The sequence below is a fragment of the Diceros bicornis genome, chromosome 39 (assembly GCF_020826845.1).
Source record: "Diceros bicornis minor isolate mBicDic1 chromosome 39, mDicBic1.mat.cur, whole genome shotgun sequence".
Classification (NCBI taxonomy): Eukaryota; Metazoa; Chordata; class Mammalia; order Perissodactyla; family Rhinocerotidae; genus Diceros; species Diceros bicornis.
Window position 1 is genome coordinate 13852518 of NC_080778.1, and position 434386 is coordinate 14286903.

At 40.9% G+C, this 434386-nt stretch overlaps 4 protein-coding genes across 6 annotated transcripts; 2 read left to right on the top strand and 2 right to left on the bottom strand.

The window, feature by feature from the left end:
- Positions 1-18240: 18240 nt before the first annotated feature.
- NOX3 (NADPH oxidase 3) lies at positions 18241-75311 on the top strand. The gene is made up of 13 exons (XM_058534305.1): positions 18241-18288; positions 18925-19020; positions 19131-19241; positions 20253-20337; positions 28305-28450; positions 30955-31136; positions 34532-34661; positions 39678-39770; positions 41578-41831; positions 49203-49365; positions 60561-60707; positions 64842-64966; positions 75185-75311. Exons 1-13 carry the CDS (start codon positions 18241-18243, stop codon positions 75309-75311), a joined length of 1707 nt encoding a protein of 568 aa, XP_058390288.1.
- Positions 75312-132515: 57204 nt separating this feature from the next.
- On the top strand, positions 132516-187573 carry TFB1M (transcription factor B1, mitochondrial). The gene is made up of 7 exons (XM_058534107.1): positions 132516-132689; positions 135184-135335; positions 146418-146526; positions 147917-148068; positions 155416-155535; positions 183626-183753; positions 187220-187573. The coding sequence occupies exons 1-7, from the start codon at positions 132557-132559 to the stop codon at positions 187458-187460; spliced, it is 1035 nt and encodes a 344-aa protein (XP_058390090.1). The 5' UTR covers positions 132516-132556; the 3' UTR covers positions 187461-187573.
- CLDN20 (claudin 20) lies at positions 170010-170719 on the bottom strand. Its single transcript, XM_058534108.1, has one exon. The coding sequence runs from the start codon at positions 170698-170700 to the stop codon at positions 170041-170043; it is 660 nt and encodes a 219-aa protein (XP_058390091.1). The 5' UTR covers positions 170701-170719; the 3' UTR covers positions 170010-170040.
- A 22-nt stretch (positions 187574-187595) lies between the features above and the next one.
- Positions 187596-414548, bottom strand: TIAM2 (TIAM Rac1 associated GEF 2). Of its 3 annotated transcripts, none has more exons than XM_058534101.1 (28): positions 414495-414548; positions 330606-330699; positions 303288-303398; positions 300639-301814; positions 294681-295116; positions 289700-289872; positions 286970-287194; positions 277171-277356; positions 276339-276485; positions 273634-273705; positions 266287-266448; positions 264760-264864; positions 264336-264414; positions 261904-261996; positions 260799-261062; positions 230574-230677; positions 203900-204079; positions 201174-201242; positions 200483-200608; positions 199503-199611; positions 196236-196415; positions 194416-194534; positions 193087-193195; positions 192390-192448; positions 191637-191742; positions 190616-190703; positions 190141-190241; positions 187596-188762 (listed from the first exon to the last, which is right to left on the bottom strand). In XM_058534101.1, the coding sequence occupies exons 4-28, from the start codon at positions 301806-301808 to the stop codon at positions 188155-188157; spliced, it is 5070 nt and encodes a 1689-aa protein (XP_058390084.1). In that variant the 5' UTR covers positions 301809-301814; positions 303288-303398; positions 330606-330699; positions 414495-414548; the 3' UTR covers positions 187596-188154. The 3 variants fall into 3 exon arrangements, with proteins under 3 accessions (XP_058390084.1, XP_058390082.1, XP_058390083.1); XM_058534099.1 differs by having other exon boundaries at positions 190087-190241; XM_058534100.1 differs by lacking the exon at positions 330606-330699 and having other exon boundaries at positions 190087-190241.
- Between the last annotated feature and the right edge of the window lie 19838 nt (positions 414549-434386).

A 434386-nucleotide genomic window follows, 5' to 3' on the forward strand; every position in this document is an offset into this window, starting at 1 on the left:
GCCACTGGGCCGGCCCCTCAAAAGGTATTTTTAACATTTAATCTATGTCTCGTAATATTTTGACCTTGAGCACGACACTTAAGCTCTCACTGACTCAGTGGGGATTCTTTCTTCTATTCTAGATCGTACAACTTTGATGTGCGAACGCACTTAAGAAAGGGTAATAGACCCTACAAGTTTGTAAGCTTTCTCTCTGAGTGTGCAGCACGCACTTTTTAGGGCACTATCTTTTTCAGTTCGTTGTTTAGTTAATTGTTGTTCTGAAGGAGACTTCAAGGCTCCTCAATTGCATCATTTGCCTTTACATTAGTAGGTTCCTCGAACTCTGCCCCTATGTCTTTTTAAAAGTTTAATTTTTTAAAAGAGAGAGAATCATATATTTTCAGCACTTTCTTCTAAGTCTTAAACATATCTTAACACTGTTTTAAAAGATATTTAAAAATGAAATTTATCCCATGGCAATTTGATTTGTAGGCTAAGGAGAGCAAAGTTTTACAAATGGAATACTTTTAAATAAATCATAATTAATTAACTATGCAAATATATCAAATAAATTTGGATACATAGTTAGATAACTAATTAAAGTTCAGAGAGGTTAGAAACTGTAATAGTATTTTTTAACTTGGTTAATGTAATATTGTCATTGGGGTTGCTTTGATCATGGGGAATGTCGGAGACAATAATTTTTCAAGCTTGGCTGATATTGAAATCACATGGTTATAAGTATTAACAGCTTACTATAAAATGTGGTGCTGTCCACAAAGTTAAAAGAAATTATTTTTGTCATAATAAGCGGTATTAATTTAATTAGTTGTGTTTACGGTTATATTTTTCATTTGAAAATGAAAGCAGAATGGTAGTTGATAGATCTAGTTCCTAAAAAAGAGAAAAAAGAATTCTTTGATATTTTAATTCCATAGGAAAAAACATCTGCCTCCTTGGGTTTTGTGATTTCAGATGTCCTAGATTTTTTAAATGCCTGTTAATTCCTGTATTCATTCAGCAAGTGTTCACATGGGACCTGGCAATGTGTTAAGGGCCACTCCTTGAGTTAACTTTCACATGCAGTCTACTGGTCTATTGCAATGACCTTCTACTTTGCCTTTAGGCTTCCAGGCTCACTCCCTCCGGTCCATCCTCCACCCATACAGCAAGGTCATGCTCTGATACAACAATCTGAGGCCCGTACCCTTGTGTCTCACACTTTTATATGGCTTAACATCCCCTACAGTGGTAGTTCTAAACCAAGGGTCCATGAGCCATTCCCAGCGAACAGATGTGTTTCTCCAGCTCATACTGTGAACTAAGTCTTGTTTTTTTTGTTTTAACTTAAATTTGTTTCCAAATTTAAAAATAAGGAAGTTTCATATAAAATTCTAGAAATCTAACTTTTCTCCAAAAATTAAAAAGATATGAAAAATGGAAAGGAAAATGTTGGTCTACATTCCCTCTGGAGCTAAGCAGAGGCTGCCCCTTTCAGATGCAGTCAGTCGCAGTGGTACCTCGGGCCCCTGACTCACTGACATTGGCTACCTGGAATCTGAGTCTATGATCTCTAAATACAGGCTCAGATCCAAATTTTTCCTATAAGGCGCTAGTGAGTTGAATTGTGGCCCCCAAAAGATACGTCCACCTGGAATGTCAGAATGTGACCTTATTTGGAATAAAGGTCTTTGCAGACAGAATAAAGGTAAGTATCACGAGCTGAGATCATCCTTGATTACAACGTCCTGGAAAACTCTTACATCTCTTTCCTCCTGGTTGAATTCCAATTCACTAGTTAAGGTTCATATCACAGGACAAACTTCTTGGAGAACCCCACCTCCTCTTCCCCAGCAATGAGCAGATTGCTGCCCCCTAGCGGCAATACTGTGCCTTGAACTACAACACTCCTCATTAGCACTTAACCACAGTAGGCTGAAATTATTCCAGGGTAAGAAACCTTCCAAAGGAGGTTGTATATGAACTAATCCTTGAAGAAAGTTAATGTTATGAGGCATGTGACGGTTAATTTTATGTGTCAACTTGACTAAACTATGGCGCCCTGTTGTTTGGTCAAATACCAGTCTAGACGTTGCTGTGAAGGTATTTCTTAGATGTATTTAACATTTAAGTCAACAGACTTCGAGTAAAGCAGATCACCCTCCATAATATGGGTGGGCCTCATCCAATCAGTTGAAGACATTAAGAGCAAAGACTGAGGTTTCTCAAAGTAGAAAGGATTCTCCTCAAGACTGAAATGTAGAAACTCTGCCTGAGTTTCCAACCTGCTACCCTGTGAAATTTGGACTCAAGACTGCAATATCAACTCTTGCCTGACTTTCCAGTCTGCCAGCCTACCTGACAAATTTCAAACTTGCCAGCCCCCACAATCACATGAGATAATTCCTTAAAATAGATAAATATGTGTGTGTGTGTTTGTGTGTGTGTTTTATTGATTCTGTTTCTCTGGAGATCCCTGACTAATATAAGGCAGAAAAGATATGGAAGAACATTTCAGAAAGCAGGAGCAAAATACAGACGTACCGGTGAGTTCAGGTACGGCTGGCTCATGGGGTGTGCTGAAACATGGAAAGAGACAAAGCTGCCGTGGGAGCTCAGGGCCAGCTCTCATGGGAGTCATTTCAGACATACAAGCAGAGTAAAGACGTGGTTTGTTCTGTGCTTTAGAAAAGTAACTACTCTGGTTGCAGAGTTGGAATAGAAGTGAAGTAACTATGACCAACATATCAATTAGGGACTGTTGCAAAAATGCAAGTGAAATATAACAGAAGTATACAGTGAGACCCCAGGAATGGATGGGAGGGTACATGTGAAGATGCAGAGGCAGAATCAAGTGACACAAACTGAAGGCTGGTTTGCTGCACTGTAGCTTCTTGAAATCGACCTATGTCTTATTCATCTTGTCATCCTAGGAACCAGCACACCTGGGACACGGCACTCAATAAAGTGTGTTAAATGAGTGAATAAATGGAAGAATACGTAGGAAGAGAATAAAGAAAGGATTAAAGATAGCCCTGATGCTTCTACTTCAGAATGGCTATTTTTTTTCTCTTTCAGTAGCTTTTTTAAGCTTTATTTCCTGTTGCCCATCCTCAAAATCTGTATAGTGTAAAAATAATCAAGAACAGGGTGGATTTAGCTTCCCAGAAAACTTCGTCTCCCTTGAGCCTTACCTCCAATTTCATAGTCCATCCAATCCGTCCTCTTTCTCCATCCTCTGGTTCTCCCTGCATCATTTTGAGCAATGAATGTACGAGATGTGATTGATGATGAGTCTGAGGGCGTGGTGATGAGTGAGGAGATCTAGTTTAGTGGAAGTGGAATCAAGGCTGGCTAGAAAAAATATTAGGTTATCAAACTTAGGAAAAAAAGTATGCGTAGGCAAGACTTACGTATACAGTGTGGAGAGGCATCAAATTAGGAAGATGCCAAGAGTACCACTGGGGTATTTTGCAGTCATCTGATAAAGTCATCTGAACGAAGTTGGAATTTGATCAAGTGGTTTTCAGAAAAAGCCAAATTGCACATTGCACCACCTTGGTCACCTTAACAACAAATCCTCTTTCTTATGACAATAATATCATACCAAGAAAAGACCTTGCAAATTAAGTAAATATTAATTATAGGTGGAACAGCTTATGACTAAGCTAGCTTCGCCTACGGAAATGTGCGGAAAGGTATCTGAAAGGAGTTTGTACCATTAACACAGAATGAGATAAGGAGGGGGACATTGAAGTTATTCATAAAAAAGGATAAAGTGCAAAGGACAAATGGGTTTATTCACAACCAGTATCAATCAATCAAACGTTGTGCAGCCATGATTTTGGGTCCATTGGCCTCACCTCCTGGAAGAGACTTTGAACTGAAAAATGGAAGAGTTACAGTTGGAGATTGTAGCTATTGGAGCACCTACAGCTTCAGCTAGCACTTAAATTAGCTGGGAGAGCTGAGACCACGTGGAGAGGGATGTAGGAGTAGAATCAGGCGTCCAAAGCAATAATAGACCAATATACTGATTTTCAACATAGTTGCAGGAGTTCATTGTTCTTGTTAAAGATCCATCTTCGAAAAAGCACTCTAAGGTGGATTCTGAGCAATTGTTTTTTCTTCTTTGGGCCAAAAGAATTGCTAAAAATATGGCAATGGGAAAAACAAATTTTAGTTTTAAATTATCTACCAGTAACAAGGCATTTCTTCAAGGCAGTTGTCCTATTGAATTGTATTCTCCCATTGGGAGAATATATGTTTTAAGTGTAAACTTTTAAACTTTGACATAAATTCTACATTCTCTCAAGAGCTACGTTGTCAGTGAGGGAGGGCAGAGTGGCAATAGGTGACGGATCCTATCTGTCCATGTGACAGAAACAGCTTAATGGCTCCAGTCATTCTGGATAATGTTTTCTCTTTATTGGTTCAAGGTAATCAGCCAGGCCATCATAAAACGCCTCTAGCTCTGAAGCCAATCAAAATAGAAGCTTTCATTCACATACAGAAAGTTGTCATCAGTGGTTTGGGAAATGCATCTGTGCATCTGTCTTAAAAGCAACGTGGTCAGACAGGCAGACCACAGGACTAGGGGTTGGGCACAATGGGCTTGCAGCTCAGCCGTGATACTTACAACTAGGAGATCTTAGGATAGTTGCTGAGTCTCTTTGCCTGTCCACATCCTCCTCGTCTATAAAACACATCTTATCACACCTTCCTCATAGGTCTGTGAGGATTAAGTATCATAACTTATTAAATACCTGGCACCTGGAAGGCCCTCCAGAAATATCCATTCTCCAGGTATCTGGAGAGTGATTACACTCTCCCTACTAGCACTTCCAGGCCCCATCATGTAGGTCCCAGGCTCCTGGAGTAAGCTCTTAAGAGATGCATTTTGATAATTCTTTCATCTCTCTCCACTGTAGACTGCAAAAATGCAAACAGAGGTGTAGTGAGTGATGTAATGGAAGAGCCAGTGGACTTGAACACCTGGGCTCTAGTCCTGTTTCCCTACTAATCAGCAATATGACTTTAAACTAGCGCCTAACCTCCCATCTCTGTTTTCTCCTTGATAAAATGAGAATATCGCTCTAAATGATCCCTAGTGTTGCCCTCAGTTCTTGAGAATTTTAATTCTAGCCAATTTTGATTCAAAGTGTGAGGTTCTGCTAACAATCTCTAAAAAAAAGTATTACTGAGTCTTTTTGTGTGTGCACGTCCTGTGTTGTAGGATGATGGTTATGATGATGCTTGTGGACTGAGGTGTGTCCCATTTTGCCAGGATCTTGGTTAGTGCTTATTGAATACTCATAGAAATCTTGTTATGGTACCAAGCAAACAGACCTCTTTCTGTGCTTACAATTCTTTCTTCTATTTTCCATTTTCTAAAATTTTGTATTGTTTTGGCTCAGCTTCCTAATGGCCCTTTGCCAACAAAATGAATCTTCAAAGTTGTAATAATGCAAATATTGATAGTTGAGCAGAATAATAACAAATTGCACGTGAGATGGCAAATGAACAGCAAATCATTTCATCCCAGAAAAGAGATACCATTGAACCTGTTGAGTGACATTGGCATCCTTCAGGACAAATGTGCAATGCTTTCTCCAGCTGACATTTTCATATCTGATGGTTTTACTTTGAAAAATACTAAGCCTTTGTTTGATCTTCCTATTCTTTTCTGAACTCTGATCAAACAGTCCCAGGTTTGGCAAACCACCTTAAAAGTAAACTTTCCAGCTTCTCTAAATGGATCGTGGAAACAGAATATTTCAATAGATGTTCATTTGCTTTCTTATTTGCTCCCAGAAAATTCATGGCTGTTACAAGAAATATTTATTTATAGGAAGCTTGTTTTATGTTATTTCACCCTTCCCCTGTCTATTAAATCAAATGGATGTAATTCATTGTTTGCCTCCTCAGAACCTTCCCCTGCAGCGCATGGGGGATTTGGGAGCGAGCAGCGTGCAAGAGCAGCGGGAGAAGATCGCTTGGAAGTGCTCTCCTCGTCACAAATATGTGTCTTCAATATTTAGTTGTTGTGGCAGGAAAACGGCAACAAATACATGAACTGTAAACCATCTGGCTTGAAATATGTTCAAATATGAATGTTCATCTTGAAAAATGAAATCTATGGAATTCTGGCATCCACTTTGACTTTTGAGAGATGAACAGCTTGGATATGCAAAAAAGGGATTTCTAGACTAGCCTTCTTAAACTTTAAATTTTCCTGAACTCAGAAGTTAAGTGATTCACTGCCTAGACAGGAAAACTTCCCTCTCACTTCTAAACTTTGAGGAAAAACACTGACTGCTTGAAAATCCTGTGACTATATCTGTGTAGGGATTTGTCTAGAATTACGTGTTAAGAAGCAGAGACACGAATGTGGTTCTGTATTTATTATTTAACATTTGGTAAGTTCCACTGCATGCTGGACACAATATAAAATGTGTGAAAAGCATGATGATTCTGGTTTTTACCAGATTCCTGAACCAGAAAGTTAAAACTGGCAAAACAGGAGAGTTTGAACTGTGCCACATAGTTTGGGGTAAGAATGCTGAGTTAGTTACTCCGCTCTCTTTTAAACTATGATCCTCAGATGAGGCAGCATCAGCATCCTGCAAGAAGCAGCTCTCCAAATGACTTTGAGAAGGGTTCTAGGGCACTTGATAAATGTAAAGAAGAAATGTGTTGCAAACACACGTGAGCAGCGAGAACGATGAAGGCAGGAGGAGGGAACCGAGCACAGCAGAGCTGGGCTCTACAGCTGGGCTTAGCGGACCAGACCAGAAGTGCCCACGGAAGAGGATTGGAGACAGAATTTTTTGGTTGCTATTTGATGTTTTTGGAGCTTTTGAAAGTGACCCTTTGAGAGCCACAGAAATTCAAACTTCTTTTCCTCCTTCTTTCCTTCACACCATATACTTTTTGACAAAATCCAGCTCGATCCACCTCCTCTGAGGAATTCTCCCTAAAGCAAATCCCTCCCCTGATCTCTTTGTGCTTCAAGCCCCCAGGTAGACAATCTCTACCACTCCAGGATGCACTTACCTTTAAAGAATTCCTTAGTTGTTGCACACATACCTGCTGCCTCCCTGCTACATTGTAAGATTCTAAAGAATGGAATCCAGATCTCTAATACCCACTGTTTCTAGCATCATATGCATGCCGTGGTGTCAGTAAATATTCATTTGAAATTATGCAAGTTGAAATTATTCATTTGAAATTACGAAATTCTTTCATAAATGAAAGAATTATGCCATAGGTGGGAAAAAAGCTTGAACCGAATGTTAACTAAGTTTGTGATACAATACATTTTCAAATATTAAGAAAGCAAAATGTTTCCCTATACAATACATTTAATTCAGCAAAAGGTGGGGTATTAGTGATATACTTAATTAAATTTTATTTTAAAATCAGATACATTTTAATGCATGAACTTTCTTAATTTTTTCTTTTATTCTGCTTTTCCTTTAAAAAATGGAATTTATCCAACATATGATTTATCTACTATAACTACATAATTATCACAACAAATGCTCCTTAAAATAACCATGTAAGGATTTGAGATATGTGTTCATACTTTTTTCTTTATTTTTTGCCATCTCTTGTTACTTTAGTACTTAGATGTTTATAAATGCTCTTAAGAAAAGGCAAAAACATATTTAACGCTTAGAAGAGGAAAACTTGGCAATGCTATTTTTATACTGCATGAACTTTGCTATATCTACAGGGAACTCAGATTTTAGTATGCAGCAGCAAAAGCTACTAGATGATCAATCTTGCCCTTGAGGATCAAAGTGTTTCTTTGTTGGGTCAACTGTTCAACTAAGAAACTAAAAAGAACTGAAAATATAATAGAGCAAATCCAGTTCAGGAATGAGGTGTGGGGAGTGTAGAGTTTTTCACATATACAAGCAATTAACCTGCCTTTGTAAACATATTTGCTCTGTTTCCCTCCTAGTTTTTCCATTATAGAAAGCTTGTTATTGGTGATCTTTACAAGTGGAAAAAACCCACATCATCTTTGAGGTGGGCTGGAAGAGCCAATGAGTATATCCATTTAATTAGCAAGATTGTATCCTCCTCGGAAACAAGCAATGCAAATTTCACTTCCTTTGTTCTGGGGAATGAAATGGGCACTACTTATTAGCAGTGAAAACAATCATATGAGAATAGATCAAATTCTGACCATTTATATATTTTAGTCAATTTTGTACAATTCCTCTCTCCTTAGATGCAACTCCGTTCACTTGGTCCCAATTCTTGGGAAATGATTCCCATAGTCTTGATTTAAATTGTGATCTGCACAGATTCCTTCATTGAAGTAAAAACTGAGGCAGACATTTGAGGCATGATAGGCATTCCAGAACCTCCACCAGGTAAATTAAAAAATAATGAAAGCAACCACAATGTCTTATTTATCAAAACTGGGAGCTTCTGAGAAAGAGCCCAGAGGCTGAACTGAGGTGGACTTGGGTGTGTGATATAAGATATAATATCTTGAGTCTTATGAAATCTGCTTCCAGTATTGTAAATCAGCCAGTGGTGTCATCAGATTATTCTTAAATGTGAAACTAGAAAAGTTGAGAAGAAATGTATGTCCATCAACCGTACAAAAGTTGAGCTCTGAATGAATTTGCATATAATTTGAAATTTACATATTTTTTATATGAGTAAACTAAATATCATGGCACGTTCTACAAAAATAAAAACTATGAAGAAAAATGCTGAAGTTAAGTCATGAGTTATACTTTCGTAATCCAACCATGAACCATGTTTGTATGCTATAAATGAATAATAGCTACACTTTAACACAATGTATCTGTATATTTAAAATAAGGGATAAACACATCCCGTTTTAGAAATAAGAATGGAGCATGCAAAGAGGTGTTTTCGGACCTAAACCTTTACCTTTTATTTTTGCTGCAGCACTAGAAACATTCTAAGCAATTAAGAAAAAAAATGTGACCACACATTATTATTCAGCAATATATGCCTCTCATTTGTAACACTGTGTGAAGAGTACAGAAGGCTAGAATATTCCAACTCTTCCTCACCCTCATTGAATCTAAAATAGACAAGATAGTACAAAATTCTAGATGTATTCTCTCTGAATTAATTTTTATAACCCAACTGAATAAAGCCTCTAAGATATGTAAATCCTACACACTTCAGAAATAAATCATTTCATCATGGAAGATTATTGGCCTAAAGAAATGAATATGAAGACTTTACATCTTTATATTGCTCACTGTTAAAGAAGCTACTAAAGATATTTCATTAACTGCACTCTAACCTCAGGTTAATGCTGCCAGAATACCCGTACTTTTATATATTTCTAGAGCAGAAAATTTCTTAAAAATGATGTCTTTTTCCAAAGAGAAGCAAATTTGCTAAATTTTTACTGGCAAATCTAAGACTTCTACCAAAAAGGCATGATCGTGAGTAAGTGTGAGTTTGTGTGAGTGTGTGGGTGTATTGTGAGTGTTAGGGGAACTGGAGGCGAGGGAGGAACAGGATTGGCTTATGAGGTAGATATTATAATTAGCCCCATTAAACCAATGTGGAAACTGAGGCTCAAAAGAGGTAACACAGTCAGGTCTGGATGACAAGTAGAAAGCTCACCCATTCATCAAAATGCTTAGCCTGTGACACCAAAGTTCAAGATGTTTAGAAATATAGGTGTTTAAAATATAGCTGAGACTTGTTTCAATCAAGTACGGTAAGATGACAGACATTGAGACATCTGCCTTGAAAGAAGAGTTGATTACCTATAGTTCCCAAAAGAAGGGGCATGTCATCCCATGCAGGGGACATAGGGAAGCACCAGGGTCAGTCGGAGGCAGAAGGAGCAAGGGGGAGAACGTGTGTCAGAGCCTTTATTATGGTTTTTGCAGGAAACAATAGGCAAGACAGAGTGGGGAGGCTGAGCAAGCGTAGATTGGACAGTTTGAATAATTTCAATAGGCTCTGGGCTGAAGGGGTGGTCCCTACTTGTCCAGTACCTGGCCCTGGGGTGACTTAGGGCAGAGAAAATATTGGATTGGTGTGGGAGAGTTTGATACAGGAGGTGGTTGTGGGTGTGGGCTCTGGATTGGTTGGTTTGCGTATCTAAGGCGTATTCCCAGGCAAGTTGTTTGCTATCACTGGGAACTAGCTAACCCTGGGAGAAGCAGTCCCTCTCCTGTGTCTGCAAGGCCCCAGATGTCAAAAACATCTTTTTATATAGAAAATTAAAAATGTAATTAATACAATAGGGTAAATTATTCATTCATTTTTCCATAATTCATTGGTATCATGTAGCAATAGATAACATACTTAATCACATATAACAACATATTTATTTGTAATTAATAAATTAAATTAATTCCTATAACTTAGATGTGTCCAATTTATAGGACTGAAATTGATATCTGTATATTAAGTATGTTTGATGCACAAATCTATGTATTAGCATTTCATAAAAGACAAAGTATAAAGTAGTGGTTAAAAACGAAGATGCTCAAGCCAGAGAGAACTAGAGTCAAGTCCCAGCTGCTCCTACTGCAAGTTATTTCACTGGGCTTGTTTCCACATTTGTGTAATGGGGCTTATAATACCAACCTCCTAAAGTCAACATATGATTTAATTGGACAATACTCGAAAAGCTCTTAACCTAGTGCCTGAATCATTTATTTAAGTTTTAGGATTATTATTATTATATAGGTCAACGAATACCCAATTATTTTTCTTACCAGGTTTTTAAAATCTTTAAATTCTTTTAGGACAGCTAAATCTCTTCACCATATGAAGACACAGAAGGCTTAGACAATTATTCTAATGATTCAAATCTCCTTCTATTTTCCTCTTAATTTTCTGAAAACATGAAATGAAATTCTTGGGCCAGGACTAGCCAGAAAATTGCTTCAACTGGGACAACCTTTGCCTATCAGAGTAGTCATAGTCATTGTACTTAACAACTATGACTTAACGCAAAAAGAGAGAATGGCCAGGGTCTCACGCACAGCCACTCCTGGGATCGCGAAGTATAAAAGGATATTCTCATTTACCTCATAGGTGCACCTAGTGGGATTAGGAAAAAAGTAGGATTTATTTCATCAATCCCACAAAAATAATTGACTTCATTCTTTATAGTCACATTTTTAGATTTATGAGAGTTCTCCTGTATGTGATTTTTCTTTAAGATCTTTTTCTTTTTTCTTTGACATCTTCTGAAAGATTGTTTAATTCATATTTGCTTACGCACCATTCTATATCTTTAAAAAGCACTTTTTTAAAAGAGAGGGAAAGGGATCATCAGAGTCAAGATGGCGGCGTAGGCAGACTCTGAACTCACCTCCTCCCGTGGACACAGCCAATTTACAACTACTCGTGGACAAATTACCCCTGAGACAGAACTGAAAACTGAATAAGAGGAACTCCTGCAACAATGGACAATCGTAATTGAGGTGGAAGAGGCAGAAACCCCCTCCTGGAGAGCCGTCACCAGCCGCGCGGCTGCCTGGGAGCCACCCACAGGTACGTAGCCTCCCTGGAGGCGCGGGGCCCTGAGCCGGGGAGTACCCCCGCTGTGGGCATTTTGTGGACCCAGCACAATGGAGACAAGTGGCATAATATCTGACTTTGCCTGCTACTAAAACATTGGGGAGCACCCCCAGAAAAGCTGGTTCACAAAGACATTAAAACTGGCTCTTAAAGGGCCCACGCGCAAACTCACCCGTTTCAGAAAGCATCCTAAAATCACCACAAAGAAAGGTGCACAGTGCTTTGGTGAAAAGAGACTCACCTGATAGGCCCTGAGTGCATCTCAGTGAGGGGTGAGACCTCTCCAGGGACTGGGACATTGGCGGCAGCCATTGTTGTGGCCTGGTGTGGCCATGCTGACACAAAAGCCATTGGAGTTCTCCCTGAGGCCTGCTAGCCCAGGGTCTGCCCCACCTGCTAGAGCACCAATTTAATCCAGCTCAGCCAGGGCAAGCAACCCACCCTAGAGACTGGCCCCATCCAACAACAGGCCCTCAGGCAACTTGTGGGCCTGCATAGATTGGTGACTGGATCCTCTGCAGCCTGGCAACTGAGCCCACTTCAGTGGGGCAGGGCGTGCACAAGGAGCGGGTGGAGAGTGTGGGGCGGTGGCGGAGTGTGTGGGGCTCCCGCCGTGGAGAGACTGGCTCCGCTTGGGGAGGTTGGGGCGCGCACACAGGGCAGGACTGTGTTGACTGTGTGTGTGGACCTGTGGGCAACAGGGCTTGTCAGCTGCAGAAGACTTGTGCTTCTCAAAGACCCACATAGGGGGTTTGCCCCACCTTCCAAAGCCTGAAACAATTGGGTTCTCCCGTACCTGAGGCCAGCCCCACCCAGCTGCAACCCTCAGAGAGCAGACAAGAGACCTAAAGGCTGGAGGCTTACAGCAATTATAAGGCCCTAAGCCTAACAACCTGTCATGCTGGGGGCCTACTCACTTAAAAGAAATACGGCATCACAAATGTGGTATTAGAAATTGCAGCCAACTGTGCTGGGGCTCCCCACACCTGATAAAGAGACTGAAGGGCCCACAACAACTACAAGCAGCTGAGCATTACAACAGCTGGCCAGGAGCATAACTCGGCCTCCCTGGGTGCCTACAGGGAGAGCAAACAGGCCACAACAGAAGGACACAAGTAGCCCACATAGGGGTCACCCCTGGAACATTGAGAACTGAGGGAAACACATAGCAGGCCTCCTAAGGCATCACCTACATAAGGTCACCTATCCAAGAGCAGGAGACTTAGCTGACCTACCTAATATGTAGACACAAGCACAGAAAAAGAGACAAAATGACGTGGCAAAGGAATACATTCCAAGTAAGGGAACAGGACAAAACCCCAGAAAAGGAACTAAGTGAAACAGAAATGAGCAACCTACCTGACAGAGAGTTCAAACAAAGAGTGTTTGATAGATGAACTCAGTGAAAATGTTAACAAAGAAATGGAAGATATAAAAAAGAACCAATCAGAAATGAAGAATACAATACTGGAAATGAAAAATTCGCTAGAGGGACTCAAAAGCAGAGTAGAGGATACAGAAGAACGGATCTGTGAGCTGGACAAAAGACTAGAAGAAATTAACCAAGCTGAACAGGTAAAAGAGAAAAGAATTAAAAAGAGTGAGGACAGTCTAAGAGACCTCTGGGACAACACAAGTGCACTAACATCCGTGTTATAGGTGTCCCAGAAGGAGAAGAGCGAGACAAAGGGGCAGAGAATCTATTTCAAGAAATAATAGATGAAAACTTCCCTAACCTAAGGAAGGAAACAGACATCCAGGTACAGGAATCACAGAGAGCCCCAAACAAGATAAACGCAAAGAGGCCCACACCAAGACACATCATAATCAAAATGTCCAGAATTAAAGATAAAGAGAGAATCCTAAAAGCCGCAAGAGAAAGCCAAGTTACATACAAAGGAAACCCCATAAGGCTATCAGCTGACTTCTCAGCAGAAACCTTACAGGCTAGAAGAGAGTGGCACGATATTTTTAAAGTGCTAAAAGGAAAAAACTTACAGCCAAGAATACTCTATCCAACAAGGTTATCATTCAAAATGGAAGGAGAGATCAAAAATTTCCCAGACAAGCAAAAATTAAAGGAGTTTGTCACCAAGAAACCAGTGCTACAAGAAATGTTAAAGGGACTGATTTAAGGGGAAAAGAGAAGACCACAAATAGGAAAAAATATCTATTTCCATGATAAGAGGGTAATGGATACAAATGCACAAAAAAGAGGTTAGATATGATATCAAAAACATAAAAGGAAGGAGGAGGGCAGTTAAAGAGTAGAGCTTTCAGACAGAGGTCAAACTAAAGAGACCATCAATTCTGTATAGAAGAAGAAAGGAACAGAGAAGGACTACTAAAACACTGAGGAAAAAAAATGGCAGTAAGTACATACTTATCAATAGCTACTTTAAACGTCAATGGACTAAATGCTCCAATTAAAAGGCATAGGGTGGCTGATTGGATAAAAAAACAAGACCCATATATATGCTGCATACAAGAGACACACTTCAGACCTAAAGACACTCACAAACTGAAATTGAAGGGATGGAAAAAGATACTCCATGCAAATGGCAATGAAAAGAAAGTTGGGGTAGCAGTACTCATATCAGACAAAATAGACTTTAAAACAAAAACTGTAAAAAGAGACAAAGAAGGGCATTACATAATGATCAAGGGAACAATCCAACAAGAGGATATAACACTTGTAAATATCTACACACCCAATGTAGGTGCACCTAAATACATAAAGCAATTATTAACAGATATAAAAACAGAAATAGACAGTAACACAATAATAATAGGGGACTTTAACACTCCACTTACACCAACGGCTAGATCATCCAAACAGAAGATCAATAAGGAAACACTGGTCTTAAATGGCACACTAGAACAGATCGACCTAGTAGATATATACAGAGCATTCCATCCAAAAACCGAAGAATACACATTCTTTTCAAATGCACATGGAACATTCTCCAGGATTGATCACATATTAGGCCACAAAACAAGTCTCCATAAACTTAAGAAGATTGAAATAATACCAAGCATCTTTTCTGACCACAACGGTATGAAACTAGAAGTCAACTATAGGAAGAAAATCAGAAAAGCCACAAATACGTGGAGATTAAACAAAATGCTACTGAACAATGACTGGGTCAATGAAGAAATCAAACAAGAAGTCAAAAAATACCTGGAGACAAATGAAAATGAAAATATGACATGCCAGAATTTATGGGATACACCAAAAGTGGTTTTAAGAGGGAAGTTTATAGCAATACAGGCCTATCTCAACAAACAAGGAAAATCTCAAATAAACAATCTAACAATGCACCTAAAGGAAATGCAAAAAGAAGAACAAACAAAGCCCAAAATCAGTAGAATAAGGGAAATAATAAAAATCAGAGCAGAAATAAATGAAATAGAGACCAAAAAAACAATAGAAAAAATTAATAAAACCAAGAGCTGGTTCTTTGAAAACATCAACAAAATTGACAAACCTTTAGCTAGACTCACCAAGAAAAAAAGAGAGAAGGCACAAATAAGTAAAATCAGAAATGAAAGAGGAGAAATTACAACAGATACTGCAGAAATACAAAAGATTATAAGAGAACACTATGAAAAGCTATATGCCAACCCATTCGACAATCTGAAAGAAATGGATAAATTCCTAGAATCATACAACCTTCCAAAACTGGATCAAGAAGTAGAGAATTTTAATAGACCAATCACCAGTAAGGAGATCAAAACAGTAACCAAAAACGTCCCCAAAAATAAAAGTCCAGGACCAGACAGCTTCCCTGGTGAATTCTACCAAACATTCAAAGAGGACTTAATACCTATCCTTCTCAAACTCTTCCAAAAAATTGAGGATTGGGGGGGGGGAAGCTCCCTAACTCATTCTACGAAGCCGACATTACCCTGATACCAAAACAAGACAAGGACAGCACAAAAAAAAGAAAATTACATGCCAATATCACTGATGAACATTGATGCAAAAATCCTCAACAAAATACTAGCAAATCGCATACAACAATATGTTAAGAAGATTATACACCATGATCAAGTGGGATTTATTCCAGGGATGCAGGGATGGTTTAACATTCGCAAATCAATCAACATAATACACTACATTAATAAAATGAAGAATAAAAATCACATGATCATCTCAATAGATGCAGAGAAAGTATTTGACAAGATACAGCATCCATTTATGATAAAAACTCTGAATAAAATGGGTATAGAAGGAAAGTACCTCAACATAATAAAGACCATATATGAGAAACCCACAGCTAATATCATCCTCAATGGTGAAAAACTGAAAGCTATCACTCTAAGAACAAGAACCAGACAAGGATGCCCACTCTCACCACTGCTATTTAATATAGTACTGGAAGTCCTAGCCAGAGCAATCAGGCAAGAGAAAGAAATAAAAGGGATCCAAATTGGAAAGGAAGAAGTGAAACTGTCACTATTTGCAGATGACATGATTTTATATATAGAAAACCCTAAAGAATCCACCAGAAAACTTTTAGAAGTAATAAATGAATATGGTAAAGTTGCAGGATACAAAATCAACATACAAAAATCAGTTGCATTTCTATACACTAACAACAAAGTAGCATAAAGAGAAATTAAGAATACCATCCCATTTACAATTGCAACAAAAAGAATAAAATACCTAGGAATAAACTTAACCAAAGAGGTGAAAGAGCTGTACACGGAAAACTATAAAACATTTCTGAAAGAAATTGAAGAAGACACAAAGAAATGGAAAGATATTCCATGCTCTTGGATTGGAAGAATTAACATAGTTAAGATGTCCATACTTCCTAAAGCCATCTATAGATTCAATACAATCCCTATCAAAGTTCCAACAATATTTTTCACAGAAATAGAACAAAGAACCCTAAAATTTATATGGAACAACAAAAGACCCCGAATAGCTAAAGGAATCCTGAGAAAAAAGAACAAAGCTGGAGGTATCACACTCCCTGATTTCAAAATATACTACAAAGCTATAGTAACCAAAACAGCATGGTACTGGCACAAAAACAGACACACAGATCAATGGAATAGAATCAAAAGCCCAGAAATAAACCCACACATCTATGGACAGCTAATCTTTGACAAAGGAGCCAAGAACATACAATGGAGAAAAGAAAGTCTCTTAAACAAATGGCGTTGGGAAAACTGGATAGCCACATGCAAAAAAATGAAAGTAGACCCTTACCTTACACCATACACAAAAATTAACTCCAAATGGATTAAAGACTTGAATGTAAGACCTGAAACTATGAAACTTCTAGAAGAAAACATAGGCAGTACACTCTTCGACATCGGTCTTAGCAACATATTTTCAAGCACCATGTCTGACCAGGCAAGAGAAAGAACAGAAAAAATAAACAAATGGGACTACATCAAACTAAAAAGCTTCTGCACAGCAAAGGAAACCATCAACAAAACGAGAAGACAACCTAATAATTGGGAGAAGATATTTGCAAACCATACATCTGATAAGGGCTTAATCTCCAAAATATATAGAACTCATACATCTCAACAACAACAAAACTACCAACCCAATTAAAAAATGGGCAAAAGACCTGAACAGACATTTCTCCAAAGAAGATATACAGATGGCCAACAGACACATGAAAAGATGTTCAAAATCACTAACTATCAGGGAAATGCAAATCAAAACTACAATGAGATATCACCTTACGCCCGTCAGAATGGCTATAATTAACAAGACAGGAAACAACATGTGTTGGAGAGGATGTGGAGAGAAGGGAACTCTCATACACTGCTGGTGGGAGTGCAAACTGGTGCAGCCACTATGGAAAACAGTATGGAGATGCCTCAAAAAAGCAAGGATAGAACTACCATATGATCCAGCTATTCCACTGTTGGGTATTTATCCAAAGAACTTGAAAACACCAATGCGTAAAGATACATGCACCCCTGTGTTCATTGCAGCGTTATTCACAATAGCCAAGACTTGGAAGCAACCTAAGTGCCCATCAAGGGACGAATGGATAAAGAAGATGTGGTATATATACACGATGGAATACTACTCAGCCATAAGAAACGATGAAATCCAGCCATTTGTGACAACATGGATGGACATTGAGGGTATTATGCAAAGTGAAATAAGTCAGAGGGAGAAGGTCAAATACCGTATGATTTCCTTCATTAAGTAGTAGATAATAACAACAATAAACAAACACATAGAGACAAAAAAATAAATAAAAAAAAATAAAAGAGAGGGAAAGGAAGTAAAGAGAAAATAAACAAAGTAGAGAAAACTCAAGAGAAGTGTTTTGCTGTATCCAACCTTCAGCAGTTAGGTTATTTCTCAAATTTACATAAAGATTTATTATCATCTTGACTGCAATCATGTAGAAAATGAATGGAGTATAAAGTACATGAGGATAATTTAATAAGACGAGCTTTCTTTTCTAATGAAATCTTTGAAGAAAGGAATCATTAGACAGAGACTTGCCTTGTATTCACCCAGGTCATGAGGCATGTCAGCTTGGTGATGTGCCCTTGGCAAGAAGACCTTAATTAGAAATTCCTCGAGAGCTACTCCCAGTAGGTGCTTCTGAAGACGAAAAGACAAAATAATTTAGCAGGGAAGCCCTTACTCAGAATACAACATCCAGGCTCGGGTGAATGAAAGAAGTAATTTGACAACAGCAAAGGAGCCAAGCTATCATGACAGGGTGCTGGATTTTGAATGAGAGTCTCTCCGTCATATTAGCAGTAAGTATCATTTTTGTTATTCAATTTTAAATATATATATTGAATAGTCTTTGATTTTTAGGATAACTTGGACAGGCACGCTAAATAGCTTGAAGTACTACGCTGGTTAAAAGACTAAAACTTGTCAGAAAACATTGATTAGATATATTTAATTTACCCTTAGAGAAGGATGCAAAGTTGTTTTACGATTGAGTTCATTTTTAATTATTTTTAAAGTCAAGTAGTTTGTTTTTGCATAATGGATGAATGTTTCTCTAAATCAAATGAAGTCTTCGAATTAGACTCTGAAATTGGAATTTTTCTAGAGCACTTTTTGAGTTGTTTTTAAAGATTTCCTCCTTCTTGACATCATTGACTTATGACATGATAGTAATGTTGATTAGGAATATTTTTTACTCTTCACTAAATTCCTTATAGTATGCCCATATATGTTTAAAACATTTTTATAAAGTTAATAATTCCTAACCACTATAATCACTGTTAAAAAACTAATCTATGAGAAATAAATATACGGAATAATTATGATTAGTGTTGAGAAGCTCTTCATTTCACTTTGAAAGAAGAACCTCAAGAGATTTTGAATAGAAGAAAAGATTGAAGATAGTATTGATTGTTTCTCTTTTCATTCTGCTCTAGCTCTCTTGGCTGGGAGTGAACTTATATCTGTTTATCGACACATTCTGTTGGTATGAAGAGGAAGAATCTTTCCTTTACACACGAGTTATTCTGGGTGTAAGCAGAGTTGGTGACTATGCATTGTTTCAGAAAACAAAATGCATTCTATTTTCCCCAGCTTCCTTATTATCACTGTATCTCTTTCTTGTGTCTTTATATATGGACAGTCTACACTGGCTTGGGCACGAGCTTCTGCCGTGTGCCTGAATTTTAACTGCATGCTAATTCTATTACCAATCAGCCGAAACCTTATTTCATTCATCAGAGGGACAAGTATTGTAAGTACTAAAATATTTGAAATAATTTCAGTCATTATGACTTACTAATATAAGTGCCATGGAAAACAAAGATGTACTTTACTATGAAATTCCGAATAATCTTGTTTAGATTGAGGTTTGTTTCTTTGTAAGAGAGAACACAATGGCTAACACTGAAAATCAGAAATTGGTACATCTGATATGAATTTTACTTTTGCCATTGACTCCCTATGTGACAGGGGACTCATTACTCAACCTTTCTCTGATGCGTTTACACCATCTGGAAAGTAAGGCTAATAAAATTTGACCTGACTCACAAAGATGGAAGTATTGTAACCACTTGAACTATTACCATTTCTGACTGAAAGGAGACAAATAAGAAAATGAGCCAAACGCCACTGAGGAAACATCTCTCTGAGTTCTCAGCCCCAGAAAGCACAATCACAGTACATAGAATTTATTACAGAGATTTTAAACCCTACCAGACATAATGGGAAATTTCCTAGCTATGTGATTTCACCGTGTTGGGTATTTCCCTGTGTTTCCTGCTAAATGGAGTAACGCATTGTACAGAAAAATGAGACTTTCGTTAACTCTTAGTAGATGAAATAATTTATTATATAATCATCATCATCATTTTATGAATATTTAGATGTAGATGAAAATAGTGCCTTTCTCTGTGCAATAAGGAATAACTTATAGACTACTTAAACCATATCGATGAGGATGATGGCTATCATCTTCATTTTCCAAACAAGCTGAGGCATGGATATTAGCGGGTTTATTCTAGAGCTTTGACTTATAGCCAGGGAAACTACTAACTCAATCACTTTTATTGAGTTGAAATTTCAGCAAAGCCAGTAATAATCATTTGGTTTTGCCTGTTTGACTAATTGATGGCCACTCATTTTGTGTCCCATAGCCCCACTTTCAGTAATTTAGAGGCACAATCTGAGTGCTGCTCTTAACTCTCATGATGCTGTCATCACTATGATTTTTCACTAACCGAGACTTTTATTTTTGTTACTCCAGTGCTGCAGAGGACCATGGAGGAGGCAATTAGACAAAAACCTCAAATTCCACAAACTGGTCGCCTATGGGATAGCTGTTAATGCAAGTAAGTGCTTATTATTAATTGTGTGATGGATTTTACAATACCTAATGTTTAACTTAATAGTTTTGCTTATTCCGCGCCCCCCCACCACCAACAAAGGCTCCCTCTTAGGTTAAAGAAATCTTTGCCTTCCATCTGACCAGATAAACCTTACATAACAGATTTTTAAACTTCTAATTTATACTCATGCAGCTTTCCCTACCAAGCCTTTGATTTGCCAACTTCATTTTCCTTTGTGAATAATTAAGCTTGTTGATAATACAACAAAAAATACCTACTTGAAAAATGAACACTGTGTTATTCAAGATAATTCACATCGAAATAAAATTGACCTATATTCAAAATCTCATTCACAGTCATAGGAGAATGGCTATCAAATGGTATAATGGGCAGTTAAAAAGAAAAAGGAAAAGCAAGATGATGTGAACAAGGTTCTGATGAGTACTGAGCTAGTGGATATAAAAGGATCTTGAAAAGATATGAGACTTTATAGCCACATAAAGTGTTGTTGTTTCTTGAATTAGAAAACAAGAAAATTCAAGAGAAAGGCACCAGGAATTAGCATCCAAGGCCAGGATTAAACTCTGGTGAAAAAGACAAGAAGAAGGGCAATATCCAACTGGCTTGTGGTTTTGTTGGAGAACAAATACACTGAAATAAAAGGCTATCTGAACGATAATGAGTTATGATTCAAGGCTATTTCCTTCAAACTAATTTAACTATAAAATGTTTTCCTCATTTGTTTTTATCCTCTCATGCATAAAAAAGAGCAGAGTGAAAAGAACACTCAAAACAAATGTGGATTTAATTAAGCAACAAGACATGACAGACGGTGCCCGAGTGCCAATTAACACAAATTTGGGTGTGTGGTGAGACATGCGGGGAGATTTCCCCATAGATTGTCTTCAACGCCAGATTAAACCAACCCGGGGAATGTTTGCAAAAGGTCTTTGTAGTCTGTTAAGAAACAAGGGTAAAAAGACATCATGTCCTAGAAAACCAGCTCAGGGATGGAGGGCAAAGACCAAGGCTAATTCATCTTTGTGTTCCAAGGCCTACAAGAGCGCTGAGTACACACAGGTGCCAATAATCTTTGATGAATGAGTGAACGCATGGAGGAATGAAGATGCAGGGGAGCAGATTTCAGCTCAGAAATCAAGGTCTTTTCCAGACCTTGAAAATAATCTAAAATCAGAATGAGTGTCCCTGAGAGTACCGAGTTCCCTGTCGTGGGTGGTGTCCAAGTGTTATGGGTGGTGTCCAGATTCTTCCTTGGGAGGCTCTTCAGAGAAGGGAATTCAAGAACTCTTTAGGCTTCTTTTAAAATCTTAAGAATCTTTAATTCCTGCATTAAAATGGGAGATAAAACACAGCAAAATGGCAGGAAGAATACAAGCACCATGCAATAGCTTCGAGGCAGAATTGGACTCTAAGAGAAAGTTGTAAAGATATTACAAAGAAAAGGCACAAAAAAACACACAGCATCAAAACATCAGAAAAAGAAGAAAAGAATAAGGGAAAATACGTTATGAAATAGTTTTCTCCTTAAACATTTGGGTATGTATATTTCTCTATATGTAATCATCTATCAATAGCATAAATGTATCAGTAACGTGTATTGAATGTCTCCCATGCGCAAGATACTCTGGTAGGAGTTATAACCTTCTGAAACCAGTGTGATCAGTACTGTTTTCAGAGTGGAGTATAATTATTAGGGGCAGCTGTTGACTAGAATCAGAAGACCAAGTTATTTTCTATGCCTGTAGTAGTAGATTGGCTGTGTAATCTCAGATAATTTCCTTATGCCCTTTCCTCTGTGGGATTAGAGGAATAGTAATACAGTCTTTCCATGTCTATGAGATGTGCAGACTGGTTGTCAGGAGTGGACCTCTTGGAAACCTCCATTCACTTGATGCCGTCACAAAGAGAATCAAATCCAGGTTTCGCATGGAGGCAGGATGTGCTCATGGAGCCTTGCCCACCACTCGAGTCTCATCTCTCGCCACACCTCCTTGCTTCTCTGATCAGCAGTAACCAGCTACTGGCGGTCCCCAAGCACTATGCCTTTGTTCTTATTATTCTCTTTGTCTGAAACGTTCTTCCTCTCCTGCTTCACTGGATGTGACGTCACCACATCCAGGACTCCTTGCCAGGCTTGCCTCCCTCTGACCTACCAGGTCTAGGCTGTTGGCCCAACTTAGCTGCTGGCCTCAGTCACACCTCCTACCTCATAGTGAAATTTCTCAGACTCTGATCACCGCAGGGGCTGAGACTGTGCCTTATGCAACTTGGCTTTCCTGGCCCCTGGCACACAAGAGATCCTCAACAAATTTGGTCAAACCTGAGGATGGGTAGGAGTCAGCCAGCACGCAAAAGAAGTTGAAGGAATTCCTGGGAAACCTACAAGATGACAGTGCAGGAGTCATTCCGGGAACTGGGAGCAGTTCCCGGTGGAGGAATCCTAGAAGGTGGGCAGTGAAGAGATTCAAAATTGATGCCAGTCATCCAAGATGATAAATTCACATTCTGCTGCAACACAAAGCAGCAGGATGCTCTTTCTCCCTCTTTCCCTCACAAATCCCTGGAATCAAGTATTCTCTCTGGCCCCCTTCCGCTTGAACACCCACTGCTTTGCCAGTCTCCCAGACATCTCCTGGGGCTCCTTGAGCACAGTCAGACTGCTTTTGAGAGCAAAGTGCTCCTCATCTCCCACCTCCATGGCAACCAGCAGCGCTTCAGTTGTTACACTCTGGGCAAAGGCAGGAGGGTGAGGAGAAAGCTCTGCACTTCTCCCGAACCCTGACAAACCAATTATTACATTTCACGTTAACTAAGAAATGCGGCTGGCAACTGCGCTTTTAGAAAAAGAAAAAAAAAACTAAGCCCTGGTTTCATAGATATACCTTTGCTTTTCACATTTTGTCCTTCTGGTGTATTCACTTGGGAACAGCTGAAAATGTCCCCGTGCTTATTTTATTAGCATCGCCCATTATGCTGCTTTTCAAATACCCGACTGGCTTAATAGAGGTGTGTAACCTTGGAAGAAGTGCATCCACATCGAAGTTTGCGTGCCAGCCTCTAATTTCTCATCCGTTTCCCTATAAGTTGAACTACAGGCTTTAATTGGTCAAATCATTAAAGGATGTAATTAGAGCCTAGTGCAAGTAGGCTGGAGAGGAGGAGGGAAGAAGCAAACAATGGTATCTATAATCAAGGGCATCACTGAAAATGCAGTGACAGGAACTCTTCTTCTTTTGGCTTCCTGCCTTCCTGCTTGCCTGCCGATGATAAGAGCTGCTGGAGCATTCTTCAACCACTAATAAATCATTTTCGGGGACCTATAACCTCATTAGCATAAAAATCTTAGTTTCACACCCTTTCCATTCTTATTAATGTGGATCTTTCTGGACTCTGGTCCTCAGTAGACCTTAAAGACCCTTCCAATTGAATAGTAGTACTTTGAGCAGAGCTTCCTTCAAAGGGGGCTGTAAATAGTGACCCAGGCAGCTCTCTCCAGCAAATTCCACGGCTTGCATCTGCTGGGTTCCAGGGGTGTACAATTACCCATGAGCTCCTGATGAGCTGCTAAAATTAGTCTACAAACGTCAATAAACATAACAGGGACAGGTTGAGAGAAGCAAGCTCAGAATAAGCGTACTAAGAAAAAAGATTTGGAGGGCACACAGTAGAGGACAGCCCCAGAGACCCAAACTCTGCAGGACCTGATCCCTAAAGAATTGCCACTAATCCAGTTCTGCTTGAGGCACTGGGACCTCCAAGGAGGCTCTATCCCTAGTCCCGCCTAACACGATTTAATGCAATTTACAAATGACTGGCATGTGCAGGGTGCTATAGTCAATGTGTATTCCTACAGAAATCAGACCACAAGTTTGAAAGTTTGGAGCAAAAGTGCAGCCAGGATTTATTCCTGGCTCCTTATTTCCAAAGATTGCTTAATTAGGAGGTGACTAACTCCAAAATGACTGTTATCATAGACAGGCAGGCAGAAAGATAGCAAGAACTGACCACACTTCCAAGATTCTCCCTCAATTATGCTTTCTTTGATCTCCTGAAAAATAAAAAGAAGGAAAGAAAGAAGGGAAAGGAACTTTTTCAGGGCAACTGGCTCTAATTGTAGCCTTTATGAATTTTTTGTTCACTCTTCAATAAAACCTCCTTATTTGAACTCAGAAGTTCACACACCAATTAAATGTGCATTTGTAGTGTTTCCAAGATTGATGTTCTCTTTTAACTGTAAAAGGACTTTGGTGAGAAATTAAATGGTGGAAGGACACAGTTATAGCATCTTTAGCCTGGCACATTTGGGTGGGTTCTGGAAATGTGCATCTTGGGCTCTCCCAAGGGCTCAGCAGAAATTCTACATAGGCACCTTGAAGAGCAGACCTGTGTAGTTAATGGCATTGGATTTGCCACAAAACTTAAAAAGCCCCTTTTAGCCAGTGTTGATTTCGAAAACATATTAAAACATGATTTTCATGTTTGCAATACTTTCATATTGGATTATAGATTCCTTTTAGATGATAAATGTTCCCTCTTAACTTCAGATGGAGACACAGAAGCCAGACAGCTGGAAGGGAGCTTAGACATTGCATAGTTTAGTCCAATCCACCCATTTTACAGATGAGAAAACAGGGGCTGAGAGAACTTAAGTAACTGAGAGGTATCCTCTTCAGTATTCTTTCTGCTACTTGTTAATATCAAATCTAATAACATGAGATGATATTGGTGACTAAGAGAGAGAAAAATAAAACCATATCACTATTTTATCACATACTTGAAGCAACTGTCACTGTAAGCACAGATAGCATGGCTATTCATATTAAATAACTAAAATGTATACAGGAAAAATAAAAAATATAATTTCTGAAAAAAACATCAATATCTCCCCTGGTATCTTTCAAGTTCCAACAGCCTATATTTGGTAGCCAGGATATCTTTAGTTCCCAGCCAAGATCACAATAAAATTAGGATCAGATCTAAGAGGAAATAAAATGTTCAGACAAACATTTCTCTCTGAGAATTTCTGAGATAGATAAAATAAGATATTCTGCTTTTTATCTTCTACTTAAGAAAAGAAAACAAGATGGAGGCAGATGGAGTAAAGGAACATTTAAGACAAATTTTAAAGTACATGAAAAAAACTGGAAAGAATAGTTTTCACCATATTCCCTCAAGAGATACCTCTTCAAAAGCATCTAGAGTTTCTTGTACTACTTCATTTGTTTCTTCAGCTCTGTTATGGGAGACCTGGCAATAAGAATAAATAAATAGTTCAATATCAGTGCTCATTCAATAAATGTACCTAAATTTAGTTGAGCAGTGTCAAATTCTCAGGTAGAAATCCACCTAATAGAAAATAGATTGTGATCAATAACTCACTACACAGGAGAAGAATGTTATAGAATGTAGAATATAAAAGACAAAAAATTTATCCTGTATTCCGTTTCTGACGGTCTCACGTAAATTATGCAATGGTAAATACGTGACTTACTTTGGTTTGAAGCTCAGTACCTGTGTCTATAAAATGGGAATAGCTCCACTCACTGTCTGGTGTGCTTTGGTCCATGGTGGGCGAACTGAAGGAAGCTAGCAGCAGGAGAGTGAGGATAAAGGCGTGGAATGTAAAAGAAGTATTTACACCCACCTACAATAAGGACTCCAAAGGTTGTGCTCAGTCATAAGTCTTAGGAGCTATTTGAGTCTAGATTAAAGATACCAAGTGAACTACGCAAAGAGTTTTAGCTAAGCCCACAGGAGAAATTAGTTTTCAGTAAAAAAGTAAGGTATAACAATTATTTATTAGTGAAAAGAAGCAATATAACTTAAAGGTTAAAAGATGGGGTCCTGGAATCAGGCAAATAGGGTTTTATCCCATCTCTGCCATTAACAGACTACAAGTTCCTTAACTTTCTGAATACTAGTCTGTAAAACGAGAATAAGACCAATACCTAAGGATTAAGTGAGATAATACACCTAAAGCATTAATAACAGTGTTCAAAGTGTAATAATTTTCAATATATGTTAGCCGTGAGAAATAGTACCTGTTTCTTCAAAACTTTAATATAATTATCAGAAAACAGCAATTAGGAATACTGAACACCGTTTGTGTTCAGTTTAGCAAGTAATTCCCGTTTTATATATAGTATATGGGAAGAGACTGCTACTAGATAAGCTTTTCTAGTTTTGAGGACACTGAGACTAAACAAGGCAGCCCGTTCATAGACATGGCTACGTATGTTGACAAATGGAACATAAGGAGGAAACGCATTGCCTCTTGGATGCTAACCTCACGAAACTCACAAGGAGACAGGCGACATCATAGTCTCAGAAACACTATCACATGCTTTGCCTTCTTAAATGGGCCCCAACCAAAAGCATATTTGACTTGCTTTCTACTTAAAGGCTGAAGAAAAATGTGCAAAAAATATATATATCAGCAGTGAAAACACTACTTCAGCAGTGTTGCATCTACAGATTGACTTTCTGACCCTTTCTCCCTTTCTGTAATCTCATTGTCACTCAGCAAATCTTTTTTAAGTACATACTGGTGCTAAGCAATGTTGAGATTTCAAGATGAACAAGTCTTGAGGAGTCAAAGTCCATTGGGAAATTAGGTGTAAATAAATACTCATAATAATAATGCCTGGGAAATGTGATCATCAAGGTATCATTTATGCCTGTGGAATTGAAGAATGCTTGATAGAAAACAACTTTTGAGTTGGGTCTTAAAGCTTGAGTAGAACTTTGCAAGACAGAAAAGGCGATGGCTCTGACAGAAGGAACTCAAGTGACAAAGAGAAGTGGCTGAATAGAAGATGATATTTCTAAATAAATCTGCTACTAGGACCATAGGGACCACAGGGACCAAATGATACCAATATTCTCAGAAGTTTCTGCTGTTCGTTTTTCCCTCATTCTCTCACACATCAACCCACAATGTACAGCCATGGAGGATCCCAGAATTCACCCACAACTGGCAAAGACTATAATAGTAGTAGCCTTTGCTGCTTTTCACTGTGGGCACCAAAAAATACATATATATATCAACTGGGAAATTATCTATACCCTGGATAATGAATTCTCATTTCACACTTGAATCTGATCCCAACGGCAAGTATCAACTAGCCCCCCAACAGTTGTTCCATTTGCAGGAAAATCATCAAGATGCCCTTGCCTGTATGTTGTGACTGCTGGCTTCCCCACAGATTTCACAAGACAGGGAAGAGTCGCATGGGGCACAGACTCCTCGGGCTAGATGACACTGTGTTCCTGAGAGCTTGTTGTCTTCATTTAGAATTTACACACCACCAACGACCAGAGTTCAAAAGATGAGCTTTCTTCTTAAGAATATACAGAGAGGTTTACTTCCACAAATACTGGTTTATTTCAATCCACTAGGAATAACAGATGTAAATATATGTATGTATGTGTATGTGTAGGGGTATAGCTACATATATACTAAAATGCATAAAGGAAGAATAGAAAATATAATGTCTAAAGGAGAACAAAAACAATACCTCCCCTCATATCTATCAAATATATCATATGCACACATATAGGTGTGTATGATGTACAGTTTTCTGGCATAATGCCTTCTGATTTCTTGGGGAAAAAATATATAATGGAACATATCATAACTATGTTGTGATATCATAATGTCTATTCCACTTCTAGAATGATCATATGTTTATAATTAAAGTATGGTGAATTGAGGTTGACTATTTCTTAATATAATTGAAATGAATGTGGTGATTCATACAATATCTTCAGAAGTGTTCAATCCACTCCATTCAAGACCTTGGGAAAGATGCACAAATAAATCACTCTTCCTTGGAGATTGCAAAAACCAGATCAGAGAAATTTGACCATTAGAGGCATTGTGTTTTTGAGAACCTACGGAGAAAGAAATCCATCATGGCACATGTCCCATGTTGTCTCCTCCTCTGTAGCCATCCACATCGTGGCTCATGTGTGCAACCTGGAGCGCTACCACGCGAGCCAGTCCGCGGAAGTGGAGGGACTTCCGGCTGTGCTTTCCAAACTTGGCAACACTGCAAATGAGAGCTACCTCAACCCCATCCGGACCTTCCACACTGTGAGTTCTCCTTGCATGCTACCCGGTTTCTCATCTGGAAAAACCTTTCCTTTTCCAATCCCTTTATCGGGAACACTGTATTTCAAAAGTTTTTGATAAAAGAGCTCGAGAGAGGAAGTTTCTGCCAATGTTAGCATTAATTTCACCTTTTTAAAAAAAGTTCTTTCTGCCATAACTGTTGCTAAGAGGTTATGAGCAAGGAGAAAAACTATTGCCATTTAATTAGTTTATAGCAAAAATAATACACCTAAACAGGAAATGCAATAACCTGTTAAAACCTTAATATTTTAAATTTTAAAAGCAGCTCATGATTAGATTTTTTTTTTTTTGCTGATGTTAGAATCATAAAGAAGGTCAAGTGCCATCTAAATCCAGAGTTTATAAAGTGGATGTCTTCATTGTCAATTTGCAAATTGTTTTCTGGCTCTCTTCTCCTGTGTCATATTTTGGCACACACGTGAATAGCTGGTTTGCCAAATCAGATACTGAGCAAAGTAGCTAATTTCATAATGAGACCTGCATGGCTAGTGACATCCTTACTGCTAGTTAGCTGTGTGTGCAGAGCGGCAGCACATGTGGGGAACAAAAAGAAAACTGAAAATGTGGCCACAGAAATCCACCTGTAGAGAAGAAGACATGAAGACAACATCCTCTCGCTTAATCCACCTCCTACGTCTTTCTTCCTGGTTGACCTAAACCTTGGGCCAGGTACTACCATATTGAAATATGCATCCAGTATGTTGATCAGGCTAAAAAAATCTGTATTGCTCAAGAGGAACCCTAAGACAACACATTTCAAGAAATGGAAATCTTTTCATTACCATCTGGGTTATCTCTTCAAGTGACCATTTTGCCCATGCAACCTTATTTGAAGAAGCAAAATTCAAAGTCTTTATTGGGGGAAATTCTTCCATGTCTATGTCCTCTAATTATCCTAAGATGGTATCCAATATCAGGCTATTGATCAAGTAGAGCTACATTTTCTTAGCCTACAATAATTAGAAGCACAAGTTTCACAGTTATAAATGAAAACTACAGATGCCCTAAGCCTGTGGGAATGCCTTTGAGGTCACTCAGCTGAGCCGCATCATTTCTGGGGGCATCTACTGGGGTTAATTCTTTTCCCCACTAAGGCTCTGGAAAGTTCATTGCTACACACACCCAAGAATAAATCACAACATTTCGAAGAGATTATACAGTAAATAGTATTTATTATAAATACTATTGAAGCAATTTAACAAGATGATTAAGCTACTCCCAATATAGTTCTTTCAAAATTTTAGAAGCAATATACTAGGTAAGTACCAATTAAGTTTAGGAAACCCTCTAATTTGGGGTATTTGGAGAAAGATAAGTATCAATAACACAAAGTATACTTTATAGAGTATTTCTAAAGAGATGCAATGGGATTATTTTAGAGAATACATTGCAACTCAAACCAGTCTATAAATATGTTGCAAGAAAAGGGAAGTGGGGAGTTGTTTTAATAAGCAAAGAAGAAGGATTTGAAATTAGTACATCATATGATGTAAATGGATTTCTAAACTGCCTGAGTACACTTGAGAAAAAAATCTTTTAGATGTTTTAAACATGCCCCTTTCAATTTTATTTCCACTGTTTGCTCTACGAAGAAAAAGTAAACAGCGGAGAAGTCCCTGTCTCCATTACCTCGAGATCTCAAAGCAGCTCAAATTAATGAGATTTTACTGACAAAAGATACAGTTTGAGTTTATTGAGCTCATGGGCATCTCAATGATAGTGACACAATGTATGAATACTAATGACTTGGCAAGAATATGGGAAACTCACAATAAAAACAAAACACTTTGTGATTCTTATTCTAAACTGTCCCCTGCATTCACGGGTCAGAATTCTGGCCTTTTGGCCGTGTCTACCAGATAAGAATAGCTGTATCTTTATTGATCACCTCGGATTTACGAAGCCTTATTCCCAGCCTCTTGAGCTGGCATGAAAGAAATGCAAGTCATGAGCCTTCCAACTAAAAAGCAAGATCAAGGAACAACTCCCAGGGGAACAGAGTGTGCAGATGCTTTATTAGGAATGCCCCTAAGGGACTTCTCAAAAAAAGTGTTTATTAATGTTAAAATGCAATTAAGCATGGGGATCCACATTTTTATTTTAAAAATTAAAAACTTGAAACATTTATTTTGCAGTATTTCTCTTTAAAATGCATTTTCATATATTGTCCTCATTTCAACTCAACATAGTAACTCAGACATGAAAATTGATTTATAGAGATGGAAAAAAACGTAATTCATGAAATGACATTTGATGAAATTTGAGCAAAGCAAATGTCTGCCATCAGATGAGGGAAAGGAAAGGGCAAGGAAGTCCCTTTTTCAGTTGTGTGGGGACCATTCTTGAGGCTAATATGCTTCTGATTGGAACGTTTTGAAATGCTTCCTCCTTGGACTCTCAAGTATTGATCCTAAAATGGAAAAGTAGAACCAAAATAGTAATGTCATGTCGTTTGTTTCTTGTAGAACACAACCACTGAGTTGCTAACAACAATCGCTGGTGTTACCGGCCTGATGATCTCTCTGGCTTTAATCTTGATCATGACCTCTTCCACCGAGTTCATTAGACAGGTCTCCTATGAGTTGTTCTGGTACACACACCATGTTTTCATCATCTTCTTCATCAGCCTGGCTATCCACGGGGCAGGGTAAGTCCATACTGTGCTCAGTGTGTGAGACTTTATCTCTGTGAACCTCAAAATAATCTTCTAATATCCTTTGGATGGAGGAACATGACACACAGGGACTAAAGGACACCTAGAACGTATGAAAAAGCATATTCACTGTGGCAAATTCACAATGGACCTTTTTCAGTAGTACTGAAAATAAGCGACATGAGTGGTGAAGTATTATATTTATTTTTCCTAGCTAACTCTGTTGGGGAGTCTTGACATCTTTATAAGATGCAGGAATTTTAACAAATGCTGAATGACTATAGATATATGTTTCATTCAGAACCTGTTTCTGCAATCCATTTTATGTGGGATTAGTCAGGATATATATTTTTGACACCCAGAATTCACTTCTGCTTGACCAAAAGGAAACCACTAGGAAACCCCGTGTGCGGGATGGGATAGTGTTTGAGATGGCCTGTCTGACCTGGGCTCCACTAGTCATCAGGGTGACCATGTTCAAGCCCTTTGAATTCTCTAGACTTCAGTTTCTCCACCTGACATCTAGGCTCAAACATCCCATAAAACGCTACTCTGGCGTTCAACACCTGTCTAATACTGTTAATCTCTTCATCAGGAAGCTGGAGTAGCACCTAAAGTACAGCACCCTCAAATATAATGCTTTCAATTATTTAAATAGCAACAAAATGGCTCTGGACCAATTAACCAATTGATGTCTACAAAATAGTGTGCCCCACATTATTTTATAAATGGATGGCTTTTTTTCCATGTACAATTTTCAAAGCACATTCATGTGCATGACTAATTTGACCCCAACAACAGTCCTGTCCAATAGAGGCAGTGCTGTTATCCCGTTTGATAAGAAGGAAACAGATGTTCAAAGGGTTAAGTGATTTGCTCAAGGTCCCAGGATGAATAAATGGCAGCGTCAAACCTTGGATGCCAGGCTTCAGACAACCAAACCTTTATTCATAACAGGCCTTGAAGAAAGGGTCTTCACTTTCGCAAATTAAACATTCCTGGACACCTACAAGGGTGTGGTTGGTGAAATTACAAAACCCTGCGTGGCTTGCCAGCAGCTCTTCCTCTGCCTCTCACATCAGCAGAATACCCTGTCCTGCACCTTGTTCTCCCACCATTGCAGAGTGCAGAGGGGACTGGTACTGGAGGTGGGCTTCATTTCTGCCCAGCCCTGGAAAAGTAAGTGCATGGCCTCAGAGACTTCATGGCCTAGCAAGTCACACAGGACACGGTGACTGTGGGTCCCGTGCAGGACCCTGTGGTAGCTCTTCTGGATTTGCCCCTCAGCAAGTCAACTGCCTCCTCTAATCTCCTTCCTCACTCTAAATGTTCCTTCCATCTCAGCCCCTCACTCTTAGAAGGAGGCCGTACTTCTGCTGCTGCCACTGACTATACCTCATTAAGAGTTCCCCCACCATCCATAAGCTTGTCTGGTACACAAACGTTGTGGAAGGAAGGATTGCCCCTGGGGGCGTATTTTACCCTAAAATACTGACCATGCCTCTGCTAATCCCTAGAAACCTAGTCAGTCAATGTTCACATGTATGCTGCTGCCTGGCTAAAGGCTTTCTTGTTTCTTTTAGCTTTAAAACACCTGCAACTGGCTCTTCTGAATGTGTGATCCGTCACCCTGACTTTTGTATTTTGGGGAGTGGGGTGGATGCTGTGTAGTCCCAAAGCATTCCACCCCAAAGACTGTCAGTCCTTCCTTTCTCTGCGGATTCTTCTCCCAATGCAAGGGTGTTAACCCCTGTAGGATGAGAAGCTCTTCATAACTCACGTGGGTCTAGAAGTCCTCTTCACAAAAATTATGCGTGTACTCCCCTGATCCTACCTCCCCTGCATTCATACCCTGGTGCCTTGGAGAAGCACAAGAGGATTTCAATGGGCAGTGTTTCATTGGAGATATTTTTTAATATCCAAATAACATTTCACAAGATGAAATTTTTTGTCATTTTAACTTAGTTGAAAGGCTTATTTTAGGATAAGGGCCTCATTTAATCTTCTCAGCTTGAAGTATTCTACAGCTACTGTTTACAGCAAAAAGTAATTTGCAAATTCTATACAAAATGCCAAGTAAAGTAGGATTGTTGGAATGTGTTAAAGCCCACTAATCTTCCTATTATGGGATGGCATAGAAGAAGACATTAAAAATTTTTAATTTTTAAAAAGATACTGCAAAAAATAAAAAATAAAAAGATGCTGCATTTGTGGGACGTTCTGAAATTTCTTTAGATAATATAAGGTATGTTGCCTAGAACCTGAGAATGAAGGTGTTAAAATTTACAGATTCTTTTCCTCTGGCTTCTATTGATTATTCACCCTTCCTATGTCTGGGCATCATTTGCTCGTGGGATTCACAAATAGGTTTGTTCATCTAACTCAAAGGGATGTTATCAAGTTTGGATGACTTCCATAAAACAGACTGGGACAAAGGCCAAGATGTCAGTTCTCCAGGCTGTTTCCAAGGGCATTGCTCTCCCTCCTCCCACACCGTAGGATGCAAAAGGGGCCATGTTATTCCACAGGCTACCCAGGACCTGAGCCTCTGTGATGCTAAAGTTTCTCAGTCTATGAGGACCATGTTCCTCAAAAATAAATCATAAACACGTAGCAATTGAGCAAATCCCAGATATGTGACCTCAATGTCTTATGCTTCACAGCCTGTGCACCAATGAGTAAACCAAGGAACTTATACCAAAGCAACTTGTCAAAGAGCAGTCAGTACTGCATTGTGGCAAATATGATATAGCAGGATTACAGGACTCTTGATCCAGTGCTCCATTCATGAAAGCCAACTTCCCTTTTTGCTCTCAAATTCATCAAGATAGTCCTGAGGACACACTGTACACTGACCTATTTTGACCCTGTCAAACACTAAGCCTGCTGGTAGTCACTGGGGAAAAAAGGTACCATTATTCAGAGCACTTCGTCTGACTTCTTCGCTTGAAAAGTTCTAGGTGATCAGAAACAAACCAAGAAGGGTAGAAGTTAAATAAATCTGCAAGAGACCCAAATAGTACAAAGTTAGCCAATTAGGCCAAATCAGCAATCAGGACGAGATGTAACCTAATTAAATTCAACAGTCTACAAAAGGATGTGTTCAAACAATTTCCCTTCATTATGAATTCTCTAATATAGACACTTTCAATTTAACACAGGATACCACAGAGGGGCACTTCTTTTCTGGGATCTTCAAAGTTACTCAAAGCTTCTTAAATTCCCCTTTATAAAGATGCTGAGGGAAATGAATGACGGCCCAAGTTTCAAGACAGTGAAAGTGTTATTCCAGAGCCCACTGTAGAATATAAATCTGTGGTAGCACAAGGCTGCACAAAATCAATTTAAAATTTTTGAGTTTTGTTTTGTTTTGTTTTTTAAATGGCAAGTCGGATTGTTCGCGGCCAAACTCCCGAGAGTCTCTTGCTGCACAATGTCACCTTCTGTAGAGACCACTACGCTGAATGGCAGACGGTTGCTCAGTGCCCGGTGCCTCAATTTTCAGGCAAGGAGCCTTCGGTAAGAATGAACCCAGGAGCTTTTAAAAATAGCTGTCGCCACAGTTAAAATAACTCGAACTTTTACGTGCTTCAAAAAAAGAACAGCCCATGTCACCACTAGACAGAGCCAACTCTTTATTAAGTGTGCTAATGGAGAAATCGAGTTATGGATAATTTTAAGGGAGGTTTACTGCCAAAAGCACTCTGTCCATTTTGAAATGTGTTCTTCTACTTACATTTAAATATGGATGTCTGATATTGTGGGAATTCATAGCACAGCAAGCACAATAATGTCTCTGGAGGACTTAGACAGGCATTGCCTCATCCCTCCACTCTTAGCAAGTTCAGCTCCCTGTCCCCCTGCATAAATGCCTCCTCCATTCTGAGAATTAATAGCATCACTTCTCAAACGAACATTAAGCAACAACCAAATGAGAATCGTGCCCTCTTTATAAGCTTGCCTTCTTTCTTTGTACAACTTTCGGGAATGAAAAAATTGGACTGTTTAAATGGATTTACTTCCTGTTCTAATTAAGCTCCCATAACTGAAATGATGACAATGTTAGCCAAAAAGGGACTTAATTAATTAGAATCCATGGTAATGTTCACAAGATCCCAAAAGTAAGGTTTCCTGGGTATGCTGTAATCATTATAGCTGGTGGCATAGGTAAATAGAAATAATAATCCTATTTGGTCTCTTCAGTTACCTTAGAACAATGCAAACCTTGGGACAGCTGGATGATGCATGAAAGAAAATAAATGAAGCCAGCAGATTAAAAGTAGGAGGAAACAAGTGCCAAAAAATATATATCATAAAAAATGGAATAATGGTATAAAATAGTGGGGATTTAGGAAATTAAGCCATCAACAGATGAGGAATATAATGATTGACTTTTTCTAAAATCCTCAAACATATTAAACTAAGCTCTGGATTTTAAGAGTGAAAACTGCTAGGAGGAATGTTTAAAACAGAGAACTAGAATAGATGTGCCCATTAGACTGTGGTTCTTTTAATGGCCAGTATAGATTGTCTCTGTCTTAAACTCAACTATCGGTAGCCACTACCCAGCCTGCATATTAATGAGGAACATGAATGCCTCTCTAAAATTTTCAGCTACAGCGTCCCCATAAAAAAATCAATACCCTCCCACACCTCATGAATACAGACTAGAGCCTGCTCCCAGCAGCGTACGCTGACATTAATTATCATTAGAAGGGGGGAACTGGCCCATCTCTCTGTTCACTCTCCTCCTATACCTCCTTGCACACCCAAACATGTTGTCACTCTTTCCCATTATTTTTAATGGATCCTGATTCAAAGCATGTGTGGGCTGTGCAATTACCGCTTGGCTGAACTGTACAATATTCTCTCTGATGTCTTATAGACATTGAATCCAAAAGGCATCCCAAGGACAAGGAAGTGTTCCTGCACTTCACTGCACCACACGTACCCGGGCTGTGCAAGACTCCATCTCTGCCTCTTTGCCTCTCTTAACTGGGTGCATTTTCATGGTGCTTTTATCGGTAGAATATTTATCAATTCACCAATTCAGCAGTGCACTACCCCAATGTTAGGACTGAGAATGCTTTGTACATCACCTCATATAAATGGAACTGATCAAAGGAACCAATTATATCTTGCAGTTCACTTCTCCCCCACGTGTCTCACTTCCCCTTTCCACCCCTAACTCAGACACACAGAAAACTCCAGATTCTAGAATTTCTCATGCAATCCATTTTCAAAATATGCCTGGTCTTCCTTAGCCAAAGAAGCGCCTTATTTCATTTAACTACAACATTAACAAATAATAATAATAATAAGGCTGACTTTTTTAATTACTAGGGAATGATGTCAATGGTATAGAGAAAAGCTTTAACTGAGATAGAGTCAATCCTGCAAACTTTTCTAAGTGCTATTATATAGCTGACATTGCGCTAGAGGCAGGATTCAGAGACGTGGTTCCTGCCCCTGGAAATCTTATTGTCTAGAGAAAGAGGCCGTTCATAAACACGCACATAAAATCAAATCAAAGCCAGCTTGTTCTTATTTTCTGGTAGGAATGAAAAACCAGGAGTGAAAGTGGAGGAAACAAGTTTCATTACTGTTGCTTTTAAATCAACATAGTTTTATTTCTATCATAAAATACTCAATGTACCATGACTTTTTGAGTATTTTGGAGAAGAAAAAATAAAGCTAAGAATCCACAGAGTGTTTTAAAGAAACTTAGCCTTAAAGAGCATTAAAGAAACTTAGATACTAAATAGTTCTACCCCTTTATTTAATACATGGAGAAATTGAGGCCCAAGGAGTTTTAATTTCTTACCTATGGTTACAAAAGCAAATGTCACAAAGGCTTTCCCAGTAAAGCCACATCAAGGAACCAGGGCTCCTAACTGCGGGCATGAACTTTCTTCTCTACACTCTTCAACATTCATTCTGAACCTCTGACCTTCTCCCACCTCTCATTTTGTCAGCTCTCTGCTGCTATCTGCAAGTACATATATTATGTTTATGTCTGTGAATAAAGCTAAAACATTGAAGAGCTTGGAGAGTACCTAAATAATAATTTCCCCCAGCTCTCCCATTTTACCAAGCAGAAAATTTGAACATAAAAAAGGCCCAAGATTTGCTGAAAGGCATAGGGTGAGGGATGGTAACCCCAAGACCGGAAGCTGGGTCTTCTGAGACCCAGCCCAGGGTCTACCGCCCCCCATGCCCCTCCTGCTTCTTGTCCTTACTCTTGTCTGTCCTGGTCATCGCTGCTAGAATAATCTAATACTCACCTCTGGACATACCTCTCCCTCACTGCCTAACTTTCTGGAGCTCCAGGAGCATCACTGTAACTAACCTGGGCTTTCTCCTCCTAGAGGAGTCTACATACTAAAGTAGAGATAGAGCCAAGGATGAATACCTTCCATTCTCCTTCCCGACTGACTGTGTAAAGAAAAATAATCCATTCCATTGTATCAACATGGAAAAATCAGAGACCATGACTGATTTGACACCACCGAGATGAAGTGTGTGATGTTTAAAACTTTATAAAATGGATGTGGAAGATTATTTGTAAAAATACATACAGACTATGTGAATGTTTTTACATATATCTCTCTAAGCTCATATAGAAAGAATTGCATTCTTGTTATCATTTCTGTAAATATCCAAACCAATTCTCAAAACACTTTCTGGTTTATTCCAGCATAAGAGACCTAAGGATTCATCCCCTTGGTTCAACCCCATCCTTCATGTCTACTCCTTCATGTCTTTTCCCTTACTCTCCTCATCACCACCCCCACCCCCACAGCATAGATGGACAAAAGGTTTTACTCTCTTTGCCATTCTGAACACACTGCTGAACCCCACTGGAGCAGAAAAGAATAAGTGGGTCAAATGGCTTTGTGTTGCCTGCGTAAATTGAGCCCTTATCAGGCAAACAAGAGGCTCCCAGGGAAAAAGCAGAGAGGGTTGACATAGGTGGGAAGAGGTGCCATACAAACAGACCTAGAAATAAACAAAAAAGAAACAGAAAAAACAAGAGAGGTAACAGAAGGAAAAATAATGTTGAAGGGCTTGCGACCTGTCCGTGGAAAAGACAGAGCAGGATAAGTGGTAATGGAATGATGAGCGACCAAGATGGCAAGTCAATCAGCGAGGCTTTACTGAATGTCTGAGTTCAAAAGAACGAGACGCCCTTCTTGCTCCTAGGATAGAATAGGAGGAGTAAGGTGAGGTGGATTTAGAATACCAGGGAGGGAATTTAGGGAAATTAGGAAAAGGCTTGAGTTCTAGTCTTAGCTCCCTGTCATATAGCTCTGTCTCCCAGGCAACTCATACTCATTCCCAGAACATTGTGTTTTTTCTTCTTTTTTTCGTTTGTTTATTTGTTGTTGTTGTTTTTGCTTTTTCTTCTTTAAATGCAAAATCAGGCTAAATTTCCAAGAACGCTTAACATCCTGAAATTCAATGAATTCATGAGTCTCTAATGTTTTGTAAAACAAGTGTCAGTATCTATGTCAGCACTAGACAGAAAGAAGAATGATGACATGGTACATGCTCAAGGGACACATCGGGGCCCTGGAAAGAGCACAGACCACGTGGTCAGGCCCATCTTTACTGTGCTTCTTATTGCCTTTGTGACTCTGGGCAATTTGTGTGATCTTGCTGACCCTGCTATAAAATAAAGAGAATACCATATGCCTCGTAGGGTTGTTTGATATCAGACCTAGTATAAGTCTTCAGAATTTTTAAGTTCCCCTTCCTTCCCTTTTAGGGGAAGAAGACACCTTATGCTGTGCCCAACACTTGGTACAAGGATAGCCTGCTGGTAAACTATCATCGATAGTGCAGATTATACTCATAAAAGGTTAACGTAGGATGTAACTTAAGAATGGAAATGTTCACTGTCACAATTCTCTAGACAGTTGTTGAGGCTTTTGTTTTGATTCTAAAAACCTAGATTTAAAATGCTGAGAAACCAACTTTATGTTTTATTCTAGATCACAATTGGCTGTGTATGTGTTGTGTGTGTGTGAGTGTGTGTATGTGTGTGGGGGTGGGTATGTGTGTTTCTTCAGGCAAACCCCCAAGTTGTGATGCATTGTTGGCCCAAAAAATTACCATTCAAAATGTTTCTATTTAATTTCCCACATCCTCTGTTGGCTCAGTAATTTAGTAAGCCTTTGACTTTGGCCGAGTTTGGGAGCATTTATGACCCTATCATATGTAACATAAACATCAATCTGCTTTCTTACTTCTTTGCAAATTCAATTATTTCTAATTACATAAAGGCATCATTGATCAAGTAAGCATAAAAACCAATACAGAAGAGTTTAATCTCTTAAATAAGCTTGTAGACTTCAAGGAATAATTGAATGTTATAGTATTTAATACAAGGAGACATCTTTGCTGTTGATAACTGACCCAAAGTTAAAGGAAAATGTCCAAACCCCATCACGTTTTGTATTGATTTGGTTCAAATTGAAAATATTTGGATTCTATTTTCATTTCCATTTCCTTTCTTTCTGCTGCTCTCTGCAGGCTTGGAAATGGGTTTTAGGCCCGGTGGTCTTATATGCATGTGAAAGAATAATTAGGTTCTGGCGATTCCAACAAGAAGTTGTCATTACCAAGGTAAGCATGTAGCTTTATTTCTGACTAAAAGCCTGAGTGTAGACGAAAATTTTTTATTAGCCCAAGTTTTCAATTTGCCATTTTTACTGCAGAATTGTCTGTAATTTAGCAGCTCATCTTCTAATAATTGCTTGTATCCTGCGCATCTTTTAGTGTGACTAATTTTACTGAAGATAGGGATCAGGGTTCCAGACTAGTACACAGAATTCTGATAAAGGTTATGGTACAGGACTGGAATCATCTGTATTTCTCTTTATTTCGGTTTCTCTCTAGGAGGAAAAAGACAAGGGGACTGAGTACGCTTTACATTGGTCATAGTAACCTGTGGTATAATCACTTCCTTCACCACATAAAGAGATGGATTTTGCAAACACGCAAATGTTATACATACATTTTCAAGCACACGCTCATACCTGGAACTTCTGAGCCAAAGACACTCTCAGGTTCAGAGCAAGAGGAGGCTCGGGGGGCTTCAAAATGGAGAGGAAGGACGTATAAGGAGCTCTACTCTAGCGAATGAGCACTCCCCTGGTAGCGTTTTCTAATCTTGCCATCCCTCCTCACAGCTCTCCCATTTATACCTCGTGCTGGAGGAAGATGGGAGCAGATAGACAAAGAATACATGTCTAGGAGACTGAAAAGCTACCAAATACTCTTCTCCAGTTTTACAAATGTCTGGAAGAAATTCTCCACTAACCAAACCTATACCGGTTTGCAAATATAGTATTAACCAAGTACTATATCTCTTTAACTGTCTTCGTGAAAGCAGATGCAAAGAAATTGCTTCATATTTCTGTTTTAAGCTCTTTCTCTGTTGCTGTTTTTAAGTTAGGCACCAAAGGATGTCAGGCCGTATCAAAAGCCAGACAGTAAAACTTCTAGAAATCTGCTAGAGCTGTTACTAGGGAGACAATTTAATAGCAAAATCAGAATGAATCTCAATAGGGAGAGGAGAAACAGCACTAATGATTAAAATGCTGTGAAAATCTCTTCTGAATGGAAAAATACTGCCACAGAATCTAGACGTTAAATTTTGTTCCCTTATACCTCTTGCCGCAGAAGACATGGGGGCCTGGAGAGACTTTTCAGAAAACAAGATGGAAATCTAAGAAGGGAAATTAGTTCTTTCTCTCTGATAAGCAGCAAGTTATAAAATTCTTATAAAGGTGACAAGAGCCTTTACATTATGCTTCCTACATCTAAAACTCAGAGCCTAGGCACGAGCCTGGGCAAGACTTGACTAAAACAAGGCAAAACATTTGAGAGTGAGTTTGAAGATTGTTTTCCGCTTGGAATGAAGAAATTCCAGGGTTAATTCACAAGGGATTGAGAAAAGATGCAGCTCATTGAAAACAGACAGGACCTACATTTTTAAAAGGTGGAGATAATTCTGTGACTATTTTAATAGTCACGTTAAATGCAAAGTTACTTTAATAACTTTAAGCATAATTAAGTGCTATGTGTGAGATGCTAGCTTATATTTTCCTGGGTCTGGTTATCTGTGCTAAGAAAATCTTGGCCATTTGAGACAGAAAGTCACATGGTGGGCCTCATGTTGCACCCGGGTGCAGCTACCTAAATTTTAGACATAGCCCTGTGAAGGAGATAAACTTCATTCTTGCTGGAGCTGCCAACCCAGACATGAAGGTGATGGCAAAGATCCTTGGCAGCTCATAGCAAATGGTATGTATAAATGATACCTTTAAAAAAGCTGATTTAAAATTTAAAACCTTTTGTTGGAATGAAGGCCATTTTCTTATTATTTAACCTGAGTAAAGAGACCAACAACGCTCTTGCTCTGATTTAGGTGGTCAGCCATCCTTCTGGAGTCCTAGAACTTCACCTGAAAAAGCGTAACTTTAAAATGGCGCCAGGGCAGTACATCTTGATACAGTGCCCGTCCATATCCTCACTGGAATGGCACCCATTCACCCTCACCTCGGCTCCCCAGGAGGACTTCTTCAGTGTGCACATCCGGGCAGCTGGCGACTGGACGGAAGCTTTATGTAAGGCCTTTGAGGCAGAGGGACATGCCCTCAAGGAGCCCTGGAGACTGCCAAGGTTGGATCCCATTTCTTTTTTATCTATAATTTAGAATATTATAAAAGTAAAGTGTTTTAGTGTGCCAACATACTACCAAATTCAGCACTATCTTTATTCTAGACTTTAAGCTTGAGTCCATTTTTTAAATTTGAGAATCTATACCCAAAGTAAAATTTAGTAGATTTCCAGTAGAAGCAGTACATTTCTTTAAAAAACGAATGTTCAACAAAGGCAGGTGATGATCCAGGGAGACGGAGCATTTTGCTTTCCCAACTCCAACACATCACTTGACTAATTACACGCAGCCCGCAATGAGTAAGACAGCCCTGCGAACTTTTGGTCGTCACAGTCCGATGTTTTTAAATTATATTTGTAAATTTTGTGAAGTTTGGTCTTCATAAGAAGGATACCTCAGAGTGAGAATTAATCTGACACACCCCATACACTGGAGAAAGAGCCAAACCATTACAGATTGAAGGTCATAAAATGACAAAATGATCTGAGAGTCAAGAAAGTTAGTGGTGTCATTCATTCGGTCAGTCCTGCATGTGTGTGTGCAACAAGTATTAATTAACCTCCAGTATGTGTCAGAAATGCAGAGGTGCAAAACATTGCCTCCATTATCTAGGACTTCAAGAGGTCTAATGGAATCAACATCGACATGCAAGCAAATGATTTAATTTTGCTACAAGAGAGATGTGCAGAGGGTAGATCTGAGAAGGGTGGAAACGCAATGATGCCATCTGGATTCGTTTCCTAGGGTTGTCGTAACAAAGTACCACAAACTGGGCAGCTGAAAACAACAGAAAGTTATTCTCTCCCAATTCTGGAGACTACAGGTCCAAAATCTAGGTGTCAGCAGGGCCATGCTCCCTCTGAACCATGGAGGGAAGACTCCTTCCTTGCCTCTTCCTGGCCTTTGGTGGTCTTCCAGCAATGCCTGGCATTCCTCGGCTTGCAGATGCAGCAATTCAGTCTCTGTCTCCGTCATCACGTGGTGTTCTCCCCTCCTGTGTCGGTATCTCTGTGTTTCTGTGGCCTCTTCTTAAAAAGACACTAGTCATACTGGATTAAGGGCCCACCCTCATCCTGTATGACCTCATCTTAACTTGATTAATTACATCTGCAACAACCCTATTTCCAAATAAATTCTCATCCTAAGGTACTCAGGGTGAGGACCTCAACCTTCCAACTGGGGACACAATTCAACCCACAATAGCATCCTATTCAGAAAAACCTGGGCACATGACAGAAATCCCAGTGTAAATTACCTCTCCTTGGTTCCTTTGAGTCAACAATGGCTTAAAGTCGAGTCCCGCTCTGGCTGCAGGATTACCCAATAAGCATGCAAACCCATGTTTAGGATCCCAGAAAAACAGGGACACATACAAAAAAATGTTGAGGAAAACATTTTGGAAGAATTTGATACTTCAAAGGAAGCATCAGGAGAGTCCTTCTCCTTCCATCCTTGGAAGGTATCAGGAACTACCAAGCAGTGGCCACTGCCATAAGAATTTGGGTGCGGAATACCATGAGGAGACACTTAGAATGGAACTTCCTGAGGGCAGGCCATTGTCTGGCCACCTCCAAATGTCCCGTCCCTAGAATGGTGTCTGAAACGTGGTGAGTACAGAGTACATATTTAAGGAATGAATGAATGAATACCTGTGCCCAATATAGGTGCTTTAGCTCATTTACTTTAACAAATATTTACAAACTAGACACCAGAATAAATTTAAGGCACAGATTCTAACCAGCTTATTGTCCGTCTTTCCCCATTCCCATGGAATACTGAACGGTCACTATGTAGCACTGAGATTGGTTGTGTTCCGTGAGCAGGGAGAGTCACACCGTGCCTTCATTTCAAACATTGGAATTAAAGAGTGGTGTGAGAACAAACCAACTAGAAATATCATCTGCTCAGATCAGAGCTCCAAGTCAGATGACAAGACCTGACTATTCCATTAAGACATTTTCCTTTTTGTCATGGAAAAGAGACAATGTAACAGAATTCTGAGGTTCAGAATGCAGTGCCAATGCGTAAAATCAGGAATAAAAGTACATACACACGCGCGCGCACACACACACACACACACACACACCGGTCCCTGCCTTCACCTTGGCATTGCCAAGGTGGATACCTTCATTCTATTTGCTAGCCTGGTCTCGGCTCTGGGTGTATGCAGTCATCCAGTCTATCAACCAACTCTCCTCTTCACAAACCAGCCAGTATGTCAGGCGATCCCCCAAAAAGAACTTAGTATGTGTTTCTCAGAAGTCGGCGGGCTTTCTGTCTGTGGAGTGCGTTGTCAGATCAAGGCCTAGCATGATCTGGTCGCCCAAGGCCTCCCTGGGCTCCCTTGCCCCACCCCCTGCTCCCTTTTTGCACTCAGACATTCCTCCAGCCTTTTTTTGAAATATTTTTTCAATCATTTTATTGAGGTCATAATGGTTTATAACATTGTGTAATTTCAGGTGTACAATATTATTTATCCGTTTCTGTATAGACTGCAGCATGCTCACCACCAATAGTCTAATTTTTATCCGTCACCACATATATGTGCCCCTTTACCCCTTCTGCCCACCCCCCAACGCCCTTCCCCTCTAGTAACCACTAATCTGTTCTCTTTATCCATGTATTTGTTTATATTCCATATATGACTGAAATTATGTGGTGTTTGTCTCTCTCTGTCTGGCTTATTTCGCTTAATATAATACCCTCAATGTCTATCCATGATGTTGCAAATGGGACAATTTTGTCTGTTTTTATGGCTGAGTAGTATTCCATTGTATATATATACCACATCTTCTTTATCCATTCATCAGTTGATGGGCACTTGGGTTGCTTCCACGTCTTGACTACTGTGAATAATGCTGCAGTGAACATAGGGGTGCATGAGTCTCTTTAAATTGTTGATTTCAAGTTCTTTGAATAAGCACCCAGTAGTGGGATAGTTGGATCATATGTTATTTCTTTTTTTAATTTTTTGAGAAATCTCCATACTGTTTTCCATAGCGGTTGCACCAGTTTGCCTTCCCACTAGCAGTGTATGAGGGTTCCCTTTTCTCCACATCCTCTCCAACATTTGTTGCTTTTTGTCTTTGTAATTATAGCCATTCTAATGTGTGTAAGGTGATATCTCATTGTAGTTTTGATTCGCATTTCTCTATTAATTAGCAAGGCTGAACCTTTTTTCATGTGCCTGTTGGCCATCTGTATATCTTCCTTAGAAAAATATCTATTCATATCCTCTGCCCATTTTTTTTTTTTTGCGAGGAAGATCAGCTCTGAGCTAACATCCATGCCAATCCTCCTCTTTTTGCTGAGGAAGACCAGCTCTGAGCTAACGTCTATTGCCAATCCTCCTCCTTTTTCTCCCCCAAAGCCCCAGTAGATAGTTGTATGTCATAGTTGCACATCCTTCTAGTTGCTGTATGTGGGACGTGGCCTCAGTGTGGCCGGAGAAGCGGTGCGTCGGTGCGCGCCCGGGATCCGAACCCGGGCTGCCAGTAGCAGATCGCGTGCACTTAACCGCTAAGCCACAGGGCCGGCCCCTCCTTTGCCCATTTTTTGATCAGGTTGTTTTGTTGTTGTTGTTGAGTTGTATGAGTTCTTTATATATTTTGGAGATTAACCCCTTGTTGGACATATGATTTGCAAATATTTTTTCCCAGTTGGTGGGTTGTCTTTTCTTTCTGTTGGTGGTTTCCTTTGCCTTGTAGAAGCTCTTTAGTCTGATGTAGGCCCATTTGCTTTTTTGTTTGTTTGTTTATTTCCCATGCCTGGGTAGACATGGTGTTCAAAAAGATGCTGTTAAGACCGATATCAAAGAGTGTACTGCCTGTTTTTTCTTCTAGGAGTTTTTTTTCTTTCTTCCACACCAAGAACACTTTCCTTACCACCTCTGTCACTGCTGTTCCCTCCACCTGGAACACTCTTCCCCAGATCTCTGCTTGGCTGCTCCCCCACTTCCCCCAGGTCTCTGCTCAAAGATCTCCTTCCAGTGAGGCCTTTCCCTCCCACCTCATATGAAACAACAGCCTCCAACTGACACTCAGTCGTCCCCACGCCTCATGCTTTACTTTATTCTTCTCCACTGTACTTATCACAACCCGACACACTAAATATCTGCTCGTTTATTTGTTTACCATCTACCTCCCCACACTGAATGGAAGTTCCATGAGAAAAAGGACTTCGTTTGGTTCACTTTGTTATCCCAGTGTCTAGAACAGGCCCTAAGTCTTAGATGGCACTCAATAAATATTTATTGAATGAATAAAAATGAGTAGTTGTAATTAGTGCAGCTTCCCTACATTTATTAAATTCATTTGATCTCTGCCTCTATATATGTGTAGGCATACACATTAACAGTAAAACCCTAGAATATCTAGAATTTGTTTAAATCTTCAACACAGAAAGAATCAGAATTTTATTGGAGTTCCTTGGATGATTTTACCTCTCGATATTGTTTTAATTTTGAATTACATCAAACATGTTGGGGAGAGCACCATATTTATTTTGCTGTTTTGAACCCAGAAAGGATTTAATTCAGCACCAGGAATCTGTGAGGCAAGGAGCCCAAGAAGAGAACCAAACCTAGACAGAGAGAGGGAAATTTCTTCCTCTGCGCCCAGGAGAAAGGGAGAGAATGTGGCTCTTTTAAAAGCCACTACCTTCTGAAGTAAAACGGAGGAATTTCTCAAGAGTTGATACTAAAGTTTTCAGCAATTTAACCTGCTGCCCACAACCAGGGGCTCCAGCATCAGGCAGCCTGGGTTCAAAGTCCAGCTTTGTGTGTGATCCTGGAGAATGTATGTAACACTGTGCCTCAGTTTCCTCATCTGTAAAATGAAGATGATAATCATTGTACCTAAGGCTTTGTTTAGGATTACGTGTGACAGTCCCTGGAAAGCTCTTAGCATAATGCATAATAAAAAAAGTTAGCTATTATTATTAGCAAAATAAGAAAGGTCGCCTACAACAGAGATGACAATGAAAGTGCTGATCAGACAAGGAGAACAACGTGGATGAATAAAGGCCGTGGGTTGGGAGTGACAGGACCGGGGGATGAAGACGTGACTGGGGGATGCTGCTGACTATAAGCAACGAGGAACAGCGTGATGCAGAAGCTGGAAAGGCCAATTGTTTTCTAAGCTGCATTATTAAACTTGGTATCCACATCAAAGAGGGAGCAGCTGAGTAAACTTGACAGTCAAGAATTTGTGCAAAGGAAGCCAATTCAGGATTGTGAGACGTCTTGAGAAATGAAGAAATTTTGGTCCAAAAAAGAAGAATCGAGGTGTCATGATAGCTATGATCAACTATTTAAAGGCCTGAGACGCAGGAAAGTGACAAGACCTGGGGTGTGTTTCTCAGGAAGGCAAGAGGCGTGAGTTGTCAGAAGACAGATTTCAGTGAGACGTGAAAAATAATGGTCTAATACTTAGAACTGCCCCTAAATGGAGCAAGGTGCCCTGCATTTTGACATCAGAAAGGGATCAGCTATCAGGGGGCTGCAGGAGGAAGGATTACTAGATTAGCAGGGAAGTTGGACTAAATATTTTCTCCTGCCACTTCCAGCTTAGATTCTCAATTCTAATTAGGTACAAGTTTGTTTATTATGTATTTCTGTGGATTATATGACACAGAGTTCTTCTTTGGATTTAATTGTTATCTTTTCAAATCAGTGTCAAATAAATCCCAACTACGACTAATTATAAAAACAATTAACAATAAGACATTTTAATCCGTGGACAGTTTCATATTTTTTTTCTTTCTCAATTCCCCTTATCTAATTATTTATAAAATAATCAACAGTGGGCTGAGATGCTAACCCTTTCTGGTTAATGATCTTTTAGTTTTATTCTTCCATTTCCATATATCAATATGTAATAAAGCCCTATTAATTAAGATTAGCTTGAGGAGAGTTCATTTGAATTGTTAGGATGACTGGCATATGGAATATTTTAGAATAAACTCAATTGAACTTTCATGAGCACAGAGGAAGCCCAAATGGACCAACCTCGGGTGCCTTCGACAGACACCCCTTAGGGAATGGTTATGAATAACTTAGAAGCCTTTTATTTAGCATACTTTTGTTCATATGTAAATGTGTGCTTTTGGAATAGTTGAGGTTATTTAATACATTCTGCTGACTGAAATATTTAAAACATACCCTTTACGATTTATTCAACAAATTGTTCTTGAACAACTGCAGGCCGGAGAGCATGCGAGGTCCTGGGATGCAGTGGTGAGCAAAGACAGACATGGCCCCTCCTTCCGTAGAACTTGTAGTCTAGTGATCAAGACAGACTCAAATCAAATCATGCACACACACACCCCAAAAACTGTAAAATTACAGCTGTGATGAGGACTACACAGGAGGGCTACATGGTGCTATCAATTATATAAGAGGGGATTTAACCTAGTGCAAGGGGTCCAAGAAGTCTTCCCCAGGGAAATGATGATTGGGATAAGACCTAATGAAAGGGTAATTATTAACAAAGTAAGAGGAGAGGGGAGAAATTTGGGCAGAGTTTCCACGTGATTACTTGGATTATCACATGCAAAGGCCCCATGGCAGAAGGGGCCTGTGTATTTTAGGAAATGAAAAAAAAAGTGTGGAGAACTGGTCATGAGAAATGGAGCAGAATCCAGGGGCCAATCCATTTAGGATCATGTTAAAGACAATTGTACACATTCAATGAATATGCTTTATCCTTTTAAAGAAAAACTTGCTAAGCAAAGACGAAGAGTGCTGCCACTGGCCTAATTATTGCAGATTTTGAGTTCACATAATCTAAAATAATGAGTTTTAGAAACTCTACATAACTGACAAATTATTTCAAAATTATATTTATTCCAAATAAATGTCTTCTATTAGACGAAAATTATATAAACATGCTAAGATGTGAGATTGAATGAATAAAACCAGGGGAGAAGTATATTAGCAAAAGGACAGATAAGCTTCTAAACCATCTTGATGCTTCTGCTCTTTTCCTCTGATGGCAACGGGAAAAAAAAAAAAAAAGAAAGAAAAAGAAAAGGCTTCTTCTACCAGACTTCCTGACGCTGGGAGCCAAAACAAGCTTCTGAGAACTGCAGGAAGAGTGTGCCACAAGGAAGAGGGGTGAGCTCGAGCCAGAGAAGTCAGGCTTCGTCCTTCCAAGAATGGCACCCAGGCTGGACTGCCTGGTCGTCCCCCATGATGCAAGCTTCCATATCCTCATGCTAAATCCAAGTTCTCCAAATAGGGCATTCTCCAGCGCAGAACCAACCTCCCTGCACACACTTGCAAACACACCCTATAAAAAGCACTGGTTTTGGGTGGTTTTGTTTTCAAGAGCAGAGTGTTCTGAATGTCGTACGCCTGCCCTCTGTGATTGCAGGCTGGCAGTGGACGGGCCATTCGGAGCTGCACTGACGGACGTGTTTCACTACCCTGTGAGCGTGTGCATTGCTGCGGGAATAGGGGTCACTCCCTTCGCCGCTCTTCTGAAATCCCTATGGTACAAGTGTTGTGAGTCACACACCCAGCTGAAGCTGAGCAAGGTATGGAAAAAATCATTAGTTGATCCTTCCATGGCTTAAAAGGTTCCAAGTCTTTATATCTATCATCTGCTGATTCTTGGGGAGGATTTTAATTAACTATGAGGGATAAACTCAAGGATCTTTAACTATACTTATGTTCTCAAAAATCTCCATTCAGTATTACATTTATGAGAAGGGTTATGTCTAATCTTGTTAAAGATGACAAGACATAAATTTTATTGCTTCATTGCCGTTACAGGACATGTAATTGCTCATGTCAGTAAAATATGAACGGGCAGCAAGAGGCTATGTGACTGGGCTGCAGTTAGTAATATTAACAGGGAGCCTTTTCCTTAGTCTCTTTAGCGTGATACTATGGTTGCAAGTGCACAATTCAATATCTTCCTCTCATAGACTCAGGGTCTTAATGAGAGGGTCTTAAGAAAATGCCACAACTAGGGTTCATTGGCCTGCCGACTTGTGTTGGCATCCAGTTGTGAATCTCCGACTTGTCATTTCTTGTACGTTCTCTAACTAGATGCCTCCATGGTTCCCTCCCTTCCTGTGTCCTATCCAGAGACTCCATCCCATACTTTATCCCTCTTAGGACCAGTGGCAGACACTAGAGAAGTGGGAGAAATGGAGCTGTGCCAACACCAAGCGGTGTCAACTCAGGAAGACCCAGGATGTCAGGCGAGCCTGGTCCTGGTCCTGGTTCTGCCCCTTCTCCTCTGGCTGACACTAGCCTCCGGTTTCCTTGCCCACCAAAGGAAGATGCTTGACTAGATCAACATGTCCCAGTGTGTGTTCTAGGAAACGTTAGTCACTAAAGAGAATTCTGTGGCCAAATGAACTTAATGAAGTTCTGCTACAAATCCCACTGTAGAAGATTCACATTATCTATTAGTCTATGAAATAAGTCCTGCAGAAAAGAACCTCATTCCATCTTGCTTCACACACCCTTCCAAGGCTTATTTAGCCAGAACCTTTCTTCTCCTAACATTTATTAAGGAACAGCCTTCTGTGAAGCACTGGGGGCTGTGCCAGACTGGATGATCCCTACAGTTGGGGCTTTCCTAACTAAGAAATAAGAGTAAAATTAGCTCATTTCACACTCAAAACTCATTTCATGAGTGTCCAAGTGACAGGTGCTTGGCATACATTTTCTCATCTAATTTTTATAATCTTCCCAACAACCTTAAAAAGTAGATAATATCATGCCTGTTTTCCAGACGAAGAATCTGAAGCTTAGAGAGACTAAAGTGACTTTCCTGAAAATACACGGGTAATGAAAGGCAGAATCAAGATTCAAACTCAGGTCCATCTGGCTCTTTCTATGACATAACCAACACATGGTAAACATGACTCCCGTCTTGGTATCGTAGGAAGACTGCAATTCCTGGCCAGACGATACCTCAGCCTAATTCCTCTCTTACTGGAAACATCCTGAGTGCTTCGTCTCTCTGAGCTGGGTTTCCTGATCCCCACAACAGAGAAATAAGAGTCCATATCTAACAGGGAGTTTTAATACCAAATAAGACAAATAAATAATGTGGAAATATTACTGTGTAAATGTGCATAAAATTATATAAAGCTTTGTTATATCTGCCAGAGACATAAATAGATTACTATTACTGGCCTAGATTTGTCGAGCATTGACTACTTAGAAAGCAGGATTATGCATTTTACTCATAACTACCCCACGTCAACTTTTTAAGGTACTTAACCATTTTTATTCCCATTTTAGAGATGAGAAAACTAAAGCTGGATCACAAAACTAATAAGAGTGATAGAGTCATATTACAGAATTGTCATAATACCTTTTTCAGATGAGTAATATCCTCAATTTACCGATAAGGAACCTGAAGCATGGAGAGCCCATAAATATTAAAGGAAGTTTGAATCCAGTTCCTTGCTGTGCTGCGGTCCGTCGTTTTTCCTCTATACCACAATAAGTTTAACAAAGTGTCTTAGTCTGTTTGGGCTGCTATAACAAAATAGCACAGACTGGGGGCTTATAAACAACAGAAATTTATTTTCCACAGTTCTGGAGGCTCGAACAACACACCAACAGACTTGGTGTATGATGAGAGCCCACTTCCTGTTTTATAGAGGACCATCTAGCTATAACCTCCCATGGCGAATGGACAAGGGAGCTCTCTGGGGTCTCTTTTATGAGGGCACGTTATGGCCAAATCACCTCCCAAACACCCACCTCCAGATACCATCACATTGGGGATTAGGTTTCAACATATGAGTTTTGGGGGGGCACAAACATTCAGTCTATGGTGCAACACAAGCAAAATGGCCACTGTTTTATATATTTGGACCCCACAGCAATGCTTTGTTACGGTTTAGATGATTTCTCAGCCCTCCTGGGCTCTTTATTTCCTCTTGGTGTCTACCAAGTACAACTCATTTATAGAGGTGGCTCATTGCTTCATAGCTTCCATTACACTAAAGGTCATAGGATATTTCACATGGAGATGGTGATGGATTGTGTCTCACTTTCATTCGCTTATTCACTCGGTGAATATTTATTCAGCACCTACCACGTGCCAGGCCCTCTTATACTGACATGAAAACCTATTGCTCTCCTCATACCTCATCTTTCTCTCAACCCCTATTACCCATGTGCTGTCCTTTTATATCATGCTCACAAAATGTCTTATTTCCCCCAACAGACTCTGAGCTCCTTGAGTGAGGTTTCTCTGGATATTTTCATAATGAGATATGTATATATATATACACACACACACACACGCTCTATACATTTTTAACAAATCAATGAATGACCAAATGGCTTCTGCATAATTATTTGTAAAACTCTATGTTACTAAGATTCATTCATTTTTTTATTTAACCAAAAAGACTATTTGTTCAGTAATTTCATAATTAAAATAATACTTTCAACTATTTTATTATAAACAGAGAGGAAAAATTCTCATAAGAACTTACAACATCTTAAAGTCCATATAGGAACCCACAAAATCTTGATATCATTTTATTGTTATTCCTGAGTTCTGTTTACAGGGTTTCTTAAGGCTGTTTCAGTGGGAGGGTTAAGCAGTTACCACACAACTATAAAACAGGGACATTGATCTCTATTCCAAAAAACAGAAACCATAGAATTGGAAATAAAAAACAATGTTTTTATAACTTATAAAAATTGGGGGTAATATTGGGACAATATTCAGCTGAAAATAAAGGTAGGAATAATGGTATATGAAAGAAAGGAAGCTAAAAGCATAGAATCACAAAATATCTTCAGGGGTCTTAACCTCCTAGCTTTGCATATGCAAATAAGAGTCTACGTCTGTACTTAGAGCGGGAAGTGATTGGTCCAAAGCCATCGAGTCAGGATGGGAGTGTATGTTTCTGATTTTCACGTCAAAGCTCTTTTACGAAAGAAATGAGATTTCATGCCGTTGAAAGTTTAGGCTGAAAAATCACACTGAAGATCCACTTCCTTGGAGTCTGCATGCATGAGATAAAGTTTAAGAAGTTTCTCTATTTTAAAGCAACTTTGTGTTTGTTTGAGTACAGCTATCATTAGGCTTATGTAACTAATATTTGTCAGGGCCGCCCACATGCTTTGGAGATATAAATACTACCCCTTCCACTAAACTGTCAGAATCTCTATAATTTTTTAAGAGCTGCAGAGCTAAGCAGTGCATATTTATCTAACAGCGTCTTCACAATTATAGATCTAGGCTATATCTTTCAGAATGTTCTCTTCTGTAACAAGGAAAGGCAAAGAAACAGCATAGGATTTCAGAGCTAGAATTTTAAGCCTAAATGGTTAATTGCAAGTAGGTCAGATTTTTTTCCTCCCTGTGTAAAACACCGGTTGGCATAAAGGCATACATTTTTACACACAAGCCTCACAGTGCAAATCTACAATAAACAATTTGCACCAAAGTTTCTCAGTTGTCACCATTGCAAACTCTCTCTCTTTATCCTTCTCCTCTGCCTCATTATTCTAGAACACTTCTACATAAAATGCAGGAGAATTGCCAGAGGGACGCTTGCCCCTTGGGATCATGTGTAGCACTTTCTATTTGAAGCTGGCATTTTAAAATTTCTTTCTATCTTTTATTTTTAAAGATAGTGGGGGGAGGGGCCGGCCTGGTGGCATAGTGGTTAAGTTCCTGCCCTCCACTTTCGTGGCCCGGGGTTTGTGGATTCCAATCCTGGGCACAGACCTACACACCACTCGTCAAGCCATGCTGTGGCAGCGTCCCACATGCAAAGTAGAGGAAGATGGGCACAGATGTTAGCTCAGGGCCAACCTTCCTCACCAAAAAAAAAAAAAAAGATAGTGGGAAGGAGAGGGATAGGAAGAGAGAGAAGTGGTTAGGGGGAGACTTCCCAACAAGGCAAAATAGCAATAAACATGATAATGGCTTGCTGTGAAGAAAACAAAAAAAGTTGTAATATATGAAAGGGGTATTTTCAACACAGGAGTAAGAGTCAAACTTTACTTAGTTGACCACAGATAATCACATAGTGCTCCTCTGGGATGAGGGAAGGGGGTGTGAGTGGCTGAGAAGTCTCTGTGATCCAATATGGAGGAAGCCTAGTGCTGAGGGGTAAAGATGCCCCATGGTAATGAAAGTCGTCCAACTCCTGCCTAACGGGTATGATTAATTCCACATCACACTCAATTTGTGAAAAGAGCTCCTGAAAAAAATTAGGACAGTTTGCTTGTGCAAACTGTCAAAATGATGAATGAAATAGGTGTATACGAATTGGGAGGGAGAGGGATGATGGCTGACATAAATATATTGGCTTACACATTTAGTCTCCCTAATATCACAGCCGTGTAGACAGAGCTGAGAGAATTGCCAACTGGAAGATTTGGTTCATTTTCTTAACTGCGTATGTAATCTTCAGACTATAATAAAATAGACGATAGAAAAACTGAGATAATCTAATTTCTTCATAAATTGTCTTCCTTTATCAGGTCAATAATATATAACCGTGATAATGGGTATTTATAGTGTGTCCCATGCAAAATGGCCTTTGGGTTCTTAACCTAATATAATAAACAGATAATTCAAATAAAAAGACAGCATGGGCCAGTGGGAACAAGGCGAAAAGGCCAAGAAAGGCAAAAATCCATACTCTACTTAAATACATTAACAAAACAAAGGAGGGCCTGCTCTTTTTTCTAATGAATGAAAAATGCTTTTAATTTAATCTGTTTAGTTTGAGGAATTATTTACTTTCACTTTCTCTCACACTGGAGCTCTGGGTGCTCCTGGAATTGATCATCTATACTTACCACTGAGAGTCTTGTAATCAATTGAACTGGGGAGCACGAGGCCATCTTTGTCTCCCCAGAAAACGCATGTGCTTCTCATCTTTCACTAGGCAGCCTCAAAAGACTTCAGGCCTCACTGGGCCTCACCATTGCCTGTGGAGAGGTAACTAGTATTAATATTTTTAGTATCTTGGTTTATCAATATTTTTAATATCTTGGCTTATTAACGACACCAGCCATACATGACGACAATGTCCTTGTAAAAGATTCAAATAAAATACCCGAACAGTCAAAAATCTCCCTTCATTCACCTCCCACCCCAAACTAACCACCACCACCACTTTGCTCTCCAGGGGGCTCACCATTAAACAGCTGAGTGCATCTTATTCTATTCTTTTTCCATGCATTTGTATACACATACTCACCTATACACACATGCAGGGCGTTGTTTTATTTTTACACAAATAGGGATGTGGGATGTGAGGAGAGAAGGAGAAAGAGAGAGAGAGAGAGAGAGATGTGCAATTTTTTTGTTTTTGTTTTCTGTTATGACTTGGAGCACCTTCAAGTGTCAATACCTACTGATAGACTTCATTTTATTTAGTGCCTTCAGTACATTCTGTAGTATGGATATCTCACAATTTATTTAATCATTCTACTACAGTCATGCACCACATAATGACATTTCAGTCAACATATACCACGATGGTCCCATAATTTAGCACCATATAGCCTAGGTATGTTGTAGGCTATGCCACCTAGGTTTGTGTAAGTACACTGTATGATGTTCACACAATGATGAAATCATCTAATGACGCATTTCTCAGAATGTATCTCCGTCATTAAGCAACACATGTCTATATTAATGAACATCTCGATTTTCCAACAAGTATTATTAACTATAATTAGAACAAACTGAGGCACAATAAGCTCAGTCCTTGGTCTCGGGGAAAAGCATCAGGATAGCCATGAAATAATTAACGTTAAGGATAATGGCTTTAAGAAAAAGTTTTAAGGACTAAAAAATTATTGACAAAGGCTGGTCTCAGTCTTACAATGGGTAACTGGAGAAACAATTTTATCTCTTTGAAACCAGACATGGAAGCCATATTAGGGAAGCTTCTAAATAAGAAGAAATAGTTGCTTCAAAATTTGTTTGCTGTTGGGGCAGGCCAGGTGGCACAGGCGGTTAAGTGCACACGCTCCGCTGCGGTGGCCCGGGGTTCACCAGTTCAGATCCCAGGCACGCACCGATGCACTGCTTATCGATCCATGCTGTGGTGGTGCCCCATATAAAGTGGAGGAACATGGGCACAGATGTTAGCCCAAGGCCAGTCTTCCTCAGCAAAAAGAGGAGGATTGGCAGATGTTAGATCAGGGCCGATCTTCCTCAAAAAAAAAAAAATTTGTGTGCTGTTGTTCATCCAGGATGACCTTGGCAACAACAACAACAAAGTAAAAACCAGGACATAATAGCAACCATTTATTGAGGCGGTGTTACATTTTCTAAAAATCAATGACAGTCTTTATCTTTTCAGAGAGAAAAGTTCTCTTTTTGGAAAATCGTCATGATTCCCTCCATGGAAAGTCTCCATCACCCTGCTTGTTTGGAGCTTCTGTCAGTTCTGTTATTATTTTGTACAGTGTGGATGTCTTAGTCAGCTCAGGCTGCTGTAACAAAAACACCATATACTGAGTGGCTTAAACAACAAATATTTATTTCTCACAGTCCTGGAGGCTGAAAGTGTGAGACCAGGGTGCCAGCAGGGTCAGGTTCTGGTGAGGATGCTCTTCCTGGCTTGCAGATGGCTACCATCTCATTGCATTCTCATATGACAGAGAGAGGGAGCTGTGGTCTTTTCCTCTTCTTATAAGGGCGCTAATCCCATTGTGGGGGCCCCACCCTCATGGCCTCATCTAAATCTAACCACCTCCCAACAGCCCCATCTCCAAATACCATCACATTGGGAGTTAAGGTTTCAACATATGAATTTGGGGGCATGCAAACATTCAGTCCATAACAGTGGGGAACATAGGGTGCTGCCCAGGAAGAGGCAAGGTCATGGTGCAAACCCCCGGCCTTCTCTTAGGGGGAGGCATCAGTTGAGGTCAAGGTCAGCCTTGGCACCCTATAAAACACCTCCATGTGGATTTAGCATACACAGAGCCTATGGTGCATTTTCACTAGTGAAAGGGTTACTTTTTCAGAACTAAGTCTTTATAATCAATGCTGGGGTTTCAAGACTGTTACTAGAGACAAAGTTTAGTTTCACCTCCTCTCAATGACCACCATCTCTATAACTCAGGAGTGACCAGTGGGGACACAGACCCCAAGTAAAGCAAACGGCTCCCTTTGCTCCCTAATATAAACATGTGGTATTCATTCTGTAAGCTCCTCCAAATGACAGCGAGGATAGTACCAATAGCAGTTAACGTCTCAGAATACTTAATGCGTCTGTTAAATCTTGAATTAAATGCTTCCGTTGAATAATCTCATGGGTCATTGTTCCATGTTTTTTTGCCAGTTTACATGTGTGGTAATCTAGGCTCAGTTACATAACCTGCCCCCAGTTACACAACTCATAGATGGTGAAGCCAGGGGTCTAGGACTGTTGTAGGAGTCAAGAGCTCACAATGTTTAATTATCATACCACACTGCCTCCTAAACCTGCGCCCTCAGGTACAGTTTCCTTCTTTGGAGGGATTCTGGGCCATAGATAGATAAATAATTTTTGTCCCCATGCTATTCTGGGAAAATTGATTTTGGGTCTAAAGAAATACAGCTTGTATTTTTGGATGTGTCCTCTGCCTGTGTTCACAGATGCCTATGCAGGCTGTGGGAGAGGAAGTAAAATAGCCAAGTAGCTTTTCTTTTTTTCAATTCATTTTCTGGAATTGTTTACCAAAAAATAGCACAGGTCCATTTCCCACTGGCCCCAGAAGGCCTTGACCTGGTCAACAGGCACTACTATGGAATTCTTAAAGAGAAATGCAGGCTGCAGGGAACACGGGGATGAGATGGAGCTCACAGAGAACACAGCATCGCAAGTGTCGCTCAGACCCAGGACCCTCCGAGACTGGACGTGGCTGAGTTTGGTCCGGTCGTTAGTGCCCGGGAATGATGTGACAGCAAAGGCCTGTGACAGGGCACATGCACACACAACTCCCTAACCCCATGACACAGTCCCGGCTTGGTCTCCTAAAACATCTGGGGAATCTATTATGTCTACAAAAAGTACGGGAGGAGTCCTATAAAAGAAATAACTTCATTACCACGAAAGTTCAGAACTTTCATCGTTTTACTGAGGCTGACTTTCTGTTTAACAAAACCTTTTAAAATAACTTTAAATATTTTTGGCCTCTGATATCAGCTACAGAATTCTGAAAGCCACGCTTTCTACAGGTAACTGATTTTAGGGTTGTTTTATTTTTGGAGACGAAGGAGAGGTGGGTGCGGGGAGCACAGATCACAGAGGGGTAGCCTATTGTCTGGGATGTTTCTTCTACCATTGACCAGGTCCTTCCCACCCGACGAAATGCAGAGGTGGAACTCTTCTGTCCCCTCACAGTGAGTGTCCCTCTCCATTTGAAAGATGAAAGAGAGTCAAAGTAAATACCCTTTTCCTCTGTTCAAAGTCTCTTTTCTTCTTTTTCTGCCTGAAGCACTTCTCCTGAGCCTATTCAGTGCCCGCCCATTGCCTCTTGCACCAAAGCTGCCCGGTGTCGCCTCTGAGTCAATTACAGAGGGAAAAACACACAAAGCCATTGCAAGGAAACAAAAAGTATAAAAGGCTTGGCGAGCCCTAAGAACGCTGACACACAGCTATGCCACAAGAATGTAAGGACAGAAATGATTTCTCTTTGAAAGGATAAGCATCAGTGAGTAAAGAAAGCTAAGATGTGGGCATTTTTCCAGTAAGGATGATTGGAATGGGATTTGAAATAGACAAGTTTTTTAAAAAGCAGCTGTTTTGGTTTATTATCCCTATATGAATATTTTAAGTGTGTTCCTTGAAGAGTGGGAAATAATAGAAAATAAATCAATGATGTTTGTTCTATACCAAATGCCACCATTAATGTTCTTAGGTAAAACAACCTACAGAGAACAGGAAGGAGGGAGAGGTGAGAAGGGCATTAAATTCAGTCAGTAGGTTTTCTATTTCCACCAGGAGCAAAGCACACTAAAGGGAAGGCTAAGGTGTTCAAAGAATAATTTAGATTAGGCACTACGCAAAGTGAAAGCAGATAGCAGTATTCATCACCAACACGGGATATAAAATCAGCCTCCTGGCCTCCACTCTTCCCCCCCCACACCCCCTTGTCTATTCTCAACACAGCTGCCTGAGTGCCCCTTCCCATCATCCTTCCTGAGATCACGTCATCCCCTTGCTCGTCACCCTCTGTCTCAGACCACATCTTTGCTCAAATGTCCCCTTCCCTTGACCATTTGATTTAATATTTTAATATGATAAATTCCTGCACTAGCTCAGAGAGATAGATGTTTAGCCAAGATGTTTAGTCTTGAATTCTGTGATTTTTTTTCCCTCATGAATTTGATCTGTTAATTAAATCTCATCTATTACTTTCATTAAATGATTGTGAGCTGGCTGGTGGAGGAGGCAGGAAGGAGAATGCTGGCTTTGTTGTTATTGGTACCGTGGAGTCAATTCCGACTTCTAGTGACCCAGGGACCCTGTGGACAGCAGAGCAGAATCCTGTTCGATCTTTCTGCACCATCCTCTCCCCCTCCAGCGCTGTATCAGACAATGCTCTGCTGCCATTCATAGGGTTTTCATGGCCAATTTTTTCCGAAGTGGGTGGCCAGGTCCTTCTTCCTAGTCTGTCTCAGTCTGGAAGCTCTGCTGAAACCTGTCCACCATGGGTGACCCTGCTGGTATTTGAAACCTTGGTGGCATAGCTTTCAGCATCACAGCAACACGCAGTCGCCACCATATGGCAACCGATAGATGGGTAGTGTGGTTCCCTGACCAGGACACCAACCCTGGTGGCAGAGGTAAGAACACTGAATCTTAACCACTAGACCACCAGGACTGGCTGAACACTGGCTTTTGGAGGAGATACTTCCTGATGAAGATCAACACCCGCCCGCTGATAGATCTGGCTAAGCAGTAGAGATGTCTCTTTGCGGGGAGGGGGTGCAGGAAACAGTAATGGGCAGCAGGAGGTAGGACTGTGAAAAGAATCAGGAGAATTAATAAATCTGTCTCCTGTGGTTTCTTCCAGATACAGTTATCTGAAACTCAGAGCACAAAAACTAAGCCTTTATTTTAGTGAACCCAAACCACTTCTTGTCACCTGCCATTTGCAAAACACAGAGAGTTAAAAAAAAATGTTCCTAGCCATAACTTCATTTTAGCAATTGACACACAGCCACAGTCACCACCCACCAGCTTTCTTGGACACTGATACGTCTGGCTGAGGGAAATCTTCTGGCCTGTGTGGCTTGATTCTGCAATTACCATAATCTCTACCCTCCTGAGGTCATGCTGGTGAAGTGAGTTGGTGCACAAGCCTTTGGGGTCTCTGGAGAAGAGAGTTCAAACCCCGAGCTTAGGTCATAAGTAAAGATGAAGGGGGTGGGTCTAAGGGTTTATCGCCCTTTGGGAGCAGTGAAAGGCACAGCTAGTCATGATTATTAACCTCGTTCAGAAGAAGCACAGCCAGGAAGGCGGTGAATTGATCCTCATCCAGAGAAACTGGCAACAACCCATAGTCTCCTTACTCTCTGAATTCACTCTGGGCTTTTTCAAACACAATGTGAATTTTTTTCAAAAGAAATCACAGTGTGAGTGTTTGTTCACTGGCAGAGAGAAGCATGTTATTTTGCAGAAGTGCCCATTTGGGCTCAAATAATTTAATGGAGATAAAGTAGACTGTGATTATCAGCACATTAAGGACAGATCTGTTCTCCTGCCTTCTCTCTTGACAGGTGTATTTCTACTGGATTTGCCGGGATCCGACAGCTTTTGAGTGGTTTGCTGATCTCTTACTCTCGCTGGAAACGTGGATGAGTGAGAGAGGGAAAACTCACTTTCTGAGTTATCATATATTTCTTACTGGCTGGGATGAAAATCAGGTATTGATAAGACTCTGAAAATGAGCAATATTATCTACCTCATGTAATAATAGAGCAAAGAGAAAAGGAACAATTTCAATAATGAGCTCTATGCATAGTTATCTGGTAGCACGAAAGAATTATTTTTATGTTCTTAAAAAGTAAAGGAGAATATAATAAAACCAGATTAGAAAGAGCTATTCAAATTGTAGCAATAAAAGAACCTAAAGTTAACTTGCTGAAGAGTAGAAAAGAAGATTGGAAAAGAGTTTGGTTCACAGAAGACAGTTCCAAGTTTGGAAACCCAAGGAAAATGATGTCACCAAAAGTTGCATTTGTCATTTTAGTGACATCAAGCAAATATTATTGATTGGCTGTATTGTCTTGTTGAGATCTTCATTGATTCTAATTCTATGCTTTGAGCTGTTCAGAGATAAACAGAAAAAATTCCCATGTATTTATACTCAACATTTTGTACTATAAAGTACATGAGCTCCTATGGAAAATAATTATTATGAATACATGATTTATCTAGAAATTTCTTTTTCTTAAGGCATTCTTAGAAATTGTGTGCACATATGTTTATTCACTTAAGATCAAAATGATCTTCTGTTGTGGCAGGTGTTCTGTAATGTATTGTATTGATGAAACATTAAGGCTGAGTTTACCAAAAATAATGTATATCAAAATATTGCACCATGGTAGTATTTCAATGTTGATAATATTGAATGATAACTATTACATTTTATATCTTTTTTAACTCTTCAAATATGGAAGCTAACAGTGAAGTGATTACTAGGTTATGAAATTTATGTTCTAATCAGCACTTCTGTAGCGACTACAATTGATATTTACTTTAAGGAAAGTGTGTTTGAGCCAAGATTTGCACTAATCACTAAATTTGTAAGTGAACACACTCCTGCGAGGTCCTGGGCTCTCTCTCTCTCTCTCATACACACACACATAGACAGACAAATACACTGGCCCTACAGAACATCACTGTAATTTGACTCTGTGCTTCTGCAAATGAATAAGACTTTGCTTGAAATTCAGTAGTTAAATGAATTTTTAGGGTCTTATTTGCAGTTGGCCTCAAATATTTATTCCTCTGGGATAAATTGAAATATAGGTTTCTTGGGAATTAGTCTTGAAACATCTTAATGAATTAAATAGCGTTAATTATGTTTTCCAAACAAACATTTTCTGTGTTCAAATGGGATTTTTGACTAATGATCCATATGGTGAAGCACAGACACAGCCTTTGTCTTTTCCTGTCTGGTCCCGTGCTTGCTCTTCTGCTTCTAAAGTGAATTGATCCTGAGTGTCCACTAGGCATTCCCAGTCGTTTAGGAGTTGCAAGATGGAGGCTCTGCTTGACTTTGTGACAACACAACTCCGCCTCATCCCATCTCTGCCACTTCCAAAAGTATTTAAAATATACCTTTTTTCTGAATACAAGTAAATTGAAATAGACATGTTATTAGACGTTTGCCATGACATGTTGGAAATTCTTTAGATGCTCAAATTTTGGGAAAAAAAATAATTGGTACATTCTGTCAGTAAGGAATCAAAGGCTGTTTTAGAAACAGCCAATTGTTAAACTGAATTCAACAACCTTAAAGTGGCAGAATGACAAGAACAGAAGGGACAGATGGAAAAGGTATTATGAAGGGCAAATCAACGGGGTTTGGAGATTAATTGAACATTAGGCTAAGAAATATGGAACAAATATAATTCTAAATGTTTGAACATCAGAGATTGATAGTTCAGCGGTACCACAAATATAAGCTGGAAAGGCCCTTTTTTCTATTAAATAATGCCCAAACTTCTTAGCAAGTACTTTAAGGCCCTTCCTGACCTGAAGCATCCCACTTGTTCTATCCCATTCCCATCATTTTTATCTGGCACTGGAGCCACTGAACAATGTGTGTTTTCCTATCATGCTGTGCAATTTCATGCTTCCACATCTTTGCTGATACTGTTCCCTCTCCCAGACATGTCACCTAATGCCCTCTGTCCCTCTCCACTGCCTACTGTATTGAATCATTCCTTAAAGCCCAGTCCCCTATGGCCATCCCCAGTTCTCTTAGTCAAAATCACTTGGAGCTTCACCAGAGTGATTTGTTTATTTCTCCAGAGCACTTTCTTTCTGTCTCTAGTAGAGAAGGATCATGGTCCGACTCATATCATAGCAGTCATACACATGGGCTGCCCCTCCCTCAGTGACCAATTCCTCACAAAGCAGAGACCTCTCTTTCTTCTCTGTACTATTCCATTCACAGTACACTGCCTGCCTATAGAAATCACTCAACTATTGTATGTGGAAGTAAACTGAAGTTACAAATTATTTGGGAAGATTCATTTTTTAGCTATGATGATCAATTTGAAGTAACAGAAAAAAATCTACATAAAGGTATGTGTGGGGAGTTCGAGAGGCAGGACTCCACTCAGGTAGGAAGATGAGGGCTCAGGAGAGAAAGTTCGGATTCATCTTTGTGGATGATGCTACCTGGGCCATGAAAATGGAAGTGTTTTGGGTAGTAGTGGTCCAAGAGAGGTGCAGAGAGCTGAAACTAGAGACTGGAAGGCAGCTACATTTTGAGATAGGAGAATATAAGAAAACAAAATTGAATGTTTCTTCCTTGAATCAAATAAGATCCAGAGAGAAGGAGAACTAGGATCTTATAATGCAAACAGAATCAAGAAGAAGCAATCAATGTTCAGGCATGTGGTGGAGAAGCCAAGGAGAATAAGGCCTGAGTTATCTTTAGATTTGGCACTCAGTCAACAGGGAGCTGACCATCTCTGCCTTCTTCTGCCCACAGCTGAAACCAGCTTCCCACGTGGCACCAGCCAATCCTACTGTTAAGCAAGAGGGCTGTGGGGATGTAGCACTGCCACTCCAATCTGGAGGCTAATACACTCTGACCTTGAGTTCTAGTTCTGACCACAGAGCTTCTGCCAGTTTCCAAGGCTCAGTCCTCAACTACCACCTCAGTTCTTATTCCTGAACTCTTGTCTCCTACCTCATGCTTCCCTCTCTGTCTTGATAAACCTGCCTAAGAAGAAGGTCCTACCCTCCTCTCCCCATTTTTCCCTCTCCTTGCCTGGAGCCTTACTCCCAAACTTGATCCCAATAGTAGCCCTGCTACCTGGGGTCAGACTTGCCTGAAGGCAACTTCCTGCAGACTGGATGTCTGCGATTCTGCCACCGTCTGCCATCATCTACTGGCCTGTTAGGGCAGTTCCATTATTTTCTGCTCCATCTGCCTATCCCTGGCTGTTTTCCTAGACTGATGAGAAGGCCAGCCAGGGAAGTCAGGCATACAGCAGGGACCTGGGGTAAGAGCTGGCCTAACGGGGTTGATACTCAAACTGGTCAGGAGCAGGGCGAGTCAGAGGATGTGAGCAAAAGGAGCACATGAGCTCAAGAGCTGTGAATGGGTCTAAGGGGTGAGCAGAGGGGACACAAATCTCAGGAGACATAAGAGGCAAGGTAGCTACCAGAATTCAGCCACTTAAAAAATCGTCACAGGCATTGCTATACCCCAGGTTCTTATTTATCGACCACTGGTGACCTGATGCCTGGGTGCATTTGAGTAATTTGATGCCAAACGGTTGGGCACAGAGCTCCAACCATGCCCCTTGCTATGCTTTGGGCGCCATTTCCAGAGGACGCCAGAATCAGCATCCTCCCAGCACTTGAACCCGAACAGTACGTTTTATACCATTGTACCCCAGTTGGCAGAACTGATCGTGAATGGGGACAGAGGTGGAGATTAATTTTTGAAAAGTTTGGCAGAAAAGGGGATGCAGCTTAGTGCTTGCTTTCCCTGAACCATATTTACTGTATTACTCTCATCCTTTTAAAGAAAAATCTTCTTCCTAGGCTCGTGTCATTGCCCATCTCCTAGGTGTAAGGCACTTTGTTTCACTAGTGTCCAAGGAGGAATACAAAGATAAAGGAGATATGATGCCTGTCCTAAAATGCAAAATCGGTGATATCTGATAATAATGATAAGCTTTTCCAGTCTCATATCATTTTTTTGAGTATTAAATCTACGAACAAGCGTGATTACTTCATCCTTTATTTAGAAGCAGGTTCTCTTTGTTTTTTTTCCTAAATGTCTTCTGATACCACAATTTTTATTTTAGGCGTTTCACATAGCTTTACACTGGGATGAAAATGCTGACGTGATTACGGGGTTAAAGCAGAAAACCTTCTATGGAAGACCCAACTGGAACAACGAATTCCGGCAGATAGCCTACAATCACCCCAGGTAAGGCATGCTCTTTTCTCTCTGCCTGCTGGGAGTCTCCCTGGAGAAATTCAAGTGGCTGCCAAAATGGAAAGCTCTTGGGCACAGGCTGGTTGCTGGTTGATCTGCAGTAGTGGGCAGCTTGTTCAAAGATAAGACATCGACCTCAGAAAAGGTGGTCATGGGATGTTTCAGGAACCACACACCTATGCTTGACTGGCTTACGACGTCTGACAATAAGCAATTAGGTTGAACTTGTTCACACTTAAACTCAATTAAAGATGGTATTTCTTAAACTACCTATGTCTTCAAGAAATCTTTGGTGAACACATTGATCTCAAATTACCCAACTGGAGAAATTCACTTAAGTCCGGCTGTAGATGGTATCTAGCATGTCTAGCAAAGTAGACAAAAAATGTTGTAAGACCAAGCAGGGATTTAGGGTGGTGGTTAAAGATCCAGGATCTGCAGCCCGAGTGCCTGGGTGTAAAGCCTGGCTCTGCCACTACCGCTGGTTTACCTCCAACAGGCTGTTTATTCTGCCCCTGACTTAGTCCTCCTCTCCGTTAACTTCAGATAACAATAGTGCTTACCTCCTAGGCTTCTGGGAGGATTAAATGCATGACTACGTGTAAAGTGCCTAAAACAACACTTTGAATTCAGTAAACGTTAGCTGCTATCATTACTATTATATCAAATATTATGATTATAATCATTATATAATAAACTTCACTGTAGAGGAGGAAGAGCATTTGCTCTGGGTCCATAAACCAGGAGCGAAGCTTGTGCTTTCTGATTCTAGAAGTTACTGGCTATGTGACCTGAAACGAGGTATCTTATTTGAGCTTTTGGGCCCATTGTAAAACATAGATGATACCATGCAGTCACGGTGTCCTTTCCATAGCCAACAAAACACATAGTATGTTGAAGAGCCTGGTAAAGTGCGAAGCACTAGTGTAAGCATTTATCACTGTTATTATATGTTCCCTAAATCAGTCTTTGTTTTGAACCCCCATCATCTACAGCTCTTAAGTCAGCATGTCCTAATATCGTCTTCATTTAAAGAACAGTTTCCATATTTGAGGAAAAGCCTGAAGGAAGCAAGGGAGTGTGCCATGTGGACAATTGGGGAAGAGCAGAAGGGCAGCATGTGCCAAGGCCCTGAGGCAGGAGACACTGTTCCTGGCATGATCCAAGAGGTCAGTGAGGTTGGAACAGAGGGGGTGAAAAGGAGAGTGGCAGGAGAAGGCATTTAGGAGAGGTAACTGGGGGACAGCTACAGGTCATTATAAGACCTTGGATTTTATTCTGAGATGAGAAGCCACTTACAGTTTTGAGCAGAAGAGTGACATGATCCATCTTATATTTAACGGGATCACTCTGGCTGCTGTGAGAGAATACACAGTGAGGGGTGTAGGGCAGGAGTGGAGAGGCCGGTAGGAGGTAAGTGATGGTGGTGGTTTGGATTAGGAGCAGTGGAGGTGGTAAGAAGCAGTTGGATTCTGGGTATTTTTTCAAAGTAGAGCTCACATGACTTGCTGATGGATTGGATGGGGGACCTGGCCCAAGCTAGAGTGGAGTTACCACTCACTAATATGTGGAAGACTGTAAGAGGAGCAGGCTGGCAGGCATGGGATGTCAGGTGTTCAGTTTTTTGACAGGTTGAGCTTCAGAACATCCAAGTGGAGATGTCCAATAGGCAGATGAATTTGAGTCAGGAGTTCAGGGGAGAAATTCAGGCTGGAGATATACATGTGGGAGGAGTCAGCATATAAACTGTGTTTGGAACCATGCAACTGGATGAGATGGACAAAAAAGCAAATACAGATTGACAAGAGATCCAAGAACCACAGTATTGGGAGGAGAGGATCTCTATTGGCAGGTCATAGATTTTAGTATATTACTCATAGTTATGTTATTAATCATGCCATTTAGGTCTTCCATACCCTAACATTTTTCCTGTCCATTTTATCAGTGTTGAACCATTAAGAGTAAATTAAAATCTATGAGGGTGTTTCTGACTAATTCCCTATTTCCTGTGATTTCCTTGCCGTCTGCCCTCTCTCCCCTCAGCTCTGGCATTGCTGCTTTGCGTTCTTCCTGCAGTGAAGTTACTGCTTCATTACACTTTGTGTAGGTCCCTAGTACTTTTTCTGTATCATGGAATACTTTTCTGGTGAATATTGTTCACCTTTTGGTCAGTTCGGCTGCTCTTTTTTACATTTTTCTTACTCTCTCTGTGCCAGACTAGTCCACTCTCTTATTTATTAATTGTCACTGAATTTGCTAGATGTCTCTGGACGAGCTATTTGAAGGAGGTTTGGTGAGGAGGGAGGTGTGGAAAGAGTGACCAGGTAGCTGTCCAGGGTTCATAACCCGTCCAATTCCAGTGGCCTAGAGTGAGTTCATTTTGACTTAAACTGCCCTGTGCTCTCTGAGACCTCAGCCAACCCTCCCTACACCCTGTGCTCTGGCAGCCTGCCTAAGAAACCCTGGGCCCAAAACAAGAGTGTTCACTGTGGAGGCTCTGGACTCCTGGCCACACCATGCCCACATCAGTCCAGGGAAGACACGATTGGAAAGAGCGCTGGTGGGACTTACTCCTGACCTTGAATCATCCTGAGAGTGAAAGATTTCCAACAAGAAAGGCCAAGAAAAGCTTAACCTTTGGCTTCAGGGTTAAGGAAGGGCGTGAGTAGACCAGCTGCACGATCACTTTTGCCCCCCGGAGCTCAGGCTCCATGCCCTATGAGAGTTGGCCAAGCCCCGTGGCAAGTGGCCTTGGGACTCTCCAGGCACCGCTCCTGAAACCCACTGGCTCCATTTTGCCTCTTCCCTTGACCCTTGCTGTCCCTGGGCCTACAACCCAGTTCTGGAGGTCCATCTTCTCCAAATGTGGTGTTTGGAACCCATCCTGGCCTCTGGAGCCTCAGAATTTGATTCCTCTGTGCTCTCTACTCAATTCCCAGTCCTGGCTGCTAGACCCCCAGCCTGCTCTGAGCCCTGAAAGTCACCACCCTTCATCTCACACCCATCGGGTACTTGTCCAGAGGCAGAGACTGGATCATTTTACCTATAGTTTCCGCTAAGGGATTATTGGTAGAAAACTAACAAAATGTTACAAGCTTGTATGTTACAGCCACAACCAGATTTTTTTGATGCTATTCAGTCCTTTTGGGAAAAAAAATCTATTCATGCAATAAATGTTTTACATTCAGTTTTCAATTATCTTGGAATGAATGTTCCCACTTTACAGGCTTTTGACACAGACACATGTATCTTGGTTTTAAGTTCTTATAGATAGGACCACTCTTTATTATGATTTTTCCCTTATCTACATCTCATATTTTGTTTGTTTATTTTTATTACTGTTTATTTTTATTACGCCTGAAGTTCGCAGCCCAGTGGGGAAGGCCTTTCAAACCAAATCATTTAATTATCTCCCTTCCCTCAGAAAGATGTGAGCCAGGAACACAATATCAAGAGATGGAGAGGGGAACTGAGTTTGCACAAACTCTGCCCGAAAAATTATGTTGTGTAGTGTTGAGAAGTGAGTCGCATCCAATTTTGCAGGGAGCAAGGCATAAAGAACAGTTTGAAGCTGGGAAAACTATACAGCTGTCACTTTTCTTGTTGCCCTTGTGAGGAAGGTGTTCATCCCTTTTCAGAAGCCGTAATCAAAGTTCAGTACATAAATGTACTTAAAGCCCAATTGAATTTTTCAGCACAGTAGTTGTGTAAAGTCTCTGCTCCTGATAGATGACTATATCTCTTCCAGAATGAGAGTCCCCCCCCACCCAAGGTTTGGATGTCACTGAATCAAGCCTCTACAGCATACCTCCTAGCCCAAAATTTTAAAAATAGTGTATTTGCAATAGCCTTAGACTCTAGAATACTACAACTTATTATTATAGCTTCAACTATCAATGTAATTAATATTAGACACTTGTAAGCAGAGATCAATTATTATTTTATCCCTGGAATGCCAGGTCCCTGGGAAAAGACAAGTCACCAGTGAAAAGCTTAGCACCAGCCTTCCAAAAGACTTTTAAAATGACCTCCTTAAAATAATTTTGTTTTCTGCTGTGTAAAAGAAGATTTATGTTTAATGAAGCTTTTAATGAAGAAATCTCAGAAAGAGAATGCCAATAAAATCTAATTTTTAAACAAGAAAATCTAATAGCGAGAAGTATTTCAATATCCTGGCCTTTGTCCAGATAGAAATGAAACACACAATCCAATTACGGTTCTGCACAAAGGACAAAGTTACATTAATTTTCCTCAAGATGGTTATTAAAGAGATAAACAGTAAGTTTTCCCCTGATCACGTCAAGGAGATGTTTGTTCCCAAGCCTACTTGGCTCCTCTTACAAGACAGGTCTGTCCTGTCATTAGTTCATATCTTTTGGCAGAGATGGGTCACAAAGAATTGGTGGATTTGTTAGTGGCCTCAGAAAAGGTTCTTTGTTCTTGAGGGCCTTTGAAGTAGGCTCTCAACCATTTCTATTCATCAGCAACAAGCCAAGGATTCTTAGAGTTTACTCTTTTAAAAACATTTACCTGTTCGCTCAAAGCTGGAGTTTGTTCTTGTTCTAAGAAGGAGTTAAATCAAAAGAATAAAGGGAAGAGAGGCAAAAATATTTTTTTATAGAACATGAAAAACAGCACCAAAAATAACGCTTGAAGGGAAACAGATCAAAGAGAATAGTGCAAGCTATAAAGGAACCAGAAAATTGCAAAAATAACAGTAATAGAGAAACAAATTGATGGGCATCAAAATGAATACGAATAAGGAAAGGGGAAGAAAAAATTAAAGAGAGAGATCAAAGACTGAAAGTAGAAAACGGGACAGTGTATTCTATTGTTTAATTTGCAATTAATTTTCTTAATTGTATCAGCTGTATTACAAAAATACAAATATGGTTTTAAAAGATTAACAAATAGTAAATTTGTTATAAATATAAAAATTTGTTAAAAATATAAAAAGTCTTTGATATGCCCAAACTCACATGCAGGTGACAATTGCTGTGCATTGCTTAAGTTAGACAAGCACAGAAAAATACTCTAAACACAAAAACAATGAAAGTCATTCTCCCATTTAAAATATAGTAGGTTAATTAAATATATGCATTGATATCCCTGTCTTATTAATCTTTAGAAATGTGTTATCTTATACAAAAATGGAAGCTGTATTTAATTTTTTGTAAACATTCTCAATATGTTCCCAAGCTGAAGACAAATATTCAGAAAATCAGGGAATCTTTTCCAAAAAGGTAGACAGAATGAAAATAAATATATCTTTGTCACATGCAGCTAACTTTTTTGATAAACACATATTGTGCATATACTCAACCTTCTGGATTTGTGGATCAGTTGTTTTTAATTAACTGACTAAAACGATTTTTCATAGGACTTCAATCTTTGATCTTACACTTGACATTATATTTATAGTTTGCCACTTTTGACTTACCTACTAATAACTTCACCATGCCTCATAGGCGTAAAACTTTATGTAATTAATTACCATAAAAACTTTGAAGATCTGGCCTTTTTTTTCATAACTTCGGGAGAAGTGTTTCTTTTATCTTCAAGGGAAAAATAAAGAATAAAAGAGTGCTACAATTTGTTAGAACAGTTCAACCCAACCCAATGAGGAAGAAAGATGCCGGCTTACCATATGATCGGGAGTTTCTGATCCATGTTGCATGAATGTATTTTAGACCACCCATTGTTTTCAGAAATGTAAAAATACCTTTATACTAAAATGAGTAAATGCGTCCATCTGGAACCACATTTGCTTGTGTGCACACCCTCCACTTCTCATTTGTACGTGCATATGTGCAAAATGTTTTTAAATGATATTTTTAAGAAATTAGCACTCTGATTATAGCATACAAGGCCCTCGATCTGACAGGATATCCTAAACATTCATTATATGACTAAACTGATCAGAACACTCAAAGAAATACACTTAAATGGAAATCCCACACATGATGAATTATAGCTCCATGAGAAAAATAAAGCCACCATAAACTTATGACTGGGATATTGTTAGCATATTTAGATTATACCTTTCCACCAGAGGACATCCAGCTCTCCAGTTATAGTCAAGTGAAGATTCAATGAAAATTACTGGCATTACTCCATTTGTGGTAGGTGGGATTAAGGAGGGGGGTGAGCACAAGGTGGATTTATCATTACTCTGCAAAGTTTCTTTGGTGATATTATCTATCCAATCGTTAAATATGGCAAAAATATTAGGATATTACTGTATGAAGGTCTATATACGTTAGTGTTTTATCAGAAAGGGAGAGGGGGACAGGATTGGCAGAAAAATGGCTCTACCATTCCCAAAGATCCAACACTATAAGTCAACTATCTTCATTTCTCTTCCCTATTTGACCACATGGCATCCTCAAGGGCAGCAATTGTATCTATGCTGCTCAGAGCCGAGCATAGTGGCCAGCATCAGCAAGTGAAGGGCCAGTGAGAAGGATGAGGAAGCTGGGACAAGTGTCCTACATCTTGCCAAAGAAGATGGAGTTGGTGGGAAGAGGGCAGAAGAAGTGTCACAGCAGTGAGCAATCGCTGTCACAGGGACATCTGTAGCTCCTAATGAACAACTGAGTAATTAGGATGCAGAGAAAAGTAACAGAGCAGGCTGCTACAAATCAATGGGGACATGGTTTACAAAAAACTGGCCAACACAATTATCATGTGCGGTTATGAAAAAGAAGGTGTTGCACAAAATATAATTATGCAATGAATCACTTGGAGGCATTTCTAATGAAAAACATTCACTAGGAAAGATTAACCAGAAGTTGTGTCCGTTGTCTGATACTGAGTTTGTAGCTCTCGTTGTCTTCTTTCTAAGCCTCCATAAATCTACGGGAAGCTTCTGTTGATCGATTTTATTTGCAGAATTCACTCAGAGTATAAAGTAATTTGATTTTTTTTAAATGGGGTTTAGGGTCTGCCCCTACAGGGTTATAACTTACCAAGCATAAAGCCAACACATAAAAACAAACATACAGTTTAAGGAGAGAAAGGCTCAAGGTAGCAGAACCTGGGAATCCAGTAAGATGGTGGGATTACTCCCCGGCGCACCCACTCTCCCATATATCTGCTGGACGGAAATCTCCTGGTGGGTGACATTTGGATGCCTTTCATGTATGGCATTGCTGAAATGTTTTGAAAATGCATCAACCCCACCAAGAAGAGCACAAGAGTTATTTAGCAAATAAAAGGGGGACGGGAGGATTTTCTTTATTGTTTATCAGAGCTAAAAATAATGCCGTTAATGTTAACCATCTTTGCAGCTGGTGTAAAATGTGTCCTTTTCTCTTCAAAGTCAGCAGCTCAGACTGATCAATGCCACTAATGTCGTCGCTGATCCGGCTCCTCCTGTGTGTGCAAGCTCTGCAGCTTGCAGGCTGTAAACTGAAGAATAATGCCTTGTGTTTTTATCCTTCTTTTGCAGAGAATCTTTTTTTTTTAATTCTAAGCCATCATAGGTAATTAAATTTTATAGAAGAATTTTTTTCTTTACCAACCCCATTAGGGTTCTGTTGCATTTGTCCATTGCCTCATAAAAGAAAAAAAAAAAATGCTGCCGTATCTGTGCCTTAATCACTTGGTGTGGATTCTTGGCTCCGTGATTCACAGTATGAATTCTTGATGAGAAATCTTGAAATCACAAATGCTGATGAGAGTAAGCAAAGCAAGCCAAAGAATGCCATGTGTGGGGACAGCAACACACAGAGAACTAGTGAAGGACTCGCCTTTTCGTCTTAGAGAAACTTAGATAATGAATGGCCTGTGTGAAATTCTTTGGTGATTGCATAACCATGACAGTTACATGAATACAGAAAAGTGTGCCCTTAGCTGTGCAATGTAATAGCCACAACTTCAAAAGAGGCAGGGTAGCTGTCAACTGCTGGGGACACCAGTGGTATGCCTGACAGCAAGCAATCAGAATCCTTTGAACTGGAGTCTTAAAGGCAGAGCATCAAAGAGCATCCTCGGGTTCTGCAAATGGTCACTCTGGCTGCAAGCAAAAGGGCAATCTTAGCCTGTTGGGAATGGCCAGTGGGCAACCTCTTTGGTGACATCTACGCTGATGGAAAAATATTACCATCCATATACAGCATCTTTGAACCTAGATGCAAGGGTATCTTTGGGCATCAGATACAAAGCCAAGCTGTGACTCCTCACCGGGAAGGGCTTTGCCTGACCCATCAATCATTCAAAGTATTTCAGTCCAGAACTCAAAAAAAACCTAGTGCTAGTCTGCTGATCTAGGAAGTCTGTAATTACCACTGGGTTAACAGCTAACATCACATCTTCTGTTCAGCTTCGTGGAGCAGGGAGACATGTGGGTCATAACGTAAGCTACTTGTTACTGAGAGCTCGCCATACACCAAGCACGGGGTGGAAGGCTGTTCTTGCAATGTCTTGTTTAACCCTCTCAGAGGTTCCAGGAGCTAGGTACTATAATTCTCCCCATTTTATAGACAAGGAAATAGGGGCTTTGAGAAGATAATTACATGCCCAAAGTTGCCCAGCAACAAAGTGGTGAAACCAACAGCACTCTTAACCATTGCTTTATTTTCCATAAACACCTTAAAATTGCTTTATTAAGTCATAAACTCATTTTTCATTGGGAAATATTTTCTGAAAAAGTACTTTCTCAAATTTAGCCATGGAAATTATGTCTTTAAAAATAGTACTTATACACTTTAAACATATTGTCATTTACAAACGAATCCACTTGATAAGTTCCTTTGAAGCTAGAGTTTGAAATATAATTGAATCATCAATTTCTACCATGGATATTATGGTCCTGGAACACATAATTAAATGTGGATACGATACATGGCAGAGAACCATGTTAATATATCAGCTAAGAAGAGCTAGGCTGTAAAGGTATTTCCCTACAAAAACCAGGTATGAAGTAGAGGTGGTGTCGTGGGCTGGTCCTGGGGTTCAAGGAATTTCTCAAAGACAGTGTTTCTCAAAGTGTGGCTCCCAGGACCAAGTGCTTCCATATCACCTGGGGGCCTTGCTAAAAACTCATTTAATGCTTGGATTCAAGCCTGGGAATCTATGCTTTAACAATCTGCCTAGATAGTTTTATGCCCAGCAAAGTAACAAAACTTTTGATCTAGACTCAAGTAACTAATTAAGCTTGTGCCAGAGATTGGAAAATTGCTACAAGGAATGGTATAATGCAAGACAAGGGAAAACATGGTCTCTATAAGTCCCTATGGAGACTGACCCATCCCAACCTCCAGAGACAACCTGAATCCTTGCACTGATGCATTGTTTATATATATATATATATATAATTTTAAATAAAAGCAGAGCTGGCAGTTGCAGTCACAAAGGATTTGAGCAGCCCTGGAATAGTCACTTTATGCAAAAATACCTCTTCAACACAGTTTTCTGAAATGTCATGATTAGAGATGACAACTGTTGGGTGACTACATTTTTAGCAATGTCTTTTTCCTTTCCAATTCTTTTTGGCCTTCTTTGAACACTAAAGTAATTCCAACAGGAGAAATAAATGAAGTTGCTATTACTTTATAATAAATTATATTATCTGTAAAAAGGAAGGGTTGAGCAGGATATTAGTAATAACTAACACTTTTAAAACCTTTTTGAATGCATTATCTCATTTTGCTTTCAATAAAACATACAATGTAGTCATTAGTATCTTCATTTTACACATGCGGACATTGAGGTCCAGAGTCTTGCTGGCCTGAAGAACCATTTATTAATTCATTCAGCACACGTGTATTGATTGTCTACTACATGCCAGGCACTATTCTGGGTAGTGGGATTACAGTAAATGATGAGTAAGACAGACCAGGTCCCTGCTCTCAGGGGACTTACATTCTAGTCTCTAATCCAAGAGGATGCTAATCAAAGTCACCTGACCCAAAATCCAAGCACTATCACCTCTATACCAAAACTCCCTCCTCATGGCCCCGGCTAGCCTCAATCTTGTTGACTCCAACTATCTGTATGATCAGGGCATCAGAGGACTCCAGGAACATGTGGGAGAGCCTGGTGCTGCTGAAAGCAGGAAAAGAAGATCTAAGAAAAAAGGAAGTGGGTGGAGAAAAATAAATAAAGTCACAACCACAACCTCTTCACTAACTGTATAATTCTGCCCTGGCTTCTGGCTAGACTTACCCCTGGGTAATACGTTCTTTCCCTTTCTCTCTCCTCCTGCAGCAGCACCATTGGCGTGTTCTTTTGTGGACCGAAAACTCTCTCAAAGACACTTCAAAGGATGTGCCGCTTATATTCATCCGCTGACCCCAGGGGGGTCCATTTTTATTATAACAGGGAAAGCTTCTAGACTTTGAAGATAAAGTCCATGTTGTGTAAGTGGCTACAATGATATAGGTCAGGAATCAGGAAACTTTTTCTGTAAAGGACTAAATGGTAATTATTTTAGGCTCTGTGGACTGTATTATGTCAGTGGCAACGACTCAACTCTGCCATTGTAGTGCACCAAAGTAGCCACAAACAATATGTCAACGAATGGGTGTGGCTGTGTTCCAATAAAGCTTTATTTATGGACACAAATTGAATTTCATATACGTTTCTTGTGTCATGAAATATTGTTCTTTTGGTTTGTTTTCAATGACTTAAAATTGCAAAAGTCATTCTAAGCTCATGGGCTATCCAAGAACAGAGAGTGGGTCAGTGAATTTGCTGACCCGTAATATAGGTCACCTTTCCCAAACTTGTTTTCACGCTTAATGGTACATTCACCATGGAGACTGGTCTGGCTGCTCCGCCTGTAGTTTCCCTTGGAAGTCATTTCAAATTTCTGTCGTCCTGATGGTGAGACATCTGCCTTATATCCAAACCTGATCTTTTCTGCTTAAACTTAAGCTCCTTTGTGCTTTTTTCATGCTCTGTAGACCAGAGAAATCACCAATGAGGGTCATCTTTCACAAAAATCCTTTATAAACTTGAAAATGATAATAAAATCATCCCTTACCTATCCCTTTTCTAGTCCAAACAATACTGAATTCTTAACCTGTCAGCCTAGGAGAGATACTCTAGCCTTTCATTCATTGTTGTTGCTCTTCTTCAAATTCATTTCCATTTCTTCACATCCTTTTAAAATATGTTGACTGAAATGAGACATAATGTTCTTATCAAAGCATGACTAGTATTGAGCAGAAGAGTGATTTTTTAGATCTTGTATGCCATATGCTTTTCAATACAACTAGATTCTGTTTGCCTCTCTTTCTTTCATTTTTCCTTTCTTTTTTCATTTTTCCTTCCTCCTTCCTTCCTTTCGTCTTTCCTTCCTTCCTTCTTTACCTCCTTCCTTTCATACGTCTTTCCCACTCTCTTTTAACAAATACTTTTTTATTACTATCACATTTTGATCTATGATCATTTTGACACTTATACCCCAACTCAACTTCAGCCCCACAAACATACTGGGATTTTTTTTTAATTTTATATTCCCATTGAGCCATTTTTCCCATGCCATGCACCTGTTTTACCCCAAATGTATTCCCAAAGTATTCTTCACATCCTTTGTTTTTATCTACCAGTGTTGATTAATATTTAGAATTTTGCTTTCTAATATTAAGATTGCTTTGAAGTTTAGCTTCAAATACTAATGCTAGTATATATCATAGTAATATCTACAGATTTAATTAGTGATATCTCAATCTTTTGTTTAGGTTTTCAATCAAGTTATTGAACCCAAAGGACTCCACCACAAATTCTTGCAACTGTCTCTTAATATAAATGCCCAGTTAGGAACACGTTAATGAGAACTAGCCATCGAAAACAGCACACCACCGCATACTTCCTTAGCTTGTAAATAAGATGCCATTTACAATAGAACAAAAATCTTTATTGAAATTAAAATAGATTATGTTTTACAAATGCTTCTTATCTTTATAGACTGTCATTTTGCCATAAAAGAGAATTAAATTGGTCTGACATAATTTGTTTTTACAAAGTCAGACAGCCACTTAAGCTCTTTCAAGTATTTCTAAATTATAAATTGATCATTTCTTTTACTTTATCCTCAGATATTGGTGTTGATTCTACAATTTCTAGGGTATATTTTTAAATACTCTAGGAAAAAAGTTGGGTATATTCCCTGATGTCTCGAAAATTATTTCTACTAACTCTGCATTGGAATTTCTCCATATCTTTAAGTATTGCTTCATGCATATCATTCAAACTCTACTGATTTTAATACACACAGTCTTTCTGTGTATTTATGTCCCCACTTAAGTTTGATTCAGCTTTTACAAATAGAACTTTCTACAGTCAAATGTATATATCTAATCTTTATGTTAGCAGGAAAATTAAATATATTAAAAGATTTTCTCTTGGTCATACTCAGTTATTACTTTTCTTTCCTGTCTATTTGAAAATAAAATTCACTCTGTAGTCAACTAATTTTGTCTAATAAGTTAGAGTTATACTTGTTCTTAAAAATGAATTTCAATATCTGTACATTTCTCTCAGTTTTGTTGTAAACGTAAAAGTATTCTAAAAAAAAAAAAATCTTTAAAAAAACAGATTTTGCCTGTATTGTGGGTACCAGGGGCAATGGGGGTAGGGGGTGGGCACAAGGGGTGAAGGGAGACATGTATATGGTGACGGACGAACAAAAATGTACACCAAAAATTTCTCAATGTTATAAACTATTAAAACATCAATTAAAAAAAACAGATTTTGCTGCATTTTTTTTTTAAATCTCTGCTGTTTTCATCCCCTTTTTTAGTTTATACCTTTGTCCTACTTCCCTACATAGCATGAAGAATCTGACCTATCCAGGTAGAAAAAAAAAATACTAAAATCTGTAAATTTCTTTAATGCAGAAATAGCTATAGAAAATGTGAATTTTTTTTAAAAAAAGGACATCGTCTATTCAAAATAGAAGCAAAAATATAGCACTTGTATAAATTTATTTAATGAGAATTATGCAAGACAATTTTGATAAATGAAAATTTATAGAGACATTTTTAAATGGGTAGAAATGGCATGTTCCTAAATAGGGAGATTAAACATACTAAAAATATCAATTTATTCTAAATTAATTAATAAGTTAAGTGAAATTCCAATCAAATTTTAAATTCTGTTTAAAATTTTTTGCTATAGTAGATAATCTAAAGTTCATCTAGGAGAATATATGAGAAAGAGAGAAGCCAAAAAAAGTGAAAAAGAAAGGAAAGGAAAAGGAAAGAAAGAAGAAGAGAGGAGAGGAGAGAAAGAAGAGAAAAAGAACAGAAAGGAAGAGAAGGAAAAGAAAGGAAAAAAAAAAATTCAACATCCAGAAACATCATCATCAAAAAGAAGACCCTGAAGTAACCAGAGAGCAAAAGTTAAATTACCTACAAATGAACAATAATAAATCTGACAGCTGCCTTCTCGAAAACATCAATAAAGACCAGATAAAAGTGAAATAACGTCTTCGAAGTGCTGAAGGAACATAACTATTGACTGAGAAATTTGTGCTCAGTGAAATTATTATTCAAAAGCGAAGGCAAAACATAGATATTTTCAAACAAAAGAAAACCGTGAAATTTATCTCCCTCACTGAAACTACAAAAGGATATATTTAAGGAAAGAGGAAATTCAATTAATGAGATACAAGAAGCAGTGATGAGCAAAGACATTGAAAAATATTTTGTCAAAATCTCTAAGAATTGACTGTAAAAGAATGAATGATTATTTCAGACAGAATGTTTTTTAAAAGTAAAACTGAAATATTCGTCAACAATAATATGGAAGATGGGAGGATGATGCTGGAATTAAGGCATTCCAAGGTCCATGTATTGTTCAGGAGGATAAAAGAAATACTGATTAAATGTACCCTTGTTTAGTTCTATAAATAACTTGAAACAGATCACTTTAAATGGGTTCCTTACTCACCACCGTTCCTTTCAACCTAACTTCTCTATTCTTGAATTTTTACTGAACCTAAACTACTGATTTGTTGGATTAATTGTCAAGCAATATGTTTTAAGAAGGACCATGAGCATTATATTCCCTGATTGAATTCATATTTGAGAATGTCATTTTGTTGCTTTTTCATTCAACTAACATTCAACTGGGTAGATTGTTCTTGGACCATATTTTCTTCCCCTCAGAACTTTGTAGATATTTTGCCAGTGTTTTCTGTCACTGAATATTGCTGTGGTAAAGTAAGAGGCCAGTTTCATTCCTTCTCTTTTGTAAATAAATTGCCTTTTTTTGCCTGGATACCTAAATAATTCTTCTTTATCTTTGAAGTTCACCACTTTTTGGTATTGAATATTTCATATCGATTTTTTCTGCATTATAGTTTGTTTTTTTAACATTTTTTTCTTCATTTCAGGAAAATTTTCTGGTATCAGATCCCAGAAAACTTTGAAAACACTTCTGGTTTTTTTGTCTATTTTGGAGACATCAATTATCCTTATATTGGATCATTTTTTTCTTGTTTCCATTCTATTAGTTTTTCTAATTACTTTAATCTCGTTGTCTCTTTAATTTGCTTGTGGTTTCTCCTATTTTATTATTGGTCCAAATCTCCTTCTGAAATCCTTAGAACCAGATATGTTTTGGAATTCAAAATTATTTCATATTTTAGAAAATAACAAATGTATGTTCCATATATTACATAATACTCTCAGTAGAGTCTGGGGCAGCACCCAGTACCCAAAAGCTTTAATGTTTTTCCCATGAAATGTATAAATATGAATATTCAAATTAAGTGGGATAAGCAAAGATTATAAATAACCTCGCATCTGTTCAGGACAGACTATGCTGCCAAATAGGTTACCAAAAAAACCCTCAAAGTTTTCTTAGTTTTTTGGATTTTGGAATTTCAGTTTAGAGAGAGATTTTGGACTTGGAATTCAGCTTTCAGTAATGTCTATTTTGTTTCCCACTGCTTACAATTTTTTAATTAGTTCTGTAAAGATGCTGCTTGGACCCCTGACTTTTTACTTTAGATCTGAAATATCCCCTTTGATCTCATTCTGTTATTTTATAACTTTATCTTTTTTCTCTACCTTATAGGTAACGTTCTCATTAAGTTCTGAATTACATGAAGCAATATTGAGAAATTATCTGAGTTATAATTTCTACTAGATTGGGTTATTTTTTCTTAGTCTGTATGGTTATTTCCCTTTGTTGCTGTAGTATCTCTGCCCAGTTGCTGTGTTCCTTGTATTTTTTTCACCTTGCTTATGTTAGTTGACTCTGCCCAGATATTTTATTGGTTCCTCCGTATTGTGAATAATTTCTTGGGTTTTTTTTTCTGTGCCTTCTCTAAGACCATGTTTTCTCTCTCTCTCTCTCTTTTTTTACTATAATAGTTTTATTGAGATATAATTCACATACTGTAAAATTAACCCATTTAAAATATACTATTCAGAAATTTTTTGTATATTTACAGATTTGTGCAACATTATTACAATCAATTTTAGAGGATTTTTATCATTACAAAAAGAAAACTCATACCAATTAACAGTCACTCCCTGTTTTCCCCCAACTTGCCCCCAGTCCTAGGCAATGATTAATGTACTCTCTTTCTCTGTAGATTTGTCTATTCTAAACATTTCATATAAATGAAATCATGTAATATGTGGTCTTTTGTGACTGGCTTCTTTCACTTAGCATAATGTTTTCAAGATTCATCTATGTTGTAGCATTTATCAGTACATCATTTCTTTATTCTTGCCAAACAATATTCCATTGTATACAACATTGGGTTGTTTCAACTTTTGGGGGCCATTATGAATAATGCTGCTGTGAACATTAACGTACCAGTCTTTGTGTGGATCATGTTTTTTCTCTTCTAAAGCTTAGTTTTAGCCCGGATATTTCATGTTTTATCCACTTTTCTGTAGTCTGAGAGAACAGCAGCTGGGATGGAGCGGTGTGTAGGAAAGGAGAGAAGCTCAGCATGGGTGGTGTGCAGACTGTGTTAGATTTCCTGGGCTCCGTTTTATCTTCTGAGACTATATTGACTGTCCTGTATCTTGGTTCACTCTAGCTAACTGGGCAGAGAGGGAGGATATAATGCATTTCCATGAGCAGATACTCCCAGGCTTTGGATCCTCAGCCCTAATTAAGTGTGAGGCTTGGATCCCTCTTTTTCAACAAGGAAAGTCAGCTTTATTGATTTCTTTGCCTAGGCATTCATAACTTCCCCGCAGAAGAGGAAACAGATAAGAATACTCTCTCTTCACTTCTTTCCAAAAGCAAGAGTATTAGTGAAATTTTTCAGGACTTTTTAGACTCATGAATGGGGCTTCAGAAGAGTAGGGTGAAGTAGAAGCCAAGTCATACTGCTGGTCTCCATTCTGTTCCAGAATCCTCCGTTCCTTTCCTCGTGCCAAGTTTTTTAATGTCTAAGATTGGATTTGTCCTTTGTCTTGTCTATTGGTGAATGTGTTTGTGTTTGTTGTGATATCAATCAACTCTCCATAGTCTCTTTATCACATTCCGATGGGAATGTCATCTCCACAATTATAGCTATTTTTCGAGGTCCAACATAACCTCCAGGATGTGAGATTCAACTCCTTTTTATTCGTAGCAGCAACTGAAACAGTTGGCCACTTCTCCCTTCTTGAGACACTTCCTTCTTTTGACTTTGGTGACATAACAGTCTCTTTGTTTTCTTCTCAGGCTCCTCTGTCCGACTTTAAGATGCTGGAGGGTCTTAGGATTTGGTCATAGTCCTTCTCTTTTTCTCTCTATCCTCTCCCTTTGAGTAACATCACACATTCCCATGGCTTCAAACACCATCTGTTTGCTGATGAGTCCCAAATTTAAAATAGACTTCTCCTCTGGATTCCAGTCTGATATATCCAACTGCCGACTCCTCCATTGGAAGTATAATAAGCATCTCAAATTTTACGTATCCAAAATCAAACTCTTTATTTTTCTCCTCATAATCCTGCTCTTCCTCCAATTTTTCTTGTTTCAGTTAATGGCACCACCATCTACCAAAATGCCTACGCTAAAAACACAAATAGTGAATCATCTTTCATTTCTCTCTTTCCCTCACTATGCCCTCCAACCCCTATCCCAAACCACTGTTTCATCATCTTATTTGTTCCACCTTTTTCTATAAACATTTCAGGCAAGTACAAGTTGTATTTTTGTGACCTCTATTGGGTACAATAGAAATTTCCAAGTTAACACCGTTGCTTATGTATATTCCAATCTTATAGGCATATATACTTATAGGCATATATACTCATATTATACTTACACTGTCCATACTTATAGACAAAGCTGGTCCACACTACTGGCACAAATAAAGCCTTGCTCATTAGGTTAAATAGTCTTTCCCTTCTCTAAGAGGTAGACGGTATCCTGGCTGTGCATGTTTTTGTCTCATTACCAAATAATCTAAAGTGTCTTCTTTGACATTTACCAGCCATTATCATATTGGATTTTTTTTCTCTTCTCTTTTTCTTTTTTTCTTTTCTTATATTCTTAAATTATTCTCTCTGTCAGTTTTTATAAGAATATCTGTAGCCTTCCAAGTTACTTTCTCCCACTTCTTCCCTTCAGACTGAACAAAAGAATAGCTGCTTTAAGAATTCTTTATTAAGTCCAAGCACTTTCAAATTATTATAAAAGTTCCTGATTGATCTTAAAGACAACAGCTCAATAATGATCCAGTCTCACTTTACTAATTCAATTAAGTAATCCCTTAACTAAGGAAAAGAACATCATCATTACATTTTTCATATAACAGTCTTATGTCACACCCTCCAAATCTCCAGCCAACTTACCTCAAAATTCAAATTTACTTTTTAAAAATGTTTGGCAGTGAGGGCAACCTGGTGGCATAGTGGTTAAGTTCACGCGCTCCGCTTCAGCAGCCCAGGGTTTGCGGGTTTGGATCCCAGATGTGGACCTACACACCTCATTAAGCCATGCTGTGGCAGCATCCCATATACAAAATAAAGAAACATTGGCACAGATGTTAGCTCAGGAACAGTCTTCCTCACCAAAAAAAAAAAATGTTTGGCAGTGTAAAAACAATATCAAAAAATATAAGGTGCCGATAAACCATCCAAAAAAAAATATGAAACCTTTACAAAGAAAATTATAAAACTCCATCAGCCATATCCACCCCTTGCTAACATGAACAGAGGTGTTACTCCTTCACTGCCCACCTCCCACCCTGAGACTGTGGGGTGGAGGAGACCTGTCAATTATTCCTGCCCTGCATGAAACAAATATTTAGAAAACGGGAAAGAGGAGGTGTTTACAGAGAGAAGAGAGCTGAAGAAAAGAATTCTTAAATCTGTGTATGAAGTCTCAGGCAAATTTCCAAAAGGCCAGTGTGTAAAACCAACCAGAATCAACACAGCAAATGATTAGAGAATTGAACTCCATTGAGGAACACTACCCAAGTTTCAGATTGGCCTCTGGAACACAGTCTGAGGCACACAAGTGAGGCATACCAGAACAGCACTGCAAAGGCTTTGAAAACTAAATTGATATTGGAACTACAAACCATAAAGTGGGCCAGGATGTGTGTTCTGAACCTAAACCTGTTAACTGCCAACTAAAATAGAAGATCTAAATAAGAACCCTAGTGTCATAACATTATACACAAAATGTACAGGATACAATCCAAAATTTTTGTTGTACGAAGAACTAGGAAAATCTCAACTCAAATGAGAAAAGAAAATCAACAGATGCCAACACTAAGATGACACAAATGTTGGAATTATCTAACAAGAATTTTAAAGCAGCTATCATAAAAATGTTCCAACAGGCAACTGCAATCACTCGTGAAACAAATGGAAAAATAGTCCCAGCAAAGAAATGGAAGATATAAAAAGAACCAAATGCAAGTTTTAGATCTTAAAATATAATAACTGAAAGAAAAAACTCACTAGATGGGCTTGTGATGGGTAGAGTAATGCCCCAAAGATGTCCACATCCTAATCCCTGGAACCTCTGAATATGTGAGGTTATTTGGCAAAGAGGAATTAAGGTTCCAGATGAAATTATGGTTGATTTGAGACAATTCCCTTGAGATGGGAAGATTGTCCTAGATTATCTGGGTTGGCCCAATGTTATCACAGGCCCTTCAGAAGTAGAAGAGGGAGGCAGAAGTCAGAGAAGACGTGATGACAGAAGCAGAGGTTGGAATGATGCAATTGATGGCTTTGAAGACAGAAGCGGCCATAAGCCAAAGTGAGTGCCTCTAGAAGCTGGGAAACGCAAGGAAACAGATTCTTCCCCAGATCCTTTGGAAGGGAGCACACCCTTGGTGACACCTTGATTTTAGTCCGATGACATTCATGTTGGAGTTGGACCTAAAAAAATATAAGATAATAAATTTGTGTTGTTTCAAATGGCTAAGTTTTTGGTAATTTGTTATAGCGACGGTAGATAACTAATACAGATGGAAATGTGCAATTTCATCAATATACGAATTCTCTTCAAAACAATCCATAAATTCAAAGTAATTTCAATCAGCATCCTAAAAAGCTTTTTCATGAAACTTGACCATCTAATTTTAAAAATGTATTTAGAAGAACATAGAAATAAGAATAACCCAGACAAAATTAAAGAACAAAAATCATCTAACTTTTTCCATAGTCAGACAATAACTATTTTAGGCTTTGTTGGCCACATATGGCCTCTGTCACGTCTACTGCTTTGATTTTGTTTATTATTCAGTCCTTTACAAATGTAAATACCATTCTGAGCTCAAGGGGTGTGTAAAAACAGACCACCAGCTAGATTGGGCCCAAGGGCCATAGTTTTGTTGATTCCAGAATTAGAACAATACGAATAAGCCTCACAATCATATTGAGAAAAAAAAAGTTGTAGAAGAATACATATAGTGTGGAACCACTCAAATAAGATTGTAAAACATGCAAAACAATATTATTTATTCATACACATAATTACATGCATATAAGTATATAGAATTGTAAAACACGCAAAACAATTATTTATTCATACACATAATTACATGCATATAAGTGTATAGAAACGCACAAAAATTAAACTACATGCCCCAAATTCAGATCACTGGTTATTTCTAATAAGAGAGAAGAGAGAATGGGAACAGACAGAGGGCTTCAATAGTCTCAGTAATATTTATCTCTTAAATTGGATTTTTTAATTTGTATTACTTATGCTATAGTTTTGTATGCACCTGATATATTTCGTAATACTAGAACGTTCATGGTAGATTTTTGTTCTGCTAGGCAAGGGATGATTCCTCAAGTTATCATGGGACATATGGATTTTCCTTAGTGGATGGAGTTTCCCAAGTTCATTTTTGCTGAGGGTTCTATACACCTACCCTGTAAATTAAAGTTAGTTTGGATACTTGGTTTTCTGGAACCAAGGAAAATATGTCCAATTCATCATTGTATCTGTGACAAGGAAGACTGACTTGTCTCTCAATGATAGATGTCTAGAAATTTTCCAGAAGTCTATGGTGAAAAAGACCCAGGTTCTCTTAGCCTCTCCCACTGCTGCCGATCCTTAACACGTATGATCACTTGTCTCAATCCCTTTGGGATTATGCACCAAGATACTCCAATCCACGAGGATGTCCTTTTCCAGTGCTCAGTATCTTGGCCATAGTCACATTATATTGAGTTCTAGGAACATCCGCTCCACTTCTATTCATTTATTTTCTTCAAACTTTGGAGTAAAAGTCCAAAAGAAAATACAGTATGGAAAGAAAATACAAGAAACGTCCCAAACTACAGCAGGTTGGGGGCAGGTTAGGGGTGGAGAGGCAAACCCAGCGTAGGTACAAAAGCAGCGGGGCAGGCAAGACAAAGAGTAGTGCCTCAAGAAGAGCTGTGGGTCAGGCAACAGAGGACATTAAGACTTCCAAGAAGAGACGGGCACATCCCAGGAAGAAAAGTAGACCAGGTAGTGGAAATCTGGGATGGGCAGCTCCTCAGATGGAGAAAGGCAAGTACCAGCAACAGGAAGCTTCAAACCCAGGAATCAGGGCTAGCTTCGAGCTACCTACAGGGCTGGGTGTCAGAGGCAGAGATCCTTGGACTCGCTTGAGGATGGCAGGGTAGCAAGAACCAAACCAGAGCTCAGTTCTTAGAAGCAGAGCACACAGGAGCCCAGGGACATCCCAGGGCTCTGGGATCTGGAAGCTGGCATATTAAATTCCACGGGGTGAAGCAATGGAGCTGTTTAAATATTGTGCATCTGTTGTCTGAACGGGTGCAGGAACCAGGGCAGAGCTAAGCGTGGCGGTGAATGGGAAGATCTAGCCCAGCTCCTGTGGTCTGGGCAAGGTCACGGGAAGAGAAAGGAGAGGGTAGTGGCTGTTCCTCTTCTGCTTACGCTTGTCTATTTCCTCCTGCCTCTCTCGCCTGTCCCTAACCGGGCATTAATTATTTGTTCTAACATCTGCAGCATTTTTCAGATTCACTGCTGGCGCAAAGAAAATATCACAAAATAAAGTTATGTTATTGTATTTTTTTAAACGGTTCATCTTTGTTTGAAAATTGCTTAAGTTTTTGAAATGTCTGCCTCTCCAGCGTGATTAATGTGATACATAGAGTGGAGCGGCAGAGTGAGCGGAGAATTAGAGTCAGTGCCAGCTCACCTCGAGGCATTTATCTTTGCTTTTTTTTCCCCTGGTGCCTGCACTGAGCCTGAGGGTAAGCTGACACTTTTTTTTTCTTTTTTAACAAATTAAGCCTCATTTTCTTTTTTGCATGTGTGTTAAGAACCTTGAAGGCAATGAGAAATGTCTGCAGCCTCCAATACCAGCTACCATGGCAGGAAAGAAAGAGGTGACAATTTCCCGCAGATTCAGAATGATTGTTTTAATGGGGCTGTGGTGAGGTAAGGAGCATAAACAGATTGTGTTGCCAGGAGAAAGCAGGCTCTCTCTTCCCCTGGCCTCACAAAACATGATGTAACATTTAGCTTCTGGCTTAACGTGGCATCTCTACCCCGCTTTGATTTATTCCCACTTTTGCAAATCACAGAGGTATGTTACAGGAGATGCACTTAGAGCTGTTGTTATAGTTCATTGAGGAGCAAGACTGTTATCCCCAGCAGAGGAGAATCTCACCCGTTATCAGGGTGAGTGACCTGGAATAAAAGGAAAGAAAGAAATAAAGAGAGAGAGCAGGAATGTAGATGTTATGCTGGGATGAAATTGTATTTACCCTGACTGAAAACTCTTTTATTATGAACATAATTTAGATCAGAATGGAAAATAGAACTATTGGACTCCTTGCCTGGCCGGGACTGCTGCTGAGTACACAGCCACTACGATAATGTAAGTGCATATGTGATGACTGTGTTATTGTGTTTATATACGAAAGCATTATGCTCCATCAAAGGAAATGAAAAATATCTTTATGGGTTTGCTCAGTCAGCTTCTTTAGCAGAAAATGCTTGGAGGTGTGGAATAGTAACAGGGGTCAAAATACAGAGTATCAAAGAACTGTGCAGGCTTACGTGGAAGTCATATATCCATCTGAAGCAGTGAAATGCGGACCAGACCCTGGCATCCTCAGAATAGTTAGTGCTTGGGCCTGTGTTGTGATTCTGGCATAAGTGCTCCTTGAACACGAATTATGCCCACAGCCCCAGGATAGGGTGATATGTCATGTAAGACAGCAGTACTGTCTGCAAGGAGTTTACGGTCTATCCATCTGGGCACTCAAAACAAATACACATGGAGAGATCACTAGAAACACAAGAGGGGGGGTATTTCAAATGAGTTGCTGAAATGATCCAAATTCTAAGGAAAATATTCTAAGAATTTAGCCACTCTCTCTCCAGAATGTGTGTGTATTTATATACAAACATTTTTATTTACATGTTTGATATCTATTTTTACATTTTTTTCCTAACACAAGGAGTCTCAGTTTCTTTATTTCTCGGATTTTCTCCATGTCAAAGCTAGCCTATGGATCACAGAACTGAAAGAAAGTAAAGCATTTGTCTTCAAATCCCACCCACAGCAGGGTAGGCGAGCCTCTGCTGTTTTCACTGTCGTTTCAAGTTGTAGTTGACTCCCCACCACACGGTGGGGGCTCATGCTAGTGCTGGACCCTGAGTATGGTACAGAGGAGATAAAAAAAATAATCAGCTCTAAGCTCCGCGCTATACCAGCACAACGCTAAACGTTTCTCCTGTTGTCGCATCTGATTCACAGAAGTTCAACAAGAGCAGGGATCTCGTCTTATACTGGGCTTAGCAGATAGAACATGCTTAGTAAATATTTGTTGAATGAATGAATGAATGAATGAATGATGACTGAATCCGTATAGCAAACCTGTGAAGCATGTACCATTACCCCATGTTACTGATGAGGAAACTTAAACTCAAAGATTGAACCATTTGCACATGGTCACTCAACAAATAAGTACAGTTACCCGGAGTCAAGACTAATTAGGTCTGACTCCAAACACTAGCTTCTTTCCACGTAAACATTGTTGCTAAAAGGCACAAGTCCCAAGCCTGCCCTCAAAGGGCTTACCGTCAAATAGAGTAACAACCCTTAGCATGCAAAAGACAAGAAGAAACAGCCCAAGGTAGGATATGATTAAGAGAAAAGAGAATGGACACAGTGAGTGCTCCTACAATGATTTCCCTGAGCCACCCTCACGCTGACCAAGCCCCAGCACCCTGTCAGCAGCAGCTAAGTACTGCTCACTCCCACTCTTACTCCCACTCACTCACTCTATATCACGAAGGCGAAGGAAAGTAACTACTAACACACTTGGTTTTGTCTAACCATGTTTTCCAGGCAAAAATAAGAGTAAGAATGTAAACAAATACAAACTTTAAATTTATCATACCAGTTTACAAAAAAAAATTTTTTTTCAGATTCTGCTCTCATAAATTTCTATCAGATGAGTCTGGGAATACCCTGAATAGTTCTCTGTCATTTTCTTCTTTTCCTGTACCAGCTCACTGTGGGAATGTGTATCACTTAGAAAAGGTCAGCCACACCTCTCACACGGCTGAAAGACACTGCTATTACGAGGCAGGATGAGGAAGTGCTTAAGCACGTAGAGCCTGGGGTCAGATGCTACAGTCAGATGCTGGTCAAATGTGTAAAATAACCACAGTCGTGAGGTGTACATGATATAATGCAACAATGGGGAGTCAGGCTGTCACCACCTCAACTCAGTGATGGATTTTAGTATCATTCATGATGAGACAACCAAAAATTAGGTACCTCTCAATGCAATGCAAGATGGCATACACAGCAATGCCTATGACATATTCCTGCCAAAATGTTTGACCTAAATCTAATTGAGCCTTTAAATACAGGGTACAGAGAAATAGGTTAAATGATACCACAAGGAAACAATCAGACAAATACAGAAGGAGGGACATTATAAAGGATACAGTCCTGGTCTCTTCAATAAGCCAATGTCATGATTCAGAAAAAAACAGAAAAGTCGATGTTGGATTGTAAAAAAAGGGAAAGGAAGGTTCTAGATCAAACGGTATTTAAGAAACATAATAAATGTGACAATTTGACTGTGGTTTAAACAATGAGCTATAAAAGATATTTGTAGGGAAGAATTGGGGAAATTTGAATATAGACAGATATTAGATGATATTGGAGAATTATTGTCAATTTTGTCAAGGATAACGATGTTATGGTTATGTAGAAAATGTCCTTATTTTTTGGAGGTGCATATTGAAATATTTAGGAGTATAATATCATGATATTTGTAACTTAGTTTAAAGTACTTCCACCAAAAAAAAGACACAGATACAGAAAAACATGAATAATTACTAAATGTAGATGATGGGGTTACGGGTAATTCTTATTCAGGCGCTCTACTTTTTAGTATGTCAATTTTCATAATAAGAAAATTTAAAAGGATGATATAATGCATGTGAATTGTTTAACAGAATTCCCGGCACACAGCAAATGCTTATTAATATTGGCTTTTATCATGATTATTACTATTATTTCTAGGCTGTCTGATCCCTGCCAACATTACCATGAAGGCTGCTGCCACCCAAAACCCAGAGCATTGGTGTCAATGTGGGTTGCTGTCTCTGGTCCCTGCCTAAGCTGCTAAAGCCAGTGTTACTGGGGCCTGTGCTCTCAATAACCCAGATTTTTTTTTAGATTTGGTCGCTCTTAATGCAGCCTCTTCCCCAGGAATGGGACCAGAGAAGAGCCTGCGTGGCTGGCGCTGTGCTCAACTCAGAAACATAGCTATGAAGATAGTGATGAGAGAGCTCTGCTTAGTGGGGTGAGGGTTGGAGGAGGGAAGGCTCCTGACCCCAGCTTCATCTTCCCCATGAGGGAACAACAGTGAGTTTGGAAATGCCTCTTCTCCTCACTCTTCTCTGAGGATGATTGCTTTATCTTCTTGGCAAATTTGGGAGCAAGCACTAGGTATGGACAGCTCAGCCCCTGCCTTTACAGGACACGATATCTGGTATGCTTTCCACATGCCCAAGCTTAATGGTAAAGGCTTTGTGCCTACAAGGGGAGCCTGTAGTGCTGCCTGTGATTGGGTGGGTAAGTTTGTCTAATTCTGAAATTCAAGATGGAAGCCCACGTCGCCACTCCTAAGCCATGTTCTCCAGTATCATAATCAAATTGGCATTTTTTTCTTCCATCTCCTTTATTCTATTTTCTCAGTGGGTTTCAAACTCAGATGGAGGAAAAGGGGATGTTATGTGTCCACCTCCTTGAACCCTGATATCCTGGATCAAACATGTGAGACTCTAATTTCTCTAGTGAGATAAGTTCTTTCCCAGGTCCTTCATATAACAACATACACGTTCTGCCCAATGAGTCATGCAAATGTGCCCAGAAATGCCAGAATTTTAGGAAAACACAATGGATTTGAGATTCTGTTCTATGCATTTAAATAAGCTCAATATACTAGATATTACTAGATATCAAACTTAACTGGGCAAATGGGTTTTATGGGTTTTACATTTAAGAAATTTTCAAGTTAGAGAACATTCTGAGTGAAGCTGAGTGAAATGTGGAATTGCCACCAGCTCTTCTAGGTATTCTAATTTTTCAAATTAAAAAGAGGAAGAGAACAAAGCTCCAAATGCTGCAAGTGTGGAATTAGTAGGTCCTTTAGTAATTAATTTTTTCTATGGTTTGGGAAAGTGCTAAAGTCAATCTCGGAGTTGAAATGTCTATGGTATACTGGAAGCCCTCCTAGTAACCATCATGACCTCTTCCTTGTCTGATAATGTCAACTATCAGGAGATATATTTCCTAGGAGGATACATCACCAAATTCACAAAGGAAAACAAGTGATACAGTGAATTTTGATGAGGGCACAAAACACCTACACATAAGCCAAATAAAGAAAATTATTTTTTAAATATTTTTTAATTGCGGTAAAATGCGCATAACATAAGATTTACCATCTTGACTGTTTTTAGGGGTACAGTTCAGTGGCATTAAGTAAAATGACATTATTGTGCTACCATCATCACCGTTCATCTCCAGGACTCTTTCATCTTGCAAAACTGAAACTCTGTACCCATTAAATAATAACTCCTCCTTTCCTCCCACCCCAAACCCCTGGTAACCACTATTCTAGTTTCTGTCTTTGTGAATTTGACTATTCTAGGTACCTCATGTAGGTGAAATCATTTAGTATTTGTCTTTTTGTGACTAGGACAATTATTTTTCAGTATCTTTTTTTATAACCTCTGCCACTTAGGTACGCCTTGCCATGGGGCTGATAACCCATCCAGCAATTGTATCAACACATATGCCAGGCTATTTTATATTCGGAAGACCATATCTTTCCACTTGACTTCGCATCTAGGAGTCACCATGTCAAATAAAGCCGCTGTGCCATAGCCTGTTTTCTTTGTTCAAAGTTAAATTCATAAGGTCAGAACACTCTCCAATGTGCCTGGTGTGAATAGCTCCCTCTGCACCAATCTCTGGAAGCCGTCCACACATGGTATCAGCCTGGGCCGTGAGCAGGAGACACCAAAAAGAGGGGCCAAAGCCAGACTCAGAGAGCCAAGATAAGCAGTCAGGAGTCTGGAGGCAAGACTGTCAAAAAAAGATGAATGTCAACAGGCAAGACCACAGACAAAGAAGTCAAAACTGAAGCAAGGCCCACTGTGCGTTTTCAATAGCACCAGTGGAGTACAGCCACTTGTGGACCATGCTGGTCTCTACCAGCAAAATGTGTCTGGAGTTTGAGACATATTAGGAAAATACTCTATATTCTCTATTTTTATTAACATTAACGAACTATTTAAATCATATTTCTTAACTCAATCATCTCATTTCTACCAACAGAGATACCAAATCCAAAATCTGAATGGAGTGTCACTTAAGTATTATGTTATTTCTTCTACATAAGCACCTTACTGTTTTTTTTTTTTTTTGCCTTTTTGTTTATTGCGGTAACATTGGTTTATAACATTGTATAAATTTCAGGTGTACATGATTATACTTCTATTTGTGCGTGGATTACATCATGTTCTCATATTCACCACCCAAATACTAATTACAATCCATCACCACACACATGTGCCTAATTATCCCTTTCACCCTCCTCCCTCCCCCCTTCCCCTCTGGTAACCACCAATCCAATCTCTGTCTCTATGTGCATAAACACCTTACTTTATTTATTTTTTTTTAAATACCTTTGGTCTGAGGACCCAGAGGAAGGAGAGACCTTTTGCCTTGAATAGCTGTTACTCTCATAAAAAGTGACTTTGGGAATAAGAAGTCAAAGCCAGTTTGAATTTTGGACCTGAAACAGCAGACACTGAATATCATGAAACCATCATTAGACATAGTGTGCAGGAACCAATGATAATGTATTTCTCAAACTGAAACCAATACATATAAAACTTTGTAATTAATTCTAAGCCCTGGCAATTTTGTCCCATTTGGGGAAGAGAGCACCTTTCTGTGCCTCAGATTCATCATACGCATAGACAGGGAAATAATTTTCAAAGTTCTTTGAGGTCCTAACAGATATTGTCATTTTCATCATCACTGAAAAAAAGCTACACTAAAGAATTAAGAAATTAAAACTTAGGATTTTACTTCACATGAAAGTGCCGAGGTCTTGGAAATCACATCTCTACATGCCAATTATGGTACTGCTTGAGCATATCATTGTTCCTAATACACAGTCAACTACAGAGCCTCAGGATGTTGCAGATAGAAAGTCTTAGAGGCTAACTACGCTAAATTCTTTGTTTTTCCATTGAGGAACCTTAGGTCCAGACTGGGTTTAGCTCAGTTAAATTCATATAACTGGAATAAAAATTCAAATATCTTGACTCTTATTTCAATGTTATTTTCCTCACACCAAGTAAAAATATCTAAATAGTGAGAAAAGAAATTGATGTTTATTTGGAATCCAACTCCTAAGAGATTGACAGAGTCACTTGCCCTGACCAAACGTCTCCGCGATGAGGGATGCTCCTGAGTGGTAGGTAGCTAGGTTCATGAGTTGATTGGATAACTGGCTCATAAATAGACTATGTTGGCCATGATCCATGTACTGAACTGCCCATCATAACACCTATAGAGACCTACATAAAACAGGCCACTAATCTTGGAGAGGATAAATGGCTAACAATTACAGGGACTCAGTTTGAATCATGTCTGTATCAAATTTAAGTTACAAGGCAAGCAACTTCGGTCCAAGATCCCAAAGCAATGTAGATTCTATGAAGAATTTCAAAGATAAGCAGATTTCCAGAGTCTAAATATGTAGACAAGGTAATGGAATAAGGAAGAGATTCATAGGTTCACTAAGAATCAGAATATCTTTTGGATGAGTGGAGTCTACATAGAAAAAGGTAGGCTACTGTCTAGGGCAAAACGGCGCCAGACTGCTAAGGATATTTTTCAAGTTTCGGAAAGTTTAAAATTAATAAATGGAAAGGAAAATGGATGAAAACATGGTATCTGAGTTACCCAAGATCAAATAAAGCAATCAGAGAGAAATTGGACAACATATCTGAGAAAAATAAGGATGCCTTAATCTCAGAATTGATGGATGGGAGAAGTGTTGAATGGCCACCCAGTATGCATAACTGCTTTAAGTAAACATTAAAGACTTCCAAAACAAATGGCCAGATGGGAACACTTGGCAGCAAATAAGACTACGATATAATTAGCATGTGAAGATCCAGCTAGCCTCTTGACACCAAGCAAACACTCTGGATAGGAAGGATATGGTGTAGGCACACAAGAGGGGCTGTGGCTTTATATTTTTATAAATATATTTTCTTATATTTATATTACATTTAAACAACAACAAGTCGCAGAACTTTATGGGAAAAGGAAATAGGATCACTGGGGGTAAAAATGTCATACTTAAATATCTAGATCAGAGCTTGGCCAAATCCAGCCCGTAGCCTATTTCTGTAACTTGCAAGCTAAGTGAAATTTAAGAAGAAAAGATATTATTTTAAAAGACATCATATTAAAAATAAACGGGCCCAAGTAGAAAAATATATGGAATATCATACCTAGCAGAAGAGATGTAAATAAAAAAAAAACTTTTTAAGCTAAAAAAGAATTGGGGAACATTTCTGAGGGCCAAACCCCAGTATTAAAATCTTTGTTAGAAACGTAAGAGGCAGAAAGACAGCAAGAGAATCAATGAGACCAATTGATTGATGATCACAACATAAAAAGTCCACACAAGTCTGCAAAGCGGATAGCAGAATGAATCAGTTTATAAAGGAAGGCATTAGTGACACTCTCACTCCCAAATTAACTTTTGAAGCAGATCCGTCACAGGTACAAAATCAAATGGCAATAAATAAACTAGATGTTCTTGGCTGAATCGATAAGGCATTTTGCCACAATTTTCTTTCCCAAACTTGAGTAATTACTGGAAATAAATGGGCTCTGCCCAAGAGTTTAGAGGAAACTCAAGGGTGAAATTTTGGATCCATTGAAACTTGTGTAGACAGATCAATTTAATGGAGAAATGGCAAACTGCTAATATGACAGACATTCATGAGTAAAGCTCAAAGAATATGTTCCTCGTACATTTAAGAAGATAATCTAAGTAAAAAAGGCAAAATAGCTTCTGAAATGGAAATTACACCTCTCTAACATTTTTAAAGAAGCATATGGGAAAGAGAATCCAGTAGGACATAGAGATATTGTCTATTTAAATACTCAGTAAGACGGGGATAAGATTCCGTGAAAAACTATGCATATTTAATAATATCTTTTATTACAAGAGCAATATATTCTTTGTAGAAAATAAGGAGAAGCAAAATGGATAAAATTAAAATCATCCATAATCCAGCTAACCAGAGATGTCCACTGTTAATATTTTGCCATGTATTGTTTGGTACCAAAGATAGAATTTAATTAACTGTTTTATCTTGGAAGAGTACTGACATTGGCTCCAAAAAAGAGAGAAAAGGGCAAGGATAAATATTTTAAAAATTGTTCCAATTCACAAATGGATGCTAAGATGTAACAAGAGGCTGTTTACAATAAAATCCTCACGTTTGCACATGACACTAAGTTCTTTTTAATAATGAAATATTATGCCATTTATGCAGAGGAAACTGTGAAAATTTCACAAGACTGCATGTGGGAGCAGAAAACTGGCAGATGAAATTCCTTATAGGCAAGTGTAAGAGAATACATTCAGGGGACTATAAGACCAATTATCCTGGAAAAATGATGGATTTGGGGATTTCAGTCACTATCTAGAACATGGAGCATGTCATCATTATAGACTATAAAGACAGTGTACTGATTCCACTAAAAGATTAAAAATGATGCAGAAACCAATATTCTACTCTCTAAAATAATCATATATTCACAGCTAGAATGCTCTGTACGTTTCCAGTTCTGCCTTAAGAAGGGCTGAAATAACTCAAAGAAATGATCAAAGAGGTCAGAGAAGTGAAGACACTTGCCTATGAGAATCAGTGTTGATAACTGGCATTCTCCAATGTGTAAAATCTAATTGCGATAGCTGAAATCTAAATGAGATAAAGTCTATAAAATAGTGATATTTCTAAATTAGGGGATGCTCCTTAACGTGAAGTGCATGAACTTCAGAATGTCTATGAACTCCTTAAAATGGCATGCACATTTTTCTATGTATATATATATATAATATATGTACATATTTCTGTATATAAATATATATAAATAAAAATTATATATGTTTATGATATATATCTTCTGTTGAGTGGATGTATTGTTATCATCAGATTCTTAGCAGGGTTCATAACCCAAAAATCTCAAGAACTAGTGGTCTAGATGGTAAGGGGGTGGATTTGGTTGCTAATTCCTGCGAGCAGACCTTGAGGATTGAAAGAGAAAGCCTTAGAACAAATTTAGTTGGATTTATCCCATGAAAAATAAATGAGTGGAACTCATTTCCCCAAGAAATGCTATGAAATAAGAAGACAAAGTTTATGGGAATGTTTGAGGGCAGTCTCTGAGCTTCTGACATTGCTGCTCCATGAGGGCAAAGACTAAGGTCTGTTTTGTTCACTGCTCCATTTCTAGTGGTTAGACCAGGGCCTGGCACGTAGTTTTTTGTTAGTGCTGTCAAGTGAGTTACGACTCTAGTGCTCGTGTGTCCAGCAGAGCACAACCCTGCCCGGTCTTTTTGCGCCGTCCTCTCACCTTCTGGCACTGTATCTGACAAGGTTCTGCTGCCATCCATAGGGTTTTCATGACCAGTTTTTTCAGAAGTGGGTGGCCAGGTCCTTCTTCCCAGTGTTTCTAGTCTGGAAGCTCCGTTGAAGCCTGTCCACCATGGGTGATCCTGCTGGTGCTTGAAATACCAGTGGCATAGCTTTCAGCATCACAGCAACATGCAGCCACCATAGTGTGACAGGTGTGGTTCCCTGACTGGGAAACAAACCTGGGCCATGGCAGTAAGAGTGCCGAATCTTAACCACTAGACCAGCCAGGCTGGCACGTAGTAGGACCTCAATAATCACTCAAGGGCTAGATCAATCCTGGTGGCACTATCAGAACCAGTGGCTGCTTGAAAGCAAGGTCTGTCTCTGGGTGGCATTTCTGATATTCATAAGGGTGAGGCTGTTTCCTTCCTTCTCTCCTTCCCACATGCTCATCTCATTTTCTTGCTTGAGGATCTACCACTATGAGGGCATCTAGATTGTGGAGGAGAACATAGCACCATGTCAGCAAAGAACTATGCTAATTTGGCCTTGGAAGAATGCAGAAAAAAAAAAACTAAAAATGAAATATCAAAGCAATAAAAAGTTTATAAGAGTTTATGAACATAAAAATGTGTACAACTGTTAAATGGAACACTGTCAAGCAGATTAATTAGTTAACATTTGGAAAGTGCATGGAAGATGAAAATTGCCAAATAAGAGCTTTGTACATTGAATCAATTTCTCATTTGTTTTAACTGGGTGGCATAAGAAACAAGTCCACTAAGAGCTGAGACAACTATTCTGCCCAAGATGGGATAAAGAGGGTTGGCCCTCAGGAGGCTGAGCCCAGCATAGTCCTTCTCTAGGATTTTGAGTAAAGCATACTTCCCAAGTGTCTGTGAGGTTACAGCTGTGGACCCCCAGTCCCTATAGTTCTCTGCTTTTGTCTACCAATTCCCCAACCCTCTACAGGCCCCTTGGAGGAGGCCTCCTAGGGCCAAGGGAAGACTTTATAAACAGCCTTGTAGGATGCTTCCAATGCAAATTTAGATTTTGTTAAAATGAGATTTTAGCCAACAATCCCTGGATAAGTGGTATTCCATTCTTTAACAATATTGAAAGATTGAGCTATCCAGCTATTCTTGAAACCCAGCATGACAAGAGCCAGAGCTCAGTACCAAAAGCCACCTCCAGCTGTGCAGTCAGAACAGATACTCTTCTTCTAGAAGCAGGAGTCAATGAAGGGAGAATCCCAAATCAGAAATCATCCGGACTGGGTAGCCAACAGCAGGTGAAACTAAATTCTTTCAGTATGATTTGTCTCTGACAATAAAAATGGGTTCTACCTATTTGATGTAGTTTTGCTTATCTATTTTTACAGCTTTTTATTTTGACCAAAATTTGTTTTGATTTACTTAAGTTTTAAGATCCCTCCTACTTCCAAAAAGAACTGAGACAGCTTACAGATTAAAATGAAGTGCAAAAAAAACGAAAGCATTTAGGGATAAAATAGGACAGATAATGCGTTCCTCTGCTGGAATTTGTAAGACACAGTATTCTTTAGCAGAGAAAGTATTGGAACTGAAGTTTAAAAATCCTGGCTGTAGCCACAACTCTGTCCCTAATGAACTGTGTGATCTTATGCAATCTTTATTCCGTTGGCAACACAAAGTCTCTGCAAGTTTTTCAATACGATGTTTTAAAGCGTCTAAAAAATAGTATTCTGGTATTAGTATGTCAGGCAAAATGGAGTGGGTGAGGTTGTAGAGAGAACCATCAGGAAGTTGAAGTATAATCCATGTCCAGGAGGATTAACAGCAGAAATGGAAAGAAAAGGAAGAAAAAAAAAACCTTTTAAGGAAAACTTGACAGAACTTGGAAATTGACTAGACATGACAACGAACAAGATGACTTTGAGCCTTTGTGCCTGGGAGCATGATATCAATGTGAATAGAAATAGGAAAAATGTTTCTAGAGGAGGAAGTCAGGCTAGGACTGAGGAGAGCAAACTCAGCCTTATCATGTGGAGTTTGTGATGACGGGAAACAATTCAAGTGAAATATCGCAGAGTCGTGTCTGGTATGAACTGGACCTGAGGCAGGAGATAAAAGCTCTGAAATCATTAGCATTTCAGTAAAGGAGCAGACGAGGACATGCAGGGAGTATAAAGGGGAGTGTAGGGCTGAGGGCTGAGTCTCCAGTTAACAAGGACCACACAGCCAAAAATAGCCCCTAAGACCCAGTCACTCGGTACCAAGTATTTGTTTCTGTCATTAAATAGTTTTAATATTTGCTCTTCTCAATTGTATCTGACCCCATTCAAGAGTTCTCAAAGAAAACGCCTGCTGGAGAGGATGAGCAGAGAGACGAGAAGCTGAGTTTCTGACGTATGTACATCTGAGCTAGTTGGCTGCGTTGCATTTCTCTAGCATTCATTCTCTTTTTATTGGATGGACCTACTTAGTTGAATAGCCTCTTCTAAATGCATGTTGATTCCAGGCAACCTGGGATTTCCTGAACTATTTAGGTAGACTCTGTGTGTCTCATCCAGCTGCGTTTTATTTACATTTCCCCAAACCGCCCCTGTCCGTTCCAAGCTTCCATGCTTCTAAGGGTCATCTTTTGCACTGTGCTTACTGTCAACCTTCTCCAGAAACCTTGGCCAAGTTAGTCATGAGTTTGCTGAGGTGTCTTTCCTACCATTTATCAAGGGAAACTGCACAGATCCCATGTTCAACTACGAGAATCCCCATGATCTCTTTCCCTATAATAATACCCAATTTTGTTAATCTTTAGGGGCAGGTAGATAGTCCTGGGGTTTTCCATCATAAGATATTTACTACTAGCCACATAATAAATTACAGACTAATTGTACTAAACTACCAAAATACTCATCATCAAAAATGAAAAACATTTTTATTTCATTTCTGTCCTTCTCTTCCTAATTTCAACATCAAATATACCATAGTTAATGAAATAGAGGTAAATGTGTTTTATGTTAGAATAATTAGCTTCTATAAAATATAAATGGGATACTCTTTTGGTACAACACACATATATAATATATATTACATATAATATATTATAATATATTATTATATATTGTTAATATATTATAAGAGTACTTTCCAGTGGGGTGTGTTGTGATGTATCTGTCTTAGTGATTGTAAAACTTGATGTCACACAAATCTAAAACACTTTTTCAATAACAGAGTTATAGATGATATTATCATTGTAGTTTATGCCAACATTTGCTAAACCAGCTTTTTTAATGACGTTCATTAATGACACAAATATGGCATTAATAAGACCAGATGCAGGAAGAAATGAGGTGTGTAATATAAAGAAAAGGGGCATCTCAGAACATAAATTTGACATGATTTTGGCTTTCTTAGAGAATTGTTAATGGTAGACCGTTACTCCCTGGTAACCCTGGTGGTCTGTGAAGAAGTTTCTCTCAATCTCTCCCCTCCATGGCACTCGGCTGTTCATGAACTGAAGTCAGTCTCAAATTGAAACAAGTGAAGCCCTCAGGGACAGCTGGAGCACAGAACAGCTGCAACAAAATGGTTCTTCTCTGCACACTCAGAGAGCAAAATCAGATGTACCAGTCTAGGGGAAGAAGAGGGTAGTGTGGAACTCCACTCGTGAGATAAAAGTAAAAGAAAGAGAGAACAAGTGTGTGTTTGAGACAAAAAAGGACCATGTTGCAGAAGCCTCTAATAGAAGTGACAACCTTGGGACGAATGAGATCCCTGTATTTCCTACCACTAACAATTATTTGCACCACCGCTGCCCTGACATTTCATCAAATATTTATTTTGAATGTAAACTAGAAAGTTCTGAAGATATAACAGGAAGATTGCTAGAACTAGAACCAGTGGGTTATGTTGTCACTATGCTACTTCCTAGCTGTGTGGCATTAAGCAAGTTATTTAACCTCTCTGAGCCTGGTTTTTTTAATTAGTAAAATGAGAGTGATAATTATAATGTATCCCTTGCAAAGTTGTTGTAGGGATTAATAAGATAATGGAGCTAAAAAGAGTTTTGTAAAATTTTAGTGCTATGCAAATGCCAGTTACTAGCAATTCTCTAAGACCAATGGCATATATTTATCTATTTATCGTGATTGAGATTGAGCTCAGTTTACTAAGGTATGAGCAAATTCAGAGGGTACTCAGAGGGAGTGATTTGGGGAGACAAGGTGTGTGGAAGGTATCAATTTGACTACAGAGGCTGCCACGAAGGAGATCTACTCCATAGAGGCTGTCTGACTCGGGATTCCCCTGGGCCTTCCAGAAGTTACAGTGATACCAGTTTGGTGCCTGAACCAAATGTAGCTCATGGGTGGCTTCATTGCTAGAAAACAAGGGGTGAGAACCTCACTGATCAAGGGCCGACTCCCACCCTCAGCCTGACCCCATCCTTTGCCCTGTGACATTGTGGAGCCACATCCCAGAGAATGACTGCTTGAGTCGTCCCGCCCCAGACCTTCAGGGTGTAAGCCCCACAGCCGCAGGGATCTGTGCACAGGGGCTCTTGGGTAATCACTATTTCGAAGGGCTTTAGACAATAAACATGGAAACAGTGACCAACAGGGTCTTACATTTAGTTAGCTTACTTCATTCTACTAACTCAGACCAATCTCTTTCTTTATCTTTCTTTCCTTGTTCTGGGCCTTTTTTCTCTTCTATATTTCTCCTTTTTGCAAACTCTCCTCCTTCCTGTCTACTTCCCTCCTTCTCTCACCCTTTTATATTATTCTTCTCCCTTTCCCTTTAAGTGGCCATAGTATTAAATCAAAACATTTCAATATACTTACATGAAATAAATAAAGTTTTAGATTCTCTGCTCTTAAAGCATATAAACTAAAATAATTTACAAATCTTTCTCCCCAAAGAAACCAAAACAAAAACAGAAATGAAATTAGGTTGGTTGATTGAATGTAGTGATACATTTTATTTTTTTTTATGTCAAGGATCCTTGATAGGAATCTGAACTTGAAGCAGTTTTAAGAATTAAAAGTCTACAATTGTCGCCACAATGAATTCCTGAAAAGCTTCATCATAAAACATTGTAAAACAGATTGTATTTTCCCATAGAAACCCATTCATCATCAGGGTTGTTTTTTTGACCAAGGACTCAAATCCAATAAATCACAGATATGACCAATAATATGTCATAAAGGAAAAGATACAATTATAAAACTTTACAGTCATTTGAAATAGTAAAATTAGGCCCTGGGTCTTGTAAGATGAGCATGAATGGAACATGCACAATGATTCTGTAAGGGTCCTAACCTACGAGTAAGTACATTGACGGCATAAAAATACAACTCTACCTTGTCATAAATTTGACTAAAAATTGATGTGTTATCTATAATGAATATTAAGCATTTAATTAACAATAACTTTATTTGCTGTTTTTGACTTTAGAAAAACTTTCTAGGGAGGTTTTGGGTGAGTTGAACCTCCTTACAAAGCCAGCTGGTGAGCAGGGACTAGAGCGGAGAACAAGGGTCCGCCCAGATGGAATTCTATTTTACACTTTCATTAGTCACTTAAGTGAACTGAGAACACACTAATTAAATTTGGAGGGGATGCTCCACAACTCCAAGATTTTGGTTAAAATTAATAATGATTGCAAGTTGGAAAAGTGGACAGACCTAAACAGAATGAAATTCAGTAGGGATTTATGATCAGATTGTCATCTAAGTGGAAGAACAAATCACATATCATCATTATCAAAGAAACATTTCCTGAATACTCGCCAAGCTAGGGAAATGTAACTGTGGGATAAGAGGTTTAAAAGCAGAAAAGGGCTGATCACCATAGAGAAATTTAATACCCTAGGTTAAAAGCAACCAAGATAGGCATAAATAGATATAGAATAGGCACATTTTGTAAGTATAATAGATATACATGAAATAAATAGTCAATGAAATAAATAGTCAATAGATATACATGAAATAAATAGTCAATAAACTGTAAGGTTTATGTGGTTCCCTTAAGCTGTCCCTAATCTTGCAGAACCCATAGCACCTGTGGTGTCACTCACTCTCTGTTGAGTGACATGGCTATCTTCCTGCTTGGCTGTGTGTTCCTTGTGTCTTCCCATTTTCTACCTGTCTGACTCATAATAGGCACCTAGTAAATGTTTATTGAATGAAAGAACAAACTAATGCTCTGTTTTGCAGTGAGAAGCACTTGAGTCAGAGTCAAAAGTCCTGAGTTCTAATCCTGCCTCAACCACTCACTGCATTTGGATCTGGAGTAAATTCTGAGGACGAGTCCCTTACCTTTTGAACACAAAGAACCACGTTTATTATTTCTCCCCCATGTTGGGCTCATGCTGGGAAAATTTCAGACTGCCAAATCCCCCTAATTAGGCAATAATTTTTTATTTTTCCCTGGAGACAACTCGTGTTAACACACTAAGTTGATATGATTATTGCTAAGAGCTGAAAAATTACATTTTTTTAATAGTCTGTACAACTTATTATTGAGAAATATTTCCCTTTTTAAAACTGAAAATACAACATTGCTTTCCTCATATCACTACTTTCAGAGTCTGGCCTCCAAGTAGAAAGCAAATCTTGATCTTATCTATGGGGCCTTCTCATTCCAACAACCTTTTTTTTTTTTTTTAATTTTATTTATTTATTTATTTTTCCCCAAAGCCCCAGTAGATAGTTGTATGTCATAGCTGCACATCCTTCTAGTTGCTGTATGTGGGATGCGGCCTCAGCATGGCTGGAGAAGCGGCGCGTCCGTGCACGCCTGGGATCCAAATCCGGGCCGCCAGCAGCGGAGCGCGTGCACTTAACCGCTAAGCCGCGGGGCCGGCCCATCATTCCAACAATCTTGAAATCTGTATTCTTTCAGGTTAGGGCCTAGAGAAGAAAAGGCTAGTATTTGTCAACTGTCTACATCCAAACATATGTGATTACGGATAATTATTTGTGAAATACAGGAAAAGTGAAAACAGAGAAAGAAAATATGAAAGGAATCATCTATTTAAATAGAAGCAAGAGGAACATACATCTGTTTTGTTAAAAAATCTCAGCAATAAGCATTTCCACGCACAACACAGAATTACTGAAGAGACATTGGTGAATCGTGTGATCCTGTAGAAGGGACTTGAAAAAAAAACACATGGTCCTCCCTCCCCAGCCAAAGAGTCAGGAATCCATTTCATGGCATTCCTGAGTGGAGGATGCCAGCCTGGAATTAACAAGATGATCGTGACCTAGTGTAACGCCTCCCAAACCACACGATGCACAGATGGAAAGCTATATCAATTATTAACCACGTTCTCAGAGAATGAAGAGGAAAGAGGAAGAGGAATCCACGAGAGGAGAGAGAAGCAGAGCAACAAACACTGTCTTGCTGGGAGAGAGACCAAAGGAAGTGCTGGAATGTTCATGTGGAATCTAGACGGAAAGGACTAGAACCATGACGCGCTCTCTGTCATTCCCAGGCCCACCATAGCTGCTGCAGGACTGAGAGATCTCAGGAAACACACTCATCCTCACGCTGCCTCTTCATCCTCATCCAATGGAGATGGTCGTCTTGCTTCATTCAACTTCCCAGGGCAAAAAGGAGGTATAGGTACTTTGAAAATTTGAAAAAGTTATTAAACTGTAGAGTAATTTTGAGTGTTTTTAAGAAAAGGCTAAACAGCTCTGTATATCTGGGATGAAAGAACACATAAAGGCCGAGCCATGGGCTCCTGGCTGCCTCTTCAGGCCTACGATGCTCCAACTACAGGACTGGGGAGGGCAGGTTCCCAAACCCAACACCCCCTGTGTTGTTGCTGTGCTTAGAGAGGCAGGCCTGGAAAGTGTACCCTTTCCCGACAATAGCTAATGAAAAAAAGTTCCAAATCACTCTTCCCTTTAAAGTATTAAGTAAGAATACAAGAATTGAGAAAAAGAAGAAAATCACAAGAAAATAAAAGAGGGTATATCAGAAAATTTGAAAAATGAGGAAGGAGAGTAAGAAGTGGAGAGAGGAAACGATCAGAGAGAAAAAAGATTTATGGAGAAGAAGAAAAAAGAGAAACTGAGAGAGGATACAGGCCAACTTGAAAAGGTGTAAAAAACCTGACTTCACTGAGCACAAGAATAAAAAGCAATGCCAAATAAAAGGCCAAAGAAAAAAGCGCAAAAATGAAAGCCCTATCAGAAAAGGAAAAATGTCATGTAGAGATAAAAGAGATTTTTAAAAACGGGGGTAAAAAAAAATCCTCCAAGCATTTTTATTTAGTTAGCCAAGGAAGAATATGATTTCGAGAGGTTAGGGGAGATAAGAAAAGGAATGACAAAGAGTCACCTAAGAAATTAAGTGATGCTAAAGAAAAGGACAAGGAAGAAAGGAGAACAACGATTTGGCAAATGAAAAACTCTCATATAGGAAATTCTCAGCAGCTATGTTAGCTTAAAAGCCTTGTTGTAAACATCATCGTCAATAAAGAGCATTTGTTGAACTCACTTTGAACCTGGCAAACACAGGTAGGGAGAACAGAAGCCCCCTTTAAAGAAGAACCAAGACAAATGAGAAAACAAATCTAGTTAACCTGGAATAAAAGATCCAGAGCAAAAAATTCAGTCTTTTATCCTGCTGCCTGACACAGAGAAAGCATTCTAAAAATATATGGGAATGAATGAATGAATGAATGAACAAATCTATTGTGTACCTCCTGTGTACCTGTGGCTCCTAGTGACATAGAAACATTCTCTCTTCCCCAACACCTATTCCCACCCCATTGTGGAAACTCCTCTTCCCTCTCTTGTTCTGCCAGCAAAAATGACAAAATCCCCGTTATCTGTAATCTACACCCCAGGGAGTCATCCCAGCTCAATTCCTCATTATCAGGGGAGAAGGGAGATGGTGAAAGTTTTCAACTTTTCAAGGCATTTATAAAATACCTTGTTTTACCCCTGGCAAGTTGGGTGAGGCAATATAATTATATTTAATTAAAATCAACATTGAGATGGCTAGGAGTCATTTTAATGACCCCAGAAAAGGAGAACAATAGAGGTCATGGGGTAATAATGGCCCGATAGTAAGGTGTCCCGTGACACCTGATTCAGAGAGACTCAGGAACTATTGTGGATGGAGACAACTTAGCTTCATTCAGGATGTCTTTGAAGAGGTGCAATGTTAGCCGGGTTTTAAAATTTGAAAAAATAGGACTTTAGGATGTTAGACTAGAAAATGGAAAACACGCATGCACACACACACACACACGCACAATTACACTACACTTTACTCAGTCAAAATCAACTTTGACAATTCCAGTGTCATTTAAATAGCCCTGAATGAGCACCCAAAAACTCTCTCCACTTATTTGATTGTTTTTATAATATAATCTACTTCTGTCAAAGTCTATTACTAAATTTACGGCATTTTTCCCTTAAGTGGTACCCCTTTTTATGACAAATACTGTGAGAAACCTAAGGAGACGCTAGGCAATAATTTAAAATAATTAAATGTATAACCATCTCACGCTTGAAAGTATACAACTACAAAGGAGAGTTTCAGAATAGAGTTGGTATTACAGAAAGTGATTCCTAAGACCTGGGGAATTTTCCATCAGCTGCCTGAGAGGCAGAGGAGCAAGACTAAGAAGTATGGCCAGGCTTCAAAGAGCAAATCAGAGTTAGACAAATATGTTTTCATGTCAGCCCAGAGATTTTCAAGTTGCATATTAAGCATGGTATATTTAAATAAATGCATTTTAAATCATGGCATAGTAAGCCATGTTTCATTTTAAATTGTCAAGAAACCCATTAGATAAATAGCATAGATTTATCCTTTCTAAAAATATAACATTTAATGGGAAACATTTTAAACAGGATTTTAAAGAATCGCTTATGTTAAAGGAATTATTGAAGGTTGCCATGTATATTATCAAGTTTCTTCTCTATTTGAGAATAACTGGATTTTCTTTCATGTCTGCATTCTTCAGATCTGAAGCAATCCAGGTGTTGAGAGAGCTAGCGGGATATTATTACTACCCCTAATTTTAAAAAATCAAAATATTAATATCAGTTTCTAAAGTGAATACAATCATTTAATTTATGTAATATGGCATTATTTTCTTAGCTTGCGCTACTAGAAATGGATGTCATTATGTTCTTCAATTGAGCAGAATTTAAACCCAGACTCACGTATAAATCAGGGTCAATCACAGAATCAGAAATTAAGATGGTTTAGACAAGAAGAGAATAACAGAATTTTCTTGGAATTAGAAGGAAACTTGGCAGTCATTGTAGGCACTTAATAAATACATGTCAATTTGAAAATGGTACCAATGATGAAAAAACTGGATCTTGAAAAACAGTGCCAGTTATATAGAGATCTATCCTACTCACTGGCTATTTTCAGTAATTCCTATTTAAATGGTCAAACAATTTTTTTATAGTACAAGACAAAGAGAAACTGAGCAGTAACATAACTATGAATCAGAATAAAATTTGCTGTTGAATTCATTGCCAGAAATCACTTTTTAGTGGCCACAGTCTCCTTAAGGAGCTCTTCATGAGATTTAAGAGGAAAAAAGACCAGACGATGACCATAAAAAAGGATACCGCAAGTGGAATGTAGTTAGACTGAAATGGACCAGAAACATTGATCCACTGACCTACCTGAAAGGTAGAACATTCCCTGGAACAAAGTGGGCCTTTTCTCATCAACTTTCAAAGAGCTCCTTACATGGCACCACCTAATGCCACATAAAAAAGTATTTGCCAAAGGAACCCTGGTATACCGGAAGGTTGTAAGTGAAGAGCTGATTCTCAGAAGAGATCTTGGTTACATTAGATCACCAGAGGATCAAATGAAGAATGGCATAGAATCTCAGGGCTCTCTCCCTGCTGAACTTTACTCATCGGCTCATTCATTCAGCTAACGCAACACATATTTATGGAGCCCCCAAAGAATTTGTTAGGCAATACTTATGTCTTCATGAGCATCTTATCATTTTCTTTCATTGAAACAGAAATAAGTAAGTTGGAACATTCATTCCATACTGGGCAGCCAAACTATTTTTACGTATTTTATTTTGTTTTGTTTGGTTTGGTTTGGTCTAGGCAGCCATGTCTAATTCCTGTTTGGGTAGTGATTAGAACATACTGACAGATGTGGAAGCATGATTCGAAACTCAACCGGGGCAATTTTTCCAAAAAATAAGTGCAGACTATGTTCAAGCCTTGCATATACATAGACACCTGCTATATTTGCATAGCCCACGTTTGCAGGAAGCTTTAATCAATCATTTTCTGTGTGTAGAGTTATCCAACCAGAAAACCATTACTTATTTCACCAGAAAAAAATTTGTTTTTCTTTGCTGCTAGATTAGTTGCGTCCCATCTCCCACTTGCCTCCCTCCACCAGCAAACAAAGTTTATACCAAAATATATTGATCAATGTCCCAGTTTATAAACAATCTTGACATTTTTAAATCTCCATAAAGGTAGATTCCATCACTTCTTTTGCCAATATGCATAAAAATTCTATCTTCTGTCACACACCTCTCCAGTTATATTAATTGAGTGTTCCTTACTGTGCCAGGTGCTGGGAAACTAGTAAACAAAAGAAGGAGACAAATGTTGATTAAACAATCATTGAAAATATGTAATTACAGGGGCCGGCCCGGTAGCATAGTGGTTAAGTTTGTGCGCTCCACTTCAGCAGCCTGGGGGGATTAGGTTCAGATCCCAGGCGAGGACCTACACACTGCTCGTCAAGCCATGCTGTGGCAGCATCCCATAAACAAAATGGAGGAAGGTTGGCACGGATGTTAGCTCAGGGACAATCTGCGTCAAGCACAAAGAGGAAGGTTGGCAACAGATGTTAGCCCAGGGCCAATCTTCCTCACCAAAAAAAAAAAAAAAAAGTATTTAATTATAAATCATGATGAGTGTGGAGGTGCTACATGAAAGAATAAAACAGGAGAACCTGACATAGTTGTCCTCAAAACAGTTCCCATTTATTTATTCTTCATACTCTCCAAAATGACAGAATTCTAGAAAATTCTCTATACAATGGTAATTTTACATTCTCTAACAAATGGTAATTTCAAAAAAGAGAAAATATAAAGCTCCGTCCAAATTTAGTGTTTTAAAAAAAGGCATACCAGCCCTTACAGCTTATGCAGCTTATTTCAAATTATAGATGAACAGTCTTTAATTCAGTTATTTTTTCCCCTTTGAACATTTTTGCAAAGATTTTCCTAGGTTTCTAATTTATTCCCTACATTTATTAATATATAAATGTTAATAGCCTTCAACTTAGAGCCAAGGTACAGATCATTACTTCTTCAAGTATGACCCCCAGAACTAGCCTTTGTGGAAGTAATAGGTGTTACCTAAAAAAATATTTTTTGATATAGAAATAATGGTGGAGCAATATTTAACAATTTTCCTTACTGGAGGGCTTTTCAGAGCATTTAATATGCTAACATGCTTTGTGAATTTCCAAGAGAGAAATACGTAGCACATCCCACCTCGAGTCCATGAAATACTTTCCACTGAGCATCTCAGGAGACTGACATTCCAGAAGATCCTTTGGGTAACAGGACCACATATGTATTTGCTTAGCTATTTGAACAGGGTTTTACATATAACAGGTCTTCATAATTTGTTAAATGAATGAACAAACAGAGGAAGGGTTGCAAACTCTAAGTACAAGTCTCTTAGATGAGTAACAGGAGAGAGGGTTGGCCCATGCCCATGCCTTTAATGGGGGCCACTCCGCTTCCAGCCAACTTGTTGACATGAAATATTCCAATTTTTTTTGAGAAGCCAGAAACCTATATTTCTCTATGAAATTTCATAATTTTTTATTTTTTGATGCCTCAGGTCAAACACAACATACAGGCTACCAGTTTTCAACTTCAGAGGCATTCTAATACCGACGACATTTCACTGCATTAAAACAAAATTACGATGAAGAGCCAGGGCAAGTTGCTTTAGTGCAGCAACCAAGAATCCTTCTGTGAAATCCGTAAACGCGTTCCTCCCTTTTAAGGAATCCACACTGTCTATTTGAGGAAAATTAACACCTTCATTGCCTGGAGATATCATCAGATGCCTGAAAAAAATAACTTATCAAATAATGCTGTCAGACCTCGAAAGAAATAATTATTTCATTTAGATAAGCACATTTTCTCCCCACTCAGGAAAGATCAGGTCATACAGGAATAAAGAGCAATAGAAAAGCAATCTCATTTGACAAAGCCCATTATTACACCTGAGGCAAAAACTTAGATATAGCAATACAATCAGAACAGAGTTTAATTACAGACAGGATTGTCTGTTTTGCTGAAAAGAAGAAATGTCACTGCTTAAAAGACAGTCAATTCTCAGTTATTTAGGATCTGATGCATCACCTTTTTGATTGCCCAACCCTAGTATTTTTCCTTTCCTTTTTAGAATATTTGTCCATTTCAATACTAATAGGTACAGGAAAATACACACTTATCAAGTTTATATTTCTTAAATTGAATCAAAATCACACACACATACACATGTACACACACACATGCACACACACAAACACATACACACAGGCACATACACACATAAACACACTCAGGGTTAGGTATTCTGTTATGTTTTTTTCTTATTCATGCTATTGCTATAGTGAGAGTTTTATTGCTTATCCTTTGCTTAAAATTCTATTTGTAAATCTTTTTCCTTTTTTATCATTTAGAAGCCCAATATGAATAGTGGGGGGAAAAAATTATAGTGGTAGCATGTTTCTATTCTGTAAAAATCAATTGTATTTTTAAATGAAGTGTTAACTTGAAAAAATGAGATTTTTTACTGCTAATGGAACCATATATATAATAACACCTCTCTAATCTGGAGTTAACTTGTTTCATGACCTTAACAATCTAAAGCATATCTAAGAAAATGGAATTGAACTAATAAGTCTATGAGAGCCGAAATAGATAATAACAACAAAAAATAATACCACCACCTCATGTTGCCAGGGCAGGTTTTCTTTAAATCACTTTTCAACACTTTCATAAGCATAATCTCATTTGGTCCTCTTAACAACATTGTAAGAAAGAAAAGGTTGGCAACCTTATCCCATTTTTCAGATGAGAAATGTAGGGTTATCATACAAGATTTCATCCACATAAGGACAATGATGGGAGCACTATTAATAATGATGCCAGGGCAACAAATATAAACTGGGATGATCCCAGGCAAACCAGAGCATACAGTCACCCTAGAGATGCGATGGCTCAAAGCCATGCCCTTATGTAGGCAAGCCCTTCAGGCCTCCCCTCAGAGCTTCTTTGCTCCTTGATGCACCTCCCCTATGAGGCAAGATGCTACCTGTAGCTGACAGGTGAGGGGTGCAGAGTCAGCCTGGAAGGACAGGGTTGGACCTAGGAATCTAACACAGACGAATTAGGCCAATGGTTCAATTCTCAATGACGAGGGCACTTTAATGAACTGTGGCTAATGTCTGATTCAAATTTCAAATCCGTCTTAAGGACACAGGCGGTGCCCAGACTCTGGGTCAGGCAATGGAAGAATCCTGGTCTCAGGGCTTTGTTCCCAGTATTTCCAGGGAGTAGTTGGGATACAGGGGTTGGTAAGGAATGATGAAGGAGAAAGAGACAGCAAAAGTCAAGCAGGTCATTCTGGGACAAGAGAGCCAAAACTCAAAGCAGTCCTCAATCCCAACAGAAGGGAACAGAGCTAACAGGAGCTGCAGCAAATGATAAGACTATAGACCTGTCACATGTAGCAGGAACTTACAAGGAAACTGCAAGTCCTGGGGAATTCATGTGGCTAGGGACCTGAGGACCAAATATCAGATATGGGGCAATAATACTAAACCCAGGAATGAAGCTTCTAATCGCTGCGAGGCTAGTGGCCAGGAGAAGATCTTCAGGGGTTGCAGTTAGTCATGAAAAAGAAGGAAAGAACAGAGTCTCATGGGAACCCCAGTTCTGATCAGCTCCAACATCTGATCATCTTGGTTGTCAACTGGGTGATAACTGGGTGGGTGGAGAATGGGATGCTGCTGGACCCATGCGCTCTCACAGCCAGAGAACTGTTGACCAATCGACATCTGGGAAGAGGCAGATGCCCTTGAGTGAGTGAACACGGACCTGTGCAAGCTAAGCAGGACTGTGGGGCTCAGTAGCTTCTGAGGGCCTTTGGTTACACGATACCCAATGGGCTTCTTAGTTCAAAATTGGTTTTAAATGATCAACCTGAATCTTCTTTTTCACAAAAGTTAAGTTATATGCTGTTTAAAAAGGTGTGGCCATATGTAATAGATCTTAGAAAGATGATCCATCCAAAATAGTTAACAAGGCAAGTCTTGGTTGCTTTAAGTACAAGCCCCTGAGCTACTCAGAAACCTCAATCATCCAGAGTGAAGTGTTTGGAAAGTGTCTGAGAGCCCAAATTTCAGTGCCACTGAGTATTATTTTTCTTGAAAGATCAGGATCTCTCCAAAATTAGCGTACACCTGAACACTTCTTATTCTCCAATTTGTACTCCTTACTACTGAGCTGTGAGGCTTTGGGTACCTTGCTGAAATGCTCTGGAGCTCCTATTTTCATCTGGAAATCAAGGGATTAGATTCCTCAGATCAGGGGTCAGCACACTGTAATCCACAGGCGAAATCCTGCCCGACGTCTGTTTTTGTCAATAAAGTTTTATTGGAACACAGCCACTCTCATTCATTTACATGTCATCCATGGCTGCTTTCCATCTACAATGGGGAGTTGACTGGTTGCGACAGAGACCACCTTGCCCACAAAGCGTAAAATACTTACCGTGTGGCAGAATATTTACTACTTTGAAGGAAAAGTTTGTTGATACCCAACTTAGATTACTCTTGATTTTATGTGTGGATAGACAGATATACAAGTATGGAAATCCGTATATATATTTAATAGAAAAACTGTTCCTTTTATTAGTGATTTTCTTTCCTCAGAGCTTAGACTTGTCGTTTCTTCATTCTCTCTCTCTCTGCTTCTCTCCAGCAGTTTTCTCACTCAGCACAGCAGTCACCTGTCACCTCCCTTGAAACGTTCTCCCTATTGTTTCTCTTTGTGTCTAGTACTCTCTTTTTTCATATCCATCTTTCTTAGAAACATTTGTCCGTAATTAACCCCAAATAACTAACGGTGCTTTGAACTGATATGGTATTTTTCTTTAAAAAGACAAAGGCCTTTGAAAATACTGTGACGTGGTCTTAAAAACAAAATAACATGTTAAAAATAAAACAAACACACACAAAATTGAGGAACTTGGTCTCTTCTCCGCCAGTTCTCTCTCCTTTCGACTTCCTGCAGAAAATGACTGCTGAGCCCCGAATCCGTGCTCCACCGCCTCAGGGTGTGGAATGTCCTGCTTGCCTTGCACTTAGCTGTTTCTCTGCTTTCCTCTCATTCTGAGGCCTTCCACCTCAAATTTCAACTTTTCGTGTTCACCTGTGTCTGCCACTTGCTTATAAACCAGTGCCCCCGACCTTTGCCACATCTCTTCCTGCCGTTTCCTTCAGTTCGCCTTTTTACGTTCTTCTGATCATAATGGAAGCATTTTGGCTACATACTATCTTCTCTATCTGAAAATCTCTCCCATATCTTTGACTCTTTTTTTCTCCTAAATTATTTTAAATCACATCACAAAGTCCTATTTTTTGCCTTTTCTTTAAATATACTTACCTCTGAGCATTAAATGACTCCCACTTCCTTCCCTTAAATATCCCAAAATAGAATACCCACTGGGGCTACCAGTTATTTATATTTTAGCAGTCAGCATTGTGGTTCCTTCAACAGCCTGCTGCCATTAAGAGGGTTAAAGTAAAACATTGAAACAAATCATAACGTGGATTTTTCTCCATAGTGAATCTGAGAACAACCAATCAACTTCCACTGCTACCAAAGCACATCCCATAATTATCGTCATATCTGCTGTAGTGTGGTGCTAGGGAAGAGAGGAGATGGAGTTAACTAAGAAAGTTCTTGTGCAATTCAGTTGAGCATCTCTCTTTAAACTCCATTATCCACACTGATGGTGGACATTCAGTACTAATCAAAAAAGGAGCTAGCACTTGGGCAAAAGCATTTTACTCCTAAAGCACCTCACTTACTGTGTGTGGGTTTAATAACTAAAAATAAAAAGCTAACATTAGCGATCACTGCAGATATGACAGTTCCTTTGTATGCTAAGTACTTTATAGAATTACCTCTTGTAACCCTGCCCAGAACCACTGTGTACAGTGGTTTAGGTTGTATACTGCACAAAAGCAGCATATCTAAGGACACTGTCACATCAGAGCCATCTTATGATTCTGAGATTTTTTTTGTATTTTTATCATAACTTTGTTAACTTCAAAGGTGAAACAGCTATATATATATTAGGCAGTTTTGTGGCAGGTGACGTAAAATGTCTTTTTTTGATAGGATTGATATATGTCACTTTCCACTTGGACTTACAAAGGAAAAATATTTGATTATTAAAAGATCCTGATGATCTAACAATACTCAAAATAACCTATGTTTCTAAATAAGAAGTTTCCTTTCTCACCGAAGTACTGATTGATTAGCATCTTAAAATTAAAAAAAAAAAAATTCTATCAGCATCAATACATTGCAATTCATACACTCTCCCACTTGTTTTCTGTACCAAGTGGGATTGTGGAGTGTCTATTTTAAATATACAGACACTTTCATTATGATACAAATAACTAGGTAATTACTAATATTAATTTAACATTAATGATATACAAAGTAAGTATTAAGTTGACATAAATTAGAGACTATTGCGTAATGATCTGCTAATTACATTAGAGTGCCTGTTTATTTGTTGCTATGGAAATTTCATAATTAACTGCTATTAAAATTTTTGTCTTGTTACATATCTATTATTTTTAAATTTGATTTTCTAATTATTGTGATTAAAAATTCTAATTGTATATTATATTCATTTAATGATTTGATTTATATTATTTATTCAGAATGATTTTGTTTGTGTAATTGTAATTAATGAGAAGTATATAATATACTAACTTCAAAAAGATTTTTTACTTAAAAATGGGAACTTCTGTCAATTCATGTGAAGGTATCCTGTGAGCTAACACAGCCCTGATTCCTCCACCAACCCCAGGATGGAGGGATACTGTTATAATTCCTTCTTTACACATGAGGAAAGGGAGGCTTAGAAATGTTAAATAATTTGCCCAGCCTCATAGAGATAGCAAGTCATGGGGGCAAGAATCAAACCCTAACCCTTTAAGCTAGAACCTTTCTTGCCCAACTGCTGAACAGCAAGGTCTGTGGAATTACAAGTCTCCCCTCCCAAAAAGGACCTCCCTTGCATTCCTGCCTGGATGGACATTCCTGCTACTGATGTCACTAATTGATTAGATAGCAAAGGTGAAGTGCATTTCTTCCAGAAGATCACAGTGATGGCAATGGAAGCTGGTCACGATTAGCAAGCTGGAAGTGCATTTCAACACTGGATTTCTAAAAACATGTGTATGTTATGGAAACAGAGCATAATTTGATGAGAGGCAGATCTAGATTCCAATTCTGCCTCTCCCACTTACTCAAGAACTTTCCCCAAACCCTCAGTCCCCTCCAGTATACACCTCCAATCATTCACCTGTCCAAGCCAGGAACCTGGGAATCAGCCTTGACACCTGCCTTCCCCTCACCACCCCGCCTCTTCCCACCCATCACCAAGAACTGTTCACTTGACTTTCCAGATATATCGCAAACCCATATGCTTCTCACCATCTCTACCATGGCCACCCTGGTCTCACCATCTCACACCAGAATTACTGTAACACCTTCTTAACCAGTTTCCCTTTTTATACTCTGGCTCTTCCCCAATTTATTCTCCTCGCTGCATCCAGATTGACTTTTCATCTGATCAAGGCGCACATTTACTTAAAACCCTTGAATACCTGTTGTTCCCAACCATCAAATTCTACCGTAGCCCACAAGGTCCTAGCAGATCAGGCCCCACCTCTTTCTCCAGTCATCTTTCCCCCTTAACATGCCTTCCTCCTCTTCTGCACAGCAGACCTGCTTTCAGGTTCTCAAATACTCCTAGCTTCCTCCTACATTGAGACCTTTGCACATGCTGTTCGCTTGGCCTACTTCACACCATTTATCTTCAAAATGCAGTTTAAACATCAGAGCCTCCAGGTGTGCCTTCCCCAATCTTGGCCTTTCCCACATATCTGTCCCCCACCTCCACTGGCCTGTGATCAGATAGGTCACCCTGGGCTAGCTTCTCCTATGTTAACGCCTTTTATTTTTCCTTCATGGACTTTCTCACAGGTTGTAATTATATGTTGATGTATAGTTATTATTTGATGAATGTCTTCCCCAGTGGACTGTAAGCTAAAAATAGAGAGTGACCGTGTCTGTTTTGCTCACGACTTGGATCTCTGTGCTTAACACAAAGCATAGGTCACCAAATTCCTTTCAAATGGCTGAAAGAACTACGTGGCTTTGAGCAAATTACTTAAACTTTCTCAGTCTCTCTTTTCTCATCTGCAAAAAGAAAGGATAATAACAATGGTTGCCTCCAAGCTCTTTGTGGCTTAACTAAGATCAGCATCACAAAGCACTAACAGAGTGGATGCTCGATGCGTGGTAGCTATTCACGCTATTATTACCTACAATTGCTATGGGCTACAGGAATTAGTCCACATTTTCACATTGCTTATGGTCTTATAAAAAGAGAAGATGTTCACACAAATAATTAAAACACTGCAGAATATGAGTTTATATGATTAGCCAATAAAAGGTCCAGCCTAAGGTGAAAATGTGAAGTAGCCAACATTCAGGACACCTTATTTATATCTCCTCTCCCCTGGGGTCTTTAGGATCCCTACTGCAGACGATGGGCTGAAGCATCACCTCCTCAGCGTAGTCCTTCTTGACTCCACAAGGGAGCCTCTGCTCATTCCTCCTCCAATGTCCTCTTGGAGGAGCGCGCATGTGTGTGTATGTGCGTGTGCGCGCGCGCGCACGTGTCAGCTAGAAAAGAAAAGTTCCTGAAGGCAACAATCATTTGAAGAATCAGTTGTTTTTCATTTCTATATTCCTGCCCAAATCAACAACAGTAAGTACTACTCAATTAAGTGAACAATTAAGGTTCACTGAATGAATGAATGAATGCATGAATGAATGAAAAGGGAATGAAATTACATACAAAACAGCAGATAGATAGAAAGGACAACTACAGCAAGAGGAACCAGGCTGCAAGGGGAGGCGATGGGCAAGTCCAGAGCATAGTTCCGTTCAGAGCTTTCAAAAGACAGATCAAAGACAATGGAACCTCCACCACAGGCAGCTCTGGTCTGTTTACCCTTCAGCCACTTCATCATTTACCTGCGGTCCCCACCTCTGGGTCTGCTTTGACATGAGATCTTTAAATGTTGGAGGGGGAATCACTTAACTGCTCTCTGATTTTTCATCTGTAAAATAGAGCTAATGACGCTGACCTTCCTCATAGAGCTATTGTGCGGGATAATTAATTAATAATTGCAGAATCCTTTGAGGGTATAAAGTGCAACAGAAATGCTAAGCATTATTTCCATACAATCTGTTGGCTCTTCTAAAGTACATTCTGGCCTCGGTGCCTTTGATCTGCTGTTATCACCTGAAATAGAGCAAACAATGCCTTTGTGTCATTAAGCAAATGCATAATGAATGCTATTCATTGTTAAAGGTTACTTAGCAATATAACTTGTTTTTTTCTTTTGAATGGGGACATCCTCCTGTGAGAGGATTATGTAAGCTAATAGCTAATGTATCAAAGAAAAGGGGAGAAAAGAGGAAGCCACGGCAACCAGAGCCAGGAGGCCCACGCTTTGGCCTTCAGAAGAAGCCTGTGTCCACCCTCAGAGGGAGGATAAGGAGGAACCAGGAGGAAGCCAGAGGGGAAGGCCAGCAGAGGAGGCAGAAGTGGGAAATGGTAGGCTGTGGCCTACCCATCCTCCTGCTGTCATCTCTCAGCTTATTGTACAAGATTTGATTTGCAATAGTCAAATAGTTCATGCAAGAGTCAAGTTTCTCCATCATTGCCCTCTTCCTCAAGCCCCTGTGTGTTTCCCTTCGTGTTCACTGGTGCTTTATGGGGTAGATTATGTTTTTCTTTCGCTTATGACCTTTCCTAGAGATAGCAGTGGGCAGCGCGGTGATCAGAAAGCCTTTATCCTCTCCTGCATTCCTACGGATGCTTTTTTATTTCCCAGAAACTGACTTTGACTCAAAGCCCTGCAGATACCAATGTAGATCATTAACTCCAGGAGGCATCATTCCCAGATTCTAAAGGTAAGCCAGGTAGCCTGGTAGAGACTACGTTCTCCCATAAAATGTGAAAAAGCTCAAAACTCGTTGATTGGCTCCTTTTACTTAATATAAAATATTGGAACAGGATTACAACTCCCTTATGTGGTTCCTTTCGATTAGACAAAAGAAATAACATGTTTGTTGATTTGGTTCAGATTTTGCAGATTTAGGCTTTTATCCTCTGGCACAATTTTAAAGTATTTGGTTATTCTATGAGTTAAATCTTTAAACGTTAGAGTTAACTTTTAAACCACGTTTTTCAAAAACTATATAAATTTACAATGTACTCCTCTCCCTATATTCCTTTAAATAATACCCAAAACACAGCTCTCATATCCCCTTCTATGTTTTACTGCCTTGACTATAGGGATTTTATGTCTCTTATTTGGCATTGCTGTTTATTGTCATGCCTCCATAATTCTGGGTTTTTGCTGACCTGATTTTATTTCAGTATCCTTTTGAAAATCTTTCTTCACTATGCTTAGTTAATTCAAACTTTGGCACTGTTGGTAGAAGCTATAAAATCTTTCTTAACATGGAACAAGATCACCACCCAGTGGCCAGGCTGGGCTTCCTTCTGTGCATTCTTCCAGATTTTTCCCCCTACGTTTTTATTTCATTGGATTATATATAGCAGAGGTGTCCCAAAAGAATATCTAGCCCAGACCCTTCATTTTCCAGCAGAGGAAACTGAAGGTCAAAGAGGTTAACTTATTCGGTCAAGCCCACAATGACGCAGTAGGACCAATGCCTCATGACGTGCTACACCCGGACTTATTTCAATGACAGTGTCTCAGACCTGGAAGTGAACTTCAGGGTCAACCAATCCAATCCCCCTATCATACAGAAGAGGAAACTGAGGCACAGAAAAGGAAAATGGCTTCTCAAGGCTCACAGAGCTGATTCAATTTGGACAAGAACCCAGCTTTACTAACACTTAGCCTGGTGATTATTCTCCTACTAGACCAATCCCACTTTAAATGTTTTCTTTTTCTCCCCTGAATTATCATATCAGCCTTTAATAGGTGACCACTGTATCTGAGAATAAAGTAAAGTTTTTCCTCCCTCAAAATGAATAAGATCACACCGTAGGAGCCCTTAGAAAGGCAAAATTCATTCTCAGGGATGAATTGTTCCTTATCGGCAGATACAAAAATATTTCACCACTTTTGTTTGTACTTAGGAGGTAATGAATTTAAGTCAAGGGATTTAGAAATTCTAACTGTGCTCTCTTTTGCTTTAAAGAAAATGCTCATCTCTAGCTCAAAATGTCTTCATTCTAGAATTTAATTGTGTGGATTAGAGAACATTCCTTGGCAAACTGGGGTGATTCCACATGGCCCTTCCATCTCCTTTCCTCTCACTTCAAGGTCATCTTAATGAAATAAGAAAGGTCCACAACATTGAGGATTCCTCATCACTCCAAATTACTGTGAGTTCCTAAATTCCCAGGTGGGATGGGTTCACACAGTCCAACAGGTGCTGCCTGTTCTCACCCCACCCCCAATTCCCATGTCCTCCTGAGGTCCCCCACACCTGTGGTTCCAGGCAGACTTACAACTTCCCGCCTGCCCTGCTGTCTTCTGTTCTGAGGGCTTTGGGGGCCTGCCCAGCTTCCGGTGGGAAAGTTTGGGTTTCACAAAGTTGTTCAAAGGGTCCTGCTGGGATTGAACCTTAGTTGTCTGAGACCCTAGAACTAAACTTCTCTTTAACCACACTTAATTGGTTTTTTTCTCCCTTTCCTGTCACATGTTTCCCATTTCCTTTCTTGCACTTCCTGGGATCTCCTCCCAAATAAACTACCCACCTCCACATCCTTGTCCCGGGATCTGATTGTAAGGTGATGCAAATTACAATGCATGTATTGCAAAGAAGCCCTTGTTTTGCCTCGGTGGCGTGACTAGTTCTCTAATATTGATGTCGTCAAGGTCACTCAGTCTGGCCCTCACTCCTGAACAAAGGCAGATGGACCGTGAGGCTGGGGAAGTTGAAGCTCAGGTCTTCCACTTGAACAAGCCTCTTTCAAGGCCCTGGGAGGGGCCCTGGAAGTGTACGCACATAGTTGCATGTTTTTGTAAAATTTGCAAAAGTAAGGCATTTTTACCACAGTTACAACCACTGTATCTTTCCAGGTGGTAGTCTGGTGGCGGAGGGCCCTCTGGGAATCTGGCAAAAGGGGAAAATGAGTGAGGAATACACATTTTAACTGAAATTTGGAAAGATGTTTTACAACATTTCAGCTAAACAAATGCAAAACTAGAGACTCCTGATTTGTGTGAATATGGAGTGTGCTTTCTGCTGTCTTTAAACTGTTGTATTTAAAGAACTGAGACAAAATGCAGAGAAAAAAGGGACTAGAGTAAGAAACAAAAGCATTAGAGTGATAAATAGAGCAATAAAATCAATAGAAATTATTCCTATATCAAAAAGTGAACTGCAACAAAAAATTTTATCATATCAAATGCAGTAATTTATTAAAAGGAATAAACAAATTGAGTAGAAGTAATGAATAGGCTCATGGATTGTTTGATAACGCAGTTAATGAAGAGGAGTGAATCATATGAATATATTGGAAAAAATTAAATATCTTGATTATTTGACACCAAATACTGACATCAATGAATATAATATAAACTGATAATACATCACTACAATGAGGACATCTATGACAAATTGGTTAATGAGTGTCATCAATTCAAAGCATTTAAAATTAGACACTGCACAAAAAACTTGGTGCCCTAAAAACATACAGATCATATATGCAAAAAACTTAATAGAGGTTTTCCAAATTTGACAACAATCCTAACAATGTATATGACATTACCAATAATGATTTGTGAAGTTGCAAGAAATGTTTCCAAACCTTCAAAAATAAAAACCAAATTTTAATCAATCATGCTAGAGCAAAAACTAAATTATCTTCCTATTCTCTTTATAGAAAATATTCTTAAATATTATCATGTGAACAGGCAATCAAAAGTTTGCTTACAAAGAGTGTAGAGGAAAAATTATCAAAGTCTGAAAGTAATTAATAAAAAACATTAGGTTACTTTTCTGGACGTTGTGATGTTTGTGCTATTTGTCACTAAATATTTGTCACGTCTTGTGATTTCTTTCCTTATTCCAAATAAATATTGACTTTCATGTCTAATTTTGCATTCATAATTTTGTATTCTTTTTCTTAAAGAGAGCCTCCCAAATTGTATAAGCTTCCAAGCCCATCTCTTCCCAAGGCTCCCTTTAACAGTGAGGTGATGCATCCTGCCTAGTCTGCAACAGAAAAGAAGCAAAATGCTCTATGTTCTGCTGAATACACCAGAAATAGATATGTACCATGAGACTCCCAAAAATCAATACCTATCAGAGAGCAAGAAAACAATATATGATCTTTCTGATATGACATGAACCATTGTATTTTACAATAAATTAAGTTGAAAGCATATACATTTATTCAAGAAAAAAATTATCCACCTATGACATTTGCTAGTGACTTGCCCTGCTCGCACCTCCAAAACTTAAAAAACAAACAAAAAAATGTGTTATATGAATTACAGAGATAGTCATCACAGATGAATGAAGGAAAACTGTTGGAGACCTTGGAAGAGTGTACCATGTTCTACTACTTAGGCTTAGGGAACAATAAGAAAATAAGACAGTGTGTTACAAACTGCCAGTCATAATCTGTTATTGAGCCGTAAAAACAAATATAATATGTTATAACAATCATTTGTAACAATCAATATGTTGTAACAATCAAAGGAAAAGAAACAATTAAAACAGAATACTTCAGAAAATAGATTGCTTCACACATAGTTAGGTTAAGTGTTCTAGGAAACATGTATGTGTGTGGGGTGTGTGCACAGGACTACAATGTAAAATGCATCTTTTACTGTAGATCACAGTCTAAAAAGTTTGAAAAGTACATATGAGGAACCTGGAGTGGCTGCAGATTTAAGCACAAGAGACTAAGAATGACAAGCACAGTTACCAGAGTTCAGATTGGCAATTTGTGGCAGATTATATTCGGGAGGCATTTTTCCTACAGAAATAATAGTTTAAGTCATGATTGGATTCCTGGGTGAAACCACAAAAGCTTATTTAACTCATAATATAAGTAATGTCTAAATTATTGTATGATATACGATACGATATGGTACAATGTTATCAGATACAATATGATTAATATAATGACATGATATAACATAATGAACATATACAATGTAAAGTAACTATTGTAGTTATTATAGCCCTAAGCCAGCACTCCCATTTCCCTCCTTATAGTCTCTCCTATTCATAAGTATCCTGAGCAAACTGTTTTAAACATAGTCTAAAATTATAGGATTTCAGTCACAACATCACGTGTATACATTTCATGACACAATTTAACATTTTATGGTGATAATTTAATATTTTATGTTTTGTACTGCCACTTGATGTGGTATAACATAACTATTACTTAAACTTTTCTGCCTAATTAGAACCACTCACCCTTCCTGGCTCTTCTCTGACCAAAAAGAACAAGAAAAGTATTGAATAGACTAAAATAAATAGTTTTTAAACTGGATAATGGTAAGATCAAATGACACATTTCTTTGAAGGTATAACATTTGTAATTCTATCCTTAAGAAAATTCTCTGGTGTTACAGTTGTCAATGCCTCTAAATAATGAAGCAAAAGAATAAAGAGTTAGGGCTGGCCCCGTGGCTTAGTGGTTAAGTGCCTGCGCTCCGCTGCTGGCGGCCCGGGTTCAAATCCCGGGAGCACACCGACGCACCGCTTCTCCGGCCATGCTGAGGCCGCGTCCCACATACAGCAACTAGAAGGATGTGCAACTATGACATACAACTATCTACTGGGGCTTTGGGGGAAAAATAAATAAATAAAATTATAAAAAGAATAAAGAGTTAATATGCAACAGCCAAGTTCAATAAAAATCTGCAGGAGGGAAAGTCATCTTTCATGAGAGGCACAGAATAAGAAATGAGCAGGTAATCCTCGGAGCTCACTTTGTCATATGTTACAACAACAACAACAAGGGAACTACATTCTAGCAGTTATTTGATTTCAATACCATAAAAAGTATTAACAATTCGTATGTTGATTATATACAGCTAGATATAGATAAGTGTGTTCACACAGGAGGAGAGAAGGGGAAGAGAATTAACATTTATGAAATACCTTCAATGTGCTGGGCACTATATTTGCCATTATATGCATGATCTTATGAGGTATAAGACATAATATTTTGTAATATTTTAATATCACAAAATGTTTTCTAATGTTATAGGTTATCTATTACTATTCTTATATTACATTTAAAGAAACGCTGTTAGTGTTCTGTGGCTGCTGTAACAAATTACCACAAATTTAGGGGCTCAAAACAACACAAATTTATCTTACAGTTCTGTAGTTCAGAAGTGTGAAATGGTCTCACTGGGCTAAAATCAAGACGTCGGCAGGGTTGTGTTCCTTTCTGGAGGCTCTAGGGGAAGACCTATTTCTTTGTCTTTCCATCTTCTTGAAGCTCTCCACACCTTGAAGGTTTGATCCTCTCAGCTCCTGACTCTCTTCCTGCATCTTCAAAGTCAGCAACATTGGGCCACATCCTTCTCAGGCTGCCATCTCTCTGGTTCTCTCTTCCAAGTCCCTCTTCTATTTTTAAGGACCTTCATGGTTACATTGGGCTCACCTGGATAATTCAGGAGAATCTATCTATCTTAAAATCATCCAACTGGCGACCTAAATTCCATCTGCAACCTTAATTCGCCTTTGCCATATAACCCAACATATGCACGGGTTCTGGAAATTAGGATGTGGAAATCTTTGGGAGCCATTATTCTGCCTTCTACAGAAACTGAGTTCCAGAGAGCTTGAGTACCTTGCCCAAGGTCACATAACAAATAAAAGAAGGGTAGAGCCTGGATTCTGACCCAAATTTGCCTGACTCCAGCACCCCTGCTGCTCTATTCAATGCACCTTGCAGTGCAGTTTTATGTCTAAATCAGCAAGAATCTCCATGGTTTTGGTCTGATCAAGAAACACATCTTGAGTGTCTGTTGTGTGCCAGGCACTGCGCTAATGTTAGAATCACCAAGATGAATAAAGTGTATCATTCCCTTTGGAGAGCTGAGAACCTGACAAAGGAGACCTTGACATTATATTATTGTATTATAATGCAGTATATTATGATGCAAGTTCTATTGCGATACAATGTAGATTCTGTTGGCTTTATGGACACAATGCTATTGAAACTCAAAGTGGGAGGGATCAGGATCAGAGCGGGGAGTGCAACAAGAAGGCGGTCGGTATGAAGGGCTTCTCAGGATGGGTGGCACTTGTGTTGGGCCCAGAAAGATGAATAGGATTTCACGCAGCAGAGCAAATAAAGTTGCAGAGGCGTTCTTGTGGAGTTGCAAGTCTCAGGATACATCGGAGGAAAAGAAAGGCGATGTGACAGAAATATAACTGGAAAGGAGTTTGAACCCACACTGTGTTGGACCTTGAATGGCATGGTAAGAGGTTTGAACTTTTTCATCTAAATCGAAAATAGGAACCAGAAAAATTTTAAGCTAAAGAGGGGGCACGTCTGGCTTAGAAATGTAAGCCTGGAGAAAGGGAGATCGTTGGATTGTTTCATGATAGGTGCTCTTGGGAAGAAACGTAAGATAGTCTACAAAAAGTTCTATCCAGAAGTTCTCAAGTTTGAGAGCAACTTGAATTTTCGGAGCTTCATATTCCTATAGAAAATGGAGTCTACCCGAACTAACCAGAGGGAGTCACTTTCATTCACTTATTTAGCAAATATTTATTAAATATCCACTGTGTATCAGCCTTTGTACTTTGTGTGAATAATGAGTTTATATTAGTGAACAAGTATATACTGCCTTGTGTTCATGGATCCTGTATTTCAGTAGGGAAGACAGACAAAACAAAACAAAAAAAACCCAAAACAATAAGTCAACAACAAAAATTACAAAAATAAAGAGTAGGTGTACTGAAGGAGACAAACAAGGACTGAGATGGAGGGTCACAGAGAAGGTAGACCCTTGGGTAGAACCAGGACTGATTGATATTTAGTCTGAGTGCCCCAGAATGGTCATACTTGTTAAAATATTGAAATAGGGCACAGCCACCCCTGCTATAATAGATGCTCCCAGGCTCCCCAAGTCCCCCCACTGGTACCTGAGCCACACTGGATTCTCCCATAGAACTCCCTAGAAGTCCTCACAGACCAGCAACCAAAGAGTTATGCTTGGCCTGAGGATAGCCTCCAAGATCCTGCTCCAGCTCCAAGCCCTCTGGCATCCTTTCTGATTGTTAGACCCTGACTGTCACCTCTTGGTAGGTCATTTAGCAGAGACATAGATAGAGAAGAAAGGGAGCAGTTGCTTGCTTTGAGTCCATTCTACCAAAATGGAACCTTTGGAGGAAATGTGTTGATATTACAGTTATTAAGACTATTCAAAAACAAACAAATGTGTTAGAGGAAGCAATGTAAAAGCAAAACCTTAAAGAAAGGTAGTCAAAAGTTGAATTAGCTTCCTCTCTTGTTAGAATTTGTCAAGAAAATTTCTAGCTGAGGAGGTAACCTTGACGGTAAGACATAGAAAAAGAGAAGGTGTTAGTCAGCCAAAGAGTGGGAGGTGATCTTTCCAGGCAGAGATAACTACACGTGCAAGAAAGGAGAGGCAGCAAGAACTCGGTGTTTTTGAGGAACAAAGAAGACCAGCATGGTTGTATTTTATTAGGAAGGTGGATCTAGATGAGGTTGGAGATAGGCAGGGGCCAGGTTACTCTTTTTAAGGCCGTAGTAGGGAATTAGATTTTTATTTTAAATGCAATGGGAGGTCCTTGAATGGTTGTAGGCAAATGAGTAAAGTAATCCAATTTACATTTTTAAGATCATTTTGCTGCTGAATATAAATGGTTTGTAGAGCAAAAAGACTGGAGGCTGTTGCAGGAATGTATGTTAAGGATGCTGGCAGCGCAAATGGAGAGTACAAGTCACATGTGAGATATGTTGGCAAGATGAGATTTTAGGAGTTGATGACGGTGATCAGATATGGGTGTTGAGCGGATGGAGAGACAGACTCCTAGGTTTCTGGAGTTACTGTGTGGGAAAGTTTGCAGGGAGACAAAGTTTCGTGGAGAAGAGCAAGGATTCCATTTGAATATATCATTTGAGATATCTGAGATACATACAAGTGGCATATAAATCAGCTGGTTATGTACGCAAGCTTGGAGCTAGAAATATAAATTTGAGCAGCATCAGTATAAAGGTGGCATTAAGTCCATGAAACTTAATGAAATTACCTATAGGAAGAAATAGGAGAGAGAGAGAAGAGGATCTGGAACTGAGCCCAGAGAAATAATACACTTGAGAGTTTGGGGAGGGGAAGAGAAGTCAGCATATGAGAAAGAGAAAGACACCAGGTTGTGGCAGAAGTTGAGAGAACAGAGTACTTCAAAGAGAGGTCGACTGCCAGCCATCAGCGTGAGTCCACAGAGCCCTAAGTTGAGGTATGTAGATCTTGCAGTCAAACTGCCCAAGTTCAAGCTCCTTCTGTCTCAGTAAAGGGTGTGTGAACTTGCACACTCAACTTCTCGGTGCTTCAATTTCCTCATTAGTCAAAGGGGACAATACGCTGTGCACATTTAAAAAGTTAATAGGGGCAACGCACCTGGAATTCGGCATGCCATGTAGTAAGTGTTGATAAATCTACCTATTATTTGTTGCTCACATGCTAAGTAAGGTGAGACTGGGTAAGTGCCTTTTGGATTTGGAAACAAGGAGATCCTTGGGAATCTTGATGACAGTCATTTTAGAAGCAAGGACGGAGTGGGCTGAAGAGTGGATAGGAAATGAGGGAGTCAGAATAGCAGGTACACCCGGCTCTTTGCACAAGTTTGGCTGTGAAGAAGGGCTGGAAATGGGGCAGGAGCTGAAGTGGACTGTTGGCTCAAAGGGTGTGTGATTCTTTTCTTACTTATTTAAGACTGGAAACACACTTAGGCTATGTTGATTGTTAGCAGCGACAAATTCTCCTTTTTTCTCACTCCATCCAGGCTATCTTCCTCTTCTTCAAAGGCTACCGTGGGTGGGGTAAAGGAGCTCTGCCTTTCTCTTCCTTGTGAGCACCTCCTCTGAAGCAGGAAGTGCCCAAGTCTTGACTGTTGTCTTGGGTGAAGGGAGGGAAGCTGCCAACCTAGATTTTTGACCCAGATGTCTACCTGGTCCTAGTTCCCAAACTGGAGGAACATAATTATCACTGGGAAATAATAAGAACGCTTGTTCTAGGTCATTTAACCCAATAGTTGAAATTCACTAGAGGAATGATGGTTTACGTTAGACTGTGGAGAATACTGAGGAGACTATTAATTTTGATGATTTAGGGGAGGAGAAGTCTAGTAGGGTAGAGGGATATGGTAAGTCTAACAGTGGTCTGAAGGCTCTGGGCTCCAGGTGGGCCAAAAGGGAAATGAGAGGATGCCAACAAACCTGCTCTGGCCCTTGTAATCAAGGCCGAGCAAGCCTCTGCATCCTTCCTTTTGTCTTCACCTACCCCTTCTCCAGTGGAGGAATAGGCAGCCAGTTGCTGCGAGTGAATTCCTACTCCCTAACTTGTACAGAAGAATAGGATCACAGGCCAGGTGTGTGCACCTTCTTCCTATGGTCTTGGTCTACACTCTTTGGTCTTTGGGGCTTGAGGTAGAGCGGGGCAGGATAGGGGACATAGCACAGAGAAAGAAGGAATAGATGTGGCCTTATTTAGTAGTCCACCCATAGTCCCTTTGCTGGGGAGGGACAGGGGGCTGTCACCAAGATGCCCAGGGAGACCCATTTATTCCTTGAACCCAGAGCCTTCCCATTCACAGACCAGTTTGTTCCCACATCAATTTTTAAATACATGGAAAAGACTTAAAGCAAATGTATTCATATTCACAGTTTTATTTATTCTTAACCTTTTTTTCCAATCAAATGATAAGGCTTAAACTAATAAACTCTTAATATAATAAAGGCTAATTATTTTTACAATGACTTTAGCATGTGCTGACTTTTTCTTCATTCACAAAAAGATTTGCTTTATTGTGTAGAAAAAACCCTACCCACAGCTCTTTGAGTTATCCTGAGTCAGAAGGGTAGCCTATCCTCATCACCTCATTATGATACTTGACAATTATTCACAGATCTTTGGGAATAATCAGCAGGCTTTCAAATCCTGCCCAGAATAGTGATAAACACTATATTAAAAAAAATAGTGTAACTGTTACATGGTTCCCTCAGGCAATTAGCCTGTGTTGCTTGCCATAGGTCGGCCTGCTTCTATCCCCACAGACTAAGCATTTGGTCTGTTGGCTCAGAATTATCATGTATTTCCTTCTTCCCTCTAGGTAGATTCCTTTATGAACAGTGGGCATCAAACAGCCATTAAAAAAAAAAAAACTAAATACGTGCAAAACACAGCTCTTAATATTTCTCTAGAGCATTGAGTCATATTATATGGAATTATAAAATACTATCAGAAAAGGGCATTTTACATGCCATAATTGTCATTTTATAAAGTTCAATTTGGCAATTCCAAGCCACATTTAATTTTCTCTGAAAATTCCCACATGGCAGAAAGATATTGCTCTTTGTGGCTTTCAAGTCTCTTTCCGGGAACCGTAAAATGACAACCTTTTAGAAATAGCACTTTTTCTATAAATAGACAGTAAATTACTTATGCCAAATAAAGTCACATGTGCATTTTCATTAAAATAAATATTAAAATAAGTGATTTTCCTATATAACCATTCTAGGATTTATGAAAATTAGAAGTCTGCATTATAGTTTATCTATACAATCATTTGTAGGTCTTCATCTTCACTGATAGGTGGGGCTAGTAATTTCTGTATTAATTATAATATTTTAGCATATTAAAATCTCTATCTAGATGAAGCAGATACTTCAAAGCTTCAAAACTGATGAAACTGCATACTTCTCTTTTAAGGGATAAAACTGTTTGCATTAATATGTGAAATACTCTACTAAAATACCTCCTGCTGATTTCATAGGCTTTGCAGGGAGTTATGCATAATTTTCTGAAAATTAAAAGACTGAGGGGCAGATACTTATGATGATAAAAATTAGATCTCAAGAACTATTACAAACTTGGGAGATTCTCCTAAGATGGAATTTTTTAATTCAGTTCCATATTTATTTAGCACATACCAGAGGTAAAAAATCACAATAGAGTCCAAAGATGGGAGTTTGAGGTTCAGCTGCATATTTACCAGCACTGTAACAGCACTCACCGAATATCCTTGTAAACCTACATCACAGAATTGAAACGAGAATTAAGTGGAGTAATACGGGAAACTGCTTTGTAAATAATGTCATAACCTCACAAATGTTGATTATTGAAGATGACATGGTATAAGACAATAATTCTCATATTTACATGTGGGGACAAATTCTCAGGAATTCACAAGTTCTCTATGTAAATGTGTTTTTGCTCTTTTCAATTTTGCTTTGTTTTTGTTGATGTTAAATCTTTAAAAAAGTTCAAGTGAGCACGGATCATCTGAATATCCTTCTTGTAAGTGTCATATAACGTGTGTATTCATGATAGCATTAGTTGCCCAGTAATTCAACTTCATTTGCTTCCAAGCTAATGAAGACAGACACAAGCAGACTTAATATGTAGCTTCCACATTCCTGCAAGAGAAGGGCAAGCGACATAGCAAAAATTCTGAACAAAGATTTGGTGGTAGTTTGGATCCAAAAAACTGGTGAGAAAATTCAATCATTATGTGGCACACTACAGCACTGGTAAGCTGAACTTTAAAAAAAGCATTCTGGCGCCAGCCCCGTGACCTAGAGGTTAAGTTAAGCATGCTCTGCTTTGGTGGTTCAGTTCCCGGGCACAGACCTACACCAATTGTTTGTGAGAGGCCATGCTGTGGTGGCAGCTCACATACAAAAATAGGAAGATTGGCAACAGATGCTAGCTCAGGGTGAATCTTCCAGAGAATTCTGCTAGTCTGCATAAAGAGCAGTGATTTAACACCATACATCACTTGTATTGGTTTTGTAGCTTTATATATATTTATATTGTAATATATATTGTAATTGCATTTTAAATAGTCATTTGAAAACTATAAACTTAAGTTTATACCCAGATTCATATTCTATATATTTAAATAACATTATAAAATTAACATACATTAATTAAATAATTAACTTGAAAATAATTTAAGTTAATATTTGAGGGGCCACAGCCCATGAGATCAGAACTCAGAAAAGAAAGAACTCAGGTTGTCTTCTCTCTGTACTTCGCTATGTGACCCTGGGCAAGTCAAATGACCTCATCTCCCTCTATTTTTTCACAGTAAAATAAGGATAATAATCTTATCCACACAGGACCATTGTGAGGAGTAAATGAAACAATGAATATAACTGAATGAGTGCCTTCCCAGGTGTAGTATGTTGTGGAAAATAAGGGCTCCGAATCAAGTTTAGATTTTCAACGTACATTTCTATGCCACCTTGTGCAAACTGCCTTAACTCCTTGGGAGTCACTTACCAGTTTTCTAAAGCTGGGAGGTATGTCAAATTATCTCACAGTTCTTTCTAATACAGCTACAGCAGAAGGTGGTTGGGTTTTCTGCTGGGATTTCAATAGACTCCTCATTTCCATAGTATACCCACAGCTATTTGATTTTCCATTCACTTTATTTTATTTATTTATTTATTTTTTTGTGAGGAAGATCAGCCCTGAGCTAACATCCATGCTAATCCTCCTCTTTTTGCTGAGGAAGACTGGCTCTGAGCTAACATCTATTTCCAATCCTCCTCCTTTTTTTTTCCCCCCCCAAAGCCCCAGTAGATAGTTGTATGTCATAGTTGCACAGCCTTCTAGTTGCTGTATGTGGGACGCGGCCTCAGCATGCCTGGAGAAGCGGTGCGTTGGTGGGTGCCCGGGATCCGAACCCAGGCCGCCAGTAGCAGAGTGCGCGCACTTGATGGCTAAGCCGTGGGGCCGGCCCCCATTCACTTTATTTTAAACTTACTACTCTGAGAAATAAAAAATGTTATGATTCACTTGTGATCAGCGCAGCAATTTGCAAAAAACAGGGTTAGAAAAGCTAAATTCTTCCACCTATCAGAGAGATTTTAATATCTTTCTTTGCGTTGTTTTCTCTGGTCCAATGGAAAGACATAACTCAGATTTGAGTCTTCTCTGTACTTGGATGTAACCATTCTAGGCAAATCAGATGACCTCTCTACACTGACAGCACTGCTTAAAAAAGCACGCTTTGACACAGACTTGTGGATTCAAATCCTGATTAGAACACTTACTAGCTGTGCAGCCTAGGGCAAATTGCTGAACCTCTCTAAGCCTTTATCTTTTCTAACAATTAATGAGATAGTTATAAAGCACTCAGCTGTGAAGCCTGATACTTTGGAAAAAGATCCCTGAATGTTAGCTATTATTAGTACTGTCATGTTTATTTCCCTTCCGTTTCATCCTTAGCTTTCCAGTTACTTCAAGGACAGGCTGCAATACGGGGAGCATGAAGGGGGAACAAGAAAACTCTGGGACTGTAAACAGTGAGTGGCAACCAACACTCAATGCACAGGCAGATTAGTAGAAAAAGGAACCACCGTACATGTCAGGAAACAGATTGGATCTGGGTTCCACAATTTTCTAGCTTTGTGAATTTGATTGTTAGTGAAAGGTTCAAAAACAAATATTCGATACATACGAAAACACTTTTTAAAAGTCTAAAGTACTAAAAAAGGCGGCTTTTCTCATTGACTGGACACGTTTTGAAGGAGCAGAAGAGTTAGATCTTATTTCTGGCCCTTTCACTAACAAGCTGTACTGATACCGTCTAACCCCTCTGGGCCGCATTCACCCGCTGGATAATTATAGTAGCGACGGCCACCATTGATGGCTGGCTTACCAGATGCCATGCATTGCGCTTTATTTTGAATTTGCACACCAGGCGACCTCTCTCATTTAGTGCTCACAATTTTAAGGCAGACATTATGTCCATTAAACAGATGAAAACATTAAGGCTGAGAGAAGTTAGAAACCTGCCATGCGGCACCTGCAGTGCTGAGGTTCTAAAAACACCCAACCTTAAGAGAGAATTGTTAGCAACCAGTGGCTTTGTCACTCATCATCCACTTGCTCGCAACTATTCAGAAAGGGGCATTACGAACGTCGATCCGCCAAGAGGACCACCCCCCGCCTCGCTGCCGGGCTCCACCGATCCTGGGATCCGCCCCTCCCCATTCCGGCCCAGGCCCGGCCCCGCCCACCCGCGAGAAGCCCCGCCCACCCACGAGAAGCCCCGCCCACCCACGAGAAGCCTCGCCCGCAGGGCTCCTCCAGCGCCCTCAAGTGCAGGAACAAGCACGCACCCAGCCTGCACCGCGCGTGGCGGGACGTAGCGCATGCGCTCTGGGTGCGCCCGGATTTCCTGTCCGCGCTCATCGCTTCCGTCGAGGTACATCCGACCAATGAGGTGGGCTCGGGGGCGGGCCGTAGCGCTCCCAGGCTCCACCCCCGCCGGGTCGGTGGGAGCGGCGGGCAGAGGCCCGCGTGAGCGCCGCACGTCCCCGCTGGGGTCATGGCTGCCTCCGGGAAGCTCGGCACCTTCCGTCTCCCGCCGTTGCCCACGATTCGAGAAATCATTAAGTTGTTCAGACTGCAAGCCGTGAAGCAGCTCTCCCAGAATTTTCTCCTGGACTTGAGGCTGACAGGTGGATGGCTTCTCAGTGCTCCCCAGAGGTGTCCCCCGCGTCCCTGGGGGCGTGGCCGGGGGTCTCGGGGTCAGGCCCAGGGGCGCAGCGGGCCTTCAGTCAGGTCCCTCCACCGCTTCGTACCAGACTCCGGAGTCGCGCAGCGCAGGGGACGCGTGGATGCCTCGTTGGCTCCGGAACCCCGCGCTCAGGGGCGTCTGCCGCGGCCTCGGGACGGCGGGTTGTGTAGACGCCGAGGGGACACCAGGGGAGGCAGGGTTCGAATCCCGGGTGGTCGCCCTAGGACATGTACTGCACGTGCTGCCGAGATGGGCTTCTCCTGCAGTTTACAGTTATCAGAATTTAAGTTAGTGCAGGGATTTGTCAGTAACAGGTCGAAAAAGTATCACTCGTGGGATTTATTTAAAAGGTTTCTGTTGAGTCTAAGAAATCCTCGAAAGCGCACGTATTCCTTCGGTAAATACCTATTGAGCAAGCTTCTAGGTGCTAGGGCTGAAGATGCGCGATGGCAATGAACGAGGCAAAGTCTGTCCGCAGGGAGCTTCCGTTTAGCAAGTTGACGTTCCCACTCCTTATTGTGAGTCGCTTGTTATGGGGAAAAATTGATGCACACTAAGTTCACCAGCTTGAAACGCACAGTTTGATGGGTTTTGACGAATGTAGACGTTCATTTAACCACCACCCCCATTTCTTAGTGATGGTCTCTTGTAAAAGATGAGATCGCAAGAATAAGATGTATTACAGATACTAATAGTAACTCACTGTTGGAGTACTTATCGTTTTTGAGGTTTTGATGTTTGGTTCTATTTGGCTGCTCTTCAGAAGCTGAAAAGATCAGTAAATCACACCCAGAAAGTTCACTTTCAGTTAAATCAAGCGCAGTGCGCGAAGTACGAGTAGGATCGTTTATTCTTGGGTGTGGAGCCTTTATGCTGCCAGTAGCAATATGACTTGGGGTAAAACAGCTTAACTCAGCTTCAGTTTTCTGCTCAGTTAGATTTCTCCTACTACAAGAACTTGGGTTACCCACCTCTAAAATTCTTTGGTTCTGGTAGTAACCAGAACCAGCCTTTTCTGCCAATCATTAGCCACATTCTGAGTATTGACAGCACCATTCTGAAATGGTGAAAATATAGGTCTTTTATGTTAAAAAAAATTCCTTTATGTACATTTTCTCATGTGAGCCTTTGTTCACCCTCGGTAGTAAATTCCAGAATTAGATGCTATTAGTCCCACTTCTATGGGAACAAAAGTCAGGGGAAAATAAGGTACTTGTCTGAGGTGAGAAGCTCAGGTGGGAGCAGAGCAAGATTGAAACCCCAGCTTAGAGAACTGACGGTGCCTCTTTGCTATTCATTTGTATTTGAATGTGCCTGGAAAGTTTGAGGGCAGAGCCACTGTCCTGCCAGCTGTCATAGCTCTCTTAAAAATGAGAATATTAATTCACTCCCTAATGCCTGTGCTTGTTGTATAATCTTTGTTCCTTCCGAGAGGTATTGGCCTGTTGTTGGGGAAGGATTGGCTTTAGAATTGACGCCGGAGCTGAAGTCGCTTCTCTTCCATATGCTTTGTAGATAACTTTGCACAAATAAACCAATAGACAAGGACACTGAAAAGTTCATTGGGATAGTAGTTGTTAGTTAACGTATTGTAAGGATTTGTTGTGAAAAAACATGGAAAGCACTTAAAACAAATAGATGGTCACTGAATGGTAATTCCTTCCCTGCACCCATTAAAGGACAAAACTCTTTTTGGATGATTGAAAGACTATTTTTGCCTTTAAGCCTACGAACGTAGGTTATCGGTAACAGAAACGAAAATGAGACTTCGCAGTACCAGTGAACGCTGCCAAGAAGTACTGGTATGTTTTCAGTGACTAAATTTCCACAATCCCAGGAGGCCTGGTTGCTTGGATTTAAATCTCAGTCAGTAAGACCAGCCCATTGTATGTTTTTCCAGAAGTGATGATTGCTTGCAATGAATCCTCAGTAGTCTGCTTTTCCATGATTTCTTAAGGTCTGCTAATTTAAAGAAATTAATTAATTAAAAAAATAATTTTTCGTTATCAACTTAAATGTTTGCAAAGCTTGAAAAACCTCCACTGCTACATTTCACTTTTTTCCTGAAAATGACCAAGGATCCAAATTTCTGCCGGTCCTGTGATCTAGAATCGTGTTGGTTTTGCCATTGACTAGCTTTCTATAGGTAAAAATGGAGACTGCCAGCACTTTCTGCTTCTCGATATTTAGCTAACAGCATTGAAAATTCTGAATGTGAAACTAGTCTTGCTTTTGCAAATATTTGATGTTCAACAACTGTAGAGAAGTGGTGCATGCTTACAGTCAATTTCTCCTTAGGAATTGATTGATTTGTCAGAGGAACCGATAGAAAGTACAATTAGCTAAATTTAAGTTAAGGAAATTTGTCACGTTTAAATTCTGTACATTGAAATTTTCCAAGATAATCAAGATAACTAAAACTTGCTTTTCTCTAGATAAAATTGTAAGGAAAGCTGGCAATCTGACAGATGCTTACGTTTATGAAGTGGGTCCTGGGCCAGGGGGAATCACAAGATCCATTCTCAACGCGGGTATTGCTGAACTTCTGGTGGTTGAAAAGGATAGTCGATTTCTTCCTGGATTACAGGTAAGGTACTTAATGTGTCTTTCTTAGGAGACAGAAACCCAATTTAAATCTTTAGGCCACTATTCTTAAACCCCAGGGTATCCACGGATACATGGCTCCTCAAACTGCACATTCCCCGGCTGCGTCCCAGAGATTTTGATTTCATAGTCTGGAGAGGTCTAGGAAGCTGCATTTCTAACAGGCGTCCCCGCGTGGTCTGTTGACCACAGTTGAATAAACCTGCTTTATGCAGTAATGCTAAACAAATTAATTGTTTTGTGTGACCTTTTTTTGTGTGTGTATGAGGAGGACTAGCCCTGAGCTAACATCCAATGCCACTCCTCCCCTTTTTTCTTGAAGAAGACTGGCCCTGAGCTAACATCCGTGCCCATCTTCCTCTACTTTATATGGGACGCCGCTACAGCATGGCTTGACAAGCGGTGCATCCGTGCACACCCGGGATCCGAACCTGTGAACCCTGGGCTCCCGAACCGGAGCGTGAACACTTAACTGCTTGTGCCACCGGGCTGGCCCCTTGTGTGGCCTTTTAAAAAAAATCTAATTGCTATACGTGTCATGGCCCATTCCTTCAAAAATAAGTAAAGATAAATAATGCCAATAATGAATCAGTTGTTGACATGACTTCTGGGAACTTCATGTAGGTTCAGAAAATCATTTCTACAAGCAAAAGATGAGAAGACATGCTTCATTGAGAGAGACTAATTGTTAAGCTTAGGCATTCATTTAAGAGAATTTAAGTGAAGGAGTGAAGCTGTGCCACTTATAGATTTAAGATGAAATTTGAATGCAATGATACATGCATCTTTAAAACAGTAGGTACTGTTATATGAGAAATATTTGAAGGAACTGGAGAAGAGAAGCCTTGTGTGAAGGAATTCATAGCTGCCTGTCAGGGATTGGCAGTGGAGAGGATAAGCTTGCTTTGATTTTCTTGGGGAAAGAATTAAAGCAAATAGGTGGGAATTGAGGGAGGCAGATGTGGATTTAAAACAAGGAGGGACTTATATTTTTAATACGTTGGCAAACAGTGGAACAGATTATATCATGGATCTTGTAAAGGGAATTCTTCATAGGGGGCACTTAATGACTTAAGGGCTTTTGTTAGATTTCTCCGTAATTCTAAAACTTTAAAGGAGCCCTTAGCCTTTGGCTCAAATGAATAGCAATTTATTAGGTGAGTCCAACAGATTAATAAAATTATCCACATTATTGCTTTCATACAAGAGGACAAATTGGTTTAAAATTAGTACATTCTAATACTTGTGTATATATTAATGGAAAAATGTTTAATTTCTGTCAGAACAGTTTGAGAAAATATGTTTGAAAATCTAGGGCTTTGTGTACATTCATCTGATTTTTTTTAGAAATGCAGTGTTTTTTTTCATTATTTTGCTATCATTTTTATGCTTTAAAAATTATATAATATTTAATGTTATCTAATTTTGCCTGTCTTTATTGACAGAACTGGTTTCAGATATATAACTTTATTTTGAGATTATTATATGGTGCATATTGCTTGATCAAAGTAGAATTTAACAGTGATTTTTGCTTTGAACCATTCTCTTCTTTTAAGAACTGTATCTCAGTTGGAGGTGGAAGTGGGCATATTGTTATTTTGGTGAGATCATGAGATGATAAAAAGAAACTGAATAACACTGTGTAATTCCCTTCAGGTTTATTCGTCTAGCCTTTTCTGAACACAAGGAATACTCATCTGACTTTTTCACCCTTAAAGAGACTTTTTACACTCAATCTCACCGTCTGTTATGTGTAATTCTGTCTCATTAGGCAAAGAGGTGAATCAAATTTCTGTTCATCCCTATCTTAATTTACATATTCTCTTGTCTGATCTCAACTAAAGATCTTTGAAGACAGACTGTTCAAAAGACAACTGTACCCTTCTCTCCTCAACAGCCCTCCTCCCCAGGTCCCTGCACTCCTAACCCCCTGCCTTGTTTTATTTGTCTCATTAGATTTATCGTCATTTCACACTATAGATATGTTCTTCTTATTTGTTTGTTGTCAGTCTCATACTTTGAAATGTAAGTGCCATGAGGGTAGACATTTTTGTCTGTTTTGTTCCCTTGTGTATCTCTACCGTATATAAGAGTGCCTAGTACATATTAGGTATTCATTAATGTCTCACATGGGAAATAAAAAGGTTGTCTGTCTGTCTATCTAATTAGCTGACTAAATGTGTCATTTAATAGTGAAAGTGAATAATTGTGTAGCATTGATTATCAAAAAGTTTAGTGCTCTCTTTTCTGAATATGAAGGTTAATTTCAAGGTAAATTACCTGCAAGAAATGTGTATTTGACTTCTTATCTGCTTCTGTAGAAGAAGCAAAATTAATTCTTAATGTCTTATATGCTGGAAAGGAATTTGCCTTAAAAAGAAATGTTGGGTACTAAAATATCAAATAGACTTCATTTTCCTGTAAAGAATGTTACAATGTGTAAAACCACTTTCTTTTAGAGGTAGAAAATTAATCATAAAATTGGGTAAAGGCAGAAGGAGAGTGATCTGTTTTAAGGATTCCATTTTAGTGATGTCTAAGCTAATAGAATTACTTTTTAAAGAAATTATAATAATTTATAAAATGTCTTCTAGCTGAAAGTGTGTTATTTGTAGTTTAATTCAATTATCATGAGGCATTTTAGGGGGAAAAAATACAGTGATAACATAGAGGTTTCACTGTCAGCATGTTGTAAAGAACGCACATCTGATACGTGCAAGCATCACAGTGTAGTTTTATGGTAAGGAACACAGACTTCAGCGTTCAACTGCCTGAATTTAACTTCAGGCTCCATCATTTACTATGTGTGTGACCTTGGGCGGGTAAATGTATCTCTCTGTGCCTCAGTTTGCTCAGAGGGCTGTTATGAGGATTAAATGAATGCTTCATACTTAGTGCACACTCAATACAATTTTCAATATAAGTCATCCATTAAATCACTATCCCCATGCCTTGGGCACCTCTGGTAATTAAGGATTGATCAGGAGTCTGCTAATCTGGAGAGAGGTATAGGAGAAAAGTAATGTTATTCTAGAAAATCCCCAGTGCTAGGAGAACATTGAGGCTTTCTCCAACTCACCAAACTAGCATGGGACATCTAGGGTTTCTTTCTTTTAATGTTGTAGTGTTCTCTCGTGGTTGTGCATTCTAGATTTTTTTTTGTTTATTATTTTTTGGTTGTTCATTGTTACATTTTTATGGCTGGGTAGATTCTCTGTGCTTTGGAGAGGAATGAGATTTCTTGACACCTCAGGGAGCTTCAGATCTTGATAAGTTCTATCATAAGTAATGTGTTCTTCACATAAGCAGTCTGGAGTCTTCATTTTTTTTTCTGTTTGTTTTAAAGATTTCATATATTAATAACAATAACTGATATTTATGGAGACTTTACTGCACTAACTTCTTTGTTTTACAGCTTTATTGAGGTATAATTTTTTTTTTTATTGGTTTATAACATTGTAAAAATTTCAGGTGTACATCATTGTACTTCTGTTTCTGCAATTGAGGTATAATTGATGTTCAGTAAACTGTACATATTAAAAGTATATAAATTACTGAGTTTTGAGAAATGTATAATCACATGAAACCATCATCACAATCAAGATAATGAACATCCATCACCTGCAAGATTCCTCATGTTCCTTTACAGTTCAGCCATCTCTCCTCCCCTTCCCTATCCTCAGACAACCATCTGTCACTATAGATTATTTTCCATTTTTTAGAATTTTACGTAAATGGAATCATACAGCTTATACTCTTTTTGTCTGATGTCTCTTACTGAGCATTATTATTTTGAGATTCATCCATGTTGAAGTGTTTATCAGTAATTTGTTCCTTTTTATTGCTGGCTAGTATTCCATTGTATGGATATACTAAATTTATAAATCCATTCACCAGTTGGTAGACTTTGGGTTGTTTCCATTTTTGGCTTTTACAGGTAAAGTTGTGAGCATTGACGTGGCAAATTTTGTATGAATATATACTTTTATTTCTCTTGAGTAAAGAACTGGATGTGGAATGTCTAGGTCCTATTGTAGGTGTATGTTACACTTTTTGTGAAACTACCAAACTGTTTTACCGTTTAACATCCCCACCAGTTGTGCATGAGAGTTCCAACTGCTCCACGTGCTTGCTTACACTTGGTAGGGTCAGTCTTTTTAATTTTAACCATCCAAGTGAGTATGTAGTGGTAGCCTATTGTGGTTTTTATTTGCATTTCCCTGATGAATAATGATATTGGACATATTTTCATGTGCTTATTTGCCATCTTCTTATTTGCCATTGTTTCTTCTTTGGGGAATTGTGCAAATATTTTGAGCATTTTTTTAGTTGGGTTTTAGTTGGGTTTTTTGTTTTATTATTGAATTATAAGAGATCTTTATATAGTTTATATACAGGTACTTGGTCAGATACATGTTTTGCAATGCTTTCTCCTCGGATGTGACTTACCTTTTTATTTTCTTAGACAATTAACAGTGTCTTTTGAAGAGCAAAAAGTTAGTTTTTATGAAGTATAATTTATTAATTTTTTTCCTTTTAAATTTGATACTTTTTATTTTAAAAATAATTACCGAAACTAAGAATTTCTCCTGTGTTTTCTTCTAGGTGTTTTCTAGTTTTAGCTTTTATGTGTAGGTCTTTGATAAGTTTTGAGTTAACTTTTGTATATGGTGTGAGGTAAGGGTAGAAGTTCATTTTTTTGCACAATTTGTTGAAAATATTATCTTTTCCTTATAGAAATGCCTTGGAACTGTTGTCAAAAATCAATTAATCTTATATGTGTTGGTCTATTTCTGGACTTCCAATTCTGTTCCATTGATCTATAGGTCACCAGTACCAACCTGTATTGATTACTGTAGCTTTATAGCAAGATATGAGAGCCGGTAATGAAGTCTTCCAACCTTGTTCTTGTTTTTCAGAATTGTTTTGGCTGTTCCAGGTCCTTTGGGTTTCCATATAGTTTTAAAATCAGATTGTCAATTTCCTTTTTTTAAAAAAAAAGCCTGATGGTGTTTTGATTGGGATTGGATTAAAACTATAGATCACTTTGGGGATAATTAGCATCTTAATTATATAGTCTTCTATAAACATGGTATAGCTCTCCATTTATTTAGATTTTCTCTGATTTCTCTGAGCAGTAGTTTATAGTTCTAAGTATACAAGTCTTGCGCATCTTTTGTCAAATATACCCCATTTCATATTTTTTGATGCTGTTGTACACAATATTGGTTTTTAATTTCAATTTCCAATTGTTTGTTGCTACTGTGTAGCAATACCATTTATTTTTGGATGTTGACTTTGTATCCTGTAACCTAAATGCTCACTTATTAGTGGCTATTTTGTATAAAGACAGTTTTACCTCCTCCATTCCAATCTATTTGGGTCTATTTCTTCCTCTTGTCTTACTGCACTGGCTAGGACCTCCAGTACAATGTGAGTAGAAGTGGTGGGAGTAGACATCCTTGCCTGTCCCTGATCTCAGGAGGAAAGTATTCAGACTTGCGCCATTGAGTATGATGTTAGTTGCAAGTTTTTCCTAGATCTCCTTTTTCGGGCTGAGGAGGGACCCTTCTGTTCCTGGTTTGCTGAGAGGTCTTGTTTTTCTTTTTTTTAATAATGAATAGATGTTGGTTTTGCAAAAATACTTTTTCTGAGCTTATTGAGATAATCATATGGCTTTTCTTTTTTGGTTTGTTGATATGGTGAATTATATTGATTTTTCTAATGGTAAACCAACCATCTGTAGAAACTGTAGTGATAGTATCGCCCTCATTCCTGATATTGGTGATTTGCATGTCTCTCTTTTTTTTCCTGATGAGTCTGGCTGCATACAGATTGGTCGACTTTATTGATCTGTTGTCATCCTTATCTTTGCTTGTCTATCTTTTTTTTTTTTTTTTTTTTTTTTGTGAGGAGATCAGCCCTGAGCTAACATCCTCCAATCCTCCTCTTTTTTTGCTGAGGAAGACGACCCTGGGCTAACATCTGTGCCCATCTTCCTCCACTTTATATGGGACGCCGCCACAGCATGGCTTACCAAGCAGTGCTTCGGTGCGCGCCCGGGATCCGAACCAGCGAACCCCGGGCCGCCGCAGCGGAGCGCGCGCACTTAACCGCTTGCGCCACCGGGCCGGCCCCTGCTTGTCTATCTTTTTACTCTGGCTTTTTTTAAAGATTTCCTCTTTATCACTGGTTTAGAGCAATTTATTATGATGTGCCTGGGTGTCATTTTCATCATGTTTCTCCTTCGTGGGGCTCATTGGCTTCTTGGATCTGCAGGTTTTCCTGTGCTTCCTGTTGTCCAGTGTAGGAAAATTGTTGTTTCATCTATTTTGTCCATTTTTCATTTGTTTAAGGCAGAAGAGGGTATCTGTTCCCTTGTATTCCATCTTGGCCTGAGTAAGAACAAGGATTCTTAACCGTTATGTGTTTATTTCATGGAATTTTGGAGATAGTAAGTCATTGATTATTGTTAGTATTGCCTCTGGGTTTCATAAGAGGTAAACACAGTGATTATTTTTACTTGATAGGCAAAGTGGAAAGTTCATGGGATTTAGAATCAAATAGGCTGGTGTTCACATCACACACGTGGCACTGAACTGGCTGTGTGACCTTGAGCTTGCTGTTGAACCATTTTTAGCTTCAGCTTCTTATCTGCAGCATGGTAATAAGAGTTATCTTTGTGGTTATTGCAAGGACAGATAGAAATTTATGTGAAGAGATGGGCATATCACCAGTAGCCAAGAAATGGTTGCTATTATAATTATTCCTGTTCCCCATCATCTTATAAAGGGACTAAAGTAATTTAGTCATCCTGGCAAAGGAGCTATTTTTAATCAGAGATAATAAAAATTTGAAATTCTTTTATCTTTATCAAAATCTAAAAAAGGAAGACTGCCTGACTTTCTGTTGTGACATGATTACATGCTTTAGTGTAACTTATTGATATAGATATAACCATAGTTAATCATAAGATAGACAGAACTCAACAAATAAGCAAAAGTTGGCTTACAGCCAAAGTGATTTTCTTGTCCACTACAAATTAGAAGTATAGAGATCAGTGCTAGAAGCAGACCCACTCACAGCGGCAAGAAGTAACAGTTATTACTGTGGCGGAAAAGCTATAAAAAGCAAATATAAAAACTGAGAAAAGCACAGTAGTAAAAGATCGTAACCATTGAGGCCATTACTCTACAGGCAACCATGACCCAAGTCATCAAGAAAAGAGTGAAATTGGGTTCATTGTTTTTGGCTTAAGGAAGAGAATTGTGCAATATAGTTTAGAAAGATTTCCATCTGCAAGTTTCTTTTTATGTTAACACTTAAAGGAGTAAACATTGGTTGAATAGAAAATTTACTAAATCAAACATCTAATTCCTTGCTGAGGCCGAGTAAATGGGTTTCTCGTTTACATGTTCTGGGCCTGTTTAAAAAGCAAAGCAAGCTGAGTTTTTGAAGTCATGCTGTAATCCTCACCCTAAAAAAAGTCTATTGTAACATTGTCTTAAATTTCTTTAGTATAATAGTATTATCTTTTCTGTGTATTCTATATAAGAATAAAAATTTTATTTTTCACCTAATATTTTCCATATTATAGATTCTTTCTTTCTCATAATTTGCTTGACAGTTTTGCCCAGCCCTTATTTCAACAGTGTTTGGGTTTCTACTATATGGCAAGTCAGGAAGAAGGTAATATCACTGGGCTGTGTAATTAATGCTTAGCCCACTGCATAGTGTTGGCTACCATGAGCCCCTCACCATGAGAAGGTGGCATAAAACATATGAAATGACTACTTGGTATAGTTTTTTGCTCTCGAGGAATTTATAATTGTGCATAAGTTCCAAGAATTGCATAAATTCTTTCCTCATCAAATTAGATAACCAACAAACTCCCTAGATGGACCACAGTTACGTGCCCCTCACAGAAAAGCATTCACTAAGACCTTGACTTATTAGAGAGAGATTTTTAAGTGACCATGTGAACAATACTTCTTCATTTGTTTTCTCACATTTATTAAAGGCATTATGCATTATTTTGTTCCATATACCCTTTAGAAAACGTATTTAATACCAGAAAAAAACATTTTATGTCTTGGAGTCTTGGTATAATTACTTCCAAAAGAAAGTAGGAATTATATAACTCAGTATGTCGATTGTGAGAGCTAACATCTCTGGGATTGTTAGCTCTTAAGATTTACATATATGCTTCTCCTTTTCATGGTTTGGTTTTCTATTTCTTCTTTTGTAGCCTTATTTAATGAATGCCTTTTACTCTAAGCTTACTTAGTCTCATTTTAGAAGAATATAGGATTGAAAACTAAAATAAAAATGATAGAGCAATTTAAGAGTGTCTGTAAAAATACTCATTGGGCTCTAATCAGGGGTCTGCATTCATAGTCGTCTGTGCCTTTGAGCACATTACGGGGTAACATCTCCAATGTTTTGAAGCATAATGCACAGTGTTCTTCTTGAAGGGCTATAATAGTGATCTTTGCCGCTCCTCCACCATGCCCCAATAGCATTATGATAAAAACATTTTTCTCTATTAGTGGTTGGTTAGAAAGTCCTTCTGTGTCGTTGCTGAATATCATTAGGTGTTTAAATGGCTGTTGTCTGTAATCATACCATCATTTCAGTTTGTGTAGCACATTTTTCCCTCATAATTGCTTAAAGGCCTTCACATAAAGCTGTGAACACCAGCATTCATTCATTCTGCAGTGGGGAGTTGGAAAGGGGAAGATCAAGCTAAAATAGTCATGGAAGAGGTAGACCTTTTAAAGGATGGGAGGATTTGGTTTGTCATTGACTGAGACTTAAGCCTGAAGGAGAATCCAAAAGAAATATGATAGAAGTGCAACTTTAAACCTAGGAAAGGAAGGTGAATGTGTATTATATCTATTTTCTGGTATGCAGCTGTGTGTGTCAATGTGGAAAGAATTAACATTTCAAATGTGGTTGAGTTATTGGAGCATGTAAATTAATGCCAAAGAGCCAAGTTTACATTATTTTGTTTGGTTTTACTTAATTACTAATTACATAATTACTTTCTATATATTGAGATCATGAAACATAAGCTTTTAGTTCTGCCTATTTGTTTTTGGTATCCTAATTTGTTTTGTTTTAATTATGTGAATCATAATTATAGAAAAAATTCTAATGTTCTTCATTGACAGTAAATGCTATCATTAAATACACAGTTTTTATACAGTAACAGCCTGTCCCATGGAGAGCTATCTCCTTTTTTATTTATAGTATATTGAGGTTATTATGTTTTCTTAGATTTATTGTCTGGAACTCATCAGATTAAGTCTTAGCAAATCATGGTAATTTAAAATAATCCGTAAATACATTAATATCATAGGTGTGCAATTATTTTTGCTGAACTACCATGGCTAAACATATCAAACTAGATGATTCTCAAACTTAAAATGTTTAGCCTCTTACCAATATAGGCATTTCAGCTATGTATTTCTGAAATATTACTTGTATAATTCTGCCTGATTTGTCAGTGAAATAAATCTTTGCAAGTTTATTTCCTTACAAATTTTGGGAGCCCAAAATCTCAAGGACTAGGAGAGGAAGTTTCCAGCTTCGTAGAAAACTGAATGCCATTTGGTCATTTATTTATTCACTCATTCATCAAATATATATGAAGCACCTACAGTGAATTATTGTAACTGCAGGGAACATGAGGTAGATGGAGACAGGTGCTGCCCTTAAGGAGCCTGCATTGTTACAGGGAAGGAACCCTGTATATACACAATTGTGCTACAGTGTATTGTAAGTACTATAAAGAAGCATGTGCAAGGCACAGTGTGGACCCACAGGCGGGGGTAATCTACAAACTGGGTGCCTTGGTCCAGTGGCTGCTCTCTGGCTTATGTGATGTTTCTTTCATCCTTCCTCTCGGTTGCCTGAGTTAGGCAAGGAGAGAGTTAGAGAAAATCAGCTTTAATTGAGGAGCAATTTAAAGGCAGGACCAAGGGGTGCTCAGGGCAAAAGTTCCCTGAGTCCGATGCAGCCAAGACTCTCTGAGCTCCCTTAGCTGAGACTTATTGTGGGAAGGGGGTCACCTCTTCCTTTTAATTACTTTAGTAATGATGTTTGTTCTCACTGATTATATTTACTCCTGCGTTTTAAACTTTATAAGCTCAGAGACTGCATTTGTTTTGTTTTTTTTTTACCAAGGACTTCAAGAATCAAGTTTGTGTTGGGTACAGGGGCACTTAACACAGTACAGATTTTTGGATGGCTTAGCTATACGGCTCTTTTTAGCTACGTGCCAGCACTTGAGTACTGTGAGAGCATTTCTTAAGATACGGTGCTGAGGTAGATGAAATGAAGGGAAAAAATAACAAAGGAAAGGGTGCTTTTTTTTTCTTTTTTACTCAGAAAGACTGGAGGAAAGCAAATGGTTGGAAGGTAGAAATAGCTGGGAGGTAGCTATTGTTAAAACATGCAGGATAATTCATTAGGTTGAAAGTGCCTGTGGATCAGAAATGTTAAGATTAGGGATACTCTAGTCAGATTGAGTGTCTCAGAACGCCACCTACAGCCTGGCAATGACAAATGACTTTCTACTTGGTTTGAATCTACCCATAGATTACATTAAAGATCTTGGTAATATGTAGAATCTTTTGTATATATTTAGGTTGAATTAAGCTCGTCTTTCATATGATTTACTCCTAATTAATTCTCAGTTTTTCATTGTAATGTCCTTAGTCTCTAATTTAAAAACTTATAGATAAGAGTTGAGTTTTGCTAAATCTATATAGAAATACAGGTCATTCTGAGGGTCAAAATTGTGTTAGTATGTTATTTGTCAAATTAGAAGCTGTTGTTTTACTATTATCTGTTACTATGCCCGGTCATTCACATGTCTTAAAAGTGAAACACCACAATTGCCTATTGCAGTGGACGTGGTACACTACGGGTTCATTAATGATCACTCTTCGTCTCTGGCTTTTCAGATTGACTTAATAATGCACAGATTTGAAGTAAAAAAAATTAGTTTCATTATTCTCCAAAGCATGTGAGCTCATTTCATTGACCTTTTTGTAACTAGATGCTTTCTGATGCAGCACCTGGAAAACTGAGAATTGTCCATGGAGATGTGTTGACATTTAAGGTAGAAAGGGCGTTTCCAGAAAGTCTTAAAAGACAATGGGAGGATGGTAAGTGACTTGGGGTTGGTTTTCTTATTTTCTTTTGTAATTATTTTTATTAAAAATATTTATATTATTTGTTACATATTATAAATGTTTGTCATATATTTGTCTTAAAAATTGTCTGAACAGAATTAAATAGATATTGTGCATTGTAATTTTTTTCTGCTTTTCTACTTTCTTCTGAAGTATAAAATCTAATTACTTTTTCTTAATTCTAATTTGTCTTATATTTTTTAAATGTTTTGGGTTCTGTTCAAATAAACTTGTCGTTTTTATGATACCATATAAGGATAGGCTGAACTCTGAAGTGTTACTTTTTCCGAATGGTGAGATAAGAAGTGTTTTAGTAAACTAAGCCACATTCAAGCCTTTCTTCTAACTTTATTTCCGTTGTCTTTCGCCTTCAATGACCAACCAAGGCACTCTTCATTCATGGACAGTGTTTATTGGTAACCTGCTATGTGCCAGCTCTTTGGAATACTTAGATAAATAGGGTATGTTTCTTGCCTATAAAACCCCTCAGAACAAGTGGAGGAGTGATTCTGGTGCACCCCCATGTAGCTGCCACCGGGTCTCTGGCCTCTCCACAGCCGGGCTCCTTCTGAGTGGTTGGTGCTGCCCGTCTCCACCTTCCAACATGCCATTCTCTTCTTAGCACGATGCTTTCAGGTTTCCGCCCCCGCCCCAGCCACGCTTGAGTCACAGTGACATCCTAATTGCCTGTTTCAAACCTTAGAGTTTTCCAGCATTCATTTGACTGCTGACTGCTCTCTTCTGGAAGATTTCTCTACTCCTGTCTTCTCTGATACCAGGCCCTCCTATTTTTCCTTCTACTTTGGTGTGAACTTTCTCTGAGTATTCTTTGCTGGTGGTTATTTTTCCAGCCACCTCTTACATGCTGTTTCTGAGATTTTTCTTTTGAGGGTTTTTCTCTCTTCATGCTACAGATTACCAGATTACCCCACCCTATGGTATCACTTACTGCCTCTATACTACAGACACTTACATCTTTATATCCAGCCTGTATCCCCTTCCTGGGCATCTGACCCTCTGACAGTGTCATCTGGGTGCTTCCATAGGCACTTTGACCTCATGTGCAAGGCAAATTATCTTTTCTCTCAAACCAACTCTTTTTCATATTTTTCCTAAGCCAAAACCTGAGGACTTTCACTGACTGAACAGTAATTAGGTAGAATTTTTTCCTTAATAATTCAAAGCTGATTGTAAGAGAACATTGCTTTTGAAGAGTAAATGGACTGAAAAATACTCAGCCATGTCTTTTCATATATTTTTGTTTGATGCTCTTAATATCCAATTTGATTTTACTCTTAACTAAAATTGTATTCAGAATATATTGATGAAATCATTCCAAGTTGTTTTTTCTCCTGCCAACCAGATCCTCCAAATGTACATATTATCGGAAATCTGCCTTTTAGTGTATCAACTCCACTGATTATCAAGTGGCTTGAAAATGTTTCTCGTAGAGATGGACCTTTTGCTTATGGCAGAACCCAGATGACATTGACTTTTCAAAAGGAAGTGGCAGAGGTAAGTTTCAACTTTCTCTGGCTATTTTATCACATCATCAAATTCCAAAACAAAATAATACTGCATTTTTATCACAGACTGTTTTCTAAGTTAATACTCCATTGCACACACAGAAAAACCCAACAACAGCTCAACCAAAAGTTAAACATGTAATGAGGATGACAGATGTAATTCCTGTAAGCTCTTCATGGAGAACATGGTTGGCATGCTGTCAGCCAAGAAGGCAGTGTAGTAAATACAAGATGCAATGGCCATAGAACAGTTAGAGAAAGACAAAACTGTGGGGTGTTAGTGATACATCAATACATAGGGAGTGGCATGTGATATATTAAAATTGATATGTTGAACTTAGTAAGAATGTGATAATCAATTTGGAGCTGAGAAAGGGAAGGGGGTTGGTGTCTCATTATTCAATATATAGACTCTCACTTAATCCCCCACCTCAGCTGTGCCTGCTATGCCTGCATTCCCATGGCAGGAGTGTTCTAGGTTCACTCTAGAAAGGAAACCTACAGGGTAGGCAAGGGCAATTTTTGAGCTGCAGAGGTTTAAAGGGGATCTGCAGACTGTAAGTGTTTTTAAAAAAATTTTATTATGACATGTAAATACAAAAGAGTGTATAGTGTATATGTATGGCTTAATAAAAAGAACACTTGAATCCCCACCACCCGAGTCAAGCTAATAATTAAATTACCCACATCTTTGACACCCTCTTGTATGCCTCATTCTGATTGCATCTCCACTCCCTCATCCACTACCAAGGTAATCAATACCGTGAATTTGGGACTTATTATTCCCTGCATAGTTTATCACATAGATTCTTTTCTGTAAAATGAATATACCTTAGTTTTGTCCATTTTTGAATTTCATACGAATGGATTCATATGGTATGTATTCTTTTTATCCTGATTCGCTCATGGTGCTCATGGCTGTAGTTTATTTGTATAGCTATATGCTGCTCACTCTTTGTATCATAATTTATCCATTCTCCTGTTTTGGGACCCTGAATTGGGTTCAGTGTTTTGTTACTACAAGCAAAACTGTCATGAACATTCTTATATTTATGTCAGCTGGAGCACATAGGCAAGATTTCTGTAGGGTGTATACCCGGAAGTGGCAATGCTGGATCATAAGGTCTGCAAATCTTCACCCTTGCTAGATAATGCTAAATGGTTCTCTAGTCATTATACATTTTTATATTCCCACCAACAGCGTCTGTGAGTTCGTTTTGCTCCATATCCTTGCCAGTAGTTGCTATTACCAAACTTATACATTTTTGTTAATCTGGAGAAAATGCTGTGTCATTGTGGTTGTATTTTGTCTTTTGCTGATTTTTAATGAAATTGAACACCATTTTGCATGTTTATTGGCCTTTTGGATAACTAACCTCTTTTCTGTGACGTGCTTGTCTTTTACCCATTTTTCTGTTGGGTTGCTTGTCTTTTTCTCATTGATTTGGAGGAGTTCTTACATATTCTTCATACCACTTCTTTATTAATTAAATGTGTTGCCAATTTCTTCTTCCACTCTGTGGCATGTTATTATTGTCTTTTTACAATTTTAAATTTATAGTTAGTGCTTCTTGTGTCTTTTTGAAGAAATCCTTTTATATCCTTAGATCATGAACATCATCTTCTGTGTTATCTTGTAGAAGCTTTACTGTTTTACCTTTCACATTTATATGTATAATCCACTTGGGATTGATTTTTGTGGATGGTTGAAGTAGAAACCGATTTTGCTATTTTTAACATATGATCCCAGTTAACCCAGCACCATCTATTGAAAAATCTGCCCTTCATTGACCTCTGTCTACACCTCGGACATAATGACAAATCCTGTATAAGCATTGGTCTGATTAGAGACACCAACAAGAAAGATGGTGTGAAATCTGGGAAACAGAAGGCCCAATACAGCAGATAGAGGAGAGAATCCTCAGGAAGAATATTTGGTTCACATCAGAGCAGATCAAGAATTTCATAAAATACCTATCATGCTGCAGCCTGAGAATGGCCTCCAAGGCTATAAGCTGGGCAGTCATAAGGCGTACCTTCTTTCCCTTCTGTCACTGATCACAGTCCCACACTGCCTGTTGTCCAGTTTATGAAAACTCTTTTCATGTATTTTATTTAGCTTCATAGTTGTTTCTGTAAAAAACCTTTTTTGTTTTGTTTTGTTTTTTGTTTTTTTTTGAGGAAGATCAGCCCTGAGCTAACATCTGATGCCAATCCTCCTCTTTTTTTTGCTGAGGAAGATTGGCCCTGGGCTAACATCCGTGCCCATCTTCCTCCACTTTATATGGGACGCCGCCACAGCATGGCGTGGCAAGTGGTGACAAGTGGTGCGTTGGTGCGCGCCCAGGATCCGAACCTGCGAACCCAGGGGCCACCAAAGCGGAGCGTGCGAACTTAACCGCTGCGCCACCAGGCCGGCCCTGTAAAAAAGTTTTTAGTATCAGAATTCCTTTGAGAGTGGACTATATAACTACATTAGTTCAATTCTTTAGATGCCTTGTTTTCAAATAATAAATGAGTGTGTCGTAAGAATTTTTTTTCTTAGACCCATCCCTCTCTCTTTACCTGTGCTCTCCTTTAGAGCTGTGGTTCTCATGGAGCGATTTGCCCCACCCACCCCTTGGGATATTTTTGGTTGTCACAAGTGGGAGGTGCTTCTGGTGTTTAGTGGATAGATGTTAGGGATGCTGGTAAACATCCTTCTGTGCACAGGACAGCCTCCAATAACAAAGAATTACTCAGCATTGACCAGCCCAAAATGTCAGTAATGCTGAGGCTGAGAAACTTTGCTTTGGAATGTTTGGCTATAAAATCCATCACAAAAATGTAGGACCTTTGTGTGTTCGTTAGGGACTCCAAGATGACATCCCCACTTTCCTAAACTCCTTATCATTTCCTGCTCATAAATCTGTTCATTCTCTTCTGTTGGTTTGAATTGAGACCATGCTAATAGTTTTCTTTGTTGGTTTTCTCAACCTTTAGATTTGTCCTTGGGTTTTTTTCCTAGCTGACATGATTATTATGGTATTTCTGTTCTTGAATAACACAATAGACATGCAAAAACTATGTACTCTAATTTTTTGGGGGAAAGAGCAAAGGAACAGAGGCTTGAGAGGTGGAGTAATATTTTCAGTGACTCAGAATGTCAGTGTGGTTATTAATAATAGTGTTTCTTCATCTTCACCATATGCAATTATTTTTCTTTAACAAAAACAGTTGATTTTAATATGAATATTGTGCCAAGTTTATATTGAGTCTGTAATTTGTGGAAGGCTTTAGAGTATGGGTAACACTGGTCCTCTGACTGATTTTCACACTTTGCAAGTGAAGTTTCCATGGGAGAATATATAGCATCATTTTCTTATATACCCTCTCTTTGCTCTTGACACTGTCCTATTTGTAATTTTGTGTTTTAGCCACAGAAAGCACTTTTAAATAAACATTTTCTTTGCTTGGCTTTGTGAGTTACAAAACAGAAATAAATGAGCACAGTGCCCTTATTCTTTTCTCTCTAGGACTCCAGGGTCTGAGTGTAAGAATTCAGCTCACACACATTAAGGGCTGTATAGACAGTATAAAGTTACAGCTCATAAAATAGAATCAGACTGTGTAGCAATAACGAGACCTTAGCAAATCTCATCTAACCTCATTTTATAGATGATGAAACTGAGGCTCAGAGTAGTTTAATGTCTTCCAAAAGGTCATGGAGCTATTTACAGAGAAAGCTGAACTTGAACACAGGTCATATGTTTTCTGCTGAAGTCATGATGTTCAAGTTCTTCCTGTGACTGGACCTCTGGACTTTTCTTTCTGGGTCCAGCATCTGCCTCCTTATCTCCTCCCATCTCCAGGGGACCCTGGCTGTTTAGTGGTCACATCCCTAGCAGGGAGGGAGTCACCTCTTCATTAATTGTGTAGTTCTCATTGTCCTTGATGTTTGGCTGTGTAGCTTCTCAAGTATAAGCCTATTTTTTCTACTTAAAATTATTTTAAATGAATAAGAAAAAAAAATAACACTGCCCTTGTGAATTCTTTGACCCCTTGTTTTTCTTACACTCAGTCAGAATGCTTTTAAAAAGCTCCAGGGTTAGAGGTTTCCTTTTACTGAAAAATTAACTGATTTGGTTTCCTGGCCTTTTGCTGTTCAAATCATCTATCTGGTAATGGAGTTTGAATTTTCATAGCTTTACCTATAATAATATGTATCACAGAAGTACCAATTCATGTTTGAATGGTTGATCGACCATTTAACTCCTATGCTAGCTTTTAATGAAATTTTTCACAGAGCTTTCTGGTTTGTGGCTGGAATTTTTCTTTAATAAGTTAGGGCAGGTGTGTGTGCTGCTTTCTTCTAAATTAAAACATAGGATTCACGTGTTTTCATCTCCACACCCTGGGTGTATTTGCTACAAAGATTGGGTGGGTTAAGTTAAGGGGTCAGGACACCCCCTCCCCTGGCAGGGCTGGATGCATAGTGCTGTAAGTGAAATATTCTTAAACGTGTCTTTATATCAAATTAGCTTACCCACCATGCCTCACTACTTTGCTTTTTGGTTAAAGTGATTTTTAAATTCTCTCGTGAATTCATCAGTGGAAACATACCTTTCAGATGTCAAGTAAAAAATTGGAAGAAAATCCAGGGTGAAATAGCAAGTTTTAAAATCTTGACATTTCTTTTGGTTTATTTTCTAATTTTGTGATTATGTTCATGGTAGATTTTAGTTTTACACAGCTGCTTTGAATTGTGCCAGGTTGCACAATGCATTTTGAATTTTTGCATTTTATGCCAGTGGTAAAATTAAGCTCCTTTTTTTATTTAGGAAGAACCAGAAATATTTTTGACCGTTTGACCCATAAGATTATTCTTTAACCTAAATCTATACTTCCACTGTTTGTCTTTACGTTTTTGATATTTGCTTGAGAATATATATATTTCTTGGTTTTACATTTTAGTAGGGAAGAGTTTATTTTGTCATATATACTCTAGCAATTCATTACTTATCTTAAACTTAACTTCCCAATAATTTCAACTCTCCAAATACAGACAAGAGCCAGATAATTTAAAATAAAAAGAGATAAGGTGAGGGGTGGCTTCTGAGTAACAAAATAGATGCTACAAAATCTGCAGTGAACTTTGCCCCTAGGAAATTTTCCCAGCAGCTCAGATTAAAACCTGTTTTTTAATCTTACTTAAGGCAAATCTCTTATAAGCCAAGTTATGTGGTTTTCATGCCCACAGCAGGTTAGAAGCAGCAACATAAAAGGGACAACTGGAGGTTGGCACATGACAGTGAAGCAGGAAAGAGAAAACCCAGCACAGTAAACACAAATCAAAAAGTGCTGCGTCTGTGTTTAACAGAGAGGTACGCCCCGGTGTACCAGCTCCAGGACTATCCCAGTCATCGTTGGTGTTTGTAACGTTGACCCTGTATCTTTCAGAAGAGGTTTAGAATGTCTAGTGAGCTCTCAGAACACAGAGAAGCAGGATGCATTTTACAAAGATAAGTATGCCTAATTGTTTTAACCCACCACTTAGCTTGGTCCAATCTTAACATAGTGCCATGTTTTTCATAGCTTTTTTTAAGAAATAAAATATTGTAGATATGTTTGGAGCCCTCTTCTATCCCCTTTCTTTTCTTCCTGTGAGTTGTACTGTTTTAAAATTGATATTCATTATTCGTTCCTGTGCACGTGTTTTAGTTTCACTACAGTTATAGATATTTGCACACACACACACACACACGGGTAAACAATAAGAAGTAATCTTTTGAAGTTTTTCTACAAAGGGAGTCATGTTGTATGTATTTTATGCCACTTTATTATTTTTGGGATCTATGTTGGTAACCCTTGTTATTCATTTTAACTATTATTTAGTATTCCATTGTCAAAATTGCCACTTATTCATTCACCTGTTGATAGACCTTTATGTCTTCTACTTTTTTTGATACTACACACAGTGTTGCAGTGAACATTCTGATGCACATCTCCTTGTGAAGTATGTAAACTGTTCTCTAGGATATAGTCCTAGAGGGAGACAGGAAAGACCAGAAGGGTTGACTCAGCTTCAGCTGTACTGTGTATATTACCAAATTGTGGTCCAAAGTGCTTGCACCGATTTCCCTCCCGCTAGCAGTGTGTGAGAGGTCCTGTTGCCCACGTACTTGCCATTACTAGGTTCTGTTGTTTGAATTTTGTTCATTTTATGGATATGAACTTGTATCTCATTATGGCTTTAATTTGCATGTCCCTAATTTGTAATGTGGTTGAGCATAGTTTATGATTATGGTTCATTTGTGTTGCTCTTATATTTCTTACCATATTGTCTGTTAGTTATTTATCTTTTGGTTATTGATCTGTAGGAGTTTCCTCTATATTCTGAACACCAGTCCTTTGTCGGGTACATGAGGTTCAAATATCTTCTCTCAGTCTGTGACTTATCTTTATAGTATTTTTATTATACAGAAGTTTTTAGTTTTAATAAAACAAAATATATCAGTCTTTTCTTTTGTGGCTTCTGCTTTTGCATCTCTAAGAAATTTTTCCCTATCATAGAGTCATAAATATTTACTTATAAAAATTTTAAAGTTTTACTTTTCACTTACTGTTAATTCACTTGGAATTTATTGTTGGTTATGGTACAAGATAGGGACCTACTTTTTCTTCCTGTAGATACCTACTTATACCAGTATCACTTATTATGATCCATCCTTCTCCCATTAGCAGTTGCATTTATGAGTTAATTTGAATATACCTAACTTTAAAATAAAAGTGTTTGCGTGCTTAAAAGAATAAATTCGTAGTTTTTTGCAAAAATCAGTTGTCAAAAACAGCCAATTCTCCAAGAGTTCTGAATATTCAAGGTTTTATTCCATTAAAAAAAGAAAAGCACACCATTGAAAATGTTCATTCATATATTGGGGTAATTCATAAAATTAAATATTTAAGCATCTTTAGTTCATCATTATGCTTGCTAATTTCTTCATTCTTCAAATGTTTATCGATTACTTGTTTCATATAGGACCTTCTTCTACAGAGTATAACAGTGGTTTGAAAATCCCCAACAGTCAGCGGTAGGGATGTTTTCTTATTTGATTTTTTGAGTGCGTTATATATGATATAACTCACACTTCTTATTAGGTGTACCTCAATTAATATTGCAGGAAAACGTTCCCTGTGCTGACTCCATATCATGTCATATAGCCTATGCTTTTAAAATTTGCCTCAAAAAAATCTATCTAGTGTTCATAGATAATAGAATGGAGCCAACATTGGCTGATCCATTGACTGATCAGACTGGAGTAATTATTTGCTAAAATTTCTTTTTGTCCTTCCGTAGAGACTTACAGCCACTACAGGAAGCAAACAGCGTAGTCGCCTTTCCATCATGGCCCAATACCTCTGCAACGTGCAGCACATCCTCACAATTCCGGGTCGGGCTTTTGTCCCCAAACCAGAGGTGAGTTTCTATTTGTTTTAGTATACCAGAATTAGGATTTTAATTGTAATCTTTGCTTCTCCGCGAATGTGTCATAGGAAATTATCTCTCAGATCTGATCTTTATCTTTCTGCGAACTGTACTGTAACTTTTTCTTTACATTTCCTGTATGAGAACCATAAGTTACATGGTTACCCAGTCCTCAAAAAAAAAAATAGGTATTTATTTGTGATTTCTGATAGAGACTTCTAACTAAAGTTACATCGAACATTATTTATTTATTTTTATTGAAATATATTTGACATATAACATTGTGTAAATTTAAGGTGTACAACACGTTCATTTGGTAGATTTATATATTGTAATATGATTGCCATTGTAGTGATGATTAGCATCTGTATCATATTATATAATTATTCTTTCTTTTTAGTAGTTGGAGTAATTAAGGTCTAGTCTCTTAGCAAGTTTTATTATAATACAATGTTGTTTATATTCATTGTACTGTGCATTATATCTCTAGAGCATATTTACTGCTCGTTGTAGGTTCGTACCCTTAAACAACATCTGCCCTGTCCTCTCAACCCCCGTCCCTGGTAACCACCATTTTATTGTTTTTACAAATTTGGCTTCTTAAAATTCCGCATATAAGTAATCCATTGTATATATGTGCCACATTTTCTTTATCCATTCGTCTATCCATGGACACTTATGTTGTTTTCATATCTTGGCTGTTGTAGATAATGCTGCAGTGAACATGGGGGTGCAGATATCTTTTTGGGGTAGTGTTTTCATTTTCTTTGGATAAATACCCAGAAGTGGAATTGCTGGATCATATGGTAGATTTATTTTTAATTTTTTGAGGCACCTCCATATCATTTTCCATAGTGACTGCACCAAGTTACATTCACATCAACAGTGCACAAGGGTTTCCTTTTCTCCACATCCACACCAACACTTGTTACCTCTTGTCTTCTTATTGATGACCATTCTAACAGGTGTGAGGTGATATCTCATTGTGGTTTTGATTTGCATTTCTTTGATGATTAGTGATGTCAAGCATCTGTTCATGTACCTGTTGGCCCTTTAGATGTCTTTTTGGAAAAATGTCTATTTAGTTCTTCTGTTCATTTTTTAATTGGATTGTTTGGTTTTTTTGTTATTCAGTTTTATGAGGTTTTTTTTATATTTTGGATATTAACCCCTTATCCCATCTCTGATTTGCAAAAATTTTCTCTCATTCTGTAGGTTGCCTTTTCATTTTGTTGTTTCTTTTGCTGTACAAAAGCTTTTAAATTTAAAGTAGTCCCTTTTGTTCTTTGTGCTTTTGTTTTCATATCCAAAAAATCATTGCCAAGACCAATGTTAAGGAAATTCTTCCCTATGTTTTTTTCTGGGGGTTTTATAGTATCAAATCCTTTGTTTAGTCTTTGATCCATTTCGAGTTAATTTTTCTGGGTGGTGTAAGATAGGGGTCCAATTTCATTGCTCTGCATGTGTTCATCCAATTTTCCCAACACCATTTGTTGAAGAAACTGTCATTTCCCCATTGGGTGCTCTTGGCTCCCTTGTCAAATGTTAGTTGATCATATAAGCAAGGGTTTATTTCTGGGCTATCAATTCTGTTCCATTGGTCTATGTGTCTGTTTTTGTGCCAGTACTATACTGTTTTTATTACTGTAGCTTTGTAGTATAGTTTGAAATCAGGAAGTATGATTCCTCCAGCTTCGTTCTTTTTCCTCAGGATAACTTTGCCTATTGGGGGACTTTTGTGATCCCATCCAAATTTTTGGGATTGTTTTTTCTATTTCTCTGAAGAATGCCATTGGTATTTTGATGGGGATTGCATTGAATCTATAGATGACTTTGGGTAGTATGGACATTTTAACAATGTTAATTCTTCCAACCCATGAACATAGGACGTCTTTCCACTTGTTTGTCTCTTCTTCAGTTTCTTTCAGCAAAGTCTTGTAGTTTTCATTGTACAGATCTTCCACTTCCTTGGTTAAATTTATTCCTAAGTATTGTTTTTGATGCTATTGTGAATGGGATAGTTTTCTGTATTTGTTTTTTAGATGTTTCATCCTTAGTGTATAGAAATGCAACTGATTTCTGTATGTTGATTTTGTATCCTGCAGCTTTACTGAAATTGTTGATTATAGTCCAACAGTTTTTTGGTTGAGTCTTTGGGATTTCTATATACAGAATCCTATCATCTGCAAATAGTGGCAAATTTGCTTCTTCCTTCTCGATTTGGATGCCTTTTCTTTTTCTTGCCTAATTGGTTTAACTAGAACCTCCAGCTCTATGGTGAATAAGAGTGGTGAGAGTGGGCACCTTTTCTTGTTCTTGATCTTAGAAGAAAAGCTTTCAGTTTTTCTCCATTGAGTATAATGTTAGGTGTGGGTTTGTTGTATATGGTCTTTATTGTGTTGAGCTATGTTCCTGGTATACCCAGTCTGCTGAGTGTTTTTGTCATGAAAGGATGTTTTATTTTGTCAAATACTTTTTCTGCGTCTATTGAGACGATCATGTGATTTTTATCTTTCATTTTATTAATGTGATGTATTATATTTATTGATTTGTTGAACCATCATTGCATCCCAGGGATAAATCCCAGTTGGTCACAGTGTATAATCCTTTTTTTGTGTTCTTGAATTCAGTTTGCTAATATTTTGTTGAGAATTTTTGCATCAGAATATTGGTCTGTCATTTTCTTTTCATGTGGTATCCTTATCTGGCCTCATAGAATGAATTTGGAACTATTCCCTCCTCCTCAATTTTTTGGAAGAGTTTGAGAAGGATTGGTGTTAATTTTCTTTCTAACGTTTGGTAGAATTTACAAGTGAAGTCATCTGGTCCTGAGGTTTTCTCTGTTGGGAGGTTTTTGATTGCTGGTTCAATCTCTTTGCTGGTTATTTGTCTGTTCAGATTTTCTGTTTCTTCCTAATTCAGTCTTGGTAGGTTGTGTGTTTCTAGAAATTTGTCAGTTTCTTCTAGGCTGTCTAATTTGTTGGCACATAAATGTTCATAATAATCTCTTATGATTCTGTATATTTCTGTAGTATCAGTTGTAATGTCTCCTTTTTCGTTTCTAATTTTATTTGCGTCTCCTCTCTTTTTTTCTTAGTCTGACTCAAAGTTTGTCAATTTTATTTATCTTTTTGAAGAACCAGCTTTTAGTTTTGTTGATCCTTTCTATTGTTTTTCTGGTCTCTATTTCATTTATTTCTGCTGTGATCTTTATTATTTCCTTCTTTCTGCTAACTTTGTTCTTCTTTTTCTAGTTCCCTGAGGTGTAAACAAAGTTAGGTTGTTTATTCAATATCTTTTTTTAAAATGTAGGTGTTTATTGCTATAAGTGTCCCTCTTAGAACTGCTCTTGCTGTATTCCATAGGTTTTGATGTGTTGTATTTCCATTTGTTTTGAGATAATTTTTTATTTCCCTGTTGATTTCTTCTTTGACCCATTGGTTTGTTCAATAGTGTGTTGTTTAGTTTCCATATATTTTTAGATTTTCTAGTTTTCTTCTTGTTGATTTCTAGTTTCATACCATTGTGGTCAGAAAAAATAGTTGGCATGATTTCAATCTTAAATTTGCTGAGATTTGTTTTGTGCCCTGTTATATGATCTATCCTGGAAAATGTTCCATGTGCACTCAGGAAAAATGTATATTCTCTTGCTGTTGGATGGAATGTTCTATATATGTCTGTTAAGTCCATCTGTTCTAGAGTGTGGTTTATTTCCAGTGTTTTCTTGTTGATTTTCTGTCTAGATGATCTATCCATTGCTGACAGTGGGGTATTAAAGTTCTCTGCTATTACTGTATTATTGTCTTTTTCTCCTTTTAGATCTGTTAGTATTTGCTTAATATATTTCAGTTCTCCAAAGTTGGGTGCATATATAATTTACAATTGTTATATTTATATATAAATATATAGGGGCCGGCCTGGTGGTGCAAGTGGTTAGTGCGCACGCTCCGCTGCGGCGGCCCGGGGTTCGCCGGTTCAGATCCCGGGTGCGCAATGACACACCACTTGTCAGGCCAAGCTGTGGTGGCGTCCCATATAAAGTGAAGGAAGATGGGCATGGATGTTAGCCCAGGGCCGGTCTTCCTCAGCAAAAAGAGGAGGACTGGCAGATGTTAGCTCAGGGACGATCTTCCTCACAAAAAATAAAAAAGTGATAAAAATAAATAAATATATATAAATAACCATTTACAATTGTTATATCTTCTTGATGTATTGACTCTTTTATCATTATATAATCACCTACTTGGTCTCTTATCGTTTTTGGCTTGAAGTCTTTTTTGTCTGATGTGAGTATGGTTATACCTGCTTTCTTTGGTTTCCAGTTGCGTGGAATATCCTCTTCTATCCCTTCACTTTGAGCCTGTGTGTGTCTTTAGAGCTGAAATGAGTTTCCTGTAGGAGCATATAGTTGGGTCTTGTTTTTTACCTATCCAGCGACTCTGTGCCTTTTGATTGCTGAATTCAGTCCATTTATATTTAAAGTGATTATTGATATGTGATGATTTACTGTTGCCATCTTATCATTGGCCTTCTGGTTGTTTTGTGTCTCCATTGTTTCTTTTTTTCTGTTTCTGTCTATCTTTTTTTGTTTTTTTTAATGCACATGGCACTTTTTTTTTTTTTTTTTTTTTTTTTTTTTTTTTTTTTGGGTGAGGGAGATCAGCCCTGAGCTAACATCTGTGCTAATCCTCCTCTTTTTGCCGAGGAAGACCGGCTCTGAGCTAACGTCTGTTGTCAATCCTCCTCCTTTTTTTTTTGTTTTCTTCCCCAAAGCCCCAGTAGATAGTTGTATGTCACAGTTGCACATCCTTCTAGTTGCTGTATGTGGGACGTGGCCTCAGCATGGCCAGAGAAGCGGTGCGTTGGTGCGCGCCCTGGATCCGAACCCCGGGCCGCCAGTAGCAGAGCGCGCGCACTTAACCGCTAAGCCACCGGGCCGGCCCTCTGTCTATCTTTCTTAAGTGGTGTTTTTCTGTGGTGGTTTGCTCAGTCTCCCCTTTTTCATCTTTTGTGACTCTACTCTAGATTTTTGCTTTCTGATTAACATGTGGTTTACATAAAACATCTCATAGATAAAATAGGCCTTTTTTTGCTGATAGCACCTTATCTTCATTTGCCTGTAGAGGTTCCACCCTTTTACTCCTCTTTTATAAAATTTGTGATGTCACGATTTACCTCTTTTTATACTATGAATTTGTTGAGAAATTATAGTAGCTATAGTTGTTTTTAATGCTCTTTTCCTTATGTCTTTATACTATAATTGAGTGGTTAACATCATTCTAATATAGAGTTACCATTTTCTAAGTGTGACTGTTTATTTTTCACCTTTGCCAGAGTATTGTGTACTTTCATTTGCTTTTGTTTCACTAATTAGCATCTTTATTTCAGCTTGAAGAACTACTATGAGCATTTTTTGCAAGGCAGGTCTAGTGGTGGTGACCTCCTCAGTTTTTGTTTGTCTGGGAAAGCCTTTATTTCGCTTTCACGTCTGAACGATAACTTTGCCAGGTAAAGTATTCTTGGCTGGCAGTTTTTATGTTTCAATACTTTGAATATATCATTCCACTTTCTTCTGGCCTATAGAGTTTCTACTGAGAAATCCACTGATAGACCCATGGGGGTTCCTTTGTAGGTCACTTTCTTTTTGTCCCCTGGCTGCCTGTAAGATTCTTTATCATTGATTTTTAACAGATGCATTATAATGTGTCTTGGAGAAGGTTTTTTTGCTTTGAGATAAGAGGGTGTTCTATCTTGGACTTGTGTGTCTCATTCCTTCCCCAGGTTTGGAAAGTTATCAGCTATTATTTCTCTATATATACTCTCTGCTCCCTTCTTCCTTAATAATTATTCTTATATTTGTTTTTCTCATCATACCTGAGAGCTCTCATAGAGTTTCTTCACTTTTTAAAAATCTTAGTTGTCTCTCCTTTTCTGAGTCATTTCTAAATTCCTGTCCTCCAAGTCACTAATTCTTTCTTTCATGTAATCTGCCCTATTTCCTAAGCTCTCTAGTGCATTCTTAATCTCATGCATTGAATTCTTCAGCTCTAGAATTTCTGTGTGGTTCTTTTTTAAAATTTCAATCTCTTTGATAAAGAACTCCTTCTGTTCATTAATTTTATTCCTGAGTTCATTGAGTTGCCTTTCTGAGTATACTTGTAGCTCACTGAATCTCTTTAAAACAGCCATTTTGAATTCTTCATCAGTTAGTTTGCAATATTCTGTGGCTTTGAGTTTGGTTGCTGGAGAATTACATTTTCTTTTTGTGCTGCCATATTACCATGATTTTCATAGTATGTGACGAAATGTGCCTCTGCCATCATTTGAAGTAGCATACATCTTTCTTAGTTGTTTACTTTGACTTTTAAAGTCCAACGGACTGGCAATTAGAAACCTTTCTTTTGTTTTCCAGAAGGTGGCACTTATAGCTCAAGTTTTTGGTTTCTCTTTACCTGAGTTGTCTCTGAGGCTGCACTGGGGAGTGGGTGTAAAAAAAGCGAGTGTAGTAAAAGCTGGTGGCAGAGTTGGGAGAGGTGTGGGCTTAGCTCCTGGGGCTTTGTGTGGTGCCCGTGGCCCGATAGGGTGATCCATGAGTGGCTACTCCTAGAGGTCCGTGGGTGGACCTCCTGCTGAAATCCTGAGTCAGAAAGCAGGGAACATGTTTTTTCAATGTACTTTGTTATTCCTGTCTGCCTCTTTGCTTTTCCTCTCCAACCCCCAGTCACGAGGTCCCTCCTCAGAAATCTGGGTGCTGCTGGAGAGAAACAGGTCCCTCCAGGTGCACCTCACGCAGCCAGGTGATCAGTCACTCACCACTTTTGATTTCCACCTCCTCTGTGAGGGAGGTCACCACTGTCACTGGTGAAAGCCCGGTTCATTGCAGTGTTGCCCTGGGGAGGGAGACCGACACCTTGAGTCCCTTTTCTGCCTCCAGACTTGTTACCGTCCTGCTCCAATGGCATGCCTGGTTCTCCCTCAGTCTGGCTGGACCTCCACAAATTCTCTATCACCCTTCTGCGTCCACCCTACTTTGCAATCTCCAGTTTCTCTTTTTCTTTTCGGTCGAGGCAGGTGAGGGTGGGGCAGGCTCATCACCTCCTTTGGATCCACAGCCCCATCCGAGGTCCTATGTACCTTTCTGAAGCACCGGTGGGTAGAAATCTCCTGGTTGTTCTGGTGTATGTGCAGAGGCACTTTTGTTCTGTTATGAATGACGAATTAGTTGTAAATAAAGGGGAGAGAAAAAAGGAAGGACTCACACTGCCACGATGCTAACGTCACTTCCAAAATCCAAATATTATTTATCATGATTTTTTTTTCCCACTTTTTTGAGAGCCCTTTTGGCAGTGTTACTTGTGGTCAATCATCTGTGGAAAAATAGTTGGCTATTAAACTAGGCTCTGACTATTATATGTTAATCACAGAAAAGTAGGTGCTAATTACAGAAACAGAGTTTCTCTGCCAAAAATAAAAATCAGTCAGCTGGGATCTATATCTATTTTAGCAAAACCACTACTGGATGAGTTACTACAGGACGTGTACTATAATAACTCATCTATTTCTTCATTGAATGTATACTGAGTACCTACTGCATGAAAAGCCCCGGGCGAGGCCGAGAGGGGGAGGTGACAGGGCTAGGAGCCCAATCAGACATGGAATCGGCCTTCGGAGTTCACAGCTAGTGAGGAACAGATTTCTCCTTGCTGGCTGAAACTCTCAGGTATAAAGTCCTGCAAAGTTTCCTTCATCATTTGTTTGACATTCACTAATAAAAGTAGATAGCATGAAAAATTGCATTTTGTGGTTTTTGGATTTAGATATAGGTTATAGATTTAGAATGGGGCCCCTGGCCAGTGGTGTTTGACCTACTTGTCAAGCGTTGTCTGAATTGCCTTCATGGTCTTTGTTACCACCTTCCGCTTCCTCTGCCGTGTTGTCCACCACAGTTAACCAAGCTTTGGGTGACTGTAGGAATTCAGTCCATCTTCCACTTATAGAACAGACTTAATTGTCAGGCTTTTCTAAATCAACCTCAGCATCTCAAGGTTTCAGACATTGTAAATGACTTCTTCCAAAATAAGAGATGCTGTTAGATCCTAGACAGAATTTGATGACTGGAGATGTCTTATACATCATCATCAGACTTCACACATCTGTGCTTTCAGGGATTTTTTGTGCTAGAACAGCTGGCCATTGTAATGAAGAAAATCAAGTGATGGTGGTTCCCGTAATGCATATATGTGTGTATATAGCATTTTGAATAGTGTAAGACCCAATTATATCAGAAACCAAGATCTTTACTTTTAGTCTTTTATAGTTATGGTCATTACCATAATCCAGACTCTTTAGGCTACCTGAATTTTACAAAGGGTTTCTTAAGGTGGATGTTATAATATGTTTCGTGGAAAGTTTCTAGTGCTTTGTTTTAGTTACCTGTTTGAGAGTAGTTGATGGTGTCTAGAGATTGTTATCAACTGTATCTTACATTTAGGGGTAAGGTGCACATGAAGTTAGTTAATTAAAAATTCTTTCCTCTGAGATTAAGGCCTCATGAAAATATTAATTGGGAAAAAGCTAGCTATGTCTTTGATTCTCTTTTTATTGAGGATGTTTAATTTTTGGCAAATTAAACATATTCATAGCAACTTTGTTTACATGTTTTTTCATCATTTTGTAAATATTACATGCAGGGGATTTATTTATAATCTAGGAAAGCAGTTATCAAGGAGGAGAGAATGTATTATGATAAAGGAAAATAGTAAATCAAATGATTAAATTTAAGTTCTAAAAGAATTCTCTGCTGCTCTGAAGTAGTTTTACCATATTAGGGCAGATTAGGACTACTCTGAGGAAAGCCAGAAAATATTTGACTGATGGTTACATTGAGTAAATTTTTTAAAAATTCATTTTCTTAAGAAAGGGGAAGAGTTTTTACGGAGATGATAAAGTAACAGTACGAGGCTGCCCCTCTGGCTGACCCCTTCTGAATGCAAGAAGAGAAAGACATAGACACAAATAACTGCAACACAGGTGAAATGTGCCGAGTGCTAAAATAGGGGTACAGGCAGATTCTGGGGGAGTGGAGAGAGGGAAGCTAATTCTCTGTAGATGCTCAGAAGAAATGTACTAAAATTCAATACTTATGCTCAACCAAAACTCTAAGAATTAGATATGGAGAATTTCTTTTGTGGTATAACAAGAAGGGCTTATTTATAACCACCTTAGGATTTTTCTTGTAAGAACGTTAACCTTTCTCTTTATTAGTCTTTAGATTAACTAACTTACTCAGGCTTTAATGGCAGAAGTTTCAGTACCATGGAACTATTACAAACCTGTTCTGAGTTGAACTAAATTCTTGCCAAACTCTTCACTCTTGTTAAACTTCTGTAGTGCGATCCCCAAAATTTGAACCCAAAATTCTTTTCTATTTAAAGAAAACACAACCTCTTAGGTTCTTAAAATTAGACAAATTAGTCTACACTGGTGTTTCTTAAACTACTAGAATTTGTAGTATATGGATTTTAAGTTAGAATTTTTAAAGTTTTGTATTTTCATTTCACTTTTGAGTTAATAAAATTATTTCGCCCATTATAAGAAAAAATGTTTCTTTTGCAGTCCCAATTCACAACTGAAAAATGCTTCCATGAGAGAATAAAACTTGTTTCTTCAGTTTCTCAAGCTGGCATCTGAAGACCCCTGAAAATCCCCGTATTTCTGGGGTTCTGCAGTAATTTTTTTTTTGCAGCTAGTCTGCACATTATTCAAGTTTGAGAAGTAGTGAGCTGTTAGCTATTCCCTCAAAATTGTGTGTCATACTTTTCTTTTATAAATTGTGGTCATGGGTCTGGTAATCTAACATCCTTCCCATAGAATGGACAAGTATTAGGTCTAACCACTGTCCTGTACTCCAACCTACTAGAAAGGTTACTTAGATATAATACGAGAATTGCAACAGGCTCTTTTGATTGACGTGATATAGGCAGCGTTCTCTAGTGGAAGAGCTAGAAGTGCTTTGAAGTAAGCTAGATCTACTGGAATTCCAGTGCTCCTAGTTATGAGAACTTGGGCAGGTAGAGAGGCTGAGCTTTCTTTTTTCTTTTCTTTTCTTCTTTTTTTTTTTTTTTGGTGAATAAGATTGGCCCTGAGCTAACATCTGTGCCAGTCTTCCTCTATTTTGTATGTGGGACGCCGCCACAGCACAGCTTGATGAACGGTGTAGGTCCGCGCCCTGGATCCAAACCCGCAAACCCTGGGCCATCAAAGTGGAGGTTGCTAACTTAGCTACTATGCCACTGAGCTGGCCTTGAGGCTGAGTTTTAATACATCAAATTGGAGCAGTGATGCCACCCTTGCAGGATTGTTGTAAGGAATAGAGATAATCAATGTAAAGTGCCTAATATGAGTATGTGGCACATGGAGGCAGTCAGTGGAAGGTAGGTATTACTGCTAGGATTATCAGCACATATTTATGGCCTAAGTTGTAATATCCTGATATAGTAGTGTGGATTATCATTTTTAAGACATATATATAATTTCTATCTGATTTTGCCTATTTGGAAGTATGGCATATAAAGCAAGTTACTCCCAAACATGGTACAGATTTAAAACAGAAGTCATATCAATCCGATTTTAGATGAATTAATGACGATACACACATGAGTGCGCAGTGACACACCCTGACATATTATAAGGAAAGGCCGGGACGTGGGCCCCTGGCCTGACCTTTGGGGACCGCATGTTTAGAGGCTGGCAGCCACACTTGCCCACAGCCATTGAGGCCTCGACCTCAGTGAGATAGTCTGGCGCTTAGTAAATGGAAGGGTCCACGTAAGAAACAACTGTTTTTCATGCCTTTGTGTTTTTTGAAATCTGATATTGAGGATGTTATTTCTGTTGTTTGTTACCCTATATTTAAGAATCCTTTGGACGTAAGGTCAGAAGACTAATATTTTTCTGCTTAACTAGTATTCTTCTGTGTTAGGTCTGGTTTCCTAGAATCAGAGATTGAGAATAAGGATTTTTGTGAAGGTGATGTATTGAGAGTGCTCTCGGGAGAAGGGAAAGGAGGCAAGCAGAATTAGGCAGGGGGGAATATGCTAAGCAAGGATATTATTCTGCCTGGAAACTAGCTTCAGCCTGTTCCCACAGGGGTCGAAGGTTGGAGGTTGAGGGGAGCTCTGAGACACAAATTGCCCCTCAGCGCCTGTCCTCCCTTGAGGCAGGGGAGCAGCCTTTTATACCCCTGTGTCAACCAGCCTTGCTCCTGGCCTCCTCCTAGGAGAAGTGGTGCCTTAACCTTCCAGCAAATACGGCTCCAGATCTGTGAGCCGTTACCAACCCCTCACTCCCAGGGGCTGGAGGACGGGCCCAGTGGAAGGGGCTTGGGCAAGGTACCAGCAGTAGCCTCTGTAAGTTCTCACCAGTGGACAAAGCTGCCAGATGCCTTGTGTGGTCTCGGTTGCTGGGAAATTCTAAAGTAAGTTTCATATTTAATTGCTTTAGCAGCCTTCAACCAGGATTATTTAATAAATAACATTCTTTCCCTCGTCCTTTTCTTTGTAACTTTAGTCGTTCAATTTTATCATTGGTTTTTGTATTTAATATACCAGTAATTTTATTGTAAGTTGTCTCAAATTCTTTTTTGAATATGGGTGAGTGTAAAATAAAAATAAATATTTAAACTAAAAGCCAGTTTATAATTACAGAAGTACCAGATCATCCTCCTTAAAAATCAGATAAAATAAGTGTTGAATAAAAATAAGAGTATTTACTATTATAATCTAATTAAATGCAAGTTATGTTTTCATAACTACTCAAGAATAAAATAAGCAATAAGTATTACAAATCCAGGGAAAGAAGACACAAAATTATTTTTGCAGATGACGCTTTTATGTATGTACGAAGTGCAGTGGAATGAAAAAAATGTTATTGGAGGTAATGAAGAGATGTGCACCAGGGTTCTGCCAAATTACAGGCTATGACATAGATCCTCAAAAGTCAATAAAGTTAATGTATGCTAAAGTATATAGCTAAAAATATAGTGATGAAAACAATGTGAGGAGAAAACGTTGAATCCACATCCAAAACTGAACTCACTTCCATCTGCCTACCCCAGGCCTGCTGCTCCCCAGATGACGTCTTCATCTGCCCAGGTCATCCAAGCCTATCCTGGGGTTATCTTAAATCCCTATAGCCCTTACCTTTACCATCACAACCAGTCACTAGTTATCAACTTTTGCCATTGCCTACATTTCTCTTAAATGTATCCATTCTTATACCCAATTCTCCTGACTTAAGTTTTCATCATTTTTGCCAGAATTACTAGATGACTTCTTCAAGTCGTATGTGTATATATATATGTTTACATACAGACATATATCTGCTCCATGGGTGAAATGTGTGTGATATTCTAGGGTTTTTTTGGCATTTTGTTCTTTTGGTTTTTGTTTTGGTAACTTTTTAATCAAAGAAAAATGAACGTTTAAATATATTCAAATAGATTAGATCAAATTTTCTCAACCTCGTCACTGTTGACATTTTGGGCCAGGTAATTCTTTGTTGCTGAGGCTCTCCTGGTGCATTGTAGGATATGTAACAGCATTCCTGGTCTCCGCCCACTGGATTCCATACCACTACCCCAGTTGTGACAACCAAAACCGTCTCCAGGCGCTGCCAAATGCCCTCTGCAGGCTGCGCTCACCCCCAGTTGGAAACCACTGGAATAACTAAGAACTCCCGGCAGCACTTACTGCTGCTCACTGTGCCTCGACTGCTTTGTGTGTCTCTCGTTGAATCCTCACAACTCTGTGAATAGGCACTGTTTTTATCCTCATTTTCCATGAGCAAACCAAGACTTAGGTTAAGTAATGTGTCCTGTGACACCTGGTGTCCTGTGTAACCTTGCACCCAGGAGGTCTGATTCTGGACCAGGTTCCCTCAGGTTGAATCCCATCTCCCCACTTACTAGCTGTGTGACGTTGCGCAAGTTAGGTAACTTACTTAACTTTTCTCTGCCTCAAATTCCTGTAAGCTCGTAAGAGTAGTATCTATCCCCTTGAGTCCTTCTGAGGTATAAACCAGTCAGTGTATGCAAAGGATTGAGACAGGCCTGGCATGTCATACTAAGCACTTGCAGTGGCAAGTCACTGAGAATACAAAGGTAAAAAAGATACCTTGTCTCCCAGTCTAGTTGGAGATGCAGTCATGTGAACTGATCATTGTTTAAATAGAGCATTCTCTGAGAGTACAGAGATGGAAACAGCAAGCCTCTTCAGGGAGTCAGGATTGAGTTCACAGAGGAGGTCCCGTGAGAAGCCTAAAGGATGAGTAGGAGCTTGGGCAGGCAAGGGGGTGAGTGTGGGCGATTCCAGGTGGAGGAACACAGTGGGGGTGAATCCTGGAGGCATGGGGGGAGTTCACACCGTTTCCTCATCTCCATTTCCAGTCGGGATAGAACTGGGCCATTATTTTGTATGAAGTGGCTGCTTTTCTGAGAGTTCAGAACATCCCTGCATCTGTTTAGAAAGAAAAAATTTCAGAGCTAAATAAAAATTATTTTTTGAAGTATGTATAGGCTTTTATAGAATATATAAAGTAAACTTTTAGTATAGGACTGTAGGATGCATAGACTGCAGATAAAGCCAGTCACATTAAGCAAAATGAGAGACCCATATAGGTGTCAGAGCAATCCTATCACATTAATTTGCATAAAAATATTTTTTTATCGAGTTATTTTTAATATGACATTTGTTCAGAAGATATTTTGACCACTCAAAAGGAATACATACTCTAAACAAACATTTAAACTTCTGTTTAAATGATTCCCTTCCTAATTCCCATGTGAAATAGTCCCTTTGGTTTGGTCTTGCTTTACTGTGGTAGCGTTTCTTTTCTTTAGTTCTGTCTAATCTCTGAAGCTCATACTGTAAGCTCTTGCAGATGTATGTACATATTTTTCTAAAATGAAGAAAGAGACAGGGAGGTCACAGTAGGTGGGGACTTAGGGTGGTTGGTTTGGCAGTATCTGAAAGAGGTGGGCAGCTCTTCTGTCCCTAACACGCTGTCATACAGTGGGGCTTGAAAACAGAAGCGAGTTACTGTGATGATCCCCTGGATTAACACCAGGGCGGGGTGCTGTTTCTACTTGGTAATTTAGTGCTTTCATAAAGTCCAATTAAGTACCAATTGTGAAGATATATTAACGGGTTATATTAAAAAGGAAAAGAAACCCTATCAATTAATTGCCTTATTAATATAATCACAACCTCTTTCAATTATAGACCTTTAGATAAAACATGAAAACAGTAATGGAAAAATAATCTTAAAAGAGATAAAATTGTACACGATAGTTTGTTGGTATTTTAAATGACCTCATTGGTTTTAAAGTATTTTACATTCTTTGTAGAGTTAAGCATAATTCTGATTTTTTTTTTTTAGTCTAAAATAAAGACAAAACTCAGCAGGCACCTAGAAATTCTATATGCATTACACAGTTATTTACACATAATCCTTCAGGTTGTATGCTGAATTGCCCTCCAGCTGTGTGCTGGAGATATGCTCCTGCTTGGGTGGGTCAACCCAAGCTTCTGAATTCTTTTTTATACAGGAAGTGCAGAAAATCACGCCAGAGATAAACAGCAGCATGGCCGAAATGAATCCGATGTAGACAGCTCCTCCAGGTTCGTGTTTGTGGCTTTCAGGCACTGTCAGATCCAGGAAGTTTGCTATGATCTCTTTGGTGTACCACACTGTCGGTATTAAACCAGAGATCCCCGCAGACATGAAGCAGACCCCGCCAGCAAAAGAAGCATGACTTTTGGTTTCTCTGTCCCCTCCTAAGCGAGTGCATTTCATCCCTACTGTAGAAGTGCAGATCCCCAAAGCAGACAGGACACATGCCAGGACCATGGTGGCCCGCGCAGCCTGCATGTGGGTGGGGAGGGACAGAGTGGAGTACTTCAAGGTGCAGCTGAACATCCCGGTGCTGTACCACGTGCAGTCCATCCACAGCCCTTGCAACTGTACGATGGCTGTTATGATGTTGGAGCCTGCGTCCACATTCACCTTCCAGTTGGGCAACAGAGTGGCCGTGAGCACTCCAGAGACCCCCGATAAGGCCAGGAAGAAAGCAAGGAGCTGGAGACCCCCTGATACCATGACGGTATCGTTATCTTTGTCCACCTAGAAAATCCTGGTGCTCAATTATGGTGGCTCCTCGTCCAAATTGTAGCTATTTCTAGGCAGTAGACAGCCAAGTAACAAAGGCTGGGGAAAGAAGACAAAATCAGGATTGAAGGATAGAAAGAATAAACAAAAGGCTTCCATGTGCAGCGGGAGCCGGGAAGACATCTGAATAGAGCCCCAGGGTGGATGAGGATGCCGCAGCCTGGGAGGAAAGCTCACACCAGGCCTGCCAAGGCTGCCCTTCTCCTGAGTGAGTGTGAATGGTGATGCTTGATATGTGGCATAAAGGCAAGAACTGTCCAGTGAGTTCATCTTAGACTGTGCTGAAGTTGTCTGTAAAGTGGGCATGTTCCTTGTTAGGAGCTTTAGACATATCAAATTCCAGCCCCAGGATCTGATAAAGAATTTTAATAGCATTACGGGTTTTTAAAACTTATTTTATTTCTAATTAAAATAGCCTAGGTAATAAGGAAGAAAAGAATAGTTTAAACCCCCCTCTTAAAAATGATTTATAAATATATATTAGAAAAGTTTTAAGTATTCAAAAAATGATTTTACTTAAAAAGTTTTTATTAATCATCTGCCATGTACCAGACACATGACCCAGGTGAATTGTTTAAGGAGGAGAGGAAAGTAATAGAAAGAAGTCAGAGTCACTGGCATGATTATCCCTAATTTCTAGTTAGTAAACATGTGCAAAATCCTTACCTAGGTTAGCGCTTGTTTCACTTCGGGTGGAAGGTACTCAAAACTGGAACAATTAAGCCACTGTCTTTTGCTAAAGAGAAAGTGAGATCCTTTCTACTTGGGACCAGAATCATTCCCTGACCCAAATGAGGTAGTCTGCTGCGAAACCAGTTATTCTGAATGATTCGGAAGCAGTGACATCAAATCTTGAAAATACATACCAGAAATAATCACATCATTAGTTGTATGTGCAAGGATACAGTGTAAGACTTTCTTTCTTTCCCCCCCCACCCGCCCAAAGCCCCAGTAGATAGTTTTATGTCATAGGTGCACATCCTTCTAGTTGCTGTATGTGGGACGCGGCCTCAGCATGGCCAGAGAAGTGGTGTGTCGGTGCGCGCCCGGGAACCGAACCTGGGCCGCCAGTAGTGGAGCGAGAGCACTTAACCGCTAAGCCGCGGGGCCGGCCCTCTTTTTTTTTTTTAAGAAGAGGAAAAGATAGCACTTACTTGGTGGCTTGGCTGTGTTTTAATTTGGCAGTATTTATTGCCTTCTTTGAGGAAATATAATGGTTTTCTGAAATACAGCGATACTGGCTTTTTTTGTTTCTGAATTAATTTTTGAATGATGTATTAGAGTGGCTCTATCATGATTCATATTTATTTCACAAAAGGCAGTATGGTCTCTGAATCCAAAACACCTGGGTCAAATCTTGGCTTTCCAGAATGTTTCTGTGCCTCAGTATCCTCTTCTGGAAAATGCGGATTATTTGTGTTAATGCATTTTAAGGAGTTAAATGTGTTAATACATTTTAAGGGCTTAGAACAATATCTAAGCCATAGAAATTATTCAATAAATTATAATTGACATTATTATTAGTATTTATATCACATGACAATTGATATTTAATGATATTGGATTTTTTTCTTTTTTCTCTTCCTTTCTTAGGCTGATTTCATTTATTTTCATAGAATCTTATTGCTGAAAGAGACCAAAGATGTAATCTTGTGCATCATCATTTTTTTGGATTAGAACATTTATGTAGTAAATCACCCCATGCCACACAGGTCTCAGCAGACTGGCAGCGTCCAGCTCTTCCCTGTCTCTTCCCACCTCACTCCGTCCTGCATTTTTTCCCCTTTACCACAGTACTTCCTGGTGAAATCTTCCCCATGTGCTTCTGTGGGAAGCAGGGAAAATGCTACATCCAGAGGCGAAAAGCACCAGCTATCAACTTCACTCACTCCGTCTCCCACCAAGAAAAAAAAGACCTCCAGAGGATATTAGTAGGACAAATGGCTTAGCTTCACAGACTCAGCAAGGTGGCTGATGCCTGGCTTTTGTGAAATATCTGAAGTAATATTAATTCGTGCCTATATTAAAATTACGAACTTTCCATAGTTCTAACATTGATTCTCTAAGAAGTTAAATCTATGGTTCATTTCTTTTCTGTTTTCCAAATTTCTTTTCATATCTGAGACCAAAATAGAACAAAAGCTAAAGTTTCTAGAAAAAAATGAAACACATGTTTATAGTTTTATAATAGCTGTTTTCAGGTTTGGGTTTTAACATTTCAGGCTCCAGCCAGCTCAGTAAATTACTGCCTTCCCCGACCATTTTCAGCTTAGGGATTCTTCAAGAGCGAGAGATTGCTGTTAACATTCCCTAAGAGCATCTCATTTCTTTATTTTTATTTTGGTTGAGTAACTTTTATGTGTTGATCAGTCTATGCTCAGCTTCCCAGTTATAACTCTTTTCTTCCCATTAACCGGTACATTTTATAAATTTCAGTGTAATTCAGACTTGCAGACAGCTTGTTCATCTTAATTAACAAGTACTGGCAGTGATAAATTATAGACAGCCCAAATCAGTGTAAACAATATGACATTGCATTCGGTTAGCATAGTGCTCACTTGCTGATGAATATTGGACTTTAAATGCTTTCTTCTGCGTAGAGAACTTATGCAGAAAGAATTTGTTCTCCAAAATGAAGGTCACTATTCTGTTCCTTGTGTAAAAATATACTGGCATCTTAGCTATATTGCTATGAAATCCTTTTTTTTTTTTTTCCCTCTCCAGCCACAAGCATGACACAGTTTGTGGCCTGTTCTCTCAAATTTCTATCTCTTGGAGAATAAAGGCATACTTTGTTTCAGTGGTGGTGCTGGTGGTTGTAAAGAAATACTGTGAAAGTAAGCAAAAGCGAAGGGGTCACACGTCAAAACTTAGTTCTAAATAGAGAACTCACTCATGATTCTAAAACACATTGCATGCAGAACAGAACCTATGAATGTTAAATTTATGAACTATTTGCCAACAAAGTCTGTGGTGGATTTCAGTAAAATGTAAAGTCAGTTTTCCAGACAAGGTATATTTGTATCAAAACTAATATTTAAAAACAGATTTACAACTTATAATTCAAACTAAATAACACTTGAAGATCTATATTTAGGTCTCTGAGCAATATAGAAGCTTCTCATTTTCCATACCTTTTGTCAGTAGCCTTCAGTATCTTAACTCCCTCTGTCGGTTGTCTTCAGATGAACCCCAGTAAGGTATGATGAAGAGAAACCACATGCGTGTGAGGCTCATTTCACAGCTTCTGAGTATTAGTGAGTTAACTTGCAAATAGCAAATAAAGAGCAACATAGAAATCTGAGAGGTACAAACTGCTGATGGTGCTAGAAGATAAATACCAGGTTCTCCATCTCATTTTTTGAGCTGTGGGAGAATTAAGAAAGGAGAGGCGGGGAAGGGAGGGAGTTGTTGTTGCAACAGGATTTATCGAAAGCTGAAAATGCTTCTGTGTCCCTATATACAGAGGAGGAATTATTTGGATGCTCACAAAAATATTTTCTTTTCTTTTAATATTATGTTTTAGTCTATAGTTATAATTTATTTTTGAATTTTTATCAAAGATATTATTATTGGAAGATATTATTATTTTATGTCCCCAATTAAATTAAAGAGTATGGTCTGAAATATTTTTAACTAGATTGTGCTTTGCAAATGATAGCTGAGACCATCTTTTTATTGTGGTGCTTGTTACTTTTCTGAAATCAAGATTCACAAAATTGGTAACTTTCAAAATAAACAAAAGACAGTTTTTAATATATATAAAGTAAAAGAAAAAAAAACCCCAGCAACAATAGTTGACCAGAATCTGATCAGTAAACCTACAAATATTTGGGGGGGGGGGGGTCCTGAATTTTCTTCTGCTCTTCCTTCCAATGAGAAAGCTTTCTGGAGTATAACTTAATAAATTAGAGCTTTTGGAAAATGTTGTGAAGAAATTACACCAAAATGATGTGATGAAACATATTAGATGGAGTAGTGAAATCAAATATTGAGGTTCTACATCATGAATAATGATATAGACTTATTTCACCTCCATTTGCTTTAGGTTCTCATTTTTTCCTTCCTCATAACTTTAATTCTACAAGCTGTAAGTTTGTAGCCACGCTAGAGAAAGAAAATAATTTTGTGGTTGGATTTTTAAAATTTTATAACTGTTAATAGCCATGTTAGATGTTAGACATTTCTTTAAAAGCAGTGAGTAATAAAATGCATGTTTCAATTATCTAGATTTTTCTAGATTTTTTTGGTTTGTTTTAATCTTTTCAGAGTCTGGCATTTAGCAAGATACTGTTTTCTTCTCTTAGAAATCTGAATGCCTATGGATTTGTTTTTAGCCATAGCGTTATAATTTTGATATATAAACTTTCTTTTTTTATTTCACAGAAATATATCAACAGTTCTTTGTGTAAACACTGGGTGGAGTAGAGTTGAGTTTCAGGTGCTAACAGTCACAGCATTGTTATTACCGCTCCATCAGAAGAAATCCGCCAGATCCCTGTAGTGTCTTGTCTTGTTTTGCTCCTTGCCATGGTCGTCGGTGCAGACCCACCTGTGCTGAGGCTGACTGATGGCAGGTGGAGGCACCAACGTGCTCCCAACTCTGACCTCCAGCGTAATACCGCTTGCTGAGCATAAACGGGTTAAGCATGCTTTAATGTACATTTATTTCTATTTTCAAAACATTTTTGATTATTATTCTGCCTTGATGAGAACACTTATCCTGTAAAATATTAACTGCCTCTTTTAAAAAGGCAAACTTCTGAAATGCCAATGACTTTCAACTACAGACCTTTAATCAAGGCAGAATTTCTTGTATAAAAAAAGGAGCTGACAAATGAGGTGTATAGAGAGAGAGAATTCATCAACATTATTATCTACTTCCAATGTGGACATTAAAGAGAATTAAATCTTTAAGTCCTGAGACTTCCCTAGATCTGTCTTATCTTAGTTTACGTCTCTTCCCCGGCCCTCTCCCCTGAACACCCCAGTTGTATATCCACGTGCTGACATGACATTGCTAATAGACATTTTAGACCTATCATGGACAAACTGAACTCCTGACCTTCCCCACACCAATTCTTCCCAATTTCCCCATGTCCATTAATGACAAACACGTCCTTCCATTTGGCAGGTCCCGGATCTTAAAAGCATCCTTGTTTCCATACCCAACATCCATTCAGTCAACAAATCGTTTTGTTTCTCAACTTCAAAATAGATCAAGAATCCTACCACCTCTGGGCCCCTCTGCTGCTAACTCTCTAGCTTAAGACCTCTGGAATGTAAACCTCACAAGGGCGAGGAGTTCTGTCTGTTTTGTTCATTGCTGATTCTCCTGTGCCAGGAAGAGTGCCTGGCTTATAGTAGGGATACAGTACATACTTGTTGAATGAATGAATTCAGAAACTGATTTTGAGTATAAAAATAATATTAATTAAACTATACATGTATCTTTGCATGATTGAAAGTATGATTTTGTCCTTTCTAAATGAGACTGTAATTTTAAGTAATTTTCAGCTCTTCAGTTTTGTAATCTTGGCATAATAAGTAATATCTACTGTTTATAAACTGCTTCCTGTATGCTAGGTACTGTTTGAGGCACTGTGGTATTTAATTCTCAAGACGAGCCTGTGAGATAACAGGAATCCTCATTTTAGTTGAGAAAACTAAGCTACGGAGAAATGAAGTAACTTGACTAAAATGAGTAAGTAGCAGGAATGGGATTCAGGCCCAGAATATGGTGATTTTTGAAGCCTTTATACACTCATAGCCCTCCCTGCCCTGCCTGCAGCTTAGGACAGAGTGTATTTCTAAGTCTCATTATCATGAGTCTCTGATAGTCTGGACAAGCTGTGGAGACAAATTAACCCTGACATCTCTGTAGCTTTACATATAAATGTGTACTCGCCCTCAGGCCAAGTCCCTGAGCGACTCTGCAGAGTAGCTGGCCAGTCACTCAGCAGTCCATCTATTTTCTTCTTTAAAATGTTTTCATTTATCTGTTTTTAAGAAAAAGTTACATGTGATTTCCTTAGTATGTTTGTTTTTCTTAGTAGTAATAATCTGGATATTCAGACAAACTTTTCTTTCTGAAAAAATAGGTAATTGAACTGAATATTTTAGAAATAATAATAACCCCGTACCTTTGTGTGAAGTCGTTCTCCAGAGCTGTGTTTCTCAGCCCTGCCCTCACGTGAGCATCATGTAGCTTTAGAAAAGCGCTCAGGCGCAGGCCTGGCCTGGTGGCTCCTATTTCATTGGTCTGGGAAGATGCCCAGTCATGGTATGTTTAAAATGCTGCCCACTTAATTCCAGTGAAAAGTTGGGGTTCTGGTTTTAAAAAAACGACGTCTTTTCCTATTTGCTTTCTGTTCAACTTTGAAAATAATGGAAGTTCAAAGTAAGATAAAATAGAATTACCTGTTCCAGTCCCACAAATTTAAACCGATTGATTTAACCTCAAAGTTTTTCTTTTGGTGCAGTCTTAGGAAATTAGTAGTATCAGCTCAGAGCACGATCAGTTCATTATTTTCCTCCATCTTTATGGGCATTTTACTTTTAAAATAATGTTTAGGCTGTTCTGAAGACTTTTTTAACTGTCAAAATCGGTAGTTTGTAGATTAGTTGATTATAGTGAGGTCTCTGTTACAAATGAAGATGAATATTCTTTGGTTTATGTGTGTTCTCAAGTGTCGAATGAGGCCATCCCGGTTCTGTTGATTTTTATAGCAAATTGGGTATATGTTTCTGCATATAGGTTGCACTTGCATTTCTCTATTATTACCTTACTTTTACACCATTTTGCTGCTCCTTTTTGTGTCTTCGTGAGAAAGGATCTCAAGGACTTGTTTTCTCCATCTTCATCACATTATTTTAGAATATTAAGACTGTCTTTGGATTTTGTGGCGATATTCGCAGATTAACCTAGTTTTCTTTTTAATCTCATAAGTAGTATAAATATGTGTTTGTTGTGACCTTACCATTGCATTCTCTTTGCACATTATTTTGAAGAGCGAGACATGTTTTTAAAACGTCCTCATTTACTGGCAGTATCCGAGATCGCGGGCTGAATGTGCCTAGTTTAGGCCTGGCCCTCAGCTCACTGCCCCTCCTCCTCTTCCCTTCCTCCTCTCTGCCTTCCTTCCCTGTGACTCTCTTCCACGCAGCTGGGTCTCCTGCATCTCAGTCCCAGCACACACTCTAGGGTCCTGGATGAGTTCATGTGGACTTTGTGATCTTGCCAAATTAGAGAGCTTGCATCAGTTTTAATTGTTTCTCTTATTTATTTTTATATCTCTAGTGACACATAGGAAGGACTGTGAGCTCCCCCAAACCTGCTTGAGTTAAACTAGTAAAATCAGCATGTAAAAGATGAGATCCAGCAGCTATAGAATTCACCTTTAAAAAGACAGAATGTCTTTCAAGTCAGAAACAGAAGGAGCAGGACAGCATGAACGCGGTTAAAGAAGAAATACCTCAGCGAAAGGAGAGCTGGTCTGGATGCTGATAGCACATGGACCAGGAGAGTCGGTACCCACTACCTGTGCTCCTGAGTGGTCAGGCCCTCAGGCTTGGTCCCAGCGACCATTACAACCATCAGTCCGTGTAGACTTGCTCCCATTCCCTGTCGCTGCACAGTCTTCTAACCGCAACAGAGCTTGCACTTACAGGTAGTTTTTATAGGAAGGGCGTATAATGACCAGGCAACTTGAGTATAGCATCTAGTCTCTTTTGCAGTTATAGCTCATTATGAATTAATTTGTTTGCATCCATGTTCATTTATCAGTCTGTTAATAATAGTAATAATATTTTTTATAGCAGCAAGCATTCATTGAGTGCCTTGTGAGTTTGCTTAGATTGAAACCATCCCTGAGACACGGGTTAATTCTGAGGTGCTGGAGTTTCTCTGAACCCTCAAAACCGGAAGCCAGGCCCTGGCGATTGTGCAGTGTGCTGCCACCCAGTGGCCCCTGACAGGACAGCCCTGAGGCCGCCTCAGGTAACTCCTGCCACACCCACCACCGCCAGGGCAGCAGGGCACCTCCAGACGCTGCTGTTCCACAAACACCAAAGTCAAGGTTTGTGGGAGAGGTCGTCGTTTTAGAAAGATGTTTCCCTCATGATTATCCAGGAACTCCAGGTCAAATATAACAGAAAATCCCAATCCAGTGTCTGTTAGTTCTTGTCCCCTTGCCCTTTGTTTACAAGTAAGTGTTCACCTCCCTGAAATTGTTTCCTCTCTTGGGACCAGGAGCCCCTGACTCATCTTGTTGTTGTTGTTATGAGTAGTAGGCATAATTTACATACATGCATACATTTACGTACATACATTGGCAGTAGAAGCTCTTTCTCTCCATCTCCTCTCCTCACCCAGCACCTCTTAGGCTTACTTCTCATCAGGCTCTCAGCTCACTCGGTCAGTCTCTTACTACTGCTGCTCTGAGAGGAAACACTCTGTGACTACTTAAAATCTGTTCTTTTTTAATTATTCTAAGGAGGAAAAGAGAGAGAGAAACCATTCACAGATCTATAGGAGGAAATAAAAGGTGGGGTGGAACTTCTGCAGAAGTTAATATTGTTACAGTAACGAACACAAATTGTCAACTTTAAAGAAAGAAATTTGGGTTCTAACAGTGTGTCAATCTTTGTTGAATACATTGGTTTGGAACACCTAGAATGTCGTTAGTGTTTGAGTTTTAAGGTTTTACAAGGGAATTTCTGTCCTTAAATTGGGCTTGGGACAAGGATTACAGGCAGACTGAACCAGTTTTAGGAAATTTGATCTGCATTCATATTCGTAAATATTTTGTTTTTCTACAAGGTGCATAATTATAACATCATAGGCATTAATGACTTGCAGCTCTGTTATCCTTATCTGAGGAAGTCATAACTGCGGGGCCTGTGACGTTCTAATTGTCATTAGCTTGGGCTAGGTCCCTGAGTAGTAAGTGGACACCAGTGGATGGAGGAACCAAGCATCCCCCAATGTGCTCACCTTACCCTGTCACTTCACCTGACACTGAACGTGTGTCTCCCAAATCTCTGACCCCGTGTTCCATCGTGTGGTGCCGACCACCTCAGAACCAGCCAGACCCTTCCCATTCCCATCAGCACAGGTCTGCCTGAGACAGTACCACCCTGAACTTTGAATCCTTCTGGTATTGTTGTTGAAGTCTTATTGATTATTCCCTGTAGTGATTCTTTTTTCTCACCATTCCTTCTATCATCTCCCAGTTAAGCTCATATCTCAGCTGATTAAATTGTAACTTCCTAGTCATTTTTCCTTTCTGCGGGCTTGTCCTTTAATGGTCTTGAAGCCCATGGGAAGTGTTGAAGACCCGTTCTTAGATAATGGCATATATTGATTGTTTCTGTACCTTTTCGTGTGGTAGTTATTTAGCTCTTTGGCATATTGATGACCATCTCAAAGTCAGGAACTAGGCCATATGTTCTTTAGTATTCCCTCTATCATGTTGATTCGAGATCTGAGTTGGCAATATCTAAGATTTAAGATTTAATAGCTTCTTATGCCAGGTCTCTTATGAGTCCCAAGTGCTGAGCTCGTAACCAGTCATGTCCTAGACATCCTGGCTTGGAAAATGGGACATCTGTCTCCAGCCTCTTGTAGCCAAGGCAGCTAATGTTGAGAAAAATAATCTCAGCTTTATGTAGCATTGACGTTATAGTGGATTGGAGAGGCAAATATTTAAATTCATTATAAATCCTTTAATTTGACATTTTAGTAGGTCATTTTGGTTTTCTGATAGACTGAGTTTGGAAAGGAGCTGGCAACATTAGAATCTTTAAGTGCATCTAGTGCCTATGTACTGATTTCTTTTTTGTAATCAAACCCTTCAATAGACTTAAAACTCAAAGAAGGAAAAATAATGGTTGTAATTTTAAATAACCATTCAATTATAAGTAAAAAGCATTTTTGTATCTGTTACCATAGTTACCAAGCAGCTTTCCTGTGTTTTTAGAGAAAATGGGCTCCATCATTCAGAGTAATTGTGAGAAGTGCTTTTGAGGGGAGGAGTAGAGAAGAGGGTGGTAAGGAGGTTCCCAGAGAAGCAGGACACATTACTGGAAGAGCCTTTTTACAGAGTTTATAGCGTCCTCCACTACACAGTACCTGTACTGGATGTGAGTGGAAATTTTCTTTTCACTGTGATAACTGTTAGCCGACTTAACTGGATATCGAAATTATATTCAAACTTTAGACGTCTTCTCCAGTTTACATGGGGTGCTGCTATATTTGTATGGGATTTTACAACTTTATTTAAATAAAGCAAACATTAGACATTTCCTGTATTTGCAAACACCAACTATATTTCAAAGGAATAAAACCAGGTAAATAAAGATGAGGCCAAATTTTAAAATCCAAGGAAGCTGGAGCTGGCAGTTTCTGTACTGGAAGGAGAATGCATCTATCCCTGTATTTGTGCCTTTGGTCTTAGTAGAATTTGAACGTTGTATAGAGTTTTGATAATATTTCATGGGTTTAGGGTCGGGTAGGGTTTAATTTTATCTCACATTTTGTTAAAAGATTATTCTCACTGGAGACTGGCAGGTGGTTGGATCACACCTGCTGTCTGTGGAAGAATCCTGTCAGAACTGACTCTGTAATCTGGAAGGACTGGATTGAAAGGGTTGGAGGAGTTGAGTCATAGAGGATTGGCAGAACGAGAGGTAGGGACAGGAATGCCAGTGGGCTCAGATGGTGGAAAGGGCATGGAGAGTTACAGAGTGGTGGGGTGAGGTGAAGTCTAGAACCGTCCCAGATAGTTGGATTCGCTTCTCTGTCCCAAATCAACAGGAGGAGAGGGGTGATGGACATTTCAGAGTTTGTGAGTAGGAGTCTTTGATATTTCAAGTCATTGGAGTGTATCTTGGGTGGCTTCTTCTACTCTCCCCACTCATAAATTATCTGTTCTTTTCCTTCCAGAGAAATGCTCTAAGATGAAGCCATCTTTTCTTCCCTCTCTGTAGTAGTGCTCCTGTCCACTTAACCCTGAAGTCGCCTCCCCAGTCCCTTATCCTCTTCAGCACCTCTCCTCTCTCCATTGATCACAGACCTCTCAGAGACCTGTGGACCCTGTTCCATGGTGTTTTTGTGAATGTCTAAGGAAAGTGCTGGCCTTTTAACCAAAGCACTTAGTTTCTTACAGGTAGTTCCTGTTACTTCAGTAACTTCAGTTGGAGAAACTGATTAAGCAACACAGAGAACACAATTTGAAAACCTATTAAAATTTAATAAGAACATTTAACATTGTCTTCGGATAGTCACTCTCTGAGGTAGAATAACCCTTGTTCCACCACAAGGGCATGATCTTCACTAAAAAAGTCTGAATGCTGGTGGACATTTAGGGGAGCATTTTCGGTGTGGAAAGGCCTCTCCGTTGGCAGTTTTCACTCTGCTGCTTAGAACGTTCTCAGCATTTGCCGGCCACACCATCCCTACCATCCGACTCTTTTCCTTCTGGTTGCATCCAATAGACGCAGCTGCGGCTCATCTGCAAGATTCGGGGACGGGATCAGTGACTGTTTGAGGAGGGAGAGAAGGTCTAGTGGGTCAGCTTGCTGGTGAGGTGGCTGAGACCCCGCAGGAGAAATGTGGCTGGCTCCTCTGAAAGCCCATCCAGGCCACCTGCTGCTGGGCACATCTTCAGTCTTTTTGGTTCTTGTCCGCACAGTCTCATGTCATATGCAAATATTTTTCTTCCACCTTAAAGACAAAAACAAAACAAAAAACACTCCCCCATCCTCGTATATTAAAGACTAATTTTAAGGAGTTTTGTAGCCCAAAGGCTCTTTAGAAGCAAGTCATCCAAAGAGAACATGATAACCCCTCTGGAATTTAAAAAATAGGATTCCTTTTGAAAAGCAGCAGTGCGACCCACTCTTCATAAATTGCTGTACTTTGTAGAGTCTGTGTGATGTTCTAAGTAGCAAGTTTAACAATTCCTTGGAGACTAATGTTTGTGTAAGTTATGAACAGACTTCCCATTTCCTAGACTGGTCTGTCAGGCTTTGTTATGTGTGTGGTAACTGATTTGACTCCGTGTCTCCCTTAGTCTTTACTTTCAGTATTTTTTCTCTGTTATTTTGAATTCCTTGTGAATCACCATGAATCCATTTTTAGAATACGGCAGGATATGCGTCTCTTAATAGATATGCCTGAAATGTTTTATTTTCTGATAAAGAATCTCAACAGCTGGTAGTAGCTTAACACTCAAACAGTAACATTTTTGGTGGTTTCTATTTTTTACTTGGATCCTGCCTGTGGCTCTTAGGGCATTTAAAGTTGCTACCAAAAAGTTATGTGACGTGCAGAGGATGATCATGAATTCAGTCCAGCTGATTAATCGGTATCTGTATCCAAAACAAGTGGTGTCCTAGTTGATTTCTGGGGAGTTGAGCACTGAGTGGCCCCTGGGGGCCCATCTGTCTTCTCGCTGTTTTGAAGCCCGGCCTTCTGGTCAGAACTGCTGCTGCAGCTTGCTTTTACTCCTTCAAAAGCTAAATAAAACATTCTAGTGCTATCTGTTATCTGCCCACTGGCTTCAGTGATGATTTGGATTGATCTTAAAAGGCCATTGTAAAACTGCATTTTAAAAGTCAGTGATCATCAGGCACCCACAGGTCAAGTGGATGTCCCAGCTGTGGTTTCCCTGAGTCAACTCAAATCCAAATATAGCGTCTTCCAGGCCTGGAGAACATGACACTGAAGCCCCTGCAAAGGTTTGTTTGTGAAAATCATGCTCTCGGTGACCCATCCTCCTGTGTTTTACGAAGATAGATTGTTTAATCGTGTCATGCCGTGACACAAAGTGATGTATGTTTGCTTACAACGAAGGTGGACGTGGGCGTGGTGCACTTCACTCCCCTGACACAGCCCAGGATAGAGCAGCCATTCAAGCTGGTGGAGAAGGTCGTTCAGAACGTGTTTCAGTTCCGAAGGAAGTACTGCCATCGAGGGCTTGGGTAAGAATGCCTTCTCTTCCTTTCAGTAGCACTCTTTATAAGATCCCTAATCACTTTTTTTTCTGTGTGTGTGGGGAAGATCAGCCCTGAGCTAACATCCACGCCCATCCTCCTCTTTTTGCTGAGGAAGACTGACCCTGAGCTAACATCTATTGCCAATCCTCCTTTTCTTCCCTTTTTCTCCCCAAAGCCCCAGTAGATAGTTGTATGTCATAGTTGCACATCCTTCTAGCTGCTGTATGTGGGACACGGCCTCAGCATGGCCGGACAAGCAGTGTGTCGGTGCGCGCCCGGGATCTGAACCTGGCCCACCAGTAGCGGAGTGTGGGCACTTAACTGCTAAGCCACGGGCCCGGGCCCGGCCCCCACCAATCACTTTTAATGATTAAGAACATTGTTTTTATGATTCTTCAAGCTATCTATAATACCACTCTTAGTTCAAATCCTGTGGTGAACCAACCTTGATTCCCACTAAAGAAAGAGCAAAACCTTGATTTAACCTCAGATGCCACTTATGGGTTTTCTTTTATCATAAGTACAACCTGAAACTGACAATCACACAGTTTATGATGACCCTGTGCTGGGGAGGTCATGACTTCTCAATCAGGACTCAGACCATCTGAACTGTTTTTAATCTGGACACTTCTGACACCAAATGTCTGGTGTTTTTTCCAACACCAACCAATTCTCCAGACACCCACTGGGTGTCCTTCGATTCAAGTCTGACATTAACCACCTGGAGTTAGTGCAGACCCCTCAGGTTAAGAGCTCAGTCTCACAAGACTACCCACACTTCAGACACCAGTTCCAAGTCCCAGGTCGCCACTTGTGCTTCTGACCAACCAGCTATAAATTGGGGATTTCCATGACCCCCATTCAGGTTCGGTAATTTGCTAGAATGCCTCACAGAACTCAAGAAAACACTTTACTTTCATTTATTGGTTTATTATAAAGGATATAACTCTGGAGCAGCCAAATGGAAGAGATGCATAGGGCAAGGCGGTGGGGGGCAGGGGGTGCTCAGAGCCTCCATGCCCTCTCTGGGTTCACCATCCTATCAGCACCTCAGTGTGTTCACCAACCTGGAAGCTTTCCAAACCCCATCATTTAGGGGTTTTTATGGAAGTTCCATTACACAGGCACAATTGATTAGATTATTGGCCCCTGGTGATTGACCTCAATCTCCAGCCCTTCTCCCGTCCTGGGAGGTCTAGGGGTAGTGCTGAAATTTCCAACCCTCTAATCACATGGTTGGTTCCTCTGGCAATGATCCCCTGTCCGGAAGCTACCTAGGGGCCCACCCAGAGTCACCTCATTAGCACAGACTCAGGTGTGGTTGAAAGGGACTTGTTATGAATAGCAAAAGATACTCCTGTCACTATCACTCAGGACACTCAAAGGTTTAAGAAGCTGTGTCAGGAACCTGGGACAAAGACCAAATGTCTATTTCTTATCATCACACTAAGTGGGCTTTTAAAATGCTTTCTCTCCACCAAGTTGCTATATCTCTTCTTTAAGGGCACACTTAGAACTAGGAAGCAAATATAGCTTCTGAGCAGCCAAAATGATGTCACCAAGTATCTGTGCAAGCGCATTTTTATTCAGCAGAGAGCTCCTTTGTCCTGCCGTGCTCGCCGCTCTGCATACGTATGTCGGCACCATCGGGAAACCCAGACAGAGAATTACGAGGTAGGGTCCACGTGCCTCAGTAGGCCCTGAAGTGACCACAGCAATATTTTATATCCAGTGACAGCCAAGAAAACGTTTGATGAGGCCTAACTATAGTCTGTTTAAGAAGGGAGGAAAATGTGTGTGGGGGGGGGGGGCGGTTCCCAAAGATTTCCGTCTAATATAGTCAACAGTCAGCTCTTGAAAGGGGCTCCGCTTCACAGGCACACATCGCTCATTTTCTAAACTCCCTCCCATAGCTCTGTCTTAATTCTTTTCCTGGTTTAGTGAAGTGTCCCTGTGGCACGTGAAATTACTTTAGGTGCAGCTGGGTAGCTGCATCCTGAAACCATTGCAATCCAGACTCATTCTTGAGGATTTGAGATGACTGGCTGTAATTCCTCAACCTGCCATTCGTTGACTCTAATTAGGCCAGGACAGCCGCTACTTCTCTAGCAGAGACTTAGGATGCAGAGTTGGGGGCCGGGATGCCACTGGCTATCCTTGTACTAATTAGCATGAAGGCACCCCCTGGTAGGCTGCATCCCCCTGCCAGGATGCACTACTTGGTGAGTAGAACACAGGCTGGGTTTCAGCTCACATCCATCAGGCTGGGTGTGACACACACAACTGTGTGTGATAGCCCTGATTTGTGGGGGAAAAAAATCACAAAAAGTTTATCCTACTTTGGGAAATCCTGGATTGGCCTGAACCCAGATTTGGCCCTACTGTTTCCAAGACAACCTTCTAGCTAAGTGATGGGCCTCATCCATTTCATAAACACCATCCCCTGTGCAGATGAGGACCAAATGGTGTGACCCACTTTGACCTGTTGGTGTCCTTCAGTCACACCACACCACAAATTGGTCCCAGGAGTTAGGAACTATGATCAGACTCTCCTTGCCATGAAACTGAACTCAGAGATCTCAGTCAACTCACCCTATAAGTGTGGGGAACATGCAGTTCCTATTGAGAGCACCATCAGCCTGTAAGAAAAACTCAGTCTCTGCTGGCCATGACATCTTCCAAGCCCTTTGAGATGAGCTCTGTAGAGCCTCTGAGGCTTGAGAGAAGAAACTAAGATCCAGGTGAGGCTTTACAATCCTTTGACATCAACTGTTTTCTAACTTTGCAAAGCAATGTCATTCTTTTGGGATGAAGAGTTCCAGAGGCTAAGTTCAAATTATAGAAAATCAAAGCTGATATGTCACACAAGAGGGGCTGGCCCAGTGGCATAGTGGTTAGTTCGTGCACTCTGCTTCAGCGGCCCAGGGTTCGTGGGTTCAGATCCCGGGCGTGGACGTACACACCACTCATCAAGCCATGCTCTGGTGGCATCCCACATACAAAATAGAGGAAGATTGGCACAGATGTTAGCTCAGGGCCAGTCTCCCTCACAAAACACACACAAGAAATAATAGACAACTTTCATATTAAATTGAGGCAAATCAAACTTACATTTCTATAAGGATGCAGGTGAGCAGATGTTACTTTAAGCCTACCTCAAAGATACATGTATTGATTTAGCTTTGGAAAATACTTTCCCTCATGGACAACCTTGCAGGTCAGATTAGCTCCACCTCGGTGCCTGGTCATACCTGATGCCTAGTGGGGTCACCTAAGTCCTTCTCCATTGGCATGGAGTCCCACAGGACACCACAGAGGCTCCAGCCCCCTCTTCCACTCCCCCAAGTTGATAGTTGTCAGAACCATGTTGTTTTCAAATGAGGGTAGAAGGAAGTGTCTTGATTGGCAGAATTTCCTGAGTAAAATTTTGTTTTTTTTCTCTTCCTCTCAGAATGTTATTCCCTGAAGCTCAGCGCCTAGAAAGCACTGGAAAACTGTTACACTTGGCAGATGTGGACCCTATCCTTCGACCCAGGCAGCTGTCTGTCTCACATTTTAAGAGCCTCTGTGATGTGTACCGGAAAATGTGTGATGAAGACCCACACCTCTTTGCTTATAGTTTCAGAGAAGAACTCAAGCAAAATAAAAGCAAAAATCAGGAAAAAGAGCATAAGGAGAGTTACAGACTATAGCTGCCGCTTTAGGGGCTAGCAGCTTGCAGAGTGTTGATTTTCACAATGTGAGCTTCTTATGTGTGTACCCTTTTGTCTTCTACAGAATGACAATAAAAATACCAGTTACCAGATGTGACTTCCCTTTTACTGTACAGCTTGGTAGAGAAAATAAACCTAATCAGATACAGTACAAGCTTTCTTTTAATATATATACTGCATAGATATGACATGTTTAGTATAAACAGCATCTATTACAACCTTACAAAAATGAAGTATCTGCACGTTGTGCCCCTAACCCACATTAAAATAACTTAAATATGCTTTAAATAAAGCCAAAACTAACAGCTCAAAGAAAATGCCCAGAGGATTGGAAAAAAAATGATCTTTTTAAAGCTATTAATCATCACAACTTTCCCACCTTACTTTTTCCACATAAATTAAAATAATTAGAATGCAATTTTATTTTAAGGAGTCTAAGTCATTTTGATACCTGCTCAAAAGGGATATAAACTAAGTAATTTACAAATTCTGACCAGTTTAATCTAGTTTTTGATCCACAATAAATTAAAATAACTTAAATCTTTACAGCTGTTTTGTGGGAAAATGTATACTGCACAAAACCCAATAATGAATGGTTTTTCTGCCATTGCCACTTTACCACCAGTTTAAAAGAGAAACGAGCAATTTCACCCATATCGGGATTGAAATTGTCCTATGATTTTCCATGGCCCTCTGTTTCATAAAAACACTCCTCACTGACAACAGAAGTTAAGCTCTGGACGCTGAATTCTCGCTCTAGGACAGAATTGAAATCCAGGTTGGCATTTTCACATTGACTGTCAAGGGACTGGTGACGAGTCTGCACCTTGAGCAGAGCCCCCCTGTCCCTTTTGGTGCTGTTTGCTTTCCGTTTGATGGCGCAGAAGTGCCCCCGGACCAGTTTGGGCTGTTCCCCTCCCGGCCGGCCGGCCATGCCAGGCTGCTCTTCAGCCGGATGAGCATCGGGGTCCTCGGAGATTCTCAGTCTCTGGAACTGAATCTCAATGTCTTTGGTCGGGCTGCCCTGTTTCCGAGTCTGATGGTAGTCCTCGTCGTCGCTCAGAATGTCGCTCTCTTTGATGAGACCATCTGAAAAATCGCCCAAGCCCGCGTTGGGGTGTTTCAGGGAGTCCTGCCTGCTCCCGGCCGTGTGGCAGCCGCTGCTCTGGGTGCTGCTGCTCAGGCTGCACTCGTCGGAATCCAGCGAGCTGCCCTTGCCGGGCTCGCTGGGGCCCTCGCTGCTGGAGGAATTCTTGAGGACTCGCAAGGACCTGGATGAGGCTGCAAAGAGAAAAATGCATTTCCCCTCATCACAGATAAACGGATTCCACCAGGTGTAGTTTTTGCATTGTAGGTTATAAGATTTAACAGCTTCATTACTTAAGATTTGATCATGTCACTTCAATAACCAACTATCCTGGGACTTAGGCAAAAACATGTAGATACTGCAAGTATGGAAATTTTTTACTTGGTTTATTTGAAATTACAAGCTGGAGTATTTGGCATTTTTAGATGACCAATTACCAGAGCTCAATTATTTGGATAGAACATTAAGCTAGAAACTATTATAAGGGCTAGGATTCTTATTTTGCCTATGGATAACTTGAAAAGTTAGTTACTAATAAAATCTAGGTTCCTTTCTTTCATTGAAGTACTTTGTAATTTGATAACCAAGATTACACCATATTTCTATGCCTACATTCTCACCTTGTTTATTTCCCTTGCTGCTCAATTAAAAGTAGAAAAATGCTGTTTATCTTTCATGAGGAGTGTCTGCTGAAATTTCTAGCCAACTTTCAGAGATTTAATATGAATATTTAGTCATTTGTGTGTGTTTAATTCCTTTCTCTCGGGTTGAAGGGAAAAGGGAGAGCTTTCAATTGTGGTGTTTCTGCAGACAACAGCAGCGTATTTTTAATGGTCGTAGCTTATTTTGGCAATAGAGGAAAACAGAAAATACACGGTAAATTTGAAGAGGTCAAACTGATCAAAAAAGAAAAACAAGAGATACGTTTTGTAAGACTAAAAACAAGATCAGAGATATATTAACAAAATAGTTAATATAGCAAGAGGTTCTGAAAACTTAAACTGAAATTTTAAAAACAAGCAGAAAGTTTAAGAACAGCAGGATTTGGAATATTTACCTACTGACTTACTGATTGGATAAGAATGACTATATTGGGTTTCTTGAGCTTAATTCATTAAGTATTGACTTTCTAGATGCCTTGGGCTGTTCTCAGCACTGGGATACTGCAATGGGCAAAACCAAGTCCCTGGACTCCTGGGCATCTCAGGGAAGAAACAGAGAAGGTGGTAAGTGTAGACCATGTCAGCTTGTGGTAACACGAGGGATTTGGGGTTGGGGGTGGTTACAGTTTATAAAAGGTCTGGGAGCAAGAGGCATGTTTAGGTTTCTTAAAAGGAAATAAAATTGCCACTACCTTCTCACACCACCCTGCGTATTCGGGTGTCTGGTTTAGAGCTTACAAAGCTACCCCTGGTCATTTACAAAGTGATGACTTAACGCTGTATCACAAGAGCATATATCCTTGTAGAGAAGCTCATAATGTTTTCCTGAATAAACACGAGGCCAGGAAGTTCTCACCTAATTTGGCTGAAACAGGAACGCGGTTCTTAAGGGGCACCAGGCGATCCTTACATGTTTTCTCCAGGGGTAGTTCACACTTGATGTGACGCCTGAAGTTTTCCCGCAGAATAGATCGAATCACCTTGACGATGTTGGTTTTGCTTTCATTGTCACTGGTGGGGGAAGAGAGAAAACAGCAGGAGTGTCCAGAGTGTCACTGTGTTTCGATGCCACATCCCCTGGCCATCCTGTAGCACAGTACCGCTCAGGACAGGCTGAGGGCAAGTCACCCAGCCTCTCTGTCTTGGTCTCCTCACTTACAAAAGGACTGAGAACTGATCGTTCTTGAAGTTCCTTCAAACACTAAGATTTGGATATATACCTAACCAATGTATTCTACTAGAGCCACAGTTGCCATTTTGGGGAGGGTGGGTGTGATCCTGAAGTCATCAAAATTCAGGAAGTCACTAAAAATAAACTTGCTTTTTTAAGAGGACACGATTCTATCTTATTCCCATTGGCTTTAATTTTTGGAAGTCTGTAATACCTGCAGCACAACTGAAAGATGGTTTCTGGCCGTCCTTCTATTTCTGACTTCGTGTGGATCAGCTCCCATATGGAATTATTTTCTGTCCCTGTGAAAAAGGAAATGGAAACAAGAGTCTACAACTTTGCCAAAGACGCTGCGGTTAAGAGCACTTGTGAAGTTTAAAACTCACGATTTAGTGACTTTAAGAAGTCAAATTTTCCCAATCCTGACTCATCATTTTCCTCTGTGACTCATTCTGTAGATGACTTTCACAAATAGTTACAAAAAGTTAAATACTTTTCAGTTACTTTTTACATTTCCTGCTGGAGTTTTCCATCCATTCTAGTGCTTCCTACCCCTGGATTCCATCTCTCTGAAAAAAGGTTAAATGGGTCCTGTTTTTCAACCCCGTTCCTTGGAAGGAACAGCAGGACGTACTCAGGCGCTTCAAGTAAAAGAGGCCGGCCCCAAATTCAGTGATGTTCTGGGAAATGTAAGCACTTCTGACAAAAATTAAACAAGGACCCAGAAGGCCACTGCACACTTTAGCCTGTTGGTCCTTCCCATCACCAGAGGCATCGTCACCAGAACATGGTTATTCTGGAAGGATCTCTGAACGTATTCCTGAGTCGAAGATTTTTTTTCTTGTTTTTATATCACTTATGATACTGCTCAATCTTAAGGAATTTTTTGGTGTATCTAAATTTGTAAAAATTTAAATTTGGGTACCTTTGTTTCTTTAAAAAATTTTAGGGTATCAAGGATATTAGGCAGAAAATAAAATGTTGGAAACTGTTGATAGTGAAAATAAGCAAACAATGAAGAGAGGTATTTGGCAAAGAACAGCCCTCCATTGGCATTTACTGTCTCCAAAAGACTATAAAGAAACATCAAAACAACCTCTTGTGCTCATTTTCCTTGCCTATAAAATAAAACACCAAAAATTATCCTCAAAGTTCTTTCCTACTTCTTCATTCCACAGTTTAAACAAGTGTCTTAAAATATTTTTTTCTGGCACTGTACCACACAAAACAATTACCTGCTGTATTCCCCAGTCTGACTTGAAGTGCGGATATGGGGATCAACCAGCGAAATTTAAATGGGTCCAAGTCAGCAGAGCTGTGTGCCGGCCGGGAATTCGAGGGCTGTAATACGAAAGCCCACCAGGAAAAGTGTTAGAGCAAGCTCTTACCCAGGGAGGATGTGCGCACAGTATGGAAGGAAGCTTTAAGTTCTGTGTGCGAGGCTCCTTGCAGCTGTGTGGGTGTTCAGGGTGCAGAAATGAATCAGGTCAGCTGTGCCCCCAGTCCTCAAGCAGCTCACAGACTGGGTGGGGATAGGGCAGAGTCATGGTTTGGGGGGCAGAGTTCTAAATTCCCAAGCAAGAATGACAACCAAGTCTTCCGGGTCCACACATTACCACTAAATGGTAAACTCATGGCTTATGGTATTCACAGCTAAGCTTTTTCTTTTTTTTTTTGAATCAAGGTAAAAGGCATTTGAAAGCGAACCAAAGTGACACAGACTCTGATGTGTATGGAGCAAACATGGGCCATTTTCAGAGATATAAAAGCTGATTTTCTATGTAGGCCCCAGCATGGGTGTTTATCTATAAACAGACATCTTTTGTGGGGAGAATAAATACCTTGAGTATTTGATTTGGTTAGTTACCCGGGGAGTAAGTAACATCCGTCAGTGAGGTCTTGGTGCTTAGCAGGCTTTCCAATTCAACAGGAATAGGGAGACATAGCCATGAAAAGGTAGCTTTCATTAAAATGAATTCTTGTCTTACCAATTTCTTTTTCAGTTTGCAGTTTTCTTTATAAACCAATATGACGGCTCTCTTAAAAACTAAAGAAAGGAAAAGAGAAAGAAAAGTCTTTCATTATTTTATACAAACGCTTCCAAGATTGAACCAAAGCTGAAGGTTTTAATAGAACAAAGCTCTTCAAACTCATGAAGCTCCAAGATCCCACCGTGCCAGCACATGAGTGACTAAATCGTACTTCCTTCTGTTCATATTTGAATTATGCAGAAGTCCCTGCTTTTTAAAAGCTATTATCTGAAGTATATCCTGGCTTTTTTTTTTCCTTTTAATTCTCGTTTTGTTGTACTGAAAGCTGAGAACATGGCGTTCACCTAAAAGAGGATACAGTGTCTATTCTCGCTCTCGGGGCTCTCAGTGAGAATTAAGCGATTTTGATGTGCAGCACACTATTAAGATAGCAGGTTTCAAAACAGCCTCGGCAGCTCTGTTCCTGTAACACTCGGTGAGAACCACCAAGCCAAGTAGCACACAGGAGAGCAAGATAACGAACATGCAGAGCGACAGAGTTTTAAATAGTTGGAGGCTGGCGGTGTTAAGTCAAACGCCATGACAGCGATGATTCTGACTCCTTCTGGAAATCAGGAGTTAGCTGGACTGGTGGGTTTGGTAAGTTCTTCATTATTTTCAGCCTCTTTTAAGTTTATGTCCTTTGAATACTAACCAAATACTGTGAGCTCAAGGTCCTTTCTGGCTTTTCCTAGAGACAAAAACGGATTCAACCAGGAAACTGTAGAGTGCATCAGAAGTTCCCCCATTGAAAGTTCAGTTACCTGTATCATAAAAACAGGAGATAAAGAAGATGTGGAAACCCCAGGGTAGGCTGTCTCATGTTACAGAGTGAATCACATGTATATGGTCATTGCTAAAATGCAAGTGTGTTTCAGTTTGATTTTTATGGTCCCTGTAAACATGGGGCCTTAAATAGTGGAGGTTTTAAACATGAGCTAAGGGGGCCTGCCCGGTGGTGTAGTGGTTAAGTTCGCACGCTCCACTTTGGCGGCCTGGGGTCCGCAGGTTTGGATCCCGGGTGGGAGCTGACGCACTGCCTGTCAAGCTATGCTGTGGCGGCATTCCGTATAAAGTAGAGGAAGATGGGTATGGATGTTAGCCCAGGGCCAGTCTTCCTCACCAAAAAATAGGAGCTAAGCATCAAACTGTTTGGAAAGGAACATAAATGTGAAGGCATTTTGTTTCAATGCACACATTACATGTGGGTGAGACATGCCTTGTGACTTCCATAGCATTAATTCCATCACAGTGTCAAGTTCATCCAAAGTGCCTTTGTTAACATTTCCCCCAGGCTCTGGTATATTTACCACCTCGAATCCCTAAACTACACTAGGCCTGCTAATAAGAAAAGTATGAACATTGAAACTGACTGTTGTAAAAATGAAACTCCAGCTGTTTTCTGTTCTTGCCTTTTTCTACTTAAACTATATTCCTTCTTATATGTAGACTTTAAAAGCTCAAGATTCTAAATTTAGTAATCAGCCAGAAAAGAAAAATATAGAAATTGTCAAATTCCACTTAAACTACTTTTATAAATAAGGATGTAGCCACCAATATTTGATTAAAAGAGAAAAAAGAGGAAAAGCTCTAGATTCTCTCCATGTGCTGGCTCCCACTTCCTTTATCCATCCTGCCCTCTGCCGGCCCAAGCTCTCCGTACGTGTTCCGGCCTCTGGGATTTGTCTTAAGCTCATGCTCCATAGGAGAGGAGGAGGAGGTAGGGATATGAACTCAGTGAAATTTATTGTTTTCTTTTGTACAACGTTAACAGGACGTAAGGTTATGTTTTTAAAGCAATGCAATGAATTTTATGTTACACTTATACCTAAATTGTGTGGCTTATTATAAGCATTGAGATCAAAAAGAAAATTTCAGGCATTTTCTCCTCCAGGAAGGCCCCCATGGGTGGTCCAGTCTGGAGGTCACCTACAGACCCAGTGCACACGGGCATTAAACCCCAGAATCCGGAAGTCCCGCTGACCTCCTTCTCTGTCCCACTCTGCTCTGCCACTAGCTGGTCAAACACGGTCCCATAGTCCTCATATATCTTCTGCATCTCATTGATGTGGCTCGCGACTTTTTCCATTGCCTTTAGTGCTTCTGCAAAATATGAAATATTTATTTGATAATTGTTGTTTGTTTGAAATCCTATCCAACAGCAGTAATGAAAAAGCTCAAGATTCAAGCCGGCATTTGAGACCAGTTCTTACTAACAGCAGCATTATTCAGGTATGGTTCACACAGCCCACTGTAATCTAGTCGTTATAATGAAGAACAGTAGGGTTTTCTTCCACCTCAAATTCTCTTTGAAATGAGGCCGAACCCAAGTCAAAAGTATCCCTAATAATAACAGCTGACATTGATGGAGCAGTTTCTATTTGGCAGGTGCTCTGACAGGTGACTTATGTGAGTCATCTCATTTAATCTCCACAATGACTCGATGACTGTAAGATCTGTAGTCAAGCCCATTTTACAGGTGAGAAAACTGAGGTGCAGAGGGGTTAAGTGTTTGGCCAGACTTCCAAAAACAGAACAAAGATTGGAGCCAGAATTCAAACCCAAGGCTGACTGGCCACAAGATACCTGCTCTTAAATTTTGCTTCCCCTCCTGGACCAGTTACCGGAATTGTGATCTATAATAATTTCTTAACAAGAACTTAACGATGTCTCTGTAAATGCCTGATTGCCAGAGCAATTGTTTGAATTTTTACATGGCATTTGCTTATAACTTTCTGCACAGGTGTGTGAAGGACAAAATGATTTCGTCAAAGTCAAAAAGCAAAATTTCGGGTCACCACCAAATTCACTGTTTTTCATACTTTGTTCTTCTCATTCAGTATTTTAATTCAGTTGGGGGAGTTTTAGAAGGCAGTTTTTTAACAGACCTCTTTTAAAGATCATCCGAAGGCAAAATGAACTGTTCACACAGTATTTGAATGCTGATCATAATTTGTATCATTTACTTACAGAATAACTTTCATACAAAAAGTATTTTCATATTCTGTCCTTATTACTTATTATACAAAAGTATGCTTGTCATAGAAAAAGAACTAGTTTAATTTACAGTCTTCTCAGTATTTGTGATTCAGTAATACTAATATTTATTAATAAGTTTGTCTCTCTCTCCACGTGCTTTATTACATGTAGCTAATGGGACCTCCTAGTTCTGACATGTGGAGAGAGCAAACCACTCTCTCTCTCTCGAGTTCAAACACAGCATCTCTTTAAGGGATTCACTATTTACTGGCAAACCGAGGGGCTTTGTGTATTTGAGAAATTGTATCTTAGGCAAAAATTTCTGAGGTTGCAAGAGAAGACCCATCAGCGTCAACTTGAAAGCATAACTGTCTTGGGGAGTCTGGTTCCAGAGTCAGGCTCTGCTCTGACGTCTCCACAAGGTGGAGCCTCACCCAGCATATCTGATCAGCAGCACTTGGGCACAGATAACACAAAACTTCACAAAGCCCTAGGAAAACAGGCCTGATTTTCAGTTCTGGCAGCACCGTTTGCTAACCAAGTGACCTGAACTCATTTATTTCAACTCACTGAGCTTAAATTACCTTCTTTTAAAAATGAAAATGGAATCATCCCTCCAGAGGGGTTTGGAGCTACTCCAATGAGGTGATTTTTGCCTATCTAAAGGGATGGCCATATATCTAGCTATCGTCACAAATGAAAATTATATCTAAGATTAACAAGCGTGGTACTGGGAAATGTTTCAGAACATGAAACTGAGCAGGGAAGAGGGGAACTGTAGGCCCGGGGGTGGCAGCAGTCACAACCCGTGCGCTTCAGGCGTACCCGTCAGGTGGTAGTGCTCCTCGCTCTCGTGGTCCGTCAGGGACACCAGCTCCTTGAGCAGCAGCGGGTACTTGAGCACCCTCTGAACCGGCTTGATGAGGAAGGACTCCAGCGTGGAGGAGTGCTGCTTGGTGGGATTCCGGGCATCCAGAAAAGCCTTGAAGTCTTGATCCGTTTTTGCTACAGACAGACAGACAAAGACCCTTAGAAGAGCAGAGCAGGATGGACTAAATTCTACTCCATTTAGCTTTTAGTGGAGTTACAGATCACCCTCTTCCATAGCCCCCCAGTGCCATCCTTTAATAAAAACCCAAATGCGCCAGTGGGTCAAGCACCCAGCTGTCAACGTGGATGCCGCCTCACAGCTCTGTGGCAGATCCCGCTAGCAAGGGGAGCTTACTAGGCTGCCAGACAGTACCGTCCACACACCAAAGCAGAACACCGAGGTGAGACATAGGAATGTCTCACTTCAAAGGCACATTCTCATGCAGACCCACGAGAGAGATCGTTATAAGTGCCTAAAAGCGAGTTTCAAGCAACTCATAAAGCCACAAAACAGTGTTATCCAGACCCTACAGCATACCCCCAAAAGATTCATATGAAAAAATAAACCAGGATTTTTTCTACTACCCCAGCACAAATTGTTACTTACATTCTATACACTTAAGGGCTATTTGTAAACAATATCTTTTTTCCTGTAGCAGAAGTTGATAAGCACTGCAGCCTTCACCTCCACAGCTCCAAGCAGTCTCATCCTTCCACCAGAGGGGACGCTCAGGCCCCTCTGGGCAGTGAAAACTCCCTCTCTGCTTGGTGTCTGAGTGTCGTGAAGGGTGCACACAGGAATCAGAGTGCACTGAGTTTGGGAGCTCCAGTGGATTCCACCTGCTGTCACGGGTTGACCAGCTGTTTGGAATTCAACTAATTTGAAGGAAGATATATCCTTATTTGGGGTTTTGTTACAAAGGCAAAAATCTACAGCTTCTAAGCGATGCAGTACCATTTTGAATGTGACTACCAGACAAAGTAGATGGTGAGATGATCCTTCATCTTTATGACAAAGAAGGAATTGAGCCAACCGCTGGTATGCTTTTATTTTACTGTATGCTGTCAATAAGAAGGTGTTCCTGGGAGGAAATGCTGATGGAATCAGAGCTCTGTTTAAAGGACAAAAAAAGACAGACTTGGGCTGGGTCTTGTTAATTCTGAAGTACTCCAAGACTCCATTTTTTAAACTTAAGCCTGTTCTTCTAAGGTTCTGTAAAGTTCTGGATTTAAACCAAACGGTAGAACTGCGTCAGCGGACCTGGTTAAACACTCTCAGTGTTGGGATAAACCTCTCCAGACCCTCCGCGACAGTACAGAGAGACCTTTCCCTGGTTTTGAGAAAGAAACATTGCAGAGCAAACTCTGGGTCCTTGTTGACAACACCATTAAGAAGCTTTTGACGACAGGTAGAAGAAGGGGCTGGAATTTAGCTTGGCTGCTACTGCCCTGTTGACCCAACTAAAAAAGGTCAAATACAGAACCCTCCTCAAACATCTGCCATTGTCACAGAAGAGAGCCCTGATGCACTGGCTTCTACAGAGGTAAAAATCATAATGGGGGTGAACCGCATGAGGCCATCCTTAATTCTGAAGAAGGCATTCAAGTCGTGGGGGAAGTCATTTTTATCCTAGAAATTTAGGATATTATAACAGTAAAAGCTTCAGGAGGTTCGTATCTTATTTCCAAGTACACTTGAGAGAATACAGGTAGCCTGGTGACCTTTCCTGGACACAGTTCAGATGAACTTAAATAGGATTACATATATTTTCATAAGACGCCTTCCACTGTGGGAGGCAGAAGGGGAAAGACCCTGAGGACCTGCACGTGTTTCATGTTCTCTGTGTAGACTGAATTACTGCCGCTCACAACCTTGAGCTTAAAGTCCTGTGCCTGCATCACTGATTTTTCCTCCTCTTGTCTCTGCCACCAGAAACAAGAATTCCAGAGAATGGTATAGGAGAACATCTTCTGAGAGACACAGATTTGAGAATTCTAATCTCATACCTAAAGAGGTGTGTGGTGACTGAAAGAAGCTTTCAGTAGCATAACAGCCTCAGGGAAGCATTCCTGGTTTAGGGTATTACAGGAATAGATTGCGCATCAGGTTGAAGATATAGTGATGGAGACTGCAGCACAGAACCCCCTCCATTACTCCTGCACCTGAAGGTCACTGCTGTCATCAGATCCTTGAACACACATCCCAGGCCGGGCTCACTGCCTGGCCCATTACTGAAAGCCCAAGTGGATCAATGTACTGGCCGCCTGTGCACAAGCTGACCCATTGCAAGTCAGCAGGCAAAGCTAAGCATCTCTCTCAGCTCCACAGAGTCATGCTTGCTGTGGGCATGAAGGGGAAGAGCCGTGAGGCTTCATCACCCAGGTCTAGACTTCAAGGAAATAAAAGTCTTCAGTTAAAGCCAATAAAATAAAATAAGATGATAAAAATGTGGAGAGATGAAAGGTACTTCAGTGATAGCATGTGGTCACTGTTGGTGATAAACGTTAGTTTTTTTCCTGGTTTCACCAAAGAGGCTTTAATTTTAGTTAACACACTTCTGGTGAGTTTGGTGGTGGTTGTTTATAGTGGTTCCTCAGGCTTAAGAAGAAGGTTAACAAGACAGAAAGAAATGGCACACATTTCTTTCTACCCCCATCCAGGGGCTCATGGTTACAAGTTTTTAGATCAAGGAATTTGGTGAAAAAAGAATACAGATGTACTTGAACAACAAAGTGGCACGTGGCAAGGCAACATCTCTGCACTCAGGCACACACATTCACTGTTACCAATAAATTGAAATAAACTGAAAACTTTCCCTTTAAAATCTGTCAGTTTCGGGGCTGGCCCTGTGGCATAGCGGGTAAGTGTGCGCGCTCCGCTGTTGGCAGCCCGGGTTTGGATCCCAGGCGCACACTGACGCGCTGTTTGTCAGGCCATGCTGTGGCGGCGTCCCACATAAAGTGGAGGAAGGTCAGCACGGATGTTAGATCAGGGCCAGGCTTCCTCAACAAAAAGAGGAGGATTGGCATGGATGTTAGCTCAGGGCTGATCTTCCTCACAAAAATAAAAAAAATAAATAAAATAAAACCTGTCAATTTCAAGGTCAACAATGGAGCATAATGGATTAAAAGTGCGCTTATCCCTACTTGTTAAATACAAATTTACTCTTTGTTAACAGTTAAAATACAAAAGCACAGCTATAAAAGGTGTGAGCAACTTACCTCGCTCTAGAACCTTCTGTACTTTAATATGATTGGCACAGAATCCGCTGTACAGTTTAAAGTGGTCCGCGTAGTAAAGGAAAGAGCCTCCAAGGGAAAACAGTAGTTTCTAGAAGGGGAGGGGAAAAGTCACATCAGATGTGGTTTAATCAAAATGTCTGCTGGCTCTGGCATGGCATCTGACTGCGTTGGTGTCTCCATGGCATTTGTCTTTCAGATGCTGGAGCACTAATGCCTCCGAGAAGTCACTGGCTGAAATAAGCCAGGACTGGCCCATTTGCCCAGTAGATGGAGAACAACCCGGGCATTCCCCTAGCAGATCTTGAGTTTGACTAAAAAGTTGCTGGCAGCAGAGCCTATTGTCAGAGTGTGCCATCAAGGACAAGAAAGAAAGTTCTATAAAAACACATCTGACACAGTGAGATATAAATGATCTGAGAGGCTAATTGATAAAGCCAACTCTGCATTACTTAGGACCAGTGATGCTCTCTGTACACTTCCTTGGTCCCTTTCGACTGCCTTCTGCCTTTCCGTCCCTGGAGGGCTTCTTGCCAATGACCGATGCTCACATGGGAGACACAGCTCCATAGAAGAGAAGGCACTCTCAGAACAATTTACAACCTATGCGTTCATCCCAGCATCACATGACCATGGAGATGAAGAAGCAGATGGAGTAGGTGCTCTCGTTTCAGAAGCCACTGCCCTAGAGATCCTTCAGCAGAGCTGAGTAAAGGGCATGGGCGTGGCCAACAACCAGGCTGACTCCACGAAAGTTGTGCTGCACAGACCTCTGATTACCAGCAGCATTTACTCTAGGATAAAAATGTAGCCGTCTTCGACCATCTGCCAGAGGAAAACAGTGCAACGAAAGCACTAAATTTATCTTTTCCATAGTCAAGGGACAACAAATTCTCTTTCAAGGGAGAATTTTGCACTGTACCCACCTATTTTTAATTTAAACCTAAGTCTAAAATACTTACTCTAAACTGCGAGGGGGTTTCAAGTATGTTAAAGTCAGATGATGCTGAAATCCCATCCTCCAGAGTCTCTAGAAACACCTTCTGAAATTCAAGCATCTCTGGCAGACTTCCAAAGAGTGACTCCATCTACGTGAAGACCAGGATTTGAAAAGAGGGTATTAGTGATGAAAATCTAGACACCGCTCCAGCCCTCAGATGCACAAATAAATCACAAGTCATTCACCAAGAAGCAGAGGGAAGTAAATCCTTTAAAGAAGACAGCATGTTCGTTATGGGATATAACTTAAACACAGCGAGTTTTATAGCTCTAGTCCCTGTACACTGTAATTCTAAAATAACTTTTTAAGTGGCTATAAAACTTTCAGAATTCAAATTGGGGAAAAATGGAAGTCAGTAGAAAAGAACTGTGATTTAACATTAAAAAATTATGTATTAAAAAGTAACTTTTGGTCACAACTTCTACTACAAAAAGGGCATGACAATCCTGTGTTTGTACACTCCTGCCACCGTGCTTCATGGGGCATAGGCCACATAAATGGCTTTGGAGGAGGCCACGTTTGGGTCTCTCTGAAGATCCTTAAGTTTTGGATGTTCTTTTGGGATCAGTAGATATAATCTCCTAGGAGATTCGCTAAAGGGCAAACAGAGACTAACCTATGGATCAGTGGACAGAGGGAAGGTGATTATTTACCTCATCCTGGGTAAGAAAGGTCTCATTTTGAAGTGGCTCCAGGTATAAGTCAAAGAGGCAGCTCAGATCCTGAAAGACATAATAAGAGAGTCTTGAACACTTAAGTCTCCAAAATACCCAGGAATTTCCAGCAACCGTGGCTGGGGCACCAGACTCCCATTAGGAATGATGAAGTTTATGTCTTATTGAAATTCTTGACCCTAAAAGCAGTTGTTGTTATTATTATTGCTCACCTAATTCAAAGAGGTTAATACTACAATATGTTCAGCAGCTGGATTCCACAGTTTTCTTTATAGCTTGATCACCTACTCTGTGTAATGAAATATCTTGTTGGCAGAACCAGGATCTTTTTTTCGACTACGGCAGCAGGAGCACTCATGGCCCTGCAGGGGAGGTGAGTTCTGGCTAGGTGCTTCTGTCAGGTGTGACATCTGGATGACCAGGGAGCATGGTGACAGCTCCAGCGTGGAGCTGAGAGGGACAGGACAAGATCTGGGGAGCTCCTCAACTTTGGGGTTGACACATTAGCAGAATTTCAAACTCCCATATTCAAATACAAGAAAAAATTCCAAAGATTGGTAGTCATAATATTTACAATCAAGGCCATATTTGAGTCTCCAGTAAACTGGGCTCCAGCAAGGCAGAATAGTGGGAGTCGACTATATTTACAAAACTCCTTAAATAAAGGTTTGTTTTTTTTAATTTAATAATTTGAAGCCAAGACCAGGATATAATTTAGTGATAGAACAAACTCCTTTTTCTTGTTTCATTTATTCTGAAGAACTTTGACCCCCAAAACACTTTGTAGTTGACTACAAAGTCAAATTCTTTGCCTCCCTCATTTTACAATGGAGAAATCTAGAGCTGGAGAAGCCCAAAGCCTCCAGAACCTTAGGGCACAGGTCCTGAGAGCAAGTGAACAGGCCTGTGATGCCGTTTATTGTTTCACAATAAAAACCTCCCTGGCCTTCCCTCCCTCACCGTGTTCCAGAGTGGCTGCTTTGGAGCAGGGAGATATGCACAGTTACTGAATCGTAGCTCAGGGATCACACAAATGCTGAAAATCCCAAGTCGCATGCAGAGATCCAGGTTAGATTGAAGAATAATGAGTAAAATTCCGTGTTAAATGTCAGCAACAAAAAGAAATTAAAAAATAAAAATGATGTGTGTGTGTGAATCACAATAGGCACGAGGTGCTGGTTATTTTGTCAGAGACGGTGGCGGGCTGCCGTGATTCCTGTGCCGGCTAGTGCTGCTCGGGAGGACTTACACACCAAGAGCGGTCCGCGCTGAGCCGCGGTGCCCGAGAGCTGCGACACCTGGAGCCCTAAGACAAAGCGCAGGTTTCTTGCAGAGAGAAGGGAGAGCCGGTCCTTTTTGTCCCTTCACCCATCACATCCCTCTCAGTGCTCCACCAGCATCACAGGGAAACGACCTCCTGGTCCAAATGTAACAACAGCAACAGCAATAAAGAGGGACTTGGAATCTGCGTTCAGCTGTGCCCTCGACTCTGCGGGTCAGAGCTCCACGACCATCCTCAAGATGTCAGAGGGCTCTGAAGCCTCCAACACCCACAGCGCACAGAGCTGCTCGGGACAGGTCACCGTGGCTCACAGGATGATTCAGAAATCTAGTCTGAACTCCCGGGATGTTCACTTCCTGTCCCCACATCAGATGCAGGACAAGACAGAATGGGAAATGAAGTGCAACTGTCATCACTGTAGCTTTTCTTCCTCTCCTATGGGACCAAAAGAAAGGGCTTGGGGAGTTCTCCCGGGCTCCCTGTAAATAGGCCTTTGGTAAAGTCCAGATAAAACGACGTGACATTAATGAAAGGGGAAGCTTAGATTTGTCTTGTGGAGAAAGAAGGTGACAGCCATGTGTGTGTGTGTGTGTGCACTTAATTCCTGGACTTGGCATGTCAGAGCTGGAACAAGGGCACACCCATCTCAGACCCCAGATGAGGGATTTGGAAGGGACCGCCCAAGGCCATGCCAACACATTGAGGCAAAGCCAGGCCTGGCTTCTCAGCCTGCCACACTGGGTCATGCTGCTTCCAGCAATTGCCCAATGCAGTGAGTTTTAAATAGCTCGAAAGCTTCAGCAAACACTTAACGCAAAAGAACTCTGTCTTCCCAGGCTCCTGTATTCTTCATAAAAAGTTTCTCAAACTACTAACTGGGGGCTTCTGAGATAAACAGCTGAATTCTTCAGGTACTGAAGATGCTCGGCAGCTGCCCAAATGAGATGGTGTGGGAACACCCGTGTGATGACCAGCTCATCCATCGTGGGGCTCTGTCCTGCACAGTGACCCCCATCAGGCAGAGCCGGGCCCAGTGACCACCTGAGCTCTGGGGACCGTATCTGCAGACGCTTGTGAACAAGTTGTCCCCTAGTTCCTCATCACCTAAAGTGATCTCTGTCCCCCTTTCACTAAACCAGTATAGACTCCCTCCCCACAGATTGCAAAAGACAAACCAGAACATCTGTTTCCATAGTGAAAGCTACCTTGGTAACAAAATGAGCCGAGAATCTAATTTTTCCGAATCCTCTCAGCTTCTCCACCCTCTCGCCCTCTCCCACAGCAATTCACCGCCTCAAGGAGCAGGCGTCTCCCTCATGAGTGACGGGGTCCTGGGCAGATATGATCTAGAGACCACTGCCAACATACAACTGGCCGTAGAAGGAAGAAAGAGCAGGAAAGAAGGAACACTATCTTCCGTTACCTTCACATAAGACTTCTCTGTGTCCACGAGCTCCTGGATGACTTTTCGGAGGCGATCTGCATCAGAGAGGTGGCGGGCGAGTGGTCTCAGAGGGGGGTCCTGACCCTCTCTCGGTCCTTCCATGCCGTTGGTCTGGGTGTCGTTAAAACTCCTACACAGCACAGGGATCTGTTCAGCACTCTGAGAGATGACAAGAGGTGGAAAATAATGTACAGGACACTCTCCATTATGATCAGCTGCCCACCAAAGACACAAACAGTGTCTCTCTCTTTGCCCAGCACTCCTTTAGGAATCTCTCAGCAGCACACGTCGAGGGCCTACGGCTTCATCCATCTCAAACCACTCTGGCTCTCATTTAAAATCCCGGTAGTGAAGATATGAGCCTACACTTGTTCAGTATTTACACATGATGCTTTTTCACTGTCATAATAGCCATTTGACAGATGCTTCTTTAGCACTGAAACTGGAGAATAAGGCATAGGGCTGACCCTCTGCGGTCAAGTTGAGGGTGCTCTAAAATCAAGGTCGTGGCTCTCTAAGAGCCCATTTGGTCCAGTCTGTCCACTCAATGGTTGGCCTAGAACAGCTCAGTCTCCCATACAAAACAGCCCAGGGGGACTCAGGAATGGCGTGGCACCATAGCAGTTTTAGGATGGCTTGGCCATAATGGGTTTAAAGTTTTGTCCTCAAATCCAACCCTTTAGCTCTGCTGTCTCGCACCAAGTAGCAGAGTTATGAGTGAAAAAGTTTGAGCCACTGGTAGGAATGGGAGTAGAGACAGAGATGTATAGGAAAGATTAAGGCCCACCCTGAAGGGGTGCAGAGCCCAGGGGAGGGCACAGACAGGAGCAGACGACACGGCAAAGCCTGGTGAATACTAGAGGAGAGGGAGGAGCGGGCTCTGTGGGGAAGCTTCACAAAGGAGGGGAGCCTTGAGCTGGTGGTTAGCAGTAAGGAGCCATGTGCCAGACCCAGGGAGTATGGGGGGAGAGAGAATTCGCACTCCAGGTAGTGAGAACAGAATTACAAAGATGAAGACACAAGAAGCAGCAGGACTATTGGGGGTGGGCTAACAGCCTTGAGTACACGTTCTCACTGAGATCTAAGCACAGTGTGGTAAAGCCTTCTCAAGGCGACCCATCGTATGCTTCTGCCTTAGGCTGCTGGGTTACGGTCTCAAACGTTTCTCCTCCTGTAGGAGCCTTCCATAGTGCCGGGAGCATCACTGGATTATATTCAAAGTATCTTTTTATCTTTCTTTCTGTTCCACCCACATTCAAGCTGCGGCCCATCTTACCACTCACCTGTCTGTAAGCCTGTCAAGGGCGGGCCCTGCCTTTCTTTGTCATTGCCCACAAGTGCCCAGCTCAGTGCTGGTGCACGGTAAGTGTTCACCTCTGTTGCACTGAAATTATTATTGAATCACAAAGCAGCTTACTCTCAGTGCAAATGACTAATATCCATCCCTCTTTGTCAACTTGCCGTCTCTCAACTAAAATTCTCCTTTCTTCAGTTTAAATGCCTTCACTCTGGGGTAAAAAAAGCTGAACTTGTCAGAAGCATCTCTTCATTCTCACTTAGTTCGTTTTCTTTGCTTGGCTAGTTCAGAGCACCAACAACTTACGTAAGCGTGTTGGTCGACCTCAGCGGCCTCACGCATGTGTGTTATGATAGCTGTCGCCTGACAAATTACGGTTCCTCAAAGTAGAAACAGGACACTCTCGCCCTGCCTTCTTCCCCCCAACACAGTGTCTTCATATGATGGAAATAGACAATCAACATTAAAACTCAGCATTGAACTTCTGGCTAGTCTTTGAATCCAATTCAGTGGGAACCAATTAGGAGCTTGCTCTGTCTCCAAAGAAAGAGAAGCCAGCTCCTGCACAAGGAGATAAGACTTGCCAAGGTAAGAGACACCAAGCACAGCCTAAGGCAGACTAGAGACCAACTCCAGCTTGTGTGAAACAAATGAAAAATGGAATACACGCTAAACGAATGGAATGGGTTGTCTGGGAAGGCTTCAGTGAAGAAGTGGGTTGTGGGGCCAGCCTGGTGGTGCAGTGGTTAAGTTTGCGCAGTCCGCTTCAGCAGCCCGGGGTTCGCAGGTTTGGATCCCGGGTGTGGACCTACGCACTGCTCCTCAGGCCGTGCTGTGGCGGCGTCCCATATACAAAAATAGAGGAAGATGGGCACAGATGTTAGCTCAGGGCCAATCTCCCTCAGCAAAAAGAGGAATATCGCCAAAGGATGTTAGCTCATGGCCAATCTCCTTCACCTAAAAAAAAAAAAAAAAAAAAAAAGAAGTGGGTTGTAACATGGTCCTGGAAAAAGCGTGTTCCAAGGGAGAACCACAGAAAGAGCAGAAGGTGCAGGGGAAAAACGAGATCAGTAATGTAAAGAGCCCAACTCTGGGTGGGGGCGGGGGGTGGTAAAAGTGAGGCCCCCACAGATGTCTGCAATGAGAACTTCCAGGCTACAAGGCTCTTTAAATATTATTGCTTCTCTTTTATTTTGACATTAATCTTGTTGCCAGAGTATCATCAACCATGTAACAGATACTACGCCTCCAACTAGACACATAGACACATATAATTTACTTCTAGAACAGTTCAAAGCATGTGTAAATACTAATGATTCTCCTTGGATATAGACATTATCCACTTGTTCTTTTTTTAACTGTGAACACAAGCATATTTCTGGTAAGGCTGTCAGAAGACGTTCATTCTGGGTAAACTTTCAAAGAATAAAAAAGCAGATGTGGATCTTAAGGCACCAATCAGAATGCAACTTGATCTATCAAAATGTCTCATACGATGTTTAAACCAACCAAATCTTATGATTCATTACTGAAGAAACTCCGAACTGTTCAGTCATGCCCTAAAAGCCTAATGACATATAGCAAAAGCCAGATGGAACAGTGCAGCCAAAAGGCGGCTTTCCTTCTCTTCCAGGATGTGAGCATCATAAAGGAGCACTGGGGAATATAACCAAACCACTCCAATTCTGTCCTCTTCCTCCTCCTTTCTAGTGGACTTCAGCCCTGGCCACACATTAGCTTTGTCTGGGCAGCTTTAAAATAATACCCATGCCTGGACCGGCTGAATCAGAATCCCTGGGGCCCCAGGTATGCGTATTTTTTAAAAGCTTCCTAAGTGATGCTAATGTGTGGCCCATGTGAGAAACTACTGGTCTACCCATCAGTGGAGCGAGCATTCTGCTTGGGTTTCCCAGGAGTGGTGCTGCCTCCAGCCAGCTCACGCTGTCTCCAGGGTCTGCATGAAGGATGGCCACATAAAAGGCATGTGGACTGAGCTCACAAGACAGGAGGAAGTTGATGGAATCACACCCATGACCCTGGTGTTCCGGGTCTGGCCCTCAACTCATGGAGCTAAACAGCCCAAGGTCGTAATCCTCTGACTCCAAAACTCACTTATTTGAAATCTCTAAACTGGTATTTGCGCCGCAAGCTCAGACAACATAATTTTGCAATCCTGAAAAATAACAGTTTCCAGGGCTGTAGAATCTAAATTAAGTTCACATATACTGTATAAAATAAGAGCTGACAAAATGCACCATAAGTTAAATGGCAGCTGGTGAGATTACAGCTTTGCCTTGCTGGGATGTCAAAAATCACACCTAACAATGCAGTGCTAATTTTAAAAATAAAGTATCTCGCCATTTTCGAAAATCAGAATTCATTTGAAGAACAGTTCTGGTATGATTAACTTGGAAAAGTGAATGTTAGCTGAGATTCTCACAGCAAAAGGTACCACACTGAGGCGCTCAAGCGCTCCAGAGCCACCTTCCTCGCAGGTAGCAGTTTAGGTGTCATCCAGGAAAGGATGTCAGGGTCCCTTGGGATCAAAAGGAGGCAGGGCCCCTAGAAGCAGAAGAGTAATTGTAAATGTGTTTTCAGATTGAATCTGAAAGAGTCACTCGGTTGGTTATATTTCAGTTCCTCTACTCTTAGTGATGGTTATAGACATTGAACTGTGAAAGGTGGAATTCTGGGTGTAGCTGATAAGCCGTGTCTAGGAATAGTGATTATTTGAGTTGGACTATTTTCACACGTATGTGTGGTGATGGAGTGAAAAGCACAGACAAGATTCTGAGGACCCGAGCTCTAGTCCTGGCTCTGCCCCAGTCCTCCATGTGATCCTGGGCAAGGCTCATTTCTGAGTCTTCAATTTTCTTATTGATGAAAGACAAGTAGCAGTGCCTGTCCCATCAAGTAACCCCTCAAATTGCCATTCGGATCAAGGAGAAGAGGGAACTCCCATCTCTTGAGTACTGGATTGGGCCAAACCTCCTGTCTACCACATCAGAGCTGTCTTCCAAGGAGACACATCCAAGGCCTGGCTCCCTCCCAGCCTGGTCAGTGGGCTGGTGTCACAGTGCTCACATTTAGACCAGGTAAGCCCCTGCTGCAAGTGAAGCCAGTCCTGCCCCCTTAGACTAGTACTGTGTGTAGTGCCCGCTGCTCTGGCTCCTGCTGTACCCCCTCCTCATCCTTCCCCATCCGTGCATCCCCAGGGAGCAAGACAAAGACCGAAAGGGTTTGTAGTTGTATGGCAGACAGACACGGCTGGGAGGTGTTCTCACACAATTTGCAGTCCTTCCTATATGACCCACTGAGATGACAGATGAGGGATGGGGAGGTATCGGCAGGACCTTGATGGCACAAGACCCACCTCTCTAGCTCTCAATGCACCGTGCCAACCACTCCCAGGTAACCAGCAGAACACGGGCAAAAGCAGCTTGCTCCTCCAGCTGGCTCTGCCCACCACGTGGCCAGGGCTCGCCTGGCCCCAGGAGAATCTCAACACACGCAGGTGTGCGCAGGATGCTGCCTCTGGAGGGCATCGCTGCTTAGAGAGGCAAGTGTAGTTCCCACACGCCCGCAGACGACTGCGACTTCTCTGAGGCTGATCCCGCCCCATCCCCAGGAATGCTGCTTTAGAAGCAACAGACAGATGTTCACAAGTCGGGGCTGGGCATGTGTGAAGATTCAGTAGCCTAAGTGTGTGCTCGTGCAGAATCAAAAACACGGAAACTTGAAATGTGTGCCTCAGACTGGCGTTTTCCCATGTGTCGTGGTCAATGCTAAGAACCTGGGTTCACCATGGGCCTCGCCTTTTAGAAGAAAGCACAAAAAAAAAATTTTCTTTATTAATTCATTTGAAAAATTTAACAGAAACAGTTTCCCCTAAAACTATGCTGTATGGAAAAGCAGGGATATTGACCAAAAAAAATTTTTTTCCGTTTTTTCAGGTTGCTCTAAGGCTGATCCCTGTTTGAAAATGACCTTATTTATAGTTGAGGAGCACCTCGCTCAGGACCTCTGAATTAAGTGGTCCTTAAGTGCGCTCATCAAAAAATAAATAAATAAATAAGTGAGGTGATGGGTGTGTTAATTAACTTGATTGTGGTCCCCATTTCACAGTGTATATGTACATCAAATCTTCAAGTTGTACACCTGAAGTAGATACAACATTTAATTGTCCACTATGCCTCAATAAAATTGGGGGAAAAAAAGACAATCTGAACAGTTATTTTTGTTGTTGTTGTTTTAACTGCATGAATAGGACACCTGCTTCCCTGTATTAGGGCTGAGACGTGTCTATTTTCCAGGAGCCCCTTTTCTTGGGGGTGGCAACAACACTGCTCGGGACGATCGAGCACCCTGCCCCAGACTCTCTGCAGAGGAATGCAGGGGCAGAGCCGCTCTGAATCCTGTGCATGACCCTTCTAATCTTGACTCACCATGGTACTTTCATCATGCCAGCCTCCTCCTGGCTTGGATTAGTGAAATGGGTTCTCCTGAGCCTAACAACTTGGATGTTTCCTCTGCTCTTATGTGGAAACATCACTACCTGAGGCTTTTCAATTTCCCTGTGTGTTTTGGAACCTAAAAAAAAAATCCCTGTGGGATAAGTACATCACATTATCCAGAACTATTTCGGGATGGTGATTGAGATTTCGTAGCTACCCCATGAAATACCAGTGCCCATCAGGACCCCGCACCTCGTCAGCAGTGGGCTCCGCCCCTCTTCCCTGGCTCAGTTCGCAGCCCCGTGCTCATTTAGGGGCTTCAGGTACTGCACACTTTTTGTCAAAGGCATCTGTTTGTACTACTTGGGCTCCAAAAACACTTCTAGCCTAAGAAAAAGGTTTAAAAGTGCTGCATGACTTGGGGTCATATTTCACAGGGAAATACTTAAGGATAGATGACAGCATTACAGTATGCTCTGCTTCTGAATCCCTGGTTTAGAGCAAAAGGATGTAACTTCAGGGGGGGGAATCAGTAAGAAACTCAGCAAAGACACAGACCTAAAAGGAAAGATGCTCATGCTGTTTGCTCATGCTGGTTAAGTGGTCATATCACAGGATGTGATCAGTCCGGCAGATCCCTAGCTGCCCACCGTGTCCTGCTCTCTGTCCACCATACAGACCAGCTCTATACTGAGCCATTGACGTGGACTGAATCCCAGTCTAGATAATGTCCACCGAGTTTCATCATACCAGAACTAAGTTTCTACTACTTCTACTGTCCCTCCAAAGAATGTTGGAAAAAATTAAAAACATGCTAGTCCCTGGGCAAATGGCCAGTTGTTCTTGAGGACAGTCTGGCCCTGGAAAGGTGCGGTTTGCATGGTGTGTGCCCATACTGTGCACGACAGACCTCCCGGTTCCCTGTCTGGAAGCCACGAGGAGGCTGCATTACTCACTAATCTCAGAGTGCAACCACAGTGTCAGCTGTCATATTCCAGCAAATCCGTTAAGTCAGAAAAGCTCCCCTTAGTTAAAAAAAACAATATCTAAAAATTGTACCAAGGACTTTTTTTCAACTCATTCTGCACTCTGTTAAAGTCTCTAACTTATAGAAAGATGTAATATTATCCCCATATGTTACCAGCAGAGGGAATCCAGAAGGAGCACAGAGGGTTCAGTGACTTCCCCAGGAAGGCTAACAGGCAGAGACAGATGCTGGGCGTGATTCCAGGAGAAGTGGACCCCCCACATGGAGCGAGAGTGGGCCCACGTCCTGCACGTCCAACCGCAGCTGTCCTGTGCCGCCCATCTCTGCCATGTCAGAATTCCAGGGCGAAACTCCGTGCAACGCTGGGAGGTGGCTGGCAGGGCCTGCAGGCTGAGTCGAGAGGGAAACCCCAGGTCTACTCTATTCCTCCGAGTCTCAGCGGGGTGAGGGGTGGAGGGGGGTGGGAGGAGCAGGAGGAAGAGGAGGAGGAGGAAGGTCGTATTCGGCACCTTGGCAGGGTGGGGTGGGAGTTAAAAAGTAGATTCAAGCTTATTATTTTTATATTTGGGGGATAACCATTTGTTTTATAGTGATGCAATGAATCCCTGGATTGAAAACTCGAGAGAAACAGCATGAGATTTTTATATTTCACAATAAAATATAATGCACATAAAGCTCACAATCTTTATTTTCTAGACCAGACAGTTCTATTTCCAAAGGCAGAATGGGACATAAACTGTAAAATTAAACATAAGCTGATGTCAAATGAGAGTCCTTATTTTATATGGAAATACAGAGATTAACCTAAATAAATTATGGTACAAAAATGCAATGGAATATAGGCAGCCGTTACCAGTGATGGGAGAGATGGGCGTCTGTGGACCAAAAAAGAACGTGATTTATTGGAAAGGGAAGAAAGGAGATCTGCATTTTTTAAAGTAACTTTTTATGTATATCTACTATACAAACATACATGCACAGATTTTTTAAAAATGGAATGATATATATCTTCAATGCAGTGGTTAACAGTGCATTTCAAGTTATTTTAATTTTAATCTTTTGGCTTATCTTAATTTTCTGATTTTTTATAGTGGTTTCATTTAAAAAAAATTTTTAATGGAATCCTTTCCTGTAACTTTAAAAGAATGATTTGAGGCAGAAAAGACCTGATAAGCATTCTGTTTCCATGAGAACACAGCAATGAACAAGATTGATGTAATCTCTCTGCTCACAATGCCCAGAGTTTGGCTGGGAAGATAAGCTTTGAGCAAGTAATTCAAGTGTGATGGGTGCCCAAAGAAATGTGGGGTCCCCTGCAAACAGAACAGAAAGACCTACTCTGGTCTAAAAAGGTCTCAGCCAGCTAACATTGAAGCCATGACCTCAAGGCTAAATCGAGTTAGCTAAACTAAGCAAAGTCTGGGGTTCGGGGAGACATGGAGTGTGCCAAGAACTGAAGGCCAGGACAGCAATGGCCCACAGCCAGCCAGTCAGGTTGTGCAGGGAGATGTGGCAGGAGAGAGAGGCAGAGGCTTGCTCTTGGGGAGAGTGGAGAGCCACTTGGAGTTGAGTGCAGCGGTCCAGACATGGCACCGAGGAATCCCTGTCACCTACTAGGTACACACCTTACAGAAGACAGCAAGGTAAATAGTCATGATGGCATTAAAGAGGGTGGCGTGTGCACTCCTGGTGGTGCAGCCTGTCACCTGAGCTCTGCCCCCTCCATTACCCCAGTGTAAGTGTGGAACTCACACCGAGGGCCTCAGCGCATGCTTTGGACTAAGCTGTCTTAAATAGCTACTTTTTCCGAGACAGGAGACTTAAGTGCACAGGCTCCGGAGTTCCAGCCCTGGGCACCCATGGCAGTACCAGCTATGTGGCCTTGACTGACTCCTCCCTGACTCAGTCTGCTCACCTGTAAAGCTGGGATCATATTTTACACGGTCGTTGAGAGGATTCAGTCAGGTAAAACGTAAAAATACTTAGCACGGCGCAAGGGATCAATACAGGCCAGGGCTCAATAACAGTTATAATACGCACAGGAGTTTAATATTCCAAGTTCTGTTATTTTGAGAAGTGCTGAAGAGTAAACTTCCTCTGAGTTCCCTGAAGGAAGGGCCAGAAAAATCTAATTTCATTTATTCAGCAGTTTTTTATTGAGCACCTCCTCTATGCCAGGCTCTGTTCGAGGTGCTGGAAGGAAGCATCAGATATAGAAGATGAAAACCTTGGCCTTCATGCAAGAGTATCATGAGGAGTTGGAGGAAGGGCAGAGAGGTGACAAGGACACCGATGATGAAGAGTGGAACACACGGTGTCTGGACAGAGGTAAAAGGGTTTGGGAGGGAGCCAAAACAGGAAGGAGGCATAGGGAGGCCCTGCCAGGATGGGCTGCAGCCCTAACAGGCGGGCAGAGAAGGGGCAGGTGAAGTTGGTGCAAAGACCCAAGGGAGGGAGCGGCCGCTTGGATGGAAGGCAGCCTTTGAGAAGGCACTTGTGCGCGGCAAGTAGTAAACGCTCAGTGCTCAGGCGGCACACCCCCAAGCAGGCAGGTCAGAGCCGTGTCCCAGAGCAATAGGGAAGCAGCACCTGCAGGACGATGTGGCTCCCAGACCAGAGTCACCTCCCCCCGGGGGGGGAGCAGGCGATCCAGAGCCCGTGCCAAACGGGCCTGCTGCCTGCCTTCTGCTAGCTTTCCTTATTTCACCCGAGTTTGGTCAGAATTCAGGAATGAATAAGATATGCTCTCTCTGCCAAAGAGGTTTCAAGGGGCTGGGGTAGCATTTCTACCCAACTGGGCACTTTCACATAAAATATTGGGTGTTTCAGTATCACTCTAATGTAATTTACACACAACAGCTCATCCTATCTAACAGATCCTGCGCCAGGTACTGCGTTTTCTCTTTCCCATTTTTCACCCAGCAAGAAAGACATGGCTTACTTTTGATGCATAGTTAAACCTGCTCATCAAGGAAGATGCATGTGGGCCAGAATTTCTCCTTGACTTCTGAATGCAAAAATACGCAAGCCATGATTTAAAAGAGACTTTCATGCTCCCACTCTGAAACAAACAGGTGAGTCAAGGGTGGCTCCTGAGAGCAGGGGTCAGCAAACTATGGCCTTTGGGCCAAACCCAGCCTGCCATCTCTTGTTGTAAATAAAGTTCTGTTAGAACGCAGCCACGCTCTTGCCTCTGCCTGTTGTCCGTGGCTGCTTCCGCAGCGCGGTGCAGACTTCAGTGGTTGCCAGAGCCTAAGATGTTTACTATCTGGCCCCTTACAGGAAAAGTTTGCCAACTCCTGACAGAGAGAGATGAGCCCAGATCAAAAGAGATTCTTCTTTTGAAACTAAGTCTGAGGGCCGGCCCTGTGGCTTAGCGGTTAAGTGCGTGCGCTCCGCTGCTGGCGGCCCGGGTTCGGATCCCGGGCGCGCACCGACGCACCGCATCCCAGGCCATGCTGAGGCCGCGTCCTACATACACCAACTAGAAGGATGTGCAACTATGACATACAACTATCTACTGGGGCTTTGGGTGGGGGTGGGGAAGGAGGAGGATTGGCAATAGATGTTAGCTCAGGGCCCGTCTTCCTCAGCAAAAAGAGGAGGATTAGCATGGATGTTAGCTCAGGGCTGATCTTCCTCACAAAAAATAAATAAATAAATGAAATTAAGTCTGAATTAAAACTCGAAATAATCTATAAAATTTTATTCTGAAATTTTTCAGTGAGTAAAGTGTAAATTTTAAAAATGACTTTTATATGTTATTTTTCTAGAGACTACCGCAATGACATTTTAACTCACATAAGATATAAACTCTTTTATGTAGCGTGCTTTCAACTGTGTCAAAAACACAAGAAAATGAAAACACCTGTGTGCTCACCTGGCTCAGATCCAGGGCTCAGAAAAATGGCTCATATTTTCTTGAACAGTTTTTACTTTATGTTGTGTTGCTTTTTGATGGAGGGGATAATTCAGTTTGTTTCTCCTGTGACTTGGGGCATTAAGAACTTTATTTAAATTCTTTCTGTGGTTACCTTTTATCAGTTAACATTCATTCTAATATGTTTTTCTAAAGAAGTCTCTAAACTAATATCCTTCAACTCATTTTTTTCTTTTGGAAAACATATATTTAACTGTGATTTCTCTTATCTATCAATACTCCCCTCACCCACTTTCCCATCCAGAGGTATATATCTCAGATCTTAGCTCCCTCTTTTTATTCACTTTCTTCAGTTTTCTCTCAGAGCCTACTTTTGTCCTGATAATCACATAAATTAGTTTAAACTTATGTATTTACAATAACTCTCTCTTTAGTGGTTAATGTTTTCATTTAACACTATCATTCTGGTTGGTTTCCACGTTTACTGCTGGTTTTCTCAAATACAACCTTTCTATCAAGAGTTATGTCTCTGACTTTCTTCTTGGTAACTGATAATATATTATTAAGCGGTTTTTGCAGCAAAGGTCTTTAAGTGTTACATATTCTGAGAATTTACTGAGTTGAGATTTTTTTCCTATCTTTGTCACTTTATTTGAAGAGAAAATATGTCAATAATAACACCAATTGTAATCAAATTCTTGACAGACTAGAGCTGTAACAAATCTTTGACGGCCACCAATTTGCTGGGCAGGTGAAGTCTCTACTATAAATAGAAGATGGAGGACAATACAGGTGAATCCTGAGAGGGGACATCCCTCACATTCAGGTTTAACAGTTCAGGCTGTGTCCAACTTTGCTCAGGACAGCTCTGCCCGACTACCTACACCCAGACTGTCCCCCAGCTGAGTCCTCTCTCCTCTTCTCTGGCTTCCTAAGACGTATATTTTCTTTCTAGTTGTAATCCACGTGGGTTCCTTACCTAGAAAAACACAAAGTAGGGCCACACCTGGCTCCCAGCTGCAGACCGAGCACTCAGCCCTGAGAGCAGGTCTAAGATGCTCAGAAAACTGTCAAAACTGGAGTAGCTACACCTACTCCAGTCCCTTGATGATATGCCTTGGGCATCTTAGACCAGCTTCCAGCATGTCGTCGAGTTACATTGTCTGCTGGCTCTATCTAATTGGCTTAGTTTACCTTCTTTTGGAACATGAGCCTGGGGTTTCTCCATACCTATCTGTGGGGGTGTGGGGGTCACAAGGGGCTTCACAGATGCCTCTTATCCATGGGAATGTGGGGTCACAGTGGGGGTTCACAGTGACACAGACCAATACAGTCAACTTGTTCTCTGCCCTTCATTGCTAGTAATTAATGTAACCCTCCCACTGTCCAAGTAGTCTTTTTATTAACTATCATCATCATCGACATACTGTTGCCATATAATAATTTTATCTTAGGAAATATTTCTGTAGGAATCCACGAGATAGACACTATTAGGACACCTACCACTGGGGTTGTTTCTTAACACTACTTTTACTGTTTTGTTTTTTTTTCCCCCTGCAATGCTCCTCCCACCACCAAAAAGAGAGAGCAGGAAAAGCAGCAAATAAAGCAGAAGCAAGCAAGAGTATCAAAGTGCATGTAGAAAGACACTTTTACCCCTTTGGGGATGAGACTTTTTAGTATTTTGGGTCTATATAAATGGAATTCTACAAAGAGGAAGCTCCAATGGGAAACCCAACATTACAAAGGTACATTAAGATTAGAAAAGTCAGTGGTTATAAACTGCTGGAGAAATGTTCTCTGAGAATTACTGACAAGAATTACAGATTCACTATACTAGACCCCTCTACTCAGTGCAGATGGTCCCCATGATGGGACCTCTCAGCCACTGCTGCACTGAAGGTCCAGAAAGAAGCCACTGACTAGCCCTGGGAAGGGGAGAGCGTTTCTTCAGATACAAGTGGTATCCTCCAATATCACTGTACGTATGTGTACCCCAAATATAGTTTTATTTATTTATTTGTGAGGAAGATCAGCCCTGTGCTAACATCTGCCAATCCTCCTCTTTTTTTGCTGAGGAAGACCAGCCCTGGGCTAACATCCATGCCCATCTTCCTCCACTTTATATGGGACGCTGCCACAGCATGGCTTGACAAGCGGTGCATCGGTGCACGCCTGGGATCCGAACCCGTGAACCCCGGGCCGCCACAGCGGAGTGCGCGCACTTAACTGCTTGCACCACTGGGCTGGCCCCCCAAATATAGTTTTAAATAGTTATTTTTTTAAAAAGACCAATATCTACATTTTGTACTATACTATTTTAATTTTAAGGTTATTATACGGTGGCAAATTTTAAGACATGCATTTTATCTATTACAAAACAAGTTGGAGGTGAAAATATTTACATATGAGTATGACCTGTATATAGCACAAAAACTATACTTCACGCTATCAAATGAATTACTATTCAGATGCAAATATCAGATATTAATACTCTGTATTCCAGGACTTATGAATTTTTCTTCCAGAGATTTCAAATTATTTGATAATAACAACTACTGAAATTTCATTACAGCTCTATGAAATAGATTCTTTAAAGGCTAAAAAACCACTACCAAAAACATTGACGTAGCTTAACCAAGTTTGTAAATTAAGCTAAAGAACTGCAAAGTTGTGTCCAGATTTCTATCATACCTGCAACTTAACAAATAGAGTTGCTCTGCCTTTAAATCAATTGCAAGAGTCCATACACACATATTCCATGTCTCCTCTATTTAAACGCATAGTTGTTCATTTTTTCCCTCTCTTCTGCCATCAGTGCCACATTCTCCTTCCCAGGCAGTATGATGTAGTGGAAAGAACTGGCTTAGAATCCCACAGAGCTGGGTCTGAACGGTGGCCCTACCCCTGACTGGCCTGTTGGTTAGCTTCTCCCATCTCAGTTTTCTTGTGCTAAAAGGAGCTAATAATATCTATTCGGTAGGGTTGTTGTGGAGAAAACGGGTTTAAATGAGATGATATATATAAAATTCATAGTGCATGCTAAGGGCTAAGTATCAGCATCCTTGCTCAGTGCCCCGTGCAGTTTACAAAGCCATTTCACATACATGGCTCTTCTCTAATTTCACCTCCATGAAATTATCATGGAAATATAATCCCATTCTTTTCAAGGAATAAGGATAAAAGGATACAGGGGTGTGCCTATTTTCCTAAAGCGCCCTGACCAGTGGGTGAGAGGTTCCAGCACTCGGATCCAGTTGTCTGTCCACGTCCCGCCTCTCCCAGCTATAGCAAATTAAGAGACAAACGTCTACTTTCTTTTCCAACTTAGTACAGCAGGGGATGAAATTCTTCTAGTGAATTCTCTCATCTTTCTTATCTATCCCACTCTCCAAATGTAAACTGCAGATGTGTTGTTTGGTATAGCCCTGGCCATGGGGACAATCAGAGTTGACCCAAGGTGACAGCAACACTCACACTGAGAAAGGAGGCACAAGACAGCGAGCATGCTTGCCTCTGCCTGTAACATTCTCCAGAAGAAACCAAGCCATGGTTCCCCTTCCTGGGACACATACTCTGATTTGGGGGAATGAAGGGAGCTGTGTCCCTGCCCAAATTTGATGCAGAAGAATTATGAATTCTTAAAAAACTTTTCTGAACATTTAAACTTTACCATCTCCAATCTCCTGCTGCCACTGAGGAGCAGAGCTATCACGATGCACAGCACACCAAGGCGGCTGCCTAGACTGACTGGCATTGCGTGACCCCCACTGTAGTTTCAGGAAGAGGGCAGCTGACCCTTCTCATCCCCTCTGGAGGTTGGCACCTTTGTGACACCTTTAACAAGTACACTGACTTCTACTGACTGCTGTTGCATTAGGTTTCATGGCTCAAGAACGCCCCACGGTCCCTTATGAAGAATGGTATGGGGCAGGGAGAGGGGGCCCAGGCGCTAGGATTTGTCTGAAACCCACCACATCCCCTTCATGCTTAAAAAGGCCTAGATTTTCAGTTCTCATATTTAGCTAAAAATAATGCTTGGAATCTGGTTTCAAAAACTTGTAGCTTTGGGGAGAAAAATCATAAAAATGTAAAACATCAAGTTATTTAGTATCCTGACAGCCTTAATTAGGCCTGCGTACTGCCAAGCCCTATTTGTCTTGAGTGAGCACAGATACAACCTGCATGCCCTTTTACTTGTAGCTTTAGGTAAATTTTTTTGCTAGATTCAAGCCACGTGATAGTCAAGTCTGTTATATTACTCTGGGTTGTTTCTTATTGACAGGGTCTCAAAATAAATCATCTCATACAGAACAATGTCTGTCTCATACACATTCATCTGAGCCTTTACCACCAACCAATCTCTAAAATCTAACTCGGACTAAATAATAGAAACGAAGTAATAAAATTTAACAGGACAATGACTACTTTCAATAAATGGTTTGGCAATTTCGATCAAACTGCTAGAAAGTGCAAATCAATAAATACAAAGTAACTAAAGCCATGTTTCGCTGGTGGTGATGGGAACAGCGGATGGCCTAGGAAAGGGATGCACAGACAGGTAGATGCTCAAGCAAACCCAGAAGACATCAGAGACAACATGACCATGACAGAATGTCAATTAAAAACTTTTTTTAAAGCTTCAGACATAGAAAAATTTTTTAAACCTCACCTGAGATTACTGGTTTGATAATCAGTCTTTCCATCTTGGAAACTCATCTGTAAAGCCATCGTATTCAAGACCTCACTAGGCAACTGGGAGGAGAGCATGCACATCCTGCCCCATCCTGATGCCTGCAATCACCAGGCTAATGTGGCCCAGGCCAGTCTTCTCATCTGATTACCCTTTATCTTGTGACTGAATGAACCATGAAGGTAATGGATTCTAGAAAATTCCAAAGCCGGCCCAAAGCAGCTTGAGAGGTAGGAAGACGGCAGGACTCCTCAAGTTATGCAACACTTGCGGTTCCTAAGCAGTTAGCAATGAAACCCCAGCCTGTGCAAGTGCCAGGCCAGAACTTTCTAAGCAATTGCACATCAGAGAGCTTCCTTATCTAACATCTGTTTTCTGAAAACACAAGAGAACTTAGGTGGCAGCAAAGAATTAGAGAGTGCAAAGGAAGGCGAATCACAGAGGAAGGGGGAGGCATTGGAAGCGGAACAGACAAAATAAGAGCGAAGGAGGAGGTGACAACAACCAGAGAACGAAAGGAGAAAAGAGAGAATGGGGGGCACCTTTAAAGACATACCTTCAATTTTCTCCTGTTTCCCGTATTAGTGACAAATATATTTCTCATTGCCCGTTCGTGCTATTATCAAGAACAGCAGGAGACCGATTTACAAAACCAATAATCCAGTCTTTGCTCTCAGCAATCAGAAGCTGGTATTTGAGATGTGGAAACACCATAAGGCATGCTCATGTGCGGCTTTCCTAGGAAGTTTCTCCATGACCTCCGCTCCCTCCACCGCCCAGGCCCAAACAGACAGTGGCACCTAAGTCCACTCAGAGCTGAGACTAGAGAGGAAATTACAAAATAACCCAGAACAATTTCTCAGCGATTATTTTTTTAAAAACTGAAAGCAGCTACCATGTACAGCTGGGACATTATTAAAAGGTGAGAATCTGCTATCAGTGATAAAAGGCATAAACAAAGCACAAAGACTCAAAGACATTTTCATGTATCTCGCATAATCAAAGACGTCATTTGACTACAACCTCTAAGCACACAAAATATTTAAAGAAGGCATCGACATGATTGGCCCTCTTAATGGCTAACATTTGAGAAGGCCTTTGTGCAGGAGATTTTAATGAATGAATGAACAGTGTGACTCTACACCAACCCCATTCTTGGTAAATATTAAGGAGAAAATTGTTAAGACTCATGGTGCCCACCTACTGGCCAGGCAAGATTAGACTGTAAGCGTGGCTGTTATTCCTTCAAAAGAAAAGGAAAGGAGTGACCAGCAACAAAAACAGCTCCTTTGCTGATGTGACAGTGGCCAGGGGTAAGTTCTCCCCTCGGGGCCCTCGGAGGAGAAACACAGGAGCAACTGCTGCCTAATCCTCCCATGAACCGAGCACATAAACCACTCCTGCCCGGTCCCTCAGGTGGCTGTTTATTTCACTAATGTGAGTTCTAGAAAATTTTGGTTTGGAATCAAAATTTAAATTCATCTTCCAAAAAAAATCACTTTTTTCACTAATTACAGAAAATAAAACTTTTTCAGATGCTTCAACACCAGCACATGATGTAGCAATTGGTGTTCAACAATCCAAAGATGTCTAACCAACACCATCAGTGTTGTCTCTTCTGGTCTCAACCCAATAATTTACTTGTCTTCAAGGGAGGGGTCGTTATTTATTTTACGCTCCTCAATGTCTCTTAGCACATTAAAAAAATAAAGCATTAATAGCCAATCCCATCTGATCAATGAGACTTGAAGATAAAAACAAAGCTCAAAATGCCACTTGACTAAACAAACACAGGGCTTTTCATATTGTAGGGACTTGATAATTGGTTCTGTAACGTCAATAATATTAAGTCAAGGCAGAAGCTAGGCTATGCAGATGTTTACTCAGAGTGAGAATTATGAACCTAGAGTTTGTAGATCCTTAAGGGGCTAATCCATGGGTAAACATCATAAGATGAGTGAACTCCTTGGAATTGATGTACATGAGCAATTTTCTAAGAGTCCGTAGCTTTCATCAGATTCTCAAATGGTCTGCTCTCAATAATTTCCTAAACAAAGTAAAAGAGTAAAAGACCAGAGTGGAGGGCCGGCCCCGTGGCTTGGCGGTTAAGTGTGCGCGCTCCGCTGCTGGCGGCCCGGGTTCGGATCCCGGGCGCGCACGGACACACCACTTCTCCAGCCATGCTGAGGCCTTGTCCCATATACAGCAGCTAGAAGGCTGTGCAACTACGACATACAACTATCTACTGGGGCTTTGGGGGAAAAAATAAATAAATAAAATTAAAAAAAAAAAGACCAGAGTGGATATGGGAATAAAGTATCTACCCATCCTCACCTTCACTTACCATTACCTTAAAACCTACATAAATCTTAGAGATTTTAAAGTCAATAACTATGTGAAGGACAATGAATGACCACTGCTAATTCCGAGTTCTTCCCAACTTTATTTTCTTTTAAGAAGCTCTCCATATTCATGAGGAAAAAAGGCTATGTCAAGCAAAATTCTGCTTTAGATCAGATATTGAGGCAGAAAGGCAGACCGGGAGAGGTGTCAGAGCAGTACAGACAGACAGAGCCAGGATGGGCCTCCAAGACTGGCAGACCCACCCCTCATAGATGCAGAAGCTTGATGACTTTTCCAAGGACAAAGGGACTTCAGTGTAAGACTTGGGGCAAAATCCCATGTGTTCTTCCTCTGAGGCCACCTTATGTCCAGACGGCCTCCGCTGAGAATATGTAAGAGCCTGCAAATGATGTTTACTGAGGTTAGGGTTTGGCCGGAGAAACTCAGACTCCCTGCTTTTTTCTCCTCCAAAAAGCAAAATTATACTGAGGTCTCCACAACTCTGTATCTCCAATCCAGGAAGCATAGAAAGATGGAGAAATGGAGGGCTGAATGCCACAGAGGGTGAGGATGGAAGATGGAGGAACGCTACGACTTCTCTCCCATGACCATAGCTAAAAGCGTATGGCCCACTCTTCAACCAACACAGAACCTGGAGAACTTGCTGTCCAGCCCCGTCTTGACCTGTCCAGCCATGCCAGGAGGAAAGATGAGATGTCAAGGAGCCTGGCTGGGGATCCAGTCCCACCAGCCAGGCTGCAGGGAGCTGGCTGGCTACTCTGAACTTAACCTTTGTTGCCTTGGAAAGCACAAACACATCCCTCTTACAGTCCCATCTCCGAGAAGATGGGAGCATAATCACAGCCCCGACTCTTTCAAAGGAGAGGCCTGCACCAGAAGTAAATGCAGCACACAAGTCATGAGGTGAAGACCAGGCATGTCCATAAGACGCCTCCGCTCAGTCAGGGTCAAACCTTTGTGTGGCCTCAGCTCTAGGAAGTCTCCAAGTCACTTTCCTGTGAGTCATCGTCCCAGCAGTGCGAGGAATGGGGTGTAATTATCCCTTCAGCACTTGGGCTGCTTCCACACAAGTTAATTCCAGAGCCCGCTTCTACCTGACAGGCCTGATCCCCCAGCCCATCCCGCGGTGACTCACGCAGAGCTCTCTGCGCTGCCTCTTCATGACTTCCTCTTTTTTTCTTCTTCATTTTGTGACTCTGAAGGTGATTCGCAATAACAACTTTTTCTTTTTTTCAGAAAAACAGGGTGAAAAGGGAAAGTCTGGAGGAGAATGAGAAAGCAGGGGACAGAAGAAGGCAGGAAGGAAAAGTGCTGAGGGGCCAAAGGGGAAGGAGGGAAGAAAGAGGCTGGAAGGGAAACCAGCCGTGGGAACAGGAAAGCCACAGTTACCCAGGAGGGAAAGGGAATGGAAGAAAGGGACTAAATGACCTTACTCCTTCCAGCTTCACTGTGAGTCAGGTGGTATGGTCCGCACTTCACAGATTAGGAGACAAGAGAGCTGAGGGCGTGGCTCGCCCCAGGTCCCCCAGAGCTAATACAGAGCAGCCTGGCTTCCAGAACAGTCTGGTCCAGTCTCACATACTCTGCTGCCTAAACATATGTGTATTCTAAATTAATACAGAACACACAAGCCTTGTGCCACATCTGCAGCAAACTCGCAGCCTCCCATGGTCCCCACACCCCAACCCCAGCAAAGTCTCACTCAATAGGCAGTCCCAGTGTCTGAGCTCTAAAAGCCTCGCTGGCAAAGGCACAGACCGCTGAGCGCTCATCAGGCATCACCCTGTGGTTGGCAGTTGCTGTGTCTCTGGGCCCTCAGCCCACAGCTCAGCCAATGGCAACAGCCCTCCTCCCACTTTTCAGCTTGTGTCGGTCCAGGGACACACTTGGCCTAGCGTAAACCCATGGAGGACCCCGTCCCACAGTCACGTTGAGGGGCTGGGGTTGGGAGGAAGCTGCTGTGAGAGGAAGTGGAGAGAGAGGTCACCAGCAGCAACATTTCTTCCCAGTGCCTTCTTGTCGACTCCATTATTCGTCCTCCTTCCGCTGGACAAGCTCTCCCTTCCCAGCTGGCCGCCATGCAGCTGCCTGCTCAGTGGTCACTTCTGAGTGCTCGACGCCACCCCACACTTCAAGCTCGGTGCTTCTGCTCACGGCTGGCCTCCCTACACCCTGTCCTGGGATTTGGTTTTCTTTCCTTCTTTCTTTTTCTCATTTGACACTGTGGGCGACATCTCTAAGCCTGCTGAATAAGTAAGTGACCCTTGGCAACAAAGAGGACAGGGCTCTTGAGTGCTTCATGCTGCAGCGATGTCCCTTCCTGCCATCCCAGCAAAGAGTTGGCATCTTCTCAACACACCAGTCCTAATGATCAAGAACAGACCAAGAAGAGCAGGGCACTAAGACCCTAGAGCTAGGAAAATGGAAATTAAAAAAAAAATCCAACTAACTACAAAGAGATCAGATGGCCTCTCAGACTCCAATGAAGACTAAGCACAATCACTTCAAACAAGTCCACCAACTGGCCAAGTCCCCGCCAAAAGGAAGCATGGTGTTAGTAAAGCAGAATAATGTATTTGAGAGCTGGTGGAAAACTCAGCTCAACTTTGATCCTTCTCAGCCTGTGTCCTTGGCACCTCTCTGTGCCCTGAAGTGGCAACTCTCTTCCAAAAGACAAAAAGTCTGGCAGACCTCCTTGACTGCCAGTCTCCAAGGCTTCACTAAGCATCTTGATATTCACAGCCCACTCCTGCTAAAGATAAGGGCAGATTGAACACATACTATTTTTATTTAGTCATTTGAGGCAACCATTCAGAAAAGGTGATCAATTGACAACACTCTACACGAGAAAAATAAGCTAAAAGGTGGGCAGGCTTTGTCTTCATGCAGATGACAAAGAGCTAAGAGGACTCAATTTCCAAGGCCCTTGATTTCCAATTCTTCTTTATCCCATGGGACAGCTCAGCAGGATTTGACCACTGACACTAACATCAAGAAGACGGGGCAGGGGCCGGCCCGGTGGCGCAAGCGGTTAAGTGCGCGCGCTCCGCTGCGGCGGCCCGGGGTTCGCTGGTTCGGATCCCGGGCGCGCACCGACGCACTGCTTGGTAAGCCATGCTGTGGCGGCGTCCCATATAAAGTGGAGGAAGATAGGCACAGATGTTAGCCCAGGGCCGTCTTCCTCAGCAAAAAAAGGAGGAGGATTGGCGGGTGTTAGCTCAGGGCTGATCTCCTCACAAAAAAAAAAAAAAAAAAAAGACGGGGCAGGCAGCCAAGATGGTTAAGTCATGCACTAGGTGAGCAAAGGGGGAAAGTATTCAAAAACATGTATGTGTATGAGACACATTGGGAAGGGGGATCTTCTAGCCTAATAATCTCTCATATTTGTGCTTCTAGTCATACCTGATCCTCTCAACAGCACAGGGGTGGTGGTATTGTTATTTTTTACCTCCAGGTGAGACACAGAGGCTCAGAGGGTTGGGTACCTTGCCCCAGGTCACACAGTGGAAAAGCCTGGTGGACCAGGATACAGATTCAAGTTTCCAACCATCAGGTCAAGAGTTCTTTCCATTATACCACTGCCTACAAGAAAAGGCTACCTGGAATTCAATCATTGTGAAAGATTATTGCCTCTCTACTGCAGAACATCAGACCCTATTTTTCAGTGACAATGGGTTTGCTTTGAGGATGCTCTCTCTCTGTCATTCATATAGGAATTATGTCAGATGACATACATTTAGAAATAGGTGTGTTTAGTTTAAAAAAGATCATGATTATATTAATCTATTGAATAACAGCCATGCAGAAAGACTACTATTTATAAATAAATTATATCTTAATATGACTTTTTAACAAAAACACCTTACAACCAAACAGATCTTGAAATAATGCAGAAGACTCAAAGAAAGGTAAGAAAGATGTATAATTTGAGAATGCCAGAAAACAAATCATGAGTCCAATAATCTTTTTCTTTTCCTTCAGCTTCTTAGATATGCAAACTCTTAAAAGCAATTCATGTGAAAAACTCAAAAGGTTAAGCTAAGTGGGTGAGCAGGCATTAAAAATTAAATGCAAATTATGTCCATGCTGTGTATTAAAACCTAACTAATAGTGTATGTCCCTTTTTTCTACCTTGAAAAGATAAACAGGATAAAAGATATCTTCAACATGATTAAATTGCAAAGAGCACAACACACAGTCATCATGCTGTATATCTCCAGATTCTCGATGCTCCCTGTTCTATCAACACGACGCCTACAAACTGTAAAAATAATCGCTGCCAGAGCTACACTAGGCGATTACATAAAATTCTTCTAAAAAGCTGAAAAAATATTTAATCAGGAATAACTAAAGTAAAAACTCGCTTACCTTGTAGAAAACGGGTTTCGCTTTTGTGGATTTTCTTTTATAGCATTAAGCCCAATACAAGTCTGTGCTACACTCCAACAAAATTTTACAAAGCATAAAATTATTTCCAGTCTTCAAATGATTCCTCTCTCTTTCAAATGTATTTTACAGAGTAAATATTGAAAATTTCCCTAGGACTTGCTGATATCTTTATATTTCAAAAGGACAAAACTATTTCAGAGATCCATTTAAAGACCTATGCATCCTTGGAATGAGAAAGGAGAAGTTGACAGTGCCACAGAACAACTAGCATCCAAAAGAAATTCTCTTCTCCTTCGCTGTCAAGAGCGCTTAAAGATTCCTGTCAGGATCCCTTCTGGAAAGAAAGGCATATATTCTCACCTGCATAACAGTCTTTAGACATTTTAGAGTAAAATCGACTTTCAAGGCAGAGAAAAGGAAACCATGCAAGCATGCTACATTTGGATCAGAATCCACATCCCTGAGAATCAAAGCCTCGTTTACTTACACGCTGTACATGAAAAGGAAAAGTTCAAAGAAGCCTGCTCCCTCCGGGAGAGACGATTACATCTACAGTCAGCTGTTGGGAAATGAGTGAGACCCACGTTCTCTCTCACTCTCATCCCCAGGCAATGAAAAAATCCCCAACTGTTCTTCCAAGTCACACTCACAAGGATGTCCTAGCGCCACCAAGCTCTTCCTCCAAGGCAGCACCAGTGGTTGGGGAAGGCTCACCCGCTTCCTCTGCATTTCCACCCAAGCTGGGAGCCTGCCCACCCTGGGAAGGCACCAGGTTAGGGCACACGCAGAGACGACAGAACCACGAAGTGCCACCTCTTCAGAGTCAGCTCAGAGAGCCGAAAACAGAACACAAGCAGCATTTCTGCAGGGACTGTTCAACACACCTCAAGTTCCCAGAATGAACCAGAAGCTCAACCCCCTCACCCAAAGAGAAATTGTTTATTCCTTTCAAACTCCAAACTATTACAATAGTGCAAGCTAATTGCTAACAATCCTGAAAAAAAAAAATCCCCCACACAGGAGAGGTTGACAGGGCCACACAAAGGGCCGTGACAGTAATAGGCACCCTCGAAGAGAAAGAAGGCAATCAATTATGAACCATTTGCAGAAATTGCGGGGCTGTCAAAAGCCCTACTCACAGCTGTGCTGCATCAAGCCAGGGTGCGTTTCATTTTCAAGGGAAATTATTCCTTATTCCAAAGTCTAGAATATTGTTAGTAAAATATCCCAAACAACCTAGGTTCAATCAGGGTCTAATCTGAAAAGAAGTTAATGACCCCTGGGAAGGCTCAAGGGGCCAGAGCAGGAAGCCCGGGAGGCAGGTCTCCTCTCTGGAGATGACCACCTCCTGTGGGCACCATGAGACAGCACCAGGATGACCCCAAAAGATCCATGCCCACACACACTGGGCACGCATTGTAGAATTCCAACATCACCATTTGGAAAACAGAAAAGGATTGCTTTTAGACATAACCTGATGTTTCTAGGAGGCTAACAATAATAATAACACAGAACAAAAAATTTTTTTTGTCTTAGATTGAAAACTTTCTTTTCACTAATATCCATCACAACTAATACTTTTTGTGTGTGTATGTGAGGAAGACTAGCCCTGAGCTAACATCCATTGCCAAGCCTCTTCTTTTTGCTGAGGAAGACTGGCCCTGGGCTAACATCCGTGCCCATCTTCCTCTCCTTTATATGGGATGCTGCTACAGCATGGCTTGACAAGAGGTGCGTTGGTCGGCGCCTGGGATCTGAACCTGCGAACCTCGGGCCGCTGAAGTGGAGCGCACGAACTTAACCACTACACCACCGGGCCAGCCCCACAACTGCTACTTTTGATGATCACTGATTCTTCTCTCCCAAGGAACAGAGAACATGTGAACTGAGTAACCACTAGGCGTTTCACTAGAATTTCTTAAAAATGTACTGAAATCCACTATTATAGGTAGTTGGATATCTTCAAATTTGAAAAAAGTGAGATAATAACTACTTTAGACTTGAGAGGAATTTAACAGCAAATGCCCAACATGCTAATATACTGTTTCAGTATTTTTTTCCTTCTGTGTTCTTTGGTATTTGCATATTTGCCTTCTTCTTTAACCATTTTAGCAATGAAAATTAAAGTTCAGATAGCTCCAATTTCAAGCTGAAATGCAGCTTTCACTCCTTTTCTACATTTCCTTTTTATTTTATAAGGGGTTTTGCTGGGGAAGATTCATCCTGAGCTAACATCTGTTGCCAATCTTCTTCTTTTCTTTTTTTTTTTTCCTCCCCAAAGCCCCAGTGCACGGTTGTATAACCTAGTTGTAAGTCCTTCTAGTTCTTCTATGTGAGCCGCTGCCATAGCATGGCTACTGACAGATGAGTGGTGTGGTTCTGTGACTGGGAACCAAACCCAGGCCACTGAAGCGGTGAGAGCACCAAGCTTTAACTGCTAGGCCATCAGGGCTGGCTCTCCTTTTCTAAATTTCTAACTGATGCTCCAAGGTTCATTTTGTAAATGCTTTGTTTAGTTATAATAGGCATTGTTAAATAATAGAATTGGAAATGCCCGTAAGGTGGTAACTTCTTGCATATTTATTTTATTGAATCTTAAAATAAAATTTGGAAAAGAATTTAATTTCCTTCTTAAGAACTTTAATGTGGGACTCAAATAGACTCTAACAGAAAGGAAACCATCATTCCTAATGGCATTAAGTGACTTCCCCAAGCTGCCACACTGCACGGTGCCCCATGGGCACACTTACCTTAAATAGACAGCCCAGCTTCTTGAGTGTTTCAGAAGTATTGGCTTTTTTAAAAAATTTAAGACAAAGCAATCAAAACATATCTATTTAATTCTCTATGGTCTATTGCTTCAAAAAAAAATGATGACTATTAGCTACAATACTGGGTTCTCAAAAGTAAATAACCTGCCAAAGATAGAACAGAGTAAGACTAAAAATGCTGATGATTTCAGTTTAGTAAAAGAAATTGTGTCCTGGGGGCATAACCAGACTAGTGAAGGCAGTTGAGTATTTGCTTTGTATGAGGAAGAGAAGAGAAGAGAAGGGAGATTTTGGAGGAGGTGGATAGGGAATGGCAGAGGAGAGCAGGGGGTAAGAAAAGGAAAGGAGAGGAGAGGAGAAGGCTAGTGCCTGGGGCCACTGGAATCCACTCTAAAGCTGGCAGGGCTCTAACCTGATCCACCCTTCTCACATTGAAAGTCACTTGTCACCAAAAGGTATGCCACATGGCCACTCACCAAGGGCCGGGCTCCTGGTAGTATCAGTCTAAACCCAACAGGGGAATGGTCCTGCTATAAGTTTTATTTAAATACCTGTCATAGCTTACATTTCCTCCATTCTTATTTTGTATTTAAGACAAAAGCAAGAAATATAAAACAGTCATAACTTCAAAATCAATTAAAACTGGACTGTGTATTAAAACAGATCACGTCAATCAGGCCATTTCTGAAAGGATAGCTGACTATGAACAGTTAAAAATGAGGGAAAGGAATGGAACATAACAAGCGTTGGCAAGGATGTGGAGAAACTGGAGCCCTCGTACATTGCTAGTGGGAATGTAAAATGGTGCGGCGCTGTGGAACACAGTTGGGCTGCACCTCAAAAGGCTAAACATAGAATTACCATACATATGACCGAGCAATTCCACTCCTTGGTGCATTCTCTGAAGAACTGAAAACAGGGATTCAAATAGATATTTGTATGCCAGTGTTCACTGCAGTATTACTCACAATTACTAAATGGTGGAAAGCACCCAAATGTCCCTCAACAGCTGAATGAATAAACAAAATGCAGTATATCCATATAATGGAGTATTATTTGGCCATAAAAAGGAGTGAAGTTCTGACACTTGCTACAATGTGGATGAACCTTGAAAACATCATGCTAAGTGTAATAAGCCAGAAACAAAAAGGACAAAGATTGTATAGATCACACTCACGTGAGGTACCTAGAACAGGCAAATGAGATAGAAAGTATAATAGAGGGTATCAGGGGCCTGGGGGGCTGAGGTGAACAGGGAGTTATTGTCTAATGAGTGCAGAGCTTCTGTTTGGCATGATGAAAAAGTTCTGGAAATGGATAGTGGTAATGGTTGCACAATATTGTGAATGTATTTAACGCCACTGCAGCGTGCACTTAAAAATGGTTAAAATGGCAAATTTTATGTTTTATAGATTTTACCACATCAAAATGACAACATTCCAAAAATAATTTATCTTCGGCCAAAAAAAAAAAATGTAGAAAATGAATGGAATAGTAATTTAATGTGACTTTGAGAATACCCAAGCTTAGATTTTCCTCGTCAAAACCGTCCTGACATAGGAATGGCCACGTTTGCATTGCTCTTTGGTGGCATACCAGAAGTCGTGGAGGAGGTCTGGGTGGAGTCAATGGTTCCTCTTAGTACTTCACTTCAAATGAATAAGGAAACTATTTTCTTTAAGGAAAAAAAAAATCTTTGCTTCAACTGCTGGACCTAGGGATAGAATAACTCCATTTGTTTTTCCCCGCCTCAGGTGAAGGTGGGAATTAATGCTTGTCTGCTGGGCCCTCGTTTGAGGTCTGGGACAGCATCTTACCCTGAATGTCTGCTCCATTCTCTCCTTGTGGGAGACCTGATCCAGCGTGCCATCGGTCTGACTCCTTTTCAGGCCAGTTGTGATGTCAGGGACGTTGCTGAAATCTACATGAGAAGTGAAAAAAACGTGCATAAAAGTGAGTTTGGCCATTTGCAAAGAATAGTTATGACTGGTTTAAAGGCTCACATGAAGAAAAAGAGGAGAGAAAACAACAACAACCTAGAAGTACACTGGTTCTTATGACCCTGAAGTTACAACATGCATATAGCTGCTCTTCTGAACAGATGTTCTCACTGATTGAAGAAACAATATCTTCTGACTGTTTTGGTCAAAGGAGACCAATGACCATTCAAAACAATGACTTAAATGCCCTGTCACTTTTCCTGATGCTGTGCAAATTATACTTCGCTAAGCCCTGATCTTAAATACTTTATTCAGACCAAGAATCAAAGAGCAGTGACCATTGTTGGTACCTCCCTATTTTTGGCTAAGTGAGAGCAAAATCACCAGGCATATTTTGGAAAACCAATGATGTGATATCACAGATTCTTATTACAACCCACAACTTGCTCATTTGCAAGCATGATTCTTCTTTTTCTGACATCAACCACAATTTCATCCTAAATTGAAAGTGCCCAGAGACACAGCAAACCTTTGCTAACTTCAGAGTAAGGGTTCAGAAATAATATTAACCGTAGGAAGAGCACGCAGTTTGCCAGCCTATGATGATACACACGTGCCATCCTCACCAATTCTTTCCAGTGGTTCTCAAACTAACAAATTCAAGAAAGATGGAAAAACTAGCCTCTATCAAAATATAACATAGGTTTCCCTTCTAATTATTGTATTTGGTGGACTGTCCCTTCAACTAGGTGAAACCAGATGGCTTCTGATCCCAGTCAGCTACAACAAGAAGTCACGATCTCCTACCTGTCTGAGTTGATCTAGGCCAAAAAGGCACGAATAGATGTTGACAAAGAAACCATCCAGCATGATGAGGGCAAGGACAATGGTCTGTAGGAGACCCTTAGAAGCTCTGGGAGCCCTAGACAGTTGATAAAACTAATGCATAGGAATGCCAGACCATGATCCATGCTGACATCACCAATTACTACACAGGCACTTGCTTCTAAGACAAGAGGAGACCTAAAGAAAACATCTGCATGGTCTACAGTATTCTAAAGCTCCAATTTCTTCTTCCAACACCCTAACTCCAACCAGAAAAGGACCAGATAGTCCAAGTCACACTTCACTGTTGTTGGGTGTGGAGTAAGTTAGCCCGGATAAGGCAGTGCTGATCACAAAAGCACGAGCCATCCCTGGGAAAATTTTGGGTAGCAATGACAGGTGGGGATCCTTGGGCTCACCTCTCCCAGGCCCCTAACACCACACCACAGAGGCAGTCCATTCACCAGCAGGCTGACTGCATGGGAAGCAAGATTAGACCCTAAACCAAAAGTGATCCACCACTGTTCTTCCATCACTGCCTCCTTAGGCTACTGTGTGCACCTCTGTTTAACGGAGACCAACTGACAGAATTCACAAAAGAAAAGAGCCTCCTGTATTCAGCATAAATGCACCTTTCCATCCATCCATTCAACATGCACTGGCTATTTTCCAGGTGTTGTGCTAGGTGCTGGGGATACAAAGATGAATAAGATGCAGTTGCTACTCTCAAGGTGACCTTCTAGTCTGGGGGGAGGTGACTGGTGAGGGAGGAGGAGACAGAGACCCGAGTACAACACAATGTCACAGATGATGTGAGGGAAGTCCACACAGGGTTGAGTGGGCATACTCAGGAAGGAAGTTAATTGTCCTTGGGGCCCTAAATGACTTCATAGCAAAGGAGACACTTGAGCAAAGTCTTTAAATCTGAGGGGTATGTGTTTGTTTTTAAAGCTGAAGACCAAGCAGGGTGGGGAGAGGGGATTCCATGACCAGAAGGCAGCTAAGTACAGGCAAATTGTAGAAAGAGCTCAGCAGATCTGGGAACTTGTTGAGCGTGGCTGCAGCTGAGAGAGTGGGGCAGGGTGGAGAGAGTGTCCTGGGATGGAGGAATTGATAGAAGCAAGACCTTGGGAGAAACATAGGTCAGAGAGTCACTGCCACACTGCGGGTACAAGGTGTAGGGACCCCGACGAATACAGGATAGTCACAGCAAAGACGTGAAGTGAATACCGAGTCTCCACAGGTAGACCTGCGGGTCTCCTCTTTGCTACCTACTTCGTAGAAGGTCATACAGAAAAGAAAGGTATCAAGGCAGATGCCTGGCTTTTACACCTGAAGTGGCTGGGCAGATGGGGAACAGGACAGGGTGGGAGTGGGAATCACAAGCTTAGCTTTGGCAATGCTGAGCTTGAGACACGTGGGCCATCTGATGGCAGGCGCACAAGAGTCAAGTCATCCAGGAAAACTCTGCACACGGATGTGGATTTGGAGTCATCAGAGTAGACCTGGCAGTGAAGCCACGGAGATGGATGGCGCCCCCAGGGAGAATGCACAGAAGGAGACAGGAAGAGTACCTAGGAGAGAACCAATCTTAGCAAAATGCCAATCACAGGGCGCAGGAGAGGAGAGGCCCTCAAAGGAGGTACCTCTCTTTATAGAGAAGTAATAGTCAGAGAAGTATAAGGAAATCAAGAAAGAGCAATGTCACAGAAGCCATATAATATTAAAGTACATTACCTAGGTAACAGAATCAAATTTTCATGATTGCTGCCTTTACCTTGTAAATGAAGAGCTTTGGTATCTCCAAAGAGTTGTATGAGGTACAGGAAATATGACACACGACTGATGCATTTATTCATGATGAAGACTTCTACAGCACCTGCTCTACGTCAGGGATGTACTATGTTCTGCAGATGCAAGGATGAAGGAGGCCTCGCATCCCCTGAAGATGTCAGAGGCGGCACGGGCATAAGGAGCTCTGGAGCCGGGAGGAGCCAGACGGATGCGAGTGAAAATAACATGGCTGCTGTCAAAAGCAGGTGCCAAGTGAATTCTGAGTCAGCCATTCAATATATTCACAAAACTTTGGAACTTAAATGCTGAAAACTCCCAAAACCACTTTTTACCTCTAACAAAGGCAAAAGGTTTACCTGGTAACATAACATTTGATATCCTTCCTATCAAAACCCTGCCTGTCCCAGGATAAAAGGCTTTGCTATGAATCAGTGAGGCTCCCCTATCAACTTCAGTACCCTTCCCCTCAGGGAGCCTTTGGTGTAGCTTGGATCCTGTCTGAGGCATGAGCTTGGACAGGATGGATCACAGGAACCAACTCCCATTAAGGCTGGCCCCGGGCATCCAAGAGGAGGAGGCAGCTCTGGGCAGTTCCTGAGCCCTGCCGAGACAGGAAATCTCGGGGCTGTTCCACCACCCAAATGTCACAGAGGCAGAATGGTATCTGAGCATCAACATAGTCTCTGCAGTGACTTCTTTCTTTTCCAACCCCACCAGCAATGCGCCAACGCTGTCCTGGAGATGACAAAGCACAGGGGACGCTGAGTGTGACAGGGTCCACGGCTGCAGACCTCGCTCCAGGAGCCTCAAACCTCACCAGGACCTGTATCCCCGTAAAAAGTATGCCCTTAGCATTCTTTCTAGAAGAGAAATGAGAACAAACTAGGTTCTGGCAGAATAGCAGACTGGCTAAAAAAGAATTGTAGACCAGTAAAATTCGAATGCATATTTACAAAGCTGTTTCAAACAGGCCTTACACTGACATCCTGTCCTGGGTGCCAGAAGCCTATGTATAGCCCCATTTAGCCTCTGCCCACGTCCTGAGCATCAGCTGCTGAAGTGAGTAAATATATCTTTCCCTTCCCAACCCAAAATCTGCTTTCCACCTTGGGAGAGCCTCCTCGTATGGACATATTCACTATGACACATGTTAGGACATTTTATCCCTATCAGATAACGATAAGCATGTGCCTCCTGCCCACCTCGTGCTCAGCATGCTACAGTACAGATGTTCAGACTCACTCCAGAAGAGTCTTTGGCCAATATGATTGTAAATAATGAAAAATAACAGAATTACAAATTCAAGTCAAGACATCTATTTATATCCGGTGAACATACCCTTCTGTCTGTTTCATCTTGTTCCTTGTGGAAATTAACTATTTGAGGTGAGGTCTTAGAATTTGAAACATCTAACATCTAACATGGCCAACAAGACCTTCTTCTACTCAGCAGTTGCAGGAGCAGAGCTGCATCGACCCAAGTCCTAGTCTCGGGTCCTCCATTTGGACCTATCATTCAATTTATTTATTCCCTCGTCAGATGGGTGCTGAGCACTGAGCACCCACTGGGTACTAGGTACCATGTCAGGTGCCATACTTGAAACCAGGCTCAGACATCTTTCTCTTTTAACCAAAACACATGTTTTGGAGAGTGACGACACACCTGGCAGGCTATCCCGGAAGACGACTGCCTCCTGCTGTCCCGCACGCCCTACAGTTCCTTACAGAAAACTAGGGAAACGTCAGGCTTCACATATGAGACACCTAGTAACTCAGTGTCTTCCTGTTTTGTGCGTCAGTGCAGAGCCCACTAGTGCCACTGTCAGCCAAGCAGCTGGCAACCCCAAATCCTTTAGAATTAAAGGGCAAAACCTGTGTTCAAGTAACAACCTGGGTATCAACTTAAAAATAGAAACATCAGGATAGGGAGAGTGACGTCAGCATCATGGCGGAGTGAGCTTTCCCGTGAATTCTTCCCCCACAAAATACAACAAAAGTAACAGCCACAGACCAACAACGGAATCCCAGACAGTCAAAAGCTGGAGCGGAGGGATCCACACTGCCGCACATCTGAGAGCGGAACGTGCTGGGCCCCCGGAGGAAGTGGGGAGAGGTAAGGAGAACTCCGCTCCCTCCCCATCAGATCAGCGATCCGGTCCGCGCGGCTCCCAGAGAGGGGGGAGGGGCGGCCCTCGGGGGGAAACTGTAGCTCTTCGGGCGCTCTCAGCCAGTGGGAAACTCCCGCACAGAGGGCTCAGAGGAGCCACAGGGCTACTATCAACATCTGAGCAACCCAGAGAGCGGATAAAGAGGGGCAAACGAGAAGCCTCCCACGTCAGGGGCCCAGAGGGCAAAAGAGAGAGCTCCCCCCTCCCCGCAACCCGGAGTCTGCAGCTCGACCAGATCTAGCGGTCCGAGGCAGACCTGAATAAACTGGACTGGACCCGTGGATCGCAGTGGGGAAAAGAAACAAAACAAAACAAAACAAAACTGCGGATCGCAGCAGAAAAACTGGGGCAGAGCGCAGGGGGCTTAGACTACACAGCCCTTTACCACCAGACAGTGGCGGCAGGTGGAAATTGCAACCAGAGACTTCCAGGATGAGGAAAATCAAAACCAACACAGGAACCACAATGCAAAAATATATGAAATCACCAGACCAGAAACAAAATGACAAGCACCCAGAAATCAACCCCGAAGACACAGAAATCCATAAACTAAATGACAGAGATTTCAAAATAGCTATCATAAAAACACTCAACGAAATACGAGACAACACAGACAAACAATTAAATGAGATTAGGAGTTTCTTCACAAAAGAGATTGAAATCATAAAGAAAAACCTATCAGGGCTGATGGAGATGAAGAACACAATGGAGGAGATAAAGGAGAATCTGGAATCTTTAAAGAACAGAGCTGACAATATGGAGGAAAGAATTAGTACTTTAGAGGATAGGAATACAGATATACTCCAGATGGAAGAAGAGAGAGAACTAAGACTAAAAAGAAATGAAGAAAGACTCCGAGAAATATCGGACTCTATTAGAAAATGTAACATAAGAATTATAGGTATTCCTGAGGGAGAGGAGAGGGAAAGAGGAACAGAGAGCCTATTCAAGGAAATAATAGCTGAAAATTTCCCAAATCTGGGGAAGGAGCAGGAAATACCAGTAAGCGAAGCCAACAGGACTCCTATATATATTAACAGACAAAGGCCTTCACCACGACACCTAGTGGTAAGGCTAGCCAGGGTCAACGACAAAGAAACAATATTAAGGGCAGCTAGACAAAAACAAAAAATAACGTACAAAGGAACTCCCATCAGGCTCTCAGCGGATTTCTCAACAGAAACTTTTCAGGCTAGAAGAGACTGGAATGATATATTCAAAATACTAAAAGACAAAAACTTTCAGCCAAGAATACTCTATCCAGCAAAAATATCCTTCAAATATGATGGAGAAATAGTAACTCTCCCAGATAAACAAAAGCTAAGGGAGTTCATGGCCACGAGACCGCCACTACAAGAAATACTCAAGAAGGCCCTCAGGCCTGAAAACAAGAAGAGAAAGGGAACACAAAGCTTGGAGTAAGGAGAAAAGTAGGTAGACAAAATCAGAGAAATAGTAGATCTTTACCGGAATAGGTTAGCAACCACTTAAATACTAAACTCAAAGATCAAAGGAAGAAATTCACCAAAAATAAATTTAACCTCATCACTGTAAACACACAGCCACAACACAAGATAGAATAAGGTATAACAAGAGCAACTTAGAAGGGGAAGAGGAAAGTGACTGAATTGACTTAGTATAAGGAAATAGGAGGCTATCAGATAATGGACTATCTCATACAGAAGATTTTTCGCCCAAACCTCAAGGTAACCACTAAACAAATAATCAAATTAAAACCACATATGATAAACAAAGAGAAAACTAGAAGAATCATAAGACAGAACAACCAAACTGAATTGGCAGTCCAAAACAAATGGGACAAGAAACAAAGGAAATGCAAAAGAACCAGAAAATAAGTGACAAAACAGCAACATTCAACCCTCATATTTCAATAATTACCCTAAATGTAAATGGATTGAACTCTCCAATCAAAAGATACAGAGTGGCAGGATGGATTAAAAAGCAAGACCCAACAATATGCTGCCTTCAGGAAACACATCTTAGCACTAAAGACAAGCACAGGCTCAGAGTGAAAGGATGGAAGACAATACTCCAAGCTAATGGCAAACAAAAGAAAGCAGGTGTTGCCATACTCATATCAGACAAAGTAGACTTCAAGATAAAACAGGTTAAGAAAGACAAAGAAGGGAAATATATAATGATAAAAGGGACACTCCATCAAGAAGACATATCACTTATAAATATATATGCACCCAACATAGGAGCACCAATGTACATAAAACAACTATTAACAAACCTAAAAGGAGAAATCAACAACAACACAATAATAGTAGGGGATCTTAACACCCCACTTACAGCAATGGATAGATCATCCAGACAAAAAGTTAATAAAGAAATATTAGACTTAAATGAAAAACTGGACGAGATGGACCTAGTAGACATATACAGAGCACTCCACCCCAAAACAGCTGACTACACATTCTTCTCAAGCGCGCATGGAACATTCTCTAGGATAGACCATATGTTGGGAAACAAAGCAAGCCTCAATAAATTTAAGAAGATTGAAATCATAACAAGCATCTTTTCAGACCATAAGGCTATGAAACTGGAAATGAACCAGGAAAAAAAAACTGGGAAAGTGACAAAAATGTGGAGATTAAACAACATGCTACTGAACAACCAATGGATCATTGATGAAATTAAAGGAGAAATCAAAAACTATCTGGAAACAAACGAAAATGATAACATGCCATATCAAACCATATGGGACACAGCAAAAGCGGTCCTGAGAGGGAAACTCATAGCGATACAAGCCCACCTTAACAAACAAGAAAAAGCCCTAATAGGCAACCTTAAATTACACCTAACAGAACTAGAAAAAGAAGAACAAACAAAGCCCAAAGCCAGCAGAAGGAGAGAAATAATAAAAATCAGAGCAGAAATAAATGATATTGAGACCAAAAAAACAGTAGAAAGGATTAATGAAACAAAGAGTTGGTTCTTCGAGAAGATAAACAAAATAGACAAACCCTTAGCCAGGCTAACTAAGAAAAAAAGAGAAAAGGCTCAAGTAAATAAAATTAGAAATGAAAGAGGAGAAATTACAACGGATACCATGGAAATACAGAGGATTATAAGAGAATACTATGAGAAATTATATGCCAACAAATTGGACAATCTAGAAGAAATGGATAAATTCTTAGACTTATACATCCTCCCAAAATTGAACCAAGAAGAAATGGAGAATCTGAATAGACCAATCACAAGTAAAGAGATTGAAATAGTAATCAAAAAACCTCCCAAAAAATAAAAGTCCAGGACCAGATGGCTTCTCCAGTGAATTTTACCAAACATTCAAAGAAGATTTAATACCCATCCTCCTCAAACTATTCCAAAAAATAGAGGAAGATGGAACACTTCCTGAATCATTCTATGAGGCCAACATCACCCTGATACCAAAACCAGACAAAGACAATACAAAGAAAGAAAATTACAGGCCAATATCGCTGATGAACATTGATGCAAAAATCCTCAACAAAATATTGGCAAACCGAATACAACAATATATTAAAAAGATCATACACCATGATCAAGTGGGATTTATACCAGAGACGCAGGGATGGTTCAACATCCGCAAATCAATCAACGTGATACATCACATCAACAAAACAAAGAATAAAAACCACATGATCGTCTCAATAGACGCAGAGAAGGCATTTGACAAGATACAACATCCATTTATGATAAAAACTCTCAATAAAATGGGAATAGAAGGAAAGTACCTCAACATAATAAAGGCCATATATGACAAACCCACAGCTAACATCATACTCAACGGGGAAAGACTGAAAGCCATTCCTCTGAGAACAGAACGAGGCAGGGCTGCCCACTCTCACCACTCCTGTTCAACATAGTACTGGAGGTTTTGGCCAGAGCAATTAGGCAAGAAAAAGGAATAAAAGGAATCCAAATAGGTAACGAAGAAGTGAAACTCTCACTATTTGCAGATGACATGATTGTATATATAGAAAACCCTAAAGAATCTGTTGGAAAACTGTTAGAAACAATCAACAACTACAGCAAAGTTGCAGGGTACAAAATCAATCTACAAAAATCAGTTGCATTTCTATATGCTAATAATGAACTAACAGAAAGAGAGCTCAAAAAGATAATACCATTTACAATTGCATCAAAAAGAATAAAATACCTAGGAATAAATCTTACCAAGGAGGTGAAGGACCTATACAATGAGAACTACAAGACATTATTGAGGGAAATCTACGATGACATAAAGAAATGGAAAGATATCCCATGCACGTGGATTGGAAGAATAAACATAGTTAAAATGTCTATATTACCTAAAGCAATCTACAGATTCAATGCAATCCCAATCAGAATCCCAATGACATTCTTCACAGAAATAGAAAAAAGAATACTAAAATTTATATGGGGCAACAAAAGACCCCAAATAGCTAAAGAAATCCTAAAGAAAAAGAACAAAGCAGGAGGCATCACAATTCCTGACTTCAAAACATACTACAAAGCAATAGTAATCAAAACAGCATGGTACTGGTACAAAAACAGACACACAGATCAATGGAACAGAATTGAAAGCCCAGAAATAAAACCACACATATACGGACAGCTAATTTTCGACAAAGGTGCTAAGGACATGCAATGGAGAAAGGAAAGTCTCTTCAATAAATGGTGTTGGGAAAACTGGACAGCCACATGCAAAAGAATGAAAGTGGACCATGTGCTATCGCCATTCACAAAAATTAACTCAAAATGGATCAAAGACCTGAAGGTGAGACCTGAAACTATAAAACTCATAGAAGAAAATATAGGCAACACACTATTTGACATTGGGTTTAAAGGAATCTTTTCGGATGACATGCCTACCCAGACTAGGGAAACTAAAGAAAAAATAAACAAGTGGGACTTTATCAGACTAAAGAGCTTTTATAAGACAAATGAAACCAGAATCAAGATGAACAAACAACCAACCAGCTGGGAGAGAATATTTGCAAAACATACATCTGACAAGGGGTTGATCTCCATAATATATAAAGAACTCACACAATTGAACAACAAAAAAACAAACAACCCGATCAAAAAATGGGCAGAGGAAATGAACAGACACTTCTCCAAGGAAGATATACAGATGGCCAATAGGCACATGAAAAGATGCTCAACATCACTAATCATCAGGGAAATGCAAATCAAAACAACACTAAGATACCACCTCACGCCCGTCAGAATGGCTATAATCACCAAGACAAAAAACAACAAATGTTGGAGAGGATGTGGAGAAACAGGAACCCTCATACACAGCTGGTGGGAATGCAAATTGGTGCAGCCTCTATGGAAAACGGTATGGAGATTCCTCAAAGAATTAAAAATAGAGATGCCCTATGATCCAGCCATCCCACTACTGGGAATCTATCCAACGCACCTGAAATCAACAATCCAAAGAGGCTTATGCACCCCTATGTTCATTGCAGCATTATTCACCATAGCCAAGAAGTGGAAGCAACCTAAGTGTCCCTCGACTGACGATTGGATTAAGAAAATGTGGTATATATATACAATGGAATACTACTCAGCCATAAAAAAAGACAAAATCGTCCCATTTGCAACAACATGGATGGGCCTGGAGCGTATTATGTTAAGTGAAATAAGCCAGAAAGAGAAAGACAAACACTGTATGATCTCACTCATATGTGGAATATAAACCAACACATGGACAGAGAAAACTGGACTGTGGTTACCCGGGAAGTGGGGGTGGGGGGTGGGCACAAGGGGTGAAGGGAGTCATATATGGGGTGATGGACAAACAAAAATGTACAACCCAAAATTTCACAATGTTAGAAACCATTAAAATATCAATAAAAATCAAAAAAAAAAAAATAGAAACATCAGGAAATGCTCAAGTTAAGGCTGCCTCACCCACAGAGCTGGTAATGTGAATTCAAAGCATATATTTACATCACTTCCAAAACCCATCTAGCGTAGTTAACATGCAGGAGTGTGGGCTTTGCCATGTAGTCCCCCACGGTGTTAAGAAGCACCAGCATATCCAGGTGCTAACTCTGATATGCAAAAGGGGGATTCTTTGAAAATGGGTGGCATTGGGAAGGCTGGGGGAGGTCTTGGGCGTGTGGTAGTGTCCCTGCTGGTTTCCCACCTACTACTTACTCCTCGGGAGCTCTCACTCTGCTCGCAGGCAGCTATGATGTTTGGCTCATCTAGCTGATGCCATCCCATAATCCCAGTCTTGCTGGCTGCCTGCTCCTTGCTCAACCAGGTAGCAAAGGAAGAGGCAACAAGTTCTTCCCAGTCCCCGGACACCCACCCAGCTGGCTGCCAGCAGAGCCTGGAGACACTAGGCAGCTTCTGGTTGTAAGGAGGGTAGGCGAGGTACTCTGCCTGTGTGGCAGCCAGGAGCCGGCCTCCAGAGGACAGACAGCTGGTTCCTAGAAAAGAATGATCCAGAACTTTCTACCCAAAAGTCTGAGAATGCCTCCTGCATTGTCAGAAACAGAAACTATAAGAGGAATTGGGTTAACATCTCAAGATGATGGCAATCCCTGAGGCCAAAAACAAGAAAGTGAAGCCAGGTACCTGAAGGTTACTGTAAATATTCCATAAGAACATGGTTACCCTCCAACCTTGTTCCCAACACACACAGAGACAAAAAGAAGTTAATAACCTCAGTCCCCGCTAGATGTATTTGTTGAGGCCAAATGCTTGCTCCATAGCCTACACATAATTACTGTTTGCAAATTGGTTGTATTCTTGCCTAACCAAAGGGGTGACTCAAGGGTCAGAAGGATTTATGAGCTCATTTTGCAGAGGAAAAAGAATGCCTTTAAGGAAGTTACCACCACCAGATAACCAGCTCCCAGCTGCTATTGACACAAAGAAGTCTGGTTGCCCAAGGTCTTATCTGCAGTGAAAGAAAGATGGACTTCCCCTTTGTTTTCCTGAAACGCCTCCTCCCAAGCCCCTCAGCCCTATAAAGACCCTCTGCTTCCTTCTTTTGTTAAGTCAGATCTGAAAGAACCTAGTCTCCCGCCTTCTCATTTTGGACAATTCAAATAAACCTTTCTGTGTCTCCAAGCACCACTGTTTCCGTGATTGGCTTACTGTGCATCTGGCACAGACCTGAGATTAAGAGGTTTGGTATCAAGAGGAGAACATTTGTTTTCCCCATTAGGTACAATAAGACTTTGTTTAGAAAATAATGATGGTAGTCATAGCATCAGAAAAGGCCCTGCTTCAATCTGAGGGCTGAGGATTCATGTGAAGTACACTGAAAAGACAGGCAATGAGAATGGAAATTATTTTTAAACTATGCTTTTCATGCTTCAAAGCACACATTGTAGGACACTCATTCTCAATACTATCAGATCCAAAGCCCCTTTTTGGATAATATGTACTTTTACTATGGTGAAATAAAATTCATTCTTAATATAATCTATCTCCATACATAATTTCACAAAAAGCAATACAATGCCCTAATAATAATGCAAGGAGAAAAATAAATGGAAAGTAATTTGTAATTTAAAAAAATGTGTTTCAACATGTAAATGCTTGGGAGCAACCTCTCTAGAAGCCATGATGAAGCTGTCCAATGCTTACACCACAGACAATCATGGTAAATGTCTCTACTTTGTCACAGACTGATGCCAGTGTGTCTTGGTGGAGATTCAAATGCATTATGGGGTACTGCCATCACTAACATGATTTTCTAAAAGGGCAAAAAATCTTGACAAAGTTCTGAACAAACAAAGGACAAAATTCCCTTGATTTACTGGGTTGTTGCATTGCTAGAAAATTCAAAGTACCCTATAGCTGTGGGGAAAAAATAATTTGTGTTTATTTGTAAAATGGAGCTAGTTCTTGGCTCAGACCATTACACACGTTTTTCACCTACATGAATGTTCAGTAGAACAATTCTTCAGTGTGAGATATTAACCTGAGCATGCAGGACACCCAGCAACCATGTCCCCAACTACTGAATGCCACAGTCCCCCAATTCATTATGAAAACCAAAAACGGACCCATAAACTAACCAAATGTCATGGGTGGGCAGTGCCCTCTATATTGAGAACCACCTCTGCCTCTCTCTGTGGCCAGAATCTCAACTTTACCTCTGGGAGATCAGTGACATCAGAGGATACAAAAAGCACCAAAAAGCACCCAGCCCAGAGCAGGTGCAAAGTGAATATTATCTCCCTCACTTCCAGAAGAAAGATGAAATATGCTCACAAGAGCAATTAAAAATACAGCATTCAGATAAATAAGGTAGCATATTTAATTGGGACTCTCAAGTCAGGTTCAGAAATGTTTTAGTTGATTAAATCATTAACCCTGAGACCCCTCTAAGGTGAAAACTATAGAAAGATAATCCTCTATTAGAGACTGAAAAAAAATCTAAAAAGTAATATCAGAGAAGTTACGAGTAATAATAAATGGTTTAATTAAGTTTTCAACTACATAATCCCCTGTGGCATTAGACAACTTTGACATTTAATTACAGTCATGCATCGCTTAATGATGTGGATACTTCTGAGAAATGCATTGTTGTACGACCGTCATAGAGTGTACTTACACAAAGCTAGATGGTATAGCCTACTACACACCCAGGCTATATGGTACTAACCTTATGGGACCACCGTTGTATATGTGGTCTATCATTGATCAAAACACCATTAAGGAGTGCATGACTGTAGTTTTATATCTACTTACATTCAGATAACATAGTTTGTGTGAATTATGTTCTCAATCTACTTGATTTACTCAATTTCTCTCTTCAATTTCTCAGAATTTCCACTACACAATTCCATAAATGAACAGCTGGTAGAGAATCAACAAATTTCAGATCTAAAAAGACACTTAGAAATTATCCAATTCAATTCCTTCATCTTATGTATCTTTTGTTTTCTAAAAACAAGTGTGAATGTAATTTTAAGAAAAGTTAAAGATTTTGGTAAATCGAAGCTGCCAGTGGAAGGATACAGCATTTTGTAAATATGAAATTATAACTTTTTTTCAGTTCTCCAAGCTTTACCCACTATTATAAAATTCTGCATTAATGTTCATGACACATCATAACTAATCATGGTGCCGAGAGCACATTGAACATTGAGTTCATTTGCACAGAAGAGCTTAAAATCTCTCAACTTTTAAATTTAAATTTGCAAACTTTGTATAGCATTGATTATTTATAATTAACTCAGATTTCCCTAAATTTTACTCATGCCTTTACTTAAAAATGCAATGGTTTGTAACATCTTTCATGAATGACACTTGCTGTGCACTGTCAACCAGGAATTACTCACCATCGATCAATGAAACAGAATGAACATAAAACCATTTAAGTGAAATAATAGATGGATATTCAGTGAGAGAAAAAAATAACTTCGAATTGACCACATTCACACACTAGTTAAGTCCTAAATTACACCATTAATGGAGAGATCACCATTAATATGTGCTTCTGTATAGATAAAAATTAATCTACTTTTCTGAACATATCTGGGACTCTACATTTCTTTATTGTTATTATTCTTGTGTCAAGGAAATTCAAGGCAGCAGTTTGAATGTCACTGTTAAGCTTGCAGAGAAGTAAGTTCTATCATAGCATAAATACTATGTCAGAAAAATGTAAATTTCATACATCTTCCAAGTCCACTTAACCTGAGGTCCCATTCCATTTGGTGATGTTCTTGACAATGCAAGATCTCTGGTGATAGAGAGAAGTAAATACTGGTAGTAAATGTTTCTTAATAGCAGGCTGCCATGATTTGATTCAATTATCTTGTGATCAATATCCTCGGTGTCTGAAAGACTACTTGGAGGAACAGGAATATGGCAGGTTTTTCAGGGTAGGAATGTGCTGCAGGCAACCTCCATGCTGATTACAACATAATGGAGGAAACAACCTTCTTAGAAGAGGGGAGAAGGGAATTTAATTACAGCCACATTCTGATTCTCCAGGCTGGCTATGGCTATGACAGAGGCGTGTGCTCAAGTACACAGAAAGAAGGCAAAGGGCCTCCCACTGGACTTTATCTGGGTCCCTCATGAATAATACAAGGTCAACAATAAAAGAGATCTTCCACCAAGGTTTGGGTTCCACCAGAAACTGATACCCACCAGAGCTAGGAGGACCACCCAGATGCCACACTTCATTACCTTCAGGGGTTTATAACAGACACCACTTCATTTCAGAGACTTAAACAACTTTAATAAAGTAGAATTTAAGTTGAAAACTCTTATGAACTACTTAATTGGAATTCTATTTAAAGACCCTGAGAAGAAACCTAAAAAAAAGTACACACAAAATTCTATTAGGGGATGTACTATGGGAAAAAGAACACCTGAGTAACCCCTTCTTTCAGGAAGTGCTATTGTTCTGTGGGATTAAAAGAGGGTAAAATAGAATATTATTCAGCTATAAAGAGGAATGAAGTCCTCCTGATTCATGCTACACATGGATGAACCTAGAAAACATGCTAAATGAAAGAAGGCAGGCACAGTAGGTAAATGTACCATTCCATTTATATGAAATATCCAGATTAGGCATATCCACAGAAATAGAAAGTAGATTAGTGGTTGTCAGGGGATAGGGGTGGGGAAAGAATGAGGAGGGCCTGATTATGGGTACAGGGTTTCTTTTACAGGTGATGAAAATGTTCTAGAATTAGATAGTGGTGATGGTTACATAACTTTGTAAATATCCTAAAAGCACTGAATTGTACGCTTAAAGGTGAATTTTACAGTATGTGATTTTCACTTAGTTTTTAAAAAAGAAAGTAAGACTGTCAGTGCCAATTTTATAGGAGAGAAATTAGAGTCACACGAACTCTGTGGTCACATTAGTGCAACGTTAACGAAAAGCGGTGTGAATTACCGAAAAAGGCACAAGAACAAAGATAGTGAAATTATTACTACACAACTGACCCTTTCCCTGAACTGAGAAAGCCCTAAAAGATCACAAGGCAGCCAGTTCCTAATTGCCACCCCCAGCTTGCAGATGAGAAGAGAAGGGCCGTCATCAATTCAGTTACATCTACACTGGTTTTCCTGCAGGGCACATGACCAAGTTTTACTCTACGTGTGTTAATAGGGAAATCTTTAAAAGGGAAAAAAGTGGTTAAAATCCAGACATTTTCCTCTACGTGGAGGGAAAGACAAGACAACATAGTTCTCTTCTATCTACCATTGACCATGACCTTGTCCAAGTTACTAGCAACTTAATGCATCTCTTTACCTTGATTTCCCCAGCTGTGGAAGTAAAAGGCTAATAACACATCTCTGCTCCGTCAGAGTGATGTAAGAGATAATGAATGCTTTTAAGATTCTTTGTGATCTTTATATTTGAGACAGCCTGCTATTACTACGAAGGCTTAACAAACACCTTCTCTACGGCAGTCAAGACCTGATTCTATTTAAAGAGGTTGAGGGCCGGCCCTGTGGCTTAGTGGTTAAGTGCGCGAGCTCCGCTACTGGCGGCCGGGGTTCGGATCCCGGGTGCACACTGATGTACCACTTCTCCAGCCATGCTGAGGCCACGTCCCACATACAGCAACTAGAAGGATGTGCACCTATGACATACAACTATCTACTGGGGCTTTGGGGAAACAAAAGGAGGAGGATTGGCAATAGATGTTAGCTCAGAGCCAGTCTTCCTCAGCAAAAAGAGGAGGATTGGCATGGATGTTAGCTCAGGGCTGATCTTCCTCACAAAAAAAAAAAAAAAAGAGGTTGAGAGTTCTCGCCAAACCAAAATGGAATGCTGCATCCATTGCTTTGCTTTTTTCACGTCACAAACTTTTGTAAGAAACGCACATTCCTACAGTCATTTAAATTGGTGCTTTAAATGACTGAATTTTAGAGAAGGAAAACTGTTAAACTGTTTTGTCCAATCCTTCATTTTAAGAGTTGAGAGTCATTTAAGAGTCATCTGCCCAAGGTCAAGCCTGGGGCTCAGAGCTAGAATCCAGATTCCCTTACCCCCGATCCATAGTCTTTTATAAATGTTACCACCCCAATTTAAACTTAAAACACATCTCACTACCAGCATTGATCTACACTAGTGATACACAAGCCACCATTCCTTTTTAGTTGTGGTTTTGGTTTATCTGCCAAAATAAGCCTATGTCATGGGCACCAGTCAGCCCATTAAAGTTGCAGAGCAACGCAGACGTGGGACATGCGCTGGGCTCCGTGTCCGCCCAGGATATGCAGTCAGACTCTTTGGAGCTGAGGCATACAGTTCTCAGCCAAGCAGAGTCATGGCCGTCCCAGAGTCCCCTACACATGTGTGCAAGTGAGCAGAGGCTTCAGCTCTGAGAAAGTCTCAGCACAATTCCTTTGCAATTGGATTTACAAAGAAGAAATCTGGGAAGCTTCAAGATGTGCTCCGAGGAATCATTTTATTCCCAGAACCCACTCTCAGGAATACCGCCTTTCCTTCACATTAAGAGACTCCTATGAACCTTCTTGTCACATAACAGATATTTGAGTGAAACACCTGCTGTTCACCAAGAATTGTGCTAGCTGCTGTGTCTTAAACATCTTTGTAGTCCTCAAAGGCCCTGTTTTTCAAGGAATTTTCACTCTAGCAGGTAAATTATGACAGGCACACAGAGTGATGCTGCAAGGCATAAATCTTAACTTCCAGATCAGGTGTACAGACAAAATGCATTCAGAGTTCAAAAGAGGAAGAGCCCATGATCCCTCCAAGGTGACATGCAGGCAGCCCCCTACTTCTTACAGGATACAATCCTAAAAGTATGAAAACTGAGGTTATAGGTTCTGTGAAGACTTCTATTTCCAGGGATCTAAACAAATTATAAAATTTCTATTTACACGTCACCTTTTAAACACACCTGATACATACCTCAATCTTCTCCTCTTCCTGCCCCAGTGAATACACAGTGAACTATTGAAGATCAGGGAACGTCCACCTGGGGCTACAGGCTCGCTGGCCAGGGCACACCTGATGACTGGCATTTGGGGGACATAGGTATTAAGCTTACAAAACCTAGGCTTCTATCAACATTTCCAGCCCCCTTTTTTCCCTCAATCACTTTTATAAAATACTAATGACTAGGGGCCGGCCCCGTGGCTTGGCGGTTGAGTGCGTGCGCTCCGCTGCTGGAGGCCTGGGTTCAGATCCCAGGCACGCACCAACGCACCACGTGTCCGGCCATGCTGAGGCCGCGTCCCACATATGGCAACTAGAGGGATGTGCAAGTATGACATACAGCTATCTGCTGGGGCTTTGGGGAGAAAAAGGGGGGATAAAACAAAAAGGAGGAGGATTGGCAATAGATGTTAGCTCAGAGCCGGTCTTCCTCAGCAAAAAGAGGAGGATTGGCATGGATGTTAGCTCAGGGCTGATCTTCCTCAGGAAAAAAATTAAAAAATAAAATAAAATAAAATACTAATGACCAAATTCAATACACATTCAAATAATTTGCTAATATTACCATGCAAAGATGCCTAAATTTCACAGAAGCGTGACATGGTTGTTCATAAACTGAAAAATAAAAGTCAAAATAGATTCACAAATGGCAATTTAAGAGTAAATAATTAGTGTTGGAAAGGTAAATGTAGAATAGTTGGGAATAGCACATCCTTCTGTTTAAGAGCTTCTGAGTGCTTCACTGGAGATTCCAGCTTCCATAGGAAGCCCGTTGGGAGAGTTTTGGGTGCAAGGGGCATCCGGCTGCTCTATAAACTGTTTCATACGGTCCAGCATCTGCCCACCTTCCAGAGGCAGCTGGTCCGGGCTCCTCGCAGAAGACACAAAATAATTTTTCTAACAATTTCACATGCCTCTTTCCAAATAAGTTTTCCCGGAGCTACTAACAAGCAACAAAACTGGATAATCTGAACTTTGTCACATTTTCCCGTAACACGTTAAAGATGTTAATGGCCAAAAAGCAAAAAAGGATTAAAAAAGGATTTATAGGAGAATGGACAATTTATAAATAGACACTCAGAGCTGAGTACTGTAGGAACAGAAATAAATTTATAAGATGCAACAAATCATAACTGGATTGTTTGAAATGAAAGGAACTGATTTGCTGGCACTTGTATGTCAAACTTTATTGAGTGTTTTCTCCTATAAATAAACATGTTTTTGCCTTACACTCTGAGGGACAATCTTTAAAGTAGGCAAGTTGTCACTCAAATCTCCTCCCTTTCCCTTTATGTTATTAACTTTGATGAATTTTGTGGGATTTTATGGATGGGCTTTCATTATAAGCCATTTCTAAACCATTTTGGAAGCAGGTAGAATATTCAATATAAACATAGAGGCTTAACACAAGGTGTTCCAAGATGAACTCCTGGTCTTCCCCCAGAGCGCCTGCACAGACAGCTTCCCCATCTTAGCTGATGACAACACCATCCTTCCAGTTGCTCAAGCCAAACCTGGGAGTCATCCCCGCCTCCTCTCCTTCCCCACACCCCATCTCTGAGCAAGTTCTGTTGGTTCTACCCCCACTGCTACCACGGAGAGCAAAGCCGCCATTGCCTCCTGCCTGGATTACTGCAAAATCTCTGTCCCATCCTTGGCCTCCTAGTCTATTCTCGACAGTCAGTGATCCTCTTAAAACACTAGTCAGATCACGTGACTTCTACGCTCAAATACATGGGATGGTCCTTGTTTTTCTTAGAGGAAACGTCAGCCCTGGTATTGGCCTATAAAGCCCTCCCTGATCCTGCCTCACATGTCCTCCGGGGCCTCACCTCCCAGTGCTCCCCGGTTCCCTTGCTTTTCTTTAGGCACACTGGACTACTTGCTAATCCTTAAACATGCCACTTACATCTCCATCTCAGGGCACATGCAACTGTTCCTCCATCTGGAAAGCCTTGCTTCCAGCTGTCCGCATGGCTCTGTCCCTCACTTCCTTCAAGCCTTTGTTCCAATTCCTCCCTCCTACTGACAACCACTGGCTACCCTATTTACAGCTGCAGCCGCCCCGTCTCTCCTCCTGATCTCTCCTACCCCGGTTGATTTGTTTTCTGTCATACTCCTTCACCTGTCAGTATACTATCTAATTTACTTATTCATTATCTTTAGTGTTCATGATCTATTTCCATGCACTAAAATATAAACTCCATGTGGGCAAGGAGTTTTACCTGTGGTATCCACTGCTCTATCTGTGCCTGACACGCAACAGGCAGTCACTAAATATTTGTTCAACGAGTACGTGAATGGAAAGTAGAAAAAAAAAGATTTTTCTCTGAAGACCACTAGTTTCTCAACTTGGCCTCAAGGCTCTCTCCGCGAGTAATGAGTTCTTCACAGTCGGGGAGGTAAAGTAGAAAACTGCCTGTCTCATTTCACGGACTAAAATCCTTGACTTCAGGATTAAGATTAAAATTAAGTATAGTAGTTCATTTCCCAACTTCAAGGAAAAAGAGAATTCTCAAAGTCTAATTATTTGAACCACAGAGTCAGCCTCCTAAACAAAGCCGTGATCCCCTTCTTAGCTACAAGCTTCATCTTCTGCACTTGAAACAAACCACATTTTACGTGTAACATAAGCGTTAGCATCTTGTTGAAAAATAAAGTTAATATTGGAAATGGTAGAGCTGGGGATTGTTTTTTCTTTTTTAAAGCTTAAGTCCTGTCATTCCTATATCCTTTATTCATTTATTCATAGAGTCAAGCACATATTTATTGAGTGGCTCTACTTATGTGTCTGCTGATTTGTTGGTGATAAAACATAAGTAAGACAGAATCCCTGTGCTGGGGGAGGGCACTTGCCTCTCCGTACCCGAGTGCTCTGATGGAGGGAAGCGCAGGGACTGCCCGCCACCACAGTGCCACCCATCTCTCCACCCCACTGCAGCCTGGCCCATGCCTTCATCATTCCTCATCGGACAATTAGCACCTTCAACAAACCCCTCCACCCAGCTCCCCGTGGATCCTCATCACCCAGGCTTCCCTGCGTGGCATACAAGACCCTTGCTCAGCTGTCCAGTCTTATCTTCTCTGTCTTCCCCACTTGCACCCCACTCTCCAATAACCCTGAATTACTCACACACCTTGAGACCCTTACAAGGGGTCTGCAAGTTCAAACTTCTTTTCACAATAATACTAAATGTCATTTGCCTTTTCTCTCTGAGGACATTTTCACTGACGGTGCAGGGCAGTGGTGGGTAGATCCGCTGGCATCATAGCTCGCATCACGGCAGTGGTGCCAATTGTACTAGTCGTCATCGATTCTCCATTACCACATGCTTATATCAACAACCATGCCACGTTCACTTAAGAATGTCCTCAATGAAGCAGTAAAAGTGATTGATTTTACTAAATCTCAACTCTTGGGAACATGTTTGGGAAGCACCCATATAGCTCATCTGCAATCGCTGTTTCTAGAAAAAGCATTTATAATGATTGTGTTGCAAGCTGAACTAGTTGCTTCTTTCACAAAACACAATTTTTTCTCGATAAAATGGCAAAAAACCAAATATTTAAAGAAAATCTTTTCTTTAAAATGAACAAAGTGAGGGCCGGCCCCGTGGCTTAGCGGTTAAGTGCGCGCACTCCGCTGCTGGGGGCCCGGGTTCGGATCTCGGGCGCGCACCGACGCGCCGCTTCTCCGGCCATGCTGAGGCCACGTCCCACATACAGCAACTAGAAGGATGTGCAGCTGTGACATGCAACTATCTACTGGGGCTTTGGGGGGAAAAAATAAATAAATAAATAAATAAAATTAAAAAAAATAAATAAAATGAACAAAGTGAGCCTGTCACTTCCAAGAAAAAAACTGACCGTATTTGTAGATATAATTCAAACTTTCTAGCCAAAATTTGAATCTTGGAATCAAATCTGGCCACCACCATGAGTTTGACAGCTTCCCAATACTTCAAGACTTTTCCAATGAGATTGGTAGTGATATTAAAGAATGTGACTTTTAATGCTCTATACTGAAATGTCCATATTTGAAAGATTTGCATAACCTAGTGACCTAATATTTTCCAAATAACCACTGCCTGTTACAAAATCATACATGAGTAAAAGATCCACTCAAAGTGCAAGCTAGGCCGATGGATTGTAATGTGACAAAGTAAGAAAAGTTGACCAATAATGTTTCAGATTCTACATTGCAACTAACCTTGAAAAAACTACCACTGTTGAGTTTTGGTATAATATTAAAGAAGAATATCTACAATTATCTGAAAAGATTATTAAAATACTCCTCCCTTTTCCAACTACATATCTATGTGAGGCTGGATTTTCTTCAAATCACTTCCACCAAAAAACAACATATTGCAACAGATTGAATGCAGAAGCTGATATCAAAATCCAGCTGTCTTCTACTGAGACACACATTAAAGAGATTTGCAAAAATGTAAAACAATGCTATTCTTCTCACTGATATTTCTTTTTTTGGTTCGAAGAACTAGTGCATTAAAAATATGCTTATTGTGTTAACATGAAGTGGATTCATTGCTGTTACATTAAAATAAATTTTAATAGACATTTTTTAAATTTCTCAGTTTAAATTTCTAATATAGTAAATATCGATAGATATAACCCACATAATTAATTTTGAGGTCCCTGATAATTTTTTACAGTAAAGGATCTGGAGACCAACAAGTTGAGGAACTACAGAACTAGAGCAGTTATGATGGGGGACTGTGATTGCTGTCTGTTCACACATCTGCCCCCCACTGTACACCCTGAAGGTGGGGACTGTGGTTTTTTATTTTTGTATCTGTGCCATCAAACCCAGTGCTTGACACATACTACAAATTTATTATCTTACAGTTCTGGAGGTCAGAGACTAAAATGGGGAGCAGGGCTGTATTCCCTCTGGAGGCTCTAGCGGAGAATCTGTTTCCATGCCTTTTCCAATTTCTAGAAGGTGCCTGCGTTCCTTGGCTCACAGGCCCTCATCACCCAGATCTCTGCTTTTATCACCACATCTTCTCTGATTCTGACCCTCCCTCCAGCTTCTGTCTTATAAAGACCCTTGTGATTACATTGGGCCTACCCAGATAATCTCTCCGTCTCAAGATCCTTAATTTAATCACATCTTTGAAGTCCCTTTTGCCACGTAAGTTCCTTTTGCCATATTCACAGTTTCCGGGGATTAGGATGTAGACCTTCTTGGGGGGCCATTATTCTGCCTACCACACTCATGTACGAAGATAATGCAGTAAAAACAAAGCAGAAAAATACCCCACCATTTTCCCCAATATTTCAGAGTCTCCAGACCAGGATGAGAAAGAAACGAAGAACAATGATTACCTCTAGGAGACAAACTGGCTACGGACAGGCCGGGAGAAATTTATCTACTTTATTTATTTAGCAAACACTTATGTGGCCTTTACCATGTGCTAGGCACTATCTAGTTCTTTCCAAATATTAGCTCATTAATCCTAAAAAACCCTAGACTATTTTACAGTTGCAAAGCCTAAGCACAGAGAGCTTAAGTGACTTGCCCAACTGAGGTCACACAGCTAGTAAGTGGGCGAGCCTGGAGCCCAGACGTGAACCCAGGTGGTCTGGCTAGTATTCCCGCTCTTAACCACTTCACTATATAGCTTTCGGGAACTTATCCATCACTCGTTAACCTTTTATGCTGCTGGAATTACAAACCACGCACACGTATTACCAATCCAAAAAATTAAAGATACAGTCACAATACAGCTGTCTCTAGAAGTGAGAGCTAAAAAAGAAGAGGCCCTTCCTGGTGGTCTCAATTCCTGCATAGGGAGAAATAAAGTCAGGACTGCAATTCGTTTTTAAGCCCATTACAAAAGAAGGGGAACAAAAACGGAAATGCAGACAAGCATCATTTAGCAGTTAGTACTCGTAACATCCACAGGAACAGTCAGATCTTTTTTTTTCAATTTCCTCTTTCCAACAGTTAACACAGCTTCACGGAACTACCGCTTCAGAAAGATCTGGCTCACTTTGCACGCACAGGAGACTATATTTGATCCAGTCATCCCAAACTCTCAAACGGCTATTAAAAGTGACATACCCAACAGACATTTCATACAGCGTCCTTCAGAGAAATTCTGTAGACTTTTACCTGAAAGATGAGTTTGCGTTTAATGTCCGGAGAGAGAGTATAGGACTGATTTTCACTCAAAATGCTGGCAAACCTTATTTACCAGCTGCTCCCTCAGCTCCAACACTGCCTCGTCCTCTTAGCTATGGGGGCTCCAGCTGTCCCTCCTACAGGCCAGTAAGGCATTATTCTTCCTGCTGCACCTCTAACGGGGACCTGTGAGGACCACACCGTTAGCGGATATGGCTTCACAACACTGAGGAGCACTTCGGTTTTATAGGGCACTGACAGTAATTCATTTATTCATTCTTTCCCCAGAAACACTTATTTGAGTATTCATCTTACAAGGGACTTCTGGTTATTAAAAGCAATACTTTACGACCCAAAGGAATGAAGCTATAATAGTGGGATAATAAAGCTCATATGCAGGGGGAGAGTATCTACCTGGAAGCATCTCAAGCCACACTTCAGTGGTCATTAAATGACCAGAAAAATCCTCTGTATTTTATATAAGGCAGGGGAAAGTCATGCAATACTCGCTAGTTTTTTCAGATACATGCCATGATATGTTACAGATCCCTAGAATTCAGAGTTTTCTACAATCTGTCCCCAGTGCATTTTCTAACTTTATTTCCCGTTCACACACTAGCCAGGTGACCTCCACTTTCGGCCTGTGTCCAGGTTGCACGCTCTATGTGAATGCCCTCCTGATCCCCCATACCTCGCCGATCCATACCCCATCCACCCACAGGGATCAGATCAAATGTTAACCTTTCTCCAATTCTCACACCTCTCTTTTGGACCCTTTTCTTCAAAATAAACAGAAAAATCAGTGGGAACTCAACCTCTGAGCTGGACCTCTAATTCTCTTTATTGAAAAGTGGTTTTGTTTTTTTCTTTTGGTGAGGAAGATTGTCCCTGAACTAACATCTGTTGCCAATCTTCCTTTTCTTTTTCTTGAGGAAGAGTCAGAGCTAACATCTGTGCCAGTCTTCCTCTATTTTGTATGTGGGTTGCCACCACAGCATGGCTCAAGAGTGGTGTAGGTTCACGCCTAGGATTCGAACCCGCGAACCCAGACCACCGAAGCAGAGCGCGCCAGACTTAATCACACTGTGCCATGGGGCCAGCCCCAAAAGTGGGTTTTTTTAACCGTAAATTATTATTGACAAGTGTTTTACTTTTCCCACTCAACTATAAGCTTCTTGAGGGCATAAAATAAGGTCTAATTCATCTTTACGTACCTGCAACATTTAGCAAAAATTTGTTTATTTGTTAAGTAAACAAATGAATAAATGAACAACTGAGGATGAGAAAAAGGGAAACAAATTCCCCAATAACACTAAGTATGTAGGGGAACTAGTATCCGAGGACCTTAATTCCTTCCACTGCCCAGAGAAAGCCACATGCTCACCTCCACTGATGAAATTGAAAGCTACCTTCAGCACTTATAAGAAACTAAGAATTCTGAGACCAAAGTTCTCTGTGTCCTGGTAAAACCGATATTTCCCACTCAGATTTAAAAAAATTTTTTTAAATGCACTAACCATCTTTAGGAAGTCGAATATGTTTTTACATCTGGGGATCTGGGGTGTCAGCCAGACAGACTCAGTCATAGCAGTTTCACACACAAACAGAGCGTTCTCTGAGCTAAATGTTGTTAGTCATCCTACACCAGGCTCTGGAAGCCAAAATGCCTTCACTCTCATAAACAGGAAATAAGTGGGTTTGCCACATCAGAGCTGGCTCGATAATTCCTCCCCTGGTGAAAAGCTGTATAATGGACACATACATTCCCAGAAGCAATTCATTCCAAAGAGCAAATTTGCATCTAAGTGGCTTCTGGTAGCTTGAGACTCTGTACTACTCATACATCAATTTAAAAAGAGAGTGATTCAAAGTAGGGTGGGGATTAAAAAAAGATCCTGAGGCTGCAATTACCTTCATTATCTGGTAAGCATTTGCTGGGCTGATATTGTCTAAATGGGCGCAGGAACATAGGTCTTTTCTATTTTGTCTCCGGTCATTTAATACCCCTAATCCTACCAATGCAGTATTAATAGCTGTTTATAGATGGAGAATGCATTAATGCCACCACAAGTTCAATGTTTACACAAAGACTTTGTTCAGGAACTCTGTGCCCAATGAGACTCTCTTAAAAGCCGCTGGGATTTTTCAAAAGATGGCATACACTAGAAAAGGGATTTTCCATAGAAATCACAAAAACAGCATTAACAGGGACCCAGTATAAACAGGGCTGGCGTGTCCAATCCCTTCAATGTTGGCCTTGTTGGCTCAAAAATAACACCAGCCTCTTTGGGGAATTCCAGTGGTAAAATTAATTCTCTCTATAAAAAGTCTTCACAGATGATATTTCCGCTCAAGTCAAATACAGCCTATAGGCATTTCCTCTCTTTCCTCTGTGGATAACTAGAACAGAAATTCAAACCCTTAGAGGCAAGAATCAAACAGTCACTCATCTCTAAGGAAACAAAGGAACTTAATATTGAACACTCATCGATTCTGGACGCATTCCAGTCTACTCCACTCCTCACAGAGTATCAGAGGAATATCATAGCCAAGCTGTTGGAAGTTCTTTGCTTCTCAGAGTAGTACAATTTGCTGAATGGGACAGGGTCCCCTGAGGGTGGGCTGAGGAACAAATGAGGTGGGACATCAAGTCAACTCGCTGCATTCTGAGCCCGAGGAGGACAATGGCGGAAGTTTGGGGCATATAATCCCTAACTGAGAGACTAACAACACGTGAGCACAATAGCTATCATTTGCTAGAACTTTACACATATTATCTCATTTAATCCTCAAAACCTTGGCACATGAGGGTTCAGGAAAGGGCAGGTCCTACAGTCAGGTTCAGACCCACCTCCCTTAGACTAATGGCCACCATCATGGCCATGTTAAGTGAGCAGTGATTAACCATGGAGCTTGCAGTACCCCAGACCTCCTGAAGGAGGCGCTCTCTGACAGAAGCCAGGAATTTGCATTTTCACAAGCTCATCAGACAAGTCGTAATCACCATGAAGTGTGAGCACCATTTCCCTAAACACTATACATCACACAGTCTCAAATGCCAGTAGGATGCTTCTTTTTTAGAAAAGCCCAGAACTTGAGCAGCGACCCACAATCATGGCCTGGGCTCCTTGGGACCTGCCACTGTGACCAACACTTCTTTCGGTCAGATAGATAAATAATAAGAGGGTTTTTTTTTTTTGCTCAAACCTGATCAAGAGTCTCAAGCTAACAAATACAGACTTCTGGATAACTGCCCCAAACCAAAAGCAGACCCCAAGCCCTGAACTTGATGTAGCTTATTCCCAGGGCCTTGCACATTCTAAGCACCCAACAGGGGGCAGTAAATATTCAACTTGGATAGTCAAGATACACCCAGCACAACTGCTTAGGGCTGCTTCTTCCTCCACTTTCTGATATTCTTAAAGATCCTCTATAAAAAACAGGTCCTCCTTCCAGAGAGCCAGCTGTTCGGTTTTTATTAACAGACAGATTTCTCTGGAAAACACAGCAGGAAAATCTTCCTTCTTTTCAAGTACCAGGCTGCCTTCTGGTAAAGCCAAGAGAACGTGAAATTTAGGGAAAGGAGACTCTGAAAGGACCACTGCTAAGTATAATTCAAACTTGTAGGAAATATTGTTTTTCAAAGTCATTTAAATTCTTTCATTTGTGTAATTTTCCATTTTTTTAGCAAGAAAATGGGATTACTGTTTTCTAACTCATCATGAAAGCAAATCAAGATAATTTTTAACAAAACCTTAAGCCGCACAAGAGAGGGAAGAGGAGAAGCACATTTTCAAAATTCCCACCACGTAAGGAGCTGAGCTGGGCTGGACACACACTCCCCCAACCCCACAGCGACCCAGCAAGGCAGGGTGGAAGCCTCATCTTCCGGATGAGGGACCGAGGCTCAGTGTCTTCATCTGGGCTCCTCAGAAGCAGAGTCTGAGCCAAGAACATGGGGACAGAAGTTTATTTGGAAAGCAAGTCCCAAGCAAGTCAAGTGAGGGAGTAGGGAAGGTGAGACGAGAAAGGCAGAAAGCCCAGAAAGGTGTGAAAACGAGGCTACTATGCACAACGGGGGCTCAGTTCCACGGGGCCATCTGAAGAACTGTGGAATGCACTGCAGAACTGTCTCAGCAGGGGATAAGGAAGCTGGGCTGTCATCTATGGGGCCCACACCTCCCTGGTTGGGGGCTGTCCCCAAGGTGGCACAACCAGGACTCAAACCCAGGACTGACTCAAGGCTTGCGTGCTTGTCGCCACACCACCCCACCTCTCGGTCTCCACAAATGCAGACTTCTCGTGTCATCGAGATGTTATGCACAAATGACAGACTCGCTCTTTTCTCTCTTTCATCTTTCAATATCTCACCTACTCACCCTGTATTTTCTTTTCCCCCAACCTTAAAAACGGACAGACCTCCTTCTGAGATGTTCACTCACAGACATTTAACTTCCTTCGCAAGCTACACAACGACTTCAAAGAGAAAAAAAATGAATTCCATATTTGCAAAGTGTTTGGGGAAGCAGTGCATCGGGGCTGTTTTGTTTCCAAGACAAGCACATTACTGTGGAACAGTAAATGAGACAGACAGCACAACCCCGGGCAGAAGGGCGGTGGTGTGCTCGCTGGGGAGAATGATTCAGCCCCACAGAGCTCACAGTCTCGCCAGGAAACCCGGGAGAGGTCAGTGGCTCTCTCCCGGCTGGTGGTAAAGTGTCATCCGGGGAAGGATGAGCAGATGTGTAGGTACCTGGAGGAACACCAGTTGTGGAAAAGCCTGGCCACAGTCAGACTAGCTAAGCCTTCGGTATACACAGACATCGGTACGCCTTAGGTAAGTTATAAGTACCTAGACCATCAGTGGCTCCCTAGGTGAGTAATATAACAGTTATCTAACATATCCAGGACCTCTTCTTATTCTGTTTCCTTGCAAAAAAAAAAAAAGTGGTAAACAAGCTTAACTGATCTGCTTGATTCTTATTATTAAAAAAAAGGTAAATTTGCCACTTTTGCTGCTTGCTATAGAAATTCATTCCCGCAAGTACCAAAAGTGTTATGAGTCTGCAGTGATTTCTCATTATGATAAAACACATAGAGATGTAACAGGCAGTGAATGCATCCCTCAAGAATAATAAACCAATGAACAGATGCACGCACGTATTATATGGAATATTATATGGAATAGGGCTACAACAGCAGCCAGAGGTGGCTGAATGATGGCCCTAATATAACCAAGTGATTAATTAGTCCCATCATAATTTTTGTTTTATGACGCTCACTTTTATATGCCAATAGTCAATTTAATGGTATTTTAAATTGGAGCGAAGCCCCCAGAGAAAAGGAGAAAGCACTACGCACCTTATTGAATCACAAATCTTACAATCTGATATTTTAATTCCAAAAATGACCTAATAAACTTGCTTTCTAATTAAATCTAGACTCACAACTTCTCTTTTGTGTTTTTCACTCATTTTTGGTAATCGTGCAGAGATTTCGATTGGAAATCCGTTATCATTGTAATTAAGTATAAAAATTACTTTGTATGCTTGTAAAATAAAGACCCTCCTGGGGCTTGACCAGGTTCCTCCAGGAGTACAGAGGAAAACTACAGGTTTCCAGTATTAGCTGGAGCCTCTCATTTACTTGACGGCCATAGATAAAATACACATGAAAGATAAGCTCAGAAATTCAAACCTTCAAATGGTTTCCTCATATGGAAATTTTACCTTTAGAAGAATAAACTGGCATATGATTTTTCATTTTTAGGCCTCTACAAAATTTTAGAATTCATGACCTACATTAAAAGTTTGCGGTTTATGGAGAAAGTAGTACTTCACGACAGAGGTGAAGGAGTGAATTGCGTCAATTCTAAGAACCCATTAGACTACTGCAAAATGTTTCTGCCTTAGATTCAACAGAATAGAAAATTAACTTTGCCATTTATGTTGGCTTTCACCTACCTTCAATCACAAAGCAATTACAATGCTGAATATCTGGGCGATGTTTAGATTTTGCAACTTTAAAGAATTACTTTGGGCAAAAACAAATTTTTTTTTTCTACTTTCTATTTTCATGCAAGCGTCGTAATTACTGAAATGCACAGAATTTATACCAAATCGACTTGGCTAGCATTTGTGTTTTTCTCCTAATAAATGAGAAAACATTCTTTGAACAGCTTAATCTAAGTTTGCAAGCAAAATTACAGCCTAAAAATATTAGCTGTTGATAGCAGCAGTTAGGAAGAAAGAAAGAACAAAGCTCTACCATTTGTTGTGTTCTTTTTAAAGTTATCCAGGAATTCCTCCAGGAGCTGGGACTGGTTAGGAGGGGGCAGCAGACTCTTCTGGTCCCTTGAGAACAGGTCACTGTCTGACCAGGAAGAACACAGAGGTCCTTTTGTGTCCGACGGCCGGGCAATCAGAGTGAGCCCAACACTCTTCTCAGAAAACAGGGCCTCCATCTGTTGAAGGTCGAGATCAGACACGGCTTCCCCATTTAAGGTCATGATTTCGTTGCCCTTTCTCAGCCCTGATAACGAGGAAGGGGAAACAGAGGAAGAAAAAAGAGAGCGATTACTGCGAGAAATATTTTAAGATGAAAGATGGCTGCAAACTCAAACCAGGTACTCTTAGGGACTGTTCTGTTGTTATCTTCAAAGCAAGTGCCAAAATGTATAGTATTTAGATGTCACTGATAAAAAAAAACAAATTTCAGCTCTCTCAAGACTAGTAGTAGAAGGAACAGTTTGAAAGGGAAACCATTTGAGAGTTACTCAAACTAATTGTTCCTCTATTTATCTGATGTTAAGTGCCCTGGGAAATAATATTTGTTTTATCTCTGTCTGCCTGCCTGTCTGGTTCTCACATTCTCTTTCTCCATCCATCTGTACATATGCACGTATAATCTCTCTGTGTATGTATATGCTCTCTCTCTCTTTCAAAACACACACATACAAACACTCTCTCTATATATACATATCCATGCATATGCATTTTCAATTAAACTATTAAGTTTACTTTCTTTTTTTTTTTTTATAATTTTTATTTATTTATTTTTTCCCCCAAAGCCCCAGTAGATAGTTGTGTGTCATAGTTGCACATCCTTCTAGTTGCTGTATGTGGGACGCAGCCTCAGCATGGCCGGAGAAGCGGTGCCTCGGTGCGCGCCCGGGGTTCCGAACCCGGGCCGCCAGCAGCGGAGCGCGCGCACTTAACCACTAAGCCACGGGCCGGCCCCTTAAGTTTACTTTCTTTAAAATTCTAGGAGAAACCATTTTCCGACAAAATTGTAAGAAAAAAATTTCACTAGACAAACTGTATCGCATAGTTTTGAATTAAGAGAGAACAGAGACACTCTGTGCCACACGAACCTTCCCCATACGCCAAGCCGTCAGGGAGAACATCACTTATAAATATGCGGCTGAGATGTTGATGCTCATCTACCTGCGCTGTCACTGCAAACCCTAGGAATGAAAATAAAAGGGAAAAATAAGTCTAAATTCATCACACTAACTAATTCTCCAACTCAATCAGCAGTATTCCCTTGCACATCTATTCTCATAAGTACAGTATATGTTGAGAAAGTCTAAATTACAACATTTTGAAAGCACAGATATCTAGCAAGAGCAGAAAAAGAACATACCAGACCTAAAGGTTTAAGAAACATGACTGCACAACCTTACTCAAAAGTTGAGACCATATACCCACGTTTAGAGCAGCATTATTCACAACAGCCCAAAGGTGGAAGCAATCCAACTGTCCGTCACCAGATGAATGGATAAACAAAATGTGGTATATACATACAATGGAATATTATTCATTCATAAAAAGGAAGGAAATTCTGATACATGCTACAACACAGACAAACCTTGAGGACATTACACTAAGTGAAATAAGCCAGTCACAAAAGAATAAATACTGTATGATTCCACTTATATGAGGTACTTAGAGCAGTCAATTCATAGAGACAGAAAGCAGAATGGTGGTTGCCAGGGCCTCGGGGGAGAATAAATGAGGAATTGCAGTTTTGCAAGATGAAAACAGTTCTGGAGATGGATGGGTTAAGGATTACACAACAATGTGAATGAATTTATTGTCACTGAACTGTCACGTCTAACCATTCTTAACAATGGCTATGACGGTAAACTTTATGTTACATGTATTTTACCACAATTTAAATTTTTTTCTTAAAGTTGAAACAAAAAAATATTCTTATTGAAATAAATTAAATTCAGTTCAACACAAAATATTTGTTAAGAAACAACTCTGTAGGAGGTTAGGCACTTTAAGGAGGTGGTAAAATACTTGGATGGATACAGCGCTGGCCCAAAATATCCCTCCATGTGAAACTGAGGTGAGACCTCGCCTTCTCTAAACACATCTCCCTGACTCGGAGAGTGCCCTCCACTCTGATTCCAGTCGGGGGCACGTGCTTCCACGGCCTAGTCCCCTAACACTGGGAGTTCTTTGACATAGGAAGAATGGCATGTTCCCCTTTTTCCTCTGTGCCTCAGGCAGAGCCTGGCAGATGGTGTCACCAAAAGCTATCTTTGCAAGTATCTTCATGCCGTCTTTCAGTCACCCAATACAAACAAGATTCACAAATGGTGACCATGGAAAGTAGAGTGAGGGCCAATGGAAATATAGACAAAATGCTAAGAGGGCTTCAGAGGAAAAACCAACACAGCATTTGGGTCAAAACAGATTAGGTAAATTAAGAAATAAAGAACATGTCAATTATATCAATTTAAAAAAAAAGAAATCATTAAATGGAAATTTTCACATATTATAAACGACGACTAGCATTTGATCAGCTTGAGTCATTTTAAGGGAAATAATTATATCAATATATGTAACAAGATAAGAAATAGCCTTTCTATGGAGATATTTATTGATTATTATCTAATTATTGAGTTCCTACGGTAAAAGACAAAGAAAGATACAAATGAACTTTAAGACATGAGCACAGTCTATAAAGAGCTCAAAACCAAGTTTAAATACAGACCATAGAAATGCAAGAATTAAACACTGTCATGCATCGCTTAATGACAGGGACACGTTCTGAGAAATGCGTTGTTAGGCTATTTCATCATTGTTCAAACATCATAGAGTGTACTTACACAAACCTAGATGGTACAGCCTACTACATACCTAGGCTATATGACACTAATCTTATGGGACTACCGTCATGTATGCAGTCCACCATTGACTGAAACATCAATGGTATAGTAGTATATATAGCTATGGAGTATAGCACATGACTATACTACAAAGTGATTCGGGTAATACTGACCCTTAATTGTTAAACTGAAGCTAAAGCAATCAGAGAAGGCTTCTTCAAAAGAGTCAGAAGTGCTTGAAGGACAGATGGGATTTACACAATCAGAGAGGAGGGAATGGGGAGGGCAAGCAGTGAAGGGTAGAATTCCAGGTGGGTGAAGAGCCAAGAGCTTTTGAAAAAGCTAAGACACTGAGATGAAAAGAACTGTCATATGAATCATGAGTTAATCAGCTTAGAACTGAGCACACAGTAAATTCATTGTAGGGGTTATTATTATCGCCATCATTTCAAATTTCTCATCAATTTTTATATTCATTCCTTTGGCATTTTTTCCTAGCATTAATACATATCTTTTTAGCCTGCTAATATAAATAAATAGAAATGAAGGAAGAGAAAGGAAACTACTGTCATAGTTTCTGAAATGTAGACACAAAGAAAAAAAAATTAGGTCCAAAGATACTGGGGTAAACTAGGCAAGGATGGACAGCACAGTTCTCTGATCAGGGTGCTCCTTCTGCTTACCAAAGTCAGACACGCTCCCAGTCTTCGTGAGCTGCACGTCATAGACATTTAGCGGAAAGACTTCTATTTCATCATAAACCTACAAAAGGTAAAACTACAAAATCAGAGGATTTGCTGTCATGATATCTTGGAAATTCATTTGGATTGTTTCCCAATTAGATGCCAAATTTAAACAGAATTTTCTCTCCAAATTACATATTTTTAAAATCAAGAGGCCAGGGATACGATTCAAATTTCCTTTTCTAAGGGGTAATTAGGCACATGTGTACAGTGATGGATGGTAATTAGTCTTTGGGTGGTGAACATGATGTAGTCTACACAGAAATTGAAATATCATGATGTACACCTGAAATTTAGATAATGTTATAAACCAACGTTACCTCAATTAAAAAAAAATTCCCTTCTAAAGCAAACACACACTTGCCTGTTCTTGCATATATTCGTATGGTGCAGGAACATAGTACTCAGTGTTTTCATCGACTACTTTTCGGAGTTGGAGGCCATAGTGGCTGGGTTCCAACTGCCTCATCTAGAAAGAAAAAGACAGTTATTTCGATTTTAAATGTTCTTTCTAAATTCATCATTGCTCATTAAAAATCAAAGTGGAAATTTCTAAAAGAAATACTGTATATAATTTGCTGAGTTTAAACCTATATAAGAGCTCAAAGTTAAATGTGCAAAAAAAGAAAAAAGTGGCAAATAATTATTTTTAAGAAGGTTTTCTCTAAATGATATTGCTTGTCACTAAAAGCAAGAGATGTATCTTTAAGAGGTTATGGTGGTATATATCTGGTAGAATATATCTTAACATCTCAGCAAATGCTATCTCTTTATATATTGGTTGTACCTAACTTTAAGTTGTTTTCCATTACTAAAGTAGAGAAATTTGTGAAATGTAAACAATCTCATATTCTACACACTTCAGAATAAGGAATTTCCTACTCCAAAAACTTTTCAAAAGGAAAATGTGTACACACACACACACATTCTCTCTCTCTTTCTTATCTTCTCTCTCTCATACACATTTTCAACAATGAGAAATTATCTCAGGCCTATGCTTTAACTGGGTCTAATTGACCCCCTACTTCTGACATCCTCTACCATTTAGAAAATTTATCAACTTAATAACTGATATCTTTGGTATAAAACAATATTGTCGGCTGCCTAAACAAAAACCTTACATAACGGAGTAAAGGGAAATTAAATTCATAAGAATATAAACTACATATATAAATGTCTGGTATCCTAAAGCTTAAGTCAAAATGACACAGGAAGACTAAATTAAAGATCATCCACACCTATTAAGTGCACATGGTAAAGAGTTACCAACTCCACATGCCTTTTTTACCATTTCACACATTTGATTGCGTTTTCTCTAAAAACTTAAAAATATTTAAGTTCTACTACGCCATCTGGTGGTCTGAAAACATCTGATCTGATGTTGAGTCCACTTCATCTATCAGTGGGCTCTCTTTAAGACTTATCATCACTTCCTTCTCAGAAATAAAACATCATCTCATAACAACCTCCATGAAGCAACTGTGAATGGTATTAAGTTTCTTGTTTAATCTAGAGAAACTTGGTGAAACTATTGAGGATTAAATCAAACTACCTCAAAGTTGATGCCTCTTTCTTAGAGATAGAGTACCATCTCTAAGTAACTTAAATAACAACAGACGACATAATTATTCTAGATATAAAAGTATATATAGAATTTCAGTAAAATAGCTCAGGTTCGTCATGAAGGCAAAAAGTCATCACCTAACGACTCATTCTTCTACAAGATGGAGGAGGATGCTAATTAATAAATATGTTAATTAATAAATATGTTACTATGTTCCCTAGTGTAGAAAGTGAGGTCTTAAACACAACACAGATTTCGAAGGCACAGGAGTGCAATATTAATGATTATTTCTATTCAGAAGCGTATTTCTGCCGCAAAATCCAGTACCTTGCATGCCAAAGTCAAAACATCTTCTACTCGGTGTTCTGGCTTAATCACTACAGTAACTCCTTGATGATCCTGGAAGTGAATGTGAGTCTGGATTTCCCAAGTGTTGTCTCGGGGAACACCATCTACTGCTGAGCCATACAGATGCAGAAGTTCATCAACCTGTTTTTAGACACCAAAAGAACATGCAGACAGATGAGATAAACAAATGAGGGGAATACTAAATAATGTCCCCTTCATTGATGGTGTATTTTATAGTAAGCCCTTTCACACTCCTCACAACCCTCTGGGGCAGACAAGTCAGCTTTTCCTCATTCATTTAACCCACATGAAACTCAAGCCTGGGAAGCTGAGTGGAAGTCAACTGTCCCCTTGTCCAGGGTTCTAGCCACTATGCCCTTTGCCCCTTAGCCCAGGTTAGAACAGTGTGGTCAATGTCAGGGCTCCACAGTATCCACTACTCCTGCTCTAGAACTGTCGGTTGACAATTCTGCATCTAAGCCACGATCCCAGTGAACTTTAATACACTCTCATCCATGGCCATTGGCGCCTGCCAGCATCCTAACCCCGAATTGCACTTAATCCAGCACATTTCTCTTCTCTCTTATTTCTACTTCTTTTTTACAATCAACCCCTAATCCTGGGGAAATTTTTTTTCTATTATATTTCACATCAAGTCACTTTTTTAGAAATCATCCCCAAACATATCATCTTCAGGAAGCTTTTCCCAAAGAAGTTGAGTTTCCTAAACTTCATCATCACAGTAATTCAATGACCTCATGCTAATATGTATGTCTAAACTTATAAACAAATATAGTTAACATTTATCAAGCAACTCAGAAATGTTTTTCCTCTGGTTAGGTTCTTGCATTAGTCTGGTGGTCAATAAAATACTTGGGGATTTGAAATCAAAAGACCTGATGCCCAAGTCACAAACTCCACCACTCAACTAGCAGTAGGGCAAGACATTTACTTTGCTGAGCCTTGTCTCCTATTCTGTGAAAGGAGGCATTATGAATATAATATAATTACTTAACTTGATTAAGTAACAATACAAATTTTTTGTGAGCAAAGGAGATCATCTACACACTCTACACACTAGAAAACGTTGCATATAGATTCAATACCATCACACTATTACATCCCACTCAGCATACATTAAAGTTATCATTGATGAGTGATTTTACTCTGAATTCCATGCACTTTTTTGTTAAAAAAAAAAAACAAAGCAAGAGATTCTCCTATATAGGATTTAAAAACTAGAATAGATATATTAAGAAAATTCAAAAGAACAGGTGCAGGCAAAGCAAGGGAAGAATCCATCTTTCTGTGTTGTCTTTTTTTTAAATGTGGTGCTCGTCTTTGAAGTGACATTTCTGGATCTGTCATGGATCTGTTACCCTCCGTACATTTTCCTGGAAAGATGATCACAGCCCAGAATGAATATGAACCTCATGTGCCAAGAAAAAAAGAGACAGAGGAGCAGATGCGTGGAGCCAAGGACTCAGGGAACCAGCGTGGACACCATTTTCTCCTGAAGGGTCCTATCTCACAGGGACCATATTTTCTTCTCTGGATCAACCTCCAGGTGCTTCTTTTCATCTGGGCAGTGATTTCTACCAGGTGCATCAGCAACAAGCAGGTACTGCCTTAAAGGCGCAGACCCCACCTCTCAAACCAGGCTTGCTCAGAATCAAACTAAAACCCCAGCAGAGGTCACTGTGGAGTAAGAAACCACACAAAGCCAGGCCAAGAGGAAGTCAAACAGACCCTCCTACTGCTGCAAAGCTATTTAGTTCTGTGCTTTTAGAGCAAACAGGAAAAATGTGACTGAGGATGGACAGGTAGGGGAAGGAAGGACATGAGAAATACAAATTCTCAACTATCCTTACCTGCCTCCCGTTCCCATCCCTTACTGTCCATCATAGAGAGACTCTATTACATGGGGGCCATTTTTGACATGCTATCAACTCCCCCATTATTCACAACCCTCTGAGGTAGGCACAGTCCTAATCTTCTGTTTAACAGGTGAGAAAAATGAGGCTCAGAAAGTTCTAGAAACTTGTCCAAGCTCACACAGTGAGCTGTGACTGTGGTACTGTGGGGACTTGATCCCTGAAAACTTGGCTGTGAGGCTGTGCTTACCACCACTACACTACAGAAATATCAGCCTGGCAGTTACCTCCCCACAAAATGAATGCAATCCAACTTTCTCGATTCCTTTCTGTTATTCTACAACACACACCACATTCTGGTTAAACAAAGTGGCTCACCTAACATTCCCCACAAAGCAGCAGCACTCTCCTGCCTCCGGACCCTTGTTCACTTCAATCTCCTTTGCCTGCTTTACCTTCCTCACAAAGTGCAGTGCTGAGACCACACACATCCTTCAACCTTATTTCGAATACTATCCCCTTCTCATGAAGTCTCACCTGCTCTCTTCCCCTCTAACTCCAATTCCACTCGGTTAGATGAGTCTACTCGCCTATGTCCCTGGTGTAGCACTTAGCGAAGCCTAGCTCACGTGACAGTCATTTTTAGGCTGCTCTCACGCTCCCAGGTGCTAAGGTGAATGACAGCAGCAGCTCTGTCTTTCTCATTCTCAGCCTCCTTCAGCCCTAACACAGCGCATCCTGCACCCAGAACACACCCAACACATGGGTATTGAATTGGATGCAACTAGAAATTTACAGTCATATATATGCCTGGAAGGTAAAACCTCTCCATTTTCAGGATGTTATTCAAATCTCTTTATACAGTGTCAAGTTCTTAATCCCCCCTAAACTTCCAAGAAGAGAAATTAACAGAAGATTATTGAAGGGGAAGAAGTCCTAGACAAGAGAAAAGTGTGTAGATAAATGCAGAGATGGAAAGAAGAGCAAAAGAAATATTATATTCAATTAAACAAGGCTTTGTGCCTACACCCGCCCTGAGGAATCATTTCCTGTGTCTACACTGTTGACCTAAGATCCAGTAAATATAGAAGACGCCTATCAAAGCCAAGGCCATGGAAGATTCAGATCCTCTCAGGAGATCCTACCATGAAAATTTACAAGTAATTCTTTCCCATGCATAAGACACACACACGTGCACACACACATATACACACATGCACACACACATTATCTCACAAATGTATGCAATTAAGAAAGGTAAAACCTGGTTATTGAAAGGAAGCATCAACAATGTGGAACTGATTAATGAATGAATTAGAACTAGAAAAAGAAAAAGCTATTTGGTGCTTACAGATCTCCTGGGTTGTTGCAAGCTTTACCGACTTGGAGAGAAAACTGGATTGAGTCCCTCAAGGGTCAATGCTAGCCAGGCTGAAAACACACAAGCTTTATTTTCAATAAGCCAGATAAAATAATCTCCCACGTTCTTTTTCATAAAAGGAACAGAGAATCTTGAAAATGAACACAACAAACTGAACCATCTGGAAAAGCCATCTTTTCCCAGCTTACCCTTTTCAAAGGTGATTAAATTTATCTTTTAACCACTCACCCAGAAGTCCATGGTTGGCTATCTCTATCAAGACTATTCAAACCTATCCTACCTCTAACTCCACCTCTCCCCGCCTCTAAAAATTATTTCCAATTAGCCTGTTCAAGGTTTCTAGTTCCTGGAGAAGACAAAGCGAGGTAGGAAAAAAAAAAAAAATAGACAGATAATCTGGGTCCAATCCCAGCCCGGTCAGGGCTGGTTATCTAACGTCTCTGGGCTTCAGTTTTTTTACCTTTAAAAGGGGCTAAAAAACATCAGCCTCATGGGGCAGTCAGCAGACAGGTGTGAGGAATGGCATTTGAAGGTACGTAAACTGTAAAGGGCCACAACAATGTAAAAGAACTTTTTTGAAGTTCAGTCTGGATGGTGGAATTATATTGCATCATTCAACAATGGCCATTATGAAGAACTGCATGAAATTCATTTCTTGTTTCAAAACCCTGGGGAACCGTGGTGGCTACTGATGCTCAGATCACTGTGTGGTCCAGCTCTGACTGTCTACAAAATCCATGAAATGGGAACAACATCACTGAACTGCAGCCATGGCCGCTACAGACTAACTAGTTAAGGTTTGCAAATCACTTTAACCCTCCTTGCAGGGCAACTTCTGCAGAAGCATTTATTATTACGATTACATTAATGGTCCCAAAAGCATGTGTCAAATTACTCACGCTCATGGTGCCTCAAGGAGAGAAAATTGAAACTCCGTGTGTTCTCACGGCAGATGCTTTTGGATCAAATGCCTTGTAATTACTACTTGGATCACTGAAGGGAAGTGAGTAGCAAAAATCCCAATCTGGCTGTCACAAACGGGCCCACACCCCAGTTGTGATAAAAGGAAAGTCTATTAGCAAGTGAGATGAGGAGAAAACACAAAAGGAGTTAACATGCTCTTGGTTTTCTTATCAGTCAAATGTCAGAGAGGAGAAAGTGTTTATTTCCTCTTGGGCTGATGCCCAAACATCAGTTGATATGAAAGGAAAACAAAGACCTCTGTATATATGTATCTATCTATCTGTATATGTACGTATGTTATGTAGGGTTCCATACTAATATTCTATTTAAACAGACTACTATGTTATGGTGAAGAGTAAGGAGTTTTATTCATATTTTCCATTTAAAAAACCAACATTAGCATTTTTTTTTCCAATTTGGAGCTAATGACTAACACGACAATACTTCATTCACTCCCTGCCACAGAAAGTTGGGACGTCCCAAGCCAATTTTCCAAGAGAAAGATCCAAGGCCCACGGGCTTCAACAGTTTCTGCAATGGAGATTCTGGGGTGCCTGCCATCCTGAGCCTCAGTGGGGGATTTGTTGTCATAATCTCCATAACAAACACCTCCCTTCAAATGCTGATTGAGACTCATTATTACTCATCAAGAAGTACGCTAGGAAAAGCTTTCATTTTTGGCGAGCCAAAGTGTCCTTTGAAAAATGCTCAAATAAGACTGGCTTTATTCCAACCTTAACAGATTTCAAATTAGGGTGACTCACTGTTGGACTGTTACACGATGCACCAATTAGAGAGGAATATTTAAAAATGCCCGTGACCCCCTCCCTCCCAATGCTCAGAAATGACTGCCTTTCTGTGTTAGGCTAGTGGGCATAATGTACTGACTGTATACAAATAGATGGTTTGTGCAAGTTATAAATAGTCTCCAAGAATGATTAGCAGAGGAAAACTAGTAAAATAAAATATTAATTATTCGACCAGCTACAGGCAGAATTTTAAGTCCCAAAGATATAAAAAGCAAATACCCTTAATTCTATCTGCAACTCAATTTAAACCTAGTTATCCAAGTACTGCAGTACAGAAATGATAAATACACCATTAAAATAGCCCTATAAGTCGAAAGAATTTCTTCAGTGTCCCTCTACCAGAAGCAATGCTTAGTTAAAATAAATAGGAATAAATGTTTAAATACATATGCTTTAAAAACCAGGTACAATTATACTTCCCTCTCACCTGTTAGAGACCTCGTGGGACTTGCTGATTAAATCACAAGATAATCATTTGGTGATTTGATCCCAATTTAAAGAAGCACTAAGCCTAATTCTGACCATTAATGGCTATTTTAGCAAAACTTATTTTCAAAGTCTAACATAAGTTCTGTTAATAGAAAGTGATTTGATGATATAATTTCTTAACTTTCAAAGTAAGAATTTTAAATTGTTATTTAATGTTGGAAGAGATTGGACCTTAAAACAATGGTTTTTTATTGCAGATCAAACAGTTCTTCTCAACCATTAAAGGCCTACATCTAATATAGGCAATTAATAGGCAAATTTATTAAGAAATACTGTATCCTTAGCAGTGTGCTATGGATGGAGAATATATACATATATTACATACATAATACATACAATATATACATAATCATAAGATATATATAACTATGCAGAACAAGGGTCCTAATTACAAGCTTGCCTGGGACACAGGACATATATACTTGGTAGAATGACTAACAGTAAAAGGTAGCCAGAACCAAGCAAATAATAGTGATACGATTTTCTTTTTTAAATCTAGTAAAATCCCTGAAGGACGGCGTGATTTGATCTGGATTATGAAATAGGCTCTGCATGTGTATAGAAATGAAGGGGCAGAGAATAGAAATTATTTATTATGACAAATCCTCCATTTTGATAGTATGATTTTACAAAAAGGAAGGTTTGGATGGGGCTTCCTCGTGGTCCCACGGTTGATCAAATCTAGTAAAAGGAAAGCACCGAGAATAGACAAGAGCAACATCAGCCACATGGCCTCCCAAAGAAAGCCATTCTCTCTCATAACCTGCCCTATCCTCTCTCATAACCTGCCCTATCGAAGCCCGTGACCTCTGCGAACGGGAGGTGAAGGGAAACAGGGTTTTGAGCAGGTTTTCCACCTTCAGGACACTGCCCCTGGGAGCAGCTTCTACAATAACCATGGCCCACTAAGCAGCTGGGGGCCCACAGTAGGGGCCAACCTCGCATGAAGGCAGAAGAGGTGGCTGTCTATGTTGTACATTTCAGGGTCACCAAACAGTTCCTCACTCACCTCCCCAGGACCCATCACAGTGTCTAACTCCACCATTCCTCAGTTTTTTCAAACTAAATTCCCAATTCACTGAATTAGCCCAATTAATTTATTAAGTAATACTGTCTGCTTCAGCAAAAGCATAAAGTTTGTCAAAGTCTATTAAAATTAGGTTTCAACCTCACCAAACAGTTTAGAGGTTGGTTGGACATAAAATCCAAGATAAAACGATTTGGTGAAGAAGAAGATGAAGAAATAGGTCAGTAACATGAAACACAGCTTCAAAGGGAAGGTATGGGTTTGAAAAAGATGCAGAGAAGAGGCATAAGCCTATCCAGACAATCTTCACCTATTCTAGAATTCCATTCAGAAATAGTTGTGAGGAGGATGTGTGTGGTCAGAAGCGATTGCGGGGACTAGAAGGGGACACTGTACTCAGCTCCGCTGAGGGCACCTGGAGATGCAAAGGCTGCTGATTTCTGTGTGAAGATCCCTGACAAGCCTGAGAGGAAAATGCAACTCTGGATTCACTAAACTCTCAAATGAGGGTGGGCACTGCTGAGGAATAGGCAAGAATAAATGAAAGTTGCTATTTTGACTTTAGTAGAATCATGTCACTAATTTTAAGACCGAGTTATCATAAGTTTAGATACTTACAAAAACACTTCGCATTCCAAGAATATCTCTTGTTTACCTACCAGGGACCATTTGAATTCTAAATTTATTTTCAACAACCATGTACAGATTCTGAATTAATATTCCTCGCTTAACTTATCATTTGTGTCATCAAACAAGATGGCCGCCATCTACAGCAAAGTTTACCTCAGTGGAGTTATTGGAGTTTTGAGGTAGCTGAGTTCCAGAAAATCCATGGCTGCCACTTGAATCAAATATCTAATAGACAAGGGGGGAAAAAAGACTAATGAAATGGCTCTGCAATGTTCAATTGGCAGCTACCCTTTATCAGTATTTAAAAATTTAAGTGCTATAACATTTTATAAGATCTTCATATTACAATTTGTACAATTTACTACTCTACCACATTTAAAGTTTTCACTTTAAAGAAAAAGTTGTGCTTTTTTCCTTCCCATATGGTTACATATTTTACTTTTCTATATCATCATATATTATTCAAGTCATCCTGGATCTTTTTGATATTGCTTTTAACTGAGAAGTACACATTTCTGAAGATGTGGAACAGAGCTCAAAGCTGAGTTGGCAAAGCCACCAAAATCAAGCTTATAACTATTTTTCAAATGTGCATAGAATAAATATCGGGAAGAAATATAGTTAAATATTAAAAGTGGTCGTGTTTAGATAGAGGAACTAGGAATAATTTCATTTACTTTTTCCAATTTTTATCTTCTAGATTTTGTAGCACAATAGTAAACATTAAAGAATAGGCCATTTAAACATTTATGGATACCTAGTACATCAACTTCATTCAGTTATATAAATACCAACATTATAATTAGTTTCATATCTTTTTAAAACAAAAATATTCAACCAAATGCTTTTGTTTCTCAAGAAATCTTACATTAAGAACATTTACCACATATGATGGGGTAAAGACCACATTAGGCTCATATCTAACTGGCTAAATGTCAACATTTAAGAAAAACAAGCAAGTTATCAAGTTGTTTATCACCATCATTTAACTATATAGAATTGATTGTCGCGATTAAAATCAGAATTTGCCTCAAAGCCGTCATTTAAACTTCATAGAAGTTCAATTCAAAAATATAAGCCCAGAATCAGCCAATGGTTTATAGTTGACTACAATCTATAAAGAAGAAATCCATTTCCATTTATAACCAACGAAAGATTACTTTTCACAATTCAAGTACAAGCAGAACTACAAATTTTTTTTTTAAGATTTTATTTATTTTTATTTTTCCCCCCAAAGCCCCAGTAGATAGTTGTATGTCATAGCTGCACATCCTTCTAGTTGCTGTATGTGGGACGCGGCCTCAGCATGGCCAGAGAAGCGGTGCGTTGGTGCGATCCCGGGATCCAAACCCAGGCCGCCAGCAGCGGAGCACGCGCACTTAACTGCTAAGCCACGGGGCCGGCCCCAGAACTACAATTTTAAAATCTGATATTCTTGGGGCCGGCCCGGTGGTGCAGAGGTTAAGTGCACGCGCTCCGCTTCGGCGGCCCAGGGTTCACAGGTTCGGTTCCCGGGAGCGCACCGACGCACCGCTTGTCAAGCCATGCTGTGGCGGCGTCCCATATAAAGCAGAGGAAGATGGGCACAATGTTAGCCCAGGGCCAATCTTCCTCAGCAAAAAGAAGAGGACTGGCATCGGATGTTAGCTCAGGGCTAGTCTTCCCCACAAAAAAAAATAAATAAATACAAAAAATAAAATCTGATACTCTTTCTAATTGTATGTGAGTATACAAAAACAGTGGCCACAAAAATGAGCTTTCACGGGTTTCTGTTGTCCTTCAATTAACCAACCCCACTCCCCCCCATCTCCACCTTTATTGTTCCAGGGTTGTAAACAGGTCAAAGAACTTGATTTTATCCCTATTATTCACCTAATTCACAAAAAAATTATACACAATCAAATAAATATCCGTATGAAATAAGAAAACAAAATTCCTTAAAATGTGACCATTTCTTCCAGAGGATATTAAAACCATATTCAGAATGATAGCAACTTAGCAAAAGTAAAAACAAGAACTTCTTTGGATTTAATTGCAAACATTTTCCCTGTTCACTTAAATGATCAGATCATCATGTGATGACATCTTTTCAATAGCCTTTGAAAAAATAATAATCCTAAAACATATCATTCAGCCACATAAAAACTCATCATGTACCGTATTAACGGCATTTGGAAATACTTCAGATATGAGTATTCAAATGTTCTGAAAACAATTCACCGCATGTGGGTCACATTTCAACAATAAGTGCTCAGGCTATTTTTACTTGATAAAATGTTAAAAGAGCCACCCTTCCTCTAGGAAAATAAACAGCAGCAATAGCCCAGTGTTATAGGGCTTTGTATCCAGTAAATCAAGTCCCAGCCCTGCCCCTAGGGCGCTGGGTGAACAGGGGTCAGGAAGTGACTTAACTTCTCCAGGTCTCAGGCCCCTCATCTATAAAATGGGATGACAAATGCCTACTTTGTGTCATAAAGAGAAAAGTGTCTGGCACCATCAATAGAATTTAGTTGCTGTTACTCTATTATTAACTTTAGATGTGTATTTTAATATAAACTCTGTGGGAAAAATAAATACTAGTTCTAAAGGCAATGAAAAGTGTGGATTCTTTTCTAACCATTCTTATTTTTGTGTTCCCGAGCGCTGCAGATATGAGCAAGGTATGAATACCTCTTTGGGAATGCTCAAAACAGATTGAGCAACTTGTGTGTTTTCATTGGGGAAAAGGTCCATGCTAAGACCGCATTCCTTTGAGCCAACTTTTATCTCATTCTTAACGGATGATGAACATCTAGGATTTGCTGAATGTCACGGATTTCCCGCTAGGCCTGCTGTCCCTCCCATGCTGAGGAACTCACTTGAGTTATAGAAGGTCTTTTCTCCTTCCCTTTTCTTGCCAGTGTGTCCAGCCCTTTTAATGAAGAAAATATGCCCTTTCTGTTTCTTCCTCGCTGGGTCAGTGAGAGTGTTCTTTTCCGGAGAGCAGAGTCATCTCTAGAACATACCTAAGTTAAAACACAGTTTAAAAAAAATCTTAAAGTGTATTATTTGGGTGATGGAGAGAATTAACCGTTGCCCCAACAGAAGTAAGCCCTGCTTGCTATAAATGTGTTCTGACCAGCACCAAATCTACTGCTTGTCTGACATACCAGAAATGCATCCACCATCCAGACATCTCTTATCTGGATAACACAAGCCTAGTTACAACATTCAGATCTCTCCAGGGTGGACAGCAGGGTCGGCCAAACAACCCACGGACCCCCCAGGCTGAGCTAGTAGTGTCCACAGAAGCCACCCACACAGGAGCCATTTCAGAAAACCCAGGGGGGTCTCTGCAGGAGATAAAACACTCTTCAATCAGCCTTTAATTCTTCACACCATTGTTGCCACTCCTCGGGGGTTCCACCTCCCTGACTGTATGAGGCGGGACAGACAGAAAGACAGACGCAGATGCGAATATTTAGTAACTGTCTACTGGCAGTTGGATTCCTAGATTAAGCAGAAGAGAAGCCAGGATTCTATAGCAAGTTGCCTCCAACCCTCCATCCCCCAGTGCCCAGCCCCTGGGTGGCCCTGGTCAATTATCGGGTTAAGTCCCAGCAGAGCTGATGGCAACAAGCTGGGAAAAGGTGAGCATCCACAGTCCTCCCTCCCTGAGCACTGCTGAAACAGCCTTCCTTGGGAACTTACCAGAGCGTGGAAAGAGGAAACTGACAAGACGCCCAACCTGCCGAGGGCCAGCTTGGAGGGGCGGCTGGCGGCAGCAAGAAGGCTCTTGGGGTTTGGCAACTCTCCGCCTTGTAGGCTGGCCAGATAGCAGCGCATCCTGAAGAGATCCATGTGAAATTTCTCCAGGTTCTGCTCCCATTGCTGGATCTGGTTAAGCGAGAACAGAGGTAATTTAAATGAAAATGAGAATTTTCCTGGGTCACATTGAAAATACCATCCCTTTCACACACTTCAAAGGAAAACTCCTTTCATCTGGTGTTGCATGGTTGAAATTAGCCTTCTCTGCTCCCCCCATCTCAATCCCTCCTGCCCAAACATATGGGGTCAGACGGCGCTGTGCTTCATCAGGACGATCAGAAACGGAACACGCCGGTGGTCCCAACACAGTGCCACGCGAAGCAGCATGACCTCAGGAGAACTCCAGCCCTCCAAATCAAGCTGATTTAAGGCAGGATGCACAATTGTAAGTGAGTTATTTCACTTGGTTACATTTCCTTCACATTCACAGCCTCTGATCCTCAGCCAGATTAACTGAATTGCACACAGATGCTGGAGAAATGGAAGCAGTGACTTTAACATTTCTGTACATTCTGAGCAAATGACTCAAAATAATGAGAAGCAAATGGACTTCAGGGATGACAACAAATAGAGCTTTTACTCCTGTTTTAAGTATATTAGACAATAACCACCAAGTCTACATCTGAATAAAATTAAAGCACATGTAATTATTTACACAACAGAAATTCCTATGCACATCTTCAAATCTCATGAGTCAGTAAAGAAATACAGTCTAACTCTGGGGGCCACTCTCCTTTCTTCCAAGGACGTCAAAACACGTTATGTATAAGTATTATCTTCATTTAAAGATAAACTAATAAGCGAAGAATGCCTCTGGTAACTTGCCAACACAAGGACTCAGGAGCAGAACAGAAAGCCGGGCTTCAAAGGCGTTGAGAGCAATCTCAAAATTCAAGAAACGGTCTGCAGCAAAGGTTCGTGATAAAGATTCAGCACAATCTGTGTGCCATTTCCTTTGCAAGAACTGCATCTCTAGTTTTGCCATGTTTACCCAAGCAGATCTAACCTTTCACAGCTTTCCAGGTCAAATCTTGATCCTGGATAAATGATATTCTGAAGATCTCCAACATTTAATACTATGCACCCTTCATTCTCTCCCTAGAGGAAAGCAGTACAAATTCTGGCTATTCCCCAGGCCCCCTCCAAGTTCTCTGCATCTGCTTCTTAGGAAGGTCGCCGTACACCCTTATTAGTGATATAACAGCCTACTGGTATCAGCCTTGAATGAATATCAGAATGATCTGTTGGCTTTTTTTTTTTTTTTTTTTTTTTTGCTGAGGAAGATTCACCCTGAGCTAACATCTGTTGCCAATTTTCCTCTATTTTGTATGTGGGTCGCTGCCACAATATGGCTTGACAAGTGGTGTAGGTCCATGCCCAGGATCCAAACCCGTGAATCTGGGCTCCCAAAGCAGAGCATGCCAGACTTAACCATGATACCACAGGGCTGGTCCCCAGATCTGTTGGCTCTTAAAAATGAAGATGCCTAGGTGCATAGCCTCAGTGAGAACCACTGTTCTAGACTAACTAGACAGTTCAAATTGAAACTGCAAATCTCTTCTTGGTCTTGCCATATTCGAGAATTCTCAATTCCACAAGTAATGGATGGGTGTTATGTAATCATAAACTGAAACCTACCAAATTTATGAGATATTTTCTAGGGTTTCTGCTTGGAATGGAGGCATGAGAGGGAAGAAAACCAGTGAGTCATTGGATACCAGAAGATGAAGAAGCTCACGCCATCCACAGTGTATTACAAAAACAAAAAATAAAATAAAATGGTCTATGCCAATCACCGTCAATCAGGGAAGATGACAATCTCTTATATTTTGACTAATTCTGCAGTTTACAAAGTATTTTTAAAGACATAATTCAATGTATTTATGTGCCTACATAGCAAAGCGCCACTAGAAGGTAAAAACAGTTCCATCCTAAACGATACATAGGGAATCTTAAAATTTTGTCAGAAACACTTTGATAATCTTCAACATGCCTAGACCTCTCCACCCAAAACTTGGAACAAAACGCAGGTGATTTCATAGGAAGAACACAAACTCAGAGGCTTAGGTTTGTTGGAAGGAAGAAGGGGCTGGGAGACCCCAATAGCCCAAAGCAGATCTCACAGAGATCAAGAAGTTGGCTAATATATGTGATTATGTTTCAAAAGAACTAGTATCTCAATCAGTATTGTACATTGTAGAGGTAATTCTCAAATTTAATTTAGTAGAAAATGCAAATGACAAGGGACTTCATGACTTCTCTGTTTCAACAATGCTCTTATCCTTATCCTGACTGAGACTTTGTGATGGTTAATTCTATGTGCCAACTTGACTGGGCCCTGGTGTGCCCAGATATGTGGTCAAACATTATTCTGGGTGTTTCTAGAAGGGTGTTTTGGGATAGGATTAATATTTAAATGGGCAGACTGAGTAAAGCAGATTGCCCTCCCTATGTGGGTGGGCCTCATCCAATCAGTTGAAGGCCTGAACAGAACAAAAAGGGTGACCCCCCCCACCCCGGAGTAAGGCAGAATTCCTCTTGCCTGATCTCCTTCAAACTGGAATATGGGCTTTTTTTTTCCTGCCTTTGGACTTGACCTGAAATATTGGCTCATCCTAGGTCTTGAGCCTGCCAATCTTCAAATGGGAACCACACCATCCACTCTCCTGGGTCTCCAGCTTGCTGACTCACTCTGCAGATCTTGGGACTTGCCCACCTCCATAATCACATGAGCCAATTCCTTATAATAAATCTCTTTACATATATTTTTTCATACTTCCTATTGGTTCTGTTTCTCTGGACAACCCTGACTAACATAGCTTTTATCCCCATAAATCTCTGTGGCAGAGTAAGCCGTCATTAGTCACACATCTATTCCATATTTAAAGACAATATTTATCTTGTTTTTAAGGTCGTGGTTCTTTATAGACAGGATCAGTCATAGAGGTTAAATGAGGATTTGTGGTTGGATAAGAAACAATGAAATATTTGATTTTTCTTTCCACAGACTCACCAAAGCTGTAGACAAGGACTCGGGAGAATACGCGGGTCAGGGTATGGTGAGGACATGGATTCAGATGCTTGGGTTAAATGGAAGGAAGAGGGGAGTAGAAAGGCCGGATCCACAAGCTCAAAACAGACCTTGAAATATTGAGAAAGTCTGTCAATACACGCAATGAACTTGCAAGGGAATTAGGATTATCACACCTTCATTTCTCAGCAGAGGAGGCTGAGGCCCAGAAGGGAAGCAACTTGACCAGGTCACATAGTAAGCCAGCCCTTCCAGACCAGCAAAGGCCCAAAGCTGACCCTGATGTGAACAATATGTGGGGCACAAGCTTCTCTCAAGTGCTTATAAGGTAGCCCCTGAATCCCAGGTCTTCTCACTCATAAAGCAGATACCTGTGCACTATTCAAGAATCACTCGGCAACTTTCATTTAAATGTTCATCTAACTGTCGACTTTATTTCTCCCCCCAAATCCCCAAGAGTTCTACATAGAAGGATGCAAGACAATCTACACTCTCATCTCGGTGCCCTATTCATATTGAATATTTTGTATTTCAGTTTCCTATTTCAGTTTCCTATCAGCCTTAACGTGCAAGTTCAGCCCAAATTTAAAGTTATATTAAATAAAAAGAAAAACGAATTTTATAATTATCCCTCAAAAGATGAGATCAAGGAGGAGATGAAGATACATTTTTAAAAAACGTAAAGGGAGACAATTTTGTAGCGATTACATACACTACCTCAGTAAATTTCAATCATCATCATCATTATCACTAAAATAATATTATCTGACATCACATTTAACAGGAAATTTCTGGAGATTTTTTCTAACATTATCAAAAACTAAAATGCTCAAAATCAATTCCCTTAAACCAATACCATCTTTCCCCTTTCTTATAAATTTCTTAAATACTTCTTAAATCATTGTCCCCAGACATTTCTTTACTTTTTATGATAAATATCAGGACACGAAAATAAAAACTCAATTTCTGTGTAGACTGAATTTTCCTTTCTTTTAACGTCCGTGCACAAAGCATAAAAATGACGTGGATGAAAAAAACTCACCCTAAGGAGGTTTTCATTATCTTTCATTGTAAAAGGAAAAATTATTAACAATAAAATTAAGGAGGAAAATTCCCATTTTTAAGCACTGACACAAATGCAATGCAAAAGTTCCCTCTTTATTGCTAATATAGCTATATTCATTTAATGAGCTCAGAAAGGTTATGGTCTGCTTCGGAGAAGTGGGAGGAGGAGGAGACGAAACCTAATGCTAAAAATAACGGATGAATGAGTGATACATTAAAAAGATGACAAGTACATTCCTGCCACACCCAATGCTCCTAGAAAAATATTTTCTATCATTTAGTCATTTAATCACAGTACTTGGTTACTTGTCCATTACTAGGTTGGTCCTAAAAGATAATTAGTTTTTCCTTTTTGGTAGAATAAGTTGAAAACTCCCATGCAATATTTTCCAAGCACTAAAACCTGCCTTCTCAGAAAAACCCATCTAGTAAAAACAGATTACACTGAAGTTAACCAGTAGTTAGAACAACCAGCTAAGGTTTAGAGAATCAGTTCTGTTTTCTTTTTTTCCTTTGAGATATAATTCACTTGCCGAAAAATTCATTCCATTTTATAATAAGTACACTTCCCATTAAATCGAGCTGAAAAATGCAAGTTATGAAAACAAGTAAATTAAGGATTAATCTCCATTTTGTACGAAACTATTCATTACGTGGTTAATTAGCAAATGAAGCACAATCTGATTCACAGAAGTCTTACTGAGATGCAGAAGAGGAGGGCAGACTAGTGTTCAAATCCCAGCTCTGCCACTTCCCAGCTGTGTGACCTTACAGATTTACTTAACCTCTCGGGTCTGTTCACTCAACCACCAAATGCGTGGCACATACAACTTTACCTCCTGGAGCTACTGTGAAATCATATATGATCATGGCCTGAGATAGGAGCCCTGATAAATAAACTAGGGGCCCTTGAGAATGGGGAGAGGGGATAGTTAGCTGGGGAATGAAGAAGGGAAAACTGGGGGAAAGAAGCCAGAGGAGCTGGGAAAGAGCTGGTGAGGAGCTGGGCTGGGGACTGACACAGAGAGGAGCACAGTGTGCCCAGTAAAGAGGAAAGATACTTGGGTGCATTCACTCACTAACTCGAGCAAAGCACCAGGGATCCAGAGATGGAAAAGTGATGGATTCCTTAGGAGCTCTTCATACTAGGAGCAACCTTATACACAAGGAGATAACTATAAAACAATGAGGGCAGTAATAAAGAGAGACCCTGAGAATTACGAGAGTATACCAGGGGTCCCTGATGGACAAGTGGGAAGGGAGTCAAGGGCATCTGCTTGAAGAAGGAACCCCTAAACCCTTCATCACAGATGAGGAGGGGTGAGCCCGATAATAGGGGTGATGTGGGGGGTGGGTGGTGTATGGCCTAGGTGGGTCCATTCTGCCTGAGGGAAAAACCCAACAAAAGCAGTGGAATCTACAGGAAGTCCTGGCTAGATACAAGGGAAGGTGGGGAGAGGGTATCAGGACTTTACCTTGTAAGCAGTGGGGGGCCACTAAAGGATTTTAAACCAGGCAATCCCGTGATCAGATTTGCTTTTTAGATACAAACCACTCCAGCCTTGTACGGCAGATGCATCTGAGGAAAGGCAAAACGGGCAGCTTCTGCAGGCGTACAGGGAAGAGAAGACAGTCCCACTGACCCCTCCATCTCTCACCACCTGCCCACCGTGTGCCTGAAAAATCAAACTGCCAGGGCGCAGTGCATCGTTTCAGAGCGTTCTGCTGTGGCTCACGCCTTTCTCCATCCCTCTCCTGATTAATTCCTCCTCATTTTTCAAGATGCAATTCAGGTATCCCTCCTCCAGGAAGTCTTCCATGACTACACAGGAGGCTAAACTTCCTGCTAGTCTTCCACAACCCTCTAGAGCATTATTTGCTCTCAACTTATTATATTGAAATTATATGCTTAACTGTCTGTCACCTGCTAGACTGAGCACAGTCAGGGCAAAGACAGCATCGTCTTTGAATCCCCATCTGTGCACACTTGCCTGGCCCAGAGTATTCACTTAGTAAATGCCTACTGAACTCAAGTGAGTGTTGATCTCCCGCCCCAAATACGTCCACTCTCTCCCCCTGGCCTGCTGAATGAAGCCCAGGTCTTGGCCCAGAGCCTCCATAATCTGGCCTTGTCTCTCTCAAACCCCCTTCACAAAGACTCTACTCTCCAATGCTTTATTCCCCAAATTGTTCCCGCCCATACACCCCATACCATACTTTCCTCAAGGCTTTGTTCCTTTTGTCCCTTCACCACCGTTTCCAATGGTCTAAATTCCATCCATCCTCTTTACGATTTTAAAACGTTAAGTAAATATTTAAAATGAAACCCAGAGCAGCCCCAAGCCCACCAGCCAAGTGTTGGCTCCTCCCACAGTATCATCTCCCCAGTCCTCACCACCTCCTCCCTCTCTGGTCTAATTAACCACGGGAAGTGAGAAACACACAAACGCACAGAGTGAGTCAGGATGGGGGGAAAGCCATCCTGGAGGAGGCTAAGACCGCCTCAGGGTGGTGAGGTTTTGTCCCCGTTTACTTGTTTAAAACAATAAACGGAAAGGCAAATAAAGCACTAACTGGACTTAATTTACAGCGCTTCCTCCCTCAGAACTTCAAAAGGAGTCCAGTATGTGGACTGGCTGCAGGGTCTGCTCCACAATGGAGCCGCGTCATCCTGCCCCACAGAATCCCCGAAAGGCCCTAGGACAAGAGCAGATGATGGTCTTTCTTAAGCAAAGCATGTCAACACACCACAGTATGAAGTTCAGCCGTCATTACCGTGAGTGTCTTTTTATATGGCAAAGGCATTGACAACGACCTTCTCCACCCAAGTACTTCAAAGAAAACCTGTTCCAGAGACTTCCTCTTGCATGATGTAATGTACACTGTTAAGTTCAGCTATTATTGGGTATAAATGACTATATCTGAGATTCTCGGGGTCTCTGGGAGAAAGCATTACATAAATATAATAAATATTTTCTTTTATGTAAAATAAAATATAGTAAAGCTGAGATTTTTAAATGGTAAGTGGACAAAGCACTGCTCTTTTAAAGAACTTTTTAAAAGGTAGTTTCGAGAAAACCACTCTACACTTACGGGCTGTTTGGACGATCGTGTTCTTATTGGTCGTGATTTGTAAATACCTCTGCCTTTGCAGCTTCAGGTAACATTCTCTAGACAAAGGCCATGTCATAAAAGTAATTCTAAGCATGTGGCTGTTTCCCTCCTTAACGGTTCACACACTTTGTGTCTGCAAGTAAAGAGCAAATAGCTCTCTTTACGACCATCTGGCAAATGCATTAAGGATGGTGGGTACAGCAAATGCAATTCACGTTACCCACTGCAAAGCCCTCTGGGAAAACATGACTAAATAACACGGTGAGGAGAATATTTTCAGGTGGAATTTCTAAAGGTCAATCCAAATTGTTTCTTACCAGAAATTCACAAACGTAATATGAGAAGGTGAGTATGCGCTTGGAAGGAGGGGAAGGGGGAGTTGGGGGATGGAGAGAGGGTGATGTAATGATTCTGTCAAAGTATGCATAATGGCAGCCAGCTCCAGTGCCTAGTGGTTAAGTTCAGCGCACTCGGCTTCAGCCCCCCGGGTTCAGTTCCTGGGCACTGACCTTCAGCACGCATCTGTCGGTGGCCATGCTGTGGCGGCGACCCACATACAAAATTGAGGAAGACTGGTAGTGGATGTTAGCTCAGGGGGAATCTTCCTCAGCAAAAAAAAAAAAAATGCGTAATGGGCCACAAGTAATAAATTACCCTAATTCTTTAAAAGAGCTTCTCTTCAGGCCACCCGACCACCCTAGACCCTTGGATTTGTGCAGGGGTTTATGTGAAAGTAATCACCTAATCGCCCCCTCCCAAGCAGAGAATAGCACCAACTGTGACGTCATAAATAAAGCATTTACCAACTATGGACAAGGAAATAAAATTACATTTAATGAAAATTAAAAAAAAAAATGTTTGCTTGTACTTCTCGTGGCCATAAGGAAGGAAAGGGGAGGCAAAAAAAGATGGGCTAGGAGCTTCTTGATGTCGCCAAATTTCCCTTTTCTCTGCCTGGACCTAAACATTTGACAATACGTAAGGACCTGAAAACTCCAAGTTGGGCATCCTTTCCAGAGGATTAAAGTATGGCTGCAAAATTAAATTTTAGAAAGCCAGTAAAAGTTAAAACCGTACTTTTCCCCACTACAATCAGAATGAGATTTTTGATTGGGGCGCCCCGAACACTGTAAGACACTTGAATCCACAAGTTGCACCTCGGATGACAGACAGATCATTGTGGCTACTGGATCCTGGAAATTCAGGACCACAAGTGAGACGTGGTACAGAGAAAACACTGAGGTAACCATTTCTCCTCCTCAAGCTTTTGATTTGTCATGTAACCTTGACAAACCATCACATCCCGACAGACAGAGAGCTGAGAGACCAGGACCTGATGTGAGTAGGGTGCAGATGGTACAGACAGCGTGAGCTGAGCTGGCCACATTTCTCCCAGCGGCTGTGTTCTTGTCAAACGCCAAACGCCCTTCCACCCTCCCTACATTCTCCTTGGCAGTTTCTTCTTCCTTTTCAGTCCCTTGTTAAAACTATTTTGTAGTTTGTCATTTGCTGGCAGATACTCTTTAAATAAATGGTATATTCTGCTTGATGGACAGCTCAAGTCAGAAGTGTAGAATACTATCTTTAAGATTCTATAGAATTATAGAAAATTATGCACTCTGGTATACATTTTCCATATAAATTGTTAAATTCCTGTTGTGTCACTCTGGTCCAGGCCCTTGTAACTGCACATGCAGACCAGCGTCATTCCACTGCCCAATACCTTCCCCCACTTCAATCTGTTCTCCAAGCCACTGCCCAATTAGTGTTCCAAAGATACTACTTTTGTCATGCATTTATGAAGAGAAGGATGCTAGAAATTTCACTGATATTTGTCTAAGTGTTTAGGTTGTCTAAGCAAAGGAAAATAAATATTAAAACAGCTGCTTCTCTTCTAAAATGCAAATAGCATAGAAACTCGCTGTTTAATTATTATATGAATTTGGAACCATACCAGAGAGAGAATTTTCCTTAGCACCTTATCTGTTATAAACAGAAAAAATACTGGTTTTTGGAATTCACAGACATGGGAATAGCTGCGTGATACCAAAGCACTCTTTCCAAACCCATCCTTTGCATTAGAATCTTACCTGTCCAATCTTCTAGTGGTTTTATTACATAGATTTTGTTCTGAAAGTGACAATATATGAGAGACTCAGCTAGGCAAGAAGAAACTACTCACTATCAGGAAAAAAGATCTGGTCACAAAATGTTCATATATATCTATACATCTATACCTATCTACTTATCGATCTATCGATCTATCTATCTAGCCATCAAAGGTTGTAAAGCAGACCACATGACCAATGTCACAAAAGTGCAGCCATCAAGTACTTGAAATGAGAAGCCACAGGAATTATTTCCCCAGAGGCATAAGAAACATCACTACCATCTGACTTTGCGTTCAAACTCAGATTTTTGCTGTGAATGACATGAACAATGGAAGAAAATACTCATGTAAACCAACAGTACCTGGTTTTCTATGGCCTTCCTGTTCTTTGGGTCGCTCACCACGGACAGCTGTAATTCCGCCATCTTCTTCATCTTGCTGTCCATGTCTATCTTCTGAACAAGGTTCCTGGTCTGGTTCTTCAGTAGCCGAACGGTGTCCTCTTTCCCACGCTTCTTCGCGAAAAGAGATGCGCAAGCCGAATGTATGGCAGTGACCCAATTTTCCAGATCTGTCTGACTAGTGGCCTAAACACAGTGGGGGAGAAAAAACCTAATTGGAATTGTTTTACCACAAAAGTGATCTCCACAGTGGCAGGCTGGGCTTCGAAGTGTAAAACCCAAGAAGTACCTTCACTTTATAACTATTTAATTTCGAAAACACACGCGACCACTGGGCTCAGGTTCTGAGCTTCCTTAACTCCAGAGGGTCTGCGAGAACGTGGAGAGCAGAGCAGAAGTAATCACGTAGCCCCACATAGGATGGGGAGACCAACTGGAGTCATGCTGCAAGCCAACAAGGGAGTAATAAGAAAACCAGGGTATTTCCACTAAGGGTTACATTATGTCACTCTCTATAAAGTGACTTATCTTCATAATTTTAATAGAATGAGAAAATACTAGAGCTAAAATGTTAAATTTTGAAAACTGGGTCTGAAATTTCATCTGTGGTATAGACACAATCATGAAAAATATCAATAAAAGAATATTGGGGGGGAATTGCACAATATTAAAATAGCTGTCTTTGAATATCGGGAATACGGATAGTGATTTTTCTTTTTCTACTCTTCAGTACATTTTAACACAATGACCAGACACTATTTGCATTTTTTATTTATTTATTTATTTATTTACTTTTTCCTCAAAGCCCCAGTAGATAGTTGTATGTCATAGCTGCACATCCTTCTAGTTGCTGTTATGTGGGACGCGGCCTCAGCATGGCCGGAGAAGCGGTGCGTCGGTGCGTGCCCGGGATCCGAACCCGGGCCGCCAGCAGTGGAGTGCACGCACTTAACCACTAAGCCACGGGGCCGGCCCACCATACACTATTTTCACATAAGAAAAATATTTTGGGGGCTGGCCCAGTGGCATACTAGTTCAGTTCACATGCTCCACTTTGGTGTCCCAGGGTTTGCAGGTTCAGATCCTGGGTGCGGACCTACACACCTCTCGTTAAGTCATGCTGTGGCGACGTCCCACATACAAAATAGAGGAGGACTGGGAAAGATGTTACCTCAGGGACAATCTTCCTCAAGAAAAAATTTTTTATTTTAAATAAATAAAGTTTGAATAAAGCAGAATGAGCAAAGATGTATGATTCTAAGCAGGCTGAAAAGCACCTTCAGTTCCCTAATGTCCAGAAATAACCACGCACATTCAAACCACAGGGTTGATCCTCCAATGACCTCTGGGATTATACAACAGGACCTCCTGGCAAAATGTCTTAAAACTAAGGATATTTTGCCTGACTCACAAAATAAAATATTCATTTCACACTCGCCCCTAAGAAGTCCATGCAGATTAAATCCAATGTATTTACCTGCCCTATAATTTGGATTAACATCAATTCATGACTTTGCTTTAAAGCATCATAGAAGGTTTAAGCAACTTTTCTGTTAAGAGAAGGAAAATCAAATCTGAGGCCCTGACTCTTATAAGTCAGTTTGGGGACAGCTGTAAGGCTAGAGGCCCATGAGTTTACCTGGTACTGGTGCCGGAAAATCCTGTTGCAGGGAACATTTCAGAGAATTCTAGATTCCCAAAGTCAGCAAGAGAACGCTATGTTGTTCTGCAGAGCTCCTGGGCCATCCAGGACCAACTTTATCAGAGACTTGAACCCAGGACCTATGAGGTTTTCCATGAACCTTCCAGTTGGATATAATCTACAGCTCACATTGCGTCTACACGCAGTACTGGGTTTGGACTGGGAGGCATTTCAGAAGGACACTTCACTTCCTGGCAATCGCCCCCACTTGTTTTGAGTTAATTAATAATAACAACAATAATAGTTGGCATTTCTTTAGCACCTGACACACGCACATTATATTATTTACTCTTAAAGCAATCCTAGAAGCTATTACTATCCTGCTGGTCCAAGGGTCCAAAGCTCAGAGAAGTTCCGTAAGTGCTCACTCAACAACAGTGCCAGGATTCACATCTAAGCCTGACCCCAATACCGGTGGCTCAACACCAACATGCTCTGTGACTTCTCATTTGCCAGAAAGTTGCTAAGAATCGCTAACAGTAGATAACCCGAATCTTAACGCCCTAAGACCACTTCCACAGGGAAATGAGACCTTCTAGCATTTCTCAATAAGAGTTTCCCTAAAAAGCTTCTTTTTTCACTTCCACTGGGATTCTTGGGAAGAACCTAAACCCCTCCTGTCCACATTCTCTGGTCTTCATTAAACAAGCTTCACTCCAGGAATTTCAGACCTTGCACTCACTAGATCACAAGCTGCTCCAGAACAAGGATCATGACTTTTCTCTCTTCGTATCCTGAAGAGCATCCTGTGGGCCACAGCCTGGCCCCTCATGGGCAACCGAGAAATGCGTGCTGTATGAACGACTGGATGTGCACTGGCCCCTCAGCACCTGGCCGTTAGCAGAGGCCAACTCTCTTGCTTATGGCCCAACTCAAAGCCTAAGCTTTTATTCTATTTCATTGTTAAGTTGTGCCTCTTAATTCTGTTCTTTCTCTTCCTAACAGGATGCAAGCCATCACCTCAATCCATTTGGAAAGCTCAGGAGTACCTGGAAAAGGTAGACGTCTCCAAAGGAGTTGCTGAGACAGAACACGTTTTCCTTCTTGGGATGTTCTGGGACAGATTGTACGATGCTGTCTTCTGCAAACAGGGCACACCGAGGGGCGCTACTCTGGTCCGTGGAATTCTTCCCATAGGTCTCATAAAACAGCAGTGTGCATCCTGAGAAGAGAGAAGCAAAATAAGGTCCCTGACACACATCCTGAGGATCTAGGAAAGGAATGAGAAGGTAAAGAATATATCTAAAAAAAAAAAGAATGAGACAACTATTTAATACAAAAGGAAATTCTGGTATCTCACCGTGATGGGAAATATTACTATAATCTTACTAATGCAGATTAAGAGAGAAAAATGAAGCTAAATATCCCTGAATTCTAAAATATTATTCTAAAAATGCTGCGACATATGCTTGTAAGGACATAGCTTCCTCTAATAAGCTAATAAAGTATTGTAGGTAGAAGCTATTAAGGGTCTGCTTTGATAATTAGATTGGAATGCCTTATAATTATTAGACACAACTTTTAAGCAAATTCTAAAATGCTCACGAATACGTTCTCTTGTTGAACATCTCTTAAAACCTTCATCCAATAAACATTTTTGAGCACTTCTCACGTGGTGAGCTCTAGCATACAAATACGAATGCTGCGGTCACCATCCCCGTGCTTTGCAAAAACCTTTTACACGAACAGGAAAGAAGCATAAGCCTGCTTTCGCCTGCACTGTAGATGAATGAGGTCCACTTCCCAACCGTTCTACCCCACTGTGTTATGAGTCCTCCTTCACAGACTTAAGACATTTAAGACTTAAATGTCTTAAAAACTATTGCACTCTGGCCAGTTTCATTTCTTCCTTTAAAAACAAATCTTAATATGCACAAACAAACTTATATAATGGAACTCAGCGCAGCACAGAAGCCAGGAGGAAAACATGCCCCAGCGCAGCCCTCAGAAACAGCACCATTAGGACAGTACTTTCTCCTTCCGTGGTACTTGATGATCTTACGAAACACGGAGCTCTCTCTCCTCCTGCAAACAAAGCTCATCCAAAGGCTGAGAGAGGCTCTTAGAACAAGGGAAAGTAGCAACAGGTTTATGGCCAGAGCTGCTTCTGCAGGGCTGAGCCAGTCTCTTTTTCCAGTAACAAATGCACTTAAAAACAGTGCCCCCATCTTTCCATCGAGAAAAGCCTGACACTACTGCTGCGTATGCAACATGTCATGATCTGGGGACCCGAGGACCAGGGTAAAGGTGACAAAGCAACACCAGCTCCGCCCAAATTCAAATTCTTTCCAAAGGGTTAATGTTGACTTGCCAGGCTCCCTACCATTGTGCTCCCAGCGGCCGTGGTTTGAATTATTCCATCTACAGGAAATGAACACAACCTTGGGCAGATGCCAAAATGTTGCCAAACCTAACACCCCATCTACGACAGACTACAGCTCTACCGGGAAGTGTGAAAGCAAAACAGGACATTTCATTTTAGAGGCAGGCCAGGATGTAAAACAATATATGCAGAATTCTGTTGCTATCAAATTCAAAGAACAGGAAAGTGATCGTAAATCTATTACATTAAGGTTAACTTCATCTGTGTCTCTCATGCTGGGGCGCAGAGTCTGATGGAAAGGGGCTGCCTCGTGTCAGTGAAGTCTCCTGCTCCCCATCCCAGTGTTGTGGCCGTCAGCCCTGTCCAGTCCCCACTAGGAGCTAGTGTTGGCCTGGAGGGTTGACAGTGGAAGTTCTTGCCACAGGAGCAGAGAGAGAAAACAGATTGGAACAGCGGAGGAAGCACAAGAATAGAGGAGGTACTACTAACAGAAATATCACCAGGGGAAGGAGAGCAATTAGTCCTGTTCTTCCCTTAAATCCACCTTTTCGCTGACACCCTCTCGACTCACACTCTACTCCATTCCCTGTCTCAGGCCTTTCGCAAGGCAGAATCCGCAGCATCCTAAAATCACTTTCTGAACCCCTCTCCCGACATCGGTCATCTGTTGCGCATTCTGAAGGATGTCTTGAATGACCTTGCCAACTATTCTGCCCAGGAAGCCCCCTGTGAACCTCCTGCAAATCCACTCATTGGAAAAGACAGATGGAAAGCAGAATTACCCTTGTTAAAAATTTATTACATCCTCCCAGCCCTAAAAAATATTTGTGCCCTTAGCATACCTATCCATTCGATGTAGGCATGTACCAGATGGTTTGCTAATAGCCGCTCTCTCCAGAACACTGTTTCCAATTTATTTACATAGATACTTCGAGGATAATTTAAAAATTCTGCTTAAATGTATACGTGTGAATATATACACATATATGTTTTTAACTAAGATTAAACCCAATAGTTATGTCCAAACATTACAATTCAGATTCTAAGTGAAGAAAGCTGAACTCAATACATTGAATTCCCAGAGGAAAGACGTGTAGAACACCACATGGAAAAGGTTATGCTGGGAAAAAACATCTTTATCACATGCTTTTTCTTGGCTGCAAAGGAAATGAAGGAATGTGTGCTTGATAACATTTACACTTACAAAGCACCCTTTCTCCATGGGTCTTGAAGTGTTTCACAAGCAAGCACTGAGACAGCAGGACACAGGCAGGACTAGATCTTACAACTGTTAAAGACAACTCAGGACCATCCCCGCCCCTAAAGTCCGTGGCCAGAAGCTCCCGGTGTGGCTTCCAGGATGGAATACAGAAAGCTGGAGATGCCCTTTTCCCACCTTAAGAGGTACTTGCTGAATCTCCCCCAGGAAGCCTCCAATGATCTGGCTCTGCACAAATGTCTTCAGTGGCAGGGAACTCAGGAAGGTAGTGTCTTTCCACTTGCCCATGGCTCTAGCTGCTGTTGTTTTTTACATTAATTCAGAATCAGCTTGTCTTCCATCTACTAGTCCCATCCTAACCTCCAGAGAACCAGAATAAATTCAGTGTCTCTTCTATAAGACCGTTGCTCACTCTCATCCCAGTTCTTATTTTCTCTAGGCTAAACATTCCTAGATCCTACGCCATCCTCCATATGAATGGCTCTAAATCCCTTTGGTGTCACCGATGGCCCTGCGATCCAAGCAGGATATGGACACACAAACACATATATACGCACCATCACCAGCCTCCCCCCCACCACCATGGGTGTACGCTGGGGGTTTTCAACGCCATAAGACAGGCAGAGAACAACTTCCCAAAGCATCAATTTTAACAAACAAATTTTAGGTTAAAAAAAAATAGATACATGCCACATTATGGAGTAGAGCGCATCCATTCTAAATATTATGCAAGAAAAGGTAGCTTCAGACTGTGATTCATGAACAATTCCAGATGCTCATTCCTCTGAGGGGACATTTTCACTCTCCTCTCCAGTTAGAGATACTTCAGGCAGAATCTTTTTGAGAATCATTTTCTTGTTTATAAACAAGTCTCCTGAAATCTCATGCCTCCAAGGAGAGAGGGCCAATGTGACCAGGGCAGAGGAAGGAGAGTCCGACATAGCTGCAGATCACATGACATCTCTAATGATGTAGCCAAAGATCTCATTCACTTTTTAAATCATATTTATTTTTATTTTGGCCTCATCACATTGGAAACGCATTCTGAAGGGCCCGCAAATCAAACCCCCAAATCTTCTTTACTTGCAATACTCGGTAGCCACATCACCCTATTCTGCACTTGGGTAGTTATTTGATTAAACCTTAAAGCATAACTTATCCCTTGAAAATTTTATCTTGCTAGATTCAACCCATTATTTCAACTTGCCAAATCTCTTCCACCATTCAGTGTAAGAACCTGCCTCTATAGTATGTCAAAACTAGGTAAGATCTTTGCCTTCCTCAGCCACAAGGTATCATAAGGATCCAAATCCAGAGTTGGAAAGGAAGATTACCATATGTGTCGGATGCTGGATAGGTTTTATAAATCCTCCAGTTTGCTAAGGAAAGATGTTACTCAAAGGTGAAAGGCCTTCGCAGGTGCACCTGCCCCAGAGGGGCTTATGGGTAATTATGAAATGACACCAGCTCACCAAGGCTAGTGGAGGGGGGAACGGGAGGGGCTCACAATTTCTCAATAGGGTGCAAAAAAAAAGCTAGAACGGAGGCAGAGCGGAGGGCTCAGGGCCTTTCACACATACTGTCTACAGACGTGACTCCCATTTCTGTTTTCTCCCGTGATAAGGAAGGGTGTCGCCCGATAATGAGGTTTGACTTTGAACATGACACTCAATTCCTCTGACAAAGAGTCACAGGACAGCTGTGCAAAAATGCCAGAGGCTGTGAGGCTGCTTTTCCTGTTTCCATCTGTACAAATCATCTTTACATCTGTATAAATCCACACTGTTTTGACTTAGAACCTCGCTCTTCCTCACGGGACATTTAGATCGCTTCAAATGTATACATCCACAGCGAACAATAATTTTTAAGTGGTGATGCTTGTGAGAAACTTTTATCATCCTAACAAAACAAATCCTTACTCCTCTTTCCTTTACATTCAAAAAAGAAAAGTATTTGTTTGTGATGGTAACAATTAGACCCTCTCAGTTCCTAAAGGTGGGATGACACAAATGAAATAACCCAGATGAAATTCTTTGTTGCATAAGCTGGGAAGGATACTTCTTTGGAGTTCTGAACGCGTGCAGAATATGAAATTCAGGATCTACATTCCAAATAACTGAACTACATTTGGTTACTTATTTGGTTTTTTTAGTATTAAAGAATGGTGCAGAAATACCTATAAAATAATAAGTAATGACTATTAAAGTCAATCACTATTTACCAAAGAATGAATACTATATATGAATATTATGTAAGCCATATTACATAGGTTTGAGAAAGTATTTGTAATAAGGTATGCCAGAAGATGCTGCATCAAATCCCTTCACATTAATTCAAATTAGCACTGGACTCGCTGGCGTTTCCTAGGAAAGAGGACAGCTGCAGAAATGACTCCCAGTGGCCCTCCAGGCGTCAACAGTGCTCCTACCTTTAAGTGTCACCCAGTACTGCTTCCACTTCCTCCGAGCCACCAGCTCGAGCTTCCTCTCCTTCTGCAGAGTGACAAGGGGTTTGAAGAAGAGCCACCCGGCTTTCCGGACCACCCCCTGTTCCTTCTCAAAGAGCAGATCCAGTTGTTCCAAAGAGCTGAGGGACTCGCTGCTGGACTCAGCGGTTTCTGTGGACGTTTCTAGGTTCTCCGTGTTGGTCCTGCTCATTTCCAACTCTCGCATGAAATTCTCATAAATGTTCTGACGGAGGGGATCGCTGCCAATCGCGTGAGCAGATTCGCTTCTCTGGGACAGGATCTGAGCCGAGCCCCCTGACCACAGGGAAGCAGACACCTGGGAAGGCCCCTGCATGTCCACATTGAGTCCATCTGAGCGGCTGTCAAAGTAGTCACTGCCCTCCTTGGACCTCGGCTCCTGTGAGCAACACAGATGACCACCCATCAGAGGTTACGTATATCCAAAGCACCCCTTCCCCAACAAGGCATATGTGTAATATTGTTGCTTGCTAATACTGCTGCTGCAAAGCAAGATTCTTTTAACAAAAATGCATCTTTAATCACCAAGTCTCCAAACCAGAAAGAATTGTAGAAACAGTGTTGCCCAACCCAATTTATAGCCAGTGGAGTCAATGCTTAAAAACGTAAATAAAATACCACTGACTATTCTAAATCTAACCTACGCTTAGCATCAAGACTTGAGCTAGTATGTTTAATAAACACGCTAGTGAGGATTTCTAGACTGATGTTTCTTTGCTAACTGTGAATCGGTGTCTTCTGGGAAAGAATTCATGTCCTTACAGTCTGTTTTCCTTCTGGACCTTTTTAAAGTTAATTAGAAAATCCCTAGTTCCAGGGTCAAAGTGGGTGGGGACATAGGGACTCAGTGTTGTTATTCACACACTTCTCTTTCTCCCCACGATAAACACAGTGTCCAGCTTCTCAGGATTAGACTTGGGGATCTCTAGCTTCCTGTTTTTCCACTTCAGAGAGTAAAAACCATGCACCTGGAATTCCTTATCCACAAAGTGTAATGGCTAGTAACTGTAGCTTTTTCTCATAACTAATATTTTTTCTTTTTTTTTTTTTTGCTGGGGAAGATTCGCCTTGAGCTAACATCTGCGCCAATCTTCCTCTGTTTTGTATGTGGGTCTCTGCCACAGCATGGCTGCCAACAAGTGGTGTAGGTCTGCACTGGGAACTGAACCCGGGTCGCCAAAGCAGAGTGCAACAAACTTAACCACTTAACCACAGTGGGGGCAGCCCCACTAATATTTTTTCTTAATTTGGGAATTTCTTTCATGAAAAGAACATACCATTCATTCATTCACATTCTTTGATTTAAATACCTATTTTATTCTAAGCACTGGGGATACCAAAGACATGATTCTTAACTTTAGTATTTATTCCAACACAAAATCAGACACAGGCAGCTCTAAATAAAATGAATATTTACATAGTAACTGCTGCCCCCTATTAGGACTCCATGCACTGAACTGGACATGTACAGAGCTGACAACATGAGGGTTTCCTCTGATATCTGGATGAGAAATCTAGTCATTCAAGAACAATAACTTCCATAGAGGCCATTCATTGGTAAATAGCAGTTAACTAAATTCTCAGCAGAAAGTGTGCTTAATTTACGACTTAAAAGACACTGACATTCCAAATTTAGAGCTTAGATTAAGGTAACTCTGCAGAGATGTTAAGCACACACTCTTCTACTCAGGGGCTAGTGCGCTTTCAATGATATGTCCTTATCCATAAATAAACATGAGGGAAACCTGGGGCAAGGACCATTCTCAAAAGGCCTTATTTTGAATATTCCACTGTGTGGAGGGGTTTTCTTTTCAGAAATTTCATCCAGAAATCAAGTAGCAATTATTTGCTATCTTTTGTAGGAAAATGATCTAATGAAGAGTGTTTACAAATACCCAGGGGCTATCAACAACTGAACCCCAAACATAGCTATTACTAATGAAAATATTATTTTCTGCTTCTGTTTACACTAGGTCCCATAGTCATATTTATTTATACACTGATGCTTATGCAAGAACAGAGCAAATGAGCCAGCTCCAGTGAGTCACTTGGGAAACTTTCAAAACAGTTTAAGATTTTTTTAATTGTCACTTTGTTACTCTTCAGAAACTCCTAGGAGGTGAAGGAATACTTCTCGTTTAGCTAGTATTAACATTATTTCAGCTATGAGTCAGACTCTCTGACTCATAGCCCCCAAACACTGGGATTGCCTCTGATACCCAGCAAGAGCTAAAATGGGATGTTTCAAAACTAGCACAACCCGCCAGAGAAAGCCACTCAAAGGCCAAACCTAAATGCGACCTATTAACACTCTTGACATTGTTTCTGATAAGAGGGAGAATTCAAATTGTAGTTTTAACTTTTTAAATACTCAACCGTAGCAAAGCAAGATAAAATTTCCTTTTTGAGAAATGGGAAAAGATTACATTTTAGCATTTATAACTGATTCTTATACATAGACATGAACTTTCCCAGTCTCTAATAAATTTCTAAAGCTTTCAATCTAGAATCCTAATAACCAGTGACATATTTCCAGGCTAATAGGAATGAATAAACGAACGAATATCCCTGAATAGGTTCAGTTGGCTTTCCTGATCACTGTGTTATAGATGTGAAACTAAGGTGCCATATTATGCACGTACACAAGCAGTCTGATTTCCATTTCCCCGCAATCAGACAATCATAAACAATGGACAATGCACCTGGATGACCAGGACACTACGGCAAAGAGTAGAGAGGGACTCAAGAGATGTCACTCAACTTCTCAGGAACTAAAGGAAAACTCTGATCACCATTCCTAGCTTTCTAGGAAAAAATACCAGATTCTCGCCTTGTCATTCTTCATATGCCTTTTTCCATCATTACAAAGTAAGGACCACTAGTCCTCTGTAGAAATTCACTGTGACTACACAGCCTGCAAAAAGCAATGAGAGTCTAAAAAGGGACAGAAAGTTAGGGGCTCTGTGTCCAAATCTACTCTGCAATAAACTGCAGTAGTCATCAGTGTTGCCCACTAAATATTTCCGGTCCTCCCCTGGGGCACAGGGTAGGATCATTTCCTACTCCGTCTCTCCCTCCCTGGGAGTTAGGGATGGCCATGTGACTTGCTGTGGCCAATAAATGTGAACAGAAGCAAAACATGTCACTACTGAGTGGAAGCTTGAAAAGCCAACACACGATTTTCTTTCTCTCTCTGCCACAGTGGCTTGCAGTATTGCAGATGGTAACCTGGTAACCAGATGGGGACTTCGGGTTCTAGAGAGAAACAATGTAACTCAGAGTCACAGCATGAGTGAGACATTAACTTTGTGCTGAACCTCAGAGATTTGAGGGCTCTTTGTTACCTCAGCATAACTTAGCCTACCCTGACTAACAGAACTGAAGGTTTACCCAGGACAAGAGCAAGGCCTCACAGGGCTCAGTACAGCCACATTAACACCAAGAGTTTATCAGCATAAACACATACTCCTCTCCAGCACCTGTCTATTCTTGCTCACTCTCTCTCTTTTCCTCCCTCCTTCCTTTTTTGTGATTACTGTGATATCCTTTCTCAATTGTGCAAGTTTTCTCACTGATTAATCTGCTTTCAGCCTCTAACTCACCAGAGTGGTTGAAAGCCCTACAAAGAAAGGGTTGCTCTTTTATACCACTTTTTTAAAAAATCACAACAAACATGTCTATCCATCATGGTAAGACTTTCTGAGCCTTAGCCCTGCTGGCACACAGAAGTTTGTGTGTGTGTAAGAGAATACGAATTGTTTTGGTGCCTTACTACAGCATATTGTCACAAACTTTGCTTCCATGCACTGATCACATTTTTAAGGATCTAAACCTGATCCTCACCTTTAATTGTGAAAGAACAACAAAGGCATAGCCAACAGAAGTGGAATCCTTGCCAAAAGAGTTCCTCTTGTTCACCTTTACGGATTATCAACGGCGGGAACACAGCAAAACTAAAAAGTTGCCTTCGTAGGCCACTTTTTAAAAATCAAAATACTTTATTATTTTAATATTCCATAATCCTAAAGTAATTAATAGTGGCTTTCAACAGTACCTTGGCTGTGTGGCTAAGTGGAAAAAGCTCATGTCTGAGGTTTAGCAGAAATGGCTTTGCCCCCAGCTTCTCCACTAACTAGCCATATGTCTCCAGGAACGACCCTCAAACTCCTTCAACCTCAGTGTCCTCACATTTAAAACGAGGGAGAGTCCTTTCTTGCTTTCAAATTCAGATTCTTTGATTGTAACCAGTCTGTTCTCAAGTCTACAGGCTTACAAATCATTTAGAGTTAAGTCTTTGGATGATAGAGAATTGAAGGAGGTTCATTTCTCACGAGTGGGCTGGGCAGTCAGGGCCTGCACGGGACCGATTACGGTCCATACACACTGGCAACTGGTCTGCTTTCGAACTGAACTGAAACTGAATGAGACTCAGTAGAGCCGTGGGTAAGCCAGGCGACAAACGCAGATGAGAAACACACTCTATGCAGATGAGAGATGGGGAATAACTGGCTCATTGCCAGTACCAATCAGGGGTCACAGTAGACGACGGCTAAATGTTAAGTCGGCACTATAACACTTGAATCAAAAAGACGTGCAAGTTCTCTGCGTGGGACGGCAGCCCCGGAGCAAGCAGGAGCTATTCCTCTCATTATGCTCAACTGCTGTCAGTTGTTTGGGAAATGGGAGCTGGGAGAAAAAGGTCAAAGAAATCTCTACTGTCTAGTGGTTTAGCCTGAAGAAGTGATGGGCAAGGAGTAAGCAAATTACTATATTTAGGGATATGAAGATCAGAGGATGATGATCATCTGTTCTTTATCTCGGTGTAAAGGAGCAGAAAGGGGCCACAAAGTACAATATGGCAGGGGGTGGTGAGCAGCTTATACATAAGGAGGAAATAATTAATGATAAGTTTTATAGAAACTATCTGCTCGGGGAAGTTACATTATTTTCCACCCTTAAATCTCTATAAAATTTTATAACTAAATATCTATCTAGGATGGTTAAAATGCAAATCCACTGGAGCCAAATTGCCCACTCAAATTCCCTTCAACAATATGACTTATATTGAGCAAGTTAAAAAAAAAAGCAAAAGCTTTCTCCCTTCTATAAATCCTTAAAAGTAAAAACAAACAGAATAAAACAAAAAAATAACAGCAATGAACTGAAAACCTAGTAGTCACCACCAGTTACCTAAAATGGCAAACTGTTACTTTCCTTCCTGGTGGCAAACCATTCAAACTTCATAGACTATTAAATGTATTACTATTATCATCATGATTCTTATTTTATCAGCATTACCATATTTTTGCTATTACATGCACTTAGGTACAAGAGGTTTTCAAAACTGTTAGCTATCTCCATGAGGAAGTGGTAAGATTATACACATAGATCATCAAATTTATTTTTGATGTACTAACTTAAATATAGGAATTTTAATTTCCCCAAAGTAATATCAAGTTCAGGAAGGCTACTCATCCCCAAATAACAACAATCTACCTCTCGTCCTTTTTGTTTAGACTTTAAGAATGAGGTCTAGCAAAATTCTCAGGTAACCAATTCATTGGGGAATTCTCTCGAACTCTGTACTTTGGAAGAACAGTTCGGGCACATCTTGGGATGAATCCTGTGGAATTCACAGGAGAGTACAGGAGGTGAGATTGCACAGAATCGGAGAGATTGAAGTTGTGGGTTAAGCGTGAAAATTCCTATCTGAAGCAAAAGAAAAAAAAAAAAAAATCCCACACCTGCAAACAAGACGTGCCAGGTCTTAGGCTAAACTCTTCCCTTTCACGAGCTCGTTTAAGCCTGAAGACAACGCTCCACAGCAGCCTCTGCTAACACGCCCATTTTACAGATGGGGAAACAAAGGGACTTCTTCCTCAGGCTCTAAGGTTTACTCACCTGGAGTTTCCTTTTCTTTCTGGAGAGGCTTCCCGTCCAGTCGCTGATGCGGCGCATTCTGGCTTTCAGAGTGTCCTTCTTTGAAGTGTCCTCTGCCAAGGCTGTGGACTTCCTGCAGGGGAGGGTGAAGGACGCGTACTGGCCGGGGTCCCTGCGCTCCACTCTGGAGGGCACATCCATGTCGGAGGCGAAGGAGACGCGGTGGCTGAGGCTGGCGTGCGTGCCGATGTACTCGTCGGAGAGCCCGATGGCAGAAGGGGACAGGCTCCCCAGGGTGGCGGCCGGGTACAGTTCCCGGAGGGAGGAGAGGGAGGAGCTTTGGGTGAAAGGCTTTTGGGCATCCCTGGGGGGGAAGGCGCGGAGGCTGCGGTCAGGGGTGCCGGGGGCCGGGCAGGGGCCCTCGGCCTCGCTGCCCTCGCCGGCGTGGCCCCAGGGCGAGTCGTACCAGGACGACTCTGAACTCAGGGAGCTGCCCTTGCTGGAGCGCGGGCGCGAGTCGGTGGCGGAGAGGCGAGGGCTGGGCGGGGAGTCGGCTCCCGGGGCCAGGGTGGGCGAGTACCGCAGCAGCTGGACCGGCCCGCCCGAGTCCCCCGGGGGCCCTGTGCCGTGGTCGTCACCGTTGTGGAACTCAACCCGGAGACACCCGTCCAACTTGCCCAGCGTCTTGATGAGCACTCGGGGGCTCTTTCGGTCCTCGCCGGGCGGGGTGGATGCAACGCTCTCCTGTCTGCCATAGCAGTTGAGGAGGTGTCCATTGCGGTCCTTGGAGGCCGTGTGGTTATCTGCCACGTGGGGACCTGCCGGTTCATGCCCAACATAGTGGAAGCCGTTCTCAGGCGAAAAGGCAGCGCTGCTGCCCTGGAAATCATTTCCTGAGGCATTTGTCCTGTGCTTGGAGTAGGCACTGCCCTTGGAGCCTTTGCCTGTGGGTCCACTCAGTCTCGATGCATAAGGCTGATTACTCTTAAAGTGGGAAAGGCAGCTTCGGGCCAGGGACCTGGACTTGTAACCTGCTGCGCTGCCTCCGTGAGCCCATCCATGCAATGACTTGTCATCTTTTGCATGAATGCTGCGGATTTTCAGGGAGCAAGGCTTTTGCTTAGCACCAGTAATAGTACTGCTGTGATTTTTAGATCCTTGAAGAGTGTACTGACTCTCGGAGTTCCCCATTTTAACCTAAATTAAGAACAGTGGCGTCAGTAACAGCCATGACCTAAATTACATTCCGTTATGAAAGAACTGTCTAAAAAAAAAAAGTTCTTCACGTTACAAAGGAAGCAAGCAACATCTTTCTGTGCCGGACACAACTCAGAGAAGTAGGAACAAGAGTTACTCACTGAATTGGTTCTCCTCGTGCAATGCAGGTCATCAACCAGACACACAATACTGCACACTCGTGTGCTAGGTACTTTAAACACATAATTTGTTGAATGATGTTAATTCAGAAATTGAACAGGCATAAAAATCAGATTAAGGCACCCTTCAGGCTTGGGGTCGGGAGGTTTTGAATCAAGGATTTTTGTAGAAAAAAATGAAGGGAAAGTATCTTTACTCTGCCACTCTAATACATTGATTTTTCAATGACCAGAGAGATACATTTTCATTATCCATAAACTACTGGACGAGCTAATACCACACCCCAGTATAAGCGATTATTACTTAAAAACTACCACGTTTGTAATAATGTGACTCCAGCTCCCATACTCTGTTAGAGCTTTCATATATAACACCAAGTAGGAATGCCACAAAAGAAAAGGACTAGAAGTTCTCAAAACAAGGCTGAGATGACAAAAAAGAGGGAAAAAATAAAAGCTCGCATTTGGGGCAGAAAAAACATTTTAATAAAGCTAACCTCTGAAACTTTTCTAAAGACTTTAAGGGTCCTCACTTTAGAACATGATGAGAGAAAAAAAGTTTGAAGCTGGCTTGTTAGAACGTGGGTATCCGAAAAAATTGTTAGAGTCTTTTAATTCCCTTTAAAACCCCAATTTGCTCAATGAGTCTGTTAGTGAAACCAAACTCAATGTGAAATTTGATCCAACCTTTCACCTTCAGTTTTTCATTCTAACCATTATATCAGTATTTGAGGCAAGATGAAGGTGATGCTTCTAGCTATATTTCCAAACATATTTAGTAGGTTTTTTTTTTTTTTTTTTTTGGTGAGGAAGATCAGCCCTGAGCTAACATCCATGCTAATCCTCCTCTTTTTGCTAAGGAAGATCGGCTCTGAGCTAACATCTATTGCCAATCCTCCTCCCTTCCCGCCCCCCCCCAAAGCCCCAGTAGATAGTTGTATATCATAGTTGCACATCCTTCTAGTTGCTGTGTGTGGGACGCGGCCTCAGCATGGTCAGACAAGCGGTGCATTGGTGCGCGCCCGGGATCCGAACCTGGGCCGCCAATAGCAGAGCGAGCGCACTTAACCACTAAGCCACGGGGCTGGCCCATATTTAGTAGGTTTTTAACTTTAATTCTTTTATACTTAAGAACGTACAAAACAAAAGTCAAATGGACTGACTTTTCTCTGGTGGCAGTTATCAAACCCATTTTAAAACAAAATAGCGGGACCAAATAATTAAACCTTTACTTATTACCTTAATCACAGTCATGCAACTTGACACGAACCAGACTCATGTGAGCTGAATTTACCTGCAGTACAGTTTGTGCTCTGAGGGAGATTAATGCTCAGTTGGCTTTACATGGTCCTGGGAGCAAGGCAGCATGGTTACCACGTGCAGGAAGTGAGTCCGTGAAATGATGCTGAAAAACAGAAACACGGGAAAACTGTGTCAAGCATTTTACATCAAGCTCCCAAAGAGTAAAGATGAGGGTTTAATGTAAATTATCTGAAGAAGTTACTGGTGTCCAGAATCACTGTCAAAATAATAAAGCAAATGTCTGTGAACTGCTCAATCCATCGGGGTTGCTGGGAAGATGGAAAGAAAGCCAGAACTGCCCATGCAATCTTGTAAAGGCCATTAACTCAACACACAGTGTGCAGTCAAAGGCACGCCTTTGTGTCAGGGGAGAGCAGGTGAAAGTGCTGGAATGAGTCATGGCTCATCTGTCGCCACTACTAGGAAAATAACTCTCAGACCAGCCACACTGAGAAGATTCCAGGAGAATCATCGTGACACGACAAAAACGGCTCATCGTTCTCATTTGACTAAGCAGTAAAAACAGAACCCAAAACGTAGAATGCCAGTGAAACAGTCCTTGGCTAAAATAACTTATGTCATAGAGGTTGACCCCATACATGAGATTAAAAGTTTTTCTCAAGTGGAGGTTTGGGCCTTGCTGCCCGAGGAGTGGGGGCAGGAGGCCCACCCTTGGAGGAAGACGACAGGCTGAGGGGGCTGCCATCTGGCAGTGCTCACGGCAGGGACACAAAGCCTTTATTTTCTCTGCAGACACAGAGAACAGGGCAGTGAGGGTTCGATGGTGACTTTTTTCCTCTTTTTTTAAAAAAAAAATTTGTTTGTAATTGTAAAATACATACCACATAACAGTTATCATCTTAACCATTTTAAAGTGTACTGTTAGTAGTGTAAAGTACATTTGCATTGTTATGCAATCAATCTCCAGAACTCTTGATCTTGCTAAACTAAGGCTCTATACTCATTAAACAACAACTCCCCATCCCTCTCTCCCCCATCTCCCCAGCCCCTGGCAACCACTGTTCAACTTTCTGTCTCCATGAACTGGACTACTCTAGGTACCCCATGAAGGTAGAATAACACAGCATCTGTCTTGTTGTGACTGGGATTATGTCTTCAATGTTCAATCGTGTTGTAGCATGTGTCAGAATTTCCTTCCTATTTAAGGCTGAATAATATTCCATTGTGTGGACATACAACATTTTGTTTATCCATTCGTCTGTCAATACTTAGATTACTTTCCACCTCTTGGCTACTGTGAATAATGCTGCTGTGAACATAGGTACCCACAAATATCTCCCTGCTTTCAATTTTGGGGGGTATATACCCAGAAGTGGAATTGCTGGATCATATGGTAATTCTATTTTTATCTTTCTGAGGAACCACCATACTGTTTTCCATAGCAGCTATACCATTTTACATTCCCACCAACTGTGCACAGGGTTCCAATTTCTCTTCAACCTTACCAACGTTTGTTATCTTCTGTTTTTTTTTTATAGTGGCCATCCTACAGGTATGAGATGATACCTTATTGTAGTTTTGATTTGCATTTCCCTAACAATTAGTGATGTTGAGCATCTTTTCATGACTTTTTGGCCATTTGCATAGCTTCTTTAGAGGGTTCAAGAGTGACTTTTAAAGTTAAGGAAGCACTGGCAGGACTGAAGTTTCTCCAGTAAGGCCAAAGACACAAGTCGGCCTCCAATATCTATGCACCCATTTTAAATTGGAAAAAAAAAAGTCAAAAAGATTTCCCACTTCAGCATCAGCAGGAGATCTACTAGCTCATTTGAGTCTATTAAGACTGAGACCAGCATCTAATTAACGAGGTCTGAAATGTACCTGCTATGTTACTGACCACTTACCTTTTAGTGGGCGGCTCTCACAAACCACTATTTATTTATTTTTTTCCCCCCAAAGCCCCAGTAGATAGTTGTATGTCATAGTTGCACATCCTTCTAGTTGCTGTATGTGGGACGCGGCCTCAGCATGGCCAGAGAAGCAGCGCATGGGTGCGCGCCCGGGATCCGAACCTGGGCCGCCAGTAGTGGAGCGCACGCACTTAACCGCTAAGCCACGGAGCCGGCCCCTCACAAACCTCTACAAGACGGAATAGCCACTGGTTGAGTTGGCCCCCTGACATCTCTGACACCAGAGCTGGACCACAAGAACCCCACCTCTCCCAAGTTCAAAACCTGAGTTGTCAGTCTTTCCTCAGCTACACTTTTTAACGTAGGCAACCAGAAGTGGCCACAGAAGCCACCGGCTGCTGCCACTGGGACCTCTCACAGGGAGCCGATCCCGGTGTGAGCCTTGGTGTCTGTCACTTTCATCAAGACCAAGGTCCAGTGATGACCCCAAAGGTGACAGGCTCCTGGGTGGCTCACTCAGCAGCCACCCCTCTCTGTCAGGCCCTTCTCATCTGAGGGTCATGCGCCTGAAGACGAGCGCACACAGCACAGAGTCCAGTCCCCGACACCAGGGCACAATGCAGTATTGAGAGGCCCACTGTGTCATCCGCTCAGGGACACAAAGGCTGGGTTCAAAACCACAGAAGGGCTCTGGGTTGGAAGCTTATGGCCCAGCAGCCGATTCTTTTTTTTTTTTTAACAGTTTTATTTATTTATTTTTTATTTTTTTGTAAGGAAGATAAGCCCTGCCAACATCCATGCTAATCCTCCTCTTTTTGCTGAGGAAGACCGGCTCTGAGCTAACATCTATTGCCAACCCTCCTCCTTTTCTTCCCCAAAGCCCCAGTAGATAGCTGTATGTCATAGCTGCACATCCTTCTAGTTGCTGTATGTGGGACGTGGCCTCAGCATGGCCGGAGAAGCGGTGCGTCGGTGTGTGCCCAGGATCCGAACCCGGGCCGCCAGTAGCAGAGCGCACACGCTCAACTGCTAAGCCACGGGGCCAGCCCCCAGCAGCCGATTCTCACCTAAACTCGTCTTCCTACTGTTGAAATTAAATAGCTTAATTTTTTATTTCATGTTATATTTCAAAAAACATAGCCCTCGACACAGTCCTTCACGAGGCACCATCCTTTACAAGGACACTCAAGGACTGCACCTTTGGGGCTCCCATAACATTCAGTCAACACCTGCTGAATTGAACGAAAGCAACTTAGAAGGTTGATTGGGGCACAGACTAAGAACAGGAATCCTTCCCAACTGGGTCCGGCTGAAAGATTCATGTCTAAACCCACAGAGAAACGTCTCGATAATTAACATTATCCTGGCCAGAGAAAAGCAACACGGAGATGACAGAGGTGGACAACCATGTGCGCTGTCACATGCGGGTAATGCTGACCAGCTGTTCCACGTCCCCCATCAATCCTGCAGCAGGAAAACAGCCTTCAACTGTAGCGAAGAATGTATCCAATATTTACAAGGAATTTATTGACAGCAAGGGTAATCGCTGAGGACAACTATGAAACTGTATCCCCGAGGAGTTTGGCAAATTGAACAGATACTTCTCTGCCACACTTCAGCTGTGATTTTGGCAAATTGAACAGATACTTCTCTGCCACACTTCAGCTGTGATTTTTGTCCGGAAGCAAGAGAATAAATAGGTCAGATTTTTAGCGCCTCTGACCCACTGAATCCTTTACTAAGGGAATTTTATGCTATTTTGGTTAAAATTTTTTTTTGTTAATAGAAAGGAGGATGAAAATAGTGAAACAACAGATTTCCTGTGAACTTTTGAAAAAGGAAAAAAAACAGTTAGAAGCCCCCAGTGTCTTTAAACAGAAAGAATATACACCTTAGGGATACTAGCCTGCAATAATACGTATTAGGTATACTAATATGCAATAGACCCCCAGCTGACCAAGATGTAATTTAAGTGAAGTCCCTCTGGAATAAATGATATGGTGTTAAGACTCTGTGTACTTAGCAAATATTGTATGCTGTATATACAGTTTTTACAATTATTTTTTATTTATTGGATAATTATAATAATATTAGAATTTTTAAAAATTGACCACAATCTCATGAATCTAAAAAAAAATTCCTGTTTTTCATTTTCGGCATCCCCTTCCAATCCCCATTCATATGAAAATATTATGTCACTTTTTAAGCTAAAATCACAAACAATAATGGAAGTGGTTTTTTTTTTTAAATTGTGATCAATTAACCACCCCAGAACTGCCCAGCAATGTGGAGTAATTTCACAAATACGTCATCACGATCCCAGCAGCCACGTGATCGACTGAATCCCACTGCAAAACATCTTTCGGGGGGAAATTCAAGATTTACCTTTTCCTCATTTGTCTTGAGCTTGGGCTGGAACTGATGTGTCGGATTCCCAAAGTCTCCACTTCCATGTAGCGTAGAGTTTATAGCAAAGGAAACTAAAACCTTCCAATTCTGCTTTGTCTCTGGCCCCGAGCCGGCTGCCCAGATGCAACTACAGGGGAACAAGAGGCAACCCCTGGTGGGCAGATGGTGCCGTGAGGGGGCCAGGGGGCTGACTGGTGACGGCGAGCAGCGGAGGAGGGGGGACACTGCACAAAAGCAGATTTGTGGCTGGGCAAGGCAGTTAGGGGAAGCTCAAGTTCTGCCAACATGAGATACCAACACGGCTTCTCACATAATTCTAGAGAGATCTTTATACTGAAATAGGAGCCTCCTCATTGTCCAGAGCAAATATTTCAGATAGGGATAAGAGCTAAGAAGAAGATAAGAACAGGGCTAACCATCATTAACCATAACAATATCTACTTGGTTCCCTCTATTTGGGAGGGTGGGGGTGGGAGGTTGAAGAGAGCTTCAATCATTAGGGAGACAAATCTCAGAATCCTAGTCTGGTTTGTATCAGAGAACTTGGGTTTAAGACCTGTTTCCATCTCTTAAATAGGTTGTGAGTCTTTAGGCAAATTACTTACACTTTCTGAATCTCATTTTCCCCATTTGCAAGTTGAGGACAAAAATATTTGCTCTACCTACCTCACAGACTGAGAATCAAGTGTGGAAATACATGTGAATCCACCTAAAAAACTGTGAAATGCAACACAAATACACAGTACTATTATTAATTTTTAGTTATAAATTTAATGTTGTGTACTATGATATCAAACCTTATTATAACAGTCTGCTGTTTCAGATATTTTATTAACCATTAATTATTGCATTAATTATTATGCTTGGAATTTTCCAAGTTCCATTGTTAGCACTTGTCTGATTTTGATTGATTTGCCAAATTATTAGAGCATATAAAACTACCTAATTTATCAGACATTTGTCAAGTGTCAACAAAAACAATGATATCAGCCACGTACTTGTACTATTAGATACTCATGTTAGATGTAATGTAAGAATATAACCCACAGTCATTCTCAGTCACAGCGATTTTGTTCCCCAGGGGACATCTGGCAATATCTGGAGACATCTTCCACTGTCACAGCTGGCGTCATGCTATTGGCACCTAGCAGGTAGATTTCAGGGGTGCCGCTAAACATCCTATAATGCACAGGACTGCCTCCGCAACAAATAATTATTTGGCCTCATATGTCAGTAGTGTCGAGGCTGAGAAACCCTACCTGAAAGTTTTATTGCCTGTCTCATTAAAAACAGTAAAACACAAGAACAAATATGCCTAAAAATCTAAAACTAAAGCATTCAACTCTGTCAAGCATCCAAACTTACTGACAAACTACAAATTTTGCCTGAACCTGCTTCTCTCATCTTGCATCAATGAACTACACTCAGAATACATGAATCAAATACCAAGACTTGAAGGAGCTCATTACGAATCATAAGAAGACTTGAACCCAATTTGTATAAAGAGGCAGGTGAAAGGAACATCTGGTCTCCACAGGAATAGTGCTTAGGAAGAGTAATCCTTACAAATAAAGTGGACAGAAAGCAGAATGCTGCTAAGGGCCTCAAAAGCTAAGCATCCTTTGTGGCGCCCCATTGGGTCTGTTTCAATTCAGCAGGACTCCTTCCAAATGCATATTAACAGATGAATGAACGGATAAACCAATCTGCGGCCAGGAATGCCTCGGAACAGGATCTTAGTCGACAGGCATGGCTGGTATTCAACAGGCAAGAAAAGTAATAAATTCCACAGAGACAATAGCCCAGCTTTTTGCACAGTTCATCACCTTAGTAAGCCAATTTATCACAAGCAGAGTCTCAGGACTCACACCCATTTTATAAAAAATTCTAACATCTGCAGCACTGATTATAGAAGTGTTTGTTGAATTATGGGTCATGACCCATTGTTGGGTCACGAAATTCATTTAATGACTTGATACCAGTATTTTTAAATGGATAGGTTAGGATAGGATAGGATAGGATAGGATAGGATAGGATAGGATAGGATAGGACAGAATAGAATAGAAATAGAGCAGAGCAGAGAATATAATAGAACAGAAAATAGAGGTGTATATCCCAGTAAGGGCAAAAATTGTTTTATGACACTAAATTCTTGTGTGTGCTTGTATGTTTACCTGAATACTGGGTTAAGTAAAATTATATCTTCTTGAGTAAGAGTCAAAAAGAGTTGAAAAACAATGACTTATAAAACCACAAGTGACAGTTTTGTCAGAATGGCACATCCATTCGAGTAAGACCCAAGGACAACCAAGGTCTAGAGAGTCTTAAAACATTTGAAAAATCACTGTCCAAGGCAAACACTTCTGCTAGAGATAGGAAGAGTGAGATAAGAAAAGGACTATCCATCACTAATGTGCACTTCTGGGCACCATAAGTTAGGCCCATGGTCCTCACCACTTTGCGTTCTACAACTAAGGAGAAACTTTCATCGGACATTCAAATTCTTCCTAGGAAAGTTAAAAATGATCCCATAAAGAAGTTAACCAAAGAATTGAGTCTTGAAGGATGCGTGGGATTGTACTAGATGTAGAAAGGAAAGAAGGACATTCCGAGGAACAGAAAATAGCATGTCCAAAGACAAGGGCGCTCCATAACCACAGGCTGAATCCATAAATGACTGAATCAACGAGTGAACTAAAGGAGAAAAACCCCAGCTTGTTCAGGAAAGGTGATAAGGGCAGAGTCTGAGCACAAGCGTCTAGAGAGATGAGGAGGAGGAGGTAAGAGGGAAAAGGCAGAGTGAGGGAAGGGAGGCTGGGGAGACTTTGACCATCATTTGCCCACCACCTCTCTCGCCCTCCCCCACTTCACTGTCCCCCGAAGCCCCACAGTGTGAACCATCTCCTAGGGACACTCTGGGATACCGTCTGGGAAGGAGTCCACAGTAGTCAACAGCTCAAAGATCAGTGTGGGAGGCAGCATTGGCCAAGGAGGAAAATATTCTTAGTGTTGGCAGAAACTTGGGGAACTGAAGTAAAACATGAGTTCCAGTCACCAACTCAACATGAATTTTTGGAGACCCTCCTATATATCTACCTGTGTTCTGGGCACCACGAGGAAAACAAAAGGGATATATGATCTGATCCCTTCCCCAAAGGGGCTTACCCACTTGTGCAGGGTGCGGGAGCGATGATGAACACGAAACGTTTGTAGACTCAATAAGCGAGTTTACGAGAACTTCAACGGCACTGAGTTTACGAGAGAGGTGGTGAGACGAACAATCCTACAAATATTACTGGTATGTTTCTGGAATGTCAGTGAGTTGAGAGGCCCAGCTACATCTGAGCCATCACAGAAACTGAAAATATTTCAGGGATTTTTTTTTTTTTAATTTTATTTATTTTTCCCCCAAAGCCCCAGTAGATAGTTGTATGTCATAGTTGCACATCCTTCTAGTTGCTGTATGTGGGACGCAGCCTCAGCATGGCTGGAGAAGCGGTGCGTCGGTGCGCACCCGGGATCCGAACCCGGGCCGCCAGCAGTGGAGCGCGCGCACTTAACCGCTAAGCCACGGGGCCAGCCCAGGGATTTTTTTTTTAAATCACCTTTTCAAGCAAAATTATAGAATATAGTCTAAAATAAAATAATGCTGGTAAAGATAAAAATTTTTTTCTTTTAGAAATAATCAAAATGCATTTCATACATTTTCATCCACTCTTTCTAGCATGGGTTTCTTTTTTTAAATATATCAAATGTTCAGTCCCTCTCTGCCTTTTCTTCCACGTCCACTTCAAGTCCCATCCACAATTTGGTAACATCTTGGTTTGTATAGACCTTGTACTGCGCCGGTAACTGACAGAACCAAAGATTCGCAAGATTCAAAATGGTGAGCATGACTTTTAAATAACTCTCTTTTGTAACTTTTATGAACACGAGATTCAAAATTGTTAGCATGACTTTTAAATAACCTCTCTTTTTTAACTTTTATAAACAGGAGCCATTCCACAAAAAGCAAGTTTCAGCATGGGTAGGCACTTCCCAAGCTTCACACCAAACCTGAAACAGACGACCATGCATTAGACTCCCAGGCTGTAACCACATGGCTTCCCATGGACTCGGAGGCCTAAATGGAAGGCACACACTTCCGTAAATCAGAAGCAGACATGGGACTCCTGAACCTCAATCACGTTCTATGACCAAAATATACCATGATAATTGTACCAAGTTATTCTTGGCAAAATATTTCTTCATTATACACTGGCCCATTTAAGTCAAAAAATGAACAGGCTCAAACCACACATTTTTTCCCCTCATTTAAATAGGTGTTTTCCTCCCCCTCATAAATGTGTAACTACTCTACTGCAACTCAGCTTGTAGCCTGATTTGAAAGTTCATTTCTATCAGTCTATGTCTTAAGGCTAAAATAGAAATTGCTCTTGGGCCTGCAGGTAAAATTAAACCCATCATTGCTGAACTTTTCCTTAAGTCCTATGATTATTCACAACACATCTGATGAGATTTTAGCTAGCAACTTTACAGAAACTTCCAGAAAAAAATGAATAGTATTAGTAGGTATCGTTTAAATTTCATAATTTACAGGACTTTAAAATTTTTTGATACCTAAAGTAGACAGACGCATGGAAGGAGGGGAAAGGTTTAACATGCCCTGGGCTACTGTGCGCCAGGGCTACCCCAATAGATTGCAGAATCATCCCTGTTTTATAGTCTTCAGAGATGAAATAATTTGACTAAATTCACTAAGAGGCAAAGGTAGGAATCCAATCAAATTTTTTTTTTTGCTGAGGAAGCTCGGCCCTAAGCGAACATCTGTTGACAATCTTCCTCTTTTTCGCTACAGAAGATTGGCCCTCAGGTAACATCTGGGCCCATCTTCCTCCATTTTTTTTCTATATGGGACGCCACCACAGCATGGCTTGATAAATGATGCATCGGTGCACGCCTGGGATTCGAACCTGTGAACCCCAGGCTGGTGAAGCGGAGCGCTAAAACTTACCCACTATACCACTGGGCCGGCCCCCCGAAATTTTTTTAATCTTTTTTTAAATCATATGCATTACATCAAAATAATTTTAAATTTTTTTGTACTTTTTAATCTGAAATTATTCCATATTTTTTTTAAAAAGTACAATTTCAGGGTCGGCCCCGTGGCTTAGCGGTTAAGTGTGCACGCTCCGCTGCTGGCGGCCGGGGTTCGGATCCCAGGCGCGCACCGACGCACCGCTTCTCTGGCCATGCTGAGGCCATGTCCCACATACAGCAACTAGAAGGATGTGCAGCTATGACATACAACTATCTACTGGGGCTTTGGGGGAAAAATAAATATAAAAAAAAATAATAAAAATAAAAAGTACAATTTCAGGAGGCCGGCCCGGTGGCATAGTGGCATAGTGGTTAAGTTCACGTGCTTCACTTCGGCGGCCTGGGGTTTTCAGGTTCGTATCCCGGGTGCAGACCTACGCACCGCTTATCAAGCCATGCTGTGGCAGCATCCCACATACAAAGTAGAGGAAGATGGGCACGGATGTTAGCCCAGGGCCAATGTTCCTCAGCAAAAAGAGGAGGATTGGCAACAGATGTTAGCTCAGGGCTAATATTCCTCACTGAAAAAGAAAAAAAAAGTACAATTTCGGGGGGCTGGCCCGGTGGCATAGTGGTTAAGTGCGCATGCTCTGCTTCAGCAGCCCAGGGTTTGCAGGTTCGGATCTGAGGCACAGACCTACACACCGCTCATCAAGCCATGCTGTGGCAGCGTCCCATACACAAAGTAGAGGAAGACAGGCACGGATGTTAGCTCAGAGACAATCTTCCTCACCAAAAAACATAATAAATAAATGAAGTATTTCTACAAAAAAAAAAGTATAATTTCACTTTCAGGCTCCTTTTTAGAAGAACGGTTGTCTTCTATGGCCCTTTCATAAATAAAGCCTCGACAAAGTCTTTCTCTAGAGGTATCCTTTCTCCAGGTAGCAGAGGCTTCCACCACTGGCAATGGCGACGTGAGGATAAAATGAAATTTTAAGTTAACTACGGAGCTTTCAGGTTAATATAGTTATTCTCTTCTACTGCTTTATGAAGAACATTGCACAAAGGAGCATTTTGTTTTCTTGACAGTTTAAGCTTCCCAGTCATTATCCTAAATATCGCTTATAACTTAGAATATGTTTCCCAAAGGCTGTGGGTGTGGGGCATGGTAGCCGAGACCAAGTGCATGTGGGGAGGTGGGGGGGTACTCAAGACCACAGAATAACCAAGGGGCATCTTCCTGAAGGTTCAATTTCATCTAATGCTAAGTAATTAAAAAATTGCTTCCATAATAAGGAAACATATCAGGAAGTAAAATATAATATTTACATTTTTAAGATAAAATATAGGAGGTCAACGACATTCAGCATTTACAGTAGGTTGCTTCAGCTACATCATCAGGCATCCTGGGTAGGATAAACTATCGCTGATTAAGGCAGTGAGTGTTTACTGAATCATATTCCATGCTAGACACTGTTCCAGACTCTGGGGATACAGCAATAAATAGACCAAAAAAAAAAAAAAAAAAAAAACCTCTGCACTCATGGAGCTTATATTATAGTGGAGAGAGATGAATAATAAACAAGAAAATAAGTCAATTATACATTAGAAGGTGATAAGTACTTCAGCAAAAAAATAGAGGAAGAGGGACATATGTGGCAATGAGGGGGAGGGGAGCTGTCATTTTAGGAAGGGGAGTAGAGGAAGGCCTCACTGGACAGTGACATCTAAGCAAGGACTTGCCGGAGGAGAGACCATGTGGACTCTGGGGAAAGAGCATTCGGAGCAGAGGACAGACAGTGCAAAGGCCCAGAGGTGGAACGGGCAGAAGCCCAGTGTGACGGGAGAGGAAGGGGTCAGAGAGGGGACAGGGAGCCAGAAGAGTATGGCCCAAAGGAACATTTTAAGGACACTGGTTTTCATGTTGAGATTCAAAGTCATGATTAGAGGGTTGGGACTAGAGAAGGCTCATCATGGGGCATATTTCAAAAGGACACCGTGGCTGCCCTGTGTACTGGACTGTGGGCAGCAAAGTGGAAACTGGGGTAACTCAGGTGAGAGATGATGTGGTTTGAACTTGATGGGAGTGGTAGGGAGTGGGGTGAGTCTGGATACAATTCAAGTGAGAGCCAACAGGATTCCCAGGTGGATGGGAGTGAGCAGTGACAGGTCAAGGAAACACCATTTCCTTCTGGAAGAATGAGGAGGGCAGAGTACAGCAGGCTTGGGATGAAGACAAGGAGATGGGTTTTGAATTTGTTAGGTTGGAGCCATCTGTTGACACTGAAGTGGCAACGTTGAGCTGACAGTTGGATGCAGGAACCTGGAGTTCAGGCCAGAGGTGGGCTTGAGTACAAATTTGCTACTTATCTCTATGAAGATGGTATTTAAAACATACACTGGATGAGGTCTCCAAGGAAATAAGTAAACAATGAGAAGAGAAGAGGCCCTGGGGCACCCCAACATGAAGAGGTCAAGGAAATAACGAGAAACACACAAGGAACCGAAGGAGCAGTCAGGGAATCAAATTAAGAGGAAACCAAGAAAATACGTTGCCCTTAAAACCAATCAAAAAAAGGCATTTCAGGGAGCAGACTGTGAGCAAGTGTCAAATGCTTCTGGGAGTGCAAACAAGGACTGAGAACTGAGCCCTGGACTTCGAAACGTGGAGGTGATCCATGAACTTGACCAGAGCGGGTCGGGGGTGGAGAAAGCTGGGATGGAGTGAGTTTGAGGATGAGGTCAACGAAATTGAAGATGATGAATAGAGACAACTTGCTCAAGGAGCTTTTATAAAGGGGAACAGAGGAATTAGATAGTAGCGAGAAGGCTAGAAGAATCCAAAAAAAGGCGGTGGTTGTTGTGTGTGTGTATATTTAGGAGAAATCCCAGCATGCAAATGGGAATGATTGGAGACAAAAATCTGATGGGGCAGTAGAGAGAGGGGTAATGGCTTAAATGTTATCCTTGAGTAGCCAAAGGGGAAGGACTCTCATGCACAAGAGGAGGAATTGGCCCAAAAGCACCATCCTCTACTATTAGAGAAATTTCAGAAAAAACATTTGAGAACAACTAACTTTATATAGATATAGTAGGGTGCCAGGACAAAAGAGCATTAACTCCAATGAGAAACTCTTTGGTAAACTGCTTATTGCTACGTCTTTAATTTTCATTATTTTTTTCTATATCACGTGAAAAAAAGACGATAAGTGAAGGGTTTTGCTAGGTTCCAGTTATTTCCTAGGTTTTGCTTTTGTTTTTTTTTTTTTTTTTGCTAAGGAGGATTCGCCCTGAGCTAACATCTGTGCCAATCTTCCTCTATTTTGTATGTGGGTCGCTGTCACAGCATGGCCGCCGACGCCTGGTGTAGGTCCGCACCTGGGAAGCGAACCTGGGCCGCCAAAGCAGAAGGCACCGAACTTAACCACTAGGCCACAGGGCCAGCCCCTTCCTGGTTTTTATTGTTGCTGTTTTATATTTAACTTGTCTGGTGGTTTTTGATTCATTTGTGATCATCCTATGAATTTTCAATGAAATATATATACATACATGGATACATATACACACGTGTGTGTGTGTGTGTGTATTCCATGAATTTACGTACACTTTTCAAGAAGCTCTTCACTCTCTACTGCCTCTTAATATCACGGGTTTTCCCAGTTTATGACTGTCTGTGTATAATGCTTCCTTTCACTTGTCACTCCACCTTCCAGGAGTGGCTCCAGACGACTTGAAAACAAGTCTATTTTCATTCTCTCCACTCAGAGTTTCTTTTAATCAGCTTTAATCACTTGGATTTTGAGCTTTGTCGTTGCCAGCCTGTCCACTCCATATCTCTTTACTCCTTCTTCCCATCTCCATTTAAGAAACCCTACTCTAACAATTCTGCAACTAGAGATGTGTCATGGTCAACTACAAAAACAGGATAAGGATTATTTTCGCTTTCCAATGTTGTCCTAAAGATACCCAGGATTTTTAAGCCTTTATTTTAGTCCTAGGAACGCCCTGGATCAACTTCTTCCTGACTATCTGTAGCACCTGCCACACCCCTTTCCTAGAGTGAAATGATAACCTAGCCTATCACTTTATATGTGAAGTTTATTTTTCCAAAAATGCCTTTCCTTACCTTGGCACTAATGATAAACCCATCTGCTGTCTTTCTGTTCCCTTCCATAGCCTCTCTTGTCAGGCCCAGAACTAACAAAACCCAAACAGCCTTCTCTTGGAATGGGATTGTGAAAAAAAGTCTGAATCTAAGGCTGAAATAGGAAGAGATTGGCAGACGAAGTCTAATCGAAGCTGTTTTATCCCCATAAGTTAGAGTAACACATGTGTGCCTACGATTCTCTCTAGCAATAGTCAATGGGAATGATGGCCACCACTGAGGGACGGCTTTGAACTTCGCTAGGATACAAGAAAAACAAGTCTTTGTCTTGTCTCTGACTAGAGCTTTAAGTCCATCTGGTTTGGTAAGTAGGTAGGTAAGTAGATGAAAGAAAGAAGGAAGGAAGGAAGGGAGAGAGGGAAGGAGGGAAACAGACAGATGTGTATGTATGTGTATATACATATATATGTATATATAGTCATGCCTCTGTCTATAAATTTACAAAGATATATCAGGATATACAAAGTAATTCCAATTAAAGAAACAGGTAATGTACAGAAAAGACTGACTAACATGACTGCTGGTATCTCGTCCCAGCTCAGCAATTAACCATCTCAGTGACTTTGGATGAGCCATGTGCGTTCTATGATTTTTCACTTTTCTCATTTGAAAATTGTTCTCAGCTCAACAATACTATGGACTATAAATAGCTGACAACAGAGTGTCCAATATATTCCTGAGACACTGATGATAAAGCCTCTAACCATTTATAAGCCTATTTTAGATAGGACTGAGTAATAAAAAGACATTCAACCCACCATTATTAGAATTCAAACTATTATAAACATGATGTTTACTACTTTTGTGTGTCAATGGTCAGAAATTCAGGTTTATCTACTACTATTATTATTACCTTGCCCTGTCTTAATATTGTTGCTATATTTTTCAATTCCATACCCTTATTTATTTATTATTTTAGTCCTTCTAGTAAAGCCGTCTTTACCTTGGCCCTTAAGTAAGGTACAATTAATCTCAAATGAGAAATGCAGATTATCACTTAATTTTTTTTTTTTTTTTTGCTAGGGAAGATTTGCCCTAAGCTAACATCTGTTGCCAATTTCCTCCTTTTTTCTTCCTTTTTCCCCCCAAAGCCCCAGCACATAGCTGAGTATAGTTGTAAGTTTTTCTGGTTCTTCTATGTGAGCTGCTGCCACAGCATGGCTACTGACAGACGAGTGGTGTGGTTCCACGCCCGGGAACCGAACCCGGGCTGCCAAACCGGAGTGCGCTGAACTTTAACAGCTGGGCCAGCAGGGCTGGCTCTTAAAAATTTTTTTTAATGTCCAAAAAGACCTTGTTCTGAATGCTCCATAAAGAGGAAATTATTTTTTTTAATCTCACAGTTGAGCTGAGGGGTCTCACTAACCCAGTTTATTATCTGCATGTACATGAATCTCACAAATGAATCTCACTGGAGGCACCTACAGACATAGGAAAGCGTCCCATCGGATATTTAAGGAGCGCAAGCTTTCCCTTTAGGCTGCCCTCTGTGTTCCTCCCACATCCAGTCAATTTCTATGGCAGGAAGAGGTTGCAGAGACGCTGCACTAACTTTAAATCTCTGAAAAGGGAATATGTCTCTTCTCAAACACAATCTTAGACCACCAAGACAGAATCATCTGTTTTACTTAGTGGTTAAGTGAGGGCCCACTTGAGGATTATCTCTTGGCAAGGAGCCTCCCTCTTATCTCGAGTTTCCAGGCATCCTTGAACAGGCCTGCTCTAAGGAGAGAGCTTTGCAAGTCACTCCCTCTGCACTAAAATATTGAAAGAAAGGTGTTATCTATTTGGATTCAAAACACTATTCACAGTCTGAATTGGAGTCATAAGTTTCTTCAACAGACTTCAGTTTCTATCTACAAGCCCTGGTAAAAATCAAAGTAGTTGACAAGTATTAATCCGACTAGAGAAGAAGACAGGCAGGGCTTGCTCCGTCCCTGCTCTAAATGGTGGCCAGCTCTTTCAGAGCAGCACTTTCTAAGCTCTTTCAGAGCAGCACTTTCTAGATTCAAAAGAAAAGTAATAAATAAAATGTTACCAGTGCTTCTATTAATTCTAACCCACCTGGCTAACACTCACCATTCCTCCATTCCTAAAAGACCTTTCTGTAAAGGAATGGGAGGATTTGATGATGCACAATTTACCCACAGAGAAGACACACATTGAAAAGGAACACACACTGCCCCCCTAAAATAACTCATAACCTCGTTATACTGAAAGTGAGTATAAGACTTCAGAATCACTAAATGTGACGGAGGGCCGCAAGGAAATGCTTAAATGTGTTAGGAAAATCTCTAGCAGCTGTTCAGCAGTTCCCTGACTTTCCAGAAATTCTATAAATACTTTTCCAAGTCACAATGACTTCAATAAAGCTTCCTATTTCTGTCCCTCCACCTACCAATTTTCTGAGAATTACATGCTCGGCCAAATTAACGTAAAGCGGAGGAAGTACCACGCCAAGCCAGGGTTTTTCAATCGCTGCTGATAAACTCAGTGTTCAGAAAACGCCTGATGAATGAGCAGCTTCTAGGCATTACGACATGAATCAATCATTCTACTTAAACAAGGTAACCCCCCCCCACACACACACACATACAGATTACACGGGAATCCGTTTCTTTTTCAGAAAGCTCAAGACAAAAGTTAAGGACAAACGTTAATAAACAGTGAACATCAAATTACAAGTTTGAAAAGAAACTCTTAAACCAAGTAGCTCACTCAGCTTAAAACGAAGCCCTGATGAAGTTACATAATAACCAGGAAACTATAAAACACGATCTCGGCCACATTTTAATTTCCCTTTGTGCTCTGAAAGAATTAACTGGTAAAGATAAGGGAAAAGTCATTAATGCTTTAACATGATCAGACTGAGAAATGGTACTTTCTTGAGATATCAGGAAAAATCAATCCATACAATATATACATCAGCTTTTGGAGAATTAATCAGTACAATGGGGTGGGGAACTGTGTAATGAATCACCAACAGGCGTTTGAAAGCATATAGACACTCGGATTTAAAGGGAATATTCCCTCATGCACATCAACATGTGCAGCAGAAGTACAAAATAATGTAAAACAAAGAAAAGTCAGCGCACCATGAAATATTGCCAACAGGAGCATTTCAAGAAACATTTATACCTCACAGAGAAAATTAAGTCTCAACTCCAGAAGGGGAAAAAGAAACATTTATAACCTTACCTTTGCCAAGACGTCGGTTGCAGCCAGTTTTTCTCAGGCTCTTTTAAGAAGCAGAGAAAGTTTCATAAAGTCAGGGTCTATACACGCATCCACGGACTCGCTCCTCTTTCTGCCCATGCTAAGGCAGGAAGCAGCGTCTAACACTTCAAGTGCTCAGCCGTTGAGAGCTAAAAACAGACCCTGTGCAATACTGGATATATTTTTGTCTGCTAGCTACACACCCTCATCATGTTCAATTTTTTCCATTGGTGGAAGAGTATGATGCAGACTTAACCAGAAAGTGGTTTTCCATGGGCTGCCTGAAGCGATTAACCAGGACAGCCTGCCATCATGCCTCGGAGCCGCTGGGCTCGCCCATGACTGCGCTGCTGTTGGGCCTGCATTCCAGAATTACCACCAAAGTTCCATAGGAACGCGGCTCCAAAGTTTGCTGAATAAAGCTTACTCACTTGAAGGGCGCCTCAGATGCTTTTTTAAGCCTGTTAGCGGCAGGAATACACACCTACCATCCTTGTGTTTAGTGCGTAGTAAACACTCTGTCTCCAAAACCGCAGCTGGAATGTTACGGTCATAAAAACTCTGCCTCCGGAGCAGCCCTTCAAAATAATTTTGTGATTTGCAAAATACCGGGTGTACACTTACTCTATGTTCCTTGCCAGAGTTATTTCACTTTTAAGGTTGCTGAGCTACCGTGCCCTACATTGGAAGTCCTTGTTATCCCAACAGGTCACTCTTTTTTCAAAAAATGTGCATTCAATTGCCCTTACAAAAAGCGATAGACAAGAAGTTCAAGTGTTTTTAAGTCTTGCTGTATCTTTTGATGAAAGACTTCAATTTAAAGTATACCCAAAAGATAAAGCAACACTTTTAGATCACTTTATATTAGTTTTTGGAGGGGGGGCGCTGAATGTGAGAACAGGATTACATCTGTGTAACGTTTAAATTTCTGAAATTACATTCTAGAGAAGAAAACAGTTTAAGCAGAAGTTTTCAAGCTGTCTTGATCAAACGTGACAACAGCTTTTTAAGGTAATATTTTCATTTTTTAAAAAGTGTGAATGGATCTATATATGCAACAGACATAATTCTCTTTATTTTTGGGGGGGGAGGAAGATTAGCCCTGAGCTAACATCTGTGCCAATTTCTTCTATTTTGTATGTGAGTCGCTGCTACAGTATGGCTGACGAGTGGTGTAGGGCCGCGCCCGGGATCCGAACCCGCAAACCTGGGTTGCTGAAGCAGAGTGTGCCGAACTCAACCACTATGCCACGGGGCCGGCCCCCAGACAGGATTCTTAATATTAAAGACCAGATTCTACTTTAGACATATAAGCTTTTAATTCCTTATCTTGCATGAAAAATGAATTGTTACATGCAACTACACATACAGTACACACGCACACACACAAATAACAAACTTTCCATATAGTTTCCATGTAGCTAATACATGCTTAAAGGGACAGTTTCTAATTTTAATTGGCAAATAATAAGAGTCATTACATAAGATCATCAGTCCAGTAGTTATAAAAACTAGTCTAAACTCCACAAAAATTTAAATTAGTGAACACAGAACCTAGAAATTTTTAGTGCTGGTAGAGTAGACCTGAAAAATTGCCTATCCCAATTCCCCCACTTGGCAGATAAAAAACTGAGGCCTTAAGGGACTTGCTCAAGGTTTCACAGCTGGTCAGCAGCAGACAGCAGAGCCAGGACATGCCACCAAGTGACCACAACCCCCAGGACTGAAGTCAGAAGGTTGCCACGGAAGCCAAGTCACATAACAGAAAACATGGGAATTCCCAAAATGTTAATGTGACGTGTGTGTATTAAAAAATACCCTGAGTAAATACGGAAGGAGAAAGAGTGCTGTTAAGCCATTGAGCTCCTTTTCCTCTAGATCCAGCAGCATCATTTCTGTTACTAAAGAAAAACGTAAAATAAAATATCAGCCAGCATAAAAGAAGCATATTTCTTCCCTATACCCTTGAGACCGAAGGACTAATCCTTGATATGAAGGGGAGGGGGGTGGCGAATTATGCCAGAAGGAAGAAGTAAATTTAGAGAGAGATGCTTCTGGGAGTGAAAAAAGTATGAAAAGAACAATTAACTGCATGGAAAGATTTGCATGCCCCTGTTCTATTCCTGCTTCTAGATTTTCTTAAGACAATTCCAATCTTTTGACATATTTTATATGTAGATCTCTCTACGTCAGAAATGCCTCCAAGATTGAATTATCTCCAACATTCCTCAGAACTTCCAATGGGTTTGCATTGTCTGGCTCCACTTTTTATCACTGAGGTCACCCAAATACCTTCAGTTCTATGAATTTATAATGTCGCTTGGGGTTTCAAACTATGTAAGATTTTTCAAGTTCTTTAGACTTTGCCTAACTCAGTAAAATACTCTCAGTGTAGTACTCCATCCTAAAATTACAAAAACCAGCATATTTCCAAATCATAAAACTAGACTTTAGCTTTCTAACGCTTCATCCTGAGATAATAATATAACAGGACATATGTGTTAACAGGCATCTAAAATTGAATTCCTTGGCAAAGATCTCTGAGAATTATGTAAATTACTACTTAAGAAGTATTCTATCCTGAAACACATAATGCAAAATGACACATGTAAAAGCAAATATAGCAAAATGTTAACAATTTAGAGAATTCAAGTGGTGGGGTTATTGTTCACTGTACAATTCTTTTCACTTTTCTATATTTTTTTCAAATTTTTTAAATAAAAGGTTGGGGGAAATGACATACGTACACATGTACACACACATACACACACACACACACAAAGTCAAATTCATAGAAATAGAGAGTAGAAAAGTGGTTGCCAGGGGCTAGGGGGTAGGAACAATAGGGAGAGGTTGGTAAAAGGGTGCAAACTTTCAACAATAAAATGAACAAGTTCTAAGGGTCTAATGTGAAACATAGTGACTATAGTTGATAACACTATATTGTATAATTGAAATTTGCTGAGAGTAGAACTTAAAAGTTCTCACCAAAAAAAAAAAAACGTAAATATGTGAGCTGATGGCTGTGCTAATTAACTAGACGGTGAGAATCCTTTCACAATGAATACATATATCAAATCTCCACGATGCACACTTTAATTAACCTTACAATTTTATATGTCAATTATACCTCAATGAAGCTGAAATTAAAAAACACCATGTTTTACTATATGCCTAGTCAAGACTAAGCAAAAATTGTTGCTAACCTCATTGTAATCAAGGACGTGAATATCTTACACTCCGCTATCACTTGACAAACCATAATTAATAGAAAATAGGCCACATGGAGTACTGGAGATATCTTAGGCCTCAAAACCAATAGACTTGGGTTAGCAATTCATCTCTTAGTAACTCAGAAGCCTTCTGAATCCCATTACCTTTATCATAAAATGGAGTTGATAATAATAATGCCTATCTCAAATAAAAATATAAATAAGGATGTACTAATCTATAAACAGTTATAAGGAAAACCGACATTAAAAATACAATTTTTAAAGGAATACGAGCTGTCAGAAATAACCTCTGTGCTTAAAATTTAAGAAACCCAACTCCTTTCATAATCTTCACTTTTGAGGTCAAATACACGATATTACAGAAAGAATATCCCACCAAACTTCATTCTTTATTGATAATCTATAGTCAATTCGAAGGGCTTCATCTGGTAAAAAAATAAATATAAAACAGTAATAATAATAAATAAAGGTTAAAAATATAAACTACTTTATCCAAACAAGATTCCAAAAGATTAAATAATCTCTCACAAAGATAAACATCCACCTTTGATGAAATTACACAAGTGAGCTCATGTGCTAAAAAGAGCTTTGGTCTGCTGTTTCTGAAGGAAAAGCAATATTTCAAAATAATGTGTGCTAAAAAATATGGAACTTGAGTTATGTCATTGCAAAAATGTCCTAGATGAAGGCAATACGAGAGGAAAATGAAGCATGCGAAATATTCATGTGAAAATCCTAAAGTCCACAGAAATATTACCGGGAGAGGTGACTTTTCTCCCCATTTTATCAAAAGGCACAAATCTAGCAAGTCTGTTCCTGAAATCAAACGCCTGCAAATTAGCCAGAGAATACAGTGAGAGCGTGCATGGCTGCCCTTCACATCTAAATCTGCCGTGGTTTGAAGGTTTTATCTCCCACGTGTGATGCTAAGAACCCACACAAATGTACAATTGACACGTGCAATTCATTTGTGACCCAGTCATTGTTCCCAGTGGGCCAGCAAAACAGCTCACTGCCCAGGCATTAGAGTCCCTCAGCTCTGGCCTGAGACCCTGCTGTGTGACATTGGACACGTCATTTAACTTCTCAGTTTCGTAATCTGTAATATGGGGACGATATTACCTCACAGGGTTGTTGTAAGGATTAAATAAAATAATACACGCAGATTGTTCAACACGAGGCCTGCCCACAAATGCAAACTCCATAAAGCAGGGATCTTGTTAAAAGTGTTTACTGTTAAGTCTAGTACTTTAAAAAGTGCCTGGCACATGGTGAATACCCCATAAATATCCATTGAGTGAGTGAATGAATGAATGAATGAATGGGAGATAGCAGTGATGGCAGTGGTGGAGAACGTGAAAGGAAGAATCATGTCTGTTGCAGTGCACATCTTCGTGTCAGAAGCCTTTAAAATTCCTTTATTTAAAATAAGCCACTCCATGTGTTATCAGTGCCGATTGAACAAAACTTTCAGAGTTTCTGCTTAAAATTCCCCAGCTGTTTTCCTGCAGTGTTTCACATTCCAAGCTGCTTCAGCCTCAAGAAGATGCCTGAACAGAAAACACCCATGTACCTTTAAAATCAATTGCCAAATTTAAGATAATTCAAAATGCAATACTAGCATAGTACTTTAAAGCCACAGCAAATCTGAATTTCATAATACAAGCTTTTTCTAAGCATTTCAAAAGTGTCAAATGTGCAAGAAAAAAATTGAGTCAATTATCATGAAAATGAGACATTTTATGGCATAAATATTTATAAAGTCCAAGTGGTACTTTATATTACATAACAAGCAAGCCCCGATAATTTAACCAAATGACCAATTAATTACTTTTTCAAGAATGAGCAAATATTAAGTGACATAAAAATTAAGATTTAAAACAAATTCTTGGGGGCCGGCCCCATGGCTTAGCAAATGAGTGCACACACTCCGCTACTGGTGGCCCGGGTTTGGATCCCCAGCGCACACTGACACACCGCTTGTCCGGCCATGTTGAGGTAGCGTCCCACATACAGCAACCAGCAGGATGTGCAACTACAACACACAACTATCTACTGGGGCTTTGGGGAGAAAAAGGGAAAAAAAAAAGGAGGATTGGCAATAGATGTTAGCTCAGGGCTGGTCTTCCTCAGGAAAAAAAAAAAAACAACAAATTCTCAATAAAAGTTTTCCTTTAAAGGGACTTTTTTCTGTAGGTCATTATATTCAAATTAAATACACTTTGACAATTGACAATTACTGATAATGTATAAAATCCTAAATTTTATAATTAAATAGAATGCTTTATAATAAGTAACAGGCAATATATTTATATAAAGGATAAAATCTGTATTAAAAATCATGCTACCAGGGGCTGGCCCCGTGGCGTAGTGGTTAAGTTTGGTGTGCTCCACTTCAGTGGCCCGGGTTCCTGGGTTTGGATCCTGGGTGCAGACCTACACCACTCATCAGCCATGCTGTGGCAGTGTCCCACATACAAAATAGAGGAAGACTGGCACAGATGTTAGCTCAGGGCTAATCTTCCTCAAGCAAAAGAAGAGGAAGATTGGCAACAGATGTTAGCTTGGGGCCAATCTTCCTCACCAAAAAAAAAAAAAAAATCATCATCTGGGGCTGGCCTGGTGGCATAGTGGTTAAGTTTGTGTGCTCTATTTTGGCAGCCCAGGGTTTTCAGGTTCAGATCCCGGGTGCGGACCTATACACCACTCGTTAAGCCATGCTGTGGTGGTGTCCCAGATACAAAATAGAGGAGGACTGGCACAGATGTTAGCTTAAGGCCAGTCTTCACCCAAAAAAAAAATCATGCTACCAAAAATAAAAGTACAAAATGAGATTCAGCTAAGGTCAAATGAAAATTTTCAGTAGAAAAAAATCATTTAGGAAATATGCTTATAAAATCCTGGCTTTTACTAGCCACTAGACACATCTGTTTACAACATTTTTGAAGGGTTATATTGGAACATTTAAGAAAGGACAAGTAATCTGCCCAGAACTAAATGTAATTTAAAAGTGTTATATTCAGCCTCTGATTCCACTTACAATATTTTCTTTTTATGGACTGACGTGAAACTATTTAAGCTAAAAGGTTCCTAATCAGTTTAATTCAGAGACTAACTGAATCTGAGTTTTCGAAGGGACCACAGAGGTCATCTATCTGGTCCAATCTTCCTTCTAATTTGAGAACCTCCTTCAGTATCCTGACAGATGGGCCCCTCTCTTCTATCTAAATACCCTGAGTGATGGGAAGTTCACAGCTCTATTAGGGAGCACATTCCATCATTAAATAACCAATTGATAGATGAGGACTCCTTCCAGGGACTTTAAATCAGTCATCCTAACAATTCCACTACGGAAGTTTAGTCTTTCCATCATTATCAACACACATCTTACTCTTCTCTTCCACCCAATCACCCTACAAACAACAGAAGTCAATTTTGGGGGGCTTCCCTGATCTCCCCCTCCCTTCTAGTTTATCTTCACAATGAAGCCAGAACCGCCCTTGTAAAACAGAATAAACAAACACAATCAGATTATGTTTTTTCCTAAAAATCAAATGCACACAGAAGACAGTCCTAAGATTTCAGTCTGTGCCTTAGTGAGCTAAGAGCACAGCTCTCTTGGCAACCCCGGTCAGAGAAAACAAGGCTATAGGCCCTCATCTGTTTGGTGCCAGAAAGTTTAAGGAGTGTTGGGGGTCTGTTGGGGAAGGCAGAATGGAACCTAATTCCAGAGTCTACATGCGAGTGCAAATTATACACTGTTCCCATTTCTCCAAGCCAGTAGACTCAACAAATGATCTTAAGGAAGGCGAGAGAGATTGCTGCTGAAAGAGAGAAAATGGCCTTAAATAAAAGCAAAAGAGTTGTCTGAACACAGGGAAAATTTTACTGTCCAGATCAGGGATCACACTCACATACCTTCAGGGCTGTTTAAAATACATGAATGAAGCAGGCTGGAGCGCTGTGTCCTTAAGAAACAGAAACCTTTTGTTCGCAAATTATACTTGCACAAGTATTCTTCAGCACACACCAAAAAGCTCTGTTCCATTTTCCTTGAAATACGCAACTCTACAGAAATTTTAGTTTTTCCACTACTAATAAAGAAGTAGATAAAACTTTTTCAATTTTCTCCTAATTCTACTATAAGAAAAACAACTTAAGTAAATGAAAAATGGCAACTGCCCCTCAGTGTTGGGGAGGCTGCATGAAGTGGCCGGGACTGCGGCAAACTGGTCCATCCATAACCCATCAAGAAGGGCCACCGGCCACCCAGCTCCCGCTAGCCACTGCCACCCGGGAATGCAGAACGCTATGTTGCCAGATGAACCACATTTTTAGAAACACTGAAAATTCTGCTTTTATGTAAAATTCTCAGCTTTTAAAGGTAGGCCACTAATTGAAATATCCTTAAAACACTTGTCAGGGACATATTTTGCCGGCCCAATGAAGCTTATCCACAGCCCAGAACCAGTCACTAAGCCCACCAGTTTGCAATCTCTGATGCAAATGATAAAACACAAACGGGAACATTTTAAATCCTGAAAAATATTTTACAAGACAACAATCAGCAGTCCCAACTCCCTGACTTCAGAAGGCTAAATCCTGGGTCTCTAGGGACATACGTCTCTACACAACCAACTTGGCCAAGACAACCAGAAGGGCAGGCATGACATGGGGAGGGGGCGATTTACACAGAAGAGGCGTTGCAAAGGACCATACAGCCATGGCATCTACCCTCCTGGTGAGCGGAGGAATCCTTTCTCCCCAATTCTTGACCTGCAGCCAACCAGCCTCCCGACACCACATCCACCCTGGGAAGTTCACTACCACGGAGGGCCACCCCTCACATTTCCCACAGCTCCTAAGAAAGTCCTTCCTTACGTGAAACCCAAAGTGGCTCCCTTCTACTGCTACTCATTGGTCCTAGTGCTTCCAGCAGGAGCTGGTGAGGCTTCTGATCAGGCCCATCGTCCTGCTCCCTTACACGTGACATACTCTGAAATATGTCAGGGAAAGTATTACACTCCCTACTAAGCTTACTACTTTCCAGGCCAAGTATTTGGTCCCCTTCATCATTATGAACAGGATCCAGGACACTACTTCCAAACACTCCTAACCATGATCACTTTCCTCTAGATATCAATACCTTTTAAATCTAAGTGTGAAGCACTGTGCCAGGGGTGCTATATATATCTTGATATTTAATTCTCACAGCAATCCCCTTTCCTTTGTATATTATTCACTACTTTGCACACGAAGAAACTGAGGCTAAGGAAACTCAAGTAACTTGCTGAAGACCATAAAACTAATACAACCAAAAAACCCAAACCAAGCCTCTTAGCAAAGAGACAACAGTCTTGCTCTACATATGGAAAAGGGCATGTTTACAACGTTTCATCATCATTATAACTCACTAAAATTATAAATAGTATAAGCACGTCTATTCTTTCTGGTGATCTCAGGAGTAGACCGCTGTTTTCATCCTCGTCAAGCGAAAACAAATTCTCCAAGTTGCGTCACCACTTTGTGAACAGTATCCAAACACATGATTTTTAAACCTCGTTGATGTATTTAATATATAAAAATCTGAGTACATACTAAATAAAATAGCAGAAATGTATACAACACGTATATTAACAAACCTAATCATAATCACTCTATGAGGAAAATGCTTTTATTACCCCCATTTTACAGAAGAAGAAACTGAGGCACCAAGAGGTTAAATAACCTGCCCAAGGTCACTGAGCCAGGAAATGCTGGAGACAGGAGTCAAGGACTCAGGCATTCTGACTCCAAAAAGATCTAGACTTTAGGCTTTTCAATTAGGTGTATTGCACGGTTTTTGAACTTCATTAAAGCATAAATGAAACACCTCTCTGAGGCTAATGAGATATTCCTTTTGAATATTCTAATGTGGATGAGATAAAGGGCAATCAACATAAAGGTTACCAAAATTTCTAACTTTAATATGTACTATATTTGCGGGCCGGCCCCGTGGCTTAGCGGTTAAGTGCACGCGCTCCGCTGCTGGCGGCCCAGGTTCGGATCCCGGGCGCGCACCAATGCACCGCTTCTCCGGCCATGCTGAGGCCGTGTCCCACATACAGCAACTAGAAGGATGTGCAACTATGATATGCAACTATCTACTGGGGCTTTGGGGGGAAAATAAATAAATAAATAAAATTATTAAAAAAAAAAAAGAAAATATGTACTATATTTGCAAATAAACCCAGAAATGCTAGAAAACTTCCTGTTCACATGGAATATAATGACAAACTTGATAATTCTGTGAGGGAACAATTCACATTTTTAAAAACTTTTAAACAGACAAATTGAATCTTCAACAACTCCTCCAGTGAGAACAAATTTCTCACCATATGACACTGTTGAACGCATTATATAGTCAGTCAAAAAAAAATCATCTGTTGTTCTGGGCTGTGGAGCTACGTGAGGAACAAGACAGACAAGTGTCCTGTCCTTGTGGACTCTCTGCTCCAGTGATGGTGGAGCTGGTCAACAAGTCGATAAATAAATACACAAAGGAGAAAAGCGTCAGGTAGAGACAAGCACTTTGCAGAGAATTAAAATAAGTGACAGGGTAGCAGGCGGCTGGGTGGCTACTTTAGAGTGGGAGGTCGGAGATGGTCTCGCGGAGGCAGAGTCTTGAGTAGAGATCCAAAGGGCGCGAAGCAGCCCAGGAAAGACTGCTGCCTGGAAAGCGTGTGTTTGGGTCTGTGTGTTGCAGCAAAGCAAGCATGAACTGCAAGCACAGCAAACGTTTCCAGGGAATTCCTTGCAACCATTCCAAACACAGCTTTGGGAACTAGTGAGCTCTCCCGCTGTGGTACTTAACCTGCAACACCAATACATAGACTAGTAAAACGCCCCAGGCAGAAGGAAACAGCCTTGACATCATAGTTGGAACCTCCCCTTTCCTCAGTGGTTTCTTAGTGTCCAAGTCTCTTGAGCTTACCTGAGCTTACAACCAGAAATTACATACTCTAGATCTGCTCTTCAGCAGGAAGTCCTAGCTGGTTTGGAGTTTAAGTGTGTTCTCTAATGGTATTTGACATGGAAAGAGATGGAAATGAACGCCTCCCGGGCTGCAACTTTTTCACCTAAATTCCCAGAGAGGATGGGCATACAATTTTCCAGCATATCAGATTAAAGAGCATTTGTAATAAGCCACTCAGACTTGGCACCCCGCCGCCTGCAGGAACCTCAATTACCACACCTGAGGAATCCACTTTGGCTTTTCCCACTCAGGTCCACATACAAAGAGCAGTTAACAGAGCTACATGGGCAACAGACACATAAGAAATACAGACTGACATATAATAATACTTTGAGATGTACAAGTGCCTTGAACTTACCCCTAGAGGAAGTGTGGATGGCACTTAGGGTAATCATTCATTCATCCAGAATGAGCTGGCTGAAGAGGTGGCTTTGTAATTCAACCACAAAGCCCTGGCAAGAGAAGCAAAACACAGAGGTGGTGAGAAATAATTTTCCAAAATTAGAATTTTGTAATTAAAGCTCAATTTCTCAGCATTCTGCTACATCTTAAGCTTGATACAAAAAGGGAGACTCTTTGAGGCCGGCCGGGTGCTGTAGTAGTTAAGTTCACACGCTCCACTTTGGCGGACCGGGGTTCGCAGGTTTGGATCCTGGGCGTGGACCTACGCACTGTTTATAAAGCCATGCTGTGGCAGTTGTCCCACATATAAAGTAGAGGAAGATGGGCATGGATGTTAGCCCAGGGCCAATCTTCCTCAACAAAAAGAGGAGGATTGGCAACAGATGTTAGCTCAGGGCTAATCTTCCTCACCAAAAAAAAAATAAAAATGACAAAAAGGGAGAATCTAAAAGAAAAAGAAAAATCATGGGTTAAGTGACGAACTATAAGGGAAATATGAGGGTCTTCCCACATTCTAACTGAAGAAGCACGTCTACTGCCTCATCCTATAACTTCATATGGCCAAGTCAATTTATAGATAGATCTATGCAGGGAAAGAAGGAAGGATGGGAGGGGAGGGAGGGATAAAGGAGACGGGGGGAGGAAGAAGAGGAGGCGGAGATGATGGACGGATGGACGGATGGATGGATGGGTAGATGGACAGATGGATGGTTAGACAGACAGACAAAAAGCAAGCCTACTGTGATCAAGCCACTACTCCAAATGTGGGGATAGAGCAGTGAACAGAGAGAGTCTCTGCTCTCACTGAGCTTCATCCAAATGAGAGGAAGCAGTCAAAACAAATAGGTAAATAAACAAATAAGAAAAATATCCTAGAGTGATACGTGCAAGGCAGAGATGTAAAATATGATGATGAGATGGTGACTGACAAGTAGCTCATTTAAATTGGCAGATCAGGAAATGGCTCTCTGCGATGGCAACTAGACTGAGATCTGAATGCTCTTTTGAAGTTAGGGAAACGATCCCCCAGGCAGAGGGACCAGCCAAGACCCTAATAAGAACCAGTGTGCCAAGGATCGTTATCATGGATTGTAGGGCAGAATCCAAATGCAAGTGGGTTGAGTGAAAGGATCAGAGTTTAGTTACATATTAAGCAGGTGGTTTCTGAGTCCTCTCATAGTATGAAGAATAGTACCTTCTTCCTATGATACGCTGCCCAGTGATATATTAAAATTCATGGCCCCATTAGTCAACATACCAGAAAGTACCTCCCTTCTCTTTCTTTATTTAAAATGTTAAATAGATTGCTTTCAGAGAGTGAGACTTGTCCTTTTATAAGACATTATCTCACCTCTGCTATGCACACAAGATACTGTGTTATGCTAATAATTATGTACTGTGGGTCACAGCCCTTGATAAAGAATCCAGACTTTGGAGTCAAAAGATCAAGGTTCCACCCCCAGCCTCCCCAGTGCCACTTGAGTGGGATCAGCCTGGTTATTTCAATTGTCTGAGCCTCTGTTTCTTCAACTACAAAATGGAAATGATATTATCTACTTTGCAGGGTTGTTCTAAGTATTTAATGAGATAGTGCACACAAAATACCTAATAAAGTGGTTGAAACATGTGAAATGTTCAATCAAAGTGGCAATAAAGTACTTTTACTGCAAACAGTCACTTTGGGAAAGGTGTGATTAGAGCAACGATTCATGCTATAGAAACATACCAATATAGCTAGACACAGCAGAGATCATTTTCATTTATTTGATCATAGAATACCCTATGGGTGGACCTTTAAAAACCAGACCAACTCCCTCTCTCTGCAAGTGAGAATTTAAAGCTAAAAGGGGTAGACTTGCCCAAGGTGACATAATTGGTTCAAGGAAAATTTTTAGAAACCTAATATATTTGGTCAAGAATGCCTGACACATAAGATAAATCCCATACAGACATAAATTTTTAATTTACTTTGTAACTACCCCAGTATGGATAAGAAAATATTTTTAAATGGTAAGAATGGAAAACTGAACAAGCTTCAGTGGACTCAAAGCCAAGAACTGTCATATTTTACTGATGGCCTGATAGATGGTTATTTACTAACCAAGAAACTATAAAATGTAAGATCGGCCACATTTTAATTTCTCCAATGATAATAACAGAGGTTGAGTCTCAAGCACCTTTTTATGTGACAGAAGCTTTCCAGATATTCATTCTGAATGCTTTGCCATTTTACGAGCGTGGTAATTTTTTATTCTCCATGCCTTTGCATGTACTGTTCCCTTCTGGGAATGCCTCCCTGGAGAACTCCTAACTGTCCCTCAAGACCCAGCTTAAGTGCCTCCTCTTCTGTGAAGCCTTCCCTGACCTCCTACCTTCCTCCCCCCAAGACGTAAAGTGTTATCCCTCTCTCCTTCACCTCACCATTCTATCCAATAGAGGCAATTGCATTGCAATGATTTCTTTTTCACTTATTTGTCTCCTTTACTAGATTTTCATTGCTTTGAAAGTAGAGGGCTCATCTTATGCAGCTTTGTTTTCCTGATGTCTAGCACAGTGCCTTACAGATGGGTGCTTAATAAATGTATGAGGATGAACCAAAGGAAGAACTGATGCATCGAATTGTTAATACAACGTGATTTAATTTTAGATTAGCCTGCTTTCCCGTCACATGACTATGACTTACAGTACAAACAACGGGGAAGTTACAGCGTAACTGCTGTCATAGTTAATGTTATGTGTCAACTTGGCTAGGCTGTGGTACACAGTTGTTTGGTCAAACATCAGTCTAGATATTGCTGTGAAGGTATTTTTTAAATGTAATTAACATTTAAATCAGTAGACTTTGAGTAAAGCAGATTACCCTCCGTAAAGTGTGGGCCTCATCCAATCAGTTAAAGGCCTTAAAAGCAAAAGACGGAGGTTTCTCAATGAGGATATTTTTTTCTCAGGTTTGAAGAAGGAATTCTGCCTCCAGACTACAACAAAGAAACCCTGCCTGACTTTCCAGCCTCTTGCCATGCGGAACTGAGACTCAAGACTGCAACATCAACCTTTGTCTGAATTTCTAGTCCACTGGCCTGCCTTATACATTTCAGATTTACTAGCCCCCACAATAATGTGAAATAATTCCTTAAAATTACTCATAGATAGGGCCGGCCCGGTGGTGCAAGCAGTTAAGTGCGCGTGCTCCGCTGTGGCGGCCTGGGGTTCGCTGGTTCGGATTCCAGGCACACACTGACGCACTGCTTGGCAACCCATGCTGTGGCAGTGTCCCATATAAAGTGGAGGAAGATGGGCACAGATGTTGGCCCAGGGCCAGTCTTCCTCAGCAAAAAAAAAAAAAAAAACCAAAAAAAAAGAGGAGGATTGGCAGATGTTAGCATAGGGCTGATCTCCTCACACACACACAAAAAAACTACTCATAGATAGACAGATACATACATACATACATGGGCAGGCTCCTGTTGGTTCTGTCTCTCTGGAGAATCCTAATTAATATAACTACTAATCCTTTTGGATTGAAATAATTTTGGGCAGGATTATAGAATGTTTAAGTTTAGTGTACATTGCTTTCAACCCTGTTCATTTTGCAGACGCAGAAAGTGAGGCCCAAAAAGGATAAATAGACCTGCCGCATAGACAGTGGGCAAAAACCAGGCCTGGAACTCAAATCGCCAAACAACAGCATCAGCTCTGTTCCAGAACAGATGACAGTGGTCTTGTCCCAGTGACAAATCAGTGGTTGCCAGAAGGCTCTTCCTTGGATCCCAGTGTCCTCTTCACGACCTTTTCCACTTCCCATGTGTATGCCAGGGCCACACGAACAACTAACTGTCATCTAGTTGGAAGGACTACAACCCATCTTCAGCAGGTGGATATTCTCTCAACAGTGTAGACGAGGTTTAGCTGTCAACAAATGCCACGATTTAAGGCAGGTTAACAAGGCGACAGCAACTGCAATACCCCGTGACTACAGGAAGATCCAACAGGGCCTGGCGTGTATTGAAGTCTATGAGGTTCAAGGCAGTGCTGGGGAAACTACATCTATAATAAACCTCCAGCATCTCTGTGTTTTCAGTTAGACCAAGAGTGTGCTTGTATCTCTAACAGCATGTAGGTACCATGTGTGGACAGAGTGATCAATCAACAGATTTCACTCACGGTCTCTTCAGCACGAAAACCAGCCAGGCCTGGAGCCTCGGAGCTTGCTTGCCACCACGACATCATTTTAACTTAACATGAATATATCTTACCTTTTTCTCCCTTGAGTTTGGGATGAAAAGCCATTCGGTTTTTACAATGCTGAAGATTCTGCCCCCGCGCCTTCCCTAAAAGCTGAATGTATGGACCTTTCTCTACATCACAGTTAAAAAAAAAATGGAAGGCCACATCTAAAGAAAGGCTACCACATTAATCAATCTAGAAGCCTATTGTCAAGCCCTGCACTACGTTCACAGTGCCCGGTGTTTATAAAACTTTCACTGCTGGGCGAGAGAGAGTGACAGCCTGCAGAACTCGACACAACTCCCAACACAGGTCAAGGAGAAATTGCTGAGGAAGAGAAAGATAAAGTTACCACTTAACCCATGCCCTTACAATATGCCCCCCTACCCCAACTAGGTTACAAGAATGCTTTTCTCACTGAGAAATTTCTATCTCTAATTCTCGCCTTCTTCGAATTAAATCTCCTTTGAACTTTTATTTATTTATTTTCTCCCCCAAAGCCCCAGTAGATAGTTGTATGTCATAGCTGCACATCCTTCTAGTTGCTGTATGTGGGACGCGGCCTCAGCATGGCCGGAGAAGCGGTGCATGGGTGCGCACCCGGGATCCCAACCCGGGCCGCCAGCAGCGGAGCGCGCGCACTTAACCGCTAAGCCACGGGGCCGGCCCTTAAATCTCCTTTGTAACCTCCATCTCTCTGAATAAAAAAATGTTTTCAAGTCTCTGGGTTTACTCTAGACTTGCTATCAACTAGGCAGCTTATCGATTCAGAGACTCAACTCAATGTTTGTAGTAAAACAATACAGTAAGGAGCAGGTTTTCCAGGAGCCAGAAAGAGACCAGGAGTAAGAAATGCGACTCTGGTCTCCATTAAGCCCTCATGTGACCCAGGTCTGTACCACCTGACTGAGCCCCTCCCGAATCTCCGTTCACAGGTGGATTATTTTTTATCTCAGTCTCTCAGGGCCATAGAGATTTCAGAGCATAATGAACGAAGCGCTCTGTAACTCTCACTCTACGGCATTAGGTAAGACCCATCACGATGTGCTATAGGCCTTCATTAAATAACAATTGTCATCAGCCTCTCGGTGACACTAACACACTGTGCCTGCCCAAAGAGCTAATGGAATCAGATGCTGCCCTTAACAAAAGAAGACTGTACAGTCGCCCAGTAGACTATAGAATGTCCGAGAATCATGACAAAGGATGACTGATTACAATGAAAATAGGAAGTTTCAGTCTATCTTCCACAAGTGGCAGAGTCTATACACACGGAGCTCAGTATTTACTGCTGACTCTGAGCCCAGTTATAGCAGGGCCCTTGATGTTTATAAAACAGCTCATGTGAAAAACCAAAAAAAAAGATTCACTGAACAGCTGGAAGCAGGACAGGGCGTATCCATCTGGGCCCCTGTGTTCCCTAGGCTGGCTTCTGTTGAGAATTAATCTTCCCCAGGATTCCCACAACTTAGTGTATCCAGAGACAAAATTCAAGGATGCAAAAGTTGGCACATTATAGCTTGAGTGCCTAGTGTGCAGGGCATTTATTAAGTTAATTCAACTCAATTCAAGAAGTATCTGTTGGACATCTATTGTGTTCAAGGCACTATGCTAAGAGTTGGGAATATGATGGTGACCAGGAAACAAGTAAGCCACCAGTCACACAGTGTAGAGATGATATGGTGCAGAGGGGTAAGAGGCTGTGGGAGCACACAGGAGTGGCCCCATGCCCAGTCTTCAAGCAAGACCCAAATACAATAACAATAATGCTCACATCACAAAAATTAGCTATATTTAGTGTCCAGGTAGAGCAGAATGGATCTTGCTCCACTAGGATCCATGAATGTTTTAAAACATGTCTACCTATTCTTTTACACTTTTCCTGCAGAGCGCGGTGGGCCAGTCTATGCTCCCTCCCCTTCAAACTGCTTCAACCTGTAAGAATACAGCCAACATGACACTACAGGATTTCTACGTCCAGGTCAGAAAAAGCCATGAGTTTATACCTAGTTTTCTGGGGGCCCTTGACCTGGTTTCCTTGATCCCTGTATCTACCTGACACCTGTTGCCATAATTTCCAGCACATGAGAAGACACTGCTAAGGATCCTATTCCATCCCTTGCCAAGACAGAAGAAATTGATTTAGCACTGATGTCTTAAAGCTACCACTGAATTTTGGCTTCTAAACTGAAGGATGACCCTCATCCAGTTGACTGACAGAACTCAGTGAATGATGGGGAGTGACTTTCTTCACTAGAGAATTGTAATATAATAATTCCTTATCGTTTCCAAAACCATAGCATCCATACACCAAGAATTACACACATTCAGCATTAGGGGAGGCTGGCATACCACTCCACTTACAACACAGTGCTAGGCCTATGGAAAACAGAGATGAGGCAGGCAATCACCTCGTACATAAAAAACTTAAAACTGTGTAAGGCCAGGAGACCACCCGGATGATCACAGTAGGAAATACCTGCTTTCCTCTTCTTTGATCCTGTGAGATGACTGCCCTGCCCATCTCTACTTGCCCTACCCATCTCTACTTGCCCTACCAACACTCAGAACCACCCCATCATCATACCTAGCATCTGTTCAAAGAGAGAAGAAGAGGGAAGAAAAGAAAAAGATTCATAAACAAATGAAACGGAATGCTTATGTGTGGAGGGGAGGGTGTTAAAAAGTAACAGGGCCTCTCAATTACCTGTCTTTTTATATCCTTCTCCATCTATTGTATTCTCCCATCTGCTTAGTTTCACCCACACAAGCTCTAAGCATAATAAGGCTCTACCTTTATAATAGGCAAATATCCCAGTTTAACCGCCAATGGAACTATGGAAGGAAATTATATCCATTCATTCATTATAGGAACAGCTTACATTTGTACAACATTATCATTTTCTTTATCCCACCCTTAGATTGAGTGAAGTATCCACTTTCAGTAACTGAAGAAGCATAGGGATAAAAGAAGTAAATAAATGAGATCAAATGAGGTACTGTTGAATAACTATTAAATTAACAGATTAGCACAACACATTAACTTATAAGAGGTGGCGTGAGCAAAAGAACAAGACACAAGGAAAAGCTACACTACAATGTGGATTCAAATGCTCGTTTATCAAAAGGAGAAAATGGAAAAGATCAATTGACCTTAAAATGGGAAATAAACATTTGTACATCACTTGAAAAGGCAAGCACCAGGAAATTCAAGTATAAAACTAACTTATCAACCACTTTTGTATCAGGAAGTGTGTTCAAATTTGTTACAGATTCTTAGCCATCTATAGGGAATCAGGCGCTAAACAGCCATCAACAAATACCTGCAGGATACACCTGCCCGCCTGGGCTGTGGGAGAGGTTCCCTGGAAATAATCAATCAGAGGACTCCTACCTTTGTCTCAGAGCTCAGTTGGCCAAGCCAAATGTATCTTTCAAATGACAACTTTACCTCATTCCAAGGCTAGACATGACTGCAGAAAAGTGGCATATTATAGAAAAGAAATTTGTGGGTTTTTTTTCAGAGGATTCGTTTATAAAAACAGTGTAACCAACAATCTCTTTCACAATGCCTTGAAAGCAAATAATTTTTAATGACTATTGGTGAGAATGAGTGAAGGAAGGAAGGATGGAATGGTGATGCTAGTCATTTCTATGTTCACAGTGGCAGATGACTCAAGAATCCCTGGATTTAAGCAGAAAATGGAACGATTTTTTCTTGCATGCTCTAATATGACAGACTGCCACAAAATGATACTGCCGATGACTAAAATATTTCATCCTCCAAAACTTTTCAAAGCTGTCACATTTTCCCTTTCTGGAGACAGAGCACAAGCTAATGCTTCAATGGACAAAGAAACATTTTCTGACTAGCTCCCTCCCTGCGGACACCCAAGAAACAATGATTTCAGAGTCATGAGCTTAGCTGACAAATTTCATGCCGTAGAACCTACAGCAAAACATCAAGTTCATTCCAAGTTAGGTTCATTTCAAGATTGCTTTAACTGTTATCCTGCCCTCTGGCGACATCTCCCCAGTTCATCCCAAGACCAGGGATGTTGGTCAGGGCGTCAAACCTTATCTCAGATGCCATTTTTATAGCAAAATACTACGCAACATTTTAATGTCACTCATAACTTAAAAGATGCCATACTGGGCTTCACACATGAAGATGCCATGTTCTTTTTATCTAAACTTCTGTTCAAAGTCAAATATTTAGGAAAAAGAAAATCTGTGGCTATGCACCTTGCCCACAAAATGTATACTTTTACTTCTGAAAATAAAGAGTTTGCAGGTTTTGTAGTAAATTCTCGTTTACACAGCCTTCATAAATGTTTTAACGTCCTCCCATTGACAAACAGTGCAGGTGAGATACAAGAGGCACCAGCTCACAGAGAAGGCCCTTGTGGTGCCTGTGTCAATGATATGGAAATCAGAGATTAGGTTTTGAACAATGCTAACAATACAAAACTGATAGCCACAGTACAGATAATGATGCCTTTCTGGAAGGTGAGAGAAACACTTGACAGAAGGCTGCTTTGGTTTTCGTTCATCAATTAGTTTTGCAGAAAGGAGCAGATGTGAGACGTCCTAGTGGTCAAACAGCTGTTGCTGTTTTCATCCTATTATTATGGGGCAAATTGAAATAACCCAAGAAGCAAACCGACATCAGGAACTTTTTGAACAAAGTAAATGCCAGGATCCATATAAACACAGCCTACGGTTTCACACTATGTACATCTGAATCTCAGCTGTATTGACTGTCACTGACAAATAAGTCATTTTACATTTAGTAACATCTAAGTCCCAATTAACAGCAAGATGCAATGCTAGGTGCTGTGAATGCATGCTACAACGATGAATCAGACACAGCACCCGTTAACCAAAGGGGCTAGAATCAGTAGGGGAGAAAAGACAGCAGAGATGTTATAAGTTATATAAAGAGGCAAGGCAAACTGGCCATCTGGGATGGGAGCAAGATGGTACTGTGAAGAGAATGCTAGAAATTTCCCTCGGTTTAAAAAAAAAGAAAAGAAAAACCACGAAAAACAAAACAAAATCCATTAAATCTATCTGAAACAGAGATTTTCAGCAGCAACCACCACCAAAATCATCAAGTCAAACTAGAGGAAGATATATTTTGGATCTAGCTTAAAAGGAGATGAAAACAAAACACACCTAAAAAAAAATCAACCTCCATAATGAAACCAACTGGAGAACTTTTGTTGTGTGTGTGTGAGGAAGATTAGCCCTGAGCTAACATCTGTTGCCAATCCTCCTCTTTTTGCTGAGGAAGACTGGCCCTAGGCTAACATCCGTCCCCATCCTCCTCTACTTTATATGTGGGACGCCTGCCACAGCATGGCTTGATAAGTGGTGTGTAGGTCCGTGCCCAGGATCCAAACCTGCGAATCCTGGGCTGCAGAAGCTGAGTACGCAAACTTAACCACTACACCACCGGGCCGGCCCCCTAAACTACAGAACTTTTAAGAAAGATTTGGAGGATGTGGGGAATCTTTCCAAAGAGATAAAGGCAAATATCACACCCATAGAGGAGAGCAGGCTGGGATCAAGAAAGATCGCCCAGGAATGACACCCACCCAAGCATCACTGGGCACCAGGGAGCAGCCCCTAGGGTGGGAGTTCAGACAAGGACGACATGGCATCAAGCTGGGTGGAGCAGGACAGCCCTGCTAGTGGACCTTGGCTTTGAAGAATTGTCCAACCTGGATGGGAGGACCCAGGGAGGCCCTGAATTCTTATAAAGAGGACAGCGTGGATTAAGGACAGAGAGACCAAGAAGTCTGAGAGCCGCCAGACGTGGAGAAGCCTCAAGTGTGTTGGAGCATGGCGTGAAATGAGTGCAAAGAGAGAAGCAGACCAGAACGCCCCTCGATGGAGGCTCCTCAAGTCCAGACTGTCACTTGTGCTTTATTCATTAGAAGACAACTTCAAAAGCAGAAGTCACAAGCCAGCAATTAACGAGAACCCACCCACAGGCACTAGCCTGTCACCATCCCTCAATATGAATGAGCATTAATTATAAAGTAGTTCATAATGATGAAAATTAATGGGAAAGTCCTAAAGTGTGTTGGCAAAATAGGAAAGAGCTCATTCATAAGAACGCTGGAGTGCATGGTGAGGAGTTAAAAAGAAACCCCAGATCTGCCCCTTGGTAATCCCTGACTTCTCATCATTTATCTACCTCTCTAAACCTGATCTCCCTCCATGCAAAATGGAAATGATTATACCCACCTCCCAGGACTGTTGTTAAAACAAAATGAGAGGGCTGGCCCGGTGGCTTAGCGGTTAAGTGCACGCGCTCCACTACTGGCAGCCCAGGTTTGGATCCCAGAGGCGCACCGATGCACCGCTTCTCCAGCCATGCTGAGGCCGCGTCCCACATACAGCAACTAGAAGGATGTGCAACTATGACATACAACTATCTACTGGGGCTTTGGGGATTAAAAAAAAAAAAAAAAAAGGAGGAGGATTGGCAATAGATGTTAGCTCAGAGCGGGTCTTCCTCAGCGAAAAAAAGAGGAGGATTAGCATGGATGTTAGCTCAGGGCTGATCTTCCTCACAAAAAACAAAAAAAGAGAGAGAGAGAGAGAAAATATCTTTAAATTCTCTGACATAGGGCTTATCCAAGTAAATAAATGTTAAATAAGAAACGTTAGTTCTCTCTCTCGTCCTGGTTTCTGTGATCCTTGACTTGAAATTCAGGCTTACTTCCACAGTGAGCATCACTAATAAAAACTCTGAATTATTTTTAACAAGCCCAAAGCTAGCAAGACGACTCAGTCATGCCAAGCCCAGGCCAAAATGTCTGTTACTAACAAATAATGTAAAATGTTTAAAAAAAAAAAAAATTTCTCTAGGAACTGAGTAGGTGGGGAAATTAAAGGGAAAAATGTAAATTGAGAAACCTGCACAATTAGACTTAAAGATTGTTATGTTTTAATATCTATAGTAATATTCTAAAATTATGTTCATAATATTCTGAAATCATTAGTAATTAAATTAGTTAGGGCATTGAGGCTCCTCCGGTCCCAGACAAAATAGGGAGCCTTATGAACAGGCAGGTTATCCTAGGTCTGTTTCCAAGTTTAATGTAAAGCTAAGCCTATAAGATTGCTGTTTCTTATTTTATTTTTTTTAATAATTTTATTTATTTATTTATTTCTCCCCAAAGCCCCAGTAGATAGTTGTACGTCATAGTTGCACATCCTTCTAGTTGCTGTATGTGGGACGCAGCCTCAGCATGGCCGGAGAAGCGGTGCGTCGGTGCGCGCCCGGGATCTGAACCCAGGCCGCCAGCAGCAGAGCGCGCGCGCTTAACCGCTAAGCCGGCCCAGATTGTTGTTCTTTAAAAACAAATTACCCATCCCTAAAAAAGGGCCTCAGCACGCTTTCCAAGTCTGCAGAATAAACAGCTTCTTGTCCATTGGGCCCAATGTACCAAATGGGAATAGAGAAATTAGCATAAATCATGGCAAATTTGTTAAAAGTGAATTCTGCGTGTGTGAGATAAAAAGAATTTGGGGGGAAAGATATGAATTTCAAATACTCAGTAGTTGGATGTGACTGAAGGTGTTGCCATGGTGTGCTTTCAGGATTTTGCTCTTCCCGTGACCATCCACTCAGGAATCAATCCCCACCTTCTCTCGGGACCAAATCAGAGTCCACACCAATTAGCGTCAAGTCAGTTACTAGATCTAAATCATTTCTACATCCCTAAACAACTATAATCACAGAATCACCTTCGATTGAAAGTATGTCAGATCTTTAATTTTAATTACTTCAGCATGGAATTAGGAACATATTTCCCATAGGTATTTTATTACCTGTTATTTTATGAGAATGAATAACTAAAATTTCAATCAGAACACGGCTGTAAACGGAAAGGGGGTGGGGAGAGGACAGAGACATAAATGTTTATTGATTTTTAGTACATGAAATGCACAACAGGGACAAAGTCTAGGAATATAATTTGAGCCAAAATTTCAGGGCCCAGAATGAATGCCCCACCCTCTTCCGCCTCTTAAACCACCCCCAGGAACTCTACCCACCATGCTTCATCCCCCAACCCAATTACTACTAATAACCCCTCAGCCTCTCCCCTAACCTGCAGGCCAGTTCCAAGCCTGGCCTGCCATCGCTCTCCGGCCTGGGGTGTCCTCCGTTCCCGTCCCCACTAACTCTACTACCATACCCTCTCCTTCACTCTTCTTTTCTACTAACGCCTTTGTTGAATCTTGTCCTCACCTCGTCAAAACCCTAGGGACTCCCAAGCGACATTAGGCAAGGAAAGGAGAGGTAAAGTCATTACAGCCTCACTCCCAAGGAAACTAAAATGAAAAGACAAGGCTGAAGGGTTTCTTCAACAGTTAGTTGTTGGATTGTTTTTTTTAGTTCCAAAATATGACATAAAAAGGGCAGTATTCTATGTAGCTTATCTTCAATCGTTCTGCTATAACAGAATTTGACTACATTAAAAATAGTCCTACGAAATTAAGCATGTTTGGGGTTTTTTTTGTTGTTGTTTATTTGTTTATTTGTTTTTAGAGAAAAAGGGGAGTGTATTTCTAAAAGAAAATAGTCAAGGAGAAGAAGTCAAAGTCCTGAGCACAGACTCCACGTGACTTTAATCTCCCCCAGGGCTCGAAACACCAATGAGAAAGCGTGCAAACATTCAGCGTGTTTTTGAAAATGTTCTGTACCAATTAGCCAGAGGATTTTTTTTAACGTTATTCAACTTGAATATTTAATTCAAACCAGTCTTCCCTTACTACTTAACACTTATTCCCTTCCCTAAATAAGAGTAGAGAGCACCCCGGCGGAGGCAGAGTCAAATTCCCAGGGGTGCTTTCTGGCACTGTGCCCCACCCTGCAACCCCCGTCCTCGTCCAGAGTGGCCTCTGTGCCCATGTCCTTCTCCAGAGCTGCTCTGAGACCCAGTTCATCTCTCCCCATTCTACCAGCCACCCCCTCCTTCCACTCATTCCCAGAGGCCCTGAACCATGAGAAGAACATCGGTGGCCCCATCTCCAGCTCTACTGACAACTCTCTGAAGTTCCAATATTATTTTATATAGCACTGGGATGACATCTGAAGACAGAAAGTACATCAATCACAGTTTAGGAAAAAAACAGTCTCTTAGTCCCTTAGAAAAAACTTAATAAACGTACAAGAAAAAGGCTTATTGATGATAATAATTTGAAAAACATGTTAAATACGCTTGTCATTACATTCAATTTATTGGATAAGATTAATATGCTTAAACCTTATACAGATACGTTAAAGGTATGGTACATTAACTATTTTATAAAAGACTAACTTCAGAAGAAAATTAATTCTGACATAGAGAGGCGCTCATGTTTAAGTTTGTCATCAAAAATTCTCTTTTGGTTAGAATCCCTGTTTTCTGGGATTGTTATCTACATCAGCAAATCAATGATAATATCACTTATTGATCAGGCCTGAATTAATATGATTTCTGTAGGACCTGGAGTCACAATGGCACCATCGATACGGGATGGGACCTGCGGTGAGTCTCCTTTGAGATCATAAAATCAGTCTGTTGGCTCTAGTGTTGATCTCCTAGCAAGTTGTTTTGGAAATGGCATCTTAGGTCTCTCTCTCCATCCGGACTCACTGTGCATTCTTCACCTACCAGCCTCAAAGGGATTTTGTGGGGATTGTTGATGTCTGAAAGACTGTTCTTTGGGGATGTTCTTTGGGGATGAAAGGGACTAATGAGCATTTGTTGGGAGCACTCCCACTCTGCCCTATGGGAAGGTTCAGAATTCTTTCTGTAAGGGTGTCTACTACAGGTAGGAATATGTTAATGTTTGAAGTGGCAATTATGATAGACTTAATTACAGGGAATGGGGGTAGCTCCCTGCCAAGCAGAGACCAGAGGCCCTTCAACTCTCATTTTTCCTCAGCTGCTGCAATGGGTGTGACCTTAAGCCTCGCCTTCTTCTCTGTACGTCCAGGTTAAGCACACGGAGCCCCTATGATAAGCAGGGCTTATACGCAGAGGAAACCAAACCAAAGTGGAAACATTTGTATAATATCACAATTATACAAAGTAGGACATGGCTATAGTCTCAGGCCCTCCTGGAGAAGTACTTAGTCAATCTAAAATGGGAAAAGTACCAGGTACAACTGAAAATGGATAACAATGCAATCTAATACAGGGTCTTCATAAAGTCCTTTAATTTCCAAACTTGAGCAGCAGCTCTTAGGCACGAGAAATATCAACTGACAAGTGGTATCCAAAAGAAAATTGATTTAGTTCCTAACAGTAAATATGGATTTTAATGCTGCTAACAAAGACTATCGTTTCTCCAGTAACATTTTTCATTTATTACAAAATCTAAAATAAGAAATGCTGTCTATGCAACTTTTTGAACCTCTGTCCCCTATTGGATTCCCTGACTCCCCATCCCTCTCGTTTCTCAGCCTCCTTCCTGAGCTCCTCCAACCTTGCCCACCTCCTTGGATGTTCCTCGGCTCCAGGCGTCGTCCTCATCTCTTCATCTTCAGTATTCTCCTTCTAGGTGACTTCATAGCTTTCTCTCACTTATTGTGGACGACAACCAAGTCTCCGTCTCCAGCTTAACTGGCTCTTCTCAGCTCCAGACTCACTTACCCATCTACTGGATGTGCCACCTCAAAATCAAGCTGACCCAAACTAAAGTCATTATTTCCAACCCTGCCCTGTCCCCTAATAACCAGGTTCTGGATACCCAAACCAGAATAATGGCCCCTCCATCTGGCCGCTCTCACAAGACAGAACCCCATCAATTATCCTAGGCTTGCCTCTCCTTTCCCTCGTCTTGCACATCGAGGTATCAGTAAATCCTCCGGCTCCTACTCCCTCGCATCCCCTTCACATGTGCCTCCCTGTCCTTTGCTGCACCACATTCATCCAGTCCCCAGGAGCTGAGCGAGTTCTGCCTCCACTGTTTCCTACCAGAATATTTCCAGTCCTTTCTCCATCCACAAATCTCTCCTGCACACAGCAGCCAGAGGAAAATTCTAAAACACAAAGCAGATTCTGTTACGCTCCGGTTTGAAAACTTTCAATATCACCCATCCCTGACAATTAAAAGTCCCAAAGCTCTTTTTGCGGCATACAAAACTCCACTGACCCTTCTACCTGCTGTCCCGCCAGCCACCAATGCAAACTCCTGGCAGCCACAGCACACCATGCAGTCCAATGCCTCCATGGCTTCCGCGCTGGCTAAAATGCTCCTCTCTGCAGTAATGGCTTAGCAAATTTCTCTTCATTCTCAAGACCAACCTATGTGGTTCTTCTGAGATGTCTTCCTTAACATCACATAAGAAGGCTAATAAATCTTTACTTTCAGAGCCAGCCCTGGTGGCCTAGTGGTTAAGTTTGGTGTGCTATGCTCCAGCGGCCCAGGTTCAGTTCCTGGGTGTGGACCTACATCACTCGTCTGTCAGCAGCCATGCTTTGGTGGCGGCTCACATACAAAAAGAGGAACACTGGCAGGGGATGTTAGCTCAGGGAAAATCTTCCTCAGCAAAAAAAAAAATCTTTACTTTCAGATACATCACTGCACCTTGTACAAATCTGTGTTAGGACACTTAACACACTATGCAGAAATTCTTTGCTCACATACACAGCTGTTTTACTAGGGCACAAACTCTGTCCTATGAGTCTTTCTTTGGCATTCCTAACATGGGGCATGGTAAAGACCATATGAGCAATGACTGTTTGGCGAATGAATGACAATAATCAAATACAAGTTCTGGAGTATAGTAGTCCCAATGTTTAATAAATCCATTCTAAAATGCTGCTTCCACTTTCTTCCTATCATCCATCAATCCAAAATTATGTCGGGTTCAAGTGTCTCCACATCTTGATGAAGATTCCATAGAGACACGCCCCAAAGTTGTCTGGAAAGCCAATGCACACCTATTCATTTCTATAATGCATAAACGCGTCTTTTTAACAATATTTCTTATACATTCAAAGCCCAAGACGAACCACAAGGCTCAGTGGTGAAGACCCACATAAATAAAGGCACTTTCTCGGGAACAGAGTCTCCACTCCCACCTCAGGGCACCATCATCCTAACATAAATTTTCCTTTAAAAGACTAAGACAATCAATTTGCCCTAATGTTTTGAAAGCACTTTGCCCTTAGTTATTTATCATTTCCCTGTTTAACTCATCATGAAGAAATTCCTGGGGCCGGCCCAGCATAGTGGTTAAGTTCTCACGCTCTGCTTCAGCGGCCTGGGGTTCACAGGTTCGGATACCGGGTGCGGACCTACTCACCACTCATCAAACCATGCTGTGGCAGGCGTCCCACATAAAGTAGAGGAAGATGGGCACGGATGTTAGCTCAGGGCTAATCTTTCTCACAGGAAAAAAAGAAAGAAAAGAAATTCCTGAGGAACTGCCTTAAAATCAGGAAGGATGTTCTTATCAGAAACATTCTTTAATGAATACTGACTACAGGGTATAGGATTTTAAAAAATAGCCAAAGTTGGGGCCAGCCCTGTGGCATAGTGGTTGGGTTCAGCACGATCCACTTCGGTGACCTGGGTTAGCGGGTTTGGATCCCGGGCGCAGACCTACACTGCTCGTTGGCCATGCTGTGGCAGTGACCCACATACAAAATAGAGGAAGACTGGCATAGATGTTAGCTCAGGGTTAATCTTCCTCAGCAAAAAAGAAAAAAAAATAGCCAAAGTAAAGCAAATTTCAACTTAAAAAAGAAATAGCTGTCCAGATAGCACATTGCAGAGCTAGACAGCACATAGTGTGACAAAACTCAAGGTACAGTTAAAAAACAGCAAGACAATTTATGTCTTCAATATCTCTATGGTTTCAATTTTCTTAAATAATAGTGGGAAGCTGCACAGTGACTTGAAACTGATGACAAAGCAAATCACCTGACCTTGTTTCTATATTTTTATTTTTCTAATATATTTTAGCCGCTGTACAAAATATTACTGTAATGTGGGGTGTCTCTTCTATACTGAAATACTATGTTCAACTTGCTAGGCCACCAACCTTTTTCTATGCTTTTACAGTGTCATTCTTTGTTCATGTCCATTTCTTCTTTTCTTTTGGTGTCTAACTCAAACAATTTTACCCAGATTATATGCAAATATATGCTGCTTTATAGAATCTTTGATAACTAACGCCTTTCCTCAAAGACGTGTCATTATTTTCTTCCAGTGAATGAAGCTCTAGTCATCCTCTGATTGAACTTGAATCAAACAATGGAAAACCAGGCTGTAATGTTTACCAACAGCTACCAGTGGCTCTAAAGGGTCATGAGATATCAACAAGGTTCTTCTCACTCACAGAATTTCCTGAAGAAGGAACAGTAACCAAAAGATAGGTGCTTGCAGTTTAGAAGTCAACAGAAGAGAGAAAGCGCCCTCTGAGTCAAGGTATCCTGGAGGTAAATCCTGCCTTCACCACTTTCTTAAAGAAGACTGAGGTGACCTATCTCCCAGGGCTCCGGCGTTTAGATGGTTCCCGCGTATAGAGCGCCCAGCACAGACCTCTTCTCTGAGCTCCAGGCTGCCTACGTCACTTCCACCACATTGTCTCAAGAGCAAGGAAGACTCAACACTACTTCACCCCCAGCCCACTCCAAGGCCTGCTGATTGTTCCTCCTCGATATCTTCCCAGTGCGCCCACTACTCTCCATCTCCCCTGCTACCACTCAGTCTACAACACCATCTCTCTCCTAGACTAATGCAACAGCCTCCCAACTGGTTTCCCCAAATTCACCTTTAAAACCCCTCTGGAGTCTCCTCAATGCTCTTGGATGAAGACTAAGACCCTTAATACGGTCTACAGAGCCTTGCAAGTCAACCCTAACCTGCCTCTCCACCTCTCCTTCTGCATTCCCCCTCCTTATGCTATAGCCACACTCTCTGCTGCCTGAGGGCCTTTGCACACACTGCTCCTTTGCATGAAGTGGAAGGATCTTCTCTATCCTGACCCCACCCGGCCTAATTATTGCCTTTCCTGATGCTCAAAGCTAGGTCAGGTCCACCTCTCATCAGAACAGGTGTCTTTTCCTTTTCACAGTTGAGGAATTAGAGTTTTACTTGGGTGATTAATCAACGTATGTCTCTTCTACATCACCGTAAAGTCAAAGGAGGGCAGGGAACAAATAAATCTTACTATCTTAGTTTGTATGTTCTGGAAACAGAGCCTGAGATAAAGACTTGGGTCAGATGGTTCATTTGGGAGGTCCTTCCAGAAAGAATGAATAAGAGAGAGTAAAAGAGTGAAACAGGGAAGAAAGGAAAGCCAACATAAGGGTGTATTACCAAGGTTAACACTGTGGACAGCAGAGCGTCAATCCCACCAGGACCTCCTGGGAGCCATGCAGATGCCACCAAGAATTGGCCCCCTGGAGGATGGAGGCAGAAGCATCTTTCCACTGGCTTCAGTCCTCCACTAGTTTGAGGCCATGCCCCGGGGCATTAACCCTCCCATCTCCAGTCTGTGCTTGCACTCCAAGTGGGCCCCACGGCATCAGAGAACCGGGGCAAAGAGCAAGTACAACGCTGTCACCACAAAGTGCATCTGAAACCACACTGAACCGTCCCTCAAAGCTGTGTCTGAAAATGGAGGTGGGACATGAGGATGTGGCTCAGAGACCAAGGGTGTCTGCTATACTCACTGTCTCCCTGTGCCCAGGACAGCACCTGGTACCCCAGAGAACCCCTGTAGATGGTAGTAGTGGTGGTGGTTCTCAAGTCATTATCTTTTTCACATAAATATAACTTCTTTCCAACAGCACTGGTAGAGTATAAAAAAAAAGTTTGGGAAAGGAGGGCAAGTTAATTCCACTATGATGTATGGAAGGTCTCTCCACATGGGCCACTCAGGACTCAGGAAGAGGGGTTCCTACAATAACAAAAAGAGTGTGAACGTTTATACTGTTGCAGAGAGAAGAGTGATTATGTGCTTCATAATGTATGTAGCTATACTTAATAACTTGGGCATGCATTCCCAAACATTATTTTGCCTCTAGAACATCAAGAAGTTACGTTTGGACACTGGAAGGCAAACATTATATTTATGTACAAAACAATTGGAGACCCAGAGGAAAAACCAGCCTCAGGACATGAACTGGGTGATATGGTAGTATAACTTCTTCCTAATCCTAAAGCTTCTACAAACTCCATAAGATCATCACAGACGACTATCAGAAACGAATAAAGTGTTGCAAAATGAGCCACTTACATACAAAGCTCAGTTCAGCCAGATCTTTTAAACTTAAGGACTTTACCCACTTCAGATTCAGGGAGTAAACATAGATTTACTGAGTATGTATTATGTACATGGATATCACTGAGGAGGTGTGGAGGAAAAAGGAAAACAGATTCAGCTCCTATCATAAAAAGATGTTCTAGATTGTACTCAATCTAGAACAGGAAGACGGACCTAGATACAGATGAAAATGTATGCCTCAATGCCCATCTCTTCTATGTCACTGTAAACACACAGGAGTGAAAAGCAAAATGTTATTTAAAACCAAAACCGCAACCACTTCTGTTGCCTGAAGAGGAAGCACAATTCATATCTGTAGACAGATCAATCTCTCTATTTCCCCTTCCCATCTAAAGGGACTGATGAAGGAAGGAGAAGGGAAAGGCAGAAATTTCAAAGCCTCTCGCAGATCTTTCAGGCATATAAAAGGTAGATAGAGAGTCCTTTGTCTTCAGCAGGCCTTAATGGAGAGGAGCTCCAGAAATGGAGAAAATCAGGAGATCCATGCCAAGCCTTAAGGAAGAGAGGGGTCAAGCAATATGGCAAGAAGTTGGAAGCTTCAGGCACCTGTGGCAGTGGATACCCAGAGATCTCTAAGAACTAAGGGATGGAACCTTCAATACCAAGATGCTACATTGCTGCATGTAAACAAGGCAGAAATTAACATCCTCTGTGCCAAGTCTAGAGCGAGTTCCCCACAGCCCAACTGGGTCTTTAGGGTCCTGCTAACTGGGGTCCTATAATGCTGTGGCTGCACCATGCAGGGCCTTTTCTGACAACCCTGCAAACCCAGCAGGTTGGGAAGACCGTAAATAGAAATACTTGTAAAGAACTAATCAAAACATCTTTACTTCAATGTAACCGACATCAGGAAACTATGGAAAAAAAAATTCCACCAAATTTTTTTTAAGTTTATTCTTAAAATCTGGGCTTGCTTCCCATTTCTGAAATCAAAGTCTATTACAAAGGATAAAAACTAAAGGAAAATCAGGGCCAAAAAGGAAAGACACACCAGAAATATGATGCAAGAGTCCCATAAAATATTGAAGCCCATCCACCAAAAGCTTCCCTGGTTGGCCTCTTCTGAAAGTCTGCACGTAGACACACACCACCTCCTCACCCGGAAAGAAACTCTTCCAGGCCACGACAGTGTACCAGCAGAACCACACAGATGTGATTTCTGCCCACACTCTAGGCCTTCATGGTCTCAAGTATAATGTGATGTAAACAATAAACAACAAATATCTACAAAACAGGATGTAAACAAACAAGAATTGGATGAAGAGGCTCAAGATTAGAAACAGGAGTCTTCACGGTGACACTAAAGATGGTGAGAAGGGTGGAGGCTGGGAAGAGGGGAGAACAGGAGGGAGGGCAAGAGCGACTGTCAAGTGGACAGCGGGCCACAAACTACCTTGGAGGGCACCAGGGAGAGCCCGTTGTTCTGGAACGGCTTCAGAAAGCAGCTGGGGTTTCCAAAGTTAAATGCTACCCGGGGTAAAGAACAGCATCAGGACCTTCAGATACACGTCTAATACCTGGTCTCCAAATTACCAATCCTGGGCTGGCCTACAACTACGGGTTATCAACCCAAATCAGCAGCATGATTGGCTGCCAAATTGGCATGAGAGCCTGCCCCTGCCCCGATTTTGAACCAGAGTCATCACGCCAAAAAAGGAGCTGTTTCTCCTTTGTGCAGTGTCATTATTTTTATTCAAATATAAATTCACCCTTGAAAGCATAAGAAGGAAGTTATGCTTCTGTATTAAGAGTAAAAGGTTATTTTCACTTAAAAATAACATCACACGGAGCCAGCCCTGCCGGCCTAGTGGTTAAAGTTCCGTGTGCTCTGCTGCAGCGGCTAGGGTTCAGTTCCCGGGCGCGGAACCACACCACTCGTCTGTCAGTAGCCACGCTGTGGTGACCGCTCACATAGAAGAACGAGAAGAATCTATGCACAACTATGCACTGGGGCTTTGGGGGGGCGGGGGGGGGGAGGAGGAAGATTGGCACAGATATTAGCATAGGGCGAAACTTCCCCTGCAAAAAAGAAAAAGAAAAGAATTGGGAAACTCCTTGGATAAGCTTTAACAAAAAAGTCAGAGAAAAAGCCATGGGAAAACAGACCTGGGCCTGTTTAAAAAAATAAATAAAAAAAAAAAAAGGTCACACAGGGGCAAGGAGAAAGAAAATGCACAATTATTGCCACAGGCTTATTTGTAGTAGAATTTGCATTGTTTGTATATAAGGAAAACTAGAAAGAAATGGTTTAATAGTGTGTATCTGTGAAGAACGTTGACTTTGCCAATATCTTACTCTGGAGAGGGGAAGGGAGTGTGGAGGAGGAGAAGGGTAGGAGGGAAAAAGGGGGAGGGAATGGAGGAGAGGAGAGGAAGACAGAGGTGAGGGAGAGGAGGGGAGGAGTGGGGAGGGAAGAGGAAATGAGATGTTTATCTTCACGACAGTATTAACTAGAGCTGAGGATACATACATAACCTAAAAGAAGGATGCCTTGTTTATTTTCAATATGCTTGCACACAAGTTATTAATCACACCAGCCATGGAGTGTAATTATGTAACCCAGTTTTACTATTTGAACCCTCCCAAGGCTGCACCTGGAATTACTCAAAAGCCTTTTGCCCCCATTGAGAACAAAGAAACAAAGTCTCGGCCACAGTAATAAAATTCCGGAGTGAGACCTTCCCCACCGTGCCTGCATGCCCTTCTACTACATTTGGTTCAGGGCCAAACCAAAAGTTCCGAGGAGGTCAAATATTCAAAATCTAGCCCAAAATATTGTCACAATTCACAATTAAGGCACAGGCAAGCCAGAGACATAAATTTATCAGGGTTTTATGTTTTTAGCAATGTTTACAAGACTACGCACTTCTCTGCAAGTTATGCAATTTTCATGACCTCATGCTGTAAACGCTGGTTTCAGATTTAGTTCTCAAAAGTAAGGGACTGTATTTCACGTTATTTTATTCTAACACTCAACAACAACACCCACATTCCTACGCTGGCCAAAGAAGTCTTTTGGGTAATTACTGAATCAGCACAGAGTGAAAGAAGCTTAAAAAGGGATTTACAGGTAAATTGGTAGATTGTTAATACAACCCTACAACCAAGACGCTAGGCTCCTTACTTATATTCACAGATATCAAGAGACAACTATCAATTTTCAAAGCCATAAGATATCCAGCCTTTCTGCATGAGGCATATACTGGTCTATCATCTGTCCTTCTAAGTTCCTCTGAAATCTTCCATGGGATAATCATTTGGGATTCCAGATAAATATTTAGCCACATGTATTCATCCATTCTTTCTACATAATTTCTGTTTTCTTCTCTTTATTACTTTTATCCAAGGCTTCACCATCTCACATCCATATATATACTGTTTATTTTTAAATTTAGTTATAACACACGTGCAATAAAGTACACAAATCATAATTACACCATTCCATAATTTTTTACACAAATCATAATTACACCATTCCATAATTTTTTACATATGCTCACGTAATTATCACCCAAATCAAATACATTGCAGGAAATGTACACATAATTGTTCATGTCCATATACACATATACGAACCCACACCCACACCCAAACCCACACACTCCATCCTTAGGATTGCATTAAAGCTGTGGAATAAACAAATAGGAAAGAGGTCGACCACAATATGATCAACTGCTAAAACATTGCTTTTTTAGTTGATTGTGGAAAAAATAAAGAATTTAAAGTATCATTTACAATTTGATGCAGAGATCTTGTTACCACATTTCTAAGTCTTGAATCACTAGCCCTTTCATTAAATCATGTTGCCTTGCCACTAAGTCTTAACTAGTTATTTTCTTTAAAAAACTATTGTAAGTCACAGACTAGGAAAACCATTTGCAAATCACATATCCAATAAAGGACTTGTATTATATATATATGTAAAATTTTCAAAACTCAACAATAAGAAAACAAATAACCCCAGTTTTTTTGTTTTGGGGGAGTTTTTTTGGTGAGGAAGATTGGCCCTGAGCTAACATCTGTGCCAATCTTCCTCTTTTTTCGTATGTGGGATGCCGTCATACCATGGCTCGATGAGCAGTGTGTAGGTCTGCGCCCAGGATCCGAACCCGCGAACCCTACGCCACCAAAGCAGAGCACGCAAACTTAACCACTACGCCATCGGCCAGCCCCCACAACCCCAGTTTTTAAAATAGGCAAAAGGTCTGAATAAAAGATCTAAATATCTGAACTTCATCAAAGAAGATATATGGATGGCAAATAAGCACAGGAAAAGAGCTTCAACATTATTAGTCATTAGGGAAATGCAAATTAAAACCACAATGAGATACTGCTATATGCTATTAGAATGGCTAACATTTAAACAAATAAAATAATAACACCAAAAGCTGGTGAGGATATGGAGCAACAGGGGGAAATGCAAAATGAAACAGCTACTTTGGAAAACAGTTTCAGTTTCTTATAAAGTTATATATACATCTACCATACAACCCAGCAATCCCACTCTTAGGTATTTACCCAAGTGAATTAAAAACATGCTCATACAGGGGCTGGTCTGGTGGCTTAGTGGTTAACGTCACGCACTCCATTTTGGCGGCCCAGGGTTCACAGGTTCGGATCCCTGGAGCGGACCTATGCACCACTTATCAAGCCACGCTATGGCAGGCATCCCACGTATAAAGTAGAGGAAGATGGGCACGGATGTTAGTCCAGGGCCAATCTTCATCAGCAAAAAGAGGAGGACTGGCAAAGGACGTTAGCTCAGGGCTAATCTTCTTCACCCCCCTCCCAAAAAATAATGTCATACAAAAACCTGTATGCAAATATTTATTCATAATCACCAAAAATTGGAAACAACCAAAATGTCCTTCAACAATTAAATGATTAACAGTAGTACATCCAAACAATGGAATACTACTCAGCAATAAAAAGGAACACTATTGATTCACCCAATAAACTGGATGCATATTACATGCATTTTGCTAAGTGAACAAAGTCAGAAAAAAAAAGGGCTACATATTTTATGATCCCCTTTATATGACATTCTGGAAAAGGCAAAATTCTAGGGAGAGAATTAGTGGTTGCCAGGAGATGGAGGACCACACAGAGAATTTTAAAATGCTGGAACTGTTCAGTATGGTACTGGGTAGGAGATACATGATTCTATGCATTTGTCAAAACTCATGGAACTGTACACCACAAAGAGTGAACAAAATTTTTAAAAACCAACCAGCGTATCAGGGATCTCAGAATGGAATGCAGACTGTAAGAAAGGAATGTAACTATATCACAAATGGATGGATGACATACCTTCACTGCAGTGGGGGGGGGGGGTCGGAGGGAGAGGAGATGACTTGTACAACTTTGGAGCCCAGTATTCTGACTGATACTATAAGGTAATGACATAGATAGATAGATAGATAGATAGATAGATAGATAGATAGATATACACACACACACACATAAACACTGTACTGTGGTTGATAACTGTGTTGCTCAAGAGTACCAGTTGGCAATTCTGAAACTACTTTATACACATACAGGGATTGAACACATTCGGAAATAAATTGTAGATAATCGGAGCCAAGATTTTCATTGTCGGAAAACGAAGCTACAAAGAAGCAAAGGAGGAAAGCAAGAATGAACCCTGTGGTGCTGGATAATATCCACTCAGGTAAATAGATACAAAAATCAATATGGTTAGGTGTGTAGATTCTGAGATAACAATATGAACTCACATTTTAATATACATACAGAAAGATACAAAAATATAGACATACATGTAGAATCAGAGACATCAGTAGGAACTCATGTTTATTTTAAGACAGACAGGGAGAAATACAGATGTGTATATACACGGATTAGGAAATACAAATATTTGTATTCCTAGCTCTGTTCATTGAGAGGGCCTAGAAGAAGCAACAACACTCCAGTAGCAATGAGCACCCTCAGCACCCAGATCTTGGTTTCTAAATACCATTCTCAAGTAAAAAGAACCACGGCTCCTCAGGGCTGGCCTGGTGGTGTAGTAGTTAAGTTCGTGCGCTCCACTTGGGCAGCCTGGGGTTCATGGGTTCAGATCTTGGGCGCGGACCTACACAATGCTCATCAAGCCACACTGTGAGGGCATCCCATATATAAAGTAGAGAAAGATGGGCATGGATGTTAGCTCAGGGCCAATCTTCCTCACCAAAAAAGAAAGGAACCGAGGCTCTTTGGAGAAATGGCTGATTCTAGAGCTGGAGTAGGGAAAAACTTAAGATGAACCTGGTACATCCTATAGTGCCAGAACACCAAAAGGACACAGGAGCTAACCTGAAAGAGTTGTTGATTGCCAAATTTGAAACAACTTGAGCAACATAACAATGATAGCATTGGGCTATAACCCAAAGAATAAAATAAATGACCATGAGTCCATACCAATATAAGTAAATAACTGAATAAACAAATAGAGGAGAAGGAACAAATCTTCCTGACAAACGAATTGCAATTATTAAATGTAGAAAGAATGAGGGATATAGTAAATCATCATTAGAACAGCACAGTCATAACTGCCATAGGTTGGATAAATACTAAAAGCAGCTGGCAGTGTAACATGTTAAGGAGAAACAGGATACTTGCAATGCCTCCAAGTACATCCCCCAAATGTGCTAAATGTGCTGGTTTTCAGATATGACCACACATTATTTGATATTCCTCCCTCCAGAAGGTGGAGCTAAATGCCCTCCCCTTGATTATGGACTGGATTTGGTGACTTCCTTCTCACAGAGTATAGAAAGTGAAAAATAGTAATTGTACTGTAGAGAAAGCTGGCTGACACCACTTTAACCAAGTGATCAAGGTTAACATCACCAGTAATAAGTCATGTTGATATCACATACCCCTAATATGATGCAAAGAGAAGGGCACATCACCTTTATGATATTCTATCCAAAATCCATAACCTCAATCCAATATGAGAAAACATCAGACAAACACAAATAGAGGGACATTGTACAAAATTCCTGATCATTACTCACCAAAAATGTCAAGGTCTTTCACGACCTTGGAAAAACCAAAGAAAACCAAGAAACGGTCACAGATTGGAGAATACTAAGGAGATACGACAACCAAATGTAACAAAGAATCATGAACTAGATCTTGGAACAGAAAACATATATTAGTGGAAAAACTAAGGAAGGCAAAATAAGGTTTATAGTTTAGTTAACAGTGTTGTGCCAATGTTAATTTCCTAGCGCTGATGCCTGAAATATCTTTTCCCTCTCCATGTTGCATAGCCAGCTCCTAATAATCTTACAAAACACAGGTCAGGTGCCTTCTCTTCCAGGAAGTCTTCCATGATCACACTCTCTCTGGTTTGTTAGATACCATTCCTCTGTGCTTCTATCATAACACTTACCATTTAGTATTGTACTGATCTTTCCTGATTAGCATCCTGCAGGGGATTCTAGAATAAAATGTATCCCACTCTAATATAATTATCTATTTGTTTCTCCCATTCAAACTTGGGATCCCTGAAGAAGACAGGATAGTGGGTGATTATGATCACGAGTTCTGGAGACCTCCCAGATCTCAGTTTGAATCCCAGCTCCACAACTTTCCACGTGATCTCGGGCAAGTTACTCAAATCTATCAGAGCCTCAATTTTGCTCATTGGTAAAACAGATCTAAGACAAAGAGTTGTTTGAGGATTTAATGAAATAATGTGCATAAGATACTTAGCTCAGTGCTTGCATATAGAATGTTTTCAATAATGGTAGTGACTGTTACCAATCATCTTCATCAATGTCAAGGGCTAAGTCTTCTATTTTCCAGTGATTTGTATAGTGCCTGGCAGGTGATAAGGACTCAGTAAATGTTTGCTAAGTGAATGAATTAATTAATCAATTATTAACATCGACAAACATTTATCCAATAACTACTTCACATATTAGCAGCCTTTATCCTCAAGAGTTTTATGGGCTATAATTGCTTCTCTGGCTGCACATTAAAATCACCTGGGGAACCTTAACAATATACTAATATTCAAGCCCCACCCTCAGAAATTCTGATTTAATTGGTCTGAGATAAGACAGATTGAGCCACTAATCTAGTTGGAGGAACAGGAAATATACATTAAGATATATGTATACAGAAGTAACAACATCCCAGTAGCAACTAGCACATCTTGCACCCAGATCTTGGTTTCTAATTCCTTGGTTTCTCCAAGGACTCAGGGCTCCTTGGAGCAATGGCTGATTCTAGGACTGGGGCAGGAAGAACCCACCATGATGCGGGTAGGTCAAAGGAATACAAGTGCCAACTGAAAGAGCTCCCAGTGGCCAGCTGGAAAAATTTGAGCAACAAAATAAAGCAGTATTGGATTATAACCTAAAGTATAAAATAAATATCCATGAATCCATACTGATGAAAATGATTGAATAAATAATTAAATATGGGGGAACAGACAAATCTCTCATGCAGAATTATAAATAATTTATGTAGATTCTTTGACCTCAAGGAGATGGAGCATAACTCCCACTCCTTAAGTGAGGGCTGTGCCTAGTGACTTTCTTCTCAAGAGCACAGTATAGAAAGAGAGAAAAAGAGGAACTTTACAGTGGAGAAAGCTGACAAATCCTACCTCAAGCCAGGTGATCAAGGTTAACATCAACAGCGACAACTCATATTGATAGTATGCACTCTTGACATCATGTGATAATAGTAGCACCTTACCTCTGTGATCTTCCTCCCCAAAACACATTAGCCCAGTCTAATCAGAAAATTTGAGGGACATTCTACAGAATATCTGACCAGTACTGTTCAAAATTGTCAAGGTCATCAAAAACAAGAAAAGTACAAAAACTGTCACAGGAAAGAGGAGGCTACAGAGACACGATGACTAAATGTAATGTGGTGTCCTGGATGGGATCCTGGAACAGAGAAAGGACATTAGGAAAAAACAGAGGATGTGGGAATAGAGTGAGGGCTGTAGTGAATAATAATGTTCAATATTGGCTCAGTAGTTGTAACAAATGTACCGTAATAATGTAAGATGTTAATAATAAGAGAAACTGGGTGTGGGTTATACAGGAACTCTCATACTATCTGTGTAATAATTCTGTAAATCTAAAACTGTTCTACAATAAAAAGTTTATTAAAAGAAAAAGAAAGTTGGCCAAGTGATAAATGGATGGTATCATTCCATTGTCATTGGTCAGAGTGTAAAGAAATTGCTGAAGAGTCATGAAAAATTTCAGAAAAGAGCAGGACTCAGCCCAGGGAAATAGGCAGATGTGAGTAAAAACTCTCAATGCCCAGGACCCAAGAACGGAACAAGGAGATCCATTAGAACCAGTTAGACAAGAAAACAGAGCACAAAGAAAAAAATAAAGAAAAGATAATTTGAACAAACTATTTGTGAAATAAAAAGACACCGGAAGAAAATAGCTAATTTTGAATTGATTTTTCTGGCAGTAGATGCTTAATTCTTTACCAAACCCTTCTCACTCTAACGTGTTCATTCATTAACACCCCACATTTTCTGTCTCCTTATACAAAAGATCTTTTCTAATTAAATATGTGTATTAAGGGAGAGTGGGCAAGAAAATCTCATGTAAGAAATCAAAAGCTGTTTCAGATTTCAGAAGATGGACCCCCAAAGTCAATATTTTACTGATTTCTTTTCATCACTGAAGATGTAACATGATACTAAAATATATTAATTCGATCTTATATAACCTTGCTTCCTAAAACTGATCCCTCAGGCACTTCATGGGTAATTAGCATGTCCTTGTTAGTTTTCTTTGGAAAACTTTTGCACAGAAATACGATAATATTTCTGACGCATGAGAGAAACTTGGAATCTTTAAGCTGCTGTTACAGGATGGTACTTCGATTTTAGCATGTGCCACAAAAGAAATAAGCCAGAGCTTAAAAAATATACACAGCCCAGAAAGACACATTTCTTTTTTATTCTACTGAAATATGTTCTGGAATGGTCAGAGATCCAGACAAATCTCTTCTAACACAAAACACACCCAAATAATGACTCCCCAGGTGAAGGGAATGGCCTCACGTTGCTATTGCACAGCCAACAATCCTGTTCCAGAGCTTCCTGCAACCACAAGATGTTCTTGTCCACCTCACACACAAAACTACGAAAAATAACATTCAACATTATATTTCCTCAATATGTACACAGACCATAGCAATTAAACCAATGTCTTTAATTAAATTATAGACTGTAAGACGAACATCCCTGCCTTCTCTCTTACAAATGTCACGAAAGCTAACACAAATGCTCTGCGGTCTTCTGAAGCTTTCTGAAACAGCACTTTACAACACATGTACACAATCTCAAGTACCTTATTGACTAATACCACAGGAGATGCTTTATATCACAATTCCAATACACATTTTTAAAGCTTTGTTCTTATATAGACTAGAAATCCTTGAGCCAGCCCTGATGGTCTAGTGATTAAAGTTCTACGCTCTCCACTTCAGCAGCCCAGGGTCACTTTCCAGTCGTGGAACCACACCATCCGTCCATCAGTAGCCATGCTGTGGTGGAGGCTCACATAGGAGAACTAGAAGGACTTACAACTAGAATATACAAATATGTACTGGGGCTTTAGGAATAAAAAAAAAAAAAAAGAGGAAAGATTAGCAACAGATGTTAGCTCACGGCGAATCCTTCCCTGCAAAAACAAAACAAAACAAAAAAAGGAATCCTTTTATTCCTATGAATACATATGGTATGCCACTACCAAATAACTTCCCGATTTCCTTTTTCTCTCCCACCTAACTTACATTTCTGAGATTGTCTCTAAGCATTATTTAGCACCAAGTGACAGTAATAGCTTTAAAAAAATGCAAACCACAGGAACAATCCTCCTCTAAACAATACATGGACCTTGAAACATTTTAGCTCCTGTATCTTCATTCCCATCTTCCATGTTATTGTTGTCCAGTATTTTTAGATCCAACTTGTTTTAATCACCTCAAAATTAGTCAATTTTGCTGTTGTTGTTTGGTTGGTTTTTTTCACAATCTGATGCCTATAAAAATGTATACATGTTTCCCAAAGTCTTTGCTCATCATGGCTTCTTGCATTCCATTTCTTCCTTTTGATTTCAATTCTTTCCTTTACGTTTATGGGTGGTAATCCCTCTCTTCCTCTGTGAGTTTGAAAATATCTTGCTCTCACTCTTGAGTGACAATTTAAATGGGTATAGATATGGACGTGGAAGTTGAAAGTATTATTCCATTATCTTCTGCCCTCTCTTGAGAGTTTGTTTGGAAGTTCTAGCAGGGGAGCACAGCTATTCGTATACCCTTGACCAAACAACAGTCCTCCTCTATCTGGGAAGCTCGTCCTCTTTGACCGAGTGCACAGCTGTGGGAGGGACGCATGTGGAGCAGTGAGGGAGGGAGGGGACACCCACCCAGCCAGCCAGGTCAGCTGAATCAACCCTGGTGATTGATGGGGTATCAGATGTCGCAGCCAGATCGCCCTCACATCCTCTTCTGCACTCTCTTATTGCAAGTGAGAATTCTATTATCAGTAGAACCACTATGTCTTTGTAGATAATCTATCTTTTCTACCTGATTCTGTTAAAATGTTCCTCTTCAACTCTGGAGTTCTACAGTTTCATATAACTTATATGTGGCTTTGCTTTTGAATTTCCTGCCCCTGATTCAGTGTAATTCTCCCAATACAAGGATGTGTCCTTCATCAGTTCTGAAAAGATTATCTGCTAATATGTTTTTGAATATTGGCTCTTTCCAACTTTATTCTATTCTTCTAGTCTCTATTAGACATATTGGACCTTTTCATTCTATCCTGCATGTCTCTGAATCTCTTGCATGTTTCCAATCTCTTTATCATTCTCTGCTACATTTTGGGTAATTATCTCAGCTCACTCCTTACATTCACTAGTTCTCTCTTCAGCTTTGTCTAATCTGCTATTAACTGTCTACTGAGTTTCTAATTGCAAGTACATTGTATTTCTACATGTTCTATTTGGTTCCTTTTCAAATATTTCTATTCTCATTTCATAGTGTACTATTATTTTTATTCTTAACCTTAATTAGTAATAACATACTTATTCCATAATTCCTTTCAGACTTCTTTAGTATCAGTTCTCAGAGTACAAATACTCCTGATTGTTATTTTTTCTGCCTCTTCAGAGTGGATTCTTTCTTCACGTTGTTTGTAATTTATGACCATGAGCTCATCTTCAGAGAAAACTGTTTTCCTGTGGGAATCTCATGTTGTTTCTGTTTGTCCCTGTGATTTCACCTGTCCAAGACCAGTTTTTAGGTTAATTTATTAGCTTCCTACTATCCACAGACAGCACTACAGCTGATGAAAAGAGGGAAATTGGTGGATTTGAATACTATCTACGTTCATTACTCAGCTACTAACTTTTTTTCCTTGAATGCTAAGTCTTGGTTGTTTAAGTTAAAAGGAATATGTGAGCAATAAAATCAGAATATCATCAGGGAAGGCCAACTGGCTTTCACCCAAGAGGCCTCCTTGGACCCCATCATCTTAGTGAATTCCCCACAGACCAGAGCATGGCTGTAGCTTAGAAGGTGAGAAGGATCGGAGGAGGAATCACATCAGTGCACAGCGTGGGAGTGCCTCCCAGGGGAAGACGCACATCAACAAGCTCACAGAGACCGACAGCCTTTTAACTGAGGATGAAAAATCTAACTCTCCAGCACACCAGGCTATTTGCAGCAGCATGACTTGCACAGCGGATATACAGGGGATGACAAATTATATTCAGGAGGGTGTTTGCTCAACTTGGACACAAAAAAAAAGGCGGGTTAGCTGGATAAAATGAAATTTTAATGCCATCAGACTAAAAGACCTGATACAATATACCCAACCTCCCCCACAATTCCTGGCCAGTGAAACATAAATATTCAAAGTTCATTAGCTGTAGTAACAGTGTTAGATTATACACTCAGATCTACAGGCTTTTCTGTCTCTATCAGGTGATTCTGCCCATCTCTGCTCTGATCCATTATGAACTCTTTTATAATTTAACTTTCAAAGAGAAATGAATTCCCCTTGTTTCTAAGTCATTGAGAAAGATGATAATCGTTTTTTATCTGTAAATACTGTTAAACTTGTCAGTATTTCACTGATGGCAAAATATATAGGAATATGCTTTTGTAGTAATTATTTTGAAATAGTTCCAAGCCTTCCTAAAAGTTGCAAGAATAGTTTAAAGATCTCCCATATCCCCCTCATCTTGACATCCAGTTTCTCCAAGTGTCGACATCTTACCATATTTGCTTCCTTTTCCTCTCTCTCTCTCTCTCTCCATATACATTCCTTAGAGTAATATCTTGATAAGTATATTGCATTCTTATCATCTGAGCTTTCTAAATGTAAATAATGTTTCCTTAATGTTTCAATACTTTGTATGCCCAATGTCATGGTAATAACCTACTTTTATTCTATTATACCATAAAAGGCACAGAAGATTGAGAGGAACTTGCAATAATATTAGGATATACTCTGGGTTTTGCTTTTAGAAATAAATTTCATTCATTTATATACACATTCATTCAACAAATACCTGTTAATAATTCAGCAAATACTAATAACATAATTCTGCTAGATGTCAAATTTACAATAGTCAAGAAAACAAACATGGTCCTGGCACTTATGGAACTTACAGGATATTTTCCTAAGATTTATTTCTATCATAGAATTTATGGCTAATCAGATCATGGAGAATAGAGATTTTCCTGTTGCATATTACACTATCAATTTCATAATCTTTCAAAAGTTCAGCGTTTATTAAGCATAATCAAGAGATAATTAGAATATTTAAAAGTTCTGTCTATGACTAATCAATAGATCAAGCAACTTGTATGTCATTTCAAATGGCACATTAACATGAAATATTATTTTGCTGCCTGCACTATAAATCAATCACTGGTGTTATTATTTTTATGGTACAAGTAAAATAATACAAGTAAAATCACCATAATAGACAGAGGGGTTTAAATTATATTCTGCATTTTTTGCATCTTAATATATTATGTATAGGAGCACTAAATGGTTAACCACATTCTTCTCGCATGCCCCTCTTCCCCTCTTCCACACTGTCTCCTTCCTCCCCACACAAACCACAGGCAACAAGTTAAAAAGTAAATCTACTTTCCATGGTGGCAATGCTAAACGAGCTGTGGGAGCTGCATCTTTAAATAGAACAGCATGGAGGAAATTACCACCTCATTTTAAATCCGTTTGCCAAAGTCTTTGAAAGAGGTGAGATTTCATAAGTCATTTGATAGAAAAGAACCACAGCTGAAAAGAGGGCATTTTAGGCCAAAAATATCTTGCCAGTAGACTTACAGGAAACACAATGGTTCAGTAGAAAGAATGCATGCTTTGGAACCAGGTGGAGTTGGGTCTCCATTCTGACTTACTCGTTATTAATAGCGCATTTTTGCCCTTGGGCAAGTTAGTAAGATTCTTTCCTTCTCTAAGGAAAATAAGTGTGGAGAATAAAACCTAACTTGAATGGTTAAAAGGATTAAAAATAACAAACCAGCACCTAACATGTGCTCCATCACTGTCACCAATGGAGAGGTCTAAGTCAGGTCTACTGGGGGGGGGTGCAGGCCCTCTATACAGCTCTCCCTTTCCACTGTGTCCCTGTACCTTTGTTGGGATCTTCTGTCCAGACTTTGTCTTTGGCATCCAAAATCTCCAGTCTTCTTATTTTCTATTGGAGACCATTTGCTTCAGTTAGAGAGAGGGTAAGTAGTGAGGTGAGAAAGTTGTTGCTAAAACTATCCAAAAACTATTCAGCTTTTACCCAAATAAAACACTCCTCATGGTGCTATTTCTCTTATCATGATATATATTGAAAACACAGGGGCTGGCCCCATGGTAGTGGTTAATTTCGGTGCATTCAGCTTCAGCAGCCTGAATTTGCAGGTTCGGATCCTGGGTGTGGACCTACACCACTCACCAGCAGCCATACTGTGGCAGTAACCCACATATAAAGTAGTGAAAGATTGGCAACAGATGTAAGCTCAGAGCTAATCTTCCTCAAGCAAAAAAAAAAAAGGAAGATTGGCAACAGATATTAGCTTAGGGCAAATCTTCCTCAACAATAACAACAAAAAAAAAAGCAAACACATTTTTCCTTATAACCAGCACATTCTTTTTCAGATAAAGCAGAACTTTTTGTAATCTAAAAAGAAAATTTTAAATGAAAGGATCTTGCTTACCCTGAAGTCAATTTTTCTAATTTCCTTTCCAACCGAACATTGATACCAATTTTTGTAAAATTAATGCTCTTTTTTAGGGACTGGTATTATTTCAAATCAAAACTATTCTGATAAGTGAACTAATTACAAAACTGGAGGTTAGAACAGGCTGTTAAAATGTACACTCAGGACAAGGTTACTTGCTGCTAACACAACAGACATGCCAAGACTTAGCTACAAGTAAAGTCAGATAAACTTTCCAGCCACAGCAAATTTAACAATTATCACAGCACTCACAGAATCTCCGGAGGTCAAAGTGATGCAAAGACTTGTTCCGAGTTCACAGGCGCATCTGGCAGCCAGGTCAGAATTCTAAGGCAGCTTCTGGTTTTGTGCTGCAACCGGGCGCCATGTTCCTTTCAACGAGTGGATTGGGGATTTCGAGATCTCTTTCTGTTCCAGCTTGCCCTGAGTCTGTTTGTTTGCTGTGCCATTCACCACGCTATAAAAATATTCCGGAGCATTTCAGCCAAAACTCTCCCACAGTCGTTATGCTCCCTTCCCAAAAACACCAGGGCCTTCCTCGGTCTGCCTTGCCAGCTCCAGCTCCCTCATCCTCATGCCTCCAACCCTGCCACACGGGCCTTTTTCCTACTTTATCCCAGAACACACCTGCCCTCCATTCCTCCTTCTCTTCCTCCTTCCTCTTCCTTTCACGGTCACATTTTTCCTTGCAGCCTTCTTTATTCATTTGCTGTTTTCTGCTCTGGGAATGGTCTGCTCCAAAGGATCTCTCTCATTACAAGGGTCGGCAGCAAATCCTAAAATCAGAATTTTGGAATTACCCCGGCTGAGCCAGCTTCCCACCGGTGTTGACCCTTCAGCTCTACGTGACTCAATGATTGGCACTATCAGAGCCTAAAGCTGCATTTCTATTTACTTACAACGGTCACCTGTGCGTCGCTTTTGCTTTCCTCGCTGAGACGGAATGGAGAGCAAGCACTGTGGGAGAATCCACGTCCCTACTGGCTGTCTTAGAAGGGAAAGTGCTTTCTTTAACCACTCTCTTCACACCGTGTGTTTCAGATCTCAACGGGCTTCTCCAGAGGTTTGTGGAAAGACAGAAGGAGAAAGCTGAGAATAAATGGGAGGTGGTGTGGCATTAGGATTTCTTTTCCTCACTAAGCTCAGGTTTAGGATACAAGACCTTCGGGGGCTGGACATCCAGCAACTGCTGCCTCCTGGATGAATCTGGAACAAGGAAGAGCTGAGAGGGACAAACGGCACGTGGGAAGAGGCGGGTGGAAAAAAAATGGAGAAGTGATGATGTGTATCCTGAGCCCAGACCCAATATAAATCTTAGCACCCATCTCAACGCTTTCCTTCTCCATTCCTTACCCCAAACATATGCATCTTCACCAATCTAAAAACATCTCCATGGATGCATTTCACAGACCCCTATAATTCCTACTGCCAATGCTCATCTCACACTGAATTTACAAGCACAGCAACAAATCAAAATTCCAGCAGTAGCAGCAATCTAGTAGAAGAGTGGCTGCCACACAGAAGAGGGCACTATGCTGTGGGTAGTAACGGTTCCCGCATCTCCCACCCCGCGGAGAGGCACGGGGATCAACGGGAAGCTCCCAGAGGGGCGGAAACACTCGAGAACAATATGTGAGCAGATTCCTCGCACTCAAATTCTCCAAGTCTATCTGCCTTCCAGCTCTAGACTGCGGACAGAGCAAAGAGGCTGCCTCCCTCCCAGGGTAGTGCTAGAATAACAGGGGAAAACATTCTTTTAAGGAAAGAAAGAAAAGAAGACAAACAGCAATGCTGGACACCTCACAGGAGGTGAGAGCTCTCCTTCCACTGGAGTCCTGGCAGAGAGTCAAAGAGAAAGGGGGGCTGGAGAGGGCCCGGGGCAGTCACAGGGAGATGGAGTGAAGAACTAAATGCAGAGGGCTGAGCCCTCCACACCCTTCCCCAGCGACCTCCCTCCCCTCTTCTTTCCCACAACAGAACCTTTAAGGCTGGGAGCTGCAGCAGAGGGTTGGACTCACTGGCTAAAACGAAGAAAACAGGCACCATGCCTGGGGGAAATCCCGGGGTGCATGTTGGAGAAGAGTTAAAGGTAGTTGGGAACCTCTGCACCAGGAAGCAGCTCCCCAAAGGTGGAGGATGCACTTAGAGGCACCACCGTCCCTTCTTTGACAATTACAGAGGGAAGGAGGGTGTGCCTTCTGCTGACAGAAGGCCGATTTTGAAAGCTGTCTCTACAACCACAGAGAAGTTCAAAGCCAACCCTCCCAGCTTATCAATGGAGTTCTTAATTCATTAAACCAAACCAATAACCGAGGATCACAAGTTATTTGAGGAAAACCCCAAATATGAAAGAAAAGGGCCAAAAAGATCAAACAGAACCCCTGGCCCCAGAGGAAACATAATTTGTGGGATAGAAAAAAACTTAAAAAAAAAAAAAATTCTATTTACTTGAAAGACAGATTTGAAATAATATTGTGTCCATAAAGCAAGACCAGGCTGCTAAGAAAAAAAAGCAATCAGAGAAAAAGAGCTCTCAATAACAGAAAAAGAAAAAGAAACTTGAAATGATTGCTGAAAAGAAACTTCAATGGACTTGAGAAACAAAATGAACCTGCTAAGTACCAAGGCTGTGAGCTGGAAGATAATATTGAAAAACAACACAGAGCAAAACAAAAACTTAAGAGACGGGGAATAATATATCCAGAAGTCCAACATCGATCCAAGATGAGTTTCAGAAGCAGCTAACCAAGACAGTAAGGGGAGAGGGAGAATCGTAAGGGGAGAGGGAGAATCGTAAGGGGAGAGGGAGAATCGTAAGGGGAGAGGGAGAATCAGAGCATTGAAGAAAGTCTCCCCCCGATGACCAAAACATGAGCCACCAAGCTGAAAGGGCCCAACCAGCATTCAGGTGGATGAACGAAAAACAGCCCAGGTATATGAATGCATCCTCACCCATGTTCTTCTCACCCGGAAGGTCTCTGCAACATGGTGGTATCACGCACTTTAGAAATGGAAGATGGTTGTGTGGTTCAGTGGCAAGAGAACCAAATCCTGAATGAAAACACCTCGCTTCTGGTCTTGGCTCTAGGAATAATTCGTGTGACTGTGCAGGATATGTAACCTTTTATATCTGTCTCCTCTGGAAAATGGAGATAGTCACAAGCCCACCTTCTCACACTCGCCCTGGCTATGTTGACAATAATATATATGCAAACAATCCAGCAAGCAAGAACAGTCATACAAGCCTAAACTGCTACTGGCAGCATTATACTTGCGTTTATATGTAGGGATTATTAGCGACTGAATGTTTGTGTCCCCCCAAAATTCATACGCAGAAACCCTACCCCCCTCCAGTGTGATGTATTAGGAGGTGGGGCCTTTTGGAAATGATTAGGGTTAAATGAGGTCATGAGGTGGGGCCCCCATGATGGGATTAGTGCCCTTATAAGAGACCAGAGAGACCAGAGAGCGGACTCTCCCTCTCTCTCCACCAAGTGAGGGCACAGCAAGAAGGCAGCCCTCTAAGAACCAGGAAGAGGCTCTCACCAGATACCAGACCTGCTGGCATCCTGATCTTGGACTTTTAGCCTCCAGAACTCTGAGAAATAAACGTTTGTTGTTTAAGCCACCCAGTCTATGATATTTTGTTATAGCAGCCAGAACAGACTACGAGGTGGCTATAATTCAAGGCACGCTCTACGTTTACTACTACATATTAGTATTTCAGCCAATATTCACAAGACCATATTACAACCATCGGATACTCTGTAATCCTCCAAAACTAAGCCATGCCCCTCAACGACATGGCATACACTCTCTAGGCTAAGAAGTCTCTCATATGATATTTCTTTTTTTTTTTTTTAAGAGATTTCTCCTCTCTTTTATTTTTTTATTTTTTATTATTTTTTTTTTATAATTTTTTATTTATTTATTTTTTTCCCCCAAAGCCCCAGTAGATAGTTGTATGTCATAGTTGCACATCCTTCTAGTTGCTGTATGTGGGACGCGGCCTCAGCATGGCCGGACAAGCGGTGTGTCGGTGCACCCCCAGGATCCAAACCTGGGCCGCCAGTAGCAGAGCGCGCACACTTAACTGCTAAGCCACAGGGCCAGCCCCTCATGTGATATTTCTTATATCCAGACTCCATTGTCAGGATTTGGAATAAGAATAATAAGAAGAGACCAAGGGCCTGTCAGAAGATCTAGGGTCAAGTCCGGCTGGTGACTAACTAGCTGACTGACACAGAAGAAACTGCTAGGCCTCAGATTCTTCTGAAAACTGAGGGAGTTGAACTAGACCAGTGGGAGGCCCCCGGCTGCACAGCAGAATCACTTGGGGAGCTCCTAAAACATAGGAGGCCTGCACCCCACCTCCCCAGAGATTCTGACTAGCTAGCCTGGGATGAGACCACGGGAATCTTCACTTTAAACTCCACGATGACTCTGATGTGTAGGCAGTGCTGAGAACCACTGGACGAGAAGATGTCTAAAACCCCTCTAGCTCTGGAAGGCAGCAGAAGGCGTGGGGAACAGCAGTCAGCAGAACCTGGTTTTAAATCCACTTTCTGCCTCTCCCCATCCATGTGACTCCGAGTCTCACCTTCCTTACCCGTATAATGGAGATAATAATGCTTCCCCAGAATGTTATGGGGCAGAAATAAAATAGTGCAAGTGAAGAACCTGGATACAGCACCAGGCACTTAGTAGGTGATCATAAAATGTAATTATTACTGTTGCAATTCTATAATAAAGTAACTGAGAGATAAGAGAGCTAAAAGGGTCAGCGACATCCTGAAGTGCCCTGCTAAAACAGGTTGACCAATGGACTCCTGCTTGCAAATTTCAGCCTGCTAGGGAGGCAACCTCTAAGGGATGGACTTGGGGAGTCACATACCCACAGCGTGTCAAGCCTGGGAAGGGCGGGCAGGGGAGGGCAGCTGCCTGAAACAGACCGGTGCGGGAGCCCACGCAGCCTGCAGCATCGCCAGAGCCCACACCCACCGGGAGGCCACAGGAAAAGGCTTTCCTCTCCCAGAGCTAACAACACTGTAGATAAAAACTCCAGGGAAAAGTAGAAAAAAGCTGTAACGTTGGCTTCTGGCCAATCTTACAGTGTGAGGGAACAAATTCCAATACAAAATTGTTTCAGCTGAGACTATTTGTTAATTTACTTGAAAGCAAGTTGGTGCCAGCACACCACTTATTTTCCTCTCATGCTAAAAATAAAAATTTCCAAACTGAGCTAATTGGGACTCACATCGCACTGGCAAAGTGAATACCTCAGATGAAGAAGGAAAAAGTATGAGAGGGTCATTTTAAAACAAACTTTATTGTTCATATTTTAATTAAAGTGTTTTAAGAATTTAGACTGAACAGTGTTTCTATACCAAGTATTCACTGGTAAGAAGTTCATAAATTTTAGGTGCTCGCTTGAAAAAAGGAGCAAATCAAAGCTGTGAAATGAACATGCAAACTGTTTTTTATCTGGCATTATTCTCTTTTTAAATTCTTCCTTCTTCCACCAATCACACTCAGAACTTGGGACAATACAAAATTCCTCCTTGTTTTATTCATTCTCAATACCATTTTTTTCCACCACACCCTTTTTCTTTGGAGTGAGTATGGATCAAGCCAAAAATAATTTGGCTAAATTCAAACATGGTTGAACTTATCACTGCCCCACTTTAAGAACAGATTTTGAACTCTTTTAATTTCATCTTTCCAGAGTCTAAAATAAGCAAAAGAGCCTTCAATTCACCACAAACATGAACAAGTTTTATAAAGTTTCCCCCAAATCTCTGGAAAAAAAAAGAATCTCTGAATTTTTTCAATCATTTTCTATTATTCAAATGGCCGGAAACAGTATAAAAGCCCTACTTGAATGATAATGGGTTTAATTGGTTTAGAGACCTGGTTTTTCACTTTTAATTTAGATTAAATTAAAATTCTAGCTTTGTCCAAGAAGTGAAAACGAATTTGGCAAATATACCCCAGTGCCCAATTGGCCTGTGAACAATGGGCAATCTGGACACTGAAATCTACATCTGAAAAGTAAGGAATTTGGCCAAGTTGAAAAGTCTGCATGGCAGTCTCCTTCGTCTGTTAAGCTTTAGAAGTACCACGCTCCCTCATTATAATAAATTCTGCCACAAAAAACAGTGCAGCACATTCTTTGAATTTTGCTTTCATTTTCAAGATATGAAGTATATACATATTGTTTTACTTCTGAAAGTGCCATTTCTCCTACAAAAAAAAAAAGAAAGAAATTACCCTGTTACTGAAGGTAAAGCAAAGCAACAAGAAAACCAGGACTCCACTATTGCTTACTTTGCATGCGTTATGCCTCATTAAATGTCTTCTTGCCTGACACTCTGCAAGTTGCTTCCAATGAGTCCATCTGGTCACTAAGTAATGCTTTTAATGACAAAGGCTCCCCAACAGCTCTATTAAAGGCCTGAGTGACACTGAGGAATCCCCATAGGCAATGAGACTATTCTAATCTCCGATGGATGAAGTATTTATCAAAGTAAGGAAACAGATTTGAAGACTAATCAGACGAGGGAAAAAGATGAGAAAGTCATTACCAGACAAAGAAAAGATTATCCATCTTTTTTGACACAAGAAAACCTCGAGGTCATAATTATCATGGAAATTTTATACAATTTCTCAAAAAATGCCTTCAAAATTTTATAATGCAACAGTCCAAGCAAGAAATTCAAAGTTAATTGATTTGGGTCAAAGGTCACTTGTAATAACTAAATTACAGCACAAACTGAAGTTTGGAAAATGGTTAAATTAAACATGGACTAGAGTGAGTTTAAACTGCATAAACCATTTTCCATTTCTAGGGGCTTTCTAGCTACTTGTCAGCCTTCTGAATGTAACACATTTTTCCAAATCTTTTTGCTTCTGAGAACAAAGCTCAGAGGACGTAAGCAGTCTGCTACAGGCCGTCCCTACTCTATTCTGCGTTTCATTTTGGGATAGAGACAAGTTACAATAAACTGATGAAGCTTAAGCTTCAGGGTTCCTTATAAGATCCTGAGAAGGGCCCCAAAATGAGTTCACAACAAGTGTTTTTTTTTTTTTTGCAGGGAAAGATTCACCCTGAGCTAACATCTGTTGCCAATCTTTCTCTTTTTTTCTCTCTCCCAAAAGCCCCAGTGCATGGTTGCATATGCTAGTTGTAAGTCCTTCTAGTTCTTCTATGTGAGCCACTGCCACAGCATGGCAGCTGACAGATGCGTGGTGTGATTCCACAACCGGGAAATGAACCCCGGGCCTCCAAAGCAGTAAGGCCACTGAACTTTAACCACTAGACCATCAGGGCTGGCTCCAGAACAAGTGTTCTCATGGAGGTTACGGAAGAAAGATCTTTCTTTTTCTTTTTCTTAAAGAGAATCCCAAATTGTGTAAGCTTGAGGTCCAATAAAATGTGGATCCCCCTGGAGCTACACCCCACTTCTTATAGCCTTTATCTCATTATCCAACAGCTTCTGGAAATGTCAGGGGGGACAAAGAAAGTAGCATACTCCTCAGAATGCCATCACAGCCACCAGGATTTTGCCTTCCAGATGTGGCCCAGGAAAGACTTCGAGGCATTTCTTATTTCTCAGGTTGAGAGGAGGGCAGAGAAAAGGGGGGTGGAGGCTTGATTATTGCTAAAAGTGATGAAAACATAATCTGGCAACCAAAATTTTCTCATGGGATTGACCAAAAACATTATTCTTAAGTTGAAAATTCGGTATATGTTAATTTAACTCCCCATGGTAAAAGAGTGCACAGTGGGACATGGCTTTTTTTTTTTTTTTTTTACGATTTTTATTTATTTAATTATTGTAAAATATACATAACATAAAATTTGCCATTTTAACCACTGTTAAGTATACAGTTCAGTGGCATTAAGCACATTCACATTGTTGTACAAAACTGAAACTCTATACCCATTAAACAATACCCTGTTCCTCCTTCCCCCCAGCCTCTGGCAACCATCCTTCTACTTTCTGTCTCTACAAGTTTGACTACTCAAGGTACCTCATATAAGTGGAATTATACAGTTTGTATTTGTTGTTTTGTGACTGGCTTATCTCACTTAGCATAACGTCTTCAAGATTCATCCATGTTGCAGTATGTGTCAGAATTTCATTGTTTTTAACAGCAAATAATATTTCATTATTGGTATATATCACATTTTGTTTATCCATTCATCTCTCCATGAACAATAGTGTTGCTTCTGCATTTTGGCTATTGTGAATAATGCTGCTACGAATATGGGTATACAATACCTATTTGAATCCCTGCTTTCCATTATTTGAGATATATACCCAGAAATGAAATTGCTGGATCATATGGTAATTCTATTTTTAATCTTTTGATGAACCACCATACTGTTCCTGACAGCTGCACCATTTTACATTCCCACCAACGATGCACAAAGGTTCTGATTTCTCTACATCTTTGCCAACATTTGTTATTTTCTGGTTTTTGGTTTTGGGGGATTTTTTGGTAATAGCCATCTGATGGGCATGGGTGGTATCTCACTGTGGTTTTGATTTGCATTCCCCTAATGATTAGTGATGTTGAGTATGTATTTACATGCTTACTGGCCATTTGCACATCTTCTTTGGAGAAACATTTTATTGTGTTCCAAGCATCATATTCAATGCTTTACAATACATTGTCTCATTAATTCTCACAACAATGCTATGGACACAATTATTAGACCCTTTCTATGGATTAAAAAACTGAGGTTTGAAATAGGTGAAGTAGTTTGCCCCAAATCACAGAGGTAGGAAATTGATGAGCTGGAATTCAAATCAGCACTGCAGAATTTCAGGAGCCCAAGTTTTAAACCATTAGGTTCTGCTCTCCTAGGGTACCCAATACACAAACACAAGGCCCATGAATGTGACATGCTAAGCAAACAGCAACACTTTAGGGTAAAAAGTATAATGCAGGGGCCTTTTCTGAGCATCTGTTATGGACTGAATGTTTGTGACCCCCCAAATTCATATGTTGAAATTCTAACCCCAATGTGATGGTGTTAGGAGGTGGTGCTTTTGGCCGGTGAATAGGTCATGAGAGTGGAGCCCTCATGAATGGGATTAGTGCCCTTATGAGAGACCCCAGACAGCTCTCTCATCCTTCTGCCATATGAGGACACAGAGGGAAGATGATTGTCTGTGAACCAGGAAGCAGTCCTCACTGCTGGTGCCTTGATCTTGGACTTTGCAGCCTCCAGAACTCTGAGAAATAAATATTTGTTGTTTAAGCCACTTAGTTATGTTATTTTTGTTATAACAGCCCGAACTAACTAAGACATCATCTGCTATGTCTCTTCATCTTGTTCTTTTCAAAAGTTTCTCTAATGAATTTGGTTGTCCCTTGTTTTAAAAAAAAGTATATCCATCCTTGAGCAAATTTCAATATCAAACCCCATATTTATGTAAAATAACAAACTATTATCTACTTTACATCAGGATTTCTAAATGCAGACAGATTTCCTACATCATTTAAAATATGACTCTAATTGCCAGCAGTCATGTGAGTGAGCCTAGAAGCGGATCCTCCCCCAATTGAACTCTGAGATGACAGCAGCCCTCACCAACAGATGGACTGATGACACACCTTGACCAGAGGCTATGCCGGGCCCAGATTCCTGACCTACAGAAGCTGTAAGAGAATAAATGTGTGTTGTTTTAAGCCTCTAAGTGTTGGGGTAACAATAAGTGTTTGTTACACAGCAATAGATAACAAAGACGGTTCTCCTTTTAAAAATTATCTTAACAATGATGAAGATACAATGATGGTATTCCAGTTTGTAAATTTCCACTTTAGACTTTGAAATATTATTTATTATCCAGAAACAAGCATGCTGATGTCCAGTCCTAAGACAGGGAGGGGCAGGAGGCTGTTCTCACCTCTCCCAAGGGGGTCAGGGTGTTGTTTGGTGCTGGCACGACACCTGTCCCTCACCACACCTGAGATGACTCTCCCAGCCTGTTTATGGGGGTTTTTTTTCCTTTTGGTTGTTCTTTTTTACCTCTAGCCTCCCCTTCTAAGTCTATAGTTTTTTAAAAAGCTTCTTGACTCTCAAACAATCAACACCTCCCCATCTCAACCAGCATTACCCACCGAGGGAGACAGCACTGAAAAATACGAAAAAAGGCAGAATACTAATAAGATAATTCTACTCCAGTGCCCCAAGTAAGACAAGAAGGTCTGGGAGCTGGAGAAGATGCGAGGTCAACACACAGACAGAAACTCTACGGGAAGTCTAACAGCCAGCTCTGGTGTACATCATCTTGCGATCTATAAAGTTCTTCATATATATGATCTCCTACGTCCTCTCAACAATCTTTTATTTGTGCTCCCACACCTGATACGTGGTGAAGCTGGGATATGAACTCATGCCTTTGGTCTGACAATATTAAGCATATCACTTCTGGGGCCGGCCCCGTGGCTTAGCGGTTGAGTGCACGCGCTCCGCTGCTGGCAGCCCGGGTTCGGATCCCGGGCGCACACCGACGCACTGCTTCTCCAGCCATGCTGAGGCCGCGTCCCACATACAGCAACTAGAAGGATGTGCAGCTATGACATACAACTATCTACTGGGGCTTTGGGGGGGAAAACAATAAATAAATAAAATTATTTAAAAAAAAAAAAGCATATCACTTCAGAAAAATACTCAATCTGTGCCAGAATGCCTGTATAATCCATCTCTTCTCATTAAACAAATGTCTGTAAAAAGTACTGGTATCTTTCACCATATTTAAGCAACTACATAGTAACGTAGTTTAGAATTAGAATTAAAGGAAGGTCAACTCCAATCTTTGACTGTGGCTACTGAAAACACACTACCCCATCTATCCAGATCTCTAAAAACTCGCAGCAACCCGTACATTCCAATATATCAGAGCCCCCCTCCAGCAGGAAGTTCTTCATAATGTAACCTAAATCCTCTGCCTTGATGTAAGTCCATTTCCTTCTGACCTCTGCTCTATAAACCATATAACCTTCCTCCCCCGATTCAGAACCCTCTCATTTACTCTTCATCTTAAAAGTCTGTTAAGTTTTTCAATCGTAATCATAAGCACCATGAGTTTTTCACACTAGCTTCTTATATTTACTCAATATCTTCAATACTTTGTTGCACAGAGAGAGAAAAAAGGAAAGAAAACATACAAATGGTCAGTGTTTCACTCAGCGTTTTCTCTGCATCCTGCATCCCAAATCCAGCAAGCCTCCAGGGAAGACTGTTGAAGGGAAAGTGGAAAGATGACATTGATTCTGTGTCTCCCTTTTTGCTATCTACTCAAACGCAGGCAGCATTGAGAACAAAGAACCAGTCTCTTTAAGCTCAGGGTTCCCATCTCAGGGACAAGTGAGGGAGGGCAGGCAGGCAGAACCCAGTCCACACAGAACCTGTTGGCAGATGGTGGGTCAGAGGGCACCAGCGTGCTGAAATGCTGCTCATAACAGGTGGGAAATCTGAAGGATGATGGAGCGAGAAAGCTTAACAAAGCTTGGAGCAGCTAGAGAGTTTTCTTAAATTTACTATAATCCTTATTACAGGGGTGTGTTCACTTTGGGAAAATTCGCTGAGCTCCACACTCTGATTTGTGCCCTTTATTCTTCAATAAAAAGGTTTTTAAGTGCTCTTTACTTAGCAAACTCACCAAAAGAGGAAATTCTCCAAATCAAGCTCCCTTTTCTCCTATAACTGAAGAAGGAGATCGCCTCTTTAGTTCCCAAAGGCGAAAATGGAGAAACAAAGAATTCCTTAGGGTCAACTAAGTATTGCAAAACCAGGAGAGAGAACCAAGACCCAGGCAATCACAGCTTCAGATAAAGATGCAGAACAGCAACGGATGCCGAAAAAGTAAGGACTCAGGAAGGAACTCGGAAGAACAGAGTGAAAACTATTCCCCTGACCTACAAACAGTGGGAGAAAAGAGCATTTAGTGGTGGGTGACAGGAGTGGGCTGTGATTTTTCTCAGGACAATAGAGATACAGAAAAATTGTAAAGTCTTAATCATTTGAAAAAGATAACTGCAGAGCTATTTGACTCACAGGAGAGGAAAGATGGTCGTATTCACAATTTACTTAGGACCTACTATATGCTGGATATGCTGCCATGCTCTTCTTATCATTCAAGGCTCACAACTAAATTTGAGGTAGGTATTTTCTTGCCCCCATTTTATGGATGAGAAAATTGAGGCTCAGAAAATTTACTAAAGGGCATACATACAATAAGTAGTTAATGGAGAAAAGATTTGAATTAGATTTAATTCCAAAGACGATGCTCCTCCTAGCACACTACAAAGGGATTGCCAGGGCAGCTTGGAAGAATGTTCTTGGATAGCATAGGAACACTGTTAAGTAACAATTAGATGAGGAGGAATACAAAGAGTTATAGAGAGTCTTGCCCAAGGATGAAGGCAAATCTCCGCTATTAAAGCCCTGAACCTAACAACACATAATTTTAGATTTCCAAACTCTAAGAATTTTAGAGCTAACAAGGACTTTTGTGATAAGGCAGGAAAAAGAGAAAAAAAACAAGAAGTGAATAATATCTTTCAACACAAGACATTTCCCTCCTCCTCCTTTTTTTCACTCAACATTCTGTCAATAAATGTCTGCTGAGTGCCTACTACATGCTAAGTCATCTTTAAAATTCTAATTAATTAGGGGCGGGCCTAGTGGCGTAGTGGTTAAGTTTGTGTGCTCTGCTTTGGCAGCCCGGGGTTCATGGGCTCGGATCCTGGGCACAGACCTACACTACTCATCAAGCCATGCTGTGGTGGCATCCCACATACAAAATGGAGGAAGATGGGCACAGATGTTAGCCCAGAGCTGATCTTCCTCAGCAAAAGGAAGAGGATTGGCAACAGATGTTAGCTCAGGGCCAATCTTCCTCACCAAAAAAAAAAAAAAAATCTAATTATCTCCTTTAACTTTCCACCTAACAGATCTAAATGATGCACACTCTGTAGACAGTTATTTTCTTTCTTCCTTTAACCTGCCCAGATTTACCAAAAAAAAGGATCAATAATTGTTAGTGAAGCATTGAACACAAGCTCTGAGTCCTAGCAAAATTAAAAATTCTAATTATAGAAATTTTCATATTTCAAAAAAAAAAAAAAGATACAAGTTACAACCTTGTTACCATCACAGCCTCCCAAGGGTCATTTACATCAATCAAGCAAGGACTGTGTGTATGATGCTGTCCCAGAATTAATCACAGTCCACTGAGTGGTCATTTGTATTAACAAGATTCATAATGTTTTGATTAAGATATGAGTCTTATGAGGACAAGAACTTTCAGGCTTTTCCAGAGCCCTCTTCTGGGAATGAATCAGGTTTAATTTTCCTAATTAAATAAATAAAAGGGGCTAAATTAAATTCCAAATTGCTTAGACCTTACAGTTCCAGTAATGATGGTCATTATACATACACACAGGAATAAGATAGTATTTGCAAAACCCCAACATTATTCTGAATCTCCTGGACTATTTAAATAACAGGAAGACAGATTTAATGCCAAAAATAAAAAGTTAGCAAAATTAAATTCACATCACTTGCACATCCATCCAGTAAATGAAGAATTAGCGTCTACCATGATTAAACAAGATATAACAATGGATTCATTTCCTCCAAACCGTATATCTGCCTTTTCCTCTTAAGCTGTGACAGCTTCTTTGACCCACGTCAATTTCATTGAAATACAGTTTTAAATTTCCTTAGAGTGGATTTTTTGTGTTAGTTCTTTTTCAGTAGTAATCCTCTAACAATTTAAAAATATTGATTCATAATTCACTAATAAAATATTTTTAAAACTTTACTTTTAAAATAAATAATAAGATGTGTTTATTTATAAAATAATAAGATGCTCATAATAAGAAACATGTACAAAAACATTTACGGCTAACTTAACGGTGAAAACTGAATGCTTTCTACCTAAGACCAGAAACAAGTCAACATTGCCTAGAGGTGTTGGCCAACGTGATATGGCAGGAAAAAGAGGTTAACTAACTAAGCCAAGATTCAAACATGGGACTCTCAGGCTCTCAAGCATACACTCTGAGGCAGGAGCTCCATGAAGAGAAGCAACTCTGAGGCAAAAAGACTTCTTTGATTTTTTGATGTACAGGGTTGCAGGAGTGTAGCAAATATCCAAATGAAGACATCCAGTTGGAAATTAAAAACACTGGACTCAGAACAGAGGTCCCAACCAGAGGTGTATTAACTGGGCCATACTGAGCATGTATAAATGGTAGTTGAAGGCAGGGGCAAAAATATGATTATCCACTGAAGATGACCTGGGATGGCACCCTAGGGAGACATCATCATTTGACAGTGGGAAGAGGAAGGAGAATCCAGAGGGAAGCAGAAAAGAAATGACGAGCAAAGAAAGAAGCCAAAAGAAAAGGGCTCGCTTAGAAGCCAATGGAAGAAGATGCTTCAAGGAGGAGGAAAGAACTATCTCTTGGGCAAAAGTTGTTTTTCTGAGTATACCTCGTATCTGGCACAGTCCTATTTTAACTAAGAAGCTATGCCTTTCTATTCTTAACCCTCTTTGTTCTCCTTAAACCTGAGGAACTATCCTTCCACTCTGGATTTCAGAACCAAAGGGCTATACCAATTATAAGATTTGGGAATATTGTAAAATAAAATGGATATTTTTAAGCCACAGATATGATAGACCACAGATAATGTCACTCAAAAGCATAAGGCTATATTTTATCTTTTTAACTGTTGCCTTGGGGAGAGAAGCCAGCCGCTCTTAGGGAATTAGGTAGTATAAAACTTAGCCCTGGCTCCTGAAAGACCACAGAAGCGGCCCAGTGGTAACAACACAACATGTGGTCTCTTCGGGCTGCATTCAAGTAGGGTTTGGGCAGAGATGCAGAGGTCCTGAGGCCACCCTCCTGCAGTGAATACACATGTACTCAAAAGGGGACCCAGTTGTATTAGCCTATTCCCAATGTCCAGGAAGAGAACCAAAAGAGCTGGGAACAATGAAAATCAAAACCAGTTTGACTCGATGTGTGGTTAAGACACAGCATAACAGTCACAAATGCAAGAGCACCAACATGGCCAACACAGAGAGGAAATTCAAATGAGCTGTGGTCCTGGAATTTCAACTACAATAACTTAACGCATAGCTGTTTCCAACATAAAGACAGAAAATATTAAGGGAGATGATTCATTTATGCGCCAAAAATTCCTTTCGTCTATATACAACACAAATGTTTAAAATAAAAAAATCCCCCGAGTCCCAAAGAAGCACAGAGTGCAGAGATGAAGAAAACAAATTCTAATCCTCCTCAAAAGATTCTCCCTGAATTATTTTGGCAGACGCATCAATTCTCCATTTAATTTTGCTTGTATGGACAAGGATTTAATGATTAATGCCACACATGACATAGATTACTATCAGCATCTGTATTTTCCAAATGTAAACCCACAGAGTGGTCCATTCCATGTACTGCATGGTGAGTGGGTAGTGGCAAAAGGTATAATGTGGGGAAAGATATAAGGTAATCTTTCCAAACTTTAATTCCTGTTCACAGACAAACAGGTTCACACAGGCTTAAGACATGTGTATGTACAAGGAGAAAACACACAGAAACACTGAGGAAAACATTTTGGCAAAATGGCGAAGATTGCCCAACCTAAACATAATTTCCTTTCTCACATCAGTGCAACCTCTCTCCCTGAATGACACAGTTTTTTCCCTCACAGATCTTCTATTCTATCTGCTATAAAGTATATTCTATAAAGTATATTCTATATTCTATAAAGTATACTCTTTACTTTGAGAGGCTCTTCTGTCTTCTCCAGTATTTACAGAAGCAGTGAATTTTCTACCTTGATTAATAGCCCCTGGTCTCACTCTATACATCTTCAAAATATGAATTAAAATAACTTTCATAATCCCTCAAATTAAATATACAATGCGATATTCAGTCTCAGAAATTTTCGTTACTCTTGATTCTACCCCAAAGTAAGCAAAGTGAATGAGATAATTCAAACTAATAATGTTATGTTTTAATCTTTAAGTCTATGACACAGAACTCTCTCCTGATACATTTAGTTCCTTTGATTTAAATATAAATTCTGCAGTTTGTTTAGTTTTAAAGGGCCAGAGAGGCACGATAATGTCCAGATGAACCATCTCTTCATTTTCAAAAACAAACAAAATCTCCTTTGTAATTTGGGGCCGGCCCAGTGGCTTAGAGGTTAAGTGCACACACTCCGCTACTGGCGGCCCGGGTTCGGATCCCGGGCGCGCACCGACACACCGCTTCTCCGGCCATGCTGAGGCCGCGTCCCACATACAGCAACTAGAAAGATGTGCAACTATGACATACAACTATCTACTGGGGCTTTGGGGAAGGAAAAAAAAGGAGGAGGATTGGCAATAGATGTTAGCTCAGAGCCAGTCTTCCTCAGCAAAAAGAGGAGGATTAGCAGGGATGCTAGCTCAGGGCTGATCTTCCTCACAAAAAAAAAAAAATCTCCTTTGTAATTTGAGACAAGCAATTAAAAAAAAAACTGAAGACAGACTATAAAATAGAAAAAAATATTTAAAATATCAGTAAAAGTGACAATCATTTGCAGAGACTCACGTGGATTTGACTTGACTAATTCTACTACACAACCTAACATACACAGATGCACATATGTATTGAGCCTTTTAAAAACAAAGAAATTGACAGAACAACTAAGTAACACCTTTAATCAGATAACTTAATTAACAACGAGAAATACGTATAAATGTGCATTTTCACATTGGAATTTTCAGCACATTGTCAAAGGATTAAATATGTTAGAAGGTGTCATGTGAATACCAATTGTATAGAATTTCATAAACTCTTAGCCATATATGACAAAGAAATAACAATAGTCAGGGAGGACAAAGCCTCGTGGGAAGGCATTTTACCACAACCATGAATGCATTCTTAAATTATTAAATCTCACGGTAATCTATTAAGACATCATTACCATGCCAGAGATTTCCTTACCTATTGTTTTCCAGGTCTTCTAATAAGAGACAGCAGAGCTCTCGATCTAAACAGAGTAAACTCACTAAAATGAGAGAGTTAATCTCATTATCTGGAACCATGGAATCTCCCTGGTTGAGCCATAAACTCAGGACCACACTTTCCAAAAACATTTATAGTGAACAGCATAATCCAAAATCTAATGTCCACCCTTATAGAAAAATAGCTTTCTTCCCAGATTTACAAATTAGTATTATTTCACAGAAGTGAGGGAAAATTAGCTAAAACATCCTTCCACAATCACATGAGGAATCTGATAAAATCTCGGATTGGCAAGCACTCCCAGTAGCATTGAACGCCTAAGCAGGCACTCCCTTAAGCAGTGGGGTGAACGATACCAGGAGCCTTGTGATTTGGAAGCAGGATAAAAGTAGAGATCATCAACTAATTCCTTCTTATAGAGAGTCATGGTCAAATCCTTAGTTAGCCGTCCTTCTCAACCGTAGTCTCTTTAGGGGATGATAGTAACAAAACGTGACCAGCTATTACAAGACTTAAAATCAAGTTCTTACCAACAGAAGGAAGTTCAGTTTTAACTTTAACACCCTAAGTCACTTCCTTGTTTTCTAGGAACAAGGCCCTAAGATTCATCGCAACTTGGCCAGGAGGAATAAAGTGGGTCTCCCCCTCTGCATAAAGTGGATTAATGACATTCAAAGATCTTGCACCAGGGGAGGCGGGATGGAGGATGGCAGGGGGAGAGATGTCACTCTCCTCGTATTCCTGGGTCATCTCTTTACCTGTGTATTATGGTCAATCTCCCAGAGGCTCCTGAAAAACATTACTTTATCAGTTAATCTCTTTCCAAAATGTTCAACTTCTCCCTATTAATCAGGACCTGCTTCACTTCCCATCCTTGATCTTTCATCCCTCGCCAGCTGCCATCTGATCACTCTCCCTCCTTCCTCAAACTGCAATTTTAGAAAGTTATCATAAAATAATATGAACATAATTTCAAGCCCACTTGCTTCTATGGGTAAAAACTATGTAAGTTTCAAAAAACAGCAAATTAGAATGTTATATATAGTTCCTGAGTATAGAAAAAGGTATAGAAAAGCTTACCAATTCATTTCATGAACCCTAATGCAATAAAATCAAGAAACGAGGATGGAATATTGTTCCTACTTTAATGGATGATATGATGCCAACTTAGAAAATCAAAGAGAGTCAACTGAAAACTTGTTGGAATTATTAAGCAAGTTCACTAAGGGGACCATATAATGAATATATAAAATAAGTAGGCTTCTACAGATTAGTAATAACCACTTAAAAATCAAGGGAAAAAATCCTTTTTCCATCACCAGCAAAAATTACTAAATAATGAGCCAGCCATGATGGCCTGGTGGTTAAAGTTCCGTGCACTCCACTTCAGTGGCCCAGGTTCGGTTCCCAGTTGTGGAACCACACCACTCGTCTGTCAGTAGCCATGCTGTGGTGGCAGCTCACACAGAAGAACTAGAAGGACCTACAACTGGAATATACAACTATTACGTACGGGGGCCTTGGGGAGGAAAAAAAAAAGAGGAAAATTGGCAATAGATGTTAGCTCGGGGTGAATCTTTCCTAGCAAAAAAAAAAAAAAACGAAGAAGAAGGAAAAAAATTACTAAATAACTAGAAATAATCTGCAATATCTATATTTAAAAACTATAAAAATTTTACTGAAGGGCATAAAAAAGACCTAGAAAATTCTGAGACATTCTATGTTCCTTGGCAAGAAAATTCAAATCAATAGGAGGCTGATTCTCCTAAGATTACTATACATTCAGTGCAATCTCAAGTAGAGAATAGCCAAGAAAAATATTTTGATAGAAAAAAAAAAGAAGAACAAGGGGGTATTTGCCCTATCAGATAGCAAAATATTCTATCAAATTACGATAATTTTAACAGTTTGCTACCAAACAGAAATATTCAAAGTCTGGAAATAGAAACAAGTTATATGGAGATTTAGAAGATGATAAAGGTGGCATTTCAAGTAAGTAGAGAAAAGATGGGCAATATAACAGCTGATGTGAGAACAACCAAGTTTTTTTCTTTCCCACCCATCGTTTTGCTGCACAGTTTCACCCGTGTGTAAAACCGGCAGGACACCAGGCTTTCCTAAATTACATATGGTGCCAAAGCCAAAAGGCGTGTGTGAGCTTTTTATAGCTTCTCACCGAGTCCCTAACCAAGGGTGAGCCCACACTTGAACCAAGCCAGCATCATAGCCATATGTTTTAACTGTCAAGTTCTCACGGGAGAGCCGAGGCACCATCTCCACACTCCCAGAGGCTGGCACCAGGGCCAAGGGCCACACAGGCTGTCATCTGAGTCACGGATGAGTCAGTCCCTAAAGCCAGCCAGCCGCTGCGTGGATACATCCACCTCCAGCGTGCAGCTTCTTTGTTACAAAAACATTTCTAATCCTCCCTCAGTGTTCTGCAGTGGTCTGTTCCCTTCAGAACAAGACGGTTAACCACAGTGAATTTTGCAAAGAAAAGCAACTGCTTAGCATTAAAACATTCCACCCACATGGTGAGGGGAAAAAAAAAATAAGTGAGAAATGCTCCATTCCCATTGCAAAAGGATGATTCCTAGTGGGAACCTGGGGGAGAACTTGGGGAAAGCATGTCAGAAATGATGCCAAGATCATTTGTATTTGCTGAGGGATAAATAAAGATTTTTATCATTTGAAATTCTGAACATGTCCCGAAGGGGAACACTGTTCCCTTTACATGTGACAGCTTACCCAGCATTTTACGATGTGACAGTTTACCCAGGTCTTAAATATTGCTCTCTTTAGAAGTTCTTTTTCATCTAGTACCTAGCCAAAGCCACATGGCACTTTCAGAAGACACAGCAAAATGCCTGGATATAAGCTTTTTTATGTTTCCACATAGAAATCCAACCTATCATTATCAGAGTTCCAGCAGGGCTGCAAGGCACCTCTGGGCAAGAAAGAACTATAAAAGAAGTCTATTATATTTCTGAGATGGGATTACTGAGAAATGTGTAGACCAGTTGGATGTTCTTAGTTCTCAGAACTGCCAGAAGAGGCTTACTTCCAGCCACTCAACAGTAAAAGGTCCAAGTACTTTTCAGAAGGCTCCAAATGTTTTTCTTCCCTTTCCTCTTTTCTTTGGGACGAGGGGGTAGATGGGAGGAGTGGAGGGAATGTCCTCATATACGTTTGTGTATGTGTAGTGAAAATCAATTTCTTTCTTTCTTTTCTTTTCTTTTTTTTTTTTGGTGAGGAAGATTGGCCCCGAGCTAACATCTGTGCCAATCCTCCTCTATTTTGTATGTGGGATGCTTCCACACCATGGCTTGATGAGCGGTGTGTAGGTCCTCACCTGAGATCCGAAACCGTGAACCCCAGGCTGCCAAAGCAGAGCGCGTGAACTTAACAACTACACCACCAGGCCGGCCCCTGAAAATCAATTTCTAAACGTAATTGACAGGTACTAGTCTAGCTTCAGTGGTCAAAGACATGTATATTTTCAAGGAAATTAATTTTACCTTTGATGAAAAATTATTACAACACGTATGAGTACACATTAAATAAAAAAAAAAATCCTCCTTTTAAAAAAAAGAAAAAACACGTTCTATGAGATGCACAATAACTAAAATGACATTTAATAAAGTACAAGCTGAGTGTCTGAGCACGTCACCCTTTCAGATCTGTCTCTGAATCTATAGGATGAATGATGATGCAGAAGATCTCCAAAGTTCAGCCACCTATAGATATGTCTATGATCCTAATTGTGAAACATATGCATTCCCCACTTCACCACTGCAGGACACAAAAGGGAAAAGAAAGTCAGGGCCATTTGCTTAGTAAAATGAAATCCTGTCTTGGCTCTCCTACAATTTCACTTACTTTTTATAGCTTGGCTTGCAAACGTAGTAATTGCTTTCTTTTTTTAAAGACATGGATTTACACCACATTTAATTTGAGTGTCTCTGTATATAGGTTTGAGTCTACTATAATAGCAAACTCACAAGGTCCCGCCCCTGAGAATCGAAATAGAACAGCAATTTAGGAAGAGGATCTTCTTTTCCGCTAAAGCAAAAATATTAAAGAAATCAAAGGTAACTTGTCCATCGGCCACCAAAAGACAATTCCTCAACCCAGCTTTTATGACACTCTCAGAAAAAAAATGCATGGGGGCCAGCCCAGTGGTGTAGTGGTTAAGTTTGCACGCTCCACTTTGGTGGCCTGGGTTTGCACGTTTGGATCCCGGGCACGAACCTACACACCGCTCATCAAGCCATGCTGTGGCGGCGTCCCACATACAAAATAGAGGAAGATGGGCACGGATGTTAGCTCAGGGACAATCTTCCTCACAAAAAAAAAAAAAAAAAAAAAAGAATTGCACAATTTCTTTCAGGAAATATGTAGTCTGACAATTCTATGAGATTAAAAAAATTAGATCATATTGTTTCATTTCTGCTAGCTCTTACAATCTCTGGTTCAGATATTGGTACTCAAATCTTACAGTTAGAAAAGCAGTTATTCTAGATTGCTTTCAATTCTCATAAAGCAGATTTAAAATTCACTTTTGTTCTCCAATTCCTTACCTCTTACCAGAGAGAAGTGGCAATAAGTACTTTTCCCAGAATCATGAAGTTGTGGAAACAGCATGGTGCAGTGCAAAGAACAAGTGCTTTGGAACGAGACTGGGTCAAAACCCAGTTCTACACCCTTCTCTGAACCTGGGTCCTTCTCTGCAGATTGGGAGGGAATCCATTCTGGAGAGCTGCGGGCTTAAATGAGATGTTGATAGAGTGCCTGGTATCGCTCCTGACACTGGCAAGGTCCTAAAAAGTCAACAAGATGATGATGATGCTGATGAGAAGCAGAGTCTTGGAAATACTTTCTCCAATCCCTTCACTTCTCAGATGAAGAAAAGTGGGGACCAGAGAAATTAACACGCAAACCTGCAGCTCAGTAAGTGGTTAAGCACGGCAATCTAAGGCTTCAGTTAGGACTTCTAAATATAAACAAAAGCACAAAAATATTCATGTTCACAAGGGCTCCACCTCCAAGGAAGCCTAGTTAAGTCTCCTCATTGCTGAGTGTGTACAGAAATAAGAACTTGCCCCACAAGAGAAGGCCTCAAAAGGATGATGGGTAACATCTGCCTTTATCCAGCTTCAAATATCTCTTCATCTCTGCTTGGCCACTTAAGATCATTCACTCACAGCTAATGTCAGGCCAGGATGCCACACAACACATCATGGCTGCAAAAGCAGCAGAGAACATACAGACATATACAATTCCAGCCCACATTAGATCCCGTTCACACAACACGCAGACTTGGACAGAAGTAGCTGAAAAGGATAGAGGTTCGATATGGAAAGACAAACTCTGCTATCACACTGCAAATTTTCATAAGAACCCTTTTGCCCATAGTCATAAAAGCCCCTCGCATTGACCCCTCAACGCTCTGCGTCTTGGCAGAGTTTGGCATCTCGGATTTCGCTTCAAGCTGAGACTTGGCTTAAAGAGAGCCAGATGCCAAGATACAGACAGCATCTATAGCTGAGATTCCCACCCGGCTCAGAGTTTCCTCCAAAGTCCATTTCCTGAAGTGGTCGTAAGTGAATCCAAGTCAAATTCAGACAACTTGAACAAAGAGGAAAGGACTGCAGCTTTCAAAATAAAGTAAATTCATTTGCCAGGAAAAAAAACAGAATGAAAACTGGGTTCCTCCTTCTCTCTCAATGCCCTAGTTTGAAAAACCACTTTTTCAAAACGGAAGCCAGAAAGGAGGAAACCTAAGATGGATATGAAAAGGAATTCACTTTGTGCACATCCACAGCTGCAAAGCCAAAGCCAAACCCCGAACGTGACACAAGCAAGCCCCCGTGATGCTTTACCAAAGGCCATCATCAGTCCTGACATCCACTAACAGGAGCCTATACTTAAGTAATAGCCATACTCTAACTTCAGTAAGCCTTAACTTCTCATAGCTCAAGGGATTTGACAACAATAGACGTTGCGTTGCTTCTGCAAGATTGCCCCAGGCAATTTCCCTACAAGGTGAGAGCTGTACCAACACAACTCAGGCGTCCTGGTTGTTTATGAGTCTCTCGCTGGCGTTAAATCCATCAGAGATGATGCAAATGAGCTCCCCAAGAACTGAACAGACACACGTGTCCACACAGCATGTCCAGCGCTGGAATCACTTTTAAATACGGTAAGCCGTCTACAACTATTGGTAGAGAGCTCAGCACCTCTGTACCTTCCTCCTTGTTTTATTTCATTTCTATTTTCTTCTCAAATGATTTTGCAGAAAATTACCAAGCTTGGAGAGCTACATCAAGACCATCGAGTTCATTTTCCTAAGTTCCTTTGGATCGACCAGACAACAGGGGAACGAAGTAAAAGGAAGAGTTATCAAGTGGGACTCTGCCGATTCTACTAGCTGCTCCTTACACTGACAGCTAAACAATCCTGAGCACCTTTGGGGGAAGCCATGGCAAGGGGTGGGAGATCAGAGATGGGTCTTCATCTGAACCATCTTTGCCAACTCCTGCAGCTCACACAGTACTGATGTGTGTGTTGCGTGATGAACAAATGAATGACCAGACTGCGCTGTAAGAGTGGGGAGACTTGAATTTTCATCCTTTTTTGACCGTGACAAGTTATATGACAAGATACATGGTCAAGTCACTTAACTTATCAGAAACTGTTTCCTTACCTTTTTTTATACCATAGTAGTTGTTTGGTGTTGTTGTTTGGTTTTTCTTTGTAGGGAAAGATTCGCCCTGAGGTAACATCTGTTGCCAATCTTCCTCTTTTTTATTTTTCTCCTCCTCAAAGCCCCACTGCGTGGTTGTATATCCTAGTTGCAAACCGTTCTAGTTCTTTTATGTGAGCCGCCGCCACAGCATGGCAACAGATGGACAGGTGGTGTGGTTCTGCCACAGGGAAGTGAACCCGGGCTGCCAAAGTAGAGCACACCTAACTTTAATCACTAGGCCATCAGGGCTGGCTCTCCTTATCTATTTAAATGAGGCAATTGGATGGATGATATCAAAGGATTCTCATAGTTCTTAGATCCCATAAATTTTCATTATTTTAAGTCTGGTTATACAACCACTTCACACCTATTAGGATAGCTACTATTGTGAACGAAACTGAGACCCCTCTCCCTGGTCTAACAGGTGAATCTAGCAAGTAAGCTCAATAGGCGTCAAGTCAGTACAGAAATTCATGCTGTTCTGTGAAGCAGCCATGCATGTTCATAAGCAAGTGTTAGAACAACCTTGCAACCCCTCGTCTCATTCTAAAGACACCAGCACGATGGATCAGCAACAGCAAGAGATAAAGGGCACCTGGCTCTCACATTTCCCAGCTAAATTTCTTAGAGACTGAGGGAAAAGGTGATGAGGCTGGTCCTTGCCTTCCTCTACACATAGGTAACACCAACATTACAAGCCGTGTCTGACATATACCAAAAGTTCTTGTTATCCTTGAAGCATATGACTATGAGATGTGTAAGCCCTTTCCTGCACAGACACTGCTTTGTTAAAAGGTATATAAACTGTACTCATGGGCTGGCCCCACGGCACAGAGGTTAAGTCCAGTGCTCTCCACTTCAGCAGCCCAGGATCGTGGGTTTGGATCCTGGGCGTGGACCTACACCACTGGTCAAGCCACACTGGCGGCGACCCACATACAAAAAAAAATAGAGGAATATTGGCACAGATGTTAGCTCAGAGTGAATTTTCCTCACCAAACAAACAAACAAACAAAAAACAACCATACTCAGATCTGTAGACCTCAGAGCAGTTCCTCAGAATACTCTGTTGGACTGTTTCCCAGGATTTGACTTTCTCACCTTGATTATCAAGTAAGCTCTTTTAATTAACCTTTACCTAGACTCTTTATTTCAGTTGACATTATTAAAAAAAAACAAAACAGAAAATAAGAAGTGTTGGTGAGATTGTAAAGAAACTGGAACCCTAGTATGTCAATTATATTTCAATAAAAAAAGAAAAGAAATTGGAACCCTTGTGCACCATTGGTGGGAATGTAAAATGGTATAGCCACTGTGGAAAATACGGTGATTCCTCAAAAAATTAAAAATAGAATTACCATATGATCCAGCAATTCCACTTCCGGGTATATATCCAAAAGAAATGAAAGCACTGCCTCGAAGAGATATGTACACCCGTGTTCTCAGCAGCATCAATCACAACAGCCAAAGGTGAAAAAATCCAGGTGTCCATGTATGGATGAAGGAATAAACAAGATGTGGCATATATACACAATGGAATATTATCCAGCCTTAAAAAGGAAGGAAATTCTGACACATGTTACAACACGGATGAATCTTGAGGATATCACGCTAAGTGAAATGAGCCAGTCACAAAAAGACAAATACTGTATGATTATACTTAAATGAGGTACCTAGAGTAATCAAATTCACAGAGACAGAAAGTAGAATGGTGGTTATCAGCAGCTAGAGGGAAGGAGGAATGGGGAGTTACTGTCTAACGGGTACAGAGTTTCAGCTTTGTAAAATGAAATGAGTTCTGGAGATGGATGGTGGTGACGGTTGCACAACAATGTGAACGTGCTTAACACCAGTGAACTGTGCACCTCATAATGGCTTAAATGGGAAATTTTATGTTATGTATACTTTGCCACAATTAAATTTTTAAGTTAAAAAAAATGATGATGCTCATGGTACATAAATTATACCTCAATATGCCTGATTTTAAAATAAAAATATTTTCAAAAGTTACCTTGGCAGTTAGCCTTTCATTCTTCAAACCAACAAATATTTATCAGTCACCCACTGATCTGCAGCTGATTTCCATGGCTTCTTCAGAGCTCCTCTGGCAGGGACAGGGAACACCCTTGCACTCCCACTCTTTGGAAAGTGTCAAGGAAGGTGAGGAGTTTGAGCAAGGCTGCACAGCTGGAAGTAGTGTAGCCAGCAAGGAGGACCGAATGGCCTCCAGGGCCATGTTCGCTGCCTTTCCTAATCTGCCCCCTCACTCTGCACATGAGGAAGCAGAGCTTCAGAAAGGTCAAGTAACTTCCCCGAGACCACACAGCTGGCCAGCAGGCTCCATGGGCAAGAAGTCAGGTCAACCGGCTATCAGTCTAGTGTTCTTTCCAACACACCACAAAAAACCATATTTGGGGAGAAAAGGTACCTCTGAGGTCCCAGTGGAATTTCCAAGTCCACCTCCACCATTTTCCACCTTCTCCCCATAAGAGACTTTCATTTAATCATTCATTTTTAAAATTTAACTTCATTTACTTAATTTTTCATTTCATTTCATTTGTGATTTCATTTTATCATTCATTCAATAAATCATAAGAAATTAATTTTTCTTTAAAAAATATCCTCTGGACACACGTTCTCCCTTACAGCCACCCATTCATTATTCAGTTAGCAGATATTTATTAATCGCCTACTAACTGGGATGCCATTAAGATGTGTTTCTTCAAGGGTTCTCCTAAGCAGAGATGGAGGGATCCTCAACACTGCCACTATTTGGAATTATCACAAAGCAATCAAACAAAAATACCATCAGAACATCACCAAGGGCCAAAATGCATGGTACCATCAATAAGTTTTCCAGTGGTCAAGAGAAGAAACACCATGTAAATTCACTGTCAGCTTTCACTCATGGTCTCAACATTCTAAACAAAATTCCCCAGGTCTAGAAGGGACCTGGCATGTATTGAACATTTACTGAGCACAGGACCAGGGCTTCTCCTCAAAGCGCTCTTGTAAGTATCAGTATCTCAATTACAAACAAGGACGCTAAGGTGCAAAGAATTACATAACTTGCCCAAGGTCAAACAGCAAAAAAAAAAAGATCATTCTAGATCCAATTCAGGTCTGGCCAATTTCAAATATCATACTTGCCCTAGGATTCAGTGACACCTGAGAAATAGAAAACAGTATTATATGGCTAATTTGAATTTTGAAGTGCATTTTGCTAAGACCAGAGGAGATGCAAATATATCATCCATTTATTCATTCAACAAACATTTGAGCTCCTGTCAGGGACAGAACCCAGTACTAGAGACATTGCCAGAAGCCAAGAAAAAACTACACATATTTTATCAGTCTTGCTTTCCAGGGGATTACAATCTGGTAAAGGCAATGTCAATCTTATCTTCTGGAAAGGGAGATAAGAAATACTTGCAAGCAGATTTCACTAAAGATACAAGCCTGTGACATTCCCAACATAAGCTAGAATAAATGAGAAGACGCAAGACAATATGTGTGTCACAGACAAGAGAAGAGAGACTAATGTCGCCCTTGAAACAAAGATAAGATATGGATAAGAGGATGAGAACTGGGAAGGCATCCAGCAGAGAGAAGCCACACTAACAAAGGACCAGAGCAGTGCTACCTAATAGGAATAAGACGTGAGTCACATATGTAATTTAAATTTTCTAGTAATTATGTTGAAAAAAGTTAAAAAAAGGTGAAATTAATTTTAATATATTTTAACCCAACAGACCCAAAACATTACCATTTTAACATGTAAACAACATAAAAAATTATTAATGAGGTCGTTCGTTTTCTCACGCTGAGTTTTTAAACCTGGTGTGTGTTTTGCACTTCCAGCACATCTCAGGTACACGGGCCACTTGTGGCTAGTGGCTACTGACCTGGACACACAGGTCTACAGGCAAAATGGCTAGGAGTGTTTTTTTTTTCAGGGGCGATGACTAAACTAATTAGGCCAAACCAGAGGTTTCAGGAGAAATCCTAAAGAGAGAGCTTTAAAAGCCAGGCTGAGGGCTGGCCCCATGGCATAGCGATTAGGTTCGTGGCACTCCACTTCAGCAGCCCAGGGTTCATAGGTTTGGAACCTGGGCGCGGACCTACACCACTCATCAGCCATGCTGTGGCAGTGACCCACATACAAAACAGAGCAAGACAGGCCCGGATGTTAGCTCAGGGTGAGTCTCCCTCGCCGAAAAAGAGAAAAACGTCAGGCTGAGTTTGGAGTTCGTCTGTGCAGGGACAAAAGACATCAGTGATGTTCTAGGACAGATAATATGAAGTAAGGTCTTGTATCAAACCCTGAAGCCACTGCTCCAGCCCCAAGATCTCAGACTCTCAGAGACTGCAACTCCCCAGTCCCATTCCATCCGCCTGCCCATCTCCCCCATTGGGCCCGTCCCTCAGCCCTTTCCCAGAGGCCCTTCTGACCTCCCTGGTCTCTCTCCATCATTTTCATGAAGACGTCATTACAAGCTAAAGCTCCTCACCCCCTTAATTTTCATGGATAAGCCTTATTAGTTTCCACTGGAAGTAAATGCCAAAGTCCATCTTTCCACCCCTGCTCCTGGACTGGCCAGTCCCCTGCAGATGCCTTTAAGTGTTACTGAATGGGGGGTGGGGGGGAGACTAGGAATTCTAGTTCTCTACCTTTACCAGCCCTCTCTGCAGCTTCCCACTCTTTCCTGACACGTTATTAATTCTCTAACATCCCCTACAGAGGCTGTTCCAAAATTTTTGCATCTACCTATGTACCCAAAGACACCCTAAAGCCCCATAGTACTCAGGCAAAAGTTCTGCCTTTCGTATTATTTTAAAAACACTATCCCCGGGGCAGGCCTGGTGGCACAGTGCTTAAGTTCTTGCACTCCAATTCAGGGGCCCAGATTCGCGGGTTCGGATCCCAGGCACGGACCTACACCACTCACCAAGCCAAGCTGTGGTGGCGACCCACATACAAAATAGAGGAAGATTGGCAGAGATGTTAGCTCAGGGATAATCTTCCTCACCAAAAAAAAAACAATCTTTCTGACTCTTCAGCTGGCCTGCCTGCCTGCCTCAGAAGACGTGTTCTCACCACCCAGGCCACTCACCTGTGCTCCTCTGAGACCCAGCTGGAAGACGCGTCTACCCCTCTGGGCATCTTCATTCAGCCTCTCCATTTCCAATGTGTATTTCCCTCCTGCACGTCCTAGCTCACCCATATTTCCCCTGCATTGAACAAGCCTTTCCTCGGCCCTGTCACTCTCTCAAACCGCCATTTCATTTTTCTTTTTTGCCACCAAAGATTTTCTCTCAAAATCTCTTTAAAGAAAAATCATTATCTCTACTTTGTCATCACTCCTGACAGCAAGACATGGGGCTTCCTTTCCCAATTGCTCCCTGAAAGGTGTCCAATCCAACGGCCTCTTCTCATTCATTTGCAACCAACACAGAAAAGTTACAAGGAAGAAACTAAAATATCAGTTACATCTCCATACCCTGAGATGCTCACCCGCAACATTCTAGTGACGTCCTTCCCCTAGCTGTTTATGCACACGTACGCACAGAAGGAATTTTCCATGATGTTTTACCTTAGGCATTTTGTAAGCAGTCTTTTTTTATTTACCTCCCGCCCACCTCCTCTCATAGCACCAGCCTCTCTCCTCCCAAGCAGCATTAACATATATATAAGATGGTTTTTTTATCATTTTATGTATACTCTACAAAACCAAGCTCATATTACACGAGATTCTTTGCCTCTTCTTTTCTCATGGGACTCCTTCCAAGTCAAATGGTACAGAAACCCAAGGCATGGCTGGCTGTGCCACATTTCATCCAACCATTCCCCTGTTGAAAGCATCCACTCTGTTTCCAGTTCTTCGCCATTACAAACAATGCTGCAATAGATTTTCTTGTATAAACAAATGACACACAGCTGCTTTTATTTCTGTGGGATGGAGGCCCAGGGGAGGAATTGCTGGGTCAAAGGCTATGTGCATTTTACATCTTAATAGACTCAGCCAGCACTCTTTCCACAGTGGCTATTCCCACCAGCAACGCTGGAAGACTGCCTTTTGCCAGCATTCCTGCCAGCAGGAGGTATTGTCACTTTCCAAACTGTTGCCAGTCTCACAATCTGATACACATAAAGTTTAAAAACCCTCCCTCATCTCCCACGCGCTGCTTCATGGCATTTGGGAAATTAATTGCCTCCTCTGACAGCCTTTTCTGAGCCACCTTCTCTGTCTCCTAAGTCTGATTTTACCTCCCAAACGAAGCAGATAACAAGGCTGTGCCCCTGGCCTTTCCTCCTCTCTCTGCGTGCTCTTCTTTGACAGTGTCATTCTTTCACAGGGTTTTAAGTCGTCACCTCTAGGAGCTGAATCCTAACCTATATATCCAGCCAGGACCTCTCTCTTGAGCTCCAGATTTCTAACTGCTCATGGGACATTTCTCACAGAGCCTGCTGACACCCCAGAAAGCAGTCAGATCAAACCCAAACTCCCCTCGACTTGCTCCGAACCTATCCCTCCCCCAGAGCACTCAGCAGCAGCAGCTCTATCACAGGTGCTCAGGCTCGACCATCCAGTGCCGTATTTGTCTCTTCCCTACACTGTGCCTCCATCTCCAGGCAGTTCCAGGGTCAGGGCAGTTCTTCATCCTCTCCTGTCCGTCAGGTGCAGACTCCCCTCACAGGTCACCAGGACTCCTGCAGCAGCCCAGCGTGCACCCCCAGCTCCAGCACACACCCCCCGACCCTGCCGGTCCAACCCCCCAACACCTCCCCAGTTGCAGATCAATTTGAGCCCAAACATCCTAACCACACTTTCAAGATCCTCCAAGCTCTCTTCCAATCGATCTTTCCAGCCTTGCGACAAACAACCTCCTCATACTCCAAACTCTACATGAGCACGTCAGCCTGCTGTAGCCTCGAGGAGATTCTTTTCTGATAGGAGAAGAATTTGTGGCGAAGGAACAGAAAAGATAAACAGATGCTTACTGGAATTCCCTCTACAGCTCTGGCGCTGCCGAGGAAATGCCTTTCTTTCTTTGCTTTGAATAGGAAAAATACTTGGTAGAAGAAAATGGATAAGTCAATGAACCATATATAATATAAACTGACAAGAAACTACAATAAGTTGTCTGTATATACTCCACAATGGCCAAAAACTAAAGACATAAGAACAGGAAAACCATCCACCACGGTCAAAAGCATCCTACATTTATACTAACAGCAGAGAATCATTTCACAATCACATCTGTCTCATGATAGTTTCATAAATCAGATATTCCTAAATGGCTGGCATTAAAATGCAGCAAGAGAGACTTGTTACATTAGAATAGAAAAAATCAGTAGCATGAACTAAACAAAACTTACTACATAAAACTGGGAGACAAAACTCAAAAACTATTTGGCATAATACTTCATCTTTAAACTAGTCATTTGAAAAAGAAACAACAAAAATGACTACTTAATAAACATTTCCGTGTGGCCAATGAGTTGAACTTTGTCCTGAATAATTGAGGAAAGATAATAAAGAAATGAGAGATAAACTCAATGACTTCAAAGAGTACAAATATTGGCTAGAGAGATAAAATATATATCAATGAAATGAGATAAGGAATGAAGAAATATATTTTCAAGGGCAAAGTCAATACAAATGAAATATGAATATGAATAGCAGGAGATTAGTCAAAATAGATTTTCTGCACTGTGGTACATGGAAAAGGTCCCCACATTCTTTTTTTTTTTTTTTTTTCCCCCCCAAAGCCCCAGTAGATAGTTGTATGTCATAGTTGCACATCCTTCTAGTTGCTGTATGTGGGACGCGGTTTCAGCATGGCCGGAGAAGTGGTGCGTCGGTGCGCGCCCGGGATCCGAACCCGGGCCGCCAGCATCGGAGTGTGAGCACTTAACCGCTAAGCCACGAGGCCAGCCCGGTCCCCACATTCTTTGCGTCAAAGCAAACAGAATAATGATCTGCTCCATCTAAGTTGTATTAAAAAAAAAAGCCCACCTAACAGTATCTAACAGTTTACCTAACAGTAAAAGCCCACCTATCTTAAATGTTTTCTAGCCAAGCAATAATGATTCAAATCCAAGTCTCACTCATACTTACTTAGCACTTTGGAAAGACTCTGTGAGCACTGCTCCACAGACTGGGACTCCAGCCTCTTCTGATGGGAACTGTCAACAATCCATCACCCATGCTAATGGCGGGATGCGGTGTCACAGATAATTTAAACAGCTGTCAGAGCTGAGCGGCTCTTCAGAATTCCATATGGCTTGTAAAACGCACATGTGCTCTACACTCTGTGCCCTCTCAAGAAAGAACCAGGAGGAAGAATATGAAGTCAGATAAACTGGGATCCGATCCCAGGGCTATGCCTCAATATCCTCACCTACAGTGTGGATTTCCAACATCCCTTTCATGTAGTAGAGGGGAGCATTCATTTAAAAAGCTATGTGGAAGTACCTAGCCGGTGCCTGACACACAAAGACATTCAGTGAATGTTAGTGGCCATGCCTTTCTTCTCTTCTCCTGAGTGCCTCAACCTCTCAGAGCATGCCATCTCGAAAATACAGAGCTCTCTAAAGCAAAAGAGACAAAACTCTATGCCAAACAGGGAATTTACAGACAATCAAACACATAAATAAACAGAGAAGTACTTTATTTTCTGCTTTCTGCATTACCTATGGCACACTCCTTCAGTAGCACAGACGATCTGAACTAGCTACTGACCTCAAACCCCAGCTGCTCCGCAGGCACCATGAGAGGCATCTGATGCTCAGGGAAAACATGGGGCCTCCAGCCCAGGGCAGAGGCGGCAACAAAGTGTGGGGAGCAAGAAAAGAAGCAAGAGAAAACTCAGGAGCCGAAGCATGCTGTCCACACTAACCAGATGGCAGAAGCTGGGCAAGTCACTTCTCTTACCTCTGTCCTCTGAAGTGAGTCTGGACTAACTTTAAGGTCTCTCCTGGTATTGTGTGTGTGTGTGTGTGTGTGTGTGTGTGTGTGTGCGCGCGTGTGTGCGCGTGTGAGGAAGATCAGCCCTGAGCTAACACCTAATGCCAATCTTCCTCTTTTTGCTGAGGAAGACCGGCCCTGGGCTAACATCCGTGCCCATCTTCCTCTACTTTATATATGGGGTGCCCGCCACAGCATGGCTTGATGAGCGGTGTGTCAGTGCACGCCTGGGATCCGAACCTGAGAACCCCGGGCTGCCAAAGTGGAATGCACGCACTTAACCGCTGTGCCACAGGGCCTGTCCCTCTCCTGGTATTTTATGCTTCAAATAGATCAGGAACTGCAAATGCTGTGGTGTAAGATTGTGTGTGTGTGTGTGTGTGTGTGTGTGTGTGTGATGCCACCACAACAGCATGGCTTGATGAGCGGTATGTAGGTCTGCGCCCGGGATCCGAAGCTGTGGACTCTGAGCCACCAAAGCAGAGTGCTCAAATTTAACCACTATGCCACCAGGCTGGCCCCCGCAGTGTAAGATTTTAAGGTGAGGTGTATATGCGCATGCGTGTGTGAAGTATTTCTGTAATAGCATCCCATTTAATTCTGTAAAATATCATTATGTACATTTATAGAATCGTGACTTTTTTGTGTGTGTGTGAGGAAGATCAGCCCTGAGCTAACATCCGTGCCAATCCTCCTCTTTTTGCTGAGGAAGACCGGCCCTGAGCTAACATCCGTGCCCATCTTCCTCCACTTTACGTGAGACGCCGCCACATCATGGCCTGACAAGCGGTGGGTCAGTGCGCGACGGATCCGAACTCGGGCCACCAGGAGCAGAGCGTGCGCACTTAACCGCTACGCCACGGGGCCGGCCCCTATAGAATCAAGACTTAAAGGGGTTTGGTGAGTGGGTTTGCTTTTGTTTTTAACACACCCCCGCCCCCGCCAGCACAGAGGTAGAAAAAATGCTTTTTGTAAGACTACATTCAATCAAAAGAGGGAAAAAAACAAAATAAGGATTATCTTTCTCTTCCTACTCTGTGAATTTCCTTTTTCTCAGAAAACTCTCATAGTCAAGTACATTTGAGAAATGTGGCCCCAAGGTGAAGCGGTCATAAAATGAAACAGGACGATGTGGAGGGAAGCGGGGTAGAGAGAATCAGGACGGGAACATAAAATGTTTGTAATAAACTGGCCAGAAAGAAAGATGATCTCTTTGAATTTGTGGGCTCTACTCAAACACTATATGTTATTTATTAACTACTCCTTTTTTTCTTTCTATAAAGAAATGCAGTACCGTATCAGCTTTGATATATTTACAATACTTCTCTTGGAGAAAGTCCCGAGTCTACATGTGGTTTTAAAAGAAGGCTCTTCCTGCGTGGAAGCTATCTCAAAAAGCCAAAACACACATTCAGAAAAGCTGAGCCTCTCGTTAACATTTTCCAAGCACACAGTAGCTATGCACCATTTGGTACCCACCAGAATCCCTCCAAAAGTATCAAGAGGCTGCCAACTTCTCTATGCATTTGCAAGAACAATCCTGGAGAAGTGTCTGTCTGCAGAAGAATTCCATTTTTACTGGTATGCCCATCAAAAGTTTACTGTTTTCCCAGGGAGAGAGTTCACTGGTTTTAGTGACTTGGCCAAATATCAAAATAGCTGTAATTAAACGGATTTCTCAGAGCCAGATAAGGTATAAAAACTAGGATGATCCCAAAGGAACTAAAATTATGCTCAGCACATGTTTAAAATATACACTAGCTATAAGGCAAAGCATTGTCAAGCACATCTCTGAGGAGAAAATTAGATCAACATGACCAAAGAAGTATACACTGAGACAAGCCGTTTCACAGTTCAGTACTGAGAGTGACTAATTGTCTACGTTGTTCAAAATAAATATTTCACACCCAATTATTTTAATACAAGAAAAATCTGAGAAGCCACATAATCTCAGTTCAGTTCGTTTGAATTATAAGTTGAGCCACTCATAATGCAGCAGCTGTAGGGTCAGGTCCACGGGGGAGAGCTCCTAATTCAAAAGATAAGACACAGACTGAATGATCACCTGTGGGAAAGTTTCCTAACCAATGTCAATTCCAGAACAACGCTCCCACCCTAACGACAATTACATCTTACAAACTGAGTGGCTACCTGAAATATCTGAGGAATTATTTTTTATGTCATGGAGCACTCACCCAACATGAACAAGGCCTGGAAAGAACTGCTCCTAAAGGTAATTAATTTTTAATCTGCTTCCCAGGCTTAAGAAAATGAACAACCTGTTGATTTATGTATATAGCATTATCTCCCAGATCCCCTAGCACTGAGTGAAGAGAAACTTCACCCAAAACAAAGCTGGTCACCTGTGATTCAAAGGATATGTCTATAACATTGTAAAAGATCTGTTATAATAACACAATTGTAAAACTTGAAAGGTGGCCATGGGACGCCCAGGAGTATATGGCACAGGCTTATACAAACCGTGGGCATTATCCTCACACATATTTTCAGTCACTTAGCATGAACATTAGCGTCCGCATACAGTGTGGAGGGTAGATAAAGCAGCACCGGTTTCCATATGCTTAAGAGCAAAGCAAACATCTGTTCACTTCCAGGAGCATCAGATACCATGTCTGGTACACGAGCTCATGGAACTCTCAGGGACCTCGGCACAGCCCACTGCCCCCAAGAGTTCATCACTTCCCATCGCTGGGTGATGCACAAAATTCGCTCTCAGAGCTCAGTCTTGTCTTTGCTTCAGTCTACCAAACTTTTTCAAAAAATATTTTACTGCTTTCCCCCTCCCCCTCCCCCTCCCACCCCCCATTTTAAAATTCATTCTTGAAGGAGAGGCGGGAAGGAGTAACGAAAGGCAGCAGCACAGACATAAATATTCTAGAAAAGCTCCTCAGGTGATTAAGAAGAACCCTCTCCCCAGACGGAGAACCTCTGCTTTAGCTAGGGCTCGGACCTGTTCTGTGTGTCCTTCAGACATAGTCCAGGATACTGTCTGTCTATCTATGCACCCACCCATCCGCTGCAGGAATATCCATCTATCTACCTGTATCTATATATATATATCCATAGGTATCAAAATATATATCCATTTATATATATAAAACTCTCTCTATATAGATATATCCTTATATAGAGATAAATAGATCCATATATATATGGATATATATCCATATACATTATATATACATATATATGTAAGATATACTTTGCCTTGTAACTTAGTATACCCATATGTGATGATTAATTTTGTCAACTTGGAGGGTGTTTGGGGATGAGATTAACATTTAAACCAGTGAACTTGAGTATGTATGTCTCAGTATGAGTCTTGGTCAAAAAAAAGTCAGAAAGTTACTGTAATAAAAAAAAAAATGTCTATTCCTAGAATTCAAAAAAATTTTTTAAAATTTTAAAAAAAACCTGACCCACTAAACTGCTGTCACTACCTGTAGCTCACAGTTTGAAAAACACTGTTTTATTCAAAAGGCTGCATACTATATACAACGTTGTGCACCTGGATTTCTTCACTTAGTAAGACCACAGAGATTGTTCTGTATTTACAGATATTGAGTTTGTTTCTATTTAGATGTTTTCTTATAAGGAGAGTAAGAGTGAAAATAAGGATTTCAAAAAACCCAGAACAGAGAATCATTGAGTACCAAAGTCAGGTTTAAACTAATTCACAATTTCCCCTAAGGCTGACTTGAGGGCTTCCATCAAGTGGTTGACAAAAGGAACCAAGAGCGGTGGGCAGACGTCCTCTTTCGACATTTGGGACTTATATGATCTTTCATTCCTTTTATTGAGACACTGGTACTGTGGCTCTCCCTCTTACCCATTTTCCAGCAAAGATTCCAGTAAAGATTAGGAAATTCAATTTCAGGCTTGACAATGAGACTTACGAGAACAGGTTAAATTATTTCATTCAATTACACACACCTGCTGAGTGCCAAGGCAGAAAGGCACATCACTGTTACCCAAATCGCCCCCACCCCCCATTTCCCTTCTTACTAGAATTTCCCTATTTCTACCTGAAATGAGCTATAAATCTTTTACGTGACCATGAAAGTCTCAAACTCATCTACTTCCTATCTATTCACATATCCTAAACACAATTCCTTATATTAAAAAGCACAACGTTCAAGTTAAGTCTCCTGGTCAGATTCTTGCAACTCTTTAAGGAACAGTCTACAGTTTCATGAGTAACAGAATCATAGAGAAAGCTACAAATGCAAGAGGCCTTAGAAATCATCTCTTCCACCGGATTCGTTACTACATGAGATTATTCAGAGGCACCTAGGGACTTCCCCCGTCTCCACCCCAGGGAAGGAAGAAAGAGGAAAGGACAGAGCAATCCTTTCATCCTCTACCCCTGCTGTAATTGACATAATTCCAGTGTCTCTCTTGTATTTTGGAGTTTCATACAGACGTAGTTTGGAATAAAAGGCTCCTCTGATTTCAAAGGTTTGAAAACCACTAATATTGTACCATTTCACAGGCAAGAAAACAGAGACCCTGAGAAGCTGAATGGTGTCCATGGATCTACATCTACGTCCCCATTCAGTGCCAACCAGCACTGAACCCCCAGGGCAGCAGTTCTCCAAATGGGGTCCTGGATCAACAGAAGCAGCATCCTCTGGAAACTTCTCAGAAACGAACATTCTCAGGCACATCCCAGCTCTACTGAGTCAGAAACTGTGGGGCTGGGCCCAGCGATCTGTGTTTGAACAAGCCCGCCAGGTGATTCTGATGCCCTAAAGTTTGAGAACCTCTGTTCTGGAACAAGCCCCACTGTTCTTCCCATTTGTCTCTTCCTCTTCCTATTCTAATTCCACTTCCTACTGTAGTACCCATGAAGCAACTGTCCCCAAAATATTGAACCTAACTAGAGACTCATCCACTGAAAAAGTCAAGATATAAGGTATTCAAATACTAGACTGTCAGTGACCAACGATACCAAAAAAAGGCACCAAGGAGACAAAGTAACACAACATGGGAAGATTATTAAACTATGAGCTCCCTCCAGGAAAAGCTAGTTCGAGTACCTGAAAATAAGGAGGAACATAACCATTTCTCACCCCCAGCCGGAAGTGATTAATTTCACCATCCTTCACATTTTGTGAGGTTTGAGGGATGTATCAGTCATCCACATGACCGAAATTGCTGACCTGCAAAATAAACACATAAGAGGCTCTATGCTGTTAGTTGTAAGCCACATCTCAATTTCATGCTCTTTTAACAGATTTCAAGAATGCCAAATGAGAAATTACAAGATGAAGCCTGAACATCTAAAACTGTGACACATTACTGTGAGCATCAACCTATTTGAACCCACTCCTCATTTTTCCCTTTATGAAGTAAAATCTTTTAAACTAGTCCCAGTAAGCATTCATTAGATGAACTTTCATCTTGAAAAGTCAATATATACTAAAATGGAGAGGCTTGCGTGGGGAAGGCATGACATGAGAGAGAAGCTTTTGGCTAATCTCCTAAACTGAATACTGTGAATAGCATGACTGGCTCACAAAGAACATAATCATTGCCGTAGCCTCTGCTCATTTATTTGCTTAAGATTTATTAGTATAAAGAGCTGCACTGCAATGACGATGATTTGATAGGTAAAGCCTTCCTCATCTGAGTAACGGCCCCCTACCCCCATCCCACACAAGCTCCTACACGTTTGCATACACTTGCGAAAGCCTGTGTCATAATTCAATAACAAAGACACAAGACTTGAAAACCAGACTACAGACCACAATTTAAGGGTTATTTCTATTTGACTGCATAGTAAGCTTCCTTTTCTTGGCCTTTCCACTGTCATCACAAGGCTGTAGGTACCTGCCCTTACAATTGAGGGTGCACTGGGGAGCACAGCACACTGCCTTACAAAAAAAATCATTCGTAGCCCCCAAACTACCATCTTTATGGACATATTACTAAACTATTCCATTAGTTTGGATATAACCAAAAACAAAACGTATTTTGAATTTCATAGACATCTGCTTTATAACTATTTTGCTTATGATTAATATAGGTTGATAGACGTTGAAGATGTCAGTTGTTTCTTCTTAAAACAATTATTAACAAAAGCATCCTAGTTATTTATAACATAAGGGCAGGACAAAGCTATGTTTCCTCTTACACAAAATAAAGGGGTGAACTAGATTGGTTCTAGGATTCTATTCAGCTCAAATAATGTATACAGTATCCTCAAACCCCCTACTTACACTTAATTAGGAAAAGGCCTATTTATCTTAGTGCAATTGACAGAATCTGCTTTAACCAAAATAAGTTTCAGTTGTAGGCTCAAGTTGTAGATTCTGTGTAAGGTTGCACACTCCTTTGGGCAGGCTGCTAATACACAAGCTAAGTAGTTGTTATTGCCTTTGCTAATTCCAAAAACTCAGAGGTTCAGTTACCATTGCATAGAAAATCTAAAACATTTCCTGGCTTTTTGGTGCAGTCCTCATAACGAGTCCTTCTAATTTTTAAGCACTAGAGAAAAAAGTCTAGAGTAAAGAACTCTGGGATGTTCTTTACTAGCCTAACTTTGCTTGCCATCACTTTCTTATGATGGAGGAAGTAAAGCGGGTCATTTAACTTTCTTGAAAACATCAAGCTTCTCTTCTGAAAGATGGGTTCATTCAATAATTTCTAAAGTGTTATTCTGGGCTGGCCCTGTGGCATAGTGGCTAAGTTCACACACTCTGCTTTGGTGGCCTGGGGTTCGCAGGTTCAGATCCCAGATGTGGACCTACACACCACTCATCAAGCCGTGCTGTGGCAGCACCCCACATACCAAATAGAGGAAGATTAGCACAGATGTTAGCTCAGGGACAATCTTCCTAAAGCAAAAAGAGGAAGATTGGCAACACACGTTAGCTCAGGGCCAATCTTCCTCACCAAAAAAATTAAAAAAAAAAAACTCAGTAAATTGTTATTGTTCTAAAATGCTTACTAATATCTAATAACTATTAAAATAACATAGCATTATTTGGGACCACATCACTTTGAATATACACATGTGAATAAAAATTCTTATCTAAGTATCACTATTATTTACATGTTTTTTTAAAGTTTGTCATATCTTCAACTGCACACAGAAATATAAACGTACTTTTACATTTTGAAATTATTCAAGAATTTTAATGCACTCTATAAATGTTTAAAGGTTTTCCTGTAGACAACAGAAAAATTACATGATGTGTTTTTATTGTTGATAATAAAATATGTGTGCCCATTCATTTTCACAAGTACCCATTTATTGATTTGCTGAACATTCCAAGCATTAGCTGCCAACTCTGTACATGCCATTTGAGTTTTAGTGAATTTTCTAACTAATGAGATTTATCAAGCAATCAAAATTTAGCTTCCGTGACAGACAGGTTTTCAGAAAATGCCACATTGCAATGACATTCTCTTCCCAACACACACCAAGACTCCAGCTATGTCAACCATCCTTCTGGACTCAATTTCCTCACATATTTAGACTAATGGCCAAGGTAGAATTTATTATTACAGTCAGATTTGGTGACACCTCTAAATTTTTAAAGACAGGTAATTTTAAAATTCCAATTACAGAGAAAGCTGAAACAGAACCGAGCAAAATGCTGCTTGTTGGTATTTCTTAGGAAACTTAATTGAAGGGATAGAAAGGCTTCTTCATGAATAGTTATTACAAACTAGATGTTTCTAAGTAGGTTGAAATTATCCCTACTAGTTTTCACTATTAATATGCTTATAATTAATATATTTAACAAAGCTTTTCTTTAGAGACCAGATGTTGCTTTTTAAAAAGAGTTTCAGTCAAACCACAAATCATGAATCAGTCTGAAATAAGGAAATCTGTACTGCATTTACATGAGGGTAACCTACAAATCTCTTACTCATCTCTGGCAAATTAAGTAACATGGTCAGGTCCTCACAATCCCATACGAGCCACTTCAGATGGGCATCACACCGGGGGAAGACCTGGGAAAAGAGATCTGGGTTCAGGTCTGCACCCTCCCTCTCTAAGCTGAGTGTCCTCAGCAGCAAGTCTCACCTAAAGGGCAGAGTTTCCCAAAATATGATCAGACATGAGCAACACCCAGCACGCTTGATAAAATGCACCCTGGACCTCTAGAATCATCTTCTCAGAGTGAGTTCCAGGAATCTGCATTTTAACAGAATCTCAAAGTGATATTTATGCAAACTTAAGTTTGAGAGCTCCCATCGCTGGCTTTAGCTTCTCTACCTGTTAAGAGAAGGTAACAAGACTTGACCATTATCTCTAATCCCCCTCTGGCTCATCTTCACAACCTGTCATATTAAGACTCAGCAATGCCATCATTTTACCAACATTCTCATAGTAGCTTTACCTTGGATCCAATGTGGCTACTTTGTTCTACATATATTGTACATGGCTACTTTGTTTACATAAATTCCATGCGACTACTTTGTTTACATATATCCTATATGGCTACTCTGGTGACATATATTCTATGTTGCTACTGTTTACATATATTCTGCGTGGCTACTCTGTTTACATATATTCTATACCTTCCAGGCTCTCCATATCTCCACCTTCACTATCTCCATTAAAGCATTGATCTTATTTCAGTTTCTTCCTTGGCCATTCTTCTAGTTCAATACTAAATTCCCCATTCCAGAGGCCCTGAATTCACCATATCCACAGCTCCCAAGATCACAGATAGCAACCTCCTAGCAATGTCTAATTACTCCATCTGGATTTACCAAGACCCAACACGCTCAGCCGCTCTGCCCTCCTTCCTAGTGTTGGGTGATGGTTGCCTGCTATCTAGTCATGTTCAAATGCCGGTGTGCATAACAGCACATAACAGATACATTACTTTTAAATGTTTATAAGTTTTTTCTTTTGCTTTCTTATACTCTATTGCTACACAGAATCATTGAGTTTCATAGCTGAAAGGATCCTTAAAAATCATTTAGTCCAATGTGACTCCCGTGCCCACCAAAGTTACAAATTAAGAAATGGAAACCCAGAGAGAATGTCATGTTTTGTTCAAGATCACACAGCTATTTTTTGACAAAACTACTCAAAACTCAGGGCTTTTCAATCTACCCAAAACCCAGAGTTCCAGACTTCTTTTCAGTATGGAAGGCTGACTGCCTGGATTATTACCTCTGACTGCATAAATACTGAGAACAATTTAACCAAATATATATATAAATATCTTTTAAATACCTTGTTGTTTATCAGAATGGAGAAAAGTGAAGGCACTTACCAGAGTTACAGGTGACCCAAAACATCACAAATAGCAAACTTTATGGAAGGATCACTTTTATATAGTACATAAGGAATCCAGCTGGGAAAGGGGGAAGGACGCAGACACATATGCAACAACCACTGTGCAGGAAATGCAGCCATTTAGAAGATGGACTCCAAGAGGGGTGAAGACAGTGTTACTTTTCAAGAGAAAAGAGATTCTCTGAAAGATCAGGGAGAGCTTCAGAAGGATGACATTTGAGATGAGCCTGGAGGGCTGAGGAAACCAGTGCCCTCCACTTATAACAACAAAATTCCAACATAGAAGAAGAAGGAAAGTGACCAGCGACCAGAGGTTGGATGTGTGGATCCATAATGAATGGATTCAACCCGTGAGATTTCTGATTTCCTTTTAAATCTTGTGTAAAATGAAGTTACTTGCCAACATGATACGCAGCGCACTTCCCAACAAGAAGCTCAACAGACAGTTGTCAAGGGAGACTTATTCCAGATAACTATGGTTTCATAGAATATTTAGGATAATCCAGAGGGAAAGTTCAAAATGGACAAGTTAAATGGGAAAATATTTTGGTTTCTGATTCGGCAGATGTTCCTCAAGGCTTCACACAGTAGGTACTGATCCCAGAAGTTTCTGATGCCACCAACACAAATAACTTAATTCATTTTAATGTAGTCCAGAAGTGTCCTGCCTCAGTTTCTGTTAGTGTGTATAAACGCCCTCTTTTGAAAGTGCAATAAATCCTTTTTAAACCAGCCTCATAGGTTATCCAGAGTGGTGAGGGTAAGTATGATTATTATTCTGCTAACCACCACTTCAGCCTGAGGAGGAAAGTTAATGAGAAGGATTTGATGCCTCAGCTACCAGAAGACAGGGGGAGTCATTAGAGAACAATTTTATTTTCTCCCTGAGGAATCTATGGCCCTCAAATATTTAGGTGACTTGCCAAATGACTACAAGGTATATTCCACACCAGACTCTAGATCTATTAATACCCAGTATAATGACACTGCTGCTTACGATTCCACACTTAGGAAAGACAGAAACTTATTTTTTAGCACTTTATGATTGATAAAGTCCATTTAAAGAGTCAAATATTTGGCAAAGGGTCACTCAACTTCACAATCATGATATTACCTTTAAAAACAATTTCAATTAACACTTCACGCATTCTATCAACCACCATTTAAGAGCATCCACTAACGCACCACACTGGGCCTGGGAGGAATACAAAAATAAAATAAGCCAAGTCCTCCCTGCGTGATGGAGAAATCACCCACAACTAGATATCAGATGATGAATGCAACAGCTGATACAGACCATGCACAAACAAAGCGTCTGGAAGCACAAGAAAGAGTGATTCAGGCTCAGAGGGGAGGCTTCGCTGAGTCTCAATGGACGATGAGGAGGAGTTGGCCAAACAGAGAAGAACCGTGAAAGGGAATGACAGAGGAAACACGTGCGAAGGAATGGAAAAATGAAGGCGGATGGCTGTACTTCGCCACCCCAACCCAGCTCCATCCTGCCGAACATCCTTATTGCACATAATTTGAGATAGCAGAATCACATACTGCTATCTCAAGGGAGGGAGGGAGAGAAGGAAGAAGGAGGGAGAGGTGGGAGGGAGGAAGGAATAGCTAACACTTCTTGAACTCCTTCATTGTGGCAGGCTTAATTCTAAGCAAATTACGCTAATTAATTCCTTAATTTCACAATTCTCGCAAAAATCTTCTATGAGGAAAACACTGTTGTCACCCTCCATTTACAGATGAAAATCTTGAGGCATAGAATGCTCTTTACTAGATAAAAAACCATTTTGATTTTTAAAATAATAATATAATATTGCACTAAAACCCGTCACTTTATTTTTAAGATGCTGGGAATCCTTCCCTTTTACCAGTTTCAGAGAAGATTTGCAAGTTTATTTACTATGCCATTTCCCAAACTACTAATGACAAGAGAATCTCCAAAATTCTACTTTTACATCCTGCTCCCAATGCAAAGGAATCAGTTAGTAATGGGAACTCTTGAAGAATCACATCCAAGAGACACATTCAGAAATCTAACCCTGAATTTAAGAGAAACCTTGTAATCCCACACCAGGCAAACACAACGAAAGCTGCAGCCGAGATTGTGTTACTCAATCTACAAACCTCATAAATGGAAACAAAGCAGACCAGTTTCCAGCTGGATGGATGCCTGTGGAGGAGCGGGCTGGATCCCAGGCCAGAGGGAGTCCAAGGTGGGAAACACATCACACACTCCTGGCGGGGAACGTTCTCGGGGCACCAGCCTATGTCTACTGGCCTTAGTCTGTGGGAGGGCTTCAGACTGAGCACTTCTTGTTCTCTCTTAAAATTAAGCACAACTAACTCATAAAAATAAAAGCTTCCCAATTCTGCATTGTTTTTATTAAAATCTTTGATTCATTTGCAATGATAGACATGCTAACAGTTGGGACAGGACGGAAGAGAGGGAAGAACACGAAATGAGGCAGACCTGGGTCAGATCCAGCTGTGCGACTTCGTAACTGTATGAACTTGGGTAAGAGGCCTCCACACGTCCCCAGCCTTCTCCTTCTGTGTTGCTCAGAGCAGTGAACATCCTTAACCGGATATAATCCCCTCTGTCCTCCACTTTTCTCACTCGCCAAGTCCATTCCACCTAAATCTTTCCCCTCGTCTGTCCTCACTACCCTATTGCTGCTGCCTTTGAGCATCTGCGCTGTTACAATTGATCATCTTTCTGCCAGTCTTTTTTGCCTAAATCCACTCACCACAATCTAAAGAGGGGCTGATCTAAAATGCAAATCACTCCTCTGCCTAAAACTAAAGTGACTGACATTTGTGTCACTTAACGTCACTCGCCCTTCCTCTCTACTTGAAGTAAGTTCTTACTGAAGTTCAGATTAAAGGTACTTAATACATCACAGGGGCTCACTAAACACCTGCTCAATGTCAAGGGGCAGCCGTGTAGGCTTCAGTCTCTTCCTCATTGCACAAAAGCCCTGCTGCTCTCTTCAGAGGAACAGTCCGGACGACGTATACACGGAGCCCAGCACAGTGCCTGGCAGGCACCTCCTGCCACCGATTCTGACTCTCATCTTGCTACTGTTCAGTGCTCCAAAGTCTGCAAGGTGCTTTCGCGCATGTGAGCACATTCGATCCTTCTAACAACCCTGAGACTCAGGAGGTCACATGAAGAAACTGAGGCTGGTGATGTTGAAGGCTGGCAGAATCAAGGCTAGTTTTTGGACAGACCTACTAACTCCAAATCCTGAGTGTTTATACTATGTCTTTCTGTCAGGAGTTCTGGCTTCTTTTATAGAAAACAATTCCTACTCACCTCTTCCATCAAGTTTATCCAATAATTTTTTGTTTTTGCAGGGGAAGAGTCGCCCTAAGCTAACATCTGCTGTGAATCTTCCTCCCGTTTCTTCCTCCCTCCAACCTCCCCCCGGAGCCCCAGTACAGAGTTGTGTATAGTTGTAAGTTCTCCCGGTTCTTTGATGTGAGCCGCCGCCATAGCATGGCCACCGACAGACGAGTGGTGTGGTTCCACACCTGGGAACCAAACCTGAGCCACCGAAGCAGAGCACACCAAACTCTAACCACTAGGCCACCAGCGCTGGCTCTCCAATACTTTTTATTGCATTAAGGAATACAAACACATAGACCAGATTCCACTATAATGGACCCCAAGGGACTTTGGCTTGTGCTTTATCATAAATTACTCTAAATAAGTAAGCTATCAACTCGCTCATTCACTCATTCCTTCATTCAGCAAATATTTATCACAAGACTGCTTTGCACAGGGCATTGTATTAGGTGCTGGGAATCTTCCCTTTCCCCCCAGATACTGAAATTAGTCTATACCTTGGAGGTTTCCCAACAGAAGCCAACGACATAAGATATAGAAGGCTGTTCTCATAAGTACTTGAATAAAAAGGTGAATGAACTAAGAGCCAGGAAATCTGAGAGCTCACCCTGGTCACGCCCCTACATAAGCTCTGTGACCTTGGACAAGTCCCTGGTACTAAGTTTCTTACCCACAAAAGGGAAAATTGGCCCATATTATCTTTAAAGTGATTCTATGCTATGAATTCTAGAGATTCCAGGATTCCTTACAACTGGCAAGTACTTTTGACATTTACAAGTATATGATTTTTATACCACAATTTTAGAAATTTTTGTGAGATGATCCATACATTGATTGTAGCTTGAAAAATATTTCCAGATTGCCCCACGCCTTGTTAGAAGTTTTTAACTACATACAAATTGGGAGCATTTATAAGAATCTTGCAGCCAACTGAGCTTGCAAATTGCCCTGACATGAAAACTGCATTTTTCACGTGTAAATTGTGATCTGAAATGCTAATCTCACTGGAGAACCGAAATAAATCAGACTCAAAGCCTTCTTTTCTCACTTTCTTGTTTAATTCTGGAACATGTCACTTTAGGGTGACTTAAATTCTTGTATATGAAACAGCACTTCAATCCAATTTATTAGTACATGTTAATGTGAGCAAAGTTCTCTACGGCCTTACTTTCAAGATTCCTGCACCCTTATCTCTCTCAGCAAATCGTGATTAGACGTGTAAACCTCAGTGCCTTGAAACGCAGCCACTAAGGAGGCCCACCACGTGTTAGCACACATCTCTGATGCCCACCTGTGCATTCACACTCCCAGATTCTTCCCTGTGATCAAGTAGAAGACATTCATCTAAGGATCACTTGAACAGCCAGACATAAGCTGGAGCAACTGAAACACATTCCTATATATCCACTTCTACGTGAAATCTGCCCCCAAACTCTTGCTTCTTTCTAGAATTCTGTAGAAACGATCTTTTCTTTTCCCACTCAATCAAGGAACCTTAACTGAGTTCCTGCTCTGTCAGTCTCTGTGATGGGTGCTGAGCACAGTAGTGGGGAGGGGCTGAAGCAGGATTGCCACTAGCGCATACTGTGCCTTGGGGTGAATTACAAAAGGTGCCCCCTTCCAGTGGAGAGGAGTGCGCCAGGGTCTTGGCAAGTGGAGTAAAAATTGGATTTCAGCCTCCATTTGCCCATTGGACAGGATGACCTTGTGCAGTGAACAACTTGCACAACTGTACAAGATGACATGTCCAGATACGTAAAAAAAAAAAAAAAAAGTTTTCTAGTAGAAGCATTGACTCCTAGAAAAGAAAGAGCTTAACTGCTTAGAGATAATGAGAAGGAAAGCCTTCTGGAGAAGGCATTTGACTGACACATGAAAGATGTGTGGGTAATCAACAGATGGACAAGTGCAGTAAGAACAGTGTAAGCAGAATGTTCCTTCATTCCGGATAGGAGTCTGGAAACGACAACTTGGAAGTAGCTTGATGGGTCTGGCAGTGTGTGTGTACGTGCATATGTGTAAGGGAGGAGGGGAGAGGAGGCCTGAGAAATAGTAGATGAGACTGGACAGGGAGGCAGGGACCAGACTCTGGAGCATCTTCTAGGGCGTGTTCAGGTGTTGAAACCTGATGCTGAGATCGTTAGGGGCCTGTTTTGCCACTGCAAATAATAAACTCTTTTTCAGTTACACCTTGCCATATTTTTCACATTTGCCAATCACAAAAATCTCTGATACCCTAAAGCAACAAGTCTTTCCCTATAAGCTGAGCGAGTAAAATGTAAGACAAGTTTGCTTTTAGACCTGCACCAGCTTCAATCCTACATTTTTAGAACACAAAACCCATAAAGCATGTCAGGAAATATTTTTAATATTTTAATATTTCTAACATTTAACAAGCTCTATTGGTGATGCTCAAATGATAAGCCCAGTAGCTGACACTTTTTATTCAGAGCCTAGGCCTGAAATATTTATGGCATATGGTCTGCACCTGCGAGGAACTTGGAAGATTTATTTTAAAAACTTTTAGAGACGTTCCGGCTGAAATCTTGAAATCCTGAAAATAATTATGTCAGCGGCGTTTGAGGAACAGGAGGTAGAATGGGTGAATAATCGTCAGAAGAGGACCCCCAGACCTTCACCACATAGTGGATAAAGATCTTATCACGACCCAAGGCCTCCTAGAAGATTACAAGTTCACCAGGCAGCCTCTTGCAGGGCCGCGGCGGAGGAAATGCAGGAAAACCTCTCCAGGAATGGAATTACCTTCAGGGCCAAGCAGCCTCTCCCCTCTCCTTCTCCCCCTAATTAAATCAAGTTACCCTATGTTGCTATTTAAAAAGTAAGAAGAGGCATGGAAGCTTAAGTTTCACCGCTTCTTAAAGATACTTAAAGATACACTACCCCGTGCAATCTTACTCCCGCACCTTTAAAGGCGACGGCTGTCAGCAGTCAATTGGGGGAAGAATGGACTCTTTTCACCCTAAACTGCTTTTGGTAAATATGATCCATTTGGGACACAATGTGTCGGCTTTCCCAGAAACTTGGCACCTCGGCCCCCCTTCCCTCCCCCGAAGCCGGCCCGTCGGGGACGGTCGGGGGACGGCGGTGGCGGGACTTCTCCCCCGTCCCCGATGCCCGAGCGCTGCGCAGGGGCCGCCCGGGGCTGAAAGGGCAGCCGCCGACGCGCCATGTGCGCTCCGGCCCCGGCCCCGGCCCCGCTCCCGGCATCACGACCGCGCGGCCCTGGGCGCGGACCTGCTTACCCGGGAGGCCAGGGCTGGGCAGGGCTGGGGGCGACCAGGGCACCGCGTGGCAGGCTGTTCTGGAAGTGTTTCCCCGCCCGGCCAGGCTGCGCGGGAGAAAATGGACGCGCTGGGGCGCTGCCACCCTGCGCGGGGCTCGTGCCCGGCTCTGCGCTCCGGAGCCGCGCCCCCCGGCTCGGCTCCCGGGGAAGCGGGAGGAGGGCCCGGGAACGAAGCGCAGAGGAGGTGGCCCGGGGGCCGGGCCCGCCCGCGGGGAGGCCGCCGCCGCGGGAGCCGCGCGCTCCGAGCGCCCCGGGCCGGCACCGCGCCGGGGAGGGGAGGGGGAGCGGGGCTCGCCCTGCGCCGCCCGCCCCGCCGCCGCTTACCTCGGGTGGAGCGTCGGGCACTGCGCACGGGCCGCCCCGCCGGCCGCACGGCCCTTGCCGCCCCGCCCGCCGCGCCCCCAGCGCGGGGACGCGGGGCGGCGCCCGGGGCGAGTTGGAGAAGTTGCCGGGGTCACGCAGTCCTCCTGGGGCGCGGGCTGGGAGCCGCCGCGGCCACGGCTGTCCCTGCGCTGCGCGCAGCGCCTGTGGCGCCCGGAGCGGCCGCGCCTTCCTCCGGGGCCGCTCGGCCCGCCTCCCTCCCCGCCCCCGCCGCCCAGCCCACCCCGTCGCTCCCACCCCTCCCCATCCCCCGCGCCGGTGCCCCGCCGCCCGCAGCCGGGCTGGCCCGCGCTCCTGCGCGCTGCTCCCACCGTCCCCTCCTGCGCTTTCTGTGGGACATCCCAACTAACGAAAACCAAGAACTCAGCAAGCATTGAGGCAGCGCCTACCAGGAGCTAGGCGCTCTGCCTGCCATCGCGGATGCGATGAGCGAAGAAGATCCAGTCCCTCCCCCAAAGAGCCAAGAGCGGAGAAGACATTTCCTTGGGTACCACCGAGGACAGGAGCAGGCGGAATCTGAAGGCTCCTGCGGCAGGCAGGAGAAACGACTCATCTCCTTCCCTTCCTGAGAAGAGGAGAGAGATGGAGGTGACACTTGGGTGGAGACTCGAGAGTCCCGGAGAACTGGGACTTTCCAGATGGAGAAGCTGCAGGGTTTACTAGAGAAACCTGAGCATCCAGAGGGCCCAGATGACGGGAAGAGGGAGGACGTTCAGGTAAAGCAGGAGTGAGGACTGTGCTCCTACAGTCGCCGGCCTCGCCTTTACAGAGGCTCTCCGCTGGAGAGGAGAGGGACGAGAAGGAAGATGTAATCTGGGTCCTACAAGACGCAGGTGCCAAGACAGAGATAGATGTGGAAGGATTTTCTTAGAGGAAATGGCTGTGGGATTAAATAGGAAGGGATGGGAGTGAGCCAGGCTTTATGCAAATCTGACCCCAGTGAGGAGAGAGGGAAGCAAGCATTCTAAGCTCCCTGCAGAATAAGAAAGGTCATTGGTGAGTCCTACATCCAAAGTGACCCATCATGGGCTCCCAGTTCTCCTTGGAACCCACCTGCCTTAGTACCCATGTCTCTACCAGTCATGGGCTGGGAGCAGCCAGGTGGGAAGTGTGGCCTGGGGCACAAACCCAGAGGTGAATTTCAGAGCACAGCAGCCCTTGGTCAGGTAAGCTCCAAGATAGTTGAAGATCTGCGAGGAATATTCTCATAGCTGCAGACGTTCTAAAAGACAAATGGAATCATTTTCCCACACACTCCCAGAGTTTTTAAATGAAGCCCCAAGGCTTTGCTGTGATCAGACAGACCCCGCTCTCCACCTCTGACCGCCACAGGCTCTGTCCACACTGAGCTGGCGACTGACCCCTTCACATTACATCGGCTCTCCCTGGTCCTGTCTCTACACCTGTGCACATGTGGCTCTGCCTGGGGAAAATGTGCCCCCCCGCCCCGATTCCACTCACTCTTTAACATTCAACTCAAGCATCACCTTCTGTAAGGAGATTCTGCCCTCTTAGCACATTACTTGTTTCTGCCACAGACCTACCAGACCGGGATATTTTTGAATGTTTTTTTTTCCCTTTGCTTCTTGTATTGCATGTTTTCACACTGTTTTAAATGTGTTTTATTTCTGATTATACAAGTAATATGTTCATTGCACATACTTGGAAAAATACATATAACCCAAATGTCTCCAACTCCCCTAGTCTTCTAGAGACAACTTCCCTTGATAGCCAAGTACTCAGAGTCTGAGCCCTATCCCATGTGTATCAGTCTAGGTCCAATCAGGAGACAGAAACCACACAGCAATTAAACAGTGAAAGTTTAATATAAAGAATTATTAACTACAACAGGATTTGGAGCAATGAGGGATTGACTAGTAGGAAGTAAAGAAAATAGGAATAAGAGATTTAAGGAGCAGCCATTACCCTTAGAGCACCCAAGGAGGAGCCTCCTCCTTCCAGGAGCTGATACCCAGACTCTGTTGGGGAGAGTATGGCCGTGGCTCACTAAGTGGCAGAGAAGTCACTGTGCTATCATGCCAGTGGGGTGCTGCTGGCTGCCTTGCACTGCAGGATCCTGGCACTGGAGACACCACCCAGAATGCAGGAGCCAGCCGAGCAAGAGCAAAGCAACCAGCAAGCAGAACTCTGTCCTCCTGCAGTGTCTCCCCACCCCCTCTACTGACAAGGCTTAATAACAAGCCAGCTGGCAAAGGAAATGGTATAAAGGGCCCAGATCCATTTTTACAGAGAAGGCAAAAAGGATGGATGTGGAGCTGACAGGCAGTGAGTTGATAAGCGGCACACCATGTAACCTCATGAAGTCCAGGCAGTGTCCGGAAATATGCCTGCACATTCCAGACTAATACTCTCATTTCTACAATGCTCTCCCTGCTGGCTCTTGTCACCTCAGCTGGCCTTTGTTCCTGACTGCCACTCCCTCTGCTGCAAGTTGTCTCTTTGCATTCCCCCCCCCCCCCCCCCCCCCCCCCCCCCGATAGCTTTGCCCCCAGGGGAGGCAAAGACTCCTCCTCTCCTAGTTCCTCCCAGCACAGCTATGATCAAGCTGTGAGGGTCAACAAAATTTAACAGACAGGGGGCCGGCCCAGTGGTGTAGTGGTTAAGTTTGTGTGTGCTGCTTCAGTGGCCCAGAGTTCACAGTTTCGTATCCCGGGCACGGACCTACACATTGCTCGTCAAGCCATGCTGTGGCGGCATCCCACATACAAAACAGAGGAAGATTGGCATAGGTGTTAGCTCAGGGACAATCTTCCTCAAGCAAAAAGAGGCAGACTGGCAACAGATGTTAGCTCAGGGCCACTTTTCCTCACACACACACACACACACACAAAATTAACAGACAGCTTGGGGAAACAGAAGGGAATTACAGAAGGGAAAAGAAAATAGTTAAAACTAAATAATGGTCCCAAAGATGTGAAACCATCAACAAGGCTCCCTGCAGGGCATCTCTCTCCTTAGCTCGAGCCCCGTAGAGGGAACCAGCTTGTGCCCTCCACCAGAGTCCAGGCTGTAATGCCATCAGGCCTAGCAGAGAGAAAAAAGACCCCCCCAAAGCTTAGTCCCACTCCAATAAATAAAAAATAATCCGCAGACATGCAGCTCTGTCCACAGTAAAAATGAACATTCATGTTATGTTAGGAAGAGAAATTCAGCCCCCCAATTCCTAAATTCACTCATTTATTAATGCATTTATGGAGTGTCCACTCAGCACCTGGCCCTGTCCTAGCCCATAGGGATGTAATCTGTGACTGTGACAATCTGAGGGAGATGGATAGTAAACAGATAATTTTACAAATAGTTCTTTCCTATGTCTCTGCTAAAGATGCAGAGCACATGATAATGCGAGATAACATAGCTCTAACGGATTAGAGAGGGCCCCCTGCGGAATGCAACATTTTAGCTGAGCTCTGAAGGATGACTGAGCTGGATGATTCCAGATAAAGAGAATGGTGAATTGAGGCTCTGGGGTGCAAAAGAGCTGGGCCTATCTGAAGGGAAGGGAGTAAGGACAGAGCGACAGGAGATGAGGCCAAAGAAACAAATAAGAGCCAGTCATGCATGCTTTCGCAGGCATGTTAAGAATTTTAGATTTTATCCTTAGAACAATGAGAACCCTCTGAAGGGTTTTCAGCACCAGTCTAGCTGGGCGGTGGAGAATAGACTGGAGGGTATATTTGGGAAAAGTTTGGGGGAATATATGAGGCTAGTGTTCAGAACAGAGGCTGGCCCTGGAGATGGAGATGGAGAAATAACTGGCATGTAGAAAGAATGGATAGCCAGGGGTACGGCTGAAATGCCCAAGGTCAAGTTTGTAGACTGAGAAGAGACAGACCTCTCACAAGATAGGAGGAGAGAACCGAGAAGAAAGAGCTGGATCATCTTCATTATAAAGCAGGATGGGCTTCCCTGTAGAATCACCAAAGAACCAATTAAAGCAAATCTACTCCCCAAGATAAATTCAAATTTCCACTCCTGACAAAGACAAGAACAGCATGAAGGTTTAAGAAAGGCAGCCCCATGGAGCCAGCCCAGTGGCGTAGTGGTTGGGTTCGTGCACTCCACTTTGGTGGCCCAGGGTTCGTGGGTTCAGATTCCAGGCGCAGACCTACATACTGCTCATCAAGCCATGCTGTGGCGGCGCCCCACATACAAAATAGAGGAAGACTGGCACAGGTGTTAGCTCAGGGCCAATCCCCCTCAGCAAAAAAAAAAGGTAGCCCCACTTTCCTCACCATCCACTCACTTCATAGCCATCAAAACTATTTAGCTACAATATCTTATGATTTTCTAAAAAGTTAATATTAGCTGTAACCCCACTCTCTAGAAATAACCGCTTTTGTCATATTCTCTTGCATGGTCTTCATACTTAACTTACCCAGGTCTAAACCTCTTGAAGTAAAGGATCACGCCCAATTCATCTTATCCCTAGGAACTTAGTACATTTTCTGGCACATAGAAGGTGCCTAGTAATGTTTGCAGAATTGAATTTTGTTTCCAAAGTCTTTCCAGGACTGTGCAGTATTTCGTTGAACCTTTTGGTAGCAGGACACTGAGCCAATGAGTTCAACAAAAAAGTTATCCTTCCTGAGTTCTACATCAAAAAGAGCTGTCTTAAAACATCTTTCTTGCTTTTGGAAGATTCTTTTTTTTTTTTTTTGAGTTGTGGCTTTTTGCTCTCTTTTCTCTCCTTCTGAGCACCTGAGGGGAGACAGTTTTCCTGCCATGTAAACTATCTGCCTCAGCCTGGGCCCCACCAGCTACAGAAATGACATTACACACACACACACACACACACACACACACAATGGCAATACCAGTCGAGAATAACTGCATTTAATACCCATCTCTGTGGGGCTCAAATACAGTTTCACAGCCTGTTTGTGGGTGCAAATGAGGATTCCAGCAATGGTTACTTCCACTGAATGCTTTTCTATTACTTTACACACATAACGTTACCAGGCTACACGCAGTCTCCCTCCCAGCGCCCAGGACCTAGTCAACAGGCAACGACCGCACTGACTCAAGTCCAGCCATCTCTTCAACACAGGCAACTCTGCCAGTGGGTCAGGCTAATTTTGGAGAAGTTGAGATTTCTGGAAGATAGCCTTTTCAAGGAAAGCCGTGTCTCTCCTTCCTGAAGATCACATGGCCAAAGCCATAGAGTGCTTCCAGCTGTCTGCTCAGGAGCCTGCACGATTCACCTCACTGCATTTTTCGAGCTCCTGAAACAAAGAAGGTAGTAGGCCTGATGACAATTCTGAAAAGCTGCCTTTAACCTGAAAATCTGCATCCACCCTCCGCTGCCTTCAGACCATGTGCACGTATGTATGGTGTGTGGTTGAGAGGTAGAGTCGTGGGGAGTGTGTGCACACCTGTGCACATGAGTGATGGAGCTTTCTTTCTCTTGGATTCATTTGACCAGTTTTTATTCCCACTGACAAGTTACTAGAGCCTAACTTATATATCCTTAAAGAAAAACTAAAAAACACAAGGCTGCCTGGTAGGATTACTACCCCGTGATAAAAGGTCTATATTTGTTTCGAAGATTGCTCGAGATTCCAGATCTAAAAACCTTGTTCAATCCCGCAGAGACTCTCTCTCGGCCAGGGCCAGTACTGTCACTACTCCATCTCTGGGCTGGAAAGCATCTCCAGGCATCTCCAAAGGGGAGACAGAGTCCTCGGTGCTCCCTGGGAAGCGTGCCACCTTAAATTTGTGACTTTTGAGTGGAGCAGCCCAAGTTGCTGCTGCAATAGTCTGGCTCCTGTGTAACCCATAGTGACATAGTGAAAGAATTTTAATCTTGGACCTCACTCACAAAAGATATATCTTTGGGGCCAGCCCAGTGGCATAGTGGTTAAGTTCGCGCACTCCGCTTCGGCGGCCTGGGGTTCACGGGTTTGGATCCCAGGCTTGGACCTACACACCGCTCATCAAGCCATGCTGTGGCAGCATCCCACGTACAAAATAGAGGAAGATTGGCACAGATGTTAGCTCAAGGCCACTCTTCCTCAAGCAAAAAAAAAAAAAAAAGATATATCCTTAAAATAATTGCCTGTGACATTGATTGTTCTAAATTGATAAAACTGATGGGTTTTTGTTGTTGTTGTTGTTGTGTTTTCTGAGGAAGACTAGCCCTGAGCTAACAACCAATGCCAATCCTCCTCTTTTTTGCTGAGGAAGATTGGCCCTGGGCTAACATCCGTGCCCTTCTTCCTCTACTTTATATGAGACATCGCCACAGCACAGCTTGACAAGCAGTGCATCAGTGTGCGCCCGGGATCCAAACCAGTGAACCCCAGGCCACCGAAGCAGAGTGCACATACTTAACAGCTGCACCACCGGACCAGCCCCAAAACTGATGTTATTTTAAGTTTGCTTCATTTTTCATAATTTATAAATAGTCTGATAAACATATCTGCAAATGTAAAAGGTGATATTTTCTGAATCAAAATAAAATACCTATTATAATGCTATCTACCTTAACGACGTCCAATCAACTCTTGCTCACCAGCTGGTTGTAGGGCCAGCATTTATTTTCACTGGAGCCCTCAGCATAGGAAATGTGTTTGCTGAACCCATAAACGTGCTGTGAAATGCAAAACCTACAAAATACGAGCTCGCCTTTTCTCTCAAGTTTCCCTTTATGGCCTCAAATTCCACTTTTTCAGTTCCCTCCTCCCATAAAACTTGCTCTTGGACGTGGTCGCTGCTTCTCTGGTTGGACTCTTGCTGAATTCCTTCTCCTTCCTCCCAAACCTATTCGTTATGTTCAGTCATTTCCCCTCTGCCCTCAACAGCACAGTCTTCCCAACTCTCTGTTATATAAGTGCTGGGCTTGTTATTCTTGAAAGTGTTGGAGTTTGGGGTTTGGATGTCAAGTTCTAAGTGGGTAGGAAGGGAGGAAAAACAGATATACTTCTGCTTGCTGACAAAGATAACTTAAGCCACGTTGGAAGTTGAGGATTGTTGGCATAGAGCCATCTGGTGTGCGGACAAGACCTTTGGAAGGGAAGTGATTTTTTAAAATTAAACTACCTAGAGAATGGATGTCTGACAGAGTATTCGACCTAGCAGCTTTCTCCTTGTAAGCAGAGCTATGCAATTCATTTATGTGCACCAGTGTGTAGTTGAGTAGGTACATATTAACCATTAGGTACCTCCTCAAAAAGTTATAATTTAGTGATAAGATATAATTTGGGAGTTTTAGTTTCAAAGCTGGGGTATTAAATGAGCTAAAACCTGACCTTGAGCTCAGATTTATTTGCTTGCCAATTTCTTCTTAGTCCAATTATATCTCAAAAGAAAGAAAAATGAAGTCTTAGGGTATTCTATAACAATTATAGTAAATAGTCATCAAATGTGTCATATACATCACATTTTTATTATATATGAAATAAACATATTTGTATGTCGATACATGTAGACCTAACCCTAATTCTTTCAACAGCCTTACAGTATTGCATTTTTTTTCTTAAGGGAATTTACAAACTTTAGTGATAGAATGGAGAAATGATGTCAGGGTCATGCAGAAAAAAAATCTGCTTTTTAAATTTTGCGTCTAGGGCCGGCCCCATGGCTTAGCGGTTAAGCGCATGCGCTCTCCTACTGGTGGCCCGGGTTCGGATCCCGGGCGCACACCGATACACCGCTTGTCCGGCCATGCTGAGGCCACGTCCCACATACAGCAACTAGAAGGATGTACAACTATGACGTACAACTATCTACTGGGACTTTGGGGGGGAAAAAAAGGAGGAGGATTGGCAATAGATGTTAGCTCAGGGCCCCTCTTCCTCAGCAAAAAGAGGAGGATTGACATGGATGTTAGCTCAGGGCTGATCTTCCTCACAAAAAAAAAAAAACCTTGAATGTGTGACTACTGTTTGTTTTTTATCCAAACTTTCTAATTATAAGCTTTAAATAAGCCACAAGCTTTAAAATCCAAACTTCAGGCTTTTAAACTAGATCTAGGACTATACATAACTTTGCCATAAGAGGTTAGATTTGTATCATTGCAATTTAAAGAACAGGTTTCCATAAAAAAAAATTAAAAATTATTTTGACATTAAAATTGTCCCTTCTAGATTATTGTAAAACTACCATCAACATCCCCAAAGTTACGGGATTAATGAAATCTTTCTGCCCACAATTTTTCCCTGCTATTGTGTCTAGAGTTCTTAAACTATTTTTATTTTACCATTTTCTAAAAGGGAAAGAAAGAAAACAGTTTTTGGCTACTCTTGAGGCCTCTGGAATAATCTGCTTCCTTCCTCCCCTCCACCTTCCATCCCCTTCCCAGGAAGGGATGGGGAACTCTGTTTGCCTATTTTATTACTCCATGTCATTGGAATGAGAGTCTTAGCAAGCACACTTTCCCTTGTGGAATTCCCTAATGAAAACAGACAGCTTGGTTTAAACAAGCAGCCCTGAGAACAGGAGACTAAACAGAAGCTCCGTGCAGAGAGCTGCGGGACTTTTTCCTCTCACCTCACAGACTGTCTTTATCCATCATCTGTAAATACATACTCCTAGCCAGCAAGGCCATAATAGAATTTACAAAGCCATTTAGGATCCTTTTAAGTAGGTTGACCCAATTTGTCACATTCGAGATTTCTTTGTTAAAGTACAATTTCCTGTAACAAGAGGATGTTACTCATTTGTGAGGAGTCCTTCCTGGACCTGAAATTTAACTGGGAAATGCACCCACTCCTGATTATTATTATTAATCAGCAGCACTCCTGTCATTACCAGCTCTCGCAGAAACGCTGAGGGCATTCTAAGTTTACCCACTAGAGAAGGAAGTGGGTGGCTGAGAAATCCATCTGCTTTTCACTACGATGAGGTGATGAGTTCTGAGGAAGTACTGAAGGTACTTGGTGTCTCCCCAGCGTTGTCTGGACGGCAAGGTGAATAGAGGGGCAATTGACGGGCGGTGGGGGAGACCTGCTGATAGAACATCTACGAGCTCCTGCTAGAGATAAGTAAATGAGCAAGCAATAAGTCTGAGTCACCCAAGTGGTCCACAGCCTCACAACCCCACCAACCCCCCAGTCTCTTCCCTGCCTACTGCCCCCACTGAAAGTTACATTTTGCTCCTGTTTCATTTCCAATGCAACACTATTTCAAGAGTACAAGAATACTTCCTAGTGGGGGAAGACAAAAAAAAAAAAATCCAAGAGAGTATGATTCCCCGCTGCCCTGACTCCCACCCCCTGGAGGAGTGGCCCTTATCCACATTCACCTTCCCATTTGGATGCCTCCCCAGACTTTCTCCACCTTTGTCCTACTCCCTACCTCAGTCAGAAGATCCGTATTTCCCAAGATGCTCGGAGCCGCCTTTGATCCTCCCGACCTTCACTCCTACAACCATTTGGTCTCCAGTCTTCTTGTTACGTCCTGAAGAGTTTCCAAACCTCTCTTCCTCTCCACCACCATTCCTGTCAGTTCTGCCCAATTGCAGCAAACTCCTGGGAACCCTCTCCCACTTCAGGATCCAGCAAAAATGGCATCTGTCCGTGAACGTCTTCCAGGGTCTGTTGGGTGGAACCCACTCTGTGCTTCTGTAGCATTATGACTATTTGCTCTCTCATGGTTACCCTCTCCCCAACTAGACAGCGGCCCCCGGGAGGGTGGGGGGCGTCATTGTGACTGGCCCAGGACTTGGAACAGCATAGGCACTCCAGGGCTGCCCACTACACGAGCGGGTCATCTGTGTCCTCTGAAGAGCTGCGTTCATCTCTTGCTATGCACACACATTTTGCAATGCTGGGTGATGTGGCGACTGAATGCCTTGCCCCAGAGGCACGAATCTCTTCTCTTTTTTTCTTCTGTCACCATTAGGCTCCTCTGTTACCATGTTTAGCATAACCAGGTTCTGAAAATCTCCTTTTTCCTCTTCTCCCCTTTCATCTGGGAGCTGGCGATTGATAACTCCTCCCGGCTGTCTCGTGTTCATCGGTTTCTTCATCTGGGGGTGGAGATAAGGAATGTTGTCAGAACTCTTCAGAGATGGCAAGGCTTGCCCCACCCTCTCTGCCTCCCAGAAACCGCTGCACGTTAGCAGAGGCTCCTCTTTATTAAAAATCCAATCTCCTTCCTACCTGGACGCAGCCATCACCCCAGACGTGATTACACTAAGAAATGTCTATAAAGCTCTGACCATCATACATTTTCAAGGAAAGTGAATGGAAGTGTTACGGAAGGAGAAGCCTCTGTGTGTGTGTGTGTGTGTGTGTGTGTTCACACACGCTTAGAGAAGACATAAGAGTTAACAGTCCCCGGAGTCAGAATGTCTGGTTAAAATCCTGGCTCCAATTCTCACACTAGCTTTGTGACCTCAGGAAATGACTTAACCCCCAGTGCCTTAGTTTCCTCGTGTGTAAAATGGAGATAATACAATTTACTGATGGAATCGTATGGGGATTAAATGAGTTCATATTTATAAAGCATGCAGAGAGCACTAGCTAAGTGTTATATAAGCTTAAAAACAGGTGCAGGACTTCTTTTATCCTGATGCTCTATTTTACTTTTGTATATTTTCAAATATGAAGAATACATAATAGGTGGCACCGTGTGGGCTCTGCCCAATGTAGGGGGTCTTTATTGCTCTTTGGTGGACTAATACCTGCATTCATATGAATTCATATGGATCAGTCTGTGGAACAACACAGATGATTTTAGCCAAAACCAACACAACATGAAGAAACTCAACTATGTCCTAACCTAGGGAGAGAAAATTCACAGACTGATGATACATTAACATTTACGGAGTGTTTCCTCTGGGCCAAGCCTTGGGCTCCGTGCTTTAGATAATGTATTTCATTTGCATCTTGTAACCTCCTAATGAGGGAGGTAACATTATTACCCCATTTCACAGATGAAGAGCAACCTGCCCGTGGTCACAGAGCTAGCTGACCCAGCGCGGATGGGGAAGACAGGACTCTTCGTTTTATTAATGAACTCCTTTCTATTTTGAAAATACAGTACAAGATTTCCAAGTTAATTGTCATTGTTACTACATGGATAGTCATTAAAGATTGGCTGTTGATGAGGATGATGACCTAGCCCTGGGCCAAACTGGGAAGCTGGCCATGGCCTTCTGTGTTACACCCTCAGTATCTCTTCTAGATCCCAGGATAGAAAAAAACAATAAACAACCGTTGGCTATTGCTAAGAGCTTAAGCTGTTGTTGGCTATTGCTAAGAGCCGGGGATATTTGTGCTTTAATTAGAAAACAGATGACACCTTTGAGAACCAAAGGAATGATGTATGATGATACATAATGGAATCTCAGACACTCTTAGAAGCAATGAGGGCAATTTAATTGAGGAGGCTCCTTGGAGCCCTTCAATCACCCCAACAGATCAAGCTTGATGGTGCACAGTCACATGAGACAATGTTGTAATTGCACTGAGTAACTTCAGCAATTCTCTTCCTGATGAGACCTTGGCCTGAGTTTTTTTTACCACAAAGTACAGATGGTTATAAACTGTACCTATTTCCTCGGTCGGGATAAATTCTAACTCAAGCCAGTTTAGGCTAGCTTAACGAAACTAGAGTCAGAAAAGCAAAAGGCTCCTGACACTTGCCGTGTTGATGGACAGAAGGCAGTTGCCACTGGTGTGGATATAAACCTGGAGAATTCCTGCACGGAGAGAGGCAGATCCACACACTGAGGACACAGGGTCACCTGATCCAAAGGTGACATGAACAGTTACCCGTGAAGAAAACTATAGGCTCAAAGCCTGAGTTTAATATAAAATGTGGGGACAGGTACAGAGATCAAACTGTTCTTCTTTTTCCATAATTGAACTCAGCTTAGCTCACCAGCCCCCAGTTAGTGGTTGTATTCATTTTCTTAAGCTGCCATAACAAATCACCACAAGCTGGGTGGCTTTAAATAACAGAAATTTACTGTCTCATAGTTCTGGAGGCTGGAAGTCTGAAATCAAAGTGTCAACAGGGGCATGAAATCCGTGAAGGCTCTAGGGGAAAACCTGTTCCATGCCTTTCTCTTTGCTTCTGGTGGCTGCCTGTGATCCTTGGCGGTCCTTGACTTATAGACACATCACTCCGATCTCTGCCTCTGTCGTCACGTGGTGTTCTCCCTGTGGGTCTCTGTCTCTGTGTCTCTTCTTTTTTTTTTTTTTTTTGCAGGGAAGGATTCGCCCTGAGCAAACATCTGTTGCCAATCTTTTCTGTCAGTTTTTCTTCTCCCTAAAGCCTCAAGCATAGCTGTATATCCTAGCTGTAAGTCCTTCTAGTTCTTCTATGTGAGCTGCTGCCACAGCATGGCAACTGACAGACAGGTGGTGTGGTTCCATGACCAGCAAACAACCCCGAGCCATGGAACTTTAACCACTAGGCCTTCAGGGCTGGCTCTTTTCTCTTCTCATAAGAACCCAGTCATATTGGATTAGGGCCCTCCCTAATGACCTCATCTGCCTGGACTTGGGCATCAACCTTGGTCTTTATAGCAAATGCTGCCATCACCAGGCACGGCACAGGCTCCCATCAATAAGACTCCATAGAGTATGGCCTTCTTGTCTCCACCTGGAGGCCTCTTCCAGTCTGCTGGGCCATTTCCAGCCTAGCTCTGTGCCTTGCTTCGGGGAAAAAACAGGCTTTGGAAGTCCCCCTCCCATAGCACTTGGGGACCTTGGGTACACAGGATCCGAGAGCTGTCCTCTGGCTCTCAGTCTAGCATTGGCTTTTTCTTTTTTTTTTTTTTCTAGTTCACTGCTCCACTGGATGGGGGCATCTCAAGAGGCCCACAGTCTCCGGGGGATTAACCCAAAGGACACTGTTTTGGGATCCCTGAACTTTTCTCTAGTTTATTTATTTTTTTGCTGAGGAAAATTTGCCCTGAGCTAACATCTGTTGCCAATCTTCTTCTTCTTTTTGTATGTGAGCCCCCACCATAGCATGGCCACTGACAGACGAGTGGTGTAAGTCTGCGCCCAGGAACCAAACCTGGGCCGCTGAAGCAGAGCGTGCCAAGTGTAACCACTAGGCCACTGGGGCTGGCTCTCTAGTTTATTTTATCCCCATCCGACAAGGCCCAAGGGTCAGAGGGCAGAACCCTGCATAGCAAGTGGCTAAACTTTTCTCATCCTCTCCCTATCCCAGCTCCACCCACCTCAGACCCAGCCCAGGAAAGGTATTTTTCATGCTCTGTGTGTGTATTTGGGGGAATAGGGAATTGCCCTTAGGATATCACACATTCTTCTCCATTTTCCTTTGAAATGCCCAAAATAACTAATCTTATGCTTCTGGAGATGGAGGAACAGTTTATATTAGACCAACCCTTCTGATGCAAAAAACTAGCAGGAAATCTGGATTAAATATTAAGTGCACACACACTCGTATGTTTGGAAGTCATTAAAGAGCTACCCAGACGCTGAGGTCTTGGACCAAAATCCCTGAGAAAAAGAAATTTTGGAGGGTGAGCCCAACATTCGTCTTTCTTTTCCCTTGAGGCATTGGCCAACCAATCTAAGCTACCGAGACAGCCAGAGAGAAGATATCTGCACAACTAGATCCCATAAAAGTCTGGCAAATCCATATACATCCAGAATATGTATAGAACTCTAACAATTCAATTAATTAAAAAATCAATCACTACAATTAAAAAATGGGCAAAGTACTGGAACAGTTACTATCCAAAAGAAGATACCCAAATTAATAAAACATGCAAAAAGACGCTCGACCTCTGTCATCAGGGAAATAAAAACTAAGACTATCAAGAGATCCCACTACCTACCTTCCTATGGCTAAAACTAAAAAGGCGATAATCTCAAGTGTCAGCAAGGATGTGTGTAAGCCTCATAAATTGCTGGTGGGAGTGTAAATTCATGCAATCACTTTGGAAAAACTTTTTGATGATAACTACAAAAATGGAATAGACGCATACTCTATGACCCAGTCGTTCTACTCCAGGGGATGTACCCAACAAAAATGCACCTAAATGGAGGCTGGCCCCGTGGCATAGCAGTTAAGTGTGAACGCTCCGCCACTGGTGGCCCGGGTTCGGATCCCGGGTGCTCATGGATGCACTGCTTGTCAGGCCATGCTGTGGCGGCGTCCCATATAAAGTGGAAGAAGATGGGCACAGATGTTGGCCCAGGGTGGGTCTTCCTCAGCAAAAAGAGGAGGATTGGCATGGATGTTGGCTCAGGGCTGATCTTCCTCACACACACAAAAAAAATGCACCTAAATGTGCACAGTGTAGGTACAAGAACGTTTATCGCATCATTACTTATAATAGCTCAAACAAGGGACAACCCAAATGTCCCTCAACAATAGAATGGATAAATAGAGTGTGGTATACTCATATTGTGGAATACAATACAGCATAGTAAAAGAATCAACTCCCGTATGAATCTTACAAATATGATGTTGGGAGAAAGAAGCTGGACGTAAATTAATAGGTACTAGGTGGTTCTATTTAGATCAAGTTCAAAAATAGGTGCAACTAATCAATGCTGTAGGAGTCAGGATAGTGGTTGCCTTTGGTGACAATGAGAGGGCACAGGGAAGGGAGGTGTTCTGTAATGTTCTATTTCTTGAACTGGACCGTGGTTACACAGGTGTGTCCATTTGAGTAAATCCACAGATCTATACCTTATGACCAGTGCATTTTTCTGTTTTTATGTAATTTTAATAAAAATATTATTAAAAATAACATTTCTCACACAGACTCTTGACATCGAAAGTTAGAGCTATCAATTTAGTGCATCTAGTCTTTGTGTAAAATAGGATACAAACATCATTAAGACTGGAATTGCTTTTTAGGTCCAATGATTAGACTGGTTAATATTTGCCTTCAGGCAAGGTCTCTTCATGTTGATCACCTTTAAATTGAAGGTCTTGAGGTGAGATTCATAAATCACCCCACGTTCTTGAGCTCACCTCCAGATTCTGCTTGTTTCAATTCGGTATGAATCTTCTCTAATTCCTACTAGAGTCAATCAACAAAGGAAGTATTCTTTTCTTCAACTTGGAGAACACCAAGACAGCAGATTCCTCTTCAGGGTTTTGCTCGAGGCTGAGGGCCATCAGCCCCAGATCTGACCCCTCCAGCCAACTTGATCTTTCCTTCTCTCAACCTTATTTTCCTTTGTACCCCCCAGTTGCCCCTGGGAACCCCCTGGTGTTGTCAGCTGCTATTTAACACTGCACCCCATCTTGGCAACATGGACTGTAGAGTTCTGAAAGGCAGGGACTGTGCCTCACACTCCTGTTTAAATGCCGTGGCCTTGGCATGGTATCTCGAGCCAAGTCATTGCTCAGAAATATTTGCCATCAGGTGGAAAATAACACGTTTTTCCATCTAGGCCTCCTGAGGGGCTGAGGATGGGGAAGAAAGGTTAGTTTAATCTTTTTTATATGAGAGCCCCTGAGGGGCTGAGGTTAGTTTAATCTTTTTAATATGAGAACTTGAGTCACTCAAGTGACTCAAGGCTTCATTACACAAACCTATCAGCACATCACACCAACTCTGCGACATGGAAAAGTAGCAGAGCAGGGTGACACTGTGGCAAGGCTGCAGACCCAAAGCAGCTGGGGCCCTGGGCGAAGGACCTCGGGCTTCAGCAGCACCAGCAGAGCTGGGCTGAGAGCAGACACTCCAAACTCCTCCCTGATGAGGAAAGATCTAGGATATCTTGGTTCTACCACGAGTATCATGACTAATGTCAGATGACACTTCTTGGCTGTTACAGAGTGCCAGCCATCATGCTGAGCATGTCACATGTGCCATCTCATTTAATCTTCAATCAACCCATGGAGATAGAAACGTTATTCTCCCTATTTTGCAGATGAAACAATTAAAGCCAAGGGAGGGGAAATAACTTGTCCAAGTTTTCATGGCTAGTAGAAGTAGTTAAGCCAGCATTCAAATCCAAGTCTCCTGACCTTCAAAGCAAGGGCTGAGGAAAATGTGCACATAAAGAACGAGTAAATAGTTAAGGCAGTCTAAGATGTGATAATATGTGCACAAATGTCTACCAGACAGACTGTGATAAGTGACACAGGAAGGGAACAAGCAAAGTTCATTTCTAACTGTGGAAGATTGCACCAGTAGTTAAGGCAAGTGGGGAAATTTCATCTCCATTTTACAATATTATGAAAGTCAGATTGAATTTTCTTCTAGAATGACATGGTAGAGCTAGGCTGAGAGAAGATACTTTCAGAATTCCTTCTTGGAGAGGAAAGACCTTGGATCTAGACATAAATGCAACATAATCTAACAGTTAGAGCTGTCTCTAGGAAGTCCCCTCATGGGCCACACCTCTGTCTGATCTCCCCAGGCACCATGTGCAAGATCCAGAAAAGATCTCTGAGAAGGACAGTGCCCTGGGTGCTCTTAAAGTGCCTCATGGGCCATGGTGTTTTCATGAATATTTACTGCAATATAGATAATGTCCAACATGCAAAGTTCCATCATGCCACTTACCTATTTGAAAGAAAAGCAAAATGGGAAAGACTACTTCATGGGGTATATTATTACATATAGAAAATAGTAGTTTTATTTTTTTATTTTTATTTATTTTATTTATTTATTTATTTATTTTTTTGTGAGGAGGACCAGCCCTGAGCTAACATCCAATGCCAATCCTCCTCTTTTTGCTGAGGAAGACTGGCCCTGGGCTAACATCCATGTCCATCTTCCTCTACTTTATATGGGACGCCGCCACAGTATGGCTTAACAAGCGGTGCGTCGGTGCGCACCCGGGATCCGAACCGGCGAACCCCGGGCCACCGCAGCGGAACGTGCTCACTTAACCGCTTGCGCCACCGGGCTGGCCCCAGTAGTTTTATTTTTAAACAAAAAAATGGCTTCAATGTCATTACCATACGTTTACTGTCATACAGCATTTGTTGAAGTTGCTAGAAGTTGCCCCAATAAACTTCGATATTTATGTTCAGGCATTTATATTCACATTTAGGTGCCATAATTCGCTTAATTTGGTATACATCCCAGCATGGCTCTTGTTTGGGGCTCCAAACTTTAGAGCAATGGCTACAGATTTAGGGCCAGCTTAAAGTACCAAGAATTTGGTAATGGGAGAAACACGAGAAAGACTCCTATTCAAGCAACATTTTCAATTTATTTGTACAGACAACTTTTTCTTGGAAATCTTCTAAGCTTCCAATTCTTGTATTGAGGCCTTTTTTGAAATTCTGGCTCAGGGGTTCCCAACCTGTGAGCTGAAACATTCTTCTACTGCAGCCTTGTCACAAAAAGAGTGTGATACTGAGAGCCAGAGCCATTGCATCTTCCATTTGCTCAAACAGCACATGTTCATTTATTTCTTATTCATCAACTAATAGGTGTGTACTCTGTGCCAGGCACAGCACAAGTCTCTGGAAATATAAAGACATGGTTCCCACCTTAGCGCAAGTTCTAGTCCAGAGTATGGTGAGCCTGAGGCTGATTCCACTCCAGACCATTTTGGGGCCTGGGAGAGGGGCAGCTAAACCTAATACTTAGCATCCTATCACCCAAGAGGAAAGCAAACAAGCCCAGCCCGGAGTTTTGGAGTCTTCTCTTCTCCATCATCCTGGTGGCTTTCAGATGGCTACGGCTTGGCTTGATGCTCTAGTGGTATGTTGGAGTCGCCATTAGAAAAGACAAGGTGATGTTGCAAAATATCACCTTACATCAGAGCCTCAATCAAAGGAAAAACAGGAATTAACATTGCATTTCAGAGCTTAATTCTGCAATACAACCTCCATCATAATACATTTTTCGTGTTTTCTTACTTTATGCATCTTTGTTTTCTGATTATTCCAAAAATATATAGACATTATTTCAATGAAAGGGACAAATGTGGCTGTTGATTCAGTGATTGTGGAAAGATAGTGACAAGGAAATTAGACATTAGGAGAAGAGTATATTCCAGATAATAAGAGGACAAGCAAACAGGCTGCATTTAGCTTCTCTGCTCACATCCTTGCTAGGGAAATAGAGGAGCGTTTGAATATGGTACCATAAAAGTGCTAGTCAATCAGCATTATTTACCATAGCCAAGATATGGAAACAACCTAAGTGTCCATCAATGGATGAATGGATAAGGAAGTTGTGGTGTATATATATATGTGTGTGTGGTGTGTGTGTATATATATATATATATATATATATAATATATATATATATATATAATATATACAATGGAATATTATTCAGCCATAAAAAAGGAAATCCTACCATTTGTGACAACATGGATGGACCTTGAAGGCATTATGCTAAGTGAAATAAGTCAAGACAGAGAAAGAAAAATACTGTCTGATCTCACTTATATGTGGAATCTAAAAAAAGAAAAAACAAACTCATAGACTTGAGGTTACTAGAGGCAGGGGGTGAAGGGAGGGGAAATTGGAGGAAGGTGGTCAAAAGGCACAAACTTCCAGTTATAAGATAAATAAGTACCAGGGATGTAATGTACACCATGATAACTATAGTTAACACTGCTGTATGACAGACAGGAAAGTTGTTAAAAGAGTAAATCCTAAGAGTTCTCATCACAAGGAGAATTATTCTTTCCTTCATTCTTTTCTTTTTCTTGTTTCTATATGAGAAAATGGGTATTAGCTGAACCTATTGTGGTAATCATTTCACGCACCATCATGCCATACACCTTAAATTTATACAGTGATGTATGTCAATTATTTCTCAATAAAACTGGGAAAAAAAAGAAAAAAGGTGCTAGTCAAAATAAGTACATGGGCTCTGTCATGTGATAGTTGTCACCCTTGCAAAGTCAATCATTAACTAAAGTCAATGTTTGTATCATTTCCAGAGAAGCAATACAACAGAAGCTCATTAAGATCATGAGCTTTGGGGTCAAATGGAGTCGAGGGGAATCCTGCTTCCATTACTTTCTAGCTGTTTCATTTTCGGCAAATTACTTCGTTTTCCCCTGGCCTCAGTTTCCCCATGTGTCCAGTGGGGATAGTCCTACCTCATGGGGTTGTTGTGAAGGGTCATATGTGTGGTGTTTGATGCATCGCCCTGCCTGTGGCAGGTTCACATTTTTAAGAAATGTTAACATCATTAGTGTTTAAATATCAAATTTTCCCAAAATTATAATTGGTATTGTATGTAATTTATTACATATATGGAATTTTGAGAATTATCAAGGGTTTTGAAGCAGGTGATTTTCCAAAACAAAAATAAACTGGCCTGTACCAGCTTCTAAAAATTGCACTGCACAGTGCCGTGTGTTGGAGTTCCTGAATTTCTCTGTGGAAGTGTGAAGCATTCATAAAAATCAAACGCAAGTCTGCCTTAAATACCAACATATCTCCCCCACATATGGTTTTATACTTTCTCCAGCAGTCTAGTTTTGGTCTCTTTGGGAAAAGCTTCCTCAATTATATGAAATCAGCCATTTACCACGGAATAAGAATGCACCAGAAAAGAGCAGTCAGGATTTCCATTTCACAGGAAATTTACTGAAAGTTCTGAAATCAGAAACAGGAAACATGTGTAATAATGGGCGCCAAGGAGCTCTTGTGCTGCCTGCCCCGTGTTTCCACGCCCGCGGAGGCTGAAAGCTGCATCTGTTCCAGCCCTGGTCTTTCTTCCTCACAGACACAACAGTTTGTCTTATGAAGTAATTATTAGTTCACATTTCTGCCGACCTTCTGGGAAAGTTGCTTCTAGCCGCCCTGTTGGACAGGAGACTTCCCTCCTCTCATAGTCACATGTGCGGTGTAGCTCACTGTGAAACTCACACCACAGATTCTTTGGGTGTTACTTTACTCAAACAATAAAGTGAAAACAAGTTTCCGAGTTGTTTTGTAATCAC

Coding starts and splice junctions, on each gene's coding strand:
- NOX3 (XM_058534305.1), top strand. CDS start 18,241: ATGACAGGGTGCTGGATTTTGAATGAGAGTCTCTCCGTCATATTAGCA. Junction 41,832..49,202: donor GAGCCCTGGAGACTGCCAAG/GTTGGATCCCAT, acceptor CTGTGATTGCAG/GCTGGCAGTGGACGGGCCAT. Junction 64,967..75,184: donor ATAGCCTACAATCACCCCAG/GTAAGGCATGCT, acceptor CTCCTCCTGCAG/CAGCACCATTGGCGTGTTCT.
- TFB1M (XM_058534107.1), top strand. CDS start 132,557: ATGGCTGCCTCCGGGAAGCTCGGCACCTTCCGTCTCCCGCCGTTGCCC. Junction 146,527..147,916: donor TAAAAGACAATGGGAGGATG/GTAAGTGACTTG, acceptor CCTGCCAACCAG/ATCCTCCAAATGTACATATT. Junction 183,754..187,219: donor TACTGCCATCGAGGGCTTGG/GTAAGAATGCCT, acceptor TCTTCCTCTCAG/AATGTTATTCCCTGAAGCTC.
- CLDN20 (XM_058534108.1), bottom strand. CDS start 170,700: ATGGTATCAGGGGGTCTCCAGCTCCTTGCTTTCTTCCTGGCCTTATCG.
- TIAM2 (XM_058534100.1), bottom strand. CDS start 301,808: ATGGGGAACTCCGAGAGTCAGTACACTCTTCAAGGATCTAAAAATCAC. Junction 287,195..289,699: donor GAGACGTCTACCTTTTCCAG/GTACTCCTGAGC, acceptor CACTGTGTTTAG/GCCACTAGTCAGACAGATCT. Junction 190,704..191,636: donor CAGACTGGGGAATACAGCAG/GTAATTGTTTTG, acceptor CCTTTTTCACAG/GGACAGAAAATAATTCCATA.